Here is a 517,771-nt window from a genome sequence, read left to right as displayed (position 1 = left end):
GACTACAGGGCAGGAGTCTGAGATAAGTGGCCATGTAGCTAAGCCCTGGCTCTGACTGCCTCAGGGAACTGATTGCTTAGCCTTTAAAGGGATTTACAGACTCCTCATAAACCTATTATGGCTCATTCTATACTCCAGCCCAGGCCAGGTGATTTCTGGGTCTGGGAAGGCTAGGCTGAGGACTTGAGGGCCATGGAGACTGAGGGATGCTCCAGGGTCTCAGCCCCAGCCCCCTCCTCTCCCAGTTCCTTCACACCCCAACCCCTGTGCCAAGTCATGCCCTGGACGTGACCCCAGCAAGAACAGAGCATGGCTGTCCCTGTACCTCCCACCAGCTCCACTCTGGCCCTACCCCCTCACTCCCAGTCTGGGCTGAGACACACCACGATGGAGACAGCCGGGCCTGGGGATGGAGTAACAGGGTGCTCTGGGGGAACAGAGGAGGGGGAAGAAGCTGGAGATAAAGCTGGAAGCAGAGGAAAGAGAAAGCCAGGCAGGTGAGAGGACTGCTGACCCTCTCAATGGTCCTTCACTCCTAGTGTCCAGAGCTGAGCCCAGAGCAGTGATCAGCATGACCGTCTCCCTGTTTGATGATCAGAAACACGAGTCTCAGAGAGCCTTAGCCATTGTGCAGAGTTGCACAGCTAAGAAGTGGCATCTCACAAGGCACAGTGTGTGCTCCCATTTTGCAGATGAGCAAACTGAGGTTCAGAGATGGGGAATGACAGGTCCAAGGTCACAAAATGAGTCAGTAGTAGCACCAGCTCTGACTCAGCTGAGCTGGAGGGTGGCAACCACCGTAGCATCCAGAAAGCTTTACCCATGGGAAGCACAAGGTCAGGCTGGCCCCAGGGGCACCCAGCACCAGAGGAGGGGGGCAGCTGGAGGCTGTAACTTTCACTCTCCAACCAGCAGAGATTTACATAGCTCATTAAAAAAATACAGCATCGTAAAGAGGAGAGACACAGGCACAGTAAACCCTCTCCCTTTCCATCGCCTGCCAGCTCTGGAGCCTCTTTCGGGTCACGCCAAGGGCACAGGGAGTAGCCCCATCTGGGAAGGGGTGTGCGGCTGCCCTGGGCAGCATGGAGCTGGGTTAGAGTGAGGCTTTCTGTGTGTCTGTCTGCTGGGCTCTGTCCAGTGCCCAGCACTGGGAGGGGAAGACTTGCACCAGTCCCTGGGCCGACCCTCCCAAGTGCCTGAGAGAGGACAATACCAGCTGGGTCTCCCCACTTCTTTCCAGCTTCAGGGTTCCCCCCAGAACTCAGCGGTTTCCCCTGTCTCACTTCCCTGCCCCCACACTGCTGCTGAGGCGAAGCAGAGTTACAGCCCTCTAGCACAACGACATTTACTGCCTAGCCCTGCGCCTGGGCCCATAAATCCCCCTGGCCATGCGCCATACCGACTGCGCAGTCACCTGGAACAGAGGCCCATGGGGCCTGCTGGCCCCTCCACTTGCCCTGACCCTGGCCACCTCAGGCCCACTTACCCAGTCCCCCCAGCCTTCCTCAGGTGCCTCTCAGTCTGGAGCTGGGACAGCCAAGGCCCCCAGAGGCCCAGCCATCAGAGCACCCATTCCCCACACATACTCTGGAGATCAACTGAAGTCCTCCTTGGGGAGCCTACCAGTCTCTTGCCACTTGGGGAGCGCCCCTGTCCCTCTGCGTCACCTTCCTTTCTGCACAGCTAGGGTTGGACCAGATGGGCCCCCAGAGCTTGTCTAGGCAGGACAGCCCAGGAGGAGTGGGACAAGACCCTCTGCCAGAGAGTCTAGGCGGACCACAGAAGGACTGGTGGAAGTCTCTGCCACCCGAAGTGCCAGGCAGGGCTGCCTGGTCGGCCACTGGCTGGCACCTGGCTGGCCAGGAGCCAGGAGAACAGCTGTTTCCTTTGTCCTGCAGGGCAGCTGGAAGGGACAGGGACATGGCAAGGTTGATGGGCTCCTGCAGTTGCCCAGAGGTAGAAAGGACTGCTGGAAGGGTGCGCTAGATGGGAGATTGTTCTGAGGTGAGGCAGAGGGCTGAAGAGGCCATGATGGACTCCCAGGTCCTAGCTGGCCCCCAGCCCTCCTCCCAAAAAAGGAAGTTCCCCAAACACACTGGCAGGCAGGGGAGGATGGGGCAGGGAGGTGGCTGAGGGAATAACACCTGTAAACACCCCACAGCTGTGGAGTCCGGAGTCCCACAGGCAGTGGGGACCTAAGGGAAGGTTACCATTCCTGTAAAGAGAGCAAGCAGGGGAGAGAAAAGGTAGGTCCCAGCTTTTCGAGGGTCCCAAGGCCCTCAGCTCCAGGCCCCCATGGCTTAGTTTTAGAAAAATCTGCTTTGAACACTTCACAGCTGCCCTTGAAGCCTTCCCTGCACCAGGGGCAGAAGCCCTGACCCTGGTGACTCTCCATGTTCCTGGGGCAGGGAGGGCAGACTTGAGCGTGCGGGGCTGGGGAAGCTGCGGTGGGTGTTCTGTAGGGCGCCATGGGGCAGTGGGGAGCTACTGTGGGCGCTTGAGCAAGAGAGTGACACGACGTCTCAGAGCCTATGGAGGAAAGATTTGAGGCATGGGAGATGCACACTTCTCTGCCACACACGTGCACACACGCACACGCACTCCAGTGGGCACACGTGCACACGGCAGAGCTCACATTTATACAGACCCATACACTCTCCTACACAGGCAGCAATTTACGTGTCCACACACAAGCCTTTCCCCTGAAGCAAGCAGACACCCTCAGTGTACACTCTGGTACTGATAATAGCTGTTCACACTGGTATACCACACTGGCTCCTCTCACCCGAGCACTCACACGAACGCACACATCTACAGGACAGCCCCCTCCCGCAGCTCACAGGTGCACCCTGGCCGAGCCTCCACCAATCAAGCTCTGACTATCTGGGTCCTCCCGAGGGTCCACGCCCCCCTCCCGCCGCTTCCCTCCTTCATGGGATCACAGGGCACTCAGACCCGCTCGGTGCTCAAGGCTCCCGCACCCTGCACACACACGTGAGCCCGCGCACACACGTGCACGTGCGGAAAGCAGCCCAGAGCCTCGCTCCCACCCTCGGAGCCGGGCCGGCCAATGAGAGCGCACCGGGAGCTGTCTCCTAGGCGACCAGCTTAGGACTGGGAGGGGCCGTCCGCGAGGAGCTTGGCCGAGGGACCCTCCCTTTATCCCCACCCCCCACTTCGGACCCTTGTGCCCGGACCCTCTTCGTTACAGGGTTAGAAGGCAGGACTAGACTGAGGGCAGGAATGGTAGGGGCTCCTCAGAGGCACCCAGATACCGAGCCCAAGAGAAACCGCAGTGGTGCTTGGCCACCTGGATAGGAGCGGCAGGCCAGCATCCTGGCCAGAAGTGCCTTGTGGGACTCAGCCCGGGAGGTTTGTGAAGGGACCTGGCTCAAAGACTCTGGGGGAGCTTTTAGGACCCAGTATGGTTACCTCGCTCCAGAGGGTTCCCAAGAGCTTGCATTGACCTCCTTTTCCTGAAATGCACAAGTTCCTTCCCCTCCAGACCTCCCCAAATGTTCTTCCCACTGCTTAAGAAGCTCCCTATCCCCCTACCCTTCTCTAATCATGTATGCTTGCGCGCGCACACACACACACACACACACACACACACACACACGCCCACTTTTTTTCCCCTGGCAACCTTTGGCTCATATAGGTCACTTCCCCAAACAGTCCTTTGCTCATCACCATTGCTGAATCCCCAGTTCTGAATCAATCCCCTGGCCTAGGGCCTGCCAGCACTGGGATTAGGCAAAATCATACCCTGGATATTTGAATCACATTGAAACACAAAGCATACCAAGAGGTGAAGGCTGGTCACAGTGGCAAGTGTAGGATGTTAAGAGCATGAGATCTGGCGCCAGACGACCTGGGTCTAAATCTTGGCTCTGCCACATGCCAGCTGTGTGCCTTTGGGCAGGTTGCCCATGTAACTTGTGAGGATTGAATTAGATCATGCCTGCAAAGCACTTCAAATGGTGTCTGGCATGGAGTGAGTGACCAGTGAGTGTTTGCTTCTACTGTTATTATTCTTATGGACTCCCCAATATATATATTGGCACCTTCTCGACTCAGCTTCCAGCCCCCAACCTTCATTCAGGACATTCAGAACAAGCATGGGGCCATGGACCAGGAGACTCACAGATGGTGAGCTATGCAGGGCTTGTCCCTGACACACAGCCAGACCCATTCCAATACCGGGTGCCCTGCCCAAGAGGGAGACTTGTTCCATCAGGATAGAAATTAAGAGCCCATGGTGACAACCAATCATAGTTGTCTTTCCCGATTGTATAGACAAGCTCAGCTCTCTCCCTCTCTCTGTTTAGGAACATTAAAAACAAGGATAGGTACTTCCCTGGTGGTCCAGTGATTAAGACTTCGCCTTCCAATGCAGAGGTTGTGAGTTTGATCCCTGGTTGGGGAGCTTAGATATCACATGCAGCCAAAAAATCAAAAAGCATTAAAAAACAGAAGCAATATTGTAACAAATTCAATAAAGACTTTAAAAATGGTCCACATTAAAAAAAAAAAAAAAGCATGTTTTCTAATGGGCCTTGTAGTGAGGTTCTGCAGGCCTTTCACCTTCTCCAGCTTGTGGCCCACCTCCTGCTCACTCTGGGTCAGGCCTGTGCTTCTCAGCCTTGGAGAGAGCTGCCAAGAGAGCTGCTCATTCCACCTGCTGGAAGGGATGGTTCCCCATCAGGGAGGTCTCTGTCCAAGGAAGGGGCTTCGCTCAGGACCCCACCATCACTTTTATATCTTGTTGCCAAGATCTTGGCTCTCTGTGCACTGATGCCAAACAGGAACACGGAGACAGATTATGGGGGAGAAGGAAAAAGTGGCTTTATTACTTTGACAGGCAAAGGGGGAACACAGTAGACTCACACCTCAAGACTTATACCCCTCTCCTTGGTGAGTCAGGAAAAGTTATATAATCAAGCAGGAGTATGTGATAAGGATCAAGGCAGTAACAGTCTTGCATTCTTCTTTCTTCTGCAGTTTCAATAGGGTGGGGTTGCTAATAGGATTAGGGTGTGTGCAGGGTCCCAGGTTTTCCAGTAGTCGTGTATGGATATGAGAGTTGGACCATAAAGAAGGCTGAGCGCTAAAGAACTGATGTTTTTGAACTGTGATGCTGGAGAAGACCCTTGAGAGTCCCTTGGACTGCAAGAAGATCAAACCAGTCAATCCTAAAGGAAATCAGTCCTGAATATTCGTTGGAAGGACTGATGCTAAGGCTGAAGTTCCAATCCTTTGGCCCTTGATGTGAAGGGCCAACTCGATGGAAAAGACCCTGATGCTGGGCAAGATTGAGAGGAGGAGGAGAAGGGGCAACAGATGGTTGGATGGCATCACTGACTCAATGGACATGAGTCTGAGCAAACTCCAGGAGATGGTGAAGGACAGGGAAGCCTGGTGTGCTGCAGTCCATGGGGTAGCAAAGAGTTGGACACGACTGAGCAACTAAACAACAACAAGGATCCTGGACGGACTGTCACCTAATGTTGATGAGCCTCTGCTTCAGGTGGTTTCATTGCTGTTCCTCGATTGATTAGCAACTGCTCTTCCCTTTGGAACTCAGAGAAGGTCATGGAAACTGCTGGAGTCTTGTCTACAAAGAATGGGGGACAAAAAGGTCTCATGCCCAGGAGTCCCATGGGGCCCTTCTTGGCATCTGTCCCACACTCATTGGTCCAGGATTGTTCATGCCTACAGCCATTCTGAAATCTCACTTCTGCTGTGTCTTCTTGGGCCTCCCTCCCTGTTCTGGGCCAGGTCCTCGCCCAGCTTAGCCATCCATTGCTTCCTGTCTGATCCTGACCACTTGGTTTCCCCTCTCTGGGTTTCACACACCCCATCTAGAAAATGGAGTCATAATTCTTGCTGTTGAGCACTCTCTCTCTTCCGCATTCTCAACATATTCATTGAGCACCTCCTTTCACCAGGCACTGGGCTAGGCACCAGGAATGTTCGGAGGAAAGTTCCTGCCCAGCTTAGAATCTGATGGGGGAGCAGACTCCAGCCAGTCAATCACTCATATAATACATATTTTAAAATTGTGATCAGAGCAACAGGGACCAGACATTATGAGGACTCACATGGAATGGGGTAGGGTGAGCTGGTTCACAAAGCACTCTGCAGCCTGTGTGACAACAGCCACAGTGGTGATGAGAGCAGTCACAGCTTCAGCTACCGTGAGTGTCCTCTGTGAATCCCTGGGTCTCAGATCTCCCACAGTAACTCAGGGCCTGAGCCCCAGTGGGATTGTTTTCAAGTGGTCAGCCCCCCTCCTCTCATGCTTTGTCCCTGCTCTGGGGGAGGGCAAGCAGCAGCCCCCCCACTCCCTATTGCAGCAAGACCTCCACTCTGCCCTGCTCTGCATAACTGGCTTCCGGCAAGATGCATTGGAAGTGGTTTGGCACACCCAGTTTTATGTCTCCTCTCCACACTAATCAGTCAGGCAGCCTGGGGCACAACACCGCACTTCCCCTTAGAACAGTGATAATCATTCCCACTTTACAGGGGTGCTGGGAAGCTTGGAGACAAAACCCACGGAAAGTACCTGCTTGTGGCATGTGCCCAGTAGGTGCCAGCTGCTGCCCTTGCCTGGGCCTCCAGGGTGGATCCATGGAGGCTGCAGGGGGGTGGAGGGCTCTTGGGCTGGGGTATCCAGTTTGAGTGCAATGAACAGAAGTCCGTTTAAAGATGTTCTTTAACAAGGGGGTTGCCATCAGGATTGCCATAAGGGAGTCTAATAAAGGAGTTGCCGTAAGGGAAATTCATCACAGGAAACCGCTTCTCTCTCCTCTTGGCTCAGCCTCAGGCTGCACAGTGGCTCAGGTCACCTGCTCCTTGCTCTGCTGCCCAACCAGGGGGTGTCTGACTGAGCACAGCTCCCTTAAGAGGGCAACCTCAGCTCTCCATGGCCACTCACTCAGCCTTTGCGTTCAATTCTAAATTCCCAAGAGAGACTATGATGGGCCAGGATTACATGCGGTGTCCACCGTTGGTCCAATCAGCTGAGGTGGGGCCAGAAGATAGGGAAGGCCACCTCTTTTAGGCTATGGGCGGGGTGGGGTCTGTAAGTAAGAGTGTGAGTGCAGTGAAATGGTGACTTTCTCTAGATCAGTGTGGTTCTCAACCCTGGCTGCACACTGAAATCACCAGGGGACCTTTAAAAACTAAAAGCAACTAAACTGCTATTTAACTCCCACTCTCAGGGACTTCCTTGGTGGCCCAGTGGTTAAGAATTTGCCTTCCAACGTGTTCAGTCCCTGGTCGGGGAACTAAGATCCCACGTTCCACAGGAGCAACTATATCCACATCCTCTGGAGCCCACGTCCAGCTGGAGAAAAGACTGTACACTGAAGCGAAAATCCCATGAGCCACGACTAAGACCCAATGCAGCCAAGTAAATAAATAAATACTAAAAAAAAAAAAAAAAAAGAAGAAAGAAGAAACACATCCTGCTCTCAGAGATCCTGACTTCATTGGTCTGGGTGCTGCCTGAGTAATACGATTCTCGAGTTCCCCAGGGGATTCTCATGTGCAGCCAGCATGCAGACCACCACTCACAAGACTTCCCAGGGTGGGTCCACACCATGGTGTCATCTATCCCTCTACTTTGGTCTCATTTTAGACCAGGTGAGACATGTACCCTGCGTGGCCTAAATCAGTGCTTCCCAAGTCATCCTCCAGATAAGACGAAGTCAGAATTCTGATTCCCAGACCCAGTCAAGCCATACTGAATCCAAATGTCTGGGATGGTGCTCTGTTGATTCTTGTCACCAGTCAAGTTGGGAGCACTGGGCTGAATGGTAATATACCACCTACCCATGCTCCTGACATGCCATCATGGTTGGGGGGAGGGCGTGGAAATCAGCTTAAGTGCAATGAAAACTTGCATGTAGCAAAAGGGAAGTAGAAAAAGGCTTTCAGTCCCACGCTGCACAGTTGTCATCAGTTGATGCCGACCCGTGTCCTCTGGAGAGAAGTAGGTGATGGGAGCAGGCCTGATGTTCGGCAGGAAGTTAGAAGACAGCAGTGAGAGCCCCTTCAGCTAAACATCCGATGGCCACCTAATCCCACCAAGCAATTTACCAGCCTTGCCCCAAATGTGCCCCCATCAGTACTCCAAAATAGATGGAGAGCTGCAAGAATTCCCCACTGGCCGACTGGCAGGACTTTCCCTGTAGCACATGCTCACACTTCACACTATCGTGTACTAAAGTAACCTTTGGTGGCCACTGAACTCATTAACTGCTCATAGATATTACATGAATACATATATCTGAGACTGAATTATGGGAAGGACATGCACAGTAGAGCATCTTGTTATATAACCTGCAGTTGTCAATCAATGACTCCCTGGATTATGCAAATGACCTTGCCTTAAAAACTCTATACCCAGGCCCTCCAGGGCCATTTTCTCCCCTGGCCTGGCCCGTCTCTCTCTTGAAGTGTTCTCTCTGTTCTTTCTTTCCTTGTCTTCAGTAAACTTTCTTGCAACAGGTAAGACCTCAGATTCTTCTTTGTGTCCTTACCAAGAACTGAGGCCCATGGGAGAAGGAGTCTCCAGACCTCTCTGCTAACACTGATGCCCCAAATTTCTGTGCTCAAAGAATGGAGTGGATTTCAATTGTTCTGTCTGCTTTGTGTGAGGTGCCTACACCCCCAACCATGTGGTGTGACTAGGAACTTCTGTCTTCTTATGGACCCGCCCCCTGGACATGGCCCAGCTTAGCAGAGGGTATCAACACAAGCTGGGCCAATCTGTACCCAACCCACAGCTCCTTGCTGGTGTGAGTGGACAAGAATTTGGCATTTGCCCCAAGTGTGGCTAATCAGAACCCTTCCTTAGGATATTTGAATTTGAGAACTAGAGAATGCCAATATTGGTTTTTCTCTGGAGTTGAGGCTCATAAATGTGAGCCTGGGAGCTACCAGGAGCCATATGTCCAAGACACAGAGGATGCCGAGAGCAGAGGCAAGCTAGAGGGAGTGTTCTTGATTCTGCTTTTCTCTGTGGTCCCTTGAGCCTGGCTCTCAGTGGTCCCCACGTCTGGATCCCGATAACTATAATAATTAGCAGCTTTGCTACCACATGCTGTGGACTACTGATCTCCCCTTCATGCTTTCTTAGCTAATCCCACACTTTACCTGAGGGTGTGTTTCTTGCCACAAGTCCAAGGCTCAATCTTGTCTTAGGGCCTGTTTCAGGAGATTTCGGCCCTTTCCCCCCAAAAGTATACTTTGAATGTCGGGTTACAGAGAAATGGGAAGAAGCACAAATGCACAATGAAATGACAGGCTTCCCTACTCTGAGCTGAAAACCACGTGTCTGTGTCTATCTTTACCAGGAGCTAGGAGGTCTCCCATCTCTGTTCGCCTCCATATATCGCTCTTTTCTCTTCCTCATTCTCGGTAACCAAGCTTTCCCCTCACTCATCAGCTTGCTCTTAGCTGAGCTTGACCACCCACTCCGAGATGGTAGCCCTTGCCTGGAGCCAACACAATCTCCAGTCTCAGTTCCCTGCTGCTAACCTAATCTCTGTGCCCCGATTTCAAATTCCCATGAGACACACTGTGATTGGCCACATTTTAGTCAGGTGACCTCAACCTGGCCCAATCAGCTGGGGCTTGGGGCAGGTTGCTGTGGGAACAAGGACCCACCCTCATTCACCAGATCCAAGATATACCATCTCTGGAATTCTGGGACAGGAGGGAGATCACTTTTGGATAACCTTAAATGAAGCTGCACCATCTCCCTGAGAGCGTGCTCCTCAGCAAGTCAAGAAGAGGATGGGAGTTTCAACCAGGGAGTCAGCTGATTCTGCCAGCAGGGCCTAGTAGCTGGCAAGAAGGGACAAGCCAGGTGACCCTCATCCTCACCCTTGAGGCAGCAGCTGCAGGCCTGTTTTGCATCCTGTCCAGATATTTCCAGTAAATAAACATTGACGCTTTCGATATCATGTTAATTTCACAGGCGGCTGCTCTGCTGACAGTTTCCACACTCCGCCAGCGCCTCTTGTCAGTTTTATACTCACAGGCAGACGCCAGTCCCTCTTGCAGGCCACCCAACATACAGACAATAAAAACAAATGGCTCAGAAAGCCCTGATGGAGTGACAGGAAACAGCATAAGTGCCTAGGCTGGGGAGAGCAGCCCTGTGCAGGGTCCTAAAGTTGACCAGGGCAAGGCCACAGGGCTTAGAAACCTACAAGTGTAATCTTGGTCAAATCTCTCCACTTTTCTGGACCACTGGTTTCGAGCCTGTGAAAGGAGTTAATATGCAGCCCTGCTTCTCTGGGATCTTGACTGAGAGTCTTGAGCAACCTCTGACTCTTAAAGACCCATCTTAAACTTCCAAGGGAATCCAGTCCACATGATGGCTACTCCTTGGATTTGACCTTCAGCACAACCCCTGGAGGCATTTGAATTGAGACTTATTCCCACTCTGCAGGGCTTCCCAGGTGGCGCTAGTAGCAAAGAACTCACCTGCCAAAGCAGGAGATGGTTCGATCCCTGAGTCAGGAAGATCCCCTGGAGGAGGAAATGGCAACCCACTCCAGTATTCTTGCTTGGAAAATCCCATGGGCAGAGGAGCCTGGTGGGCTAAGGTCCATAGGGTTGCAAAGAGTCAGACACGACTGAAGCTACTTAGCATGCATGCCCATTCTGCAGATGGGATAACTGAGGTCTAAGGCAGGGCAGTGGTAGAGCCAAGACAGCAACTGGGGTTCTTGCTCCAGCTGCTCTGACAGCTGTCAGCCACAGCCCTAGTTCTAGGGCCCTAGTTCTACAGGGATGGTGGAAACCAGAGACTTCTGCTTTGTCCCAAGCCGAACTGAGCCAGTCCCTGGAAGCATTTAGGTTTCTTCCTAATATTCATAATCATGAGGTCTCATGCATATGCATAATTCATTCCTATTACAGGCTAAGCTGAAGGGTAGGGTCCTCCTGTACTCTAGGACCCTGCCATCAGCCTGAGTTCCTAGACCTCTTTCAGGGGGCCCACCAATAGCCCCACCTTTCCTCTTGCCAGCGCACACTGGGAGCTGAAGAGGGCAGCTGGCCAGGGGACTCATTCTGGGTGCCACGATGACTCCCTTCTTCCTCTGGCTGCTGCTGTGGCTGCTTCCGTACCCTTCTGTCAGGTGGGAAGAAACCCTTGCCTCACCTGACCCAGTCCTACCACACACACCCCCACCACATTCTTAAGGTCTAGGTTGAAGCCTAAGAAGGAGCAGGCTGAGGCTAGGTCACAAGCTATTACAGTGATAGCCTGCCTCCTTGTCTACCATCCACTCCCTGAATGGAGGCTTCATTGGCCAGAAGGATCATTGCAGCCCCAGGGTGGTGACAGGGGGCAGGAGGAGACTTCTTGGCCTTCTAGATGGCTGTCTAGGGAGGCTCACGTGGCGGTCTTCTCTGGGAGCAGGGCTCTGAGGCCCACGTGGCAGCTCACACCCGCACACTCCTGGCGCCTGCTTCTGCTCAATAAAGACTCGTTAATGGACTAAAGTGAATTAGAGTCATTAACACTGTTATCAGAGGCAGGCAGAGGTCGGCGCCTGCCCTCCAGGCCCAGATCACAGTTTGGGGACATTGGGCAAGAGAACGCTTCAGTCACGACCTTCACCTGTAAATTGGGGCATAGATGCCCCCTCAGATGACCTCTGTCATCCACAGACCAAGATTCCCAAGCTCCTGAGGACAGCATTTGAGGCTGCCTGAACTCCCTGCCTGCCTTCAGCCCAGATTTGTGTGCGCGCACGCGTATGAGTCGCTCAGTTGTGTCTCACTCTTTGCGACTCCATGGACTGTAGCCTGCCACACTCCTCTGTTCATGGGATTCTCCGGGCAAGAATACTGGAGTGGGTAATCATCCCCTTCTCCAGGGGATCTTCCCAACCCAGGGACTGAACCCTAGTCTCCCGCATTGCAGGCAGATTCTTTACTGTCTGAGCCACAAAGGAAGCATGTACAACTGGCACACATCCCTTATTCCCTTCACACACTGGGCACCAACCTGTCACCAGCCTTCACACAGGCTGCTCCCTCTGACTAAAAACTCAACTCTACTTTCCCCCTAGCCCTGTGCCAGGGTGCTAAACTCCTGAGCAGCCCTCAAAGCCCTGTGCCAATGTTACTGCCTCCAGGAAGTCTTACCTGACCATCCCCACCCCGGGCTGCATTGGGTGGTCTCTCTCTGAGGCCACCTAAAGGAACCACCCAAAAGGGAGGTTACATTTTGGACAAATTTAAAAGGAGCCCCGCTTTCCCCATGAGGCATTGTCCTGGAGGGCTTGTTCCTCAGCAAGTCAAGAAGAGAACAGAGGTCTGGACGGGGGCGCAGGTTCCGGCTGTCATCCGCAGTATAGTTATCTGTGTACATGTCTGTCTCCTCCACCAGGCTACCATCCTCTTGAGTAAGGCCTAGTCAGCGCTGTCTGGCCCAGGGCTTTGTACACCTTCAGTTGGGTTTCCAGAAGAGGCAACAAGGGGTGGCTCCCAGTACTTCCTCCAGCATCCTTTCTTCAAAGGGCGTTCAAGAAGCAGGAAGGGCACGACCTTCCTCCAATTCCTTTCCCCCACCCCTCACACCTGCCAGTCTCTATTCTGCCCCTTCAGAGTCATTTAAATTTCACAGATTTTCCCTCCTTAATTACGGCCCATGTAACAAGTAAAGGAAGGAGGGAGGGAGAGAAGGAAGGAAAGCCAGAAGCTGCCAAGTTCTTGCTTCCACATCCCAGGAGCTCTGAGCCTGGACAAAGGTGGTGGGTGGGAGAGAGGGTGCTGTGGGTGGGAGAGAGGGTGCGGTGGGGGGAGGCCTGCAGACTGGAGACCGGTTCTCACTCTGGTAGTTACTGACCCCCTCCTCTCCCCTGGCTCCAACATGAGCTGCACTAGGGCCTCTCCAGGCCAGAGGCCTTCTTGGCCACATCATGCAGGTAAGAGCAGTCTAAACAGCTCCTGGTGATGGAATTGTCTCCTAAATGAGGAGGATCAGTTATGACTGCTGTTCACTGAGGGCCTTCTGTACGCCAGGCACTCTGTTCAACCCCTCCTCTGGTGCTCACAGCAGCCTGCACCATCAGCCAGTCTACAGAGTGGGAAACAGAGGCCCAGGAAAATGAAGCAATGCCCTGCTGGGAAGTGGGTCTGATTTCAAAGTCCACACTTTCCATGAAACAGTGCTATTTCCCACACAAGCGAGCCTACCTGCTCTGAGGAATGGCTTGAGCATCTCTTGGGGACATCAGGTCACTGTCTCTGCTGCCTCAGCAAGGGCCACACGCCACTTTCTTTTTTCTCTCTGGGTTATATATGGGCAAGGAGAGCCACCAATATCCTTGCCCCTTTCTCACTGCACATGCTGGGTGGATGGAGATGGTCAGGAGCAATTTGATCATAAGGAATATAAAAGGTAAGCACAAAGGAGCCAAAAACAAATCCATCCAAACCCAGTTTTATCTGAAGCATGAAAGTCCTTTCATGGCCAGGTTCTGGTTTCTGATCTGTCAAAGCCACAGCATCCTGCCTGGGGTGGGCAGAACCTCATTTCTGCTGGGCCTACTTTTGTGGGCTCTGGGTCACCTTGCCTGCCACTGACAGGCTCCCTGGAGAAGAATTGAACCTGGAAGAAGGCATAACCCCAACCGCAGCCACCCCAGGCCAAAGCTGATCCCCTCTCTCCTGCAAGAGCTTGTCCCGTAGAGGAATCTGGACTTCTTTGATTTAAGGGGTGGGGGAGTCTCACCCGCCTCTCCCGCCCTCAAAGCTCTTGGCAGCAGGAGTGGACAGGGTTGTGTTGACCGCTACAAGGGTGGACGAAGCAGCGCGCTGCTCCGCATGTGTCTTTCCTGCCTTCACCCCCAACCTACGGCTCCATGTTCAGCCGTGTAGTGGGTTATATAGGAAAAGGCACATCTCTGCCCTTGGGGGCAGCCAGGCCAGTTGGTGGGCAGCATCCAGGGTAGGAACAAAAGGCGGTGGTGTAAGGTTTGGCAACATATTGATTCATTCATTCATTCATCCATTCATTCATTCACCAAATTCTTGTTGAACACGAACCGTGTGCCAGGCAGTGCTCCTATTGTTGTGGGCACTGGGGACACAGTGAAGAGCAAAACTGATAGAAGTTCCTGCTATGTCAATCTTATAGTCTAGTGTAAACATTTTCTGTAAACGGCTAGAAGTAAATATTTTATGCTTTGTGGGCCACATACAGCCTCTGTGGCATATTTGTCTTTGTTTGCTTTCTTACAATCCTTTAAGAATGTAACATTCTTGGCTCATGAGCTACACAGAGACAGGTTACTGGCTGAATTTGGCCCATGGGCCATAGTTTGCCAGTCCTTGGTCTGGTGTAACACTGTCCAGTAGAAAAATAATGTGCGTCACATGCGTAAGTAAAAACTTTTAGTAGCTGCATTTTAAAAAGAAAAATGAAACAGGTGAAATTTATTTTAATAGTATAGTTATTTAAGCAAATATACCCATTATATCGGATTTCCCTGGTGGTTCAGTGGTAAAGAACCTGTCTGCAATGCAGAAGACTCAGATTCGATCCCTAGATTGGGAAGATCCCCTGGAGAAGGAAATGGCAACCCACTCGAGTATTCCTGCCTGGAGAATCCCATGGACAGAGGAGTCTGGTGGGCTACAGTCCATAGGGTCACAAAAGAGTTGGGACATGATTTAGTCACTAAACAACACCAACATTCATAACGTTATCATTTCAATATGTAATCAATATTTGTTTAATTGATTAGATACTCTACATTCTTTTTCATACTAAGCTTTCAACCTCTGGTCTGTAGTTTATACTGATAGCATATCTCAATTTAGACTCTGCATCTCAAGTGATCAAACAGCCACATGTGGCCACCAGATTGGATAACATGAAGTTCTATAGGAGAAATAGACAATGAACTAGGTAAATAAGGAAAATACGCCACATATTTACAGGTGAAAAGTGCCATGGAGGAAAATAAAGCAGGGAAGTTAGAGAGGAAGGGCATGTTAGGAGTCCCTTGAGTAACTGGGCTGCTCCTAAGTCTGGGAATTTTACTCACACCAAGGCTCTTGTAATTCTCAGGGAAGCAGGAAGTAGGAGGCCGTCTGCAGAACTGTCAAATCTTATCAGCAGACAAGAACTAAGAGGTATCATCATGCCCAACTCTTGGCCTCGACAGATGGCAGTCCAGCTCCTGCTCACTCACTATGCTGATGGGAAGCTCACTGGTGCCCTAAACAGCCTGTTCTTCCCAGCTGGGTTCTCTGATTTCACTCTTCCCCCTCTTCTTGACTTTGTACCCTGAGTGATATTTTTAAAAAGAATATATTTCCATGTTAACATTCTTCAGTGGCTCCCCATCACTCTTAAGGTAAAGTCCAGAGTCCTTATGGTGGTTATACGAAAATATGCTTTTTACAATATAACGACAAAATATCAAACTAGTACTGACTTAAACATAAAGAAATGTGATGGTTTACTCACTCAGTCGTGTCTGACTCTTGTGATCCCATGGACTGTAGCCCACTAGCCCACCAGGCTCCTATAGGCAAGAATACTGGAGTGGGTTGCCATTTCCTTCTCCAATAAAGAAATGTGCTGGCTCACAAAACCTGAAGTCTAGGGGTAGGTGGGCCTTGTCTCAACTCTTCATTGACCAGAACTGGTCACACAGTCCTCCCAGAGCCAATCGTTGGTAAGGAAATCAAATGACGACTCCATTCCCTTGAGCTGAGTTCAGTGTCTCAAATCGCATTGCCAGTGCAAGAATGGGGAAGGTGTTGTCAAGCTCCGTCATCTACTATAGGCCTCGCGAGATGGGTCCAGCTCAAGCCTCCAGTTTATCCCACCATGCCCTACCCCACACCCTGTGGTTCAGCCAGCTCTGGCCCACCAAAGTGCTACTTTTGTCTGTTAGTCTTCACATAGGCTGTTCCTTCTGCTTGGAATGCTTTTCCCATTCTTGGCCTCCCTACCTTCGTCTGGCTACGTGTCCTCTAAGCCTCCAGCCAGATTCCGTGTCTATGGGAAGACTATGCCAAAGGTGCTCAGTAAATACATCTTCTTTTTTTAAAGAATAATTTATTTATTTGCGGCTGTACTCGGTCTTCATTGCTGTGTGTGGGCTTTCTCTAATTGCAGAGAGTGATTCTTGAATAGGACTGTCTTTGGGCACCTCTCAGTGCAGAGCTGTGGTGAGCCTGGCTACAGAGTGGGTCCGCATGTCACCAGGACCTTCCAGGGAAAGACCCAGGTTCAAATGCCAGATCTGCCTCCTCTGACCTTGGGCATGACCTTGGACAGGACTTCTTGGGACCTGAGTTGGGTTTGGGGGTGGTGGGTAGATGGGAGTGTTGGGAGCTAGGGCAGGGAAGCGCTGGGTAGCCGAGGGCCACCTGCTGCCCTCTGTCATGGCAGGATCTTTGATGCCCACTGAGCTCATGTAAGGCCAGGCCTCCTCAGCGGAGAGCGCTCTGAGCCTCTAAGAGAGTGGGAGGCAGGAACAAAGCAGGATTGAAATTCCATCAGGCACTCACTGAGCCTGGTCCCTGGAGCCTCTGCGCCTTTGTTCCATTTAATCAATATGTAATTAAACTGAAATCCCAGCTTAAGAATTTCCAGCGGTGCTAAGACCGGGCTTTCCGAGGGGCTGGTGGAGCTGAGGCTCCTGAGTCCTCCAGCTGTGAGCCCCTTACCAACCTGGCCCGCTCCCACCCTGCCAGGCCTCAAGGTCACCTTCCCCAGACGCTCAGCAGCCTTCCTACATGCTTTCCGGGAGAGGTCGTGGGACATCTGAAGGGCAAGGTAGTGGGTAGCACTGCCCTCTCTCACCCCCTGGGCCATCAGGGTCCTGGTTACTCTCGCCTCACAGCAGGGAGACTGAGGACGGGGAGGCCTTAACAGACCCAGGCCTCAAGTTTGGCCTTCCCCAGCCGCCCATCTCCTGTCTCCTCTGTCTTCTGAGTGACCCAGACTCGGGCTCTGACACCCTTAGCTGCTGTGTGCTGAGCACCTACTATGTGCTGGATACTATCCTGATGTCCTTATGTGAGTCAGCCCATTTCATCCTCAAAACAGTCCCACGATAATAAGAACTTCCTATATAGTGCAGGGAACTCTAATCAATACACTGTAATGACCCACATGGGAAAAGAATCTTAAGAAAGAGTGGATACATGCATATGTATAACTGATTCATTTTGCTGTACACCTGAAGCTAACACAACATTGTTGATCAACTCTGCTGTTGTTCAGTTGCTAAGTCGTGTCTGACTCTGTGATCCCATGGACTGCAGCTCGCCAGGCCTCCCTGTCCCTCACTATCTCCCCAGGTTCGTGTCCATTGAGTCGGTGGTATTATCCAACCATCTCATCCTCTGCCGCCCTCTTCTCCTTTTGCCTATACTATACTTCAGTAAAAGTTAATGAAACCCAGCCTCCATTTTAAGATGAGGGACTCCAGGCACAGAGCACCAGTGTCAGCAGCTAATTCGTGGCAGAGAGAGGATTTGAACCCACAACGCTCGCTCCAGAGCCTTAAGCACTAAGGGCCTTGATGTTGGGACCTGGCTGCTAAGAGCTTCCTTGAGGAGCACGGACTCATCACCAGCAGCGGCAGGACCTCTGGGCCCCTCCTGGGCAGACCCCACATCTGCTGAAACAGCTGTTCCACAAGCCCAGAGTTTGCTCTTAGGTGAGAGACTGAAACTCCTTCTGGGCCTGTCACACTCAACACCTTGGAGTCCCCAGTCCTCTTGCACAGACTACTCTGTGTTCAGGGATGTCCAGAGACCTGTCCTTGGACCAGCATTGGCCGACAGGCATATAACACCATAGTCAAGAGCCACAGTTAAGGCACATATGAAATTTAAAATTTCTAGTAGCTACATTAAAGAACAAGAATTGGGTGAAATGAATTTTAGAATATATTTAACCCAATGTGTCTAATGTATTATCATTTCAATGTGCAATCAGTATTACAAATTATTGAGCTATTTTACATTCTTTTATGGTTCCAAGTTTCTGAAATCTGATATGTAGTTTCTGCTTACAGCCGAACTCAACTTAGACCAGCTGCATCTCAAGGGTGAAGTGGTCACATATGGCTGATGGCCCCTGGGCTAGATGGTGTAGCCATGGACAGTCACACCCTGTGACCTGGTAAAATGCTATGAGAGGGACTTTCCTGGCCGTCCAGTGGCTAAAGCTCTGTGCTTCCAATGCAGGGGGCACAGGTTTGATCCCTGGTCAGGGAACTAGGATCCTACGTAAATGCGGCACAGCCAAAAAAAAAAAAAAGCTATGAGAAAGGGAAGATGGGATTCCTACTCTGAGGGCACCTTGAGCTCACTCAAGCAAGGGGAGCTGTGGGAGAAAAACCTCAGGGAGGAATATTGGGTAACAAATACATCCTCCCTCCTTTAGGGATTATCTGGGGAAAGAGAGGGGTCAGACCCTGGGAAAGTGGACCTTGGGAGTCCAGGCAGGTAAGGGAGGTGGAGGAGTGTTACTAGGCAAGAGAAGCCAGACTCCAGCCACAACTCCATCCTTTGCTCCCTCCTCTTCCTGTATCCTCAGCAGCTACTACTCCTAGACCTGGGGTCTCCCGGGGGGTGGAGAAAAGAGAGCTAAACCAGAGTCTGTCTCCCCAGAGAGGTGGGGAGCCCCAGGGCCAGCCAGCAGAAAGTAGCTGCTCCCTAGAGCCCAGCCTCTCTCTCCTGCCCCTTCCCCCTCGGCAGGGAGGAAGAGACTCGTCACTTGCTCAGTGGAGTCTCTCCTCATTCCCCCTGGCAATTACACCACTGCCATAGTTCCCCTTAGAGAGAACAGCCCATGGTCACATCTCCAGCAGGCCAGGCCCAACTCAGTGGCCCTGTGCCTGAGAAAGCAGAGGCTGTATTGTCCAAACTAATCAGTGCTGGGTCTTCAGAGGTGTTGGGAGTTCACAGCCAGCACCATAAGCATCTGTGGTAACACCCCATCCTCTCACTTGAGCCAGGGAGAATGGTTCCCAGACATGTGTCAGGGAGGAAGGGTCAACGAGGCCTCCAAAGTTGGGGGGCTCCGCATCCTGGACTCTTGGAATCTGTTCTTGGAATCTTTCACTCCTTAGAATTGTCATATATCTTAGATTCTTCCAGTTTGGGTGTTGCAAAGATGCTTGGAATGAAAGTCTAGAAGAACATGGGTCCCTTAGAAGTGGCTTGTTGGAAGAACTCATAACTGAGTTGGACTTAGGAGCTTCCTGTGTCTATCTCCCTGCCCTCACCCTGCCCTAAGTGTGGCAGAATTTGTCTGAGGTAATTTGCCCTGCGCCATGCCAGGCTTCCCAGGTGGCACTAGTGGTAAAGAAACCACTTGCCAATGCAGGACATGTAAGAGGTGCAGGTTTGACCCCTGGGTCGGAAAGATCCCCTGGAGGAGGGGACTCCAGTATTCTTGCCTGGAGAACCCCATGGACAGAGGAGCCTGGTGGGCTACAATCTATAGGGTCACCAAGAGTCGAACACGACTGAAGTGACTCAGCACTCAAGCACACGTGTGTGCCATCCCAGAGTTTTCCTCCAGATGGACCATAACTGGGACCTATTTCTTTCACATGTCTTTAACACATACTTCTGTGAATGTCTGGACCCTTGACCCTGCGGATCTGGAATGTTCTGGTAAAGCTCTGCTCCTGCTTGTAACCCAGCTCCCAGACTTCCTTCAGCTGGGCTGGCTGCCTCCCCGCCCGCAGCCTACATCCCGCTGCCTACCCTCCTGGCCTCTGATCTTAGGTCCTTGGTGCGCTCGTTCCTTAGGAAGGCCGTGGGGGTGGTTCTTGCCATTCCTCTTATCCAGGCAGGGCGGCTCCAGAGAACCCCAGCAACTGGACAGACTGTCTCACTGCTGTCCCAGAGGAAGAGGCCTTAGGGGCGGTGAGGACCTTCAATTGGGCCTCAGAAGAAACTGGCAACCCAGGCACCCAGCTCCCTAAGAGAGAAGGGGGCACGGCTGGCAGGACAGCTTCTCTGACCCTCTGCTCCCCACCAACCCAGGCTCCTAAATCTAGCTCTGGGTCCATGAAGGGACTGTTTCCTCCTCCTGAAAGCTGGATAAGAAGCCCTGCAGGGAGCCATCTGGAACTAAGCCGGCTGAGATGGCTCCAGTTCCAGAGTAACAGGGAGCATTACGAACTGATGAAGCATCAGGGGGCTTTAGAGAGGCGGGGCTACTGAGGCCAGAGGAGAGTTTAGATGGAGGAGCGAGGCGGGCGAGGCCAGTCCAGCCAACCCTGGGGTTTCTGAGCTGGCATGTCTGTCCAGTGTCACCTCCACACCCTCAATTAATGTAGTGAGTTAGTGGCAGAGCCAGGGCTAGAATGGGTCCTGGCTGGAGGGAAAGGTGTGGAGGGAGCTCACCCAGGTGGAGAAGAGCCAAAGGGAATGGACCTGGGCAGATAACTGGGAGGCTTATGCTCCTAGTAAAGATGGATGGACAGGCTGGATGTATCCTCTGGTCCTGCTTGGATGTGGACATCCCTGGTAGACTTGGTCAGGGGACCCAGGACCACAGCTGAACACAGCTTTGCCCATGAGGGCGGCTGGGGGCTGTGCCCAGGAATAGCAGCTGGGACAGCAAAGGTAGGTGGGCAGAAGGGTCTGGCCAGGCCACTTTGAGCTTCTCTAGCCAAAACCCCAGTGGAGATGCCAAAACAGCCTTGAAATCATAGAAGAGATTTTGGAAAGGATGCTATCTTTGGAAGCACCCAGAATCTTGCTCAGAGCATAGGAGGTGCTCAGTATGCTGGATATGAAGTTAAATCTGTGAGCAGAATGGGAGCCCAGTGGGCACCGTGTGCAGAATGGACGAGTGGGCTGTGCAGTCAGATGCGACTATGACACTGCTTGAAATGACCAGTCCCCCGCTAAGCTGGCCTGGCCTGGACCATACCTTTTCTGGGCAGGGTGAGCAGGTTTCAGCCAGCCCCAAGGCTGAGTGTATGATGGTGCAGACCTATCCTTCTTCATTGGAGCCACAAGACGGCTGCGCTGGGGCCAAAATAAACCTCCTTCCTGGGGGCGTCCCCACAGGCTGCTCCCCTCCTTCCTCTCTCCAAGCCAGTTGCTGCCAACCTTTAAGAATGATCTACAGGCCGCGTGTGGAGAAAGGGCAAGTTGAGATTGAAGACAAGGCTAAGAAAATGTGACGATGGTTCAGCTCCCTGGGGACAGGCAAGAGCTGGCGACTGGCTCGGGGGCGTGATGGGCATGGTGATTAAAGTCTTCCCTAACCTCCTCCCTCAGGGCCAGTGAGGCTCACACCAATGCCTTCCCCTCAGTCTCTCTGGACCCCTCCTTGGAGGGGGTTGCCAAGGGACGATGGGAAGATTCCACCCCTGTTTTCTGACCCAGCCCTGCCCCGTGGGGCACCCTGCCTCTCAGCTCTTAACTCGTGGCCTTGCTCCACTTTCCTGACCAGGGCATGGTAGAAGAAGAGTTGAGAGAACAGGGCTGGTCAGTGGACGCACTGTTGGGATTTGGGGGCCAGGAGAGGTCTGGGAGGCACCAGGAGGTGCAAAGCTTTGCTCAGAACCCTAGGGCCTTAAGCACATCAGTTCACAGCTGGAAACCAGCTCTTTACCAGCTCTGAGATTCCCCAGTGGCAGCCATTCAGACTCACCATACAACTGCTGCTGGACTTGTATACTATCTCTGCTATTGTCCTAATATTCTTTAGGCCAACTTACATTTTACTTGGATAAGTTTGTTTTAAAAGAAACCTTTCTATTAGTAACTTAAGAGAAAATTCAGTCTCAGTTTTCATAAACAGAAGGTAAGTATGAAACCAAATGCCATGAAAATGATAAAATGAAAATGATGAGGGAAAAAAAGCTAGACATAAAAGGCAGGAGTCCTTGAGTCTGAGGCCTGTCATTTTGGGTTTAAAAGGAGAGATTGCCCAAAGCTAGAGGTGTTGAAGGTATATCAGTACCACCTGAAGGTCTTCCCGGTGTTGCCAGAAGGCTTTTGAAACTCACTGAAAGTAGAATGGCCTTCTTATCCAGCGACAATTTGATGACACGATGACATGTCCTGTGTGACACCAAATCCTCTCCCTCTCCCACCAGTCATCACCGGGTCCCTCTGCATAGATTCACCAGGTCCGAACCCCGGACCGAGACTATTTCAGCAGTCTCCTGATGGAATCCCTGCTTCTACTCTTGCCTCTTTTGCCCTCAGCAGCCAGGGGACCCGCCCACAACAGCAGGATTTGTTAAAACACACGGCAGGTCCTGTCGTTCCTCTCGCCAGAGCCTTCCCCTTTACCCAAGCAAAAGCCGAAGTCCCTACCTTGGAGTCCCACACCAAGGTCATGGGTGCGAGGCCTGTACCAAGGCGACAGACCTGGAGCTAGAACCAAAGTCATCTCTGGAACTGACTGAGCTCCATAGTAACCATTGCCAAGACCCACCCTGATTCTTACTGGCCGGCTCCCTGACCCCATACTAGGTAAAAATACACACCCTAGGGCTTCCCAGGTGGCTCAGTGGTAAAGAATCCACCTGTCAATGCAGGAGACACAGGAGATGCAGGTTTGATCCCTGAGTGGGGAAGATCCCCCGGAGGAGGAAATGGCAACCCACTCCAGTGTTCTTGCCTGGGAAATCCCATGGACAGGGGGGCTGCAGTCCGGGGGCTGCAGTCTAGTAGCTCTGACCATACTGAGCGACCAAGCACTCACGTACCCACTCTAACCAATCACCTAATGCCACCTTTCCAGCAGGACTGTTCTTTGTCTTGAGACTGTAAAAATTGGCTACTGACCCACAAAAGGGGTCCCTCTCCCTTGAGCCAGCCTGCTGTTCTAACCAAAGGCTCTCCTGGGTCTGTTGGGTAGTCGGCCCACTGTGCTTGCAGCGGCCATGTTATCTTTGCTCTTTGTTCTTAACTCACTCCTCTCTGCAATACTCTGTGTCTGGAAATTCTTTTCTAGCTCACACACAGACCACCACGACCCTACCATGACGATGTGATCCTTCACGACTCCTCCAACCAGCCCTCCGACAGCTCCCTCCATCCCAGCTGCCTAGGTGGCCTGAGCACTCACTCTTCCCTAGGTCTGATTTACTTTTCCCAGAATCTATACGACTGCCTTGTTACCTCCTTCAGATCTTGCTCCGATGTCACCTTCTCAGCATGGTCCTCCCTGGCTACCCCAAAATTGTAGGCCCACCACCCACACAGCCGCTGATACTTTCTGTTCTTTTTCCCTGATATATTTTTCTCCTTAGCATTTGTCAGCATCTCACAGACTGTCTCCTTTTCTTTTTTTTCTGGTTTATCAACTGTGTTCCCTCCTTTCCTGCCTCTCCCCCTTCAGAGCACAAACGTCATAAAGGAAGGGACATTTTTTTTCTTAGTTCCCTGATCAGGGATAGAACCCACGGACCCTGAAGCTGAAGTGCATAGCCTTAACCACGGGACTGTTAGGAAATTCCCAAGGCAGGGATTTTTGTATTTTGTTCACTATTGTATCCTCAGTTCCTAGAAAGGGCTCTGTAAACTTTGTCAAATGAAAAAAGGACTCTTATCCTTTCACCAGCCACGAAAAGGAGAATGGGATGTTCACTAGTCCCATTTTACAGATGAGAAAACTAAGGCCAAGGTCACAAGCCAGTAAGTAGCAGAGTCAGGATCTGAAGCCACACTTCAAACTTTGTGCTCCTTTCAAAATGGTATTTTATTGTGTGCTCAGTTGCTAAGTCGTGTCCAACTCTCTGTGACCCCATGGACTGTAGCCTACCAGGCTCCTCTGTCCATGGAATTTTCCAGACAAGAAAACTGGAGTGGGTTGCCATGTCCTCCTTGAGGGAATCTCCCAGACCCAGGGACTGAACCGTGTCTCCTGCACTGACAGGCAGGTTCTTTACCACCAGCACCACCTGGGAAGCCCAGGCATTTCATTCAGGCTCCTCATATTCAAGTGATCAAGACCTTAGCCTAGCGTCACACCAGACTTAATAATAGGACATATCTGGCATCTTCATTTCTACACCTGAAAACAATCACAGACTCAACGTGGAGGCTGCATGGTGACTGGCCCTGGCCCCCCGGCCCCGGACTCTTCCTGCTCACCTAGCAGCTCCTTCAGGCCACATACTTTCTCTCCCAGCCTGCGCCTCATGTCCTCCACACCTGAATCCACTTCCCAAGGCTCCTGCCACTTGGAGGGTATGACCTTGCAGACCCCAAGACTGCCTCGTTATGGAGCTAGGCGGCTTCCTTCTGGCACAAAGGCCTCTTCCCTGAAATTGCAAAGGACGAATTGCACAAATGCTCCAATAATCACGGTAAGCCAGTCATCATTGTTTCCATGATTCACGTGTTCTCATGGCAGCCTGCAGGAAGCAGCTTCCTTGGGCTGGTAGTGGGGAAGGCGTTCTCTCCATCCCAGCCAGATCTTCCAGGAAGTGACTAAGCCCTTGTCCCGAGCTCCCAGAGCACGGCCAGCACCCTCACTCCCTCAAGAGCTGGTCCTGAGCATCTTCTGGATGCCACACTGGTGCCAGGCCCCAGTCCCTGCCCTCCCAGGACTCACAGCCTAGTGGCCAACTGAGGAGGGAACTAGAAGCCTTGAGAGCCCACTGATGTGGCCGAGGAGGATGTGGAAGCCAGAGGGGCCCCCGCCCAGGAATACAGTCTGTCTCCTGGGGGAAGTGGGGAGCCCTGCAGTAAGGAGTAAGATCAGAACACGAGCTTTGCTTTTGATCTTTCTCCCTCGGGGATCCAGTCCCAGCTGGCACTCACTGTATCCATGACTGTCATAGGCTGGTTTCCCCAGAAGCAGTCACTGAGACAGGCATTTGAGTCCAAGCTGATCCCAGGAAGGGAGGAGGAAGAGAAGGGCAGTGGGATGGAACAGAGAAGGAGATCAGTGCCAGTGTGGGGGACTGATGTGGGCATCGGGGAGTCTAGTCTGCCTGGGGACCCGGGGACTTGACAGGGACTGCAAGAAGCACACTGCAGTGATGTCTTATTGTGAGGGTGTGCATGCTAAGTCGCTTCAGTCGTGTCCGACTCTGTGTGATCCCATGGGCTGTAGCCCACCAGGCTCCTCTGTCCGTGGGAGTCTCCAGGCAAGCATACTGGGGTGGGTTGCCATGCCTTTCTCCAGGGAATCTTCTTTACCCAGGGATCGAGCTTGCATCTCTTACATCTCCTGCATTGACAGGCGGCTTCTTTACCACTAGCGCCACCTGGGAAGCCTGTGAAGATAAGGAGCTGGAATATTATCCACCTCTCACGCCCCCACAGGGCCAGGCTGGGAAGGCCAAGAAAGAGGGGGAGGTTGGCTGTGCAGCGTATTGAGCAATCCTAGGCCCCTGATTACAGAATAAACATCCGGCAAGAAGCGAGAGAAATTCTGGTGGATCTGCAAGGGTCAGTGCCTCCTGCCTGGGACACTGGGAGGAGTTCCTGGAGAAGAGAGGCCATGGGTGAGAAGAGAGGCTCCATGGAGGGGGAGCCTCCGCCCAGTCTTTCTGGCTCTGTCTCACCATTGGCCTGGGGGAGGGCTAGGGTCTAAACTCCTGTCCCTGGGAACCCCTGAGGAGAGGCTAAGCAGCTTCCCTCCCAGCCCTGCCCCCAACCCGGCCTGCTGGCCCAGGTGGAGGCTCAGATGTCAGCAGGAAGGAGAGGAGGGACAGTCGTCTGTAAATGTCAGAAGGGCAGAGCAGCTTCCTGGATTCGGTTGGGGGCAGGGCTGGAGAAGGGAGAGAGAGAATGGTGGGGGTGGGAGGGGGTCTCCTTTGTTCCTACTCTATCCCCATCAGAGCCCCCTGTAATTATTCCAGGAACCCCAGAGTGGCCAGGGTCACTTCCCTGTTTTATGGGTGAGGGAAAATTAATCCAGACTCCCCTCCTTGCGGTGGGACCATGGGCACCAGTGGGTTAATGGACTTGTCTTCCAGACTCATAGACACTGAGAGTTTCTGGCGGCTTGCGGCATCCTTGGAACAGGGCTCCGAAAGTGCCTGTCCCCAGGGCTCCTCCCACATGTGCATCTGCTCTGACCCTCCCACTCAGAAAGCCTGACCTCTCCCCAGGGTGAGTGCTCCCGGCTGGGTGTTCCCACCCACATCCCTCAGTGAGGAAGCTCATCACACTCATGGGGCAGGTGCAGAGAACATTCCCCCCGACTCTGGGGCATATCTCTGTGCCTGGGGCCTCCCTGGCAAGCACCCCTTAAATGCTGTGGACCAGCCCCAGAGAGAAGGGTGGGAAGAGGGGCTTGAGGGTGGACTGTCAGCTGAACCCATAGGCCTTGTCATGATGCAAGGAGTGACTCCTACTGCTCTGTCCATGTGTTGCAGTAAGGGGTACCCCTTCCAGGGCCTGACACTGGGCTCTTGTTTAACACTCGGAAATGAATTGTCCGAGGAGACACATGTGCTGACAAAGCAAGAGATTTTATTGGGAAAGGGCACCCGGGTAGAGAGCAGCAGGGTAAGGGAACCCAGGAGAATAGCTCTGTCACATGGCTTGCAGTCTCGGGTTTTATGGTGATGGAATTAGTTCCTAGGTTGTCTTTAGCCAATCATTCTGACTCAGAGTCCTTTCTGGGGGTGCACACCTTGTTCAGCCAAGATGGATGCCAGTGAGAAGGATTCTGGGAGGTGGTTGGACATGTGGTGTCTCCTTTTGACCTTTCCCAAACTCTTCTGATTGGTGGAGGCTTATTAGTTCCATGTTCCTTACCAGGACCTCCTGCTGTAAAACAGCTCATGCAAATGGTTACTATGGTGCCTGGCCAGGGTGGGTGGTTTCAGTCAGTGTGCTTCCCCTAACATGTTCTTCCCCATGGCAGGGAGGTGGGTCAGCGTCACCCTAAACCCAGGTAAGAGGGACTCCTGCTGTGAGCCTTGCACCTTAGAGTGCTCTGGCCTGAACTTCTAAGAGGACCCCCACCTTCTAAGAGGGCACCATGCCACTGATGGTCATGCTTAAGGCCTGAGGAAAGTCCAGGGGGCTGTGTTCAGGGAATGGGGTGCAAACAGAGCTAGGCCTTGCAGCTTGGGGTGTCTGTCCCCACATATGTGAGGCAAGGGCAGAGGGCAGAGTGAGGTGCAGGCCAGGGCCGGAGGCTGGGGCCAGCTCCTCCCAAGAATTCTATACTTGAACTTGGCCTTTCAGGTTCCCTGAAGGAGTATTTGTCAAGGTAGGAGCCTAAAACATGTTTTATTTAACAGTTAGCTTGATTTACAATGTAAATATCTAGACATATAGTACACGGGCTTCCATTTTTACCACTGCCTCAGACCCCACAAATGTTAGGAGTGGGCCTGGAGCTGGAGGCTGGGGTATTCCACTCAATTCTCTGCACTCTGAGATGGCATCTATCAGCACTGTGGGCCAAGGCCGCCACCTCCACCTCCAGGCCGTGGTGTGACCATGGGCATAGCTGTGAGCAGGCACCAGATTACAGAGTTCCCAAGCTGGTAGAGATTTGAGTTCAGTAATCAAGTCCCCATTGTACAGATGGCAAAACTGAGGCCTAGAGGGTGCCAAGGACTTGCCAATGATGCACACAAGGCTTGTGAGAATGCACACATGTGTGCAAGCACAGGGTGCCCTGTACATCGGTGGGGGTGCACACACACGGTCAAGTATACACAAGGGCAGGCATTGGTGTATGGGTGGCTTAGTGGATATTTTTCTTCTCTTCATTTTTTCTGTACCAGGGAAGATCCATCATTTCCTTTTCCTGTAATGATGTTGACCTGATTAAAATTTTTATTGGATTTCACAAAATAATTTCATATACAACATTCCCTGGGGGCTTTGCTGGAGGAGGCAATGGCAGAGGATGGCAGAGAACGAGGGGCTGGAGGAGAGGGGGTGCTAATATGAGAAGAGAGAGCGACAAGTAGATTTAGAAAGAGGCTGAGTTGGAATATATTTCATGTGCCACTGAAATGACCGGCGGGAGTCAGGCGGGGCAGAAGGGAGATTAAAAGCTGTGCCTTTTCTGTGCTCGTGGGAAGCTGCAAGGGGGAACACTGATGTGGGCCAGCCATGGGAGGATGTCCAATGGCCTGAGACCTTGCGGCAGGCAGAAAGGAGGCTGCAGGGACAGAAGATGGATGCTCACACACCCTCTCCCCTAGCCCGCCTCCCCAGCCTGAGGCAGAGAGGAGAGGACCACACCACAGGCTGCAGGGACAGAAGATGGATGCTCATACACCCTCTCCCCTACCCCACCTCCCCAGCCCAAGGCTCTGGCCCTGGGAATGCTGGGTATGTCAGAGTCTGCAGGGACATTGGGATTCCAAGGCCAAAGTCAAGTGAGCTTCCAGATGGCAGGTGTGGGGCAGCCCCCTACTTGGTGTAGTGGGCACATGCTGGCCTGCAGGGTCCACCTTAGCCTGTCCTGGTCACCTACTGTCTGAGTGACCTCAGGGGAGTCTTAACCTCCTGAGACTCAGTTCTCTCACTTAGGAGGTGGAGGGGTGCTGGGGGAATTCAAGGAGAGAATGGATGCGAAAGTTCAGCCCAAGAGATTGCCCAGCCAAGGTAGCTGCTCCTCCTTACTGCTGCTGTCTATCCACTCTTTCGTTCATTCTACAAACTCTCATTCATGCTAATTACCCTCTGACAGGCACCGGGGATGGAGTGGTGAAAAGTGACTGACCTTTTGGGGTTTACATTCTAGAGGGGAGACTAGTCTAGTCTTAGCCACTCAGTTGTGTTTGACTCTTTGTGACCCCATGACTACAGCCCACCAGGCTCCTGTGTCCATGGAATTCTCCAGGCAAGAATACTGGAGTGGGTTTCCATTTCCTTCTCCAAGAGGGGAGACTCACACCCAACAAAATAAGAAAGAAAAATAAATTGTATTTCCGATGATGATAGGTGCTATGGAAAAAATAATCAGGAACTTGGGGGTTCTGGGGAGGGGTTGTGGTTTAAATAAGTGGTCAAGGAAGGCCTTGTTAAGAAGGTGGCCCTTGGATAGAGAGGCAAAGGAGGTGGGGGAGAGAGTCGTGTGGGCCCTGAGCTAGGAGACTATCAGATCCAGAGAATAGTAAGTGCAAAGGCCCTGAGGTGGGAGCGTGTCTGGCAAGGGGAGGGGCATCAAAGGACCCAGCACAGTGGAGGCAGAGTGAGTTGAGGGGGAGAGAGGAAAATGTGAGGTCAGAGAGGGGATGGGGCCGAGTCAGTAAGCCCGTGTAGGTCACGTGGAGATGTGGGCTTTCTCTCTGGTGTGGTGGGAGCCGTGGTGAGTACGTCAGATGTGTGAGGGGGTGAGTGGGGGGCTTGTCATCTCTCTTCCTGGACCCAGTGGGTGGGATACCTGCTCCTCACACAAGAGAGAGATGAGCCAGAGTCACTGACTCTCCTCAGAAAATGCCCAGAAGGAAGTGCAGCCTATGACAAGGAAAGATGGGGATGGGGGAGGCCGAGGGAGCCCCAGCCCCTCTGCAGGCCCCTCTGCCTCAGGGCCGCCTCTCCCTGCCCTGCGCTCTAGATTCACATTCCCAGCGCCCTTCGTATCCTGGACACCCAGACTGTCAGTTACAACGGTGGTTTTTGTTTGTACGATATCAACAAGAAGAGGAATGCCGTAGACTTGATATATGAGAATGAACATCTACACAAATGGCCAGAGTGCCAGGCAGATGCTGGGCAGATGCCGGGTCGGGAGCCCCACTGAGGGGAGAGCCTCACTGCAGCAGACGCAGCAGAAAGCACCCACGACAGAGAAGAGGATATAACCCACCTATGGGAGCCATGGCCAGCGCAGGGCAGAGGCCTGGAGACCTGGGGCCCCCTGAGAGGGATGAGGCCCGCTCCAGCTTAACTCAGCCTGCTTCCTCTGAGTGCTATGCTGGGGGCAGTGCCAGCCCTGGGGGAGGTGGCCTGGACAAAGTCGAATTTGGGGTCGCAGTGTTTGGGCGGGGAGGAAGGAGGACTGAAGTCCAGCCTGTGTTCCGCTCGTCAAGCCCAGCAGCTCCGTGTGGGGTTGTGTCCACCAGAGGAAGGAAGTCTCCTTTTAGGGCACAAATGCACTTTATGGGCCCACAGGGGCCGCCCCAAGGACCCTGCCTTGGCTCAACTGAGTCCCTGCCCCATGTAGGGTGGACGGCACCAGGGCTGGGCGGTGGGGGCAGAGGGGTGGTCAGGGTGCAGAGGTGGTGTGAGACGGGTCAGTAAAGAAGAAACCTCTGCTCAGAACGTACTGACAGGTATCAGACCAGGAATGCCAGGGGAGCTCATCCAGTCTGTACATCCTCAAGAAGGCAGACGCCCGGAAGGGTGGGGAAGCCTGGGTACCAGCTAAGGGGCTCTCCTGGGTACTAGCTAAGGGGCTCTCTGGAGAGGTTCTCAGCAGGACCTAATGAGGGAATCAGATGATTATTTTAGTGCAAATCTCTGCCTCTTGGGTGGAGGCTGAATGGGAGGGGCCAAGAGGACTAATGAGGCATCCCAGACAGAGATGGGGTACCTGAGGGGGTGCAGTATAGACCCACTGGGTGGAGCCAGGTTGAGCCAGGTCAGATCAGGTGAGGGTGCTGTAGGCCAGGGACGAGATGGGTAGCTCTCTGGAGCAGAGCAGATCTGAGGGGGAGGGGTCCACTCTTTCCTACCTGCCAACATTTCCGGAGCCAGGTTTAAACCGAGGCCTTCTCAGCCCCAAAGCCCTGGCTTCCTCTAACCATGGCTGCCTGCTGCCTTCTCACCCATCCCTTCCTTATCTCTGCCTGTCCCCCCACCTACTTGCCCAGGTCCCCAAATGGAAATCCCTGGAGAAGGGGTCAGCCGAAAGGGCTTTGCCAAGCAGAGTTATTTTTACTTGGTGCCCAGATATTTTAAAAAAATAGGCAAAGCCCATGGGGTTCCCTGCCTTCTAAGGTCTCACTAAACCCAGGATGGGGGGCACGGACCAGGCTGGCTGGCCCAAATATTTGTTGCGTTGCCGGGTAACCACCAGTTGGCCCTGCAAGCTGGCATCTGTGGAACCGAGGACTTGGAAGGAAAGTCGCACAGCCGCTCAGGGCCTGGAATCAGAAACGTCAGTGAAGTCAGGAAGCGCCCCACATGTCTCCTGCGGGGAGCGCTTATCCTCAGGAAACTGCCCCCCAGGAGACAGGAGGCGTGAGATGGGATTAGTGGCTTCCCAGGGAGACCCACTCCACATGAGGCAGTTCACAAATGAGCTCACACGGCTCTGCTGTGGGGCACAAACGGGGGAGGCCGGCTCACTGCCCCAGCCCCTCGGCCCTGGCTTCTCCCTGTCTTGCTCTGGGTCGCTGCCATGGGCATCTACAGGTGTATTAGTTGTTTCTATGGGGATCTGCTCAGCCTGTGTCCAGGGACCCTTGAGCCAGAGACAAGCACACACAGAAACAGAGGAGGCAACTCCCTCTACAGTGAAGTTGGAGGGGCTCTGGGAGGGCCCACCAACACCCACACTTCTGTCCTCTGGCCTGCCAGAAATTCCACCATCAGGTACGGGACTTCCCTAAGTAAGAGATGGGAAGGACATTGGAGGTGGGCCAGGATATCTTAATGCAGGGCAGCAATCTCAACCGTAATAGCCCAGGCCCAGACAGCATCCAGCTCCGGCTTGCACACCCTGAGGAATGGGAAGTTCACCACCTCAAGAAGCAGTTTGTCATCTTGAAGACAGCAGTGACTGAAAGTTCCTGAACCTGGGCCTGGCTCTTCCTCTGGGGAAAGGCAGAGGCTATGGGAGAGGTTACTTTGCCAACAAAGGTCTGTCTAGTCAAGGCTATGGTTTTTCCAGTGGTCATGTATGGATGTGAGAGTTGGACTGTGAAGAAAGCTGAGAGCTGAAAATTGATGCTTTTGAACTGTGGTGTTGGAGAAGACTCTTGAGAGTCCCTTGGACTGCAAGGACATCCAACCAGTCCATCCTAAAGGAGATCAGTCCTGGATGTTCGTTGGAAGGACTGATGCTGAAGCTGAAACTCCAGTACTTTGGCCACCTCATGCGAAGAGTTGACTCATTGGAAAAGACCCTGATGCTGGGAGGGATTGAGGGCAGGAGGAGAAGGGGACGACAGAGGATGAGATGGCTGGATGGCATCACCGACTCCATGGACATGAGTTTGAGTGAACTCCGGGAGTTGATGATGGACAGGGAGGCCTGGCGTGCTGCGATTCATGGGGTCGCGAAGAGTCAGACACGACTGAGTGACTGAACTGAACTGAACTGAGCTGATGGGAGAGAATGCTGTTCACATGTGAGGCTGTGATGATCCCAGGTGGTCTTCCCTCCTGTCCTGGGAGCCCCTGAGACTTCCAAAGGTGGGCTTGATGTGCAAGCTCTGGAAAACAGTATGACAATGTAAAAAAACAAGGCATCCATCTATACATCCCAAGCCATAGCAAGTAGGTGTGTGGCAGGGAGCAGCAGCCAGCTGAGTCTGTATGCACTCCAGTCCCAACACCCCAGCTGGGAGCGACATCAGTGGCCTTGCTTCTCTGAGCCTCTTTCCTCCTCTGTAGAATGGGCATGACACCAGTCCTGCAGGGGACTCTGGAACTGGGAGATGAGGTGGTTGTCTCCCTCCCAATGCCCTGGCTCTGACCCAGACATGCCCTGTTTCCTCTGCATCAAAACCCTCTCCTAGCTCTGTTCCCATCCTCCTTCTTCCTTCCTCTACTTGCTGATAAAATCCTCCACAAGTGGTTTGTGTGAGCCAGTTTCCTGAGGCCTGGCCAGCTGCCCTCCGCCCACCTTCGCTGCTCAGCTAAGGCCCCAGTCTCCACCCCTAAAGCCTCATCCTGACTCTCCTCCCCCGCCGCTTCCTCTTCACAGTGGTAGACACAGCTGATGCCATCTTCCTCCACACGTTCCTTCCATGCAGTTGTCCTGGGGCTGCAGCTGCCTGCTCCCCCGCCCACTCCCCCTCTTCTGCCTTGGTAGTGAGGACAAAGATCTGTCTTAGAAGGGTGCTTCTCAAGCCCTGTCTTCTAAAATCTTGTTTGTATGTCAAACAGGCACTTGAAAAGATGCCGAACATCACTAATTATTAGAGAAATGCAAATCAAAACTACAATGAGGTATAACATCACACCGGTCAGAATGGAAATCATCAAAAAAAACCCTACAAACAATAAATGCTGAAGAGGCTGTGGGGGGAAGGAAACCCTCTTGCACTCCTGGTGGGAATGTAAATTCATACAGCCACTGTGGAGAACAGTATGAAGATTCCTTAAAAAAAAAAAAAAAAATAGAAGTACCATATGACCCAGCAATCCCATTACTGGGCGTATACCCTGAGAAAACTATAATTCAAAATGACACATGTACCCCGATATTCTTTGCAGCACTGTTTACAATAACCAGGACATGGATACAACCTAAACATCCAATGACAGATGAATGGATAAAGAAGATGCGGTACATATATACAATGGAATATTACTCAGCCATATAAGGGAATGAAATTGGGTCATTTGGAGAGAGGAGGCTGGAACCAGAGCCTATTATACAGACTGAAGTTAAGTCAGAAAGAAAGAGACAGATATCATATATTAATCCATATATGTGGAATCTAGAAAGATGGTACAGATGAACCTATTTGCAGGGTAGGAACAGAGACACAGACATAGAGAATGGGCATGTGGACATGGGGGGAAAGGGTAGGTAGGGTGAACTGGGAGACTGGGATTGACACATGCTCTATGTAAAATAGACAAGCTAGCGGGAAGCGGCGTGTAGCACAGGGAGCTCAGCCCGGTGCTCTGTGATGACCTAGAGGCGGGGATGGGGGAATGGAAGTTCCAAGAGAGAGGGGATGTAAGTATACATATAGCTGATTCACTTCACTGTATAGCAGAAATTAATACAACATTGTAAAGCAATTACGAAAAGTGGAGTGAAAGTCCTTTAATCGTATCTGACTCTTTGCGACCCCATGGACTGTAGCCCACCAGGCACCTGTGTCCATGGAATTCTCCAGGCCAGAATACTGGAGTGGGTAGTCGTTCCCTTCTCCAGGGGATCTTTCCAACCCAGGCATCGAACAAACCCAGGTGTCCCACAGTGCAGGCAGATTCTTTACCATCTGAGCCACCAGGGAAGCCCAATTATACTCCAATAAAAAAAATAATATAATAAATAAATTAAAATCTGGTTTGTTCTTCCCTATGGCACCCCACTCCAATACTCTTGCCTGGAAAATCCCATGGACGGAGGAGCCTGGTAGGCTGCAGTCCATGGGGTTGCTACAGTCGGACACGACTGAGCAACTTCACTTTCACTGTTCACTTTCATGCGTTGGAGAAGGAAATGGCAACCCACTCCAGTGATCTTGCCTGGAGAATCCCAGGGACAGGGAAGCCTGGTGGGCTGCCGTCTATGGGGTCGCACAGAGTCAGACATGACTGAAGCGACTTGGCAGCAGCAGTAGCAGCCTGCCTCTAGCAGCATGGGACACATGTGATTGTGTGCTCATTGTACAGAAAGAGGCAGGAACACAGTACAACCTAGAGAACCCAGGTCTTTGAGGTTTAAATCCCACTGCTGTTTGCTGGATGTACCACCTTGAGCAAGTTTTTAACTTCTCTGGATTTCAGGCTCCTTGGTCCTAAAACAAGGAGGAAGCTTATGGTGATAAACCATATCCTACTCATGGGTTGTTGAGGATTAAACGAGTAAAAGCGCTTAATCCAGGGCCTGGCTCCTCTTGAGGGCTTGGCAGTTGTTGGCCTTTTCCTGGGGCAGCGGCCCCATGAGGAAGAGGCTGAGCTCTGCCAGGCCCTAGGCAAAGCTGGCAGCATCCACCCCACCGCAATGGCCCGGGCAGCACAATGTGTAGGTAGGGCTGAGAGCTGCAGGTCTGAGCTCCAGCCTCCACCCTGGACTGGGCAGCCCTGGGACCCAAGTGAGCAGGCAAAGTGCTGAGCTGGTCTGAGGTGGAGGGCAGACTCAGCAGTTCTGGCCTCAGGATGGGATGAACGGCCTGCAGTTGATGAGGGACTGCCTTAAAATGAAGGTTTCTTGTGTCTGTAATTACTCCCTACCTCAAAGCCTCCTTAGCTTTAAAGGGCCAAGGCTCCATTAGCGTTTGTGGAAAGGAAGTCCAGGGTCATCCCGCCCACTTTCTATCAGAGCTAAATAGTGACGCCTCCCTGTTCCTTATCCAGATGGCTGCTGCAGTCCCTTTTGCCCTACAAAGTGCACGTCTTTGTTTTTCAGAAGCCAGGTGACTCAGGGCTCTGCAGTCACTGGGTATCATGGCTTCCCCACCAAGTACCCAGAAACCAGTAGTCAGTTCAGTTCAGTCGCTCAGTCGTGTCCGACTCTCTGCGACCCCATGAATTGCAGCACACCAGGCCTCCCTGTCCATCACCAACTCCTGGAGTTCACCCAAACTCATGTCCATCGGGTCGGTGATGCCATCCAGCCATCTCATCCTCTGTCGTCCCCTTCTCCTCCTGCCTCCAATCCCTCCCAGCATCAGAGCCTTTTCCAATGAGTCAACTCTTAGCGTGAGGTGGCCAAAATATTGGAGTTTCAGCTTTAGCATCATTCCTTCCAAAGAACACCCAGGACTGATCTCCTTTAGAATGGACTGGTTGGATGTCCTTGCAGTCCAAGGGACTCTCAAGAGTCTTCTCCAACACCACAGTTCAAATCCTGCCCAAGTTCTTCCTAAGCTCATAGAGGTGAGGAAACTTACATCCATAGTCTCAGTGAGTCTTCACAAACCTCCCCCTCCCCAGTTTCCAACTCCTCGTATGTCAGGTTGGCAAAAACAGACTTATCCATAGAAAGTGCTAGTTGCCCGGTTGGAATCATATCCAGTACCCCACGTATCTTCTGGAAACGGTCTCTGATTTTCCCTGGAGGAACATCCCCCTTCCCACTCTCTATCCTTAGAGTAAGGCTGACCCTTCCCCAACCCCAGATGCCCACATGACCTTTGTGTGGCCAATGAGAGGGCCACATGCTTCTGATCACTGAGACTGGTTCAGCCTTGGGCACATGACTTAAGTTAAACCAATGAGGCTGCATTCTAGACTTTAATTGAAACTGATAGGAAGAAACTCCGATTCTCTGGAACTTAGAGCTGGGAGGGTATCTATCACACTGGAGCTTCCAGGAGCTTTAAAAGCAAAACAGACAGTTTAAGCCAACACTAAGGAGAGAGAAACAATTTTCTCATGATAGTATTTGAGCTTCTGGCTCCAGCTATGCCTGAAGTCCATACCCCTGGATTTCTCGGTTACATTAGCCAATAAATTCCTTCTCTATTTTTTTTTTTCTTTTGCTTAACCAGTTGGAATTGAGTTAATGTTATTGTTGTTTAGTCGTTAAGTAATGTTCGAGTCTTTTGCAACCCCATGGACTACAGCCTGTCAGGCTCCTCTGTCCGTGGGATTTCCCAAGCAAGAACACTGGAATGGATTGCCATTTCCTACTCCCGGGGATCTTCCTGACCCCAGGATGGAACTCGTGTCTCCTGCATTGCCAGGTGGATTCTCAACCGCTAAGCTACCAGGAAAGCTGAGTTAATGTTATTTGTACCCAAAAGAGTCCTGGCTAATTCAAGAATAAAAATGTTGAAAGGAGAGGGACAGAGCCCTGTGGCACAGCTGTAGTGACATCCATCTGGGCTGACAGCAATCCTTGAGTCAGTAATCCAGGAGCTGTCAGGGTCGACTGTTTGATCAGCCAGTTGTAGACCATGCCCTGTATTCCAGCCTCAGGGTACCATCTTGGCCTCACCAACATCAGGTGCAGAGCTTTGTAGGCACCTATAGGCACCCTGTGCCCTAGTGCCCTGTTAGGAAAAAAGGTTTGGTTACCTTGCCCTGACTTATTCTTTGTGAACGACCTAGAGCTGTTTCAGGGTCCCTAAATATCCTTTGTGAAGATTTCTTGGAGGGTTGGGCTGGAACCAGTGTCAGGCTTACAGACAACACTCAGCAGCTGCAGAGGGGCTCTCTCTGGAGACCCAAGCCAGCCTGGGAGGCCCATCCTCCAGCCCTGGAAAAGTGGGCAGAGGCAACAGGATCTGACAGCCCAGACTCGGAGGAAAGGGAAGCAGAAGGGGGAGCGAGCAGGAGAAGAAAGGGCTACTTCAAAGCTCATAAAATCACAGTGAGTTGGACTGCCCAAGACGAGCGCTGGCTGCTTCCTAAATTATGCAGATATGTGCAAATTTTATGCAAATTAGCCACACAAAGGTGGCAGGGGCACTTGCTGACAGCCTGGCTCTGGAGCCTTCTCAGTCAGTCAGCCTCAGTCTCGTTCAGGGAGCTGAGCAGAGGAGCTGTCACCCGCCAGGCAGCAAGAAGGGAGGGGAGAGGATCTGCCTTATCCCAGCTTCCTGCCAACTTCCTCTCTGGGGGACCACCTCCCCCCAGGGTCGGCCCTCTACCCTACTCTCTGCATCTGGCTTCTGGCCTGGACTGTTAGCTCAGAGATAACCATGATGGCTGGGCCTTTCTGGTCACCTGGTCCAGCCACTCCCTTCCCGTTATACTGATGAGGAAACAGAGGTCCAGATTAGGAAAGGGACCTTCCCTGTCCCTCGAGAAGCTATTGATTGACTCAGTAGTCTGATCCACGCACCCACCACCTCCCAGAAGAGTCGGTTGGGCATGGTCAAGGTAGGCAGCCGTCTATTTACTTCCTACCCCACCTCAGACTTCAAATATTTTTCTTAACTGTCACAGTACTAAGATTCTACTGTTTGTGCTCTAGGTCTTTGGGATGTGGTCAGTCATCACAGAACTTGGGGCTAGAAGCTGGCAAAGTCTGGTCCCCACAGTGGGGATGCTGGACTTCAAGCACCAGATGATCCAACTGCTTGTAAATCTGTGCTGGGCCCCCTTATTCTCTGAGAGGTAGAAACTCCTTGGAGATTATTCCAGACCTGGGTTTCCTAGCCCCACCCTGGCAGCCGCCTGGACTGCCTGCATCTTCATCTTTTCCTATTCTTCCTATCTTCTAATCACATTGAGAAAATAATCACAAAAATGACTCATCTTTGTTGAGCAGTTGCTTTGTGTCAGGCATCGTTATAAGAAATTGGGATCCTCGCAACAACTCTCTGGGTTAGAATTTATTATTATTCCCATTTCAGAGATTAGGGTACTATGGTGCAGGAAGGCAAAGTCAGTTGTTCATGGATGTACATCCAATAAACGATGAGGTAAGAGGGTTACCCAGGTGTGTCTGGCTCCAGGATGCACACTTAGGAGACCTGCTCAATGCTGTCTCCCTTCTCCTCCAGGAAGTCTGCCCTGCTTGTGTGATGCTAAAGCCATCTGCCAATGTCAGGGTCTCATTCATTGATGGATCCAGGCCTTGGGCTGCTTCCAGAAGCCTGGAAGCCCCAGAGTCCAAACTCTGTGGCTCTGCCTGCAATGTATCTACCAGGGCTGGTAAGAGCTCTCTGAGGGGGGATGGCAGGGCTCCCCTCTTCTGTTCCCACCAGGGCACATCCCTCTGTGGTCAGGCACAGAGTTGGGCACCCCCTCAGCCTGAAGAGCTTTTCCAGCACTCAACACACGGATACCCAGTTCTTCATGTTGGACCCTCCCTCCCTGGCCAGAACCACTGGACAAAAAAAAAAAAAGAGAGAGAAATTTATCCTTGTATTCTCTTGTCTCCTCACCTCCTGCTCCCAAGGCATGAGCCAGCTCTCCAGTTCTTTGTCCCCTGGACCCCAGAGATTCTCAAAGACCATCCCTACTTAAGCCTCCCAGAATGCTTTGCTTTCTCCGGGATGGAGAGTGGAGTCCAGCTGGAGGTGCCAGGAAGGCCCTTAGGGATGCTCAGGTCCAGCTCAGGGTAAGACAGATGGGGACGCTGAGTCACAGTAGAGATGGGGTCCTAACTGGGATTCCCAGACTCCTTCCTGTGCCCCAGGTGCTCTGTAGAGACTATGTGTTAATCCACAAAGTTCGAACCTCTTTGGGAACCGCAGATGCTTCTGAGAATCTGAAGAAAGCTCTAAATCCTGCCCTAACCCAGAGATAGGAAGGGGCAAGTAAGGAAGGCCCTAGCTTTTCATCCCCAGCCAACAAATCTCCAGCCATGCTGCTTGCCCTTTGACCCCAAACCTAGCCTCGGACCCAAAGCCTGAGCAAACCTGAGCTCTGCCTGACTCCCCAGGTGCCTGTGCAGATTCTAGGGCCTGCTTCTCAGCCACGTGATGCCACAATGGAATGAGCTCAGGCAGCTTGTATGAGCCCTCTGGTGACCCTGCTCTTCCCAGGAGAGGCCCTAGTCCATCTGTCACCACTGACCACTTACCTGCAAGGCCCAGGTGGCCGGAGACCTGTGGGGCTCCAGACCTGGCATCATCTGGTGGGGGAGCCCAAAGGCCAAAGGGAGGCAGCCAGGGAAGATGGATGGACTTGTGCTGGGCAGTCAGGGAAAGTGGCTGTGTGGCCTGGGGCAAGCCACCTCACCTGAGCTGCAGTATCTGTGTCTGTAAATGAAATCCCCGCTACCACACAGGACTGAACTAAAATAGACCCTGATGCTGGGAAAGATTGAGGGAAGGAGGAGGAGTGGGTGACAGAGGATGGGATGGCTGGATGGCATCACTGACTCAATGAGCATGAGTGTGAGCAAACTCCGGGAGATAGTGAAGGACAGGGAAGCCTGGTGTGCTGCAGTCCACGGGGTTGCAAAGTGTCAGACACAACTTACTGACTGAACAACAACAAGCATCCAAATTTCCTAGCACAGAGCCTCGCATACAGCAAACATTCAGAGAAAGTAAACTCCCAGCTCCATACCCTGGCTCGTGACCTTGAATGGTGGTCTCATCAAGTCCTGGTCAAGCCCAAGCTCCCTTCTGAGAATTTTGCTTTGCAGCCATCAGTGACCTCTCCACTCCAGCCTCCTCCCACAGCATATTCGTGTTTCCCCTTCTGGGACTGTCTTGGGTGAGAACCAGAGAGGATGGGTATTCTGTAACGGGCAGCATTCTTAACCCCACCACTGCCGTCTCACTGCCTGAAATGCCGTCCTACAGGCCTCTGTTCTTGGGCTCAGCATTCAGCTTCTCCCAGCAGAGGGAGCATGCCTTCGGCCCTTCCTACTCAGGGACCATTATGGATCAGACATTTTCCTTTGGCTGAGTGCGCCCCATGTACCTCGGGACTGGGAGAAGGTCTCAACCAGGCCATGAGAGCAGGATCATCAAGGATATTACCAGCATCCCTCTTTGTAATAGTGAAAAATCAGAAACAACCCAAATGCCCATATATAGGGGAGTTGCTAGGCCAGCTAAGACCCATCCTTTGTAAGAAATACCTGGAAGCAGTTGAGATCTCCCAAGCTTACGGGGGAAAAAGTAAATTCCAGGATAAGATGTATCTAGTAGGATCCTGGTTATATTGTAAAACAGCCTCTCATCTGTGCACATGTAGGTATTTTGTGTGTAAGTATAATATGTAAGAGAAGGCCTGCAAGCTACATGTCAAACTGTTACCAATGGTGAACAGTAGAGGATGCTCTGTAGGAAAGAAGCCTCCTGTGTGATATGCTTGTGCACTGTGAGTTTTTGTGGTGAAAATGTATTCATGTATTCCTATCACTAGAATACATGTTTAAATATTTTTAAGATCGTAAGAGCATCTGGGGTGGCTCAGATGGTAAAGAATCTGCCTGTAATGTAGGAGACTTGGGTTTGACCCTTGGGTCAGGAAGATTCCCTGGAGGAGGGCATGGCAACCCACTCCAGTATTCTTGCCTGGAGAATTCCATGGACAGGGGAACCTGGCGGGCTGCAGCCCATGGGGTCACAAAGAGTCGGGAATGACTGAGTGACTAACCCTTTCAGCTTCCCTGGTGGCTCAGAAAGTAAAGAATCTGCCTGCAATGTGGGAGACCCAGGTTCGATCCCTAGGTCAGGAAGGTCCCCTGGAGAAGGGAATGGCTACCCCTCCAGTATTCTTACCTAAAAAATTCCATAGACAGAGGAGCCCGGTGGGCTATAGTCCATGGGGTCAAAAAAAGTGGGACATGACTGAGCGACTAACACAAGACTATAAAATTAAAACACACACACACACACACACATATTTCAAAAGGCTGGGCAGGGTAAGGAGCCCTGCCTTAGCTTCCCTGGCACCAGACGGGCCCCTACCTGGCTCCACTCTGACACCCCAGCAGTCCTGCTCCCCTCACCCACTCATCACAGCCAAGCTCATTAGCTCTCTCTGCTAATCCTGGTTTTGACCTCAGAGTCTGAGAAACATCAGCTGTCTTTTCACAACTTCCCATCAGCCCTGCTCTGTGGCCATCCCTCACCGCTGATCCGACTCAGATCCCACCAGCTTTACATTTTCCAGCCACGCAGGGAAGAAGTCATGAACCCGGGACAAGCTGTGGTGAGGCCCAAGAGTTGTGGTCTCTTTAGAGCCCATGGAAACATCCTCTTCGCAGAATAATGGAGCCTTGAGTCTGTCATACTTTGAGAAGGAAAGAGCCCGAGCTTGAGCTTTGTCCTGTGCCTGGGGACACTAGGAGAGATAAAGGAGGAAGAGAAGACCTAGCTCTGCACTTAGGGAGCCCCTGTCTGGGGAGCCCTGCAGGCTCCCCTTGAGCACCAAGCAGCAATGAAGCTCAATAACTGACCAGTCTTCTCGCCTTTCAGATAGGGTAACTGAGGCTCAGGGAGGGAAAATTTCTTGCCCAGCACAAGCCCCAGAGTAAGTCTCTGCACAGAGGCTCATCCCTGAGGCTTGGCCTTTGTGTGTCCTTCCCTACTAGCTTTCAGTGGCAGGGAAGTTGAGAGCCCCCAGCAAGAAGCTGACACGGCAGAAGCAGCGAGACCCACAAGACCAGGGGCACGACAGGAGCACATGCAGCTGGGCCGTGGCCCAGGGAAAATATTGACTTTCTGGCTAATAAAGCCCAATTCCATGAAAGCTACAACTCCAGACTGAGAAAATCCATCAGTGTTTCATAAATATTTGAAAGTGTCCGATTGATTATCATCCTGGGATGGTCGCATCCTCGGGTCTGAGGCTGGTCAGGGATGGGAGGCCCAGCTGTTGGCATTGCATGAAAGCCCCCCCGGATCTCTTAGTCATCCATTCAGAAGATGCTTGTGTTTGTATTTGCTTCTGAAAGTAAGTGAAACCCTGAAAGGACACACGGGAAACTGAAAGCCAGGCCTGCAGAGCAGCAGGCGGGAGGGAAGGTTTTTACCCCATGTTATAACTTTTACTTTTTTATTTTTGAAACATATGAATGCTTTTTTTTCCAAAATAATAAATTAAAATGTTAAACTGCTCCTGGGGCCATTATTTCCCTAGTCCTGAATAGATGCAGTAAAGAAGATGAAAGTGTAATTGTGCTGCTGCTGCTGCTAAGTCGCTTCAGTCGTGTCCGACTCTGTGCGACCCCATAGACGGCAGCCCACCAGGCTCCCCCGTCCCTGGGATTCTCCAGGCAAGAACACTGGAGTGGGTTGCCATTTCCTTCTCCAATGCATGAAAGTGAAAAGTGAAAGTGAAGTCGCTCAGTCGTGTCCGACCCTCAGCGACCCCATGGACTCCAGCCTTCCCGGCTCCTCCATCCATGGGATTTTCCAGGCAAGAGTACTGGAGTGGGGTGCCATTGCCTTCTCCGAATTGTGCAGTTGTGTCCAACTCTTTGGGACCCCATGGACTGTAGCCCTCTGGGCTCCTCTGTCCTTGGAATTCTCCAGGCAAGAATACGAGAGTGTGTAGTCATTCCCTGCTCCAGGGTATCTTCCCGACCTAGGGATGGAACTTGGACCTCCTGCATTGCCCGCAGATTCTTTACCATCTGAGCCACCAGGGAAGCCCGGTAGAGAAGATCAGAAGGTACAATCATGGACCTCCCTAGGGGTAGTTGGCTGTGGGCAGGGGGAGAACCAGCTGCCACGTAGGCTTCTCCGTCAGCTCTAGGCTTGCGATCGTGCAGCTTCTGTCACCCTGTGGGCCAGCCAGCTCCAGAAGGCACAGAGCTCAGGTGAGCCTGAATGTTTAGGGAGGCGCTGTCTGTACTGCAGACGCAAGCAACACAGGGTGGTACAAGCGCACTTGTGACCCAAGCGTCCTGGGGCCGTGCTCTCTGGACTTCCTGCCCCCAACTCACGCCACTGAGCTGGTCTTCAGTGGCCAAGGGTTGCTGCTTCAATCATGCAATAAAGCATGGGAGCTGAACAGGCCCTCAGGGGCCATCCAGTCCTCTAGCATCCACTCCTACTGATTTTACGGATGCACAAACTGAGGCCCGAGAGGAGGGTGTTGTCCAGTGTCACAGGGCACACAGTGACAGGGCTGGACCTCACACCTAGACAAGTTATGGCCTGTAAGCCAAACTTCATTCAACAATGTATGGCAAAATCCCCTTTACCCTTGTATCCTTGGCTATGCAGGGGGTGGTCACTTGGCTATAGCCTCTCCTTCCCAGAGTTCTGCCCAGAGTCAAGGAGGCTGGAGACAGACCTTGTCCAGTGTCCCTTGAGTCCAACTAGGTGTTCCTGAAGCACAGAGTTCCCTCGGCAGCCTCAGGCCAGCTGCCTCTCCCCAGCAGATCCTAGACCCTCAGGCCTCTGCCCCAGCAGAGCCCACCAGCCTGACAAAAATGAGGAGAGTTCCCGCCTCTTCCAGGGCAGTTCTCAGTCAGTCCGAGGCCCCAAAGAAGCCCCCAGGGGTACAGTGAGTACAATTCCTGCTGTAGGAGCACAAAGACCGAGGGCCCGGCAGTGGGGTGGAGGAGAATTTGCTGCTGAGGAAGGCTGAGCCAGGCCTCAGGACGCTGCCACTCACCACTTCAGCTGGGGTCCCCTCCCTTTCCTCACACTGATGCACCTGGACATACACACGTGTGTGCACACAGGTGTGCAAGCATGTTTTACAAGTACACACAGGGACAAGCAAAATATGTGCACCTGAGTGTATTTGTCCCCCCGCCACACATGCGCACACACACACGTGCACACATACATGGACAAGCAGAGAGGGACAGCAGAACTTGGAGTCACAGGGGACTGGGGTTGGGCCCAGGGTGGTCTGAGGCTAAACGGCCAGACAGACCTCCATCAACCCCTCACAGGGAGGCCAGAGACCAGGCAGGGTTGGGGGCTCTGGCAAACCAGGGTCTCCCACCTCCAAACTTGGGTTCCCTGCCCTGCCCCCCAGGTTTCTCAGGAAGAGGGGGACAGGGGAAGGGAGGGGCCTGGTGACATTGCCTCCAGCACAGTCATATGCTCACACTCCCTTACACTCCATGGTGTGAGCGTGTGGGTGTGAGCTGGAGTCAGAGGGCCTCATTAGGACATCGTTCTGTACGACTTAGTTCCTGCAGCCTGGGCCTGCCTGGCAGAGACAGAGACCCCCTTGCTGCCCGGCCCAGCCCCGACCTGCCTTCTGTCTTTTCTGTCCTCCTCGCCCACCCCAGCCAACCACCTTCTCCCTCTCTACCCTCCTGCTCTCACCTGTCACCTCTCTCATCTCTGGGCTGAGCTCCATGGGTTCTCCCGGGTTCCTACACTCCCTCTCCCAACAAATTTCCCAGCTCACAGACACTTGGTTGGAGCAGATCCTAAGGGAGGTAGAGGGTAAGGTGGGGCTGCCTCTGATGCAGCTGGGCTGAGACTCCTTCTTGTTTAATTCTCTCCACAAATTGTGGTTGGAACTTTTATCCTTGTTATTAGTGATGGGGGGAGGGGCAGTCTGTCAGAGTCTGAGCTGAGAGTCACACGTGTGCGCACACACCTTCTCTCCTCACTCTTCTCACTCCGTGGACCATTTGGCTCCCCAGTGGTCTTGAGTGTTATCTCTATGCACCCCAGACACAAGTCCCAGATCCATGCTTCTTGCAGACTCCGCATTTTGGGAAATGAACTCCATCCACCAGCTCCCTTTGACTCCTTCTCCCTTCCCCTGGAAATCTACGTGCTGTCTGCCTTTGGGATCCCCTTAACCCCTTCTTCCCTATCTGTCCTTAATGCTACAGCCCCTTCTCAAGCCACTGTCATCCCTTACTAGGAAGTCTTCAACCACCCCTCCAACTTACTCCCCCACCCTAGCCAAGCAGGGAGATATTTCAAGATTGCAAGATCATTTCCTCTTTCCTTAGAATCTTATAACTCTTTCCAACTCCCTAAGGTGGCCTGCAGCACCTGTGCCCAGGCCAGTTCATATTACACACCCCCAGCTCCCTGCTCACCAGCCACACTGGCTTCCTGCCTCAGGGCCTTTGCCCATGCTGTTCCCTCCACCTAGAATGCGCTCCTCCCCACTCAGTACTCAGAAAACTCTCACTTCTGGGCCTCAATTCAAACAGGCCTTTCCTTTTCCCTAAAATAAACCCTTCCTGAACCCACAATCTGAAGCAAGTCTCTCTTCTCCACTCCCATTGCACACTGTGCGTTTCCTTTAGAGCGGTTAGCCCAGCCTGTTACTATGCACTTATCCATGCATCGAGTTGTCTAGTATCTGTCCCATACACTGCGTCTGTATTTTCTCACCACTAGAGCACCATCCATGCCTGGCACAAGTAAATGCTCAAGAAACATGTGTTGGATGAGTAAATGGTGAGCAGGTGGTTAGAACCTCCTTAGCCAGGGAAGCAGGAGAGTGGGCACCCTCAAACGAAGGGAGTCAGGCAGAGGAGGAGCCTGGGTCTGACAAACGAAGGACCTGGCCTAACCTGGATTAGAGTGGGGGGAGCAGTGATAAGAGCCCCTTCAAGTCGTCCTGAAGGGAATGGGGAAGGCTGGCCTGCGGGTCCTTGGGCCTGGGTAGAGGCATGTGCACGTGTGGAAAGAGGGCTATATGTGGTAGTTGTTGCACGGGAAGAGGGGGAGTGGGCCTCGTTGCTGCAGATTTGTATTCCTGCTGACTTTTATTTCAAGCCTTGTTTATTTCTCCTTAAAACGTGGCTGCTATGCCAAGAGTCGTACTCGAATTAGCTGCGAGTGTGTAATTTTGCAGCTATTACCCGGGTGTTTCTGTGACTTGGGTAATAACGAGGGAAATATAAACAAACAGCAGCAAACACAGTTTAGCAAGGAAGCCTCTGAGCTCCATGTTTCAGTTTCGAGGTGGAACCAGTCTTATCCCTTCCCTGGCCCCGTTCCAAATACCCTCTGAGCATGTCAGGCTCAGGGACCAGGGAGTGGGAAGCCTGAGGGTCCCAGAATCCACTTTCCCTTGCCCCACCCCACACCCCAGGTAAACAGATCCATCCCCAGAGGCACAGTGCCCCCCAGTAACCAGGGCCCCCTCTTATTCCCCCTGCACAAAAGCAAACAAAGGCCCGGCCTAATTATGTGATATTTCCCTTCTCTGGTGGCTAATGGCACCAGAGCCTGTGTGACATTTCGCTCTCTTTCCTCTATTATTCTTGCTTATTATCTGGCTGCTGCCTGCCGGAGGCTCTGGGCTGCGGCTGGCACTCATGCCTACCCCCACCCATCCCTCCTTCTCTTGGGTTCTGTCCCTTTTCCCCTCCCTCACAGCCCTCCTCCATCTCCCAAGAAGGACGAAGCTTGTCCCTGATCCTCGAGGCTTCCTCTGAGGGAACTGGGACCCAGCAGAGGTCTGGGCTGGGCTGGGAATTGCTCCAGGCTCCTTGAGGTGGACGGGCCCTCAGGACACCTGTGTCTTCCCTCAGCTCAGCTGTTGCCTCGGAGGCCTCCCCCTGTGTCCCAGCCACCTCTGTGGTACCAAGTTCCCCTCTGTATCACAAAGGTGGGTCTTAATCCCCTAAGGATCTTCCTGCTCTCCTATCTGAAGGTAAATACCTAAGGGGGTGAGGGGTCAGTGGTGAGTGACCGAGTGATGGAGGGATATGCAGGGGGGTGAGTTTGCTGGAGGAGGGGGTGGGCTTGGGTCGGGACAGAAGAGGAGAAGCTGAGAATCCTCAATTTCAACAAACAGTTGGGCCTCAATTTCAACAAACTCAGTCACTGAAAACACCAACTTTTGGTGTGTATTTTTTTTCCCCCAAGTAATCTTCACTTTAAAAAAAATGCAAGAAAGAAAACAAAAATATAAAACTCCTCCCTGTCTCCCTTAGAGGCAACCCTTATGAACAGTTTGCTGTGTATCACTGCTGATTTTCCCCCCAGGTGAATCTACTCTATGTATTTTACACACAGACTAAAAAAAAAAAAAAAAATGGGGTCGTGGCATAAATATTGACGAGTCACTTGTTTTTTTCCCTCACCAATATATCATGGACATCATCCAGGTCAGTATGTATGGATCGACCTCATTTCTTAATGGCCACAGGGTGTCCCATTGTAAGGCCGAACCACCATTTATACTTCCAGCCTCGCATCAATGGGCATCTGGGTGGCCTCCAGTTTGGGGCTGTATCTGTTCTTTAGTACTGTAAATAATGGCCTCCTGACAACCCCAAAGCTGAGCTGTGCTCATGAGTCTGAGTCAGCTGGGCAGCCCTGGTCTGGGCCAGGCTAGGCTGATTCCCAAGAGTTCACTCGGGCATCTGCAGTCAGCTGGAGGGGGCTGGCTGCTCCAGGATGGCCTCATCTGAGATGATTTTCTTCTCTTCCATGTGGTCTCTCATCCTGCAGGAAACTAGGCTAGACTTGTCCTCATGTTGGTAGCAGACGTCCAAGAGAACAAGTGGGAGCACACAAGGGCTCCTGAGGCCAGCACTTGGAACTGGCACATGGTCACTTCCTCTACATTCCATTGGCCAAATCTAGTCAGAGGCCAGTCCGGATTCAAGGGGTTGAGAAATCAATTCCATCTCTTGCTGGAAAGAGCTGCAAAGTGACTTTGGAAAAGGATACAGGGAAGTATGGGGCATTGGGGCCATTTTTGTAATTGGTCTACCAAAGAGGCTTTACAAGCAATTCTGTGATGACGCCTTTGTACCTCCTTCTCTCTGCTCCATCGGGCTGGTATTTTCTGCAAATGCCAAATGGTGGTAGGGGTCTCACATTTTTCAGGGAGGGCATTAGTAACTGCAAAGTTGCCCTCCAAAAGGTTTTACCAATGTCTACTCCCACCAACTTTCAAGGCAGATAAATTGGAAGAGAGATGGAGAACATTTACAGACCCTTCACTACAAGGTCTGTTACTGACACTTGTCCACCTCTGAATTTCAGGGCAAAATAAATAATAATGATTATTGTAGAAGACTTCTGAGTCTTCTAAGACTTCTATAGACTTCTAAGACTTCTTTAGACTAAGAAGTCTTCTAAGACTTCTATAACAGGGCCTGACCAGGTGGTAATCCCACTCCCCTGCCTCTAGCCCCAGCAGCCTGGCCTTTCCCAAACTCAAGCCTTATATTAAGGTCTTTAATCTGTATTGAGAGTAATTTTTATGTATAGTGCAAGTAAAGGGTCCAACTTCATTCTTTTGTGTATGGATATTTCAGTTGTCCCAGCATCATTTCTTGAAAAGACTATTATTTCCCCCATTGAGTTGTCTTGGTTCCTTTGTTGAAAATTTACTGACTATAAGTGCGAGGCTTTGTTTTTGAGCTCTCATTTCTATTCCATTAATCTATACGTGTGTTCTTAGGCCAGCACCCCAATGTATTGATTGCTCTAGCTTTATAGTGAATTTTGAAATTGGGATGTATGAGTCTGCCAACTTTGTTCTTTATCAAGATTATTTTAGCTATTCTAGGTCCCTTGCATTTTGAAAATAGACGTATTTTAACAGACAAATTTTAGAGCAATTTTAGATTCACAGCAAAATAGAAATTTCCCATATAACTCCTGTGCTCACATATGCACAGCCTCCCCCCGTGATCAACATCTCACATCAGAGAAGTACATTTGCTACAACTGAGGAACCTACACTGATGCATCAGCATCAGTCAGAGTCCACAGTTTACATTAGGGTTTACTCTTGCTGTTTTACATTCTATAGGTTTAGATAAATGTATAATGACCTGTATCCACCATTACAGCATCGTACAGAGAGGTTCACTACTCTGAAATCCTTTGTGCTTCACCTACTCATCCCTTCCTCCCTCCAACTGCTAAAATGCATTGATATTTGTTGCTGTCTCCATGTGTTTATTCTTTCGGCATGACTCTTGACAACCCCATGGACTGGAGCCCGCCAGGCTCCTCTGTTCATGGGGATTCTCCAGGCAAGAAAAGCAGAGTGGGTTGCCATGTCCCCCTCCAGGGGATCTTCCCAACCCAGGGATCGAACCCAGGTCTCCCACATTGCAGGCGGATTCTTTACTGTCTGAGCCACCAGGGAAGCCCTGTTGTCGCCATATTTTTGCCTTTTCCTAACTGCCGTGTTAGGACTGACTCATGGGAAAAGTCCCTGATGCTGGGAAAGATTGAGGGCAGAAGGAGAAGAGGGCGTCAGAGGATGAGATGGCTGGATGGCATCACTGATGCAATGGACATGAACTTGAGCAAATTTCAGGAGATGGTGAGGGACAGGGAGGCCTGGTGTGCTGCAGTCCATGAAGTAACAGAGTCGGACGTGACTGGGTGACTGAACAATTGTCATATAGTTGGAGTTATACAGTATGTAGCTTTTTTAGATTGGCTTCTTTTACCCAGTAATATTCATTTTAATTTCCTCCATGTCTTTTCATAACTTGATAGCTCATTTCTTTTTAGCCTTGAATAATATTCCATTATCTGAATGTACCATGGTTTGTTTATCCATTTACCTACTGACTAACATCTTGGTTGATTACAACTTTTGGCAATTATGAATAAAGCTGATATAAACCGTACATGATATAAACCATATAAACACATGGAAAGTTTCCATGTGGATATAAATTTTCAACTCCTCAGGGTAAATACCAAGGAACATAGTTTCTGGATCATATGGTAAGACTATGCTTAGTTTTGTAAGAAACTGCCAAATTGTCTTCCAAAGTGGCTGTACTATTTTGTATTCCCACCAGCAGTCCTTTGCATTTTCATGTAAATTTTAGGATCAGTTGGTCCAATTTCTGCAGGAAAAAAAAAAGCTAACTGAGATTTTGATATGGATTTATTGAATCTATACACCAATTTAAGGAGTATTGCAACCTTAATAATATTCAGGCTCCCAATCCATGAACATTGAATGTCTTCCTATTACTTCAGTCTTTAATTTCTTTCAGAAATACTTTGTAGTTTTGAGGGTACAAATCTCATACCTCCTTGGTTAAGTTTATTCCTAAAGTATATTATTCTTTTTGATGCTATTGTAAACAAAACTGCTTTCCTAATTTCATTTTTCACTGCTATGTATAGGACTACAATTGGTTTTTGTATATTGATCTTATACCCTGTTCTCTTCATTGTTTAGTCTAACATTTCCCAAATATAACCCACCAGGGGAACTCCTGTTTCAAGTAACATTGATCAGAGTCTCCCAGGACTAATATTCCTCAGGACGCTTTTGGGAACATAAACCCAGGCCTTCGTAATTACTTTGTATTTTCCCCAGCGACCCACGCGGCTGCAATATATGTTTTCAGGCCTTTGCTCAAGCTGCACCCTCTACATGCAGCGTCCTCACCACTAGTCTGCTTGGAAAACTCCCGCGTCTACCTCCGAAGCCCACTCAATCTCTCCTGCTCCTTCCTACATGCCCACCTCTCGTCCGCACCTTTGTACCCCCAGAGACCACCAAAAAATTCATACTGGTTTCTCCTTGCCTGTCTACACATCTTTCTCCCTCTGGGGCTCTTAGTGCTTTAAGCCCGAGGCTCAGAGCCGGCAGTAGGGTGTTCATGACCTGCAAAGGTTGACTGAAGGGATGACAAGAGGTGAGAGGCAAGTATAGAGCCCCCGTCTGCTCCCTCTCAGTTCTGTCCCTCTGCCGATCCCTCTGTCATGCTCTGTGGTTTCCTCTCAGCCCCATTCCAGGTCTAGTACAAACCTGGGTCTGCTCCTGCCCAGTTCAGCCCTCTTGTTTAAATCCATACTCAAGGCTAAGCATCCAGTTGCCATTTGACCTGATGTCACCTGTCCCAGCCAGAAGAAGGAACTTAACTGGGAGGGCTCAAGAGGCTTGCTCTCCTGTGTCTAGCAGTCACAGACCTGGGGGCTTTGGTTCTGTGAGCCTGCCCAGCCCCAAGGGTCTAGAGGGACACAAAGGGCATGGAAGGCGTCTCCCACATCCACCAGAGAGAAGTGGAGTCCAGTGCGCACCGAAGTTAGAAGCCCTAAGACACAGGGGACAGTAATGTGCAGGCCACACACCTGGGACACAACTCTCATGGGGTATGTGTGCCAAATCCCCTCTCACAGCTGGTTTAGTAACCAGCCTGCTGCATGCTGTCACTTCACTTGTGTCTGACTCTTTGCAACCCCATGGACTGTAGCCTGCCAGACTCCTCTGTATGGAATTTTTCCAGGCAAGAATACTGGAGTGGGTTGCCACGCCCTCCTCCAGGGGATCTTCCCTACCCAAGGATTGAATCTCATGTCTCCTGCATTGGCAGGCAGGTTCTTTACCACTGGCGCCACCTGGGAAGTCCTGGGAACGAGCCTGGGGAGGACATCAGGCCATCAGGGCATTGACCATCCCTTCTTCTCCAGCCAGGCCAGGCTCTTCCCTATTCCTCCCCACTTCAATCCTATTCCTCCTTCTAGGACCCTTCTGCCAGAGCCTGTCCTGATGAGCCTTCCCCAAACACACAGGCCCTCTGTCTGGCCCGGACCATGAGATTCTGGAAGACAGAGCTCAGCTCTTTGCAGCCTCCCCCCAATCCTGGCCTCTATGCTAGCACCCTGGACATTTAGGGGTTATTGGTGGGATTGAATTCGCACAACCAGTGATGAGAGACAGTATTTATTTTAGAGTGTGCTCCCTGTGTGTCAGACAGAAAAGTCTTTATGTGCATCATCTCCATAACCATGTGAGGTTGGGACCACTATTATCTCCATTTTGCAGGAGCAATGGAGGCTCAGCCCTTGGCAGTCATCTGCCCAAGATCTCAGCCATGACTCAGTTATGGAGTCTGTGTACTCAACCCTGGACCACACCACCTTGGCACGGCCCATTTCAATCCCAGAATGCACTGGGCCAGCATGAGCGGTCATGAGGACTGCTCCTGGGAGGCCACCTAGTAGGAGGGATAAGAGGACCAATTAGGTAAGACAATCTTCAAGTCCCCCTGCCCTTGAACCCTTATGATCCTGGCATACAGTGGGTGCTCAATAAATATTGACCAGTGAAAAACAGCATGAATGAAACCTGAAGGGCTGAAGCTATGTGGTCTCAAGCCTGCAATGCAGATGTGGCGTCCAGCGGTGCCTGGAGGGTGGGGCCCTGACCCGGGCAGCCTGTGCCTTTGCTGACCTTTTAGGGAAGGACACCGGCTGGCTGAGCAAGCTTCCCCAGTCCTGCTCTGTCAGATGGGCTCCAGCCAGCCAGCTGGGGAGTTTGGCAGCCACCGAGGCTGGCCTCACTATCTCCGCTGGCTCCTTGGGAAGGGAGTCCTTATCAGTGAACACTTGCTTCTGAAAGCCCTAATTGTCAAGCATGGGCCCATCAAAGGGGCTGAAAGGCAAGCCACCCCCACCCCACTTCTCCCCAGCAGTACGGCTGGCTCCCCACAATGGCTGGCTGGCGGGTGTATATTTTAAAATATCTAAATGCAGCTGAAAATAAAAATTATTTACACTCCCCAACCAAGCTGGCAGGCCGCTTTAAAGTGTGCGCTGACGGTGTCTCTCCCTCCTCGTCTCTCCCTTGCTGATAAAGGGCCATAAACAAGGCTGACACATTTATAATAACCTTTTTCTTCCTCTCCTTCCTCCCTCTCCTGGGCTCCCATCTCGGCCTCTCACTCACACGCTATGAGGTATAATTTTTTATTATTCTGCCATTAGCAGAGAATAGAGAGTTTGATGGTGGGGTGGTGGGGGGAATAAAACGTCAAATCATTTAGAAAGAGAGGGCAAAAAAACAAGCCGGCGACTTTTATTTTTCCACGTCAACAGCGGCTGTTGGGATGTCACCGTCACATACAAGGCTTGGAAATTTATTTTTCCGTATCTTCCTCACCTCTGTTTTATTTCCCATTTTCCTTCTCAAGGGGTCAGAGCCAAGTCCACTGGGGCTGACTGGGTTTTTCCACCAGGTTGCTGACGGAGCCTGGGCCCAAGTGGTAGACGGCGCGAACCTCCCCAGATGTGACACAGAGGCACCGCCGTGTCTCTGCCCCGGGGGTCCAGGCATGTCTGGTTAGCAGGTGTGGACGCTGCAGTCTGCAAGCATCTGTTTCTAGGAGGAAGAGCGAGGGCAGCCAGGGGTCTTTGGAACGGCTCAGCCTTATAAGCATGGAGGGGAGAGGCTGTGCGCAGAGGCTGGAGGCACTAATGGCACAAAGCCGGGAGTCCCAGGAGCCGGTACCAAGGCTGGGCACAGCTGGGGTTAAGAGGTCCATAGGTCCCTATAGACCCACCCAGTAGCACCTTGGCACCAATAAGGAACAGGCACTGGGCACAGGATGTGCCTTCCCATGGGAGGTATGGGCAGAAGGGTGTGGTGGGCATCCCCTTGGTGGGAAGTTAGGGGGTTGTAGGCTATGGTGTCGAGCAAAGAATGTAAGAGGACTGTGAGTACAGGTGAGAAACCCCAGAATCTGTCCAAGCTTATGGTCCTGCCTGGGCAGAGGGAAGTTATTCCCTTTGTGGTGGCTGGCAAACACCCAGACTGGTGGGTGGTGTGACTAGGGAAGCTGGTGTTCCATATTAAAGGGACCTTTCTAAAGAATCTAGATTAAGGAAGTGATAGAGAACCCATGGTGGCTCAGTATTAAAGAATCCACCTGTCAATGCAGGAGATGCAGGAGATGTGGATTTGATCCCTGGGTTGGGAAGATCCCTGGAGGAGGAAATGGCAACCAGCTACAGTCTTCTTGCCTGGGAAATCCCATGGACAGAGGAGCCTGGCATATTGCAGCCCATAGGGTGGCAAAGAGTCAGACCTGACTGAGCACACATAGAGAAGCCTCGGGTTCTTCAGAACCAGTTGCTACATTGAAGATGTTTCCTGATGGTCCTGGAGCTGGGACCATGAGCCAAGCCCTCTTGTTCACATAGATGCTGGCCAGGAGGATATGCTCCCCACCTGGACTGAAATCTACCCTGGATCCAGCTGCGCTCCATTTGCCGCCTGTAATGCAGGGCCTGTCAGGCACTGGTGGAGATGGGGCTGCCCCCTAAAGTGTGCCCTCTCTGGGATGTGACAGTGGAGGGGAGAAGGCTGGCTCTCTCAGGAGGAGTTCCCCAAACCTGGCTCTCAGAAGGGAGGCCCAAGGCCACCACTGCTCTCATCAAGACCTGCTCCACACCACAAGCTCTGGGGGCCCCGGGGCTCCTGGAGGAACATAGTGTATTGGGGCCACCAAGAGGAGGGCAGGGAATGTTCAGGGTCCTCACCTTGCAGCTCCAGTCCATCATAGATGTGTATCTTTAGTATGACAACATTCCGACAGATGACAAGAAAGCATCTGGACGAAGGGAGCCTGCTGCTATTTCTTACAAAGGCATCCTATGACCTAACGGTGGTGCAGACAGTATGCCAGGCTGGGAAACGGTGAGCCAAGAGCAGAGGTGGGACTCAGAGATGTCTAGGGACTGTAAACAGCGCACGCCTAGCTCTTCCTGGAATGAAAGGGCCAGCTGGGGCTGGAGGGGCAGGCCTTGCACATAGTATAGAACCTCTCATGACCGATAGACATGTGTGCACACACACATTGGCCCAGGTGAGATGTCTAACTAAGGTGGCTGCAGAGAGGTGTGAAGTGGCCAGTGGGCACAGAGCCTGCCCTTCTCCCGCAGAACACAGCTGTCCCTCTGTTGCAAGACTGGCTCACTCCCACTCAGCCCTTTATGGGGGTTAAGGTGCCAGGAAGCAGCCAGTGGTCAACTCGTTATTTGGTTGGATGGCATCACTGACTCAATGGGCATGAATTTGAGCAAACTCAGGGAGATAGTGAAGGACAGGGAAGCTTGGCGTGCTGCAGTCCATGGGGTCACAAAGAGTCAGACACAACTTAGCGACTGAAAAAGAACAACAGCAACAAGAACAACTCGTTATCAGACCCTGCCCTCCGGACCTCTGCCCATTCCCTGGACAGATGAAGACCCCAGTGGTGGGTTGACTTCGCAGGGCGCTGGAGATGGAGGATGTGACACTGTGTGGTCTCTCCCATTCCCTGGGTGGCCACAGGGAGGAGACGTGGCCACAGGGAGGAGACTCTTTCTCCCCTGTCCCCCTCCTCCACCCTCTCTGTGCAACATTCTTTCTTCTCACCATCAAAGGGACATCTGTCTCTCTGTGGGAGGGAGCGACCAGCATCCTCAGAACACACTCTGGGCTTTGATGTCCAGATCAGCCAACTTGGCCAGGCCAGCAGAAGCCAGCAGCAGCCCCTCCTCCCTGGCTCCACTGCCCCAGGGCCCTTCCAGCATCTCTCCCCCCACCCCCTGCACCCCCGTACCTCCGCTCTCTCCTCAGAGCTCCTCCATCTCCCTTCTCTCTGCATCTGCCCAGCTCTGCCCCCACCTCAGTCCTGGGCCCAAGACCTCCACCTCTGCCTGGCATCTTGATCTGAATGGAGGTTCCCAGCATGCTCTGGCCTTGTGGTCTCGTGCCCCAAGGGCTGCCCCTTGCCCTTGCCCAACCCCCACTGGACCCCAGCTCATGCTTGAGTGTATGAATGTGTGTGTAGTATCTGCTGGCCTCCCACCCCCAAGACAGGGAGACCCTCAAAGTCAGGGCCTGGCTCTTCTTCCTCCTTAGCTGGGTACCCGCAGTGTAAGGCTTTGTTTGTTTTCTTGCTGTGAACCGGCAAAGCAGGCCAGAGCCAGATGCCAGTGAATGACTAAGTGGTGAAGAACCTTACAAAGTCTTAGAAGATACCGGAGCAGGTGGAGGAAAGGGGATGGAACCCCTGACAGCTCAGGATGGGACCCCTGGGATGCAGTGCAGGCCCGAGGGCCACATGAATATACCACATGCATATAGACACATGTACAGGCTCACACATATATGCAGAAATACACATGGCACACGTGCATACTCATATATGCATGCCACACATACAGCAGCAGCACACGCTCTTCGCACACACACACAGACACACCACACACACCACATACACACACAGCCCTGGCTACCCTTCAGGTACAAACTGCAGGGCCTGCACCTCCTCGCTTTTGCCTACAAGCCCCTCCCCATTCATGAGCCGTAAGGCCAAGAGAGACCCCTCGCCCTGCTCCACTCTACCTCCTCTGGTTTGCTCCCCAGCTGGTCCTGAGTCAGCAGCCCTCCCATTCCAGTGCACCCCTCTGCTCCAGGCCACCCTGCCCTCCTATGCTGACTCCTCTTTTCAAGGCCCAAGAAGCACAGTGGACAGGGGCAGAGCATGGGGGATGGTGGGGCAGGGAGGTGAACAGGGATATTATTTCCATTTCACAGACCAGTGAGGATCCAGCCAGGCAGATGGATCTTCTGTTTGTACTCATTGCAGACCAGGCTTCTTTCAACTGAAGGGAAAACCCAGGATCCCTGAATCCAGACCCTCTCCAGGGTGCAGATGCAGTCCTCGGGGGCTGAAGAGGATCAGAAAAGGCAGAGACGGAGAGTGAGGCTCCTCCAGGAGGAGGTAACAGCTTGAGCCAAGGCTAGCGGGTGGGAAAGCGCAGGTTACAATGACACCTGCAAGCCTTAAGCTTGCACACATGAGGAGTGGAGGGAAGAGGTTTGGAAAGGCTGGCTGGAACTCTGGCCTGGGGGCCTGGGGCCAAGCTAAGGAGAGGGACCCCCTCCTGGCCTTCCTGACATCCTAGGCCTTCAGGAGAGAATCCTGCTAAAAACCTGACAACCCCACGCTTGCCCCCCCACCACCAAGGCCTCAGAGTCAAGGCAGTAGGAGCCCTTTTAGAGCAGAGGCGGATTGGGCTGCTCCTGATGGATGTTCCCAGGTGCTGTCTGGGACCCTGTGGTTGCCCTGCAGGTGTGGCCCAAGCAGATGACCCTCCTGAGAAGGGTGGCAGTTCCCAGTTACCACATGCTTTTGCTCAGGGACATCTATGAACTGGGTTTGATTTTATTATTTGAGGCTTGGTCATCGGCCATCCACAATTCACTTTTTCAATGACAAATGTGACTTAGGAGGGTCCCTGGAATGAGCACAGGAGAAGAGATGGGTCTGGCTCTCTGGCTTGTCCACAGACTAGTTGTGAACCCAAGGTGGTGTCCAGGAGGGGTGTGTCAGCCCTTCTGGATCCTCATTGGTTGAGATCGCTTGTGCAGCTGGGGCGGGGGGCGGGGGTGGTCCTAAGTCAGACTCCAAGGAACAGGTTGGTCAGAGGATGCTTTGGGACTCCAGCCTGTATGTTTTATGTTTGTATATCGTTTCTTTATTGTTATCACTGATGTTTTATTTGTTCCCCTTGTCAGCATCTGACAACGTCCAGGTCAGGGGATTCTGCAGATGAAATGCTCCAAGCACAGTATTTTATCCTACAGTGAGTTGAACTGTTGACACATTTATGTTGCTACTCCACACACACACATTGACACGTGTGTGTGTGTGTACAGGCATCTGTACGTGAGAAGGAGGCAAGGCATGGCCAGCCCCCTGCTCGTGCTATGTCTTCGCTGATAAAAGACTCCAGGAGAGGAGGAGGACCCGGAAAGGAGTGGCCTAGGAGATCAGTGAACAAGGCAAGTGGAAGGAGCAAGGTAAGGGGGTCGCCTACAGCCAACAAAGGGCAGCAGGGCTGAGCTGAATCCTGAGGGAGGAGGTGTGGGTGTTGTCCTCTGGCACTCAGAGTCTGGGCCAGGACTCACATGACCTCATGCCCTCTCAGGGCCTTGGGCCCCTTTTCTGAGGATAAGGCAGGCAGTGGTGTGGCCCTAGAACTCCAGCTCTAGAGGCCCAGATTGCATGGCAGGCCGTGCTGGCTCCCCTGTGAGGCAGGAGCTCCTGGGCTCTGAGAACGGGGCTCTGCAGATAGGCAGGTAGTGGGGGTGGGGGGTGGTAGTGCCCAGGCCAACTGGGCAGCAAATGAGGCAGGGAGGCCATAAATCCCCTTTTAGGAAACAAGCCCCGCCCGGCTCCGTGACAGCCACTTAATTTAACCACTGCTGTCACAACAGCTTTGTGGGCCTGCTTGCCTGGGCTCATGGGATTTATGGCCCCAGAGAGACCTTCTTATGTTTCAGGCACTGACTGAATGCCTAGCCCCACCCCCGGCCCTGGCCAGACCCAGGGTCAGAGCAAGAAACCCTGGCAGCAAGGGTGCTGCAGGCAACAGCAGCCCCTCCATCCTCTCCCTGGGCACCCTCAGCCTCCCATTCCACTCTTAGACAAGTCCCTCCTGCTAGTGAACAAGACCGAGGGTCTCATAGACAGGGGTACAGATGGAAGGTACTGCCAAGTTCCTGTCCCTGAATCCAGGGGAGTCTTTCCCACCTGCTCTGAGGATACTCAGTGGGCCCTTGTGGGCCCCGCCCCCCACCCACCACTCCCTCGCCTGCCTATGCCTCTTCAGTTTAATAGGGGCCTCCTAGGGGGCATTTCCCGCCCATACCAGGTCAGTGGGCAGGGCGTTCATTGACTGCGCCACAGGCCTGGGTCCCAGGTCTGCCTCCTTTAGCATCCAAATGAAGTTCCTCTAGGTCTGGTAATCAGGCTGGATTACCTGGGTAATCTCTGTGCTTTGTGGCTCTGCGCCTGCTTCTAAATGAGGTGTGATGATGTCTCCTGACCTTGGGAGCCACCCCAGAGAAAACAGGAATACTGCTCCTCTCCCCTGAGTCCACACAGACTCCCCACGGGGTTCCCTGCTCATCCTAAGGAGCCACAGGACGTCCTCTGGTGTTCCTACTGCTGGTCTGAATCCCAGATGAATGAGATCCCTTACAGCCAGTATCAGCCACAAGGCTGGGCCATACAGACCTTGGAACCAAGCAAGCCTGAGTTTAAATCCCAGACCTGTCAGTTCCTTGCTATGTGACCTTGGGCAAGGTGCTTGACCTCTCCGAGCCTGTTTTCTCACTTGTGAAATGGTGATATATAGGACTGCTGGGGGATTCTGTAAGGTTGTTGGTGTTTAGTCGCTAAGTCATGTTTGACTCTTTGCAATCCCATGGACTGCAGCACATCAGGCTTCCCTGTCCTTCACTGTATCTCAGAGTTTGCTCAAATACATGTCCATTGAGCTGATGATGCCATCCAACCATCTCATCCTCTGTTACCCTCCTTCTCCTGCCCTCAATCTTTCCCAGCATCAGGGTTTTTCCAATGAGTCAGTTCTTTGCATCAGGTGGCCACAAGTATTGGAGCTTCAGCTTTAGCATCAGTCCTTCCAGTGAATATTCAGGACTGATTTCCTTTAGGATTGATTGGTTTGGTCTCCTTGCTGTCCAAGGGATGCTCAGGAGTCTTCTCCAGAACCATAGTTCAAAAACATCAATTCTGCAGCATTTGCGGCCCAGGGTTGTCTGATCACAGGTGCTCAGTGAACATTGCTCCCTTCTATGTCTGACAGAGCTGCTGGGTGGGCTGCCTCTCAGTGGAGTGAGACCTAAGCCAGGGGAAGCAGCCATGCCTCAGCCCTACTTTCCTCCTGGAGCCAGGCTGGCAGGATGGGCTTTGCCATTTGCTTTCTGGGGGCAGCCCTCCCAGCTTGGGTGGAAGAAACGGGAAGGGCTAGAGCTGTGCTGGCTACCAGTTCCCCTCTTAGACCTGGTTGGGTTGGGTCAGGGCCTTCTTCCAGGAAGCTGAGCCCTGCTGGCCTCTGTTGTCCACCCTCCCACCAAGCTCAGAAGCTTGGCCTGTCAAGGCTGATATAGACGACTGGGGTGGCCTGATGTGACTTTCTGATCCTGCGAAGGCCACTCCATCCAGCTTTCTCTGGCCCTGGGCCCTGACCCCTACAATCCCAAGTCAACCCAAGAACTTGAGTCAGCAGAGCCGTCAGAGACCTTGCATCCCCGTGCCTATCTCGTGGATGGGAAGTTGAGGCCCGCAGCAATCCTCCTCGGGTCTGACACCAGTGCAGGCTGGTCACATCTGCTGCCCAGGCTTGCTGCCTGCCCCACCAGAGGCTGAGCCCCTGCAGGTAGGGACCTGGGCTCTCTTTCAGCCACTTCTCCATCTGTCAGGTAGACTGTTTCCCGATGTGCCCAGCCCTGGGTAAGCTGCTGAGGGAGCCAAAGGAAGGCATGGGCAGAGTCCCATCCTGACTCCAGTGAGGCAGGCGGCCTCCACCCCCAGGGCAGCCTGAGGAGCACGGCCAGGCCTGGGCCACAGTCGGGCTGGAGGAGCCAGAGGATGAGCACCCACATTCAGCCTCCTGGAAGAGGCAGAGAAACAAATGGGATCAGAGAAGCAAGGAGTCCACAGCTGGAGGGAGGCCTGATGTTTTTCATGTGGAGCCTCCCATGGTTGAGAAGCAAAATATACTGGATCCATTTCACAGATGAAGCCACTGAGATTTGCAGGGGTGAGAAGCTTACTTAAAGTCACACAGCGGGGGACGGGGGGGCTGCGGGAAGGAGCAGAAATGAGGCAGGGGACTTGCCCTCCTTGCTTTCATAGCGCAGGGGCCTAGGAGCTTTGGGAGTGATTCAGGGTCACAATAGGGCCCCTGGCAGGTGGCTGGCCTCCACCCCAACAGCTCTAGGAGGCCAAGAAGGAGGGGCCACCCAGCCCCTCTAATAGATTTCTCTTTGATCATGTTTTTGTGACCTTTGTAAGAGGCAATTTAAATTCTAATTGTCCTGTGCATACCAGAGGAATCAATTAGAGACAAGAGCAGCTAACTGTGCAGCTGGGAGGTGGGAGTGGGTGGAGGGTAAGTTCAGGGCAGGAGGGACAGGGTGGGGACAGGTGCCCCACACTCCCAAGGTCTGCCAGGCAGCCTCCAGCCTCTCCTCCCAGTCTGAGGTGGAGGGGTTTGGGGTCCATAGTAAGGGAGGGGACTCCACGGGGCCAGGGTAGAGAGCTGAGTGGGAGGCCTCCAGCCCCACAGGCCACGCCCTCCTAGGCCTCTAGGCCCACCCACGGCCCGGCGAGCAGCTCTCCTTTCCTGGGAAGCTGTCACTCAGGTCCACCCCAGCAGCACCTCCCTTCCACCCCCTCTGCCAACCCTGCTCACCCTCACGGAGTCAGGGCTGAGCCTCCCAGCCAGCTGTGTGCTCTGTTCTGAGCCCTGTGTACCCTGCCTGGGTCTATCCTGGTTGGGAACTGGAAATGTGAGCCCTGAAGGGGGCAGCTGTTATTCAGTCGCCCAGTCGTGTCCAACTCTTTGTGATGCTGTCGACTGCAGCACCCTGAGCTTCCCTGTCCTTCCCCATCTCCCAGGGCTTGCTCAAATTCGTGTCCATTGAGTCGGTGATTCCATCCAGCCATCTCATCCCCTGTCGTCCCCTTCTCCTCATGCCTTCAATCTTTCCAGCATCAGGGTCTTTTCCAGTGAGTCGACCTCGCCCTGAGCCAGCACCGCTGTGCATATACACACCTGGGGACACGCCTACCACAGAACTCTCTGGGAAGTGTGGTGTTCAGAGCTGGGTGTTGGGGATCGGGTGGTCCTCCCCCTGCTCTCCGATGCGGGAGCACTGCTTCGTTCAATCCAGAGTGTTTACTGAACGGAGTTCCTCAGCCTGGCCTTCAAGGCGCTCGCTGATGACACCTCTTGGGCCCCTCAGCCAGGCAGTACCCTTGGACCCTGGATCCCTAGAGCTCGGTCACACCTCCACTCACACTTCTCTCCAGTGCAGAAAAGCCTCAGACTTCTCCAGTCCCATCCTTTCAGAGCCTCAGGGTCATCTATAAGATGGGGATGATAAATGTTACATAGTTATATATGATCCTCTTATGAGGCTGAAATGAGACAGTGTCTGTAAAGTCCCAGAACAGCTCCTGGCACACAATAGTTGCTCAATAAATGGTATTTGTTACAAACATCCACCAATCCCCCAGTAAGTTTACCTGGTCTTCTTTCCCCCAGTGAAGCCCACACACATGTGTTAGGATGGTCTCTGCCCAGGCAGTGGAGCCCCCAGAGAGCAGGATTATGGCATTTTACTCCCTGTGTCACCGTGCCCAGGACAGAGTAAACACCAGTTGTCACTGAGTGTGCTGGCCCCTCAGGGCCTGAATACAGGCCTCCCTCAAGGGTTGTGATCTTGTCACAGTGTTGGCCAAGTATGCACCAACAGGCAAAATGAGCACAGTGACCAACCAAATATAGCACCTGCCCACCGCCAGGCACCAAGCACTTAACAGGGATTAATTCGTGTTAATCCTTGGAACCCTTACCCTGGGTGTTGTTCAGTTGCTCAGTTGTGTCCGACTCTTTGCAACCCCATGGACTGCAGCATGCCAGGCTTCCCGGTCCTTCACCATCTCCAGAAGCTTGCTCAGACTCGTGTCCATCGAGTCAGTGATGCCATCCAACCATCTTGTCCTCTGTTGTCCCCTTCTCCTCCTGCCCCTCAATCTTGCCCAGCATCAGGGTCTTTTCCAATGAGTCACCTCTTTCTATCAGGTGGCGAAAGTATTGGGGGTAAGTGCTATTATCATCTTCATTTTACAGATGAGGAGACTGAGGCCCAGAGAGGTGAGGTAACTTGCCTCTAACTGCACAGCTGGGATGAGCAGCCCCGGGATTTGAATTCCAGGCGGTCAGATTCTAGAGTCAAGGACCCATCAGCCACGCTGGACGCACCAAGGGAACATAATGCTCCATCTGTGGGATGTGGACCAAGTTGAGCTAAGTGGGTCACAGTCACACTGAGATGGAAAACGGCAGCACAGCTGGGATAATAAGAAACTCCTTTCAAGGCTGCTCTGTTCCTCAGGACCCAGAGAGTCCTGTGGCAACTGGAGAGTTCCAGGGATCTCTGAGGCTCCTGATAGCACAGTGGTTCCTGTGAGAATGCTGCCAGTGGCTCCTTGAAGGTGACTTTAGGTCTTTCAGCTTCTTCAGCTGTCCCACCAAAATCTTCCAGTATTCACGCATAAGCCGTGAACCCCAGCAAACCCGAGCTTTCCTGGGCCTGCACAATGGACCTGGTTTATTTTGCTTTCATTACTAGAGGCCCCGCCATTTTTGGAGTACTGAACTCCTTCTCCTCTGCTCCCATCCTTGGGAACAGAAGGGGCAACTGGAACAAGAAGAGGCCAGTAAACTTGCTCCCTCAGACCAACCAGGGTCTGCGTATGACCAGGGTCACAGCTCCTTGTGTGAAGGTCCGGGCCTTCTGTGTCACCAGGGCCAGGGCTTCATGTGTGATAAGGTCAGGGCTCCATGGGTGACTAGGGTCAGGACTCTGGGTGTGGGGAGGGCTGGGGCTCTGACTGTGAGGAGGCTCAGGGGTCACCCCATGAGGAGGCTCAGGGCTCGGTGTGTGACCAGGATCACAGCTCCTTGTGTGGGGAAGGTCTGGGCTCAGCATGTGATGAGGGTCCAGGCTTTGTGTATGAGGAGAATCTGGGTTCACTTTGTGAGGAAGGTCAGGGCTCAGTATGTTTCCATGGTCAGGCTCTTCGTGTGACCAGATTTAGGGATCGGTGTGTAACTATGGTCAGGACTCCATGTGTGGGGGGTGCTCTGTTTGTTTCCAGGGTTGGGCCTCAGTGTGTGACCAGGGTCAGGGCTCCATGTTTGAGGAAGGTGGAGGGTGGAGGGTCCATTTGTTACCAGGACTGGAGCTCCAGGTTGGGGGCTCCATCTGTGAGGAGGTTCATGGCTCAGTATGTTTTCAGAATCCAGCTCAGTGTGACCAGACTGGGGGCTTAGTGTGTGACCAGGGTTGGGGCTCAATACGTGAGGAGGGTCAGGGCTCAGTCAGCGACCAAGGTGGTGGCTTTACAAGTGACCAGGGTCGAGGCACAGTCTGTTTCCAAGCTCAGGGCTCCGAGGGTTGGAACTCAGTATGTGACTGGGGTCAGATTCAGTCAGGAGTCTCTCATTCTCAAATACACTTCCCTTTCCGTGTTGGTAAGGCTGGGCATGAGACCTGGCTCCTGGATTTCTCTGGGCGGATCAGGTATGGATGCCAGGCTCCTAATGCCCCCGTGGCTTGAATGGAGCGTTGCCTTTCCCCACCAGCCTCCTGGCTGTCGTGCCTATAGTAACCAAGCAGGGTAGGGCACCTTGGCTCCTGCTCCTGCTCCTCTGATTGTTTCCCACCTTTATATAGGCTGGCAGCCTTTGTTCTCCGAGGCCCTAGGAGTCGAGATGCAGGAGGAAGCTGCAAGGCAGGGAGGTGGAGGACCAAGTGGCTCCTTAGGGATCTGGAGAAGAAATATTTATTTAGTCAGGGAGCTGTCAAGGTCTAGGAGTACGAATCCATGACAGTTTCTGGTCCCAGACCTGCCCCTGCCTCGCCACGCAATGCTGGGCTTCTTCCCTGTCATATCTGAGCCCCCAAACCCCCACTGTGATCAGAAAGAAGAGGCTAAACTGGCTGGCCCCAGTGACCTTCCTGCTGCATCCTCCTGAGAGGTGAGGGGCAGGGGATGGTCGGCACTGCTGCGTGGATGGGGAGGGAGCTGGGAGCTGGGGAGGGAGCTGGGAGCCCGACAGGGCGGGAGCTGGCGGGCACCAGGCATGGCTGCCTGTGTTCTAGCCCTGCTCTCTGCGAGGACAAGGCTGTAAAATGTAAGTAAAACCCAAGGCTAATTTCCTCGGTCAGAAGGAGGAGGCACAGCAGCGTTTTCAAACCCTAATTAAACCCGCTCGGGCGGTGTAACACCAAAATCAGTTCCAAGATCAATATTGCTATTCATTTAGAAGTGTAACGAGGTTAGAGAGGTGAGCAAAGGAAATAATTAACTCATTTGCAGCCTTTTTAAACAGAAACAGTCATTTCAATCTCCAGGGTAATTAGCTATGCTCTGTCCATCAATCATGACCGAGGCCATTATTTGAAGTATTTGATTAATCAAGAGGGAGGGGATTAAGGCAGACCCCTGCCCGTCATATAGCCCCTCCTGGTCAGGGATGACCCCTGGGTAAGTATGAGGAATCCTTCTCAGAGGGCAGGGCCCACCACACCTTGAGGCAGATTGAGTTGGTGAGATGGCAGCTCCATCTCTGGTCAGCCTGATGCAAGAGGACAAGCCTCACCCTGGACTTGGAAGTGCTGGGAGCCAGGAGGCCCAGGTTCTGATCTAGACACTGCCTTGACTTGCTGAGTGACCCCTCCAACATGACCCTTCCACCTTCTGGGCCTTAGCTCCTATCTCCCTCTGTCTTGGGTTGGGTCGGAGGCCAATTGTATTAGCCAGAAACTCACTGGTTCCAAGTACCCAGGAGCCTCTGGCCACTGGGGGGCAGCAGAGCCCCAGGGACCCCTGAGCCCAAAGGCTGGGCTGTCCAGAAGTGGGAGGCAGCCGAGCTGGAGCTCTTCCCTTTGGCAGCCTGGGTTCTGGCTGATGTTGACGGAGAAGTCTGGTCTACTAGCCACACCCCAGGCCTCATGGCAGCCTGAAGATGCAGGTCTTTGTGATTATTCTCCCCATTTAGCAGACGAAGAACTGAGGCCTCAGAAAAGGTCAGGACCAACCCAGGACCACACAGGGAGGATTTGGCCCTCACACCCAGGGCCTGAAACTCAGAGGGGACACAGCAAGGGGAGAGGAGGACAAAGAGGACCCGGACTGTTCTCTCTCTTGTTCTAACAGCCCTGACTTACACACCCTCACTGGTCAAAAGGGTCCTCCAAGACCACCGGCCTGTCCTGCTCACATTACAGATGAGGGAAACTGAGGCCCAGAGAGAGGTAGGAGCGCTCAGGAGAAAGACGGTGACCACTCCGTGGGGGAAAAAGCTGTAAGATAGCCAAGCACAGGGCTCGGGAGCCTAGCAGAGTTACTGAGTTAAGGCTAGGCTATCAGGGCACGCTTCCTGAAAGAGGTGACCTTTGAGCAGAATCGGAGTAAAAGGCAGATAAGAGCACCCCCAGGCAGGGAGAGAAGAGTAAGAAGAGCCTGAGTAGGTGGTAAACTTGGCAGGGCTGGAGCCCAGGTTAAACAGGCTACTGCAGGACACTGGGGAGGTGATAAGGGACCGGGCCTAGAGTCAACCATGAGTATGAGCAGAGGAGTCTGGAAGGGAGGCGGGACACTGGGGACTCTGAGGGTGGGGGTGGTTGTGAGCACAATGCCCTGCGCACGGCGTGTGCTCACTCTGAAACAGCTGTGCTGAGCGCTGGGCGTGCCTGTGGGTGGACAGTACACCCAAGAAGCTCACTTTGGTACTGTCCTCACTCCCGAGGGTCCGGCTGAGAGAGATGGAGCCTCTGGGAAGGCTGGATGCGGAGAGTGGGCCTGTTACTAAAGGGTTGTGGGGTTGGGGGAATGACAATGAGGATAAAAAGGACAGTGAGAGGCGATAGGGGCCAGGACCTCACTGACTTCCTTCTCAAGCCAGCACGAGGCAGCGTCGCGGGACCCTCACTGCCCTACACCACACCACCGCTATCATCATGGGAGAAACCTCTTCTTGCATGCCCCCAACTCTGGGAAGCTCACCACTTCAGACAGCTCTGAGAGGGAGAAATTCTCTTTGGCTCCTAAGTCTACTCTATTCTGTATAATTGTTAGCTCCGTACCTGGGGTGCCCTGAGAGTTCTGCCTGAGGGTCTTCTCAGGACACCCCCTGGCTCCTGGGGTCTCAGTACCCAGTCCCTCAAGCAGGCGGAGAGTACTGACTGAAAATCTGTCAGTTAGCAACCCAGAAAGGCCAGGGGGATTGGCTGCATTGCTCAGCTGGTCCGGGATTTGAGGGGAGCCTTCCAGCCCTTGGCACTGTCCCCACAGGTTGGGGGAGGGAAGAAGGATGAGAATGGGGAAGCAGAAAGAGGAGAAGGAAAAGAGGGGAGAAAGGAGGACCAGGATGGGACCAGGAGCTTGGTTGCTAGGGACAACAGCGAGGCATTCAGAGATGAAACCAGATGCAGAGGAGGGTGGCAGGAAGAGAGGAGCTGGGGTCCGCTGGTGCATCCGGGGCTTGGGGGTAAGTGTTGCCCAGGCAGCAAGGACCCCAGGAGGCCCAGGTGTGTGTGGAGGCTCCTGGTGGAGGTTCCTCAGTGGCTGCTCTGACCCCAACCCACCCCGAGGCAGGCATTCGGGGTGGAAGCCAGGGTGGGGAGGGCTGGGCCTGCCATATTAGGAATCTCCCCGCACTTGCTTTCACTCTCGGGGCTACAGTTTGTCTGGGACTCCAGAGTTCAAGCAGTCACCAAGGCTGGGGCTGGAGCAGGGCTGGGCGGGAATACGTAATACAGCACTGCAGCCTTGCCCAGGGCCCCTGGGACCTGCTGGGGCACCAGCCTGCCCTCGCCTCCTCCCTGACTCTAACCAGGGAAGGAACAGCTGCAGAAAAAGCACAAGCTGAAGGCTCCAGACTTCTGAGGCTTTGGGATACTCTCAGCCCCTCTAGGGGCTTCGTGTTCTGTGTTTATAAAATGAGGCAAATAACCTTGCCCTTAAATGTGTTTATCGACAGTTGAGTCTATACCCATGTGAACATTCCTTGTTAAAATTTGCTGTTTTTGTTGTTTAGTCACCCAGTCATGTCTGACTCTTTGTAACCCCGTGGACTTAGTAGCCCGCCAAGCTCCTCTGTCCATGGGATTTCCCAGGCAAGAATACCAGAGTAGGTTGCCATCTCCTTCTCCAGGGAATCTTCTGGACCCAGGGGTCAAACCCACATCTCCTGCACTGCATGCAGATTCTTTACCACTGAGCCCCCAGCGCATACACATGTGAACATTCCTTGTTAAGATAAGAAATAAATGGAGAAAAACTGATAAAAGGAAGGAAAGTCACATTTACGTTGCATTTTACTCTGTGCCACAGAGGAATTTATATTCTCATTTTCCAGATCAATAAACTGAGGCTCAGAGAGACCTGGTTAGTGAGAGCGCTGGGAACTAAACATAAAACTGGGAGACTCCAAAGCCCTCCCACCTCTCACTGTTGCTGCCACCAGGACCTCTCTGATGCCACCATTAGGGTAACCCCCCAGGCCAAAACTATCTCTGACATTCACGTCTGGTCTCCAAACTCCAGCTTCCACAGCGTCAGCCGCTGCTCACCCTGCCTTGCCTCCTCTCCCGAACCTGCCTGCAGGGTAAAGCATGCTCCTCCCCCAGATTGGAGGCCCCAGCCCACCATCCAGTCCAATCAGCTCCCCTTGTCCCTGCCACACCCCCATATCCCGGCCTGTTTGCTTCCTGTCTGTCCTGTTGCTACTACTGTTGCATAACAAACCACCCCAAGATGCAGTGGTGTAAACCACTGACTATTTCATTATGTTCAAGGATTCTGTAGATCAGACATTCAGACCAGATAGGGAAGGGACAGCTTGTATCTGGTCTGGGTGGTCTGGGGCCTCAGTGGCTGGGGGTGACAACATCTGGGGTCTGGAATCATCCAGAGGCTCAGCAACTCACATGTCTGACAGCAACTCACATGTCTGACAATCGATACTGACTGGGCTGGGAGCTAGGCTGAGGCTATTGACCGCAACACCCACATGGGGCCCATTCACATGGCCTGGGCATCTTCACAGCATGGTGGCCTCAGTCCCAGTAAGACTTCTGACACGATAGCTTGGAGCTCCAAGAGTGAATGTCCCAGCAAACACAGTGGCAGCTGGATTGCATCTTAACCCACCCTCAGAAGTCCCAGAGTGTGACTTCTGCTGTACTCTATTGGTCAGAGCAGTCACCAGCCTGCCTAGGTTTAAGAGGAGGGACACAGACCCCTGACCCCAGGAACAGGTGGCCAGGCCACACTGCAGAAGAGCCTGTGGGGTGGGGGAGATTGTGTGGCCATCTTCAGAAAACACAAGCTGCTGCATTGCCTCTCTGGCATTGCTGTCATGAGTTCCCTTCCTCTCTGAGCCTGGTCTTCTCGGTGTCCAGCTACTGCTTTGTCTTCTCCAGAAACCCCACCTAGACTAGCAGCTACAGCTCCCACATCCTGAGGATGGAGCCACAGCTACATGTTTGCCTCCAAAGGGGCATCTGGTCTCCCTTGCTCTTCCCTGGTTCTCTGGCTCCTTCTCTTCTCTTGGCCACGAACTCACCCATGTTTTCCAGAGCGAGTTCCAACATCATCTCCTGAGGATGCTCCTGGGACCTCAGCTCCCCAACAGGACCTGCATTCATGTCTTTTTGCTGACGACCACTCCCTTTATTTCCAGCTCCAGCTTTCCCCCAGAGGGCCAGGTACCCTCACGTACCTACCAATTACACGGTCTCCACCTCGCTTTACACTCAGTACGGCCCAAGCTGGCCTCCCCCAGACCCCCCTCCTCCCCCACAAAGGGCAGCCCAGATACCTGTCCCTCAAGCCAGGAGCCCCTCTCCCTGGGACCCTCAGCCAATCCAAATCCAGGTCCTCTCAGCTTAACTCTCAGGCCAGCGACTCCTCTCCACAGGACTCTTCCCTGAATGCTGGTACCTGCTTCCTCCCTGAGTGTTTCTGGCCTCCAAGTTTGCTCCCCTCCAGTACACTCCCCAAGCAAGCTCTTCCAACGTGAAAAACTGACCTTGCTGCTTCCCACTGAAAACTCTTCCAAGGCTTCCCAAAACATTCAGGACCAAATCCCAGGTCCTTGCCAACACATGCAGGCTTCAGCAGCTGTTTGAATTCTTCCCTCCTCTCTAGTTTCAGCCATCACCACCCGCCTTCCCCCTCGCACCTGTGTTTGGGGTGCCAGTCCCCTGGACCCACTGCATTATGCTTCCTGGCCTTTACAAAGCCACTCCCTGGAACTGGAATATCTCTCCATGGCCCTAACCTGGGGAAGATCTGTTTATTCTCACAGTGCTGTCCAACAGAACTTTCTGTGAGGAAGGAAATATCCTGTCTCTGCACTGTCCAATACAGTAGCCACTTGAACATGGCCAGTGCTAAGGAGAAAACATTTTTAAATTGTATTCACCTTCAGTTAGGGCTTCCCAGCTGGTGCAGTGGTAAGAAATCCACTTGTCAATGCAGAAGATGAAAGAGACATAGTTTTGGTCCCCGGGTTAGGAAGATCCCCTGGAGTAGGAAAGGACAACCCACTCCAGTATTCTTACCTGGAAAATTCCATGGACAGAGGAGCCTAGCAAGCTATAATCCATGAGGTTGTAAAGAGTCAGACATGACTGTGCTCACGTGCATGAATCTTAAGTCAATGAAATACACAGGCCACACGTGGCCAGTGGCTATCATTGGTTAGTGCTGCTTAAAGATGTCACCTCTTTCAGGAAGTGCTCCCTGACCTCCCAAGCTTGTACTAGATGCCCATCTACTATGCTCCCATGGTGCTCTGTTCTCTAAAGTGTTGGTCTCTTTATCTCTCTGCCTGACCTGTGAGTTCCTTGAGGAGCTGCATCTTATTCATCATGGTATTCCCAATGCCTGGCTCTTACTCCTTACTCAATAACTGCAGAGTAAATGAATTTTCTAGATCCAGATCTGGGCAGAGGATAGACCTTACATAAAGAACAAATTCAAAATGAGTCTGCTGTAGATCCCGAGTAAATGAGAGCGTGTATGGGTGTGTAAGTTTGCACGCAGGCATGGGTGTAGGCCCACCTGACCTTGGCAGGACCTGGGCAGGCTCCTAGCCAGCAGGGGATGGTTATCTCACACACAGATGCTGGTGTGCTGGGCTGGACAGGAAGTGTGCCTCTGAATTGGCCTTTGTGAAAATCAAGCCCTGTTTTCATCCTTGTTTCTAAGATGCTTCATCTGCATTGCAGATGAATCTTTGGGGAGTTGAAACAGAAAAGCTTCCAGTTTTCTGTGTGGGACCACCTGCACTCTCAGCTCTTTATTCTATAAACAAGGCCCTTGCAGGCACAGGGGAATTTGCCATTTAAATGATCCTTCACCTCCTGAGTCCAAGATTTGTTTCTTGGTTTATGGGGCTCTTGTTAAAGTTTTGATATTGGATTTTCTTCAGAAAGAGCCCTGGGCTTCCTTTTTTTTCCCACATGCCACTCCCTTCCCATCCACTCCACCCTCCTCTAGAACCATCCACACCTCTGGCTGGGATGGGTTCTACCTCACCACGCCAGAGTCAGGTTCTGAGCTAAAGGGAGGAAACAGGCATGGTTCCTGCTGTTTAGGAGTTTGCTAGCAAAAGAGGGAGCTAGTTGTCTTTCTCTTCTGCCCTCAATTCCCTACAATCTCCTTTAAAAGGCAGAACTTCAGAAATCTGGACAAGTTCTCAGAGGCCTGATCTCTCGCCCCCATTGCACAGACAGAGAGACTGAGGTCTGGGGAATGGGCTGGACTTGGCCACAGCGGAACAGAGGGAAGGGGACCGTGAGTCCTTAGGCATCCTTGGCCTGGGATTCTGGCTGCATCCCCCCACCCCACCACCACCTCCCACCCCACCCCACCCCCCCCACACACAACCACTTTCGTCCACCTGGGCTGCCGCACTGGGGCTCCATGCCTCTCTCTCCTTGGCACAGGCTGCTGATGAACTGCCCCAGCTGCGGCCGTGCTCTCCAAGGAGGACACTTATTTAAAAAGTAGTGGGAGACCTCACCCTTTGCAAAGCAGTAAACAGTTCTCCAACAAGGAGTGCAGTAATTACCAAGCCAGGCAGCGGGTGCCTCTATTACTGTTATTGTGTTATGAGTCTCTTAAAATGGCAATGAAAGGGCGTGTCGAGATCTTGCAGCCTGCAGTGGGACCCCCACAGAGGAGTGAGGCGCAGCTACCGCAGCAAAGTACATGACTCAGCCAGAGCTTTCTGGAAAACTGAAGGGCTGGCGGTAGGTTGGGCAGAGGGTGTCAGTCACTGTTTCTGTGGCCGGGATGAGTCCGTCCCACGCTCCATGCCCTCTCCATGCCTTGGGGTGGGGAGAGGGACAGACTGCTCGTGCCCTGTGTAAGATGTAAAGGGTGCCTCGGGTCCTCTTCTCCCTGTAATAGGCCCCTCACCTGTGAGGCAAGCCCCGGTCACTGAAGGCTCCAGCTGCGCAAGGAGACCTTGTTGCTCCAGATGGCTCCGCTAGCTTTGTCCCCAAATTAGTCCTCCCCTGCATGGCCCTACAGGCTTCCCGGGTGATGCTAGTTGTAAAGAATCTGCCTGCCAACGCAGGAGCTGCTGGAGACACGGGTTCAATCTCTGGGTCGGGCAGATCCCCTGAAAAAGGAAATGGCAGCCCATCCCAATATTCTTGCGGGGATAACCCCACGGACAGAGAAGATTGGCGGGCTGCAGTCCATGGGGTCGCAAAGAGTCAGACACGACTGAGCGCACACACACACTTGGCCCTGCCTTCCTTAAAAGCTGAGAAGCCAAAATCAGAACGCTAGTGAAGCTCAAGAGGGGCCAGTGGCTTCATTTGCTTTAACAACGAGAGCACTGGATGAGGCATTTTCCAGTCCCCGTCAGATATCAGGAAGGGTCTCCCAGCACCCAGACACAGTGTGGCACCAGGAGAGAGATCCGTGAAGAGCAAGCTTGGGAAACCCACTGGGCAGGATTTAAAGGCTCTGGGAAGTTATACAACAAAGTCTGTTTAGCATGGTGTTTCTCAAGTTTACCTGACCATATCTTTTTCAGGGTAACACCTTTGAATCAGCTGAAAGTTACATCTGTCTGCCCGTAACAGAGACTCAAGCATAACGGCCTAAATAAATTAGTTGTGTCTTTTACTGCTGCATAACTGGAGGCTGGCGGTCCAGGGCTGGTATGGTGGCTCCACATGTCATCAGTGTCCCGGGCTCCTTCTCTCTTTTGGTGTCTTCCTCAGCACGGCTTCTGTCTTCCATGCCACCTCATGGCCCATCATGGCTGCTGGGCTCCCCTGTGTATGCATTCCAGGCAGGAAGCAAGGAGGAGGGAAGGGAGGAATCTGCATACTCTTTATCCATGTCTCTATTACACAACTTTCCCAGGAGTCCCACTCCACAGTTCTCCTGCCTCGTATCTCATTGACCACTTCTGACTGCAAGGGAAGCTAGGACCTAGTCTTTCAGGTAGATTCATTGGCCCCCAGGAGAGAATAAGCAGGCTGTTACTAGAGCAAAAACGGGGAAACGAGTACTGGGTGGACAAATGTAGTCTTGTCACTACTTCTTTGTCTCTCTGTGTGCTAGGAACCAGTTGGAGTCTGGAAGAGCTGCGTCCAATCCCTCTTTCCTGCCTGTGTTTACAGGCTGTGTGACCTTGGATAAGCTTCTTCTCTCAGCCTGTATTCTTGTCTTTAAAGTAGGGATTATTATAAGGACCAAAGATATGAGGTATATACTGGCATTTTCATAGACTATGAAATGTTACAGAAACGAAAGGCAGTCTTGTTTTATTTGTTCCTCTAGGTAGCCTCTGGAAGCAGGCAGGGCAATTCTTATCTCTCCATTTGACTGAAGAAAAATTAAAGCTCAGAGATATGAACTGACTTCTATAAAGAGGAAATCTGAGCCGTGTCTTTGTTAATAGACTGAACCTTGATCCCCTGAGCCTGAGCCCTGAACGCTCTTATCGACCAAGCCTTGATCCTGACATAAGTTTAAGTTTTGATCTTAATTTTAGATGACCCTTAATGCTGGTTATAAACTCAACCTTGATCCCCACTTGAGTCTAAGCCCTGATCTTGATCTCTGAGTCCTAATAAACAGAGGACCTTTTCAACCATCTGGCCATTTCCAAAGATGTCCTCTGGGCTCCAGAGGATTGAATAAGGACAATGCTTATTCCCAGGCCTGGAGAACCATCATCCCAGAAAACCAGGGTTTCTCACATGTCTCCCAGATCTTACAAACCAGGAGATAGAACAAACCGTACCTGCAGGCCCCAAGGAGAGAGCTGAGCAGTTGTCCAGAGAAACAGGAGAAGAACAGGGCCTGCTGCCCTCTAGTAATTTTCCCAGCCCAGACAGCTGTAATGGGGAAAGTATTGAAATTTAAATCAGAGCCCGGTAACCCCTCTGCCCGCCTGCCACCCGCTGCTGCCGCCACCGCCGCTGCGGTAATCTCAGGCTGGCTATCTCCTCCTGGGGAGAACGACAAACCAACTCAGGGATAGTGATAAATTTTCAATTTTATTTTAAAATATACCAGATGGAAGATTTTATTGGAGCCATAAATATGTCAAGAGCAATGTTGGTGTGTGATGGGCGATGCCCCCTCCTTGGGGCCTCTGTCTCTGTTTAGAAATTCCATCAGATTCTTAATAAGAGGCTCCAGTTCGACTGCAGCAAAATAGTCTCTATATTAAAGCAATTGAATTTCCATTTGCCAGACATCTTGTGCTTTAAGCTTCCAGGTTCCAGGGGTGTGGGGTTGCTAAGCCGATTCTAAATGAACCTACACTAATAACTGCACAGCATGCTGGGGGCTGTGAAAAGAGTGGGAGGGAGGGGAGGCGGGGAAGGGGAGGGGAGGGGAGGGGGCACCACCAATCACAGACTTGGGATAGGGCACGGAGGGACTTCACCTCTTCAGATTCAGAGCCAGCCGGGCATGAATACCGCCCAATGACTGAAGGAACACTCCCTCTCTTCACCAAGGAGAGACTCAAGTCCAGAAAGAAGAGCGATGTGGCTGAATGCTGGCCCCTCTTCTCCTATCATTGTTTTCTTTGCTGTCTTGGTTGATCTGATATTAAATTGGCCTTTTGGGGGGACACAGGGGTGGCAAGGTGGCCTGGGGCTTGTTGGGAGTAGGGCTGGGAGGAGACCTGGCTCTTCTCCCTCCAAACTCTCCAAGCACAGGAAAGTGTATTCCTCCAGGGGGATTTCCTCGTGTGCTCTCGCCTTCGCTCTCTCCCCATCCCCCATCACCCCGCCCCAACCCTGGCAGCTGGTCTCTCCTCCATCAAGTCACTCTTTGCTGTCACAGAGACCCTAACCCTTAACTGAGCCTCAAAGCATCTGGAATGGGAGAACAGCTCAGGTCACAGACTCAAGGACATCAGAGGTCAGAGGATCCAAAGAAGGGAAAAATGAGGCTCAGAGAGGGGACATGGAATACAATTCCTCTAGAACAATCCAGGAGTGATGCCTACCCACAACCTTTCTACTTCATCCTGCTCCAGCCGGCTTGAGCCAGGGGTCTAGGTGACACCTGCCCGGGTCCACGCAGCTCCAGATAACATCCAGGCAGTGAGAAAGAGCCTCAGATAGATACCACCTTTGTCAAAGGCAAGCTGCCTACCCTCACTGAGGCTCTTGTCTCAAAAATGAGTACACACTTCTGGGTCCCAAAGCAAACAAGAATAACAGACACAGTGCTACTTATACCTCGAAGTATCCAAGAGCTTAAATGACATAATTCATAAAAATCGTTTGGCTTAATGCTGGCCCCTAGCATTATAGCTCCCAAAATGTTAGCTATTATTATTCCTTGGTTATTATTATTATTATTATTATTACGTCCCTGGATGTTTCTAGTGGGTTTTATGCGCCCCTTGGATCCGTGTCCTCCCAAGTTGTCTGACACAGGATTCTATACACAGGAGCTGCTCCATGTCAAGTTAAATTGTTGAGACTGTTCCTTCCATTGGGCTAAGACATGGACTCTAGAGGCAGTCAGAGCAGATTCAAATCCTGGTTTTTCATTTTCTTGATCTGCATGCTCAGTGTCTACTTTGAGCCTCAATTTCTTTATCTGTGAAACGGCTTAGTAATGCTTTTCCTGCCTTCCTTTCAAGGACCAGACCTAGAGAATCTTCCCTTAAACTGCACTCTTTCCGCTTCCCCCAGCCTGTCTTGTCACCTGAGTCTTTCTCAGCGCCCCACATGTCTGAGCCCTGAGGGGGTCCCGAGAGAGGCAGGGCTGGGGGCGGCTCTCACCACTGCCACATCTTCCCCACCCTAACCTGACTGTGCATGTCCAAGATGCTGTGTGCTGCCCTTCAGGGCCCCGCTGCTGAAGATGGATTCCTGGCCGATAACATGGCAGTGACCCTCCTCGTTTTATATGAGATGCTGCTGCAACAGATCTGATAATGCAGCTGGATGGCATGGACACATGGGATCTAGTAACTGGGACCACGGCCAACCCCACCATGGGGGCAACCCCACTGGATGCTGACTAAATTCTCATTTACAGGGACAGTGGTTCTATCTTCTGAATGTGGAAATGTGCTTCTCTTTCAAGAGAAGGTCATAGCTTTCATCAGAGGGTTTCTAGAGCCCAAGGCTGTTTAGAACCAGGAGTTTAGTTCCCCACCCAGGGTCTGCCTCCTACCCCACCCCACACACTCTCAGCTGGTGGGGAAAAGATGTAGGAAGAGAATGAACACACGCCTGAAAGCACGTGTATCCCAACCCTTGGCAAGCCTTGGACAGGATTGCAAGGGCTGCCTGACACCAAAAGACCCACGAGGTGAAACCTACAGGTGCTCGGGAAGGGCAGAGTCTGAGTCTTCACAGCCTTGGACAAGCTCCTGTTCCTCTGCGATGTCACCCACTGACCCCCAAAGTCAATGCTGGCTCTGTTGTCCTCTACTCCGGTGGTCCCCCCTTTGCTAGGGAGGGGCGTCTGATGGCCCAGTGCTCCATGGTGAAGGCCATTCCATCCCATTGACCTAGCAACAACTGAATAGAGTGAAGCTTTGCAGAAAGCTCACCAAATCCCAGGCTCAATGGCACCTGCTCACGGACCTCAGTCTTCATCATCTTCCAGTTTAGAAGTGGAGAAAGTGAGCCCCAGGGAAGTCAGATGATCTGTCTAGCGTTGATGTCACATAGCCAGGATGTGGGGGGCTGCCTGGGATGGAGAGCAGCAGAAGGGCCTATGGGTGTGCTGACTGCCAGGCCCCTCCTGGAAGCCATCTCTTCAGAAGCTGCAGTCCTGTGGGAGGCCAGGACACTTAGTAAGCTGAGGCTCCCTGAGTCGAGGCACAAGCTCAGGATTACACAGCCGACAGGACAGAGGTGAGGCTCCAGCCTAAGTGTTGGAAGACTTCGCTTCCTGGTCCCCAAACAAACGAACACATGGCTACCCTGCTTTGGGATGTACTGTAATCTACACACTCATCCATTCGTTTGTTCCACAAGTGTTCATTAAGCACCTACACTGTATTTAGATATTAAGTACTGGGGACGGATTTGATGTTGATCAAGACAAACAAAAGTCCCTGCCTTTTTGGAGCTTATATTTTAATGAAGGACAAAGAGGAAAACAATATAAATAAGTTAATTACAAAGTGTCAGAAGGTGATAAATCTGTGAAATGCAACAGAGCAGGGTCAGGAGGGTGGGGAGGGCTGGGAGGAGGCAGTTTGAAGTCAAGTGGTCAGGGCAGGCCTTGGTGAGAAGGTAGAAATCAAGAACAGACCTGAAGCAGCTTAAGAAGTGAGCCAACAATGAGGACCATGGGGAAGGGGGATGGCAGAGGAATGGTCACCTGTGCCAAGGCCCTGAAGTGGCAGGGGGCCTGATGTACTTGAAGACAGCAGGGAGGTCAGTGTGGCTGGGAAAGAGCGAACTGGGGATGAGTGGTAGTAAGGTGGGAAAGGTGATCGAGGGATATCATTAGACCTTGGCATTAAAATTGTCATTGGAAGGTGGGCCTTCATGGGTTAATCTGAAGATTTCCACCAGTGATGGAGTTGTGGGCTCCTGACAGCCACATGTGGCAGCCAGCTGGGAGCAGAATGGGAGTTGGGGCATGATCCCTCATCTCCCCTGGGGCCCCCTCTCAACCTTTCCCTTCCCCCAGCTCTGCTTGTGATATGTCCCCAGGGGGGCCTGGTCAGCTGGGGTGGCAGAGGAAGTTTGGTGCCTCCCGGGGAGCCTTCCTCAGCCTAGGAGGGGCTAGGTGTGAGCCCTCGAGGGCTTGGCTGTTACTAGGCCCTGCAGGAGTACCAAAAACCATTAGCCGACAGACAAAATGCTCTGGAGGCCCAGGAAGCCCTCCGTGGAAGGCTGCAGCTAGGTTTGTTTGGAATTTAATGAAGGGCCCAAAGCCCAGCATATCACTGAATGCTGCATACTCCTCATACTCTACCCCTGCCGCCCCCACCAGGCCTTCAGATTATCTGACCCCGGCCCGAGGAAACACAAGCCCAGGGAAGGAAAGGGCTTGTCTGTGGCCACACTGCCCTGGAGTTCGGAGGCCCAGCTCAGGCTACCCTAGTAATCCAGACAGGGCAGCTACAGCCCAGAGGAGGCTGCTACCTGCAGCCCAGGCAAGACAGCGTGTGCAGAGTGGGAAGTGGACATCACCCTGCAGGTAAGGCTGAAACCAGTGGGTCCTTGGGTTGAGTGTCTCCCCATCTGCTTACCAGCTGTGTGACCCTGGAGAAGTGTCTAAACATTCCTGGGCCCCCGGTCTTCTGTTTGTAATACGAACATGGTCATACTTCTGTCTCAAGATTGCTATGAGGGGGAATCCCCTGGTGGTCCAGTGGCTGAGACTGTGCTCCCACCGCAGGGGGGCCGGGTTTGAGCCCTGGTCAGGGATCTAGATCCAGCATGCCACAAATAACAGTTCACGTGTCAATACTTAAGATTCCCCATGCCGCAGCTAAGACCCAGCACAGCCAAAAAAAAAAAAAAGATTTCTGCGAGAGTGTCAGGGAGTATGGTCTTGTCGCCTCCCCAGAAGCAGCCCAGGCAACATCAGATGCTGCAGCGAGATCTGGAGCCAGACGTCCTGGCTTCCCACCCCCCTGGCTTGGTCACTTACTAGCTGTGTGGCCTTGAGTAAATTTCTTAACCTCTCTGTGCCTCATTTTCCCAGCTGCAAAATGGAATTAATAATAGCCTCCTTTCAGTGGATTGCTGGGAAGATAAATGAATTCATCTATTTAAAGCACTTAGGCTAATGCCTGGCACAGGGTATGTGTTAAGCCTGATCGCAGCACAACTCCAGAGGGCGCCTTTCACATACACATAAAGTACAGCTCACAGCGTCCCCACCCTGATTATTTTGTCTTCTTCCTACTGCCTGCCCTCCCTCGAGTGAGAGTGGGTGAATGAAGGCTGCCAGGCTGCCCCGTGGGCCAGGTCCCCAGGGCAGACCCTTGCCGGCTCATCCCGACCATCGATCGGCCAGCCACCCGTGCAGGCAGCAAACCAGATGGGCACTTTTAACAGCTTTTTAATGTGATGGAGCTCACTGAGCTTAGAGAGTGGGGGCATGTCAGGAGAGGCAGGGGAAGCTTTCAAGGTCAGCCAGCGTCAGCCTGACCTTGAAGCTGCGTCCCCTCCTGGGGAACAGCCCAGCCAGCTCCGGGAACTGCCAAGCCCAAGGCTGTCGCGACTGGGACCCTGGGAGTTTCTCATCTGTCAAGGAGGCCCCAGGGGGCCTGAGCTGGAGAAAAGTATTAAAAAAAAAAAAACAAAGCAGCAACGAAGAGGCGTTAAATGGATTAAAGAGGCAGGTGGCTGGGGAACTAGGGGCAAAGACATGTGAGGGAGAGGAGCCACGGAGCCCTCTGCCCAAGGTTCCGATGTTGGCTTCCACTTCTGTCACACGCCAGGAAAGTCCCCCAAGCAGAAGAGGCTGGCAAGATAAATGACTTCCCCTTCATCTCATCGCCTTCTCACAGTCTCCTCAGCAGGACAGCTCTGCTTGCTTTGTCTTGCAGATTAATAAAAATAAGGGTCGGCTCCCTGAGAGATGGCTCAATTATCAGCTCCCCCCACAGAGCACCTGGCTCCCTGAGGGCAGGAATCGGGTGGCCCCCGCCCTTGCAAAGTGGGGCCACTCGCCAGGCCATCCTGCTCCCTTCCCAAGGCCTGCACACTCCCTAGAGAGGGCAGGCATTCTCCAGAGACAGCTTAGCACCTTCACTGGGCGCCCCCGCAGGCCTGTCTGGGCAAGATGAGACCTTGGCCGTTCCCAGCTGCTGCTTGGAATCAGGTCCTTGGCCATTGGCCTCAACTCCCCCACGTGCCCTGAGCATCTTACAGCTCGTGTAGTACTTCTGCTCCTGTTGTTAGCCTTGTAAGGCGGTGGCTGTCACAAGTCCACTTTACACACAAGCAAACTGAGGCACAGGGGGTTGGGACAATTTGGTAGAGTTGCTAAGCCAGTGGACAGGGGAGAGGGGAGTTGAAATTCAAATCCGAGGGTTGGTTCCCAGGCCGGAACACAGCCCTCTCAGTGGTGGGTCAGGTTCCCAGGGACCCCAGAGAGAGCAAGGGCAGGGGTGGCCCCCTCCCAACTTCCTTCTGCCCAGAGTCTGGGCCGTGGCCAGGGTACCGTGGGGAAGGAGGGCCAGGCCCCTTCCAAAGAGATGTCATGGGAAACTCAGGGCTTCAGACATCCCTGGGTGTCCACCCCACTCCAGCAAAGCCCAAAGGGATGAGGGGATTTCAGGCCCCACGGAAGGCTCCCTGAGCTGGGAACCAGGCAACCCCGTTCATGCCCCAGCTCTGCTCTAGACTAGGAGAGGCCTTGAACGGGGGAATCTCTGTCCTTGGTTCCCCCATCTGTGAAATAGAAGGTGAGGAGTGTGGACTAGAAGATCCCTCTGGCTCACACACAGAGGATCTGCTCTCTACTCACTCTAAATGGCCTAGGTGGAGGAGCTGAGCCCACTGCCCACAGCGTAGGAATTCAGCACAGGGACTGGGGGTGGGAATTCAGGGACTAGGGTCCTGGCAACAGGCTGTAAGCCATCTGCAGAACCCAAACTTTCCCACAGATACAGCCCAGCCCCCAAGAGCGGGCCCCACAGTTCCCACTGCAGCCCTTCCAAGAGGAAACCGCAATGCGTGCAGAAGCCCGGCAGAAAATAAACAGAAAGCAATGTCCCTAGGACCTTGAGGCCCTGGGCCCAGCCTGAGGCAGCCCAACGGAAGGCAGCCACGCCAGAGTAGATTCCCGCTGAACCTGTCTGGACTAGCCTCCCCGCCCTCCCACCCCCACCACCACCACTGAGGGAGGAGTCACTGCCTCCCTGCCCCCTGCTCGACTGTAAAATGCTCTGCTTCCCACTGTGAGCCAGGGGCTGAGAGAACAGACTGTGTACCAGGAGATGGAGTCAGCCTGGTGCTCACTCACTGGATGGGGCAAGTCTCATCCCTCCCTAGGTCTCACTGTTCCCATCTGAACAATGGGCGCAGCACATCAGCTGCTTTCTAAAGCCGTTCCTGAATGCTCAGTATTTGATCTTAGAAGCTGGCACAGGGAAGTCGGCTAAGAAGGGAGAATAGAGGGGTCTGCCTGAGGGACTCTATCGGGAGGGCCCTGCATGGGCACTTAATCTAGGCCTCCCCGTCCACATCCTGTTGTGTAGATAAAGAGACCAAGGCTTTCCCGGGCCAGCCACACCGAGATGGAGTTGGGAGTCCCGGCTCCAAGGTTCTGAGCCCAAGGCCTTGAGGAGATTCTGGCAGGCCCTGTCAAGCAGAGGGCAGGCTGGGTGGTGGGCAGAGCAGTGGGGTGTGGACTGGTTTGTCCCCGTCCTCTTCTGCCCCTCCCCCCAGCTTTTCTCCCAGGGCCTGGCCTCTGGCGGGGCTTCTGTGAAGTGGAGGAGGAAATGAAGGGGACAGGAAGTCAGCTGACCTGCAGGACATATTCCCCAGGGATGGGGTTGGGTGAGCAAAGGATGTGGGGGCATCTCTCTTCCCAAGCGGAGACAGAGCCCCCAGTCCTGCCCCCGACTTCTGCCACCCCCCACTACTTGTCACTGCCCGGGTCATCCCTGGCCCTCCAAAGGACATTCACAAGCAGCCTTCTGAGTAACAGAGTCCCAGCCGAAGTCCCTCAAGTGGACAGCTCTCTCATTCCTGAGCCATCCTGTCATGGAGGACAGTCATTCCCATTTGACCACAGGAGACACCAGACTCGGCTATTTCACAGAGTTGGTGAGGCTCCAGCCTTCAAACTCCAAGTTCAGGTCTGAATCTACGCAGAAGGTACCTGCTTCAGCACCCAGCCCAGGTCCAGCAGACACAGAGAAGTTCTGCCAGCATCACTCCTGCCTGGGCTCAGATCTTTCCAGGGCGTGTCTTTCTGCCTGTCTCCGCCCCCTCTCTCCCACCCGCCTCCCCAGATCCCTGAAAGTCTCCTTCTTGGGACTTTCATAGGACACAGGTGCACAGCACCCTAGGGAGGCTGCGGGCTGTGGCTCCTATTTCTAGCTGAAGTTCCTGCTGCCCTGGAGTCAGGGCCTACAGCAGCCCTCAAGGCCTCGTGGGCACAGGGTGGCATGGTCACACAGCCACAGAACTTGGAGCTAAGAGCCCTTCTCCTTGCTGAGCAGGCTAAAGCCTTAATCCCCTTACACAAAGCCCGCTGAATCCTTCCTGGGGCGAAGGCGGTGGGGGCACAAATTGGCTTATTCCACTGATGCGGAGAGGCTTGCTGCCATGAGGACCAGCGGTTGCATCCCTGCACGTGGCTGCAGGCTCCCTCTCGCCAGCACACACATCCCTCACTCCCCGTTACCCACCCCCAGCCCCTGCACCCAGGCCTCCAGGGACCCTTGCAGTCAGGAATATGGAGATTGCACACTGGTGTTTTTCCCTCCTTCCAGGACGGCTATCTGGGGATGGACAGGTCTGAGATGCTAAGTTCATAAATTGACCTGATGGTTTAGCCTAGGGATGGGTATCTGATAGGAACTGCTGAGGAAGACACAGTCCAAGAGTAACATATACACTGAAAATACACACTTCCCCGAAAATGGTGACATGGGGGATGCTTCTCTTCAGTCCCTTCACCCGCTTTCCATAGCCCTGTGCAGGAGCCTTCCTGGTCAGAAGAAAAATGTTTAGCAAACTCTTTTCCAATAAAATTTCAGACCAGCCGGAGCTACAGTAGCCTCAAAGGAAGAGACAGCAACTGATGGAAATTTAGGCATTCTCAAAGGAGATAATTTTTAAGAGAGAGAGAGAGAGAGAATTTGGATCAGTAATCTTTTCTGGTATTCTTAAAAGCCCAAGGTTTATGTTTCTACCCATGTATGTGAGTGAGGGCAAGACAGTGTTGGTATCCACAGGGAGCCAGGCAGTGCCGTGGAAACATAGGTCCACACAAAGACTTGTACAGGAAGATCCATAGCAGGTTCATTCATAATAATGAATGAAATAACCCCAAACTAGGAACAACCCCAATGTCCATCAACACTGGATAGACCGTGGTACATTGATACAGTGGAATACTACTCAGCCGTCTAAAGGAATGAACTGCTGATGAGTGTAAGCACATGGATGAATTGCAGTCATTACGCTGAATTTGAAAGCAGCCAGGCACCAATGAGGAGAACTGCATGATTCCACTGGTATGAAAAGCCATAATGGGTTTGGTGATAGCAATCAGAAGACTGGTCACCTCAGGGCGGAAGAGGGGGTGACAGGAAGGAGGCATGAGAGAACTTTCTGGAGTGATGTGACAGAAGCATTCTGTATCTTGATTGGGGTGGTGGGTGTATGTATGTGGACAACTGTCAAGGGTACAATGGTACCCTTAAGGCTGTATAAAGATTTTATCTCAATAAATGACTATGTAAATAATAATACAAGCATACCAATTAACATTTAGTCAGTTAAATCTTTATTTGAAATAATTGTAAATGTACAGCAAAGTTGTAAGACCAAGCCAAAGAACTCCCATTTATCCTTCGCCCAAATTCTTTAACAATTAACATTTACATTTATCCCACCATTCTCTCTGTATGTATATATGCATATTATTGTAATTGCAATATATATACAAGTATATACAAATATGGGCTTCCCTGTGGCTCAGCAGTAAAGAATCCGCCTGCATTACAGGAGACACAGGAGATGTGGGTTTGATCCCTGGGTCGGGACGATCCCCTGGAGGAGGGCATGGCAACCTGCTCCAGTATTCTTCTCTGGAGAATCCCATGGACAGAGGAGCCCTGTGGGCTACAGTCCATAGGTTTGCAAAGAGTTGGACACCAATGAAGGGATTGAACATGCACTCATACACATATACGGGTTTTTTCTGAGCCATTTGAGAGTAGCCTGCCTAATCATTTTGACATTCATCCACCTAGTTGCATGTATCAGCAATTCATTGTTTTTTATGGCTCATAGTGTTTCATTGTATCAAAGTACCAAAGTTTACCCATTGTTGATGGACATTAGGGTTGTTCCTAGCTTTTGGTTAAGCCTGCCATGAATATTACCTCCCAATAGTTCAGTGCATAGTTCCCAAGAACAAGGATATGTTCTTGTTTCTGTTATCAGAATTGGAATATTAACATTAATAGAATATTACCTAATCTATAGACCTTCTTATTAAAATTTTGCTATTTGTCCCAATAATGTCTTCTATTAAAAAAAATTTTTTTTTTCTGATCCAGGATTGGATCCAAGATCACAAGTTGCATTTACTTCTCATGTCTTTTTAGGATCACTTCATTTGGAATAATTCCTCAGCCTTTCTTTGTCTTTCATGAGCTTGACATTTCTGAAGAGTACAGGCTGGTTATTTTAATGAATGTTCTCCACTTTGGGCTTGTCTGGTGTTTCCTCATGATTAGATTCAGGTTATTAATTTTTGGCAAGACTGTCACAGAAGTGACATTATGTTCTTCTTGGCACATCATCTCAGGAGGTATCTGTTGTCTTTGTTCTATTCCTAGTGATACCAACTTGGGTTGCTGGTTAAAGGAAGGTCTACTGCCAAAGAATTATGACTTTTCCAATTGTATTTAACAAGTATTTTGGGGAGAATCACCTGAAGACTATGAACATCCTGTGTATCAAACTTTACATCCACTGATTTTAGTGTCCATTGATAATTCTTGCCTGAATCAATTATTACTATGATGATGGCTAAATGTGATTTTCTAATCCCATAATTTCCTCTTTATTTATTAGTTCAAGTGCTATTATAAGGAAGAGCTTCCCCCTCCATGTATTTATTTATATTCATTACATTATATGTGTATCAACTCATGAATTCTTATTTTATTCACTGGGTCATGATTCTTTCCTATCACTGTTTATTTTGACACTTCCATGGTCCCAGATTTGGCTGCTGGGAGCCCCTTCAAACTGGCACCTGTGTCCTTTTGACATTTCCTAATTTTTTTCTGAGCATTTCCTCACTTTCAGACTGAGCATGTATTTGCCCAGGAATCAGCCATCTGCCAAGGAGCCCTTGTTTATTTCAGCAGAGAATGGTCCAGGAAGTAGAATATCCATAACCGTATCTATTCTAGTCAAAGCTATGGTTTTTCCAGTAGTCATTGGACTACTGGAAAGTAGAGAGTTGGACTATAAAGAAAGCTGAGCGCCGAAGAATTGATGCTTTTGAATGAATGTGTTGGAGAAAACTCTTGAGAGTCCCTTGGACAGTAAGGAGATCCAACCAGTTCATCCTAAAGGAAATGAGTCCTGAATATTCACTGGAAGGACTGATGCTGAAGCTGAAACTCCAATACTTTGGCCACCTGATGCAAAGAACTGACTCATTTGAAAAGACCCTGATGCTGGGAAAGATTGAAGGCAGAAGATTGAAGGAGAAGGGGACGGCAGAGGATAAGATGGTTGGATGGCATCATCAACTCAATGGACATGTGTTTGAGTAAACTCCAGGAGTTGGTGATAGACAGGGAGGCCTGGAATGCTGCAGTTCATGGGATGACAAAGAGTCGGACATGACTGAGTGATTGAACAGAATGGAACTGAACTGATATCTATTTTAATATCTATTTATAAACTCAGGAGCTCATATTGTTACATCCTAGAGGAACATTCTTGTCCTCCCTGTTGCCATATTTTTAATTCACTTCTCCAACAGCAAAAAACTTAGATCCATGACTTTCATCACATTTACTCATTTGTTCAGTCCTAGAACACAAAGAAAGTCATTTCAGAATTGATCACCTGAGCAGAGACATTACTTTGCCAACAAAGGTTCGTATAGTCAAAGCTATGGTTTTTCCAGTAGTCATGTATGGATGTGACAGTTGGACCATAAAGAAGGCTGAGCACCAAAGAATTGATGCTTTTGAACTGTGGTGTTGGAAAAAACTCTTGAGAGTCCCTTGGACTGCAAAGAGATCAAACCAGTCAATCCTAAAGGAAATCAATTCTGAATACTCATTGGAAGGACTGATGCTAAAGCTCTAATACTTTGGCCACTTGATGCTAAGAGCCGACTCATTGGAAAATACCCTGCTGCTGGGAAAGATTGAAGGCAGGAGGAGAAGGGGACTACAGAAGATGAAATGGTTGGATGGCATCACCAACTCAATGGACATGAGTCTGAGCAAGCTCCAGGAGTTGGTGAAGGACAGGGAAGCCTGGCATGCTGCAGTCCATGGAGTTGCAAAGAGTTGGACATGACTGAGCGACTGAACAACAACAGCCACTCTGAAAAGCAAAACTGCTAACTTGAGTCTGATATTTTTGCAGCCCTTTCTCGTCCTTTGTCTGGGTGTGCTGTGCTGTCCTGTTCTGTGCTTAGTCGCTCAGTTGTATTCAACTTCTTGCGATCCCATGGGCTGTAGCCTGCCAGGCTTCTCTGTCCATGGGGATTCTCCAGGCATGCCCTCCTCCAGGGGATCTTTCCAGCCCAGGGATTGAACCCAAGTCTTGAATGGCAGGTGGATTCTTTACCGCCTGAGCCACCAGGGAAGCCTTGTCTGGGAGTATGTAGTCAAAATACTGTGTTCAAAACTTTCTTAAATTATGCTTTTTTTCTCTTTCAGCATGGTTATGTTATTTATTTGAATACATACAGTTAGGCTTGTTTGTGTATGTATTTCATTTTAGGAATTTCCCTCATCTTTTATTATTGTTGCTGTTGTTGTTGTTATTATTATTATTTGAGTACATAAAGCTTTAACATGGTTCCAAAAGTCAATTCTAGTCCAAAAAGTTATGCTGAGAGCAATACTTATAGCCCTCCCACCCCATTCCCACCCAACCTCGGAGGGTAGCTGATCCCATTAGTTTACCCTTCCTGTATTTCTTTTTGAAAAATCAGTCATATAAAATTTCTTACTTCTCTTTCTTTCTGTTGTGAAAATTTACATGCTATAGGTATATTTTTGACTTTGAGTTTTTCATTTAACATCACATCCGGGGATCACTCTGTATCAGTTTATGGAGATTGTCCTCAGTTTAAAAAAGTTTGCTTGTTTACTGAAAGTAACATACACACAGAAAATGGTGTTAGAAGTTAGGGATTTCTTTTTTTTAATTAATTAATTTATTTTAATTGGAGGATAATTACTTCACACTACTGTGATGGTTTTTGCCATACATCAACGTGAATCAGCCACGGTGCACATGTGTCCCCCACCCTTAACCCCCTCCATCTTCCTCCCCAGAACTTAGGGACTTCTGGGGTACTGGTTACCAGGGTGGTGGTGGGCGTTCACTTGATTAAGTTTTGCCCGGTTTGAATGCTGTATGTAAGTGGGTTCACATAATGTTTACTCTTTGGCACCTGCTTCTTTTGCTTAGCATTATGTTTGTGACATTTATCTACCTGTTTCTATGCAGCTGTCATGTGTCCATTCATATTGCTGTTCAGAATTGCACTGTATAAATATGTTAGAATATTTTTATTCATTGTATTGTTATGGGCATTTGGGAATTTCCAGGTTGCTTTTTGCTTTATGGCTAGTGCTGCTGTGAACATTCTAGTACCTAGAATGTGTTTGGAACATAGGGGCAGAGTTGCTGAGTTATCAGGTATGCACGTGTTCAGCTTTAGCAGATGCTGTTAAACACTTTTGTAAAGTGCTGCTGCTGTACCAGTTTACATTCCTGCCAGTCATGTGTAAGAGTCCCAGTTGTTCAATTCTGTTCCCAGTTCTACTAACATGTGGGTTTTCTTCCTCACACCAAGCAATTCTGTGACACCAGCTGGGCCATCCATAATTCAACTCAGTTCTGACACTATCTCCTGGAGATAGCATCAGATCCCCAGGGTTTAAGGGCTGAGTCCTACAAGACTGCTCCTACCACCCAATCTCAAGTTCAGCACTTCTGAAATGCTGACTACAGACTGGAGGAGGTTGCAGTGCCCCTTCCTTGGTTTGATTAATTTTCTAGAGCAGCTTACAGAACTCAAAAAACATTTGTGTTGTCCAGTTTCTAAGTCATGGCAGACTCTTTGCAACCCCATGGATTGTAGCCCACTAGGCTCCTCTGTCCATAGTATTCTCCAGGCAAGAATACTGGAGTGGGTTGCCATACCTTCCTCCGGGAGATCTTCCTGACCCAGGGATTGAACCCTACTCTCCTGTGTCTCTTGCATTGCAGGCAGATTCTTTACCTACTGAGCCACCAGGGAAGCCCCCCCAAACATTTACTAACTAGATTATTGGTTCATAGTGAAAAGATTTAACTCAGGAACAGCCAGAGGGAGAGAGAGAAAGGGTAAGGCGATATGGGGGAGCGCGCAGAACTAGCGTGTTCTGTGAGCACTGCTCTCCCTGCACCTCTACATGTCCGCCATACAGAAGCTCCCTAAATTCAGTCCTTTTGGGTTTTTATGGAGATTTCATGACATAGGCCCAGTTGGTTAAATCTCTAGCCATTGGCGATTGAACCTAATCTGTAGCCTCTTTCCTCTCTCTGGAGGTCGGGGATAGGAGAGGGCAATAAGGGTGGAGAATGGGACTGAAAAGTCCAACTCTCTAATTACGTGTGGTTGCTTCCTCTGGTCACCAGCCCCCATCCTTCGGTGATCCCAGGCACTTTCCTAAAGTCACTTCAATAACATAAGAAAACACCTGTATTCCTCTCATCCTGTGAAGTTCCAAGGATTGGAAAACTGTGCCAAGAACAGGACAAAGATTAAATATATATTACTTATTAAAAATCATAATATCACACTCACCAACATCAAACAAAGAGCATGTCTCCCCTTTATCACCACCAAACTGGCCTTCTGTGAGAAGCAGCATGGTATAATGAAGGGGATCTGGCCTTGAAATCAAAGACCTGGCTCTGCCAACCCTAATTAGCTGAGTTGTGTGATCTTGACTTATCTAAGCCTTAGCTTTCTTCTCTGTACAATGGGAATAATGGCCCTCGTCCTGCTTTTGGGACAGACACCAACTGGCATCAGAAGTGCTGGAGTCTCCAGGCCGCTTTTGCCCAAGCCTGGCTCCCTACTTCCTGGGCACCGGCTGTACATGAGACAGAGATACACTCACCCACATGCCAGTCCTATGCCTGCTCCTGTCCTGGGTCATTTTCTTCCTTCAGTGGGATCTTGTGGATTCCTCCACCAGAAAGCTTCCCTGATCACCTCCATCTTTCTTCTTTATAACAGAGAGCCTAGACCGGAAAGAGCAAGGCTTGAACCCATTTGCCTTTGGCTGGCTCCACTGCTTGAGATCTAAGGCTGGTTTCCAGACACAGGGCTGGGGACCTGGGGACAGCTTGCAGCATCTCTGGGGCACTTTGCAAACTGCTGCTTTTTGGTGCAGTGCTAGAGGAGGCCATCGAATGTGGCAGCAGAGGAGGAATAGACAAGTTTTCTTTGCATTCTTAGAGCGGCCAAAGACAGATGCAAGCAACTGCCACGTGCCTTTGTGTCAGTGAAGAAAACAGAACATCCGCAAGCAGGACCCCCAAATCCCCCCAGAGAGCCCGCAGGAGGGGTGTGTTCCCACCCTTCTATTCCTCAGCTCACCTGTATGTTCCAACCTGGGCCAGACTTAGATTTAGAAGCTCTGCCCCTTGTCATCTGTAAGGAGGGATTGAGCATGGCACTGTGCAGGCCCTAAGTGGGGTTCTGAAGTGTGCCCTTGCCGCAGATGCAGAAGGCCTTGTGGGGAAGCTGAAATACAGACACAAACAACTGGAAACTATGTTCCAGCAGAGGCCCAGATGGCCTTTAACTAGAAAAGTGGAAGTGAAGTCGCCCAGCCATGTCTGACTCTTTGCAACCCCATGGACTGTAGCCCACCAGGCTCCTCAGTCCATGGAATTTTCCAGGCAAGAGTACTGGAGTGGGTTGCCATTTCCTTCTCCAGGGGATCTTCCCAACCCAGGGATTGAACCTGGGTCTCCTGCATTGCAGGCAGACGCTTTACTGTCTGAGCCACCAGGGAAGTCCCAAAACTAGAAGGTGGATGGCTAATGGGGGTCAGCTAAGAGAGAGGAAAGGAGCTCCAGGCCCAGGTTACAGCCTCAGTGCAGACACAGGGCTGGGACCTGGGCATGAATATGGGATGAATGTTGAAAGCAGATGGTGGTTATACCACCAAGGGCCTTGAAAACCTGGCTGATGAGGTGAGATCTTATCCCATGGGTAACGGCCAGGGAGATCTGCAAGGAGATCAAACCAGTCACCCCTAAAGGAAATCAATCCTGAATATGCACTGGAAGGACCGATGCTGAAGTTGAAGGTCCAGTCCTCTGGCCACCTGATGAGACGAGCCAGCTCATTAGAAAAGACCCTGATACTCGGAAAGATTGAAGGCAAAGGAGAATGAGGCAGCAGAGGATGAGATGGTAGGATGGCATCACTGACTCAATGGACATGAATCTGAGTCAACTGGGAGATAGCGGAGGACAGCCCGGCGTGCTGCAGTCCATGTGGTCACAAAGAGTCAGACATGACTGAACAATAGCAAAAAGGCCAGGAAGCTACTGGTGCTTTTGAGGGGGTGGGTACGGGGTGACAAAATCAGAGGTGATCACACATGCTCACCGGTGGAAGGCCCTGAGCCAACAGTCTTCCCAACTTGCTTCCACCATTTGAACGCCCTTCCTTAGGAAGACAAAGACTTTTCTGGCACTAAGAGGCCCTGCTAAAGGAAAAACTAGATATCAGTGCAAACTTTGATGTGATTAGCTACTCAGCCTGTGCTCCTTAGACAGCTATGATTCCAGAGGCCAGGTCCAGACTGTGTGTTTGTGAGACTTGTTGTTGTTCAGGCACTCACTTGTTTAGTCACTCGATGACTGACTCATTGTTCAGTCATTTCCAACTCTTTGTGACCCCACGGACTGCAGCGTGCCAGGCTTCCCTGTCCTTCACCATCTCCCTGAGTTTGTGAGGCTGGGCAAAGGAAGTCTTTGTTAATCATCAGCCAGTGCCAGTCAGCATGCTCAGTGTTCTCTGTTCAATATCTCACTGTTTGTAACAACTCTAGTAGAAAGGGATTAGTCCTATTTCACAGATAAAGAAACTGAGGTCTGGGGCAGGCTAAATTATTCAGGCAGTGAGTCTGTCCACACAGCCTGACCCTGTGATGATGTCCCAGGCAAGGTATGTGTGACTCCCTCCTCCACAAGTCTGGTGTGGAGGGAAGTCTGGGCCTAGTGCCTACTTGGTCCCAGGAGTACAGTCCCAGGGCCTCCAAATGCCCTTCCCCAAAGAGCTGCCCTGGTGATCTCCCCAGCTGAGTGCGCCTGCCCAGAGGTGCAGGGTTGCAGCCTTTTCACAGCACAACCCAAGATGTCAACAGGAAGAGGGAAATTGTGTTCAAATGAGACACAATCTTCTTGATGTCCCTGGGGTCCTCCCCCGAAGGGAGCACTTTCTGCAGTGTTTTATGCTTTTAAAAAATGCTGCCACATATTTCTTCCAACTGCCAAGTTTGTGAAACAATATTCTCAGCACTGTCTTCAAATAGCGGACACTGGGTGTCATTTCACTCAAAGGGCTGGATTCTCTGGCAACTCGTTCAACAAGCTCCTAAATATCTGCTATGGTTGATGTATGGCAAAAACCATCACAATATTGTCAAGTAATTATCCTACAATTATAAGAAATAATTTTTTTAAAAGAAAGCCTATATAGCAAGGAAAAAAAAAAAACTCTGCTATGGGCCTAGCACCATGCTAGGATTTGAAACTCCATCTGGGTGTGCCATGGTCAGAGGGGAAGATGGATACTCTACAGGGTTAGAACAGTAGCAACAGAGGCCCGGGGTGAGCCATGATTATCTCTTCAGTGATGGGCTGGGTAAGGTGGGAGGAAGGATTCAGGGCCCTCGTGGGGGATTCAGACAGGTAGGTGGCCTGGATCAGGCCTTCAAGAAACATGGTTGTCTAGGACGGAGATAAAGCGTGACAATGGAGAAGGGAATTGTGGTCTAAAGACTAGCCTGAGTAGAGAGTAGAGGACAAAGGACTAGGAGGTGTGGGAAAGTGAGATGGCCCTTGCGGATGGGCTGTGGGAGACAGCCTGTCCGGCAGCAGCGCCCCTCCCAACGCCCTGCCTGAGTTCCCTTCACTCACAGCCTTACTCACAACCTTTATAGACTCTTGTGGTTTCCCACACAACCAAGCTGTTTCACAACTCTGAGCCTTCGCTCGCATTGTCCCCTCTTCCTAGGATGCCCCCATCCTCTTACTCTTCTTCCTCTAAAGACACTGTTTGATGCTCAGCCTGGTCTTCACCTCCTCACAAACCTCAAACTGAGAGCTGTGCCTCCTTGGGCCCCATCCCTCCCTGGTCACGGGGTTATTTGTTTTCTCATCTGTCTCCCTCCCTGGATGGTGAGTGACTTTGGGGAAGGAGTTGGGTGTTGGCCCCATAATGAGTCATGAGTGGAGCGATGGGAAACGAAAGAGCTGGGAAAATTCACAGCATCGATGATGTAGCTGTGTCCATACTCAAGCTTCAGTTTGTTCTGCCACCATGTAAAAGTCATCTATTTTTCATCAAAAGAGAAAATGAAATCAGAGAACCATCAATTCCTCTAATCTGTTTTCCTAAGCAGCGTTTAGACTCTGCCGTGGTATCTAGGGGGTCCTAAGGGACCATGACACTTTAGGCATTCCTCGTCTATGTGTGAAGCCACCTCTTCTCTGAAGCCCCATCCTGGATGGTCCGGTCACAGATCTCTAAGCCACAGCTGGTCACCTCATGGAACCCAAGGGCCTTGGAGCTTCCTCTTATCTTCACATCTTTCAGTGAGACCCAGCATTCCCCAAACCCCGTCCCTGCTCTCTCTCCTCTAGCTCTCCACTTTCAGTTTCTCGGTTTCTTCCACAACTTTGACTCCACAGACCAGCTACATGTTCTTCTGAAACCTCCACCTCATTTTCCAAAATGGTAGCCCCAGGCCCACACAGATATGTTCTGTTTTGCCTACAGTATCTTTCTTTTCGCCACACTGCATGGCATGTGGAACTTCCCTGACCAGGGATCGAACCCCAGCCCCTGTAGTGTAAGAGAGGAGTCTTAACCACTGGACCACCAGAGAAGTCCTTGCTGCGGTATCTTTTAAAAAGTTTAAATTAGTCGTTAAACATTTGAAAATCAACAGATTTGCATAAGTGAACTCATTTTACAATAATTTTTCAAGCTGTACACTTAGAATTCATGCACTTTTCTATATGTATACTTCAATTAAAAATGTTGTTTTACTCTGCAGATTTCATATTCAAAATCCTGATTCCCATTTTTTCTTGAACACTTGGTAGGTCTGCCCTGCTGGATCTTTATTCTACATGAGCTCTGGCTGGCAGCTTCCTCCTTCACCAAAAACATCACTTCCCCCATTTTCCCATAGTCTCCACCACTTCATTCCACTCACAGCCACTTTCCTCATTTGTGTTCCTGCCCCTAGGCTTGGCATTCGAGCCCGCTCTCTGTGTGTGTTTTTATTTCTCACTGCCTCCTGTATGTTCTGTGGGTACCTCAAACTCAGCATGTCATGATTGAACCCACATCCTTTCCCCCTGTGCCCTAAACCTCTCCCAGTCCTAAACGATGAATCACAGCCCACCCAGTCACCTGAGGCAAAGGCCTGGCCATCTCCGGGACTCCTGCCTCTCTCTCATCCTACTAACAATTCATCAACAACTCTCATGATTCTGGAACCTGCCTGGGCCAAGCCTCTGTCATCCTTGGCTGGGACCACAGGGGTTAATGTGCATGGATCTTCCTGCCTCCACTCCTGCCCCTCAAGTCTGCTGAGCCCTTTGCAGCCAGAAAGGTCTTTAAAATACAACATGACCATGTCACTTCCCGCTTAGACCTTTTCTGATGGCTTCTTTTTTGGGGGGAAAAATCTAAACTCCTTATAAGGAAAAAAATCCAAACCCTACAAGGGCCTAGAACCAGGGTCTGTCTCCTTCCAGCCTTTTCCCACGCCCTCCCCTATTTTCTCTCCATACCATACATTCTCACCATATTTCAGCTCATTACCTCCGTATTTTTTTAGTTTTTTTAAGTAAGAGATATGATCTTTATATAGTAAACTGTATACATCTTATGTTACAGCCTGACAGATTTTTTTCTCCAATTTTTTTCATTGTGATAAAATACATAAAAATTACTATATTAAGCATTTTAAGCATATAGTTAGTTCTGTGGTATTAAATACATTGCGGTATAACCATCACTACACCCATCTCCATAACTCTTTCATCAAGTACAATTGAAACTCTACGCACATTAAACAAGAACTCCCCATTTCCCTGTCCTTCCAGCCCCTGGCAACCACCGTCTACTTTCCATCTCTATGCTTTCGACTACTCCAGGTACTTCATACAAGTGGACTCATACGGTACTTGCCCTTCTTTTTCACTCAGCATGTCCTCAAGTTTCATCCGTGTTGTAGCACACTGCAGAATTTCCTTCCTTTTTAAGGTGGAATAAAAGTCCCCATAAGTGTGACCGTGGTTTGCTTATTCATTCATCAGGCAATGGACACTTGGGTTGCTTCTATGGTTTCAGCTTCATTGATTTTTACATATGTAAACAGCTATGTAATCACTACTCAGCCTGAGGCCCAGAACATTTTGGTACCTGAGGAGTCTCTTCATGTTCTTTTGAGGCAAACCTACCACTCCTGTTATTCAAACAACTTTACCGTAGATTAGCTTTGCCTGTTTTTGACTTTCATATACGTGAAAGCATACAGTCTGTATCCTTTTCTGTCTGAAATGTTTGCTCAATGTTTTGTCTGTGAAATTCACCCGTGTTGTTACGTGTATTAGCAGTTCATTCTCATTGCCATGTAGTATTCCACTGAATAAATATGATACTATTTATGCATTCCACTGTTAATGGGAATTTGGGTACTGTTATGGAATGAATTGTGTCCTGCCAAAATTCATGAATTGAATCCCTAACTACCAACGTGACTGTATTTGGAATTTGGGCCTTTAAGGAGGTTATTAGGGTTAAAAGAGATCACCAGGGTGGGGCCCTAATCCAACAGGACTGGTGTCCTTATAAGAAGAGGGAGAAGAAGTGGAAAGGAAAGGCCAGGTGAGAACAAGAAGGCGGTAGTCTGTAAGCAGGAGAGAGAGGGCTCATCAGAAACCAAGCCCACTGGTACCTTGATCTTGGACTTCCAGCCTCTGGGACTCTGTGAAAATACATTTCTGTTGTTAAAGTCACCCCGTCCATGGTATTCTGTTACGGCACCCTGATTAGCCTTATACAAGTAATTTCTAATTAGGATCCATTACAAACAAAACTACTTAAATATTGTTCTACATGTAGAACATATAGAACGATATTTGGTAGACATAGGCACTTCCAGTGCATCCCCTGCATGTGAATCTCCAAGGTGCAGACTTTCAGAGATGTCAGTGTGTTTGCATGTCCAGCCAAGCAAGTCAGTTCATGCGTCTGCTGCCTGTTGGCACGTGCACGCACCCTCTAGAAGCGGCCATGCTCTTGTGTACTTTACTGTGCAGTTCTGTACAGAGCGGGCTTCCCTGGTGGCCCAGTGGTAAAGAATCCACCTGCCAGTGCAGGAGACAAGGGTTTGATCCCTGGTCTGGGAAGATCCCCTGGAGAAGGAAATGGCAACTCACTCCAGTATTCTTGCCTGGAAAATCCCATGGACAGAGGAGCCTGGTGGGCTACAGTCCATGGGGTGGCAAGAGTCAGAGGCAACTTAGCGTCTAAACAACAACAGCTGGATAGAGTACGGTAGTACTCTACCTTCTCCCACTTCCTCTTGCTGCTCTATCCAGGAATTCTTCTTTGCCTGTACACTTGATTCCTGACCCTGCATGCCAGCTGCTGTATTACTACTGTCCTTTTCAAGGTACTGTAGTGTAAGATTAAACATGTTTTCTTTATTTTTGGTTTGTTTGCTTTTTATCTATTATTTGTGTGGAAAGTATTACAACCTCATTATAGCACAGTGGCATATAGCTGATTGTGCTGGTTGAGTACCTAGGCCAACTTTGCTGGACTTATGAACAAATTGGACTTAACGAACATGTTCTTGGAAAGGAACATGTTTGTATGTAGGGGACTTACTGTAATTTGGTTGAATATGTTTTCACAAGTGGGTAACAGAGTAGATGCATTGGTAAAAAGAAAGAGAAGAAGAAAGAAAAGAGGGACGGAGGGAAGAAAGGAGGGAGGGAAAAAAGAAAGGAGGGAGGGAAGGAGGGTGGAGGGAAAGAAGGAAGGAAGCAAAGGAGGAAAGAAAAAGAAAGAGAGCTTATTTTTCTCACAAGACCACATTAAAACCAGGAAGTCAGGATACTATAATACTACCAACTAATCTATGGATTCAGTTTCAACAATTATCCCAATACTGTCTTTTATATAAAAAAGGTCCAGTCCATGATCACACATTGCATTTTTCTTATCAAGTATCTTTTGCCTCTTTCAGTCTGAGACAGTCTCTCAATCTTTCATGACTTTGACACTTGTGAAGATTACAGTCTGGTTATTTTGTAGAATGTCTCTCAATGTGAGTTTACCTGATATTATTCACCTTTGGCAGGAATGTCACAGAAGTCATGCTCTGTTCTTCCCTGTGTATCCTGATGAGTGGCACCTGGTCAATTTGTCCCATTACTGGCAACATTAACTCTTAACACTTGGTTAAGATGGCATCTGCCAGGCTTCTCCACTGTTAAATTAATTAATAAGAACAACAAGTAAATATTTTGTGAAGAGTTTGAGATTATGTAAATATTCTGTTCCTCATGATAATTTCACCCGATAATTTTAACATCCATGAATGAGTCTTGCCCACATCAAATGTTTCTACAATGGCTGCAAAATCTGGTTTTTCTAATTCTATTATTCCCTCTACATTTATTAGTTGGCATTCTGCTCTAAGGAGGAGGCTTCTCTTCTCCCCATTTGTTTACTGATTTATTTCTTTACCTGAATACAGTCTGATGGACTGTAATCAGTATTTATTTTGATGCTCAAATTGTCCCAGATCTGGGAATTTGGAGTGCTTCAAATTGATTTCTGTGTCCTTTAAAATTCTTTTAAAATTTTTTTTAAAAAATTGTGGTAAAACACACATAAAATCAAATGTATCCTCTTAGGTATTTTAGTGTAAAATTCATTGGCATTAAGGGCATTTGCATTGTTGTGCCACTAATCATCACCATTCATCTCCAGAACTCTTTTTTTAATTGCTGTTCCTTTTTTAAAAATGTATTTGTTTTTGGCTGCACTGGGTCTTTGTGGGGTGCACGGGCTCTGCGTTGCTGTGCACGGGCTTTCTCTAGTTGTGGTGTGCTGGCTTCTCACTGCGGCGGCTTCTCTTATCGTGAAGCACAGGCTCTAGGGCCCACGGGCTCAGTAGCTGCGGCTCGCAGGCTCTAGACATGGGCTCAGTAGTTGTGGTTCATTGGCTTAGTTGACCTGCAGCATTTGGAATCTTAGTTCCTGGACCAGGGACTGAACCCGTGTTCCCTACATTGGCAGGCAGATTCTTAGCCACTGGACCACCAGGGAAGTCCCCCAAACTCCATCTTATAAAATTGAAACTCTGTCCTCATTAAACAATAACTCCCTTTTTCCCACTCTCAGCCTCTGGAAACCACCATTCTCCTATTTCTTTGACTCTGACTACTCTAGGCACCTCTTATAAATGAAATAATACAGTATCTGTCCTTTTATGACTGACTTATTTCACTTAACACCGTGTCTTTAAGGTCCATCCATGCTATCGCATGTGTCAGAGTTTCCTTCCTTTTTAAGGCTGAATAATACCCCACCATATGTATGACCACATTTTGTTTATCCATCCACTCATCAATGGGACATTTGAGTTGCTTTCACCTTTAGGCTATTGTGAATAATGTTGCTATGAACGTAAGTGTACAAAATATTTCTTTGAGTCCCCTTCTTTCAATGCTTTTGAGTATATACCAGAAGTGAGATTTCTGGATCTTATGGTAACTCTACTTTCAATTTTTTGAGGAATCACCATGCTGTGTTCCATAACAGCTACATGGACAGTACAGAAGTGTTACAATTTCTTTACATTCTTGCCAATACTTGCTATTTTTGTTTTTTCATAGTAGTCATCCTAATCCCAGTGGGACAGACTCTCATTGTCGTTTTGATTTGCATTTCTCTAATGATTAGTGACACTGAGCATCTTTTCAGGTACCTGTTGGACATTTGTGTATCTTCTTTGGAGCAAATCTATTCAGGTTGTTTGCCTATATTTTAATTGGATTGTCTGTTTTGTAGTTGTTGAGTGTAGGAGTTCTTTATATATTCTGGATATTATCTCATTTCCTTTTGACACGTCCCCATCATTCTTTGAGTGTTTTCCAACTGAAACTGTAAGATGTTTCAGCTGTTTAACTATTTCCCCTGACTCACCCTTGGGAGTAGCCATTTCTCCAAGGAGCCCTGGTTTCTTTTAGCGGAGAATGGCGTTAAGAAGCATATCTGGTTTCCAGGTTTGCTCATTGCTCTTTTGGGGAGGGAGGGGGTTGCTGTTTCCAGGCCCTGTCAGTGGCCAGAGCTAGAGAATATTTGCATGTGTGTACTTCAATCCCAAAGAAAGGCAATGCCAAAGAATGCTCAAACTACCGCACAATTGCACTCATCTCACACGCTAGTAAAGTAATGCTCAAAATTCTCCAAGCCAGGCTTCAGCAATATGTGAACTGTGAACTTTCTGATGTTCAAGCTGGTTTTAGAAAAGGCAGAGGAACCAGAGATCAAATTGCCAACATCCGCTGGATCATGAAAAAAGCAAGAGAGTTCCAGAAAAACATCTATTTCTGCTTTATTGACTATGCCAAAGCCTTTGACTGTGTGGATCACAATAAACTGTGGAAAATTCTGAAAGAGAAGGGAATACCAGACCACCTGATCTGCCTCTTGAGAAATTTGTATGCAGGTCAGGAAGCAACAGTTAGAACTGGACATGGAACAACAGACTGGTTCCAAATAGGAAAAGGAATACATCAAGGTTGTATATTGTCACCCTGCTTATTTAACTTATATGCAGAGTACATCATGAGAAACGCTGGACTGGAAGAAGCACAAGCTGGAATCAAGACTGCTGGGAGAAATATCAATAACCTCAGATATGCAGATGACACCACCCTTATGGCAGAAAGTGAAGAGGAACTCAAAAGCCTCTTGATGAAAGTGAAAGAGGAGAGTGAAAAAGTTGGCTTAAAGCTCAACATTCAGAAAATGAAGATGATGGCATCTGGTCCATCACTTTATGGGAAATAGATGGGGAAACAGTGGAAACAGTGTCAAACTTTATTTTTTGGGGCTCCAAAAATCACTGCAGATGGTGACTGCAGCCATGAAATTAAAAGACGCTTACTCCTTGGAAGGAAAGTTATGACCAACCTAGATAGCATATTCAAAAGCAGAGACATTACTTTGCCAACAAAGGTTCGTCTAGTCAAGGCTATGGTTTTTCCTGTGGTCATGTATGGATGTGAGAGTTGGACTGTGAAGAAGGCTGAGCGCCGAAGAATTGATGCTTTTGAACTGTGGTATTGGAGAAGACTCTTGAGAGTCCCTTGGACTGCAAGGAGATCCAACCAGTCCATTCTGAAGGAGATCAGCCCTGGGATTTCTTTGGAAGGAATGATGCTAAAGCTGAAACTCCAGTACTTTGGCCACCTCATGCAAAGAGTTGACTCATTGGAAAAGACTCTGATGTTGGGAGGGATTGGGGGCAGGAGGAGAAGGGGATGGCTGGATAGCATCACTGACTCGATGGACGTGAGTCTGAGTGAACTCTGGGAGTTGGTGATGGACAGGGAGGCCTGGCGTGCTGCAATTCATGGGGTGGCAAAGAGTCGGACATGACTGAGCAACTGAACTGAACTGAACTTACATTTATATTTATTTCTGTATCCATATATTAAAAACTGTAAGTCATATCAATAACTCTATTTCTAATCCACCACTGGAGTCATTCTAGCTTCTTCCCATTTCATATTTGCAACTTCCTTCTCCAACAGCAAGAAATCTGCCTCTACCATACTCAGTATGTTAAACCTATTGCTCAGTCCCTCTGTGTATAGCCAATCTCCTGACCCCAGTGGCTGCCACTTCACTTGGCCAACTCAGGGTTGCTTCACCCCAACCTCCCTGCTGCCTTCAACAAGTATTATGAAAGGGGTAGGGGCCCTAATGGCCTTTTGAGTGAATTATTCAATTATTCAGGAAGGAAGGAAGCAAGTGAGTAAGGACAGTGCCGGGTTTTAACTACTGGGTGGACAGCTTCTGTGCATTTCTGCCCTGTGTAATTAGCTGAAAACTCGGGGACTTGCCTTTAATGGCCCGCAGGGCTGTGACTTCACCTGTGTGTCACTGTTCCTGGGAGGCTCCTGGGCTGGCCCCTGGGGCAGGGCTGCCCACCAGACTGTGATGACCCAGTCTGCTCTGGCTCTGCTCTTGTAAGGCTGGATGAATGCTGGCAGCTGCTGGAGGTGGCGATGCTGCCCTGGGCCCACCTAACAGTTGAACCCTACCCAGAGCCCCTGGACCTGGTAGGGTCAAGCATGTTGCTGGGGCCTTGGGCCTCCCCCAACCAGCTAGGGGAACCTGCCCTGGGAGATCAGGTTAGAAACTGGAAGAGATTTATAATTGATACAGAAGCTCTTATCTGAGCACAGCCTCTTCACTATATTCACCATTCCCCACTTCCACGCATTTAAGCTTCACTTATAGGTCCAAATTGTTTATAGGTTCCACTTTCATCCCAGCCACCAGAATGCAGAAGGTTTTGCCTGCCATTGTACCCAGCCTTTCCACTGACACGGCGACCTGGTAAGAGGATGCGTGCTAAGTGGCTTCAGTCGTGTCCAACTCTTTGCGATCCTGTGGACTTTAACCTGCAAGGCGCCTCTGTCCATGGGATTCTCCAGGCAAGAATACCAGAGTGGGTTGTCATGCCCTTCTCCAGGGGATCTTCCTGATCCAGGGATTGAACCCACATCTCCTGCATCTCCTGTATTGGCAGGCGGGGTCTTTACCACTAGCGCCACCTGAGAAGCCTGGGAAGGAGGGTGCACCTCTGTCCAAAAGAAGCCCTGCTCAGGCCCACCCCTAGGTTTCAGTCATTCTTGGCAGCCAGGCAAACTCATGCCCAGCCTGCCTCTCAGTGCAGGGAGGCCACAGGCATGAGAGCTCACTGAGACCTACCTTGTGCAATGCCTTCAGGGTGCAAGGGGAAGAACCCTCACCCTCAGGGAACTCACCACAGTCCATTGGATGTCACAGAGCCCCACCCAGTCAGGAAGCAGAAGCCCTGCCCTGCTCACCCAGAGATGCCCTGCCAGGGACTAGGGCTGAGGGAGCAACACCCTAAGAGTGCTGAAAGCAGAGAAGGTGAGGATGATAGAAAATCTGGCAGAGAGTCCCTAGAAAGGCAGATCAGGCTTTCCAACAGATGATTGAGGCACGTTTAAACAGGCCTGAACCTCAAAAGCAGAGACATTACTTTGCCAACAAACGTCCGTCTAGTCAAGTCTATGGTTTTTCCAGTGGTCATGTATGGATGTGAGAGTTGGACTGTGAAGACAGCTGAGTGCCAAAGAATTGATGCTTTTGAACTGTGGTGTTGGAGAAGGCTCTTGAGAGTCCCTTGGACTGCAAGGACATCCAACCAGTCCATCCTAAAAGAGATCAGTCCTGGGTGTTCTTTGGAAGAACTGATGCTGAAGCTGAAACTCCAGTACTTTGGCCACCTCATGTGAAGAGTTGACTCATTGGAAAAGACTCTGATGCTGGGAGGGATTGGGGGCAGGAGGAGAAGGGGACGACAGAGGATGAGATGGTTGGATGGCATCACCGACTCAATGGACATGAGTTTGGGTGAACTCCGGGAGTTGGTGATGGACAGGGAGGCCTGGTGTGCTGCAATTCATGGGGTCACAAAGAGTCAGACATGACTGAGTGACTGAACTGAACTGAACTGAACCTTATATAATTTGGGGGCCCTGAAAGAAAAATAATACAAAATTATGACCCAGAATTGATACAGAATCTTGGAAGATGTCCTGAATCTTGAGCCTCCTTGGCTGACTTGGAAACCTCCCCTGGCTACCAGATCATCCTTACCTAGAGATTCCTGACTGTCCAGGACTCTCCGGGCCTCATCTCCTCAGGAAGACTTTCAGAGCTGCCTAAGGACCTGCCTCTCTATTCAGAGTGTGTGGTTCTGTTCATTTTTCTCTCACCCTTTCTACAGTTCTTAAGGGCAGGTACTATGTCTTCCCTGGGCTTCCCAGATGGCTCAATGTTAAAGAATCCACCTGCCAATGCAGGAGACACAGGAAATGCAGATGCAATCCCTGAGTCAGGAAGATCCCCTGGAGGAGGTCATGGTAACCCACTCCAGTATTCTTGCCTGGGAAATTCTACAAACAGAAGAGCCTGGCAGGTTATCATCCATGGGGGCATTAAGAGTCAGACACGACTGAGCATGCATGCACTTGGCACTGTGTCTTCCTTGCATTGTCTCTAGTAGAAAGCAAGTGCTTAATAAGCATTACTAGAACAAATAGAAGAAAGGAAAGAAGTAACAAGATTTTGTTAAGGGGGAGAGATATTTTTATTTATTTATTTTTAAAGTATTTAACTTATTTGTCATTTTTGGCTGCTCTGGGTCTTCACTGCTATGTGCTTGCAGGCCTTCTCTAGTTGCCGCGTGCGGGCTACTCTTCTCTTGTTGCGGAGCACAGGCTTTCGGCACATGGGCTCAGTAGTTGTGGTGTATGGGCTTAGTTGCTGCTAGGCACGTGGGATCTTAGTTTCCCGATCAGAGATCTGGACCGTATCTCCTGCATTGGAAGGCATATTCTTAACCACTGGATCACCAGAGAGGTCCTAAGGGGAAAGATATTTTAAACTTTAATTATGTGCCAGGCAACTTGCATATGCTATTCTGTTCAAATAATCCCAACAACCCAGTCTCCCTACCTTATAGATAGGGAAATCAAGATTTGGGGAGGGAAACTGCTTGTCTGACTTGCCCAGATAGTAAATGAAGGGGCCTAGATTCCAAAGCACATGTTCTGTCCCCTTGTGGGTAATACAAGGGAATGGAGTCTCAGGCAAGAAAGAGAAGCTGGCAGAACCACAGTCTACCAGAAAGGAGACTAACTCAGGGCCAGAAAGGGGAGAATGGGAACCAGGTGGGAAGTGGGGATGGGAGTAGGTATGGAACACACACTCAAGAAAAAAGCAAGAAGACAATTGGAATCCAGCCAGGGAACTCTCCTAGAAAAATATGACCCCCTATGGCTCTGGAGTGACTGAGGTCAATTCAATTCTGAAAACTTGAACCAACATTTCCTGAGTGGCTGCCACGTATATGGGCCTGAGCTGGGTGCTGGGCCAGCAGACTGATGTTTCCCCAGAGAGCTTGAGTAAACCTCTGTCATACTCAGCAGAGGCCATCAGCAACCACAGGAGGAGGTCTTGTATGTTCAAAGGTGGTGTGACTGTGTGATCCTGTCTGGTCCTGGAGTAGCTTCCTATCAGAAGAGGCAGAGAGGAGGGAGGCCTATGGAACTGGGAAGTGAGTGCACAGCACTCTACAGTCTACAAAGCACATCAGTGTGTATAGTTGTCTCCAAGAGCACCAGGTAAGGAAGTAGAAACAACTGTATCCCCTGCATGGTGCGGTGCACAGGGCTTGGCAGGCGGAAGCTTGTCTTTGGTAAGTTAACACATGGGCCATAGAGACCAGGAAGCAGCTCCTCCCTGCAGGAGGAGCTCTTGCTCAAACTCACGTCCATTGAGTTGGTGATGCCATCCAACCATCTCATCCTCTGTCACCCCCTTCTCCTCCTACCCTCAATCTTTCCCAGTATCAGGGTCTTTTCCAATGAGTCGGCGCTTCACATCAAGTGGCCAGAGTATTGGAGCTTCAGCTTCACCATCAGTCCTTCCAATGAATATGCAGGGTTGATTTCCTTTAGGACTGACTGGTTTGATCTCCTTACTGTCCAAGGGACTCTCAAGAGTATTCTCCAGACTTATGCAGGGTCAGATGAAGACCTTTATTTACGGGACCTGAGCCTGGAGAAAATAATAAAATGCACCCCCTCCTCCACTTACAAATTACAAATTAAAATAAAGCTAATCCTAAATCATCCAACCAGTCCATTCTAAAGATCAGCCCTGGGTGTTCTTTGGAAGGAATGATGCTAAAGCTGAAACTCCAGTACTTTGGCCACCTAATGCGAAGAGCTGACTCATTGGAAAAGATCCTGATACTGGGAAGGATTGGGGGCAGGAGGAAGAGGGGACGACAGAGGATGAGATGGCTGGATGGCATCACTGACTCGATGGACGTGAGTTTGAGTGAACTCCGGGAGATGGTGATGGACAGGGAGGCCTGGCGTGCTGCGATTCATGGGGTTGCAAAGAGTCAGACACGACTAACCGACTGAACTGAACTGAACTGAATCCTAAATCACAAATTAAGAGTAAGAAGTCCTGCCATGGTCTGAGTTCTTCCACTATGACTCTACAATGATTTTTCAAAAATGGATAATTTCTCCAAAACTTCTCGTCTGGGGCATGCCCTGCTTTGCTGGTGCCAAGGCACACACAAGGCCTGGCCCATCCAGCCCGAGCTTGGCCACTCCACCTCTTACTGACTCCAGTGTGAATTCCTGGAGACAGGACCTTGGAGATGCAGACTGATGTCCAGCTGAGGGGTCCAGGAGCCTGGATTTAGACATGACATCATCACTCAGCAATCATGCACATTCCAATCGATCAGCCGCTGAATCTCTGTGACCTTTGGATTCCTTATCTGAATACCAGACTCTAATAGCTACATTGTGGGGCTGGACCAGAGGGAAAGTGAAATGAGGAATGCAAGGGCCTAGCACAGGATCTTGGGCACCGTGCATGCTCAGGGAGTACCCTTAGATTTCTGCAGTTCTAGTCAGAACGCTGGTGGCTCAGATGGTAAAGAATCTGCCTGTAATGCCAGAGGCCTAGGTTAGATCCCTGAGTCGGGAAGATCCCCTAGAGAAGAGAATGGCTACCCACTCCATTGTTCTTGCCTGGAGAATCATGGACAGAGGAGCGTGGTGGGCCACAGTCCTTGGGGTTGCAGAGTTGGACATGGCTGAGCAACTAACACACGCACTCAGAAGCAGACCTTGGCTGTGATGGAGCAGAACGTGGAAACCAACTGCGTTAGAGCGGGTAGGATGGCAGGGCCTGCCTGTGAGCCAGGGTCTTTCCCACACCTGACCTCACCAGATGGCTCAGCCTTAACTCCTGGCCTAAGACCGGCCTTCAGTCCCTGGGCCTGCCTCTCTCTCCTCCAGGCCACACGGAAGGGATTAGTCAGGAAGTGTGCACAATGGGCTTATTGTTATTACGGTTATAGCTTTGGATCTGGAGAATTCCAGGGGTGGGGCGAGAGTGCTGAGGGTTACTCAAGATGTTAGGGTAGATTTTTTCCGAGGGACGCAGAGTGGGAGGTGAGCTTTGAGTGGGCTGTCCGAAGGGAAGCCCTCCCTAACCTTCCCCTCCTCCGTTCTCCTGACCTATGCCCCCTACACCTGCGTGACCCCACACCCCGCCAACCTTCCCTCCACATTTCCCCTGCCTTTGCCCACCCCTGGGCCTTCACACCCTCTGTCTGTTGGAGGATTGCCCAACAGAAAATACACTCTGCCTGTAACCACCCCGAACAGGAAGTGTCTGGGAATTTGTGTCCCCCAAGCACTGGCCATGTAGAAGTATCAATACCCTAGCTCTCTTTGCCCCTGACTGGGACAACACTGAGGTTGTCCCATGGGAATGGGCCAAAGTCACCCTCTGTGCAACTTCCGCTAAATTGATAGTCTCGGTCGGCTTCTTTCTCTTTGCTTCCCTGTCCCACTTCCCTATTCCTCTGCTCTGCGTATCTCCTCGAGAACTTCCTGCTAAATCACTTTCACCAAGATCCATCACTCAGTAGGCCTCGGGGGAACACAGGCCCAGGCCCAGTGGAGGAGGAATCTGGGAGAGGTCTGTCACATGTATGACTGGCTTCTGGGAGTTGTGTGTGATGTGTGTGTTCAGCTCACCTCTGTCCTTGCAGAGGGGCCTCACTGGCCTGTCCCCTCTGTAGCCCTGGAGAGGATGGAGGTGCTGACTAAACCTTCTGCTGGCAGAGAGTAGGCACTTAACGTACACCCTTTGGGGTCAAGGTTGGGATTTTCGGTCACTTCCTTTTTCAGCAGAGCAGGTCTGTGAGGATCTGGGAGCCCCCGCTTGTGGCATGGAGCCGAGCACACCCATTCCACAGGTGTGAGGCCAGCCTTAGGGAGGTGGGCCGGGCACGGGGAACTCCGTCTTTTGGAGGTCCTTCTCAAATCCTTGGCTCCTGTCCCAGAACTCCCACTTTGTGGGGAAGAAAGGGATAAATTGTGTTCTAGGTGCCCAGCAACCAAAGGCAAAGTGGCTGAGTGGAGGTCATGAATAGTGCGAACAGGGAATCAAGAGGGCAGGCGCATGCCTGGAGCCTGAGCCGAGCGCTGAGACAATAAACACAGTTGCGACAGAGAAGGACACTCCCCACACCAACACACACCACACAAAGGCCTACGGGAGGGGAGCCTGCTGGCAGTGAGGGCAGAGGCAGGGCAGAGCAGTTAGAGGCTGCCCAATAAAGCCACCCTCTGAACAAAAGCGAGATCCTTGATGTTCTGAATCCTCACCAGCACCCCAACAGAGAGGGTTGGGCAGGATGGCCTGGGAGGTGGGAAGGTAGGGTTTCTAGACATAAGACACAGCTAAATCTGAATCTCAGAGAGACAAGATAGTTTTCGTATAAGCTTGTCCTCAACATTGCATAGGATGTACTTACACTAAAAAGTTATTCGTTGTTCATCTGAGATTTAAATTTAACTGGGTGTCCTGTATTCATTAAGCAATATTTTCCCCCCGAAATCTAGCAACCCTAGTGGGGAACATCATGGTTGAAGAACCAGGATGTTTCTCCCAGCAGCCGGCCAGTTCTGGGGGACAGGTGCACTGGCTTTGAATTTCAGAAGGGCTGTCCTGGAAGAGAGTCAGAATCAGAAGATGGAAACAATTGTCGTCTGAAATAGCATTTGTATGGCTTGTTCTAGAAGAGACTAAGTGGCTGAGAGAAGACACAGTGCTGGTTACAGATCTGGTACCTGCTCCCATGAAACCTCGAGCCTCTGTGCCTTGGTCTCCCTGTAAGAAATAAAAACTTAAAGTGGTCCATTTTCAAGGACAGCTAGCCCAGAGTGACAGCTTGCTGATATAATAGCCATTAGGGTACTTGCATGGGAAAATTCCAGACAAAAGGAGAATGGAATGCCTAGGATTTTGGCACGGACTCATTCTATTGGTGAATTCAAAACATAAGAATGGGAAGAAGTGTGCAGGGAGAATAGTAAATCCAGGTGACATTCAAGAAGATTGTTAACCCTTTGTTCTCAGCCAATGAGGAGCTGGGGGAGGGACTTGCATGCCGACTGAAGAACCCATTGTAACGGACTCTGGGTGTGCCTGCCCACAAGACACCCCATTTGCAACACTGTCCTTAAAGCCTTGCTTCCCGCTGCACCTCATGCCTCTAAGTCCATTCTCTGGGTTTGGGTCGGGGAGTTTTATTTTCCACATCCCCATCTGTGTTCTCCGTGGACGTGCCTTCTATCCCAATCAGCCTGGCAGACCACATCAGCCTCTTTTTGTCCTTAATCCTTTTTTCTTCAGCGTGACTGCTCTGAGTTGGATGCAGAAGCCACTATGTCTCCCTGGTTGGCCCGCCTGTGGATGAGGGAGTCGAGACGGTGAAGTGGAGCCTTGAGACCATGCCCACAGGACTCACCAGGCTGCCCAGAAACGGCCCTGCCAGGCTCTTGCTCCATCTAGCCCTGCATCTGGTACTGGGTAGCCCTGGGCCCCTGCCTGGAGGAGAGATGCTTCTGAATGGTCACTGGTTTCAGGCTTCAGCTCCAGTGGAGGCTGAGGCCCTTCACCTCTGTCCTGGACACCTCTGCCAGCTTAGCCTTCTTGAAGAGGGCAAAGCCTAAGAATAGATGCCCAATTCAGGCCTTGCTGGACAGAACGTGCAGCCATCTGGAGCCCAGGCCCAGGGCTAGAAGGATACTTGTGGGCCATTCACACCTACCCCTCCCCACTATGCACAGGGGAACCAAGGCCCTGAAAGTGAAAGGCGTTTGTCCAAGGTCAGTGCAGGACTCCAGGCCAAGCAGGGCTCACAGCCCCTGCTCAGTGCTCAGCAAGCTGCCACACATGACCCAAGTCTTGGCATCAACCCACATATACTGGGCTATGAACACGTACACCCCCAGTAACCCGAGACATGTCCCAGTCTCTGTGGCTTCATTGTCCCCACACACACATGAGCAAAGGAGGCTCCCAGAACTGCAGATATGTGCCTGAAGCTGGGCAGTGGCAGGGCAGTGTTCAGCCCCAGGCCCTCACCTGCAAGGGGCTCCCCAGGTGGCGCCAGTGGTAAAGAACCCATCTGCTAATGCAGGAGATATAAGAGATGCAGGTTCAATCCCTGGGTTGGGAAGATCCCCTGGAGTAGGTCATGGCAACCCACTCCAGTATTCTTGCCTGGAGAATCCCCATGGACAGAGGAGCCTGGTGGGCTACGGTCCATAGAGTCACAAATCGTCAGACACGACTGAAGCAACTTAGTACGCGCTCTCCCCACCTGCAAATTGGCTGTTCCCTCCATCCTCTGCTCTGTTTGTCTGTTCACCGAGCTCTCTTCTGCCGCTTTTCCCAGGGCCTCCCTGGTTTCTCCTTAGAAACCCTTCTTTCACCTTTGCCCCTCTTAGGTCCTCCCCCACTGCGCCTCCCTGCAGACCCACCTTCCACCCCAGCACTCCTGGCATTTGCACAGATCTCTCGAGTTTACAAAGCCCGCCCCAGGGTATTATGTCACGCTGGTGGCCCCAGCTGAGACTCCAGACCCAGGGAGCACCTGTGCCTCTCAGGCAATTACCCCGGAGAGGCCAGAAGGAGCCCCCATGTGCACAGGGTTCCCGGTAAAATGTCCGGCTGTTCCCCAGCAAATGGAAACAGGCTCTGAGCCAACTCGGCTGCGGTGGGAAGGATCCTGGGAATGCAGGCTTCTGAGGCTGCAGCTCAGGGCCTCTCTCTGCTTGCGAGCATCATCCCCACTTCTCAGCCCCTGCACAGGGAACTGAAGAATGCCCTGCTCATCACCACCCCGGGAGCTGCAGACTGGGAGTCCAGCTGCCGGTCCTCATGCCTCCCGGTCCCACATTCCCATGAGGCCAGACAGGCAGCCCTTGACTGCTCCTTGTCCCCACCTCCGCACACATCTATCTGTGCCAGCTCCAAGGGGCCCCGGCCAAGGACTCCTGACTGGCACGGCAGAAATGAGGTCCTCTTAGTAAGTCTTTCCTTGTCAAGCTTTCTCTAATTCTCCAGGGACCCCTGGGCCCAGAGCAGAGGGGCTTTTCACCAAGTTCTGGCTCACAGACTGCCCTGGACTTTGAGTCAAAAGACCTAAAGTGAAGTACCGGCTCTGCTGCTTTTGAGCTGTAATTTGGCAGGGCTGCCAGGTACAGCTGTGCAGGTTGTATAGTGCCTGGTGATTCACAGCGGGGTTCAGAGACGAGGCAGCAGGTGCATCACCTGGGAGCTTGTTAGAAACAGAAGCTGGGGCCGCCCCTCAGAGTGACGGGATCAAGATCTGTTTTCACAAGATCCCCGGGTGATTCAAACATTGAAGTCTGAGAATCACTGATGGATAACGCTCCTGGAAAACACCGCGCACACAGGCTGTGGAGTGAGTGACAGCCCTGGAGCCCTGCGACATGCTGGCTGGGCTCGGGCAAACCTTCTCTGGGTCTCATTTCCTGGTCTGCCAAATGGAGCCTAAAAACACCTCTGTCTCAGAGTTGTTGTGTAACTCAATAGAATGAGGACAGAGCCTTAAGGGGGCTGGTCCCCAAGGCGGGGGCTCGTGTGGGCACCCCTGCCTCTCCTGGGAGGTGAGCTTGGGAATGCTCACCACAATGAGGGCTTTTAGGAAAAATGTGATTTTTAGGTTGAGGAGTTAGAAAGGATTTTTGAGACTCCTCTGCTCAAGCAGATACCCAATGATCGCTCAGCAATTTTACAGATGATTAAACCGAGGAAAGAGAGGTGAAACAGCAAAACCTGATGGTCAGTGGCTGAGCTGAGATTGGAGCCTGGGGCCTTTTTCATTTTGCTGCTGCATAAGCCCAGGCAGTCTCCTAAAGTTGTTCTTGCAATCTATCCGTCTCTGCCTGTCCTCAGCACCTCATGGAGATAAACTGGAGGGAGCTGGATACAATTTGCATCTTTTAAATAGAGAATACCTAAGCAAATAAAATGGATAGCTCTGTATCACACTTAGACAGGGGAATGTCAGGATAGGTGAGACCATGCAAGGAGGGTTTCAGCACCCATGTTCTAGCCACTTGTAATGTTGCAGGGCAGTGCGCTGGGCCCTGTGGCACACGACGAACAAGACACCTCACTAGTCCTCACCTTTCACTCAGTCTGGAAAGGACACGTGACACAAGCATCAGGAAAACTAGCAGTCAGTATGAGGCCTTGGGTGCCAAGTCTACCAACTTTCCGTGTTACTAGAGGAGTTTTGAGAAGGATGAGACATCATTGGGTGGAGCAGACATGGAAGACTCTAGAAGATGCTGGACTGGAAAGGCCTGAAGGCAGAGGATTAGATGGAAAGGAACAGAGAGCAGTAAGTGCAAAGGTGCACATTTGCAAGGTGTATTTAAAGGACGGGGGGTGGCTTGATTCATCTCAGTCTGTTCCGGCTGCTACAGCCAAATACTGGAGACTGGGTGGCTTATAGAAGTTTATTCTCAAGGCTGGGAAGCCCAAGATTAAGGAAAGGATAGGTTCAGTGGCTGGTGAGGGCCTACTTCCTGTTCATAGATGGTGTCTTCTTGCTGTGTCCTCACACAGTGAAGAGGCAAGAGAACTCTGGCTCTCTAGGACCCCTTTTATAAGAACACTGACCCTATCCTTGAGGACTCCTCCTTCACACCTAATCATCTCCCAGTGGCCTTACTTTCAAATATCATCACGTTGGGGGTTGGGATTTCAATATATAACAAGCATTCAGATCATAGCAAGAAGTCAGCAAACTTTTTCTGCAGAAGGGTATTTCTGATCTAGGGGCAGGATAAAAGATGGGGCTGAAAAGTCTGGGTGGGGGATGGTACTCACATGATGCTGGGCACGAAATACCAGGTTAAAGAATCTGGTGTTTTTCCAAACCTGTGTCAGAGGTAGGAAAGCATAATATTCAGACCTCCTGAAACTGGATCCCTCTTCCAAGACACCTTCTTCCTGGACAAGTGACTCCCAAGATCCCAGGAAGAGGACCCATAATTATGCCTTTCACTGAAAGCGGTGGGACCAAGTGAGGGAGGAAAGGTTTGGGGGATAAAACTGAGAGTCTGAGATACCTAAGAATCCTCTAAGTGGTTCAGTTAAATCACTGAGGTTATTGAATATTTGACTCTGGAGCTCAGAGCTGAAGATGGAGATAGTATTTGCATTCTGGGAAGAAGCAAGCCCATCTGGGAAAGGAACGTTGGGAGAGAAGAGATCACAGCTTAGGACAGAGCGCTGAGGTGGTTCTATTCTGCAGATCAGCTGAGGACCAGGAGAGCCTGTAGAGGCAGGAAGAAAACAGCAGACTGTGATGCCCAGAAGCCAGGAGGAGAGGGTGACTGAAGAGGGGAGTGGCATCTGTGTCCAGTGCTACTGAGAGCTTGGGAGGACAAGACAAGAAAGTGTTTGGGGACCTGGTGACGTGGGGGTCTCTGATGACCTCACAAGAGCCGATCAGTGAGGAGGTGGGCGTAGGAGTCAGAGAGAACGGAGGTGACGCAAACCATTCTTTGGGAAAGTTCTCACCTTTGCAAAACAGCGGAAATTAAGCATTAGTCATAGGGAAGTATGAGGGATGGAACTAAATCCACACACTTTCTGTGAGTGCCCACTCTGTCCTAGGCACAGTGCCAGGCACAGGGATACAAAGGTGGGAAGAGACAGGCCCAAATAACCACACTCCAATATGATCAGCATCCAAATAAAGCGCATACAGCAAGCGGTATTGGCAAGAGGAATGTTGGACCCACAGATTCTGTGTCTGGGGATCAGAAAAAGCATCGCAGAGTGGGCTCTAGCTGACCTGATCCTTACAGATGAGGAAGATGGAGGAAGAAAAGGTTTGCCAAGCTGCGGGAAAATTTTCAAAGGGACAGAGTTCAGAAAAAACAGGGAGAGTTTGGGGACCAACAAGTGGCCGGATCTGGCCTGATGGGGGTGGTGATGGTGGATCACAGGGAGTGGCAGGGAACGCCTTAGAAAAATAAGCTGGCCATGACAGAATAGGCCTCCACATCTTGCTAAAGAGACTGAAGTCCGTAAAAAGGAAAAATGGGAGGAAAAATACATTGGTTCATCTGCTGTGTGCCAGGCACAGAGCTACTACCTTATACGTTTTCAACATGGATTTTGCAATATAAGACAGACCAAATCCTGGTTTGCAAGGTATAGTGACCTTGCATCCTTTAACCCAGCAAGTCTCAGTTTCACATGTAACAGGTCAAGGATAATGCTTATCATATGGAATTATTGCAAGGCTTAAATGAGATAATAAAATAAAAGCCACTACCAAAATGATAATTTACAATAGAGTGATATTGGCAAGATTAGACTTGCATTTTAGAAAGGTTGTTCTTGCAGTGGTGGGCAGGACAGAAGAAGGTCTGCTGGGGAGGGGACAGATGGGCGGCAGGAGGGACTAAGGCCAGTGAAGAGCTACTGTAGAATTATTAATAATTAATCAAGAAGAAAAACAAAACAATGAGCTATTGAGGGAGCTCAGAAGAGAGCCGAACGCTGAGTACCTTACAGAAACTTGGCCTGGGGATGGTGAGAAGGACCACTTCATAGGAGGTTCCATGGCTGAATGAGGGGGGTTCCTGTGAATGAAGGGATGCAGGGGGACAGTGAGGGAGCAAGGTAAAGAATGAGGAAGAGGGATGGAGAATGACAGGCTTTTCTAGCTTGAGTGGGCGGTGGAGTTCTTAACTGAGTTGGCAGATGCAGGAGAAAATGTGGGTTTGGGGAGACTATTTAATTTTGGACAAATTGAGTTTGAAGATTCTACAGAATGCCAGATGGAGAAGGCCTGAGGGAGCTGGAAATAGAGATCAGGAACTCCAGCAAGGAGGGGCCTGGAGATTCAGATCTGAGCCGTTGACATGCAGGGGGGAAAGCCTGGCTCCTGGAGAGAGAGGACCAAGGTCCAGATGGCATCTAAGCAGTAGCGATTTTGGAAGGTCCCTAAGAACCCAGTTTTTAGATCAGGTGGGAATAATTTAAGACATAGCTCATACAGAACGTTGGTTTGTTCAAAACTACAGGTGCTTCAGTTATTTTGATCTAGACCCAGAGACTCAGAGCTAGAAGGGACCACCTCATCTTTTGTTTATTCACACCTTTTAGGGCCAGGCAATGTGAATGAATAAAAGGAGACAGAAGAAATCTGCTGCCTGAGAGTAGACTGCCCACTAGGAGAGGTAGAAGGAAGAATGGAATCAGAAAGTCAGAGTAGCACAGTGAAGACCCAGTCCTATCCGCAGGCTTCGCCATGAACCGCCCTGGGTTTTAGTGGAGAGATGGTCTGGAGATGTTGCAAGGTGATATAGAAGTGGCCTGGTTGGGAATAACAGAATGGGGGTCTTTGTGGTACCCCTCCCCCCAAATGTTCATCCACTTTGGAATTGTGGTATGTCGACAGCTGATTAAAGTCCCCATTTTACAGATGAGAAAACGGAGTCTCCAAGCGATTCAAGAGACCAATGCTAAAGGGTGGCTGCAGTGGGTGTGAACCCAGGTTTCCTGGCTCCATCCAGGTCATGTATGGCCACCTGAGCTGAGGGAAGGCGGGAAACAGGACCAGAGGTGCCTGGGGACTGAGACCCACAAGGTGGGGATGGGGAGAGAGGCACACCACTTCAAGTTCAAGCTGCTAGTTTTCCAGAGTGTAAAATTACTGCCCAAGTCCCAGAGAATAAACAGAGTTAACACCCCATTAAATACAATGGACTTTCAACGTGAGCTTGAGACGTGCCCAGATTGAAACTAGCTGAGCAGGAGCTGGCCCGTGAGTAAAATGTATCACAGGCATTGCCTTAACATTTCCAAAACAGAAAAACCCAGTGTGGGGAGAAGAAAGCGCCAGCAGCAGCTCTGCAGGCTTGGGGCTGAGAATCCGGTAATGAAGTCTTTCTGGAAGGTAAGAAAGGGCTGTGTGCTGCATGCTATTTTTAAACCTGCTGGAGCAGCACGTGTATCCTGCCCCGTGCACTTTCTCCAGCAGAGGAGGGGCCCCAGGGAATGCAGCCAGGAATTTAGATGCTATTTATTGTATTTCCTTTTATCAGTCAAATGATTTTCCTATTTCCCACATAGATAAAGATCTTCTGCTTACCGCTCCAGCTTGTTGACCTTGTCAGGACTGCTGTGCAGTCTGGAAATTGGTCCCAGAGAGAAGGGCATTGTTGTGAGGGGTTTGTTTGGTGGTTGGGTTTTTCTTCTCCCAACAGGGAGGAGATCCGTTTACCAAAAAAAAAAAATTAAAAACCTGCCAAAATACAATAAGTGATTGTTTTGTGCCTTTTTGCAAAACTTCAAAGTTGTCCAAGCAGTGCCACTTGCCAGCCTCCCTCTGACCCCCACCTGAGTATCTCCACCCTATCTTTCACCATCACACACACACACACACACACACACACACACACACACACTGCAGCAGTTTCTCCACCCTATCTTTCACCATCACACACACACACACACACACACACACACACACACACACACACACACACACACACACACACACACACACACACTGCAGCAGCAAGCCTGACCCTGGGCCGCTGCTGAGCCGCTGTCTTGGCAAGCGGTGGAGCAGAGGGGGCGGCAGCTCGCTCTTAGCTTGTAAGCTGAGCCAGTCTCTCTGAGGTGCCAGCCCCTAGGAGATGCCAGCATGCCTGAGTGGGAGCAGTAACAACTTCCCCTCGGCTGGCAACCTCGGAGCCAGCAAGGCCTCCAGAAGCCGCATTCTCAGGCGAGGGAGTGGCCGCAGGGCTGCTCTGCAGCGGGGAGGTCTCCTCCTAGGCCGGCCGCCCTCTTGATCTGGCCTGGCCCAGGCCTGCCGGCCAGGTTCGGGGACCGGAGCCGGCCCGGCTGTTCCTCACCTTCTCAGGGATGGGACCAGCGGATGCTGCTGGAGCCTCGAGTTTTATTATTATAAATCCTCTCCATTTTCGGCTCTTTCTTAACCCCCAAACGTAAAGAGGGCCAGCTCGACGGAGGGAGTGCAGCCCCTCGCAGACCCAGCGTTTGGACGGCGAGGAGCTGCCGGCGGCCTCCTCACCCGCCAGGGTCCGCGGTGGATTCTGACCGCCGCCCGCTTTCCGGAGGCCCTGGGTTCTTCTCCACCGTCGTGGTGCTTCCGGGCCGGGACAGCAGAGGGCGCTGGCTCTCCTGACAGCACATGTGTCACTGCGGCTCCCGCATCTGGAACCCGGTTCCACCACTCTCTTACGAAATTCTGCTGGCCCGGGATCTGTCTGTGAGACGCGCTGGCACCGAGTGAGCATGCACACACATCCAGAACTCCACTTTCTCATTAGCGCTATTTCTCCCTCAAGAGCACTTGTGGAATGCGGGGAATTTGTCTTGCCAAGGCGGCCAGCGCCTCTGAATCTGGGGCTTGGTCAGGCCTGGGTGGAATGTTCCGAGGGACCACCTCTGGTCTGAAGCCTTTGCCCTGCCCTCCCACGTGGGGTGAAAAAGAAAACAGAGGAGCGGGGACCACCCAGATCTTTCCCCTGAGGGGAAGAAAGCAAAAAATGTTTGGCCTTGACCTTCCACGCCTCCCTCCCAAAGAGAGCAAGTGCCCACATTTCCAGGTTCTTGAGAAACAAGATGTAATTCTAAGAAAGCATCTTCCTAAATTACAAGCGATTGGAAATGCCAATGCGGTATGCAACATGGAGTCCGGAAAGGAGACACTGGACAGAGGAGGGAAGGGCTGGAGCCAGGAAAGGGACCTGGTTTCTATTCGAAGACGGCTCCCTAGACTTCCGAAAGCTGCATGCATTTAAATGTCCACATTTCCCCTGCAGAAGCCAGTAATCTGTACTTCTCTTGGCCAAACAGCACATCAGTCTAATACGGTGTGGGAGAAATATGTTACTTTCTTTTTATGAACCGAATGTTAACACCACCGAGAATCAATATTTATATCCAGGAACACAATGACCTGGCTTGTTTTGTGCTGCTGTAGTTTTAAGAAAGGGTCGTTTGGAAGCAGCTGAGAGGATCCCCCCACCCCCACCCTCTTCCTGCCCAGAAAGGCCGACCTACTAAGGCAAAGCAGCTAGGGGCTCAGGCATCTAAAGGTTTTCAGCCTCTGTTCCTTCCCTTCCTGCCCCTGCTGCCCTCTGTCTCTTGGGAATTGCAAGAGGAAGCCAGAACGCAGCAAGTGGGGCAGGAATCTGCAGTGAGCTCCAGGACGTGAGGTAGCATCCTGTCTGCTGTGGGGACAGTCAGTGAGGGCCCCAGTGAGGGGGAAGAGGGTCAGGCTCACGTCCTGGCGCTTCCTACTGCATAGCAGTGTAGGAGAGGATCCAGCTTAACATAAATTCTTAGACAGGAGATTTCTGGGGGTTCGGGGTGAGATGATACATTCTTTCATACTGGTAATATTTTTTTTTTTTGGCTAGGCAGTTACCCTCATCTGAGACAGCTATTGTGATGGAGATGGAAGCCAAGTCTCCCCTCCTCAAAATGCTGTCTATTCTTCCAGAGGCTTTTGGGAAACTGCATTGAGACCCTTAGGCTGGTTTTCTCCTTGGTGCTGGTTTTATTTTACTGCCTTTTAGAAGCTTCTGGGCCTGCAGCCTGCTCCTTGCAGGTAAAATCCTTACCTAATTATAAAAACAAAACCAACCAAACAAAGCCTTTCCCCCTTTCCCAGAAGATTTAAATTTGCCTGCATCAGAGCATCTAAGATTATGAGAGTCCTCTTCATCTCGTGGACTGAATTGGAGAGCAGTTCCTCGTTTGGCAGAGCAAGCAGCCCTATTTCATTTTCACATTAGATGCTGAAGGTTACCACTTTTAACAATAGCACTTGTCTCTCTCATTAAATGCCTGGAGCTCATTATGGTATAACCTGCAGAAAAGTCTTTACTGCTTTAATAGGCATGATCTTTAGAAAAGATCCTTTGGCTTATGTATAAGATCAAGACATGATTAATCTTGGCCCCATTTAGCTATGGGTCAGGTTTTCAAGCTACAGTGAAGCTCCTTCTTTCCATGATCACAATTTATAATTTTCTGTAATCTATAGCCCTTTCTCCCGTGTTGTTAGCATGTTTAGTTGCTGCAGTTCACTTGGTCTGTCCTGTTTTCATCCTGTTCTAAGAAATGAGTAAATATCCCAATCATATTTGCTATAAAATCAGCCACGATAAACAAATGTTATTTCACGGTAAGCACTCGGATGTTTAGCATCTTCTTTACAGACGCAAGCTTCCCTGATAGCTCAGCTGGTAAAGAATCCGCCTGCAATGCAGGAGACCCTGGTTCAGTTTTGCTGGTGAAGGGATAGGCTACTCAGTCCAGTATTCTTGGGCTTCCCTTGTGGCTCAGCTGGTAAAGAATCTGCCTGCAATGAGGGAGACCTGAGTTGGAGACCTGGGTTCGATCCCTGGGTTGGGAAAATCCCCTGGAGAAGGGACCTGCTACCCACTCCAGTATTCTGGCCTGGAGAATTCCAAGGACTGTATAGTCCATGGGGTCACAAAGAGTCGGACACGACTGAGTGACTTTCACTTCATTTTACAGATGCAAAGCTCCCCTTGCAGAAATCCCACACAAGAAACCTATGCAAGTTAAGTGATCAGACAACAAAGAATCTGCCTGTGATGCAGGAGACCCAGGTTCAATCTTTGGGTTGGGAAGATCCCTCTGAGAAGGGAATGGCTACCCACTCCAGCATTCTTGCCTGGAACATTCCATGGGCAGAGGAGCCTGGTGGGCACAGTCCATGAGGTCTCAAAGAGTGGGACAAAACTGAGTGACTAACACTTTCTGAGTTTACAGATACAAAGCTCCTCCTGCAGAAATCCCATGCAAAAAACCTATGTAAGTTAAATGCTCTGAACATCTTTAAAGATACTGCCTGATTTAGGCCAACAGAAAAGTTGCAGCTGGGTCCAGATGCTATTTCTGGTTTCAAGGACAAGGACAAGAGAACAGTCAAAGTTGGTGATAGGGTCAAGGATCCAACAGTGACATTTTTAGCCAGGATGGTAGAGGTTGGCGGGATATGTTTGCCTGCAGAGCAGCACCAGGATCAGCGAGGAAAAGGTTAACACAAAAAGCCTCCTTGGGGGTCTTTAGTAAGTATCACCCCAAGTCCAGACCTATCTTTTAAGCGTTAGAATTGTCAGTATAGATGCTTACTTAACACCTACTCTCTTGCATCTCAAATGAAGATGCCCACAAGGATATCTGACTTCTAGCCACTCCCACCTGCCCTTGTCTGCTCCTGCTCCAGGCCACCCTTCTCAAAAAGTGGTTTGAAGCCAGAGATCCATCTACAGCTGCTTTCTCTTCCTCCCTCCTCTCACCTCTAGCCCATCGCTCTTCCTGTTTAAATAGCTTTGTTCTACCCTCTTCTCCCCTCGGTCTTTTCTGCCTCAGCCTCTGTCGGAGCTCCTACCATCTCTCACAGCCACAGCTGCCCTCCCTATTCAGTGCTTGCTTTCTGCAACTCACTCTTTAGAGAGCAGCCAGGAGAATCGTCGAAAACCACATGCTGGATTGTATCATTTCCCTTTTTGAAGGCTTCAGTGGATTTCCCCTGCACTTCATACCCAAGATCCTTCCGTGGGTCAACAAGACCTCATGCGGTCTAGCTCCTCTCTTCCTCTTGCTACTCTTCCCCTGGTTCTCTCTGCCCCATTCCCTTGATTCTCAATCAGTGCCTCTAAAACACACAAAAGGCTGCCCATCATGTTTTCTTCCTGATTCTACCTATATCCTACTGGTTTTTCAAGTCTCATCTTAAGTGTCACTTCCTTGGAGAGGCCTTGGTCCCTCTTCCCTGCCCAGATGCTCTCGTGTCCCACCACTCTTCATGCATTTGATCCCAAATAGTAATAACCTATCTGTTTAGCTTTGTTCATCGCGTTTCTTCCAATAGACAGAAAGCTCCATGAAGGCAAGAACTGTGTCCATAAGGCTGTATTCCTCAAGTTTGCCACAGAGAGTAATCAATATCATTTTAACAAATGAATGAAACTCAACTGTAATAGGGACAACTGCTTAAGGGATTTATGTTTCCTTCCTGGTGAATCTGCCTGGTCAGATCACGTTACCCCCAAATTCCTCCTTGAGAGGATTCATCATTGTGGGTTGACAGAAACCAAGCCCAATTCCCAAATGTTTCTCCAATCTGCTCCTTTACTACCTCCAGTACAGGCTCTTCTCGCTTCTTGACCTGAGTTTTTTTTTTTTCTTTAGAATTTTATTTACTTATTTATTTTTTGCTGTGCTGAGTCTTCATTGCTGCTCAAGCTTTTTCTCTAGTTGCAGCGAGCAGGGGCTATTATTCTCTAGATGCCATACGTGGGCTTCTCACTGTGGAGGCTTCTCTGTGGCATGCAGGCTCTAGAGCACAGGCTCAATAGTTGTGGTGCACGGGCTTAGTTACTCCGCATCATGTGGGATCTTTCTGGATCAAGGATCAAACCCATGTCTTTTGCATTGGCAGGCGGATTCTCTACCATTGAGCTGCCAGGGAAGTCTTTGACCTGAGTTTTTTGACAGTCTCATAACCAGTCTGTCTTCATACTGTCTTGAATTCAGGAATCTGACTAGGACTCAGAACTGCAAGCATGGATGGGGAAAAAGATTACATCTTGATTTTCAGAAACCTCTAACTGGAAATTTGCACTTTCTTTGATTATAAATGTTGGCATAAGCCCCAGCAGTACTGGCAGGACCTATGACTTTGGTACCAACAGAATCACAGATATTTTTACATCACATTACTGCTGTTGCAAATGTTGAAATATCATTTATGATCAATACTACTTTAAAATTATGGTAGTTATTAGACCTGTTGCTAGATTATGTTATTTAATTCTTTAGTAGTAAACACAGACATTCCTGTTGACTTTTTCATATTAATATTATTTAATAATAATATTAATATTTTGATAGCTATTTTTCAATATAGTTATTTTCCTCTTGGTAAAGCTATGCATTTTATTTTCTGCACTTGAAAACATCATTTTGAGAAGGCTTCACAGACTTCACCAGACTGCTGAAAGTGTTCATGACAGAAAAAATGTTAAGAACCTCTGGTCTAGTTTTTCTTCATCTCATATCTCTACCATGCAAAAACAGCCTTAATGCCTTCCCCCTGGCTGCAACGTAAAAGCTAAATTCCTTCATATGGCACTCAAGGCCCATTTAGAGCCATATTCAAAAAAACCTTCCTATCTTCATTTTTTTAATCAATACTCTGGATACAACACATGTTCCAAACCTGCTGAATCACTGGAGTACACCAAAAATGCACGCATATCTCCAGATCTATTTTTAGCTTCTCTTAAAGAGCTATTTTTTTTAAAGGCCTACCTCAAAATGTTACCCTGGTAAAACCCTCTTTTGACCTCTCCCAAGCACAACCACTGAATCCTTCCTTTGTATTTTTAGGAACACTTTGCTTACAGTGATTTGATAATTTGGGCTTCCCTGGTAGCTCAGCTGGTAAAGAATCCTCCTGTAATGCAGGAGACCCTGGTTCTATTCCTGGGTCAGGAAGATCCCTTGGAGAAGGGATAGGCTACCCACTCCAGTATGCTTGGGCTTCCTCAGTGGCTCAGTCAGTAAAGAATCTGTCTGCAATGTGGGAGACCTGGGTTCGATCCCTGGCTTGGGAAGATACCCTGGAGGAGAGCATGGCAATCCATTCCAATATTTTTGCCTGGAGAATCCCCGTGGACAAAGGAGCCTGGTGGGCTGCAGTCCATAGGTCACAAAGAATCAGACACGACTGAGCAACTAAGCGCAGCACATTTGCTAATTTATCAGATCTTATGTTTCTTTTGTGTTACATTGTGAACTTCTTGAGGCAAGAGATGTCCTCAACTTTACACCCCAAACACATAGTAAGTACTTGCTTGAAAATGTTTGAATGAATGAATATATGTAAAATACTCATTCTCCCTAGGGATGAGTAAAATCCATAATGAACATGTTAGTCTGTCCTTCTAAACAAGAACTTCTTTTAAAAAAGCCTTTTATACTATATTACAGTATCAACAACATTGTGATAGTTTCAGGTGGACAGCAAAGGGACTCAGCCATACATATACATGTATCCATTCTCCCCCAAGCTCCCCTTCTATCCAGCCTGCCTCATAACATTGAGCAGAAGGAACTTCTTTTGATTCATGTAAGTCCACTTGAAAAATCCACCAGCCCAAGAAAAATAGTCACTGCCTGGACCCAGCTGCCTTTGGTTAATTTCTGTCCTTGAAGACAGCGGAAGCACCTCTAGCAGGAACCCATTTGCTGATTCCATAAACCTTTTGGCTGTATCACTGATGTCTTCTCATATTTCCCTTCTTTGACTGATGCCAAATATATTTTCATATAGTCTCCTTCAAGCAGACGCTTTCTATTACTTGCCCAGGATTTTCTAACCATCAGGTTATGGCATGATTTTCATATCCTAGAACATTCAGCTGCTTTATGCCAATCTTAAACAAATACAGATGGATGGTTTAAAAAATTCTTTTCCTAAGGAGCTTGAAAAATTAAAAAGGAGACCATTCCTTAATTTCATAGTTCAGCGAACAGCTTGAGTAACCAGATCTACGTGTGTGTGCACAGGCACCGAGGATAGAATGTTAGCAGCCCTGACCTGAAGTGGGAATCCCACGGAACCATAGACTTTTAAGAGCTGAAAGGAATCTTTTTAACGAATAGCAGAGAGATGTGTCTTGCCCAGGGGTTGATCTGGTGGCTGAATCTCAAATTTAGCAACTCCAAACACAGAATTCTGACTCTTTTCCTCCACAACGCTTCACCCCTAACTGTACGCCATCTCAGACAGTGGCACCTGTCTACTAACCGGTTGCTCAAACCCTTCAGAAGTCATTCTCCACATGAAGCCCCTCAGCAACTTCTGTTCATTATACTTCCAAAATACATTTGGAATTCATCAGCAGGCCCCACCGCCTCCATGCTAGGCTAAGCTGCTGTCACCTGGGTCCCTGGGCCAACCTTCTAACCGACCTTTTTGATTCCTCTCTTGCCTCCTCATAATTCCCTTCATAGCAGCCAGAGTGCTGCTATTTTTTAAAATATTCTGCTATTCTATTCTTTAAAAACAGAAACCAGATCTTGTCACTTACTTTCATCGAACACTTCATGCTATACTTATGATACAATTTAAATTTTTATCACATTTTACAAGGTATTATTTGTATGCTATATAATCTCATTATTGCTTACCAACTTCAAAGCCCCTATACCTCTCCGTCTCCTGTCAGTCTCATAAAATATCTCTAAGATAGTATGGCTACAGTGGAATGTGGAGTCAGAATGATCTGGGTATAAATCCTTTCTTCGCCTCTTCCCAGTTGTAACACCTGCAAGTTGCTTAGCAGCTTTGAGCCTTAATTTACTTACCTGGAAAATGGTATAATAGTCCTACTCTATAAAGTTGTGGTTCAAATTAAATGTGTGTGTGTGCTTCGTCGTGTCTAATTCCTTGCGACCCCAAAGAATGAATTAAATGATATATATATATATAAAATTTATATAAAAACTAGCTTGACTTATAGTAAGTGTCTAATTCTTCTTCCCTCTTGAGTCTTTCATAAATTATAATAGCTAAATTTAGGTGTCTGTTCTATGACAGGTACTAAATATCTTACATGGATTAATCCACATGAAAACTGTACACTATAGAGACTTCCTTGGTGTCCAGTGGTTAAGAATACATCTTCCAAGGCAGGGGATGCAGGTTTCGATCCCTGGTCAGGAAACTAAGACTCTGCCTGCTGTAGGGCAACTAAGCCCCCACCTTTCAACTAGAGAGCCTGCACACTCTAAAGCCTGTGCTCTGTAGCAAGAGAAGCCTGTGCACGCGCTACTAGGGAAAACCCATGCACCACAGTGAAGAGCCATGTGCTTCAGTGGAGGTCCAGCGCAGCCAATAAAAAACAAAACCAAACCAACAAAGCCAAACAACCCCACCCCCACACTGTACACAATGGAAACTATAAATATCCCTGTGTTACAGACTGAGCCGCAGACTGGTTTAAGCAACTCACCTTAGGTCACACAAGCAGAAAAATGGAGCCCAAACTCGAACCCAGCAGTTCAATCTGATTTTAGAGGTAGTGAAACAATCATTGACTATCTTTATTGTGACCCCACAGTACGAAATACATTTCACATTGTAACCCATCACATGTGTCTGCTCTAAAGTGGAAACAAGTTTCACAAAATAATATTTACTCTTACTAGGCTTCCCTTGTGGCTTAGAGGTTAAAAGTGTCTGCCTGCAATGCGGGAGACCTGGGTTCGATCCCTGGGTCGGGAAGGTCCCCTGGAGAAGGAAATGGCAACCCACTCCAGTATTCTTGCCTGGAGAATCCCATGGAGGGAGGAGCCTGGTGGGCTACAGTCCACGGGGTTGCAAAGAGTCGGACACGACTGAGTGACTTCACTTTCATATGCAGTGCATTCTTCAATTTAATGAAAAAAGGTTTTGATCATCTTATTGATTTAATGACCTGTTAATGAGTCAAAAGCATACTTTGAAGAAGTATTGTCTAAATTACAATAATCCAACTACTTTCACCTTTCAGCTACCTCAACTGCTGCTAGAAAACTTTGATGGTTAACAGTATAGACTTTATATTTCATTTACATTTCAGAGAAAGCCCTTATTAGTTAAGATGCTGATCCCACAAGACTTAATTTCCCATTGCAAACTCTTGCAATTATGGAAAAATCAGCTCTTGTCAGGTGAGATTCAAGCAATACACTATCCAAAAAGTATTTACCACCATTAAAACTCTTAATTACAGGCTGCCCTGTGTTAGAACTATTTATGCAGATATCTGTTCTTCCCACTGGACTGTCATGCCAAGGGCAGAAATATATTTTATAAATACTTCTGTAGTTCCAAACAGTGAACTGACATGAAACGGAAAACAGAAATAAAGAACTGGCTCTGGTGTTCGAGACTCAGACAAAAGGCTACTTCTATATCCACTGTCTTATATATTCTTATCTAAACATCTAAGGCATTTTCTTCCCATCCCAGTAGTTCCAACTGGTTTACAAAAATCCTTCTATCTGGGCAATTTGCATTGACCCTGCTCTTAGTTTCCCATTGCCATCCTTATCTCACAGCTCCTCCTCCTTTCTGCATTTTTCTAGGCTAAAAGAACTGACATTTATGCTTCTGGCAGACGATCCTCCCTATGGACCACGTTCCCCCAGCACTAAACTGAAATGGTTTCTGGGTAAGAGGAAGTACATTAACATTTTTACTTGATCTTTTAAATTCTCAATCCTCATCTTTTTTGTGAGCTAGGGTATGAACTAGTGTTTATTTGTATAGATATTTTAAAATATATTTTTAAGCACTGGCTATGTGTAAGCATGTAAATAAATAAAACAAAGACAAGGTCCTTGACTTGGAACCCTCAGTTGCAAGGCAGGAAATTTAGAGGGCAGGAAGTAGCTATGAGCTTTTCTGCCAAGCAATACTTCAATCTCCCCACCGGTAGGGAAAGATTATCCTGTTGTTGTTTTAATCCAGCAGATGCTGAACAGTTAGAGAAAGGGAACAAACAACTAGAGGAAACACTGCCACCTGTTTATGCTGACTTTTACCAGACAAGACTGGCCACCAGCTGTTGAGAGGTAAGGGATGAACTAAGGTGGCAAGAGGAAAATGCTAACTCTGGTTGAATTTGGTTGTCAGCTTTTTGGCTATTTAAGTTGGGGGAAGTACCAAGGAAGTACATGGTCATTCACGATGGCCAAGAGGCAAAGACAGGATAATACATCTTGCTCACTAGCAGAGCAGGGCTGGCCTTAGAGTCTGGGCTGGCCTATGCATACATACAGTCACATATGAGTCATGTAACTAACTCAGTTGCCTGCTTGGTATTTATTTTCTCCTTCCTTACTGACTAAAACCTGTATATTATTGGAGGCAGTAATGTCCGAGGAAAGGTGATAATCCTTGGCCTCCCATAGCCAGCTGTTGTCACATGACTGCATTCTGGAAGCGTTGTGTGGTTTCTAGGAAGACTCTTTAAAGGGTGCTGACTCAGCTGAGTTTGCCCATTTTGTCCTTGGCCTTTTTCTTCCTTTAAGCTGCCAGGAATTTCAAATGATGGCTGATGGTCAAGTGGCTGTTTTTGACAATGAAGTGACCTTGAGAAAGGAACCTTCTTGTGGTGCAGACAGGAGCCCCTATACTGGTCTTGGATTGCCTACATTTGGAATACTTTTCAGTGAAACAGATGTGTCTTATTTAAGCTTTTGCTGATTTGAGTTTCTGTTAAACATAGTCAAGTCTGACCCTGAGTTGCCTCAATAATTCCTGGCATTCATTTAAGATTCTTTATAGCCTCCAAAGTACAGTCAATTCATCACCCAATTCTATCTTTCTGACAAGTGTAAGAGAGCTGAGGCATGTCAGATGAGGAAACTGGGAACAAAGCAAGTCTTGCCCAATGCCACATAACTAGCTTACTCAGAGGGCAGCAGGCTTTGGAAGCCAGGAGAGCTCACCCTTAGAATTTAAAAAGCATGCTGAAGTAGGCGACAAATTTCCTTTAAGACAGATTTTGACTAATGAAGTAGTGTTACTTTTGAAGGCAAGTATTTAAGGAAAATTTCTCTCTTTAGTCAAAAGGAAGACTGTCTTTAGGCCTCCTATCAAGGGGGCTGAAGTCACTGACTTTAAGAACATGAGACTTCTTTCAAGTTGCCTCCAGAATACTACTGCTACATTAGAATGAATTATAGTTCACTGTATTCTTATAGCATACATTAGGAGAACTGAACCCTCAAACAGGCTAAGACACATTTTGAATAAGCAATTAATAAAATGAATGTTACCATTTTAAAAGTGTAACAGACAATGATTAATGTAGAGTTGACAAAGTCTTTAAGATAAGAAGGCAATGCAGGTAAAACTGAATCGAGTAGATTCAACATAGAAAAGTTTTTAATGAGGCAAACATCAAGCAAGCATATCGACTTCTTTAAAAAACAAAGAAAATCTAAAAGTTTAATTACAAAAACACTTGTACAGAAAACTTGGCATTTCAACAGTTTCAAACACACGTATACATTTTTTTCCTAAAATTTCATTCTGTCAGAATCTGTCTCATTTTCCTCAGCTGCTCTTTGTGTTTTAATAAAAAGAAAGAAATCTGTAACACTGAATAGGCAACAACTTATTTCTTGAGAAGAACATATTAGTGCAATAATATCTACAAGTTTACTGGGAAATGTGAATTCGGTATTGTGTTAGCCTCTGAGCTCACTTACTACCTTCCTGGCTGGGCACAGAGGAGAGAGCAGGTAAGACAGACCTGCTTCCCGGAACCTTCTTGTTTTGTGGCAGTTGAATTCCAGCCACCAGTGAGTCAGGTGTAGCTGCTGGAGGGGCCAGCATGTCAGACGCAGGTTGCTATTTTGTGAAAATGCTTTCAAACTGCCAGCTTTCTTGAGATCTCATGCATTCCCGATTACGGATGTCTCTCAAGTCAGTGTCAGGTATCTATCCAGACGAAGGAGAAGGATGAGCTCTGGCCCTATTACAGCGTTCCCTGGTGCACAGCACTGCTAATAATGCTGTGCAAAACTAACACAAAGGTGAGACAGAGAGAAATATGAGGAGGAAGAAAGGAGACAAAGTATTTGGCAGAAGGCAGACACAAACTCCAGAACTGGCTTGGCTGTCCTCCTGCCACAGACAGTGCATTCCAGCTTGGACTGAGCAGGCAGGGTGTCTGAGAGAAGAGCTAGGAATGGCCAGTGAGAGTAGGAAAACACAGAAGAGCAGGTGAGTTGGCAGGTTTATAGAGATAATGATGGGCTCTTATTCTCAAAGACGGCCAGGGTGGTATATGTATGGGCTTCAGTACATGAAAATTTGATGTGTGTTCATGTAAGAACTTTTAACAAGGTTGTTTTTTTGCTGTTGTTTTGTTTCCTTTGGGTTAAGAAAGAAATCAGGGGAGGAGATGCTGAGAAGACAGGAGGGTTGCAGCAACATGATGGGGGTGTCTGGCTTGCACCCTGGCCTGTGAGCATACTGTGAGGGGGCCACACTTCCACCTGCCCTTGGTGGCATGGTGCCTGGACAGTGGGCTCAGTGTGCCCTGCTTTGGTTCCAAAGATCTCAGCTGCAACCGCCAGCCTTGTGCTCCACAGCATCAACACATAACACAACAAAACCAAACCCTGAGATGAAAATCAGAAACCTCTCTTCCCTTTTGCTGTGTATTTTTTTTTTTCAATCACAAGAAGGGAGAGGGAAGGAAAGCCTGTCCCTTTGATACAGACTCTGCAGTTATGATTAGAGAAGAAAGACAAAGGATGGAGAATTCCTCTGTGTTCTCCTCTGTCAGCTGGCAGTATTCTGATGACATTTCCGCCATCCATATCCATAACTCGGTACACCTCAAGCACACAGGGATTTCCCCTGTTTTCACTTATAAGAAACTTTAGGATCTTTCTCCTACCAAGTGAGAAACTACTTTTCTTGTTCTTTCCTGTTTACCAGTGACCTTTCTCTCAGCAAAAATATTGCACAAGTCACTGCCAACAGATGGGAACAGAAGAGCCTTGCTGGGGCCGGGACGCAGGGTACGTGCAGGAGCAGTGCTTAGAAAACAGCAGGCAGTACCAAGGGGGGAGGAAAGAGTGCTCTCCTTCAGGGCAGCAATCACAAAGCCTCCACTACAAGGGCTGGCACCCACTGAGCGCTGTGTGGGGTATGAGACACAGCCTCGCTCCACAGGACACTGTCAACAAGAAGCTCCTTTCTTTGGAGTCACAGCAGGACAATGATGGGAGAAGATTGGGCCTGTCCAATGAGAGAAACTCTCCTTCAGAGCCCTGCTGAGCAACAAAGCCCAGAGGTCAGAAAATGGAGACATCTAACTTGGTGGGGTGAAGAAAATATAAAAAAATTAACCCCCAAAAGCATTAAAAAAGAAGTGACAGCTAGGTAGGAAAACCACTGATAAAAACCACAGAGCCAGTGATAAGACAGTCCAATCTGAATGAAGCAGAACAATGAGAAGGCTTCCTTTCTGCTGCAGAAGGTGCCTGTCTCAGGGGTGTCTAGTCAGCAGAATATACGCAGACCCACTTGAACAGAAGTATAGATGATAGGAGACTGAAGACTTGTACATGGTCAAAGCTTCACAAGGACAATTCCATAGGAAGTTCACATACATGTTCCTTTTGCTGCTCCCTCACATGGCTTCCTGGGGTGAAGGCATGTACCTCATAACTGACGGTTCTTTCACAAGCAGAATAATCTGTACGCCTTCTCTGCCTCCACTCAACTCAAATTTCCACGGATGGCTTCTCATTCTGAACAAGTGAAACCACTTACAGAACATCCTGGAGCTCTAAGACCTGTAGAACTGGGAGAAAAAAAACAAATGAAAAAAGATACCAAAAAGGTAAGCACAGATCAGAAAGGGTTCAGACTTTGAGTGAAAATACTGCGATGCTCTATCTTCAAAAGGGTTAAGGTGAGTAGCAGGGTGTATGTAAACCAAGGAGCTCATAAAACTGCCAGCAGCCAACCTCACTAAGGCATTTTAGACATTTCAACGACAAACGTGGCCCCGCTCCAGTTCAGCCACAATGGGGAGGTTGGAAAATTGCCAGCCAAACACAGAAAACCAAGTATCAGGGACAAATTCGATGATGAAAAATGAGTACTTTGGTCCTGGTCAATCAAACCAACTTTCTTCAAGTATAAATCTAAGGCTCCCTGCATGTGTAGGGAAGTACTGTGTGCATAAGATGAATAAATCCTTACATGAATAAAAATGCAATAACATAAAAAAGTTGTTTTCTTTCCAGTCCTCAAATAGGTAACTATTTATCATTTGGTTCAACTGAAATCAAGCAACATATGGCTTTTGATATATACAGTAGTCACCTCTCCATGTGAAATCACCCCCATGGCTTCCTCCCAGCTCCACTTTTTCTAAGTATAAGTTAGCCACAAAGAAAGAAGACAACTGGAGTAATTCTTCCATTGTATATCTATAAAAAATAATTATAAAATGGCTGAACAAAAATTTACATTATAATTGCTGGATTGTAATTTTTTCTTAATTACCCCCCATTTATCTTACTGCTTTCATTCTAAGATTTTCAGTGCTCTCCCTTGACACCCATCCCTACCCCCTTGTATCAATGTTCTAGAAACTCAATTGCATTTAGATACATGTGTTCTAGTTCTAGAATCTGCACTTGCCTACTTAGGTATTTTTAGGCAAGACATCTCACCTCTCTGGGACTCAGTTTCTTTGTATGTACAATGATGGGATTTCTAAAGACCTCTTCCAGCTCTAACATGCTGCTCTAAAAACCATAGACCATTCGCTTCCTTTCACTTGCTGGCTCCTGACAAAGGAAGAAAACTTTGCCAAGCCCATGTCAGAGTAATTAATTGCACCATGAATGCTGGGGACATCAGGCCTAGTTGTCTGTACATATTTGTATAATGAAGCCAAGCTAGAATTAATCATAGTCTTTATAACTGTTTCATTTGACAGTTTCAGAGGGTGTGGAGAGCTAACCATTCTTAGTTATGTTTACATGGCTAGATTGTAAAAATCTGTAGTAACAAAACCGTTCACATTTTCAGCTACTCTTTCTTTTAAGGGCAAAGTATTTGTAGGTTAAAATCAAGGATAATGATAATGTTCTAGGTTTTCAAAGACACCTCAGAAAGCAGATATGACAGTTTATATCCTTAAGATGGGTAAAGCTTTAGAAAAGTCTTACTGGCCAAATGCTCAAAATGGAAAACCATTTTTGGCTCAAAACTCACAACAACTGCCCTTTACCTATGTGAGGAGACAGCACGTTATCAGTTACCGTGTTCTTCCACAGTCCACCACACTGTTTCTCCCAGCTCTTTCTTTTCAAGCCTACCAGAGTGCTAATTGAAAACACTGTGTGAAAATGCGAAGGGTGATGAGCTCCTGAAAATCCCAGGCCTAGGTTTACAAGCTGTTTCCTTCATAAACAGCAGCAGTAATGCCATTTCTTTATTCTGTAGGGAGTCCAGTCATCTCTTAGAAGTATGGTCTGTTCCATCTGGCTACTCACTAGAAGGACAGTAATCCTTTCCCCCATCAGAGCACGACTCGGATAAAGTATGATGAATTGCCCTGTACCGTTACTATTGGAGCCCGTGGCCAAGAAGGATAGAAACGACTGCCTTTGTCTCTGCAGGCAGACACGACCTCATTAGATAAAGAATTATAGGCGTTATTTATTCTTGCACATGTTGCTCAAGGTCAAGACCATGTTAGAATATGAACATGTATATGAGTATGCTCATTTACCTGTAGGACAAATAAAGATATAAACCCATGACCAGCCTTGCTAAGAAGTGTATCCTGCCATCCACTCTTGTTTTAGGATCCATATATAGCCATTCACTGTATGGTCCAACCCTAAGATTTCCACATAGTTCATATGTCTGCAGGGATGGAACAATTTAATTGACAGACCAAAGGGCTGTCAATTGTGGAATGAAAAACTAAAGGGTACTCCATCTCTAGGAATCTGAGTGAAAGAATACCAGTTCCATTTAAGAAATGATACTGATGACTGACCATTAGTACCAAAAAGTTTATAAAGGCAGGCCCCCTTTAGAAATGTATTTTTTCTCTTCTAAAAGGATGTAAAACATATTACAAGTCATTTATTGAATGTATTTTTTAAAAGTTTATTTTCTCATTTCTCTCCTTTCACTTATTGAGAGTTTATATATTTTTTAATATATTCAATCAAGGCATTAACTGTTTCACTGTAAGTTTAGCCCACATTAACATTTAACACACAACTGTTACTCTGATACTGAGTGGTGAATGAAAAGCTTACTGACATAGGCTTGTACACATACAATGTCTCATTGACTATTGTGAATTATCGTTAAATTTACAGGGAAAAGGAAGCTTAACAATTAAGTGATACTTATTTTGTCCAATGTGTTCTTTGGGGGGTTATTTCCTTTAAATTTCTCACTCAACCTTCAAAACCCTTTGGGAAACTAATACCTAAGAATACAACTTAATAAGTGACAAAGCTAGAATTGAGATCCAACCACAAAAATCATGCTCTTTCTATTAAGCCACATGGAGGTATGCATGAGGAAAAACTATCTTGATTCAGTTTTCCAACACTATTTTCTACATTTAGCAACCAAGCAACAGGAATCTTAAGCCTCCAACTCACTTATTCAATGTCATTCCAGGATTTTAGTAGTATTAATAAAGTCTAATGCCATCTTAGTTTTGATGATGTGCTAGCATGTACGAATCAAGTCAGTGAGCACTCACCATTCCCTAACGATCAAGCCTGTTCACAACTTCTCGAACTGTAGCTATGAAGTTTTCATTGTCTTGGGGATTAGCTAAAATAATACTGTGCAGTCTGTTCATATAGGAGTCGATAGTGTCCACTGTAGGTGTCTCTCCACTTCCTGAAGTGAGATAAGAGAAAGTAATATTCCCCATTCAGTTCAATAGTAACACAGATCAGTGATTCCACAGCAAAATAAACTTGATTCTAATGGGGTCTGCTCCACAGAGAAGATTTTAATTTCAGAGGAGAGACTTTTAGACCTCAAAGAAATGAAATTCATCCACATACTCTAAATAAACAGATGGACTATTATTGCTACACAGCATATAAGAGTAGTTGCATAAAACAGGTTAAAGACTCTCTTAGATCTGCTGTGACGATTTTCAACATGAAAACATATATAAGAAATACTAGTATTTATTTTCCTTCCCATTAAGACAATATCACAAAGCCAGCACACTTATATCAGAAAAGTGCTCTGGGGGAACAGGTGATGTGGGAGAGGGGATCAAGAAATAAAAACGTCCAGTGATGAAATAAATTAAGTCACGGGGGTGGAGTGACAGTATTGTACTACATGTTTGAAAGCTGCCAAGAAAGTGTATCTTAAAGGTTCTCATCACAAGAAGAAAAATTTGTTTGCAACTTTGTATGGTGGTACAGGTTTCCCAGGTAGCACTAGCGGTAAAGAACCCACCTACCAATGCAGGAGAGGTAAGAGTTCAATCCCTGGGTTGTGAAGATCCCCTGGAGGAGAGCATGGCAACCCACTCCAGTATTCTTGTCTGGGAAATCCCATGGACAGAGGAACTTGGAGGGCTACAGCCCACAGGGTTGCAAAGAGTAGGACACACCTGAAGTGACTTGGCGTGCATACACGCGTGGAGGCACATGGTAACTAGACTTGCAGTGATCATTTCACAGCATTTACAGATACAGAATCATTATGTTGTACACTGGAAATTAACAGTGTTATACATCAATTATAGCACAATTGAAAAAAAAAGAAAAGCACTCCACTGAGGATTTATTACACAGTTTCAACTATTCTGAAAATCAAATTAAACTTAATAGAAAGTAGATTATGTTAAAATATAATTGAAGGAAAATTTAACTGAGCAGAGTCTGAAATTTTGGATTATTTTAACCAATGGGCTGTGCTGTGCTTAGTGGCTCAGTCCTGTCTGATTCTTGGCGACTGAATGGACTAGAGCCCACCAGATTCCTCTGTCCGTGGGGATTCTCCAGGCAAGAGTACTGGAGTGGGTTGCCATGCCCTCCTCCAGATTTTAACCAATACTGAGATTCTATTACATGACCTACAGAAAACTCTGAGGAAACGACCTCGTTGTTTATTGGTCTTCCCCTTGAAGGGAGACTTCAGCCTCACCACACCAACGCCAACATATGCAGCACCTCCCCATCCCCCACTGCTTTACACGACTCAGGTGGGGATGATGTTACCAGGCAAGGGCATGCTGGCGAAGCTGCTGGTCAGCACCTGCCGCAGCGTCTCCAAGTGCTGCTGCAAGACGGTGTTGCGGCTGCGCTCCTGGATCACGTCCACCTCCAGCTTCTCCACCGCTGTGCGCATGCTCTCCACGTGCTTTTGCAGCGCCGCGTTCCTCTCCTCAAATTCCATGTTGGATTTGCGAAGCTGACGGAGCTCTGCCTCCCGAGCTGAGGACGCAAGCCCCCCAAAACACAGATAACACAGTGTCTCTGAGGAGTCCCAGTGACTCTTCTAGAAGTTCTGCTTAGCTATCTCTAATTAGCTACCCCTCCTCCTGTCCCTAGTCTTATTATGGCCTTTCAGATAGCAATTTCAGCAATAAAACGCCTGGCTCTCCAGAGTTATTTTAATTCTTAAAGCTGGTCATATTCTATACTTAACACTGCAAGGAACAGCTGCAATTCCCAGTGTTTGTTTGTTTGGTCTGTTTAAAGCTGTGCTATGAGAAGCCTGAGGGGTTTCACAGGGGGATCCTGGGAGATTGGGCAAGCACAGCTGTGGGTCCAAAGCTTATTGTAGTGGGGTCAGCTTTGCTCTTATTTATTTTATATTTTGGACATCCATGCAAGCTTTCATTTGTACAAAGGGTTCTTGGCTAACAGCCTGAAAGCAACTGAATTAGTGATGTATATTTATTTCTTCTGATTCAGAGACTAAAGCTACTTTGACAACACTGGCTGAGCTTTCCTCCACTGGTTTCTGAGTAGCTATTTTTAATAGAGAGTGAAATAGAAGCAGCTTCCTTCTTCCAGACCAGTCCCAGGGTCGGGAATATCACTACCATTGCTTTTGAGCAATTAATTTCTCCTGACAACTAAATCCCCTGTCACAGATGTGAGGAACGCAATACGATCCTTTGGTAATCACCTTTGCTGTGGTTCAGGAATTCCTCTGTAAATATAGGGATGTCAAAAACAGATCGTTCCTTTACTTCTGCTTCTTTCTGTGAATCAAGAGTAACAAAACAGTCAATTCTTAAACTAAATTAAACAGTAGTGCCTGCAGCCACAATGGTCATGTTTTCCTTAATGAAATAGTAAGATGAGCAGCAATCAGTCAGTCTAGGTGAGGCTGTGAAGAAAATGTATTCACCTTTCCTTTGGAACCAAACTTTCACAGAGCTCAAGCATGTTAAGTATTCAGCTCTCTCAGGTGACAACTGCTGTGCAATGAGAAACCTTAAAACAAACCTACATAAACTTCCCTAATGGAGATGGTGGAAACCATTTCTTAGCTCTCTGCTCTGAATAGTCAACAGTGTACAAGGGAGAAAGTGACTGAGGTAGGTATCAGTCGCTTCAGTTCAGTTGCTCAGTCATGTCTGACTCTTTGCAACCCCATGGACTGCGGCATGCTAGGCCTCCCTGTCCATCACTGGCTCCTGGAGCTTGCTCAAACGCATGTCCATTAAGTCGGTGATGCCATCCAACCATCTTATCCCCTGTTGTCCCCTCCTCCTCCCACCTTCAATCTTTCCCAGCATCAGGGACTTTTCAAATGAGTCAGTTCTTCACATCAGGTGGCCAAAGTATTGGAGCTTCAGCATCAGTCCTTCCAATGAATATTCAGGACTGATTTCCTTTAGGATGGACTGGTTGGATCTCCTTGCTGTCCAAGGGACTCTCAAGAGTCCTCTCCAACACCACAATTCTAGGTTGGTCATAACTTTTCATCTAAGAGGTAGGTATAGAGAAATAATTTCTGGGTGATTTTTCCATTGCTTCTGTTGGTTATGCATATAAAGTGCTCTCTGAGATAGGATGATTCAATCTAACTTTGCAGAGTGGACAATAAGAATTTTAAGCAGAGATCTGCCAGCCACAAGCAACAATAACGGTATTCCATTAGGACGTCTACTTATTTACAAGGGCAGCCTATAATGGGGATCTTTCAGACTTTCTTCGGACACAGCAAAAACAAACAAAACCAAAAAGTCAGTATGGGGAACACATGTATGCCTGTGGCGGATTCATTTTGATATTTGGCAAAACTAATACAATTATGTAAAGTTTAAAAATAAAATAAAATTAAAAAAAAAATAAAAAAAATAAATATGAGAATGCCAAGGATTATGTGAGAGAAAAAATAATAAACCTAAAATTAATTCACCAATAAGCCATTAAAAATAAGTCTCACAAAACCACTGCAAAACATATTCCACAATGATCTTTGTGAATAAAGTCAATATTTCAAAATGCTTTAGCAACAATTTCTACAATGAATTTAAAGTTGAAAGTATTAAGAATATAAATTATAAGTGTCTTGGCAGTATTTAAAATCTTGCATAATATAAGATGGTAAAGAAAACAGTGGGAAATGAGTACTGAAGAAATTGCTAGTGAAATCTGAGGATTTCAAAACCTTTATAACATAATGAACAGTTTAAAAAGTCTAGAAATCATTCCTATAAAAACACATTTAGTGCCAGAGATAGAATGTATATTTCCTACTCTTGCCACCACTGGTCTTTTATCTTTGAACACAAATATGATTTGGTGCCCAGCAGAAAGGCTAAGCAGTTAACAGCCTATGAAGGAACTCTGACAGCCAAGCTCCTGTTTTCATATTGGTGCCTGCCTTGTTATGGAGGGCTGGGCTATGTGAACTGCCTGCCAAGGGCAGCTCATTAAGAGAGACATCTTGGATGGAAGTGTGAAAAACTATGTATTTACCTGAAGAAACTTTCAGAGCACTTAATTTTTACCCTTTTACCTCTTAAAGAAATAAAGTGAAGTTTTCCAGAATGATTTAGAAACAAACAACAGAATTATCACTGAAGGCCCCAGTTTCAACAGGCAAAACTCTGCCTCTAGCCAGTTCTTCAGTTCAGTTGAGTCGCTCAGTCGTGTCCGACTCTTTGTGACCCCATGAATTGCAGCACACCAGGCCTTCCTGTCCATCACCATCTCCTGGAGTTCACTCAAACTCATGTCCATCGAGTCGGTGATGCCATCCAGCCATCTCATCCTCTGTCGTCTGCTTTTCCTCCTGCCCCTAATCCCTTCCAGCATCAGAGTCTTTTCCAATGAGTCAGCTCTTCGCATCAGGTGGCCAAAGTACTGGAGTTTCAGCTTTAGCATCATTCCTTCCAAAGAACACCCAGGGCTGATCTCCTTTAGAATGGACTGGTTGGATCTCCTTGCAGTCCAAGGGACTCTCAAGAGTCTTCTCCAACACCACAGTTCAAAAGCATCAATTCTTCAGCACTCAACTTTCTTCACAGTCCAACTCTCACATCCATACATGACCACTGGAAAAACCATAGCCTTGACTAAACAGACCTTTGTTGGCAAAGTAATGTCTCTGCTTTTGAATATGCTGTCTAGGTTGGTCGTAACTTTTCTTCCAAGGAGTAAGCGTCTTTTAATTTCATGGCTGCAGTCACCATCTGCAGTGATTTTGGAGCCCAGAAAAATGAAGTCTGACACTGTTTCCACTGTTTTCCCATCTATTTCCCATGAAGTGATGGGACCAGATGCCATCATCTTCATTTTCTGAATGTTGAGCTTTAAGCCAACTTTTTCACTCTCCTCTTTCACTTTCATCAAGAGGCTTTTTAGTTCCTCTTCACTTTCTGCAATAAGGGTGGTGTCATCTGCATATCTGAGGTTATTGATATTTCTCCCAGCAATCTTGATTCCAGCTTGTGCTTCTTCCAGCCCAGCGTTTCTCATGATGTACTCTGCATAGAAGTTAAATAAGCAGGGTGACAATATACAGCCTTGACGCACTCCTTTTCCTATTTGGAACCAGTCTGTTGTTCCATGTCCAGTTCTAACTGTTGCTTCCTGACCTGCATGCAGGTTTCTCAAGAGGCAGGTCAGGTGGTCTGGTATTCCCATCTCTTTCAGAATTTTCCACAGTTTATTGTGATCCACACAGTCAAAGGCTTTGACATAGTCAATAAAGCAGAAATAGATGTTTTTCTGGAACTCTCTGGTCAGGAGGGGCGGCAGTGAGGAGATACCCCTCGTCCAAGGTAAGGAGCAGTGGCTGCACTTTGCTGGAGCAGCTGTGAAGAGATACCCCACGTCCAAGGTAAGAGAAACCCAAGTAAGACGGTAGCCAGTTCTTGGTGGATTTCAAAGAGAATTAATGTATGGGTAAGAAAGACTGGTTCCAGAAGAGATCTTAGATATATTTCACAGTGGCTTTCTCTCAACTCTGCTGGCTTACCATATGCTTTAACTCTGTTACTGTACAAGACATAACAGATGTAAGTCCACAAATGACTTTAGATAAAGGCTTATAATTTTATCATCCCATCCTGCTCAGTCTCTTACTTAACTGTACTGGCTTGCTGCTGCTGCTGCTGCTGCTAAGTCGCTTCAGTCGTGTGAGATCAATTTACTTAGCTATAGGTCTGAATATATGCCAGTCAGATGGGTTGGTGTGGATGCCTGGCTCCCATTACCATGGTACCAAGAGCCCTCTCCAAGGCTTAGATTCTGCTCAGACAGGTAATTCTGTTTTCTTCCTTGCCAGAGCAGTCCAGACCAAGCTAACTACGTAAGGGCAGAGGATAGCACCACATAAGTGCATTAACACACTGCCTCTTGGTACAGATTCTTAAGAGTACAAAATAAGAAACACCACAGCAATTAAATGAAACTGTTCAGTCTCTGAAGGGCCAAGAGAGAAATTCTGTTTAACTGAAGAGTCGTCATAAAAACCATCAGCACTCTTCCATTACTGAGTACGTTACTCGGCATTGGAGGGGATACTCTTGGGGGCTCAGATATACTTAAGCTGCTCCAAGGATCACTCAAGGGATTAAAATCATAAGGATTTCATTACCTCGTCATTGAAGGGGTCTAATTTGTTCACGTTGAGTGTCATTTTGTCATTTTTCATAAATTAAAGGAGAAACAAAATTATTGTTTCTATCTTAGTCCCCACATGAGATTTAGACACTTTCTTGAGAGTAAAACTAGCTGACTCCTGGGTCTAGGAGGCTGGCTTCTGATTTGAGAGGAGCAAGAATACTCTTCACTTTGGTTTTCATTCTATATATTGAGTGGAGGGTAAGAGAACAGAGGCCTTTTGAACTGAAACTATTTTGCTGTGATCTAGGCTCAGGGCCAGAATCTCATGAAGTGATATGCTTCTCTCAAGTGCCCTTTACTTTAAGGAATGCTCTCAATATTGTGTACCAGGCTGAAGTGCCCCACTGCTATGCAGAATGGCTTGAATGGCTTTCAGGTCAGCATTTCTTGAGCTCTAACAGGGCTCCCCAGTATCTACCTTGGTAACCATGTCTTAGGAATCTAAGTTCCATTAAGGAATACAATAGGTTTCTTTACTACATATATACAAATCAAATCATTTCTGTCTCAAGTGGCAACAAATTTTGCTGACACCACAGGCAGCCAGGCCCATTTTAACTTGCAACACTGTTTATTCCATATAGTGTGCGGGCACTGCCAAGAGACCTTAATAAGCCTGGGCTACAGACGCCTGGGTTTCAGTCACAATTCTGCCTCTAACCAATTCCGTAAGTGATTCTGGGACATTCTCTCCTTTCTTAGGCAAGTCATTTTCCTCACTGGCAAAGAGGGGGTCAGGTGAGAGGATTTCTGAGGTCTTAGTAATTTTGATGTGAGCTTGAAAACTGTTTTATGGCATTTGCCATTTTATTCCTAATAGGATAAGAAAAAGGAAATAAGCATGCATTTAGAAATGTGATGTTTCAGGCACGTTGCAAGATACTTGCTCTTTTATTAACTTCCTCATAACTCAGCTCAGGCCACTTTATCCAAAGATATATATGTATATATATGAAATGCCCCCACAAAACCTAAGTCATCTTTAAGGTACGATTCAGTTGCTCCTTTCCATGGGGCTTCTGTGGATTTTTTTTCCCACTCATAGTGCTTTCTTATTTTCCTTAACTCTTATTATACTAAGAGGTTATGTGTGGCTGTGTTTAAAAACTGTCAAACCAGTTTTTAAAATTGCAACTGTTTTGAAATTACCTAATTTAGTAAGCTATTATTCAATGAAAAAAAAAACTGATAAAGTGAGTGACATTAATTGAGTCAACAACCTTACTAAGAGAGCTTTATCCTGACCTGGGCATACAACAGACAGGCTTATAAAGCCTAGTGTATATGTACTTGAGAAACTACTGCTGGCTTTCCACCTACTCCTTCCTTTTCTTTGGTTTCACATGTGTCTAATCCTGAAACAGGAAAATCACAAAGAGAGTTATTCCTTTTCATATACTGCAGAAATTCCTATCATACTAAAATAACATTTTATTAAAATGCTTAATTTCGCAAATCAGCAGCAGCAGCTTCTACGACCGACCAAGTCTACTAAATCTTTTCTGATTGCAACTATTAACTTTATTAGAGGCAAAAAATGCCATGGTTTGGCCAGCAAAATCCATGTTGATGAACGGAGTCAGTCAGTCACTGACTAGAAAATGTGAGATCTAAGATTTTACTGTCGATACTCTGTTTTGTAACTATTAAGGATACAGAAGCTATAAAAGATGCTTAATAGGGAAAAAAAGAAGTTTAGAAAATTTGTGATATTGGTGGGCAATAAGTAATTAAACAAGTATCTGGCAGTATAGAAAACTTATAACACAATTCAATTATGATTTAAAACATATAGTGTACATACAGTTTCTCAAGCAAAAAAAATTTCATCCTAATTGGAACACAGAGATGTCATATATAACTACATTTATATGGAGAAGGCAATGGCACCCCACTCCAGTACTCTTGCCTGGAAAATCCCATGGACAGAGGAGCCTGGGGGGCTTGTGGTACATGGGGTCGCTAGGAGTCGGACATGACTGAGCGACTTCACTTTCACTTTTCGGTTTTATGCATTGGAGAAGGAAACGGCAACCCACTCCAGTGTTCTTGTCTGGAGAATCCCAGGGACGGTGGAGCCTGGTGGGCTGCCGTCTATGGGGTCACACAGAGTCGGACACGACTGAAGCGACTTAGCAGTAGCAGCAGCAGCATATAGGATTTATATGAAAAATAAAATGTTCATATTTACCATGCTTCTCACTTTATAATTCATGGATGGTGATAAATCTATTTGAATTGTGAATCTAAAAGTTTTCTCTACATTTTGAAGGTAACCAATACTAAATTAGGTATGAGAACTACAACTCCACGATAAATAAGTCATTATTTTGAAGAAATGATTTCCTTGATTTAGTGAAAAACCCAGGGCATGCAAAAGAGTGCATCAGAAAATTCTTTTTGTGTAAGTTTCCATTGTTATTTCAACAAATGGGTTTTGTATAAAAACAAATGAGTATTTGTGGAATAACTCCTCCATATAAGAACATAACGCAAGATGGTATGTGGATGGGTACAGAATGGAAGCTAGACCACACATGCCTTCAAAGAAATTATAATCCAAGAGTGTTAATGACAGAAGCACTTGAGTAACTCTGGCACCTTAGCCAGACCAGCTAAGTGCATAACAGACATAAAGAGAACTGTGAGGTTTAAAGGAAGTTGGAGGAAACAGGAAAAGCTTGAAGGAGAAAAATGGAACTTGAAATAGGATTTGATGGATGACTAGAATTTAGAGGCAAAATTGAAGGATAGGAGAGGGTGATACAAAAATGAGTGAGGGAAAGAAAGTATTCTCATGAAAGGAAGAATATGAGCACAGACATGAGGCAGGAAAGGATGGGGCACTTAGAGAACAGTCAGTATTTTTTAAGTACATAAGATATATATGGACAGTTTGGGAGTCTGGAATGGACACGTACATACTGCTATATTTAAAACAGATAACCAAAAAGGAACTACTATATGGCACATGGAACTCTGCTCAGTGGGTGGCAGCCTGGAGGGGAGGGGTGTTTGGGGGGAGAATGGACACATGTATATGTAGGGCTGAGTCTCCTCCGCTGTTCACCTGAAACTGTCACAACATTGTTATTCAGCTATGCCTTAATACAAAATAAAAAGCTTAACAAAAGAGACAGATATAGGAGTTAGGTTATTTGGAAAGGGAAATTGGCACTTAATTACAGAAAACCCTGGTTGCTGAGTTTGAATGTGATTTGGTAAGCAATGAGGAGTCACTGAACATTTTCATGCATGAAAATACCACACATTTTATTTTCGTACAATCATATATTAACCATAGGCTAGTCGGACACGACTGAGCGACTGAACTGAACTGAAGTATATATTTAAAGTTCTCTATGCAACACAGCCAACACACATAAGCCTCAATCCTATACAGGGACACAGATCAAAATGCTATTGCTGAAACTGAACCAAATGGAGGGGAAAAGACCAGTAAACAAATATGTGCCAGGGAAGAAAGGAGGCATAGAAATCAAGATATTGTCACTTGTGCTCTGCAGATGCTGTAAGTTGAACAGTGCATTTTAACTAAATGCTGGATTTCCTAAATAACAACTTTCTGAGAGTCACAATATAGTATCTGGTGATGATAATTATGGTCAAGTTATAGCTATTAGTTGGTCCCCATTTCTATACATCACTCCAGATTCCAGCCATCTTCAGCATTTAAAGCCAGTAAAATTCTTGTACCATAAGAAAGGACTAGAGTTAGGGGCCTTAGTTCAAGAACAGACTCATGACATAAGTGTCTGCCATATGCTAAGAATCCTTAAGCTAAAAGGCAACTACCTCAATCCTAATTACAGGATAGAAAATGCTCTGCCATTCATTAAAAAACAGTCCAATAGCATTTCAAACAGCATCATCATTATATACATATATCACATGAACACACAACACACAATGGAGACAGAAAGTTAATTACCTCATGATCATGAGTGGCCTGTCGGGCTGCATCTAAAAATATGAAAGAACAAGAACATTAAGCTGAAAAACAAAACAAAATTCAAAAAAACGTAAGGAAATGACTGTGCCAAAATACAGAAACTGCTGGTATATGTGGGTTCTCAAAACATATCATATTTTCTCTAATAGCTTTATTAATCAGTCAACAAGAGTTAAAGGGAACCCCGTCTTATAGGTTATGTAATTAGATGGAAGAGAAAGAGCAGACACAGTCCTCACCTTTAAGGAGAACAGGGTGGGAGAGTGGACAGGAAACACATGCCAAAGGCTGTTTGCACAACATTACAGTTTAGCAGGCAAGATGCCCAAATGCAGAGAAGACGCAATGGCTAAGGAATGACAGGCTGTTATGAGTGGGGCTTCTTTCTTTGGCAGTGTTCCCTGAAAAAGGGGAACTTTAGCAATACTTTAACAGTGTGATGAACAATTTTACAGAAAACAAAAGATCCATGGAGACCAGGATCTTCTGTATCTTGTTTACCTTTGCATCCTTAATGCCTAGGTGAGATCCTGATATGTAATAGGAAGTGTCCAACATATTTTTTGAATACATGCAAACAAGAATGAGTGAATTAAAAAGATTAATCACTGGAAGCGGGGAGAAATGATCACATGAAAGGCTTAGAGGTGTTAGTGAAAGTGTTAGTTGCTCAGTCGTGTTCAACTCTTTGCAACCCCATGGACTGTAGCCTGCCAGGCTCCTCTGTCCATGGGATTCTCTAGGCAAGAATACTGGAGTGGGTTGCCATTCCCTTCTCCAGGGGACTTTCCCTACCCAGGGATCAAATCCAGGTCTTCTGCATTGCAGAGAAATGCCTAAAGTGGAAATAGAAGAAAAAGCACAGGCAACTAAAAGGGGCCTTGGAGTACAAGTCAAACTGTTGATCCTGGATATGGAAACCCAACTGAAATTTCTAAATGAGAGCAGTGTGATTTTAATAAATGTTGAAGATGATGCTTTAAGTGAATCTAGTATAATAGAGAAATGATAGAAACATATCTTTTATCTTTATTGCTCTAATAGTAGGCTTTATGACACTACATCATGCAAAACAAACTACAAATATATTTGATTCTGGTTCTGATACCTTGCCTATGAGATTTGCCTTTCTGACGGTCCTGGGTTTTCCTGCTGAAAACCTTGTAGGCCTCAGTCTTCTGATACTGCTCCAGTTCCTTCATGTAACGCTCCTTATCTCTGTCTGCCTCATCAAGGTAGCGCTAGGAAAGAAATGTGGAATTATTTTCAAGAACTAGATCTTACTGAGGTACAATACTAAAGAACTTTTTGAAGAAAACAAAAGATAATTAGAACATGGAAAGAAAAGTAAAAGTGGAATAAGCTTTGAGCATTTAAAAAAAAAAGTCATGTGAAAAAAATATCTCAATTATAAAAGAAAAAGGCAATTTTGACTTTTTAGACTATAGCCTTTTTTAACTTACTGAAGACAAGTTCTATTGAGGTCATTCTCATAAAAAATTCACGAGAAGATTATGGTTCTTCCTCTAATCCTATAGATAGAAGTACACATGGCCACTAGAGTCCTCAACACACCACATAGGCACACTTAAATCTTCCCAGGGGAGAGGATGGAATATTACTCTGTTTCTTTATCCCCAACCCATTCTGAGGTGATGATCTCATACATCAATTCGCCTTTTAAGAGCCAGGAGAGAGGAGACACAAAGAACATAAAAAAGAATGACCTCATCCTATGGACCTAAAATGGACTACTATGAGAGAGCCTGTATCTACATGCCTTGTGCTATTAATTATTTAAACAAAGTTCATTGATCTACTAGGATCATTTTGTTTAATGCCTTGTACTTTTCATTCATCAATTAGGTTTACGAAATAGAGTATAAAAATACTGCTTCTAAATGAACACAAACTAGAGGCAGAAATTATGTTAATAGCCTTGTCCCACACAAAAGCCAGATATAGAGGACGCCCTGGCCAAATCTGGGAAAATTTAAGTATCATATTTACTTAGTAATAATTTATAAACCATTGGGAAAAAGAGAGATTCATATGCCTATACCAATAGTAAATAAATAATAAACAAATACATAAATGGAGAGAGGAAGAGGGCTCTTGCTTAGAATGCTAAGGGTCAACCAGCACATGTGAATTGAGTGCTAGAGTTGGAAAATCATCATTTTGCAATCATCATGGTAAAGATTAGATCAAGAAGAAGTTATTAATGACTGCTAAATCTAGGGAAAATTCTGAAATGGAACAGACTATTTGCATGTTCTTAAAATGTCTCTGCAAAGACTGCTTCTTAATTATAAGGGAAAGTGAAAAACTTTACTGAGTGAGCAAAATTAACATTACCAACAAGAAATAAATGACATTGTGTGCCTGCATATGCGATACCGTGAGAAGGGCCAACACCATCTATGCAGTTTTCTGACCAAGGATGCATGACCTCAATCTAATCATGAGGAAACATTAGACAAATATAAAGTGAGGAATGTTCTGTTAAGAGTAAACAAAAAAGAGGGGGAGGAAGAGAGAGAGATGGTATTCTTAAAAAAATATGAATGTCATAAAAGACAAAGAAAGGTTGTGGAAATATACTGGATTAAAGGACTCTAGAGATTTGACTGCTAAACACAGAACCTGAACCCTGGAGTGGAATCTGAACTGGAGGGGGAATGTTACAGAGGAACGATGTTAGGTCAACTGATGGAACTGGAGTACAGATGGTAAGTTAGACAGAAGTATTGTGTTCATATAAAAGTATGAGGTTGCTAACTGTGGTTAAGTGAGAGAATGTGTCTAAGGAAATTCACACTGAAATATTTAAGGGTAAGGGGCCACGATATATGTAACTTACATGAAAAAATTCAGAAAAAAATTGTGTGTGTTTGTGTGTGTGAGTGTGAAACACAGAGAGAAAGAAAGAGCACATGCCCAATCTTGCCCAGGAGAGTATGTTGTGTTAATAATACATGAATCTGAGTAAGGGTATTTGGGCATTCTTTGCTTGTACTATTCTATGCCTGTAACTTTTTGTACATTTGAAAAAATATTTTCAAATAAAAATTTAAGAACAAATACTTGCCTTAACTAGTTATCACTGTATTATCTGAAAAATTTTAAACAATGATCATATATTAATTTTGAAATAAAAAAATTAAAAAAGAGAAAAGAGTAATTACTATGTACAGCTCATGATCTCTGTCTAGCCCTTTATACATTACAGCTAAAACAATGGATGATATACAGTTTTCTATTAGCTTGCTACCACAAACACGGAGCTTCAAGTTGCAACTCAATCTGATCTCTTTGAAATTTTTTTGAATTCAGTTAATTTCCAAGAGTGTTTTTCAATTTGGTTTAATTTGTTTGGAATCCTTTTTCAGGAGTGTAGGACATAAAAAGAATTACAGATATACTTCAGATGCTGAGGATGCTGGGAACTTTTAACCCCAAACCACTCTAACATCATTACCATCACGCTACTTTTGTGGCGCTTCAGTCAGTTTGTGGCTATCTTGTCCTTAATTCTGCTCAGATCTCTCTAACAGATGGATTTGTTTCAGTTTGGCAATAGGGTTAATTTTTGTCTTGGAGGGGAGAGAATTCAAATAGTTCTTGCTTTATTTTCCATAGTAGGTTAAATTTACCAGAACTCCAGTTAAAAAAATTTATTAAAGCAGTTAAATCTTTTTCTTCAAATTCTTATGTGAACAGCAGAATTTTATCAAAATTCTCATTTAACTCAGGACTTTTCATTTAACTCAGCAGGATAAATCATGTCAATAGATTTCTTAATAATGAACTACTTTTTACATAAGTCTTTTTGAACTCAGCGTATAAAGCAAATAAAAGTAGAGCCACTTTGGTTGAGGTTGCTCACATGCCTGCAGCAGACCCTGAAAGAGTATAAAAACTACTATGCTAAATAAAAGGACTAGGAAGGACCCTGCTATTCTGGTCTCCTAGGTATCATGACAAAAGTGAAGAATTAAGAGTCCATTCTCTTTGCTTTTCTGACAAAAATTATTTTTGAGACAAAATCAAAACCAAGCAAAGGATCAGGAATAGGAACAATTACCTGTTTTTCCTCCGGAGGAAGTTTACTCCATTCATTGCCTAACATCCTTGTAATTTCTGGAAATGGGACTTCTGGTCTCTTTGCTCGAAGCTGTTCTCGACGCTCATTCATGAACCGAACATATCCTGTAAGAGGGGATTTGGGTGCATTGCTGTCTCGAAGAGGTTTCTTCCTCTTTCTTCCTTTGGACCAACCTCCTCGTTTACTTCTTTGCTGCAAAACAAGTCAAAATTAAAAAAACCCAAATCAAATTACAACAACAAAAATTTTCCTAATAACGCAACAATGAACACTGACAAACAAAACAGGATTAAGTGCATTTTCCCACCATTAAGGCCCTGCATAGTCAAAGCTGTCCAAATCTGTTATAGAACAAAAGACTGCAATGCAGTCTGCAGGAAGGGACTCCAGATGGTTCACCTGCAGACCTTTTTATGTACCACGCTACACACTGTTTCACTAAGGGGCCATTTTAGCGCTAATCCCAACAGATAAGAATAAGGAGTACCAGGGCTTTCCTGGTGACCCAGTAGTTAAGAATTCGCCTTGCAACGCGGGGGACACCAGTTGGATCTCCGGTCTGGGAGGAGGAGCCCATGCACCACAGCTACTGAGCCTGTGTTCTGGAACTTGTGAGCTGCAACTACTGAGACCATGTGCTGCAACTACTGAAGCCTGCGTGCCCCGAGCCTGTGCTTGCAACAAGAGATGCCGCTGCAATGAAAAGCCCATGAGCTGCAACTAGAGAGTAGGCCCTGCTCTCTGGCAACCAGAGAAAAGCCTGAGCATAGCAGTGAAGAAGCAGCACAGCCAAAAAAAAAAAAGTGAATATTAAAAAAACAAAACAAAAGGGTAAGGTACCCCTACCATAATCACATAAATAAGCTCTGGCCGTCATATGCACTTAACAAAGCCTGACTCCTGCCAGGGGAATATTCTAGACGAGAAAGGCAGCACATACATAGCACTGTGCCAGGGCAGCCGACACTGCTACAGTAGATCAGATCAGAACAAGATGCTGTCACATGCACTTGTGACAACAAAAGAAGAGACAAGCTGTAGCACTGGGATCAAAATCATTATGAGGGTCTTTCTCACTGATATCATTCAAAAATCAGTTTATTTCCCACAGCAGGTAGCACTATAGAATTTAATATATAAGACTTAGAAAAATTTAGTAACTATAATATATCCAGAATGAAGACAAGTTCTTTGGCTTGATTTATTTCTTAAGATGTTTATTTTATAAATCAGAGGTTTTATATGTTATTAAATCAAAAGATGAAATAACTGCTCCCCACTGCCCCCCCACCCCCGCAAAGTATAAAGGACTGAAGTACCACTAATGTTTACCACATTTTTTTTCTTTGTTCTTTTAAACAAGATAAAAGGTACTTTTGCTTCATAATTTTACAAATACATATAGCCTATCAGTTAATAAAGGTTTATGGATACAAGCATTTTTATTTCAGAGAAGGGAAAGATAGTTAGAATGAGATGAAAATATCCTAATATCAATTACCATACCATAACTCCTTCAAATATATATACAATGGTACAATAATTCAGCACTGGGCAAATGGTATATTTGGTAACAGTTTTTGTTTTGTAACCCGAGTAACATTTAACATTAAAGCTACTAAGGATTTAAGATGTTTAAGAAGCTTTAAGCACTCATTATGAGGCTTCTCAGGTGGTGCAGTGGTAAAGAATCTGCCTGCCAACCTGTAGGAGATACAAGAGACCCAGGTTTGATTCATGGGTCAGGAAAATTCCTTGGCATAGGAAATGACGACCCACTCCAGTATTCTTGCTTGAAAAATCCCATGGACAGAGGAGTCGGGGGCACTGCAGTCCACGGGGCTGCAAAGAGTTGGACATGACTGAGTGACTGAGTACACAATACACACAAGCATTCATCATAATTTTTAAGAATGCCAATGTAGAAAGAATCAACTTTTTCAAAATGAGAATAAAGACAAAAATCAATGGTGGTACTCTTCTTTGGCTTAAAAAAAAAGTACCTTAAAACACAGACAATGTAATCAGTCATTTGTGAGGAACACTGGAAGTCCAACAAGGGCATTAATGCCCTTGTGTGAATTAGAAAAAGATGCCTTCTATGGGCGGAGAAGGCAATGGCAACCCACTCCAGTACTCTTGCCTGGAAAATCCCATGGGTGGAGGAGCCTGGTAGGCTGCAGACCATGGGGTCGCTAGGAGTCGGACATGACTGAGCGACTTCACTTTCACTTTTCACTTTCACGCACTGGAGAAGGAAATGGCAACCCACACCAGTGTTCTTGCCTGGAGAATCCCAGGGATGGGGGAGCCTGGTGGGCTGCCGTGTATGGGGTCGCACAGAGTGGGACACGACTGAAGCGACTTAGCAGCAGCAGCAGCCTTCTATGGGAGAGAGAATGACCTGGCAAGTCTTGTGGACCCTTTGGGCACATATGCTGCAGGTGAGCAGTACGTGGTCTTGAGTAAGGGCATGTAGACTCCTCATTAATTACTTATTTAATTTAATCATTCAACTCATTCCGTAAGCATTTGAGCATCTAATCTGATGCAGGTATAAATTTTCTTGGCAGGGGATAAAGAAGAGTCTACTTGTCTTTATATCATTAAAAACATTAATACGGTTCTATGTAAAAAAAGAAATATAAAACAGAATATTCTGCAGAATGGAAGGCCAGAGGATGAACACTTCAATCAACTCCCTTGCTGACTGCTTCTTTAGAAGCCTCAGAGACCAGTAACAAGAGGAGATGCTTCAGCTCACCTCATCTTCATGCCTCTGTTCATTGCCTTCTGCTGTATTTGAAGATTCATTCTGAAGCAGCTGACCTTGGGAGAGATCCTCTACAAATTCTGGATTATTGGTGGATGACGTGGCTCCACTACTATATGGAGCCTCTGGGTGGGTTAACCTGCAGAATGATCGGCAGAGTGGAGAAGTTTAGTATCAGCAGCATCGAAAGCTCCTACTTATCAAGGTTCAAGACACATTTCACTGCCAGCAAAATCACATGCCAGCCCTTGAATTAATTCCCCACCTCATTCTGTATAAATGTAAATAAACCATATCTCCATAGCAATTATAGAATACTTTTAAAAAGGTTTCAATGCTTGATTGGACTAGCTCAGTTCCGAGAAGAAGTCTCCTACTAAAAACAACTATAATCTTTCTCCTGCAAATTACCTCTCTCCTCAATGTAGACTTTACATTTTAGCTCTGAGCATGCAGCTGACTTTTATGTACTACTTTTCATGTACCTCCAATGTGATAAATGGAAAATAGTATTAATGGAAAAGAATAGGAATGGGAGTTGTAGAGGCAGTTTGCCCCCCTATCACAAAACAGCGAGTTCATTAAAGGCACAAGAAATTTCTCTTACAGTACATTCCATAGGCTATTCCTTCTGTAGGATTATAGTGTTTGTTGACAATGAGATCATCTAAGAACAGTATTATCAAGTTCAGAAATTCAGCTATAAACATTAATAAGTTAGAGATACACACTTTCTGTTCCTACCATTCTGTTTCAGATGAGTCATCAAATCTCATCTTTCTGAAAAGTGGATACAAGGTACAGATGATGGTTGGATCTCAGATAGAGTTACACCCTAACTAAACATTTAGATAAAGGAATGGAAATAAAGGTAACATCATATGCTAGGGAGTTTGGGGTTTGTGGCAGGTAGCGGGGAAGGTGGAGGAAGATGTATAAGAGAGCAATATTCAGTCATTATTCTGGAAGAATGTACACTTTATAGAGTTATAGAAAATACTAACAAGTAGTGAAACAGAGGTCTATAAAATATGCCACAAAGGTACAGTAGAAGGGATGAGGACTTTTACATATATGGAGAGAATGTTTAAGAAAAATTTTACAGAGGAGGACTTAAAAGGTGAATAGGCATTCATTAGGTAAACAACGGATTGTAAACACGTAAATATTGACTATCACCCATCAGGCTCCTCTGTCCATGGAATCCTCCAGGCAAGAATGCTGGAAGGGGTAGCCATTTCCTTCTCCAGGGGCTCTTCCTGACCCAGGGATCTAATCTGGGTCCCTGCATTGCAGGCAAATGCTTTACCATCTGAGTTGCCAGAGAAGCCCTAGGTAAACAATATTATCACAGGTAGAAAGAACAGGGTATAATAGGAGAAAGGAGAACTTTTCAGGAGGCTACTGCAAAAAACTGAGTGAGAGACCGGGGCAAGTGGAAGAACAGGGAAGAGAAAGCTAAGGGATAATTAAGAGGCAAAATGATAGAATGTATATAAATAGTGAGGGAAAAAGAAGAGTCAAAGGTAATTCTGTTATCCATGTTAAATTACTGAAGTTGACAACTGTACTATTACAGTTATTAACCGAATATCCCTATTCTTAGGAAATTCAGAAATATGTACTGAAGTATGTGGGATACTTCATGGGAATAAAAACCATGATATCTGCAAAAAAAAAAAAAAAAAAAAAGAAACTCCTTGCTCAGTACTGCTTCAGTGTGAGTTTCATATGTTTATAGATTTTAGGATCCAGGGGAGGGAGGAATTCTTATTTAGACTGCTTGGGGCAGAAAACTTCCTGAAACCAACTTCACATTTCAAAGAAGGATGAAATAATACTCATGTCTATTTCATAGTGGCTGCCATGAGATAGTCTCACATCACTGCTGATTGACCCCTGTCTTCTCTGAAAACTACCAGTTTAGGAGCGTTGCTAGTGCAAGGCAATTCCTGTTTTGTGAAAATATTTGAGATGAACTCTGGGCCTGCAGTTTGGCCTGGTAACTTTCATATTTTCCTCCTTCTGGACAGCAGTTATTATCAAAGTATTTCTTTCCAGTTTAGAGACAGGCCACCTTCTTTACCTGTGTAATTAATGCCAACTCTTTTAAGTTATTCCTATAATGAATCATTATTATTTTTTGTCTCTGACCACATCCCATACAAAAAAAAAAAGGTAATTCTGAGGTTTCTAGATTGGGTGATAATGTACTATTAACCAAGGTAACAACTGGAGAGTGTGTGTGTACACATGTGTGTAAGATACATTAAGATGGATGAGTTAAGACAGATGAGAAAATGATAAGTTTGAAACATAATTCCTGGCATAATTAAGTGGAGCTGTCCTATAGACAACTGGACACATGTTCTGAGAGAACAGAAGTGAAGAAAAAGGCAGGAGACGTTTCAGGAGGCATCAGTTCATGGAAATACTGGGAAGTGTTAGGTATTTCTCCAGAAAGACAGTGAGAAGAAAAGCCACGATAGAACTCTGTTGGAACAATATTTTAAGATCAAGTGTTACACGAGCTGAGAAAGACTAAGGAAGGTATGAAGAGATCTAAGAAATAAGAGAGAAAACTGTTACAGAGGTCAAGGTGAGAAGACTTTTGAGAAGGGGTTTTACACAAGCAAAGTTGCAGATGTCACATAAGATAGGCTAAAAAGTATCAGCTAAATTTGAAGATCTGAAGGAGTTCAACTGTACACCCTGTACTTGAAGGGAGTACAGTTTTAGTGGAGTTATGGGAATAAAAACCAGATTACAGTGGGCTGAGAAATGAATGAAAGCAGATGCAGACTGTCCTGGAAAGGAAAGAAATTTTATTTTTCCTGATCCTTTCCAGAAAAAATAGAAGATTTAAACTAGGAGGTTCCTACATTTTTGAGGTTCTCTGAAAAATGGTAAATAAGAGAAGTTATTAACTCAATGCTAATCATGTTCTCTGAAAAAGAGTTGCTATCAGAGATTCAGTTTGATCTTGGCAGGTTTGTCTTCCAAATATTTCAATCATTTTGGATATCATGTGATGTCTTTTTCTTTCACTGTCATTCTTCATTTTAACTGTGCCATCAGATTTTAAGTTACTAACTCTTGCAATTCTTATTTTAATAAAATATGAAAACTAGGTTTGGGAACAAGTACCCATGCCCTGAGTGCCTTGACTGAAATGAACAGGAATCAGAGGGAGTAGTCAAAAGTGTCAAATGCTTAGAGATGACAAATTGAATGTAGACTGGAAAAAAAAAAAAAGGCTCTTTAGTTCCAATGAATGAACTGTCCAAGCTCTTAGCTAAAGCCAACAACCCTTCCATTTGTGCCCTGGATCGAACACCCACTGGCCTACTCAAAACCAGGTTTTCAGCAATTCTGCCCTCTCTGGCATCACCAATTATTTCCTCTGTACTAGATCAGCCTAATCAGCAAACAAATATGGTATTATTAGTCTCATCTGGAAAAAAACACAAAACTTTCTTGATTTCACTTCATTTTTCTCCCTTCCTTTATGGAATTGTTTATACAGAAGCCCCCAACCCAGGGGTGATACGTTCCAAGATCCCCAGTGGATGAGCAGATAGTTCTGAATCCTGTTTTCTGTTCATGTTCTCCACCCAGATTCAATGCCTTTCTTAACTAAGCACTTATCACACACTGTGGCCACAGCTCTTGCAGTTTGACACTTGATTTGCAAAAATGGCACAAATTTCTTTTTCCTTCTTCACAATTTCACAGAAGATTCATTCTTAACAAAGATCTCAGTAACCTCAGCATATTTTTTTTTTTTTCTTTCCTTATTAAGTCAAGAACTCTCACCTTTTCACTTAAAGAAAGCACATTATGGCTTCTCTTTGGCATATCTGAATTGACAGCACCACTACTTTTGCTCCTTGCAGCAATTATTAAGCAAAATAAATGTTACTTGAACACAAGCACTGAGATACTGTGACAGTCAATCTGATAACAGAGGCAACCACCAAGTGACTAACAGGTGGGATACATGGGACAAAGTGATGATTCATGTCCCAGGCAGGACACAGGTGGGACAGTGTGAGATTTTATCATACTATTCAGAATAGTGGGCACTTTAAAACTTATGAACTGTTTATTTCTAAAATTTTCCATTTAGTATTTTCCAACTGTGGCTGATCATGGTAGGTAACAGAACCCATGGAAAGTGAAACCATGGATGAGGGGCACTTACTGACTTTTAGTTGTTTGTATTGGGAAGAACTGTTTATAGTTATTGACTTTGTCTTCCTTCATTCTATCTTAAACCCAACCCAAAGGAGAAAAATGTTTACAACTCTTGTCAAGATCACCAATGACCTCCATGCTAAATCCAATGTCATTTCTCAGACCTCATCTTACCTGATCTTCCAGAAGTATTTGACATAGTTCATCTCTTCCTTTCCCTTGAAGTACATTTTTTACCTGCTTCCCAGGACTCTGCACATTCCTGGTTTTTCTGATACCTTTTTAGGTACCCCCTTGAGTCTTCTTTGCTGACTCTTCCTCTTCTCCCTGACTTGTAAATGCTGGAATCTCCCCAAGTTCAAGTGTCAGGTCTCCTCTCTTTTCTCCCTACACAGTGCTCATTCGTCTGATGATCTCAACCAGTTTCATGGCCTTAAGTGTCAGCTGTAATATGCTGATCAACTCCAAAGTTTCTTTTTTCAACCTAGATAGCCTGGAACTTTAGAGCTCTGTGTCAAGCTGCCTATCGGACATCTCTGCTTGGATATCTAATAAGCATCTCAATTTTAAAATCTCCAAAACCGATCTAACATTCCCTCCTCCACCTGCTCAGTGTGTGCCATCTAATGTAACGGCAATTCTGTCCCCTCAGGTTGCTTAAGCCAAAATTTTGGAGCTTGTCTTTGACTGCTTTTTTCTCCTTTCTCACATCTCATCTGGTCTTTCAGGTTTGGTTTATCTTCAAAATATATCTAGAATTCTACACTTTTCACCACTCCCCATTCCTATAACCCTTGAAACCCACTCTAATGAGGTTTTTTCCCTACTACTCTGCCAAAAATACTGTTGTCACTAGTGAAGTCCTTTGAGTCATCTCTCGAGTTATTTTAGAACCCAGAGTGGTCTCCTGCTTCAGTCCCTGCTCCCTTCAACTCTTTTCTCTATATATCAGCCACAGGGATACTATTTAAAAATGTCAGATCACATCATTTTGTGCAAAACCTCCTCACACTTTCACACCTCACTCAGAGGGACAGTTAAAGTGATTGCTCTGACCCACAGGCTCCTACAGGATCTAGTCCCTTGCTACTCAAAGTGCTGGCCTCACACCAGTGGCACTGGTATCATCTGGGAACTTAATAGGATGTAGAATCTCTGGTCTTAACTCAGACTTTCTGACTCAGCATTTGTATTTTAATAAGATGTCTAGGCAATTCATAAGTGCATTAAAGTTTGAGAAACATGCTGATGAAGCCTATTACCCCTCCCCCTGGTATACTCTGCTCCAGTCATACTGGCCTCTTGGCTATTTCTGAAAGGAAGAAACACTCCTACCTCAAGGCTTTCCCACTCACTACTTCCCTCTGCCTGGAATACTCTTTGCCCATAATGCAGGTAGTTACTTTACTTTCTTGAGGTTTTTATTCAAGTCACTTGTAAAGCCTTTCTGGGCCATCTTATCTAGAACGGCACCCCGAGCCCTTCCTGTTCCCCTTCCCGACTTTATTTTTTAATCCATAGTTCTTATCAATGTATTATGCAGCTCACTTCTTTATACTTTCTATTGTCTGACTTCCCCAGTAGAACAGGGGTTAGAATTTTTGTAATTTTTGTATGTTTTGGTTATTCTGCTTAATATTTAGCACCTAGAATGGTGCCTGGCACACTCAGCTGACACTCAGAACATTTTTACTGTACAAACTGGATTCAGCAAGTAGGCAGCTTTTAGCAAAGTCTTGGAGAACAGTTTCATCTGAATCGAGTCAGATGGCAGATATTAATGAGTAAAGAATGTCAGGGAAGGAAACAGAATTATAAAGAGTAGTCTATTTTTAAAGAACTCTAAAGGATATTAAAATAATTCATCTTAGGGATTAGCTAGCACTTCAATCTATTAGTGAATACATTTCTTCCTTGGCAAATAACGTCTAAATAGAAAAGATAAACATTCAAGCGGAACAGAGATTGTCAATGGAAGAGGGACTATTGCTATTAGCCCTTTTCCATATTTCTTCATATATGTGCCCAAAAATACCAAAGAAAGGAGTTGGGGTGTTGGGGGTGGTGTGTGCTGGGAGGAAGAGAAGTAAGCTAGAGCTCCTAGGCATCCTGAATAAAGAACCATAACTAAAAATCTGATCTTAAAAAAATCTGATGTTTGGGGAAAAAATTATTTTAATATTTGTGGCAATTCAGACAGAAAATGAATTTGCTTTTCGCAGCTAGCCCTGTGGCAGGTATTTCCTTAATGGTGATCATGCAGCTAGGAGTCCTGTTTCCTAGATCCCACAGTACTGCTGTTCCAGTTCACAGGAACGAGCATTGCAAATGATGGCTGAATGCAGATATTAAAGCAGTTTACAACAGCTCCCATTCTCTTGGCAAAGCATAACAAATGTACCTTCTATTTTTATGATATAAGACGACCTCTTTAGCACCTTATACGTTATCAGAATCTGTTTTGAAGCCTAAGCAGAGGCCCAGTGTCCCAAAGCAGCTGCTTACCCAGTTGAAGCCAGATCATTACTCTCCTTGGAGCCATCTTCATCTGCAAAAAGGGGAGGCAGAGTGGAACTAGTCATCAAGGTTTCCATCTCTCTGGAAGGAAGAGAAAAAAAAAAAAAATAATGGCTTAATTATTTCCAGTTCAAGTTGCACATATTTAAGAGCCAGCCTTCCTTAACCTTTATCACATCAGCAGCAGAAGAGAAACTGACCTAAATATTTTCTTGACTTGGACACATCAATTTAAACTTTATGGTTAATGGGCTTTTAACCCTGATCTTACCAACTGACCAGGGTAAAATCAGATTTTAAAAATCAGGACACAGTTTGGAAAATTCCTTTTTGTTCATTCAGAATATCTTCAAAACTATTCTGTATTTTCTGTAAAAATCATTAAGCAGAGTAAACTCAGAAGCACTGCAACCCTGAGCAAGCTATTCAACCTCTTTGAGATACAATTTCACCATCTTAGACACAGACCAAATTGCTGACTTAACCCACAGGGTTATTGTGAAGGATTAAACTGAAAGTGCTTCATAAATAGAGAAAGGCTAAGATGGTAAGTGCTTTGAGTATTATTAAACAAAGAAAGGTATTGTTATTACAACATTATGAGTTCTCAGTCCCAGATGAATCATCCTTAGATTAAATGGTGACAAACTGAGCCTTCCAAAAGGAAATAATGCAAAGGAAGTGGAGGATGGAAGGCATACTGATGTGGTTCAAAATCAAAAAACCACACTTCCAGGTCAGAAATATGCTCCACATCACCGTGATGACCAGCAGTGGAAACGGCACGCACCTGGACACAGGAAATAACTAAGCTTAACTGAAGAGAGCAAATAAATCACAAGAATTTGAGGTTATCGGACTGAAAGGATAAAAGGACAAAGAGAGTAATTTCATTTAGCATATCGCTATACAGAAAGATTTTTCCCTTTCAAGGCTTAACACCAAGGGCTTCACTCCACAGAGCTAAAAGCAGAAGCCTCCCATTCACCGTGAAAGTGATATTCAAACAAAACATTCAACAGTGAACCCAAACATCAGACACTTAAGTGGAACTGCAAACTACTCAAGAAAAAAAAGTGCCTTCATCAACTGGGAGAAGGAGAAGCCGGTTCTGAGCACTCACTCGGGAGCCCCCTCGGCAGTTCTGTCAGGTGCTGCTGCTAAGGAGACCTAGTGGGACAGCAACTGTAAGGAAAGCTCAGAGCCCAAGCAGAGCGAGGATCCAGCCCACCAAGGTGGCAACATGAAGAAAATGCTCATGACACCGATGCCATATTCTGAAGCTCAATATCATAATTTACTTCCAAAATGATAACACTGATGATTTATTTCTTATTCTTACTTATTTTCTTGTTTTCATTTCTTTGTTACTTAGCAGACCAAATTCCATAAATAGCTTAATGTGAAAAAATGCATCTCTGTATATTCACCACTCATTATAGTGTGGGTAGAGCATGGAAGGCAAAGAGGAACTTCCCACTCAACCACAGAGTAAGGAGTTTGTTCCATGTGCAGGGATCTTGCTAACGCGTTTCAATTCCTTCAAGAGAAGGGGGCTTACAAGGGGCTCTAACAAATAGTGCACAGTTCCATTCATTCTAGGATAATCTTGACACAAGTGCGCTTATGTTTTAATTCACATTATGCACAGACTAGATGAGAATCCAGGCTTTAAGGGCTGTTAACATCACCTTATACCAATATTCATTTTACCAAGAGAAAATTAATCAATTAGATGCCATACAGCCTAATTATAAACCACAAACAAACATTCAAATAACCAGGCATATATCCACAAACCTCAAAAGAACTCATTTAACTGGCTTCTTTCTAAAAGTCTCCTTAGAAGTAAAGGACTTCTCAAGAGCCTCAAGATTTAGCATTTGAAGCTCTTGACATCCCATCTAAACCTAAGAAGATATATTATCTGGTGGGGGACAAATGAAGTGTCTTTTTTTTTTTTATGTGGATCATTTTTAAAGTCATTATTTTTTTGTTACACTACTGTTTCTGTTCTATGTTTTGGTTTGGTTTTTTAGTCATGAGGCATTTGGGATCCTAGCCTGACCAGGGGTCAAATCCACATCTCCTGCATTGTCTTAATCACCGGACTGCCAGGGAAGTCCCTGAGGTGTCTTCTCATTCACTATGCCAACGTGATCCTCTTAGAATGTTTCCCAGATATCTTCAGTCATTTTTGAAATATGGGGAGGCAGCTGGACAACATAACCTTAACAACACATAAACAGACCATATAAACAAAGGAAGTTCAGAGAACACACATTTCTTGTTGTTGTTGCTTTTTTCCTCCCTCTTAAGTGTGTTTTACTCAACCCATATGGTTTCAGATATAGTTTTTCTAGTGTTACTGAACAGTCAGGTCCCTAAGAAATGAGTGAGTAATAAAGTGGGTGGAAGGTTAAGGGGCCAAAATCAACAAAAGAAGGAAATGAGGAAAAAGTCCAGTGAAACTCAAAGGCCTCTAAACTAGTCCAGTAAGTTGGAAAATAAAATGATTCCCGAGAATTGGCTGAGATCCTGTAAGAATCTGCTTTCATATGGTCCATGAGGGGGTGATTCAAACTGAATCACAGTTACCAAGCCATTGATGGCCAAAAGCCCTTCAGTGTAGCATCTGTGCCTGATAACGTCCCAGTACAGGGGTTGTACTGAACTCGGAAATTCTATGCAAAGCACTTAAGCTGTGTAATGAATACTGCTCTGGAAGGGGAAAGAAGAGAAATACGCACAAAGGCAAGGCAATATACAAGTTTGGTTTTCCACTTCATTTTACAGAAACAAGTATATCATGCAGATGTTTTCTTGCAGAAGGGATTCATCCACAGAAGGATTCCACCTGGAGGCTTCAAAAATATATTACCTTGGGGCTGACACTTTGACTGTGGCTTTGGAAATGAAAAAATCCCTTCTAGTACTAATACTAATACTCACTGGAAAAAACAAAAAGCCTGATGTATAAAACAGAGTGCCAATTTAAGATATTTTAATAGCAATCACAAAAATTTTAACACAAATTACATTAAGCCACTAATCATACTCAGAACATGTCTTTGGTCAATATAGGGCCAGAATAAAGGAACTCAGGTACAGCTTAAGAAATGTTCTTCAACTAAGCTTTTTCTACTAATAGTAGCCTTTCCCAACAAAAGAATGATCTCACCAATGAGACTACATTATTCTGAATATGCTGGACAATGCTGGAAGGATAATTTGTACTTGTGTTTTCTGGAGTTGGCTCTTTGCAAGTGCTCTTTCCCTACTTCGCATACGTTAATCCCACTTCATCAAGCCCTCTCATGGAGACACATCATAGTCCTTCCCTACCACACCGGCCCCAACTGTACACACATCAGAGTTGAGAGGTGGGATTCTGCCCTCATTTCCCCATACTACAACCCTTATGTAAAATGTCCAGTTCCTTTAAAAGTCATGTTACTTGGCTATACTAGTCTCTGATCATTACCTCCTGTCATTGCAGTTCTACAATGTGCATGAGCGTGCATGCTTAATTGGGTCTGACTCTTGTGATGTCATGGACTGTAGCCCACCAGGCTCCTCTGTCCATGGAATTCTCCAGGCAATAATACTGGAGTGGGTAGCCATTCCCTTCTCCAGAGGATCTTCCTAATCCAGGGATGGCAGGTGGATTTTTTTGCCACTTCGCCACCTGGGAAGCCCCATTCTACTACAACTGACCTTTAACCTCACAAACCTCTATTTGTTGACTCTTAATTTTCCCTACTCTGTGTAGCTTAGATTCTATAGCTTCACTTCAATTTTTTTTTTTTTTTTTTTGCCAACACTCAATTTCTTTGCCATGTTATTCTTCTATACCCTAGATGTAGATCAACTCTGAATTTTACCAGAGAGATCACACCAGGCTATCCTAAAGGAAATCAAACCTGAATATTCATTGGAAGGAATATTCCTTCCAATATTCCTTCTGAAGGAAGGAATGCTGAAGCTTTGGCTGCCTGATGTGAAGAGCTGACTCACTAGAAAAGACCCTGGAAAGACTGGAAAAGATGCTGGGAAAGACTGAAGGCAAAAGGAGAAGGGGGTGGCAGAGGATGAGATGGTTAGACAGTATTATCAACTCAATGGACATGAATTTGAGCAAACTCTGGTAGTAGTGGAGGGCAGAGGAGCCTGGCATGCTACAGTCCATGCGGTCACAAAGAGTCAGACATGACTTAGCAACTGAAAAACAGCAACATTCAAACAACATACATTACATCCTTGTAACTTATTTATTTTATACCTAGTAGTTTGTATCTCTTAGTCCCCTCAGCCTATTTTAGCCCTTCCTCCTATTTTAGCCCTTCCCACCCATTCCTCTCCTCTACTAAAACTAGTTTATCAGTAGCTGTCAGTCTATTTCTGTTTTGTTATATTCACTTATTTAAAAAATTCCTCATATAAGTGAAAACATACAGTGTTTGTCTTTCTCTGTTTTATTTTATTAAGCATAACATCCTCCAGGTCCATCCATATTGTTGCAAATGGCAATTGTATTTTTAAAAGACTGAGTAATATTCCTTTGTATACATACCATATCTTCTTTATCCATTCATTTTTTGATGAACATTTAGGATGCTTCCATATCCTGGCTATTATAAATAATGCTGCTATGAATGTTGGGGTGCATATATCTTTTCAAATAGTGTTTTTGTTTTCTTTAAATAAATACCCAGAAGTGGAACTGCTGGGTTGTATGGTAGTTCTATTTTTAGTTTTTGAGAAACCTGTATTACTGTTTTCTATAGTGACTATACCAATTTACATTCCTACCAATGGTGGGCTAGGGTTCTCTCTTCTCCACATCCTGTCAACATATTATTTCTTGCCTTTCTGACAAATGTGAGATGATATCTCATTGTAGTTTTGATTTGCAGTACCCTGATGACTAGTGATGTTGAGCATCTTTTCAATGTGCCTGTTGGCCATCTGTATGTCTTCTCTGGAAAAATGCTTATTTAGGTCCTCTGTTCATTTTTAAATTTTTTTTTTTTTTTTTTTTATTGAGTTGTATGAGTTCTTTATATATTTTGGATATCAACCCCTTATCAAACATATCATCTGCAGATATCTTCTTCCATTTATTCAGTAGGTTGCCTTCTGTTTTGTTGATGGTTTTCTTTCCTGTGCAAAAGCTTTTAAGCTTGATTAGGTTTCACTTGTTGATTTTTTGTTTCCCACTTTTGTTTCCCTTGCATGAGGAGACAGATTCAAAAAAACATCACTAAGACCAATGTCAAAGAGTCCACTGCCTATGTTTTCTTCTAGGAGTTTTATAGTTTCAGGTCTTATATTTAGGTCTTTAATCCATTTGAGTTTATTTTTGTACACATTGTGAAAGAATGTTCTAATTTCATTCTTTTACATGTAGCTGTCCAGTTTACTGAGGAGCCTGTCTTTCCCCCATTATATATTCTTGCCTCCCTTGTCACAGACTAATTGTCCATATGTGTGTGGGTTTATCTGTGGGCTATTTTGTTCCATTGATCTGTGTGTCTGTTTCTGTGCCAGTACCATATTGCTTTGATTACTGAAGTTTTGTAGTATAGTCTGAAGTCAAACAGCATGATCCTCCAGCTTTGTTCTTTTTTCTCAAGACTGCTTTGGCTGTTCAGGGTCTTTTGTGGTTCAATATAAATTTTAGAATTATTTATTCTAGTTCTGTTACAAATGTCATCAGTATTTTAATAGGAATTACATTAAATCTGTAGACTGTTTTGGGTAGTATGGTCATTTTAACAATCCCTGGTGGCTCAGTGGGTACAGAGTTTTGCCCGTAATGCAGGAGATCCAGGTTCAATCCCTGGGAGGGGGAAGATCCCCTGGAGAATGGCAACCCACTCCAGTGTTCTTGCCTGGAGAACCCCAGGGACGGGGTTTGTATCCTTGTGGGCTGCCATCTATGGGGTCGCACAGAGTCAGACATGACTGAAGTGACTTAGCAACAGCAGCAGCAGTTTCCTTTATAAACATTTTACAATTTTAGGAATATAAGTCTTTCACTTCCTTGATTAAATTTATTTCTAGATATTTTATTCTTTTTGATGTCATTATAAATAGCAATTCTTTTTGACTTCTCTTTCTGAAGTTTATGACTGTTAGTTGCTCAGTCATGTCTGACTCAGCAACCCCATGGGCTGTAGCCTGCCAGGCTCCTCTGTCCATAGAATTTTCCAGGCAACAATACTGGAGTGGGTTGCCATTCACTTAGCCAGAGGATCTTCCTGATCTAGGGATTGAACCTGGGTCTCCCACATTGCAGGCAGCTTCTTTACTGTCTGAACCACCAGTGTAGAGAAACACAATAGATTTCAGTATATTAATACTGTATCCTGCACTTAACTGAATTCACTTATTAGTTCTAATAGGTTTTTTTTTTTTTTTGGTGGGGTTGTTAGGGTTTTCTACATATCGTATCATGTCATCTGACAGTTTTACTTCTTCTTTTACAGTTTGGATGTCTTTTCTTTTTCTTGTCTGATTGCTGTGGCTAGGGCTTCCAATATAAGTTAATTAGAAATGGCCAGAGTGGGCCTCCTTGTCTGTTCCTGATCACAGAGGAAAAGCTTTCAACATTTCACCACCGAGTATGATACTAGCTGTGGGTTTGTCATAAATGGCTTTTATTATGCTGAGGTACGTTCCCTCCATACTCACTTTGTTTAGAGTTCTTATCATGAATTTTTAAATGATTTTACTGAGATTTTGAGATGATCATGTGATCTTCATCCTTCATTTTGTTAATATGGGGAAACATACTGACTGGTTTGTAAATACTGAACCATCTCTGCATTCTTAGAATAAATCTCATTTGATCATGATGGTTTGCTAATATTTTGTTGAGGATTTTACCATCTATGTTCATCAAGAATATTGATTGGCCTGTAACTTTCTTTTTTTGCAATATCTCTGTCTGGCTTGGGTATCAGGGCAATGCTGGCCTTGTAGAATGAGTTTGAGAGTATTCCCTCCCTTTCAATTTTGTGGAACAGTTTGAGATGGATAGACATTAACTCTTCTTTAGATGTTTTATAGAATTTCCCTGTGATGCCATCTGGTCTTGGACTTTTATTTGTTGAGTTTTTAATTACTGATTCAATTTCAGTACCAGAAATCAGTCTGTTCAGATTTTCTACTTCTTCCTAATTCAGTCTTAGAATCTACCTATTTCTTTGAGGTTGTCCAGTTTGTCACTGTATTCATTGTATTGTTCATAGTATTCTCCTATGGCTGTTTGTATTTCTGTAATATCAGTTGTAACTTTTCCTTTTTCAGTTCTAATTTTGTTGATTTGGGTCCCCTCTTTTTCTTCCTTAATGAGTCTGGCTAAAGGTTTATCAATTGTATCTTTTCAAAAAGCCAGATCATAGTTTCATTGATCTTTTCTCTCTTTTTTTCCTGGTATTTTTACTGTGATTTTTTCTTATTTCCTTCCTTCTGCTCATTTTGGGCTTTGTTCTTCTGTTTCTAATTCTTCTAGATGGAGAGTTAGGTTGTTTATTTGAGATTTTTCTTATTTCTTGAGGTAGGCCTTGAATTGCTATAAACATCCCTCTTAGAAATGCTTTTGCTGAGTCCCATAGATTTTGGAAAGTTGTATTTCTGTTTTCATTTGTCTCAAGGTATTTTTGAATTTCTTCTTTGATTTCTTCATTGACTCATTGGTTTTTTAGTAGCATGTTGTTTAGTCTCCTCCTATGCAGAGGATCAGCATCACTAAGACCCATGTTGTTCAAGGGTCAATTGTATATTAAGTTCAATTGCTTTTCTATATACTAGCAATGTATAAGTTGAAACTTGAAATTAAAAACATGTTACCATTTATATTAGCATCCTCCCAAATGAAGTACTTATGTATAAATCTTACAAAATATTTTACAAGACCTCTATAAGGAAAACTACAAAACTCAGATGAAAGATATCAAAGAAGGACTAAATAAATGGAAAAATATTCCATGTTCATGATAGGAAGACTCAAAATTGTAAAGATGTCAGTTCTACCCAGCTTGAGCTACAGATTACTCAATCCCAATACAAATCCCAGCAAGTGATTTTGTGAATAAAAATAAAATGATGCTAAAATTTATATGGAGAGGCAAAAGACTCAGAATAGCCAAGTCAATATTGAAGGAGAACAACAAAGTTGAAGGACTGACCCCACTCAACTTCAAGACTTCCTATTAAGCTACAATAATCAAGACAGTGTATACTGGTGAAAGAAAAGACAAATTACTGAAACAGAATAGAAATCCTGGATAGAAATAAATGTATATAGTCAACTGATCTTTGACAAAAGAGCAAACGCAAAACAATGAAATAAAGATAGTATTTTCAATAAATGGTGCTGGAACAATGGGCATCCATGTACAAACCTCCCCCCACAAAACAACAACAACAAAACTTGACACAGACCTTATTTATACCTTTCACAAGTATTAACTTAAAATGAATCATAAACCTAAATGTAAAATGCAAAACTATAAATGAAAAATCTTTGCTCCATGAAAGACAATGCCAAAAGAATAAGACAAGCCACAGCCTTCAGGAAGTCTATCTATTTGCTGAAGATACATCTGATAAAGACATTTATCCAAAATATACAAAGAACTCTTAAAACTCAACAATAAGGAAAAGAGCACCCCAAGTAAAATATAAACAAAAGATTTGAACAGACTCCTCACCAGTGCCTATGTACAGATGGCAAGCAGCATATGAAAAGATATTTAATATCATGTCAGTAGGGAATTGAAAATGAAAACGAGATACCACTACACATTTATAGAACAGTTAAGATCTAAAACAGTGTCAAACACCAGATACTGGCCAGGATATGGAACAACAGGACCTCTAATTCATTGCTGGTGGAAATGAATGCAGAATGATACAGCCACTTTGGAAAACCATTTGGTAGTTTCTTACAAAACTACTCATACTCTTACTGGCAACTGTGTTCCTTGGTATTTACCTAAAGGAGTTAAAAATGTATTCCATACGAAAAACTTGCATGTGGGTGTTTATAGCAGATTTATTCATAATGTCAAAATTTGGACACCACCTTCAGTAGGTGTACCACAGATCTGTACCACAGATAAACTGTGGTACACCTAGATAATGGAATATTATTCAGTGCCAAAAAGAAATGTTACTAAGCCAAGAAAGGACATGGAGAAAACCTAAATGTATAATACAAAGTTAAAGAAGTCAATATGAAAAGGCTACATAGTGTATAATTCCAATCACACTACATTCTGGATAGGGTAAAACTACAAAGACAGTAAAAAGGAGGAGTGGTGGGAGGGGTTGGAGGGAGGCAGGAGTGAAAAAGCAGAACACAGAGGATTTTTAGGGCTGTGAAACTATTCTACATATTAGAATGATAGATGTTGTGTCATACATTTGTCAAATCCCACAGAAGGTACAACACCATGAGTGAAACCTAAACTATGGAGTTGGGTAATGATAAGGGTCAATGCAGGCTGTTATTAACTGTAACTGGCTGTTACTGTTACTGACTGTAACACAGGTATCACTCTGGTAGGGGATGTTGAGAGTGGGGAAAGTTGTACACATATGGGGACATGGAGTATATGGGAACTCTGTAAGATAACGTTCATTAATTTAAAAATTAATTTAATTATACAGTTTATTGTAAGATAGCCCTGAGGCTGCAGAATAAATACAACTGATTTTTATATGTAGACAGTTAGTTTAGCTAGGGCAAGTGAAAGAATGAAGGCTTACTACAAAACCATCTGCCAGCTGTGAACATTTAGCTAAGAACACTCAGCAGGCTGTGGGCATTAATCAATATGTTTTACAGAGGAAGTAAGAACACTGGTTAATCCCACCAGGCACTTAACTGGGGTTCAGTTAAGTGAAATTCAGTTAAGAACTCGCTCACTGTAGGTTTTGATGTGGGAGATGAGGGGGCAAAAGATAAGGTCAGGTAATTTGGGAGTAATTAAATACTTACTTTTTGGGGGTGGGTAGGTTAGGGGATATAATTAGAGTTTGAGGCTCAGGGTTGTTAAATAACTAATAAGTACATACAGGTGTGTGTTTGGCTGGGTATTGGATGGAGTGGGCAGAAAATGTGGCTCTCTACTCCTAGAATCTTGAGTCCAGGCTCTTATAACTATGATTATCATTAATTTTTTTAAAAAGGTAGTAGGCTAGTCTAGGAACTAAATAATAGAGAAACCATTCACTCAACAAGTATTCATTCATTGAACAAGTATTTTTTTATTTTTGGTATCTAACATTCTAGGCACTTTATATGTGCTGGGGATACAGCAGTAGGCAAAACGGGCAAAAATTCCCATCCTTATAGAGCTTAGTATAGTGGAACACAGACGAAAAACAAGATAAAGTAAAATGAAAAATGTTACATAGTGAAAAGTACAAAGTAAAAAAAGAGAGCAAAGAAAGAGGCCAGGAAGAGTTCAACGGAAGAGAATTCTAGAATTTTAAATAGAGGCCAGGAAAAGTCTTCACTGCGGTAATCTCAGGGGAAAGACCTAAAGGAGAGGAAGGAGAGAGCTATGTATGTGTGTGAGGACAGAGTGGTCCAGGCAGGAGGAACACAAGCAAAGGTGTACACTTCGTATGACTGAAGGAGGCAGCAAAGCCGGCTGGACTGAACTAGGGGCACACACTGTAGGTGAGGCTGACTGCTATAGGGGATCAGACCACATACAGCTTTGTAACTCATAGTAAAGACAGGCATTTACTCTGAGATGGTGAAGACACTAAAAAGTTCTGAGCAGATAAGGGATGGAATCAACCGTTTTTATAAGATTACCATGGCTGCAGTTTTGAGAACAGAATGAAAGTTGAAGAGGATCAAGGATAGAAGGTGATCACTTAGGAATCTATTGCAATAATCCATCTAAAAAATGGTGGATTGGATCACAGTGATGATAGTGGAGGCGATGAGAAGTGGTCAGATTCTTGATATATATTGAAGGTAGAGCCAATTTCTCAGTTCAGAATAAGAAACAGAATCTATCTACTATGCCCTGCATTTATTTCAGCTGTAGTTTTATAACCTATTTAGTGATAAAGGGTGGCTTTTCCAATGGCTCAGTAGTAAAGAATCTGCCTGCCATGTAGGAGATACAGGAGATGTAGGTTTGATCCTTGGGTCAGGAAGATCCCCTGGAGGAGGAAGTGGCAACCCACCCCAGTATTCTTGCCTGGAGAATCCCCTGGACAGGGCAGCCTGGCGGGCTACATGGGGTCACAAAGAATCAGACACGACTGAGCACAGCACACATACTGACAATATATTAATTTTTTTGGGGGGGGTGCTCTTTTTAAGGTAAGTGCTTGTAGAATTCATATTTCAACAGCAAACATTTGTTGAGTATCTTTACTGTGTAACTAAGATTGTGCCTGGTATCAAGTGGTGTGTAGCTACGCTTTACAGAATTTTACAGTCTGTTGTTCTCCTTGGTCTAGAGACACTGTTCTCAGACAACATGATAAGTGGAAAGAAGAGGCCAGGGTTAGAAACAAACATAAATTTTCTACTGTTGTTTATGATTTTTTGAAGCAAAAGTTTTGCAGAGTTTTGAATTAGATATTTTCTAAAAAACATAAGCACTAGATCATCAAAAGAAACCGAGCATGGTTTAGATTTCTTTCTAGACAGTCTGATCCCTGTACATGCATTTTTTTTCCCCTCAATGAAATCTTGATGGAGATGTATCACCATTAGGACACAAAATATGGTGTGAAAAGAAAACAACCTGAAACATCTAGACACAGTGTTTTGTATCACAGGTTAAAGCACATTGATAATATGGAGAAAATTTAAAAAAACCATTTTCCTCTGCCAAAGCAAATTTGTTATTTTACAAGGAGGGTGTTGTCTTTCGAGGTCATAGTCCACGTATTTGGTTTCTTTTTCCTGGTGCCTAATGGTCCCAAGTTGCCCTTCCATTACAGTCTATTCAAGCACTGCTTTTATTATTAGTAAACAAAGAGATAACTGCCCAAGTAAGAAACTTCTGGACCACTGCTGGAACTAAGAGTTAACGTAACCCAATAAAACTTGGCACTACTTCCTTAGTGTACTTTCCCAAACAATATCCTGGGACACTGGGGTACTATGGAAAGTACAAGGTGTATATGAGGTAGAGGAGGGGTGAGAGGGACGTAGATAGAGGAGGGCAATGACAGGACAGGCATACTCATCTAGGAAGCCATATGAGGTATATATTTTTACTCACTTCTTGGTGATACCCTCATAGAGGGTATATCAGATTAGAGGAATTTTATGTTTATCAAGAGGGAAATGAGTTTAAAAAAAGCTGAAAAGCAATGCTTTTCACAGTTTATTATATCTCACTGTTATGTGCCAAAGACACAGAGGTAAATAAGATCAAGAAGAAATTCTTGTCCTTTCATGGTTTATAATCTAGTGAGGCACAGAAGGGCAAATGGTAAGAAAAATGCAAAGGCTGTAGTAGCTGAAGTGTGTAAAGTTATTTATTTATTTAAATATATGACAAAACAGGAAAGAAATATAGATGAATTGAATAGATGGGGTGACCACCTAAGACAACCACTGATAATCGTAATGAACTCACCGAAAATTGAGATCTGAAGGAAACAGAAACTACTAATTGAGTAAAACCTGGGAAGAAACACTCAGCTTGGGGTACTTTCATGTTTGGAATCCAGAGTCATATTAAGGAAACAGATAGTATTCCTTTCTAGCTCTAAAACAAAATTATTCCAGCCTGGCGTCTGAGGAAAGCTATATATGAGAAAGCAGAAGCAACAAAAGTCTTCAGTACCTACTGACCCAAACAAAAACTCAGCAGTTAACAGTTCTAGGGCAAGGGTCCTTACGGGCCCAAAGAACACTGCTTTTTTATTTTGTTATGTTTTCCACTGCTTCTTCAGCTCTAATTTGCAGCTGTGAAACAACACTGCAGAGAAGAGATGGAAAGAATGCTCCTTTCTGTTACAATCAATAATTCCAAACCTTTTATTCTTTTAAAGCTGATGAATACTAAAAGTAAAAGATGAAAGTCAGAGATCACTTATAAAAACTATAGTATAATAAGAGGAAACAGATCCCATCAAAGTGTTCATTTGAATCAACTTCAGTTTAATCGGTTTAATCTAATACAAATTAAATTCTCTTTCTAGGAAGAATTCCTAAAAGAAAAAACAGAAGCTTTAGGTAGTAGGGAAGTTTTCTTCAGTCAAAAAGTGAAGACAAAAATAACAAAAAAACCCCAGGAGCTGCCATGAGTCAAAGCAGTTAATGGTCTTCACTACTTTGAACAATAAAATAAAATTCACAGTTTTCCTCACAAAACAAATAGGCACAATTGCAGTCTAACAGGACAAATTAACTGAAAGAGAATATTTAAAACTCAGATTTTGCTATATTTTCCTTTTGAAATTCAGTTTTCCCTAGAAAACAAAAAGGCATAACTGCGGTTTAACAGAACAGTTTAAATGAGAGAAAACTTAAAACTCTGAAATATTGTGCTACGTTTTGCTTCTGAATCCTAAAGCTGATAATGCTCAAGACTTCAGAAAGTAAATCAAATAGCCACAGAATTCAAACGACACATTTAAAGCTCTAGAAGAGCAGTTTCCAAAGAACATTTTTCCCTTAAATACTTTGCCTAATTTGAAAATACTCTACCCAATATGAAAAGGTTTCCACCCTTCATACACTGAGCCTCCAGGCTCTAAGGCTACCAATCAAGTGCTTAGATGTTATCTTTCCCATTTACAAGCTACAGATTTTGTTTCCCTTGTTTCCAGGTGAAACAAAAACAAGTTTAAAACCTATTAGCAGTGGTGTAACTCTGAGGGGTAACCAGACTAATCAAATCACCTCCAGATTCTTAGTGTCTGAGTGAGTGTGTATTTACTAAAATCTGACAAAATTTGTATTTCCAGAGTTGCCTACTGCTGTTCAAGGCTCGCTTAGTCCAGTAAGGCAGGACTGTGTCCAGGAAATAAGAATTTGTTTTGCTCTTCTTTCTACGTTAACCAGAGATCAAACTGCCAACATCCGCTGGACCATCGAAAAAGCAAGAGAGTTCCAGAAAAACATCTATTTCTGTTTTACTGACTATGCCAAAGCCTTTGTGTGGATCACAATAAACTGTGGAAAATTCTGAAAGAGATGGGAATACCAGACCATCTGACCTGCCTCTTGAGAAATCTTTATGTAGGTCAGGAAGCAACAGTTAGAACTGGACATGGAACAACAGACTGGTTCCAAATAGGAAAAGGAGTACGTCAAGGCTGTATATTGTCACCCTGCTTATTTAACTTATATGCAAAGTACATCATGAGAAACGCTGGGCTAGAGGAAGCAGAAGCTGGAATCAGGATTGCCGGGAGAAATATCAATAACCTCAGATATGCAGATGACACCACCCTTATGGCAGAAAGTGAAGAGGAACTCAAAAGCCTCTTGATGAAAGTGAAAGTGGAGAGTGAAAAAGTTGGCTTAAAGCTCAACATTCAGAAAACGAAGATCATGGCATCCGGTCCCATCACTTCATGGCAAATAGATGGGGAAATAGTGGAAACAGTGGCTGACTTTATTTTTCTAGGCTCCAAAATCACTGCAGATGGTGATTGCAGCCATGAAATTAAAAGCTTACTCCTTGGAAGGAAAGTTATGACCAACCTAGACAGCATTTTCAAAAGCAGAGACATTACTTTGCCAACAAAGGTCCGTCTAGTCAAGGCTATGGGTTTTCCTGTGGTCATGTATGGATTTAAGAGTTGGACTATAAAGAAAGCTGAGCGCCGAAGAATTGGTGCTTTTGAACTGTGGTGTTGAAGACTCTTGAGAGTCCCTTGGACTGCAAGGAGATCCAACCAGTCCATCCTAAAGGAAATCAGTCCTGAATGTTCATTGGAAGGACTGATGTTGAAGCTGAAACTCCAATACTTTGGCCACCTGATGTGAAAAACTAATTTACTTGAAAAGACCTTGATGCTGGGAAAGATTGAAGGAGGGAGGTGAAGGGGACGACAGAGGATTAGATGGTTGGATGGCATCACTGACTCAATGGACATGAGTTTGAGTAAACTCCAGGAGTTGGTGAGGGACAGGGAGGCCTGGCGTGCTGCAGTCCATGGGGTCGCAAAGAGTTGGACATGACTGAGCAACTGAACTGAATTAAACTGAACTTCGTTCACTCATCTGTGTTAGCAAGTACTTCTGCGGAGAACAGAAATCCACTACAGGACCAAGTAGAGGCATTTCTGCTTGCAATACTCTCATATGTAAAATGGTGCTAATAATACCTTCCCTATTTAACTCAAAAAGATATTGTGTGGATCAAATATTATGTTATCTGCAAATAATAAAATTTAAAAGCTATTTTTTGCTAATTATGATATATGCTAATTATGAAATATTTATGAGAAAGTATACTACACAGGTTATAGTTACATCAAAAGAACAGATACATAAGAAAAAAGATTGAAAGGAAACATAATCAGTGCTCAAAGTAATAATATTAGGATGGTGAAATTATGAGTAATTACTTTTCAATCTTTGTTTTCACTCCCTAATATTCAGTAATATGGTTGTGTTATTTAAAAGAAAGTACCATGAAAAATCAGACCTTTTCAACTTAAATTTAAATTTCACATGCAATATACTTTCTATGAATATATTTTATAAAAAGAAAGTATATTTATAAATGTTCAGTTCAGTTCAGTCCCTTAGTCGTGTCCGACTCTGCGACCCCATGAGCCACAACACGCCAGGCCTCCCTGTCTATCACCAACTCCCGGAGTTCACCTAAACCCATGTCCATCGAGTCTGTGATGCCATCCAACCATCTCATCCTCTGTTGTCCCCTTTTCCTCCTGCCTTCGATCTTTCCCAGCATCAGGGTCTTTTAAATTAGTCAGTTCTTACTATCAGGTGGCGAAAGTATTGGAGTTTCAGTTTCAACATAAGTTCTTCCAATGAACACCCAGGAGTGATCTCCTTTAGGATGGACTGGTCAGATCTCCTTGCAGTCCAAGGGACTCTTCAGAGTCTTCTCCAACACCACAGTTCAAAGGCATCAATTCTTCATTCAGTGCTCAGCTTTTTTTATAGTCCAACTCTCACATCCATACATGACCACTGGAAAAACCATAGCCTTGATTAGATGGATCTTCGTTGGCAAAGTAATGTTTATAAAAAGTTCTTCACTATACAATGAACTAAAATTCCCTTTGACCAGACTCTTTACACTCTCTTCTCCAGAAAATATACTAGCTTATTGTTGAAGGGAGCCTTAGAGATAATTTCTAGTGATATATTCATTCTTTCTCTCAAATGAGAATGAGTGCTTCAGGGCAGAGAAGAGTAAAAATGTCTAGCAAGAAGAGTATGAGAGCACAGTTTATAAACTTTGCATTTTATATTAAAAAATTCATTTAAATTCTGCATTCAATTTTATAAAACAATGTTTACCTTAATGCAAGAATGAATATTTAAAACTGAAGGAGACCAGGAAAAAGCATCGTGTTCTCTTCAAAACAATAGTATATTTCCCTATGAGTGCATTACCTCATAGTACAGATTAGGTTCACCTTCCTGACAGATACCTGACAACTTCTGATATTGAGAAAAACAGAAGTGCTGACTTTCTACTCCTTCTCTACGACACAGCAATAGAATGAGTAAATCCTATTTTTCGCTAGAACTATACAGTTAATTTATATCCTGTTAATCTTTCAGATAAAATTACATGATAATATACTGCAATTACCATAGAAAAGTCTCATTTAATAATGGGAAAATAAACCATGACCACCAACTTAATATGGCTTGGCATTTCCTTAAAAGATTTAATTCTGAAAACTACGATACATGTGAGGTTGACAAATATACATTATGATGTCACTGGTAGGAAAAAGTAACAAGCTCTTATGAGTAAACAGTCATTTTATTTCTTGCTAATGTATCTTGAGATATACCTCAAGTATGGTATACTTGATTCATTTCTAATTCTACTGTCATCCCTTTTCCTTCAGAAATTTGACTCCAAATCTGGCTGACATGAAAAAGCTCATCATTACAATGTTTTTCCATGGAAGCATTTTCTCTGGAGGCATTTATTCTTATTACAAAGCCTTTCCAAATATCTAATTTGACTCTTGGTGTTTAGCAACACTAGAATATTTAAAAGACAAAACTGGTAACTTAAAATCAAGATGTACCAATGTGAACTATGAGGAAAGAAGACAATCTCCATTTTCTACAACAAATTCACGTAAATTTGGGGGGAGGAAGAACCAAAGCACCTCAGATTTTTTATAAAGGATTATGTGCTATATCAACTTATACAAACTACAAGGAGGTAATCTGAAGCATCAGGAAGAGCTCTGAACTGAAGTCAGGAAGTCTGATTCTGAGTTCAGGCATGTCACCAACTAGCTGTGTCTTCTGGGATCACTAAACCATTCTGGCCTAAGTTTCTTCATCTTAAGGTCAAGATCAATTCTAAATTTGTCTAGATGTCAAACCATGAACAGAACACCATGAAACAATACCTTTAATTAAATGATATGAACTAGAAACAATTTTACAAACAGAAAATAGAAATATATTTAAAGTTCAATATAAACTCATAACCATGAATATACATGTATACAAACAAACACAGAGTTCTCTAAGCAAAGGATGCACTTCTGTAATGTTTACTTGCTATGTGGAAGGGAGTCATGGTTAATATGGCTCTGAAATCAGACTGCCTAAATTCAAATCCCATCTTTTATTTTTTAGTTCTGGAACCTGGGTAAGTTAGTTAATATCTCTGAACCTAAGTTTTCTCATCTGTAAATGAGGATAGTAATAGTAGCTATAATGCGAGTTATTTGAAGAGTCAATCTATGTAAAGCAGGTAGTATGGTGTCCCATGTGGTGCTAGTGGGAAAGAACCTGCCTGCCAATCCAGGAGATATGAGACATGGGTTCAATCCCCAGGTCGGGAAGATCCCCTGGAAGAGGAAATGGCAACCCACTCTAGTACTCCTGCCTGGAGAATCCCATGGACAAAGGAGCCTGGTAGGCTACAGTCCATAGGGTCGCAGAGAGTTGGATGTGACTGAAGCAACTTAGCACACATGCATGTGTGGTATCCATCCCATAGCAAGAGCCTAATAACAATAAAGACAGGGCTTCCCAGGTGGCTCAGCAGTAAAAAGTCTGCCTGCCAGCGCAGGAGACATGGGTTTGATCCCTGGTCCAGGAAGTTTCCACACGCTGCAGAGCAACTAAGCCCGTGAAAATGACTGTTGAGCTTGGGCTCTAGAACCTGGGAACTGCTAGTACTGAAGCAGGTGCACCCTGGAGCTCGTGCTCTGTGACTAGAGAAGTCCGCAGTGAGATCATGCAATGAGAAGCCCGCACACCGCAACAAGGAGTAGCCCCTGTGCACCGCAACTAGAGAAAAGCCGGGCAGCAATGAAGACCCAGCAGAGCCAAAAATAAATAAATAAAATAATAAAAAATAAAACCCAATGATGACAGCAGTAATACTAGCAAACATATACTCAGTTTTTACTAAGTATCAGCCAATATTCTAAGAGTTTACTTGTATTACCCCAGTTAATCCTCACAACTATCACGAGATAGATACTATCCTTAGCTTCAATTTTACAGTGAACAAACTGATCCATAGAAAGGTTAAGTAATGTGCCCAAGTTAACTGTGAGAATCAATATTACAGCTATTTACAAATATTTTTAGTTCTCCTTTCGGAAACATAGTAAGATTATACTTCCTCATGACCTCTGAAATTCGGTAAGGCTGATGGGAATGCATAGGGTTACCTCATAGTGGCACATGATACTTCTGGGCACAAAGTTCGAGTCCAAAAGCAAGTTTCCATGTTATTGGTGTTATTGTTCAGTCACCAAGTCATGTCCGACTCTTTGCTACCCCATGAACTGCAGCACATCAGGCTTCACTGTCCTTCACTATCTTCCTGAGTTTGCTCAAACTCATTCCATTGGGTCAGTGATGCCATCCAACCATCTCATCCTCTGTCGCCCCCTTCTCCTCTTGCCCTCAATCCTTCCCAGCATCAGGGTCTTTTCCAGTGAACTGGCTCTTCGCATCAGGTGGCCAAAGTATTGAAGCTCCAGTTTAAGCATCAGTCCTTCCAATGAATATTCAATATTCCATGTTTCCCTCCCCCTATTATAGTGATCATGCAAGTATATATTGTACTGGAGTTTACATCAACCCAGATGCCAAAGTGTATAAAAACAGCATAGCTGCCCCCTCCCCAACTCCCCTACCCTGCACACTTTTGGACAAATATCATGACTGAGAAAAAAACCCACTGAGATTTTTGTGATGGTATTGTTACCATAGCAATAACCAAGTATCCTGATAGTAAAGTTCAGATTTAATACCATCATAATTATCTACTTATTTACAGCTAATGCTGAAAGCTTAATTAAATTACAGGAGAAAATTGTACAATTCTATACATTTCTTTTTTGGGGGAATGTGAACAAACGAAAGTTAAATATTGTCTAATTTAGTATACAATTGAAGAATTATTAGTCTAAATATCTTCATGACCTTGGGATAGGCAAAGTCTTCTTGAAGAAGAAATAAAAAGCACTAACCACAAAAGAGAAAAATGATAAACTGAACTAAAATTAAGAATGTCTGTTCATCAAAGTCCATGAGTTAAAAAGTAAGCCACAGACTAGGAAATTATAGTTGTAACACACACAATTTCCTAAAGACGCATATTCAGAATGTGTAAAGAACAAATCAGCAAGATAAAGACAAATGACTCAATTAAAAAAAAAAAGGCTAAAGATAAAAAAAGCACTTCCTAAAAGAGACAATCCAAATGATCAATAATCATAGAAAAAGAAATACTACAACACATTTAATGACTAAAATAAAAAATACTGACAATACACAGTGTTGGCAAGGAGGAGCAGGAACTGAAATTCTTGTCATGTTGCTAGTGGGAGTTTAAAGGTGCACAGTCTGGAAAACTCCTTGGCAATAACTGCTAAAATAAACCTATTCTATGAACCAGCAATCCATTCCTAGTAACATATCTTGAAGATGAGTGCAGATGTCTACCAAAAGACACATAAAGACTGTTCATAGCACCATTATTAACAATCTCAAAGTGCAACCAATCCATCAACAGTGGATTGGACATCAACATGTCCATCAACAGTGGCTTAGTTACATTCTAATATATTCCTACAGTGACATCAGTGGAATACTACACAGACTGAACTACTGCTACGTGTAGCATGGATAAACCTCACAGATACAATGATGAGCAAAAGAAGCCAGACCCACAGAAGTAAATATTCTGTGAATCTATTTATGAAATGTTTAAGTATAGGGAAAACTATTCTCCGGTGGCAAAAATCAGAATAGTGGTTATCTATAACAGGGGGAGAGAGGGTACTGACTAAAGAGCCTCCTGAAGTGCTGGAAATAGTCACAGGTGCATATATACATAAACATTCACCGACTTGTACATTTAAGATTTGTGCACTTACTGTATATACTGCAGTTTAAAAAAGTGAAAAGAAAAGAGAAACATTGGTCACTGGTTTAGGTAAGAATTCAAGGATTAGAAAATCTCATAAAGGTCACTGGATCCAACCACACATCCAAGGTTTGGCTCCCAAACTGAGTATCTCTCTTAGGGATGTCTACTCCCATTTCTGAATAGTCTGACCACTAGAAAATTTTTCTTAATAGTGAACTCCAAACTTGTCCCCAAGAAGTGTCCATCTTTAGATTTTCATTCTACTCTTTGAGGGATATATAGAAGTGTGCTCCCTTTCCTAAATCACATCCCCTCAGTTATTCCATGGTGGCTCAGTCGGTGAAGAATCCACTTGCAGTGCAGGAGATGCAGGTTTGATCCCTGGGTCAGGAAGATCCCCTGGAAAAGGGCATGTCAACCCACTCCAGTATTCTTGCCTGGAGAATCTCACGGACTGAGGAGCCTGGCAGGCTACAGTCCGTGGGGACATGACTGGAGCAATTGAGCACAAACACATGCAAGTTATTCCAAGGCTTATCTAATGACTGTTTAGATTCCTTTCAGCTCTAAAAATTCTAGAAACCTCTATTTTTACTTGTCCACATTCCTTTCATTTACCTCTTTTGCTGCATCTCTGTTGAACTTTACTCTTTCAACCAAAGTATTCTAATGTTATGCATCAACTTAAGTAGATAACCAACTTGTAGCTTTTTACTCAAAATATGAATTTTAAATCACATCAATATTTACAGTGTATAGCTGGCCACATCTGTGTGCTCATGAGAGAAGAAAAAGATATCTCTCAATGCTTAACATATTAGCATATCACAGCTCCTCATGAAAGATGCCTAACTCACTTGGATTTGGAGAGTATTTACCATCAAATGTTTAGACTAGGAAGATGAGAAGTGTATTTCTTAGACAAAAAAATTAGTCAAGTCAGTGGTGACTATTTTGATCTATCCATTTGGAATAAAGATGAATATATGAAAGCACTGTTAGGCCTAAAGCATACCAGACTTCATGAACAAACATAAAAGTACTTCCTAACCTCAAAGAACCAACTGGACAATTAATTCATAGAACTGTATATTTTAAGGCATTGAAAAGCCTCTATAGTGTCAAAGTTTAGGAGATAAATGTAAAACCAGAATGAGATTTTTCTCACACTCAAGATTTCTAGTATTACTCATACTATGCAGGTCTTCTGTTTAAAAAGCCAAACACTAACACTTTGCCTATACAATCATTTCATATCAATGGTTGCTCTTTTACTCTCACAACCTCATATTCTTACTGTGTTGTCCTTTATTGCACAGATTAGAACAATAATCAAGGACTTCTCTGGCGGTCCAGTGGTTGACTCCGCTTCCACTGCATGGGCCATGGTTTGATCCCTGGTCAGGGAACTAAGATTCTGCATACTGTGTAAAAGCCAGAATCAAGATTATCTACAGATAGATTATCTGCAACATGAATTATGCAAAGATAAAATGTATTTATTTAATGATTCTGGGGAATTTCTGAGACAGGATATGAAGTAATAATGAGAAGGAAAGCTTAGTAATTACTGTAATCTGAGAAATTCTTGCATTGGCTGTGCTTTCCAAGAGAAATGGTGCCATGAAATTGATGATTTTATGGAGCTAACACAGAAACACGGGCAGATTAAATGCCTGAAGACAGTGAAGGTCAACTACTATCAGACTGAACCAGGGAAATCTTATACACAACTAGAGATTCTCATTAGCAACAATGAACTGAAGGCTTATACTACACACTTCTAAATGATGCACTGATTTATAAAGTAGAAAACTAAATGGAGGGTACGCAATGAGTTCAGCATTTGAGTCAAACTATCAAACTTTTCTCAACTCCTCTGGAACTCCCAGCCTTCTCTTTTTATTCATCTAACACGTGGCACCACTTTGAGTTGTAAATTTTCTATGTAAGTGTCTTCTCCATGGAAGACATCATGCTCTGGATATCCTTCTAGCTTCTTCAAATATTTCAGTTCTCTTACCATCATTTTAACCTCTTTTACAATAATGACTGTTCTTTTTTCCATCAGATATAAATATACTCTATTCCTAAGAAAGAAAAAAAAACCTCACAATAGAACCCTTCATTAATTCCTATCTTCCCTTCTAAGCAACTGCCCATTCATTTACCTTTTCTTCATAACCAAACTACAAAGATTATTCTAGCCACTGCCACTACCCACTCAATCTGAAATACACAGTAATCTGGTTTCTATCCCTAACTTACTCTACTGACTATTCCCTGATATCCAGTCATCTCTAATTGCTAATTTCAATGAACACTTTTTAACTGTCCATCTATTTTGTTGCTACTGGCATTTGATATTGTTAATGACTCTTCTTCCACTGTTTCCTGTCTACCTCTCTTGTTTTATTTCCCCATCTCTTTAGTCATTTCTTCAGACATGGCTTTCTCTCTCTCTTTCTTTCTCTCTCTCTCTCTCTGTGTGTTTTCCTAGTGATCTCTTTCAGTACCTGTGTTTTAATAACCTGTGTGTTTAATAAAAATTTCAGGCCTGTATCTTATATGGCAAAGAAGATTATCTTCCTTTGGTGTGCCAGAGGCAACTCACACTTTACACATATAAAACTGAATCCATAATCTTTTCCTCAAAGTCTATTCCATCTCCTATGTTTTCTATGTCAGTTGAGGGTGCTCTACTCGTCACTCAGCCCAAAAACCTGGGTGTCCTTTCCAGCATTTCCCTTGCCTTTACCAAAGCCTAGTTGATCCTGTCTATGATCCCATGATTACTGTCTCGGTGAAAGCCTTTATTTTTCTTGGCCTGAATACTCTTAACAACCTCCTGCCTGTTGTTCCTGCCTCCAATCTGTTTCCAGACAGCTGCCAGTGATCTTTCTAAAATACAAATCTAATCATGCATATTATTCCTTGTATAAAATCATTCAAGAGATGACCCACCTGTCTTTGGGTGATTTTTTTTTTTTTTAATTCTCTGTTTAAAAGCATAAAAATTATGCTTGTCTGTATGCTCAAAGTCTGAATGTCTTGCAGTAAAGATATGTTATTTTATTATTAGAATAAACAATAAAACTTGGTAGTGAATGACCACCTTTAAACTAGTTTGGGAATCAGAAAAAGGAATCTTGATATGTTTAAATGAACTAGAACACAAAAAGTATAACTAAAAAGAATATATTAAAAAAACTAAAGTCTTCTCTATGTTGAATTCTTTTCTTTGGCACCCTCTATTTGTTCTCACATGAAACATCTTACAAATTTATCCCTTGAGGGAATAAAATTCAGCTGACTTGCCAATTAAGATTAACATATAGATAACAAGTGCTCAGTTAAAAAAACGCAGTCCTGACCTTCTTTTCTCTTTTAAGTACAGGCATACTTTGTTTTATTGCAATTTGCAGATACTATGTTTTTTTTTTAACAAATTGGTGGTTTGACCTTGTGTCCAACAAGTCTACCAGTGTCATTTTCCCAACAGCATTTGCTCATTTTGTGTCTCTGGGTCACATTCTGGTAATTCTTGCAATATTTAAAGCTTTTCCATTATTATTGTATCTGTTATGGTGATCTGTGATCTCCGATGTTACTGTTGCAAAAAAGATTATAACTTGCTGAAGGTTCAGATGGTAGTTGGAATTTTTTAGCAATATTTTAAAATTAAGGTATTATTATTTTTTTAGATAATACTATTGCACACTTTAGTCAACAGACTACAATACAGAATAAACATAACTTTTATATGCACTGGGAAACTGAAAAATCTGTGTGCCTAGCTTTGTTGCAATTATCATAATATTGTGCTGGTCTAGAACCAAACCTGCAGCATCTCTGAGGTATTCCTGTAGATCAAATAGCCTATGTCCAAGAAATAAATAATAAAAAATAATAAAAATCCTTTAAAGAAAGGAGATGAAATAAATTAGTATCATAAGATTTAATGCTCAATATACATAACTACTTATGATGGAGCTTTCTATTAATTTTTGAACTAGGAAGATTATTTTCGATTGTATCGTATTTAAATATATGCTTGAGGTCTTGAAATCAATAGGTTATCAGAGTAATTCCTAGTCTCTCCTATAACCCTTTAAATTACAGTATCTATGTTCTTTCCTACAATGTATTTCTGTTGTAATCAACCTCAAAACCTTTTGAGAGCAAATGCCATTCACCAGTTTTATACATGCATTACCAAGTAAGGCAGGAGAAACTGTTAAACCAACTGAGATCCCACGATGCCAGTTAAAATTTTCCTTCTTTCTAGGCTCCTCAAACATGACAACACTATTGGCACAATTGTAGTAAAGTAGGTTCTAAGTTTGGGGTGATGTGATTTGCTTCAAAGACAAAGAGAGCAGAGTGCAAACAGATTATTATAGGTCAGAGCACAGTAAGTTCAGAGCTACAGCTACAATTTATTTCTTATTATGTGTATTTATTAAGTATTGAAACGATATAACATGTAACCCAGGCAAGAGTTGGACCCAGCAGGTTAAACATGCCTTCCCTACCTGCTAAGAGGGCACAGTTTGAAAAAAAGAGAACAATTTAGTTACCAATTTAATACTCAGGAGGAAAAAAGCTCAATCATTACACTGTATTCACTGCTTTCTAGAACAGTTCATAAAATGCCGCACTACTGAACTTAAATACACTTAACCTATTTGAAAAATAGTGTTCTGAATTTGAAATCTTTGAACTCAAGCTTCCTACTAGATGATGATCAATTGTTAGCTAACAGGATATTGTTCTTGATATGTAAAAATGACTGCTGTTTCACCATTGGTGAAAGATTTTCTAATGTTTAAAAACAAGGATGCAGTTATTCCAATTCATCCTTAGTCTTCAATCTAGCACCCCTGAAGCGCAATATTTATCTACAGGGCATCACTCTAAGGTAAGGTATAAACAGAGATCAATTCCAGTCCTGGACACCAGAATTATTTTTACTACATGATCGAATTAAGCTACAAACAGAAATTGAGTTGTTATTTCTAATGTGATAAGGTTTTACTCAGCCAAGTAAACATTAAACTCTGCAGAATGGAATACAACTCTATGGATGGTGACACAGACATAGAAGATAAAGACTGTAAACAGTATATCTACCCTTCTCTTTACCATTGAGAATGCTTTCTAGACAAGATTGCTAAACAAGAGAAGATAAATAATTACTAAAGGCTGACAGCTAGAAAGATATAGTTGACCCAAGTCTTTCTTGGTACAGTAAAGGAATCTATACACTATCTTCAGTATCATGTATTGCTAGAGAAAGATTTTAATTAAACACGGGGGAGAAGAAATTGGCCAATTAGAATTCTGCAAGTAGTTTGTTTTGCCAGGAAATTAATGGCTAGAGCTGACACTGTCTTTCTGGCAAAATAAAGCTGCTCTTTCCCCTTTCAAGAAATAAACATAAAAACTACTCTACTACATTTATTTAATATAGTCTCTAAATTGGCAATTAGCTGGAGAAGACTGTTTTCACATATGGCAGAGTTCCCTGTACTTAAAGGCTCCTCACCACTTCTATACCCAGAATGCACCATATTTACACACTGCTATAGTACTACAGAAAGAATTTCAATATTCCTCGTATTTTTTCACTAGCTCTAGAGTCAGTGATTTACATTTCAAAAACCAAAGAAAGAACCTGCAATAGCAACCAGAGGATTATGAAATTCACAAACTTACTTAGTCATACCTGTCAGCAGACATTTATACATTCTTATGACTTATAAACTCCCAATCGACCTGAGAACAGCTATGAATGTCTAGTAAATCCACAAATATCAATAACTAGATGAGGCTTTTAAAAAGTATTGCATTAAGAATAATTTTGTTAAAGGCAAAATTAATAATAGCAATAGTAATATGATGATGTGAGAAACCAGGCACTCAAAATTCTCATTCTTCTTGTTTTACTCCCTTTCCCCATCATCGCCCTGAACCTGCCAGAATGCATAAGGAACATTCATCACGCTTTTTTCAGTTTATGGGAGAATTCTGAGTATGGTACTAAGACTTTAGAAATAAATAAGAATACTTCATTTACTATACATTAAGAAATAAAAGTCCCTGAAACATTTTTTTTTAAACTATAGTTGACTTACAGTGGTGAGTTAGTTTCAGGTATATAAAACATTTTCTTTTGAAATGAAATTTATGCCTAAAATTGCTAGTAAACATTTTTTTCATGTGTTTCAAGAAATTCTAGTGGCCAAAAGCTCTTACAAATTGTTGGACTTCTTAAAAATAGATATATTTTTAAAAAAAGAAAAAAACAATTGTTGGACTTATAATGTTATATCAAACACACAATTAAATATTTCATTTTACAGAAATTAGCTTAAAACAATTAAATTTTTAATTAAAAATTAGGTTTAAGATGAAGGAAAAAACACAAGCTAAGAAAATGTAGAATACTTTGTAATAGCAAATCACAATAGCTCTGTATATCTTATAAAACATGTATGAAGACATTCGTATTGTGAAATGTGGCCATTTTTGCTTTATTGTGATTAAAAGGCATGTCATATACTTACTGTGGTAGCATATGGCATATTTACATGCCTAAAATAGCTAATAACCTTTATACAAACAATGCTGTCAATCTCTGCAGTAAGCAAATGTAATCAGACCACCTTTCCTTTGTAGGGCTCTAATGTTAAAAAAAAAAAAAAAAGGAATTCTAGAAAAGACAAGTTGTTTAGCCAAGACTGCCACCAAGAATACTCTGCCAACAGTTTCCAAGAGCTCCGACCTAAGAAATGCAGGCAGGTGTATTCCTCTGTGGGGGCTTAAATGAAATCTGCCCACAACTGCGAGTTTAGCTTAGCACATAAAATATACATCACTGAGAGGACAGGCTGATCATCAGAAACTGTCTCCAGGCATTACAATGATTACATGGTGCCTTTCTCTGAGAGTAATTCTGAAGAAATAAAGTATTAAACCAGAGAAAATAAATAATCCCTCCATGCTCCTAGGGTACAGGGCACACCTATGAAACGGTTCCTGACCTGTAGAGTTTGCCTAAGGTGGCATGCTATCTTTTCTCATTCATCTTGTATTTACCAAATGTGTAACATATACCAGGCACTTAGTTAAGACACCAGGACTACAACAGTGAACAGTCTCTGCTTTCACAAAAATTATGGTGTGAGGTAAAAGATTAAGCACATATAATTTTAAATTGTGAAAACTGCTAGGAAGGGAAAGAACAGAATGCTATAGAAAAGCAGTGGGAGATGTCACTTAGACAGAGGACCACTCTGAAGAAGTAAAGTGAGAACTGAATGTTAAGTAGGTACATTCCACACTGAGGAACTAGGACTTGAGTGAGAACTTGGTGCTTTGGCAGAAGTGAAAGAAGGCTAGAGGGGGCTGGAGTAAAGTGATCAGGAGAGCGCAGCAAGGATAAGCCAATCCTGCACAGATGTGGGATTATCTTAAACATTTGGGTTTTCACCAATGTAAGAGCAAGGCTTTTAGGAATTCCAAGGAGCAGCATGATATGATATTTATGCTTTTCAAAGGATCATTCTAACTTCTATGTAAAGAATGGACTGACAAATAGTAACAATGAATCTAGGAAGTTACTGTTGGGAAGTCACTGCAACAGTCTACCACAGCATGATGGTGGCTTAAAACAAGATATGGCTGTGAAGATGTATCATATAGAGTAGATTTGATATATTTAGGAGGTAGAGTTAAGAGAATTTTGTAGTGGTCTGCATGATGTGCGTGTGTGGTAGTGAGAACTCTCAAGAATGATACCAAGATGTCCAACTGAGCTATCAGCAGATATATACGGAGATGAGATTTATAGAAATAGGAATACTGGAGATGTAGAATTAGGAAAAAGATCAAGAGTTTAATATTGAGTGTATACTTTTCCTGATTGGTATTGCTAGAGGTCTATACATTTTACTGACCTTTTCAAAGACCGACCTCTTGGCTTTGCAGATATTTCCTATTGTGTACTTGTTTTCTGTTTAATTAATTGCTACTTTTAAATAATTCCCTTCTTCTACTTACTTTGGGTTTAATTTGCTATTCTTTTCTGGATTTCCTGAAAATGATATTTAGATCACTAGTTTTTGAGTTTTTTCTCTTTTAATATAGGCATATAGGGCTATAAATTTTCCCATCAAGTATAGCTTTTTTCCCATCAAGTATAGCACATTCACATGTATTTTGATATATTGTATTTTCATTACTATTCTCTTGAGAATACGTTCTAATTGTGCTTTATTTTTTGATCTAGTGGGTCATTCAGAAATGTATTTTGGGGGGAGTTTGCTAGCTACTATTTTATAATCCATTTCTTACTGAATCAAACTATGTTCAGATAACAGTCTGGATGAGATTTGTTAAGACTTGCTTTATGGTCTATCATAAGATCTATTTTGTTACAAGTCCCATGTGAACTTGAAAAAATATTTTTTGAAGCTATATTACTAGAATTAGATATATACAGATTTATATTCTCACATTTTCCCTGGTAGGATGACTCTTCCATAATTATGAAATATTCTTCCTTATTTCTAGTTATTCTTGTAGTCTATTATGTATAGAGGGTGTAGTCCTCTGCTGCTGCTGCTGCTAAGTCGCTTCAGTCGTGTCCGACTCTGTGTGACCCCATAGGGAATACTATTTGAGAGCCTGGGCTGTTTTACAGGTCCTTTCTTCCTTGGAGGGACCAGAATTTTAATGCTTGCTTGTCAACATCATGAGATGAAAAAAAATTTCACTCTTTCTTTTTAGGGGTTAGCTTGCTAGCTTCTGCTCTTCACAAAATCACTTCTAGATGCTTCCCTTCCCTACTAAGATCTTGACCCCTCAGTCTTGGCCACTGGGGATCACTAAACTCCAATTTTTATGTACTCAGCCCCATGAGAATACTGGCTTCTCTGCTTATAGCAGAAATCCTCTGCTCAGTTTCACAGGTTCTTGTTCTGTACTATACATTAAGCAAATTCTTGAACAGGAAAAGAGAAGCATAGAACGTAAGTGTGCTTCTTTGAAGTTCCCTTGGCTTCATGATTTTGATGGCTGCCTCAGTAGGTCTCTGATGCTTTCATTATTCTTTTTAAAAAATTTGTTCTCTCATGTTGTTCTCAGCAAAAGCATTAATCTGCAGCAACCTAGAACCTCAGCTCAAGGAGCAGAAGTCATAGCATGGGCTCTCAATCAAAAATCTACTGCATATTAGCTGTGTGACCTTGGCAAGTTATTTGACTCAAGTATTTAAACATTCTGAGCTTCAATTTTCTCTTATGTAAATGAAAATAACACCATCTCATAAATGTTGTGAGGATGTGAAGATTAAAATGTCTATAAAATGTCTACTAACAAAAACACTTTAATGAGGGCATGCAATGTGCCAGACACTTTATATAGATTAAATAACTTAATGTAGATATAGTTACTATCTCCAGTTTCTTTTTTAAGATCACATACTAGTAAGTGATGGAGCTAGGATCTGACTTTAAAGCAGGTTTCTTACTAATTACTCAATACTTCTGTAATATTGCTTTAGTATTGTGCCTGATACCAGTATATGCTCAATGAATGTCAGTTATTATGACACAGAAAATACAAATGCTTCAGAAATACATGAATCACATAAAATTTTCTATTTTTTCTTGATTTCTCCTTTTTTCATTTTGGCATAAACATTCTTAGAGCATCTTTTAACATATTTTAAAAGAAGCTATTGTGAAAAATTAATGTCTAATAGCCTATTGAATGAATAGGTAATAATTTGCTTAACCATTATTCTATTTTTGGGTATCTAGAAGGTTTCCAGTTTTTAAAAACAGTATAGATATCAGTGCCATTAACATTTTGTCCCTTTCACTATTTTCTTTATTTGAAGTATTTTCTCAGAATAAAATCCTATCAGTGGAAATTTGGCTCAAGACTGTGAACCTATTATTATTGCTGACACAAGAGCTATATTGCTTTTGCAAAGAGCTGAAGTAATTGTGGTATCACTGGCAATAAAAATGCAAGGTTTGTGTTAAGAGAATAGGAATTAAAGTTATGAAGTACAGGAATGAAGGAAGTGTGGAGATGGCATGAGAAAGGAAATATAAATTTTGAGGCTAAGAAATGAAAGTGGAGTATCTGGATACCATTTTGGGGGATGCAGGGGTATTAGTTTCACTTAAAGGATTAGGAATAGAAAAAAAGGGCTGGGCTTTGTTGAAAATCCCAAATACTCATCTGGGATACAGATAAATATTGTTTGGGTATAACTTACAGATAGACTATCTGATACACTAGGGTTCAACCTGGTCTTTAGTATCACGTCTTATTCTAATCTATCACTAAATATTTAGGAATTTGGTGTGTGGATCTTTATTGTTTTAAAATACACAAAGAAATTATCTCTTTTAAGGATAGCATATTAAATTATAAAAATTATAAATTACAAAACAAGCACAGAGACTGTTGTTTCTACTTAGTTCAGTCAATTTAGCAAAGTGTACTAGGAAGCAGGTGGCTGATATTCTAGGGTCCACTGTGTCACTGTATTTGGTATGTAATTCTGAGCCTTAATTGCCTTATCTATATGTTGGAGTATTTTATCTGATTAAAGCTGAGCATTTGAACATGGCATCTCGTTTTATATTCCTGATCCTAAATCTGTCTAGTAAGCATATCATACTGAATAAAAATGAAAAAAACTCTCTTCCTTTGCTATCATGTACTATGCTTTTGAGTATCTCACTAACCTTGTTATCAATTTTGAAGTTATTATTTCAAAAGTTACTCTGGGCCTCTTTGAGGGCCAATAAACAAATAAAATGAAAAAAACCTTTTCTGCTAACTGCTTCATTACATACATATGTAAGTAAGTGCTTGATTGGCCAAGTTCCCTTTCAAATTTCATTTCCAGTTTCTATTAGCCCCCAGTAAATTTTAGTAATGACTCTAGGAGATCACAGATTTTGAGAATAATAAGTGGCTGCATTCAAATCCTGTCTCTTTCACTTACAGGTCAAGTGACCCTGGGCAAGTGAACTAGCCTCTATCTTCTCATATGCAACATGAAGTTGGTTAATACCTAAAACACCAAATTATGAGAATTAAGTTAGTTGAATGGGAATTGGAATTATAGCTAAATTTGGTTTAAATGTGAATACCATTTAAGAAATAAGCAGAACACCACTGAGTAACAGTAGTTTTGAGCTAATTCAAATTAGGGGCTGGTTTGATTCCTAGGGTCCTTAAAAATCCATATTCTTTAAGGAAGCTATACCAGATGAGGGAGCAAATATAAAGGCTTTGAATTCCTTCATGCTCCCACAGATGACAATTCCATAATAAAGAAACACTATAATGGAAGCAATAATCAAAGAGAAGAATAATTTTATGCCTATCCAATTAGCCAAGAATTTTTGCTGGTGAAATTGTGGTTAAGACAACACACTTGTATTCAAAAATTAGTGACATCAAAAATTAGTATAACTTTTTAGAGAAATAATACAGCCTATTGTATCAAGAACTATAAATACTCATACTCTGAATATGAACAATTTCACTCCTAAGATCTTATTCTAAAAAAATAATTCAAATAAAGAAAACAACTATGGTTTTATTTAATAGTGCCTGGCACATAAAAGGTACTCAAGCATTTCTTCAAATGAATACCTTCATATGTACCAACTTCTCCAAATCATTGCCCTTGGTTCCTTTCCACTATGATTTAACTGTTTTTCATCATATAGGGATAGTTTTAGAATCAAATTCTAATATTTCTGTCGAGTCTCTGTTCTCCTATCTTCTCCAGTAACTTCATTGTTGATTGCTATCAGACTCCCTATGATACTTTCCCCCTCTGAACTAAGCTGACCTTCACACTGAAACCAGGATGACCACGTACCACATCCTTGACCCTATCAAGAAAAAAATCTGAAGCTTCCTTTAAGTTCCTAAAATGCTGTTCTCCCTTGTCAACACCCTTCTAGTCTAACCATTCACCTCACTGCCTGCTTCATAAGAAACATGATAGCCAGAAACCTATCCATCCTCACCTGATCTGCACCTAGACACTTACATTTCCCTCTAGAATATGAGAATTATCACATCCTTATAATCCTAGTGGCTCAGAAAGTAAAGAACCTGACTGCAATGCAGGAGAACCAAGTTCAGTCCCTGGGTTGGGAAGACCCCCTGGAGAAGGGAATGGCTACCCACTCCAGTAGTCTTGCCTGGAGAATTCCATGGACAGAGGGGTTGCAAAGAGTTGGACACAACTGAGCAACTTTCACTACTACTTCTTTGTTCTAGTCCCATCCCAAAATCCAGAATCTTCAAGTTTAGGTATATCCCTCTCTTTAAAGGTATAATTCACATCCCATAAAATTCACCCCTTCAGTATACAGTTCAGTGGTTTAGTATTGGGTTTGCCAAAAAAGCTCATTCTGGTTTTTCTGTATCATCTTACTGGAAAATCTGAACCAACTTTCAGGCTGGCCCAATATATTTGTATACAAGGTATTTTCGTATCATGGTTATGTTGTGCAACCATCACAGAACATTTTCATCATTCCCTCAAAGAAACTCCATACACATTAGCAGTCATTCTCCATCCGCAGTTCCTGGCACACTAATATATTAACTTTCTGTCTCTATGGTTTTGCCTGTTTTAGACATTGCATATAAATGGAATCATATGTGGCTTTTTGTGTCTAGCTTCTTTCCCTATAGTGTAATATTTTAAAGATTCATCCATTTTATAGCATGTACCAATGCTCCATTCCTTTTCATTGATGAATAATAGTCCACTGTATGACTACATTGCATTTTGCTTATTTATTCATCAATTGATAAACATTTGGTTTTGTTTCTATTTTTTGGCTCTTACAAATAAATGCTGCTAGGAACATCTGGGGGAAAGATGTGAACCCATTTCTAATTCTCTTGGGTATATAACTAGGAGTGGAATTGCAAGGTAAGCATCTCTTGATATCTAAATCTATTCTGTTTCTGAGTTCAGACAGCCTGGGATATCTCTCAAAATGCAAGCTACTCTACAATGAGTCCACACCCCACCTTCACTGAAACACCTTCAGTCTTCAAAATCTGTACATATTAATTACAACTTAGTTCTTTCCAATTAAATTGAGGATAGGTTCTTTCCAATTAAATTGAGTTCTCATAGGTCTCATCATATAGCTATAAGATTATTGATGTATATATAAACATATATATAATATATATTAATATATATATATTAAACAATGGGTATAAGTACTGGACAAAAGTTATTGATCAGTTTCATCTACCCCAATTGCCAATTCAACTCCACAAATATTTACTGAATACTTATGATGTGCATGGCCAGGTAGGACAGTAGACACAGACAGTAATATCGTATAGCCTGCAAACTTTTATAACCATTCATGAACTCTACATATGACAATGTTAGGTGGTTAGAATAGGAAACAGGAGTCCAGAATGGTGGTGGCTAAAAGACAAGGAAGGGAAAAGCCTGCGAAAATAGAACAAAGGAAGGTCCGAGGACCAGAGTGAGGACCTCAGGTAGAACAAACAACATTCCTGGCCAGCCCAATTTACATAGGGCAGGCCCAGGGGGAGAGAAAACATATAAAAAGAGGAGCCAAAGGGCCAGGGGTCTCTCCACTGCCCGCCCCCTGACACCCCCACAGGCGTGCACTTTCTCTCTCACTCTCCCCCGCACGCTGGGGCGCTCTTCTCTTCCCATTTTTGGGTCGACATGCCCTCACGCCTAGAGGATGGATTTTCCTGTTATTATCTAAATAAAATAGAGCTGTAACACGGAGTTGTAACACTGATTTGTCTAAGAGCTATAACACGGTCTGGTCTGCCCAAGACCCGAGAGCTGTGACATGCTGAGGGCTTTAATGTCCGTCACTCCAAATCTTTGTTGCAACTAGACAGAACCGAGGAGTATACACTCGCCTGACACCTATGGTGCTGTGACTCGGATTTAACCCGGCTGTAACAACCTCAGAACCGCAAGGAAGAGGCCAAGCACAGCAGGAGCCCAGCGGAACAAGAAAACCCAGCGCAAGGAAAGTGACAAGAGGCCCATACTGCTGGAAACCAGGACAGTAAAAAACGAACTCAGCAGAAAGCTCACGAGGCTCAGTCTCAGATTCCAGAAGACCTCTGGTTAAGGCAGGAGATCCTTGCTCCTATGGCTGGAGGGACATATGCCTAATGAAATCTTAATTCTTTTACAATTTCTCGTTTCTTGTTTCCTCGAACCACAACCCCCCCCCCAACCCCCCCCCCCCCCCCCCCCCCCCCCGCAAACAGGTGGGCGGAAGTGGGCACAATCCCGGGACTCTGGAGGGGCTACTCCTTAGCATGTTCCAAAGGCACTATCTGCTGAGCCCCAGTAGCTGTTACCCAAGCCAGTGGGGTTCTTCTGTCCTTACTCTTCTTTGTACCAAGGATTAGGCCAATGAAAACTGTGAGCACCAGTCAGATATTTAGCAAATTTTCCGGCAGGCTATGAAGGGGATTCATTGGCACGTTTTTCCCATTGCTTTTTCCTCCTGTCCTTCAGCTCTCTCTCCTGGGACTTGAGCCGGACCAAAACCCAGGATGCCTGGCTTCAGGACTTTCTAATGAAGCTCGGGCTCTGATGTCTCATTGCAGAAATTCAGTGAGAGACAAAGCTATAGGTAAGAGGTAGATTTGTTAGGATTCAGAGAGAAGCGCCCACTCTACAGGGTATGGGCCATGGAATGTGGCCTGGCTAGGTTTTGCGAGCGGGGTGAATTCATATGCTAATGAGTGGGAGGATCTTACCAGCCATTGGGGAACCACCCACTCCTCTGTCTTCTGACAGTGCCTTAGAGCTGTCCTGCCACCTCTGGGTGTGTCTTTTGGCTACAGATTGGGGATTAAGGTTTACTTGAATTTGACTTGTCATCTTGGACCCGATTGATTTTAATCGGTTTACGTTATGCCCTTGTGCTGTCATTCTTTCAAAGGTTGTGCTCTGCACCCTTCCCTCCTGTTTCACGCTCTTTTCCTCAGCCCCATTCGGGCCCACAGTGTCACCTCTACAATCCTATGGAGGGACAACCAGAAAACAGCTGGCCCTGGGGAGGGAAATACTGTATAATATCCAATCCCTCTGCCCTTCATCTTCCATGTTTCCTACAACATGTTCAACATCGACATCTCTCAGTGAACCCGCTAGGGCGGGCGACAGGCACACAGTGCCTGCTAGAAGTCCATCAGTTGGCATCCCTTCAAAGGCAATTGGGCTTCCAGGGATAACGTGTGCCACTTTGGGAGTTAGCCCTGGGCCGTTTGGGCCCAAACCCTTACCAACCTTCTCCTAAAGTTACAAATATACCCCTGGATCAAATCTTCACTCCACTTTTATGGAACACTTGGTCTGTTGCCTCTAAACAAATTTGTTCTTAAGCCAATTACCAACTCCTACAATCAGGACCCTGCCCCCTTGTAGGCAACATTGCTCCACCCAGCCTACTATTAAAATACCTTAATGTCCCTAACAGGGCCAGATAACCCACTCCTTTGTCACTCTTTCTGTTATTAACTAAAGTGGGTCTATGACAACGAAATGTTTACCACTGGAGACACCCTAACCTGCTCTTATGGAGGACTAGGGAAAGAAATCAGTGATTTACAATCCCTTAGAGTAAGAAGATAAGGCTTATGACTGTTACACTGTTTCCCAGTCTCAGGGCACAGGCTTGGATTGCTTTACATCATGATATCTATTTCCATCCACGGTGGACAAACCAGCAATGAGTTAAGATTACAACCCCTTAATCCCAACCAGCACTGGTCACGCTGGAGATCTTGGGGATGCCCAACTCCAGTCCAGGGGTCCCAGGAGGTCAACCTGCCTTGACCTGCCTAGGGATCTGGTCCTTGAAAGGTTGTCACGCCTCAACCTGCTTGGGGATCCACCAGTTCAGGGGTCCCAGGAGGTCGTCACGTCTCGACCTGTCCAGGGACCCAATTCTCGGGAGGCTGTCACACCTTGACCGGCCCGGGGATTCGATCTCTTGGAGGCTGTCATGCCTTAGCCTGCCTCGGGATCTGCACCCTGACCCGGGGACGCCTGGCTCTCAGGTTGCAACAGTACTGGGTAGGATAAGCTTCAGAAAGACTCACCCCTAAGAAAGTCCACCCATGGAAACAGAAGGAAGCCTATTACTTGTGGGACTGTGCCCAGTCTCAGCAATAACTCAGGAGCCCAATGAGAACCCCATTGCCTTTCTGGAAAAGCTAAAAGAGGCCCTCCAAAAGTTTACCAATCTGGACTTAGACTCTTACTAGGGACAAGTGATTTTAAAGGACAAATTCCTGTCCCAATGTGCACCGGATATCAGAATTAAGTTACAACAGCTACAGCAGCAGTACCCTGCTTCCTCTTTAGATGAGATGGTCCAGACAGCCACCAACACCTTTTATAACAGAGAACAGGAGAAGAAGGCCAAGGCCCAAGAGAGGGAGAGAAGGAAAGAGACAAGGCATGCCCAGATGCTGGCCACCCTCCAGAGAAGCCCTATGGCAAACCCCGAGTCCTTGAAGGACAAGGCACTAGGCAAATGCCTAATCTGTAGACAGGCGGGTCATTGGACCAAAGAGTGTCCAAACTGTGACAAGTCTCCTAAAATGGCTTGCTACAAATGCCATCAACTGGGACATAGGGCGGCACTCTGCCCTTGGGACCCAAGAGCCTCAAGGTCAAGCGCCAAGCCTACCCTTATGATGGTTCAACAGGACTGAAGTGGCCCACTCCAGCCATCCCACCTGCCACAGATAACCATCACGGGGCTGGAGCCAAGGGTGCAACTGGATGTGGCAGATAGGTCTGAGAATTTCTTGGTTGACACAGGGCCTACCTACTCTGTCTTGATCTCCTATTCCGGAGCCTTCTCCTCCCAAACCTGTACCATTTTGCATGCTACAGGAAAAACAACTACTAAAAGATTCACCCGAGCACTTCTTTGTTGCTGGGATGGACAAATATTTTCCCACCAGTTTCTGGTGGTCCCTGAGTGTCCTACTCCCTTAATGGGAAGAGATACACTCACTAAACTGGGGACCATCCTTGTGATGGTCCTAGGTCCTAAGCTTTTCAACCCCTAGAGTTCTACAGCTCCTGGTTACTACTGAAGAACCCATTACACCTTCTCCAATAGAGAGGGACCAAAAACTATGGGAAGACAAAATTAACCCCCAGGTGTGGGACCAGGGAACTCCTGGACAAGCCCACCAAGTTGAACTGGTCATCATTGTCCTCTGAGATCCCACTCGGTTTCCTAACCAGAAACAATATCCCCTCAGGAGAGAGGCTCAGGAGGGACTACAGCCTTTAATAAATAAATTCTTTGTTTGTGGGCTATTGGTCCCCACCAGTTTGCCATGTAACACCCCAATCCTCTCAGTAAAGAAAAAGGACAGAACCTGGTGAATGGTTCAAGATCTCAGGATCATAAATGAAGCTGTAGTCCCCCTCCATCCCACAGTATCCAATCCCTATGTAATCTTGGGAGAAATCCCACCCAGTGCCAAGTGGTTTACAGTCTTGGATCGCAAAGATGCATTTTTTTTGCATACCACTGGCTAAAGAATCCCAGTATCTTTTTGTCTTTGAGTGGAAGGCCCCAGGAGAAAAACACCAACAGATGACTTGGACAGTACTACCTCAGAGGTTCAGAGATAGCCCCCACCTGTTTAGACAGGCCCTTAGCCAGGATCTCCTAGATCTGGACCTAGGACCTAATGGGAAAATATTACAATACGTGGATGACCTACAAATCTTCTCTCCAGATGAGAAAAATGCCCAACAACATGCAATTCAGGTTCTAAACTTTTTGGCAGAAAGGGAATATAAAGTCTCCCATGTTAAGGCACAGATGGTCAAAACAAAGGTCACTTACCTGGGAGTTCAGATTACACATGGGTCCAGGAGGCTATCTTCTGATTGGGTACAAGGAATCGAAAACACGACTCGAAAACAATTGTGAGCTTTCCTGGGGCTAACTGGGTATTGTAGAATCTGAATACCCAACTATGGTCCAATTGCCCAGCCCTTAATATGAAAGCTTAAAGGGATGATAAGATTCAATCAAACTGATGTGGGGAACTCCTCAAAAGAAGGCAGAGGCTACACTAAAATAAGCCTTAACTCAGGCACCTGCCTTGAGGTTGCCAGACCCAGAAAAAGCATTCCAACTTTATGTCCATGAAAGAGATGGAACAGCCTTGGGAGTATTAACTCAAAGGTTGGGATCTGAGCCCCAGCCTGTAGCTTACTTATCCAAGAGGCTTGATCCAACCACACGAGGCTGGCCCCCCTGCCTTTGAAATCTTGCAGCTATTGCAATCATGATAGAAGATGCTTTAAAACTCTCCTTTGGGGGCAAACTATTTTTACCAGCCACCAAGTAAAACAACTCCTAAATGGGAAAGGCCATATATGGATGTCTGATCAAAGAATCCTCAGATATCAAGTAATGCTGATGGAAAATCCAGGCCTCACTATATCCCCTTGCGAGGTTCTTAACCCAGCCACCCTCCTGCCTACCCCCGAGGGCTCTCTCCCCTTTCACTCTTGTCTAGAAACCTTGGACCACTGGACAAAAGCCCGAGCAGGACTGTCAGAAGATCTTCTGACCAATCCTGAGGAAATCTGATACACTGATGGAAGCAGCTTTGTCTTGGATGGAAAAAAGAGCCAGATATGCAGTAGTCTCCAATTTTGAGATCATAGAGGCTAAACCTCTGCCACCAGGTACTTCAGCCCAATTAGCTGAGCTCATAGCCCTGACTTGAGCTTTAGAGCTGGGAAAAGGAAGAAGAGTAGCCATTTACACTGACTCCCAAGTATGCCTTTCTGGTGCTACATGCACATGCTGCTATCTGGAAAGAAAGGGGCCACTTGACCACCCGAGGGTCCCCAATCAAATATGGTGATCAAATTCTTAGACTCTTGGAGGCAGTCCATCTGCCTACTGAGGTTTCAGTCTCCCACTGTAAAAGACACCAAAAAGGGAGCACGGAAGTGGCACAAGGGAACCAAGCAGCTGATCAGGCAGCTAAGAGAGCAGCAGTACAGAACAATGACCTAATAGGGGTTGCCACCTTAGTTCCACAGATAATTTGCCAGAAACTCCTTCATATACTGAAGGTAAGACTCTTAAAGCTAAGAGTGAGGGCTTTCAAGAAGATCATGTGGGGTGGTTCCAAAAGAAGGGACTCCTTTTTATGCCTGGAAACCTCCAATGGAAGTTGGTTAACTCCTTACATGCCACCACTCATGTAGGAGAAAAGGCCCTCCAAAGATGACTAGAAAGGTCCTTCAGAGGAACAGGCTTCCAAACAACTATAAGACAAGTGGTCTCCTCTTGTCCCACTTGCCAAGTAAACAACTCCCAAGGAGCTCGAAGACCCCAGCTGGCCCAGCCCGTCCATCAACGTGGGGCCTACCCAGGAGAGGACTGGCAGATGGACTTCACCCAGATGCTAGTTTCTCAAGGGTATAAATACCCATTAGTCATGATAAATACATTCACAGGATGGACTGAAGGCTTTCCTACCCGGACTGAGAAGGCTGAGGAGGTGGTAAAAAGAACTGCTCCATGAAATCATTCCAAGATTTGGTCTGCCCAGGTCATTACAAAGTGACAATGGGACATCATTTACTTCTAAGGTCACCCAAGGGGTCTCGAAAGCACTGGGCATTACTTATTATTTCCATTGTGCCTGGAGGCCTCAGTCTTCAGGAAAAGTAGAAAGAGCCAACCAATTCTTAAAATCAGTGATAAAAAAGATAACCCAGGAGACCTCCCTGGGATGGAAAGAGGCTTTACCAATAGCTCTCCTCCGCACCCACACTGCCCCTAAGGAACAGGTTGGTCTTAGTCCTTATGAGATGCTATATGGGAGACCTTTTGTTTATCTCAATGACCTCTTCCTAGATCCAGAGGTTCAGACCCTCCAGTCTTACATCATGGCCATTGGGCAATTCCAACAGGATATACACTTGTGGGGTATGAACAGGACCCAAAAGATTCTAAGGAGTCACCACTATATGCTCCAGGGACTCAAGTCCTAATTAAAGTCTGGAAAGATGGGTCCCCAAAGGCTCAACTTCAGCCCACATGGAAGGGCCCCTACTCTGTAATACTTTCTACCCCCACAGCAGTCAAGGTACCAGGACAAGACTCCTGGATTCACTACTCATGAGTTAAGCTGTGGAAGAAAACAGAAGAGGACACTTGATACACCTGTGAGCCCCTGGGAGATCTCAGATACCTATTCAGGACTATCAATGAGTGCCATTCTAATGAGCACCCCCAAAATCTGGTTTCTGGGGATAAGATTTCTCAGGAGAGCTCTAAAGAGCCAACAAAGCTTGACAAAGATTGTACTCCAAAACAGACAGGAGATAGATCTTCTGATTCCAGAACAAGGAGGGACTTAAGCCATCCTGGCGATGTGAATTTGGAATTGGCTAATGCCCCACTAGTCCTTGTTATGCCATATTGATGCTGCTTATGATTGTTCCATGTAGTGTCAATTGTCTAATCTGTTTTGTCCCTACCCAGGTCAACAAGCTACAACATGCAGTGCCAGTTCAACAAAGACATAAAACTACAGCTGACCACGGAAAATATCACTCACCCTTAGATGGACATCGCTATAAGGACTCTGAGGCCTGAGACTAGCAAGAGGGGGAGGCCCAATACCCCTTGCCATCCCAGTTCAGCAGGAAGTAGCCAGAAAGACCTCGACACCCCTATTCCCAAAGAATTGGGCCTCCCATCTCTTAAGGGGGGAATGTTAGGTAGGTAGAATAGGAAACAGGAGTCCAGAATGGTGGTGGCTAAAAGACAAGGAAGGGAAAAGCCCGCAAAAATAGAACAAAGGAATGTCTGAGGACCAGAGTGAGGACCTCAGGTAGAACAAACAACACTTCTGGCCAGCCCAATTTACATAGGGCAGGCCCAGGGGGAGGAAAAACGTATAAAAAGAGGAGCCAAAGGGCTGGGGGTCTCTCTCTCTCCCGCTTGCGCACTTTCTCGCTCTCTCTCCCACGCGCTGGGACGCGCTTCTCTTTGCGTCTTTGTGTTGACATGCCCTCATGCCTTGAGGATGGATTTTCCTGTTATTATCTAAATAAAATAGAGCTGTAACACGGAGCTGTAACACTGATTTGTCTAAGAGCTATAACACGGTCTGGTCTGCCCAAGACCCGAGAGCTGTGACATGCCGAGGGCTTTAATGTCCGTCACTCCAAATCTTTGTTGCAACGAGACAGAAGCGAGGAGTATACACTCGCCTGACAACAATAACAACAGAAATACACAACAACAATATCAGTCATACTGGATTTTAAATGCCGCAAGAAAAGTACAAAATGCTCTGAAGGGTCAACAGACACAGCACATATAGTTGGGAAAACAGAAGTACTAGAGGACAGACATCAGAAAATAATTTTTGAAGCTGAAGGTGGTACTTGAGAAAGGGCCAAAGAAAGTGGCATTCTGATAGATAGATAAGGATTTTCCTAGGAAAAGACAAAGGTTTCACACAATGAATAGTATGAACCAAGATAGAAAAGGTTGGGTACAAGATACATCCACCTCCCCCGCCTCCCCCGCCCCAGAGACCAATTTAGTTGGGAATGTGTAGATGGGTAACAAGAGAAGACTCCTGAATGTTAGGCTTAATATTTAAATAGGTTTAGAAGACTGATTCAAAAAGTCTTCCTTTAACAATTCAAATTAGTGATTCTTTAACCTTTTCTAGAAACTCTTCTGTTTATTATCTAAAATAATCACGGAAATTAGTGATTTCTTCTGCAAAGAACAAAAAGTAAAATCTTGACAGCTAAGTGGGCATGCTTAGATTACTCAGATTGGGAAAGGCTGAATTTGAATAATCCTAGCACTGCATCCCCATACTTCTGGGAATAAGGCTTACAACAGTCATGCAGGCATATCCCAATAGCTAGAATGAAGCAAACCGGGGGGTAAAATAATAGCATTCATTAAGCTCCTAATGGGCTTCCCATGTCTGGTGGCTCAGACATAAAGACTCTGCAATGCAGGAGACCTGGGTTCAATCCCTGGGTCAGGAAGATTCTCTGGAGAAGGGAATGGCTACCCACTCCAGTATTTTTGCCTGGAGAATTCCATGGACAGAGAAGCCTGGTGGGCTACAGTCCATGGGGTGACAAAGAGTTAGACGCGGCTGAGCGACAAACACTTTCACTGTTTTTTAAGCTCCTAACAACAGGCATTCTGCCAGGTGATTTACATAAAATAACCCCATTTAGGTTTCTGACAAGTGAGGCTCAGAGAGCTTAAATAAATTGTTCAAGGTTACCAAGCTAGTAAGAAGCTCAGCTAGTAAAATGTAGACATCACTTTTGAACCCAGGCCTATCTGATCCCCTATTTTCCCCACTGTTCACTTTTGTTTGTACCACACAAAGGAGGTTAGAATGGTAGGGTTGTGATGCATGCATCGATGAAAAGGGTTGAATATTTAACACAGGGACTTTTACTGGTCTGGAGAAAAATTCAACTGAAATATTAAAGACTGGGTTTAGAATGCTTAGAGATCAAGACCGAAAGAGATCAAGTTTAGGGCTGTTTCTTGATTCAGTTTGAACAATGATCACACTACAGAGCTTATTTAGGAATATCAAGGGAGCAAAATTCCAGTTTTGATTTGGAGTATACCTGCCTCTTGAGAAACCTGTATGCAGGTCAGGAAGCAACAGATGTAAGTGGACATGGAACAACAGACTGGTTCCAAATAAGAAAAAGAGTACGTCAAGGCTGTATATTGTCACCCTGCTTATTTAACTTCTATGCAGAGTACATCATGAGAAACGTTGGGCTGGAGGAAGCACAAGCAGGAATCAAGATTGCCAGGAGAAATATCAATAACCTCAGATATGCAGATGACACCACCCTTTGGAAGAAAGTGAAGAAGAACTAAAAAGCCTCTTGATGAAAGTGAAAGTGGAGAGTGAAAAAGTTGGCTTAAAGCTCAACATTCAGAAAACGAAGATCATGGCATCCAGTCCCATCACTTCATGGGAAATAGATGGGGAAACAGTGGAAACAGTGTCAGACTTTATTTTTCTGGGCTCCAAAATCACTGCAGATGGTGACTGCAGCCATGAAATTAAAAGAGGCTTACTCCTTGGAAGGAAAGTTATGACTAATCTAGACAGCATATTAAAAAGCAGAGACATTACTTTGCCAACAAAGGTCTGTCTAGTCAAGGCTATGGTTTTTCCAGTGGTCATATATGGATGTGAGAGTTGGACTGTGAAGAAAGCTGAGTTCTGAAGAATTGATGCTTTTGAACTGTGGTGTTGGAGAAGACTCTTGAGGAGTCCCTTGCACTGCAAGGAGATCCAACCTGTCCATCTTAAAGGAGATCAGTCCTGGGTGTTCATTGGAAGGACTGATGCTGAAGCTGAAACTCCAATCCTTTGGCCACCTGATGTGAAGAGCTGACTCATTGGAAAAGACCCTGATGCTGGAAAAGTGAAGGCAGGAGGAGAAGGGGACGACAGAGGATAAGATGGTTGGATGGCATCATCGACTCAATGGACATGCGTTTGGGTGGACTCCGGGAGTTGGTGATGGATAGGGAGGCCTGGCATGCTGCGGTTCATGGGGTCACAAAGAGTCAGACATGACTGAACTGAACTGATACTCCAAGAGAATATGGATATTTGTGTGTATTCACTGATGTATTTCAAGATCCTAAAACAGAGACTATTACATAGTAAGCACTCAATAAACTTTTCTTGAAATAATGAAAGGTCATGAAAGGGGTATTCTCATTTGAATACTCTTGATGGCCCTGAGATGACAGCAGAACAGCAGGTTTAAGGACCATTCATGTTATTAGCATATTCCTTTTCAACTCAATGGCAAAAACAAGGAACTATCAAAACAACAAATATACCAAAAAGCAATAGTTGTAAAACAAGAGCATGATTTTACAAAGAAAGGTAGACAAAAGAATGAAAAGATCCTTTTGCATTAGAGATAGCATCTAGCTCTTCCTGGATAATTAAACTTCAGTGAGACAGAATCCAGAATTTTGACCTACTGTTTTATTTCAAACTGCTATGAGCAGTATATCTAATGACTGCTTTTTGAAAAAGAAAATGGTTATCTAATCTAAATATTATGAAAAAATGGACAATCTCTTTTTTCTTGATGGCAAGTAATGGAATGAAATTCATTTACTTAAAGAAGCCACAGAATACACCTACAAAAGTCTTTATTTTTCTAATTTTGATAATGTTTCTATTAGAACATGCAAAGAAAACTGCAACAAAGAACTGTAAGGAAAAAAAAAAAGCCTTTGGAAGACAGCAAACTACTCTACAAAAACACTTTTAAAGAGAATAAAAGCAGGTTCCATGAACTTCCCTCTATTTTCCACAAGGTTTTCTAATATTTCTTCTTTGATGGAACCAATGAATAACTGCCACTTATCACAAAACATCTTCTTTCAGATATGTGCTTTATAAATTGCTTTCTTCTGAACAGACAATTCTTTAAGTTGCTCAAGTCTCTCAGCTGCAACAATTTTTCTTATTTCTATTATACTGCATTTCTTCCATGGAATGGTATAAAGACCAACTTTAAAAACTCCTTTGCTTTCCAAAGATAGTTTCCTAAAGGCACTACTACTGTATTTCAATCAATATTTTAACTTACTTTTTCTCTATTTCATCTAATTCCACAAGTTTTACTCACTTCAATAGTTCTTAATGCTGTAGTTTAATAGTTTGTCAGGAGTCTCATATAATATTTTCTTCTATAGTACACTAACAGAAGATAATGAACATGTTTTTCTAATCAATTAATTAATACTTGCTTGAGGCAGTCTACATGTTCCTAACGTTTTATTAATAGTAACACAGACATAAATAGGTCCTGTCTTTTCAGCTTTTGCAGAAACTCTGTAGTCCTTGAAAAGGTAATTCACTGATTTTTGGGTCTTAGCTTTTTTGTCTTTATGTCTATAAAAGGTCAAAACATATCTTTTTCCTTATTGTGACATTTAAGTTTTACAGTTGTTTGAACATTTTAGTGTAAATCAGATTTTCTAATAAACTCTAAACAAAAAGCTTTTGAAAAGAACTAGAATCAAAACAATTGCAAATTCTGAGGGTAGATTAGGTGAGAACCCTAAAGGAAAAAAAATACAAAAGCTTTATTCTTTTAAATATTCTTGAAAGACATTACAGTTCACTTGATAGATATTCTAAAATTACTAATGCTGTTGAGATTTTATAATCACCAAATAGATTGATCCTTTCAGTACCCTCACCACCCACTAAGTATTGTGGTACTTGAAAACAAGCCAAGAAATCAAACTGGTAAGTGTTTATTACTTAACAGGTAGTTTCTTACAAAACACCGAGAATATAGGAAAATAGAACATTTTGGTACATATTTTTTGTCCTTTATGAGCCAAATTTCCCCCCTACTTAAAATCTGAGCTGAATTTCAGGATCCGTGCACCATGCCTTAAAACCACAAAGTGTAGACACCATTTTTATATCGATGCTGGGTGCGTGTGCATGCATATGCATGCTAAATCGCTCAGGTGTGTTAGACTCTCTGCGACCCCATGGACCCTGGCCTGCCCAGACTTCTCTGTTCATGGGATTTCCCAGGCAAGAATACTGGAGTGGTTTGCCATTTCCTACTCCAGGGGATCTTCCTGACTCAGGGATGGGACCCACGTCTCTTACAGGTTCTGTCCTCTGCCTGAAAACAACTTCCTCAGCTTTAAAAATTCTTATATGTAACTTACATGAAACATCTGTGAAAGTCGCACTGTAGTACATTTCCCCCCTTTGTAATTTAATTAAATCGATTTTTAAAGCTGAGGAAGTTGTTTTCAGGCACAGGGCAGAACCTGCACCCTAAAAGCAACAGGTCTAAGGATTTAAGACACCAATCACATCAGTTAGGGTAACATCTGTTAATTGGGTATATTTTCACTCTTGTGAAAATGCTTCATAGTTTACGTAAAATATCGAGTCCTGTAATAAACAACCTCTTTAAGAAGAGCTATAGAGTTTCTGTGGCACGTCAAGGCAAAGAATACCGCTATACCATACTCTTAAGTCAAGGTTGGACTTGAGTTGGGGAGCAGGGTGGGCAATTCATGAGTCACACCGGAAAGCATGTCATCTTGCTCAGTCAGATGGGTAGAAAATTTTAACAAGACGTTTCGAATTCTTTGAAAAATGCATTAAGAAAATTCTATTGGGGAAAAAATTTTCACCTTACACATGGAATCAAAACTCACATAAATTCTGACTGGAGTCTGGTGATCAGCACAACTGGAATAACCTAATTTTTTCACATAAGACACAATCCCAAAGCTTTAAGATACTGTCTATGCATATGGCACCAAGCATCACCTTTTCAAGCTCTCGCCGGCACGGGAAATGGGTTGGACACCCCAACCTATCACCCTACCCCCACAGGAAGTGAGTTATGTTCCCCCCCTCCCCCAGGAGGGCCTTCCTCCCCTCCCCCAACCGGAAGTGAGGCGCCCCCATTCAGTCGGCCTCAAACTGAGGCAAACCAGTAATAGCAAAAGAGGGGTGATCTTCAAGGGGTAAAGGGTACCTCCACTGTGGCCACCCGCAAGCTCGCCTTGCTTACTGACCTGCTGACGATAGGGGTAGACAGGGGCCCGAGGCCTAAAGAAAGTCCCTGGCACACAGGACAATTCCCTGAGCCCCTCTCAACCGCCTTCACTCTTCTCACTCCGTCGTCTCACAGCTTGACAAAAATTCCTCCGCAGTACTTTATATTAATGTCTTTTCTTTCCCTTTACCTAATTTCTCAACTGCCTTCCATAGGTAACTTCTTTAATCGTTGCATTTAAAATTTTTCCAGTGAGGAGAAAAATGAAATATTATTCCCCATACCTTCAGAAAAATGAAGGGATTATTTTGTTCAAAGGCGGCGAAGGACTACGTGATTACGTAAGGTGAGACTTATTTTCGCGGAGGTTTCTGGGAGTTGTAGTTTTTAAAATTAAGGCCTGCAGAAATATTGGGCTTAAATTGGTGATTACTGTGTGCTGGAGTCCTTGAAGATACATATTCTGTATTCGATGGTAGGCTGACCTAGGGGCCTGAGGCTCCAAATGAGCCAGTACTTCGTTCCCCTTTTCCGCTTAAACGTAATTGAACTAAAATTTCCCTTCACGCCAGACGAAGGTCCTGGTTGTCCCTCCCTCTTCCCTTGGCCACGCCCCCTCGGCCAATCAGACGTGCTCTAGGTCTCTCCCGGGAGGCAGGAACGCGAGAGGTGGGGCCTCACGGTGACTCCTCCCGCGGGGCTGAGGAGGGACTGGGAGAGAGCCGGTGTGCGCGCGCGCGCGTGTTCGCTCCAGGAGCGCGGCGGCGAGTGCGCGCGCGGAGAGGCGGCGCGCGAGGCTAGGAGGAGGCGGGCTGGCTGGTGGGCCGGGCGGGCGGCGGGCGGCCGGGAGCGCGCGGTGGACTCGGCGGCGGCTAGTAGTTAGTTAGTTGTTGTTAGTCAGTGTCAGTTGCTCGGCGGCGGCGCCGGCGGTCACCAGGAAGGGTACGGGACGGTCGGCGAAGGTGGTCACCGCGACGGCGTGTGAGCCCCTCAGGTAACGGGGGCAGGGTTGTCCGCGTCCCCTTCGATCCCTTCTGTCCTCTCGCGCCGGCTTGTGGGACTAGGGTCGCCGACGGGTAAGGGGGATGACCTGGGGGAATCCGGGCGGGGCGGCGCAGGGTCTGGGTGGCGCCGCCGCGGGGGCTTAGGCGGCTTGTGCCTCTGGCCCGGCGCGGGCTCTCCGGCCACGGCCACCCCCGCGCCCCGCCGTCCCTGGGGCCCGTCGGCGCCTCGCGCCCCCTGCCTCCCCCGCTCCCGCCCCCTCCCTCGCTGGCTGCGGTGGCGGCGGCCCCGGTGGCTCGGCGCCCCCCAGAGGAGGGAAAGTTGGGACCTGGCGGCGGGGGACGCCCCCGAGCGCAGCTGGAAGGCTGCTGGGGAAAGTGAAGCCTGGAGGAGGTGTACGCGGTGAGGCTAGGGCAGGAAGGACGCCTCTCGTTCCTGCGAAGTCTGCAGGGACATCCCCATCCACCTCCAAACCCGAGGATCCGGCGCAGCCTGGCCAACAGCGCCAGGGCGAAACCCGGTGGCTCTTTGCCTGCTCACTTCGCTCTGCGGTTTGTGAGCCCCCCTAACGTGCGGGTTTGCTTGGTTATTTGGGGGTTTTGAGTGGTTCGTGAGGTCCGTCTTGTATCTCCTTTGCCCTTTGATTCGTTCATTCTTGTAACTTTTCTTTCCCCCCACGATGAGGACTTGCCGTCTGAGCCCCTTTTCTACCCTCTCCCAATCGCCTGCACCATCCGTCTGAGAGCTTGATTTCTTTCTTTTTTTTTTTTCGCCCTTTGACTACATGAAAGACTGCTGAGAGCAACAGGAAAGAGGAGCCCTCCCACCATTAAATGTTACTTTTTTGCAGTCCGCTGTGTTTTTAAGATCCTCGTTTAGGAATCGGAGAGCTATGGAATGGAGTTACTGGAAGGCTGGCCTTGAGGGGATAGGAAAGGAGCTAAAGGAAAACTATGATTTCATTTCTGTTGGCCTTGTTATAGAAAACTCAATACATTTTTCTCTGTGTCTGTTAAATATGGTAAGATTATATATGAAAGTCTGATTTTGGGTCATTGTATGGTGTTGTCATCAGCTTTTCACCTGAATTGGGATTGCCTTGAGGATTCTGTGTTGGGGCCTACCTCTTGACTTTTATTCAGCCACAACGTCTTTTTTTTTCTTTTTTCCTTGATAAATGGAATGATGTGGTAATGTGTATAGTCGGAGAACCCATATTGCTCTCTGCAGTGTAGAAGTGAAAACCATGAATTACCCACAGGGGTAAAACTTTCTGTGAGCAATCTTGAATACTTGCTTCATGATGGCTTCTCCTGTAATCTCAGAGCACTTCTAGATAGCTCAGTTCACTGACTACCTTAATTACTTTCTGAAGTGCCTGCTTCTCTTTGGTGACTCGTTTAGTAAACTATAATGGCATGTATGGTACATTTTCTTGGCTTCAGAATGGGAGTTGTAGCCTCTGCCCAGAGATGAACAGTTAACAATGGAAGCAGAATTCATACGATTACTATGTGTTTTGGCTATGACCAACTCGCAAACTATGTGAAAAAACAAACATCTTTCCATAACTGTCAGAAGGGAAGAGGGGGAAATATTTTATCATGTCTTTATTTTTGGAGACTCTAACATGACTATATTAATGTGGGGAAAATGTCAAAGTATCTTCTATAAGCCTTTTTGATATGTGGTTCTCTTCTTCACCTCTGACCCTCCATTTAGGGTTTGACCTTTATGTTTGGCTGTGCTCCAGGATGAGAAGAAAAGTATTTTGGTGAAAGGAAAAGATAAGATTGCTTTGAACTATTATGTTACTGTGACTATTCATTTTACCCAGTGATAGTACAGAGAAACCTCCTCCATAATTTTTGTACCCCATTAACATTCAGTCAAAATTTATTTTTAAGAGTTTACCACGAGGCCCATAAAGAAATAATGCCACTTCATAACTGTTCCTGACAATCATGTTTAAAAATATGTTCCTGGAATGTGTTATATGTGTTCTCATATAAACATTTATCTTTGTACATTTATGATAATGTAAATATTTAAGTCTGAGAGCTTAAAAACTTTTATTTGCTTATTTGCATACATGTTTTTCAACATCTAGCAGTGCCAACCATATTTGCCAAATAAGCATCAGCCATAAATTCATGCTTTGGCACATTTCATATAATAACTCTTCTAAATTGCTCTATGGTGAAGCATCATGAGATTAGCATTTGCTTCATGAGAGAGATTTGTTGTTGTTTTTAACTGTAATGATGTTCTGTTTAAGTGGAACAGGTGCTGGGCTCTAGCTGTTTGTGTTGAAACCTGCCAAATCATACTCTTTTGTTGGATGGGTTATTTGAGTAATTTAGGAACCAAACTGTGGCCCCTGGCATGCCAAGTTGAGTTCAAGGCTCCATATCACTGCTGCAAATTCCTGTTTTCACTGTAAGAGGTGTGTATGATGAGCCCTATTTTCTTATTACTCTTCTCTTTACTGTAATTCCTGCTTCCTAGCATCATTCTGATCCTTTCATTACTGGAGCTCTTGGAAAAAAATCTAGGTTCCTTCTTTGCTGATTTGTTTTCCTTGGAGAAATTTTAGTAACTTTCAGGCCAGGAATAGATAGTTCACATTTGTTCAGCAAATATTTTGAGTGCCTTTTAAGTGGTAGGCATGGTGGAAATCCCTGAGTATATGTAGAATGATATACCTTTTTGCAAGGAGCATATAGTTTAGCAGAAGAAGATAGCTGATAACCAATAATTATAATGTGGAGTGATATATAACAGGTGTAAGTGAATTCCTTTGGATAGAAACACAGAGGAGGATGGGTACTTGGGAGCCTTGGGAGGGGAGTGTCCTGAAATGCATCTCAGTGAGTTACCTCAGCTAATCTTCAGAAATAGACAGGGCTAGGTTCAGAAAAAGAGAAAGGACATTCTAGACCAGTGCTGTTCTGTAAAAATATAATAATGTAAGTCACAAATGTAATTCATATGTGTATTTTAAAATTTCCTATTAACCCCATTAAAAAGTAAAAGGTGAAATTAATAATATATTTTATTTAATTTGATATATATAAAATATTTCAATCTGTAATCAATATAAAAAGTATTATTGAGATATTTGACGTTCTCTTTTTCAAACTAAGTTTTCAGAATCTGGTATGTATTTTACACTTACACCATATCTCAGTTGGGTCTAGCCTTGTTAAAGTATTCAATAGGCACATGTGGACAACAGAGTGTAGAACAGGGGATGAAAAAGTGTTAAGGAGTTAAATCACTGAATGCCTTATGAAACAAGCTAAGGGGCTTTAACTTTATTCTGAAGGCTGTCCATGGGGTCGCTAAGAGTCCGACTTGACTGAGCGGGTTCACTTTCACTTTTCACTTTCATGCATTGGAGAAGGAAATGGCAACCCACTCCAGTGTTCTTGCCTGGAGAATCCCAGGGATGGTGGAGCCTGGTGGGCTGCTGTCTGTGGGGTCGCACAGAGTCAGACACAACTGAAGTGACTTAGCAGCGGCAGCAGCAGCAGCAGCAGTGAGGATTTAGTTGGGTGGAGGGAGTCAGGGAATTATGCTGTGAAGAACCATATTTGTATTCTGGGCAGTGAGGTGAATGCTGGATTAGAGAAGGGCAAAACTAGAAGCAGAACCAGTTAGGAAGCCATTCCTGGTTAGAAATGATGAGAGAGATAGAAGAGGGGTGTATGTGTAACAGGTTTAGGAAGTATTATCAACAGGATAGGGTAAATAATCAGATTATAGAGTTGAGCAAGATTGACAGTTTAACATGATTCCCACGTTTCTGTTGTGAGCTACTGAATGGGGCAGACAACTAAGAGAAGCCAGCCATCTGTGCCAGATAGACCAAAGTTGAAAAAGGAGACTATGAGAGATTTGTCACGGAAGCTGAGGGAGAAGAGTATTTCAAGGACTAGGAGTGGAGAATACTGTATCTCGCCATGCAAAGGCCAAGTGAGATAAAAATGGGGAAAAAAGCCCTTAAGACCTGATGATTAAGTCATTTGTTACTTCAGTTGGAGCAGGTAGCTACATTGTAATGCTTTCTGGGTGAGGGGGTTGAAGAGCCAATGACAACTAGAAATGTAGCTAATTGTGAGAGATATAGTGTTTTCAACAGAGGACTGAACAAATAGTATAGGTGAAGGAGATGCAAGGGATTTTAGAAAAGTTTACTCTCTCCCCCCTTTTTAAAATAAGATTTGGGGCGTATTTATTTGGGCTTGTAATGAACCAATGTAGAGGAGAAATTAAAGTGGGGTGGGGAGGAGAGAGATGGGGAGCAGAGGTGATTGATGGTGCCAGGATTTGGGAAGCAATAGTAAGGGATGGGATCCAAAGCATAGGTAGAGAAGTTGGCCTTGATTTTCCTTCTTCGTTGAGCATGAGGAAAAGAGATGAAATTGGAGGCAGTGTAAACAAGTTTCTAAATGATGGGGACAGGAGGGAGAATGAGTTGATGTGTCTTCTAACATTTTTGAGTACCTGCCTAGAATGAGGGGGAGCATGATAAAATAGGGGTTCTTAAAAAAGCATGTCAATAATATAATAGCTTAATAGCTTTCAAGGGAATGGGAAAGAAATAGATACATGACTAGGATAATGAAAAAGAATTGTTAGGCAGCATAGAGGGCCCATTTGAGGTTCTAGACCTCAGATTTGTGGGGATTCCAGTTTGCATGGTTTGATTTTTCTCCAGCACTGATCACTCTGGGTATAACTGAAGAAACTCACAAGAGCTCTAAAGGTAGGTACTGTTATTCTCCTTGATGGTGAGATAACAACTGAGGTTCAAACCCTGGTGATTCAGTTCGAGAGCCCAGGCTGTTATGCACAGCTTTGTGCAGATGCCTGCTTGGTAGAGATACCTGAAGGGCAGTCGGCTGAGCAAATTAATGATGTTAAAAGGCTGTGACTGGAGTGAACTGTGGAGTCCAGGTTGGATCATGAGCAGAAATCATAGAAGAGGTGATTCAACTGGGAGAAATTGGGAGCTAGAGGTCAGTGTGAAGCCAAAGAGCTAGTGAGGAGGGAGCAAAAATATTAGCTTTTGTTTATGGCGTACCTACTACTATGTGTTATATACTTTAATGCCTTATTTCTCATTCTAACAAAAGTGTTATTAACCTTAACATCCATCCCTTTGTCATTCTTCTTGAATGAAGAAACCGAGGATTTAGAAAGGTTAAATCACATGTCTAGAGACACACTCTCAAGTGATAGAACCAAGATCTGAGCCTATTCTTTGCTCTCCAAACCATAGTCCTCTCTAGTGAGGAGTAAGAGAAAATGCAGTAATGATGCAAAGGGTAGAGCAACACTGGGATATTAAATTTAGGACTTCAAAGGTGTATCATTCATTTATCCAGTGTTTGTTTAGCATTAAGTGTGCTGAACATTGTTCTAGGTGCAGAGGTTATAGTAGTGAACCAAACGGACAAAAATCCATGCCCTGATGGACTTTACTTTCTGGAGAGAAAGACAGACATTAAACAAAATAAGTAACTTGTTATACAGTATTAGAAGGTGATGGATAAGTGCTGTAGAGAAAAATAGAGCAGGCAAGCAGGACAGGTATGCCAATGGGTATGTGCACTTTTAAAAGGATGTCTGGGAAGGACTTGGTGAGGAGTAAGCAGAGAATTTAAGAAGGAGGTAAGGGGGCACATTAGGTGGAAGAAACAGTTTTTTGCGTTGGCCCTGAGGCAGAAGTGTACTTCGTATATTCCAGAACACTAGGAGGGCGTTGTGCCTGGACTGGAGTGAATAGAAGAGTAACAGTGAATAGAATGGAAGAGTAGAAAGTGGTTTAGTTCAAGAAATAACTGGGTCCAGACTACATAGAGCCTGTAGAACACTGGAAGGGCTTGGGTGTTTACTTTTTGAGATAGAAACCATTACAGGATTTTAAGCAAAATGACATGGTCAGATTTATGCTTTTAAAACTCCACTCCAGCTACTGTGTTAAAAGCGTTCTAAAACAGTGAAGAGTAAAAGCAAGAAGATCAGTTAGGAGGCTCTCTTTAAAAATCTATTTGAGAGTTAGTGGTGTCTTACATTAGGAAACTGATAAGAAATGATTGGATTTGGATATATTTTTAACTTTTTATTTTGAAATAATTTTAGATTTATAGAGGAGTTGCGTAGATAATGCATAGAGTTCCTTAATGTCTCAGCATTATTGACATTTTGGACTAAATAAACCTGTGTTGTGGGGGTTGTCCTGTGCTATATAGGATGTTAGACAGATCCCTGGCCTCTGTCCATAGGTGGCAGTACCATCCCCCTGTTGTAACAATCAAAAATGTCTTTGGACATTACCAAATGCCCCCTATGGGGCAAAATTGCTCCTATTAAAAATCATTGCCATATACCCTTCACCTTTTTCCGCCTAATATTAATATCTTACATAACCACAGTACATTTGTCAAGCTAAGAAGTTAATATTGGTACAGTGCTTCTGCCAAGCTGCAGACTTTGTGTTTCACCAGTTTTTCCACTAATATCCTTTTTCCATTGCATTATCCAAACCAGGATACTACATTGGTTTTAGTTGTCGAGTCTCCTTTGTCTCTTCTAATGCATGAGTTTCTTGGTTTTTCCTTACCTTTTATGACCTTGATACTTTTGAGTACTGGTCAAGTATTTTTATAGGATGTTCCTCAGTTTAGATTTTCTGATATCTTCTCATGATTAGTTACAGAATTTTGAGGAAGAACACCACAGAGTAAAGTTCCCTTGTTAATATACCTTCTTATCAACATGGCATCACTGGGCGATCACTTAGGTAAGGTAGTTTTTGCCAGATTTTTGCATTAGAAAGTCATTATTTTCCCCCTTCCATACACTGGTCGTTAGAAGCAAGTCATTAAATTCAGCTTACACTCAAGGGGAGGGGAATTAAGCTCTACTTCCTGGAGGGAGATGTATCAAAGAATTTATGGACATATATTAAAACCACCACAGTAATTGGTAAATATTTTGAGGGAGATACTTTGAGCTTTTGCCAGTATCCTGTTTCTGCTACTTTTAGCATTCACCAATAATCTTGCCTGTAGTAATTATTGCTGTGATGTTCTAAATGTACTGTTTATTTTCCCTCATTCTTACTGCATTTACTGATTGGAATTCTTCTGTAAGGAAGGTTTGTTCCTTCTCTATCTTTTTATCTATCTAATCATATCAGTTCTAATTCATGGATACTTTATTCTTAGGGTTATAATTCAATTGGTATCATTATTTCTTTTATTGCCCAAATTATTCCAGCTTTGCCCATTGGGAGCTCTTTTAGTTGACTTCTGTGTCCTTTTGATACGCTCCTGTCCTTTGTATGTGTACGTGTTACGCTTCTTTATTCTCTGGCACTACTAGATGTTTCAGGCTTATCTTGTATCTTTCCTGCCTCAGCCCTAGACTCATTTCTTTTCACCAAACTCTCATTCCTTTTATTGGAGAATGGTATTTTGAGGTCAAGATCTGGATGCTAGGTGTGCTTGTTGTTAATGGGATATCACTTCTGCTAGATGCTCTCTGTGGACAGAGCTAGGAAATATATGTATGCTTACTAATCTGTGTATCCACACATACCTCTATTTATTTCTGTGTGTAAAATGTATCTCTGACCCTAACTAGGTATGTTTTGATCGAACAGGGTTTGCTGATGAATGTGGAATGTGAAAAGAGAGACATCAAGGATGACTCTAAAGTTTTTGGCTTAAGCAACAGGAAGGGTGGAGTTGTCATTTTCAGAGACGGGAAGACTATGAGCAGAGCAGGTTTCTGGGTAGAATTCAAGAGTTCCGTTCCAGACTGGCTACATTTTTGAGTTGTCTAATAGACATGCTAATTGAAATGTCAAGTCAGCAACTGAACAAATGAATCTATAGTTCAGAGGAGGGTGATGATCTAGGTTGTATACATTTAGAAATTATCAGTATAGATGAGATCACCTGAGTTGAGTGTAGTTAGAAAAGAGATTCAAGGACTGACCACAGGGCATCCCAGTTAGAGAGATGAGGAGGAATAGTTCTGTAAAATGGTAAGGATTGGGGTGGGACTTTAGGATGGATTTCATATCTGTTATTAATAAACAGTTTGTCAGTACCCATTATTTGCAAGGCACTGAGCTGTTTCAGGAGTTAGCATTGAGCCATAAATTTATAATCTAGGATGAGACAAATTACAGACTGAAAAAGAAAATAGCAGTGGAAGGCAAATACCAGATAATGGTTCAAATACATACTAAAAAAGCTAGTTAGAGGACATAGGCATCAGAAAAAATAAACTCAAGCATGTGCCAGCTACATATAAACACTGATATAAATATGTACCAGATAAGAAGCTTGTCAAGGTTTCAAGCACGCACTAGCAATTATCAAAACGGAGAATCTCTTCTGCATGTTGATCTTGGTTTCTTAAGTTGCTTCTGCTCTTGGTCCCCTGTCATTTTAAGGCCTCAGGTTAGTAATTGTGCCTTTAGTCATAGCTATCAATTAAGCAAGTGAACTGGTTAGGAGAGTTTCTGTTACACTTGACTTTTTAACTTTTATCTCTCTACCACCTTTCCAGAATCAATGGGATTAGACTTCAGACTGTTTAAAAATTTGTTTCAGTGTAAAATCAAGCAGAAGTGGCCTTCATCTTCTGTGAACATGTGACACTTTTGACTGCTGCTTTCATGGATCGTCTTCAGTTCAGTTCAATTGCTCAGTCGTGTCCGACTCTTTGCGGCCCCATGGACTGCAGCACCCCAAGCCTCTCTGTCCATCACAAACAGAGGTTACTCAAACTCATGTCCATTGAGTTGGTGATGCATCCAACCATCTCGTCCTCTGTTGTCCCCTCTCCTCCCTCCTTTAATCTTTCCCAGCATCAGGGTCTTTTCCAATGAGTTGATCTTCATATCAGGTGGCCAAAGTATTGCAGTTTCAGCTTAAGCATCAGTCCTTCCAATGAATATTCAGGACTGATTTCCTTTAGGATGGACTGGTTGGATCTCCATGCTGGCCAGGGAAATCAAGAGTCTTCTCCAATACCACAGTTCAGAAGCATCAATTCTTTGGCGCTCAGCTTTCTTTATAGTCCAACTCTCAACATCCATACATGAGTACTGGAAAAACCATAGCTTTGACTAGATGGACCTTTGTTGGCAAAGTCATGTCTCTGCTTTTTAATATGCTGTCTAGGTTGGTCATAACTTTTCTTCCAAGAAGCAAGCATCTTTTAATTTCATGGCTGCAGTCACCATCTGCAGTGATTTTGGAGCCCCCAAAAATAAAGTCTCTCACTGTTTCCATTGTTTCCCCATCTCTTTGCCATGAAGTGATGGGACCAGATGCCATGATCTTAGTTTTCTGAATGTTGAGTTTTAAGCCAACTTTTTCACTCTCCTCTTTCACTTTCTTTTTTTAAAAAAATTATTATTATTATTTTTTTACTTTACAATATTGTATTGGTTTTGCCATACATCAACATGCATCCGCCACGGGTGTACACGTATTCCCCATCTTGAACCCCCCTCCCACCTCCCTCCCCATACCATCCCTCTGGGTCATCCCAGTGCACCAGCCCCAAGCTTCCTGTATCCTGTGTCAAACCTGGACTGGCAATTCGTTTCTTATATGATGTTATACATGTTTTAATGCCATTCTCCCAAATCATCCCCCCCCTTCCCCCAGAGTCCAAAAGACTGCTCTATACATCTATGTCTCTTTTGCTGTCTCACATACAGGGTTGTCGTTACCATCTTTCTAAATTCCATATATATGCGTTAGTATACTGTATTGGTGTTTTTCTTTCTGGCTTACTTCACTATGTATAATAGGCTCCAGTTTCATCTACCTCATTAGAACTGATTCAAATGTATTCTTTTTAATGGCTGAGTAATACTCCATTGTGTATATGTACCACAACTTTCTTATCCATTCATCTGCTAATGGACATCTAGGTTGCTTCCATGTCCTGGCTATCATAAACAGTGCTGCTATAAACATTGGGGTACACGTGTCTCTTTCCCTTCTGGTTTCCTCGGTGTGTATGCCCAGCAGTGGGATTGCTGGGTCGTGTGGCACTTTCATCAAGAAGCTCTTTAGTTCTTCTTCACTTTCTTCCAAAGGATGGTGTCATCTGCATATCTGAGGTTATTGATATTTCTCCTGGCAATCTTGATTCCTGCTTGTGCTTCATCCAGCCCAGCATTTCTCATGATATACTCTGCCTATAAGTTAAATAAGAAAGGTGACAATATACAGCTTTGACATACTCCTTTCCCAATTTGGAACCACCTGGACATGTCCACAGTTTATTGTGATCCACACAGTGAAAGGCTTTGGCATAGTCAATAAAGCAGAAATAGATGTTTTTCTTGAACTCTCTTGTTTTTCGATGATCCAGTGGATGTTGGCAATTTATTGTGGATCACAATAAACTGTGGAAAATTCTGAAAGAGATGGGAATACCAGACCACCTGACCTGCCTCTTGAGAAACCTATTTGCAGGTCAGGAAGCAACAGTTAGAACTGGACATGGAACAACAGACTGGTTCCAAATAGGAAAAGGAGTACGTCAAGGCTGTATAGTGTCACCCTGCTTATTTAACTTCTATGCAGAGTACATCACGAGAAACGCTGGGCTGGAAGAAGCACAAGCTGGAATCAAGATTGCCGGGAGAAATACCAATAACCTCAGATATGCAGATGACACCACCCTTACGGCAGAAAGTGAAGAGGAACTCAAAAGCCTCTTGATGAAAGTGAAAGAGGAGAGTGAAAAAGTTGGCTTAAAGCTCAACATTCAGAAAACAAAGATCATGGCATCCGGTCCCATCACTTCATGGGAAATAGATGGGGAAACAGTGGAAACAGTGTCAGACTTCATTTTTCTAGGCTCCAAAATCACTGCAGATGGTGACTGCAGCCATGAAATTAAAAGACGCTTACTCTTTGGAAGAAAAGTTATGGCCAACCTAGATAGCATATTCAAAAGCAGAGACATTACTTTGCCAACAAAGGTTCGTCTAGTCAAGGCTATGGTTTTTCCAGTGGTCATGTATGGATGTGAGAGTTGGACTGTGAAGAAAGCTGAGCGCCGAGGAATTGGTGCTTCTGAACTGTGGAGTTGGAGAAGACTCTTGAGAGTCCCTTGGACTGCAAGGAGATCCAGCCAGTCCATTCTGAAGGAGATCAGCCCTGGGATTTCTTTGGAAGGACTGATGCTGAAGCGGAAACTCCAGTACTTTGGCCACGTCATGCGAAGAGTTGCCTCATTGGAAAAGACTCTGATGCTGGGAGGGATTAGGGGCAGGAGGAGAAGGGGATGACAGAGGATGAGATGGCTGGATGGCATCACTGACTCGATGGACATGAGTCTGAGTGAACTCCGGGAATTGGTGATGGACAGGGAGGCCTGGCATGCTGCGATTCATGGGGTCACAAGGAGTCGGACACGACTGAGCAACTGAACTGAACTGAACTGGACATGTCCACTCATGTCCAGTTGCTTTTTTACCTGCAAACAGATTTCTCAGGAGGTAGGTCAGGTGATCTGGTATTCCCAACTCTTGAAGAATTTTCCATAGTTTGTTGTGATTCACACAGTCAAAAGCTTTTATGTAGTCAATGAAGCAGAAGTAGATGTTTTACTGGAACTCTCTTGCTTTTTCAGTGATCCAGAAGATGTTGGCAATTTGATTTCTGGTTCCTCTGCCTTTTCTAAATCCTTGAGCATCTGGAAGTTCACAGTTCACATACTGTTGAAGCCTGGCTTGGAAAATTTTGGGCATACTTTACTAACATGTGAGATGAGTACAGTTTTGCGGTAGTTTGAACATTCTTTGTCATTTGCCTTTCTTTGGGATCGGAATGAAAACTGACCTTTTCCAGTCCTGTGGTCACTGCTGAGTTTTCCAAATGTGCTGGCATATTGAGTAAAGCACTTTCACGGCATCATCTTTTAGGATTTGAAATAGCTCAGCTGGAATTCCATCACCTCCTCTAACTTTGTTCGTAGTGATGCTTCCTAAGGCCACTTGACTTCGCATTCTAGGATGTCTGGCTCTAGGTGAGTGATCACACCGTTGTGATTATCTGGGTTGTGAAGATCTTTTTTATATAGATCTTCTGTGTATTCTTGCCATGTCTTCTTAATATCTTCTGCTTCTGTTAGATCCATACCATTTCTGTCCTTTATTGTGCCCATCTTTGCATGAAATGTTCCCTTGGTATCTTTAATTTTCTTGAATAGATCTCTAGTCTTTCCCATTCTATTGTTTTCCTCTATTTCTTTGCATTGATCACTGAGGAAGGCTTTCTTATCTCTCCTTGCTATTCTTTGGAACTCTGCATTCAAGTGGGTATATCTTTCCTTTTCTTCTTTGCCTTTTGCTTCTCTTCTTTTCACAGCTATTTGTAAGGCCTCCTCAGACAACCATTTTGCCTTTTTGCATTTCTTTTTCTTGGGGATGGTCTTGATCCCTGTCTCCTGTACAATGTCACGAACCTCTGTCCATAGTTTTTCAGGCACTCTATCTATCAGATCTAGTCCCTTAAATCTATTTGTCACTTCCACTATAATCACAAGGGATTTGATTTAGGGCGTATATGAATGGTCTAGTGGTTTTCCCTACTTTCTTCAATTTCAGTCTGAATTTGGCAATAAGGAGGTCATGATCTGAGTCATGGTCAGCTCCAGGTCTTGTTTTTGCTGACTGTATAGGGCTTCTCCATCTTTTGCTGCAAACAATATAATCAGTCTGTTTTTGGTATTGACCAGCTGATGATATCTATGTGCAGAGTCTTCTCTGGTGGTGTTGGAAGAGGGTGTTTGCTATGACCAGTGCATTCTCTTGGCAGTACTCTATTAGCCTTTGCCCTGCTTTATTCTGTACTGTAAGGCCAAATTTGTCTGTTACTGCAGATATTTCTTAGACACTCACATTTGTCATTTTATTAAATTCATATCCAAATGTGATCATGGAACTTTAAAAGTAATTTAAATGTGTAACATAGTAAACCTAGGTTTAAGTAAAATATTTTAATTTTAGCTCTGTTGCACTAAAAATGGATAGGTTTCATTGCCAGTCATTAAAAGGTGATATGGCATGAGACATGCAGATGTATTTACTCAGTAGTAGTTTTTCGATCACTCTCTAGGACCTGTAAGAGAAATGAGGGGTATATCTACGTTAGAAACATAAGGGGCAAAAAGATCACAGGATTCCATTCTCAATTCTGCCACTGAATGGTTGGCAAAGCTGTTAACTATTTGTATGTACAGTATGTTGTATTTATTAATTGTGGAAAGCTTTATTCTATTCATATGCTGAATAAAAAGAGACTCTGCCTTGAGTGTAAAGACTATGTCTTATTAGCACAATGCCTAGCATGAAATGGATACTCAGATGGTTGTTGAATGAAGGAGTTACATAAAATACTTGACTGTTACATTAAGACATAAAGAGTTATTTAGCTTGCTCAAGTAACCTTAAGGTATTAAAAACTTTGTGTAATTCAGATTTAGGGCAAAGTAAAATAACTGTGTGTTAACATTCTCATTTTAGCCTAAGCCAAACAAACAATGGACTTCCCTGGTGGCTCAGATAGTAAAGAATCTGCCTGCAATGCAGGAGACCAGGGTTCCATCCCTGGAGGAGGGCATGGCTCAGATGATGAAGAATCTGCCTGTGATGTGGGAGACTCAGGTTCAATCCCTGGGTTGGGAAAATCCCCTGGAGAAGGAATGACAACTCACTCCAGTATTCTTACCTGGAGAATTCCACGGACAGAGGAGCCTGGCAGACTACAGTCCATGGGGTCACAAAGAATCATGACATGACTGATTGACTAAGACTTTCACTTTCAAACAAACAATACTACTCTTAAAAACATGATCCTTATCTTTCAAGTAATTCATAATCCTGTCCTCTATGAGTAGTCAAGAATGCTATTCAGGAATCAGGCTGCCTGAATTTGAATCTTGGCTCAACTGATTACTATCCATGGGATCTGAAGTTGGTTTAACTGTGCTTCAGTTTCCTCATTTGTAAAATGGGAATAATAATATAACTACTTGATGGAATTGTGAAGTGAGATAACAATATGTAGCAAGCACATGTTTGATATATAGTATTCAATTAATTTTAACTGTTATTCTAAAAATGTTGAGAGACTAATATTTTAAAATTTTGCATTTTCTAGAAAATAATGTTTGCTGAGTGATAGCTAAAGGGAAAATAAAAAGAAAACTCTGTGAACAAGAAAAGAAGACTGATGGAAAATAAACTTATAGTAATGTGTTGAAACTATGAAAGATAGGTTTTCTACTTTTTGCTACGTCTATTTTTCCCCTCTTCATTTGCTTAGCAGATTTTTATTAACTATTTTACTATAAGACACTGGGCTTTCATGAGCATATTACTTTTTAAGAGTCAACATTGCATTGTGGTTAAGAACATGAATTCTGGACCCAGATTGCCTGAGATTGAATCATCTTGGGGAAATTACTCTCTATGCCTGAGTGTTCTCATCTGTGAAATTGGGATATTGATGGTACCTACCTCAGAGAGTTCATGAGCTAATAATTGAACAGTGTTTAAAATAATGCATGGGGTGTAGTAAATGTCTTGTGTTGTTGAATAAAATAAAGAATGGTAGAAATATAACATTTGAAAATTAATGAAAGATTTTAGCTTTATAGGTTCATCCATACTCAGTAGACTATTTGTTTTCTTATAGTTGAGAAAAGTTTTCCTCTTAATCCCCTGGGTCTGCCTCCATGGTAGAGAAGCAGGAAAACAGTTTTCTTGTAAATCCTTTATATGATAGGAGCACTTTTCATAGTTTAGAATTAGGTTCCCCCCCACCCCCACCAATAATTTTCATAAGAGATTGAGTTACTTTTGTTATTACAAGACAAGATGCCGTGATGTACCTCTTAAATATTTTGAAATAATGAGTTGAATATTTCAAATGCCGAGAAACTGCCTTCTTCCCAGGTGTGAAACAATTTTTATAGATTTTATTTGGGTATGAAGTAGGAGTAATTGTGGGAGTTTGTGTGAAAGATTTAAGGCATTGGAGAAGCAATAAAATGTATTTTCCTGATGTCAGTTCTCTCTTTGACTTGAAAAATTGTTTTTGCAGCAATATCCCTTGACTGTTTTTCAGCATTTGCCTTTGAGGACTGGCTGCATTCACAATGTTAAACCTCACAACTAAATACTTCAGATGGACTGCCATTTCTTAATTCAGCTATGGTCCTGACCTGAAGTTAAAAGAGGTTGTTGGCTTCCAGATTCAATGAGGAAGTTAATAATAAGGAGAGAAGAGGATCCTGTAGTTTGATGATCTTTTTCTTCTGTATAGATTAAGACAAAGTTTACATTGTTTCTTATATACCCCTTTCCTCACATATGTTGCTTGTGGAATGATAGCATCAGTGAATATGTAAATTATGCTATCAGCAGTCTAGAAATAATATGGTAGTTCCTAATTTAGGAAGTTGAACTTTAATTATTGACTTAGATTTTATTTCACATGTAAATGTTTATTAAACACGCAAATAAAGTTTGAATTCTATTATAAATGCAACTTGTAGTTCTGTTGTCAGTTTTGCATTCCAAAAGTCTATTAAAAAAACTCATCATCTAGAAAAGGGAGTGTTTTATAATGTTTTGTAAAAGGCAAAAAAAAAAAAAGCTGCATGAATGTTAATCCTCTCTTCTCTTATCTCCTATAGGACTACATGGTCTGGGTTTTTATGAACTAGCTCTCTGACTAGGAAACTCAATCCTACTATACGGATTTCCCTCTAATTTTCTCTCTCTTGGCTTCAGATTTGAAGTAGAGTTTGGTATTATCTATTACAGATTATCTATTATCTATACATCTTTAAATTTTATGATAAAAAAGTTAGCTTTTAAAAACAACAGTTTCAGATATACAACCTTATAATTTGATATCTATATATACTACAGAGTGATCACCATCACAAGTCTAGTTCCGTTCATTACCATTCAATTGACTCCCTTCACCCACTTCCTTTACCCACCCCTTAACCCCTTTCCCCTCTGTTCTCTATATTTTTGAGTTTGTTTTGTTATATTTTGTTTATTTTTTTGTTTTCTTAGATTCCACGTATGAGTGAAATCATATAGTATTTTTCTTTTTTCGTCTAACTTATTTCACTTGGTATAATACCTTTGTGGTCTATCCATGTTGTCACAAATGGCAGGATTCCATTTTTTTTCCATGGTGAGTTAATAGTCCATTTTATATGTATTTGTGCTGTATCTTTATTCATTCATCAGTGGACAGTTGTTTCCATATATTGGCTACTGTGAATAGTACAGCAGTGAAGTGTATACAGTAGTACAGCAGTACCTGGCTGTGTGTATATATATATCTTTTCAATTAGTGTTTTTATGTCTGTCGGTGGGGAATAGCTGAGTCATACAGTAGTAGTATTAAGTTGTTTTTGTTTTTGTTTTCAGAAATCTCCATAATGTTCTCCACAGTGGGTCCACCAATTTACAGTCCCATTAGCATAGTACAAGGATTCCCTTTTCTCCACATCCTGTCCAACATTTGTTGTTTCTTGTCTTTTCAATGACAGCCATTTTAACAGATGTGAAATAATATCTCATTGTGGTTTTTGATTTGCATTTTCCTCACAGTGATGTTGAACATCTTTCTGTTTGCCTATTGGCCGTCTGTATGTCTTCTTTGGAAAAATGTAGTCAGATCCTCCTCCCATTTTTAAATCAGGCTTTTATAGGTTTGTTGTTGTTGTTCTTGTGTGAGTTCATTATATATGTTTTGGATATTAACCTCTTTTTGGATATGTGATTTGCAAATATCTTTCCCCATTCAGTAAGTTTCCTTTTTGTTTTGACGATGGTTTCCTAAAAGCAGAAGCTTTTTTAGATTGAATTCCCATTTGTTTATTTTTTCTTTTGTTTCCTTTGCCTTTGGAGTCAGAACACGTAAAATATTGCTAAGACTGGTATCAGTGAAGTTGCTGTTTTTGTTTTCTTCTAGAAATTTTATGATTTCAGGTCTCACATTCAAGCCTTTAATCCTATTTTGAGTTAATTTTTGTGTCTGATATAGGATAGTGGTCTTGTTTCATTCTTTTGCATGTGACTGTTCAGTTTTCCCAGTACTGTTTATTGAAGAGACTGTCCTTTCTCCACTGTATGTTCTTTACTCCCTTATCATAAATTAATTTCCCTATGTGTGAGTTTTTTCTGGTTTCTTAATTCTGTTCTGTTGATCTGTGTGTACGTTTTTGTGCCAGTACCATACCATTTTGATTACTAAAGCCTTGTAACATAGTTTGAAATCAAGGAGCATGAGATTTCCAGCTTAGTTTTTTCTCAGTGTTATTTGACTATTTGTGATTTTTTTTGTGTTTCCATGCAAATTTTAGAATTATTTGCTTTAGTTCACTGAAATGTGCTGTTGAAATTTTGATAGGGATTGTATTGAATTTGTAGATTGCTTTGGAGGATTAAAAAGAACATTTTAACAATATCTGTTCTTTAAATCTATGAATACAGAATATCTTTCCTCTGTGTGTGTGTGTGTGTCTTCTTCAGTTTTTTTCTCTATGTCTTATATTTTTCATTGTACAGGTGTTTCACCTCCTGGTTAAATTTATTTCTGGGTATTTTATTCTTTTTGATTCTGTTGTAAATGAGATCATTTCCTTCATTTCTCTTTCTTATAATTTGTTATTAGTGTATAGAAATGTCACAGATTTCTGTGTATTGATCTTGTATCCTTTGACTTTACGGAACTTATTTATTAGTTCTACATGTTTTTACGTGGATTCTTAGGGTTTTTTGTATATAGTATCATGTCATCTACCAAATAGTGATAGTTTTACTTCTTCCTTTCTACTTTGGATGACTTATATTTCTTTTTCTTGCCTAATTGCTATGGCTAGAACTTCCACTTTTAATTTATTTTTCTTGCCTAATTGCTATAGCTAGGACTTTGGCCACCTGATGCAAAGAGCTGACTCCTTGGAAAAGACTCTGATGCTGGGGAAGGTTGAGGGCAGGAGGAGACGGGGATGACAGAGAATGAGATGATTGGATGGCATCACTGACTCAATGAACATGAGTTTAAACTCCAGAAGATGGTGAAGGACAGGGAAGCCTGGCATGCTGCAGTCCACAGGGTTGCAAAGAGTAGACACGATTGAGTGACTGAATAACAAAAACTTCTGATACTATGTTGAATAAAAGTGGCAAGAGTAGGCATCCGTGTCTTGTTCCTGGCCTTAGAGGAGAAGCTTTCATCTTTTCACCATTGAGTAGGATATTAGCGCGGCTTTGTCATATATGGCCTTTGTTGTGTGGAAGTAAATTCCCTCTATGTTGAGAGTTTTTTTTTTTATCATAAATAGATCTATTGAGATGATCATATGATCTTTATCCTTCATTTTGTTAATGTATCATGTTGATTGATTTTGTATATGTCCAAGCATCTTTGCATCTCTAGACTAAATCCCACTTAACCATGGTATAGGATCCTTTTAATGTATTGTTGGATTCAGTTTGCTAGTATTTTGTAGCATATTTTTGCATCTATGTTAATCAAGGATACTGGCCTTTAATTTTCTTTTTTTTTTTCTTTCTTTTTTTATATTGTTGTTGTCTTTGGTTTTGGTATCATAGTAATGCTGGCTTTGTAAAATGAGTTTGGAAGGTTTTCCTCCTATTCAGTTTTATTTGGATAGTTTGGGAAGGGTAGTCTTCTTTGAATATTTTATAGAGTTTACCAGTGAAGCTGCCTGGTCTTGGACTTTTGTTTGTTGGGAGATTTTTGATTACTGTTACAATCTTCTTGTTAGTAACTGATCCATTCAGATATTATAATTCTTTATGATTCATGCTTGGAAGATTATGTTTCTAGGAATTTATCATGTCTTCTAGTTGTCCCATTTGTGGACATTGTTCATAGTAGTCTCCTATGATCCTTTGTATTTTGTGTTATCAGCTGTAACTTCTCTTTTATCTCTGATTTAATTTGAATTCTGTCTTGAGTTCTTGGTTAGTCTTGCAAAAGGTTTGTTGATATTGCTTATCTTTTCTAAGAACCACTTTTTAGTTTCATTGATATTAAAAATTTTTTATTCTATTTCATTTATTTCTTTTTTTTCCATTACCAAAATCATTTTTATTTAATATTTGTATTCAAAGTAAGAAAACTACTTTTATAGAATACTTTTTTTTCATTTTGTAACAAAAGCATTTTGGTTTCAAAACTTGTCTGTCCAATTTAAGTACATGATTGTGGCAACTCAGTACTAGTGTTCTTCAAACTTTTCTTTTACATTTAGAGGATTTACATAATCTGAATTACAGTTAAATTCTGCATATTGATTCATTTGGAAAATGTGTAGCTATTTGTATTATGAAGAGTTTCCACTTGAACATAAATTCTTGTACATGTCTTGCTAGATCACAAATAAGCTTTTCCTTTCTTTGGTGCTACAAATTCCACTTTTTCAAATGCAGTGTCATATTGATAAATTATGTAAACTACACAGCCATTTTTTCTGTCTTAGATTATTGAACATTTGGTAAGCATGTTTTTTGTTCAAGAAAATTTTCAATTAACAGTACAGTAAATCTTTATAGCATTTGTACATAACACAACCAACAAAAATTGGCAGAGAACACAAGATCATTAAATTCATTATTTCATTTATTTCTAAACTGATCTTTATTATTTCATTCCTTCCACTGATTTTGAGCTGCATTTGTTCTTTTTCTAGTTCCTTTAGGTGTGAAGTTAGATTGTTGATTTATTTTGTTGTTGATTTGTTTCTTGAGGTAAATCTGTATTGCTATAAACTTTTCTCTTAGAACTGCTTTTGCTGCATCCCATAGATTTTGATATGTCAGGTTTCTGTTTTCATTTATCTCTAGGTATTTTTTTTATTTCTTCTTTGATTCCTTTGTGACCCATTGGTTGTTCAGTTGTGAGTTCTTTAATCTCCATGTTTTTGTGTTTTTTTCCCTTTTTTTTTTTCTTGTGATTGTGTTCTAGTTTCATAGCACTATAATCAGAGAAGGTGCTTGACATGATTTCAGTCTTCTTGAATTTAGTGAGATTTGGTTTGTGACCTGATATGTGATCTGTCCTGGAGAACGTTCCCATGTGCTTTTGAGAATTTGTATTCTGCTTTTGGATGCAGTGTTCTATGTCCATTAAGCAAATCTGGTTTAATATATCATTTAGTTTCATTGTTTTCTTATTGATTTTCTTTCTGGATGGTCTATGCAGTGATGTAAGTAGAGTGCTAAGTTCTCTAGTATAATTATATTGCCTTCAGTTTCTCTCTAAGTTCATTAATATTTGCTTTATATATATCATGGTGCTTCTGTGTTATGTGCATATATATTTATAAATGTTGTATCTTCTTGCTAAATTAACCCCCATCATTATTATGTAATGCTCTTCTTTGTCTTTTATTGAAATATTAGTTTTGAAATCTATTTTGTCAGAAAGTATAGCTACTCCAGCTTTCTTTTCACTCCTATTAGCCAAGGAATATCTTTTTCAACCCTTCACTTTCAGTCTCTATGTGTCTTTTCTTCTGAAGTGACTCTGGTAGGCTACATATAGATGGGTCTTGTTTTTTCATCCATTCAGCCACTCTTTGTCTTTTGATTGACAAATTTAGTCCATTTACTTTTAAAGTAATTATTGATGGATATGTACTTATTGCCATTTTGTTAAATGTTCTGTAGTTGGTTTTATAGTTCTTCTTAGCTCCTTTCTTCTCTTCTGTCTTCTTTTGTGTTTTGGTGGTTTTCTTTAGTATTTTATTATTCTTTTTTCATGTTCTTTTGTGTGTGTACTATACTTTTTTGTGTGTGTGTGGTTGCTGAAAATTTCACATATGACATCCTAGGTAAGTAGCAGCCAGTTTTAGCAAGGCTTTGGAATTTGTTCCAGTTTATCTTTTTACCCCTTCCCTCTGATGTTTTATACTTTTGATGATACATTTTCTATCTTATTTTATACATCCCTTAAGATTATAAGTTTTACTCTTGCTACTTGTCTTTTAACTTTCATGCTTGCTTTATAAGTGATTGATTCACCATTTTTATTATGTATTTGGCCTTTTCCAGTGAGATTTTTACTTTCATGTGTTTTCTCATTATTGATTATTTCCAAATCTTTTCAGGTTAAAGAAGTCTTTTAAATATTTCTTTTAGGGCTGGTTTAGTGATGATGATTCCTTTAGCTTTTGCTTATCTAGGAAACCCTTGATCTCTCCTTCAATTCTGAATAATAACCTTATTGGGTAGACAATTTTGGTTGGAAATTTTTCCTTTTCAGCACTTTGAATATGTCATGCTACTTCCTTCTGGTTGAAGGAAGTTTTTACTGAAAAATCTGCTAAAAATCTTATGGCATTTCCCTCATATATAGCAAGTTGTTTTTCTCTTGCTGCTTGTAGGATTCTCTCTCTATCCTTAACTTTTGCCATTTTAATTGTAATGTATCTTTGTGTGTGTCTCTTTGGCTTGAGCTTATTTGGAACTCTCTGGCCTTGCTGAACCTGAATGTCTATTTCTTTCCTCAGATTAGGGATATTTTCAGTCACTCTTTCTTCAAATAATTTTTGGGGCCTTTTCTTTGTCTCTTCTTCTAGGAGTTGAAGATTAACAAATGTATCTCCCTCACCTATGGGCAATGGACTTTATTGTTTTTTCACAGGTTTTCAGGTCTAGTCAATTTATGGATGAGCCATTTAAGACTATGTTTTCTGTTCTGTAGTTTTCCTGGGCATATTCTCTGTTAATTTTCAAAGCCAGGTCTTTGCAGGACCTAGGAGTTGGTTTGCTTGATATGGAGCTTGTATCTCTTGCTCCTGAGGGAAATGATTTGTTCCTTGATGATCCCTCCCAATTGTGAATCACTGAGTGTGGGGTGTGGGTTTTTTCTTTGGTGAGACTGTGTCTCTATCTATCTTCACAATCTCTTGCTGTTCTTTTATCCTTTGTTGAGGAGGTTCTGTTTATCCAGTTTTTAGGTCCCTTTCTGTTGGAATTATTCCATATGTAGCTATAGATTTGTTGTGTTCATCAGAGGAGGAGAGTTTAGGATCTTCCTACATCTCCACCTTCAACCCTGTCAATGTAGAAAAAATTGGGAAAATATAGAATAAGTGAAAAAGAGGAAATCTGTTACTCTACCATCCAGGGACAACTGGTACTAATAATTTGTTGCCTCACCCCACCTCCTTTGTTGTGCATGTATTACTTTTCAACATACCTAATTGACATCATACTGTTTATTGTAGAGGTATCATTAATGTATCAGATTAGTCAGTGCAGTAATCTGGTCATGCTGTGAGAAGCAGGCAGGGCTAAGACTGGCTGAGGAGACAGTACATTCATGCTCTATAGGAGGTTCTTTTCATTTAGAGGAATTGGTGTATTTCTCTTTTTCATATTGCTAAACTAAATTTGAATAACTTTACAAGCATGTTTGAAGCATCTCTACCTTTTATAATTTTATATCCTTTTTTTTTCTGATAACATTTTCCCATATCAGAAAATCCTATATCTATATCCCCCTCCCTTTTGAACCTCCCTCCCATCTCCCTTCCTATCCCACCTCTCCAGGTTGATACAGAGCCCCTGTTTGAGTTTCCCAAGTCATACAGCAAATTCCCATTGGCTATCTATTTTACATATGGTAATGTAAGTTTCCATGTTACTCTCTCCATACATTTCACCCTCTCCTCCTGTCTCCCCATGTCCATAAGTCTTCAATATAAAAAAATTTTGAGCTGTTTTAGTCTTGTTTTTCTTACTAAGTCTTCAAATTCCAGTTTATATTTTCCACTTACGGCACATCAATTCAGACTAGCCATGTTTCAAGTGCTCTGTAGCCACATGTGGCTAGTTTTAGCACAGTCCTAGAGCATATAATTTTCTCCATAAGATGTGATAAAATAGCACTTTCCAGGTACTCTACAAGAGAAGAAAGCAGCAAAGCAAGGTTGCACTATGGATGTTGAGCTCTCATTTTGGTGTCTCGTGAAATTTTAAAACTTTGTCTCAATAAAATTACACATTCTTTTATTTATGGATCTTCATGTTACACATGCTAAGTTGCTTCAGTTGTGTCTGACTCTTTGTGACCTTGTTGACTAGCCCACCAGGCTCTTCTCTCCATGGGATTCTCCTGGCAAGAATACTGGAATGAGCTGCTGTACCCATTTTTAGGGGATCTTCTCAACCCAGGGATCAAACCTGTGTCTCTTAAGTCTCCTGCATTGGTAGGCTGGCTGTTTACCACTAGTGCCACTTAGGAAGCCCTCGTGTTACACAATAATGCTAAATTTGTAGTCGTCCAAAGGTTTGCTAGGTATAATACTTGAAGTTAATTCTCAGATAGTCAATAAAATCAATTCCTACTAAGGATTTTGGATAACAAAGAGTTTGCAAGAGTTTAAGTCCTGAAGAGAAATATATTTTTATTAATCATGTACAGAAAACCTTTATGAAGTCAGGAACAAAGACATATAAACATTTATGTATTACATATGCACATGTAACTTATATATCTGTGTACACACACATACATATATATTTATCATAATTCTTATCATTACTTTTAAGGAACAGTAGCAATTAAAATCATTCTTTTCTTTCTAAAGTGAATTTGTGACATGGTAAGAAAGATGTGGCATGATTAGAGGTTAGTGGTATAAATTGAATGTATAAAGTAGAATATTAAAAATGCTTTGCTTTTAATTTGTGATCATAGGAAAAAAATTTCTTAACATCTATAAGCTTTTATTTTGTTCTGTAAAAATGGAGATAAGATTTTAATGTGGAGGCTGCTTTTTTTTCTCAATCTGATTTTTATTAACAAGTTGGATGAAGGAAGCCTAGAGGGATATACCTTATGCATTTACAAATGAATATTGAATAAATACACTAAATATTGAATTCAAAAGTTGAATATATGTATAAGAACTTTCTAAACTGAGAGTCCTACAAATGGAAGCTACTGAACTTGGTTTGTATTATTTCTTATTATTTAAGGTATTTACTGGAATGTGAGAAGTATAATAATATTTGCCTTGTACAAACCATAGATAGGACTCTCTGTTGTGGTTGTATTTTTCCTTACCATTAATATTTTATCAGATTTTATCTTAAACATTAGATATATGTCTAAAATCTAGGGATTCCCTGGTGGCTCAGGGGTAAAGAATCCGCTTGCCAGTGCAGGAGACACAGGTCTGATCCCTGTCTGCAAAGATCCCACATGCTATGAAGCAACTAGGCCCAGGCGCCACAGCTACTGAGTCTGTTGTCTAGAGCCTGGGATCTGCAACTACTGAAGTCCACACACCTTGAGCCCATGCTCTGCAACAAGAGAATCCACTGCCGTGAGAAGCCCACGCACTGCAACCAGAGAGTAGCTCCCTCTTGCCACAGCTAGCAAAAAGCCCACACAGCAGTGAAGACCCAGCACATCCCCCCACCAAAAAAGGTCTAGCACTTAAGCATCTTTACATCTGTTAATAGTATATATGCAGTTAGAAATTTTGTTGTTATTGTGAGATGGACATGACTTTTTACTGTACCCAGTCTTAAAGCTCATCCTGATCGAGACAAATGCAAGCTCATTGGATGCCAAAATTGTTTTGGAAGCAAAGTAGCAATATATAAACTTTCTGTAATTGCACACTTACTCGGTCATCTGTAGCAACTGAAAATTTGGCTATTTCCCATTTTTAGGGTACATTTCCCCATTTTTAGAGATATTTCTCATTCTTAGGATGTATTCATTTTTTCCTGTTAGGAATGAAGTAAGCAAGCCGCATGTGAGATAGCATGTGTAGTGTGACATATGCCTTGTTGTTTTCTGGGTGTGAGTGAGGAACTTTAGGGAGAAATTGAATGTTGGCAGTGTATGAGGACACTGAACTAAACGATACTGTCTGAAAGTAGTTGGCACACTTTTCTGTTTTTATTATACTCCACTTCTACCTTCACCTCAAACCTTTGAGTATCTTTGAATATTTGGAACAGAAAGATAACCCAATCATACTTGATTTTTTCCCCTCCTTTTTCTTTTTTAAATTTTATTTTTAAACTTTACAATATTGTATTAGTTTTGCCAAATATCGAAATGAATCCTCCACAGGTATACCTGTGTTCCCCATCCTGAACCCTCCTCCCTCCTCCCTCCCCATACCCTCCCTCTGGGTCGTCCCAGTGTACCAGCCCCAAGCATCCAGTATCGTGCATCGAACCTGGACTGGCGACTCGTTTCATACATGATATTATACATGTTTCAATGCCATTCTCCCAAATCTCCCCACCCTCTCCCTCTCCCACAGAGTCCATAAGACACTCTCAGTGTCCCTTTTGCTGTCTCATACACAGGGTTATTGTTACCATCTTTCTAAATTCCATATATATGCGTTAGTATACTGTATTGGTGTTTTTCTTTCTGGCTTACTTCACTCTGTATAATAGGTTCCAGTTTCATCCATCTCATTAGAACTGATTCAAATGTATTCTTTTTAATGGCTGAATAATACTTCATTGTGTATATGTACCACAGCTTTCTTATCCATTCATCTGCTGATGGGCATCTAGATTGCTTCCATGTCCTGGCTATTATAAACAGTGCTGCGATGAACATTGGGGTACACGTGTCTCTTTCCCTTCTGGTTTCCTCAGTGTGTATGCCCAGCAGTGGGATTGCTGGATCATAAGGCAGTTCTATTTCCAGTTTTTTAAGGAATCTCCACACTGTTCTCCATAGTGGCTGTACTAGTTTGCATTCCCACCAACAGTGTAAGAGGGTTCCCTTTTTTGCACACCCTCTCCAGCATTTATTGCTTGTAGACTTTTGGATCGCAGCCATTCTGACTGGCGTGAAATGGTACCTCATAGTGTTATTAAGAGGTATATGCAGTGATAGTGTAGACCACTTGGCCAAATGAAAAATGAGTGATCTGTTGATTAAATGAAATGATTTGCTTCAGTACAAGGCAGGGAAGAGATACTTGCTCCTTCTCTTCCCTTGTTGATCTTTTCCCCCTAATGGCTAGAAGTGCATTTTTAAAGCAATTCTGATATGCAAAATTCTCTGCTTATTTCTATTCCATTCTAAATTTACTCTTTGGTACCATGCTCTGGCACATGGGAAAGAGAGTTGAAATCTTGTCCTTTTTCTTTGATTTCATTTCTTATGTATCTTGCATCTGCTCATTCTTAGCTTAGAAAATACTAATAATAATTGGTTAAAATAAGAAGTTCATTTCATGACTGCTTGTTGTAATCTAGTCCTGAATAGTTTTTTTTTTTTTTTAATTAGGCCCTTAAAAGTTCCAATCTAGATCAGCAAAATTTCCCAATAACAGTAAACTGGCATATTTAATATATACCAAATTGTAGCTCATGCATTTGACAATATGCTCTGCATTAAGTTTTGGTTCTTTGATGTTAGTGTCTGGCTGATGGAAGTTCAAATGAATAATAATCTATGAAAAATTAAAAAAATATGTTCCTTGCTGATTTGGGAATGTAGTTGAGCCATTAGCTACAACTTTTGCATTGAGTTTTTAAAGAAGCAGAAAAGGAAAATGATTTTAGTTGCATGAACTAGTTCTTTTGAAACCCTTAGCAGTTATTTTATGACTAGAGCAGATTGACTCTCATGGTGATATTTCCATTTCTGGTCTTTAGATATCATTTCTGAGAAGATATTGAAAGAGTAAGAAGACAATATATTCTTAGGGTTTAGCGCTACAGTTGAACCCCTGCTTGAATTGACAGCAGATTGAACTGTTCAGAGGAAAAGAAATGGTATGTATATATAGCAAGACTTTTCTCTAGGGAAGAAAAAAGAGATGCTCATTTTTATAAGGTGATTATTTTGGAGACAGTAGTTTGCAGTTTGAGGATATCTGTAAAGCACATTTATAATAAATGAATTACAGGTTATTTATGAAAGCAGTTTTTATAGTGTCTAACCTAGTTCTGGGCTTCCCTGGTACCTCAGCTGGTGAAAAATCCACCTGCAATGCATGAGACCCCGGTTCAATTCCTGGGTTGGGAAAATCCCCTGGAGAAGGGATAGGCTACCCACTCCAGTATTCATGGACTTCCCTGGTGGCTCTGATGGTAAAGAATATGCCTGCAATGCGGGGAGACTTGTGTTCAGTCCCTGGGTTGGGAAGATCCCCTGGAGGAGGGCATGGCAACCCACTCCAGTATTCTTGCCTGGAGAATCCCCATGGACAAAGGAGCCTGGCAGGCTACAGTCCATTGGGGCGCAAAGAGTCAGACATGAGACTGAGTGACTAAGCACAACCTAGTTCCAGTACCTATTCTAAGGTATTTTTAAATACGTCAAATATTTTGAAAATAGTATAGGATTTCTTTCTCTGATCTACTCCTTTTAGAGTTTAATTTTTCCAAGTTCTTGCCACTTATTATATAATGTAAGTATTTTGTTGGGTCTAAATGTTATTTCACATTTCTCCTTAAGAAGACATGCAGATGGCCAAAAAGCACATGAAAAGATGTTCAAGATTGCTAATTTGTAAAGAAATACAAATCAAACCTACAATAAAGCATCACTTCACACCAGTCAGAATGGTCATCTTTAAAAAGTCTACAAACAATAAATGCTGGAGAGGGTGTGTGTAGAAAAGGGAACCTTCCTACACTGTTGGTGGCAATGTAAATTGGTACAGCCACTACAGAGAACAGTATGGAGGTTCCTTAAAAAACTAAAAACAGAGCTACCGTATGATCCTGCAATCCCACTCCTGGGTATATATCTGTAGAAAACCATACTTTGAAAAGATACATGCACCCCAGTGTTCATTGTAATGCTCTTTACAATAGCCAAGACATGGAAGCAACCTAAATGTCTGTCAACAGATGAATAGATAAAGATGCAGTACATATATACAATGGAATATTACTCAGTCATAAAGAAGAATGAAATAATGCCATTTGCAGCAACATGGATAGACCTAGAGATTATCGATAATCTCTAGGTCTATCCATGTTGCTGCAAATGGCATTATTTCATTCTTCTTTATGACTGAGTAATATTCCATTGTATATATGTACTGCATCTTTATCTGAAGTAACTTAGCATAGCAAAGGCGATACAGGTGAACTTATTTACAAAACAGAAACAAATGCACAGACAAAGAAAACAACCTTATGGCTGCCAAAGAGGGAAAGTGAGGGGAGGGATAAATTAGGAGGGTAGGATTAACATACATACTACTGAGTATAAAATAATCAACAGGAACCTACTATATAGCACAGGGAACTCCACTCAATATTCTGCAATAACCTATATGGGAAAAGAATAAAACATATGTGCATATACAACTAAATTGCTTTACTGAACACCTGAAACTAATACAACATTGTAAAATCAACTATATTCCAACACAAAACAAAAATTATATTAAAAATGCTATGTTATTTATTCTGACTATTCAAATAAGATTGCTTCTTTCTGTAGGAATGTTAAGGACAAAATACCTAGTATTGGATGTTTATCTGGTTTTAGAGACAGTTTGGGAGAAGGCAATGGTACCCCACTCCAGTACTGTTGCCTGGAAAATCCCATGGATGGAGGAGCCTGGTAGGCTGTAGTCCATGGGGTCGCTAAGAGTCAGACACGACTGAGCAACTTCACTTTCACTTTCCGCTTTCATGCATCGGAGAAGGAAATGGCAACCCACTCCAGTGTTCTTGCCTGGAGAACCCCATGGACGGAGAAGCCTGGTAGGCTGCAGTCCATGGGGTCGCATAGAGTCGGACACGACTGAAGCGACTTAGCAGCAGCAGCAGCAGCAGCAGCAGCAGAGACAGTTTAGAAATTTTTAAAAATTAAACAATAGATGAATATCTCAGAAGAAATTAAGTGATGCTGCAATATATATAGAAAAATGAGCCAAATTCCTCCTGCATGTCTCTCCCTTTCTTTATTTGCCACCTAGGGTAACCACTGCAGTGTTTAATATCCAGATCTTCTATTCTGTGTGTGTGTGCAGTCTTATTTTGTCTCTATATTTTTAACATATCTCATACATTGTTCTGTGTTCTGTCCTCTAGGTCAATAAGGAATATCTTTTTCATGTCAGTACATATAGTTTTGAGTTATTCTTTAACTGCTACACAGTATTCCTTAGCACTGAGTAGTAGTTTAAGTTTATTACATTTAAAAAAAATTAAAAATAGTGCTCTTGGAATAGACCCATTATGCACAAGCTTAGAGCTTTTAATCTGCAAATGGTGAAAACCATTATATTTCTCTATTTTTGTTTTCTATGTATGCAGAACACATTAAGTTTTTTTTTTTTAAATCAGAATTGTGAGAGGAAGCAAAAATTGATTAATCCATAGATGGATTATTTCAACTTCTTTTTAAAAATGCCTGGATTGTGTCATACTGTTTTAGGTACATGATTTAATGTCATTGAAACTGAGTTAGACTTGCGTCACTGAGTTCCCACATGGGGTTGAGAAGAACAAAAAAGATTACAGTTTTTCTGCAGTGAGACAGGATGGATAAAAGCAGCTTATATCTAAGCTATACACATCTTCACTGATGAATGTGACCAGAAAGCCCATCCATGAAGGTAGGAACCCTGTATTTTCCTGTTTAGTGTTAGATCCCCAGCACCTCCATAGCATGATAAAACACGAAGATGTATGAATGAGTGAATGAGTGCATAAATGCCACATATATGAAGCATGTTAGTCTTTGAGCCATGAGTTGAAAATAACCGGGCAGTTAGGGCTGCAGAGATTGGCCTTGAATTGAATTGGTATTAACACATCTATCATGCTGAGCACTTAAGCTTTTTAGTAAATGATCAGAAATTTGAGTTATTTTTGCTCTCCTACTATGCTTAACTTTCTTTTATAAGTATTGCTTCTGTTTTTTCATGTGGATTAGCATTATCTAACTTATTACCTAAGTTAGTTTTACTTAGGGAAACTTTGGCCAAACCGTTCAAAATAAACAGTCATGATGAGTAGTTTTTGGTGTGTCTCCCACCAGTAGTTCCTATTTTAATTTTCCTTGTATTAGTTTGAACACTGTTACTAACATTGTTAAGATATGGCAGAACTTAGGATTCTTTGCTAGTGATTTCCTTTTTCTATTTTGGGAACAGGTTCTAAAAAGAGATAAACAACCCAAGCTTCTGTGCCTTTGTCCTTTCCTTTTCTCTCTTCAGGAACTTGTAGGTGGGCACTGTTTTCCTAGCCTGAGGCAGAAACAGTGCCATCCAACTACATTGCTTTCATTTCAAGTTGGCATCAGCTTTGGCAGTAGTGCAGTAGTTTGGCCTGGTATTCTTAAGTTGTAGTTGAAAAGATTCCAGCATTCCTGCTATTCAAAGTAAATAGTGCCCCCTTACATCTTTTCCTCACATTTTTTTTCTTCCACTGAGAATTTAGGATGGTGCCAGCACCTTTTCCTCTTGTATTTGGAGTTGACCTTTATAGGTCCATTTAGACCCATATTTCTGTGACACTAGGAAATGAGCTCCATGATTGTGAGACCTCTTGTTCACAGGTGTATTCCAGCACTTAGAATACTGCCTGGATAGTATGTGAACAACCCTACCCAGAAGACTGAGTGACTCTTTAATGCGTAGAGCTTTTCAGAGCAAGGGATTGTGTTCCTATTCTTTTTGTGAAGCTTTGTTCATTCCTTATGGTCCAGCAATAGCATAATAGGGCTGGGCTGCCTCATAACCAATGCCATTTGCTGGGCTACTAAGAAAATTGCTATCGCTCAGCTTATCCAAGGATAAGGGGAGAGGTTCTAAATGAAGTTTTCTTCTGGGCCCTTGGACTTGGAATCCAAGGTCCCTGTGACATTAAACTAAATTCCTGGTGGAAGATTTTAGGGAGCCAGCTTTTTGGATGTATCCACAGAAGCAGAAGTTATTTTTTCGATTGCGCCATCAACTTGGTTGTTCAGCGTTTCTGGAATTACCCAGCGTACCTGTCTACTTGGTCATGTCCTAGCAAAACTGAGAAGCAGTTTATTTTTGTGTTTAAGAACTAAGGATCTGGAGCCAGACCTCCTTATTGGAATCTTGCACTGTCATTTCTCTTGTGTGCTGCTGCTGCTGCTGCTGCTGCTGCTGCGTGGCTTCAGTCATGTCCGACTCTGTGCAACCCCATAGACGGCAGCCCACCAGGCTCCTCCTCAGCCCACCTGGGATTCTCCAGGCAAGAACACTGGAGTGGGTTGCCATTTCCTTCTCCAATGCATGAAAGTGAAAGGTGAAAGTGAAGATGCTCAGTCGTGTCCAAGAGACCCCATGGAATGCAGCCCTCCAGGCTCCTCCGCCCATGGGATTTTCCAGGCAAGAGTACTGGAGTGGGGTGCCATTGCCTTCTCTTATGTGTAATCTTTAGCAAATTACTTATTTTGTGTCTCAGTTACCTTATCTGTAAAATGGGAATAAAATAGTACCTAATTCATAATGTCATTTGAGGATTAATATAGGCAAAGGGCTTAGAACTTAGCCTGGTATATAGCACCACTGTTCAATAAACTTTAATATTTACTTATCTGATGCCGAGAAAAATTCATACCTATTTTACTCATATTCATTCTGATGTGCTTTCCTAAAAAGGGTGAGAAGGCACAGAGGTGCAGCTGATGTTCTGAGAATCTCATTCAGGAGGTGTGTGGAGGTGTGTGGGGGTGGTGTCTTGAGCAAATGATGGCACATAGCATCAGCTTCTGATGCCCTTGTCCATCAGCATGTGTAAGGTGGAAAACAGAACCTTTGATCTAGAGAGCTCTAATTATCCCCACAGTAGGCCATGCTCAATTTGACAGTGTCATGATTTTTAATATTTGAAAGTTCCAGAATTGCTACTCTGGGATGTAACCCTTTTCTACCTCCCTCGTGCTTTTGCTTATACAGTTGAGTGAATATGATGCTCTGCTTCCCACACAGATACCCAAATAGCTCAGACTGCTGAAATATTGGGTATCTTACTGTCAGCACATAACTTATATTACTGGATGTTTGAAATTTTCACTGTTAACCTGGGTCTGAATTTCAGCTCTGCTAGGCTTCAGGGTTTTTTGGTTAGTTTTGTTTGTCAAATAGGATAAAAGTATCCAACCTCATAGGATTGTTGTGAGAGTTAATGATGAATAGAAAACACTTAACATAGTGTGCATACTGGTATGGAGTAAGTCTCAAATATTAATTGCAAAATTAATATCTATCAACATCATCACTGTGGTTTTGGTTCCATGTTTCAAATCAGCAGTGAAATGCACACTCGCACCAATCATTTCTGCTTGAAATTGAGAGACTAAATGAAATGTAGCAGCTCTCTGGTTGATATGTACTGTAACCTTGCTTTTACAGTCAAGATTGTACTGCCCTCAAGGGTGTATCGATACATACAGGGATTCTAGAATATGGTAACCCTGAGAGTTGCCTTTCCTGGTCCTATGTTCCAGAGCTCCTTTCTGCCCAAATATCATAGCCCATATTTCCATTACACACTCCACTTGATGGCTTCTCCATTAAAATTGCAGTAATGTGATTTGTATTTTGTCCCTGAATTGAGGCCAGAATTAGGAAGTACATCCAGTGCTTTTGGTAGCAAATTTCTGTAATGGCCTATGAGATAATTACTTTGATAATAACACATTTTTTATGTATAAGCACCAGTTTATTAAATGTTGTTTACCACTTATCATCCTAGATTTGCTACAATTCTTTTTCTTTAATTTGAAAAACATCCCTGTGTAATGAGTGATATTATCTCCCATTTACAAATAAGAAAATGGTGTCTCAAAAAGGTTAAACAGTTTGTCTTGAGATTGCACAGCTATTTAGTGAGGCAGAGTTGATTCAGTCCACAAATTATTTTTTTTCCTCCAGAGGTAGAAATTTGAATCTTAAAAATGAGGGTCAAAATTTCTCCTGTAGAAGCTTATAAATGGTATGGCTAAATAAAAATAGTAGGTAAAAGAAAGTAAATGGGTAGAAAGAAGGTGTGAAGAAGGTTGATATTGTGTTGATATTAAGTTGATATTGTGGATCAGTTATCAAAGATAAGAAGCAGAAAGCATCACTAAAGCACTTTTCGTATTGAAATACTTAGAAGGCAGTTATCTTGTCCGATGGAGAATTTTTTTATTTTGATAGTGTCACATTTTTAACTTGGAGATTCAGAATTAAAACTTCAAAATAGATCTAGAACAGAGGGTAAAAATAATATCAGTGGAAAGGAGAATGTGGAACTAGAAATATTATGTGTATTTAACAGAAAATCGAGGGTTTGCCTAGTGGTCTGGTGGTTAAGAATCTACCTGCCAATGCAGGGAACTTGCGTTTGATCTCTGGTCCAGGAAGATCCCACATGCCCTGGAGCAACTAAGCCAGTGCAGCACAATTACTGAGCCAGCGCTGTAGAGCCTGTGAGCGGCAACTGCTGAGCCTGCGTGCTGCAGCTTCTGAAGCCTGTGTGCCTAGAGTCTGTACTCCACGACAAGAGACGCCCACATTCCACAACTAGAGAGTAGCCCCCGTTTGCCACAACTAGAGAAAGCCCGCATGCAGCAACAAAGACCCAGTGCAGCTAAAAATCAGTAAATAATAAATAAAATAAATCTTTTCTAAAAGAGAAAAGTGATCAATATAAGATGTGTCGAGATAAAGATATATGAGCTAAGTGGGGGTTTAATGTAGATATGGTTCCGAGAAGGCAAATTGCAAACATTCTTTGATTCAGGGAGAGAAGATTTCAGATAAACATTCTGGAGTTTGTTGCCATAGTACTAAATTATATCTTTCTAGAAATGAGATCCCAATGTGAAGTTTCTGTCTTTTATTTGGAATTTGTTTTAAATAGGGGGCAAGGAGGTAAGCACTGATTACTGCAACTATATGAAGAGGTATTTGTGATACACTTAAGGGTTCAGAAGTGAATTTCATTAGCTGTATGTTAGTATGTCATATCTGTCACTCTGAGGCTTTAGCTTTTACTCAGAAGGCCCACCTTACTCATTTAACATTTTCCTGTGTTAAACCCCAGCAAGAGGCTCAAATTGTGCAACTTCAATTTACTTCTCTCCAGCTGCATATACTTAAGATGCATGAAATATACCCACTTGCTAACATTCACTTCCGGGGGATAAACTGGCCTTATCTCCCCCTTTCCCATCAACAAGCTATTTTCTGGCTTCTGGGTTTGTCAGAGAAGTGCTTGTCTACATAGCCGCTCTGGCACCAGAATACTGAGGTCACTTTTGATTCATCAATCCTCATCTTTGAATCTTGCCTCAAGTCTCATAGTTGTTCCTTTGGAATGTGTAGATTGTCCCTTTCTCTTAATCACTACTAGTTGAATTTTTCCTTTTTTCCCAGTGAAGTTAATTGTTTTCTGATTTTCAAGGATTCCCATAAGGCTCCCCAAGTAATTTTTGAAAGACATCTGTTTGGATAGTGTCCTTTCTTTGCCTTAGTTGTTTCATCTTAAGTTTTGCTGCTAGAGTATGTCACTGGAGAGTTAGCTCCCTATTTGAACTGTAAGTTTCAGTTCTGTTAGAGGAGGAGACCACAGGCATTGACATTAGTCAGAGGTGGCATAAGAGGAGTTGAAAACTTCAGCTACTAACAGTAATAAAATCACTTCCTTTATGTTATTGTTTTGAATTTGAACAACGAAGTCATCTGTTTTGCATGAAACCAAAGGTAAGATATGTTTGAAGACAAGTATGTGTAGCTTATCATGAGGGAATTTCTACCTTACAAAATTGTTTTTGGAGCAAGCTAAGTGTATTTACACCTCGGCAATGAATATCCAGTTATCTGAGAGGATGGTAAAGTATATGATCATTTTATTTTAAAAGCATTAATGTACGTAGGGACTGTCATACAGTGTGAAGTAAGTCAGAAAGAGAAAAAAAATAACATATAGATATGGAATCTAGAAAAATGGCATAGATTATTTGCAAAGTAGAAATAGAGACACAGACATATAGACATCAAGCGGGGGAAGGGCCAGTGGGATGAATTAGGAGATTGGAATTGACATATATACACTATTGATACTATGTGTAAAATAGATAATTAGTGAGAACCTACTGAGGAGCACAGGGAACTCTACTTAGAGTTGTGGTGACCTAATGGGAAGGAAATCCAAGGAAGAGAGGACATATGTATATATGGCCAATTCACTTTGTTGTATAGCAGAAACTAACATGACTTTGTAAAATGACTATATTCCAATAAAAATTAATTTAAAAAACTGAAAAAAGTGTTGATGTGTGTTTGTTTTCAAGAAAAAAGGTACGTCAAGGCTGTATATTGTCACCCTGTTTATTTAACTTATATGCAGAGTACATCATGAGAAATGCTGGACTGGAAGAAACACAAGCTGGAATCAAGATTGCTGGGAGAAATATCAATAACCTCAGATATGCAGATGACACCACCCTTATCGCGAAAGTGAAGAGGAACTCAAAAGCCTCGTGATGAAACTGAAAGTGGAGAGTGAAAAAGTTGGCTTAAAGCTCAACATTCAGAGAACTAAGATCATGGCATCCGGTCCCATCACTTCATGGGAAATAGATGGGGAAACAGTGTAAACAGTGTCAGACTTCATTTTTCTGGGCTCCAAAATCACTACAGATGGTGACTGCAGCCATGAAATTAAAAGACGCTTACTCCTTGGAAGGAAAGTTATGCCCAACCTAGATAGCATATTCAAAAGCAGAGACATTACTTTGCCAACAAAGGTTCGTCTAGTCAAGGCTTTGGTTTTTCCTGTGGTCATGTATGGATGTGAGAGTTGGACTGTGAAGAAGGCTGAGCACCGAAGAATTGATGCTTTTGAACTGTGGTGTTGGAGAAGACATAACCAGTCCATTCTGAAGGAGATCAGCCCTGGGATTTCTTTGAAAGGAATGATGCTAAAACTGAAACTCCAGTACTTTGGCCACCTCATGCGAAGAGTTGACTCATTGGAAAAGACTCTGATTCTGGGAGGGATTGGGGGCAAGAGGAGAAGGGGATGACAGAGGATGAGATGGCTGGATGGCATCACTGACTTGATGGACATGAGTCTGAGTGAACTCTGGGAGTTGGTGATGGACAGGGAGGCCTGGCGTGCTGCGATTCATGGGGTCGCAAAGAGTCGGACATGACTGAGCGACTGATCTGATCTGATCTGATTAATTTAAGGGGTCAATGTCTTTGTAGAATAGATTACGAGGAATATTATCAGGACTTAATGGCAGTCTTCTTGTTGGAAATACTAAAAAGAAGAAGATAATTTTTGATGGCGGCTTAGCTTATGTTGAGAACATAGCAGCAATTTAGAAGTATATTAGGAATGTTTACTGGAGAAGGCAGTGGCAACCCACTCCAGTACTCTTGCCTGGAAAATCTCATGGGTGGAGGAGCCTGGTAGGCTGCGGTCCATGGGGTGGCTAAGAGTCAGACACGACTGAGCGACTTCACTTTCACTTTTCACTTTCATGCATTGGATAAGGAAATGGCAACCCACTCCAGTGTTCTTGCCTGGAGAATCCCAGGGACGAGGGAGCCTGGTGGGCTGCCGTCTATGGGATCGCACAGAGTTGGACATGACTGAAGCGACTTAGCAGCAGCAGCAGCAGGAATGTTTACTAATTTATATGTCAGTACTCTTACCTGGAAAATCCCATGGATGGAGGAGCCTCGTAGGCTACAGTCCATGGGGTCTCGAAGAGTCAGACATGACTGAGCCACTTCACTTTTCACTTTCACGCATTGGAGAAGGAAATGGCAACCCACTACAGTGTTCTTGCTTGGAGAATCCCAGGGACGGGGGAGCCTGGTGGGCTGCCGTCTATGGGGTCGCACGGAGTCAGACATGACTGAAGTGACTTAGCAGAGGCAGCGGCAACATGTCTGCAGTTTGTTCAGAGTCAACAAGTTGACTATGTCTTGTTCAGGTAGGATTCTTTAAACATTGTTGGTAAAAGACTCTTTCCTCACCACTGACTTCCAGTATCTATATTGTGCAACAAACTATACATTAGGTATTGCATTAACTAGGCACTGAGTTCAGTAGGAATCAAAGCGGTATAGTGGAAAAGTAGTCCTGCAGATGGTCCGACATGAAAAATGACTAACTATAGACATGAGGAAAGCTACGCTTCTCTCTTGGCTTTGGTTTCCACTTTGTAGTATAAGAATTAAACCGAGGACCCTTCTAGTGCTGAATCTTTAATTTTTGTGGTGCCATTCAAATCCCTTTTGAGGTAATTTCTTGTTTTGAGATAATTTCTTAGAGAGGAGGTGTTTGATTTTTGCCTTTTCTGTTATCTCAAAGCCAGCCTAAATGTTCTGGGGTTTTGGAACTTTTTCCCCCTCTGACTGAAGTTATGTGACCTACACAGATACTGAAACTGAGCTGTGGACCATAGTATTAGCTTTGTGTTACCAACAGCATTTTAGCAACAGAGCAGGATTGTTCCCAAACTAAAAATCTATTATAATTCAAATGTTGATATAGAAGGGTTTCAAACACTTTGTTTTACATAGAACCATCCTTTAGAATATCTGGGATGCTCGTTCTAATAATAACTGCAATATAATGAGGTAGTTAAGAGCATGGATGCTGGAGCCATACTTCCTGGCCTGACATCTGGCTCTGGCTCTGGCTCTTGCTCATTTTGTGACCTTGAGCAAGTTTAATGATAGTTACCTACCTAATGGGTTTTATGAGGAATATATGCCTGACCTATGGTCCTATATATGTTTAGCTGCTATTGTATATTATTTGTTACATTCCAGAGGTTAAGCCCTCCTATGATATCTCCTTTAATCATCATCATAATCCCATGAAAGTAGCATCATATTTATCCTCATGCAGAGATGGAGGCTGGCTCAGAGAGGTTAAGTAGCTTGCATCATATAGGAAATAGTTGCTAGTCATGAAACTAGTGGGTCTTTCTGACTCATTCCAAAACCTAGCCTCCTTCCTTATTTATATATACTCCACTACGCCCAGTCTTTTGAAAATTCTAAATGCCGTTTATTACTCACTGGACTTTGACTTCAGAAGGCAGTTTGGTGAAACCAGAGGCCCAGATAGCATCTGAATGCCTCTTCTATCACTAGGAAAAAATGATGTGTTTTTTAGGCCTCAGGGTTTTCTGTGAATAGTTTTCATACAATGTGATTTGGGTTTTTTGGTGTTTTTTTTTGGTCCATCTGCTCTGCAGACTGAGGCAGTACCAGTACCCAGTCCCAGATAGTCTTCCTATGACAGTGATCTTGGGGAGTGTCAGGGCTGGATTAGAATGGCAACCCACTCCAGTATTCTTGCCTGGAGAATCCCGTGGATGGAGGAGCCTGGTAGGCTATAGTCCATGGGGTCTCAAAGAGTCAGACACGACTGAGTGACTTCACTTTCTTTGCTGGGTCTGGATCCTTAACTGAGGAGAGTGAAAATTGAAACATAGAAAAATAATGGCAGTGAAGGCAACAGCCTGAGCTTCACATAACTTTCTCTTTATTCACCAGATATTTATTGAATATCTAAGTGTCTGACATTTTAATCTGGGGTTTAGCTCTTGGATTTTTCACTTGAAAACTTAAAAATGGCTTTACAGTAAGACAGTATCATTGAAAATTTAACACCAGTTATTCTGTTTGCAAAACTTTAAAGTGTGTTTGTTTTAACTACATATAGCCATTTTTCCCCCTTGAAAATCCTTTAGCAGAAACAATGGCACACAAATTGGCTTCTGTCATTATTAATTTCCTAGAACAAATACCATACTTACTGCTGAGTAATAGTAATTAGGGTGGTGCTGGGTGTAGACGTTTTGTGTTTTGCCTTTTGAGTCTGAGAAGATTTTAGATTCATCTGAGTTGCTGAGTCAACTCTGCTTTGGTTCAGTATTTCAGAACAGTATCTTATACAAATGAGTTTCCACATAGTATAAATATTAAAGAGTCAGTTGCATCTAAGACATCCTACAAGTACAGTGTTGCTTTCGTCTTCTTGACAAGTAAATTGCAGAGATAATGGTGAGAGAATTTTATTCAGTTTATTTTGAAAAAGTTTCTGGTAGAGGTAATTTTGTTTTTTTCTGCAAAAGGCTAGAAAGTAAAAATTTTAGGTTTTGTGGGCCATATGATCTCTGTCACAATTCATGTCTCTGTTCAACTCTAGATCATAAGTAGCCATGGCAACACATAACTTTCAATAAAACTTTATTTAGTAAAGTTTATTTACTTTATTTATTTATTTATTTACTAAAAACTTTATTTAGTAGTCCTGTTTTAATACTCTGAATAGATCTGGTGGAGGGTCCAATGAAGACACTTATTTGATGAAAACAGTTTGTTTAAGCTTTTGGCAAAGTTGGCTGCCAACTTATAAAGGAGTCACAATAGTGTTTATATAGAAATAAAAGCAGTGTTTTGAAATATCATAGCTACTAAGGACCAGTCTCACAGGAATTCTCTTTCCAAAATGGCATAATTTTGTTCTCAGTAAATGCTTATAAAAGAGTCTTGCATAATATATTATTAATTTGGAAGCTATTACTTTTTCAGCTACATGTGCAGATTTTTAGTTTTATTTAAAAATGATAAATGGAAAATTCAATACCATTCAAGAGAGGAGAACTACTCAATACTTAAGTAGATATTTGCCAAACACATTTTGGGTTGAATTTCTATTTTTAACTGACATACTGACTTAAGTTTGCCAAAACCTGATTGCATTTGGAAGGAAAATGGCATTGTTGCTATTTTCTCTGCACGAGAACTTCTAAAACAGGCAGCTGGCAGCAGGGAATAGTGAAGGAGAGGGCAAAAATATAATACTTTATGAGCTTGGGTTTTTTTTTTTTTTTTCTTCAGAATGCAATTTCAAGTCTAGTTAGGTTGTATTTTCTTTTACTTTGATCTTTAGAGTTCCTAATTTATTTGCTACATTCCATATCCCCCTGAGGTAAATAAAGGAAATCCCATGTTATTACAATTAGAATGAGTTCACTGACATATCTTTATCATTTTGTTAGAATTTAACCTTCTGATTCAAGTTGACTAATATTTTTATTTTTGATCTGTATTTTACAATGTTTAATTCTAAGTATGTCCCCTTCAGTGAGTAGTAATTCTGTTTTAGAACAAGAGTAATGGACTTAAGGTGTACCAAATGGCTTAGAAAACGTTTTATAATAGTAATTTTACAATGGCTACATTTAGACCTTAATAAGTAGATAGCATATGGGCTTCCCAGGTGGCTCAGTGGTAAAGAATCTGCCTGCCAGTGCAGGAGATGCAGGAGACAGGTTCAATCCCTGAGTCAGAAAGATCCCCTGGAGGAGGAAATGGCAACCCACTCCTATGTTCCTTCCTAGAAAATCCCATGGACAGAGGAACCCGGCAGGCTGCAGTCCATGGGTTCACAAGAGTTGGACATAACTTTGTGACTGAGCATTCTTACAAGTGGACAGAATAGGTTAAATAGATTGGCCAAAGTCATTCTGAAAAGAAAAATGACACTCGAATGAGTATTTTATCTTAGATCACATTTTGTGCTTTTATTAGAACCGTTGATTTGGTAAAAGCCCTCCACTTAGCATTATTATAAAAACTATTTTGCATACGGGGTTGCAATAGACTTGGGGTGTGTCACCTGTGTCAACCTATAGCTGGGTGTAGTTTTGGATGGTGTTTTGTTTGAAGCTTCTGTTTTACACTGTTGACTTTGGAATGCCATGCAGCCCTAGTCTGAATCCCTAGTAGGAAAGTTTTGAACAGGGTTCTGAAGAGCATAGTTATCGGATTTTGATGTATCTTTTAGCAGTTATCCTTTCTGAAAGCATCAAAGAAACATGGAATTGGATGATGCGAGTTTTAACTCGCATTTATTCCAAAGGCAGATATTTCCTACTGCAGTGTGGGTGTCACTCTCTATTTAAAATAATGATACAAACTGGTTTCATACTTCAACTTTTTGATCATTCAGAAGCTATTGTAGGAATGCATTTTCCAAATAGATACAAAGAATATTTTTAGTGAAGTTCTTTTTATAGCAGAATTATGAATATTCATAAAAGGTTCAGTTTTTGGTCAGATTGACCCATCAAGCCTTATATGGGAAAGCTTCCATGTGTATTTAATTTCAGTTGGATTCTCTTTTAAGAATCTAATTACCACATTCTACATGTGTTTAAACCTGTCAGGTTAATAGGAAATATACTGAAGATTCTTAGATAACAAACCAAAATACAAGAAGGGGAAAAAACTTCAGCTGTACATCTTAATGGAGTGGATTGAATCCTGTTCTGCAGAAAGAACACAAAACTGGGAATTAATAATTATTTTAATACCTATTAATATAATATGCTAAACTAATTCACTAGTTTGAGAATTGAAATACCTTTTAAGAAGTTTCGTAGAGATGTGCATAAAGGAGCAAGCCTAATTTAGACTTGGTGTGGGTTAGGGGAGGAATGTGTTTCGGGGTCCAAAAGGAGGGATGTCAAGAAATTATTTCTAAGAGAGAACATGAGCTCAATGTAGCCACCCTGGCAGGGAAAAAGTGTTCTATGAAGAAAAATAGAATGCCCTCAGGTGTGTAGGCATGACCTACAAAACGAAGCAGGGCAAAGGCTAACAGAGTTTTGCCAAGAGAATTCACTGGTCATAGCAAACACCCTCTTCCAACAACACAAGAGATGACTCTACACATGGACATCACCAGATGGTCAATACCGAAATCAGATTGATTATATTCTTTGGAGCCGAAGATGGAGAAGCTCTATACAGTCAGCAAAAACAAGACTGGGAGCTGACTGTGGCTCAGATCATGAATTCCTTATTGCCAAATTCAGACTTAAATTGAAGAAAGTAAGGAAAACCACTAGACCATGCAGGTATGACCTAAATCAAATCCCTTATGATTATATAGTGGAAGTGACAAATAGATTCAAAGGATTATATCTGATAGAGTGCCTGAAGAACTATGGGCAGAGGTTCATAACATTGTACAGGAGGCAGTGATTAAAATCATCCCCAAGGAAAAAAATGCAAAAAGGCAAAATGGTTGTCTGAGGAGGCACGTGTACCCCAATGTTCATCGCAGCACTGTTTATAATAGCCAGGACATGGAAGCAACGTAGATGTCCATCAGCAGATGAATGGATAAGAAGGCTGTGGTACATATACACAATGGAGTATTACTCAGCCATTAAAAAGAATACATTTGAATCAGTTCTAATGAGGTGGATGACACTGGAGCCTATTATACAGAGTGAAGTAAGCCAGAAGGAAAAACATCAATACAGTATACTAATGCATATATATGGAATTTAGAAAGATGGTAACAATAACCCGGTGTACGAGACAGCAAAAGAGATACTGATGTATAGAACAGTCTTATGGACTCTGTGGGAGAGGGAGAGGGTGGGAAGATTTGGGAGAATGACATTGAAACATGTAAAATATCATGTAAGAAATGAGTTGCCAGTCCAGGTTCGATGCACGATACTGGATGCTTGGGGCTAGTGCACTGGGACGACCCAGAGGGATGGTATGGGGAGGGAGGAGGGAGGAGGGTTCAGGATGGGGAACACATGTATACCTGCAGTGGATTCATTTTGATATTTAGCAAAACTAATACAATTATGTAAAGTTTTAAAAATAAAATAAAATTAAAAAAAAACAAACAAATAGCTGAGAAAAAAAGAGAAGCAAAAGGCAAGGGAGAAAAGGAAAGATATATCCATTTGAATGCAGAATTCCAAAGAATAGCAAGGAGAGATAAGAAAGCCTTCCTAAGTGATCAGTGCAAAGAAATAGAGGAAAACAATAGAATGGGAAAGACTAGAGATCTCTTCAAGAAAATTAGAGATACCAAGGGAACATCTCATGCAAAGATGGGCACAATTAAGAACAGAAATGGTATGGACCTAACAGAAGCAGAAGATACTAAGAAGAAGTGGCAAGAAGACACAGAAGATTTATACAAAATAGACCTTACTGACCCAGATAACCACGATGGTGTTTTCACTCACCTAGAGCCTTAGGAAGCATCACTACAAACAAAGCTAGTGGAGGTGATGGAATTCCAGCTGAACTATTTCAAATCCTAAAAGATGATGCTGTGACAGTGCTGCACTCAATATGCCAGGAAATTTGGAAAACTCAACAGTGGCCACAGGACTGGAAAAGGTCAGTTTTATTCCAATCCCAAAGAAAGACAATGCCAAAGAATGTTCAAACTACCGCAAGATTGCAGTACCTCAAAATTGCATCCATCTCACACACTAGCAAAGTAATCCTCAAAATTCTCCAAACTAGGCTTCAATGGTACGTGAAGTGAGAATTTCCAGATGTTGAAGCTGGATTTAGAAAAGGCAGAGGAACCAGAGATCAAATTGCCAATATCTGTTAGATTATCGAAAAAGCAAGAGAATTCCAGAAAAACACCTACTTCTGCTTCGTTGACTATGTGAAAGCCTTTGACTGTGTGGATCACAACAAACTGGAAGATTCTTAAAGAGATGAGAATACCAGATCACCTTGCCTGCCTCCTGAGAAATCTATATGTAGGTCAAGAAGCAACAGTTGGAACTGGGCAGGAAATAATGGGCTGGTTCCAAATCGGGAAAAGAGTATGTCAAGGCTGTATATTGTCACCCTGCCTATTTAACTTATATCATGTGAAATGCCGGGCTGGATGAAGCATAAGCTGGAATCAAGATTGCTGGGAGAAATATCAGTAACTTCAGATATGCAGATGTCACTACCCTTATGGCAGAAAGCAAAGAGGAACTAAAGAGCTTCTTGATGAAGGTGAAAGAGCAGAGTGAAAAAGCTGGCTTAAAACTCAACATTCAAAAAACTAATATCATGGCATCTGGTTCCATCACTTCGTGGCGAATAGATGGGGAAACAGTGGAAACAGTGAGAGACTTTATTTTCTTGGGCTCCAAAATCACTGCAGATAATGATTGCTGCTATGAAATTAAAAGACACCTGCTCCTTGGAAGAAAAGCTATACAACCCTAGACAGCATATTAAAAAGACATTACTTTGCTGACAAAAGTCCGTCTAGTCAAAGCTATGGTTTTCCCAGCAGTCACGTATGGATGTGAGAGTTGGACCATGAAGAAAGCTGAGTGCCAAAGAATTGATGCTTTTGAATTGTGGTGTTGGAGAAGACTCTTGAGAGTCCCTTGGACTTCAAGGAGATCCAACCAGTCCATCCTAAAGGAAATCAGTCCTGAATATTCACTGGAAGGACTGATGCTGAAGCTGAAGCTCCAGGACTTTGGCCACCTGATAGGAAGAGCTGACTCATTAGAAAAGACCCTGATTGAAGGTAGGAGAAGGGGATAACAGAGGGTGAAATGGTTGGATGACATCACCGATTCAATGGACATGAGTTTGAGCAAGCTCTGGGAGTTGGTGATGGTCTGGGAAGCCTGACATGCTGCAGTCCATCCATGGGGTCGCAAAGAGTCACATGACTGAGCGACTGAACTGAACTGAACTGATGGAGATATGAGAATAGTTGAACACTGGGAATCTGTATTCATTCATCAGGTATGGTGGTAAACGAGGAAGTGGAAAGTAGTGTGGTAAAGGATGAGGTTGAAAAAGATTGTTGGGCTTCAAATATTAAGGGCCTCATTTCCTAGGCAATAGTATCAGAACTTTGCCTTGACTGTGGCAAGGAGTCCTTGAAGGAAGCTTAGATTAATATCTTTTTTGATTTATTAGCTGTGTGTATTACCACTCTTACCCACTAATGTGTTAAAACAACAACAACAAAGGAAGGTGGAGTATAGTTTGAAAACTCTGTTTGTTATTTCTGTTGTTATTACATTCAGTTCAGTTCAGTTCAGTCACTCAGTCGTGTCCGACTCATTGCGACTCCATGAATCACAGCACGCCAAGCCTCCCTGTCCATCACCAACTCCCGGAGTTCACTCAGACTCACGTCCATCGAGTCAGTGATGCCATCCAGCCATCTCATCCTCTGTCGTCCCCTTCTCCTCCTGCCCCAATCCCTCCCAGCATCAGAGTCTTTTCCAATGAGTCAGCTCTTCGCATGAGGTGGCCAAAGTATTGGAGTTGCAGCTTTAGCATCATTCCTTCCAAAGAAATCCCAGGGCTGATCTCCTTCAGAATGGACTGGTTGGATCTCCTTGCAGTCCAAGGGACTCTCAAGAGTCTTCTCTAACACCACAGTTTAAAAGCATCAATTCTTCGGTGCTCAGCTTTCTTCACAGTCCAACTCTCACATCCATACATGACCACTGGAAAAACCATAGCCTTGACTAGACGGACCTTTGTTGGCAAAGTAATGTCTCTGCTTTTGAATATGCTGTCTAGTTTGGTCATAACTTTGCTTCCAAGGAGTAAGCGTCTTTTAATTTCATGACTGTGTAGGAAGTTAAAAAAATTTTTTTTTAATTTTTTATTGTATCCAAGGGCAGAGAAAATATGAAGGTTATCTTATAGCTCTGAGACTAGAAGTTTAAAATTCTTGGCTCCGATTCTGGTTTCAGTACTAATTTTGGCAAAGCATTTAATCTCTTTTGGTCTCACATCCAGGTCAGTTAAAATTAGATTCTTGGACCCTTGTTTTTGCCCTGATTCTTTTTATGTAGGTAGGGGTGGGGATAGAGGTGGGTGCTTATGAAGAAAGCAGGCAAACAAGCTAATTGCCATCAATAATGGCTAAATGAGTGATTCTGAAGTTATTCCATCTAGGGCATTTTGGCAGAAAATACCAGAGCCGTAGGACATTGTAATTGGAAAGGATGATTTCCTGGTGGTTGAATTTCAGGCATTCTGTGACCTTATTAGAAAATGAAGATCTTAGTACCTCACAAGTGAAGTCTTAAAGTTCCCCTTTTTCTATCAGACAAATGAAGAAAGTAATAACTTGCATCTGCCTTATTCCCAGGATGAACTAAATGTGTAAGAGAAAGATGAAGTTTTTGGTAATATCAGGTTCAGTTCTTCTTTACTGTTCTATCACCCATTGTCTCATTCTTTGCGGACCAGTTATCATCTCATGTTGAGTTGGTCTGCTTGTTCCCATTATCTCCCAACTGCAGCCCCAGATTGTTGCTGTGTTATTAATCTTCATTTTTAAAAAACTTTGATCGGAGTATAGTTGATTTACAGTGTTATATTAGTTTCAGGTATATAGCAAAGTGAATCAGTTATATTAATACATATACATATATCCACTCTTTAGATTCTTTCCTCATATAGGTCATTACAGAATATTCAATAGCATTCCCTGTGCTATACAGTAGGTCCTTATTAATTATCTATTTTATATATAGTAGTAAGTATATGTCGTTCTGAATCTCCCAACTTATCCTCTCCTTCCCTTAGTCTCCTTAAAACATGATTTTTCATCATATTATTCCCATAATTTAAAAATCTACATAACTTTGTTTTTGGTCTGTTTGAGTTCCATAGAATCTCTGTAATTGTCTCTGTGAATGGGGAGAGGAAAGCTTGGGATGTGCTGAGGAATGGATTCTGACCTAATAAAACAAATCATATTTTTAATTTGTATTGTTTAAATAAAACTTTTTTATTTGACAAATGTCCTTAAATCTAAAATTACCTAATACAGAAGACCCTCAAAGAAGTTTTGTGTGTTTGGAGGTAGATAGTCTTAGGTTGGTGAACATGGTGTCCCAAGGTTTCCGGCAATACCCCTATCCATTTGCCTTTTGTAATAGTAGGGGGAATGCCTGTCTTTGACAGAAAAAGAACTGTTACTTAATAATAGTTGAGGGGCATCCCTGGTGACTCAGTGATAAAGAATCTGCGTGCCAATGTGGGAGACTTGAATTTAATTCCTAGTCCAGAAAGATACCACATGCCACTAGACAGCTTAGCCCATGCGCCACAATTACTGAGCCTCTGCTCTCAAGCCTGGGAGCTGCAAATACTGAAGGCTGCACACCCTAGAGTCCATGCTTCACAGCAAGGAAGCCACTGCAGTGAGAAGCTCTAGCACTGCAACTAGAGAGGAGCCCCCACTTGCCGTAACTAGAGAAAAACCTGTGTAGTAGCAAAGACCCAGCACAGCCAAATGCATAAAATTATAAAGAAAATAGTTTTCTCTTATCTCTTTGACATCCATACTGTGTATCAACACATGACAAACAGAACAAGGATATAAAGAAAATTTGTCTTTAAAAATGAATTATGTCCTAACTCCTAAACTCTTACTTATCAGCACTATCACTTAGTACTCACAGGATTACTGTGTTGCTGAAGTGGTAATTCTAACTGACTGGCAGAATTCAGGTACACCAGTGGCATGATGCAACCATCAGTCAGATGGTTGATGAGCTTCCCAGCCTGTATTTCTGATGGCTAGGGCAGACCCTGCCATTGACCAGCACTAACTCCAAGGCCAGTTCTGATTTGTGTTTGCTGGAGGAAAGGGAAGGCCTACCCTTGAAAAATCAGGGTGTCAAAAAATAAAGCAAAGGCCACTGGGGCTAAAAAACAAAACCAAACAAAATAAAAGCTGAGTTTATTCACTTGCCAGGCAAGGAAATAGAATAAAGAAATTCACTGAGGGGTTTCCCTGGTGGTACAGTGGCTAAGACTCCATCCTCCCAATGTAGGGGGCCTGGGTTCAATCCCTGGTCAGGGAACTAGATCCTACGTGCTACAATTAAGAGTTTGCATGATGCAACTAGATACCCTGCATGCTGCAGAAAGATGGAAGATCCCACGTGCCACCTAGCACAGCCTAAACAAGCAAACTCATAAATAAAATACACACTCAAAGAAATTCATTGAGTCATTGTAGAGGAAGAAAAGTCTGGTGGTTGTTTTTTGTTTGTTTGTTTTGTTTTTAGATGGGTGGTAGTTCTGAGGATTGAAAACTAGCATTTTGCACAGATCTGCATATGGTTGGTTAAAACAGGACCCGTTGTTGTGACCAACATACTGTTTTGATGTCTCCTGGGTGTGGGCTGAGGTAAATGGAAACCTTTCCCTTTTCTAAGAGTTTCTAATACCCTGTTTCAAAGCCAATTAAATCTTTTATGAAGGTTCTAGACCAAACCAACCCTCTTAGAGGTCCCTACTGGTGTGTCTGGAGAAGGCAATGGCACCTCACTCCAGTACTTTTGCCTAGAAAATCCCATGGATGGAGGAGCCTGGTAGGCTGCAGTCCATGGGGTCCCTAGAGTCGGACATGACTGAACGACTTCACTTTCACTTTTCACTTTCATGCATTGGAGAAGGAAATGGCAACCCACTCCAGTGTTCTTGCCTGGAGAATCCCAGGGACAGGATTGGGCTGCTGTCTATGGGGTCGCACAGAGTTGGACACGACTGAAGCGACTTAGCAGCTGGTGACCATGGAGAATGCTAACTCCGGGAACTGTCAGAAGGATTGATAGATTTTTGCTACTTGTGGGAAGGCCTTACTGTGGATGCCCCTAGATCTTTGAGGTTCCATTTGAAATACATGGATACTCAGCTACTTTTATTTCTTTGGGGAAAATGTGTGTATTACTTCAGATTCTCAGCAGTATTACAGGCTGCCTTTTCCTTCTTTCCTGTTTTCTAACTGAACAGTTAATTCATTGCTAATATAACTTGTAACCCACAGGAGAGGGCTGCAGTACTTTTGGGAAAGGCCTGGTTAAGCAGTTATATCCCTTTAGAAACAGATCAAGAAAAGACAGTCTCAGCTGGCCTACTGTTGTTTCTTGAAGATCAAGGAAAGATGAAGGGGGGAAAGCAAAATCCTTCGAGTTGCACACAGACCATCTCAGCAAATATGTTTTGCTTGGCTAAGGACATGTTGATGACCTCTTTTCTATGACTGGTATGTGAATGAATTAACAGAATTCTCCTTGGTAGCAGAGATCCAGGATCTTTTTGTAGTTTGACCCAGATTTGGTCTTCAGGATCGTTTAACAACATTTCAAATGTTTCTTGATTTATTTGCTTTCTAGTTGAGTTTTTGACATGTCTCTTTTCTAAGGCCAAGAAGAATTGGCAGTGTGATTTTTAAAAGGATTTATTTCAGCAAATAGGTATGCAATGGTATTAGCAACCCAAAACCCACTAAGACATAAAAGGTTATTGTTACAAATTTTTATGCACAGTGGAGTTAAAAATGTAGTTTAGAATGTCAGCAGAAGGAAAGATTTTGTTATTTTCTAACAACTTTAAAATGCAACAAATAACATACTATAATTAAACCCTATATACTAAACTCTAATTAAATGTGGTTTGTAAGGTAAATAATAGCTTGAAATAGCAAGATTCCTGGATTTTGTACTCTATGGAAGAAGCAAGAATTTCATTTAGAACCATTTCATTTAGCCTTTGATTATAATTTGCACTGTCTGTGCAGATCAAAGAAAGGTAAGTCACCTTTTGTAGTTTGCTAAAGAAATGAGACACTGCTTAAAACTGTTATGTGGCTGATCTTTTGGAAACTGTGATAGGATCTACAAATTTTTGCTTGATTTTTCTGAGATATATGCATAGTGTTGTTATAAGAAATCAGTACAATCCTTAGAAGTTTATAGTTTTAGGAAATAAGACAGGTAAGCAAATTTTCTTCTCAAACTCATATGTAAAATAGTAGCATATTCAAGTTATAGGCTGGCTGTCTGGTGTAGTGGGGAGAGGAGGTCACCCTTGGTCTCAGCGTGTCCAACTATAGGCATTGGTGTGCTAGGAAAAATATACCACATGCAGTCTTTCTGTGTGCAAGCTCAGCAAGTTTTATTAGGTTAAGTAAAGAAATTGGGCTCTAAGATGATTTTTGAATCAGCAGGTGATAAATAAGATGTGGGAGATTATTCTAGGTATTCACAAACAAGATGAAAGAGTAGTAAATCATACAGTTTTTGTTAAAGGTGTGATTTCTTTAAAATGAAAAGATAGGAAAGTAACTTGTGTAACAGATTTTTGAAAAATACTTTTCAGATGGCTTCATCCCTGTGAAAGATCCCTATGCTTTTCAGAAAATTCAAATTGCATTGTATTATAAGGTATCCTTGTTTCACCAGGGTTCTTCTATATCAAAACAACTCTTAACATTTTTCATTTTGCTGATTAAACAGTATATTCAATTCACAAAACCAGTAGAAACAGAAAAGTTGATCCTGAAGAGTATGCTCTGGAATGTAGAAGGATTGAAAATCCCTCTGTTCAGGATAAGGGAAAGTGGCATTTGGATGTAAGGAGACAGGTGATACTTCTTAGGGCACAGTATGAGGAGACTTCTCTCAGGGAAGTTATATTTTGAGGTGTTTGTTTTTTAATAAAGAACTTTACCAGCAGGTACTGTTTATATACCTGCAAGGAGATCAAACCAGTCTATCCTAAAGGAGATCAGTCCTGAATATTCATTGGAAGAACTGATGCTGAAGCTGAAGCTCCAGTACTTTGGCCACCTGATGCAAAGAGCTGACTCATTGAAAAAGACCCCGATGCTGGGAAGGATTGAAGGCAGAAAGAGAAGGGGATGACAGAGGATGAGATGTTTGGAGGGCATCACTGACTCGATGGACATGAGTTTGAGCTAGCTCTCGGAGTTGGTGATGGACAGGGAAGCCTGGAGTGCTGAAGTCCATGGGGTCGCAAAGAGTTGGACACGACTGAGCGACTGAACTGTTTACGTGAGAACAAACTTGGGAGGCAAGTCAGCTCTTTTCCCTTAGTTTTCTTTTTCTTCCCCATTTTCACTTTTCATCTTCATTTAGAGGAACCATTCACTGTTCATCAGACATGTGTTATGTGCATTTGTTAGGTATATAGTAACTTTATACATATCAATTTATTTAGGGTCATTTTTGGGGAAGAGAGATATGCAAAACAGCTGCCTTTTGAAATATTTATTTTATTTTTGGCTGTGCTGGAGGACTTCTCTAGTTGCTGCGAGTGGAGGCTACTCTCTAGTTGTGGTGTGAGGGCTTGTCATTGAGGGGCTTCTCGCTGCAGAGCACAGTCTCTAGGGTGTGCAGGCTTCAGTAGTTGCAGCACTAGAGTGCATGCTCGCTAGTTGAGGTGTGCGGGCTGTTGTTCCATGGCATGTGGAATCTTCCCAGACCAGGGTCAAACCTGTGTCTCCCTCATTGGCAGGTAGATTCTTAACCACTGGACCACCAGGGAAGTCCTAGAATTTCTTGACAGAAGATTCTAAAGGTGTAAAAAATTATATTCTCTTACTTGATTTTTCGCCCTTCAGCATTCTGCTATGTCTGCATCTAAGTGTTTGTAAGTTGTTTAAAAATTCCTTTTTATTAATTTATTTATTTATATCAAAGTGAATTTAATGAAAACAGAATTTTGTGACAACCCTTAAGCTGACTGGAAACACTGTTGATTTCCTAAATCAGGGTTGGAAATATAATTACAAAGTTGTTATTTTCCTTAGGTATTTTGATAGTTGCATCTATTGGGATAGTGGTCATCGTCTTGACTTCATCCATTTAGGAGAGCTAATATACCATGGGACTTAAGTGCTAAGTTGATCTACTTTAATTCATTGAGTTCATCTGGTCAGGCAGTGGGGTATAGCAGCCAGCACAGAGCCTGTGTAATAGTGGTTTGAATCTTTACTCTGCTACTTACTAGCTGACCTTGACAAGATTATTTCTAGCAGAGATTCATCATTAGTAAAGTAGGGATGATTATCTGCCTTGCAAGGTGGTTGTGAAAATTAACAATCTATGTAAATCACATTGTATTGTCTCATATATTATTTATAGTTACTCCATAAGTGGTACAGTTACTATTACTTAACCTATTCATCGTGTACATTTGCTGTTTGAGTTCATATGGTTGTGCTAATATCCAAGATAAATTTACATGGTTGTTTCAAATTAGAATTAGTAAGACTTCAAAAGCTTTTATTAAATTAAAATTAGTATTTGTTTTCTCTTTCCTTGTTTCTAATTTAATAATTGAATGTCAGGCTGGTCTTCCTTGATTTGTTCTAAATATTACATGATGCTTCTTGTTTGAGATTTTGTTACCTTCTAGAATTTTTCATTAGCAGTTGTGTATGTAGAACAGCGTTATTTTACTAAAAATTAACATTAGATTAATAGGACAATGTAGAAATTAGATAATTAAGCTTCTCTTTTAGAAAATGTGGTTATTATTCTTCTCTCCATTATTATGTTAATACTTAAATTTTATAGCCCTCTGAAACTCCCTATAGTATGACTGAAAGATGATTTTACTACTAGAAAGTAAGTGGCCTAAAATGATTGGGGTATCAGTATTTAAAGTTCAAATTTCTTATTAAAGTTACATATTCATCCTTCTTTCAGCTATACATCTCCCTTATGGATTTTTTAAAGATTCTGTTACTACCTTAATAGTGTTCTGAGTAACTTGACTTTAATGTGATGTGTATTTTATTGATGACTTTCAAAATAATTATCATATATAATTGAATATTTAATTATTAAATTAGAAAGATAACTTAAAATTTGATTTTACATGCTCAGTGAATTCCTGTGATTAGAAAATTCTCTCATGATGTTCTATTTTTAATTAATATACCAAGTAAAACTAATTGGAAGTATCTGAAGCCCCCGGCAAAGTCTGTAATTAGACATGTGATTCATAATTAACTGACTTTTCTTATTCTTGCCTTTTCCTCTCCATTTGAATTAATTACTTGTGTTCTTCCTTAGTGCTACCTGTCTTCCTGTTCAAGATACTGATTAGAATTCGGTGATCACGGTTTGTCGTATTTTTATAGATAGATAATTTTATAAGAACTTTGTTTAGTAATGTAAAAAAAAAACACAACCCTGAATCATATGCACTATGAAGTATTACATTGAAGATTTTTGCCCACATTGTCAAATTAAGTGTTTATTTTTATCAGTGGCTGAAAGCAAGCATAGAAAATAGGCAGACCTGACAACTTTTCCTATCTTATACTTAAGGACCTGGGTTTTTCTTGTCAATCTGATTACTGTCTGCGTAAGTTTGATGACATACCCATTGGTCTTGGGTCATTGAGTAGAGCTGGTTATTAATTAATTCATTATTTTAGTAAAGAATTAACAGTTTGTTAAAGGTCTACCGTATGCTTTGGATACAAGGCTTTGTATACAAGGAAGCAAGAGTGATAAAAGTATTTATTGGTCACTACAACACAGGCATCAGCCAATCAAGATGGCCATAGCACTAGATTCAGGGTTTTGAAGGACCCCTCCGTTCTTTACACTGTATCAGGCTTTGCTGCTTTTGTTGCTGAGTTGGAGTGGTGGTGGTGGTGATGATAGTAGAGAGACGGGGCCATCAGCAGTTATCTTAGAGTTGGTGACGTTTAGGGCAGTGACTGTTTGCCAGACCATATTACAGAAGTATTTCAGCACAACCCTTAAGGCTACAGTGGTGCGAACCAGCTGAATATTAGCTCTGCCAGGGTGTGCTCAGTCTCTGACTATAGGCTAAGAGTTAATACCCAATTTGAGAAGTATGTAATGAAAATATGTAGACAGTACATAGGGGAAGGATTGCTTGAGTCTTTTTGGGGAAAAGTAGTGAAGACTTCTATGGTGACTAGAAATTTGCCCAAGTCAGATTCAAGGAGGAGATTCTAACCAAGCTGAGGGGAAAATAGCACTTACAAAGGTAGAGTGTGAGAGACAGTGGAAGATTCAGACATTAACGAGTAGGAAAAATGGAAGATGAAGATGTCTCTATCTAACCCTTGATTCTTAAGTTTGTTGAATATTTGTATACCGCATTTGTATCTTTGAAATTGATCCATTATTGGTAAAGAACTGCTAGACTATTTGATATTTAGCTTCTTCAACTATATCTAAATTATTTTCGGTGTAGGGAAAGAAGGGAGAATAGGAATTTGTTACAGTTGGGGGCTACACCAAGCATTGATAGAGCAAGAGTGCAATGAAAAAACTCTGCTGATTCATTGAGAGGCTTCTAATGAGCAAACACAAATTCAGACAGATTGAGGTTGGTGGGTTTTTTAATGACATAAAACTATTGCCCATGAGGCTTTTTGGCTGACATCATGAAACTAATTTTGCTTAATGACTGTGGAGGCCTACAAATTCCAATGTGCAGAAAAGGAAGTAAATTACTGGCCTGTCAGATTCCTGTTGCCTGTCATCTTTTATCTGAATAGGAGCTTTTGTTTCCAGACTGTCAGGAGCAAGTATGTGGACCCCCTTCAATGCTGTATTGGTATATGCTTGAATAATTCAATTCAAGAGTCATCTAAATATAGCAAATCTACAACAGTGAGTGGGTGTATCTTCTTATACTTGCATAATTTAGGGAATATATCCATGGATATCTCTTCATGTTTCTGAGAGCTCTTGAAATATGTCAAGGATTTGTAGTGGTGTAAGTTCTGCTTTTGTTGTCAGAGCTCATGACTCATACCTATGAAATATAATGAACTTATATGGACAGCAGAGTAAACATTTGCTCTATGACTGTTCAACTCAATGAATGATTTGAAAGCACCACTATGTGCTAAGAATTGTGAAGAATACAAAGGTGAACTACTGGCATTTTTCTGGGTATCAAATTATGTGATTTTTCTCCCTAAAGCTATATTTAGCAAAAATGACTGTCTTGATGATGATGTGTGTGTAGTGTTACAACAAAGGCTACAATAAAGGTTTGAGATACTGGTAAATATTAATAGATTATTTATTTCAAGGAAGATTTTGAAATGATAGTTTATTTATGGCTTCATTTTTGTAGCGTTTTCAATCAATGTTACTTATTTTCTCTCCACTTTCTATTACTCTGAATAATTAGAATGAGTATTTTCAGTGAAATGTATATTATATTCCAATATCAATTCAAAAAGTATATAGATAGCATCTACTGGGCCCTAGGTATGGAGTGAGCTATTCAAAATTTGCTATCCATGGAATAAAATTACTCAGTAGAAAGGAAGCTAAAATAATTAAAAAGTGAAAACTTTCAGTTCTTTGGGTGTGCTTGCTGCTGCTGCTAAGTCGCTTCAGTCGTGTCCAACTCTGTGCGACCCCAGAGACGGCAGCCCACCAGGCTTCCCCGTCCCTGGGATTCTCCAGGCAAGAACACTGGAGTGGGTTGCCATTTCCTTCTCCAATGCATGAAAGTGAAAAGTGAAAGTGAAGTTGCTCAGTCATGTCCGACTCTAGCGACCCCATGGACTGTAGCCCACCAGGCTCCTCCGTCCATGGGATTTTCCAGGCAAAAGTACTGGAGTGGGATGCCATTGCCTTCTCCGTTGGGTGTGCTTAACGTTATGAAAATGACAGATTCAACCTTAAATGCACAGAATTTGTATTTGGTTTAGCAGGTATGTTGTATTTCTTGTTGTTGTTTACAAAGGCTAATGGAAAACTTTAAGAAGGTATAGACTGTCTACTTTTTGAAAACTGATTACCTTAACCAACATACTACATCTGTGATTTTTTGTAACTTATTTCACTTTTTGGGTAGCTCAGTTTCTTTAGAAATTAACAACATTATATATGCCATCATTTGGCTAGAACCATATCTAGGGAAACAAAAAAATAGTGAGAATATTTGCCGTAACAAATTGCTCCTTTTGTACCTTTGGTCATTCCATTTCCACTTCCTTTAATGCCCTCTTTTCCTGTGTCCTTTAACATCTTATTCAAAGGCTTTCTCAAAACCTTAGCTAACATTTCCCTTAATATTTTATTCTTTGGAATTTCTATAACATTTTGTTTGTTACACCTTTGGGGATATTTATTTTTTACTTTTTTGAATGAACCTGACCTATGTTTTCTATAGAATTATAAACTTTTTGAAAGTGTCATGAATGTTGAATTGGGCCATGAAAGATGGTAGGAATTTGGATAGGTGGAGAAAAGAGGATTTGTCCACAGAAGGAAATAGCATAAACCAAGGTCCTCAGGACAAAAAGAACAAGATACTTTTTCAGGAATGTTGAGTAGGTTTATTTGCTTGGTATGGAGGATATGTGAATATTGTAGGAAGAGATGAAGCTGAGAAAATAGAAATGACCCTTGATGCTGAGCTGGTCAATTATGGTTATCAGTAGCTCATTTTGGTCAATTTGACTGTTAGGGCTCAGTGGAGAGTTGGAGGAAAGCATATTTTCTCTACTATACCTCTTTTATTTTCAAATTACTCCACAGAAGAAAAGGGAGCCAGTGTTGTGATGGAATGTAAAGTGCTTGAGTTTAGGAGATGGGAGGCCAGGAAGACTGGGCACTTCCTTTGTAACATGCTGCAGAGGAAAGATGATGTTAGGGCTTCCTTCTAGTTGTAATGTACTGTGATACCATGGCACACTTGGAAATTTGGATTAGAGCTGCCACTGTGACCTGTTTTACCTGGTTATGAATTGTTTAGTTCAGAGGTTAGCAAAATTTTTTCTGTAAAGGGTGAGATAGTAAATATTTTGAGTTTTATGGCTACATACTGTCTCCATTGCATAGTCCTTTTTTTTTTTTTTTTTTTTAAACTGACTTAAAAATGTAAAAATCATTGTCAGGGGCCAGATAAAAATAGGAATGGACTGGATTTGGCTGCCAGGCCGTAGTTTAGCCCTTGATTTTGTTAACTGGGGCAATTATTACTTAAGGTTTCTAAAATTTAGAAACCAAGACCAGCTTGGTGATAGGGTTTTTCCATTTGCCTGTATTTTTATAGAATACTTATAATTTTGGGCTTCCCTAGTGGCTCAAACACTAGAGTCCGCCTCCAAGGGAAGAAACTTGGGTTCTATCCCTGGGTCAGGAAGATCCCCGGGAGGAGGGAATGACAGCCCACTCCAGTATTCTTGCCTGGAGAATTCCATGGACAGGGGAGCCTTGTGGGCTATAGTCCATGGGATCGCATAGAGTCTTACATGACTGAGTGACTAACACACACACACATACACACAGTTATAACATATTTTCTGAAGATCAGGAAGCCAATACTCATCGAAAATTGTTTATTCATTTTCTTGCATCTTGATAATTTTGTGTTTCAGATTATGTCCTTCATTTCTAAGTGCCGTGAAAGCTCCCTGATGTCTCAAATATTTTATTCATTTTTTGATTAATTCCTAGATATTTCTTGTGTTATATCTTTGATGTCTAAGACTATTTTATTCTGATATTTAATAGCTATATCTTGATAAATACACATTGCTCTAGCACTTCTTAATGATTATTAGTATAAATAATGTAGTATTTGTATTTTATTTTAAACTATGAACAATTTAGTGTTTTTTGGATATAACGTATAATAAGTCCAAAGATCAAACTTGAGAAAGCAATATATTATACAGGTGTAACTAAGCATAATGATTTAATCCCTGTGCCCATTGGTTTAAAATTGTTTTTGAATCAGACTCTCTTTTATGTTTGCCCCAGTTTTTTTGCTTCATATGTATTCCCTGTAGTAGAGTAGGCATCTTAGATCTTTCTGACGTGAGAAGGTAGTACACTTTTTCGTGTTTAACTCCTGTCCCCACTATCTTGAATTGCCATGCTCTGTGACAAATATTTCCTATTAGATCCTTCCCTATTGATTATAGCTTATAAGTTATATCATTGTATGTTTCTATTTGATTAACCTAATACTCCTGGTTCTTTTTGTTTAATGCTATCTTCATTGCCACATTTATCTCTTTCTGTGTTTCATTTATATTTTTCTGCTATATTGGGCTCCAAAATCACTGCAGATGGTGATTGCAGCCATGAAATTAAAAGACGCTTACTCCTTGGAAGGAAAGTTATGACCAACCTAGATAGCATATTGAAAAGCAGAGACATTACTTTGCCAACAAAGGTCCGTCTAGTCAAGGCTATGGTTTTTCCAGTGGTCATGTATGGATGTGAGAGTTGGACTGTGAAGAAAGCTGAGCACCAAAGAATTGATGCTTTTGAACTGTGGTGTTGGAGAAGACTCCTGAGAGTCCCTTGGACTGCAAGGAGATCCAACCAGTCCATTCTGAAGGAGATCAGCCCTGGGATTTCTTTGGAAGGAATGATGCTAAAGCTGAAACTCCAGTACTTTGGCCACCTCATGAGAAGAGTTGACTCATTGGAAAAGACCCTGATGCTGGGAGGGATTGGGGGCAGGAGGAGAAGGGGATGACAGAGGATGAGATGGCTGGATGGCATCACTGACTCGATGGACGTGACTTTGAGTGAACTCTGGGAGTTGGTGATGGACAGGGAGGCCTGGCGTGCTGCGATTCATAGGGTTGCAAAGAGTCGGACACAACTGAGCAACTGAACTGAACTGAACTATTAATGTTATAAGTATAAACACTGTAGTGATTTTTATATTTGTAAAAGCTTTTAATTGTTTAAATAAATGATTAAATAATAAAAAACTTAATGAATATTTATCAATGCATATAACATTATAATATTCATAAATATAATTAAAATACATAAATTCAAAGCAATACGTGTCAATATTAAATATTATGGAAGTTTTAAGCTTATTTTCAGAAAGACTAGGTAAATAAATAATCATTAATGCATACAATTCTTAGAAATAGTCATGACCTAACTGTCATTTGCTGGTGTAAAGGTGATAAACAGATGTGGCTTGCAGATTGTTGATGCTTGTACTTTCATTGGCACATCTAACTGAACCTTGGGAAAACAGCACCCAGGTTCAGAAGCATAACTGTAGCCACACAGACTGCTGTATGTACATGGAGGCATGCAGTCAATACTGAATGGATAAATTAATAAATCCTCAGACTGATTCTAGGTTTCAGACTTTGGTTCTCCATAAAATGCCATTAACATAAACATAAAAGTACATACTTACTCGGAGCATTTTGAAAGTACAAAACATATGGAAAAACTTGAATTACCTATAATCTTTATGTAAAGTACTACTGACATCATGCTGCTGCTGCTGCTGCTAAGTAGCTTCAGTCGTGTCCGACTCTGTGTGACCCCATAGATGGCAGCTCACCAGGCTCCCCCGTCCCCGGGATTCTCCAGGCAAGAGCACTGGAGTGGGTAGTTCTAGTCTTTTTCTGTGCTCATGTATGCATTATACATAATTCAAATTACTCAGTAGATGAACATTTTCCTGTCATGAAGCATTTTCTAATTTTATTTTAAAAATCAACTTTAGTAAGCTATGATTAATGTGCAGTATAGTTTGATGAGTGTTAACTAATGTATATATCTCTATGGTCACCACGACAATCAAAACATAGAACATTGCCATCAATGTTTCTCTTAAACACCTTTGTAGTTAGTTCTTTCAACAACATTGCTACTGTAACAACTGGCCTGCTTTCTGTTGCTATGGATTAGTTGTGTCTGTTCTAGAATTGCATATACAGAAAAATTGAACAGATAATAAAGTTCACACAGTTTCCTCTACTAGTCATTAAGCATTTATGATACATAATTTTAATGATTGCTTATTCTAACTTATTAAACAATCAGTTGAACATTTAGTTTGTTTCCACTTCTTTACAGTCATAAATGTGCTATGATATAAATATTTGTTTGGATTTTTTATTATTTAGGACAGAGTTCTAAAAGAAAAAGTTACTAGATCAAATGGTTTTAACTTTTAAAGGCTCTTGTGCATTGCAAAATTGCTTTCCAGGGAAGATTTTACCTATTTACACTGCCACAAACTGTGTGCAAAGATGCCCATTATATGGCATCATTGTATTATTATAATTATGTAATTGTATTACATTATCATTAGTGGCTGTCAGTATAGTGGTAGATTATGCAGCCATGAAATTAAAAGACGCTTACTCCTTGGAAGGAAAGTATTACCAACCTAGATAGTATATTGAAAAGCAAAGACATTACTTTGCCAACAAAAGTCCGTCTAGTCAAGGCTATGGTTTTTCCAGTGGTCATGTATGGATGTGAGAGCTGGACTGTGAAGAAAGCTGAGCAACGAAGAATTGATGCTTTTGAACTGTGGTGTTGGAGAAGACTCTTGAGAGTCCCTTGGACTGCAAGGAGATCCAACCAGTCCATCCTAAAGGAGGTCAGTCCTGGGTGTTCATTGGAAGGACTGATGCTGAAGCTGAAACTCCAATACTTTGGCCACCTCATGAGAAGAGTTGACTCATTGGAAAAGACCCTGATGCTGGGAGGGATTGGGGGCAGGAGGAGAAGGGGATGACGGAGGTTGAGATGTCTGGATGGCATCACCGACTCGATGGACATGAGTCTGAACTCCAGGAGATGGTGATGGACAGGGAGGCCTGGCGTGCTATGATTCATGGGGTCGCAAAGAGTCGGACATGACTGAGCGACTGAACTGAACTGAACTGAACTGATGCTATAGTAACAGTCCTCCAAATCTCAGTGGTTTAATACAACAAAGTTTATTTTTTGCTCGTGCTACGTGTCTAACACATATCAACAATGTCTTCTCTCTTTCTCTTTGGAGTCATTTAGTGAACCATCCTAATCAGAGCTCCATCTTGTTACTTGGGTAGGCCTTCCAATTGTGTACTGGTTCCTGAAACTTGTGGACTTCCCTGGTGGCTCAAACAGTAAAGCGTCTGTCTACAATGTGGGAGACCTGGGTTCAATCCCTGGGTCGAGAAGTTCCCTAGAGAAGGAAATGGCAACCCACTCCAGTACTCTTGCCTAGAAAATCCCATGGACGGAGGAGCCTGGTGTCCATGGGGTCGCAAAGAGTCGGACACGACTGAGCGACTTCACTTTCTTTCCTGAAACTTATGCTTGATAGTATCTCATATGTCTATGTACATTTTAGTGGCTAAAGCAAGTCACATAGCCCAAACAGAGATGAAACAGAGCAGTGAAGTGCAATTCTACTGTGAGTCTCAGAAGGAGGAGAACTGGAACAGCACTAATGACTAACATCTTATTTTACAAACAACTCTAATTTTATTGATGAAAGATGATATCTCAATTTGATTTCCTTGGCCAATATAGATGAGTTTTCATAGTTTATTAGCCATTTGTTTCATATACTCTTCCCTTTTAAGTTTTATAAACACATGCTGTTGGTTTACTTTTTCATTTTCAGATATTTTGAGTACTGTCATTTTTGTGAGGATGGGAGGTCATAATGGTGATTTTATAGGGAGTGCAGACTTTGAGAAAATGCCTTTTCTTTTGAAAACTTGAGCAGGTTAAAGAAAAATGTTCCTCTTGATTCCCCTCACCCCTTGTTAATATATGTTTTGATACTCTTTTTTTTTTAATTTCAAGAGTTTTCAAAATGTTAAATAATTATAGATAATAGAAAGTTTAGCAGAATTAATATCCTTGACAGTCTACAGGTTTCTAAAGAACAACTTGAACATAAAATTTGAACAGTCAAGTTAGGTTTCTCCTCTTGAAAATATTAAGTTCTCTACTCAGATTTAGTCATATTGACTTATCGTTTTCCTTTTTTTTCAATTCAGGTGTCTGCCTAAACTGGAACTTATGCTATAAATATTTTTCTGTGGATTTTTCTGAAAACCCAAGGTGAGATATTTTATGAATACACTTGTCTTTTAAAATGTATTTATAATGAGAAATAATTGTTTCTGAAAAATTTAAGGCTTTATAAATTTAATGTCTTTTCCTCTGAGTTTTAATAGGAAGCAAATACTATTTATTATAAAGCTATATATATAGCATGCTTACTTTTAATTTGTAGGACATTTGATTGATATGAAAGGAGCTGGTTCTAGTGATTAAAATAGTTTTGAGTGAATTTTTACTTTGTTTTTCATACTCAAAGATGTGGTTCACACAGCTGTTCTCTGACACACACTTGAGAAAGATATTTGCATTATAATCTGATATTCTTAAAGGCAAACCTTTAATTAGTTAAGGCATAGATTACAATATCTGGTAACTACTTTAATAGTTCTGTTATTAAGAGTTTTCTACCACTCTGTTCTCTTGGAGCTGATTATTTTCTTTAGTTCCCACTGTTTGGGGGGGGCTTATAAAATAAGGATATATCCTTTAGTATGTTAGTGTTTGATTTCTGTGGCTGGTGTTCTACTCCAACAATAATATCAAAGCCCTTTTCCTTTTCTTATGTGTCTTGGCTCAAATCTTCTTCATCTTTTGATTTTTTAAAATATACCATTATAAGCCTGTCATCTGGTCTTTCCACCTTGAATCCAGCTCCACCCTAAGCCATTCTTGTCACACTTATAAGGGTGCTTTTTCTAAAAGATAAATGTCATCATATTAGTCCATGACTCAGAGTACTGAAGGATATCTTCAGTACTCTGAGTAATGTAAATATCCTTTATATTGTTTAAAGGATATTTTACAAACTCCTTTACAAAGCAGTATATTCTGCTTTTATCCATTTTTCATTTCACTGGTTCTCTGAGAATGTTGGAAACTAACATTTAAAAAAAACAGCTTTACTGAGAAATAATTTACATATCATAAAATTCACTTGTTTATTTAAATTTGGTATTTAATTAAATTTACAGAGTTATGCAACTATCATCTCAGTCTAATTTTAGAATATGTTCATTACTCCAAAGAGAAATCAGTACTCATTAGCAGTCACTTCTCATTCCTCCCTCTACTCAGTCCCAGGCAACTACTAATCTACTTTCTCTGTGGGGCTGCCTATTCTGGACATTTCGTATAAATGAAATCGTACAATGTGTAGTCTTCTGTGACTTACTTCTTCATCTAGCATAAAGTTTTCACGGTTCATCCATGGTTCATTCATCATGAACCAGTCCTTCTTTCCTTTTTATGGCTGAATAATATTCTATTATATGTGTCAGGGATTTAGCTGACTTAAGAGAGAGAGACAGAGGGAGAGGTGGGGTTGAGGGTAGGGGTAGTACTGAGCTTCCAAGTGTCAAGAGTAGCTGGTTAAAAACAACATTCCAAAATGAAAGTGATGGTCTAGCGTTTATTCACTTACTGAGATAGTATAAGCAAGAGGCTACACCTGAGAAAGTACAGGTCCTCTCACTGAGGAGAATCAGTATGGGGGTGGGGGAGTGGCGAGGGGAGTCCTCTCACAGCTGAGGGAGCACTAAACAAAAAGTTCCTGCAGTTTTATGGACCCACGGCTATTTGGAGGCTGAGATGGAAGGACTGGAGTGGAAAAGTATTGAGTCAGAGTAGAGAAAAAGTATCTCTAATGTTTCCTTCCTAATATGAAGATCGCAGAAGAAGCACCTCAGCTGCAGGCCACAGATTAAAGAAACTTCTGGAAGAATATACCTGGGCTAGGGATGCAGCTGTGCTAAAGAGCATGGTCAACCTGGGGGTCTGCATCCTTGACCGCAACTTTCTTCAGAGACTGCAGTGTGTTGGCTGTGCACCAAACCTGGTGAGGGAAGGGCAGGTTTCCCATGTGAGGTCTGCTGGGGCCTTCGTAGTAATTTTTGGCTGGGTTGGAAAAGTCACAGGTGGATTTCTTGGTCAGGAGCTGTACTCTGCAATATGTATATACCATATTTCTTCATCAGTTGGTGAACATTTAGATTGTTTCTACATTTTGGTTATGAATATTTTGCTATGAACAGTTGTGTATAAGTTTTTGTGTGTACATGTTTTCATTTCTCTCAGTTATATACCTAAGAATGGAATTGTTGGGTCGTTTGGTAAATCCATGTCTAGTATTTTGAGGAACTGCCAAATAGTTTTCCAAGGAGACCGTTTCACTTCACATTCCCACCAGCAGTACATGATTTGTTTTGCCATATCATCACCAACATTTGTTATTGTCCTCTTTTTTTTTTAATTACAGCTATTCTAATGGTTGTCAGCCACTCATTGTGGTTTTGATTTGTACCTCCCTAATGGCTGGTGATGCTGAATATCTTTCCTTGTGCTTAACGGCCATTTGTATATCTTTTTTTGAGAAAGGCCTATGCAAATCCTTTGCCCATTTAAAAATTAGGTTATTCTTTGATTGTAAGAGTTCTTTATATATCCTGGATAAAGTCACTTATGAAATATATGATTTGCAAATATTTTCTTCCCTTCTGTGAGTTGTCATTTCCCTTTCTCAGTATTGTTCTTTGAAGCACAAAGATTTTATATTTATCTGTTTCTTTTATCGCTTATGATTTTGGTGTTTTATCTAAGAAATCCATGGTAATGGAGATTAATTTGTATTTTCTTTCAAATATGAGTTTTACTGTTGTAGATCTTAAATTTAGATCTGTGTTTTATTTTGAGTTAATTTTTATATGTGATGTGAAGTAGAGGCTCAACTTCATTCTTTTGCATGTTCAGATACCGAGTTGTCCTAGGCCATTGAATTAGCATGGTGCCCTTAATGAATATCGTGCTCATGTTCAGTCATGTCTGACTCTTTGAGACCCCATGGAGTAGGAGAGTAGGCCACCTGCATCCTCTGTCCATGGAATTTTTCCAGGCAAGCACACTGGAGCAGGTTGCCATTTCCTACTCCAGGGGATCTTCCAGACCCCGGGGATCTTCTGGACCCAGGAGTCAAACCTGCGTCTCTTGTGTTTCCTTCATTAGCAAGCATATTCTTTACCACTAGTGTCACCTGGGAAGCTATTTCTGGACTTTCAAATACATTCCATTGATTTATACATCTTCTCTTGTGCTAGTACCACATTGTCTGATTACTATAGATTTTGTAGTATTTAATTCACAGTACTCCTATTTTGAATTCTCCTATTTTGTTCTTATTCAAGATTATTTTGGCTCTTCCCCTCCTGTGAGGCATGAAGAAGTTGCTTGCCAGAACATAAAGTATTTTGAGAGCATCTTTTTCCCTTCCCTCCAAGTAAATTGAAAAACAGGTACATGGTCAGAAATTCAGATAGTACCAAAGGATTTACAGTGAAAAATAAGTCTTTCTTTCACCTTAGATCCTCTGTCCCTCTCTTCAGAAGAAAGTACCGTTAGTACTTTATTAGCTTTCAAATTGTTTTTGCAAATATATATATAAAATTTAAAATATCTTATGGAATTCATTTTAATCTGTGAAAATGTACTGTTCTACTTCTTGATTTTTCAACTTATTTCCATATCTTGGAAATCTTTCTGCATACTTAGATCTACTTCATTTGTGTTCACAGCTGCAGGATATTTTGTGTATGAGTATAGTGTCAATGATGTAACCAACATTTAGATAAGTTCCCGTCTTTACTTCCCTAAAAGCCATGTTTAAAGAATAAATTCTACCTTAAAAAAAAAAAAAATCATTGTTGTTGTTCAGTCACTCAGTTGTGTCTGACCCATTGCAATCCCATGGACTGCAGTATGCCAGGCTTCCCTGTGCTTCACTATCTCCCGGAGTTTGCTCAAACTCATGTCCATTGAGTTTGTGATGCCATCCAGCCATCTCATCCTCTGCTGCCCCCTTCTCCTTTTGCCTTCAACCTTTCCCATCATCAGGGTCTTTTCCAATGAGTCAGCTCTTTGCATCAGGTAGCCAAAGTATTGGAGTTGCATCTTCAGCATCAGTCCTTCAGTGAATATTCAGGGTTGATTTCCTTTAGGACTGACTGATCTGATCTCCTTGCAATCCAAGGGACTCTCAAGAGTCTTCTCCAACAGCACAGTTGAAAAGCATCAGTTCTTTAGAGCTCAGCCTTCTTTATAGTCCAGCTCTCACATCTGTACATGACTATTGGAAAAACCTTAGCTTTGACTCAAAGGACCTTTATCGACCGAGTGATATCTCTGCTTTTTAATATGCTAAAAAAATCATTATAGTACCTTAATTCTGTGCCTTAATTTTGGATTTATACTGTATACACACACACATTGAACAAAGTGATAATATATGTATACTTAAACTGAGTTGTCTTTAAAACATAAAGACATCTTTAATGTTTGAACCTGATAACCTTAGTTATCACACTATTTATTTCTGGGATTGAGTGATAAAAAATTCAGTCTTCAGGTGTTTGCTAATTTGAACACTGATGCAAGAAACATTCCTATACATGACTCTTATAATAGTTCATGTGCAAGAGATTCTCCTGCACTATGTAATTATGAATGGAGTTGCTGGGTTATATGGTACTAAATGTTAAAGGGATAATCCAAAATTTATTTCCAAAGTGATTGCCCCATTTTATCCTTCTACCATTAGTGTGTAACAGATCCTGTTGTTTTACAGTCTCTACAATACTTGGTGTTTTTAGACTTTAAAATTTTGCTAGCTGAATGATCTAAAATAAAATTAATTGTGATCTTTTAAAAAACTTTTAAAAATTAGGTATAGTTTTCAGTGTTACAGTAAAACATATAGATCTAAAATATATAGTTCAGTGAGTTTTGACAAATGCATATACCTGTATAATCCATACCCCTATGAAAATTTAGAATATTTTTTCTTACTGCTTCAGTTTCCTCAGACTCCTTCCTTGATATTCTTTTCCCTTACCACAGTGAACCACTATTCTGATTTCTGTCACTTTTTTTTAAAAGAATCATCTGTTTTCACCATCACAAAGTTCTTTCCTCCCATTCTCTCTTTTTAGTGTCTTTTAAAAAATTTGTGGCTCAATATACATAACATAAAATTTATCATCTTAACCATTTTTAAGTATACAGTTCAGTGGTTTTAAATGCTTTCGTGTTGTGCAGCAATCACCACCATCTATCCCCATAAATCTTTTCTTTTTAATTTTTAAAAATTAATTACTTTATTTGGCTACCTCAGGTCTTAGTTGTAGACTCTCTAGTCGTAGTTCACAGGCTTAGTAGTTGCAGTGCCCTTGGGCTTAGTTGTTCCGTGGAATGTGGGATCCTGATTCCCCGACCAGGGATCGAACCTATGTCCCCTGCATTGCAACTACTGGACCACTGGGGGAGTCCCCCCCGCCATAACTCTTTTCATCTTGTGGAGCAAACTCTGTTGACAATAAACAACAAATCCCCATTTTCCTTTCCCTCCAGTCCCAGGCAACCAAGATGGGACTCCTTGGTTCAACCAAAATGGGACCTCAATAATGCTTTCTGTCTTTATGACTCTGACTACTCAAAGTACTTCATGTAAATGGAATCATACAGTAATTTGTCTTTTTGTGACTGGCTTATTTCACTTAGCATAATGTCCTCGAGGCTTATCCATGTTGCAGTATATTTTTGCTTCCTTTACAAAGCTGAATAATACTCTGTTATATGTATATATCATATTTTGCTTATCCATTCACCTGTTAATAAATACTTGGGTTGCGTCCATGTTTTTGCTATTATGAAAAATGCTCCTGTGAACTTTGGTGTACCAATATCTCTTTGTGATCCTGCTTTCAGTTCTTTTGGGTTTATATTCAGAAGTGGAATTGCTGGATCATATGGTAATTCTATATTTTTTTCATTTTTGAGGAATCACCATATTGTTTTCCATAGCAGAAATACCATTTGAGATTCCCCTGAACAATGCACAAAGGTTCCAGTTTCTCCACATTTTGCCTAAAATTGTTTGCTGTTTTTTTTCATAGTAGCTATTCTGTCGGGTGTGAGATGGTATCTTGTGGTTTGGATTTGCATTTCTCTAATGACTGGATCATCGAAAAAGCAAGAGAGTTCCAGAAAAACATCTATTTCTGCATTATTGACTATGCCAAAGCCTTTGACTGTGTGGATCACAATAAACTGTGGAAAATTCTGAAAGAGATGGGAATCCCAGACCACTTGACTTGCCTCTTGAGAAATCTGTATGCAGATCAGGAAGCAACAATTAGAACTGGATGTGGAACAACAGACCGGTTCCAAATAGGAAAAGGAGTATGTCAAGGCTGTATATTGTCACCCTGCTTATTTAACTTATATGCAGAGTACATCATGAAAAACGCTGGGCTGGAGGAAGCACAAGCTGGAATCAAGATTGCCAGGAGAAATATCAATAACCTCAGATATGCAGATGACACCACCCTTATGGCAGAAAGTGAAGAAGAACTAAAGAGCCTCTCAATGAAAGTGAAAGAGGAAAGTGAAAAAGTTGGCCTAAAGCTCAACATTCAGAAAACGAAGATCATGGCATCTGGTCCCATCACTTCATGGCAAATAGATAGGGAAACAGTGGAAACAGTGTCACACTTTATTTTTTTGGGCTCCAAAATCACTGTAGATAGTGATTGTAGCCATGAAATTAAAAGATGCTTACTCCTTGGAAGGAAAGTTATGCCCAACCTAGATAGCATATTCAAAAGCAGAGACATTACTTTGCCAACAAAGGTTCGTCTAGTCAAGGCTATGGTTTTTCCAGTAGTCATGTATGGATGTGTGACTATAAACAAAGCTGAGTGCTAAAGAATTGATGCTTTTGAACTGTAGTGTTGGGGAAGACTCTTGAGAGTCCCTTGGACTGCAAGGAGATCCAACCAGTCCGTCCTAAAGGAGATTAGTCCTGGGTGTTCAATGGAAGGACTAATGTTGAAGCTGAAACTCTAATACTTTGGTCACCTGATATGAAGAGCTGACTCATTTGAAAAGCCCCTGATGCTGGGAAAGATTGAGGGCAGGAGGAGAAGGGGACGACAGAGGATGAGATGGTTGGATGGCATCACCGACTCAATGGACATGGGTTTGGGTAGGCTCTGGCAGTTGGTGATGGACAGGGAGGCCTGGCAGGCTGCAGTTCATGGGGTCGCAAAGAGTTGGACACCGCTGAGCGACTGAACTGAACTGAATGATTAGTGATACTGAGCATCTTTTCCTGTGCTTATTGACCATTCATAAAGCTTCTTGGGGAAATGTTGATTTAAGTCCTTAGCTCATTTTTGAGTAGGGTTATTTGTTTTTTTGTTGTTGGGTTTTAGGAGTTCTCTATATATTTTGAATATTATTCTCTCATCATATATGTGATCTGCAAATATTTTCTTCCATTCTGTGGCTTATCTTTTTATTCCATGAATAGTATCTTTGTATGTACAAAGTTTAAAACTATTCATGAATCCAGTTTGTCTGTTTCATCTTTTATTATCTGTGCCTTTCGTGTCATATTCACGAAATCATTGCCAAATCCAGTGTTGTGAAGCTTTTGCTCTATGTTTTTGCCTAAGAGAAACGTCTTACTTTTAGGCATATTTTTCAGGTCTTACAATTTGATGTTTGATCCATTTTAGGTTAACTTTTGTATTTAGTATTACTTTAGGGTTTACCTTCATTCTTTTGCATGTGAATTACCAGTTTTCCCAGTACCATTTGTTAAAGAGATTTTTTCCTCATTGAATGCTTTGATGACTTTGTTCTCATCAAAAATTGGTTGACTATACATGTATATGTCTGTTCCATTGATACATTTTTTTTCTTTTTGTTGATAACATGCTATTTTGATTAGAGTAGATTTTTAAGTTTTGAAGTCAAGTAGAGTAAGTTCTCTAATTTTCTTTTTCTTAAAAATTTGTTTTGGCTCTTCTAGGCTCTTTATTTTTCCTTTAAATATTAAAATCCACTGAAATTTAGGTTTTAAGATCAGCTTTTCATTTTCTAAAAAAAACATTTATAGATTTTACTTCACACTATTTATTCCACAGATCAAATTGAAGTGAGTAGACATCTTAACATTTTAAAATTAAATCTTGAATTTCTCAAGAGCTATGATTTTTTTTTTTAGTTTTCAGTGTATACGTCTTTTATTTTGTTTTTTTTTTTGTTATTGTAGTGACATTTTAAATGTTTTGTTTTGAGTTATTCATCACTAGCATATAAAAATAGAATTTAATTTTGTATATTGGCCTTTGTTAAGTAGCTTTTTTTCTTAAGATTTTCCAGGCTTCAGGATGTAATTGTGATAGGTATATAATCAAAGACAGTTTTACCTCTTCCCCTCATTCTGTCAGTTTTCCCTTGCCTTATTTTACACACTGGAACCTCCCGTACAACTTTTAATACTTGAATTAAAAGTTAATACTCTCATCACTTGAGATGAGAGTAGACATCCTTGGCTTTAAGGAGAAAATTGTCAGTCATTCATAATGACATTATCCTTGGATTGAATAGCCCTTTCTGTTCCTCATTTGCTGAAAGGTTTTTTCTTTTTTTTAAATCATAGTGGTTGATGTTGAATTTTAATTGAGGTCACAAAGGATTTTTAAAAGAAGGTATAATTGTGACTCTCATACAGATATAAAATGAACACTTGTCAAGTATTTTATTTAACTCACTAATGAGGAAACTGGTAAGATCTTTAAATCAGTTCAAAGGGAAATTTGAAGAACTGTTTATTTATATGTAGTAAGGAATGCTGAAATAAAATTTTCAAATAGGTGCAAAAATTAGTCTATCTCCTGGGCAATTATCAATTGTAATCCACTGGCCATAACTAATTTGCTCTGTTGTACACAAGAATAGTTCACATTATCATCAATTTTCTACATTTTATCAAATTGAAAAATTTCTCAAAGGCATTGAAAGATGGAGGTAATGAATGTGTGAGTTCAAGAGAACACTCATTAGGTTTTTTTTTAAATTATTTGTTTGGTTTGGGTCCATTTCAAAGCTTTTCACTGTTTTTCATGACACAGGGCCTTGCTTTGAAAATCTATAATCCTTTGTGATGAATAGTTTTTTGTACATGTCTTGGTTATATGTTTGTGTTCTGCCATGAAATGCCTCTTTATTGTCTCTTGCTCATTTTTTTGGCGATGTTCCAAATGTGTTTGTATGTGTATGCTACTGCTTTATGTGTTGTTGATAATAGTGCATTATAAGTTGTGTGTATTGTGAATACTTTATGCTAGTTTATAAGTTGTATTTTTACTTTCTTGAAGGTATTTTTTGATGAACAGCAGTTCTTAATATAGTGAAATCTTTCCTTACTGATGTCAAATGATAGTCATCTTTTCCACTGAGTTTTGTAAAGTTGCTTTTGATGTTTAAATTCTTGCCATTGATTTTTCATATGGTATGATGTTAGGATCAAATATCCCCCTTTAAAAAAAATGGATGTTATGTACTGAATATATCATTCCCCCTGCTCCAAATCTGTATGCTGAAGCCCTGACCCCCAATGTGTGGTATGTGGAGATGAGACCTTTGGAAGATAGTAAAGTTAGATGATGTCTTGTAGGTGGGGCCTTGCTCCAGTGAGGTTAGTGTTTTTATAAGACTTGCTGCTATATGCAAGCCATAAAGAGAGATCTCACCAGAGCCTGACCCTTTTGGCACCCTAGTTACAGACCTCCAGCCTCCAGAACTGTAAGAAAGTATTTCTGTTGAAGTCATCATGTCTACATTATTTTGTAATGGTACCTCGAACAGACCAAAACATCTTGTTTTACATTTACTCCTTAGTACTTGATATTTTACACTGTCAGACAATGCTTATGTAGGAGAGCATCGGGTTTATGTCCTGATGATATCAGGGCAGGAGTTAGAGAGCTCCAGGCACTCTGGGGTTGGAGTCAGTCACTCCTAACACCATATAGTATAACTTTGGGTCACTTCTTTACATTTTTCTCTTGAGGAAGAGATTTGTGTAGGAGGAGAGGGTGATGTGAAGAAACATCCAGGGCAGATTAGTGTGTATCCAGCTACTTTTCTCAGCTTCTATTTTTCTGAGGACCGGAGACCAGAGTTGTCCCACAGATGGGACCACGTTGTGTGCACATAGGTGTTGGGACCCAAGAAAAGCAAAAATTGAACTTTTCGGTAGTTCTTCTGTTTTGTTATCCCATGGTTTTGGTGGGTTGCCTCTTGCCTCAGGCCAAAACCATCATTCCACACATAACAATTCAAAATGGGTCCTTGTCATCCCAGGTGTTTTTTATAGGTTTCTCCATTTTTTCCTGTGTAACTTCTCTAAGGCCTGATCTCCTGAAAGAGATTTTGAGTCAGCGATTTTGCTGACTCAGCATCTCAGCAGGAATTGGAAGCAGTATAAACTTTTCTTGGTCTTCTTAGGCTTCCTTTGCATAATTACAGGTAACTTTAATCTGACCAAGTAGGTTAGTAGGTTCAGGATTCCTCGGTTCAATTCAGTCGCTCAGTCATGTCTGACTTTTTGTGACCCCGTGGACTGCAGCACACCAGGCCTCCCTGTCAATCACCAACTCCTGGAGCTTGCTCAAACTCATGTCCATCGAGTTGGTGTTGCCATCCAACCATCTCGTCTTCTGTTGTCCCCTTCTCCTCCTGCCTTCAATCAGGATTCCTCAGTTGTCTGCAAACCTTCTTGCCATATCTGAAGCCCTCTAAAGAGGCTGTATAGAGGTATAGGCTGATTGTAACAGAATCTTTTTGACCATCCAGTCGTGTTTCACTGAATTTTTGCCCAGCCAGAGTTGGCTTTTTGGATCGGCAGAGCCAAAATGTCCTTTAGGTGGTGTGAGTTGCTCAGTTCTAAGAAGGTCTCTTACTTAACATGGCTATCCTTCTGCTAAGTAATATTGCTTTAAATTCTAACTCTGGATAGTCATTCTTACCCAAAATGGCCCATGAATTTTAAAGTATTTAATTGTATCTCTCATGTAATTTGTATTCTGTTTATAATGAGTATATTAATATTAAAATGTTTTAAATTACTTACATCAAAGGGATTTGTTGCTCCAGGAGAATATGCTATATTTATCCTGTTGTTTTTCTTACGGCCTGCTCTACCTCTCTGCCCACTCCAAATGATTAGTCTACTACGTCATGCTATCTTCCATTACAAATTCCTGTGTTGTCCTTATTTTCCTTCTTTCTCTGTGCTTCCAGGGGAGAGGCAGGACCTGTTTCTTATTTGTTTTTGTATGCTTAGCCCTGGCATACGTCCTGCCAGATTTGCCATGAAGTAGGTGCTCTATAATTATTGAAGTACTTAGAATTCATAACAGGAGTTGCATCGTATGGGGAGAAGTATGTACTCATAATCGTGGTGGGTCCTTATTTTGCAGCATTGAAATAAATGGTATGCGCGGAATTTTGTAAGGGAGAACAGGACCAAAAGATACTTACTTGTAAGCTATGTCCAAAGGTTTTGATAGGGGTCTTTGAAGAATCTTAGGCAGGAGATTAACCTGACTAATATTTTATTTTAAAGAGATGATTTTGAGCATAGTATGGAAGATATATTGATATGGAGATACTGTTTGAAAGGTAGTCCAGGCAGGATGTAACTGATGAAGGGTGGACTTTAGGGAAGTTTAGCAGGTAGAATCTATAGAACTTGAAAACCGATATTATCAGCTGTTGCTTGAGGGAGGCAGGGTGAAGGAGAGGAAGAGATTAGGGATGACTCCTGTGTTGGGCAGTTTACTAGATAGTAGTGCTCTTTATTCCCAGTGCATGTCCAGGTATAGGAAGAACTTGAGTAGGGATGGATAAGATGTTGAAATAGTTTAGTTTGAGATTTCTCTGTGATATTCAGGTAGAGATGTACAGATCTGTCTAGTTCTTGGAGAGAGGTGGGGGCTTGAGAAAGAGAGAGGTTTCGGGGTTAATAAATTTTCAGTTGAAGACATTGAGGACAGAACCCTTGGGCCTATCTAGTTTTAGTGGACAAGTACAGAAAAAGGCCCTGGGAAGGAGATCAAGGAGAAACCAGGTGTTAACAAAGGATTTTTCAGTAACATACTTGGCTTCCTCTCTTCCTGGAGACCAGATTTTCCTCCCAGTAACCTCTGTTTGATCTTTGTCTTCAGACCTTTTCTTACTTTGAACATTCTCTGCTGGGCGAGACTGTAGATGAAAATAATTTTACTTTTGAATCCAGCAATTTTCTGGAGCCTTTATATTTCCTTAAATTCTGCCTGAAAACAGAATACTTTCTTTAGCTCATCTTTCTAACTGTACCTTTTACTGTGTGTACGTACAAAAGAAACCAGTTGACACTTTGAACTTTCTGCTTGGAAATTACCTTAGCTAGAAGAACAGTTCCTTACCATCATTTTCTGCTTTTTAACTTAGCATAGGCAACAGTTTTGCTAAATTTTCTGCTGCTTTGTAACAAGGATCTCTCTTCTTTCCTCTGGCTTCTGAGAGCACTTTATTCACTCTCCTTTAAGGCTTCTCCAATAGCCTCCTCAAGGAGATTCTTAGGGCCCTTCCAGGTTGTGTCTGCCACCAAATCTCAAAGCCAGTGTCACATGCTTTATGTTTTTATATGTCAACAGGCTAGTTGCAGGTACCGAATTCTGTTCTGGTAACTATCACTGTTTAACCAACCACCCGAAATGTAACCCAGAACCTGCATTACTTTTCCTTCCCTAGCCTTAGAAGCCTCTCAATGTCATATCCACCACACTCTGTTGGTTGCAAAAAAGTTAAGTGCCACCTTGGATTTAAGGAGAAGGGAATTAGGCTCTACATCTTCATTTTATTAAAAAAAAAAAAAAATTTTTTTTTTTTTTGGCTGCACCGCACAGCATGAGGAATCTTAGTTCCCCAACCAGGGATTGAATCTGTGCCCTGTGCAGTAGAAGCGAGGAGTCTTAATCACTGCGCAGCCAGGGAAGTCCCAGGCTCTACTTCTTTATAGGGAAGTGGCATGTTTACATCATAGAAAAGCATGTGAAATGGGAGATATTTTTGTCGTGTATTCGGGAAATACAGTTTGCCACAGATGGATAAAATATGTAGGATTACAAAGGAAAGCAATTATATGAACATATTATTACCAAGAGCTTCCCTAGTGACTTAATGGTAATGAACCCGTCTGCCAACGCAGGAGATGTGGGTTTGACCTTTGGATTGGGAAGATGCTTGGAGAAGCAGATGGCTAATCCAGTATTCTTGGCCTGGGAAATCCCTTGGACGGAGGACCTGGCAGGCTACAGGCCACGGGGTCACAAAAGAGTCGGACACAGCTTAGCAACTAAAGAACAATAGCAACCATTACCAAATGAATTGTGTAGAGTAATATGTGCTTGTTTAACATACTACACACGATATAGTGAAAGTGAAGTGAAGTGAAGTCGCTCAGTCGTGTCCAACTCTTCGCGACCCTGTGGACTGTAGCCTACAGTATGGACAGCTTCTCCATCCATGGGATTTGATAGGGGAAGGCTCATAGTAATTTAGTAAATTTATAAATACAGTATATATTAGTAATTTTAGAGGTTGTAGAAAATAAAGAAGTGATTTATTTTGCCCCCCAAGTTCTTGAGTCTTCTGAATTCTATCCACAGACCCTACAAACCCTAGGTTAAGAACCCTGGGATTAATATAATGGTGTCAGCAGAAGACATGTTGCTGTGGACCAGGGAGTGAATTTGCTTGAGGGCAAAGGCTAAAGGGAGGACACATAGGGTAAGTTCCATATAGTAGCTTTATTTACCTTTTAAGCTAAAGGTTTTATTGTTTTTTAGGAATACAAAAAATGTGTTTTTGTAATGAGGGAAAGACACTAAGAAAGTGAAGAGAGAAAATTGAATACTATAAAATTTAAAAGATTTCTGAGAAGGCAAGAAAGGGTGTGGTCTAGGGGTTACATGAAAGCATTAGTCTTGGACAGAAGGAGAGGCAAAAGGAAAGGAGTTACGGATGTTTGTAGGTGTTGTTCTTTATCAGGTCATCTGACACTGAGAAAAATATGGGTAAAATAAATTCAACACCAGAGCAAGGGAGGCCAAAGCACACCTCAGAAAGACGGTTACAGCAGAGATCCTGGAAAATATGAAAAATGTTGGAGAGGAAGAAAAAGTAAAATAGAAAAAGTGAAATAGAGACAGAAAAAAAGTAACTTATAATGCAATTGATAACTTCAGAAGACAAACTTTGCCTAGTTTACAGTCTTCTTTAGTGTTTTCCATAGGCCAGTTCTCTTTACCATGGATATGGATACAGAGAAAGGTAGAATGAGAATAAAATGCAGTTTTATATTTTGATATCTGCTTGTTTACGGTTAACTTTAAGTGTCTTGTTTAGTATATATAATTAATATTTGGAATGCCTTTGACACAAAATGACATGAAAGCTTAGAAGCTTCTTTTTCATAGCTTTTTGAGGCTGATTTTTAAAAATTTGTTTATTTTTTAATTATGCTCTTTTATTTTTAATTGAAGGATAATTGCTTTGCAATGTTGTGTTACCTTCTGCCAAACATCAGCATGAATCAGCTATAAGTATACACGTATCCCCTCTCTCTTGAACTTCCCTCTCACCCCTATCCTACCCCTTAGGTTGTCACAGAGCACCAGGTTGAGCTCCCTGTGTTACATAGCAACTTCCTGCTAGCTTTCTATTTTATATATGGTAATATATATGTTTCAGTGCTACTCTCAATTCATCCCACCCTCTCCTTCCCCTGCTGTGTCCATAAGTCCATTTTATATGTCTGCATCTCTATTCCTGCCCTGAAAATGGTTCATCAGTACCATTTTTCTAGATTCCATATATATGTGTTAATATACGAAATTTGGTTTATCTCTTTCACTCTGTGCAACAGGTTTTAGGTTCATCCACCTCATTAGAACTGACTCAAATTAATTCCGTTTAATGGCCAAATAATATTCCATTTAATCTGTTCACCTGTCAGTGGACATCTAGGTTGTTTCCGTGTCCTAGCTATTGTAAATAGTGCTGCAGTGAACATTGGGGTACCTGTGTCTTTTTCAGTTCTGGTTTTCTTAAGGTATATGCGCAGTATACTCTGGAATTGCTGAGTCATGTGATAGTTTTATTCCTATTTATTTTAAGGAATCTCCATACTGTTCTCCACAGTGGCTGTATCAATTTACATTCCCACCAGCAGTACAAGAGGGTTCCCTTTTCTCCACATCCTTTTCAGTATGTATTGTTTGTAGATTTTTTGATGGCCATTCTGACCAGTGTGAGTTTTGATTTGCATTTCTCTAATAATGAGTGATGTTAAGCATCTTTTCATGTGTCTGTTGGGCATCTGTATGTCTTTGGAGAAATGTCTGTTTAGGTCTTTTGCTCACTTTTTGATTGGGTCATTTGTTTTTCTGATACTGAGCTGCATGAGCTCCTTGTATATTTTAGAGATTAATCCTTTGTCAGTTGCTTCATTTGCAATTATTTTCTCCCATTCTAAGGGTTGTCTTTTCATCTTGTTTATAGTTTCCTTTGCTGTGGAAAAGCTTTTAAGTTTAATTAGGTCCCATTTGTTTGTTTTTGTTTTTATTTCCATTACCCTAGGAGGTGGGTCAAAGAGGATCTTGCTGCAATTTATGTCAAACAGTGTTCTGCCTATGTTTTCCTTTAAGAGCTTTATAGTTCCTGACCTTATATTTAGGTCTTTAATCCATTTTGAATTTATTTTTGTGTATGGTGTTAGGAAATGTTCTGATTTCATTCTTTTACATATAGCTGTCCAGTGGGGTTGGTATTGAAAAGAAGTATGTGTGTTTGCTGCTTCCATGCTTACAGCTGGATGGAAATTGGCCTCAAAAGGTCTCTGGTTTTCTTTGTCATTAGCCAACAGATGCTTGCTACAGTGTATTGCTCAGAGTTCTTTATTTAATGTGAGGGCAATGCATCTCTGTTCAATAAGAAAAGCTGTGCAACACGATAGCTCATTTGTGGATAAGAAATATCTGCCTTTAGCCACACATTGATCCTTCACTAAATGATTTTTCTTTTTTTTTCACTAGCTTCTTATCCAATATGTGGTTGATTTACCTATCTTCTCATTGCTTTGACTTTTCTAGTAAGTTGATCCTGAATTTAGTATGTCATTCTTAAGGGGCGCACATTTTTTTTCTGTCGAAGAATTACTTCAGATCTTCTCTAAAACATTTAAAAAAATAAAATTTCCGGTCAGGAGTATATATCATAAAAACACTTAGGTTTCTAGGCACAAATATCCATGGTCAGTTCAGTTCAGTTCAGTCGCTCAGTCGTGTCCGACTCTTTGCCACCCCATGAATCGCAGCACGCCAGGCCTCCCTGTCCATCACCAACTCCTGGAGTTCACTCAGACTCACGTCCATCGAGTCAATGATGCCATCCAGCCATCTCATCCTCTGTTGTCCCCTTCTCCTCCTGCCCCCAATCCTTCCCAGCGTCAGAGTCTTTTCCAATGAGGCAACTCTTTGCATGAGGTGGCCAAAGTGCTGGAGTTTCAGCTTTAGCATCATTCCTTCCAAAGAAATCCCAGGGCTGATCTTCAGAATGGACTGGTTGGATGTCCTTGCAGTCCAAGGGACTCTCAAGAGTCTTCTCCAACACCACAGTTCAAAAGCATCAGTTCTTTGGCACTCAGCCTTCTTCACAGTCCAACTCTCACATCCATTCATGACCACAGGAAAAACCATAGCCTTGACTAGACGAACCTTTGTTGGCAAAGTAATGTCTCTGCTTTTGAATATGCTATCTAGGTTGCTCATAACTTTCCTTGCAAGGAGTAAGCAAATTTGCCATATTACATATAATATATACAATATTGTTAAATATTGTATACATTATATATATACTTTACCATATAAGATATTTCTTAAATGTTTATATTTATGTTTAATATTATAAATATGATATATATATACATAAATATATATCAATATACATACGTATGTATTTACCAAAATTGTGATAAAGTCCAAGCTTTCTCTACAGCCCCCATCTTCCCATAGCAATTGCCCTTTGGCTACCTTTCAGACTTAGGGTGGGCTTCCCAGGTGGCTCTAGTGATGAAGAACCCAGTGTAAGAGACATAAAAGACACTGGTTCGATCCCTGGTTTGGGAAGATCCCCTGGAGGAGGGCACAGCAACCCTCTCCAGTATTCTTACCTGGAGATTCCCATGGACAGAGGAGCCTGGCGGGCTATAGTCCATAGGGTCACAAAGAATCAGACATGACTGGAGCAACTTAGCGCTTAGTTTAGGGTTGCACATACCTACATGAGGACCTGTCCTGGAAATGGACTCTGTCATTTGAGCTAGGAGTTCTGGGATTCCAGGTCAGTTGAAAGTAGTCTGTTAGGGTGAGACCCAGTAAGGTAACACTTCCTTTTGGCCCTTTTCTCTGCTCATTGCATGGAGAGAGATGTGTGTGGCCACACAAGGGCCAAATCCTATTGCCTTGTTCTAAAGGCAGTAGTGAATTTAATGATCTTTTAATAAATCTAGTAGACTTGATTGCCTCCAAGTTTATTCCTTCCTTTTGTTGTATGGCCAGGGGATTTCTTTAAAACCAAAATCATTATCACATCCCTGCTTGAAACTTTTTAGTGCTTCACACTTTTATTGAGATAAAGGCTGAACTCCTAACATGGCTTCAACATTGTTGAAGATCCTTTGTGCCCTGTTCTGGTCATTGCTTACTTTCACTGTTAGTGAGCTCTGTTGTTGCCCTGACAAACACGTCCTCTTTTTTACTTATGCAACTTTGCATATGCTATAGGTCTGTCCTACTCCCCTTTCCTCATGAACAATCTCTAGTATATTTACCAAACTCCTGTGCTAAGTCACTTCAGTTGTGTCTAGCTCTTTGCAACCCTAAGGACTGTAGCCCATCAGGCTCCTCTGTCCATGGGATTCTCCAGGCAAGAATACTGGAGTGGGTTGCCATGCTCTCCTCCAGGGGATCTTCCCAACCCAAGGATCAAACCCACATCTCTTGTGTCTCCTGCATTGGCAGGTGGGTTCTTTATCACTAGCACCACCTGGGAAGTCCCTACTCATCCTGTAAGTCTCTGTTAAAATATAGTCTGACAAGCCTTTCTTCACTTCCCAAGGAAGAATTCAGTCCTTCCCCTTCTATATTTCTGTTGTGATTTGTACACATTACTTTTATAGTACTTGTTGCCTTATGTAATAATTGCTTTTCTGTAAGCCATGCCCTCTGCTTCTAAAGGCAGGAGCTAATTTGATTCAGCATGCTATTTCCTGTACTAATAGTGTGTAGTACACAATAAGTGCTTAATAAATGTGTGCTGAATGAAGACTGTAATTAGTGGAACACATTGTGAATAGCTCTAGAGGACTGTGTTTGCAGTAAACTGCATAATGAAGGTGATTGAGAAATGGAGTATTTCAATAATTGATCATACTGCATAACAGTCAATTTCAAATGATCGATTTTAGATAATTTTAAGGCAGAACAAAATGGACTGTACAGAGTTTATCTGTATTAATCCATAAGATGTTTCAGCATGATCTTTCTGAATCGTGTGATCACAATTCCTAGCTATGTGTCTAGCTAAGAAAGCTATGGGAGTCAGTATTATCTGTACTGTTGCTTTTTCACAAGCTGGGGCCTTGTTTTTTCAATTGAATCTCTAACACATTTACTTAATGGTTTGTCTACCTAAAAAATATACTATAAAATTAGCACTAGGGTAAAAGGGATTCAAAATTGTGTTATTATCAAATGTAGTTTTAAAATTGCTCAGAAGACAGACAAGCAACATACCTTAGGGTGTAAGCACAATCTCAGTTTATCAGAAGGCTTACTCTTCTACATTCAGACCGTGCCTTTTGGATGACAGTCCTTGATGGGTCCAAGTGAAATGTTATGAACTACGCTAAGCAGTTAATTCGATGGTAGTCTCTGGCCATAACTACTTCAAGTGCTTGATCCCCACCCAAATTATGTATTCTTCTCTCACTCATGGGAAAATAGTGTGAGTGATTGCTGCTCATTTGTATATTAATTTAATGGTTCTCTTTTCTCACTCACCCAAAAAGCAGTATTGCCAGTTATTAGTTGCAAAACTCAGAAATTACTTTGACGCACATGGTCCTTTATTTTCACATCTTTGAAAGTGGTTTTGAGCAGAAACCTGTTTGGAGCCCAGCTAACATGTTCTTATTTGCACAAACGATCTGAAAACCATCATGAAGACTGAGCTCTGACCTCCTCCATTGCTGTGCCATGTCCTCTTTTAAACCTAGAAATCTTCCTTCAGAGCTTGATCCTTTTAAAAGCAAGAATTTGGAATATCAAGCAAATTTATATATTTTTAACAACGTTCAGAAACATGTAAATGTGATTGTTATTTAGATGCTGTATTTTCAATTGGCTCATCTCCATTGAGCCCTTTTAATCAGTTTCCCAGCCTGTCTGTCCCTTCAGCTGCATAGTAATGCAATATTTGTAACATGATTATTTTGCAGATGTGAATCATCTTTAAATACAAGAGTTGATTGACCTAGGGGGTAACTACAAAATCTTACATAAAATAAAGAACAATTTATAGGATTGCTTAAGTAATTTTTAAGAATGTGAGTATTGGAGTCATTAATGATAGAAACAACATACTGCTTGATTATGATAAAATATTCAGCAACTCACTAACCCAGCTGTCCTGTTTAAATAATCTATGAACAAACAGAATAAAAATTATTCTTGGTGCTGTGCCCTAGACCAGTATCTACTGAGGTTTTAGCTTGGGAAATATGTCAAAAAATTTGTCTTTGATTTGAGTATTTTAATGTTAAAAGGCTGATTCTGTTAAGTAGAGAATGGAAACATTTATGTCTTTGTAGTATGACTTTAAACATAATTATTAACTGAATACGACAGTGTGATTGCTTGCTAAGACAGTTTTTTCTGTTAGTCAAGTTATGAGTAAGAAAGACTCAGTCTCTGTTTTAAGAGAAGCAGTATTCAGTGTCCCAGGTTTTACACATGGTTCCATCACTAACTCACTGGCTGACTTTGGTGCTTTGGATTTTCTCATGAGCCAGATTAACCACCTCATAGTGAAGATCAATTAGATCTGGTTTGTGAAAGGGCTCTATAAAACACATGCCACCTTTAGTAGTTAAGTAAGATTTTAGCCCCTTTTCTGCCTGCTTTTTAACTTCAGGCTGGTAATTCAAACTCCCTGAGCTTCTGTTTCTTTATAGGTAAAATACAAGAGTTTGGCCAGTATATTCTGGAGGAGTACTATTTACATTGTATTCATCACTTACAACCTATAATTTATAATAATCTCTCTCTCTCTCTCTCTTTTTTTAACATGTGCTTGCCCCTGTTCATTTAATGGATATTGTGATTACCCTGTAAGACTGGATTCCTTTAATCTTCACCTGTTACATTTCAGTTAATCTTCCTCTCAATCTTGTGAAAGTAGGTGATATTCTCATTTTACTGATAAGGAAAACTGAGGTTCAGTTTAGTGTTAGAGATGGGATTCCAGTTTCTGATGCCAGTGTTCTTTTTTTTTACTAGCATGTGGCTTAGTGAGGATGCTTTGCCACATACATCATCTAAAGCGAGCTTTTGATCTCCATTATTTTTCTATTCTTGTTTCTCAAAATGAATAGAGCCTTACCAAAGTGCTTTTATAGAGAGATGTGCCTATTCAATAGCGGTAAGCATAATTTGGCAATTTTTACATTATAGCACCATACAAAAAGTCTTGTTGGCGTTATACAACAGTGCAGTGTTATCTGGGAATCCTTCAGTGCTGGAAAATATAGTTTGTCCTTCAAATAAGATGGGTTCTATTTTAATACATGTATTTTATTTTTAAGACATAGCATTGTTTAATATTATGATGCTTGTAAACTTATATCTGTGCTTTCTGTAGAAGGAAAACAGTTGATTTAATTACTTATGAAATGTTTTTGTTTTTAAAATCCTAATTTGTGATTCTAGAAAGAACATTACCCCATGGCAAATTTCTCTAAAATTTCTATTTTAGGTGGGTTATGTTTTATCATATCCATTGTTTATATGTAAATTTTAAAAAGTTCTCTGAACTATCTGAAATAAGTAGATCTGGCAGGAATTAGGAAAAGCATGTCCAGAAACATTCATTTCTGTCTAGAGTTCATTTATGAGTTCTATGTTTTAACATGCCAGCACTAGATATTGATCTTACTTGGAGCCTTATTGCACTTGCTGCTGCTGCTGCTGCTGCTAAGTCGCTTCAGTCATGTCCGATTCTGTGCGACCCCATAGATGGCAGCCCACCAGGCTCCCCCGTCCCTGGGATTCTCCAGGCAAGAACACTGGAGTGGGTTGCCATTTCCTTCTCCAATGCATGAAAGTGAACAGTGAAAGTGAAGTTGGTGACTGAAACACTGATTCAGCTAGGACTCTGATGTTGATCCTTTCTGATTGAGAAACCTTTGCCCTTGGGACGTTCCTTAACTCATGTTTCTCTTCATTTTGTATTGAAAGTTTCTGGGTGGTCATTACTAGTCCAAAAGAGAATTCCTATGAATAGCTCATTGGTCACAGTTTTATTTTTATCTTCCCAACTGATGACTTTGAAATGACTGTGGCATTTTGAGGAGACCTTATCTGTTGCCATTCTTAACCCTATTCGTGAAACTCTAGTCACATCAGCCTTCTTTTCTGTTCTATAAAGTCAGTCTAGCTTCAGGGACTTCTGCAGTTATCCCACTGTGGGAATGGTTTTCCCTCAGACTTGTGTGGCTTTATCTTTCTTTTCATTTAAGTCTCAGCTTAAATGTTCCTTCCTCAAAAAGGTTTTCCTTAACAACTCACTGAAAATTAGTGTTTCTCTAACACTATTAAATGGCTTTGTTTTTTTCTTAGTACCTAATGACTAGCTGATATTTATTTCTTGTGTATCTCCTCTGATGGGGACATAGATATTCTGTTTTGTTTAATGCTGTATCCACAGCACCTGGAACAGTGTCTGCCGTAGTAGTTATTCCAGTAAATATTTTTTGAATGACCAAATGAATGCTTTTTCTATTGGCTATTTATAAAATTTTTTAAAAAACATTTTCCTCTTTTTTTTTTTGGTAATCAGGAAGGTGCTAATTATTTTTGCCATTAGTGTTTTTTTGCAATTAATGTTTCTGTACATTTGATGTTTTTCACTTCCTATGCTGTTCTGTTCCCTAGTTAAATTCTTTCAGAAAGGAGAAAGCCTTTTAATTTTCAAACTCTGAGATATGACTATTTCGATTTATCTACTGCTTGTCAGGTGGGTGTCTGAGCTGGTGCAGCCTAGTCACAAAAGCAATTAACAGATAGGAAAATTGGCTCTTAACAGCTGCTTCAGTCCTGCTTGAGTTGGCCTCTCCCCCAAGGGACTGTCACTGTCAACCTAGCAAAATGAAATTGCCTTCCCATAAACATTTTTTTTTCCCCAGGATTTTAGAACAGAAATAAATTCTTGCTTTATAAAATGAGTTAAAATGTGTCAACAGAATAGAACAGAGTAATGACCTGCTGGTGCAATTTGGATTCTGAGGCATGGCAGCAACATTTATTTTCAGAAGAGTTGACATTGAAACTGTAGCACTTTTAGTTCTATTGAAATGACTTTATTATGCCAAAAAGGTAGATTTAGTAACTTATTTATTGATGTTGGTGAAGAAAGAGACAATTCTATAAAATATAATTTTTAGCCCTCAATGCTTTGGTTTGTGGCATAGTTTTTGAGTCGTTACTCCTTCATTTAACTCTGTGGAAAGGACCAGGTTTTATAAAGACTACAACTTGGTTTCCTTTCCAGTTCATTCTTCTACTCTTAATTCATTCAGTATGGATTCCATTTGATCATTATAGACCTTAACCATTGTTATGTGCTGTAACCAATGTATCCTTTTAAAAATGGATTTAAATGGGTTTTATATTAACAATATGCCAGTTCTGGGCTTTATATTGACATAAGCCTCAATGTTGGCAAATGTGACATTGGTTTCTTTTGATTCTTTTTGATAACTCTTATTTGATATGATTTCCAATCTGAGCTAGTTGTGAAGTGTACTCCCCTTGAAAGTTGTCCTCTAATAATACTCCCTTTCTTTCATTCCTGTTATACCACTGGCCACTTATGAAGCTAAAAGTATGTGTCATTAAACTCTGCTCTCATATTTTATTAAAAAATAAGAGAAGATTCTCCTATAGTGAGGGTATTATCTTAGTTTTTAAGTGAATAAGATGTGCTTTTGTTATGTTGATGTGCCAGTTCATGGTGTACCTTTTGGTGACTTTAGGATGGGGCCTGCTCACCAGAAACATCAACCATATAATTAGTGGGTTGGGACTTTGGGCCAATCTGACACCAAGATGGGCACTATAAAGGACAAAAATGGTATGGACCTAACAAGAAGATGTTAAGAAGAGGTGGCAAGAATACACAGAAGAACTATACAAAAAAGATCTTCATGACTCAGATAATCAGCATGGTGTGATCACTCAACTAGAGCCAGACATCCTGGAATGCAAAGTCAAATGGGCCTTAGGAAGCATCACTACAAACAAAGTTAGTGGAGGTGATGGAATTCCACTTGAACTATTTCAAATCCTAAAAGATAATGCTGTGAAAGTGTTGCACTCAATACGCCAGCAAATTTGGAAAACTCAGCAGTGGCCACAGGACTGGAAAAGGTCAGTTTTCATTGCAATCCCAAAGAAATAATGTCAAAGAATGTTCAAACTACCACAAAATTGCACTCATCTCACACACTAGCAAAGTAATGCTCAAAATTCTCCAAGCCAGGTTTCAACAGTACGTGAATCGAGAACTTCCAGATGTTCAAGTTAGATTTAGAAAAGGCAGAAGAACCAGAGATCAAATTGCCAACATCCATTGGCTCATAGAAAAAGCAAGAGAGTTCCAGAAAAATATCTACTTCTGCTTTATTGCCTACATGAAAGCCTTTGACTGTGTGGATCACAACAAACTTTGGAAAAGTCTTCAAGAGATGGGAATATCAGACCACCTTACCTGCCTCCTGAGAAATCTGGATGCAGGTCAAGAAGCAACAGTTAGAACTGGACATGGAACAATGGACTGGTTCCAAATTGGGAAAAGAGTATGTTAAGGATGTATGTTGTCATCTTGCTTATTTAACTTATATGCGGAGTACATCATGAGAAATGTTGGGCTGGATGAAGCACAAGCTGGAATCAAGATTGCCGGGAGAAATATCAATAACCTCAGATATGCAGATGATACCATTCTTATGACAGAAAGCAAAGAGGAACTAAAGAACCTCTTGATGAAAGTTAAAGAGGAGAGTGAAAAAGCTGGCTTAAAACTCAACATTCAACAAACTAAGATCATGGCATCCAGTCCTATCACTTCATGGCAAACAGATGGGGAAACAGTGGAAATAGTGACAGACTTTATTTTTGGGGGACTCCAAAATTACTGCAGATGATGACTGCAGCCATTAAATTAAAAGATGTTTGCTCCTTGGAAGAAAAGCTATGACCAACCTAGACAGAATATTAAAAAGCAGAGACATTACTTTGCTGACAAAGGTCCATCTAGTTAAAAGCTATGGTTTTTCCAGTAGTCATGTAAGGATGTGAGAGTTGGACCATAAAGAAAGCTGAGTGCTGAAGAATTGATGCTTTTAAACTGTGGCGTTGGAGAAGACTCTTGAGAGTCCCTTGGACCCAAGGAGATCAATCCAGTCAATCCTAAAGGAAATCAGTCCTGAATATTCATTGGAAGGACTGATTTTGAAACTGAAACTCCAGTACTTTGGCCACCTGATATGAAGAATCAACTCAGTGGAAAAGACCCTAATGCTGGGAAAGATTGAAGGCAGAAAGAGAAGGGAATGACAGAGGATGAGATGGTTGGATGCCATCACCAACTCAATGGACATGAGTTTGAGCAAGCTCCGGGAGTTGGTGAACGACAGGGAAGCCTGGTGTGCTATAGTCCATGGGGTTGCAAAGAGTCAGACACAACTGAGCGACTGAAGTGACACCAAAGCTCAGTGGAGAATGTTGATTGGTGAACACAGTGATGTGTTGGGCGGATGATGCACCCTGACTCATAGGGAGATGGCTTGGAAGCCCCTTTTCAGGGCCATCTTAGAGCTTTCCCTGTGTGTATTATTTATAATAAAACTATAATAATAAGTATAATGCTTTCCTGAGTTTTGTCAGTTGTCTTAGCAAGTTATCAAACTGAGGCACTCATAGGAATCTCTGAGTATGTGGCAAGTTGATTAGAAATGCAGATAGCCTGGAGATCCCTGAAGAGTGGCTGGCATCTAAAGTAAGTGCAGTCGTATTTGGTTAATGCCCTTTGGTTTGTGTATACCAGACTAACTCTGAGTGGTTAGTGCTGAAATAAAATTACAGTACACTAATTTAAGGTTGAAACAGAACAGTGAGTGGTACATTTGTTACAGTTAATGAACCAATGTTGATAGATTATTATAAACTAAAGCCCAAAGTTTGCATTAGGATTCACTCTTTATGTTGTACACCTTCATGGGTTTTGACAAATTCATAATGTCATTGGTCTACCATTATCGTAGACCCATGGCAAATAAAATATTGCCTGCCAAATAAGCTGTTAACATTTTAGCCAATAAATATACAGATTATAGAATCATGGTAATTGAGACTCCTGTGACTCCCTCCCAGTCTCATCCCTCTCCCTGTCTCAGAAGTAATCAGTTTTATGAATTTGGTATTTTTCAAATCTAAGCATGTTTTTATAGTTTACTAAGTATTTGTGTATCATACTTTATGGGATTTTTACAAGTTTTTAAATTTCACATTAACAACACTATGTATATTACACCTATTTCATCAACTTGTTTATTTCAAAACTCAGCATTGTGTTTGCAATTTATAGGATTTTATTTTTACTATAGGAAAGAATATTTCTTTAATTAAAGAGTCATTTAATGTTAAATAATTTGTTAACAGTTATAATTTTATATTGGTTTCCTGTATTAGTATAAATAGACAGTACTGACCTGTACATTAAATTTTTCAACCCTCCAGAGGTTTACTGACTTGAATCTAAAAAAGCTTTTTTTTGGGGGTGTGTGTGTGTGTGTGTGTGGCTCTTAGAATTCAAACACAAATGACATTATATCATTGATATCATGTTCTGCAGCTACCCTGTTAAAAATACTCAACAGAAGCCAGAAAGACTTAATTATTTAAAGTGAACTGCTAATTGAAGATCCTACCTTTTGTAGATTTCTTTCTGGTGACTCTTTTTTTTGTTTGTTTGTTTTTTAATGAAGAATATAAGATCTTAGTTCCCTAACCTCGGATAAAATCAGCACACCCTCAGTGAAAGTCCCTTTGGGGACTCTGTTTATTGTGTGTTTCCTTTACTATGGGCTTCCCGGGTCTCAGTGGAAAAGAATCCACCTGCCATTGCAGGAGGTGGGGTTTGATCCCTGGGTCAGAAAGATACCCTGGAGAAGGAATGGCATCCCACTTCAGTTTTCTTGCTTGGGAAATCCCATGGACAGAGAAGCCTGGTGAGATATAGTTCATGATGCAGCAAAAGAGTTGGACATGACTTAGCAACCAAACAGCACAACTGTAATTATCAGTTCTAAAAGAGAACACTGTTTCTAGGATAAATCAGAAGATCCCTACAATTCAAGGTAGAGGTAAAGCTATAGCTTCCTCCCCCAGCTTGAGGAAAGTTACTTTATTTTGTTTGGTGAATGTACAGTTGAACCTAATTATTTATGCTGATGTATGCAGCAAGTTTCATCTAGTCAAAGCAGAAGCTGTCAGATCTTCGTAGAATTTTCTGTGACCTAAATTAAATCTGCGTTACACAGGACTGCAGTCTTTAGAGAAAGCTGTTCCCATTGTCTGCTGTGTTAGTTGTGCACACTAACCTGTCACTGTTGATTTGGTTATTGTTGCTCATTTTGCATCCTTTGGTGTATAGTTTGAGTTCAGTAGCAGAAAAAAGCTTGAACTTACATTGTTTTGTACATTTGAAAAATAGTGATATCCCTCTTCCTCAAGATCATTTATTATAGGTTCCAGAAAGCTATATAATTGCACTTCCAATCCAGATTGTTTTTTTATTGACTTCCTGAAGAATCTATTATATTGTAAAGCATCATTGGCAGATTCAGTTGTAATTTAATAAGAATAGACCAATATGCTAAGGGAAGTGATTTTTCAAAAGTTCTTGCTCAATTCCATTGCATGAAATGCTAAAATAGTTTCCTCTTCTTTGTTCATTTCTCAGATGAAGTGTGCTTCAGATTTTTTCTTCGTACTCCTTCTATTTAAGACTGTGTTTATATGGGTGCTATACCAATAAAGAGGTACTGAGAAGTGACTTTTTCCTACTGTATTTTCTAAAGTTTATGTGATGCCATGGTTTTAGATGTTATTTCATTCACAGGATTTGGTCTATGGTAAATATTTTGTAACATGATTTCTATGACAAATGTGTAAATTAAAAATTGAGTTTGTATAGATTCCCAATGCTGGATTTATAGTGTTTGGAATGTTATCTTCAGGGTCTTTTATGGTCAGTATTGTACTCAGATTAATCTTGGGATGTTATAGACCTAGTAATTTCAGACAAATCATCAAATTCTCAGTTTGGTCATATAGTTACTTTAGATTATTGACTATAATCCTAATGATTATAGTTTCTTGATTTTTAAAAAAAATCAATATTTACTGAATTTTTTCTAAAATATGTGAAATATTCTTGGCTCCTTTTAAAATGAAAGATGTTAATTTTGTATAATTGTACTTAGAACAGTTTTTGTTTACATGGAACTCTTATGATTATACTGGCCCAGTTGAGTTTATTTGGATTTTCTTTACTCCCCTATCTCTTTCCCAGCATTTAGGAGAAGAATAATGCTTCTCATGCTGGCATCCCAAGGACTAGACCTGTATCTTGATTGGTTATTTTGTTGTCTTTATCCCACTTATGTCCCTGTGTCTACTCATTTAGCTTCCTTTCATAAGCACCCATTCTAAGGTAGTTAGCATGGGGTCGCACAGAGTCGGACACGACTGAAGTGACTTAGCATAGCATAGCATAGCATAGCATACATCTTTGGATATTTCTGTATCTTTAGAAAATACATAGTGTTTTCTGTGTATAAATTTATAATTTTTATAAATGACACTGGGCTATATATCTCATTTTATTGTTTTTTTCTGTTTTCTTCTTTTTTCAAAGTTTAAACTTTTTATATTGTTTTAAAAAAATTCAGCCTTTCATTTAAATGATCTATCCTTGTGTTGCATATAATTCTGATTCCTTACCTCTGATTGTTGTGCTCTATCATGTGCACACTCTTATCCATGTATACTATGTATCCATCTTACTTACACTCACCTATTGATGTTTATAGTTTATAAAATGTGTTGAAAGCATTCATGATATATTTGCTTTTTGATCCAACAATTTTATTTAAAATACTTTATCCTAAAAAAACTACCAAAGCTGTGCAAGAAGGTATATATTCAGGGATATTTGGTATATATGAGGATATAAAAGTGTGTACAAAGATATTTATGATATTATAAATTTAGAACAACAAAATTTAGAAACAACCTAAATATTCAAAGTAGAAAATTGAATATACTGTGGTCTGTATCTATAATAGGATGCTATATGAAAATTAGGAATGCTTTACCAGATAATAATAGTAAATGATAAAGGCTGAGTATAAATTTTAGGTATAGTCTGATCCCAGTTGCTCATGCAGTTATTCAGCCATTCACTCACAAATAGTGACAGTCCAGATATTGTTTTAGAATGTAGAGGTAGAGTGCCGTGTGTGTGTGTGTGGCGGGGCGGGGGGCAGGGGGGGGCGCGGGGGGTGGCGATGGGGCGGGCAGGGGTGTGTGTGTCACAAAACAGATTCTTTCTTTGCTGTCATAGAATTTGCAGTTTAGTCAGGAGAGACAGAACCATAAACAAAAATTTGTCAGTTGGCGATAGTGCTTTGGAGAAAAATATAACAGGGTTAATGGTAAATAGGAAATACCAAGGAAAAAGAGAAGGAATTTTGCTACTTTATATAAGGTAAGTTAAGGAAGTCTCTGAAAAGTGACATTTTAAAAAAATTTTATTTGTTTTAGTTTTGGCTGTGCTCAGTCTTCATTGCTGCTTGGGCTTTTCATTATTTGCAGCAAGCAGGGGCCACTCTCTAGTTTCATTGCTCAGGCTTCTCATTGCGGTGGCTTCTCTTGCGGAGCCCAGGGACTCTAGTAGGCTTCAGTAGTTGAGGTGCTTAGGCTTAGTTCTCTGAAGTATGTGAGATCTTCCTGGACCTAGGATTGAACCCACGTTTCCTGCACTGGCAGGCGATTCTTTACCACTGAGCCACCAGGGAAGCCCCTCTGAAAAGTGGCATTTGAATAGAGACCTAAAGAAAGCTAAGGAGAGAGAAAGCAATGTTTTATCTGGGCCGGGGGGTCAGGGGGGAAATGTTCTTGATGAAGGGAACTGCAGGTCCAAAGACTTCAGGCAGAGATATGTATGTGTTCCAGCAAGAGCTTAGAGGTCAGTAGCTGAGTCAGATAAAGTGAAAGTGAAAGTCACTCAGTTGTGTCCAACTCTTTGCAACCCCATGGACTATATAGTCCATGGAATTCTCCAGGCCAGAATACTGGAGTGGGTAGTCGTTCCCTTCTTCAGGGGATCTTCCCAACCCAAGTATTGAACCCAGGTCTCCCGCACTGCGGGCAGATTCTTTACCAGCTGAGCCACAAGGGAGGCCCTGAGTCCGATAGACCAAGGGATACAGTGTGTAGGAAATAAGGTAAGAGAAGTCAAGATTGGGGATGAAAATGGAGGGCCATTAGAGTTATCTTATAGGTCATTATAAGCACTTTGGCCTTTATGATTCTAAGACGAGAAGTCATTGTAGGATTTTGAGCGGAGAAATGAAATTTGATTGACTTTTAAAATCATTTTGGCTGTTTTGTGTAGAATAGACTGGAGAGGAACAGTACTGGGAAAATGGAGTTAAGAGGCTATTGTAATAACCCGGACAACAGATGATAGTAGTTTGGACCAATGATGAGAAGAGGTTTGATTCTGGATTTGTAATGTACACCCACAAACACCTTTTTGAAAAAATAACTGTGTATGTGTTGATATACTAATATATATTTAATTATCTCTGATGGAGTTACTGATGACTTTTTCTTTATACACGTCTGTGCTTTTCAAATTTTCTGTAACTATTTTATTTATTTATTTTTAATTTTATTTATATATATTTTTTATTGTGCTGGATCTTAGTTGCTGCGCAGACTTTTCTTTAGTTGCAGAGAGTGGGGCTACTCTCTCGTCGTGGTTTCCAGGCTTCTCATTGCGGTGGCTTCTCTTGCTGTGTAACGGGCTCTAGGCAAGTGGGCTTCAGTAGCTGTGGCTCCTGGGCTCTAGAGCATGGGCTTAGTTGTTCCACAGCATGTAGAATATTCCCAGATCGGAGATCAAACCTGTGTCTCCTGCATTGGCAGGCGGATTCTCGAAGAATCCAGGGGACAGAAGAGACTCGGGTTCAATCCCTGGGTCAGGGAGATCCCCTGGAGGAGGAACTGACAACCCACTCCAGTATTATTGCCTGGAGAATCCCACGAACAGAGGAGCCTGGTGGGCCCACAGGGTTGCAAAAAGTCGAACACAACTGAGCACACACATACACACACACCAGGAAAGCCCCACTATTACTTTTAAAATCAGAGAAAAAAAGTTTAAAGCTACTTTTGTTTTTATTGTGTTTTTTCCCTGATTACACACATTTAAAAGTATTACACACATTTAAAAATTTGAGTTGTATTTTTTTCCTTTTTGTGTTTGCCATTCCCTTCTGTCTGGTGATTCAGACAGTGAGCAGGCCCAGCCCTTAAATTAGAACCAGGATGTTAGTTAACTGACTAGTGAAATTGATTGAGGAAGGAAATTACAACTTTTTTCAAGCCTGGGCAGACTGTAGTCAGCATTTCCCCTGTCATCCTTGTTTTCCTTTGTGAAGTAAACTCTTAGAAGACTGCTTTATTACAGTTTTTATAAATTTGGTGTGGCCGGGGTACATTTTTACTTATATGTTCTGCTGTTTTTACATCATCACTGATGCAGAGTAACCCAGTGACAAAAAACTGCAGTGTCAATCAACAGGATGGTCACATCTAGGTCATCCTAGCTAATGAGTGTGAGTTGTGTTGCTGATTTCCTGAAAATTATTTGTACAAATCGTTAGAATGCACTGTGAGTTTTCTCCTCTGACTTATCTTTCTGATTTGCTTGATTATATCAAATATTAGAACACTTGAAAACCAATTTACTGTAAACTAGGTAAGAGTTGTACTGATCTAGAACATGCTGATTGGCAGAGAGAAAAAAAAGACTGGAATTCAGTCTTGGTTATAACTGAGTTTGTTTTTTTAACTGAAGTATAGTTGATTTACAGTGTTGTGTTAATTTCTGCTATATAGCAAAGTGATTCTGTTTACATATACATATATATTCTCTTTTTATATTCTTTTCCATTATGCTTCCATTATGATTCCATGTGGTTCATCACAGGATATTGAATATAGTTCTCTGTGCTGTACAGTAGGCCCTTGTTGTTTATCTATTCTATATGTAATAGCTTACATCTGCTAGCCTTAACCTCCTACTCTATCCCGCACTCACCCACCTTCCCCTTGGCACCCCCCGGTCTGTTCTCTATGTCCATGAATCTGTTTCTGTTTCGTAGATGGGTTCATTCGTGTCATATTTTAGATTCCACGTATAAATAATATCATATGGTATGTGTCTTTCCCTTTCTGACTTCTCTTAGTATGACAGTCTCTAGTTGCATGGTTGAGTTCTTAAATGGTAAATCAATAAAACTCTTATTACCTGGAGGCATAACTTGAGTTTTGTATTGCAGGAAATAGTAGCCCTTGCTTTGTTGCTTTTTTCTCCCTTGCTCTGATTGGCAATGTTTAGTCCTCTAAAATTACCTGGAAAATGGAGATTTTGGATTTTTGATCCGAGGAGCAAGTATCTATCCAGATGATGCAAGGAGCACAGTGGCCATGATAAAAGTCTATTTTGCTTTGTATTTTGGTTTGAAATCACTAGTAAATTGCAAATATGTAATGGCACTTGTTTTAAAAATGGCAAAATTACTTCATGGCCTGTTGGCTATACTTTAATAAAAAATAAGTATGTTTTTTTTTCTTCTTTATAGAAAGAGAAATATCTTACATTTTAGATATGAAGAAATTTAATCTATGAACTACTGTTTTTGTAGTCTAGAAAACCATCTATACCTCCTAGATCTTTGTATATCTATTAAGCAACTTGATGGTAAATATTTTGCTATATCTGACTTTTTTTTTTTTTGTCTAATGGGCATGTTGGTTTTTTGGTTAAGTTTTCCAATGACCTACAACTGGTATTCTTCTTGTTCCCTAAATGTTTAAGTGAGAATAATTCCTTTGCTTCAAAAACACCGATCTTGCCTAGTTTATGGTTTCTGAATTTCTTAATTACTTTTCTATGAATTTTGTGTGGTACTGTGGACAGAAAATAGTCTGCTATCATTCAGACCCCCATGAATCCCAGCTCTGCCACTGAATAGCTCTCAGAGCCTTAGTTTCCTCATCAGTAAAACTATAATATAGATTGTCATATGTTGCTAGCTTTGTGCCTAGTGTGGTAATATGTAGCCAGTAAATATTATTTATTCTGTTTTCTTTATTTATGTTTTTAATTTGGCTCCTGTATTAACTAAAACCTTTGGTGGTTTTGTTACAACATTAGAAAGTTTTTGTACAGAATACTGTACAAAAGAATGTCAGTTACTAAATTTGGTCTGAATGATGTTAGATCTTTAACCCAGGTGTTGCTTTTTTTCATTCTTTTTAAAGATGTTTAATGTGCAGTTTTGTAGTATATTTAAAACATGTAATTGTGCCAGATACCCTGCAAGTTCTCTGTGCTAGAAACTTTTTAAACATTGTTTCTAATCCCCACAACTGTATAAGGTTTATACACTATTTTTTTCATTGAAGAGAAAGCTTAGGCTCATACTTGGAAAAGTTTTTAAAATGTGTTTGTAATAATGGGCCTATCATTATGGATTAAAATCCATATGGTTTATTGTAAACTGATCTTCTGTTATTGGAAAGTGAAACTTCCATTATTAAACTAGAGTCATTTCCACTGGACTGCAGGGTAGTAGTTGTCCAGAAGCTGTTAGTTGTGGTATTAAAATGTCCTTGAAGTCATTGTGAACTGTTGGAGGGCTCGCTTCTTCTCCCATAAAGAAAAGGAAAGAAAGAGAAGTCTCTCAGTTATGTCCAACTCTTTGCGACCCCATGGACTGTAGCCTACCAGGCTTCTCTGTCCATGGGATTTTCCAGGAAAGAGTACTGGAGTGGGTTGCCATTTCCTTCTTTTCCCATAACATGTTTATCAATTAATTCTTTTTTTAAGATTTTATTGAAATATAGTTGATTTACAAAGTTTAAATTTCTGCTCTACAATAAAGTAACTCAGTAATATACATATATATACACATATGTTCTTTTTTGTATTCTTTTCCAGTATGACTTATCATTGATACTGAATATACAGTAGGACTTTGTTGTTTATCCATCCTATATATAATAGTTTGCATCTGCTAATCAACTCCTAGTCCTTTCCTTCCCCACCTCGCTCCTCCTTGGCAACCACAAGTCTGTCCTCTATATTTGAGAGTCTGTTTTTGTTGGTAGGTATGTTCATTTGTGTTGTATTTTAAATTCCACATGTAAGTGATATTACATGGTATTTGTCTTTTTTTTTTTTTTACTTGATGTAGTATGATAATCTCTAGTTGCATCTATGTTGCTGCAAATGGCATTATTTCATTATTTTTAATGTCTGAGTAATATTCCATTGTATATATGTACCACATCTTCTTTATCCATTTATCTATCAGTGGACATTTAAGTTTTTTCCATATCTTGGCTATTGTAAATAGTGCTACTATGGACATAGAGGTGCATGTATCTTTTCAAATTAGACTTTTCTCTGGATATATGTCCAGGAGTGGAATTGTTGGATCATATGGCAACTCTGCTTTTAGTTTTTTGCGGAATCTCTACATACTGGTTTCCAGAGTGGCTATACCAATTTACATTCCCACCAGCGGTGTTAGAGGGTTCCCTTTTCTCCATATCTTCTCTAGCATTTATTATTGGTAGACTTTTTAATGATGGCCATTCTGACTGGTGTGAGGTGGTACCCCATTGTTGTTTTGATTTGCATTTCTGTAATAATTAGTGACAGTGAGCATCTTTCCATGTGCCTAATGGCCATCTGTATGTCCTCTTTGGAGAAATGTCTACTTGGGGCTTCTGCCTATTTTTCAACTGGGTTGTTTGTTTGTTTTGGAGGGATTGTTATTGAATTATAGAAGCTGTTTGTATATTTTGGAAATTTAGCCCCTGTCTGCTACATCCTTTGCAGATATTTTCTCCTAGTCTGTAGGTTGTCTTTTCATTTTGTTTATGGTTTCCTTTGCTGTGCAAAAGCTTCCAAGTTTGATTAGGTCCCATTTGTTTATTTTTGCTTTTATTCCTGTTGCCTTGGCAGACCTAAGAAAATACTGGTTTTGCCTATGTTTTCATATAGGATTTACATATGGTCTCATATTTATGTCTTAAAGCATTTGGCTCTGTTTTTGTGTATGGTGTGAGGATGTGTCCCGGCTTCATTGGTTTACATGTGCCTGTTCAGCTTTCCCAGTTACACTTGCTAAAGAGATTGTCTTTGTCTTTGCCCCACTGTATATGCCTCTTTTGTTGATGATTGATTGTTCATAGGTGTGTCAATTAATTCTTAAATCTTCAGAGTGTAAATATCTTCTTAATTATCATTTTAACCTTTGACTTTTGTAGTAACATTATGTTTTTCCCACTTAAAACATATTCTTTTTAATGATTCCGATTATATCAAAAAGAATATCTAGTGTATTTTATTAAAGTTGGTATAGTGGTTTAGTTTTTCAGGATTAACATAAAACAATTCAATCATAATTGATATTTAATTTTTTCTTGTTAAATAGGAATATTTAATTATGGCCTTAGTGTATTTTGTAGTTTTTGACATAATGTTCCATTTATGTTTAAAACTGGTCAGTTGTTAAACATATTTGTATAAGTTATAAAAAGGAACTTGTTTAATGATTATCTGCCTCTTATTTACAAAGACTGTGAGTGTAAAAGAAATACAGACATACTTTGAATACATTAGAGCCAAGTTTGAGTTTTTATCTTATTGGCATAGGAATTTATAATGATTCATTGGGTTGTTTCTTTATTTAACTGACTGGTTTTAATTTAGATGTACCCTTTTCCCAATATTGATTTACTTAATTTAGAATAGTAATCTTATGAGTGCAGGGAATAGTTTAACATCCAAATACTTGATTTTATAGTTATTAAAAGATCATTAAGCTATTCACCATTGTGTTGATAATCATTTGGGAATACATTTTAGTAGAAAATCTTTGGTTCTTATTTCTAAAATTTGGTTGCTTATTTTTGGCCTTAATGATATTATTAATTTCTGTGGAAAACAGTGAGCCCTATCAGAAGTATTTGGATTTTTGTTGCATGTTTTGAAAGTTTACTTTAAGTGATAGTTGAATATCATTGTTATTGTGAAAGACATTCTTGGATGTAGTTTGTTGTTAAATACGTTTACTTGAGGTAAAGAATCGTAGCACCCACTGGGATTATTTTGCTTACTAAAAATTTTCTGAGAATTTTTAAAATATAGTGTACATAAAGTAGTTTATCTTCTGTCTACCTCTATCAAGAACTCATTTGTCACTGATAATTTTTTAAGTACATCCCAAATGACAAGCTACTTCCTAAACAGAATAATATCAAGAATATAGACTATGAATGATTCTATATTTTGGGGTAAATGAGATCAGTTCCAGAGCCATCTTACTGTCTTAGAGAGTTGTCTTTCTACCATTACTAGGCAATTGGACTGGGAGCCAAGAATGATTTTTTTCCTTCTAGAGTGCCACCAGAAAATTTCTATGATGAGGGAAATTCCCTGTTTTCAGACAATGCTGTCATCAGATGGAAAATACAAATTGAAATAAAGAGAGAAGGAGTCTCAAAACAAAGCTTTCTAGCCCTGTGTTTCACTTATACCAGGAGGAAATGTAGATTAATTTTCATTCTAATGAAGAGAGTATAACTTTGTTTCAAAATGGTTCTGGCATTTATGTTTTTATTGGAAATACTTTGTGTCCTTCCTTTTATTTCTCTTAATTTAAAAGTTCTGTGTTTACTCATCTGTTGGAAAGATTGTTAAGACCAAAAGTAAGACCCAGAATATTTTATCACAAGAGAATAGTTGAAAGTGTTTGTTATCAATATTTTAGAGTCCCTTTATCAAAGTTAATAGGCCACTAAAGATGAAGTTCATTATATCAGTCTCTAAAATCCAAAGATGAATCTGGGTGGGAGTAAGGCAGGGAAACAGGAGAAGGATGCTTAGATAGACGACTGAAATGGCTTAGCAGATGGGGAGATTTTAACTCTTATAGTCTGTGGAGAATATTTTGAGATCATATTTCTCTTAACATTTAGAACATTTAATAGACAAATTTCTAACTGTATAGTATTAGATTTCTAAACTGTAGAAGTTAGATGCAGTCTATGGTTATAGTTTATTTTGGAAAAATTACAGTTATCTCCAGTTCTCTGTCCTATTTATACTATTATCTTCTATTTGTACCTATTTTTAAATCTTAATCCATTCTTCATAATGACTTCAGCTTCAAGTAACTTAACATTTATGTTGATTATATTCATATCAAAGAATCTTGGTCACTAAAAGGGAGAGAGATTTTTAAAAAGCAGTGAGAAAGATGTAGTTGGATTTCCAGATCCCAATTAGAAAAATCATCTTTAACTTATAAGCCAAGAAAATTTCATCTGTATATTGTTGAAGGAAAATAGATCTAAAGACCTCACGAACATCTTTTTAAAATCACTTCCAAAATAGAAAGGTGGGATTTCCACTTGAGAACTTTAATTAGCCCAGAGAATGTAGAATTTACAAGGAGTTTAACTGCTTCTGGCTTTTCTGTGGCCCTGTCACTGCTCATTTATCCTCTCAATATAAAAGCGCGTGACAACTCAGCTCCACCTGTTTGCTGAGGTTGCACTAACGCAAGGGTTTTCCGAATGTATTCTAGATGGGGTATTTTTTCCTCTTTTTTTTTTTTTTCATATTCAGATTTTACTCTACATAGAACTTAGGAACTGAATTCAATTTAATATATCACTGCTCTGCACCAAATCGCCTTGTAAACTCTAATGGGACAAATATTTTGAGATTCTTCTAATGGATTATGGGTACAATATTAGAAATTATTTTTAGACAGTATGGAAAATGCACTGTGGATCAGTTTAATAATGCCTTTACTCAGCAAACATTTATTGAGCTCATATTCCATACCCAGGTACTAGGAGTATAGACATAAATAAGATGTGATTCCTGCCCTCGAGGAGGTCATTGTCTGCCTCTGAAGTCTTAAATTTTGACACAAAGAAATAAGAGACTCAACTAGCTCGTCTCCTGGATGTGAAAAATAATGAACGGCAGCGGCAAAGCACAAGTTGTTGGATGTTGCTGTTCTGTTTTATTTAGTCTAGAAAAACCTGGAAAATAAAATTCTAGTAAACAGTGGCGGGTTTTGCCATGATTATTAAATGTTTGGTAAACATTTCCCCAAGGCCTGCTATGTGCAAGCATCAATAGAAAATGTATGAGATAAAGTGTTTTATTCTAAATGAGGACAATGGAAGAGAAAGTTACATATACAAATAATTACAATATGGTAGGAGTGGACAGTTTATTACCAAATTTTTTATTTATTAAATAAAACTGATTTATTAAATCAGTTTATTACCAAATGATGTCTCTTGGTTGCGATGACAGTAGGGAATAAGGAGAGACTAAGATCAAGAGATCAGAAGTCACTACTGACTGAAGGAGGCAACCATTCTTACCTTGGAGAATCTTTCTAAAGCTGTTTCTTGTTTTTATATCATATGTCACCAATGTCAGTGACAATTACCAAGAGAAAAACCAAAATATATCATAAAACACAACAATATTTTTGTTACAAAGATGCATTTTGGTTATCATAATAAAACCTCATATTTTGGCCTTGCTTTGGAGTTGACCCTTTAAAGATGCTTTCTATTGGGAGCAACTTCCTATTTTGCAAATAAGAAAAATGAAGAAAGAAAGAATAAAGCACCATCTCTAGTGATATTGCTAAAAATGACAATCAGTTTGCTTGGCTCTAATTGGGTACATCTGTAAATTTGGTGTTAGCAGGCCCAGAATGTTAGGACAGATTGTCGCGTGGAGTAGAACAGCTATTTGAGAGGATTTAATGATGGACCATATTAGAAAACAGAGGTCTACAGGAGGTACACATCTGATATTTTTATTTTATTTCTCAGCTAGCTGAAGTGCTTGGTTTTACCTTTTCTTATTCTTTAAAACATCTTAAGAAACAATGAAACTCTTCAAAGAACCTTTTATCTCTGTGCTGTAGGTCTGTTTATTAGCTGAAGTCTGTTCGTTGGAAGGACTGATGCTGAGGCTGAAACTCCAATACTTTGGCCACCTCATGCGAAGAGTTGACTCATTGGAAAAGACCCTGATGCTGGGAGGGATTGGGGGCAGGAGGAGAAGGGGATGACAGAGGATGAGATGGCTGGATAGCATCACTGACTCGATGCACATGAGTTTGGGTGAACTCCGGGAGTTAGTGATGGACAAGGAGGCCTGGTGTGCTGCGAATCATGGGGTCGCAAAGAGTCAGACATGACTGAGCAACTGAACTGAACTGATTAGCTGAAGTATTCTTTTCCTTTAGTATCATGAGCTGCTCCCAGATTCTAGGTATTCATCAAAGATTTCCTATTTGGCAGTGACAGCCAGTTTTGATTCCCTTTGCTTTCTTTAATTTAGAATCTTTCAAAGTTAGTTATTAATATTAACTCTTCAATTGTCAGAGATAATAGTTTTAGTTACTAAGTGTAAACTTAATTTTCCTATTTGAGATTTTCTTTTTTATACTCCTTTTGAAATTGAAGTGTTTTTAGAATGCTTAAAAGATTCAAAGTCTTGAGCTTTATACTCAAGTGGTACTTGGGTATACTTTTTTTGTTTGTTGTTAACTGTGTTTGGGGCAAACTATTGCTCACTTTGTGTGTGCTAAAATTTCACCTGTTATAGGCCAAGAATAATTTCTCACCTTTTCTCTAAGAAGAGTTTGAAAGGTAAGACTAATTTATTTGCAATGATAAAGTTCCATTACTATTAGGTCATTAGATCAGAGTGGCTATTAAATTTCAAAGCATTATCATAGTGATTATGATTACTGTTGCAGCTGGAGACAGTCTTCTCTAGAACGTATTAGGCTGTTAGTCTCAGTCTAGCACAAGGTTTGGCAAAGCTTTATTTTGAATTAAGATTTATAGTTTTGCCATTATTGAAGATTTTATAGAATATGGACTGCATTGTTAGGAGGTATCAGCTCAGACTAACTGGCAGTGACTACCCAGAGTATCAGTTAACATTTAGGAGGCTTCCAGGGGACATTTGGCGGAGAAGGCAGTGGCAACCCACTCCAGTACTCTTGCCTGGAAAATCCCATGGACGGAGGAGCCTGGTAGGCTGCAGTCCATGGGGTCGCACAGAGTCGGACACGAGTGAAGCGACTTAGCAGCAGCAGCAGGGGACATTTGGAAAAAAGTGGTCAGTTTAGTTCCATCACTCAGTCATGTCTAACTCTTTGCGACCCTATGGACTGCAGCATCCCAGGCTTCCCTGTCCATCACCAGCTCCCAGAGTTTACTCAAACTCATGTCCATTGAGTCGGTGATGCCATCCAATTGTCTCATCCTCTGTCATCCCCTTCTCCTGCCTTCAGTCTTTCCCAGCATCAAGGTCTTTTCCAGTGGGTCAGTTCTTCACATCAAGTGGCCAAAGTATTGGAGCTTCAGCTTCACCATCAGTCCTTCCAATGAATATTCAGGACTGATTTCCTTTAGGATTGACTGGTTTGATCTCCTTGCAGTCCACGGAACTCTCAAGAGTCTTCTTCAACACCACAGTTCAAAAGTATCAATTCTTCGGCACTCAGCTTTCTTTATGGACCAACTCTCACATCCATCCATGACTACTGGAAAAACCATAGCTTTGATTAGACGGACCTTTGTCAGCAAAGTAATGTCTCTGCTTTTTAATATGCTGTCTAGATTAGTCATAGCTTTTCTTCCAAGGAGCAAACATCTTTTAATTTCATGGTTACAGTCACCATCTGCAGTGATTTTGGAGCCCAAGAAAAAAAGTCTGTCACTGTTTCCATTGTTTCCCCATCTATTTGCCATGAAGTGATGGAACTGGATGCCATGATCTTAGTTTTTTGAATGTTGAGTTTTAAGCTTTTTGACTCTCCTCTTTTGCTTTCATCAAAAGGCTCTTTAGTTCTTCTTCACTTTCTGCCATAAGGGTGGTATCATGTGCATATTTGAGGTTATTGATATTTCTCCCTGCAATCTTGATTCCACCTTGTGCTTCATCCAGCCCAGCGTTTCACATGATGTACTCTTCATATAAGTTAAATAAGCAGGGTTAACAATTAGGAGGCTTCCAGGGGACATTTGGAAAGGAGTGGTAGGATCTCATAATGTCTGATACGATCACACGTTGGGAAGAGAGGGAGTGGGAGTTGTGTTAGCTATCCCATATGTTAGTCAAATCTATAAATGGTGGCTTAGAGTAGATATTTGTGTGTGTATTTGTCACTCAGTCATGTCCAACTGTTTATGACCCCATGGACTATAACCCCCAGGCTTCTCTATGGAATTCTCCAGGCGAGAATACTAGAGTGGGTTGCCATTCCCTTCTGCAGGGAATCTTCCCAACGCAGGACTCAAACCCTAGTCTTTGCACTGCAGCAGATTCTTTACCATCTGAGCCACCAGGGAAACCCCACTTAAAAACTAATATGAGTTATTTTTACCATATCCCTTACCATATCCCTTAGAAAATCATCCTCTCTTTGTTGAAATACCTCCAATGAGGAACTCCCTGCCTGCTTGAGATCCCATTCTGTTGTTGCACAGCTCTGCAATGTCGTATTTCTTCCAATCCAGTTATTGCTCTGTGTATTGGATATTCCTAAAAACCTGATTCAAAGGGTTTCAGGCAAGGACAAATTATGAGGGGTTTTTTTGTGTGTTTTTTTTTTTGTATCATTTATCAACCTTTTTTTGGGGGGGGGGCATTTTAAAAACTTTTCATTTCAAATTGGTAAGCATTCACAAGTTGTCAAAGTAGTACAGAATTCTTGTGTATTCTTCACCTAATTTTCTCCAATGGTTGCTGCTGCTGCTGCTGCTGAGTCACTTCAGTCATGTCTGACTCTGTGCGACCCCATAGACCGCAGCCCACCAGGCTCCCCCCCGTCCCTGGGATTCTCCAGTCAAGAACACTGGAGTGGGTTGCCATTTCCTTCTCCAATGCATGAAAGTGAAAAGTGAAAGTGAAGTCGCTCCATTGTGTCCGACTCAGCGACCACATGGACTGCAGCCTACCAGGCTCCTCCGTCCATGGGATTTTCCAGGCAACAGTACTGGAGTGGGTTGCCATTGCCTTCTCCGTTCCCCAATGGTAACTTCCTACAAAACTATAGTACTATAGCAAAACCAGGAAATTGATATCTATACAATCCATAGACTTTATTCAGATTTCATCAGTTTTACACGCATTTCTCTATGTGTATATCCGGTTCTGTGCAATTTTGTCTTGTGTAGCTTTGTCTAACTACCACTGTAGCCCCAGTATAGAACTGTTCCATAAGCACAAAGAGCTCCCTCATACTACCACTTTATAGCTACACCCAGTCCTCTCCACCATCCCTAGTTCTGGGCCAGTGCTAATCTGCTGTCCCCCTCTGAAATTTTGTATTTCAAGAATTTTATGTAAATGGCATATAGTATATAACCTTTGAGATTGACTTTTTTCACCCAGCCTAATTCCCCTGAGGTTATATCCAAGTTGTCACATGCCTCACTAGGTAACCCAGTTTTTAAAATTACTATTGATGTCTTCTTAGGGCCACAATAAATATTTGTCTATATGTATGATGTTTGAAATATGATTAATTTAAACTTGTAGAGCTATTAAGGCTTCCCAAATGGCTCTAGTGGTAAAAAAGCCCATCTGCTAATACAGGAGACATAAAATGATGTGGGTTCGATTCCTGGGGTGGGAAGATCCCCTGGAGGAGGACATGGCAACCTACTCCAGTATTCTTGCCATGGAAATCTCATGAACAAAGGAGCCCCACAGGCTACAGTCCATAGGGTTACAAAGAGCCAACACAACTGAAGCAACTTAACACACACAACTTAACACACACACATACACATGTACAGGTAGCTGTTAAATTCAAATTCAGTTGTTGCACAGTTGTTGTTGTTCAGTTGCTAAGTCATGTCTGATTCTTTGTGACCCCAAGGACTGCATCATGCCAGGCTCCCCTGTACTGCACTATCTCCCAGAGTTTGCTCAAATTTATGTCCATTGAGTTGGTGATACTATCTAACTGTCTTGTCCTCTGCTTCCCCCTTCTCCTTTTGCCTTCAGTCTTTCCCAACATCAGGATCTTTTCCAAAGAGTCTGCTCTATGCATCAGGTGCCAAATATTACAGCTTCAGCTTCAGCATTAGTCCTTCCAATGAATATTTAGGGTTGATTTCCCTTAGTATTGACTGGTTTGATCTTGAAGTCCAGGGAACTCTCAAGAGTCTTTTCCAGCACCACCATTAGAAAGCATCAATTCTTTGGCACTCAGTCTTCTTTATGGTCCAACTCTTACATGCATACATGACAACTGGAAAAACCATAGCTCTGACTTACTAGACCTTTGTTGGCCAAATGATGTCTCTGCTTTTTAATAGGCCATCTAGGTTTATCATAGCTTTCTTTCCAAGGAGCAAGAGCCTTTTAATTTCATGGCTGTAGTCACTGTATGCAGTGATATTGGAGCTCAAGAAAATAAAATCTGTTACATCATACACGTGAAATTTCAACTTTCACTATTTATTGTTAAACTGTTAGGGCTAGTAAGGAGTGCACGACTGTCAGGAGACACCATTCCTCTGACAGTGTTTAACCAGCCCTAGTACCACATGTTCATATTTAACCTTTTACTGCCACTTCTTCTGTGGCTAGGGGCTCTCTACCTGAGTGGGTGATTATGTGGATGAAATGAGATGTAGAACTCAAAAAATATAAAATTGAAGCATGACAGTTATATACGTTAGAAATTGAAAATATACTTAAATTTCTCACCTAAAGTTGTCTATTTTTTTATGTGCATCAAGTAAGCTTTAGTTATTACTATTAAAAATAAAAGTTTCCAGTGCACATTGCTGTGCATCTTTCTTTTTTACTAAGGTATCTTGAACATTTTCCGTATCTGTCACACGGTTTTAGTAGTTCCTTTGCTGTGTACACGCACTGTTCTTTCACTTATTTAGTCACTCTTCACTGAATGCCTGCTGTGCCCAAGGCGCCATGCTGGGGCAATTGTGATGAATAATACATGAAACTCACATTTTAGAGGGAAGACAGACATTAATAATGATTAATTTCTCAATTGATTACTTGATTAGGAATGTAATATGCACTAGGAAAAAGCAGTATGGAAAGCCAAGTCCATGCCTGTCAGAGGGACTTAACCAGGTCTGGGAACCAAGGAGGATCTCTCAGATAATATAACTTTTGAGCTAAGATCTAAGGATGGCTATGTATGATAAGGACATGACTAATGAAGGAGTATGAGTAGACATTAGTGTATTTATCATTTAATTAAAATAAAAAGAAAAGCCATAAAACTATTGGATGTGTGAATACGTATGTTCATAGAGGAAAACAAAACTGGTAAAATATATCTCAAACTGTTAATACTGTGGAGGTATTACAGGTACCATTTTTTTTAACAGAAAATTTTTAAGAGAAGCATTAGCTTTACTGAAAAATTGAGAAAATGGCATAGAGTTCCCATGTACCCTACCCTCCACCACCAAAACACACACATGCACACGCACGCACACACAAACACACTTTCCCCTATTAACATCTTACAATAGTATGGGACATTCGTTCCAATTAATAAACCAGTATTGATACATTATTTTTCCCTACCCAGTGTTCAGTCAGGTTTTCTTAATTTTTACCTAATATACTTTTTCTGTTGCAGGAGCCCATCCAGGGTGCCACAGTATGTTTAGTTTTCACTTCTCTTTAGACTATCGGCTGCAGACAGTTTCTCAGACTTCATTTTCGATGTTCTTGACAGTTCTGAGGTATACTGGTATTTTGTAGAATGTCCCTCAGTTGGGATTAATCTGAGGTTTTTCCCATGATCTTACTGCAGTATAGGTTTTTGGGAGGAGACCAACAGAGATAAAGTGCCATTCTTGTCACATCGTATCAAAAGTACATACCATGAGTGTGATTCAACCCTGTTGATGTTACCCTTGATCACCTGGCTGAAGTAGTGTTTGTCAGGTTTCTCCGCAGTAAAGTTATTTTGCCCCTCTCCTTTCCACGTACTGCTTTTTACAAGGAAGTCTCTGTGCACAGCCTACACTTAGAGTCAGAGTTATGCTTTACTTCCTTGAGGGAAGAGTATCTACATAAATTACTTGGAATTCTTCTGCACAGAAGATTTATCTTTTCTCCTCCATTTGTTTATATATTCAATCGTGAGTATGAACTCATGGAGATATATCTTATGCTTTGGGTTTTAATCTAATACTACTTTATTTTATTGCCGAAATTGTTCAAGCTTTGAACCATTAAATTGGCTTTCAATTGCCTCTTGTGTGCCCCTTGGACATAGCCCCATTAACACAGTTTTGTTTATTTTCTAGGCACTTCCTTATTTTATGACACTGCAAGATGTTTCAGGCATTCTTGTGTATTTTCTGTCACAGAATTAGAATCAGCCGTTTTTCCAAGGAGGCGTGCTTCCTTTTATTGGAGACTGGTGTTAGAAACCAGGTTTGGGTGCTATCTTACTTTTCTCTTAATATTTTTTTTCCCTACTCTGGTTTTCTCTTTATCTCTTTTTTTCGCCCATAAAACCTTTGATAAAATAAGTATGAATTCTACCATGGCAAATTAGATTGGCTCATTAAATATCTATTTCCAACTGCCTTCTCCCTCCCTTCCTTCTCCTTTAGACATCTTTCAGCCAGGGTTGGCCATGTGACACAGGGCTGGACAGGGGAGATGTAAGTACAAACATCCTGGGAAGGACTTTGTTTGCAAAACTGAAGCTCAGCACCTGAAGGGAGATATCTTTGGGCCCTTCAGCCGTCTTCCTGTCAGGAAAATGGAACCAGTGCCTGGGTGTTGAGCATGAACGTGAAAACAAATGCTAGGGAATGTAAGATAAGTAGAAGGAACCTTGTTCTATGATGTCATGGCTGACTTAGGGTTGAACTATCCCTGGTCTGCCCAGCTCCAGACTACTTGTTACCTGAAAGAAATTAAACTCCTGTGTGTTTTCCCTATCGTCATTTGGTTTGCCTGTAATTGCTACAGCTAAGCACACAGTCTTAGGCGATTCACATATCAACTTAGTTGACAAAATTATTATTTATTCAACATATTTGTTGAGGACCTACCACATGTAAGCCCCCATATATGGGGTGAAAAGAAAAGAGTTTTGTTGACATTATCCTGGTTCCCACTGAACCCAAGTTTAATAATGGTATGTAGAATAGGATAATTATGCCAGTAACTATGATGAAAGATGGAATATAGTAATATTTGTTATTTACTTGGTCACAGTTACTCATTGTCACTTTCAGTTCAGATCAGTCACTCAGTCGTGTCCGACTCTTTGCGACTCCATGAATCGCAGCACACCCGACCTCCCTGTCTATCACCATCTCCCGGAGTTCACTCAGACTCATGTCCATCGAGTCGGTGATGCCATCCAGCCATCTCATCCTCTGTCGTCCCCTTCTCCTCCTGCCCCCAATCCCTCCCAGCATCAGAGTCTTTTCCAATGAGTCAACTCTTCGCATGAGGTGCCCAAAGTACTGGAGTTTCAGCTTCAGCATCAGTTCTTCCAAAGAACACCCAGGACTGATCTCCTTTAGAATGGACTGGTTGGATCTCCTTGCAGTCCAAGGGACTCTCAAGAGTCTTCTTCAACACCACAGTTCAAAAGCATCAATTCTTCGGCACTCAGCTTTCTTCACAGTCCAACTCTCACATCTATACATGACCACTGGAAAAACCATAGCCTTGACTAGATGGACCTTTGTTTTATCTTAATTCTGTTCCTTGTATCTGCAAATGGTTTCACAGTTTACCTAGTTCCAAGACAGAAACAAGGATAGTCCTAGTCTCTTTCTTTTCTCTAACTCTCCATACCCATTTGGTAACCACAGGCTGTTTTCTTACCTTTTAAATACTTTTTGTCCCATTTTTTAAATTCCTTTGCTCCTCTGTTAGTTCTGAACCTCATACATTTCTGTCACACAGGTTATTATGACCCGTCATACCTAGCTGCCGTGTCCCCAGTTCACTTTGCAGTAGGGGTGGACGTGGCCCAGTGGGTGAGCTTTGTCCGGTTAGAGGCGGGAGAGCTGCTATGGGGGTACCACTGAGAGGGAGAGGGAGGCCAAGAAGCACCAGCATTTGTCCTCCTGATGTCAGAGAGTAGAGGAAATGGCCCTGTAGGTGGTAATGAAGCTCCTGCACTTCTGGCCTGCCAATTTTTACCAAGTCATCCGTGAGGGTTGGCTGCATGCCCATTTGAACAGGTGGGCCAGCTAGGGCTGCCCCACTAGAATCCAGGATTTCACATACACACACACACACACACACACACACACACACACCTATGGCTCCTTCACCCTAGTACAGGGAACATTCAGTGCCCCATTCTGGGACCAGAGATGCTGGCCTCCATCCACCCACACGCCAGACATATGTTAGTGGACAGTACAGACCTCAGCCTGGCTGCAGTCCAGGTCCCTGCAGTGCCCTCCCAGGTTGTAACAGGGGCAGGGCAGGCTGCATCCCTTGTTTGACCATTACCATGAGACCCTTAGTGGGGTGGCTAGATGTCCTGTTCTAACAGCCAGGATCTGGGTGATCCTCCCAGTAGAATGTGGTAAGAGCCGGATCTCAGCCTTCTCCTCAGGGCTGGTGAGTGAACTGGGTGTCCAGGACAGGCTGAGGGCTCTGTGGGCACCAAGGCTGCCCACTGGCTGGGCCCAGGCCTTGGAACATCAATAAACCTCTCCCCTACCCTCACCTGTGTGACTTAATGGCAGCAATAGTCTCCATGGGTCACAGGCAGTTCCATGGAGGCCTCAGCAACTGCCATATGGACACTGCCATTGAGGTAACAGCTTCAACCAGCTTCACGCTTTCCATTCAAGTTTCAAAAATTGGTATAGCTTAAATCAGTTGTCTACCCCTAAGAGGTGGCCAGAAGTCAGATGTAAGTTGCAAGGACATTGCATGTCATTACTTCAGGTCCACCTCTGTGGTTGGGGATATTCACAAAGAAGGGTAATTGTTGTAAGTTGAGAATTAACCTGATTGGTGTTTTCTATCTTGCCCTTTCTTGTCAGAACAGAAAGCAGCATTTGTTTGGGTGGAGCTTAACAGGAACCTAAAGACCTGACCTCAAGAACAAAGGCTCTGATACCAGAAGTTTGCAACAACTAACCACACCCCTCCCTCACCTTGCCTATAAAAGGGCATTGTGGACCACTTTCAGGAAGTTCTGGAGTTTTTTAAGGCAAGAGCCACTCGTGGCTCTGCAGTAAACTCTTCTGTGCTCCAAACTCTGATGTTTTGGTTTTGTTTGGCTTCACTGTGCATTGGACACATGGACTTGGGTTCAGTAACAATTTCTCCCCATACCACTGGCAAAGGAGTCTTTCCAAAAGGCATATAAAGTCTTGTTTCTGTCTTCAGTAAAATCATTTGTACAGTCTCTAGGTTAAATTTCAAATTTTTTTTCCCCTTGAAAGCCCTTTGGGATCTGACTTTGCCTGGCTGTCCATTTTCATCTTACGGCAGTGACCCAAACACAAAGGACACACCACCCACTGACTTCATCCTACACGTGTGACTAGTTCTGTCTTTAGTTTTCTTTGTCTTTATCTCAGAACATTAGTTCAAGCGGGAATTCTCATTATCTTTAATGCAGACCCCAGTTCAGTCCCTGTGTCGGGAAGATCTCCTGGAGAAGGAAATGGCAACCCACTCCAGTATTCTTGCCTGGAAAATCCCATGGACTGAGGAGCCTGGTAGGCTGCAGTCAGTCCGTGGGGTCGCAAAGAGTCGGACACGACTGAGTGACTTCACTTTCACTTTCTTTCTTTAATGCCTTTAGTTCTTTAAGACTCAGAGCTGATGTTTTAGAAGACCTTCTCTAATTCTCCCTCATCCCTCTCAAAAATCCCTGTAGTCATCCTGTGTTATCACATTACTGGCTGTTATACTTGAAATACCTCTTGAATTCATCTACTTTCCATCACCATTACCACCACTTTGTTTGTTCTAGACTACCATCATCATAACCTATTTCAGTGTTCTCTCAGATCAACTTTGGTAATTTGTAAAATAACATTCTCTGCCCAATATCCAGTGATTTTTTCAGACTCCATATCTGATCATTATAGCCATGTGCTTAAAACTCCTTCCCTGATTTCCTAATGATCTAGGCTACGAAGTAAGTCCTACCTGTAGTGTACTGTATAGACCGGTTTCTGCAAACCTACTTCTCTAGCCTCACTTGTTTTCATTCTTTAAATATACTTTGCTCCCTTTCATCTTAGGGTCACACATGTCATTCTCTTATCTGAAACATTTGTCACTTAGATCTCAGCCTTTCAATCTCGGTACTTTCTCAGGATATCTCCACCCAGCTCTGTGTCAGATTCCTTTTTTATGTGTTTCACCTACTCTGCCTTTTGCACAAACTTGTAGAATTGAGCAAGATGGGGAGCATATAGTTGCATTTAATTTTCAACAATGATTATAGTTCCTTTCTTTATTCTGCATCCACCCTTCTAGAAACCTTCATTCCTTCTGTACAGACTACTCATTTCCCTTGTGTTGTGTCTGGACTTCATGATCAATTCCTTAAATATGGCTCTTGTCGGAACTCAAGGTTCTTTTGCAGCTCTTTTACAGCCTGACCCATTTTTTCTCTCCAGTTTTTTACTTTTGGTTTATTCTGTTTTTCGTGTTTTGGTAAGAAACTCGTAAAGAAAGTTAGCAGTTGTTTGCTTGGTTCAGAGTAATACAAGCTCTACTTAAATGGGTGATGTGAACAAGCTAGAGACATTACACGGAATGACTCAGCCTGCATTCTGTTTCTCACTACGGTGACCCCCAGTACAGTTATAACTTTGTGTGATTTCGTGAACTGCTGTCAGACATTCAGATTTGATCATGATTTAAACATACATTGCAAAATCATGGACTCGAGAGTTGAAAGAGGCTTTAGGGGTCATTTAGTTTTAGACCAACCACCTCTCTATTCAATGTCATTTGGTTTCTGAGTGTTCTTTCCTACCCATATACAAGAGATTGTCTTTTATACAGTGAACTGAAACCTGCCTCAGTGACCATCCACCAGCTTTACTTCTTAGCAGTGTTTGTGGTGTGACAACTCATGTGTCTAAAGACAGCCATCATGTCCTCTGTAAGTAGTTTTTCTCCAGGAAGAATAACCCCAGTTCCTCTTGTATCATGGCTTTAAAATTCTTTTATCATCTTATTTGAATTTATAAAATTTTTATTTTTGAGTGTTTTAGACTATTTACTACTCTATCTACTTCCCATTTGGAGAAGGAACTGGCTACCCACTCCATTATTCTTGCCTGGAGAATCCCATGGACAGAGGAGCCTAGCGGGCTACAGTCCACGGGGTTGCAAAGAATCAGACACAACTGAGTGACTAATTTTCAACTTCCCATTAGTGTAAATAATAAAGGTGATTGCAAATAAAACACGTTGATAGGTATTTATGGCAAATGCAAAATATACACAAATGCAAATGAGTTGAGAAAACCTACTAAATACAGTTTGGTGTTCAGCTTACAGATCAGAAAAAACACTTTATCCAAACTTCTTTTGGTGGATTAAATGGGGAGTGGAGACAGAGAACATTTGAGTGATAGAAACTGGTATAGGTGATGATTTGTCTGATGTATGATCACTTCTTTAGCTATATTATACCATTATATTTGCATATCATTGTCATTTTCAATCTGTGACCAGTTGCTCAGTTTCATAAATACAGTGTATCCAACATTTAGCCACACCAGGCATGTAGACTGTTGTTTTTCTAGAACTGAAAAGGTGTGTGTAGGAGGGAGTTGTTTGTTTATTTGTTTCCCTTGCTGAAAAACTCCCTTTCTATCATGAATTATAATTTGTGCCTTAACATGTCATTCCTCCTGTCTGTGCAGAGATACGGATTTACCAGTTGCTGCCTGAATTAGGAGCATCAAAAGTAGGATGGCAGCTGAACTTCCTGTGAACTGTACAGCCCTGAGGATAATTTGTCAGGGATTTCTCTTTAACTTTTCCTTTATCTTACTCTAGGATAAAACTCCCCACAGATGAGAGAATACACATTCACCTTGGTAATGACACAAACTTGCACCTTTCTGGTCTTTTGCCACTCAAGTGCTAAAATATTAATATCCAATGAAAATTATAAAATGACTTTATAGCTAATTATTTTATTTCTAGCAAAAGAAAGAAACATTCTCCTCCTCTTACATGATGTTTGTGTTTTTACTTGTATCCCTAATCTCAGACATTTCAAACCGAATTGATATCTTTCTTAAGTATAGTTTTTTTTTGGATGATTTTTTGGTTTTGATTTTTAAACAGTAAAACTTTTATATGATATCATCTCATTGACTGGACTTTAAGCAGAAGTTTTAGTGTTAATAGCATCTCTTCCAGTAATTCAACTTTTTTTTTTCTTTTCTCTCATTCTAATATTTGTTGAGTTGTATATGATCAGAAAAGGTCTTTGTGTAACATAAACAGGCATTTAATTAAGGGGTAATGTCTATGGTACCAGGGTATGTGAAGTGAAACAGAGATGCTTAATCAGCCACAAAAGCTATTTACTGCTTCGTAAACTTCAGTGTCATAAATATTATTACTGTTTTAGGACCTCAGAAAAGCAGTGAAATATCAAAACTGATTTTCTTCTCTACTATTAAAGTAGTAAAGGTATTCCTCTTAATAGAACTTTGTAATGAAGCTAATATTTGATAAAAGCATACATACTTGAAATTTTTAAGAAGGGATTTAAATACAAATGAGGGATATGTTGAAAATGAAGCAGGAAGAAAAAGGTTTTATCTCCAAAGCCTGAAATTATGTTGAGGATTAAGTCACATAATATTGCCATGTATTTGAACACCTACTGTGGGGCTTGGGCTAATGGATAGTTTGTATATATTATCTTTAATCTTTACACCAATCTTGTAAACTAGGTTGGTTCCAATTTTAGAATGAGGACATGGAAGTGCAAAGACATTATCACACAGGTGTGTCTGATTATACCTGTACTCTCCATTACTTCAAACTGTTTTTAAGATGAAAGCTTATATTAAAATAGTTACTTTTTAACTTTAATTCTGCTAAATACCCAATAGTATACCCAAGAAGTTAAAAGCTGTGCAGTGTTAATTCTTAAACTTTTAACTTTTTATTGTTCCATATTCAACATTTATTAAGCAGCTACTATTTTCCTAACACTTGCTAAAGTATTATCAGAGCTGTAACCAAGTAAGAAGACTCAGTCTTCCCCCCTCAGAGTTTAGAAATGGATAAATAGTTCACCCTTATATATACAAAATTTCAAAGTGGAATCAAAGAGAGCAAGGTTCTTTTCTTCTGTGTTTTGTGACTGTTTGCTGGACCCCTCCAAAGTGTCCATCTTGAGGAAGGAGCTCCTAGTTTTGTTAAAATGCCTTGATAGACAGGAAATTGTGTGCAGTGAGAACCTGGAGAGGTAATTAGTAGAAGACCTCCTCAAGCAGCAAAGTTTTGTTTGTTTGTTTTTTGGTCTACTTATATTCCCACCAGCAGAGTAGGAGTAAATTTATTTCCCCACATGGGTTACAATGAACTTTTTTTTCTTTTGCTTTTTAACACTTTATTTCAACATAGCTATACTTACAGAAATATACTCATGGGCTAATAGAATGCAATTTGACTTAACCAACACAATTGGGATCCAAAACCTGGTACTTGGTTTGCTTCAAAGGAAAAAAGGATTTAGTCATAATTCAGATTTAACAAATTATCAGATTCTTGGTTTGAGTAGATTTGGAATCTACATGTAATATTAATTAGATCAGATAGCTTTTATATTTTCACATGTATTCAGTGGACTTTTGAGCTACAGACTGTGGGCCCAGGATCTTGTATGAGCCCTGACCATGTTAAGAACAGGACAAATCCTGACATTATGTACAGAGTTCTGCCTCCTCCCCTCCCCTCCCCCAGCTCCTGCTCTGTGGCGATGAATTTTTTTTAAACTGGAAGATAATCGCTTTACAGTGTTGTATTAGTTTCTGCTGTGCAACAGTATCAATCAGCTATAAGTATACATATATCCCCTCCCTCTCGAACCTCCCTCCCACCCCTTCCATCCCACTCCTCTAGATTGTCACAGAGCACTGTGCTAAGCTCCCTGTGTTATACAGCAGCTTCCCACTGTCTGGCCTCCCTGGTAGCTCAGCTGGTAAAGAATCCCCTGCAATGCAGGAGATCCCGGTTCTTTTCCTGGGTCAGGAAGATCCTATGGAGATGGGATGGGCTAGGTTGCCCACTTCAATATACTTAGGCTTCCCTGGTGGTTCATACAGTAAACAAGACCTGGGTTTGGTCCCTGGGTTGGGAAGGTCCCCTGGAGAAAAGTATTCTTGCCTGGAGAATTCCATGGATGGCAGGCTATAGTCCATGGGGTCGGAAAGAGTCTGACTTTTGCTTTCATTTTCCCACTAGCTATCTATTTTACACATGGTAGTGTATATATGTTAGTTGCTACTCTCTCAATTCATGCTACCTTCTCCTCCCCTCACTGTGTCTACAAGTCTGTTTCTGTGTCTGCATCTCTATTCCAGGCAAGAGAGGTTTTACAGAAAGATTGTTGTTTTTGAGCCAAGACAAAGGAAACCTGGTTAGTACCAAATCTAAAGGAGAGCTTTTGTTAAGATTCTTACATTTTATTAATCCAAATGTTTATATCTATCAATTGCTTATACTACTCTTACTTTGTGGTTTACTGTGATTCTGTAGATCATTTATTCCAGTAATGTTTTCAAAAGGACCCCGCATTCTTTGTAAAAATACCAGCAATAGAAGTTAAAAAATTTAGATTATTGATGTTTAGGAAAATTTCCCAGTCATTGTGTCCAGTCCCCTCATACTGCACACAAAGAAGCCAAGGCCCAAATAAGCTGTGATGTGCTCAGTGTCAGGTACTGTAAGCTTCGGATCTGGGACTGGGCTTGGCTTATAGTCGTGGTTTCCATCCTCAAGGTCTTGTTGAAAAATGCCTGAAGGTTAGTAGTGGTTTAATACTTTAAAATAGTTTATATATTTTTTTTATTGTTTTTCTTCATTGGCCTAGGGAGAGAAGTAATTGAAGAAACAGGAAGTAATGGAACTATTCATGAAGGAATATGGACAATAATTTATTTAGGTAAAGCATGTGGAATCTTTACTTCAGAAAGTTCATCTTTCTAAAGTGGTGTCATTTAATTTCTGAAGATAGTTATGTACATGCCATCTTTATAGTATATAATATAGTCTGACAGTGGTGAATTGACTAAAAAGCCTTATTGTGCTAGATAATAGTGGCAGTAGAACTTGTAAACTCAGATTTATTCACACATTCTTCCTTTAACTGGCCTTTTAACTGAAGTGAAATTGATGGGAAAAGCATGAAGTTATAGAGTTTGGAATTGGGTTGCTTTTGGTTGACTGTGATTATCATAATGTATTTCACCCTTGAAACTGAGCCTTGGATGACAGAGGAAGTCAGCTAAGACAAGAAAATGCCAGAGAGACAAAATAACCTTCAGCTAGTCTATAAAAAAGAGTGATTAAGCAGTTCAAAATGTAAATGCCAAATTCTATCACACAGCCATTTCCTGGGATTTTAAATGATCATAACTATTCTTTTTCTGAATCCGGGTGCACTTCAGTTCTGAATGGCGTAAGAAAGTATTCGGGGTCTACTGTCAGCTTCCTTCTAGTCGCCTTACCCAGGAGATAGAATGTTCAGATAGAGCCAACTAATTTCTGAAAAACAATGCACATGATGTAAGAGCAAAAGGATAAAAGATGTCCTTAGAATTTCCATAGTTAAATCCAAGGGAGGATTTAGACTTTTGAAGTATTTAAGAGGTCTCATTGATGCCATCACTTATGCCTTTAATCTCTGCCTGACTAGTTATTCCTTCTTCACTTTTTCTTAAAAATACTCCAAAGCAGTTCAGGACCAGAAAGAGAAAATGACTGAGCAACAACGCACATGTTAACTGCAGTTACAATTAAAGCAAAGCAGATGGTGTCATGCGTTTTACTCATCTATTATACTGGTGTATATATGTTTGCTGGTGAGAATAGCCTACAGTGTATATAAAAATTTCTAAGTCCCTTTCATGTTCTAAAATTCTTACAAAGAACCTCATCTGTTGCACAGTTCTGAGTCCTTCCATTTTCCATTTTATACTGCCCTATCAGTCATATTAATTTCCAGAAAACCCTATATTAATTATCAATTTCTTTATCTTTTAGTGGCCCCTCACTTATATGTAATTGGGTACAAATCTGGTTTTATCCTCCTTTCCTACCCTCTTTACAAATCTTCCCCTCCAGCCAGTTTTGTTTATTTAACATCCTTCAGTCCTGCTGTGTGTACAGCATAGTTTCATCCCCCAAATGAAATTTTGTAAAGTGATTTAATTTCTCTGGAGTTTAGTATCTTCATCCTTACGAAAGAAATGACGGACTTAATGAACTTAGACTTGTTTAGTGATTTCTAGTTTGCATACAGTTTTTCCATATATTGTAATTTCTTCTTTACAGTAACCCTTTAGATTAATGAGCACAGAAATTATACACATGTGCAAATAAGAAACCCCAAGTCCAAGTAGATTAAGTGATTTATATGACCATTCTCAACTTTTTAATCTCAGAAAATACCATTTATAATAGACTCTCCTGAAAGGAGATACTCATGTAATTAAGAAAATACAAACAGAAAACTATACACCATTGATTTTTTTTAAAAAGCAAGTTGAAGAAGATCTAAATAAATGGAGAAGTACTCTGTGTTCATGGATCGGAAGATTCAATATTGTTAAATAACCATTTTTTTTACAGTTGATCTATAAATATGTGACCCCAATCAAAACCCTACCAAGCTGTCTTATAAATATCAACATACTAATTCTAAAGTTTTAATGGAAAACAAAAGACCTGGTATAGCCAACACAGAACTGAAAATGAACAGAGTTGGAGTACTCACACTAGCTGATTTCAGGACTTAATGTAAGGCTACAATAATCAAGACAATGGTATGGGCAAAAGAGTAGACATATAGAATAATAAAACAGAAAGGAAATAAAAAATAAATCCACACAAGTATCAGATCAGATCAGATCAGATCAGTCGCTCAGTCATGTCCGACTCTTTGCGACCCCATGAATCGCAGCACGCCAGGCCTCCCTGTCCATCACCAACTCCCAGAGTTCACTCAGACTCATGTCCATCGAGTCAGTGATGCCATCCAGCCATCTCATCCTCTCTCGTCCCCTTCTCCTCTTGCCCCCAATCCCTCCCAGCATCAGAGTCTTTTCCAATGAGTCAACTCTTTGCATGAGGTGGCCAAAGTACTGGAGTTGCAGCTTTAGCATCATTCCTTCCAAAGAAATCCCAGGGCTGATCTCCTTTAGGATGGACTGGTTGGATCTCCTTGCAGTCCAAGGGACTCTCAAGAGTCTTCTCCAACACCACAGTTCAAAAGCATCAATTCTTCGGCGCTCAGCCTTCTTTACAGTCCAACTCTCACATCCATACATGACCACAGGAAAAACCATAGCCTTGACTAGACAAACCTTTGTTGGCAAAGTAATGTCTCTGCTTTTGAATATGCTATCTAGGTTGGTCATAACTTTGCTTCCAAGGAGTAAGTGTCTTTTAATTTCATGACTGCAGTCACCATCTGCAGTGATTTTGGAGCCCAGAAAAATGAAGTCTGACACTGTTTCCACTGTTTCCCCATCTATTTCCCATGAAGTGATGGGACCGGATGCCATGATCTTTGTTTTCTGAATGTTGAGCTTTAAGCCAACTTTTTCACTCTCCACTTTCACCTTCATCAAGAGTCTTTTTAGTTCCTCTTCACTTTCTGCCATAAGGGTGGTGTCACTGCATATCTGAGGTTATTGATATTTCTCCCAGCAATCTTGATTCCAGCTTGTGTTTCTTCCAGTCCAGCGTTTCTTATGATGTACTCTGCATAGTCAACTGATTTTTGCCATGAAAGCAAAGACAACTCAGTGTAGAAAGGATAGTCTCGTCAATAAATGGTGCTGGAACAGTTGGATATCCATATGAAAAAGAAGTGAACTCAGACACAGACCTTACAATTCATACAATAATTAACTCAGAATGGATCATAGACCTAAATGCAAAATGAAAAACTATAACAGTTATTAAAGAAAATATACGAGAAAATCTGTATGACCTTGGGTTTGGCAGTGTGTTTTAAAACGCATTAGTAATACAATTCATGCAAGAAAAAAGTAGATAAGGGGCATATTTAAAATAGAAAACTGTTCAGTGAAAGACATGAATGAAAAAAATGAAAAGATAAGCCAGTGATGGGGAGAAAGTATTTGCAAAACACTTCCAATAAAGAATTTGTATCCAAAATATATAAAGAAGTCTTAAAACTCAACAGTAAGAAAATAATCAACTTTATTTAAAAATGAGCAAACATTTTGAAGAGATACTTCATCAAAGAAGATATACAGGTGGCAAATAAGCATATAATAAGATGTCCCGCATCATGTCATTAGAGAACTGCAAGTTGCAACAATACTGAGATTTCATTATATATGATATCATATTATTACATATTATTACATTATATATCTGTTAGAATGGTTAAAATCCAAAACACCGGCAAAACCAGATTGTGGCAAGGATGTGGAGCATTAAAAACTTCATTCATTGCTAGTGGGAATGCAAAATGATACAGCTACTTTGGAAAACAGTTTGACAGTTTCTTACAAAACTAAGAGTGGCTTACCATCCAAAATCAGCAAGCACGCTCCCAGATATTTACCCAACTAATTTGAAAACTTATATCCACCAAACCTGCACACAAACATTTACAGCAGCTTTATTTATAATCTCCCCAAATGGGAAGCAACCAAGATGTCCTTCAGGATGTGAATGGATAAACACCCATACAATGCAATGTTATTCAGTGATAGAAAGAATAAAGATATAAGGCCATGAAAAGGCATAGATAAATATTAAATGCATATTGCTCAGTTTAAAAGCTGAAAATGCCACGTACCATGTGAGTTCAGTTATATAGCATTCTGGAAAAAAGTTTAAAAAAAAGAGTGAGTGAAAACATCAGTAGTTGCCAGAAGCCTGGGGGAGCAGGCAGTTGTGGAAAAATGAAGCACAGGGGCTTTTTTAGGGCACTACAACTATTTTGTATGATAGTCTAAGGGTGAATATAAGATATTAAGCATTTGCCAAAATCTACAGAACTTTACAACAGAAAGAGTGGACCTTAACATATACAAAAATTTTAAAACTCACTTAAAACCTCAAGGATTCCATGATTAAATATAAAATGTGACAAAATTGCAAATAAATGAAACAATATTACTGAAGGGAGTGGAAGAATAAAGTGCTACCCTATGTAACTTTGGAAATGAGTGGAACTTTTAGGACTAAAACACAAAAAGAACTATATACATAAGCACTGTACTTTAGTTGATAAAGTTCTATTACACAGAAGGTGGGATATGGAGTAAGAATTCTGAAACTGATATACATGAGTTGGAAGTCAGGATTCTCACTGTCATAGTATACAGGTAAGTAAGGAGAAAAGGCTAGAACCATCCATGTGGTAATGGATTAGAGCTGGAGACAATATGAGTTCATGTTTAACTTAACATAGATACAGATGGTTACAGATGGTTACAGTCCGTCTAGTCAAGGCTATGGTTTTTCCTGTGGTCATGTATGGATGTGAGAGTTGGACTGTGAAGAAGGCTGAGCGCCGAAGAATTGATGCTTTTGAACTGTGGTGTTGGAGAAGACTCTTGAGAGTCCCTTGGACTGCAAGGAGATCCAACCAGTCCATTCTGAAGGAGATCAGCCCTGGGATTTCTTTGGAAGGAATGATGCTAAAGCTGCAACTCCAGTACTTTGGCCACCTCATGCGAAGAGTTGCCTCATTGGAAAAGACTCTGATGCTGGGAGGGATTGGGGGCAAGAGGAGAAGGGGACGAGAGAGGATGAGATGGCTGGATGGCATCACTGACTCGATGGACATGAGTCTGAGTGAACTCCGGGAGTTGGTGATGGACAGGGAGGCCTGGTGTGCTGCGATTCATGGGGTCGCAAAGAGTCAGACACGACTGAGCGACCGAACTGAACTGAACTGATACAGGCATACCTTGTTTTATTGCAGTTCACAGATATTCCATTTTTTACGAATTGAAGGTTTGTGGCAACCTTGCATAAAGCAAGTCTGTAGGTACCACTTTTCCAACAGTGTTTGCTCATTTTGTGTCTCTGTGTTATTCATACATTATGGTAATTCTTGATGTATTTCAAATCTTAACACCAGAAAAAAGATGATGATTCCCTGAAGGCCTAGATGATGGTTAGCATTTTTTAGCAGTAAAAGTATTTTTTAAAATTAAGGTATGTACATTATTTTTTAGATATGATACTTTTGTGCACTTAATAGAATCAGGGTAGTGTAAGCATAACTTTTAAGTGCATGGCAAACCAAAAAAAAAAAAAAATGGTGACTTTGTTGCAATATTTGTTTTCCTGTAGTGATCTGAAACTAAACCTCAATGTCTCTGAGGTATGCCTGTAGGTATTTGTATATGTATATGTATATAGATAGATGTAGATCTATATCTAATTGCTCTGTCAGCTGAGAGGGCCTAGAAGCAATGAAACCCCAGTAGCACTGACCACACCTAGTGCGCAGACTTTGGTTTCTAATACCATTCTCCATTAAGAGGAATCAGGGCTTTTTGGAGACGTGGTTGACTCTCCCATTGGGGTAGGAAATATACAGGGTGAGTCTAGAGCATGTTGTAGTGGCACAAAAAACAAAAAAAACAAAAACATAACAGCAGGAGTATACCAAAGGGACAAAAGAGCCAACTGCAAGATCTTCCAATGACCAAAGCTGTAACAGTTTGAGCAACAAAATAAAGTAGTATTAGGTTAAAACCCCAAGTGTAAAGCAAATATATCAATGTCTCCATAGCAATATAAGCAAATGGTTAATGTTGACCTTGAAGAAAACTAGACAATCTCCCAAAGAAGAATTCTAAATAATTTGTTTAGCCTTCCCACCCTCAGTGAAGTGGGACGTAACTCCCCACTGCTTAAGTTGAGCTGCTCATAGTGACTTTTCCCCAAAGAACACAGTATGGAAAGGGTGACATTATAGAGCCCAAACCTGACAAAATGTAATGCCAGGTGATCATGGTTAACATGAACAATGATAAATCATGTTGATAGTAAGTACCCCTGATAGGGTATCATACAAATGACACTTTGGTTTTCCTCTCTCAAATACTTTATCTCAGTCTAACCGTGAGAAATCAAGTCACACAGAATATCTGACAAGCGATCTTCAAAACTGTAGAGTTCATTGTAGGAGGTTGACTGGTGATGTTCCTCAAAAGATGTGTCCGTGTCCTAAGCTGCAGAACCTGTGAATGTGATTTTGTTCGGTGAAAGAGTCTTTGCAGATGTATTTAAGTAAGGAATTTGAGATGAGATCATCCCAGATTATCTGGGCAGATTATAAATCAAATGACGTGTCCTAATAAGACACAGAGGAAAAGACACACATAGACCAGAAAATAAAGAGGCAGAGACTTTAAGTGAGTCACCCACAAACTGAGGGATGGCTTTAAGCCACAAGAAGGTAGAAGAGGCATGGAATGATTTTTCCTGAAGGCCTTCAGAGAGTTTGGCCCTGCTGAGACCTTGATTTCAGGATTTATTTAGTTGCTCAGTTGTATCCGACTCTTTTACAAGCCCATGGACTCTACTTCACCAGGCTGTTCTGTCCATGGGATTCTCCAGGCAAGAATACTGGAGTGGGTTGCCACTTAGGGCTTATGGCCTGTAAAACTATAAGAGAACAAATTCCTCTTTTTTTAAGATGTTAAGTTTGTGTTAATTTGTTATAGCAGTCACAGGAAACTAATACAGTCATCAAAGACAAGAAAAGTTTGAGAAGTTGTCACAACCAAGAATAGCCTAAGGAGGCATAACTACTTAAATGTAATATGATGTCTTGGATGGGATCCTGGAACAGAAAATGGATAGCAGGAAAACCGAGAATATCCAAATAAAGTACAGACTTTAGCTAATAATATCCATATTGGTTTGCTAATTTTGACAAGTGTCCCTTAGTAATATAGGGTATTAATAAGGGAAACTGCGTGGAGGACACATGAGAACTCCACTGTCTTCACAACTTCTCTATACATTAAAGCTGTCCTAAAATAAACAATGTATTTAGAAAGAAAGAAAAAGGAAGAGGCAACTTTCCAGGGAATACAATGAACCCAGAATGTTCTACTCCCAGAACAAGTGTTTCCTTACTGTTGTAATTATGTGCTGGGGGAAGTTTGCCTATTAACAGGACTCCTCTATTTCTTAAACAGAGCATGTAGTCAGCCTTGCTATTCAAGGTAGATGAGGCTACTGGGGAAACAGACCTATCCAGCTACAGAGGGAATCGGTGCAAGTCACCCGTTCTAAACAAAGTAGCCCTCTGGCTTTCTTATTGCTGTCCTTTTCTTCCTGAATAATTCAATCTGGGAGTCATGAGACAGGACCTGGGAAGGTAGGTGTTTGTGCTAGGGCTTCTTGAAGAAATGGCTGATTCTAGGGCTACTGTAGAGAAAGAACATAACAAGATATGCTGGACACATCATCCTGTGCCAGAAAGTAAGGAATTGCTCACAGAGTGAGGGGTTGTAACTAAAGGATACAGAGGTCACCTTCAAGTGGCACTTGCTGGCTGGTCTTGAAACACAATGAACATCAAAATAATAATCCTTATCAAATTATAGCCTATTGAATAAAATAGAAATTTGTAGTGATGGAATAAATTAATGGAGAGAAGAAATGGAAATACAGAAATAGAAATACTGAAATACTGTGATTTTTTTATTCCCCCAAAATTGCTGAAAATGTTCATTCTCTCTTATGTTGCTAATTCATATGTAATCACAAGTAAACCAACAATACATCTTTGTTCCATATTTGTCTGGTTTAAAATTAGCTGCATAATTTCTAGATAGCTAGAATTTCTGACAGCAGTACAGTTGTTAAACTATTTTAAAATGGCTGAGTTTTCCTAAAAACTTTAAATTGAAAACCTAAAACAATAAAAATAACTGCCTCCTTGGAGACCATGTGTTTAATAGTACCTTAAAATTGTAAACTGTAGTGCTTATGTTCTTTGGATGATTGAAGTACCTGGAATATAGTAGGTTCGATAACTAGTTGCTGTGAAATGAATGTTGAATAATCTAAAAAGATTGGAAAAGACTGGCATTAATTTCTCATTGAGAAAAAAGAAATGTCTTTCCCATATTATTCAGTTCTTATTTTCTACTCAGTGGAGAATTTGGAATGTGATACAAATGAAAGGTACTCATGTTAATCTTGAATTGAAATCACACAGAGGGAAAAAACCTAATCATTAAATAGCAAGATCAATTTCATTTTCTTTGCCACAATTTTTTAAAAATGTAGCATGCAGCATAGCTGCAGTTCTCACTGCCCATTTTAAAAGAGACTTTTAAAATCTATTACCATTTAAAAACCTCTGTTACTAAGTCTATGATGCTGTCAGGGGCTGGTACCAAACTAGAGAGTGATTGACATGGCATATTACCTAGTTTACTTTCTTAGGTCATAGGAGAAATCCTTTCTAGCTCATAGATTTTTTTTTTTTTACATTGTTATATCCCTGTGGCTGCCAGGAAAATAGAAAATCCTATTTATAGCAGAATTCCTTCTTTGCAACTGGTTTTCTTTTTCCTCAAGTCATCCTCCCCAGCCCAACTCAAAGTCAGTATTATGAAAAGATTGGTGTATCTGAGCTTGTAAGATCTGAAATATCTCTGCAGTCAGTCCATCCAGGTAAACAAATACCTTGGTTATAGGAAATGACAGTAATGTCATGTAATAATTTCCTGTAGGAGCTGAAATATAGGAAATTTTTTTCCTATAGGAGCTGAAATATAGGAAAATGTGAAGCAGTATCACTGAGACTTTTGAGGTAAAAATGTAATATATTTCTTCTTTTTTTTCATCCAATCCTCAGATTTCACGTGCCTACAGATTTTAAAGAGTTGCTGAGACATTGCACTAAGAGAATCCCCTGTGAGAAATATTTTCACCTGCTTGACCAGGACTATTGACCGAGTGATTGATTTCCTCCAAGGAGAATGAGCTGTTATGTTAGCTGAAGTGACAAATGCTTTGGGGACATAGCATTCACAGATTTTAGTAACACATTCCTTTTCTGTGTGGCTAACAGAAGTTTGGAGAAGGCAATGGCACCCCACTCCAGTACTCTTGCCTGGAAAATCCCATGGGCGGAGGAGCCTGGTAGGCTGCAGTCCATGGGGTCGCTAAGAGTCGGACACAACTGAGCAACTTCACTTTCGCTTTTCACCTTCATGCATTGGAGAAGGCAATGGCACCCCCACTCCAGTACTCTTGCCTGGAGAATCCCAGGGACGGAGGAGCCTGGTGGGCTGTCGTCTCTGGGGTCATACAGAGTCGGACACAACTGAAGTGACTTAGCAACAGAAGTTTATAAGAGCATACATTTTTTATTGCAGCTTAGAGTGAGTTTGAAATTAGAACTTTTACTTCACTTACCATTTGAAGCAGTGGAAAATGTTGATTTTAAGTGCTACTGTGAAATATGTGCTTTTTTCCTATGAATGGCAGAAGTACTTCTCCATAACATCCATTAAGTCAGCTACTCCAAAGAGCATCCACATTCTGCGTGTATCCTGAGAATTTTAAGACACACAAGTCATACTAGACTCTTCCAAATTCAATTTGATATCCTAACTGGGTATGACAGTGGAACATAGTCTAGACCTTTCAAATCTGCATTTTTTACAGCTGATTACTTCTAATTAAGTCCAATTTTGTCCATTTTAGACTAGGCTGGAATTTTTGTCTTTGGTGTCAGAATTTTTATCTTTGGTGTCAGAATATACTTCTCCAATGGTTGGTCTCCTGGCGCATTCTCTCTACAGCAGTACCTGAGTGAGCAGTACCTGGTACTTATGCCAAAGTTCAATGTGTGTGTGTGTATGTAGGTCCATTCCTCCCTCTCTTCCTCTCTTTCCCTCCCTGCATTCCTTCCTTCCTTCCTTCCTTCTTCTTTTTATATTTTCCTTGTTTCTCAATGGGTCATTTACACTTCCCTCTCCCTATCCTCACCCTCCTTTTAATTTTTTTTTATTGTGCTAAAATACGTTTAGCATAAAATGTACCATCTTAACCATCTTAGGTATACAAGTAACATTAAGTGCATTCGTAATATTGATGAACCATCACCATCACCCAACTCTGTAACTCTTTCCATTTTGTAAAGCTGAGACTCTTTACCCAGTAAATAATAACTCCCCATTCACCTTCCCTCACCCAGCCTCTGTCAACCATCTTTCCATTGCTTTCCAGTTCTATATAACTGGAATACAGTATTTGTCTTTTTGTGACTGGCTTATTTTACTTAGAGGAATCTCTTCAAGATTTACCCATGTTGTAACATGTTGCAGAATACCCTTCCTTTTAAAGAATGAATGCTATTCCATTGTATGTAAATACCTCATTTTATTTATGCATTCACCTGTCAGTGGATGCTTAGGCTGCCTTCTCATTTTCTCTTTTATTAGTAGCGTTGATATGAGTGAGTGTACAAATACCTTCTCAAGACCTTGCTTTCAATTTTTGGGGGTATGTACCCAGAAGAGGAATTGCTGGATAATATTCTATTTTAATTTTTGTGGAACCATACTGTTTTCCACAGCAGCTCATATCATTTTAAGTTCCCACCAGTAGTGCCAAGGGTTCCATTTGCTCTACGTCCTCACCAACACTTGTTACTTCCTATTTGTTTTTTCAATAGCAACCATCCTAATGAATGTGAGGTGGTGTCTCATTGTAGTTTTGGTTTATTTTCATTTCCTAAATAAACAGTGGTGTTTAATTTCTCATGTGTGTATTGGCCATTTATATACCTTTGGAAAAATGTATTCAAGTTCTTAGCCCATTTTTGAACCGAGTTGTTTGGTTTTGTTGTTGAATTTTGAGAGTTCTCTATATATTCTGGAGATTAATCCTTTATCAAGTACATGATATGCACATATGCAGGTACTTTCTTCCACTCAGAGGGTTGTCTTTTAACTCTGTGGGTAGTGTTTTGATGCACAAAATTTAAAAATTTTCACAAAGTCCAATTTGTTTATTTTTCCTTTGGTTGCCTGTGCCTTTGTTGTTATATCAAGAAATCACTGCAAGATCCAGCGCTGTGAAACCTCTGCCCTATCTTCTACAAGTTTTATGTTTTTAGGTTTTACATTTAGATCTTTGGTCCATTTTGAGTTAATTTTTGTATACGGTGTTAGATAAGGGTTGAACGTTATTCTTTTGCATGATGGATATCCAGTTTTACCAGCATCATTTGTTGAAAAGACTGTTGCTTCCCCATTGAATAGTCTTGGCACCCTTGTCAAAAATTGTTTAACCATGTATACAAAGGTTTATATTTATTGTGTTCCATTGGTCTTTTTGTCTTTTTTAATGCTAGTGCCATACTAGCATTGTCATAAATTTTAAAACCACGATGTATAAGCTTTGTTCTTCTTTATTCAAGATTGTTTTGGCTCTTCAGAGTCCCTTGAGAACTCATATGAATTTTAGGATGACTTTTTCTATTTCTGCAAAAATATTATTTGAAATATTGATAGAGATTGCACTGAATCTATAGATTGCTTTGGGTAGAATGGACATCTTAAAACAACTAACTTTTCCAACCCATTAAGATGGGATGTGTTTCCATTTATTGAGTTATTGCTTATTTTCATTCAGTGATTTTTTTTTTTTTTTGTAGTTTTCAGTGTACAGGTGTTTCATCTCTTTGGTTAATTCCTATTTTATTCCTTTTGATATTATTGTAAATGGAATTGGTTTTGTTTTTTCTTTTCAGATTGTCCATTGTTAGTTTATAGAAATGCAATTGATTTTTGTGTGTGTGTATGTGTTGCCTTTTATTTCTTTCTCTTGGCTAAATTACTGTTAAGTAGAACTTCCAGTACTGTGTTGAATAGAAGTGGCAAAAGCTGACATCTTTCATTTATTCCTGATCTTAGAGGAAAAACTTTCAGTATTTCACCATTTAGTATGTTGTTCCCTGTGAAGTTTTTTGTATATTGCTTTTGTCATGCTGAGATTAATTTCCTTCTGTTTTTAGTTTGTTGAGTGTTTTTACCAAGAAAGAATGTTGAATTTTGTCACTCCTTTTTCTACATTGATTAAGATCATATGGTTTTTTTCCCCTTCATTCTATTAATGAGCCTCCCACCCCATGGCTCAGCAGGTAAAGAATCCACATCAATCACTTGTCATATGTTGAATGGTTCTTATGTTCTAGGAATAAATCTAACTTGGTCAAGATGTATCATCTGATTAATATGAATTTGGTTTGCTATTTTGTGGAGGATTTTTGTTTCAGTGTTCTTTTAAGAGAGATTGGTTTGCCATTTTCTTTTTTGTAGTGCCTTTGTCTGGCTTTGGTATTTATGGTACTGCTGACTTCATAGATGAAGTTAGGAAGTATTCCCTCTAATTTGATTTTTGGGAAAATTTTGAAAAGGACTAGTATTAGTTCTTATTTAAAAGTTTGGTTGATTTCACTGGTGAAGCCATCAGGCATAAGGCTTTTCTTTGGGGAGAAGTTTTAAATTACTTATTCAATTTCTTTACTGTAGGTCTACTCATTTTTTCTATTTCTTTGTGATTCAGTTTTGGTAGGTTTTATGTTTCTAGGAATTTGTCCATTTCAGGTATGTTATCTAATTTGTTCACAGTACTTTTTTATAATCCCTTTTATTTCTGTAGAATTGGTACTAATGTCCCTACTTCCACCTCCCACCCCATGGCTCAGCAGATAAAGAATCCACCTTCAATGCAGGAGACACAGGAGATGCTGGTTCAATTCCTGGGTCAGGAAGATCCCCTGGAGAAGGAAATGGCAACCCACTCCAGTATTCTTGCCTGGAAAATCCCATGGACAGAGGAGCCTTGTAGGCTACAGTCCATGCAGTCCCAAAGAGTTGGACATGACTGACAACTATCTACAGTGTCCCCGCTTCCGTTTCTGATTTTAGTAATTTGAGTCTTCTCTCTTTTTCCTTTGTTCATCTAGCTAAATGTTTGTTAGTTTTGTTGATCTTTTTAAAGAACTAGCTTTTGGGTTCATTGATTTTTCTTTTTTTATCTACTTCATTTATCTTTGCTCTAACCCTTATTATTTCCTTCCTTCTGCTAGATTTAGTTTTAGTTCTTTTTTTTAAGTTAAGTTATAAAGTTGTTAATTTGAGATCTTTTCTATTTTTAAATATAAGCATTTATAGCTATAAAATTTCCTTGCATTCCATGAGTTTGGATATGTTATGCTTTCATTTTCATTCATCTCTAAGGGTATTCTAATTTTCCATGTGATTTTTTTTTCTTTGATCCACTGGTTGTTGAAGTGTGTGTTGTTTACTTTCCACAAATTTGTGGATTTTCCAGTTTTACTTTTGTTGTTGGTTTTTAACTTCATTTGTGGCCTAAAGTATGGTCTCTTCTGGAAAATGTCCAATATACACTTGAGAAGAATCTGTATGTATATTCTGTTATTGTTGGTTAGAGCATTTGGTATTTGTCTGTGAGATGTAGTTGGTTTATTGTGTTAAATCTTCTATTTCCTTACTTACCTTCTGTCTGGTTGCTCCTGTCCATTATTATGAGTGGGATATTGAAATTTCCAACTATTATTATGTAATGTCTATTTCACCTTTGAATTTTGTCATTTTTTTCTTCATATATTTTGATAGTCCATCAACAGGTGTTTAACATTCATAATTTGTATCTTTCCACTGTATCGAACCTTTTATTAAATATAATATGCTCTTTTTTAAGAGAAAATAGTATTTTAAAAAGCAATGAATCTTTAAGTTAATATACTTCTTCCTCCATCTGTAAAGTTAGATATTTTAAATAGTTCTTCATTCTAAATGTATCACTTATAACTCTTATTTGTACAAACATTGACAAATAATTTATTGTTTATATCAAGTACTTCAAAATTCTTATTGGAGAAGTATTCACTGTTGAAGTTTTAGCTGATAAGGTATTTTTGCAGATAAAAGAGGAAGAAAAACATTGTGTTTCTCCCTGTTTAAAAATAAGAATCAAAGTTGTTGGAACTGGGTGAATGTAGCTGTAAAACATAAGCTCATTCTCACTGTTTTAACATTTTGCTTTCTTTTTAAAATAGATGTTCCTCCTGTAGACATAACTGTACAGTAAGAAGTCTGACCCACTGTTGGAGTTTTTCAGTTCTGTTTATGACCTAATGATGCTTCATGCAGTGCTGTGCTGGAATTTAGTGGCCTACAATCTTGATGAAGTTTTTTTTTTTTGTATTAAGATGAGTCAGTTTTCAGCATTAAATAATTCCGTGTTAACCTACACAGAGAATAGTTTCTGCTTAAATGAATCAGGAAATGGTAAGCCTTTAATAATAAGCTTAAGGTATTTGAATGTTTGAAAAGTGAGAGTTAATTAAACAGACTTGACAGAAGATTATATTTTTCTTCAAAGCAGCTGTTGTCTCCAAATCCAATAAAAGTGAAGATGCAACAGTTCTTACTATAATATTCCAAGGAGACTTCATTGACTTAGTACTGTCGTTTTTCTCTTCTTCAAAACTGACCACTGTTTTTTTGTTATGTTTATGCAATGCTTATTATAATGTAATGTTCTTTTATATGAGGAAATATACAGCTTAATAAAAACCTGGAAAACAGGCCATTGAGGTTATAATTTATTAGAAATAGTTCTCACCACCAATGTTGCCTGTGTGTATGAGCTATAAGGTCACCTTGAGGGGTATTCTTTATAAGCTCAATCAGGGTTATTAAAGCCAGAGGAAAATTAATATTCAGTGCTTCTACTGTTTTATGTCTCACTTGACTTAACTTAGAAGTGCTTTAGGACCTTGGCCTACTTTAGTACTATTCATTTGTTGGTAGTAATTATTAATTGATGCATTGGGATTTGATGTCATCTGTTCTTGTTAACTAGTTTATTTTGTTTTTCATATCCTGCTTTGTGTGTATTATAGAATTGCATTGAGACACCAATTTTATTTTTATAAAGCCTTCTTCCTTTAATAGGTATAAATGTAAAGTACAGTTATTAGTTTACTTCCCTATAGTCATGAAAGAAGCAGGGCCAAGTCCAGAATCTCATCTACCCTTGGACTAATGCCCAGTATCCATACTAGATATTGATAGTGTTTAATTTTTAATCGATACTATTGGTGTGCTGGATGGTGTATCACACTGCATGTATTACATAAGAATTGTAAGTTTCCTCTCAAAACTTCACAGAACCACTTTTATAATGCATATGTTTATAGTGTTTTATATATTTTAGTATACATTCATATTATTTATATTTACTTTGTCCTCAAAGCAGCCCTGGGAAATAAACATTATTATTTAGGTAAGCTGAGGTTCGTCATGATTGAATGTTTTGCTTGTACAGAAATTCAGTTCTCTTCTTGACTCCTTGTTAATCCTCTGTTTGGTTCTCTATGGAGAAAGCAATAATTATAAAATATTTCATGATTATAGATGTCAAGCTGCTATAATACTAATAATCCCTTTTTGGTATAGCACTGGTTATTTTTAGAACACTTAATTATATTACTTAACAAAAAAAGAAAATTAGGAAAGCAGAGTTTGTGTTATGATACTTGCCACTGTTTTCTTTATTAGACTCATTCGTTCATTAAATACAAAGAACCTATCTCTGTGCCACGTACTGGATTGGTTGCTAAAGTACAAAAATAGTTTCTACCCTCAAGGAGATCAGGATATTAAGACACTGTTGGATGACCCACCAGCCATGGAGAACGTGATATTCTCACATGGCAAATGTGATGCTGAGGGCACTGAAAAAAGCCTTTGTTTTCTTATTAAAGAGGTAGAAGTGTGACTGACACTGTCCTTTTTCTTGCCTTGAATGCAGAAGTAATACCTACATGTACAGCAAACAACTTTGAAGCAACAAATCAACACAATTAATGGAGCAAAAGGAAAGAGCCTTGGTCTTTTAAAAAAATTTTTATTTTATATTGGGGTATAGTTAGTTTATAATCCACAATATATATTTTTAAAAACCATTATACAACTTAATAGAAAAGCAAACAAACAACCCAATCAGAAAATGGGGAGATCTGATTAGACATTTTTCCAAAAAAGATATTTGAATGGCCAAGTACAGGAAAAGGTGCTCACTAATCATCAGGGAAATGCAAACCAAAACCATAGTAAAACATCACCCACACCTGTTAGGCATTACCAAAAACCAAGAAACGGCAAGTGTTGGCAAGAACATGGAGAAAATGCATCCATGGAAAACAGTATGGCAATTCCTCAAAAAATTAAATCTAAAATTATCATATAACCCAGCAGTTCCACTTCTTGGTGTTTATCCAAAGGAAACAAAATCACTATTTTGAAAATATATCTGCATCCCAATGTTCAATGCAGCATCACTTACAACAGCCAAGATTGTTGTAATGGAGACAAGAGATGAAGAGTTTTTTTTTTTGAAGTGACATGTATACAATTAAATATTATTCAATAACAGAAAGAAGGAAATCCTGTCATTTGTAACAGTATGAATGGATCTTCAGGGTATTATACTAAGTGAAGTCAGACAAAGACAAATACCAATACTGTATGATCTCACGTACATGTGAAATCTGAAAAAAAAAAAAGATGAAACCAAAGCCGTAGGTACAGAGAGGAGATTGATGGTAGCCAGAGGCAGTGGGTAAAATGTGTAAAGGAAGTCAAAAGCTACAAATTTCCAATTATAAAATAAATAACTCATGGGTATGTAATATACAGAATGGTGATTATAGTTCAGATCAGATCAGATCAGTCGCTCAGTTGTGTCCGACTCTTTGCGACCCCATGAATCGCAGCACGCCAGGCCTCCCTGTCCATCACCAAGACCCGGAGTTCACTCAGACTCACGTCCCTCGAGTCAGTGATGCCATCCAGCCATCTCATCCTCTCTTGTCCCCTTCTCCTCCTGCCCCCAAACCCTCCCAGCATCAGAGTCTTTTCCAATGAGTCAACTCTTCACATGAGGTGGCCAAAATACTGGAGCTTCAGCTTTAGCATCATTCCTTCCAAAGAAATCCCAGGGCTGATCTCCTTCAGAATGGACTGGTTGGATCTCCTTGCAGTCCAAGGGACTCTCAAGACTCTTCTCCAACACCACAGTTCAAAAGCATCAATTCTTCGGTGCTCAGCCTTCTTCACAGTCCAACTCTCACATCCATACATGACCACAGGAAAAACCATAGCCTTGACTAGATGAACCTTTGTTGGCAAAGTAATGTCTCTGCTTTTGAATATGCTATCTAGGTTGGTCATAACTTTCCTTCCAAGGAGTAAGCGTCTTTTAATTTCATGGCTGCAGTCAGCATCTGTAGTGATTTTGGAGCCCAGAAAAATAAAGTCTGACACTGTTTCCACTGTTTCCTCATCTATTTCCCATGAAGTGATGGGACCAGATGCCATCATCTTAGTTTTCTGAATGTTGAGCTTTAAGCCAACTTTTTCACTTTCCTCTTTCACTTTCATCAAGAGGCTTTTGAGTTCCTCTTCACTTTCTGCCATAAAGGTGGTGTCATCTGCATATCTGAGGTTATTGATATTTCTCCTGACAGTCTTGATTCCAGCTTGTGTTTCTTCCAGTCCAGCGTTTCTCATGATGTACTCTGCATATAAGTTAAATAAACAGGGTGACAATATACAGCCTTGACGTACTCCTTTTCCTATTTGGAACCAGTCTGTTGTTCCATGTCCAGTTCTAACTGTTGCTTCCTGACCTGCATACAAATTTCTCAAGAGGCAGATCAGGTGGTCTGGTATTCCCATCTCTTTAAGAATTTTCCACAGTTTATTGTGATCCACACAGTCAAAGGCTTTGGCATAGTCAATAAAGCAGAAATAGATGTTTTTCTGGAACTCTCTTGCTTTTTCCATGATCCAGCGGATGTTGGCAATTTGATCTCTGGTTCCTCTGCCTTAATATTACTCAATTTGAAAGTTGCTAAGAGATTTTTTTCAACCAGTTATCTTTTATTGGGTGTTAATTCTCTATTAGTCCATGAAAGGATTCGGAGTGCCCGGCAGGTATCATGGTCAGGTATGCTGAGTGTGCCTTCTTCCGTGGTATTCTCTTGGCTGCTCTTGTTTAAGAGCCTTGTAAGAACAGCCACAGTTGAAAAGCATGTAAGCTGCCAGCACCATAGAAAGGCCAGTGACACTCCCATTCTTCATGTTGAAATACTTGTTGTAATACTGGTAATAACCTCTTTGCAATATTCCAGCAATGCCTTTAGGGATAAAATCTCACATTAGTATCCAGCTTGGCAGCTCCCTTAATTTGACATCTAGGAGTTTCTTCTCCTTTAGTGGTACAGCTCACGCCATCTTGGAGTCCTGGCTGTCTGCTCCAGTAGGAACTCTTCCCTGTTGAGCAAGGTTTAAGGCACACACAACAAAAGGCCTTTCCACATTCTTCATAGGCTTTCTCACCACTGTGAAGTCTCTGATGCAGAAAAGGAGATGAATGTTTTCCAGATACAAATGTTTTTCTGTCACTGATTATTTTATAACTTGAATCCAAATCTGTATTCCAGCTTCTTGTTTCTTCCCCCACAACGATCCAGGGGTCTTTTCCTTGCTCCAATAACACAATTATGTCTGGTTTAGAAATGAAATGGCCCAGTGAGGCCAAGTTACTATAGTTCTCCATCATCCCATTTTGGTATGGTTTCTTCTGAAGAGGGTCAAATTCCTACTCATAAAGAAAGAACTGTGTAACCAATATCCCTAAATGTTACTGGCCCACAGGCCATGGTTTTAGATCTACAAGAGCTGATCAGTCCTCAGAATTCCTTTACCAGAAAAAAACACAGAGTCCAGAAAACCCGGACTGTCCCTTACAGACTCAGGCTGTCTCTGACACAGTTGTTTCCATGGCAACCTACTTATTTCTTGCTTAGATGAATGCTACTCACAAGCCACTGGCAGCAAGGAGCAGGAAAAAACCTGAAGTGAAAATCACCTGTTCCGGTGTAGGAAGTGCCATCTCAGAGCCTTTGTCTTTGATGAACATCTTGAGCCTCTGTACCAACCCTTGACTACCTATCTCTAAACTTCTTACGTGGGGGGAAAAAATCAATGCCCTATTTGTTTAAGTCACACATAAGTCAAGTTGTCAATTGTTCAGTCCCTAAGTCATGTTCAACTCTTTGCGATCACATAGATGGTGGCATGCCAGGCTCCTCTGTCCTTCACTATCTCCTGCTCAGGTTCATGCCCATTGAGTTGGTGATGCTGTCTAACCATCACATCCTCTGCTCCCGCTTCTCCTCCTGCCCTCAATCTTTCCCAGCAACATGGTCTTTTCCAGTGAGTCAGCTCTTCATATCAAGTGGCCAAAGGATTGGAGCTTCAGCTTCAGAATTGTCCTTCCAATGAATATTCAGCATTGATTTCCTTTAGGATTAACTGGTTTGATCTCTTTGCAGAGCAAGGGACTCTCAAGAATCTTCTCTAGCCCCACAGTTCGAAAGCATCAATTCTTTGGCACTCAGCCTTCTTTATGGTCCAACTCTCACATCTTTACATGACTACTGGAAAAACCATAACTTTGAATATATGGACCTTTGTCAGCAGTGATGTCTCTGGTTTTTAATATGCTATCTAGGTTTGTCATAGCTTTCTGTCCAAGGAGCAAGTGTCTTTTAATTTCTATTCACTTACAAATTCACTCCTTCCCTCCCTCCCTTTCCTTTTCTTCTCTCCCTCTCCCCTCCTCCTCTCCGCAACCCTCACATTTTTTTTTTTAACTTTCCTTTAATGGATGTTTAACACGTACACAGTACACAGTAATACAATGAATTCCCATCACCACCCAGCCATAATAGTCGTCAATATTTGACTAATCTTGTAAATTCCCACACTTTCTCTGTTAATAATTAGAACTTAAGGAATTCTGTAACAAAAGTATGTGAAAATACTGTTGGAAGCACAGACAAGACTAACTAACTTGCCCTGAGGTGGAGGGAGAGGCTTATCAGGAGAGACTTCACATAGGAAGTAACATCAGCATAAAACTTAAGGGCAAGAAGAAAATGGAAGAAAGAAGATTGCTTAAAAAAATTTATAAAGGGCCTTTATGATACAGTCAAATAATGGGAAATAAATTGGTGTGGCTAGAATATAGTTTATTAGAGAAGAGTGTCAGTACGTGAGTCTAAAAAGATGATTTGGTGCCAAGTCATAAAACAACATACATACCATACCAAGAATTCTCAAGCTCATCTTACAGGTACCAGGAAATGAAGAGTGTAATTAGGTTTGGAAAAATAACACTGACAGTAATATCACCTGTGATTCTGGGGTAGAAAATAGAGGAGACAGTAAACTTTACCAATGGTCCAAATGATAGAAAGGGCTTCCCTGGTGACTCAGACAGTAAAGAATCCATCTGCAATGGGGAAGCCCTGGGTTCGATCCCTAGGTTGGGAAGACTCCCTGGAGGAAGGTATGGGAACCCACTCCAGTATTCTTCCTTGGAGAATCCCATGGACAGAAGAGCCTGGCAGGCTGCAGACCATGGGGTCACACAGAGTCGGACACAACTGAGCAACTAAACACAACAAATGATAGAAAGGCATTTAGTGATAATTGTAGTGGACTTGGGCAGGGGAGATAACTTTACAAGGTATTTCAGAGGAAGAGTTAACATTATTTGGTCCCTGGATAAGACATGGAAAAGAGAGTCAAAGTCATCATGACTTGAGGAGATAAGATGGTGCCATTATTGGAGAAGTAATATAGCAAAAGACAGGATTAAGCAAAGTGCAGAAGATGAGGTTGGTCTTTGAAGTCTGAAGTGCTGATAGAACATTCATTATCCAGGGGTCCCAAAGGAAATATAGGCCTGAACCTTAGGAAAGTTTCAAACCAGAGAGTCCCATAACTTGTCTTTTCTGCTACATATTGCATTTGTCACATGTTCATATGTGTGTATGTTTACACACACATATATGTGGATATATATTCACATTTGATCCTCATTATTCATGGATTCCATCTTTGCAAATTCATCTACTTGCTCAGATTTATTTAAACTCCCAAATCAATATTTGTGCTGCCTTCACAACCATTTGCAAACATAGGCAGAGTGACAAAAAAATTGAAATGCCTGATGTTTACATTCTCAGCTGAGGTTGACATCTTGCCCTCTTGTTTCAACTCTCATACTATAAAGAAGCATCTTTTTTGCCATCTCCTTCGTGCCATGTTTTTCACATTTTTAATGCTTTCTTGGTAGGTGATTTCACTGATTAACTTGGCCTCTGGGTTTTGTGCGGAAGTACTGTGTAGTGTGCCTAAGCACAAGAAAGTTGTGATGTTACTAATGGTGAAAATATGTGTGTTAGATAAGTTTTGTTCAGTCATGAGCTATACTCTTGGCCGTGAGCTCGATTTTAATGAATCAACAGTATAAAGTAAAGTATCTCTAAACAAGTACACATTAAAAGAAGTTACATATTGATGGGTTGATAAAATGTTGTAAGCAGAGGCTTGTAGAAACTTAACCCTGTTTTCCATTTCCTAGAAGCGATGAAAGTATAGCATTCACCAGTTCATTGTTTGCAAAAACTTTATAGAACATAACTACTGCACATAGCAAGAATCAACTGTCTGGGTGTAAATCTGCTACTCTTTTATGAATAATCCTTGCATGTGTACAGTTCAGATATTAGTCCCAATTTGTGCTTGAGATTATGATCCCAAGAAATATGTATCTCTCTTTTCCTGTTAAAAAAATAAATCCGTATCAGACAAAAACAGTTTGCTTTTGCAGATGGATGATTCCATATTCCCTCAGCCAGTAGGTTTTTCATAAAATGGAATATTGCCGAAACATAGGTGACACTGACTGACAGAATCTAAATGATCCTCTACAGCACACTTGGGCATAACATGTTTATCAACATCATACTGGTAGGCTGCCAGTTTCTTTTATAGTGGTGCTTTCTCTTTAGCAAACCAGCAACATTTTCAGTCCCTATTCTCTTAGAGAAATTTATTTTTACAGTGGTAGCCATGTGTGTGGGGATTTCATAATCCAAGACTAGTGTTTGTGCATTCATATCTGTCAATTTGCTTAAATACAACAGCCCAAAAGAATTTTTTAACCTTTCATTCATGAATGTTAGTTCATATCAGTAGGGGTGTTTTAAAATGACAGGTATGATGTGAGAGTGAGAATCATCCATATCTTCTGATATAACATCAGCGTTATGTTGCAAATTCACATTCACCTTTGTGTCTCTCTTTTTAAATTGTTTGCAAAGCTGAAAGCAGGGAATTCGCATTTACAGTCAAGGACAAGAAAACATACAACTCCATGCAAATGAATTTTAAGCTCCCAAATACTTCTGTGCTTGTTTACATAAATCTGTTTTCTAATCACCTTTCCTCTTGGTATAGAAGATGTGCCTGGGGTTGTTATTACGTTATACAGATATACTGTCAAGTATATAAAGTAACCAATCAGATGTCCACTTCGAGATGCTTCAGTTTAGGGTGGCTGGTTTACTTGTTCTATTTATTCTTCTAATGTGATCCTCTTCTGACTGTTGTGTGGTTTTTCTAGTTATTGTATTAGGATGAGTCTACCTGTTTTTACTGCAAGCAGTAGATTTTGTGTCTTGAAGTACAGTTCAGAAATAACAGCATTTCTTTCTCTTCTTATTCTTGGTAGATAACCTTAGTTTTTATTCTTCATATGAGTCTACCTCATGAATCTGTTCTTCTTCTGTATTATAACTAGTGTATTTAAGTTTCAGGATTGATATTCTTGAATTCTGCATTCAGAAAGCAGGGTATTTACAGTTGAATTCCTCTGTGAATTGATGTTGAGCTTTCTATATTTTCATTTTCCACTGCTGATTTGGAGCAACCTAGTGTTCCAATATTAATGATTATTTAAGGAGATTGACTAGCCCTTGAACTAACTGAAAGAAAGTCTCTGTTACCTTGTTCCAATTTCAGTGAACTATTGTGCTATATAGAGATATGTTATAATTTCAGGGTTTTATGTAGCGTTCTTCAGTACATGGTAACCAAATGGGAATACCTTCTCAGACTTACAAAAATGCAAGAGATTAACTAAAAGATGAAAATATCTTTCTCAATATCTCCCTAATTGAAGTACAGGATAGTATCTATAAATGGCAATTAAATCATATAGTTCCAGAGAAAACTGTTTAAAAATATTTGGTGATTTATTGGTTGTGTCTCTAAATCATTTTATATTGATGGCTACATTCGTGAGTTTGTATTAGCTGTTTATTATCCTCCAGTCTTTTCTTACATGTGTCTCCTTTAATGTGTCCATCTCCATCTCTGTTTTACTCACTCAAATACTTTAATTTTTTTCTTCAACAATCTGGGAACAGTCTCTCCTCGTATCCCCAGAACAAGCCTTTTTTCTAAAGAAGTACTGAAATAGATCTAGTTGCCCTTCTCACTGGCTTTGTATGTATAAATTATTTGCTGTTTGTTGTTAGTTTGCTTAGTTTCAGTTCCGTTTAACAAAAATCTCCCGAGTGCTTGTTGTGATGATGTGTGAGCTTAGTGGGGTAGGAAAATGTACTCTGGAGGCTTCCCAGAGGAGGTGATCCTGGACCTGAATCTGGAAGAACAAGTAAGAATTTCCTATTCGTGGAAGGAGCGTAAGTTTATATTGGCTAAGAGAACAGCATGAAGTTTGACAAGTAGTTCAGCATGGCTGTAGTGTGATGAAGTGGGAGATAGGAAATGAAGATGAAGAGATAGGCTTGAGCCAGGTCATGGAGGGCTTTATGCGTCATACGTGGGCATTTGTTTTGTGGGTGAACTTGGACTTTATCCTTATCCTGTGAATAATAGCTTTTGAAGAGTTTGACAGGTGTGGCAGGACTTTCATTTTAGAGTGATCGTTTTGATGGGAATATGATAAATGAGTTTGAGGTAGGGTAAGAGTGCATACATAGAGGAGAGTACACCAGATAGATTACTGATGCAGTCATATTGAGAGACAATGCCCTGGATTTGGATACCATTAATAGAGGTGAAGTTGAGGACATAGACATGAAAAGTGTTTAGAGTAGAAATGAATCAGACATTTAAAGTAATTGGTGAAATGTAAGATTATTGTCAGACTTTGATTTGAGTGTCTAAGTGGCTGTGGTGCTGTTAATAACCATAGCAGGGAGTTTAAAGAAGGAATAGATGTTAGGAAAAGTTTTTGATGTATTATACCTATGGTACTTTCAAGTGGAAGCATATAGAAAGCAGAATATAGGCATCTGATGCTCAGATGAAGGGTTAGGATTAGAGATATTCATCTGGGGATCCTTTCAGTCCTGGCTGAAGCACAGAGAATGTGGGTAGATATGAAGTAGGCAAAAAGCTGAGCCCTAAAGGGAAAGGAATGGAGAAGAAAATGGCAACCCACTCCAGTATTTCTGCCTGGAAAATCCCATGGACAGAGGGGCCTGGCGGGCTACAATCCAAAGGGTCGCAAAGAGTCAGAAAGACTGAGCAGCTAAACAAGAAAGGGAAAAGAGAAAGAGGAACCCAAGGCAGAAACTGAGCAGGAAAAACTCTGTGTCTTTGCTTGAAAAGAGAACACAGGACAGCTTTATCCTTTTGTATCCTTGGTAAAACCTTGAATAATATAGATACTTTGTAAATGTTTGCTAGTTATTTTATTTAGCTGGAAAGCATCTCATTTACTTTGAGATTTTATTTTATCTTTTATCCAATTCCATGACTTGACAAGAAATATTTTAAAATTCATATCATTTCATGAGCACCTACTGTGTACCTTGCTTCTGCTGCTGTGCTGTGCTCAGTCATATCCAACTCTTTGCGACCCCGTGAACTGTAGCCCAACTATAATGCCAGACTCCTCTATCCATGGGATTTTTCAGGTAAGAATACTGGAGTAGGTTGTCATTTCCTCCTCCAGGGGATATACCTAGGCACTGTGTTAAGTATTTAATGCATGTTATTGGATTTTATCCTTCAAATAATCCTACAAGGGTAGGTTTAATTATTTTTCCATTTTGTTTTGAAGAACCTGAGAATAAGAAAGATTTAGTGCCTTTGTCAACTTTTTCACGTGTCATCTAACTCCAGATTTCATTTTTTTAACCATCAATGAAGATCTATTATGTGTTTAGGCCAAAAGATCATTTGAAAGTCTCCTATTCTGGTTCCATTGTGATAATTATTCTGACCCAAAGGCACTGATTTATACTAAATTCTGCCTTGTCAGTCTTATGTAGATTAGTATGGTAGTTGGACATGTCTTTGTTCCTGAGTGCAATACGGCTTTACCTAATTCTTTTTATCTTTCTGGGGCACTATTTCTTCATTAGTATTAGCAGTTTGCATTAGATGACTGCTAAATTGCTTAAGGTTGTAAAATCCTTTAAGTCCATTATTTTGAAAAATTTAAAAACAGAGGTTGCTTAACATCTACTAACAGATTTTAGAACTCTATAGGATAATTACTGGGTTTCATGACTCAACTAAAATTAGATGTAAAATATGATGCATGTATGTGCCTTTTTCTGGGCATGCAATTCGTAGCTTTCATCAGATTCTCATAGTTGTGTATAATACCTCACCATTCACCCTTCACGCAAAAGATTAAGACATATAGCTCTAGAAGCATCTGTGCATACTGCTTTGTGCAATCCTATCCTGACTAGTTAAGTCCTCTTTAACAAAGTATTGTTATACATTGAAAGTAATGTTTGAGGTAGGGTTACTTTTTTAAGGGCTTCCCAAGTGGCTCAGACAGTAAGGAACTGCCCACAGTATGAGAGACTTGGGATTTTTCTTAAGGCTATTTAAACCTATAGTATTTTCTAAAGTAAAACACCTCTTGGATATTTTATCTATTAAAAAAAGTCCATTAAATAGAATGAGTATTGTGGTAAGTACTGCCTTATGGTAAATTTTAAAATGCTCAATTTTAAAGTATGAGTCAAATGACCTTCACTAACACACATTTCCCAAGTCGCATCATCCTGTAGGAAAAGAATACTTGAGGCCCATTCCTAAGGAAAGAAAAGGAAGCAATGACATAATGCCTAGAGTTCGTGCCAGTTAAATTGGGTTTGTACTTTTTCTTTTCTTAATGTAACACGTTTATTCTGATCTTGAGTCTCTCTCTCTCTTTCTTTTCAGTCTCTTGCTTTATTTAGCAGCAGATTTTATAATTGTAAACTCTGCCTTGGTGTGGAAGAGACAGAGATTAATAAGACATGCCCCTTTCTAGGTATTTGTCATATCTGTGAATATGAACAACAGAATGATAAAAAGCTAGATAAAAGTCACATTTCCAGATAAGAAGCTTGAGAGGTCTGGTAAATTGCTCAAGGTAAAAAGCTAGTATGTAGTCAGACTGGAATTCAAATTCAGATTTGTTGACTCCAAACCCCATTTGCCTTCCATTTTGTCACACTGCTCCTCATTTTATTTAGGTTTGGTTATACAACTGCTTGTAACTGAAGTGGAGGGATCAGGGCCCCATATATTTAATTTAATAAATATTTCTGATAAAGTAAAAGGAGAGGAAACATTCTCTATTCCCCTAAAGTTTAGGAAATTAGAGAAGGAAAATAATATTTGTACAGCACTTAGTATGTGCCAGGTACTGATATATGGTCTTAACATGAGCTAGATCAGTTAACATGAGCTATTTCAGAATAGCCAGGTGACATACTTGGTACTATCTCTGTTTTAAAGAAAAAGGAAGAGGCCGAAGCTCAGAGAAATAAATTGCCCTGAATCACATAGCTAGTAAGTAACAAAAGCAGAATTTAAACTCTTTATAGTGAAAGGTTAGATAGGGTTTACATCATACCTATTGACTTAAAATTGAATGTCACACAAATCAAGTGAATAGCTGGACAGTTTGATCTAAGCTCCTTTTGCGATTTCTGTCATTTGTCAGTTCAGTTCAGTTCAGTTCAGTCACTCAGTCATGTCCGACTCTTTGCACCCCACGAACTGCAGCACTCCAGGCTTCCCTGTCCATCACCAGTTTCTGGAGCTTGCTCAAACTCATGTCCATCGAGTCAGTGATGCCATCCAACAATCTCATCCTCTGTCATTCCCTTCTCCTGCCTTTAATCTTTCCCAGCATCAGGGTCTTTTCTAATGAGTCAGCTCTTTGCATCAGGTGGCCAAAGTATTAGAGCTTCAGCTTCAGCATCAGTCCTTCCAATGAATATTCAGGACTGATTTCCTTTAGGATGGACTGGTTGTATCTCCTTGAGAGTCCAAGGACTCTCAAGAGTCTTCTCCAACACCACAGTTTAAAAGCATCAATTCTTCAGTGCTCAACTTTCTTTATCGTCTAGCGCTCACATCCACACATGACTACTGCAAAAACTATAGCTTTGACTATATAGACCTTTGTCGGCAAAGTAATGTCTCTGAGGCTTTTTAACATGTTGTCTAGGTTGGTCATAGCTTTTCTTCCAAGGAGCAAGCGTCTTTTAATTTCATGGCTACACTCACCATCTGCAGTGATTTTGGAGCCCAAGAAAATAAAGTCTCTCACTGTTTCCATTGTTTCCCCATCTCTTTGCTGTGAACTGATGGGAATGGATGCCATGATCTTCGTTTGTTGAATGTTGAGTTTTAAGCCAGGTTTTTCACTCTCCTCTCATTTTCTTCAAGAGGCTCTTTAGTTCCTCTTCGCTTTCTCCCATGAGTGGTGTCATCTGCATATCTGAGGTTATTGAAACTTCTCCTGGCAAAATAAAAAAGTGCCATTTGTAAACATTCTTAATTGGACTGTTAACAGTTAAGTCATCTTCACCAAAGTAATATTTACATTTTCTTAATAAGCTTTCCATTTTAGCTTTCCATTCCAGTTTGTAAAGGTAATTGTCTAAACTGTGGTGAAGACAGTTTAAATTCACAAAACAGTGAACGGCATCACATGATAGAAGGGATTTTGAGGTAAGAGTCCGATCTGTGTCCTTCCTGCTCCCAAATTTCCTACTGACTTGTGTTATCTACCAGTCTCTTAGTCTACTTTTGGACTCGTTCTGTGAGATGAGAGGGTTGAGTTAATTGTTCCTTAAGTCTCTTACAACTATGAAATTATCCCAAGAGTAAATAGATTTTTTAATGTGCTTCATATGTAAATATCAATGCATTTTTAGAGATGAGACGTCTTTAGAGATCATCGAACTGAATCCTCCCATATGATAGATACAGAAACTGAGAACCTTACGTTTGTATGACACTTTAAACATCCAAAAGTTTCACCTAGCTTAATCTCATACAAGCTTCACCACAATCTTGTATCATTATTGTACAAAAGAGCAATTGAATTGGTCTAGGGTCACATAGCTGACAGAGAAGGCAATGGCACCCCACTCCAGTACTCTTGCCTGGAAAATCCCATGGACGGAGGAGCCTGGTAGGCCGCAGTCCATGGTGTAGCTAAGAGTCGGACACGACTGAATGACTGACTTCACTTTCACTTTTCACTTTCATGCATTGGAGAAGGAAATGGCAACCCACTCCAGTGTTCTTGCCTGGAGAAACCCAGGGACGGGGGAGCCTGGTGGGCTGCCGTCTATGGGGTCGCACAGAGTCGGACACGACTGAAGCGACTTAGCAGTGGCAGCAGCAGCATGGCAGAACGAACACAACATTGTAAAGCAATTATCCTCCAATTAAAAATAAATGTAAAAAATAGTAAAAAATGTCATATTGATGGAATTATATGATATACAACCTTTGAGACTGGCTATTTTCACTTAGCATGACGCCCTTGAGATACACCCAATTATACTGTGTTCATTCGTTTTTATTGCTGATTTAGTATTTCATAGTATTGATGTACCACAATTTGTTTAACCATCCATTGTAGGACATTTTAGTTGCTTCCAGTTTGAGTCTGTTGCTAATTAAGGTAATTATTGATATGTTAGGACCTAAATGTGACATTTAAGTTTTTGTATTCTGTTTGTTTCTTCTTTTCCGTTTTTCTTTTTCCTGTTTTTGTGTGCATTACTTGAATACTTTTTAGAGTGCCATGTTGACCCACTGTAGTGTTTTGTATAACTTTTTCATCATTGCTCTAGCCATTACATTGCATAATTATAACACACCACAGTCTCCTGTACCATGCTACTACTGGCACTGCTGCATTTTAGTACTGCAAGCAAAGCGTAGAATCCTTGCCTGCCCTCGGTCCCTTTATTCTCCCTCATTTAATTGACTTAATATTTTCATATATAAGTTGTATTATTTATAGGTATATATTATATGCACGTGTACATAATTTTATATCTACTTGTTTTAAATATTTTCTTTAATACATTGTGAGCCATATCAGACAGTATTATAATCTTTGCCTAAGCAATCAGACATAATTTGGAAGACAAGAGAAGAAGAACTATTAATCGTAGTATAACTAGTATCCATAGTTTTATTCTTTTGGCCTTCTTCCTGATGTTTCAAGATGTCATCTTTTTCATTTCCTTTCAATTTAGAGAACTTTCTCTATCCATTCTTTTAGGGCAAGTCAGCTAGCAATAAATTCTCTTAGCTTTCCTTTACCTAAGAATATCTTGATTTTTCTCTTCATTCCTCAATGATATTTTTCTGGAGAAAAAATTCTGGGTTGACAGTTCTTTTTCTTTCAGCCCTTAAAAAAGATGGTGCCAGTTCCTTTTGGCCTCTATGGCTTCTTATGAGAAATCCACTGATAGTCAAATTGGTTTTTCCTGTAGGTGAAAGTTCTTTTCTGTCTTGCTGCTTTCAAGATTTTTTTTTATTGTGTTTAGTTTTCAGAAGTTTGACTATGATATGTCTTGGTGTGGATTTCTCTGAGTTCACTCTGTTTGAAGTTTGTTCAGCTTCTTGAATCTATAGGTTTATGTCTTTTGCCGATTTGGGGAAAATTTTTCAACCATATTTTTTCAGCCCTGCTCTTTTTCTCCTCACTTCCAAGACTGTGATGACTTGAATATTTGAACTTTTGGTATAATTTCATGGTTCCCTGAAGCTCTGTTCATTTGCATTCAGTCTATGTCCTTTATGTTATTTAGGATGGGTAACTTCTATTGTTTTATCTTTTTAAAAAATTTATTTATTTTAATTGGAGGCTAATTCCAATTGTTTTATTTTTTAGTTACTGATTTTTTTTCTTCTATCCTCTCCATTCTCTTGTTTAGCCCATCTATTGAATTTTTAATTTCAATTATTATAATTTCAGTTCTGTAATTTTCTTTGTATCTTCTATTTTTAATAATAATTTTATTCTTTGTATTTCTTTGCTAAAATACCTTCTGTTTCTTAGACTTTCTATTTTTTATTTATTTCCAGTATGTTAGTCTCACTGAGTGGTTTTCAGTTAAAACCTGGACATTTATGTCATGAGACTTTACATTTTATTTCAGTTGAGCAGGCCTCTTTTGATACTACACTGACAGGATATTGCCAGCTAGAAATGTAAGTGCAGGGTACCACTTATCCTCCACTGACATTTGGGAGAAGACTGCTGTTATGTTTTAGTGGGAGTGGAAGTTCCAGCTCCCCACTAGGTCCTTAATGATGCTAACCCTGCTGGGTAGATATCTAAGAGGACATTGTTGGGTTTTATGGTAAGTTTTGTTCAACTTTGAAAGAAGGTGTCAAGCTTTTTTAAAGTGATGGTAAAATTTTACATACCTGCAAGTAATGTCTGAACATTTCAGATATTTAAAATTAATTTTATCCTATAGAACTTTCTGAAATAATGAAAACGTTTTATATCAGCACTGTCCAGTACTGTAACCACTAGCCACATGTGGTTGTTGAGCAGGTAAAATATGGCTAGTACATTTCAGGAAGTTAATTTTTTTTTAATTTTATTCAGTTTATCAATTGAAATTTAAATGACTACACGTGCCTATTGTATTAGAGGGTACATGAATGCAGCTCTACATCTTCACCAGTATTTAGGCATCACAGCTCTATATCCTTACCAGTATATCAGAATTTCTAAATTTAGCCATTTAATGAGTATGAACTGGTATCTTGTGGTTTTTTATCATTTAATGTAATTACTAGCCACTTAGTATTTCTAATGATGTTTTTAAAACAGCAGAAGGTTTAAATTTTGATAGAGTATGGTTTATGAGGTGAAGTAAAGAATGGTTTACTATTTCCATATTTCTTTTTTTATATGGTTCATGCTTTTGAATTTTTACCTATCCTAAAGTAGTAAAAAAAAAATGTCCCTGTTTTCTTCTTGAAGCTTTGTAGTTTTATATTCTACTCTTAGGTTTATGATGTATTTTCATTTAGTCTTTTTACATATACAAAATCTTGTCACATAGAAGAAAAATTCATTTTTATTCCATATGAATATCCAGTTGTTTCAGCAACATTTGTTGAAATTTTTTCTTCCTGCATTGAGTTACCATGGCACTTTTAAAAATTAATTGACCGAGTATTTTATAGTCTATTTTTGGATTTTCTGTTCAGTTCCAGTTTTCTATGTGTTATCATTAGGCTTTTACCAAACTGTGTGGATTGTTGCAATGTACCAAACTATATACCAAACTATGTGGATATTAACTCCAGAAATCAGATATTGTAAGTGTTCCTACTTTGTTCTTCATTTTTGGTTTTCATGTCTTATTTAATTCCACTGTGATAAGAGAATGTACTATGTATAGTTTCTTTTTTCTTTTTATTAATTTGTTAAGACTTACTCCTGGTTCAGCAGGTGGGCTCTCCTGGTAAATGTTTCATGGGCAGTATAAAAGGTTTTATTTTGTTGCTGTTGATTGGAATGTTCTGTGAACACCAGTTCAGTTGAGAGTGCTGCTCAGGTCTTTGCTGGACTCTCAGTGCACCTGTTCCTTTCAGGTGCTGAGGGAGGAGTACTGATGTCTCCAACTGTCTGGGTGCTTGTTTGTTTCGCCCTCAGGTCTATAAGTTTCTGTTCTGGTATTATGTACATGCTGCTGCTGCTGCATTTAGATTTATGCCATCTTCCAAGTGAAGTGATCCCTTGATCATTATGAAATATCTCTCATTATCTCTGATGCTGTTTTTTTTTTTTTTTAAACTTTACAATATTGTATTAGTTTTGCCAAATATCGAAATGAATCCGCCACAGGTATACCTGTGTTCCCCATCCTGAACCGCCTCCCTCCTCCCTCCCCATACCCTCCCTCTGGGTCATCCCAGTGCACCAGCCCCAAGCATCCAGTATCGTGCATCGAACCTGGACTTCCATCTTCTCTGATATAAATGTGGCTATTTCTTAAGATTTTTGGTTTGCATGGTATATTTTCTATCCTATTATTTTTAAACTATTTCCTTATTTTAGTGTGAGACTCTCAGTGTATATTTGGTCTTGCTTTTTTCATGTCTTTTTATTGGAGAATTTAGATAATTTACATTTAATGTATTTATTAATGTGGTTGGGTTTAAATCTACCATCTTTCCATTTGTTTTTAATAGCCATTTTTTAAATTAATTATACTTTTGGAATCCATTTAATTTTCTCTATTGTTTTATTCCTTTATTTTTTCTTCTCTTTATTTTCTTATTTTAGTAGTTGCTCTAGGATTTATAATATGCCTGTTATTCCATTCTACTATCAAATAACTTTATACCACTTTTTAAAAACAATGTAATACATTTAAGAGAGTATTCTTCCTTTGTCTCACAGTCATCTTTTACTCTCTGAACTTCATTTTGGATAGATTATATTACTCTTCAAGTTCACTGATTTTTTTTTTTTTCTCTGCCGTGAGTGCTTATTTTATCCAGTGAAATATATATATATATATATATATATATATAAAACCAGTCCATCTTAAAGGAAATCAGTCCTGGGTGTTCATTGGAAGGACTGATGCTAAAGCTGAAACTCCAATACTTTGGCCACCTCATGCGAAGAGCTGACTCATTTGAAAAGACCCAGATGCTGGGAGGGACTGGGGGCAGGAGGAGAAGGGGACGACAGAGGATGAGATGGCTGGATGGCATCACCGACTTGATGGACGTGAGTTTGGGTGAACTCTGGGAGTTGGTGATGGACAGGGAGGCATGGTGTGCTGCGATTCATGGGGTCACAAAGAGTCAGACACAACTGAGCAACTGAACTGAACTGAACTGATATATATATATATATAAGCTCTAGAAGTTCTCGTTAGGTATTTTTTAAAATACTTTTAAAATATTTTTAAAATACTTCACTTCTCTCTTCACTATGTTCCTATTTTCATTTATATGGTGCACACTCATAATGCCCTTTAAAAGTGCCTTTACCTGTTAATTCTATCGTGTCTGTCATTTCTGATCTGTTGTGTTGACAGGTACTTTTCTGGTTATGGGCAACATTCTCTTACTTCTTTGTGTGTCCAATAATTTCTAATTGAATGTCACATATTTGTGAATTTTACATGTTGAGTTTTTTATTTTTGCGGTATTCCTTTAAAGTGTATTAGATTTTTTCCTAGTAGGCATTTTAAATTGCTTATTCATTTGATCTTCCTAGGCTTCCAAGCTTCTTTCAGGAGTAACTTTTATTCTAGGACTACTTTCCCCCCTGTTTCTGTGTGTGGGCCCTCTGGGGTCATTTTAAATAGCCTGGCATATTCAGTGAGGTTCATCCCCTTTTGCTGGAGGGGAACATGTTGAAATTTTGGCCCTGTGTCAGCTCTGAGAATTTTTTGTTTTAGAACTCCCTGGTAGCTTTTTTTCCTTAGAAGTTCTTCTTGGCTGGTCTCAAGAAATTTTACCCTTCTCATGTACAGGTTTTTATACAGCTAAATATTCAAGGGAACCCTCATTTAAATGAATGGAACTCTTTCCCTGCTCTCTGGAACTCTACTCCACAAATTCTAGCTTCCTTGACCTCCTGGTACTGTTTTCTCTGTCTCCTCAAGTCAATAAGATTGCCAGGGTCTATTTTGGTTCTTTCTGCTGTACTGGTGTTGCTTCCTGGCTGAGAGCCTTGGATGATGGTAGGGCTTGCCTTCTTTACTTCCCTTTTCTCAGGGACCGTAGTCCCACACTGACTGTGTCTGAAAATAGTCCCCTCCTGTACTTTATACGGTGTTCTAGTTTTTTTCAGTGGGAGGATTATTCTGGACTGTACCTACTCAAGGCCTCAAAAGCAGAAGTTGAATCATTTTAGAATTAGTTTTAATGCTAAAACAGTTTATAAAATTCTGAAACTCTCAAACAATTATTTTTTATATAACAACATTTTATTCACTTCTCAGTATTATTATAAATGATATTGTATCAACTGTTAAAACTGTTAATTATTTTTCAATTCATAGATTCCACTGCACACTTTAAATCAGAAGCTGACCCAAAGAAAATGATTTTTCATGCCTAATAAATTTCATAAATCAGGAAAGTGGATTTTTGGGTATACAAAAATTCTCTCATTATTATGGCATAGTCATTTTAAATATAAGTTTATTACTTAATATTTCACTAGAAACATGAAAGACTATTATACTGGGAGATAAGGACTAAAATGAACCATTTGATTTAGTATTTTAAAATGTAAATCCTATCATTTTAGAGCATAATCGTGTATTTTATATCAGGAACTGGCAAATGTTATCTGGGAAAGGCCAGATAGTATGTTTTAGACTTTGTGGGCCATACAGTCCTTGTTGCAACAATTCAGCTCTCCCTTTGCAATACAAAAGCAGCCAGAGATGATACATTTTTAAATGTGCTGGTTGTGTTCTGATAAAACTTTATCTATAGAAAATAAAATTTGAATTTCATGCAATTTTTACACCTCAAAATATTTTTATTCTTTTGATCTTTTTTCCCAGCTATTTTAAAATGTAAAAACTACATTCTTGCCTTGCAGGTCATGCATAAACAGGTGGCTGGTCAGACTTGGCCCCTGACTCATAGTTTGACAGTCGCTATGATATACGATTAGGAAGCTCCCAGGTAAGCTGCAGGATACCTGTTGGACTGTTATATTTTAATTCTTAGTAATACTTTTATTTAAACATTCTCTACTGTTAAAGAGCAAAGTAAATAAGATGGCACAGTACTGACCCTGTAAGGCTTTGATAGATTTTTTAATGGCAAAGATTATACCAGTGGTTCCTTAGTTAATGGAGAATTTGGGCTAATGCCTAAGTTACCATACTCTCAAACTGGCACCTTTTCTCTTTTAAATTATGCAAGATTAAATTCTCAAGAGTCTTCTCCAACACCACAGTTCAAAAGCATCAATTCTTCGGCACGCAGCTTTCTTTACAGTCCAACTCTCACATCCATACACGACTACCGCAAAAACCATAGCCTTGACTAGATGGACATTTGTTGGCAAAGTGATGTCTCTGCTTTTTAATATGCTATCTAGGTTGGGCATAACTTTTCTTCCAAGGAGTAAGCATCTTTTTATTTCATGGCTGCAATCACCATCTAAAGTGATTTTGGAGCCCAGAAAAGTAAAGTCTGCCACTGTTTCCACTGTTTCCCCATCTATTTGCCATGAAGTGATGGGACCAGATGCCATGATCTTTGTTTTCTGAATGTTGAGCTTTAAGCCAACTTTTTCACTCTCCTCTTTCACTTTCATTGAGAGGCTCTTTAGTTCTTCTTCACTTTCTGCCATAAGGGTGGTGTCATCTGCATGTCTGAGGTTATTGATATTTCTCCCAGCAATCTTGATTCCAGCTTGTGCTTCATCCTGCGCAGCATTTCTCGTGATGTACTCTGCATATAAGTTAAATAAGCAGGGTGACACTATACAGCCTTGACATACTCCTTTTCCTATTTGGAACCAGTCTGTTGTTCCATGTCCAGTTCTGTTGCTTCCTGACCTGCATATAGATTTCTCAGGAGGCAGGTCAGGTGACCTGGTATTCCCATCTCTTTCAGAATTCTCCACAGTTTATTGTGATCCACACAGTCAAAGGCTTTGGCATAGTCAATAAAGCAGAAATAGATGTTTTTTCTGGAACTCTCTTGCTTTTTCGATGATCCAGTGGATATTTGCAATTTGATCTCTGGTTCCTCTGCCTTTTCTAAAACCAGGTTGAATATCTGGAAGTTCACAGTTCATATTGTTGAAGCCTGGCTTGGAGAATTTTGAACATAACTTTGCTAGCGTGTGTGATGAGTGCAGTTGTGTGGTAGTTTGAGCATTCTTTGGCATTGTCTTTCTTTGGGATTAGAATGAAAACACCTTTTCCAGTCCTGTGGCCACTGCTGAGTTTTCCAAATTTGCTGGCATATTGAGTGTAGCACTTTCACAGCATCATCTTTCAGGATTTGAAATAGCTCAACTGGAATTCCATCCCCTCCACTAGCTTTGTTCGTAGTGATGCTTCCTAAGGCCCGCTTAACTACACATTCCAGGATGTCTGGCCCTAGGTGAGTGATCACACCATCATGATTATCTTGGTCTTGAAGATCTGTTTTGTATAGTTCTTCTGTGTATTCTTGCCACCTCTTCTTAATATCTTCTGCTTCTGTTAGGTCCATACCATTTCTGTCTTTTATTGACTCCATCTTTGCATGAAATGTTCCCTTGGTGTCTCTAATTTTCTTGAAGAGATCTCTAGTCTTTCCCATTCTATTGTTTTCCTCTATTTCTTTGCATTGATCACTGAGGAAGGCTTTCTTATTTCTCCTTGCTATTCTTTGGAACTCTGCATTCAAATGGGTATATCTTTCCTTTTCTCCTTTGCTTTTGGCTTCTCTTCTTTTCACAGCTATTTGTAAGGCCTCCTCAGACAGCCAGTTTGCTTTTTTGCATTTCTTTTTCTTGGGGATGGTCTTGCTCTCTGTCTCCTGTACAGTGTCATGAACCTCCATCCATAGTTCACCAGGCACTCTGTTTCTCAGATCTAATTCCTTAAATCTATTTCTCATTTCCACTGTATAATCATTAGGGATTTGATTTAGGTCATACCTGAATGGTCTAGTCATTTTCCCTCCTCAGATCTAGGGATTTTTCTTCTTACTTCCTAGTTTTGAGAATATACTTTTCCCTTCATTACCTTTGCTTCTGTATTGTCTTCCACATATCCCTGTTAGCCAGTTAGAATGCAAAATACATTTAAAGCATAATCTCTTTTTTCCACCTAATGTAGCTTAGCATGCTGGTCCAGTCGCCTCTTAGACTACTCAGAGTTTTTCTAATATGTACAGCAGTATTGATACATGCAGTGTATGATTTTTTTCAGTTTTATATATACAATTATCCCTTGAATGATTGAAAGCAAAAGTAACAGTCGCTCAGTTGTGTCTGACTCTTTGCGACCCTATGGACTGTACCCTGTCAGGCTTCTCTGTCCATGGGATTCTCCAGGCAAGAATACCAGAGTGGGTAGCCATTTCCTTCTCCAGGGGATCTTTGTGATCGAGGGATCAAACATGGGTCTCCTGCATTGCACACAGATTCTTTACTGTCTGAGCCACCAGGGAATCCTGTGAATGACTAAGAGTATTTTCCTTCATTAGTGTTTATAATTGAAGTTGTTCTTTAGCAATGTGCAAACCCAGTGCTGTCAAAGTTCTAGAAGAGAATTTAGGTATATGCTGCTGTTGCCTCAGTGAGTGCATAGTAACATAGCTCTATATACATTCAGGGAATACTTTTCATGTCTACATGTCTTCATGAAGTTTTCCCAACACTCTGGTACATCATCCAGGGGAGGGGAAAGCAGGCAATTCATTTCATTTTCCATGCAAAGAGAGAATAATCTTTTTACTCAATTATAAAATAAGGATTGGTTCTGAAAGAAGCTTTGAAGTAATAGAAAATTGTCTTCCAAAGAGAATTCATGTAGTTAGTTAAAAAAAAAATAGGTTAAGAATTTTTAGTAATTGTTATTTTATTGTTGTTGTTACATAGGAGTCAATAGTTTTAAAATATGGCCAATTTTCACATGTGTTTTGAGGGATATGGTACTTAAGAGGTTTTTCTCAAAAATTCCTATTTCATTATTTTGATAATTTAGAAACTTTTTCCCATGAGCATCATAAGCTTATTCCTGTCTTACAACATGTATGTCTTCCTATGTCTGGAAAATTCGCCTCCTAAATTTTTCCACATCTGTCTCATTTCAACCTGAGGATCATGTCTCCTGAGGGCCTTCCTTTATACACTGTCTCAAACAGCACCTCCACCTTCCCAGCCTCTAACATCCAGTTTTATTTTCTTCAATGTATTTATCACCATCTGAAATTAGTTTGTTCATTTACTGACTTGTCTCTTTCTGCATTAAAATGTTGGCTCTCTGAGAGGAGAGATCTTGCCTTCTCTATTGTCTGTCTATCTCTACTACTTAGAACATTTCCTTTCATATAGTAGGCCTTAAGTATAATTTATGTGGTTGGAAGGATGAATAAATGAAAGGATGCCTAAGGTGTGATTTGTAGGAATATCTGATAGGGTAATGTGTATAGTGAATCACCAAGAAGGAATACGAGTAACTTTACCCAAATTTATTTCACTATATAGAACTACTTTTTCTTTAAGCATTTAGCTGTATCAGACTTCCACAGAAGACATTTTGGAAATGTGACTGATGTACTGATATATTAATTTTTTTCTTTTTATATTATAATAATATCGAAGTTATATGCAAATTGTAAGAATGATACAGATAATTTTTCCTGAATCACTTGAGAGTAAGTTGCTGATGTTATACTGCATCACCACTGAATACTCTAGAGTACATTTCCTACAAAGACATTCTGCCACATGATCAGGATAAAATAATCACAATCAGGAATTCAATTGGTTGTTTGGTTACTACCATCTAACCTACAACCTACAATTGGTTGATTGGTTACTACTATCTAACATACAACCCTATTCAACTCATACCAGTTGTTCTGGAATTCAGTGGTGAACATCCCTAGAAAGGAGAGAGGCACAGAGTAGGCACCCTCAAAATTAGCATGTCTTTCCTTTCAAATCTTTGGCTGATTACTTAAGTTCACATGTGGAGGAGACTCCATAGGGCCTAGTGGAAGGTTATAGCAGACATGAGAAGTTTTTGAGGGGATATTTCAAATTTGAAGTTTGAGTTCTACCAAACACATCAGAATAAAAGCATTCAGAAAAAGACTATTTCAAGGAATGCAGGGTAGATTATAAAAGGATAATAGATCACTGCATTAGGAAAGAGTAAGGCGATGTAGGTTCTCATTTCAGTTTTGTCACTAACCAACACTTACCCATGGGAAATCACTTAACTTCTCTCTCACTAAGTACTTTTCTAGGTTATCACTATTTGTATGTCTGTAAGTTCAATTTCTTTTCATATTCAAATTTCAAAATAAAATAGGCATTGATTGCATTTTTCCTCTTTAAAAACTCATAGTGGAAAAAAGAATAACTGATTTTGCCACTGTTTTTGTGATACTGGGCTTTGAGCAAACTCTGGTAAATAGTGAAAGAGGAGGCCGGCATCTTGCAGTTCATGGGGTTGTGGAGAGTCGGACATGACTTTAGTGATATATGTATATTTCTTGGTAATTTTTTGGTAATTTCTTGGTAATAATTCTCCTACATGACACTCATCATTGTTATACACCACTTGAAGTGATAGATATAAACACTGTAAGAATATTGGATATTGTTTTCATCATGAATAACCCAGTTAGAGTTAGATATTGTTTGATGTTGCACAAAAATGTCCTTTTTTAAAATGTGCCTTTGTTGTATTAAAATCTCTTGAAAGGTTCAATTCTACAGTATGTAAGCTCAATCTGGAATCATTGAAAAGTTTTCACATTATCTTTTTCTTTCTTAACTCTTCTAGTTATTTTCCTTGTATTTAGTGTTATAGAAAAAGCAAATGAGGAGTTGGGCCTGTTTAAACATACATGTAATTAGTGCTCAAGAGTCAGAAATAGATAGGAATTTATTATTTTAAGTGATATTTTGTATGCCAAATTATAAGTATATTTTATACTTAAACCTAAAGTAAAACTGCAAAGTGGCTATAGAAATTTTTGTAATTGGAGATAAATACTTTCATATTTGAGAGAGGCTGTATCAAAATTGGATATTGTTACTTAGAATTGAATTTTTATGAAGGTGAAGTAGATTTTATGTTTCATATTCTTTTATTTGTAGCCAAAAATAGAAATATATGAAGACAATCAAATGAAGTCTTAGAAAGCTTCAAATGCATCAGTACTAGTTTGATTCATATAAGTTGCTTCATTCTTGGGTATGTCATGGGTAGTTCTTGAGTGTGTAAGATTCTATCCATGTCACTTCCTAAGTAAGGAAGTTACTTCTTAAACAAATAAGTCCAATTTTAACTATTGAGTAAGGGTAAAATTAAGAATATCCTAAATGAAAGAAAATGTCCAATATATTTAAAACTAGTTTACTTCTCCAGTTTAGCTCTATTTTGTGCTGTTCTCTTGCAGTAAACACCACTATCTTCAGAAAATAAGGAATGAGAAGCAAGGCAGAAAGGACATTCATTCATCTTGGAAGGACCCAAAGCACTTTGAGATATAAAGGAATGTAATTATAGCTGCTAAAACCACCTTTGTCGCCGAAATGGATGAAGTACTTCAAATTTAAATGGTAACCAGAATTCTCATGTTTCCACCAAGAACTTTAGATCACTTGAAAGGATTTTTTTTTAACTTTAAATATTTACCTTAATAAATGGCAAAGTGCAGATAGCTGATAATTTTATAACTTATTTAGCATAGTTAGGATTTTATTTTCTCTTTTAATGCTTGGCTCTGATATTAGCCAAAAGAATTGTTGTTTTTTCCCCCAGGTTATCAACTTCTTAACATAGAAACAGATAAGCCTATTTGACAAAGAATTTGGCATAGTATTAGTATACTTACAGGTCTGTCCTTTGCCAAATATTTTTTCCTTTCATAAAAGCAACTCGGGCAACATAAATGGTAGTATTCTATCACATGTGAAAGTGTTTTATAATCTTATTTTCTGAACTTTATTTCATATTGTTTTTTTAGTTTCCTTATGTGACATCTGGTCTCTTGATCTTTTTCCTTTCATATCTGACATCTTATTTTAATTTAATCTTTATTTTATCCTCTCCCCCTCCTTCTCAGGAATTTAGGGTTATAAAAGACACCAGGTTTTAAGTATTCTGTCATTTAAAAAAAAGACACAAGGATCCAAAATGGAAAAGGAGAGAGAAGTTTGAAAAAATTATAGAATTATTTCTTATTGTGAAATCACAGTGATTGTTACATTTTAAGTAGAGTGGAAAGCAATTATAGAAGGACTTAAAATTCTTTGTCAGTCTTCTCAAATCTCCTTGATCTTAGGCCAAAATTGTTTCAACACATGTTTTGTAAAAACTCAAATGTTTGCAACTTTAATGGCATCCTAGTGAACAATTAGAACTTTTATTCATTGGAAAAGTCTATTAATTTGGTTTTGAGGGATAACCATTTGTTTACTTGAGTCATTGTGTCTTGGTAGTGAATGAATGCAGTTGAGTAAAACTAGGTCCTTACTTTGAAATCAGAACATGTGAAAAATCAAATACAGTCCTAATCAATGACTAATCCTAATGATTCTAAGGAATGTAGGACCTATTATTTCAGGAAAATGATTTATATTGGTAAGTGTAACCCAGGATAAGTAGTATGTAAGGAATGTTCCCTGTACTAACATTAACCTGGATAGGAAATACCTTAACATTAATTTTTTTCTTTTTAATTATCCAATTATTGGTTAAACTTCTACTTATGGCATAGTTAGGAATTTCCATATGCTTGTCACTATCTCCCAGCATTTAGCATTTTAAAATATTGAACAAATTCTTTCTAGTCCTCAACTATTAAAAAATTATACAAAGTTGAAGAAAGTAGCTTTTGAAACATAGCAAAACTTAAGTGCTGAATATCCAGTTATGCAAAAAAATAGTACATACAAAGTCACTGGGGAATTCCCTGGAGGTCCAGTGCTTAGGACTCAGCACTTTCACTGCCCTGAGCCTGGGTTCTATCCCTGGTCAAGGACCCAAGATCCCGCAAGCCACGTGGTACAGCTAAAAGAAAAAAGAATGTCAGCAAACTTCCATGTCTTCTCCACTAATGATCTAAGTTTTCTTTATCCATTTGATTGTATCTGATTCTATAACCTCGTATAACCACAGCTTCATTAATGAACCCCAAACAAACAATATTGTCAAAATTTTTATTGTGATACATTTACCACTCCTTACCAAACATTTATTTCCGTTTAAATTCATCCCTCAGTGATTTGGAGGGCTTCCCTGGTGGCTCAGATGGTCATGAATCTGCCTATAATCCAGGAGACCCGAGCTCGATCCCTGGGTGGAGAAAATTCACTGGAGAATGAAATGGCAACCCATTCCAGTATTCATGCCTGGAGAATTCCATGGACAGACGAGCCTGCTGGGGTACAGTCCATGGGATCGCAAAGAGTTGGATACGACTGAGCGACTAACACTCCCTTTCACAGTGATTTTTGGTAACCATGGATAGGATCATTGAAATCCACAGGGAGTGGCTTTTTCTAATCATTAATTTCTACTTTTTTCACTACCAAATTTGTTTTTTAGGGTCATAATATTAACAAGGATCAAATTAAATTAGAACTTGACCTCTCTAGTGATAATGAACTCGCTCAGTCATGTCCAACTTTTTGCAACCCCATGAACAGTAGCCAACCAAGCTCCTCTGTCCATGGGATTTTCCAGGCAAGAATACTGGAGTAGGTTGCCATTTCCTTCTCCAGGGGATCTTCCTGACCCAGGGATCAAACCCAGGCCTCCCGCATTGTAGGCAGACGCTTTACCGTCTGAGCCACCAGGGAAGGCAAAATAAAAATATTGACTTTATTTTCCCATCAAGTCCAATTCAGAAGTTATGTAATTCACATATATGAGACTACCTGAATTACATATTACTTATTTTTTCAGGTTCCATCTAAGCTGAGTGCCTCCAGAATCCCAAATCTATTGTGGCTTTTGATGAGGGAATGGAATCAGGCTTCTGACTGTGCAGCTGACAGAATTTCTAAATTAGAAATTCACATTTCTAACTGTACAAACTATCATGGCCACCCTGAATAGGCTAAAATTTAAAAGATAATGTTCTAGCTATGTTAAAGTTGAATCGAACATCCAGTTTTATCTAAGTTCATTAGCTTAAAATTATGATTCTTGGGAATAGAGTATATTCTTGCAGATGGTAAGACCACTGCAAATAATGTATCTATAAAGGATCTTAAACTCATAAAGCTTAATAGGCTCCATTTAGGAAAACTGTCCTTATGGAGGGAAGCCTAGCTATAATTTGCCCAGACAAATAGGAATTTAACATAATAGTAATTAATGTGTACTGAGTGATTACTATATGCAAAGCATTGGGATTAGTGTTTAATATGCATTATCTGAGGCTTCACCACTCTATTTGACATAGGTCATATTATTAAATATCTCCATCTTACATTTGAGGAAACACATTCTCAGGGAAGTTATTTAAATTGCCCTGCATCAAGTTGCTAGTTCAACGTAGAGTCAGCTCCATAACCTAAACTCTTAACCAGGAGTTTAACCAGGAGTTTATTCTAGTTTATAAACATTCAATACTTCAAAACTTCAACTTGTTAAAATTTTTATTTACCCAGTGGCAGATAAGGAGAGGTCTTATTATTAGCAGCATTCTCATTTCAGTTTTGTGAAATTATGTTCCCTTAATATACTATTTTTCTTTTGCAACATCAGTTTTATTCTGTCAGTGATTTCTCATTGTTCTGATTATGTTCTTAAAGTAGTAGTTATTATTTAATAGAAAAGATACTTGAAGATGATATCATTAGACCCACATTTATCTGAGATAGAGACAGAGGACAGAGAAGGGAAAAATAGCTGAGGAAAAAATGCAAAACTGGCCTGTTTACTCAGCTGTCCTCCCTTAAAAGTCTGATGTGCCTTTCTCTTTATCCTAAGAAAATTCTTCATTGTTTTTCAGTCTCAGTAACTGATACTGTTACTAAAAACAAAAATAGTAGTGAATTTGGAGACCAGATCATCTTGAATTTTTATTTTATATTGGAGCATAGTTTATTAACAGTATAATTTCAGGTGTACAGCAAAGTGATTCAGTTACACATATACATGTATCTGTTCTTTTTCAGGTTATTTTCCCATTTATGTTATTACAGAATATTGATCAGAGTTTCCTGTGCTATAGTACATCCTTGTTGGTTATCTATTTCAATATAGTAGTGGCATACATTTTCTGTTAAATTCATGTATCAGATCAGTCGCTCAGTCGTGTCCGACTCTTTGAGACCCCACGACAGCACGCCAGGTGTCCCTGTCCATCACCAACTCCGGGAGTTCACTCAGACTCACGTCCATGGAGTCAGTGATGCCATTCAGCCATCTCATCCTCTGTCATCCCCTTCTCCTCCTGCCCCCAATCCCTCCCAGCATCAGAGTCTTTTCCAATGAGTCAACTCTTCGCATGAGATAGCCAAAGTATTGGAGTTTCAGCTTCAGCATCAGTCCTTCCAATGAACACCCAGGACTGATCTCCTTTAGAATGGATTGGTTGGATCTCCTTGCAGTCCAAGGGACTCTCAAGAGTTTACTCCAACACCACACAGTTCAAAAACATCAATTCTTCGGTGCTCACAGTCCAACTCTCACATCCATACATGACCACAGGAAAAACCATAGCCTTGACTAGACAGATCTTTGTGGCAAAGTAATGTCTCTGCTTTTTAATATGCTGTCTAGGTTGGTCATAACTTTCCTTCCAAGGAGTAAGCATCTTTTAATTTCATGGCTGCAATCACCATCTGCAGTGATTTTGGAGCCCAAAAAATTAAAGTCTGACACTGTTTCCACTGTTTCCCCATCTATTTCCCATGAAGTGATGGGACCAGATGCCATGGTCTTTGTTTCCTGAATGTTGAGCTTTAAGCCAACTTTTTCACTCTCCTCTTTCACTTTCATCAAGAGGCTTTTGAGTTCCTCTTCACTTTCTGCCATAAGGGTGGTGTCATCTGCATATCTGGGGTTATTGAAATTTCTTCCAGCAATCTTGATTCCAGCTTGTGCTTCTTCCAGCCCAGCGTTTCTCATGATGTACTCTGCGTAGAAGTTAAATAAGCAGGGTGACACTATACAGCCTTGACGTACTCCTTTTCCTATTTGGAACCAGTCTGTTGTTCCATGTCCAGTTCTAACTGTTGCTTCCTGACCAGCATATAGGTTTCTCAAGAGGCAGGTCAGGTGGTCTGGTATGCCCATCTCTTTCAGAATTTTCCACAGTTTATTGTGATCCACACAGGCAATGGCTTTGGCATAGTCAATAAAGCATAAATGAGTTCTCTGTAAATTGATGTATAGGCTTAAGTCAACTCCTAAAATCCTGGCAAAATTTTTTAAATTTATGTGGAGTGGAAAGGCAAAGAAATTTGAACAGCTAAAATGACTTTGAAAAAGAAGGAAGATGGAAGGAACCACTCTACCCGATTGCAAAATTTATATGGCCACAGTACTCAGGACTGGTATTAGCAGTAGGATAGACATATAAATCAGTAACAGAATAGATAACCCAGAAATAGCCCCACACAAGTATAGCCGGCTGATTTTGTTTTTTTAACGAAAGTATAAAGGTAATTCAATGGAGAATGGACTATCTTTTTATCAAATAATGCAGGAGCAACATGGCACTAGTGGTAAAGAATCCTCCTGTCTTATACAGGAGACAAAAGAGAGGCGGGTTCATCCCTGGGTCAGAAAGATCTCCTTTAGTAGGAATGGTACCCCACTCCAGTATTCTTGCCTGGAAAATTCCATAGGCAGAGGAGCCTTGTGGGCTACAGTCCATGGGGCTGCAAAGAGTTGGACATGACTGAGCAACTGAGCACAATTGAAAATTCATAGAAAAGAAAAAAAAGCCTAATTCTCACCTAAATTCTCAGCCTAAATTCTCACCTTATACAAAAATTAACTTAAAGTGAATCATAGATTTAAATGTAAAACTAGAAAACTTTTTAGAAGTTTTATGTAGGAGAAAATCTGTTTTTGTTTTTTTGTTTTTAATTGGGGGGAAATTGCTTTTCAATGTTGTGTTGGTTTCTGCCATACAACACAAATCAGCTATAATTATGCATATATCACCTCCCTCTTGAGTTTATCCCTCTCCTCCTCCATCCCATCCCTCTAGGTCATCACAGAGCACCAGGATGGGCTCCCTGTGAGAAAATCTTTAGGATCTGGAGGTTAGTGAAGAATAGTTAGGACAGCAAAGCACAACCATAAAAGAAAGAAAAATGGATAAGTCAGACTTGATCAAAATTTAAAACTCTTGCTCTGTAGAAGACCTCGTTAAAAGGATGAGAAGACAAAAGTCATATGTAGAATACTTAAGGACCCGCAAAACTCAACAGTTAAAACAATCAATTCAAAAATGGGCAAAAGACATGAAAACTTCACCAAAGAGGATATAGTCTTAATAGCATTGGCAGAGAAGCGCATTGAAGATATTCAATATCACTTGCTATTAGGGAAATGAAAATTAATGCCATGATGAGTTATCACTGTATACCTGTTAGAATAGCCAAAATAAAAAATAATAACAATGCTTAATACTGATGAGGATACAAAGAAACTAGATCTTTCATATTATTACTAGTAGGAATATAAAACAGAACAGACACTGGAAAATAATTCGATAGTTTATTTTAAAAAATGTACACTTACCATATGACCTAGCAATCCCACTGTTGGGGATTACACCCAGTAAAGTGAGAACTTAGGTTCACACAAAAACATGTACCTTATTGTTCGTACCAGCTTTATTTGTAATAGCCATGGATTGTACCAGCCAACATGTCTACAATATGTAAATGGCTAAACAAACTGTGGTACATCCATACTATGGAGTACAATAATAGCAATAAAAAGGAATGATCTACTGATATATATCACAGCTTGGATGGATCTCAAGGACATAAGGCCACATGATGTGTGTGTGATTCCATTTATATGACATTCTTAAAATGACACAATCATGATGATGGAGAACAGACATTTGTTGCCATGGATTTGGGAAGGTTGGGTGTGACTATAAAGAGGTAGCACCAAGGGATATCTTTGCAGTGATGGAATAGTTTGTATCTTAATTGTGATGATAGCTAGAGTAATCCACATGTGTCATGAAATGACATTGAATATACATACATTGTACCCATGTCAGTTTCCTGGTCTTGATATTGTATTATATTTATATAAGATGTGACTACTGGGGCAAACTTTCAAGGGTAAATGAGGCTTCTATGTACAATCTTTGCAACTTCCGATAACTCTTTTGTTTCAAAATAAAAAGTTAAAAAAATAACCCTATTTTAATTAATATGTATGGTCCAGAAAATTCAGTCCTGTAAAATGCAGCATTATGCTGCTGCTGCTGCTGCTGCTGCAGCTAAGTCACTTCAGTCATGTCCGACTCTTTGCGACCCCATAGATGTTATGCTACTTGTGGATTAATGAAATGACTAGGGTGAGCTACACTAGAACCTGGTTAGAAGCTCTGAGGGTGCGGCTTTGAGCTCCAGATCTACCCCCACCCCCAACCTCCCCATCCCATCTGGTGGCAGTTGTCTGCTTTGGTTTTAATATTGCCAAGGGCATTTCTAGGTCTTATGGCTGGCTGGTGGACTCCCAGGACAATCCCATTGATTCAAAGAATCTCCCAGTTAACAACTGTTTCATGAGCCACATCTAGGCAGATTGATCCAAGAAAGTACTAGGGGTGCTGAGATCTACCCTCCTGCTTCCTTGGGTTCCTGGGAGGGATTGCTGGCTATTTTTTACCAAGTTCTCTCTCCCCTGCATTGTGTCGTACTATCATCCCTCTTCCACCATAGGAACTGTAAACAGCCTTATTTGAGAACAAGGGTTGAATCAACTGTTACAGCTAAGTGCATATTATCCAAACATGTGTATGATAAAATGTTCCCCTTTTTGTAACAGTTTTCGGTCCAAGGTTTAGTGTATCTTATGTTTCTGAGATTTTGTTTATGAAGAATATTTCATGTCCTTTGTAAAAAGCTGTTGATCCAAGGTTCCAATAATTTGAGGAAAAGTAAAAGAAGAACCAGAAAAGTTATGTAATCCTTGCTTTCTAAACTAAAGGGCATAAAATTCGAAGTGATCCTGCGGATTCTTTTGGAAAGAATATTAAGCGATCAGCTGGGTTATACCTCTACCTTATAGTGGGACGAACAACATATCTGACTGATGGAGTAATTTCATGCCATTTTACATACTGACTTCATTCATTCATTTCATTACATATTTACTTGGGGAAAATAATATTTGCAATAGATAAAAAATTTTAATTTACTTTGTGCTAACATTAAGTTTAAGTGATTTGTGTATATTATCTCTTTCTTGGCTGTAAATATATCACTATGGAGGGTACCTGGGATACAAAGAAGAGCAGATGCAGGTGCCGGCATCTGTCTCTCTAAGAGAGCAGACAAACATGTAAGTAGCAGTGTTCAGAGATTAATGGGAATATGAGGACAGAGCTGTGACAGTGCTTTTTCTGTTTGGGAAGGGTGAGGAAAGACTTCACAAAGCACAAATGAATCCTACTGCTGAATGTTACTGGTTAACAGGATTTTACTGCCAAGGAACAAGCTAGAGGAAAAGAGTATTCCTGTTTTAGGCGAAAGGAATAACATGTGCAGAGATATACTTACCTCCTTTACAGGAAAAAAGGACATAGACTTGTAAAGTTGAAGAGTTTATCCAAGTTATTTTATTTTGACATCCTTACTTGATATAAAATTAAATGGAAGCTCTTGAAGGCAAATCTATTTATCCAGTATTTCTCAGAAATTACAGTATCACTTGAAATATTCTTTCAAACTATGTAGTTCAAAATGCATTTTGATCAGATATTACTCTATTCCACAAAAGAAGGTTCTTCATTGTGTTTTCTTTGTTTAGAAATCTGCTTTACTTTCAAGCTAAAATGTAGCTAGGTATTATTTCTATTTCTCTTAAAATTTTTTATTATTAAAAATTCTAAGAATTCAGAATAATATTAAAAACATTGTTATCTTACCACCAAGAATTAATTGAATGCCAACATTTTCCCATTTTTTTTAAAGAAATAAAACAATTTAGGAACAATTGAAATCCTCTTTGTATCTTTCTCCAATCTTATTCTTGTCATCCTTTTCTGGAGAAAATGCTGTGAGGTTGGTGAATATATATTCCTATGTATGTACCCATAAACAACAAGAAATGTAAATAATGATATACTAGATGTACTTTTTCCATCTTTCATGATGTGTGATATTCATTTAAATGCATTTTTTCATATGAACTCAAAATAAAACATAGCACAGGTGAGGTGGCAACATACTATAGTCAATAGTAGAGATTTCTCATGCTTCTCCTGCCTTCCAAGATGCCCTACACTCTGTCTATGGAGTGTGTTTCTTTAGATAAACCTTCTTTCACTTAAAAAAAAAATAGTGGGGATTTGCTGTTGTGTTGTGACTTTGTCCTCCTGTGTTCTCTTCTTGATACCTAAAATACCACTGTTTTCTAGTTAATTCTGCATCGTGTTTTGGGAGAATGTAATTCTTTCATTCTTTAGGTTTTCAAATGTAGTTTTAAAGACTTTTGTTGGGAAAAAGTTATTTCTGTGGGCTTATATCTCTCACATTAGCTCTTTTAATTCTTTACTACTGAGATCATTGTAGCAGAAATACTCTGTAGTAGAGTCAGATGATCAAGAAATGACTATACCATGTGGTAGAAAGTCTCCCTTCACACATGTTTTGCTGGCAAGACAACAATACTGGGTAGTAAGAAGTCAGTCATGATGTGTGGGAAGAGTTAGCCTCTGAAAATGCCATGACAAGACTATCCAGAAAGAGGATGTTTATCTGAACTTCTAAAAGAGCTTAGAAGTCCTTTCACCAAGGACCTTGCCATGGCATAAGGGATAGAGGAAGGGATAGAAATCTTATTGTGAAAGAAAGGATTGCTGTGGGTGTTGAGAACACATTCTTTACCCTTTGATTCTTTGTACCAAATGTAATTAACAGTAAATGTTTTAAGTTAATGACAATCAGCTAGAATACCACTAAACATATGTGGCAATTGAAGAGCATGATAAATACAAAGCATCTCCTTGTTTCTGTTACCTTCTCATAAGGGTGAGAAACTAGAAATCTGCACAAATGCTTGTACTAGGCAAGCCAGTTAGTCCTAACCTCGCTGGTGTTTTAATTCTGAATTAACGGTCCCCAAGCAGTAGCAACAGAATAATGGGGCGGGGGTGGGGGTGGGGGTGGGGGGATTAGTTTTTATCATTCCAGCTTGTACATTTTGAAGATTAACAATTCTGGCACATGGTCACAGGAGAGCTTATCTAAAAATACCAAATTGTAGGAATGAAAGGAAACACTCATTCCCTAAGAAACTCATTCTTCTTGGAGTCAGGCCCAGCTTTTGTTTCCTTCTGTTGGTTTAACATATATAGAAAGGAAAACATGAAACATTCTGGTACTTTAGAACTCTCTGATGTTAAATAATGAGCCATTGTATAACCAGTGCTAGAGTACAGGTGAGTTTCACATGGGGAATGTTTAAAAGGAAACAAGATGCAGATGTTGTGTGTGTGTGTGTGTGTGTGTGTGTATGATCAATTGATTTTTTACAAGGTTAAGAAGTAGTCCAATGAAGAAAGATTAATCTTTCCAACAAATGATACTGGAACAGTACAAACAAAGACAAAAAAAACCCCAAAAGCCCTTGCCTCACAACTAAACATAGGCCTTGAAGATAAATGAAAGAGAGGAGATGGTAAGAGATTCACTGTATAGAAATGAAGTAATAAAACTCCCATGAGAATAGAAATATCTAAATGGTAGAAGGAATAATTGGAAGACAGTTTAATCTTTTGAGTGAGAAGCATTACGTATTGTAGGAAATGTGTATATGTTATAGCTAAATATTCATTTAACCCACTAGCTTATTAAGCATGCTACTATTCACAGAGCAATCTAACTGTGTTAGATTGGAGGGGTATTATAAAGACCCTTTGAGGGACTCATATATAAACAATAACAGAACATGATAAGTGCTATCATAGTGGTGCCAGGGAAGCTCAGAGGAAGGGACTGGGTAATATGTATTCTCATCCTGAATGGGCTTCCTTTGCTAACCCACTGAGCGCTGAGTACACCGAAGAATGTTAGTTGATCCACTGTCCTTCTGAGCACTTTGGGAAATTGTTCATTTGATAGCTAAAATCCAATAAGGGATCTCTTCCATCTGGTGCAATTTGAATCATGATAATTACCTCAGGCTGAAAGAATAGACAAAGTGAAGGAATCTGACGTGGTTTCCCTTTATTCTTCCTTTGAACTGTCATCACTTTTAAGTGGGTAGTCTTTCTCTTGCCTCTAGTTCTGTACAATGTCTATCACCCAAGGAAAGCAGCAAAGGAATTTTTTAAAGACTGCCAAAACTCTATAGAAATGAAAGAATGCCTTTTTTTTTTTTTTAACGTAAAGAAGTCTCTGTGATACTCTATGCACAGACAAAAGGGAAGTTGAAGTTGCATGTGATCACTTTGGCCAGCCTTTTGTGGATTTTCTAATGCACATTCTCATCTCTCTTTGAAGATTGCAACTTGTACTCACACTTTCCTGAAAGCAAGTACTACTTTTATTCTCCTCTAGTCTCTGTCACATAACAAGAGCGTTGGTGGAAATTGCTTTTCCATAAAAAGAACTGTGCCACCTACTCTTCAAATGCCACTGATTAAGAAAATCATTGATTGATTTTCCCTAGGGAATAAATTAGGCTATCCCCTGAGAGTGGAAAAAATAAATAATGGGATATAAAGAATGAAGTTTGCTGTGTGTTATGGGGAAAATGTTTATGCAGTTGCCATGGAAATACCATGTAGGCATTTAGACCAGAAGCTTATGATATCTCTGTATTTGCCAAATATAAATCAGATATGAGTTGCATTCATTCTTTTTCTTGGCTCACATTTAGTCTGACATGTGTGGTTATGTAAAATATGCTCCTGCTTTAGCATATTTGCTTAATATTTGCAGGAAACGTATAATACAAGGGGCTGCCATGTTTTAAGATCGTATAATTAAGGCATAGAAATAAAACTAAGGGAAGCAGTTCTCAGCAAATGATTCCTAAAAACAAATAGTAGCAATCAGAGTGCTTGAGGCTGGATTTTCCTGTGACATTCATAATTAACAGAGCTAATTAATTTTTTCTTAATGAAACATTCACAATATTGGACCTGATTAGTGCTAGCTAATTGTTTGTGAGTAATGTCAGATGCCAAAAATGCACAACTTGAGACTTTATTCTTATTTTAATGTATGTGATTTCATTTCACAAGTGGAATAAAACACAACAGCCAGTGTTTCTGAATTATTACACTTTTCTGTCACACAACATCAGTTAGCCTTCAATTTCATGCCTTATAAGGGAGGCATGATAGAAATCTAGAGAGGGCATATATGTATTTTGAAGATACAGAGAATTTGATACAAGTTTTCAGTGCTTGAACTTTTTTTTTAACTAATTCCAAAGATAATACAGACAATGCAAACTGTACCAGAAGCCACTGCCTCTTATGAGGCACACAAAGCAGAGCAATAGGAAAACCTAAAAATGATTAGAATATGCTTCATTCATGGAAAATGGGGTGTTGCCCAATTAATTCTAATAACTCATCTTTTTATGTCAATTTTGCTACCCATTTCATAGCCCATAAGTTTATTATTTCCTCACTTAGATTTCCTCTAAGATATCATGTGCTTTGTAAGCAGATAGCCTAGAGGCCTAATGTCTTATTAAAACAGTAATTGCTTATATGGTCCAATAAATATAGTAGTAGTACTTTAATGAAGCCAAATAGTTGCACAGATGGAGCAATAGGAAAGGGCTAATCAGGCAAAGTTTTTCAGAGGAAGTAAGTTTTGAGTCAAAATTTAAAGATCTTTCTGAGGGCATTTTAGCAATATATATCAACAATTTTTTAAATATGTATATATACACCTGTAAAATTTAAGGAGAAAAGATGTTTGCAAAGATTTAATTAGAAGTATATTAGTCTCTCTCTCTCTCTCTGTGTATATATATGTACACACACACACGTATTGGCTGCATTGTGTACAGCATGTTGTGGGATCTTAGTTCCCCCATCAGGGGTTGAACCCATGCCCCCTACAGTGAAAACACAGAATCTTAACCTCTGGACCACCAGGGAAGTGTCCCCCAAAATATTTTCTAATTTCTTCTGAATATTCCTCTTTGAATCATAGATTGTTTAGACAGTTTCCAGGTATTTGGATATTTTCCTATTATCCTTCTGTTTTTAATTTCTATTTTTTATGGGCAGGGAACATTCTTGATTTCTATTCTTTTAAATTTCTTAAGATTTCTTTCATGACCTAGGATATGGTATATCTTGGTAAATGTTTCATATAAACAGAATGTATATGCTGCCTTTGTTGGATAAATATCTATAAATGTCAGTTAGATTCAATTGGTTGATGGCCTTGTTTAGGTCTTCTGTGTCATTGCTGTTTGTTCACTGTTGTTTACTGAGAGAGAAATGCTGAGATTACCAAATGTAATTGTAATTTATCTGTTTGTTTTTCCTTTCAGATCTGTCAGTTTTTGCTTCATGCATTTTGAATCTCTCTTGTTAGGTGCATACACATTTAAAATTGCTATGTCTTCTTGGAGAATTGACATTTTTTAGTATATAAGGTTACTCTTCATTCCTGTTAATTTTCTTTACCCTGAAGTCTACTTTGATAATATAACCACTCCAGCTTTATGTTTATTAGTGGCTTCATGTCTATCTATCTTAAAAAAAAAAAAAGTTTAATCTACCCGTAAAATTATATTTGGATTGTGTTTCTTGTAAATACCAAATAATTGAGTCATGATTTTCCAGATCCATTCTGATAATCTCTTAAATGTGTATACTATTTGCATTTAATGTAATTGACATATTTTTATTTCGTTTATTTGTTTTTGGCTGCACTGAGTCTTGGTTACTGTGTATGGGCTTTCTCTAGTTGCAGTGAGTGGGGACTACTGTGTAGTTGCTGTGCGTGGGCTTCTAACTGGCAGCTTCTCTTGTTGCAGAGCACAGGCTCTAGAGCACAGGCTCAGTAGTTGTGGTGTATGGGATTAGTTGCTCCACAGCATGTGGAATCTTCCCCAACTAGGAATCAAACCTGTGTCCCCTGCATTGGCAGGTGGATTTTTATCCACTGTACCACCAGGAAAGTCCTTCTTGTTGCTCTTGTTATTGTTCAGTCAGTCATGTCCAACTCTTTGTGACCCCATGGACTGCAAGCAAGCTAAGCTTCCCTGTCCTTCACTATCTCCCAGAGTTTGCTCAAACTCATGTCCATTGAGTTTGTGATGCCATCCAACCATCTTTCTTCTGTCGCCCCCTTTTCCTCCTGCCCTAATCTTTTCCAGCATCAGGGTCTTTTCCAATGAGTCGGCTCTTTCCATCAGGTGGACAGAGTATTGGCATTTCAACTTCAGTATCAGTCTTTCCGATGATTATTCAAGATTGATTTCCTCTAGGATTGACTGGTTTGATCTCCTTGCAGTCCAAGGGACTGTCAAGAGTCTTCTTCAACACCACACTTCAAAAGCATTAATTCGTGGTCCTTCAGCCTCCTTTATGGTCCAATTTTCACATCTGTACATGACTAGTGGGAAAACCATAGCTTTGACTAGATGGACCTTTCTCAGCAAAGTGATGTCTCTGCTTTTTAATATGCTATCTAGGTTTGTCATAGCTTTTCTTCCAAGGAGCAAGCGTCTTTTAATTTCATGGTTGCAGTCACCATCTGCAGTGATTTTGGAGCCCAAGAAAATAAAGTCTGTCACTGTTTCCATTATTTCCCAATATATTTGCCTTGAAGTGACAGGACTGGATGCCATGATCTTCATTTCTTGAGTGTTAAGTTTTAAGCCAACTTTTTAACTTACCTCTTTCACCTTCATCAAGAGGCTCCTTAGTTCCTCTTCACTTTCTGCCATAAGGGTGGTGTCATCTGCATATCTGAGGTTATTGATATTTCTCCCAGCAATCTTGATTCCAGCTTGTGCTTCATCCAGCCCGGCATTTTGCATGATGTACTTACTCTGTGTGTAAGTTAAATAAGCAGGGTGGCAATATACGGCCTTGACGTACTCCTTTCCCAATTTTGAACCAGTCCATTTTTCCATGTCCAGTTCTGTTGCTTCTTGACCTGCATCCAGATTTCTCAGGAGGCAGGTAAGGTAGTTTGATATTCTCATCTTTCAGAATTTTCCAGTTTATTGTGATCCACACAGTCAAAGGCTTTAGTGTAGTCAGTGAAGCAGAATTAGATGTTTTTTGGAATTCTCTTGCTTTTTCTATGATCCAATGGATGTTGGCAATTTGATCTCTGGTTCCTCTGCCTTTTCTAAATCCATCTTGTACATCTGGAAGTTCTTGTTTCACTACTGTTGAAGCCTAGCTAGGGAAGTCCTAATTGACATATTTGAATTTAGGTGTACTATTTATTTTCTGTTTGTTATCTCTGTTTTTTTAATATTGTTTTCTCTTTCCTAACTAATTTGAACATTTTCTGTTTTTCTGTTTAACTTACCTATTATGTGTTTTGCTCTATATCTTTGTAGACACTCTTTTAAGGATTACAATGTACATACTAAACTTGTACAATCTACTAAGAACCAGTATTTTACTATTTCAAGTAAAATGTAGAAATCTTATAACCGTAAAAATGACTTCATCTTTGCCCCCTTTAGGTTATGTTTCTTATATATTACACTACATGCATTGAAAACTCTATCAAACCATATAATTTTTTGCTTTCAGATGTCAAACATAAGGAATTCAAGAGGAAAGAATAGTCTGTTATGTTTATCTAGATATTTACAGTTTCTGTTCCTCATTCTTTATTCCTAATCTTCCAAACTTCCTACTGATAGCTTCTCTCTGAACAACAGAAAAAGCAATTATTTTATAGCATGTCTGCTGGCAACCTTTTCTCTTGTTCTCATTCATCTAAAACATCTATATGTGACCTTTACACCTGAAGGACATTTTTGTTGAATGTAGAATCCTTAGTTGATAGTTCAGTTCTTTCAAGGCTTTAAAAATAATGTCTTACTTCCTGTCACTATTCTCTGCTGTTTCTGGTGAGAAATCGTAAGTCATTCTGGATGATTCCCTTAAAGTATTGTTTTTCTTTGGCTAGTTTCTACTTTTGTTTCTTAGTTTTCATCAAGTGTGATTATGATATCCTGGGTTTAGATATCTTTGTGCTTATCCTTTACTAAGTTCACTGGGCTTTTTAAATCTGTAGCTTTGTGTCTTTTGCCAAACTTGAGAGATTTTCAGACATTATTTCTTCCCCTGTATTTTTAGCACCATATTCTTTTCTTTTTTTTACAATTCAAAAATTTAAAAAAAAAATTTAAACGGAGGATAATTGTTTCACAATGTTGTTTGGTTTCACAGTGCTATACGACAATGTGAATCAGCCATAAGTATACATATGTCCCCTCCCTCCTGAACCTCCCTCCCAACTCCCACCACATCCCACCCTCTAGGTTATCACAGAGCACTTGACTGAGTTCCCTGTAGCACCATGCTCTTTTTTCTTTCTTTCTGAGCCTCCAGTAACATTGATGATAGGCCTTTGGTTATTTTTGGTCTCTGGAACTGTCCTCTTTTTCTTTTTTGTTAGCTCAAATTTATTTCTGTCATTCAGATTGTATAATTTTTATTAACTCCTCAAATTCACTGACTTTTTCCTTTATCATTGGCTATTGAGCCTTCCCAGTGTATTTTTCCATTTAAAATGTTGTATTTTTCAATTCCAAAATTTCCATTTAGTTTTTCTTCATATCTTCTATCTCTTTTCTGTGACTTTCTAACTTTCCATTTGATTCAAGAGTTTTTACCATTGTATGTATTTCACAAGTATTTTTTAATGGGTAATTAAATGTCTTTGTCAGGTAACTTTACCGTCTATGTCATCTTGACACTGGCATCTGTTGATTGTCTTTTCCTATGGGGTTCTTCATATGCCAGGTAATTTTGAATATCATGAACATTTTGAATAGTATGAGTCTCTGGACCCTCAGTTATTAATATGTTCAACCAATCTGCTGTTTTTACAACATGCACTTGCCTACAGGTTCTGATACCTGATGCATGACAGGATTTTTATTGTTTTCCCTCTTCTTCCTCCCTCCCTAGACACTTGGCTTTCAGTTTCTCTGGTCTGCTAATTCACTTCATTCTCTCACAAGTATTTATTTAGTACTCACAGTGTGCTGAGCATGGTTCTAGGCACTGAGAATTCATCCAGGAATAAAACAGACAAAAATGCCCATCTTCATGGAACATATATTCTAGCAGAGGGAAATAAACATCAACAATGAGCCTAATTAGTAAGTTGCATTACACATTATTAGGTGTTAAGTAGGTGTTAATGTTTTATGGACAAAAGTATAGTATGATAGATTGGAAGTAGTAGACAGGTCATGGAAATTTTAAATACATTAGTAAGGATAGGACTCATTGATGAGGGAATATTTGAGCAAGAAAAATGTGTATGTCCAACGAAAAGCTCTGTTAAGAATAATTATATAGGAAACTAAACAGAACAATGTTTATATGATTACTGATTATTTATCCCTCAAGTTATTTGCTCTTATATTTCTCAAGTGAAATAAAAGATAATTTTTTTGTAATGCAACTATAATCAATTTCTTCTTGTAATTTCTAAATTTTTTTTACTGTGTGTGTCCTCTTTAGGCAAGACCCAGAATGGTCTTAATAACTCTAATAAGAGGCATCAGAATTTTTTTCTTATTCATATATTTATTTTTATTGAGGTAAAATTGACATAACATAAAATTAACCATTTTAAAGTCATAATTCAATAGCATTTAATACATTCACAAGGTTGTATAACCACCACCTCTGTCAAGTTTCAAAACATTTTCATCAGCCCAAAAGGAAATCCCTTATCCATTAAGCAGTCATTCCTTATTCACCCTCTTCGCCCAGCCCCTGTCAACTCCTAATCTGCTTTCTATCTATATGGTTTTAACTATTCTTGATATTTCACATGAATGTACTAATATATGTGATCTTTTATATGTGACTTCTTTTACTTAGCATAATGTTTTTGAATTTCAACTACATTTGTAGCATGTATCAATGCTTCATTCATTTTTATGGCTGAATAATATTCCATTGTACATTATGTTCTGGGGATTCCCAGGTGATGCTAGTGGTAAAGAACCCACCTGCCAATGCAGGAGACATAAGAGACTCAGGTCCGATTCCTGGGTCATGAAGATCCCCTGGAGAAGGAAATGGCAACCCACTCCAGTATTATTGCCTGGAGAATTCCCATGGACAGAGAAGCCTGGTAGGCTACAGTCCATAGGGTTGCAAAGAATCAGACATGACTGAAGCGACTTAGCATGCACTTATTTTTGTTCTGTTTATTCATCCTGCGTTTTGTTTATTCATTCGTCAATGGACACTTGTGTTGATTCTACATTTTGACTATTGAACATAATGCCGCTGTTAACATTCACATTCAAATACAACATTCATATTTGTTTGAGTCCCTTTTCTCAGTTCTTTGGGGTATATACACAGCAGTAGAATTACTGGGCAGTATGATAATTCTATTTTTAAATTTTGAGGAATCACCACACTGTTTTCCGTAGTAGCTGTACCATTTTACATTCCTGTCAGAAATTTACAAGATCCATATGCTCACCAATTCTTGGTTGTTGCTTTTTTTTTGGTCTTTATGATTATGGCCATGTTAGTGGATTTAAGTGATATCTCAGGGTTTTGATTTGCATTTTACTTATAACTAATGATTCTGAGTATCTTTTTGTTTACTTTTTTGCCATTTCTATATCATTTTTGGAGAAATGTATTCAAGTCCTTTGCTCATTTTTTAATTGAGTTGCTTTTCTTTTTGCTATTGTGTTGTGAGAGTTCTTTATATATCCTAAATACAAATCTTTTATTGATATGTGATTTGTAAATATTTTCTCCCATTCTGTAGTTTTTTTTCATTTTCTTGATAGTGTCTTTTGATGCACAGAAGATTTTAAATTTTTTTCTTTTATTTCTTACATTTTTTGGTATCATATCTAAGTATCCATTATCAAAGTCAAAATAATGAAACTTTCCCCATGTTTTCTTCTAAAAGCTTTATAGTTTTAGTGCTTGCATTTAGATTGTTGATCCATTTTGAATTAATTTCTGTATATGATGTGAGGTAGGGGTCCAACTTCATTCTTTTACATGTTGATATTAGTTTTACCAGCACTGTTTGTTAAAGAAACTATTATTTAGCCCATTGAATGATCTTGGCACACTTGTCAAAACTCAGTTGACTTCCAATGTATGGGTTTATTTCTGAACTCCTAATCCTGTTCCATTTGTCTGTTCTTATGCCAGTACCACACTATGTTGATTACTGTAGCTTTGTAATAAGTTTTGAACTGGAGAAGTGTGAATCTTTCCATTTTTTTCCGTCCGAGTGTCTTGGTTATTCAGAGTCTCTTGAGATTCCATATGAATTTTATGAATAACTTGTCAATTTCTTTTTTTTCTCTCTCTTTTTTATTTATTTATTTATTTTTAAATTTTATTTTATTTTTAAACTTTACATAATTGTATTAGTTTTGCCAAATATCAAAATGAATCTGCCACAGGTATACATGTGTTCCCCATCCTGAACCCTCCTCCCTCCTCCCTCCCCATACCATCCCTCTGGGTCGTCCCAGTGCACTAGCCCCAAGCATCCAGTATCGTGTATCGAACCTGGACTGGCAGCTCGTTTCTTACATGATATTTTACATGTTTCAATATCATTCTCCCAAATCTTCCCACCCTCTCCCTCTCCCACAGAGTCCATAAGACTGTTCTATACATCAGTGTCTCTTTTGCTGTCTCGTACATCGGGTTATTGTTACCATCTTTCTAAATTCCATATATATGCGTTAGTATACTGTATTTATGTTTTTCCTTCTGGCTTACTTCACTCTGTATAATAGCCTCCAATTTCATCCACCTCATTAGAACTGATTCAAATGTATTCTTTTTAATGGCTGAGTAATACTCCATTGTGTATATGTACCACAGCTTTCTTATCCATTCATCTGCTGATGGACAACTAGGTTGCTTCCATGTCCTGGCTATTATAAACAGTGCTGCGATGAACACTGGGGTACACGTGTCTCTTTCCCTTCTGGTTTCCTCAGTGTGTATGCCCAGCAGTGGGATTGCTAGATCATAAGGCAGTTCTATTTCCAGTTTTTTAAGGAATCTCCACACTGTTCTCCATAGTGGCTGTACTAGTTTGCATTCCCACCAACAGTGTAAGAGGGTTCCCTTTTCTCCACACCCTCTCCAGCATTTATTATTTGTAGACTTTTGGATCGCAGCCATTCTGACTGGCGTGAAATGGTACCTCATAGTGGTTTTGATTTGCATTTCTCTGATAATGAGTGATGTTGAGCATCTTTTCATGTGTTTGTTAGCCATCTGTATGGAGATGTCTTCTCCATCTTTGGAGAAATGTCTATTTAGTTCTTTGGCCCATTTTTTGATTGGGTCATTTATTTTTCTGGAGTTGAGCTGTAGGAGTTGCTTGTATATTTTTGAGATTAGTTTGTCAGTTGCTTCATTTGCTATTATTTTCTCCCATTCTGAAGGCTGTCTTTTCACCTTGCTAATAGTTTCCTTTGATGTGCAGTCAATTTCTAAATAAGGGAAACAGGTTTTGATGGGGATTGCATTGAATCACAAGATCAACTTTGAGAATACTGATATCTTAACAATATTAAGTTTTCCAGTCCATGAACATGGAATGCTTTTTTATTTATTTAGGTTTCCTTTAATTTCTTTCATTAATGTTTTGTAGTTTTTAGTGCACAATCTTGCACTTCCTTGATTTTCTTCCTATTTTATTCTTTTTCATTCTATTGTAAATGGAATTGTTTCCTTGATCTCATTTTCATGCTCATTTTTAGTGTTAGAAATACAAGTGATTTTTTGGTGTAGATCTTGTATCTTGAAACTGCCAAATTCTTTTATTAGTTCTCATGGTTGTGTGTGTGTGTCTATTCTTTAGGATTTTCTACCTGTAAGATCTTGTTCTCTGTGAGTTATATGTCATTTACTGTGTCTTTCACTCCCACTGTTAAGATATTAAAGTTCCCGAGACTTCCTTGGTTGTCCGGTGCCTAAGACTCCATATCCCCAATGCAGGGGGGCCCAGGTTCAATCCCTGGTCATGGAACTAGATCCCACATGCCACAACAAAGAGTTTACATGATGCAACTAAAGATCCTGCATGGCGCAACTAAGCAAAAATAAGATACTAGAGTTCCAGTTATTCTACATTCTCTCCAGCATTTGGTGTTATTACACTGTATCGCTTTTGCCATTCCAGTGAGCTTGTGATGGTATTTTATTGAAATTTTAATTTGCTTTTCACTGGTGACTAATGACATTGAACACTTTTCCATATGTTTCTTGGCCGTAGAATTTGTTTTTGAAAATCAGTGTCAGATAATTTAAGATGTTATTGTTAAATTGACTATTAGTATTGATGTAGGTCTAATTTCGGAGAAGGCAATGGCACCCCACTCCAGTACTCTTGCCTGGAAAATCCCATGGACGGAGGAGCCTGGTAGGCTGCAGTCCATGGGGTCGCTAAGAGTTGGACACGACTGAGCGACTTCACTTTCACTTTTCACTTTCATGCATTGGAGCAGGAAATGGCAACCCACTCCAGTGTTCTTGCCTGGAGAATCCCAGAGACGGGGGAGCCTGGTGAGCTGCTGTCTATGGGGTCGCACAGAGTCAGACACGGCTGATGCGACTTAGCAGCAGCAGCAGCAGGTCTAACTTTACAGTAAAGATTTGAGAAATTAAGTCCTATTATGTAATATATATGAACATTAATAACTTCTGGACATTTAAACATTTTACAGAACAAGGAAAAAATAATTTTCCTTTATTGTTTATATGTGAATAATCTTAGCTATGATTGGGCATGGGTTAACACTTTTTAAAGAATTCAGTTAATATTACTTATTAAGTGGTACGTTATGCCAAGTGGCATACTTGTGCTTCTGAATGATACACATAAATGATAGAAATATGCACATTTACTTGTGCATCACTGTAAATGTGCAAATGGACATCACTGTGTTTGGCTAATATATCTGAAAATGGAGTTGTCTCCAGCTGCTCGCTGTAATTTGGGTTTGATTGTTTTATGCATTAGAGACACTAAAGTTGGTTTAATTTGTGGGTGCCACAGCTTTCTAGTTTTTCATTGTCTGCAATTTCAAAGTACTCATCTGCTTCTCACAAAATACTTAAATGAGTACAGACAGAAACATATAACCAGGTTGCCACTATTAAAAGCTGCTGTTTTTACTCTGAGATATTGAAATGTAGGAATGAAGAATGGCTCAGAAACCTTGTAATAGCTTAGAGAGTTATCCTTTGAAAAGAAATGCATTGAAATAAGAACATTAAAAGAGCCCAGGGGTACAATAAAATGTGGTAGGAACACTCTCTAAATCCCACAGTCTTAGTTTGGAATATCTGGAAATGATCGTAAACTCCTATGAACAATTTTGTGACTTTTGGTATTAAATTTGTCATTTGTAAGATTTTAGCATATGAAGGGAAATCTATTTTACTTGCTCTCTTTTCTAATGCCATGGGGTTTTGTCTGCTTACTTATAAATATATTTAGAAGAGCATAAATACATTTATTAGTCGTTTGCTATTTGTCTTGCATGTTGCTAGTCTCTCTTCTTACATTATCTCTAATCTTTACCAAAATCATGTAAATTCAATTTATAGATGGGAAACTAAAGCTCAAAAATTTGTTTCTTGCCTAAAGTTACAGACCACAGTAAGTGATAATTCTAATCCTAAAGCCTGTAGTTTTCCTACCATACCGATGGTTCTTACCCCAACCCAGTTAAAATGGCATTTCTGTTGTTAGATTTTAATATGTTTGAACAGCTCCTCCAGATTAATAATGTTCATCAGGGGTTAGAAAACACTGGATAATGCCCTGTGCTTACTGTTAAGAGACCATACTTCAGTAGAAGTGAAAATATAGAAAAAAACATCTTCCTTTAAAATGGACAATATTGTCCATTTATCTGTGCCAAAACATATCTGTTCAAAACTTCCAGCACATGGTGGTACACTGAGAACATGCTAAAGCCTCCCTTTGATACTTTTTATTCCTAATAGTTTTCCCTCCTTCCTCCTCCAAAAAATGCACAGTACTGATCAAACACAACTGTGAAAGGAAAACAAAAAGCAAAATTGGCAAAAACCCATGAAAAAACCTTGCAAATGAAATGGAAATGCAGATGAGGAAACACACACAGAAGTGGAATACTGTAAAAGATGTGTGATTTTAAGGCTGTGTTATGTCTAGCTTGCTGGACAAGCAAACATATGGATCTACCTATCCCAGCCTTTATTTCTCCTTGGTGTGTATGGTGCAAAACCAGACAATGTGGGTGTTTTAAAAGCCAAAGCAGGGACTTGTCTGGTGGTCCAGTGGTTAAGAATACACTCTGCAGTGCAGGGGATGCTGCTTTGATACCTGGTCCAGGAACTAAGATCCCACATGCCACGGAGCAGCTAAGCTAGCACACCACAACTACTGAAACCCACTGGCTCTGCAGCACGTGTACACCTTCAGAGTCTACGCACTGCAGTGAAAGAACCAGCAGGACGCAGTGAAGATCCTGTGTGTCACATCTAAGACCCAATACAGGCAAATAAAGAAATAAAACATTTTTTAAAAATCAAAGGAATTCCCCAGTGTTGTCAATATCCAGAAAGCATAGGTAGCTACCCACCCCCCGACCCCCGCCGCAAATATTAACTATCCATATTCACTACCCAGTGAAATATTTTGCCTTTCCCCGGAAAAAATGCTTCTGTAATCACATCAGTCACAGATTAACAAGATACCTCTAAATCTTAAACAAAGATGATCCCACAACTCAATATCACAAAATATTTAAAGAAAACTAATACCATGACAGAAGGTTCCAAACTATAAAATGGAAGACCTAATACCCAGGGAATCAGAGTTAATAGAGCACAACAGAACTTTAGAATAAATACATTCTGAGAGACATACAAGATGATATTACATTTATTAGAAAAGAAAAAAATTTTTTTAGAATCTTCCCCTTTTTAAAAATTAATTTGTTTTTTATTGAAGAATAATTACAGAATTTTTCTATTTTATGTAAATTTTAAAGCTTTTTGAAGTTAAAAAGAGTTTAAAAAGATCATAAAATTGGGAAGAAAAAGAATAGATAGGGAGGCGTAGAGTCATCAATCGGAGAAGGCAATGGCAACCCACTCCAGTACTCTTGCCTGGCAAATCCCATGGATGGAGGAGACTGGTAGGCTGTAGTCCATGGGGTCGCTAGGAGTCGGACACGACTGAGTGACTTCACTTTCACTTTTCACTTCCATGCATTGGAGAAGGAAATGGCAACCCATTCCAGTGTTATTGCGTGGAGAATCCCAGGGAAGGGGAGCCTGGTGGGCTGCTGTCTCTGGGGTCGCACAGAGTCGGACACGACTGAAGCGACTTAGTAGCAGTAGCAGCAGCAGCAGAGTCATCCATTCATCTCCATAAATGCTTAGAGAGATGTGTGGAATTAACATTCAATTAATGTTAGCACTTTTCCTTTCTGAGTAATGGGATATTGGTTGGTTTGTTGCTTACTATTTTGTACTTTTGTATTACTAAACTTTTTATGGATGCATGTTTCATTCCATAAAAATTAAGTCACTTGGATAAATTAAATTAATGAATTAAATAATTGACTTAAAGATTAAAAGAGAAATGATAAAACAATTCAAAGAAGATAAAGGTTCAAATTAATAAGAGTGAAATAAAAAATCAGCATGTTGTTGATTGATTAAAACATCAATAACAGATTAATCTTCATAAGTCTGGAAAAGAAAAGATACTAATCAATATTAGAAATTAAAAAATAAGCACAACTGAAAAAAAAATAAGCACAACTGAAGATACAGAGATTTGTAAAGTGGTAAGAACTCTGTATGAATGTGTATTAACGAAATGTGAAAGCCAAGATTCAGTGGGTAATTTTTCAGAAATATGACTTATTCAAACTATCACATGAAATGGTAAAAACCTTGAGTTAACTAATAATTATGAGAAGGAATTGAAAAAAAAATTTAAAGATTTGTCCCTACAATGGCCAAAGTTTTACAGGTGAGTTCTAGGAAACTTTTAAAGACTTTCTATATAATCTTGCATGATGTATAAAAAGATAGGACCCTACCTAGTTGGTTTCATGATGATCATGTGACACTAATACCCAAATGAAACAGGGAGGACACAGAAAAAAGAGAGAGCAAGAAGTCAGGGGGCAGGGGAGGTGGTGAGAGGAATGAAAAACTACAGCTCTATCTTATTTCTAGAGATAGGACTAAAAAAACATAAATAAGATATTAAAATGCTGACTTGTTTACTTAGTATTTACACTAATAATGCAAAGATGGATCAGCACTGTAAAATCTATCTATATAACTTAGTTAGTTATTAGAGGAGAAAACTATGCAGTCGTCTCAGTAGCGCCCCTAAAAAGCATTCAGTAAAATGCAGAAGTGTGGTTTTGGCATAGGGAAAGACAACTATATCAACAACAGAGTAAGGATTCTGAGACAGACCCATATCTGTCTCAGGTATCTGTATATCTCCCAATTTAAATGTAGAATAAATGTGATACTTTAAATCAGTATATAAAGAATGGACTGTTCAATAAATGGTGTGCATTTAGGAAAATATATGAAAATTTTCACACCATTCACAAAAATAAGAATTAAATGTAATAAAATTTTAAATATAAGAAATACTTTGCAAATGTTAGAAAAAAGTGTTTGTGACCATGAGGTAGGGAAGGCCTTAAAATCAGCTATCAAGATCAAAAACCATTTTTAAAAAATAGATGGCTCACTTAGATATAGCAAAATAAAAACTTCTCTATGACAAAAGAACCTTTAAACAAATTAAGAAGCTAAGTGCCAGACTTAAAAAATATTTCAAATGGATAAAAAAGCACAGTAATATATTCATAATACAAAAAAGGGAGGAAGAAATAGAAAAATGGACAAAGAATATGATCAGGGAATTAAAAGAAAAGAAAATACCTAATAAAACATTGGGAAAGATGTTCAATCTAATACCCAGGGAAATGCAAGTTTTAAAGATAATAAAATTGTTTTTATCTACTGGATTGGCAGAAGTTTTTTTTTTTTTTTTTTTTTTTAATTGGTGTGTCCAGTGGTGGCAGGTATGTGGAGAAAAGGATATTCTCTTAGTAATTGTGGGTTTGTAAAATTGGAGAGTCATTATCTAGAAGAATTTGGCAGTATTTTGTGTACCGTTTAAAATTCATAAAAAAAAATTCTGAAATGCATTCTTATTTAATCCTGAGGCTGGTACTTTGTCCTTATTTTACCTATCAAGAATGAACTCAAAGAGAGGACACGTGGTATGGTTGGAACTCTTACCCAAGTTTCCTGATACCAGTGCAGTGTTCTGTGTAGTCCATGATGAGGTGAAGGAATAGCATGAGCCAAAGTTTGGAGGTAGGTCAATCCAGTCATGGCTGGGGTATGCAGTCATACATGATTAAAGGATAGTTGAAGAAAATGCACTGAGAGATGGGACTGAAAATGTAAGATGAGTTGAAATCATGAAAAGCTTTGAATATCTTAACAAGGGAGTTAGGTTTTGTTCCATGAAAACTGAGGATCTCACCTAAGGTTTTAGAGCATTGACTAATAACAGTGTAAAGAGTGACTTACTTCACTTAGTTTGGTAATTGCGAGGTCTACCCATGTTGCTGCAAATGACATTACTTCATTATTTTTATAACCGAGTAATATTCCATTGCATGCTATGCATGCTAAGTCGCTTCAGTTGTGTCTGACTCTATGCGACCCCATGGACAGCAGCCCACCAGGCTCCTCTGTCCACAGGATTGTCCAGGTAAGAATATTGGAGTAGGTTGCCATTTCCTTCTGCAATATTCCATTATATATAAGTATATCTATCTTCTTTATCAATTCATCTGTCGATGGACATTTAGGTTGCTTCCATGTCTTGGCTGTTGTAAATAGTCCTGCAGTGAACATTGGGGTGCATGTATCTCTTTAAATTTGAGTTTTCTCTGGATATATACCTAGAAGTGAGATCCTGGACCATACAACTCTATTTTTAGCTTTTTAAGGAACCTCCATAGTGTTCTCCATAGTGACTGTACCAATTTACATTCTTACCAACAATGTAGAAATGTTCCTTTTATTCCACACCTTTTCCAGCATTTACTGTTTGGGAACTTTTTAATGATGGCCTCTCTGACTGGTATGAGATGATCTTCATTGTAGTTTTGATTTACATTTCTCTAATAATTAGCATTATTGAGCATCTTTTCATGTGCCTCTTGGCCATCTGTGTGTCTTCTTTAGAGAAAGGTCTAGTTAGATCTTATGTTTATTTTTTGATTGGGTTGTTTGTTTTATGATATTGAGCTGTATGAGCTTTTTGTATATTTTGGAAATTAATCCCATGTCAATTGCAATCTTTGCAAGTATTTCTCCCATTGTATATAGTTTCCTTTGTTGTGCAAAGGTTTCAAGTTTAATTAGGTCCCATTCATTTATTTGTATTTCCATTACTCTAGGAGGTAAATCCAAAAAGATATTGCTGTGATTTGTGTCAAAGAGTGTTCAGCCTGTGTATTCCTCTGAGAGTTTTATAGTATCTAGTCTTAAATTTAGGGCTTTAATTCATTCTGAATTTATTTTTGTATATGATGTTAGAGAATATTCTAATTTCATTCTTTTACATGTGGCTGTCTAGTTTTCCCAGCACCACTTATTAAAGAAACTGTCTTTTCTCCACTGTAAATTCTTGCCTCCTTTGTTGTAGATTAATTGACCACAGTTGTGTGGCTTTATTTCTGGTCTTTCTATCCTGTTTTATTGATTTATATGTCTGTTTTTTGGCCAGTGCTATACTCTTTTGATTACTATAGCTTTGTCATATAGTCAAAGAGTCTGAAGTCAGAGAGTCTGATTCCTCCAGATCCATTTTTCTTTCTCAAGATTGCTTTAGCTATTCAGGGTCTTTTGTGATTCCATACAAATTTTAAAATTGGATCAGACACCGTGATCAAGTGGGATTTATCTAAATGATGCAAAGACTTTGTTAGTATCCACAAATCAATCAGTGTGATACACCACATTAAGAAATGGAAGAATAAAAGTCATGTGATCATCTCAGGAGATGCAGAAAAAGCTTTTGATAAAGTTCAACATCCATTTATGATAGAAACTCTCCAGAAAGTGGGCATAGAGGGAACCTCCCTCAGTGTAAGGCCATAATAACAAACCTAGAGCTAACATTGTACTCTATGGTGAAAAGCTGAAACTAGTTCCTCTAAGATCAGAAATAAGACAAGAAGATGCCCACTCTCACCACTTTTATTCAACATAGTATCATAAGTCCTAGCCACAGCAATCAGAGAAGAAAAAGAAAAGGAATCCAAATTGGAAAAGAAAACTGTCACTGGTCACAGATGACATGATATTATATATCAGATCAGATCAGATCAGTCGCTCAGTCGTGTCCGACTCTTTGCGACCCCATGAATCGCAGCATGCCAGGCCTCCCTGTCCATCACCAACTCCTGGAGTTCACTCAGACTCATGTCCATCGAGTCAGTGATGCCATCCAGCCATCTCATCCTCTGTCGTCCCCTTCCCCTCTTGCCCCCAATCCCTCCCAGCATCAGAGTCTTTTCCAATGAGTCAACTCTTCACATGAGGTGGCCAAAGTACTGGAGTTTCAGCTTTAGCATCATTCCTTCCAAAGAACACCCAGGACTGATCTCCTTTAGGATGGACTGGTTGGATCTCCTTGCAGTCCAAGGGACTCTCAAGAGTCTTCTCCAACACCACAGTTCAAAAGCATCAATTCTTCGGTGCTCAGCCTTCTTCACAGTCCAACTCTCACATCCATACATGACCACAGGAAAAACCATAGCCTTGACTAGACGAACCTTTGTGGGCAAAGTAATGTCTCTGCTTTTGAATATGCTATCTAGGTTGGTCATAAAGCCTAAAGATGCCACCAGGAAACTATAGAGCTCATAAATTAATTTGGTAAAGTTGCAGGATACAAAACTAATACACAGAAATCTGTTGCATTTCTATACACTAACAACAAAAAATAGAGAAATTAAAGAAACAGTCCCATTTACCATCACATTAAAGAGAATAAAATACCTAGGAATAAACCTACCTAAGGAGGCAAAAGACTTGTACTCTGAAAACTATAAGACACTGGTGAAAGAAATGGAAGACAACACAAACAGATGGAAAGATATACTGTGTTCTTGAATTAGAAGAATCAATGTTGGTAAAATGACTGTACTACTCAAGGCAGTGTTCAGATTCAGTGCAATCTGTGTCAAATTACCAATGGCATTTTTCACAGAACTAGAATAAAAAAATTTTTAATTTGTATGAAAAGGGTACTTTTTTGCAGAGTTTTGTTGTGGAAGGTAATACAGGAGTGCTGAAGTACCTAGAGGGAGACATAAATACAGGGAAGGTTGTTTTTTAAAATGAATGGGATTGGACTTCCCTAGTGATCCAGTGGTTAAGAATCCCCGTTGCAATGCAGAGGACACCGGTTCAATTCCTGGTTTGGGGTGATCTCACGTGCCGTGGGGCAACTAAGCCCACACACCACAGCTACTGAAGTCAGAGCACCCCAGAGTTCACGCTCCACAGCAAGAGAAGCCACCACCATGAGAAGCCAGTGTGCACTGCAACTAGAGAGTAAGCCCCCGTTTGCCGCAACTAGAGAAAAGTCGACATGCAGCAACAAAGACCCAGTGCAGCCAAAATAAATAAATAAAATAAAAATGTAAAAATAAAATGAGTGGGATTGAGGCACATCCGTATGCCAGTGGGAATTATCTGGACTGAAGAAATTGACGATATTGAGAAGAGAAAAGATACTGCAGTAACAATCCTTGAGAAGTCACAAGTGGGTGAGATTCTGACCACAAGCGGAAGGGTTGGCTTTAACGAGGGACACAAATCCTTTTTCCTTTATTAGGGCAGTGAAGGTAACTGTGTGAAGTCAGATTGGTAGAATTAAAGGGAAGATGAGATAAAATTCATCTATTTGGATCTATTTTCCCCCTCAAGTGACTTCCCTGGTGGCTCAGACGGTAAAACGTCTTGCCTAAAATACAGGAGATTCGGGTTCAGTCCCTGGGTTGGGAAGATCTCCTGGAGAAGGAAATGGCAACCCACTCCAGTGTTCTTGCCTGGAAAATCCCATGGACGGAGGAACCTGGTAGGCTACCGTCCATGGGGTTGCAAAGAGTCAGACACTACTGAGCGACTTCACTTACACTTTCATTCTCCCCTCAAGCATGAGGCAAGGTCATCAGTAGTAAGGGACTTGGGAAAGGGGGAAAGGGAAGTCAGAGATTTGAGGAGACAAGAAAATTGTGAAATAGCTATCTCAAACTGGCAAAGTAGGTATATAGAAAGAACTGATTTAGATTCTGTTTCTGACAGTGTTAAGTCCCCATTTGAGACTTGTAGTAATACAGTAATACATTTTAAGTGAAAGCAGTCAACAAAGTTGTTTGACTTTTCTCTGGTAGTCATCTACTCAGGCTAAGAGGGTTGATAGAGGAAAGAAAGGACTAGAGAGTGTTGCAAAGTTGAAAGCATAATTGTTCATGGAATTTATTCTGAGTAAGAGAGAAGTAAGAATATTGGTTACAACAAAAGGGCAATGATTTTGTATCTTGGTGAGATCCAAGAATTGTTGGAGTAAAGATCTACATTTTGAGCAAACATACCAGGTGAGATATGAGTCATGTGGACTGTGGGCCACTCTTGAAGAAGCATTTACAATAGTTTTGAGTCATAATGGTTGTTAGAGAAAATATCTGTTTTTGTTCAAATTACATAGTATATCAATTTAAACACAGGCAGAGATGCTTGTAAGACAGTGAATATATACATGTGTGTAGGAAGACATTAATCATTGATACCTTAGAAGGGAGTAGATTAATGGTCAGAGAAAATGAGTGTAACAATTGTTTTATTATACATTTAGCTTTTAAAATATATTGTAAAATTGAACATCTGTTACATTGTATCTGCATGCATTTGAATTTTTCTTGTAAAGTAATTAAATTGTTCAAATAGTTAACTTCCATTTATTTCTGAAATTTTGAATCTACTTGTATATTTACAATATTGTACCCACATTTGAAAATAAAATTATGCTCTAAAATTTTGTTACTGCAAGAAAATTCTGAATTTTAGTTTAATTTGGGCATTTTTTCAAACTGAAGATGCTGTCTTTAATTCCCTTTGTTAGCCTAATTATGCACTTGCAAATTGTTCTCAGTAAAACTTGGCCTTTAGTTTTAGCTGCCTCCCTTTACTTAGGAAGCCAGTGCAGTTTTCCTTTATTAAACTGAATCGGCACCTGTCTTGGAAGACTTGATGAAAAGTAGACTTAGTAGTCTAAACAACTGGAATTCTCTTTTATTGAAGTGCACATACTTTATTTCTGAGCTTTGGTGGAAGAAATGTCATGAAATTTGTGATGGGTATTGGAATATTTAAAAATATCAAATTTATATTACAAGAAAGGTTAAATGATTTTCCCCAAATCTATTCTTTGTTAACTACAACTATTTTATGCTGAATTTGTGGGCATTTTTTCCCCAAGTGCCTTATGTCATTATATATTTACTGTAATTATTATATGCCTTTGAACAGATGCCTTATTAATATGTGCACTGTTGAATGCTTTTTCTAACAGCTTCAGTCAACTGCCAAATGTTATTAATGGCCAGAACTAGGCTGGGCTATAAGAATACAAACAAAATACAAAATGAGGTCCCAGATGTTAGGATGCCTTTTAGATGTTTACATTTTGCCCACAGTTTTGCTTTTCACTTCTCAGTAGTACTACATGTTGTAAACCAAATTATACTTCTTATTTTATAAATATATTTGACACTTTGCTATTTCTGTGTTTTTGCTGTACTGTTTCTTTTCTACCTTATTTCCAATTCTGTGTCATTTTTCCTCATTAACACTCATCTCAAATGCTATCACCTACATGATAAGTACTTCCTTCATCCAATAAATACACTATAGTGGCACTTATGTTTGCCCTGTTTTAAATATTAATATATTATATATTATTCTGCCCCTTGCTTGAAATTAGCTCTTCGAGAGTAGTGTCTTATTTTACTGCTCTTTGTATATACCATGTCGTACCTAGCATATAATAGTCAGAAAATATTATACATTGAATTAAAAAATCAGAAAAAGCTATAAAAAATAACATATGGGACAAAAGTGGTCAGGAGTCAAATACCTCTGATCATGAGAGAAGTGATCAATGTTGAGTTACTGGAGAGGATAGCACTTGAGTTGAGCCTCATACCTGAGGACCCTAAAGTAAAATCAATCAGAGCAGGTGCTATGGGAATGATAAATTCCATTTAAAATGGCAGTTTCTATAAATTGAATTAATATTGGGAGATTTGATAGTCTTTGACTTTCCCTGATTACAGTAGAATTACGACTTCTTCCATTTTATGAATGATATAGCCTTTTTACATAGTGAGTATACTGGAAACAAAATCATATCTAGTCCAGAAAATCCTCATACCTGTTCTTAGAGTAAGGATGTCTCTATGGGTGATAACTAGCCATCCTGTGAAAGGCCATAAATCCCAATGAAGTCATCTGTCTAATATTCCTTTCAAATACATTTGGGACTCTGGAGATTGTTTCCATTCCCAGAGGCTTGGCAGCTGATCTCTACTGAATACTGCAGACTCTCTCAGAATGTTTTTGTTGGGGACTTGGCTGGTTTAGAATGAGGAAGTAGGTTCTGGAGAGCTGCTGGAATGAGAATCACTGAAATAGTCTGATAAAAGGCTGAGCTTTCTATGGCCAGTACATCCTAAGTGATAGAGAAGCCACGTGGATAGTGCCCTCTGGCAGAACCATGTCTCCTGGACAAGAGTAAAGCTGGTTTTGACTGTCAAATGGGTCATCTAAAACCACAGCCATCTTATCCTTTAGTGCCCAGGACCCTCAGTACCTGTAGGGGCTCATGAAAGTGTTTTAAAGTCTTTTGAAATCCAAAGGAACAAATGAACAAAATGTTTTAAGACCCTATTGCTGGCAAAGATTGAAGGCAAAAGGAGAAGGGGGCGGCAGAAGATCAGATGGTCATATAGCAACACCAACCCAGTGAACATGAGCAAACTCTGGGAGGTAGTGAAGGACAGGGAAGGCTGGTATGCTGCAGTCCATGGGGTTGCAAAGAGTCACTCATGACAGTGATTGAACATACACACATTAATACATTTGTCTTCATACCAAAAGGGCAATAAATATAATTTTTCATTTTTTTATGGAGGAAGGGCCATGAAGATAAACTGTTCTGGGCCCATAAAATTCATAGTGCAGCATTGCCTGAGATGTACCCCCTTCCCAAGTTTGGTGCTAGACTGCAAAAAAGCAGCAGCTTTGGCCAGATACGTGATATTTTAATCTACTTCTTTATCTCTGCATCTTAGTGTCTTCATCTGTCTAATGAGGAGTAATGAGGATCAAGCATACTGTGAGGGTCTTGCAGGTCAAACTATTCACTGAAGTCCTGCACCAGAAGTTCTGGAAAAGTTAAAGGCCAAAGCAGGCTATCTAACATGACCTTATTATGAATTCAGGTCCTGTGAGAACCTGTGGACACAGAACAGACCTGGTAACCACCCTATATTTTTTGAGTCCGGTTAGAAGTACAAGTTCAAAATGTTAAAAGCATGATTAGAATGCAACTGGTAAAAAATTAGAGGTAGTAAAGTGTCTTGTGTAAGTACTCAGTAAAAATGAATGGATAAAATAAAATGTATATAAAATATTCACCTATTTTCTTAAGAGAAATCTGCATTTACCAGAAAAAATATTAACCTGTGGGATTTTTTTCTTACTTATGCTCTACAGAACAATAGCAGAAAACATTTTAGAGGTGGTTGTATCTAAACTATTTAAATCTTGGGACTTCCTGACAGTCCAGCACTTAAGACTCTGTTTCCAATGTAGAGGCTGTGGGTTTGATCCCTGATTAGGGACTAAGATCCCCCTGTCATGTGGAGGGGCCAAAAAAAAAGTACTTAAATCTCATTTCTACAAATTGTAAGCTTTTGAAGATTGTTGTTGTTGTTCAGTTGCTAAGTCATGTCCAACTCTTTGCAACTCCATGGACTGCAGCACACCAGGCTCCCCTGTCTTTCACTATCTCCTAGAGTTTGCGCAAACATCATGTCCATAGAGTCTGTGATGCCATCCAACCATCTCATCCTCTGTCACCCCCTTCTCCTCCTGCCCTCAATCTTTCCTAGCATCAGGCTCTTTTTCAATGAGTCCGTTCTTCACATCAGATAGCCAAAGTATTGGAGCCTCAACTTCAGCATCAGTCCTTCCAATGAATATTCAGGGTTGGTTTCCTTTAGGATTGACTGGTTTGATCTCCTTGCTGTCCAAGGGACTCTCAAGAGTCTTCTCCAGCACCACAATTTGAAAGTATCAATACTTGAGCATTCAGCCTTCTTTATGATACATTTCTTACATCCATACATGACTACTAGAAAAACCATGGCTTTGACTGGATGGACCTTTGTTGGCAAAGTGATGTGTCTGCTTTTTAATACACTGTCTAGGTTTGTCATAGCTTTTCTTTCAAGGAGCAAATGTCTTTTAATTTCATGGCTGCAGTCACTGTCTACAGTGATTTTGGAGCCCAAGGGAAAAAAAATCTGCCACTGTTTCCACTTTTCTACCATTTATTTGCCATGAAATGATGGGACCGGATGCCATGATATTTGTTTTTTGAATGTTGAGTTTTAAGGCAGCTTTTTCACTCTCCTCTTTCACCTTTATCAGGAGGCTCTTTAGTTTCTCTTCACTTTCTGCGATTAGAGTAGTATCATCTGCATATCTAGGGTTGTTGATATTTCTCCCAGCAATCTTGATTCCAGCTTGTGATTCATCCAGGCTGGCATTTCACATGATGTACTTTGGTGCTAGTGGTAAAGGACTCAGATTTTACAGGAAATGTAAGAGACACAAGTTTGATCTCTGGGTCAGGAAGATCCCCTGGAGGAGAGCATGGCAACCCACTCCAGTATTCTTGCCTGGAGAACCCCACGGACAGAGGAGCCTGGAGGGCTATAGTCCATAGGGTGGCAAAGAGTCAGACACTACTGAAGTGACTTAACACACATGCACTCTGCGTATAAGTTAAATAAGCATTGTAACAATATACAGCTTTGACATACTCCTTTCCCAATTTGGAACCAGTCCATTTTTCCATGTCTAACTCTAATTGTTGCTTCTTGACCTGCATACAGATTTCTCAGGAGACAGGTAAGGTGGTCTGGTATACCCATCTTTTTAACAATTTTCCACAATTTGTTGTGATCCACACAGTCAAAGGCTTTAGTGTAGTCAGTGAAGCAGTAGATGTTTTTCTGGAATACCCTTGCTTTTTCCATGATCCAGCAGTTGGCAATTTGATCTCTGGTTCATCTGCCTTTTCTAAATCCAGCTTGTACATGTGAAATTTCTCAGTTCATGTACTGCTGACGCCTAGCTTGAAGGATTTTGAGCATTAACTTGCTACCAAGTGAAATGAGCACAGTTGTACAGTAGTTTGAACATTCTTTGTCATTCCTTTCTTTGGGATTGGAATGAAAACTGACCTTTTCCAGTCCTGTGGCCATTGCTGAGTTCTCCAAATTTGCTGGTATATTGAGTGCAGCACTTTGACAAATCATCTTTTAGGACTTGAAATAGCTCAGCTGGAATTCCATCACTTCCACTAGGTTTATTCATACTAATGCTTCCTAAGGCCCACTTGACTTCACACTCCCAGGATGTCTGGCTCTAGGTGAGTGACCATACCATCACTGTTATCCTGGTTTTTAAGACCTTTTTTGTATAGTTCTTCTGTGTATTCTTGCCACTTCTTTTTAATCTCTTCTGCTTCTGTTGGGTCCTTGCCATTTCTGTCCTTTATTGTGCCCATCTTTGCATGAAATGTTCCCTTGGTATCTCCAGTTTTCTTGAAGAGATCTCTAGTCTTTCCCATTCTATTGGTTTCCTGTATTTCTTTGCATTGTTCACTTAAGAAGCCTTTCTTAGATCTTCTTGTTGTACTTTGGAATCTGCATTCAACTGGGTATATTTTTCCCTTTCTCTTTTGCTTTTCACTTCTCAGTATTTGTAAGGCCTCCTCAGCCAACCACTTTGCCTTCTTACATTTCTTTTTCTTTGGGCTGGTTTTGGTCTTCTTTGTAGCCAAAGATGGAGACACTCTATACAGTCAGCAAAACAAAACCTGGAGCTGACTGTGGCTCAGATCATGAGCTCCTTAGTGAAAAATTCAGGCTTCAATTGAAGAAAGTAGGGAAAGCCATAGGCCATTCAGGTATGACCTAAATCTGAAGATTAAGCCCAGAATAAAACTGTTATTTTCTGTTTATTTTATAAAGTTTTATCATTTTCTGTCTAATCCAAAATGTGTGCTGTAGTAAGATATTAGAACAATATTTCTCTAACTTCTACGTCTGGTGTCTCTATGTTGTTCATTTTTTAGATTTTGGTGGAAAATGGTCAATGCCTATTTGATGTTCCTCCTATAGTAAATGGGCCTCTGTATCAGTTACACTACTCCAACCTCCTTATTTGCTTACAGATAGCGTACTGATAGAAAACAGGATGATTTAATGGATGCCTACAAAATGTATGATTAGAAAGGTTAATTTGCTGAAAAACAGGTATTACAGAATGACAAAGAATTTACTTTTAGATTGCCTTGGGTTTTTTTTCCCAGTCTAGTCTTTTGATGTGCATCAGAAACACCTCTGCTACCTTTTTTAAAAAAGTAGAAATATTTTGGTGCCATCTCAGACCTGCTGGTTTAGGAACTATGAGGATGTAACCCAGGCATCTGTATTTTGAAAAAGATCCCCGACTCTCGTGGCAGGCGCTGAGGGTTGAGCACTTCTGAAGTATAGTCAAATAGAAAGAAGCGTAGGCTTCAGACTTAGATCTGAGCCCATAGTCCAGGTACGCCACAGTCTAGGTGTGTGAGCCAGGACCCAGGTCTATGACCGAATTACTTAACCTCTCAGAGTTCCCGTATCTGTAGGACTGGAATGCTAATACTTTAATAAGGTAGATGTGAGGCTTAAAGGAGATAATAAAATTTCTTGACAGTAAGTGATAGCTGGTATTGTTATGCTAATTAGTCTGAGTTTTCCTCAGTTTTCCTCTTGACTTATGAAGAGTGAGGTTTTTCTCACAGTAGTTCTTTTTCTGCATCCAAAAAATATTTATGCAGAATGTCCTCCAACTATCTTTTAATTAGACAGATTTACTTTGGGCTTTGCACTTTCCTCCAAGCTTGCATTTGGACTACTTAGAAAAATAATAGAGAAAATAGGTAGCATGTTGGCTTTTAGCTTCCTTACCATCCTCTGGAGTAGCTTATTATTTTGGATCTAGTTTCAAAGTTATTCAGTGTCTTATTTTAAAAATAGGAATATTGGCTTATCTTGAACTTGGGACATAACCTTGTTAGTTCCAAAATCTTTAGAACAATGGGTTTTTGTTAATGAAATAACATGTGGATGCCTAATTCTTTGTATTGGCAACTCTGTCATCATATGTTTATATGGTTAATCTCTGTAGATCTGTAAATGATAAGTTTCAGATTTCTTTTGAAGCATCTCAGGTAAATTTAACTGGTAATGTAATGGTAGAAAAACTCCAGAGGAAAAGAGAAGAGGAAAGAGACCATCTTGTTCCGGATAATGGTCTTTCTGCATGTATGCTATGCTATGCTAAGTCACTTCAGGCATGTCCGACTCTGTGCGACCCCATAGACGGCAGCCCACCATGCTCCCCAATCCCTGGGATTCTCCAGGCAAGAACACTGGAGTGGGTTGCCATTTCCTTCTCCAGTGCATGAAAGGGAAAAGTGAAAGTGAAGTCGCTCAGTCGTGTCCAACCCTCAGCGACCCCATGGACTGCAGCCTTCCAGGCTCCTCCGTCTATGGGATTTTCCAGGCGAGAGTACTGGAGTGGGGTGCCATTGCCTTCTCCATCTGCATGTATAATATCACCCATATATTTTATTTTCAGTTGTCACAAACTTGACAGAATTAAGGGAAAGTATTGATTTCTCATTTTGTTTCATAGTTCAGGATTGATCAAATACTCAGAGCACAGGGCTAAGCTTGAATATTTAATTTACACAAACTTTGCCTAGGATTGAACAAGACTATGACTAGCTGCCTTCTCTCGTGAAATGTACATCGCAGTGCCTTCTAGCAAGGGGCTCCCCCTTTAATTACTTTGTTGGCTTCATCATATATAGAAAACTGAGTATATTAAAAGTTATTTTGAATTTAAGAATTGCAAGTGCTGTAGATTACATACCATCATGCTTGGTGTAGCCTTCCTACTTGTTTTATTTCTAGGATTGCCATTAAGAGTAGTTTTCTGTTCACTATTTCATTTTGTGTGTGTGTGTGTGTGAATCTCTGCTGAGATTCCACCATTGTATATTTTTGAACCACAATACCATTTAGGAATATCTAATACCACCCTATTGTTAGACAAGGAAATGCAGAAGCTACAGCAGATGAGAATATGAATAGACAAAAACCGTTTTAACCACCTGATACATTCAGAGATCTAAACAATCATACTATAACACCAGTCAATGAAACAGTAAGTTGTCTACTATGTGTAGGCTTTGTGTGAACATAAAGAAGTGGACTGTCTCTGAGAACAATGTAGTTGGGGAAAATATCCAGAGATCTATAAATGTAATTGCAAGGTAATTCCACATACCAAGCTCTTAACAGGGGTCATGTAGTATAATATAATGCTTGAGAAGATAAGCTTTGAAACCAGATTGCCTGGGCTGAAATCCCAGCTCCTCTACTAACTGTGTGACCCTGGTCAAGGACTCAAAAGTGCTTCATCGGTAAAGAGGAGATAGTAATCTGAAGTATGGAGAGTTTTGAGACCCAAATTAAGAAATGTGGCTTTGATAACACTGAGAAACAGGAATTCATGGTAATTTTTTGAACAGACAGGTTACATGATGAAATTAATTGAAGAACATTATTTTAATGAGTGTATATAGATGGGGTGAGAAGGCCTGGAGGCAAAGACAGCAGCTGGGAGAATGCCAGAACATTGTAAACATGAAAGGTGCAATTGCAGAAGTGGAAATAGGTGGGAAAGACCAGAAATCACTGTGGAGGAAAAAACAACCAGATTTCATGATGGATTTGATGTGTTTTTAAATACCCCTCTCCCTACAAATGGCATAATTCAGCAAAAGCCTAGAAAATGCTGGTGTAGCAGCTCAGTGGAAATCTCCTGTAAGTGTTGGCGGAAATTATAAACTCTGGGGACTCCAGCTGGTAATGTGTGCATTCACTTACAGCTTCCTTTGCCCCTTTATACACTCGAGCACAACAGGAAATATTGGCTTATCCATTTAGGACCTGTCTCTATAGGAGATGCTTACTGAACTGAACACATTTGTTTAGAACTAATTGACCTTTCTAAAGCAGTATTTTTTTAAGAGCTTACTCAAATTAGACAGACTTTAACCATCTGATAAGTCAGAGACAAATCAGTCCTCTTTTAAGCAAAGCCAACAATCCTGTTAAAGGAGAAAAGCAGCAAAGATGGAAGGTATCATCAGACAAAAGAATGCTGTATTAGTGAAACTGGTCAATCACGAAAATTTTATTATAATTTGAACATTGAATTTATTACTAATCTTTTCTTGTTTTTATGGTATTATCTGGGTGATGCAGTCTTTTTTTTCAGTCTTTTTTGTTACAGGATATAAGAATGTTAGATTTATGAGATTATAAAGTAGAAGAATCTGGAATCAGAAATAACATAATGTCTTGCTATCTCTAAGGTAAGGTAAGGTGAAGTCAGTCGCTCAGTCATGTCCGACTCTTTGCGACCCCACGGACTGTAGCCTGCCAGGCTCTTCCATCCATGGGATTTTCCAGGCAAGAGTACTGGAGTGGGTTGCCATTTCCTTCTCCAGAGGATCTTCCCAACCCAGGGATTGAACCCAGGTCTCCCACATTGTAGGCAGACACTTTACCATCTGAGCCACCAGGTATCTCTGACTGGATTTATTTTTCTTCAATTAGAGAGATTCTTGAAGTTAAAGTAGAAAAAAAACCAATATTCCATCTAATTTTTAAGCTTTTTGAGGATTTTGACTCAGATATTTTTTATTTTGATGCTTAATAAAGAATAACCCTGATAAAAAGTAAGAATGTTGGTTTAAGAGAATTCCCTTAAATTATACTCAAAGCCATGAATTTTTGACTCAGAGGCAGCCTTTCTTGTTGTCCCATGTGAGTACTCTATAAACATAACAATTGTAAATTGAAAGTTTTTAAAAATCTCTCAAGTGAGGCTGTTGTTTTCCCCTTTAACACATTGTGGTCTGGTCAGTTACCTCAAGCAAGTTGTTTTTAACTATGTGACAGATCTCCTGTTTTCAGTGAGGAGAAGGATCCATAAGTAATTTTAAGTTTTTGTTTCTGTAACAGGGCATTGGTAATTTTATTTTATGACCAGTCAGTTCCTTAATGGGTTTAATTGTATTCTCTCTGTAATCAGATGCATTTTACTCTTCCCACTAATCTTATTCGTTTGGGTTGTGGCTAGATGTGTAAAAAAAAAGTCTATTTTTATGAGATCTTTTGTCTTGACAAATGAACTCATAAATCCTTTCAGTTAGCAATGGTATTAGAGACCACTATTGAAAGAGAAAATTGCATTTTGTAGGGTAATATGCAGGTCGCCTGCCACTATAGTTAAATCAAGGAAAACCTTGAATTTAGGTGAGGACAGCTATTGCTTATAAATGCATTTCATTCCTGCAGGTCATATCGTGGCTCTTTGGCCCTTATCACTTTAAGGTAAAATCTTGACTAGGCATGTGCTATTGTTTAGACTTGGATGTTTGCTAAGATGAGTGAGTGAAAAGTGAGAGATGAAACTAAGCTCTTACCAGGTAGGAAACAAAAAGTGGAATAATGACTTTAAAATTTGCTGCAAAAGTGCTCTTAGCAAGTGAAGCAAAAGCTACTGTTCACAATTTACAAAATCACATTATGGAAATGCATAAAAATGCTTATTTTTTCAGAAAGTATTGTTGGCCCTAGGCTAATTTCTACCTCTTTAGCTTTGAACATAATTTAGTCATTATTGGATTAATTATAATTAAGATAATTGCTTCTCAAGCTTTCATGAACATTCTGACCTTTTAAATCACTGATTTAGGAGGTCTGGAGTGGGGCCTAAGAGTCTGCATTTCTAACAAGCCAACGTGCATGCACGCATGCCAAGTTGCTTCACTCATATCCAACTCTGTGCAGCCCTATGGACTATAACCTGCCAGGCTCCTCTGTCCATGGGATTCTCCAGGCAAGACTACTGGAGTGGATTGCCAAGCCTTCCTCCAGGGAATCTTCCCAATCCAGGTATCGAACTTGAGTTTCTTACATCCCCTGTATTGGCAGGCAGGTTCTTTACCACTAGTGTTACCTGGGAAACCTCAACAAGCCAACAAGTGATACCAGTGCTGCAGGTTACTGGACCATACTTTGAGATATGGTTTTTTAGTCACTAAGTCATGTCCAACTCTTTCGCAACCCCATGGACTATAGCCTGCCAGGCTCCTCTGTCCATGGGATTTCCTAGGCAAGAATACTGGAGTGGGTTGCCATTTCCTTCTCCAGGGGATCTTCCCAACCCAGGGATCAAACCCATGTCTCCTACATTGGCAGATGGATTCTTTACTGCTGAGCCACGTGGGAAGGAGGAGTCTAAACAATTATTTTTATTACCTTGTAGCTTCTATCATCTTCCTGTGTTTGCCTCCTTTTGGCCTATAAGATCTAGCTGTTTGGGGGACTTCTTTGGTGGTCCAGTGGTTAAGACTCCGTGCTGCCCCCACAGGGAGCATGGGTTCAATCCCTGGTCGGGGAACTAAGATCCAGGCATGCTGTGCAGCACTGCCAAAAGAAAAAAAATTAAAGCATTAAAAAAAAAAAAGATAAGCTGTTTGCTGTTTATTTGACCACTTCAAACTATTTCAGAATGCTTAATGATCCTATGAGAAAAACAACTGCATCTGGAAGATACGTGCCTTTATTAATGGAAAGTCCATGCTTTGTCTCAGGCCACAGTGGTCTTTTGTTATTTCGTCTTGTAAAAAATTGAATCACTGAGAGGAGTCAACTAACAAAGATCTTTCCATTTAATTATGGTTATATGAAGAGGGCATGGGTCTTAGAGAGGGATCTGGACTGTGTGACCTTGGTCAGATTACTTAATTCATTAGTCTGTAAAATGAAAATCCTTACCTACATAAGGTCATTGTCATGGTTAGTGATAAGCAATAATGTAAATGAAGTACCTGGTATAATACCTGTCGTATGGTTAGCATTTAATAATAAGCATCCCAGTCACTGAATGGGATGAGAAAAGCATTGAAAGCCATTTAATTTTCCCCTGGAGAAGGAAATGGTAACCTACTCCAGTATTCTTGCCTGGAGAATTCTATGGCCAGTGGAGCTGAGCAGGCTGCAGTTCATGGGGTCACAAAGAGTTGGACATGACTGAGCGACTAAACAATAATTTTCTTTACATCCAGGATTTCATTAGCAATGTAGCTAACATGGAGGGGGAAAAAAAACCTGAACTGTTTTCTGTTAAGGAAAATTAAAGGTTAAAATTATGTTTTAAAAAATTTTTGTTTCTGTTTTGCTTTATGTTTTTAAAAAGATAACTCATTTGATTTCTTTGGGAGACTTGGAGTCAAACCACTTTTCTGAATGACCATTAGATCCCTATGATTCAGAGAAGAAATAAAATTTTAGATTCTCAACCTATTTTGAATAAGAGAATTAATCCCATTCTCTCCTGACTTGTCTGAATTTTTGAGGCCAAGATATGCCCGCATGGTGGCATTCTCAAGGACTCTTCTGTGTCCTTTTCCTCAGTATAGTAGCAAGGAGAATCATCAGGAACAACACAGCTGGCATCTTGAGGAAAATGACATAAAATTGGCATTGCACACTAAGCCTGGAAAAGCCAACATTTGTTCAGTTACTAATCTTTTTAGGCAGAGCCTTTGATTTGGCCCAGAACTACTTCAGCTTACCATAGAAGTATTTTTATTTGCTGCCAAATTTCCTCACTAACCTTAGTCTGAAACACAAGCATGTAGGCTATACTGGGGTGTTTTTTTTTTCTTCTTCATTTTGATTCCCTTTCCTCATTCACATTAGCTGGTTTCCTTATCCTAGGCATGAAATGTTTGCCCAGTTAGGTGCTTCATAACACAGATTCTTTCTAACAGCACATGTTCCAGGATAACCCATTAGCTATGTTATATAATTGGGAACTCTAGGTTGGGGTATTCATCTGAAAGAAAATACTCTCCCAGTACCCCTGGGCTTAGATCTGTGCTATCATTTGTTTCACTTCAAAGCTAATTGAAATCAGCCAGCCTATGTTTCAAAATATCTACACATATTACCAACCATCTGGCTGCTCACAAATGATGAAGACATTTAATATAAAACCTGGTTAATGCACTAGCCTCTCACCTCTGGAGAACAAATCTTGCCTAGGACACACGTAGTCCTACTTTAGTATTGGTCTGCAATAGAGGGCGGTCATTTGGGTCCCCAAACTCATAACAATCTGATGTAATCCCTCCCAGGTGACTGACCATGTGATAGACTTTCAGAATTATCTTTGTTGGAATCATTCAGAGCTGCAGTGACAGAGCAGAAGGTTTATGTAGAGCCATTCAGAGCAGGAATATCTAGAGTACACTGCATGTGGGTAAAGGGCGTATGAGACTTTTTAAAGTAACTTGATGTAGTTCTTTTCTTTTATGAAAGTGATGTTGAGTGAAATACACTTGTAATCTTGTAGTAGAAAATTTGGAATATATACATTTTCATTTGACATTTTGTATTATTAGTCTTTCAATCTTTTTTGTTAGATTTATATGCATTGTTTTTAGCAAAACTGGGATTATCCTGTATGTAAATAGTCTTTTTAAAACTAGTTATGTTTTATAGATACTTTTCAATGTCTTTAAGTAACGATCTCTATTTCATTAACTGTATAATATTCTGTCATATTGCCATGCTATCTTAAGTTACTAACCTCCAAAATTATGGGATATTTAAGTTGTCTCTCATTTCCCTATCAGAAATAACTCTGTACTGAACATCCTGTAGAAATTAATGTGCATGGAAATTAATAATTGAGCATAGCATTGCCTTCCTGTAGATAAATTCTTAGAAATTGCAAGATCAAAACACATGTAAGGATTTAATGTGCTTATTTGTTTTTAATCTTTATTTCTTTGTATATTTGCAGATGTTTTACATATGCCTTACCACCCTTGAAAAGACCTCCACTTTTGGGGGGTGTTTGGAAGGCCCATGGCCCAGGGCATGTGTAATCTTAGTTCTCCAATCAGGGATCAAACCCTTGCCCCCTGCAAAGGAAGCATGGAGTCTTAGCCACTTGGACCACCAGTGAAGTCCTTAGACTTGTATATTTTTTGCACTCTTCTTAGGTAGTGTGTAGAATACTCCACAGTTTAACCAACAGCTAAGTTGGTTTTGTTTTTTGTTTTTACATTTTAGAGCAATGCAATAGATGATTTATTGATTTCTTAATGTTTAATTTGAATTTCTAGGAATTTTAGTGAGGTAACCTAGCCTATTGACAACACCATAATTATTTTTGCTGCAATGTCTCAAATAAATTTCTTATATATATATATATATATAACACTTATCAACTCTAGTCATAAATTAATAAAAGTGAAGTATTCCTTATTCAAGGAACATGTTCTCGGTTCAGTTTAGTTCAGTTCAGTCGCTCAGTCGTGTCCAACTCTTTGCGACCCCATGAATCGCAGCACGCCAGGCCTCCCTGTCCATCACCAACTCCTGGAGTTCACTCAGACTCACGTCCATTGAGTCAGTGATGCCATCCAGACATCTCATCCTCTGCCGTCCCCTTTTCCTCTTGCCCCCAATCCCTCCCAGCATCAGAGTCTTTACCAATGAGTCAACTCTTCGCATGAGGTAGCCAAAGTACTGGAGTTTCAGCTTTAGCATCATTCCTTCCAAAGAAATCCCAGGGCTGATCTCCTTCAGAATGGACTGGTTGGATCTCCTTGCAGTCCAAGGGACTCTCAAGAGTCTTCTCCAACACCACAGTTCAAAAGCATCAATTCTTCAGCGCTCAGCTTTCTTCACATTCCAACTCTCACATCCATACATGACCACTGGAAAAACCATAGCCTTGACTAGACGAACCTTTGTTGGCAAAGTAATGTCTCTGCTTTTGAATATGCTATCTAGGTTGGTCATAACTTTCCTTCCAAGGAGTAAGCGTCTTTTAATTTCATGGCTGCAGTCACCATCTGTAGTGATTTTGGAGCCCAGAAAAATAAAGTCTGACACTGTTTCCACTGTTTCCCCATCTATTTCCCATGAAGTGATGGGACTGGATGCCATGATCTTCGTTTTCTGAATGTTGAGCTTTAAGCCAACTTTTTACTCTCCATTTTTACTTTCATCAAGAGGCTTTTGAGTTCCTCTTCACTTTCTGCCATAAGGGTGGTGTCATCTGCATATCTGAGGTGATTGATATTTTTCCTGGCAATCTTGATTCCAGCTTGTGTTTCTTCCAGTCCAGCGTTTCTCATGATGTACTCTGCATATAAGTTAAATAAACAGGGTGACAATATACAGCCTTGACATATTCCTTTTCCTATTTGGAACCAGTCTGTTCTATGTCCAGTTCTAACTGTTGCTTCCTGACCTGCATACAAATTTCTCAAGAGGCAGATCAAGTGGTCTGGTATTCCCATCTCTTTCAGAATTTTCCACAGTTTATTGTGATCCACACAGTCAAAGGCTTTGGCATAGTCAATAAAGCAGAAATAGATGTTTTTCTGGAACTCTCTTGCTTTTTTATGATCCAGTGGATGTTGGCAATTTGATCTCTGGTTCCTCTGCCGTTTCTAAAACCAGCTTGAACATCAGGAAGTTCACAGTTCACATATTGCTAAAGCCTGGTTTGGAGAATTTTGAGCATTACTTTACTAGCGTGTGAGATGAGTGCAATTGTGCAGTAGTTTGAGCATTCTTTGGCATTGCCTTTCTTTGGGATTGGAATGAAAACTGACCTTTTCCAGTCCTGTGGCCACTGCTGAGTTTCCCAGATTTGCTGGCATATTGAGTGCAGCACTTTCACAGCATCATCTTTCAGGATTTGGAATAGCTCCACTGGAATTCCATCACCTCCACTAGCTTTGTTCGTAGTGATGCTTTCTAAGGCCCACTTCACTTCACATTCCAGGATGTCTGGCTCTAGGTCAGTGATCACACCATCGTGATTATCTGGGTCATGAAGATCTTTTTTGTACAGTTCTTCTGTGTATTCTTGCCACCTCTTCTTAATATCTTCTGCTTCTGTTAGGTCCATACCATTTCTGTCCTTTATCGAGCCCATCTTTGCATGAAATGTTCCTTTGGTATCTCTGATTTTCTTGAAGAGATCCCTAGTCTTTCCCATTCTGTTGTTTTCCTCTATTTCTTTACATTGATCGCTGAAGAAGGCTTTCTTATCTCTTCTTGCTATTCTTTGGAACTCTGCATTCAGATGTTTATATCTTTCCTTTTCTCCTTTGCTTTTTGCTTCTCTTCTTTTCACAGCTATTTGTAAGGCCTCCCCAGACAGCCATTTTGCTTTTTTGCAATTCTTTTCCATGGGGATGGTCTTGATCCCTGTCTCCTGTACAATGTCACGAACCTCATTCCATAGTTCATCCGGCACTCTATCTATTAGATCTAGGCCCTTAAATCTATTTCTCACTTCCACTGTATAATCATAAGGGATTTGATTTAGGTCATACCTGAATGGTCTAGTGGTGTTCCCTACTTTCTTCAATTTCAGTCTGAATTTGGCAATAAGGAGTTCATGGTCTGAGCCACAGTCAGCTCCTGGTCTTGTTTTTGCTGACTGTATAGAGCTTCTCCATCTTTGGCTGCAAAGAATATAATCAATCTGATTTCGGTGTTGACCATCTGGTGATGTCCATGTATAGAGTCTTCTCTTGTGTTGTTGGAAGAGGGTGTTATGACCAGTGCATTTTCTTGGCAAAACTCTATTAGTCTTTGCCCTGCTTCATTCCGTATTCCAAGGCCAAATTTGCCTGTTACTCCAGGTGTTTCTTGACTTCCTACTTTTGCATTCCAGTCCCCTATAATGAAAAGGACATCTTTTTGGTGTGTTAGTTCTAAAAGGTCTTGTAGGTCTTCATAGAACCGTTCAACTTCAGCTTCTTCAGCGTTACTGGTTGGGGCATAGACTTGGATTACTGTGATATTGAATGGTTTGCCTTGGAAACGAACAGAGATCATTCTGTTGTTTTTGAGATTGCATCCAAGTACTGCATTTCAGACTCTTTTGTTGACCATGATGGCCACTCCATTTCTTCTGAGGGATTCCTGCCCGCAGTAGTAGATATAATGGTCATCTGAGTTAAATTCACCCATTCCAGTCCATTTCAGTTCGCTGATTCCTAGAATGTTGACATTCACTCTTGCCATCTCTTGTTTGACTGCTTCCAATCTGCCTTGATTCATGGACCTGACATTCCAGGTTCCTATGCAATATTGCTCTTTATAGCATCGGACCTTGCTTCTATCACCAGTCACATCCACAGCTGGGTATTCTTTTTGCTTTGGCTCCATCCCTTCATTCTTTCTGGAGTTATTTCTCCATTGATCTCCAGTAGCATATTGGGCCCCTACTGACCTGGGGAGTTTCTCTTTCAGTATCTTATCATTTTGCCTTTTCATACTGTTCATGGGGTTCTCAAGGCAAGAATACTGAAGTGGTTTGCCATTCCCTTCTCCAGTGGACCACATTCTGTCAGATCTCTCCACCATGACCTGCCCGTCTTGGGTTGCCCCATGGGCATGGCTTAGTTTCATTGAGTTAGACAAGGCTGTGGTCCTAGTGTGATTAGATTGACTAGTTTTCTGTGAGTATGGTTTCAGTGTGTCTGCCCTCTGATGCCCTCTTGCAACACCTACTGTCTTACTTGGGTTTCTCTTACCTTTGGCGTGGGGTATCTCTTCACGGCTACTCCAGCAAAGCACAGCCATTGCTCCTTACCTTGGACGAGGGGTATCTCCTCACCGCCGCCCTTCCTGACCTTACCTTTCCTTAAATAGCTTAGAATGCCCTATACTTCTTTTTCCATACTACCCTCAGAAATAACCCATACTCACTTGGAGAAGAGAGACAAGGAGCTGCACAACTAAGTCCCTTTCAACTAGGGACTAAATGCAGTCTGTGCAGTGCAAAATGGATGGCAGTGATGCAGACAGAGAAAGACCTGAATCCCTTATGGTCTGGTGTACCAGAAAAGAGAAAATGGGAAACTGGGAATGCAAAAGAGAAAGTGGTTTGTAAGGGAAAGAGCCAGACAGATCTCCAGATTTTTATCTGCTTACATCTCTGATTGACCTCTGAACCATACATGCCTAGAACAGACTCAGCTCAGCCCAACTAAGGGCTTCCCAGGTGGCACTAGTGGTAAAGAACCCACTTGCCAGTGCAGTAGACCTAAGAGATGCAGGTTCGATCCCTGGGTCAAGAAGATCCCCTGGAGGAGAGCATGGAGATCCACTCCAGTATTCTTGCCTATAGAATCCCCATGGACAGGGGAGCCTGGCAGGCTACAGTCCATAGGGTCACTAAGAGTCAGACATGACTTAAGCAACTTAGCACACAGCACACAGCCCAACAAAATGAAAAGATCTCCTACACTAGAAGAAGTGTTTACAGTTAGAGATTAACCCCCCACAAATTTTTTTTAAATCACTAAAACAAAGAAATACTAGAGAAAAATAACAGACTTGATGTGTGTTAGTTGCTCAGTCGTGTCTTTGTGACCCCACGGACTGTAGCCCACCAGGCTCCTGTGTCCATGGAATTCTCCAGGCAAGAATACTTGAGTGGGTTGCCATTCCCTTCTCCAAAGGATCTTTCCAACCCAGGGGTCAAACTGGGTCTCCTACATTGCAGGGGGATTCTTTACTGTCTGAGCCACCGGGGAAGCCCATGTATGTACATAACATACAAAGTGCCAAGGAAATAAAATACATTCTCAGTTGAAAAGATGATCTGTTGTTTCCAACATCAAGGTGAACCAAGTATTGGAATTAGTATACAAGGGTTTCAAGACAGCTATTATAACTATTATCAATGAAGTGAAACAAAATGTGCTTTCGGTGCATGAAAATCTCAACAGAGGTTGGCAGTAAAACAGAAACAAAAAAAAAAGACCAAATGGAAGTTCTGGAAATGAAAAGCAGTTGAGTGGACATGACAGAGGAAAGAGTAAGTGATCTCAAATCAATCAATATTAATTATCTGAGGGAAAAAAAAGAAAGCTTTAGGGGAAATGAACAAAGCCTCAAAGGTCTGTTGGCTGGTATTTAATATTTGGCTTCTCATCAGAAATCATTGCGGACAGAAAGAGTAGGATAGCATCTGGAAAAAAATGAACAGTCAACCTAGAATTCTATACCTAGCAAAAATATTATTCAAGAATGAAGGATGAACTTATTGTGGTGATCATTTTGCAATTATATACTTTATTCAAATATCAAATTACACTGTACACTTGAAACTGCATTATGTAAATTATACATCAATTTAATAAGAGTGAAAAAAGAATATATGTTTTAGATAAAAGAAAACAGAGAAGTTGCTACCAAGAGACCTGCTCCACAAGAAATGCTAAAGAAAGTTCTTTAAGCTGGAGATAATAATTCTAGATGGAAGCATGAACATTCAGTAAAGAATAAGAACTCAGACATTCTAAATATATGGGCAATATTTCATTTCTCTGAACTCCCAGAATTCTTTATCTATAAATCTTGGGATGCTACTTCCCATTTTCTATGTTTCTGTATTTTGTCATTTTATCTGCATACTTCAGTTCCCCTAAAACATAGGCTAATTTTGAAGTCGGTGGAAGTGGGGATCATTTTTAACTTTATCTTAGGTCCCCTAGTCTGACTTTTGCATATCTTGTTATTTATTTTCCTTTTTCAAAAGCAATGGTAGAGCGTCATTCCATTTAATGAAGGATTCCAGTTGATTGGATTTCAGTCTTTTCTGATTGCAAACATATTGCTTTGGAAATACGTTCAGCTTAGGGAATTGTGATCTCTCAAAATTTACTTTAACTGACAAAATAATTTCCTTTTTTTTTTAGACTCATAGTTTATGTGTTTCTTTAAAAAGTTTCTCAGTTGATAGACAAAAAAGATGATTTTTGCTTACACTAACCTCTAGGAGATACTACATGGGTCCTATGTATGGGATGTTGGGTATAATCAAACAACACAAATAACTCAGTGGGGTTTTGAAAAGAGCTAGAAATGTTCTTGGATTAGATGTTTCTCATAAAAAGCCAGATGCATAATATTAAGTCCAAATTCATTGAAGACCATTTCCCAGGACCTTGTGGATAATATTGCCCTAGTTTGTTGCTTGTAGACGATCTATATACAAATATAGAGTTTAGAGAAGGGAGCAGATAATGAAAATACCTCTTGTTTGGCTTCTGCCAAAGAGTAGCAGACTTTCAGAGTTGGGAATAAATAAATTTTACCGGATTCTTTCATGAGTCTTAGATATTCTTGTATCCTGTATTATTGAGTTCAAGTGAAATCAACATATTTTACATGATGAAATTATAATTGACATTTATATTTTTAAAATTTAGGAGCCTGATTTATCTTTTTGCCCAAACCTAGGGCTATGTCACTTCCCCATGGCAAGTAACTAAAGGCAAGGCCAATTTTTAATTTTCTCAAAAGGAGATTTGAATCCAAAGTACTTGAACAAGTAGTCATCTGAGGCCCACATTTCTACCAAATATTCAGGAGATCATTGACTCTAAAGACATTATTAAAAGTAGGAGAAGTAATGAATACGGAATCTTAGAGACGGAAAAGCCTGGGCTGAAGTTCCAGCTCAACCACCTAATAGCTCTAATGATGTAACCTTGGAGGGATGTTCCCTTTCCACAAGCCTGTTTCTTCAGTCATAAAAATGGAAATAAAAATTCTTTGTTCATATGTTTATTTTGAAAATTCAGTGGTTATAGGTTTTGGTTCCCATTACTTCTTCACACCGAATACTTATTAGTTGCTTTCCCCTTATTCAATCATAAGAAAACATGAGAAAAAGGTGTTTGCTCCCACTTATAAAAGGTGTTTACACCCACTAGGATAAGGTACTCAATAATTATTAATGAATAAATGCTTTATGAAGGATTATTTTTTTAATAATTATCAGTGTTTAAGATAAATTATGATCAAATATGTTTATAATAATTCCTAGTAAATAGTGATTACAGCAATGGCAAGTTATTACATTATTTTGCTTGACATTTGTATGCTGAGATGAATGTTTTTGCTGTTACTAAATCAACATCATTTAGCCAAAGTTGAATTTACCCCCATGGTACCTTACTGGAGCCATAGTACCTGCACTGCCCAGAATTTCATCCATATTTAATGTTGTATGGTACATTAAGCCATAGTATTTCTTTATCTGTGTAATATTCTTAAAACTTTGCTGCAGGTTCATTTTTAAAATCTATTGTTTTGAAACATTTTATTAGATAAATTAAGCTTCCATGCCTTGAGAAGCAATGAACTGTAGTACAGGGATCAGCAATTTAATGTATAAGGTTCAGGTCATAATAAGTTAAGCTTTGCCGCCCACATAGTCTCTATTGCAACTGCTCAGCTCTGCCTTGGTATCAGAAAAACAGCTGCAGACAATATGTAAATTAAGGGTATGCCTATGTTCCAATAAAATTTTATTTAAAAAAAACAGGTGGCAGACCAGATTTGACCCATGGGCCATAGTTTGTTAATTCCTACTGTAACAAAATAGTCTGCAGGTAGAAAACCCAGGAGGGAATCTATCTCTGACATGAACTGGCTGAGTGTTGATAACAAACCAAATCCATTTAACTTCCTTGTGAATTCCTGTTTCTTAGTAAAATTAAAAGGTGAGACTATGGTAATCTGTCTTTCTATCTTTAACTTTCTTATCTTTTATCATCAAAAGTTTTCTGGTATGTAAGCCACCTTTGCCTGAAGGATAAAAAAAAAAAAAAACTAAAGATAAAAATCAATACTGAGTCGTGACATTATACTGGATGTATAAACTGGATTTAAAACAAATTATACACATATTTCTTCTTTACTTCCCTGGTGGCTCAGATAGTAAAAGCCTCTGCCTACAATACGGGAGACCTGGGTTCAATCCCTGGGTCCGGAAGATCCCCTGGAGAAGGAAATGGCAACCCACTCCAGTACTCTTGCCTGAAAAATCCCATGAACGGAGGAGCCAACCTTACAGTCTGTGAGAACAAACCAATGACATCTATATAATTATAGAAGCTTTAATGCTCATTTCTTGTGTATAGCACATGGAAACTATCAGTTGCATGTATTGAATAGATTTTATAAAAATAATTACATTATACTGCCTTAGTGTAATATAAGAAGTAGTAAACAAATAGATGATTTAAAAAAAAAAAACACTGAATAACACCCAGCACTTAGCCTATATGGTATCTGTTGCATCTAATAGTTACTGATTTTTATCCCCAGTTTCCAGGGGAAATTAAAGTTCAGAAACATAAAAAAACTTACCCAAGAACACATAGCTAGGTTAACTGTCAGAGCTGGGATTGATCCCAGTGCGTCAGTTTTCTATTACTGCTCTAAGAAACTGCAGTGGACTTACTGGTTTAAAACAACACTCGTTTATGGTGGCTCAGACGGTAAAGAATCTGCCTGCAATTCGGGAGACCCAGGTTCGATCCCTGGGTTGGGAAGATCCCCTGGAGAAGGAAATAGCAAGCCACTCCAGTATTCTTCCCTGGAGAATTCCATGGACTGAGGAGCCTGGCGGGCTACAGTCCATGGGGTTGCAAAAAGTCGGACATGACTGAGCAACTGTGCAACAACAACAATTTATTATCTTAACAGTTCTGGAGATCAGAGGTCTAAAATTAGTCTCAGTGGTTTAGAATCATGTTTTTGTCAGGGTTGCATTCCTTTTGAAGGAGAGTTCTCTACCTTTTCCAGCTTTTTTTTTTTTTTAGCATAATTGCTTTACAGTGTTGTGTTAGTTACTGCTGTACAACAAAGTGAGTCAGTTATATGTATACATATATCCCCTCCCTCTTGGACTTCCCTCCCGCTCCCCATCCCACCTACAGAGCACCAAGCCGAGCTCCCTGTATTACGCAGCAGCTTCTCACTAGCTATCTGTTTTACACATAGTGGCACTAGTGGTAAAGAACCTGCCTGCCAATGTAGGAGACATAAGAGATGTGGGTTCAGTCCCTGGGTTGGGAAGATCCCCTGGAGGAGGGCATAAGAACCCACTCCACTGTCCTTGCCTGGAGAATCCCATGGACAGAGGAGCCTGGTGGGCTGTGGTCCACAGGGTCACAGAGTGTGAGTATATATATGTCAGTCCTCTTCTCCCAGTTTACCCCGCCACTCCCCTTCCCGCTCTGTGTCCGCACGTCTGTTCTCCATATCTGCGTCTCTATTCCTGCCCTGCAAACAGGCTCATCTACACCAGCTTTCTAGATTTCATACATATGCTTTAATCTACAATATTTGTTTTTCTCTTTCTGATTTCACTCTGTATGACAGACTCTACATCCGTCCACATCACTACAAATAAAGGTTGCCTGCATTCCTTGCCTTATAGCCCATTTCCTTCTTCAAAGCCATCAGTGGATGGTCAGGTCTTTGTCTTACCATATCATTCGGTCTAACCTTTTTACCGCTCTCCTTCACTTTTTTCTTTTTTTTTCTTGATAAACTTTGTATTTTTAATTAGAGAATAATTACTTTACAATGTTGTGATGGTTTCTGCCATACATCAACAAGAATCAGCCATAGGTACACAAACGTCCCCTCCCTCCCACCTCCCTCCCCATCCCACCCCTCTGGGTTGTCACAGAGCACCGACTTTGGGTTCTATGTGTCATACAGCTAATTCTCATTGGCTATCTTTTTTACATTTGGTAATGTATATGTTTCAATGCTATTCTCTCAAATCATCCCACCCTCTCCTTCCCCCAAACTGTGTCCAAAAATCTGTCCTTTATGTCTGTCTCCTTTGCTGCCCTGCAAGTAGAGTCATTAGTACTATCTTTCTAGTACTAGATTCCATATATATGCATGAATATGTGATATTTGTCTTTCTCTTTCTGACTTACTTCCCTCTGTATAATAGGCTCTGGGTTCATCCACCTCATTGGAACTGATTCAAATGCATTCCTTTTTATAGCTGAGTAATATTCCATTGTGTATATGTACCACAACCTCTTTATCCATTCATCTGTTGATGGCTGTCTAGGTTGCTTCCATGACCTAGAGCCTCTGTCAGCATTGGGGTATATGTGTCTTTTTCAGTTATGGTTTCCTCAGGGTATATGTCCAGTAGAGGAATTGCTGGGTCATATGGGAGTTTTATTCCTAGTCTTTTAAGGAATCTCCATACTGTTCTCTATAGAAGTGAAGTTGCTCAGTCATGTCCAACTCTTTGTGACCCCATGGACTGTAGTCTACCATGCTCCTCCATCCATGGGATTTTCCAGGCAAGAGTACTGGAGTGGGTTACCATTTCCTTCTCCAGGAAGTGAAAGTGAAAGTGAAGTCACTCAGTTGTGTCTGACTCTTTGCGACCCCATGGACTATAGCCTACCAGGTTTCTCTGTCCATGGGATTTTCCAAGCAAGGATACTGGAGTGGGTTGCTATTTCCTTCTCCAGAGGATCTTCCCAACCCAGGGATCGAACCTGGGTCTCCCACATTGTAGGCAGACGCTTTACCATCTGAGCCACCAGGGAAGACTATATCAATTTGTATTCCTACCAACAGTGCAGGAGGGGTTCCCTTTTTTCCATACCCTCTCCAGCATTTATTGTCTGTAGACTTTCACATCAGTAAGAATGGCTATCTCCTTCACACTTTTAAGGACGCTTGTCATTACTTTGGCTCACCCAGACATCCTGAATAATCTCTTCTCAAGATCGTGATGAAATCACATCTGCATAGACCCTTTTGATATATAAAGTAACATTGTCACAGGTTCTGGGGATTAGGCTGATTGGGTATCTTAGCAAGGCCATTATTCTCCCTACCACACCCAATGAAGAAAAAATTTTTCAAATAATTCCGCTTTGTCCTCTCAGTATCCCACAGAAAGAGAATGAGTTATTGTCATCTCTTTGGACGGATAAAGGATCCTGAGGCAGAAGTAATATGTGACTTTGCTGCAGTTTTATAACTAGTTAGCCTGCGGGGTATGGGGGGAGAGAGTATCTTTTAAGTCCCAATACAGAAGGCTTTCTACTGGATCATACATCCATAACATTTTTATCAGTATTAGGCATTTGATGCTAATATAGGTAAATTGCTTCCGTGTCTCTAGATAATCAAACTTGAATTCAACCCAAATTAGACTTGATTCAATGCCCTTGCCATCTGTTAGCTTGTTTGATAGCTTCTGGTAAAAAAAAAAAAAACGGGGTTGGGGGGGAATGCATCTTTTCCTAAAGAATAAAGAAATATGCTAAGGATAAAATGGATTCAGACATTTGGCTTTTATTGGATACTTTGAAAAATCTCTTTGCTAGTGTTTAGACTCAATGTTTAAGGGTTTATGGAAGTCTTGAACTTTCTATATCATCTCGTATATATGTCACAAATAAGTTTTTAAATATTAAAAAAGATAAAAGGGTTGTCATACAATACAGTTTTTCTTTGAAAAAACTGACTTCAATTTAAGTAGTTGAATCTGTACTGTAAATTTACTTGCTACTAGGTAGACACCTAATTCTTATTTTCAACAATAGTAGCAATAGAGAGGAGATAGTATTTTGAAAATGAGTAACAATTAAATGGAACCCTTTACAGAAACTTTGTTTTATAACTGCTATGTGAATGGCAATGGAGGAGGTAAAGGACATGTGTTATTTGATAATTGCTTATGAGTTGGTTTTTTAGGCTATTTCTTCAGTTTTTCATCAATCAGTTAATTCTCACAGTTAGATGTTTCTGTTTTTTCAAAACCAAATATTTTCACATATTTTACACATTAGACTTCAACTGTTCCATAATCCATCATTTTTTATTGTTTTATTTATTTATTTTTGTTGTTATTCTAAATAGCACTTTGATTTTTGAGCCATTTTCCTAGCTTTTCTCCTTGGGCAGGAAGGACGATGCTTTTCTTCTGTACTATTACCTGGAACTCATGGATCTCCTAGTTAACATAAGCAGTTTAACTAATAAAGCAGGAAGGAAGGATGGACACAGTAGTTAACACTGACTGATAATCTTCACCTTGAGGAGAAGCTACTGATCTGGCCAATGTAAGTCCCATGGAAACAATACTGAGAAGGGGGATATCATTTTCCCAGAGCTGCTGGTGGCTCTTGCTAAGGGAGTGGCCAAGTACAGAGTGGAATGGGATATGCTGGAATCAAAAACTAGTAAAGTGTTTCATTGGTTATCAAGGAATATAGAAACAGCATGATTTAATAGAATCATATGGGACATTGATGTGAGTCAGGACTGGGTTCATTTCTCACAGCTTACTACTAAAGAGCTGTGCAGCACTGAGCAAGGAACTTAATCTCTTCAATCCCTCACTTCATTTATTAAAATGGTCATTGCTGCCCCTCAAGGTTATTGTATGAATTAGGGATATGACATATATAGTATTAGTAGTAGCCCAGTAAATAGGCACTAAAGGATAAAAAACAGTAGATTGCAGTTGGTGGGCTGAGTCAGAAGAGTTTGCCTCAGGTTGGCTTTTTCTCACCAACTCTGGCTAGAAAGTCTCAGGGGATAGAACTGCGCTCAGAGCCTTGCCCCTCATTTCAGAGTAGCACATCATTTGCAGCCCAGCCTGGTCCCAGGCAGGCCTGCACTGAGCCTGGGCTGACGGGGAGCACTGTGAGAGTCCTGAAAGGAAAACTGAAAGCATAACTGGAAATGGAAAACGTAGTACTTCTTGTCAGAAACCCTCTGTCATCCTTCCACATTCTCCTCTAGTACCCACTGCACTGCCCTGGGTCCGTCTGTTATGGACCCCTGTTGTGGAAGAAAGGACTCCCTTCTGTCTAGCCAATCAATCAAACAACACCCTTTTGGAAAACAAAGTCTCATTTAAAAATTTTAAACTTAAAAAAAAAAAAAAGTATGTGCCATCATATATAAACTCAAATTATTTTATTTTACTGCTACACTAATTTAGTTGTGGAAATTTTCCATGCTTATAGTTAACCTTTAATTAAGTCTTTTTTTTTTTAAGCATTAGAGATATCTATGCCCTTGATTTTTTTTTTTTTTAATTAAAAGATCTTTTTAAGAGCAATTTTTGGTTTCCGGCAAAATTGCGCAGAAAGTAAGGAGAGTTCACAGATACCTGCTCTCTATACATGAACACATCCTCCCCCACCAAGACCTCACACTAATGTGGTACGTGCATTACAATCAATGAACCAATACTGATACATCATTGTCAGCCAAAGCCCAGTGTTTACATTAGGATTCATCCTTTGTACTGTGCATTCTATAGATTGTGACAATCTACCATTAAACAGAACAGTTTCACTGCCCTGAAATTCCCCTGTGCTCCACCTGTTCATACTTCTCTCCCCCAAAACCCCTGGCAACCACTAATATTTTTACTGTCTCCATAGTTTTGCCTTTTCCAGAATATCATACACTGGTTGGAATCATATACCAGTATAAAATATTTTCAGATTGACTTTTTTTACTTAATAATGTGCATTTAAGATTCTTACATTATCTTCATGGCTTGCCAACTCATTTTTATCATGGAATAATATTCCATTTTATCAATGTACCACAGTTTATCCATTCACCTTTTGAAAAATATCTTGATTGCTTTCAAAAGTTAACAATTATGAATAAAGCCACGATAAACATTTGTGTGCACGTTTTGTTGGATGTAAATTTTCAACTCTTTGGGGTAAACATCAAGAAGGACGATTGCTCAACATATGATTCTGAGCATCTTTTCACATACTTATTTGTTATCTGTATATCTTCTTTGGTGACTTATGTGTCTCTTCAGATCTTTTGCCCATTTTTTAGTTGAGTTGTTTGTTTTCTTACTGTTGTATTTCAAGAGTTCTTTGGACAGCAGTTCTTTTTCAGATCTATCTTTTGCAAATGTTTTCTTCCATTATGTGGCTCATCTTTTCATTCTCTTGACATTGTTTTTCACTGAACAAATATTTTTAATATAATAAATTCCAATTTATTGATTTTTCCTTTCATGGATCGTGCCTGTGGTGTAGTATTTTAAAAATTCATTACTAAACCCAAGGTCATCTAGATTTTTCCTGTGTTATCTTTGTCCAGATCCCCTCCCTCCCTCCCTTTCTTTCTTCCTTCCTTCCTTTTCTTTCATATGGATTTCTGGTTGTTTCAGTATCATTTGTGGAAATGACTGTATTTTCTCCATTGAATTGCATTTGCTTCTTGGTCAAAGACTGCTTTACTGTATTTTTATGGATCTATTTCTGGACTCTCTCTTGTGTTCCACGAATTCATTTGTTCTTTCACCAGTAACACACTATCTTGGTTATTGTAGCTTTATGTTGTTGTTGGTGGTGGTGGTGGTGTTCAGTTGCCCAGTTGTGTCTGACTCTTTGCTACCCCGTGGACTGCAGCACACCAGTCTTCCCTGTCCCTCACCATCTCCCGAAGTCTGCCCAAGTTCATGTCCATTGCATCAGTGATGCCATCCAGCCATCTCATCCTCTGATGCCCTCTTCTTCTGCCCTCAATCTTTCCCAGCATCAGAAACTTTTCCAATGAGTCAGCTGTTGACATCAGATCATAAATTACTGGAGTTTCAGCTTCAGCATCAGTCCTTCCATTGAGTATTCAGGACTGATTTCCTTTAGGATTGACTGGTTTGACCTCCTTGAGGTCCAAGGGACTCTCAGGAGTCTTCTCCAGCACCATAGCTCGAAGGCATCAATTCTTTGATGCCTTTATAGTTAGTGTTAAAGATGGGTAGTGTTAATCGTCTGATTTTCTTCTTCAAACTTGTGTTGCTTTTCTGAGTTGTGCTCTTGATTTTAATTCCATAGACTATGTTATGTAGGTCTGGAATAAAACTTCATCATAACATTCTACCTTAGCTACATATCCAAGGAGCAGTGTACATTATTTTCTTATGTACTATTTTTCCCAGATTTTTATCATCCCCATATTTTGTATTACTCTAAAACCTGCTATTCAAAGAATGGTCTGTGTCTCCAAACCTACTAAATCAGAATCTGAATTTTATAAGACACACCAGTTCTTGGAAAGCACGTAAAGTTTAAGAAGCCCTACTAAAAAAAAAAAAAAAAAAAAAGCTTTATCTAACTGTGAATATGACATAGTAGCTTCACATTTTACAATTTGAAAGTCCCCTCATGATTCAAAAAGTACATTCAGGATGTAGAAGGTTTTTGTTTCTTCATTTATTTTGAGAGTCTGCTCATTTCAGATCTACTGCTCAGCCAATTAAAAGACAACAGATAAACTAACATTCTGAATATTGTCTTTTCATTATTTTGGGGTTTATCATTGGGAAAAGCTAATTCAGTCTGTTTTTACACTGATATATTGATAGAACTTCTCCAAGGAATTCCAGGCACCTTGGAGGTAGCTTGCCATATTGTTTGTTGTTCAGTCACTAAGTCATGTCTAATTCTTTGTGACTCCACAGACTGCAGCATGCCAGGCTTTCCTGTCCTTCACCATCTCCCAGAGCTTGCCCAAACTCATGTGCATTGATTGAGTCTGTAATACCATCAACCATCTCATCCTCTGTTGCTCGCTTCTCCTCCTACCTTCAGTCTTTACCAGCATCAGGTGGTAAAGAATTGAGTCGGCTCTTTGCATTAGGTGGCCGAAGTATTGAAGCTTCAGCTTCAGCATCAGTCCTTCCAATGAAAATTCAGGGTTGATTTCCTTTAGGATTGACTGGTTTGATCTCCTTGCAGTCCAAAGGATTCTCAAGAGTCTTCTCTAGCACCACAGTTCAAAATTATCAATTCTTTGGCTCTCAGCCTTCTTTGTGGTCTAACTCTCACATCTGTACATGACTACTGGAAAAACCATGTAGATCTTTGTTGGCAAAGTGATATCTCTGCTTTTTAATGTGCTATCTAGCTTTGCCATAATTTTTCTTCCAAGGAGCAAGCATCTTTTAATTTCATAGCTGCAGTCACTGTCCACAGTAATTTTGGAGCCCAAGAAAATAAAATATGTCACTGTTTCCACTTTTTCCCCGTCTATTTGCTGTGAAGTGATGGGACCAGATGCCATGATCTTAGTTTTTTGAATGTTGAGTTTTAAGCCAGCTTTTTCACTCTCCTCTTTCACCTTCATCAAAAGGCTCTTTAGTTCCTCTTCACTTTCTACCATTAGAGTGGTATCATCTGCATATCTGAGGCTGTTACTATTTCTTCCAGCCATCTTGATTCCAGCTTGTGATTCATCCAGCCTAGCATTTCTCATGATGTATTCTGCGTATAAGTTAAATAAACAGGCTGACAATATACAGCCTTGATGTACTTGTTTACCAATTTGGAACCAGCCTGTTATTCCATGTCTGGTTTTAACTGTTGCTTTTTGACCTGCATACAGATTTCTCAGGAGGCCAGTAAGGTGGTCTGGTGTTCCCACCTCTTTAAGAATTTTCCACAGTTCATTGTGATCCACACAGTCAAAGGATTTAGTGTAGGCAGTGAACCAGAAGTAGATGTTTTTCTGTAATTCTCTTGCTTTTTCTGTGATCCAGTGAATGTTGGCAATTTGATCTCTGATTGCCATGTAGCCAGAGGCATAAATGATACTTCAGAGTTTTATCTTAAAGAAGCAGAAGTAGAATCCCCAACCCAGTATTAGATGTCAGACTTAGTCCCTGGTGGCTCAGTCAGTAAAGAATCTGCCTGCAACGTAGAAGACAGCCTTTAGTGTGGGAGATTCAGTCCCTGGTCCATGAAGATCCCCTGGAGAAGAAAATGGCAACCCACTCCAGTATTCTTGGAAAATCCCATGGACAGTGGAGCCAGAGGGCTACAGTCTGTGGGGTTGTGGGAGTCAGACAGAATTCAGCTACTAAACCACCACCACCACTGAAACCACACCAGCTGCCTTTATGTATCTGACTTATTTTGTCACACTCGGTATTTACTTTAGACCTGATTTTGTTCCAAATCAAGTTAAGCTTTAATATTAATGAAGTCATAGGTATACAGTAAACAACAAAATTCTGTAAAGCAATTATCTTTCAATTAAAAAATAAATAAAATCAGAAAATAAAGAAAATAAAAAATATTAATGCAGTCTTCTAGTTGCTGCTGCTGCTGCTAAGTTGTTTCAGTCGTGTCTGACTCTGTGCGACCCCATAGATGGAAGCCCACCAGGCTCCGCCGTCCCTGGGATTCTCCAGGCAAGAACACTGGAGTGGGTTGCCATTTCTTTCTCCAATGCATGAAAGTGAAAAGTGAAACTGAAGTCGCTCAGTCATGCCCGACTCTTAGCGACCCCATGGACTGCAGCCTACCAGGCTCCTCCGTCCATGGGATTTTCCAGGCAAGAGTACTGGAGTGGGGTGCCATTGCCTTCTCCGAGTCTTCTAGTTAGAGGTAGGTAAAATGAAAGCGGGTGCTTAGTTTCACCCTAAGCTATTAATACCTCTATGTGCAAGAAGCATTTTGCTTGGATTTGATTTATGGGGTAATTGTGCTCTTCATAATTTAACAACAGACTTTTGGAGTTGTCCAAAGTCATCTTAGTTTCTACCTGCTGCTGCTAAGTCACGTCAGTCGTGTCCGACTCTCTGTGACCCCATAGACGGCAGCACACCAGGCTCCCATCCCTGGGATTCTCCAGGCAAGAATACTGGAGTGGGTTGCCATTTCCTTCTCCAGTTCATGAAAGTGAAAAGTGAAAGTGAAGTCGCACAGTTGTGTCTGACTCTTCACGACCCCATAGACTGTAGCCTACCAGGCTCCTCTGTCCATGGGATTTCCCAGGCAAGAGTACTGGAGTAGGTTGCCATTGCCTTCTCCGAGTTTCTACCTAGGTTGGTATAAATCATTGCTTTCTCTCCATTTAGGCAGAATTCTGATTTTTCTAACGTATTTCCTAAGTATTTGGACTAGGAATTGTGATTGGTTTTAATATCTTGTCTTCTTCAGTTTGTCTTGTCTCAGAACACAAGACTCTTAAGTTCTCTTAAGAACTTATTTACCTGCTGAACACTCTACCAAAATATTCTCCTATTTTAGGGGGGAAAAGTAGAACCAAAATTTGAAAACTAACAGAAATTACCAAAATTATTAATTAAAATAATAGAAAAGATTTTAATTACTGAATCATTGCACAGAAACCTCTTGATAAAAATGTTCATGTTATTTTGGACTCTTAATTATGTCTAAATTAATTAAATTCTGCTTGAATAATTAATTATTTCTACTTCTCACTTTTAGGCAAGAGCCCAGGGAAAGGAATAAAATTTAAATGGTCTTTGCCATTAGGAAGGCGTTTGTAGTCTATTACTTATAAATTTTGTTGTTTCTATTTTTGGTTTACCATCCCCATGAATTCTTTGGGGTAATATTCTGGTTTTAAGCAATTACCTTGCCCTACACCATAAACAAATATAGATTTCCCAAAATTCTGTCTTCTAGGCTTATTTATAAGGTAAAGTATATTGTGTTTAATTTTAAAGGTATGTCCTAAGATCACAGTGTCTACCATAATCTCAAAATTCCCCAAATATATTCATATTTAGACTTCTCTTCATTTAGGTTTCCCTTCATGTTGATTTTTTAAAGAGCAAACCAAAATTCTCCCTGCTATTTGTTATTATTTGGGGAGGGAACTAACATTTGTCAGTGCTTGCTGTGAACCACGTGACATACATGTGTCACAGTACTCCCCTTTTCTTCAAAGTCTAGGTTTTTTCTGTGCTTTGCTGCTTCCTTACCTGATAAGCCTCTCAGGTTTTAGTGCCATCAGCAAATCAGAAACTAGTCTCTGTCTCTAAATCTAGAAAGATTTTGGGTATTTGCTACCATTAGAATATATTTGGAATTATGGTGATCCAAGATAATATATATGGGCTTACCTGGTGGCTCAGAGGTTAAAGCGACTACCTGCAATGCAGGAGACCTGGGTTCGATCCCTGGATTGGGAAGATCCCCTGGAGAAGGAAATGGCAACCCACTCCAGTATTCTTGCCTGGAGAATCTCATGGACGGAGGAGCCTGGTAGGCTACAGTCCACGGGGTCGCAAAGAGTTGGACACGACTGAGTTACTTCACTTCACTTCACTTCAAGATAATATAAAAGGAAAGAGTGATGAGTAAGAAGAATTAAGAAAACAAATAGCCTTTAGGAGTTATTTCTCTAACAAAAATTTTACCAAATCATACTTTGAGACCTCCCAATAGATTATATCTTTCTCTCCAATGCTAACAATATTTACCAAAAACCAGAGCATGGAAATGGCATGTAGGGTTTTCGTTTGCACTGTTTTATTCCCTGACCTAGCAATGCTACGTTTTTCACTACCACACAGACAAAGTGGGGGAAAGGTAGTTGGCTCAGGAGCTTCATTTGATCTATCTCTCACCTGTTTGTCCACTTAACAAATGACACTGATAAGCTTATAAAATTTTCTCTTTAGTAGAAAAGTGGTAGATCCAATATTTAGCTGACTCTTGCCTACAGAGGTCAAATAGTTTATAGAGGAATAGCAGGGCTCATAGGCTGCTTAGCATGAAATATCGGGTGATCTAGAGGGAACTGCAAGAATGATGGTATTGCTGCTGCAAATAATTGCAGGAGATGCTTGTGAGTATTGCACAGTAAATCTGCACCTTCCGTGTGTACTCATTTAAGGGGAAGCATCCTCCGGATGGAGCATCAGCAACACATGTCTAATAGGTGCATTCATTTTAATATGCTCATTCATCGAATAGGCCTGATGAATTAGTACATGTCACCATCTGGTACTTAGTGAGGCTATTCATTTTTAAAATGTTGAAATTGCAGGGAATGGTGCACACCAATTAAAATCCTTTTAACTGGATTGTGTTAGTATAAAGTATATGTGTAGGAAGACTTCATTGGAATTCAGCATGCATCTAAGGGTGTACACATCAGCCTGAAGTCAATTAGAACAAAGGAAGTCAAGAGAGGGGAACTTCAAGAAGAGCTATCTGTTCTTTTTCTGAATGTGTCTACTCATCTGTTGGTTTCTCTCTGTTTTTTGGTCTTCCAGGCATGCAGTTTTCTTGATTGTCCTCCCACCTTTCTTTTTTTGTTTGCTTATTTTTGGCTGCACTTGGTCCTCACTGCTGCACTGGCTTTTCTCTAGTTGCTGAGAGCTGGAGCCATCTCTAGCTGCAGTGTGCAGGCTTCTCACCGTGGTGGCTTCTCTTGTTGTGAAGCACAGGCTCTAGAGTGTGCTTCAGTAGTTGTGGCACATTGGCTCAGTCAGTAATTGTGGCTCCCAGGCTCTAGAGCACAGGCTGAATAGTTGTGGCACACGGGCCTAGTTGCTCCAAGGCACTTAGTTGCTCAGAGATGGAACCCGTGTCTCCTGCATTCGCAGGTGGATTCTTCACCACTGAGCCACCAGGAAGTCCCTTCCCACCTTTTCTTTATTTTGGGTTCCCTTTCTTTCTCTCTCTCATGCTCCATTTTATCCCCCTTTTTTAATGCTGTTGTTCCCCATTTCCTCATCCTTTCCCCATCCCATTATTCTTCAGTTATGCATTAAAACAAAAGCATTGGATGAATAACTATGTAGTGATTCAATAAAACCTAAGCTCTCTATGCAGAGTATATCATGAGAAACGCTGGGCTGGAAGAAGCACAAGCTGGAATCAAGATTGCCAGGAGAAATATCAATAACCTCAGATATGCAGATGACACCACCCTTATGGCAGAAAGTGAAAAGGAACTAAGAAGCCTCTTGATGATGGAGGAGAGTGAAAAAGTTGGCTTAAAGCTCAACATTCCCATCACTTCATGGGAAATAGATGGGGAAACAGTGGAAACAGTGTCAGACTTTATTTTTCTGGGCTGCAAAATCACTGCAGATGGTGACTGCAGCCATGAAATTAAAAGACGCTTACTCCTTGGAAGGAAAGTTATGACCAACATAGATAGCACATGCAAAAGCAGAGACATTACTTTGCCAACAAAGGTCCGTCTACTCAAGGCTGTGGTTTTTCCAGTAGTCATGTATGGATGTGAGAATTGGACTGTGAAGAAAGCTGAGCGCTGAAGAATTGATGCTTTTGAACTGTGGTGTTGGAGAAGACTCTTAAAAGTCCCTTGGACTGCAAGGAGAGCCAATCAGTCCATTCTAAAGGAGATCAGCCCTGGGATTTCTTTGGAAGGAATGATGCTAAAGCTGAAACTCCAGTACTTTGGCCACCTCATGCGAAGAGTTGACTCATTGGAAAAGACTCTGATGTTGGGAGGGGTTGAGGGGAGGAGGAGAAGGGGACGACAGAGGATGAGATGGCTGGATGGCATCACCGATTCGATGGACATGAGTTTGAGTGAACTCCGGGAGTTGGTGATGGACAGGGAGGCCTGGTGTGCTGCAATTCATGGGGTCGCAAAGAGTTGGACACGACTGAGCGACTGAACTGACTGAACTGAACTGAAGCTCTGTATGTCCTAGAACTATAATGAGTTCTAGTTGGCCAAATTTTTCTGGATAACTGTGAGTTTGAGCTCTTTAAATATTAAAGGGTTTTTAGTTACAATTATCATTTGGTGCTTATGTGACCTACATTTGTACTGCAAGGAGATCAAACCAGTCAATCCTAAAGGAAATCAACCCTGAATATTCACTGGAAGGACTAATGCTGAATCTGAAGCTCCAATACTATGCCCCACCTGATGTGAAGAACTAACTCATTGGAAAAGACCCCGATTCTGGGAAAGATTGAGGGCAGGAGAAGAAGGGGAAGACAGAGGATGAGATGGTTGGATGGCATCACCAACTCAATGGACATGAGTTTGAGCAAGCTCCAGGAGATGGTGAAGGACAGAGAAGCCTGGCATGCTGCAGTCCATGGGTCGCTAAGAATCAGGCATGACTGAGCAACTGAACAATGATGACAAAACTAAGATTTGGGGTGCTTTTCCTTTCTTCTATCTTTGTTTATTCTCCAAGTTTGCTATAATGGTATTTATTTTATAATTGAATAAATAAACTTGTAAATAATAAAACCATTTATATAAACATCTTTCTAAAATATATTTTAAACTTCTGCTGTTTTCTTCCCTTTTTAAATACAGGATACCAAACATAGCTTAACATTTTCTTGATATCTTGGTATAATTAGTATCAGTGTCAATCACAGTGCTGTTCTGGAAAATATGGTGATGCTGTTAAGGGATATAGGGGCTTGTTTGCCCCACCCTGAATTGCTGTTTGAGTTCTTAAATTTGGAGGGGGCGTTATTATTATTATTTTGCTGTCAGTAGTCACTTGTCACTTGACACTTCTGTCTGAATTCTTCTGTCCCCTTATAAGTTATCTTGATCTCTGAAACCAGATAATAAAGCATCATTTATTCATCTGTTCAAGAAATATAAAGTTCCAAAACTATGTAAGAAATGTCTCCTGTCTTCAAGGAGCTAAGTGTAGTGAGAGAGAGAGAGAGAGAAAGTTGTATTCAAACAGTCATAAATACCATAGAATGGGAAATTTGAGGAGGAAACAGTTAATGCTTTAAGAGGATGATCCACAACTTCACAGGGGAGTTGGCATCAAAAGTTTTGTAGAATTTTTGAACAGTTGTTATATGGTAGACATATAGAAGATGATTTTTTTTAAGGGTAAGACAGTATCTGATCCCAGAAGAGCATTATACTCTAAGTTCAAATAGATTGTATAGACATCTGAGAACCAGTCATGATTTTATGAAGAAATCGGTAAAGTGGTAAAGATTTGTTTTTTAGAGGAATTAGGAGACAACAGAATACCATCTCAGTATTTCAAAGAGGGAATAAAATCCAGCACTTAACCTGGCATTGATTGTATACCATATGAGAAGGACGAGGAGAGGGGTCAAGTTGACCTAGCATAAATGCCTATGGAAGTTGTGATACCATTCATTGTTATAGTGCTCAGAAAAAGATGGAGCATATTTTGGAGGAAAGACAACTAATTTTGTTTAGAGTGGTGTAACCGATAGTTGGAAGCTGAAGTCTGAAAATTCAGAGCACAAGAATAAGAAGTGGAGATTCTGGGAAGATACTGCACTCTTATATGTTTGGGAATAGACAAGATTACAGAAGAGATGATTAGAAAGAAAGTCTTTTGTAAAGAGTGATAATGGAAGGGGCATCTTTTTGAAAGTGCAGTGGGGTACGCATATCTCCATTCAAATAAATTAACATTGTTATCTCAGTGAATTCATAGTAAAGTGGACAGGGAGTGTACAAATCAAGGGCAACGTGAGAGAGATAGTTATACTTCACCACTCATAAGTAGAGCATTCATTATTATTTCTGTACAAAAATACTGGCTTGAGTTGATCAAGTTAAATTTGTGTGCAAACAGAAGAGTCTAGAAGTGAGACCTGAAGGTTCTTTCCTACTTTTTGTCTGGTTTTCAACTTTGCCCTGAATAGGTAATCTTGCCAGATTAACTATGTCCATAGAAAAGAGTTGTTTCTTATAATATGTGAGAAATATTTTTAATTGTTTGAGGTTGTTGAAGGACTGATAAAGAATCCACCTGCAATGCATGAGACCTGGGTTCGATCCCTGGGTTGGGAAGATCCCCTGGAGAAGAGAAAGGCTATTCACTCCGGTATTCTAGCCTAGAAAATTCCATGGACTGTATATAGTCCATGGGGTTGCAAAGAGTTGGACACAACTGAGCGACTTTCACTTTCACTTTCAAGGACTCTGACTACAAGTCATTTCTTTCATTGTTAACTTTGTTTGAATGGGGAATTTACTGGTGGTCCAGTGGTTAGGATTTAAGTGCTGTCACTCCTGTGGGCCCAGGGGTTCAATTCCTGGTCAGGGAACTAAGATCCCACAAGCTGTGTGGCATGGCAAAAAAAAAAAAAAAATTAATGATTTAAATTGGCACTTTAACTAAAACTTGCATTTATATAATTTTGAATTGGTAGTAAATTTTAGAAACAATTTAAAAGATATTCACGTTATCAAACATCATGTTCATTGTGTTGTATGTGTCTGTGAATCAATGTATGTACAAGTGATCTGTATACAGGAAAAAGACTTGGAAGGGTATATAGTAAGCTTTTTGGTTTGGGGTTTTGTTTGTTTGCGTATCTGTATTTTCTGATTGCTTTCATTATATAAGGAATTAAGTTATTTCTCACTTAAAAAAAAAAAAGGATAAAGGCCAGGAAGCCTAGGGAGTTTGACAACTTGTATAAATTTATATCTAATTAGTAATGGCCTTTAGCTTTGTTCACTTGCATCTCTGAAAGTTCAGTTGATTGGTAGATTGTTATGATAGGAATGGAAATGCTACCCAATACTCTGGCAACCACAAGGACCAGGAGCCCAATACCTGTTAAGGAATGGCTGGCATCCTACCTGTCACTTTACATCCAGAGAAGCATTGGCTGTCTGTAGTGGTCCAGTGTTACACACCACAGGCATGTATGTTCACTGATAAGGAGATTAAAGACCTAGAATACTTTTGAGAGCAGTTTAGCTTTTCTTCTTTCTGATTGTGATCCTCTTAATATATATATTAACATCTAACAAACACCCTAGAGTCTAAGCTTCTGTTGTTTTCTTGAGACTAGCCCTGGAGGAAACCTGTTGGCATATGTTCATGCCCACCTGGACAATGTGAATCTTCTGATCACAGTTGACATCCTTCATGATTCATCTCTGGTCTGTCTCATCACTTCACTTCCTAAGCCCAAGTTTTATTTTTCTGCCTTTTATCTATGGTAAAATAAAGGTAACCAGAAAATTGTCACTTTGCCTTTCTCTTTCCTTCCCACATCTATGTCAGCATCCTGAATCTTTTGTATTACTCTCACTAAAACGTTTGCACTCAACATTTGGAGTAAGATTTATATAAGAAAACAGCAATTAAAGTATTTTTAATGAAAAAATTTTAGATATGGACTAGTTGGCTTTAGGCTGTTATTTTCATTCAAACATCAGTTTTCTCATTTTCCACAGTTGAAGTAGTACAACTGTTGCTAACTTCACTGTCTACACTTCTCAGTGTGCCCCTGGGAAAGTCAGCCTGGGTCTTCATCTAGGGAGACCCCAGAGTCATCTTAAGTCACTGTCCCTCTCTCCTAATGTCCTGCTGGCTGATATGTACTGTTTATTTGGCCTCTCACATTAGCCCCTGCCCATTAATGCCAACTGCCCACATTAGTTTGGGGCCTTACCTGGTATGGTATTATGAAAGTTGAAGCAACCACATTTCCTCCAACCTTACCTCTTATCAGTATATCCTTTCCATATCCACCTGAGTTCTTAAAGCATAGTAATATTGTATTACTCTATTGCTCAGCAACTCCTTCCTGATAAAATCTGAGAGCATCTCTTGAAAATAATCCAAAACACAGGTCCAAAATAGGATGCTAAAGTTTCTTTGCAAATCAGTTGATTCAGAACTTGGGAGTGCATTTTCCTTGTAGAAATAATACATGGTAGGTTTACAAAATAGCCAAAACTTTCAACTAAAGCATCCATAATTGAAGCCTCCCAGTTTAGTTAACAGTGTTTCCACCTGGAATGTCAAGATGCAGTCCAAATATGTGTAGAAGGTATGGAGGAGGTCATTTCCCTTCCTATCCTCCATTGGACATAGAGATTTAATAAAGGAAGAGATTTAATAAATAAAGGAAGAAAGAACTAATATTTATTAAGTGCTTATTATTTATCAGTCTCTGTTAGGCACTTTACATATTTTATCTTTTTTGAGACACAGTTGACATTTAACATTGTGTAAATTTAAGGTATGCAGTGTGTTGATTTGATACATTTATATATTACAATATGATTACCACCATAGCATACCATAGAATTAGCTCACCCCACTATCACATCATATAATTATCATTTTTTGTGTGTGTGGTAGAACATTTAAGACCTAGTCTCTTAGCAACTTTTAAGTATGTAATACAGTATTGTTGTCTATAATCAGTATGCTCTGAATTAGACCCCCAAAACTTACTCATCTTCTAAGTATGACTACATCTCCCAATTCTCCTATCCTTCAGTCCCTGATAACCACCATTTGGGTTTCCCAGCTAGCTCAGTGGTTTAAAAAAAAAAAAAAAATCCACCTGCCACTCAGGAGATGCAGGTTTGATCCCTGGGTCAGGAAGATCCCCTGGAGAAGGAAATGGCAACCCACTGCAGTATTCTCACCTGGGAAATCCTATGGACAGAAGAGCCTGGCGAGTTATAGTCCATGGGTCACAAAAGAGTCAGACACGACTTAGTGACTAAACAGCAGCAGCAACCACCATTTTACTCTGTTTCTATGAGATTGGGTTTTTAGGGTTTTTTTAGATTGTACATGTAAGTGATATAGTACTTGTCTTTTCTGTCTGACTTATCCCACTTAGCATAACACCTCAAGGTCTATCCATGTTGTCACAAATGGCAGGATTCCTTGCTTCTCATGGCTGAGTAATATGTTGTATATACAACATATTCTTTGGCTATTCATCCACTGATGGTCTTATAAGTTGTTTCCATTTCTTGTCTATTGTAAATAATGCTGCAGTAAATGTGAGAGTACAGGTGTCTTTTTAGTGAATTGTTTTCATTTCCTTTGGATGTATAGCCAAGAAGTGGAATTGCTGGATCATATTTGCAGTCCTATTTTTTTTAATTTTGAGGAACCTCCATACTATTTTGCATAGCGGCCTAACCAACTTACATTCCCATCAGTGGTGCACAGGAATTCCCTTTTTCCACATACTCATCAATACTTTTTTATCTCTTGTCTTCTTAATGATAGCCATAACAAATGTGAGATGATATCTCACTGTGGTTTTGATTTGCATTTCCTGATGACTAGTGATGCTGAGCATCTTTTCATATACTGGCTGGTCATTTGGATGTCTTCTTGGAAAAACGTCTGTTCAGTTCTTCTGCCTATTTTTACATCATATTTTTTATCTTTCTGTTATTGAGTGTATGAGTTCTTTATATATTTAGATATTAACCCCTTGGGCTTCCCAGATGGCGCTAGTGGTACAAAACCCACCTGGTAAAGTGGGTAATCTGGGTAAAGAACCAATGCAGGAGACCCAGGAGACGTGGGTGTGACCCCTGGGTCAGGAAGAGCCTCTGGAGGAGGGCATGGCAACCCACTCTGGTATTCTTGCCTGGAGAATCCCCTGGACAGAGGAGCCTAACAGGCTACAGTCCACAGGGTCACAAAGAGTTGGACATGACTGAAGCGACCTAGCACACACCCAAGCATTAACCCCTTATCCAGTATATTGTTTGCATATATTTTCTCCCATTCTGTAACTTCTTTTTTCATTTTATTGATTTTTGCTGTACAGAAGCTTGTTAGTGTGATGTAGCTCCACTTGTCAATTTTTGCTTTTGTGGCTTGTACTTTTGATATCATATCCAAAAACTGTTCCCAAGACCAGTGTCAAAGAGCTTTTTCCCTGTGTTTTCTTCTAGAAGTTTAACAGTTTCAGATCTTATGTTCAAGACTTTAATCCATTTTGAATTGATTTTTGTGTGTTGTCTAAGATGGGGGTCCAGTTTCATTCTTTGGCATGTGGCTGTCCAGTTTTCCCAGCACTATCTATTGACGAGACTGTCCTTTCTCCATTGTGTTATTCTTAGCTCCTTTGTTATAAACTAATTGGCTATATATTCCTGGGCTTATTTCAGGGCTCTCTGTCCCATTTGTCTATATGTCTGATTTTACTGTTTTACTTACTATAGCTTTGCAGTATACTTTGAAATTGAAACACATGATGCCCCCGCCTTTTTCTTTCTCAGGATTGCTTTGGCTATTCAGGGTCTTTTGTGTTTCCATACAAATTTTAGGGATCTTTTTTTTTTTATTTCTGTGAAAAGAAAATGCCATTAGAATTTTAACAGGGACTACATTGAGTCAAAAGGTAAGAGATTAAATTGTTATTTTGAAATCAGTTGTGTTTCTACACACTATCAATGAAATATATGAAAAATAAAACAATCCCATTTATGATGGTATCAAAGACAATAAAATACCTAGGAGTAATTTTAACCAAGTGAAAGTGAAAGATTTATACAATGAAAACAATATTTTGTTGAAAGAAATTGAAGACAACACAAATGGAAAAATATTCTGTTTGTGGATTAGAAGAATTAATATTGTTAAAATGTCCTTACTACCCAAAGCCATCTATAGATTCAGTACAATTCATTTTAATGACAATTCTATGGGGTAGGTGATTATTATACTCCTTTAGCAGATGCTTAGCAAATTAATAATGTAAATGAGATCAGAAAAGGAATGATTACCTGACATAAGAGAATATTGTTTTTAAGCACTGCTTTTCAAACTTCAATAACTTATAGGCTCCTTTTAACTGATTTTAAAGCTACAGTCTTTTAGTATTGATGTACATTATTATAATTGTACTTAAATATGAACAAATATAAAATTAGGTATAAATTCTTTATGCTTATATTTCTTATGTAGCTATAAACTAAAACAGATTTAAAAGTGAGGTACCCCAAGAAAAAAGCCTGTAAAACTAATGAAATTCAAATTAACAACACTATTTTTGTACAATAGATATTGTGGTGAAACAATTGCTGCTGACATGTGAATACAGAGCTGCCTGCAACCCCCCTGATTTTTTTTTTGGCACCTTTCATTACCATTGGCTCTCTTCTTCTGCCACACTTCTTTCCAGAATATTGAAAATTCAAGGCTGGTACAAAGTGCAGTGACTGCACCATGATGTCATTTCGGTCTTTACTTAGTGGAACTGTGTCATTTACATATTAAGTAAACCTCTTCTTTTCTCCTTATTCCTAACAATCAAAGTAGTGTGCTTGATACAAGCTCAGGTTAGAAAAGCAAATATATATGTGTATTTGTAATACTGTTACAAATCATGATGCTGTGCTTAGTTAATAAGTGGCCATTGTAGTGTTCCATTCTATGTTTACTTTAGATTGTAAACTTTGGTTTCAGTTCAATAGAGGGTCTGTTTTGGAGTACTCATCAGTTCAGTTCAGTTCAGTCGCTCAGTCGTGTCCAACTCTTTGCGACTCCATGAATCACAGCACGCCAGGCCTCCTTGTCCATCACCATCTCCCAGAGTTTACTCTCAACCATCGAGTCGGTGATGCCATCCAGCCATCTCATCCTCTGTCGTCCCCTTCTCCTCCTCCCCTTAACCCCTCCCAACATCAGAGTCTTTTCCAATGAGTCAACTCTTCGCATGAGGTGGCCAAAGTACTGGAATTTCAGCTTTAGCATCATTTCTTCCAAAGAACACCCAGGACCAATCTCCTTTAGAATGGACTGGTTGGCTCTCCTTGCAGTCCAAGGGACTCTCAAGAGTCTTCTCCAACACCACAGTTCAAAAGCATCAATTCTTCAGTGCTCAGCTTTCTTCACAGTCCAACTCTCACATCCATACATGACCACTGGAAATACTATTGCCTTGACTAGATGGACCTTTGTTGGCAAAACAATGTCTCTGCTTTTCAACATGCTATCTATGTTGGTCATAACTTTCCTTCCAAGGAGTAAGCGTCTTTTAATTTCATGGCTGCAGTCACCATCTGCAGTGATTTTGGAGCCCCCAAAAAGAAAGTCTGACACTGTTTCCACTGTTTCCCCATCTATTTCCCATGAAGTGATGGGACCAGATGCCATGATCTTCTGAATGTTGAGCTCACACACCCTTGAAAATACATCCTGGATCCCAGGTTGATACTCTTCATGTATTTTAAGCCATTATTTATTTATGTGGTGTTCAGTCGCTAAGTTGTGTCTGACTCTGCGACCCCATGGACTGCAGCATGCCAGACCTCCCTGTCCCTCACCATCTCCTGGAGTTTGCCCAAGTTCATATCCATTTAATCAGTGGTTCATATCCATTTAATCAGTGATGCCATCCAACCATCTCATCCTCTGCCACCCTCTTCTTCTGCCTTCAGTCTTTCCCAGCATCAGAGTCTTTTCCAGTGGGCTTCAGCTTCAGCATCAGTCCTTCCAATGCATATTCAGGGTTGATTTTCCTTAGGATTGACTGGTTTCTTATATATTTATTAGAATAATCCTCCAAATACTTCTAACAGGAAAGACTGTTAAGCTAATTTATTATGATATCTCTATGATAACTCTTTGAAAGCAATAAATTTATATTTCTATAAAGTATTGTATAACTCAGACTTTCATTAATTTAGAAGTACTTTTTCTCTTTAGAATTTCTAGTTATAAATGTCTTATGGAATGTACTGTTACTCTGTTCTGTAACTGGGAAGGTAAATTTTAGTTTGACTAGAAAAAGAATGCCTCCTACCAAATTTTTAAGTCATGCAAGACAATAAAGAATAAAGCCTCCGGAAATGGTGAAGCATGATAACAAAGGACATTATCACTTCCCCTGATTATGTTGCTGTAAGCATTCAAGTGGGATTTCTCTCAAAATAATCGGCTCTTTCTTGGGTCTCTTTCCTTCCCAACCTCTTTCTCCCCTCCTTTTCTTCTTTCTCTTACCTTTGACTCTTTCACTTCCTCATTTTCCCTCTTTCTTATTCCCTTCTTTTAAACATGAGATCACCTATCTTTTCACATCTCAATTAGTCTACAGTCTCGCTTTCTTCATTTGACGGTTGACAACAGTGGAGAAGAATACAGTAAGGTTCTTCTAACAGCGTCTCACCAATTGCTCTCAATCAGCCACTTCATAGGCCCTTCCAAATAAGGATGGTTCCTGACTCAGGCTGGTCTAGATGAAAGAGCATACTTAATTTGCCTCAGAATATTCACTCCAATACTCTGAAGTACAAAAAGAAAAAAAAAGCACCACCTCTGGGGCAGCCCAGGTAGCTATTTGGCTCTTAGTTTTACTCCTAACTTGCTCTTCAGTGAGTACATGGACCCTGCAATCTCAGGAGTGAGCTGGGGATGGTGGGGTGTGCCTACTTCTAACACTGCTTTGCTCAAGATGGAATTCCACTATGATAAGCAGTGCTGCTGTTGAGTGAGCTGTTTTTCAGGTGCCACCGTGCTTACATTTAAAGCAGCCTCCAGATACCATACGTAGCTGAACTCCACCATTATACGTGCATGCATTCATCCATTCTGGCTCTGCACATTAGCTGTGTGACCTTGGACAAGTCTCAGTTTCTTTATCAGTGAAGTGGGGCTATACACATCATAGAGTTTTATGAGAATTAAGAGTTTTCATGGGTAAAGAGCTTTAAATGGTGCCTGGCATTAGCTGGCTAAAATTGCTTTCATTCAGGAAGCACTTATTTAGTATCTGCTATATTCCAAACAATCCAAGAGATCTAGAGATGAAAAAGACACAGCCCTGCATTCTGGGGACCTATATAATATAACATGGTCTTACAATAAAGATATTTAGGGAGTTAGGTAAAGCTTCATCACAGGTAAATTTTGAACTGGGTCTTGAAGGGTAACCAGACTCTTGCCAAATGGAACGGCATTAGAGAATATACATTCCAAGCAGAGGGAATCATTTGTGAGTAGAGTAAAACTGAAAAATACTATGGAGTCCTTGGCTGTTATTAGATAACATTTTCACCTGCTCTCTGATGCCTACCTTCTTACATAGGGGTCTGAAGTGGGTTCAGTGAACATCTTGGAAATTATAATCTTATAACTAGCTGTTACCTAATTTATAATAATAATAATTATTTAACTGGTTCATCAAAGAATTTGAACTGAAAAAACGTGTCGGGGCCTTAGCAGTGCCTCTTCACAGTGACGCATCTGCTGTTGCACAATCCTTATCCTGAGATGACCACCATGTGACAGGAACAGTAAATTGTTAGAAAAAAACTGGTGGTTAGAACAACTGGAAGTGGGTGGTCTTCCTCCTTTCAGCAGAGCTTTTTAGTTAAGGTTTCTAAATGAAGTAGGTCTTACCTTGGTTTCTTCTTTAGACAGAAGAACCTTAAGTCTTAAGATCTTGCCTGTTCTTATCATTAGCAAAGAACTGTGTTTTTTTTCCCCCTTTGGTCAAATCTCAAATTAAGAAGGTTCCTTTTATTCATGGAATTTCCATTTATGTGCCCAACTCAAGCTGTGTTTTATCTCCTACAAAGCCTCTTCCTGCAGCTTTGCTTTCACTTCCTCTCCCCACCCTTGTAGTCATGTACTGAAGGGTTTGGCAGCTGGTTGAGGTATCCGTCAGCATTTTTCACTGTGGAAGGAGAAAAGGTTGGAAACAGTTACGTGGGGATACTTGTCACATTTTCCTTTCCTTTTTTATTTAAGTGACCCACTCGTTCCATTACAAAAGCCTAATGAGAACCTTGGCTTGTAAATTTTACTTTAGTAGCCTGGAGCTGGACTACAGTAATGTGTTGGATGACATATAACCAATAGTTTCTCAGTGAAGAGTATCCTTAAAAGCCCATGTGAAACAGTGAGAATTCTTGATTCTGCCCCTTTGACAGTATGACAGGTTTTATGAAGAGTGATAATGGGCTCTGGGAGTCACAGGATTGGGGAAGGAGCTGAGCAGTCCATTCTCCATCCTCATTTATTAACAGATTCTCCTTGGATGCCTTTAGGAAATACTCTGCTTATGGTATTTAATATACCACCAGCACACTCTCACCTTCTTCACTGACTTGGAAATTGCATCTAGCTTAAGGAGCTCTGACTCTTTCTGTGGGCCTGTCTATTCCAACTTTGAGATCCTGTGTGGATTTGGCTGTCTTGTATCAAATCTGCTTGAAACAGTTGGACTATAAGCAAACTAATTATGTCATTGACTGTATAGCAGTAAAGAGAGTAAAAAACAGTATAGATTCTTTAAAAGCTGTCATGACTAGACGTGAAATAAGCTACCCGTGAACAGCTTCATCTATAGCCTGAAGGGTTTTGGCCTTGAAAACTGTCAGATATTAAATCAGATTTTAGATCGTGGAATCCTGGCTAGCTCCTAGGGGCAACTTCAGCCATTACACTTTGTCACCAAGCATTTCATCTGCAGGATTTGCTTTGAGATTATAAGGGATGTGGAGACCAATGAGTTTTTCCTTATCCAATGTTCCATTTGATGCTCCATAGCTGACCTGTTTTGGCAAACAAATAGAAGACACCAGGGTAGACTGTCATATATCCTTGCTTAAGTGCCTCAGGAGACACATTTTTTATTTCTCAAGCATGACTTTGGTGGCTAGAGTTTCCCATTTTGGAGGTGTCAGTGTTGAGCAGACAAAGCTGCTAGTTATTGATTGCCATTGAAGTCATTTCAAAGGCAGTAAAGCCCAAGGACTGCTCTTTGGATAGAGCTACAACTGGTGTAGCTTCTCTTTCTAAGAGCCTGTTACAAGTTAAAATAGTTTTGACAGTGTCTTTAAGTGCACATCTTTGTCTCCAAACATAATTAGTGTTGAAAAATGAAACCCTCATAGTTAAGGCTTTGTGACTTAGACAGCAGCTCCATCTGCTGCTTGCTAAAGGTGTTTGCTTGGTTCATCTCTTGGTTTTATAAGATTGAATACAGACAGACACAGAACTTAGAATGCCAAACCCAAGGCTTCAGTTTTATTGATGGGTTTCTATTGCACACAGCACTGACATAAGCTGATTGTGTTCCTGGTGAACCTCATTTGTCTATCCTGTTGATAATGTGATAGCTGCTAATCAACTCAGCAGCATCTCTTGACTGAATTGACTTATGTGCACTCAAAATAGAGAATTATTTTTACTGTCTACCAGCCTTGGAAAAAGCAAATATACTCTACTACTTACAAAGAGAAAATTTAATCCCTCTCTTTCATCAGTGGGTTTAACTTGGTTAACAAGATATTAGGCTGGGATGCCTTATTCTTTGTCATCAGTACCACATAGGCTAAGTAGACAGGAATTTTTTTTTTTTTTTAAGATTCTTGATAACTGAAAGGAACTTCCACAAACTGCTAATAGAAGTCACTTCTGAATAATAGGATTATGCATGATTTCATTTTCTTTATGCTTTTCTGAGTTTTCACAGTGAGCATACATAAGAAAAGAGCAAATATTTTATATTACAAAAGAAAAAAGTAATTTAAAACCAGAACATCCTATAGGTAGCTATAGCCTTGAGTTGCTGTTCTCAGTCTTTCTCATTCATTTGTGTGGCCTTTTCTGGGCTTCAGTTTCCCTTGTCAATAAAAGAGAAGAATTGAACTAAGGGCCTGCTCAATTTTAACATTCTAAGGTTTGTAATTATTAATATCTACCCCCTTTTTTTTCTCTTTTCAGCCTCTCACACTCCCCTGTGTCTGTTTCCAGTATTTGTAGTCAACATGATCTAGTTTTTGCCATATTAAAATAAGGAAATCCTTTCAAGACCCCCTCCCCCATACTCCCAGCTCTTTCTTTCTTCTACCTCCCACTTAAACTTTGCCAAAAAGTTATCTAAAATTACTCTCTCTCATCCCTCTTCGACTCACCACAGTCTGCTTTCCATCCCTGCCACTGCACCAGAATAATCTGGGCTGAGATCACCAGTGAGCTCACAGTGCCAAGTGCAGTAGGCACATTCAAGTTCTCATTCTCTGTTACCTCTCAGCAGCATTTGAAGTACACACAATGAAATCTCATCTGGCTTCTATATCATTACACTTAGGGCTGTTATTTTTGAGTTTACTTTGGGGAATATCCTCTTCTCCCTGGTTCACCCACCAAGGCTACCTCCCAAGCTCACTCTCTTTTCTTTTTGGCCTAGCTATTCCTGTCTTAGTAGATCCCAAATAGAAGAGAACAGCAGAATTCCCTTGTGTCCCAGACTTCTAAATTCAACTGCTTGCTCTGTAGTATGCAGGCTAACAAAATATGGACTCGTAATCTTCCCTCCAAATGTTACACCTCCTCCAGAATCATCAGTCTCAATAAATGGCCCCACAAATCACTTGAATGCATAAACCTAAATCCTCAATGTCTAAAATCCAGGGTTTCATCATATACCTTTATCTACTTTCCCTGAAGCTACATCCTCATACAGATCCTTGCCATATCTTATTTTGCCCACAACTGCCCTTTAAATAGTCTCCTGGCCTCTTGTACTGTTCTCCCCTAGTCCATTCCCTATACAGCAGCCAGAACTGTCTTTTATTTTTTTAAGTCAGATTTATTGAGGTTTGATTTATATATAGTAAAATTGCCTTTTTTAAGTATACAGTTCTATGAGTTGTGACAAATGCATGCAAGCATATAACCACCACCGTACAATATTTGGATTGTTTTCAGTTTTTACCTGTCAACCTTTGCATACAGTGTTTAGTGTAAACACAAGTTTTCATACCTGGAATGTAATTGCTGGGTTACCTGGGAAGTTTATGTTTAACTTTATAAGAAACTGCCAAACTGTTTTCTGAAGTGACTGAACTATTAGCATTCCCACTAGCACTGGGTAAGAATCTCAATTGCTCCATATCACATCCTCCTTAACCCCAGTTTTTGGTTTTAACTTATTTTAATTATTCCAATAGATGTATGGCAGTACTTACTGTAGTTTTAATTTGTATTTCTGTATGACTAATGATATTTAACATCTTTCCCTTGTTTATATGCAATCCCTTTACCTTTGGTGGAGTATCTGCTCAAATCTTTTGCATTTATTTTTATTGGATTTATTTTTCTTGAATTTTGAAAGTTCTTCGTATATTCTGGATACAAAGTTCTTTGTTAAATATGAACATTGCAAAAAATTTCTTATCTGTGGCTTGTCTTTTCATTCTCTTATCAATCAGTACCTTTGTCAAAACAATTTTAGTAAACACTAAATTATCAGTTTTTTCGCTATGGATCATGCATTTAGTGTGGTATCTACGAACTCTTCTTATCCCAAAGTTGCAAAGAATTTTTCCTATATTTGCTTTCAAAAGTTCTGTAGCTTTACATTTTATACTTAGATCTGTGATCCCTTTAGAATTCATTTTTGTGTATGAGGTGTGACTATGGATTAAGGTTCATTTTTTTGCCTATGGATATCCAGTTTTTCTAGCACATTTGTTGAAAGGTATCCTTTTCATTTTATCAAAAATCAATTAACTATATTTGTGTGGATCTATTTCTGGTCTCAGTTCTCTTCTATGTCTGTTCTGATCTATATCCAGGATCAGTAACCTTTTTCTTTAAAGAACCAAATCATAAATATTTTAGGTTTTACAGGTGAAAAAGCAGAAACCAAGATATTGTTATGTAAACACTTGTATAACAAGAAAGAAAATACATTTCCATGAATTTCATTACAGAATTCAAAATGCAAAAATTGAGGATAGTTTTTTTTTTTTTTTGTAAGACAGCTCTACTTAAGAAGGAGAATGGAATTCTGTTTCAGGAGAGGGATAAATAGTTTGTGGTAAGATCAACAATGATTCATTTTGCTTCATTCAGGTTCAGAATTAGTGTTTCCTGTCATCAAAGCTGATTACAAATATTTATTTATTGATGCATATCTGTAATGAAATTTCACATATTTTTATCTTTGAAAATGTTTTTCATACAAGTGATTCATGTGGCAGTGGAAATGAAATTTATGGAGTGCTGAAAAGTACTGCAAAATGATGAGGGTGCTACATGGTCTGTCATAACTACTCAGTTCTCCATTGTAGCACAAAAACCACCATCAGTACAGTTCAGTCCAGTCACTCAATCGTGTCCGACTCTTTGCGACCCCGTGGACTGAAGCACGCCAGGCTTCCCTATCCATCACCAACTCCCACAGGTTGTTCAAACTCATGGCCATCGAGTCTGTGATGCCATCCAACCATCTCATCCTCTGTCATCCCCTTCTCCTCCTGCCTTCAGTCTTTCCCAGCATCAGGGTCTTTTCTAATGAGTCAGTTCTTCACATCAGGTGGCCAAATATTGAAGCTTCAGCATCAGTCCTTCCAATGAATATTAAGGACTGATTTCCTTTAGGATTGATTGATTTGATTTCCTTGCAGTCCAAGGGACTCTCAAGAGTCTTCTCAAATGCCACGGTTCAAAAGCACCAATTCTTTGGCGCTCAGCTTTCTTTATGGTCCAGGTCTCACATCATACATGACTACTGGAAAAACCATAGCTTTGACTAGATGGACATTTGTTGGCAAAGTAATATGCTTTTTATATGCTTTTTAATACTGTCTAGGTTGGTCATAGCTTTTCTTCCAAGGAGCAAAGGTCTTTTAATTTCATGGCTGCAGTCACTATCTGCAGTGATTTTGAAGCCCAAGAAAATAAAGTCTGTCACTGTTTCCATTGTTTCCCCATCTATTTGCCATGAAGTGATGGGACATGCCATGATCTTCATTTTTTTGAATGTTAAGTTTTAAGCCAGCTTTTTCACTCTCCTCTTTCACTTTCATCAAGAGGCTCTTTAGTTCCTCTTCACTTTCTGCCATAAGGGTAGACAATATGCAAACAATTGGACCTGGCTATGTGCCAATAAAACTTCATTTATGGGCACTGAAATCTGAATTTCATTTAATTTTGACTTGTCACAAAATAATACTTTTAATTTTTTTCAACCATTTAACAATTTTAAAAACATCTTTAGCTTATGAACATACAAAAACATGCAATAGACTAGATTTGCCCTATGGGTTGTAATTTGTTTACCCCATTTCTCTCATGTATACATATTTCTATCCTTTTGCCAGTTCTACCTTGTCAGGATTACTATAGCTTAAAAGTCTTTTTTTTTTTTTTAAGTAATTTAAAAATGTTTATTTACTGAATGACAGTTATTTTATACTACCTTGATGGGCCTCTAAAATAATTCTATTAAACAGCTATGAAAAATTGTATAACCATTAAGGTACCATATACATTAAAGGAAAATTTACTTTTTCTATGGATCATATGAACATTAAAATAACATTAGCAGAATAATTATTTTGCTACATATTCACAAATTTTATCAGTTATTTAGCATATTTATTATTCATATTTGGTCACTGATATTTTTCTGTATAATGTAGTTTTAGTATATCTTTTTGTAATATTTCAAAAAATTAGCTGTAATACCACAAAGTTGCATTTTATGGTTAATAAACTTGAAGCTGTTGATATCCTTAATTGACTCTTCTCTATAATCAGAGCATTTTTAATTGAGAAAATATTCTTCCTACAGATGCTGATATATGTGGTAAGCTCAAAGCAAATTCCTCAACAAAGGAGGAAATTCTCAATTCTAATTTTATTTTGAAATTAGTAAATGTTTCAGGTCAGATACCTTCATAGTTTCTGACTTTCTTCCTCCATTCAGAGTACTGTTCTTTTTTTTTTTTTTTTTTAACTTTGCAATATTGTATTGGTTTTGCCATATTAAAAATCTTAAAATCCAGTAATATGAGTCCTGCAACTTTGTTCTTTTCTGAAATTATTTCTGGCTATTTTAGTTTCTTGGCCTTGCTATATACATTTTAGAATCAACTTGATGATTTCTACAAAAAATCCTCTCAGATTTTGGTTGGAATTATGTTGAATCTGCAGAGCAACTTGGGGAGAATTGACATCTTAATTACACTGAGAGAACTTGATATATTTCTCTATTTATTTAGGTCTTTGATCTCTTTAATCAGTCTTTTAGTTTTTTGCATATAGATTTTATGCATACTATATTAGACTTATACCTAAGTATTTCAGGTTTTTTGGTCAAAGCTGTCTTTTTAAAATATAGATTATGTCATCTTGTTTCCTTGTTTGAAACCCTTTGGTGGGTTCCCACTGCCCTTAGGAAACTCTATACTTTAAAAGACTATAAAAGGCCCCACGTGATGTGGACCCTGCTCTCTTTTTCAGCCTAATTTTATGCCATTCTTCCCCTTGCTCAAAATGTTTCAGTCTAAGAATAGCAAGAAATGGTTTTATCAACTAAAGTATATAACTTTTAGAACATTTGAAAGAGTAAATTAATACTTTCAAACAAACACTTGAAAAATATATTTTAACTTTATTGAAAAAAGACATTCCATGATCTCCAGCAAAGAATGAACTTAGATTTTGGCCAAGTCATTGGACTCTCTGTGTGGAATTCTTTGATCTTTGTCTGCATTTCTTCCACTGAGGCAGAGTGCTCTGTGAGTGTTGTTTACAAGGGATGTAGCTTTGTATATATTAGCTAAAGAAAATGTTCTTTCCTTTCTTATAAATGTGCTGAAACTTGACGAAAGGCTGTGTTTCTGACAAACCAAAGACACTGGTCACTGTCATTGTCCATGAATGAAGATAAACTTTCCAGCTATTAAAATGGTTCTTACATGTACATGCCCACTGCCAGCTTTATTATAATATCCAAAGTGGAAACATAAGATTGTAGTGGGAAGGTCTGTAGCACTGTGCCAAAGAGAGAGACAAGAGAGAGAGAGAGAGCCACAAGATTTTTTTTTTTTTTAAGATAAGCCTCAAACTAGCACATTTAATCAACTAGTATTTATCCAGCTCCTTGCTATTGTTGTTTAGTTACTAAGTCGTGTCTTAACTCTCTGCGAGCCCATGGAACGTAGCCCACTAGGCTCCTCTGTCCGTGGAATTTCCCAGGAATAATACTGGAGTGGGTTGCCATTTCTTCTCCAGGGGATCTTCCTGACCCAGGGATCAAACCTGTGTCTCCTGTTTTGGCAGGCAGATTCTTTACCACTGAACCACCAGGGAAGCCCATCCAACTCCTTACATTAGACATATAGAAATTAATAAGATATAGCCCAGGCTTAGATTTGGGAGAATGGCATTGAAACATGTGAAATGTCATGTATGAAACGAGATGCCAGTCCAGGTTTAATGCACGATGCTGGATGCTTGGGGCTGGTGCACTGGGACGACCTAGAGGGATGGTATGGGGAGGGAGGAGGGAGGAGGGTTCAGGATGGGGAACACATGAGAAATAAAGGAATAAAAAATTTAAAAAAAATAAAAAATAAAAAAATAAAAATAAAAAAAAATAAAAAGTTCAAAAACTAGTGAGAAAATAGACAATTAAAAGTGAAAGTGCTTGTTCATGGAGATATGTCTAAGTGACTTTGATGGTACCAAGGAGAAATGAGTAGCCCAGTGGGATTTAGAGTTTGAAAAGACTAGTTGATTTTTTAAGACATAAGGCTAGAAGGGAGGCAAGGACTATATCCTAAATACCTAAGAGGCTTGTATTTCATCCTGTAACTCAGAGGTTCCAACACCTCAGTGTACATAGAATTACCTGGAGACCTTGTTTAAAGATCAGATTCCTGGACTCTTCCGTAAGAGACTGACTTTGGGTGTTTCCCCAGGTGGTTCTTACCCATCTAGCAACCCCTATCTGACATTTTTGGAGCCAATGCATTAGGTAATATTGAACCACAGAATAGTTCAGCTAGGTAATATGGTGATCATATTAAAATTATAGAAAAAAAAATCTGATAGTAGTAGAGAATGGTGGAGTCACTTGAGAATTCACTAAATGCAAATTCTGATGCAGTAGGACTGGGATTGGACTTTAGATACTACATTTCTAACAGCCTTCAAGATGATGCTGATACTGCTCTACTAAGGACCACAGTTTGAGTAACAAAGGTAGAGAGGTTAGATTGGGATGGGGTGAGGCTACTGGCATGGAGATCAGTTAACAACCTATTGCAGGAACCTAGGCAAAAGATGGTGAGTATGTGAACTACCAGCAGTGTCTGGTAATAGGAAGGAGTGCCAGTGAAATGTAATAGATAAAGTTGGCAAGACTAATTTACAAAAGGCTTTAGGATGTGTAGTTAGGCGTGAGGGGAGAGGTGTCAAGAATGATCTGAAGGTTGAAGCTTAGCTATCTAGGTAGATGATAGTGACAGTAGCTGAATTAGGATAAAGACAGGGGCAGAAGGTGGCCTGGAGGGTAGAGGAGGGCTGGCTAGAGTATAAAAGCATCTCAACAGTTGAGAAAATAGGTGGCCAAACAATTAGTCCTGGATGCATTGTGTTTGAGGAGTCTACGAGGTATCCAAACATAAAGGGTAGGCAGAAGAAGAGGAACCCACCATGAACTAAGAAGTTTTAGGTTGGAGGATAACAGAAAGAATGGTTTCATTTCCAAGAGGGGAAGCTCACAGTATCACTGTCACAGAGACATCAAATGAAATATTATATATACTTGGTTCAGTGAGAATGCATAAAATTATGGCTTAAAAACTAGCATTTCAAAATGCTAATTAACTAAAGAGAACTCATAAAGTGCCCAAATTGGTTTATTTCTCAGTCTTTTGATTTAAGGAAAGTTGGAGCCAATATTTTCTAATTATTCATCAAAATAAACTTCATAGTACCTTTTCCATTCAGATCTTCTTCTTCTCTCCCCCTTCTGCCATCAGGTTGATCACACTTAGAAGAGCTGCTAAGGAACACAGGGGAGGTGAAGACTAACAGATGAAAGTTTTGCCATGCACTGAAAGGAGAGCATTGTCTGTGAAGTTCTATTTTTAAAAATGTCTGCTTGTAATACCTTTACTGAACACGTTTGGAAACCTGGTGAATGCAAGAACTGCTTTAAACCTAAAAGTTTACACCAGCTACCCCCAGACCCTGAGAAGGCACCCATCACCCATGGCAACAAAACTAATGCCAACCATAGTAACAACCACCGTATCAGGAACACTGGAAACTTCCGGCCTCCTGTGGCTAAAAAACCCACTATCGCTGTGAAGCCCACTATGATGGTGGCAGATGGGCAAAGTGTGTGTGGTGAGCTTAGTATACAAGAACACTGTGAGAATAAACCTGTCGTCATAGGATGGAACCGAAACAGGATGGCCCTGAATCAGAAACCACTTAATAATAATAATGAAGATGATGTTGAAGGATTTAGCCATGTCCCTAAGCCTTATGGGAATAACGATAGTGCAAAGAAGATTTCAAGTAACAATAATGGACTAACTGAGGTGTTAAAGGAGATAGCAGGCTTGGATACCACCCCTCAAATAAAAGAAAATGAGACTAACTCCAGAGAGACATTCTTAGGAAGAATAAATGATTGCTATAAACGATCCCTGGAAAGAAAGCTTCCACCAAGTTGCATGATGGGCGGGATGAAGGATACTCAGGGCAAGCACGTTATTCTGAGTGGGAGCACAGAAGTGATCAGTAATGAAGGGGGTCGATTCTGTTACCCAGAGTTTTCTAGTGGTGAAGAGAGTGAGGAAGATGTGCTTTTGAGTAACATGGAGGAGGAGCATGAGAGCTGGGATGAGAGTGATGAAGAACTGCTGGCCATGGAGATTCGCATGAGAGGGCAGCCTCGCTTTGCCAACTTTCGGGCAAACACTTTGTCTCCTGTGCGATTCTTTGTGGACAAAAAATGGAATACCGTCCCCCTGCGAAATAAATCTCTGCAAAGAATCTGTGCTGTAGACTATGATGACAGTTATGATGAAATCCTGAATGGTTATGAAGAGAATTCTGTGGTCTCCTACGGACCAGGAAGCACTCAGAGCATGGTGTCATCCGACTCCACATCCCCAGATTCCTCTTTAACAGAAGAGTCACGTTCTGAGACAGCCAGCAGTTTATCCCAGAAGATCTGTAATGGGGGAATTGCTCCTGGTAACCCGGGAGATTCTAAGGACATGAAGCAAAGTGAGCCCAATTATGAAGGCCTCTCTGGTAATGATCAGGAGAAGGACTCCTCACAAGCCTCTAAAAGCTCGGTAAAAGTTCCAGAGACACACAAAGCAGTCCTTGCTCTCCGATTAGAAGAGAAGGATGGCAAGATTGCTGTACAGACTGAGAAGCCAGAAAGTAAAGCCTCTACAGATATTGCTGGGCAAGCGGTAACCATAAACCTTGTTCCTGTGGAAGAGCAAGCAAAGCCCTACCGAGTTGTGAATCTGGAACAGCCTTTGTGCAAGCCGTATACTGTCGTGGATGTGTCAGCAGCCATGGCCAGTGAGCACCTTGAGGGCCATGCTAACAGTCCCAAGACTAAAAGTTCATCTTCTACTCCAAACTCTCCGGTGACATCACCTGCATTGACATCAGGACACATAAGTGCCCATTTCCAAAAATCCAGTGCCATCCGCTACCAGGAAGTATGGACTTCCAGCACCAGTCCACGACAGAAGATACCTAAGGTTGAATTAATCAGCAGTGGGACTGGACCAAATGTCCCTCCAAGGAAAATCTGTCACAAATCAGCACCTACTTCACCCACAGCTACAAATGTTTCCTCCAAAACCATCCCTGTGAAGTCACCCAATTTGTCTGAAATAAAATTTAACAGTTATAACAATGCCGGTATGCCACCTTTTCCAATTATCATTCATGATGAGCCAACTTATGCTCGGAGTTCCAAAAATGCTATCAAAGTTCCCATTGTAATCAATCCAAATGCGTATGACAATCTAGCCATTTACAAGAGTTTTCTCGGAACCAGTGGAGAACTTTCAGTGAAGGAGAAAACCACAAGTGTAATAAGCCACACTTACGAAGAAATAGAGACTGAAAGCAAAGCGTCTGATAACGCTACTAGCAAACCCACTGAATGTCCCCAAGCTAAAGCGTTTTCAAACAGCACAGAGCGTAAAAGGGGCTCAGTGGCTCAGAAGGTTCAGGAGTTTAACAGCTGTCTTAACAGAAGTCAGTCTTCACCACAGAGAAGCTACAGTTCCAACCACAGCTCCCCAGCAAAGCTCCAGAGAACCACTCAAGAACCTGTGGCCAAAACAGAAAGCACTCAGGAGCCTCAGGTGGTGGGCGGTGGCAGTAGCACCCGAGAGAAAGCGAGCACCGTGCTTTCTCAGATGGTGGCTTCTATCCAGCCCCCACAGTCTCCTCCAGAAACGCCCCAGTCTGGCCCTAAAGCTTGCAGTGTGGAAGAGCTTTATGCAGTTCCTCCCGATGCCGGTGCTGCCAAGACTACACCCAAGGGTACACCGGTGCGCCCCAAATCTCTCTTCATGTCCCAGCCCAGCGCTGAGGCTGAAGCACCTCAGACCACAGAAAGTCCTACCACCAAAGCACAGAAAGATCCACTCACAAAGCCAGTCACCACCCCTCCCTCCAAATTAGTGACGAACCCCCAAAGCGATCCACCAGCCCCTTTTCCCCCACCACGCTCGACTTCGTCCCCTTACCATGCGAGTAACCTTTTGCAGAGGCATTTCACCAACTGGACCAAGCCAACCAGCCCGACCAGGTCAACGGAAGCTGAATCAGTTTTGCACTCTGAAGGCAGCAGGCGGGCAGCTGACGCAAAACCTAAACGCTGGATCTCATTTAAAAGTTTCTTCCGCCGTCGGAAAACAGACGAGGAGGATGACAAAGAGAAAGACCGGGAGAAAGGGAAACTGGTGGGCCTGGATGGCACAGTCATCCACATGCTGCCACCTCCTCCAGTTCAGCGCCATCGCTGGTTCACAGAGGCAAAAGGAGACTCCAGCGAGAAGCCAGCCATTGTCTTCATGTACAGGTGCGACCCTGCCCAAGGCCAGCTCAGCATGGATCAGGGCAAAGCCAGGGCAGAGCAGTCAGCAGTCACAGAGAAGGGGGGAGCAGAGGAGGGGTCACTACAGGACTCAGAGAAGAAGAAAAGGAGTCATTCATCTCCATCACAGATTCCTAAGAAAATTCTCAGGTATGTAAAATCTACTTGTGGAATATAGGAATTTTTTAAAACATATTTTCAGTTGCTGAGTTTTTTGCCATCTTTAAGGTTGTATGAGAGCTATTTTTGTTTTGTAAATAGCACTCAGTGGCCATCATCTATCTTTATAACTGCATTCCAAGAGTAGAATATTATTAAAATGATCGTATTGCACTGGACAAGTTTTATGGCCCTGGATCTTTAGCTAAAGTAGCCTGCTGCATTCTGGTAAATGCAGAGGAACTTTAACATAGACAAACAAATTTGTAACACTTTACTAGCAATAAATAGTATGTTTTGAAATGCTATGGTAGTATGAGGAAGAAATAAGATCAAATGAATAAATGGTGATACTGTTCTTTACTTCACTTTAAGTGAAGTCAAACTCTTTAAGCAATTTTTTTTTTTTTTTGGCTTTCACTAAGGTGTTATGTCTATATGGATTATTTTTTAGGGGAATATTTGTTGTTTTTACTTCTATCTCTTTCTGTCCTATTTCATGTGTCATGGAAAGGTTGGGGAAATGGCAAGCAGTTTATACTTTTTTAACATGTAGGCGAAATAAGAGAAGTTAGTTATTAAGATTGAGACCAAGTGGTATAACTCTCAATCCAACTAGGCAAACTGCACACGCATACCCATTATCTAAGCATCAGTTTGCTTTAATACTTGAATACCTGTCTGTTGATCACCTACCCTTTATAAGTCATATCCCAAATATTTATATCAAATCCTTGTAATAGCCCTATAAGCTGAAAATCAGAGAAATTAAGAATTGGCCAGATTCACACAGCTAGTAATTGTCAGAGCTAGAATTCAAACCTTGATCTGTCTCACTCTACAACTTTTATTCTTCCTATAATGTTGCATTGTTAATGTACATAGAATCAAACAAAATTTTTATACTTTCACTTGTAATCACTCACATAAACATTTATGTTTAGGAAGTGTACGGTTTTTTTCTTTCTCATTTGTATTTTAAGCAAACTTAATGTACTTCCAATAAGAACAAGGAACTGTTATCCAGGTTTGTAACAAATGGGATGATTTCCTTGTATCCCCTGCCCTTTTTACTCTTACAAAGATACGCCCTGAGTATTCCATTCATCTGATTCTGAGTCTTCCTGCCTCTTGATTTACAGTGAGCCTTCTCTCCCAGGTCTGGCCTTCTCTCAGCAAAGACAGAAAACTCTGGTTCAGGACAGAGTCTCTCATCAGCTTTTCTTTAGAAAAATGTAAATAAAAATCAGCCCTTAATGCCTTCATTTCTTCTAGCAAAATGCCAGGAAATTTTATATATATTCTTTGCTAAATAAGCTTTTTATACATGCCTGCAACTAGTTGTCAAAATGCTAAGAAGTTACTATTTTCCTTAAATCCATGCAATAACAAAGCAAGTAGAATAGTGGTAATACATCCCTGGGAAAAATAGTCTTGTCATTGGTAGCTGAAAGTAGATGATAGAATATTGTACTCCAGTAGTAATAAAACACATGTATTGCAGGTTGCTCTTTCATTTAGAAAAGAAGCAATTTAAACAGTACATGGCTGGAGTTACCTATGACAGAATGGCAGATGGTTCATGAAAATCAATAAATGTCTTTACTCCTCATTAAGTATGGTTGTGGTGTGTTTATCCACATCCTGGAAGGCAGAGTCAAGGAATAATTTGGCTTCTGTTCAGTGAAATGAGATTCTCTACTTTAGCTGCATGGCCACTGTATGTGGGGGTGAGGGTAGCCTGGACCCTTGGCATGGCAGACCTCTTGCTAAACAGCTTATATTGTCAAAGGTTTACTTGCATATAGGCCAATCATAACTTCTACAATGTATTAGTTCTTTAAAGGTAGCATCCATTTATCCAAAAGATACAGTGCATTTATCTCACTGGTTGTCAGATTTGACCATATATCTCAATAACTGGAGGACTATTGAAACATAAATTGCTGGGCCAGGCCCCCAGAGTTTTTTGATTTGATAGGTCTGAGTTGGGTCCTTCTAACAAATTCCCAAGTGATGATGATGATACTAATCCTGGGGCCATACTTTGAGAACCACTGGTCTTCCTCCCATTTTCAAGATATGTACTATATTTTAAATAAAGGAATTTTGAGGCATTAAGCTTTTCTTAGAGGCACACTGGAATTTTCACATTTCATAATGTCCCAGACTAAGTAGAAAAAGAGGTATTAGTGTTAAACAGGTTTTTTTAAAAAAAACTTTTTGGAGAGTTTAAAACTTGAATACTCATGTTGAAAAATATACACCATTTGCTTTTTCAGTAATTATTTCATTTACTTGGATACACCATTAGTATTTACTTGAAGCAACTTTGAGAGGAAAAACATTACTGTCAAATGTCAACATTTGTGTTTCCAGCTTGATGGCAATGTGATCATTAAATTACCATCCCACGGCTGGGAACACATTGCTGGAAGAAATGAAAATGCAAGTTTTTCTATAAGTAAATGAAGATTCCAAATCTAAATGGTACATAAAGAATGAAAAATACTGTACCAAAGGCCAAACCCTAGGCTCTGAAAGATGAAAGACTTTGTAGAGCCTTGCATTATGAGTTGAGGTTTTTTACTAAGTTCATTTATTTGACTGTTCAAGGCACATAAATTGAATGTCTTAACTGTGCTGTCTATGTGCCATAGGGATAAACAGGGGTAAAGATTACCACACTGCTGAAACAGTGGGCATGGGTTTGACTTCAGCTTCAGCTGTCTGTCTGGACTTTCAGTCTGTAATTAATTTGGGGATATAATAGTAACATGTAAAAGACTTAGCACAGGGTCTGGCACATAGTAGGTGCTTAAAAATATTACTAGACCCTCTGCCCTCACTGTGATAAGTGCTAACCAATGTATGCTCAGAATGGCACAGAAGCACAAAAAACAGAGTGATTAAATCAGCTTAAAAGACATGAAGTCAGCTTCTCAGAAATGAAATACAAACCAGATATTAAATGACAAATGAGATTTTGCCAGGTGGCTGACGAAGACACTGTAGGCAAAGGAACAGTATATGCAAAGTCACAGAGATGATGATGGCAACAGAAGCAGGACAGGTGCCTGGAAACGAATAATGAATAAAGCAGTGGTTCTTCAGGTGTGGTGCGTGCAAGGTCAAATAGTGACCATGAAAAAGTCACCATTTTCATAATAATACCAAGACATTATTTGTCTTTTTCACTATGTTGGCATTTGCACTGAAGATGCAAAAACAATAATGGGTAAAACTGCTTACACCTGTGCGAATCAAAACCATGGCACCATGTGGTACCAGTAGTTTTAGAAAAACAAACATCAGTTTTACTTAAGAATGTCCTTGATGAAGTAGCACATCGTATTAAATCTCAACCCTTGAGTATGTATCTGTTAAGAAATTCTGTGTGATAAAATGAAAAGTACACAGAAAGTACTTGTGCTGCATACCAGAGTATGGTCGTCTCGAGGAAAACCATTTGCTAAATAGTTGGAGTTTCAAAATTTGAATTACAAAGCTGAACTAGCCTCTTTTTTATGGACCATCTTAAAAGAACAAGTGGCAGACCAGCTGTGGTTATTCAGAATTGGGTGTTTGGCAGATATTTTCTTAAGAATGAGCACAGTGAGCCTATTACTTCAAGGAAAACAACTGACAGTATTTCTCATCCATGATAAAATTCATGCTTTCACACAAAAATAAGGATTTTTGAAAACTTGTATCTGCTACCATGACAGCCTCATAATACTTAAGCATTTTTTTCTGATGAGATTGCTGGTGGCATTAGCAAAAAAGATTTTTTTAATTATATAATGAAATGTGTCAACATTTGGAAGATCCACATAACTCAGTGAACCAATTACTTCCAAATGATCCCATTTAGGATGTTACAGAATTATGCATGAGTAAAAGATCCATTGAAACTGCAAGTTAAACCAATGAATTTAATGTAACTGAGTACAAAAAGTTCACTGATACGGTTTGAGATTCCGTATTGCAAGTAACTTTTAAGAAACTACCACTTAAGCAAGGTCTGGTATAGTACCAAAGAAGAATATCCAAGATTATCTAGATGACTATTAATACTCCCTTGCCACCTACATACATGGATGTGACCAGATATTTTTCATATACTTCAACCAGAGCAACATATCAGAGCAGATTGAATGCAGAGGCATATACGAGAATTCAGTGGTCTTCTATAAAGCCATAATATTAAAGAGGTTTGGAAAAAAATATTATTTTGGTTAATAAAGGTTTACTGTTTTTAAATGAATTAATCATTTTTTAATTTTTCAGTTTTAATTTCTAATAAAATAAATGTCAATAGCTATAATCCACATAAACAAAGAGCCCTTACAGTTGTCAATAACTTTTAAGAGAACCAAAAGTTTGAGAACTGCCAAGAAAGACTGTGAAGAGCCTTGCATACTACATTGAAATGTTTGGCCTTTATGTTATAGATTTTGCAGCAGAAACAGCTTTCAAGGGGGAAAGTAGTGTGATCTAAAAACTCTTCTGGCAGTAGTATTACAGATGAATCGGAAGTAGAAGATGTTGGTGACAGCAATACCAGTCAAATTTTGGCTCAAGAATGTATCCATAGTCATCATTTCTATCCAGCTAGTCTGGATCAAGAGAAATTAATTTAGTGGTTAGTCAGGTCTGTGACCAGGTGGGAATTTCTCCATTATAGTTTTTAGAAGCACTAGCTTACCTACCATCTCTGCAACCCTTTGGTGTCCATAGCATGTCCATAATATTGTGTAGTGAGAAAAATGAATCACTGAAGTCAGACAAAGATTTGAATTCGAATTGTGCCAATTGTAATTGCGTGACTTTTGACTTCACATCTCTGAGCTGAAGTTCCCCAGCATGTACCATAGTGATGATAATACCTACCTTAAAGAGACATCACGAGGACTAAATAAGTATCTGTAATACAATACCTAGCAATATCAGTTGACTTCTTTACAAATTATGCTTAGGATATCAGAATTTAAGATAATTTTTGCTTAATGTTTTTCCCCAGCATTTGTTCTTAGAATAAATAGCCAAGTGCTCTTTCTTAAATGTAAGCCCGGTCATATCCCCACACCGAAGGCCCTGTATATGTGACCTCTGTCTACCTGATTAATCTTACTTGCCCTCTTCCTCATGTGCCTCTGGTTATTCTGGCTTTCTTTCTGAGCGTCTTGTTTAAAATGTTGACTGTGAAATAGTTACCTCAGTACCACCTTTAATGGAGGACCACTTTTAATCCCAAATTTATTTACATCTCTCCATCTCTGCTTCTACCACTTTTAATGGAGACCATAAATAAAATAGTTCCTTTTGGTTTCTTTCTTGCTTGCTTGCTTGCTTTCTTTGGCCACACTGCACAACCTGTGGGATCTTAGTTCTCCAACCAAAGTTGAACCCGGGCCCTCAGCAGTGACCGCACGAGTCCTAACCAGTCCCTGAACCACTAGGGAATGCCCCTTATTTTAAACTTTTTATGAAAGAAAATTCTAAACACATACAAAGGTAGATAGATTCATAAAATGAACCACCACTTACCCTAAAACCACACTTCATCAGTTATCAATTTATGGCCAATCTTGTTTCACCCAGACCTCATCCCATTCCCCCCATTATTTTGAAGTAAATACTAGGCATCATTTCATTTGTAAGTATTTCAATATGTATCTCTAAAAGATAAAGGGTTTTTTTTCTCCTTGTAACCATGTGTCAAAAGAATTCCTTAAACTTTAGCAGTTAACCCCTAGCTAAACATCCTCTGTATCAAGATTTTAAATATTATGTATATTCTTTTGACTCCTACATTTATATCTCCATTTCTGATCGCTTCCCCTATGATTCATGTGAAAGTGAAAGTCACTCAGTCGTGTCTGACTCTTTGCAACTCCCTGCATTATTACAGTCCATGGAATTTTCCAGGCCAGAATACTGGAGTGGGTAGCCTTTCCCTTCTCCAGGGGATTTTCCCAGCCTACAGCTATCCATTTGATATCTCCAGTTAAAGAACTGGACATCTCAAATGAAATGTGTCCAAAACAGAACTCTTGATTTTTCCCTACAAATCTATTCTACCCCAAGCCTTGCCTTGCTAAACGGTCCCACCATCCATCTAGTTACCCAGATTAGAAAACTAGGAGTCATTTTTTATTCTTCTCTTCCCCTCATCCCCTACGTTGACTCAACCTCCAAAACATATCACAAATCTATTTACTTCTCTCCATCTCTGCTTCTACCACGCTTCTCCAAGCCACCATTTTCTCTCACCTGGCCTACTGAAGTGTTTTCTTAATTGATCTACCTGCCTAATCTCTCGCCCCTTTTAATATAATTTCTCTGGAACAGCCATGTATTCTTTTTTTTTTTCTTTTTTTTAAAATATATTTATTAGAGGATAATTGCTTTACAATATTATGTTGGTTTCTGTATATCAACATGAATCAGTCACAGGTATACATACGTCCCCTCCCTCCTGACTCCCACCCTATCTCACCCCTTCAGGTTGTCACAGAGCACAGAGTTTGAGCTCCCTGCATCATACAGCAAATTCCCACTGTTTATCTGTTTTACATATAGTAACGTATATGTATCAGTGCTACTCTCTCTAGTTGTCCCACCCTCTCCTTCCCCACTGTGTGCACAAGTCTGTTCCCTATGTCTTCATCTCCATTGCTGCCCTGCAAATAGGTTAATCATTACCATCTTTCTAGATTCCAGGTATATGCATTAATATATGATATTTATCTTTCTCTTTCTGACTTATTCCACTCTGTATAATAGTCTCTAGGTTCATCCACCTCATTAGTACTGACTAAATGCATTCCTTTTTATGGCTGAGTAATATTCCTTAGTATATATTTTTTAAATGCAAATCGCATTGTTTCAACACAGTGAAAGAAGTCCCTACATAATCTGACCTCTAACTACTGGTATAACCTGTCTCTTATTCACCACATTGCTCATGAACTTCTCCCAATAGCAGTTTTCTTTCTGTTCTTCAAACATGCCAAGCCTAATTCCCTTTTTATCAGCTGTTCACTCTGTGTGGTATGCTTCTTTCAGATCTTGGCATGGCTGGTTCCTTGTCATTCAGCTCTCAATTTAAATGTCAGTCCTTCAGAAAATTCTTCACTGGCTACTCAGTCATAAAAAACTTCCCCCACCCTCAGTCACGCCCAATTGCATCACATCATCTTTTTTTATTTTAGATTTATTCACGTGTTTATCACTTTAAAAAACTTTTCCATCTTTATTTCATTCTTCCTTTCTGGATTCAATTTACTTCCTCCCTAGGAATCCCCTTTTAGTCTTTTCCATAAACTGGTGATAAGTTCTTGATTATTGACTGAAATTGTTATTTATTCCCATGATTGGTAGATAGTATCTATTGCCAGTCACATACATGTTTTTAAAAATTTAGCTCAAGGGACTCTCCTGGTGGTTCCGTTGTTAAGACTCTGTGCTTCCACTGCAGGGGTTGTTTGTTGCTGTTGTTTAGTTGCTAAGTCACATCCAACTCTGCGACCCCATGGACTGTAGCCCACTGAGCTCCTCTGTCCATGGAATTTCCCAAGCAGGAATACTGGAGTGGGTAGCCATTCCCTTCTCCAGGGGATCTTCCTGACCCAGGGATCAAACCTGCGTCTCCTACTTGGCAGGCAGATTCTTTACCACTGTGCCACCTGAAAAGTCCCCTACTGCACAGAGTACAGGTTCAGTCCCTGGTTGGGGAACTAAGATTCTGTGCTGCTAAGAGTCCATACCGTGCTGCTCAGCCCATGAAAGAAACAAAAATTAGCTTAAAATTTTCCTTTCCAATCAATTAGAAAACCAATCAACGACTGAGAAAATAACTGTAACTTGCCTAAAATAACTATAACACTCTCAACTGAAGTTAAGGATATCATTTGCCCCCTGAAATGGCCTCTTGAACTTTTGTTACTGAGCTCAAGCTTGCTCTGCTTGTTGCACGCGGGGCCATTGAATCCAAGAAACGAGGTGCTGAAGCAAGGAATACAGCTTTATTTGGAAAGTTGGCTGACCGAGAAGATGGAAGACTAATGCCTCAAAATAACCATCTTGTCGGGGTCTGGATTCCAGGTTCTTTTATTGATCAAAGATGGAGGGAGATAAGGAAACAAAAAGACCATTTGATTCTTGCAGATATCTCCTAGGATGGCAAACCTTAGGCAGGGGGATGTGTTAGTTTCTTGCAGTCATTTACAGGTAGCCAGGGTCAAATGATCTCCCTGTAAGCTAAAAAAGACACTTTAGTTTAAGGGTCAGACAGAGGGAACAGGGTTCACTGAAGCAGGCCATTATGTATGATTATAATAACAAAAGTGGTAAAAAAGAAAAAAAAAGGGGGTTAAAGTCAAAGAAACAAATCCAGCATCAGTTCACTTCAGTTCAGTTCAGAGTTCAGTTCAGTTCAGTTCGTGTCCGACTCTTTGCGACCCCATGAATCACAGCACACCAGGCCTCCCTGTCCATCACCAACTCCCGGAGTTCACTCAGACTCACGTCCATCGAGTCAGTGATGCCATCCAGCCATCTCATCCTCTGTCGTCCCCTTCTCCTCCTGCCCCCAATCCCTCCCAGCATCAGAGTCTTTTCCAGTGAGTCAACTCTTCACATGAGGTGGCCAAAGTACTGGAGTTTCAGCTTTAGCATCATTGCTTCCAAAGAAATCCCAGGGCTGCAAACCCAGCATAAAAGAGTCAGAATTGACTCTTCCCTATTACACTTTGATTAACCTTTCTAGCTCCACCAGCCCTGAACATCATGTTCCTAATTAGCAAACACCCCTATCATGTACTCTTGGATACCATATAAGTCCAGTTTCTCTGGGAGTCCCAGAACCAGTTCAGGAATCCAGCTCTGCCTCGTATTGCTGGGATTCTATCCAAACTGCAGCAGCTTCCATTTTGGAAAAGCAGATTAGGTTTGGCACACCTTTGCTCTCCTAGAAATGCTAGTCATCTATATACACCTTCTTATACCCTTCCAAGACCTTTTTGACCTTCTTAGAGTCCTTAGAATTCAGCTATATTCCTCAATAATGCAGGAGTCAATCCTTAGAGCCCCTCTAATCCACTCCAAGGTTCAGGGGTATAGATCAGGAATTGGCAAACTATGAACTGTGGGCCACAGCCAACCTTCTGTTTCTATAAATGAACTTTGATTGAAAAACAGCCACACTCATTTTTTTACATATCTACAGCTGCTTTCGTACCATAATAGCAGGTGTGTGTGTGTGTGTGTGTGTGTGTGTGTGTGTTAGCTGCTCAGTCATATCCGACTCTTTGCAACCCCATGCACTGTGTAGCTCGCCAGGCTCCTTTGTCCATGGAATTTTCTAGGCAAGAATACTAGAGTGGGTTGCCATTTCCTTCTCCAAAAGCAGGGTTGAATAGTTGCAAAAGGCACACATGGACTGTAAAGTCTAAACTATTTACTATTTGACCCTTCATAGCAAACTTTTCTGACCCCTGGACTAAACTATAATATCTGATTTGTCTGTAGTCATCAGGCATGCTGGTGGCCTGTTGGCCATTCTGGCCAAATGCTAGACATGTTTGCTGCTCACTAAAGTAACCAGGGTCTGAGTCTCTTAATATACATATGTGTATGCACATGGAGTATGGACAGAGAAGTTCAAATACTTCCTAGATTATGATACAATGTGATGTCCTTCTCTGGAAAGTTCAGCTAGAAGCTTGATTTTTTTTTTTTTTTTTATGTTTATGCTCCAGTTATCTCTCTCTCTCTTTTGATATGGGCAATCTTTTTTTTAAAAAAATTTAAAACACTTTTTTAAATTGAAGAATAGTTGATTTACATTGTATTAGTTTCAGGTGTGTTCCAGTTATGTCTTAATTTCCATTATCTCTTCTCTTTGCTAAGAGAACTTGTCAAAGTCATCTTTTCCTGCTTAGGACCAAACTGGCCTTGAAGACCAAGTTCCTATTTCTCATAAAGAAAAAAACTGGAGACAGAAGCTGAAAGTAATTGCTTGTTCTCCTGATCATGTTCTTTGCTCCAAAGAAACTTCTGAACTATCAGCATTTATAAAAATCACATCTGCATTTGCTGACCTATTGTTCCTGAAGTTTAAATGAGTTCATGAAGTCCTTACTATTGAATTTTTCAATAATCCTCTTTTAGAGAAAATGGATGAATATCTCATTTTATTGTAATCAAAGAATGATACAAGATGGTTGTGGGGTGGTCTTCAGAGAGCTTTATGTTCCTTTCCCTTTGGGGAGGTGATTAAAAATCCAGAGAATTAAATTGACTTGTTTTGAGTCTCATAATGAATGTTGTCCAAAGTGAAGACTCAAACTGAGAATTCCCCTGTTTGTCAGGTCAGCTTTGTTTCCTTGTTCGCCTAATGAATCTGAAGTCAAATACCAGTATCTTATTATATAATTCTCAATTTTCATTCATGTTATCTCAGTTGTCCCAGTATCTCTGACAGTGCACTCTTCCTATGTTATTGGAAACTGAAAACAGAGAGGCTCATTGATAGTCCCAGGACCACCCTGCAAGGTGGCAGAGCCAGACTGACTTCAGAGATTTTTGGCCTCTGAGTACCTTTTGTGCACTCTTTGGGTGGTTATTGAGTCTGTTGGAGTCTATCATGTCCTTTATAAAGTCAGCCTGAGTGCAGGAAGGCATGCTGTGACCACTGAGGGCCACAGTGAGGTGTACTGATGCACTGACTTCAAGCAGTCTTGGAGTACTGAACATTGGCACAGTTGTTCACTCTCTTCAGAGCTCTTCATGTGAATTTCCCAGTTAATATATACTCCTGTAAATGTCACTACACCCATTTTATAGATGAATAATGGGAGACAGGGACAGACTAGCACCGGTGGCAGAGCTGAAATTAAATCTGAGTTTCTAATTTCTCGGCCTTTATTCGGACCTCTAGGCCAGTTTTCAGTCAGTGATTACTTAATATAACTGCAGTCGAGTATTGATTAGAGTCATCAGGTGATAGTTAAAGGTTTAATTCCAGGACAAGCAGTTTATCCTCATATGGTGCCTTTATAATGGTGATTTGTTAGTAGCAGGATGAAGGACTTGCCTGAAAAAAGGCAAAGTGATGATAGTGGAGCACGCTGATCAGCTCCCCAGAGCAATTCCTAGTTATCATGGAGTGAAACAGCATCAGGAATCAGCCACTGGCCTTTTCGTGCTGCTGGTGCATGGAGAAGCTCCATTCTTCACCAGGGAAGATACCCTGTTCCTCTGCCTTCCAAACTGTGGAGAGAAACCCCCTCCCTTTGGATGCTCCTCGCTGGAACCTGTCCCAGTCCTGTCCTCCATAGTGATACTGGCAGAAATTTTTCTGGGAGCCGTGTGGATACAGATCCTGGTGCCATTCTCTGGTGCCTTGCTGCCCAGACCTCAGCTGATTGGGTTTATTTAACACCCATTTACTGAGTGCTTTCTGGGATCCTCAGTCCTTGCTGCCTTAGCTTGGGCTCCATAACAACACCCCACAGACAGTTAACTTAAACAGCAAAGATTTATTTTCTCACAGTTCTAGAGGCCAGGAGTCCAAGATTAAGGTTCTAGCTGATTTGGTTTCTGGTGAGGGCTCTCTTTCTGACTTGATGACTACTTTCTCACTGTGTCCTCCCTTTCCTCCTTAATAGGTACAGAGAGAGAAACCAAACTCTCTGGTGCCTCTTCTTAAAAGGACACAAAGCCTCTCTAACAGGGTTAGGGTACCCTATCCTTATGACCTCATTTAATATTAATTATTTCCTTAGAGGCTCTCATCTCAAACTGCAGCCACACCAAGGTTTAGGGTTTTCACATATGAATTTGGAGGAGATACAAGCAGTTTATAACATCTGCCATAGGTGTTCATGGAAGGAAGGGTCCTCATGGACAATAAGACATCATGGGTAATTGAGATTTGAATAGTCTCAATGACTGACTGAGTTTGGAATAGATGGAAAGAAGAAGGGAGGCAGCTCTAAGAGGGGAAAGCAGGTACACAGAGATAAAGAATATGGTGTGTCCAATGTACGATGTCAATACATTGTCTGAAGTTGAAGGATTGGGTCTCAGAAAGTTTGAAATAAAGATGAAAACATATGTTGCAACCTCATAGTGAAGGGCTTTGAAGTCCTACAGGTGGTCTGGACCTGACCGCAACACCTGACCACAGGACCTATGGCTGATGTAGAACAGAGGAATAGCAGAATGAAAGAGAGATTTTAAGAAGAGTGCCCTGCAGGGTGAATAGAAAGTACAGGTGCTGTGGTCTGTCTGGGAGCAGCTTTTTCAGCCAAAGGGGCCTGGCTTTTGTGTTCACCTCTGACCTCTGTTTCTGTTTTTGTTTTTACCTCTGTTAATGTGAAGAACTGAGATAGTGCTGCATGTTGGGAGACTTGACTTACTGCTGGTGTCACAGATGCCATTTCCTGTTTTCAGAGTGGTCTTCAGCCAACCAGGCCTTCTAATAAAAATCAGAAATGTCATACTAGACCATATCCTCATTTCCTAACATGTTGCAAATTTGTATAATTGTACTCTAAGAATAAACCTCAAAAGGTAAGGATTGGTCCCAAAGCACTCCCTCCCTTTTTTAATAGCCTGTTATGAATCTCTCACCTGTGACTACTTAAATTATTTTATTTCCCCTGTTCAGCCATATCACTTCTGAGCAATGATGCTCCTTTACTAAAAATTTTCCTCCTCACTTCTTACATTTCACTCCATTTACTTAATTTCCTGATCCTCTCTGCAGAGAGAGAGGCAGTGAAAAACAGCTTCTCAAATTGTGGCCCTAGGACCAACTGCTCAGAATCATGTGGGGTGTTTGTATAAATGCAGATTTCTGGGTCAAACCCCAGAGCTGTAAAATTGGTCCCTTGTGGTTCAGTTCAGTTCAGTTCAGTCGCTCAGTCATGTCCGACTCTTTGCAACCCCATGAACTGCAGCACGCCAGGCCTCCCTGTCCATCACCAACTCCCGGAGTTCACTCAGACTCACGTCCATCGAGTCAGTGATGCCATCCAGCCATCTCATCCTCTGTCGTCCCTTTCTCCTCCTGCCCCCATTCCCTCCCAGCATCAGAGTCTTTTCCAATGAGTCAACTCTTCGCATGAGGTGGCTGAAGTATTGGAGTTTCAGCTTCAGCATCATTCCCTCCAAAGAAATCCCAGGGCTGATCTCCTTCAGAATGGACTGGTTGGATCTCCTTGCAGTCCAAGGGACTCTCAAGAGTCTTCTCCAACACCACAGTTCAAAAGCATCAATTCTTCGGCGCTCAGCCTTCTTCACAGTCCAACTCGTGGGAGGCCGAAAAATCTACATCTTTAACAACCAGTTCTTAGGCATGTTAATAACAATCGGCATAGTATGTTAGAACATAGGCTTTGAAGTTACTCAGCCCTGGATTTGAATCCTGCTTTCACCACTAATTCCCTGGTGGCTCAGTGGTAAAGAACCCACTGGAGATGTGGGTTCCATCCCTGGGTCGCAAAGATCCCCTGGAGAAGGAAAGGGTAACCCAGTGTTCTTGCCTGGAGAATCCCCATGGACAGAGGAGCCTGGCAGGCTACAGTCCATGGGGTCAAAAGTCAGACACGACTGAGCGATTTTCACTTCCATTTTTCACCACTTATTAGCTCTGTCATTTGGATCTGGGACAAGTTACTTGAGCTCTGCTTCTTAGTTTCCTCATTTGTAAACTGAGAGGCAGAATTTGTTTAGAGCACAGACTAGAGATGAAGTGTCAGGTTTGAACCTCAGCTCCACCAGGTGCTAGCTGTGTTATCTGAGGCAGATAACTAAATCACTCTTGGCTTAATATTTCTTCATTTGTAAAACAGAAATAATCACCTGTATGACTTAAAAGGATTGATGTTAAGTGTTAGAAAGGAGGGCAAGGGAAGGGATTTTTATATCCCTGGAGTACATTTGGCAATATGTGGAGACTATTTGGTTGTCACAACTGGGGAAGCAGAGAGTGACTCCAATACCTACGGGATAGAGAGAGGGTAAGAGATGTTAGTGTGACCCTACTATGCATAGGACAGCCCTCCACTACAAAGAACTATTTGGACAGAATATCAGCAGTGCCACTTTGAGAAACATGGCTTACATAGGGACATAGTAAGTACTGTGTAAGTTTTGGCTGCTCTTATCATTCGCTGTTTTGAGAATAACAACTCTTACTCAAAGGATTACTGTAGGAGATACATATTTTAAGCCCACAGTATCTAGCAGTCAGCAGGTGTAGACATTAGTGGTAGGGGTTAATATTAGGAAGCCAAATATCTATAAACACAGTCTTTCACACACTAGAACAGCTCCCATTAAAAAAAATCTTTTTGCCATGTAAATAATAACTTTGTTTAGAATGTTTCAAAAGAACGCAGCTGTAATCATTAACACCCCACGTTTCAATGATAGCTTCTTTCTCTTCAAAACCCTTTTATCTCTTCATAATCAAGCATTTATTGTTGAATCTTCACAGTGCACCAGGCTTACCTACTAGTACCAGTATGGTAGCAAGAACACGTTAGAGTTGCATAGTATTGAATTCAGATCCTGACTCTGTCACCTGAGTGCACACATAACCATTTTGGTGGTGGTGTTAAGTCGCTAAGTCATGTCCAACTCTCTACCCTATCCCAAGACAGTTCATTTCACTTTTTTCAATCTCAGTTTCCCCATGTGTAAAGTGAGAAATAATCACTTTTACCTCTTGAGGTGTTCCTGTGAGTTAAACTGAAAAGTGTGCAGCTTGTGCTGTGTAGCGTTGGAGTAGGGCCCGAGAAGTGCTGGTTCCCTTTCCCTCCCGACATCCATCCTGCTAGTGAGCCAGCTGTGTTCTGGAGAGTGTAGGGTACATAATCATCTCACTCCTCCGACTCAAAGGGCAAATGGGCAGTTGAGGGAGATAAGAGGAAATTGGGAAAATGTACAGTGACTTGCTTCTGCAGTGCTTCTGAGCATGTGGGAAAAGTCCAGGACCCAAAGATGACTGTTCCATATCCTCCTTTGGTTAGTCCTGTTGAGGGGCCTGTGGATATTTTCTTCTAACACTTTGCCTCCCCAGGAAACAAACATCAATATCCAACCCCCTTCTTTAGAAGTGAGCTAAGGCCAAATGGTGATGCTGCAAAGCTCCTACCACACCTCTGTTGTTGAGAAAGGCAGCCCTATTTTATTATGCTCTTCTGAGATTAATTTCTCTCTTCTGTTAATTTGTACAGGTGCCATTCTGACTTTGTATTTCATAGGAATTTAAAACTGTAATTTTTCTTACTATTATGAAGGTGACAGTGATGTACTGTGGCCTATGTTCTTATCTACTTTGCTGTCTTACAGTCTGGTGCCTTGAAGACACTTTTAATTTGCTATTCACATTTGTTAAAGGAAAAAAAAGGTGAAACTGTGCAGTGTCTGGAAATTAGAGTCTATTTAAGACCTTGCACATGGCTGCCAGTCTTCCCCATCCCAAGATCTAGCCACTTTATTCACACCAGGAGTTACCTTCATCTGACCAGACTAGGTTGGACATATTAGCAAGAATTCATCAGATCTCAGTTAAAGGTTAATCTCAGTTCAAGATAAGAAGTTTGAAGTTTTTCAGTTAAAGACTACAGAAGGCTTAGTAGAAAATTGGAGACACTAAGATAGTGATCAATGGATACAACACTTTTCTACCTGAGAATGCCAGTAATTGGGAAGTGTAGCAAAATCAAGTTGGTGACCTGAAAACTAAGATAAGATTGAGAAATGTCATATTGGTGGGGGGTCCTAGAGGTAGAAAGACAGGAAGAAATGGAGTCCCCCCCACCTCTTTCAATAGATGAAGAGTATGGGATTCAATAACTTTAAACTTTCCTCCTCGTGTCGATTCACTTCCCATTTCTGCAAAGGTCCATCATCCCCAGCAACTCCAGAAATAAGCAGCTTTGGAAACCAGTAGTAAAACTACAAAATGCTGTTTCTGATGTGCTTTGATCTGATTTTTAGGGGTATAAAGAGGTTGTAAAAATCACACATTTCCTTATTGGCTGTCTTGGGCAACTAAAGACAGATACAGCTACTGAAGAGAGCTGGCAAATGGGAATCGAGGATACCATTTGCCCCAAAAGGCAGATGGTCTCTACAGAAATCTGATTTCATTTACTGTCCCTTCTGAAGCTGAATGAAGGTGGTTGAATTTGAAGATAAAGTTGAACTGAAATTGTGGAAATACTTGGATATATAAAGGCCTTTAATCTGTTCTAATGTGCCATTTGATTTGCCTTTTTAAAAAGTATATTCAGACATTAACAGAATTTCTACAAAAATCTGTCTTGAACAAACTTGCCGGGGAAAAAAAAAAGGATTATTTCATCTGATGGTGTAATGATTAATCCTACCACCTGGGTAAGCCAAGTGAGCTTCCCGCAGGAGATTGCTTCTGCAGCTTTGAATTATGTATGAATATTGCAGACTGATGAATCCCTTACCAAGGGATTCATTTGTATTACAGACAAATCTGTAACAATGTTACCATTTCCTTTGAACACTTTAAGTTCATCCTCCACTTTGAGAAAGTGAGATGTGTCTTTGTGGAGATTGCAACATGATTTTTTTAAGTGTCAGGTCAGACATTGTTATTGCTGTTCAGGAGCTCAGTCCTGTCAGACTCTACAACCCCATGGACTGCAGCACACCAGGCTTCCCTGTCCTTCACTATCTCCCAGAGTTTGCTCAAATTCATGTCCATTGAGTCAGTGATGCTATCCAGCCATCTCATCCTCTGTCATCCCCTTCTCCTCCTGCCCCCAATCCCTCCCAGCATCAGAGTCTTTTCCAATGAGTCAACTCTTCACATGACACCTCATGTGTACTGGAGTTTCAGCTTTAACATCAGTCCTTCCAAAGAAATCCCAGGGCTGATCTCCTTCAGAATGGACTGGTTGGATCTCCTTGCAGTCCAGGGGTCTCTCAAGAGTCTTCTCCAACACCACAGTTCAAAAGCATCAATTCTTCGGCGCTCAGCCTTCTTCACAGTCCAACTCTCACATCCATACATGACTACTGGAAAAACCATAGTTTTGACTAGATGGATCTTTGTCGGCAAAGTGATGTCTCTGCTTTTTAATACACTATCTAGGCTTGTCATAGCTTTTCTTCCAAGGAGCAAGCATCTTTTAATTTCATGGCTGCAGTAATTTTGGAGCCCAAGAAAATAAAATCTGTCACTGCTTCTACTTTTTCCCCATCTATTTGCAATGAAATATTGGGACTGGATGCCATGATCTTAGTCAGCATGTTGAGTTTTAAGCCAGTTTTTTCACTCTCATCTTTCACCCTCATCAAGAGACTCTTTAGTTCCTCTTTACTTTCTGCCATGAGAGTGGAATCATCTGCGTATCTGAAATTGTTGATATTTCTGCTGGCAATCTTGATTCCAGCTTGTGAGTCATCCAGCCCAGCATTTCACATGATGTATTCTGCATATAAGTTAAATAAACAAAGTGACTATATCCAGACATTACCAAATCTCAGTTGAAAACTAGTCATTATTGAAAAGTTGGTCAGAGTTTGAGGTACAAGGAAATGTGTGTTATCTTCCATCCTGAAAGTGAAACAAATGCTGAGGGTCCAGTAAAAGAGCAGGCAGAGGCAGGGTTTGACCCAGCCTGGTGATCAAGGGTCTAGATGTCAACACCACAGTTACTGCAGACACCCTCTGTTGCATTAGAGAGCTAGGGATTTTCAACAGGAATTTAAATAGCAGGAATAGGAAAGCCTTAACTTCCTTTCTGTGGGCCATTGATCAGGTAATATTTCTGTTTTATAATAATGAATATCAACTTGTACTCATCCTGAAAAAAATCTAGTTACCTTAATCATTATTTGCTACTTTCAAGACATACTAAGATATACTCTATTAGAAATCCTAGTAGATTTCTTATGATATCATTTTAAAGAATTTTTTTACCGTCTATCTCATGGATGAAATGGGGGAAATTTTCATTTTTTTCTTTATCTCCCTCCTGATGTTAGCATCTGGTTTACACAGAAGATCAAAGTAATAGGGAAACAGAACCTGGGTTCCCCGATTCCTGTTCTGGTATTTTCTCCATTACATTGAACATTTCCCAGTGAAATGTCAGTGGTGAACCACTTTGTTGGGAGAAAAAAACCTGTATTCGAAAAGCATCATATTACTATTTTCAAGGGTTTCCTGATTTTATATCTAAATTTGAAACATTTTAAAAAATCAATGGTCAAAAATTATATTCCCTTATAACATTAATGTGCCTAAGATAAATTAAGTATAAAATTTTACTTCCTTTTTTCTTGCTGAACAATTTGTCCATTTATACATAGTGACTGACTCCAGGATTCTTGCCTGGAAAATCCCATGGATAGAGGAGCCTGGTGGGCTACAGTCCATAGAGTCGTAAAGAGTCAAACACAAATGACGTGACTTAGCACACGTGCGCACACATAGTGACTGAATCACCTCCTCTAATGCTGTTCTTGATTCTTTTTCATTTTTTAGTCACAGCATGTTATCACATCTAAGCTTGAACTCTCAAAACTCTCCCTTTCCCTTTTTTTCTCTCTTTTACCGTTTTTGTCAAGCATCAAGACATGACGTATCATTGATGCATTTTTAAAATTCTTCCTCTTAGACACTGTTCTCACTGTAGATGTAGATTAAATGTCTTAACATCCATTTCTAAATCTATGTGATTTAACTTTCACCAGCTCCTTGCACAATTCTTTATAGTTGACAGTTGATTTAATTGGTGATTTAATATACCAGTGCACTTATTTAAAATGTGCTTGTGAAAACTGACCTTTGTGTAGAATATAGGTTGTGCTGCTCAAGTTCTCAAAGAGTTAATAAAACTAGCGTTCACTTTGCTTAGCTTCCTGAAGGTAATTTGGCTCATTTCCCAGACCAAACCCCTAAGGTAAAGGTCAAAGTGCAATGGATTATATTAAGGTGCAGAATTCGAGCCTCTTATATCTTGCCCAACTTGTAGTCCTCCAGAACTCAGTGGGAGCTATGGTTCATCAGAGCTTCAGAACATGATTAACAGACTGAAGAAGGCCCTGTAGAATTTCCTTTAATGGGGAGTTGTATGAGTGAGTACAGTGGGTGAGTCTTTAATATTTCTTGCTTTTTAGCATCTGTATTGTGTTTTGAGAACCCTTTTTGAGTACAGAGCCATGTTTCATGTATATGGAAACAGGCCCAGGGAATTCCTCATGGTTTAATAGCAGTAACTCTTGTAGTTTTTACAATAGGCTTAATAGAAATAGCCCATTCCCCGGGAGGAAAATAGACAAGCAAAGGTGGAGTCGTGGCTTTTTAACTGGGCTTCACCAGTCATTCTTGACAAATGGAAAAGAGAGATTGGGCAAAGAAAGAAAAAAGGCAAGAGCAAGGCTGCAGAGATTAGGAACCTAAAAACACCTTTCTAGAAAGCTCTCAAGTTGACTCTAGAGTAAGAAGAGAGTGTCTGGAGGTTTAATGTTTTTCCTGTCAAAGGGGGATGATATATTTTAATCATTTTATCGCTTTGAAGTTAAAAATGGCTTATATTAACTGTTGCCCAGAGATCATTTTCCCTCTCCTGAAGTGTGTTGATAACTACTCAGTGACCTACAATCTTGATACTAAGTGACATCTGGAGAAGGAAATGGCAACCCACTCCAGTTTTCTTTCCTGGAGAATCCCATGGATAGAGGAGCCTGACAGGCTATACAGTCCATGGGGTCACAAGAGTCGGACACAACTTAGCAATTAAACCACCACCACCAAGTGACATCTGAGAGTGACTCAGAAGTGTCACTTTGTTTTTCTTCACTAATGTATGGAAATAGAGCTCCCTTGCCATCTTGATTTTATGACTCTCCATAGTATGCTCCATACTGGCTTTGTTTTGGGTTGATAACCTATGGCAGCCCATTAGGTTAATAAGAGGCAGCATGCTTTACCATTTAGCTCCTCTTTACATGCACCCTCCTGTTAGCTGTTAGTGAACCAAAGTCTTCCCACCTCACCCCATCTCCAGGAGCCAGATCCCATAATGGTACCTCCCACTCATTGCTTACTCGCAGGATAGAGAGACCTCTATGTCTGCCAGCTTTGGAAGAGTACTTTTGAAGTTGTATATCCAGCAGACTTCCCTGGAAAAGGAAATGGCAACCCACTCCAGAATTCTTGCCAGGAAGATCACTGAACAGAGGAGCCTGGCAAGCTGCAGTCCATGAGGTTGCAAAGAGTCAGACATGACTGAGTGACCACACACAATTTATCCGGTAGACTTAAAGGCTTATTTTCCTGTATATGCATAATTTCCATAATGAAAGATTGACAAGAAAGTGCTCTTCCTTCATCTCTACTCCTTCAAGTCCATAGGTGATATATGTTCTAGTGACACATGATCAAACCAAGTACCTCTTTTAAAGAAACTTGTAAATGTCACCATGACTCACTGCCATTTGAAATTCCAGAAATAACATGTAACAGAGTATAAGATATGTCCTTTCTTTCTTTCTCTTTGCCCATTAAAAAGAAAAAACAGGAAGAAAAGCTGGGGAGTATGTGACAGTCTAAGAATACTTTTAGTAGAACCAGAAACTATTAAATGTGCCTGATTTTGAATTTGTTCCATTGACCAGCCCAATGAGATTTTCTAACTAGGACAGTTTTCTCCACCAGCATTTAATAACCATTCCATCCCCTTGTACTTTATAGCAACAGAGTTGACAGTTCGGATAGGCTAGGATGTGGGGGAGACTAGAAGAGCTAGCTATAAGCGAATGAGCAAGCAGCAGAGAAACAAGATTGGAGAAACAAAAAGCATTATAGATGACCATCCTCTGGTATGTGGCCAGTGGCACGCTTCAGATTCATGTTAGTAGACAAGATTAGCTAGAGAACAGACCTTTCTTTTCCATTTGCCTTGCCTGCTGCATGCATACAGGCAAAGGTTGATGCATCAGTGTCCTCCTGGCAAAAAGGCTTCCTGGCCTCAGTTTACAGAATATAATTGCTTAACTTCCTTATTTAAATCTCAGCTTTATTCCTGATCCTTTACTAAATAGTTTCACAAATACTTTAGTGTGGAATAAAATAAATACTATAAAGTATTTCATATTTGTTATAGTATTATAGCACAGTCCACCCTATTAATTTGTGTGTTCCATATTCGTGGATTCAACCAACTACAGGTTTGAAAATATTACAGGGAAAAAATTTCAGAAATTTCCAAAAATCAAAAATTGATTTTGCCATGCACTGGTAACTATTTACATGGCATTTGCATTGTCTTTACAGCTATTTGCATCACATTTACATTGTATTGGGTATTAGAAGTAATCGTGGGGTGATTTAACATATATGGAATGGTGTATTTGTATATAATACAAATACTGCAGCCATGTTATATAAAGGACTTGAGCATCTGTGGGTTTTGATTTCCTGTGGAGAGTCCTAGAACCCGTCCCCTGAAGATACATACCAAGGGATGACTGTACTATAGTATGGTAAACATAGTAAATATGTTAAATACTTTCTTAAATACTTGAGTATATTTGTCTTCAACTAGTTAAGCATTCATTTCCCTCTATCCCCATTATTGCTAACCTCCTATGTACAAGAAGTTCCCTTCCTTACCTGTTATTCTCAAACTTCCCTCTGAGCCTACTATACCACCCCCACCAAGCTGAATTCTCAGTTAGTATGAATCAGGATAGATAGACATATCACCCTGCGTAAAAGACTGCCTTATCTTCAGACAAGTATGTTGGGGCTTATAACCCATTGCTGTGACTATAGGGCCAGTTATTTACATTTATGGCAAGTATGTGCCTTCCATAAGTCTAAATCTTAGTAGAGACCTTTGAAGCCAGTGTGGTGATGGTCTAATCTGTTTCAGTCACGTGACCCACGAAGTGACAGAGGATTTTTCTCCTCGGGATCCAAGAACTGTTGCTGTGAAGCAAGATGGCGGGGGCTGCACTTCAGTCACACCAGCATTGCACCTACCTGAACTGGAAAGAGAAGAGGAAAAAGAAGACATTTCAGATCCTATGGACCTGAATCCCTGTAGTGCAACATACAGCAATTTAGGTAAGTGCAAATGTCATATAAGTAGTATTTAAACTTTGCCTTTTATGTACTAGCCAAATGCCATTATTTCCCTAGCGAGATGATTTTTATTGTTTCATGGTGTGAAAGTTGGAAATTGGAGTTATAAATTTTAACTTACATCTGAAAAAGTCATGTATTTAATATGTACTAGGCATGTATTAAACACATTACTATGAGTTCTGTGTCATGCACTAAGAGTTTAACATGGTCCCTGCCATGAGAGACTCACCTGGCGGGAAAGAGATAAGTTAATGACTTCAGTATAATAGGATAAGTGCAGTGATAGAGAATACACACAGAATATTTTTTGTATTACATTGAGGAGGGTGTCAAAAGATGCCTTCCTGGAGATATTCCTTATTGAGCTCATTGACAGAGGCAAAGAAGAGTGTTCCAACCAGAGGCAGCAACATGAGCAAAAAGCAAGGAGATGTGAAACAGCTTGGAACATGTGGACATCACAGCCATTTAGCGTAGCTGAAGTGTGCACTGGAGAGTTAGACAAGGTCATGCATTTCAGGCTAAAACCTAGGTTTTTTGGGTTTTGGCTGTTTGTGGTATTGAATTATTAAAAGGTTTTAAACAGAGGAATGACATGACTAGATTTGTGTTTTAGAACATCCACTGCAGTCTGCCATGTGAGGATGGATTAGAGGTGAATTATTTGGTAGCAGAAAGTCTGGTAGTTGGGTACTATTGCAGGACCACAGAAAAGGATGAGAAAGAAAGGCCTCAACTAAGATAATGAGAAGGGGAACAGTGGACAGATTTAAGAGATATTTGAGAGGTAAAATACCTTGGTAGTTACCTGGATGTGAATGATATAAAGAATCTATAATATATCGCAGATTTCTTACTTGGTGCTAGTGGACTCAAAGAGGTAAGATCCCAATTATTGGAGGTGTTTAGGCAGAGCCTGAGGGATCATCTTTCAGAGATGCAGTGAAGGAGAATCCTGCACTACAAACAGGGTTGAACTAAATTATCTCTAATGTACCTGTTAATGCAAAGATTCTTCCACTTTGAAATCATCTTCACTCTTCTTTCTTGAGTGCCCAGTGACTTCTGATCACACTTTCTCCCTTCCTTGAGTGTCACAGAGTTTCCTTCCTTCTGAAAAGCAAAGCTTGGGGCTGGACAAGGATTTCTTAGTCCTCTTCTCCCATGAAGTCAGGAGAGATGAGTAGCATGAGCTCGACTGCCACATGCATGGCACTAGTAAGATTCTTATGGACTACTGGCCAATTCTTCTGTCTAGTTTCTCACCTCCTTTCTTTGTCTTTTTTCTCTAGCAGGTTCTTGTAAGGAAAAGTCATTCTAAGATCAGCTAGTGTACTTGGAAATAAGGGCATCTTAATTGGAGAAGGAAATGGCAACCCACTCCAGTGTTCTTGCCTGGAGAATCCCAGGGACAGGCGAGCCTGGTGGGCTGCCGTCTATGGGGTCGCACAGAGTCGGACACGACTGAGGCGACTTAGCAGCAGCAGCAGCAGCAGCAAGAAGACCAAAAGGTTAGATAAAACTAGGAGAAATGCTTTACTGTGTCCTTTTGGGAAACTCAAATCATAACAACCCACATGCAGCTGAAAACACATTCCATAAGGAGAAGACTTCCATTCTAAGTTCCCAAAGTATTCTGTGACTTGTGGTTGGGGGAGAGTACACCCTTGCAGTTTACCCAAGCAACCATCTTGGATACCATCTTCTAGTGGGAATAGATTTTATAGTCACAGAGCTTACTGAACTTTTCCCATTCTTTTACATTTTATGAAACATTAAAAAATGAGAATTTTATTTTTTATTTACTATATACTCTCAGCGTATATATCAGAAATTACATTTCAGACATTCTTACTGCACCAAAATTTCTTTCATGATGTCCTCAGTAGATATATGCAAACTTTTACTAATTGTGTGTTATCTTATGGAATCTTTTCTTTAAAAATATCCATTAGCCTGCATCAGTTAAAGTTAACTATTTTATCTTATTATCTTCTCAGTTATATAGATTTTTAGAAAAATAGAGCATTACTTTCATGAATATGCCAAGTGCCTTACGTATATTAACTCATTTAATCCTCACAACAACCTTGGGAATTATTATCTCCATTTTTCAGATGAAGAAAGTACATCAGAGTACATTACCCAAAGTCACAGAACCAGTAAGGACTGAATCAAGATTGGAACCCAGTTTGTCTATATTACTAGACTAAAATGAGTATAAACACTAAATTCTTGAAAGATACTGAAAGGCTGCAAGTGTTTCCATTTTTAAGTCATCCACTTTGAGAGACAAACTTTAAGACATTTTTTGTAAAAGATTTGATTAGAGTACAAAAATACTAAGTTACAGATGCCCCATCAGAAAAATAACTTTCTTTCTACCTGTTGCTTTACTTTTAAAAGCATGTGATGCTTATAAAATGTTGCCTAGCCTTCCTTAAGTGGCAATGCTTGACTCCATAGGATATGGTACATGGCTTTACTATGTAAGTACAATAATAACTGAATAATAGATAGAGTTGGCTCCATCAGTTCTACAAACTGGTAGGGTTTTTGTTGTTGTTGTGTTGGTATTGCTAGTTTTCCTAATGGAACAGTATTTTAGGTGGCATCTGGAACGTACCTTTTTTAATATTTTCAATAAATCATTTGCATGAAGTTTTAAACTATCCCTTGGAGTAATTTCTTAGGATTTGATGCCTTGGTAGCTTTAAAAAAAAAAAAAAAAAAGAAGTTATGTGTTTTAAGACCAAAAGGAAACAAAACCTCTTAATGTAATAACTTCACATCCTTTTAAAGATTCTAGAATCACTCCACAAACACATTCTTTCTTTCTTGTTTTTTCATTTTTTCTTAGTCTTCTTCTTTAAAAAAAAAAATGAATCAGAGAACATATGATCTGATGTAAGAAACTGACAGAGGGAAGTTAAGGATTACTGTAATGTTTCGTTATGGAATTTATTTCTGAAAACTGCATTGTTAAAAGTAGGCTTAGGAAGCAGTGTTATGCTTTATTTTTTTTTTTTCTTAGTAGGAAAAAACATAGGTTTGGGGGAATCAGACAAGTTTGGGTTCTTATGACAGCTGTATCACTGCCTGCCTGCATGACTGTGGGTCAGTTATTTACCATTCTTGAGCTTCAATTTCCTCATCTGACATGAGAGAATTAGTAGCATCTGCTTTGTAGGGCTGATGGCAAAAGAAGTGCTTGGTTCATAGAAGAGCTTAATAATTGTCAAGTTCCCTTATTTCTACCCCAAAATATACTGCTGCTTTCATTTGTCAATGTGTTTGATGTGCTAGCCAGAAAATGTAGAATAAAGTAGAAATAATCTTAAATGTTTATTAGAAATGTTGACTAAATGGAGCAACAAAATGTAAGTCCAAAAAGCTGTGAGCTGCTTGTGCAACTGATGACGGATAGAGTGAAATGTAGTGAGGAGACAGGACCCCCGAGGTGGCCAGCGGGGGCCAGAGGAGATATGACAGATAACAGCGATGGACTGTGGCAGGCCTGGTGCCCCAGGTCTGCTCGTTGTGGCAAAACAGAGGGCCATGGCAGAAGAGAAGGGAAAATATCGCAACACATCCCTTATATGTGGAATCTGAAAAGAAATGGTACAAATGAACTTATTTACAAAACAGAAACAGACTTAGAGAATGAGCTTAGGGTTGCCAGAGGGTGGGCATGAATGGGGGAAATGGTCATTTGGGAGTCTGGAATGGACACGTACACATGCTGTACTTAGAGTGGATAACGAACAAGGACCTACTGTATAACACATGGACTCTACTCAGTGTTATTTGGCAGCCTGGATGGGAGGGGAGTTTGGGGGAGAATGGATACATGTATATATATGGGTGAGCCCCTTTGCTATACTCAAAAAGCTTAAAAATAACAAAAGGGACATGGTTTGAACTTGTTCTGTACTTCTCACATTTCTTAGATAGTTTGGAAAACTAATAAATCAAAAAACAACAACAGCAACAAAAAACAACTGGACTGGAATAGACCTTGATTGTTGTTGTTGATGTTTAGTCACTAAGTCATGTCCAGCTCTTTTGTGACCCCATGGACTGTGGCCCACCACGCTCCTCTGTCCATGGGATTTCCCAGGCAAGACTACTAGAGTGGGTTGCCATTTCCTTCTCCAGGGTATCTTCCTGACCCAGGGATTGAACCCATGTCTCCTGCATTGGCAGGCAGATTCTTTAGCGCTGAGTCACCTGGGAAGCCCAGGCCCTGATTACCTTACTTCAGAATCTCCCCCTAGACCTCCACCCTTGGGACAGCTTCCTTTCTCCACGGTGGTACAACAAGAACTGTTGTGCTTCAACCATTCCTACAAAACGCTACTGACTTATGCAAACCATTCGTTTTTTTTATCTCAGAGATCCTTCTCCAGGGTTAATTCAGCTGCATTTTTTTCTCCGTAACATAAATAAAAGCAAACTTTATTTTGTTTATAACTGGGTTAATTATTAGATTTTAGAGCTTTACTGTACAGTATGGTAGCCCCTAGCCACAGATGGCTATTTAAAATTAAATTCATTAAAATATAGATAAAAAGTCAGTTCCTCAGTGTCACTAACAACATTTCCAGTGCTCAATAGCCACATGTGGCTAGTAATTACTGTATTCAGCATGCGGATACAGAACGTGTTTATCATCACAGGAAGTTTGACTGGACAGCACTGATTTAAAGAATTTGTTATTTGGTGGATTTGTATTGTGTTCTGCAGGCACAAAAATCATGATTGGCTTTTGTGCACTCGACAGGTCCTTAGGAAGGTTGCCCCTTGCAAAGTGATGGTTTTCCTCTGGGCGACGGTGACGTGAAATCACCAAACACCCTGACCTATAATACCTTAATACCCCAAGCTGAATTTAGCAGGGTATCTGCCATTCAAAATGATTTCCTGAACAAGTGATAGAAAGTTTTTTTTAATCAGACCTTCAACATTTCCACCATGTTTCTTATGTCTATCTCAAAGTGTCTAGAAGAATTATCACTATATTTTTATGTGGCGCACTTGGCTTCTTTATCAGCGCACTAAAATCAGGAGCTTGTAATGACTTCTACTCTGCTGGAAATTAGTTGGTGACTTTAGCTCTCCTTCACTCACTTTGTAACTAAGTACTCTAGACATTACTTTTTTAGAGAGATCTTTCCAGTCTCCCTTTACTGGACAGAGTTTTGGCCTGTTCCTCCTTCTTTATGCCTACAACCTAACATGTTATCTAAAACACATAGAAGGTGCTAAGAACACGTTTGAATGAATGTGTCAAAAATGACTTAGCATTTGATTTTGTAAGATTCAGTTTACAGAAACTGAGCTCTCCTGAGGAAACTGCATATAGGAAAATTTCAAGTCCTATTTTATATGTTCCATTTATCAGCTAACTCTTTTTTCTAAAATGAGACTCGATCAGGGGTTTCCCAGTTAAGGAATTATGTAAGCCATACCTCAGTTTGGGGCTTCTCTGATAGCTTAGTTGGTAAAGAATCCACCTGCAATGCTGGAGACCCTGGCTCAATTCCTGGGTCAGGAAGATCTGCTGGAGAAGGGATAGGCTACCCACTCCTGTATTCTTGGGCTTCCCTTGTGGCTCAGCTGGTAAAGAATCCGCCTGCATTGCAGGAGACCTGGGTTTGATCCCTGGGTTGGGAATATCCCCTGGAGAAGGGAAAGACTACCCACTCCAGTACTCTGGTCTGGAGAATTCCAAGGACTGTATAGTCCATGGGGTCGAAAAGAGTTGGACATGACTAAGCAACTTTCACTTTCATACCTCCGTTTCCTTTCCATGTGAAACTGTTCACATTCCTCATCTGACTTTACGTAGAACATCTCCTTAAGGCTGCACCTATCAAACACTGAAAGAAAACACTTAAAAGGCTTCTATGCCCAGAAATTCCTTTGGCAATGTATTGACCATCAGTGTGAAATTTTAAAGGTTAGTTATATTTAAAGGAATGTCATTACATCGCCAGCCTTGTTGTGCGTGCATGCCTGCTCAGTAGCTCAGTTGTGTCCAACTCTTTATGACTTCATGGACTGTAGCCCACCAGGCTCCTCTGTTCATGGAATTTTCCAGGCAAGAATACTGGGGTGGGTTGCCATTTCCTACTCCACTTGATGTTGTAATTATGGAGTAATGTCATCATAAATGGCAGCTTTAAAAAAAAATTGTTCTGAAGAATATATTACCATTCATTCATTTATTCAACTAATAATTATTGAGGCATAACAAATAATTCTGTGGGCCAGACATTATGCCACATAATACAAAGTTAATTATTTGAACCAAAGATTAAAGAATTGCACATTTTTAGATTATCTGGATATTTTTTAAAAAGTGAGAGTGACAGCTTTGAACATTTGTTTGTGCATTTGTTGTACTTCCTAAAAATGTAATTATCTCTATTTAAAAAGAAACCATAGGCTGTGTTCCTATCTTTTAAGTTGGCTGCATTCACAATTTAAAAATAGTTTCCCATGTGTACTGGAATTTGTTGGCAGAGTACAATATTTAAATTACATAGATAACTTACCCCCAAATAAATAATCTCTTGTTCTTGGAGAGGTTCTCACTAATGCAAGCTTTAAAAAACTGAGTCTGTCAGCTGCTACACCACTGACATTCTTTTAAACTGGTCCATGCATCACTTTATTTGAAGCTAAGCCTGAGCCTAAAGTGATCTTGAAGCTTTGTTTTATCATTTGGCGTGAAGTTGATGTCCCCTGTGGTTTGCCAGTTGGTGCCTCCATTTAACTGTGCTGGAACCTAGCACAGTGGTAATGCCCAGGTAGCTTAGGACCCTTCCTCCTAAGCTGCTGAGGCCTACTGCCAGGGGTGATGCAGTGAGTGCTGGAGCCAGTCAAGGAGAGGCTACTCATCGGACAAGGCTGGTGCTCAGTATGTGTGGCATCTATTTCCAGGGCACCTTTCCCAGTTAGTGATGACCGTCTCTTCTGTTATCCTCTCCCTTCCTGTTCTCATCAGTGTTGTTTGTCATGAGCCCTGGGAAAAGATTCAGGATGAAGACTGAAACTACAGTTTAAGTAGAAAAGTATATTCCACTTATTTTGGCTTTGACACTTTCATTTGTTGAGTGCCAGCTGTCTCCTGCGAGCCAGGCGAGGCACTGGGAATACTAGTGCATATTTAAAGGGTCCGTGAAAGCCCCTGCCTGGGATGGTCTCAGAGAAGGTCACTAGTTTTAAGCTCAAAAGAGTAGCTATTTGCCAGACTAACAAGGGAGAACATTCCACGTAGAAGGAAGAGTATGCACAAAGGCCTGAAGCTTGATAGAAAAATGAATGTTTGGTTAACTACAAGTACTTAATTAAAGGTAGCTAAAGTGCTGAGTGAGGGAGGCAGAGTTGGCAAAATGGGGCAGAGTGGAAAAGCAAGGCCAAATCATAAATGGTATGTATGTATCACAGTGAGTGTATCTTTTTCAACAGGAAATGGAGAGCCGCGTGATCAGGATTTCTTAAAGATCATTCTGGAAGCTACTTACAGGATGACTTGAGGCAGGGAGACTGACCAGGAGACCATGACATTCCTGTCTTACTGGGATAAGGAGCTAATTGTACTCACAAACACACTGTCTCTGTCTAAATGGGTCATTCTTAAGTGCCTTTAATCCCTGGCACCCTGAGATGATAGTCATTGTCAGGTTTTAAGCAAACATTTGTTGTGATTTTTCCCAAATGTGTCTTCAAATCTGGTGCCTTACAGTAGATCTCTATTGATGTAATTATTATTTTGAGTTTTTCACTGTATAATCATCTTTAAAATGTTGATATTTAGAGATAATAGTTTTCTTATTTGTTTTCTATTGTTAAACCAATTGTGTAAGTTTTTAGAGCCCATATCAATTATTTTCCTTCCTGAGGAGTTTTAAACATCCTTTTTGCTTCTTTGAAGTAGTGTCAGTAAATTATTGCTTTTTAATCCATCTTTCATCATTTGCTTTTCAGAAAGTGATATAAGGCCTTATTTGTCAGTCTGAAGACATTTTTAAGTGAAGAAAAAATATAAAGATAGAGTTTAGAAACTCAAAAAGAAAGGAAAGTAGGGATTGAGTATGGTTTTGTCAAACATATTTGTCCAAAAGAACATTTTAGTCTATAGCAAGGCAAGATTTAGAACACATTCTTTTTTTTTTTTCCTGTTTAGAGAGCTGGCATGCCACAAAAATGTAGAGTATGTGATGTTATATCAAGCCTGCTGAAAGCTGAGCTTAGTGTCTGGTCCCAGAGGCTTGAGAAGAATGTACAGGATTAAAAGTTTAAAATAAAAACAGCTAAGATACCAAGCTTTTAAAACATTGACCCAAATGATTGGAATTCAGTTAGGAGAACTTGTTCTTCTCAGAAGAAAAAAAACTTAGGACACTTTCAGACTTGGGCAAATGCCTTGACCTTGCATGGGCTGTAAAACGTTCATGGTTTCATTTGGAATGCAAACGTTTCTGATTCCCATGTGGAAATCTTAGCTCCCAGGAGATCATGTCCCACTGTTTGGAGAGAGAAGCCACTATTAATTATCTTTGTTTCCTTGCTGCCTTGGCTGCCCATTTTCGTTTTGGAATGATGACCAGCTCTGCTGACACTGTCCTTCAGTCTGGCAGCTGTTTCCTGCACACCTGCTGCGTGTCTCACACCGCGCCAGAGGTTCCAAGGGAGTGTAAAAAAAACGAAAATACACACGATATAAAAAGCTAAAAATGCTATCATAAAGTGAAAAGTGGTAAGAGAACACAGAAGAAGAAGTGATGGCTCCCCACTTGTGGGTGGGGAGTAGAGAGGAGGGATGGCTTCAGTAGAGATGGGGCTCCCTTGGTGGCTCAGATGGTAAAGAGTCTGCCTGCAATGCAGGAGACCCGGGTTCAGAAGATCCTCTGGAGGAGGGCATGGCAACTCACTCCAGTGTTCTTGCCTGGAGAATCTCCATGGACAGAGAAGCCTGGTGGGCTACAGTCCATGGGGTCGCAAAGAGTGAGACACGACTGAGTGACTAATACTTTCACTTTCACTTTAGGATGGAAGAACACCTTTACTAAGGCAGAGATATAAAAGTAAAAACAGGGAACCTATTAAAAGAATAGGAATTGAGCGATTCTTATGGGAAGGTTGATGAGAAATAGTGACAGATAAGACTGATAGTCTTGCCCAACTTCCTGAATAGTTTGGACTTTATTCTGAAGGTGGTGGGAAGTGGCGTAATCAGCCCTCTTGCACCTCCTGATATGCGTGAAAGAGCTGCTGATGGTGTTAGAACTTGCCTCACCTGTCAGTTCTGAGGTCATTTAAAAGAAAAGGAAAAAGAAAGCACTTTTGGAATCCTTCATTCCTTGGTTTTCATGACTGTTCTTATTTAGAAAAAAAAAAATGGAAAGAAAATGGCCATCCCATAAAGATTCTCACGGGAAGGAGTGAGAATAGGCTCATGTTTCTAGGTTTTGCTTTTTGTTCATTATTAATTCATTCCTTCCATTCCCCCCTCAGCCAGACTCTTTGCTTTGTCCTGGGCTATAAATGAGCCAAGTGTCTGCCCTCAATGATTACACCCATGGGGAATTCATATAGGGACACAAGTCAAGTATTCTAAGTGCTTAAGACAGAAATATTCACATAATACATCTGAGGTCCCCAGGAAGGAGAGGTCAATTTTGCAATTTTGAAGTGGAGTAAGAAACATTCCTCAGAGGCAGAACATTTAAAGATGAGTGGAGAGAGAAACCATTCCCGGAAGAGGGTCAATAAGAGAACAGACACAGAGCATGAAGTAGCCAAGAGTGCTGGGGAAACCACAAGCAGTTTGGTAGCTCGATTTAGGACACACGGGAAAATGCCGTGAGAGAAACAGAACAACCAGGGCTGGGTCATAAGAGGCTTTCTTTCTGTGCTGAAGCAACAAAACTCCATCCTCGGGATCAAGTCCAAATTCTCAAGGACAGAATTTTTGAAGTACAGGAGGAGTGCCATGATCAGATTTGGTGTTTGAATAAAGTCTCTAATGGTTAGTGTGGTGAAGGAAGAAAAACTGAAGACAGTGGTTTCAGAAGACTGCCACAGTAGTCAGGCCAGGAAGATAAGCTGCTGGTGCAGTTCACCGCTTCTAACCTCCTGCATCTTCTGAGTCAGCAAATGGAAAATGAAGGTTTGTTACAAAGCCTATTTCTGTCATCTTGTAAATGAACTATGGTTTTGACTTCACACATTAGCTGAGGCAGAATAGAGCTGGGACAGCACCAGGAGGGAGGCCTCGCCATCACAGAAAGAGTTCAATAAATGCCAAGCCCCTATATCTTTTGTGATGTTAAGAGCACAGAATAATGGGAAGATATGACTGAAAACTGAATTTATGATGGTTTCTAAGACTGAATTGTTGATTCGCTTTAATATTTAGATACAATTTATATACCATAAAATTCACCCTTCTTGACTGTGCAGTTCAATGAGTTTTAGTTTATTAATAGAATTATACGACCACTACCAGTATCTAATTCCAAAACATTTTCATCACCTCAACACAATTGTTGCTGTTGAGTCGCTAAGTGTTGTCTGACTCTGTTGCAACCCCGTGGACTGTACCCTGCCAGGTTCCTCTGTCCATTGGATTTCCCAGGCAAGAATGCTAGAGTGGGTTACCCATACCCTTCTCCAGGGGATCTTCCCAACCCAGGGATTGAACCTGCCCCTCCTACTTTGGCAGGTGGATTCTTTACCACTGAGCCACCTGGGAAGCCTACCCCAAACAGAAAGCCATTAACAGTTGTTTCCATTCTCCCTTTCCCCTGGCTGTGGCAACCACTAATTTGCTTTCTATCTCTATGGATTTATGTGTTTCTAAATATTTCATATGATATATGGTCTTTTATTACTGGGTTCTCTCACTTAGCATAATGTTTCTAAGGTTCATACAGATTGTAGCACACATCAGGGCTTAATTTCTTTTATGGCTGAATAATATGAAGAACAAGCTGGAATCAAGATTGCCGGGAGAAATATCAATAACCTCAGATACTCAGATGACACCACCCTTATGGCAGAAAGTGAAGAGGAACTGAAGAGCCTCTTGATGAAAGTAAAAGAGGAGAGTGAAAAAGCTGGCTTAAAACTCAACATTCAAAAAATTAAGATCATGGCATCTGATCCCATCACTTCATGGCAAATAGCTTGGGAAACAATGGAAACAGTGAGAGACTCTTCTCTTGGGCTCCAAAATCACTGCAGGTGGTGACTGCAGACATAAAATTAAAAGATGCTTGCTCCTTGGAAGAAAACTATGACCAACACAGACAACATTTTAAAAAGCAGAGACATTACTTTACCAACAAAGGTCCATCTAGTCAAAGCTATGGTTTTCCAGTATCCATGTATGGATGTGAGAGTTGAACTGTAAAGAAAGCTGAGTGCCGAAGAATTGATGCTTTTGAACTGTGGTGTTGGAGAAGACTCTTAAGAGTCCCTTGGACTGCAAGGAGATCCAACCACTCCATCCTAAAGGAAATCAGTCCTGACTCTTCATTGGAAGGACTGATGCTGAAGCCGAAACTCCAATACTTTGGCCACTTGATGCAAAGAACTGACTCATTGGAAAAGACCCTGATGCTGGGAAAGATTGAAGGCAGGAGGAAAGGGGACGACAGAGGATGAGATGGTTGGATGGCATCACTGACTCAGTGGACATTAGTTTGAGCAAGCTGTGGAAGTTGGTGATGGACAGGGAAGCTTGGCTTGCTGTAGTCCATGAGGTCACAAAGAGTCAGACACGACATAGTGACTGAACCGAACTGAATATTATGTTGTGTGGCTATGCTACATTTTGTTTATCCATTCATCAGTTAATGCACATCTGAGTTGTTTCCACTTTTGGGCTCTTGTATGCAAATGTTGCCGTGAACATTTGAATACAAGTTCTTGTGTGGACATATGTTTTCATTTCTCTCAGATATATCCCTAGGATTAGAAATTCTGGATCATGTGTAACTGTTTTACTTTCTGAATAACTAACAAACTATTTTCATGGTTGCATCATTTAGATTCCCGCTAGCAATGTATGAAGGTTTGAATTTCTCCATATCTTTACTGATACTTGTTCATCTATTTTATTAAAGCTAGCTTAATGGATATAAAGTGATGTCTTGTGGTTTTGGTTTGCATATACCTAGTGAGAAATGCTGAGCATCTTTATACATGCTTTTTGGCTATTTGTATATCTTCTTTGGAGTAATGTCTATGCAGATCCTTTGCCTGCTTTTTAAAAAAAAATATTTATTTAGTTGGCTGCTTTCAGTCTTAGTTGCATCATGTGGGATCGTCTGTTGCAATGCATGGACTTAGTTGCTCCATGGCATGTGGGATCTTAGTTCCCCAACCAGGGATTGAACTCACATCCCTTTCATTGCAAGGCAGATTCTCAACCACTGGCTCACCAGGGAATTCCCACTTTGACCACTTTTAATGGATTCTTTATCTTTTCATTGTTAGAGTTATTTATAAATTCTGGATACAAGTCTCTTATTGGATATATGATTTGCTCATGTTCTGTCCTATTCTAAGGGTTATGTTTTCACTTTTTTTTTTTAATTTTATTTTATTAAATTTTACAATATTGTATTGGTTTTGCCATATATCAAAATGAATCTGCCACAGATATACATGTGTTCCCCATCCTGAACACTCCTCCCTCCTCCCCATACCATCCCTCTGGGTTGTCCCAGTGCACCAGCCCCAAGCATCCAGTATCATGCATCGAACCTGGACTGGCAGCTCGTTTCATATATAATATTATACATATTTCAATGCCATTCTTCCAAATCATCCCACCCTCTCCCTCTCCCACAGAGTCCAAAAGACTGTTCTATACATCAGTGTCCCTTTTGCTGTCTCGTATACAGGGTTATTGTTACCATCTTTCTAAATTCCATATATATGCGTTAGTATACTGTATTGGTGTTTTTCTTTCTGGCTTACTTCACTCTGTATAATAGGCTCCAGTTTCATCCACCTCATTAGAACTGATTCAAATGTATTCTTTTTAATGGCCGAGTAATACTCCATTGAGTATATGTACCACAGCTTTCTTATCCATTCATCTACTGATGGACATCTAGGTTGCTTCCATGTCCTGGCCATTATAAACAGTGCTGCGATGAACATTGGGGTACACGTGTCTCTTTCAATTCTGGTTTCCTCGGTGTGTATGTCCAGCAGTGGGATTGCTGGGTCATAAGGCAGTTCTATTTCCAGTTTTTTAAGGAATCTCCACACTGTTCTCCATAGTGGCTGTACTAGTTTGCATTCCCACCAACAGTGTAAGAGGGTTCCCTTTTCTGCACACCCTCTCCAGCATTTATTGCTTGTAGACTTTTGGATCGCAGCCATTCTGACTGGTGTGAAATGGTACCTCATAGTGGTTTTGATTTGCATTTCTCTGATAATGAGTGATGTTGAGCATGTTTTCACTTTTTTAAAATTGACCTTTGAAGCACAAAAGTTTTTCATTTTTATGAGTTCCAATTTATTGATTTTTGGTTACTTGTGCTTTAGGTATTTTATTTAAGAAATAATTGCCATGGTCGAAAAACTTTACTCCTATGTTTTCTTCTAGGAGTTTGATAGATTTAGTTTTTAACATTTAGATCTTTCATATATTTTGAGTTAATTTTGTATATACTATAATGTAGGGGTTCAACTCCATTCTTTTGCATGTGGATACCAAGTTGTCCCAGCACCATTTGTTGAAAAGCCTCTCTTTCCCTATTGAATTGTCTTGGCATCCTTGTTGAAAATCAGTTAACTGTAAATGTAGGAGTTTATTTCTGGACTCTCACTTCTATTCCATCCATCTGTATGTCTATTCTTATGCTGGCCCCATAGTTTTTGGTTGTTGTAGTTGTGAAGTACATTTTGAAGTTGGGAAATGTAGGTTCTTTGTTCTGTTTTTTAAGATTTGAGTGGGGAGAGGGCCTCCTCTAGATCTGTTGTGATTCCATATGAATTTTAGGATCATTCTGTCAATTTCTGCCAGAAAGCTAGCTGGGGTTTTGATATGAGTGACATTAAATTTTCAGAGGAAAAATTTGAGGAATATTTCCATATTAACATATAAAGTCTGATCCATGAACATAAAATTTCTTTTTATTTATATAGATCATTAATGTCTTTCATCAAAGTTTTTAGTGCCCAAGTAATTTTAGTGTACAAGTCTTACACTTACTTTGCTAAATATTTTTCTAAATATTTTTGATGATATTATAAATGCAGTTGTTTTCTTCATTTAACTTTGGGATTATTCATTGCTAGTATATGGAAATACAGTTGAGTTTTTATATTGATCATAAGTCCTGCAATCTTGCTGAACTGGTATATTAGTTCTCATTTTTTTGTGGACTCTTTAGGCTTTCCTGTGTACAAGATTATGTCATCTGTGAATAGAGATAGTTTTATTTCTTTTCCAATCTGGATGTTTTTATTTCTTTCTTTTTTTTTTTTTTTTTTTTCCCATAATTTCCCTGTCTAGGTTCTCCAGTACAATGTAGGATAGAAAAAACAAGAATGGGGATCTTTGTTTTGTTTCTGATCTTAGTCGGGGAAAACCTAGGCTTTTACCATTAAGTATGATTTAGCTCTTGGTTTTTCATAGGCACCCTGTATCAGAACGAGGATGAGCCCTTCTTTTTCCAGCTTGTTCAGTATTTTTATCTTGATAAATATTGGATGTTATGAAATTCTTTTTCTTCTTCCATTGATCTGACCATGTAAGGTTTTTTCCTCCTCTCTTTGTTTTATTTACATTATATATGACATGGATTGGTTTTTAGATATTAAACCAACCTTGCATTTCTGGGATAAATCCAAATTGTTGTGGTGTGTTATCCTTTTTATATATTGCTTGATTCAGTTTGCTAGTATTTTGTGAGGATTTCTGTGTCTAGTAATAAGGGATATTAGTGTATTGGTTTCTTTCTCTTATTTTGTTATATAGGTAATATTGGCCTATCGTAGATTTCAAGTTGGTAAGTATTCCTTCCACTTCTATTTACTGGAAAAGTTAATGGAAGATTGGTTTTAATACTTCTTTAAACATTTGGTAGAATTCATCAGTGAAGCCGATATGGTCTTAGACTTTTCTTGGTGGGAATTTCATAAATTTCTAATTCAATATCTTCACTTGATATAGGTACCTATACAGTTTTGCCTGTTTTTCTCTTTTAGCCCTAAATATTTATTCCTTTAGTCACTCAAGAAATATTTATTAAGCATCTATTATAATTAGGCCCTGTTTCTTAACATAAAGGGTACAACAATGAGTAAAACAAATGTCCTGGCCCTCTTAGAGCTTAGCATTCTCATATTCCTTCTCTCTCTCTGTCTTATGCTGTCTATATATACATATTTTTTTATTTATATGTAATGTAGCTCAGTTCTTTGTAAAAGAATATTGCTACATGCCATTTGTGGGGAAAGAGGGTTCTTAGGTTTGCTTATATATTGTCATAGTTTATATAAACTCTTTAAGTGTTCTTGAAGTGGATTGCGTGCATGGGAAATGGAGTTTAGTGTTATTATAATCACAGTTTATATTGGTGCTTCCCCTTGGCATTGCTACAAGGACATGATTTTTAATAAAAACAAACCACCATCCTTATTCATTATCATCCTCAAGACCTTCCAGTGCCTTCCGTTCAGTCTGATCAGTAGTAAGAACATAGATTCCTAGGCCTGCTATAATAAAGTACCACAAACTGGGGGCTTAAAACGAGAGAAATTTATTCTCCTGTAGTTCTGGCAACTTGGAGCAGAAATTAAGGTGTTACCAAGACCATATTCCCTCCGAGATTCTGGGTAGAATCCTCCCTTATTTCTTCTTAGCATCTGGTGGTGGCCATGAATCCTTAGCATCCTTGGCATGCAACTGCATTACTCCAAGCAATGCCTCTGTGACGGCATGGTATTCTCCCTGTGTCTTCATATGACATTCCCCCTTCTTATAAGGACACCAGCCGTATTGGATTGAGGCCTACCTTAATGACTTCATTAAGAAGTCATTGGATGCTTGATTACCTTAACTTGATTACCTCTACAAAGACTATTTTTGAATAAGGTCATATTTAGAAGTACCATAAGTATATTTTGGGGGAAAGGATGTAATTCCACCCATAATAGAGCATTATGTTTTAACTCTGAAATATTGAGTGACTATTTCACTTTAATAACATTACTAATTCTAATAACTTTTATTAAAACTTCATGGTATATTTCTAAGTCTTTAAAAAAAATAATGCCCCATCCCCATTATAAGGCCTGAAGGTATCACTGATTCATCCATACATGTTTTATCTTCTAAGCATAAATTCTGGAAAGGAAACAAAGGTGATTGTTTCTGTAACTGAAGCTTGTTGTCAGAGAAGTTCAAATGTAGCATCTCTCAAATCTCAGTTTATATTCCCCCCCAAATAAAACAGAATCATGTAAGAGTTTGTGGGTGATGTTTGAAACAGCAGTTGCCTGCTCATACACATGGTTTCCCTTACCACAATCTCAGAGGTCTTTATACATAGACCAGTTTAAGTGGTGCCAGAAGCCATCTCTGTAGGGAAATGAAATAGCATGGTTTATGAAATTGTGTTTGTTTGTTTTGGATGGAGAATGACAAGTGTTGTATACAGTATAATACAATGTAACTTTGGAACAAAGTTAATAGAATAGTATCTTCTGAGCACCAATCTAGCAGTCTCATTTGCTAATCCCGATTGTTTTTAGTAATGCTCCCAAGTATTTCTTTTTAACCTGCAAATGTTATCCTCTCTCTTCTGTCACAGTACAGTTATTTGAGTGTACTTAGTACTCTAGTGTAGTGAATACAGCACTCTTGGGGCCAGAAGTGGAGAATCAGGATTCCTTCTTGAAAGCAAAACCCATCGCCCTGTTCCTATGGCAAGGAAATACTGAGACATTGTTCACATTTGTTGCTCCCATTAGGTCTTGAATTCTACCTTTAAATTTAGCTAATTGTTCTTTGTTTTCTTTTACCGTTCTTCAATTAAGGTGTTAACTTCTTAAATTCTTATGGCTACTACATTTATTTCTGTTTAAGTTTCAATTATGTAACCAGAACAAACATTTTATTTAATTATTCTTTTTTTCTTCTTTCTTTATTCTAAAACAATCCAGGACAATCTAGAGCAGCCATGATACCTCCCAAGCATCCACGGCAGCCTAAGGGAGCTTTGGATGATGTCATCGCCTTTGGCGGGAAAACAGACCAAGAAGCACCCAACGCTTTGCAACCAACACCACCCCCACTGCCAAAGAAAATGATCATAAGAGCCAATACAGAGCCACTCTCCAAAGACCTCCAGAAGTCCCTGGAAACTACCCTTTGTGTCATGGCTAATCCCACCTACGATATCGACCCGAGCTGGGATGCCAGCAGTGCTGGCTCCTCGGTCAGCTATGAACTCAAGGGACTGGACGCTGAGTCTTACGACTCCTTGGAGAGACCTTTGTACAAGGAGAGACGTGTGCCCTCAGCAGCAAACAGCATCTCCAGCCTAACCACTCTCAGTATTAAAGATAGGTTTTCCAACAGCACAGAGTCCCTGTCCAGCCGGCGGGGTCCCTCTGGTAGACAGGGCCGGAGTATCCAGAAGCCACAGAGACAAGCACTTTATCGAGGACTTGAGAATCGTGAAGAAGTGGTGGGTAAAATCCGAAGCCTTCACACAGATGCGTTGAAGAAACTGGCTGTTAAATGTGAAGACCTCTTCATGGCTGGGCAGAAAGACCAACTCCGTTTTGGGGTAGACAGCTGGTCAGACTTCAGGCTAACCAGTGACAAGCCATGCTGTGAGGCCGGTGATGCAGTTTACTATACAGCTTCATACGCAAAAGATCCACTTAATAACTATGCAGTCAAGGTAAGAAAATATTATAAATCTGATTCTAATCCTCTCCAACACACTGTTATTGAGATGGGTGTGTATTTTTTCCCCTTTTCTCCATTCAGCAAAAACTTATTAAGTATCTGCCTTACACCAGATATTGTAATAGAAGAGGCCTTAACTTATTATCTAGAGGAGAAAACAGATTTATAAAGACAGACTTATAACACAGTATACTGAATGCTAAGATAGAAGTTAACCGAATTCTGTGGGAGCTTAGAAGGACCTTAACCCAGACTCTTGATGCCAAAACATTCTTCTTAAAGTAGGTAATACTTGAGTGGGATTGTTTGCAAAGATTTCCTATACAAATAAGGTCTATTATGTGCCTTTCACTCTCTATGTTTCTGTCTTTATTCCCTAGCAAATAAGAGACCCTTGTCTATCTCTGCTTTCTAACTCCTCTGCTTCTGAGAGAAATGTTTTTATAGAGGAAGGTAATCAATATTTGTTGATGTACAAGGAACTTTTTCGTGTTATATAATTTAATCTTCACATCAAGTTCATGGGGTTAAGATCTATTTATCCATTTGACAGGTGAGAATAAAGCTTAGGGTCACACAGCTAGCAATTAGTAAAGCTAGGATTTAAACACATCTCTCTGGCCCCATAGCCTACACTTTTTCTGTTATGTCACATCAATTTCTTAAATGTGTATCACCCATTCCAGACAGCCCACTTATTTAAGAAGGCTAAAACTCTTAGCATCAAGAACTCTTGAGCGATTACATTCACTGTAACAGTAAGCCATAGGCTTCATCAATGTAATAACTGAAGCATGGACTTTGAAATCCCAAAGATGTAGATCAAATCCTAACTCTTCCACTTAGCTCTGTCACAAGTTACTCCTCTGAGTGTCAGTTTCCTCAGCTTTCAGTTCAGTTCAGTCGCTCAGTCGTGTCCGACTCTTTGAGACCCCATGAATCACAGCATGCCAGGCCTCCCTGTCCATCACCAACTCCCGGAGTTCACCCAGACCCACCTCCATTGGGTCAGTGATGCCATCCAGCCATCTCATCCTCTGTCGTCCCCTTTCCTCCTGCCCCCAATCCCTCCCAGCATCAGAATCTTTACCAATGAGTCAACTCTTCGCATGAGGTGGCCAAAGTACTGGAGTTTCAGCTTCAGCATCATTCCCTCCAAAGAAATCCCAGGGCTCATCTCCTTCAGAATGGACTGGTTGGCTCTCCTTGCAGTCCAAGGGACTCTTAAGAGTCTTCTCCAACACCATAGTTCAAAAGCATCAATTCTTCGGCGCTCAGCCTTCTTCACAGTCCAACCCTCACATCCATACATGACCACAGGAAAAACCATAGCCTTGAGTAGATAGACCTTTGTTGGCAAAGTAATGTCTCTGCTTTTGAATGTGCTATCTAGGTTGGTCATAACTTTCCTTCCAAGGAGTAAGCGTCTTTTAATTTCATGGCTGCAATCACCATCTGCAGTGATTTTGGAGCCCAAAAAAATAAAGTCTGACACTGTTTCCACTGTTTCCCCATCTATTTGCCATGAAGTGATGGGACCAGATGCCATGATCTTCGTTTTCTGAATGTTGAGCTTTAAGCCAACTTTTTCACTCTCCACTTTCACTTTCATCAAGAGGCTTTTTAGTTCCTCTTCACTTTCTGCCATAAGGGTGGTATCATCTGCATATCTGAGGTGATTGATATTTCTCCCGGCAATCTTGATTCCAGCTTGTGTTTCTTCCAGTCTAGCGTTTCTCATGATGTACTCTGCATAGAAGTTAAATAAGCAGGGTGATAATATACAGACTTGACGTACTCCTTTTCCTATTTGGAACCAGTCTGTTGTTCCATGTCCAGTTCTAACTGTTGCTTCCTGACCTGCATACAGGTTTCTCAAGAGGCAGGTGAGGTGGTCTGGTAGAATAATAATCATACCCATCTTATGGGGCTGTTTGGGTGCAAGAAAACAAAATACTTAGTGATTGGTATTCACTTCTTTCACTATCCCTTAGCTTCTTCCCTATATTGCTAAGACAGCAACAATCTTTTGAGCCTCAATTTCCTCCTCTTTCAGATGTTTACAACAATGATGACCCATCTACTTTGTGGGATTGAGATTAGGATCAAGTGAGATAATGCATGTGAAAGAGTTTCTAAAAACATAAATCTCTATGTAAATATAACGTTGGTTCACCCTTTGCATAGTCCCTTTTTCCAGATTCTATTCACTGGTTCAAAACTAATTAACATATCTAAATGACTTGTACATGTTAATTTGGCTAGATAGACCAGATGGTATCTTAGTAAATTAATGAATAAGGTAAACTATTGGCCTTACCCGTCTTTCAAGACAGAACATATATTTGGACCAGACCTTCAGCTGACTGCTCTCTGCATTTGCAGCACCTAAGCCACTTCACTCTCTGGTGGTACTCAGAGTGACCTTGTGCCCCAGCCCACACTTCTTAAACTGAGGGATAAACTGCAGAGAGAGAATCTAGATTCAAGTTAATACATTACTGTTGAGTCTAAAAAGGCATGTTGAGATTCTGTGTAGTGTTCAAGAGCCGTTACACTAGTTGGAGTTATGGGACCTCATCTATCTCGGGCCTGTATGACTACAGGATCGCCAGTGCAGGATGAATGCCTATTTCAGAAAGGAACATTGAACTATCTGTTCTTTCAAAACAACTGAGAAGTAGGGCTTGACTAACTTTATGTATTATTGCTGTGCAATCTTGTCTCTTTCCCAAATCAATGGCCTGCTATTGATTTCTTTGCTTGTAATGATGCAAAAGCAATCTCCAAAGAACAGGTGGCAAGTGGTTATATACTGAGAGTTGTTGGCAGGTTTGGGAAAGGATGTTTTACACTAAATGGTGAATATAAATGTCTATTTGAAGACCCTCTAGGCATTTCTAGATGTACCCAATTGATAGTACAACCTTAAAGGAATAAGCTGCTAGGGTACTGTGAGCCCTACCTTTGCAGAAATAAACAAAAAAGACTAGTGGTTGGCTCATCAACTTTTTACTGTTTATCTTCTTAAAATTATCCCTTTCCATACTAATGAAATTTAAGAGTGACCAGGCAGGTATAACTCTCTCTCTCTTTTTTAATTGATGTATAGTTGATTTACAATGTGTTAATTCCTGCCATACAGCAAGATGACTCGGTTATACACATATATACATTTTTTAATATTGTTTTCTGCTGTGATTTATCCCAGGATGTTGAATATAGTTCCCTGTGCTATATAGTATAACCTTGTTGTCCATCCATTCCATATGTAATACTTTGCATCTACTATCCCCAAACTCCCAGTCTGTCCCTCCCTCACGCCACCCCTACACACCCCCCACAACCGCAAGTCTGTTCTCTCTGTCTGTTAAGGAGACTAAAAGGTCTTTTAAAATGTTACAAAAGGAAGTTGGTGCTGGAATTTAATAATTTGAAAGTCAAAGGATACTGCTCCTTAAATACCACTGCTCCTTAAATACCAAATCCACTGTGGTGACAGAGTATTAAGATCTTAACTTTGGGTGTTGTCTTAGTTTGCTCAGACTGCAATAACAAAATACTAAGAATGGATGACTTAAACAACATAAATTTATTTTCTCACAGTTGTGAATGCTGGAAAGTCCAAGATCAAAGTTCCAACTGATTTAGTTTCTAGTGATGGCTCTCTTTCTGCCTTGCAGATGGCTGCCTTCTTTCAAACTCCTCACATGGCTCAGGGGGTTGGAGCTCTTTAGTGTCCCTTCTTGTGTGTGCTAAGTCACTTCAGTCGTGTCCAACTCTGTGCGACCCTGTGGACTGTAGCCCACCAGGCTCCTCTGTCCATGGGACTCTCCTGCTGTGTCCTCCTCCAAGGGATCTTCCCGACCAGGGATCGAACCCACATCTCTTATGTCTCCTGCTTTGGTAGACAGGTTCTTTACCACTAGGGCCACCTGTGTCTCTTCTTATAAGGACACTAATCCATATCAAGGCCCCACCCTTTTACTCTCAGTTAACCCTAATTACCTTTTTACAGGTCCTATCTCCAAATATAGTTAACACTGGAGGTTAACACATCAACATATGAATTTGAAGGTTCATGATTCAGTCCATAGCATTCTGCCCCTGACCCCCCCAAAAAAATTCATGTTCTTATCACATGCAAAATATGTTCAATCCATCCTAACAGCCCTGTAGGTAACTCATTCTAGCATCAACTCTAAAGTCCAAAGTCTCATCTAAATATCATAGAAATCAGATACATGTAAAACTCAAGGTCTGATAAATCCTGAGGCAAATTGCCTCCCCAACTATAAACCTATGAAACTAGTCAAGTTATATGCTCCCAGAATACAGTGGTGGGCAAGCATGGGATAGACTGTCCCATTCTAAAAGGGAGAAATCAGAAGGAAGGAGGGGATGATGGGTTCCAGCAAGTCCAAAATCTTGCAAGACAAATTCCATTAGATATTAAGCCTCCAGAACAATCCTCTTGGACTCAGTACTCTGTCTTCCAGGCCCACTGGGGTGACAGAATCACCCGTGTCTCTGCTGGGCACCCTGATCCTTTGGGTCTTTGTAAGGACCCACCCACATGACTGCCAGGGCAGCCCGCCCCTGAGGCACTGGAGAGGCAGCCCGGCCCTTCAAAACCAAGCAGGAACCAGCCTTGCTTCTGGGCCTGTGGTGGGAGTAGCAGCCCTGTGGTGATCCCTGAAACACCTTTTCAGGGTCATTCTTCCCTCGCCTTAAAGAACAGTGCATGTTCACAGCTAAATAGCTCTAGGACCCATTAGCCTTCCTTCACTCCACCCAGCTTTCTCTGTCCCTTTAGTCCAAACTGACAGCGCCTTTGCCCGTGTAACCCCATCTCTCTTTCTGGCTTCTGCTGAGGTGGCTGATTAAGTCCACGAGTCACAGTCTGTCTCCTTATCAAATGGCTGTTCTGCTACACCCTTAGTATTCTCTTTAGAACAAGTTTTCTCATTTTTTGTGGTGTGGGTTGGCTGTGAGTTTTCTAAATCTTCAAATTCTGGTTCCTTGTTGCTTAACAATTCCTTCTTCAGCTCTTTCTCCCTCTGCACTTCACTATAAGCAGTCAAAAGGAAGCAAGTTGTTCCTTTAATACTTTGTCTCTCAGCTAAATATTCAATTTCATTGCTCACAAGTTCTGCCTTAACAAAATGCTGGAACAGAGTTTAGCCAAGTTCTTTGCCATTTTTAAAGAATTCTCACCTGTTTTCCTAGTTTCTAATAAATGTTCCTCATTTCTGAGACCTCACCAGAATCACCCTTAATGTCCATATTTCTAGCAACAGTCTGTTCATATGTTTCTAAGCTTTTTCTATCATGGCTTTTAAAACTCTTTAAGCTTCTACCCAATTCCAAAGCCACTTCTTTCTGCATTTTGGGGTACTGCTTACAGCAGTCCCCTACTTCTCAGCAACAAAATCTTAGTCTGCTCGGGGCCACCATAATAAAATACCATAGACTGGATATATTTTCTCCTAGTCTGGGAGATTGGAAAGGAAGATTCTCTTCTTGGCTTCTTGCTGGGTTCTTATGTCCGCAGTTGGGAGGGTAGGGGAGAGAGTATGTCACATTGGATGTTGGGGCTTTAACATTTGAGTCTTGAGAAGACATAATTCAGTTCACAGCTTTATTCTGTTTTTCATTCAATGTGACTATCTTTATGATTTTCCCTGGTCTTAAACTAAAAGACATCACAACATAGAATAAAGGAAAGTAGTCAGCTAATGTGAGTCCAAATTCTCTATCTGTCATTGTGTATACCCAAGCAAGTCATATAAGCTCTCTTGATTTTCACTGCCCTACCTACCTCATGAGATTGTTATAGGCATATGTGTTTATGTAGTGAAACTGTTTTTGTAGATTATGAAGTATATATAAAATATAATAAAATAATGCATTAGTGTTGTTAACAATAATGGAAAATTACTTCTCAACATTCTTTTGGTCATTCACTATTATTCTTCATTAATATTAGGCACTGCTGCTGCTGCTGCTAAGTCGCTTCAGTCCTGTGTGACTCTGTGCGACCCCATAGACGGCAGCCCACCAGGCTCCCCCATCCCTGGGATTCTCCAGGCAAGAACACTAGAGTGGGTTGCCATTTCCTTTTCCAGTGCATGAAAGTGAGGAGTGAAAGTGAAGTCACTCAGTCGTGTCTGATTCCTAGCGACCTCATGGACTGCAGCCCACCAGGCTCCTCCGTCCATGGGATTAGCCTGAGCATATTTTAATAGGCTCTGCACTTAGATATTTTCTTTCTCATTCCTTCAAAGTCATAAACATCTTTCCTTAAAATTATGAGAGAAAGCTACTAAGTGTAACAATCCTTCAGAATTTTAGTACTGCCAAAAATTGGAAACAAACCAAGTGCCTGATATTAAGGAAATAATTTAATAAATCATGGTGTGTTGGCCCAATGGAATGTTTTCAGCTATTAAAAGTGTTATTATGAAGATTATTTAAAATCATGGAAAACATTTTTTACATTGATTAAGTGTCACATTAAAATAGCAGAATACCAAAAACTGTGCTGCTGCTGCTGCTAAGTCGCTTCAGTCGTGTCCGACTCTGTGCGACCCCATAGACGGCAGCCCACCAGGCTCCCCCTTCCCTGGGATTCTCCAGGCAAGAACACTGGAGTGGGTTGCCATTTCCTTCTCCAATGCATGAAAGTGAAAAGTGAAAGGGAAGTCGATCAGTCATATCCGACTCTTAGCGACCCCATGGACTGCAGCCCACCAGGCTCCTCCATCCATGGGATTTTCCAGGCAAGAGTACTGGAGTGGGGTGCCATTGCCTTCTCTGACCAAAAACTGTAACCATAACTTAAAAAAAGAATTGACCTACAAAATGGTAATATACAAATGATTTCTGTGTTAGAGTAGTAGTGATTATGGACAGTTTTTATTTTGTTTAAAAAATGATGTCATAATGTCTTTTCAGTGAAAAAACTAAGGAATTGAAGATTATGGATTATTTGATAGCTTCTTGAAGGCACAGGTGTCCTTACTTATTATCTCCATAGGGCCCATCCTCCGAACACAAATTATAAACAGCTCCTGCTTCATGCTACCCAGCTTTGCACTCATTAATTCCTCTCTTTGGACTGCTTTTCTGGGAAGATCATTGTCTGTACAGGTAACCTATTTCAGAATCACCTGTGGGATCCTCGTTAAAAATGTGCTTACCTTGATCCCATCTCACACCTACAGAATCAGCATTTCTGGAAGTGAGGCCTGGGCAACTACACTGTTAGCCAGCACCTTCAGGTGGTCCCTCCACAAAATTTCGGGACTGTTGATATAGCGGTTAAGAATTTAGATTGTTGTCAGAAAGACTTGTGTTTAAATTTGTACTTTAGCTATCTTATGAGCTGTGTTACCTTGGCCCAGTTACTTGCCTTTTCTAAGCCCATTGTCTTTATTTGTAAAGTGGAGAAAATACTGGATTCTCGCTAAAGCCGTTGTGAAAAATCACAAGAGTCAGTTGTACCTGGAGATGTATATAGTACTCAGAGCATCATTTGACACAAAGTAAGCTTTCAGTAAATGGTAGCTACTATTTCCACCACTCCATTGTCATGTCGGAGAAGGCAGTGGCACCCCACTCCAGTACTCTTGCCTGGAAAATCCCATGGATGGAGGAGCCTGGTGGGCTGCAGTCCATGGGGTCGCTAAGAGTCGGACATGACTGAGCGACTTCCCTTTCACTTTTCACTTTCATGCATTGGAGAAGGGAATGGCAACCCACTCCAGAGTTCTTGCCTGGAGAATCCCAGGGATGGGCGAGCCTGGTGGGCTGCCGTCTATGGGGTCGCACAGAGTCAGACACGACTAAAGTGACTTAGCAGCAGCAGCATTCTCATGTACCTAGAAAACTTCTCATTCAATCATGTCCTGCTCTTTGCCACCCCATTGACTGTAACTCACCAGGCTCCTCTGTCCATGGAATTCTCCAGGCAAGAATACTGGAGTGAGTAGCCATTCCTTTCCCCAGGGGATCTTCCCAACCCAGGGATCAAACCTGCATCTCCTACATTGCAGACAGATTCTTTACCATCTGAGCCACTGGGGAAGCCCAGAAAATATAGGAAGCCTATATTTTCTTAAACAATCCAGCTCTGTGAATTTTTTTCTCTTGTCTTCTGAGAATATGTTGATGGCTCCTCTCTGTGTACCCACTCTATACATAGTGGATTTCTCTACCACTGTTCTATCATGCTACAGTTCTACAGTACTGTACTGTGCTATGCTAAGTCACTTCAGGCATGTCTGACTCTTTGCAACCCTATGAACTATAGCCCCCCAGGTTCCTCTGTCCATGGGATTCTCCAGGCAAGAATACTAGAGTGGGCTGCCATGCCCTCCTCCAGGGAATCTTCCCTAACCCAGGGATTGAATCTGCATCTCTTATGTTGCCTGCATTTGCAGACAGGTTCTTTACCACTCACGCCACCTGAGAAGCCCATTCAATACTACCATTACCCAATTAAAGTAACATGCCTCCCCTCCCCACTGTTATACTTGAGCTTCCCTGCAGCAGGGAACATGGCTTGCTAATCCATATATCTTTATTATATTATTAATCTAATATCCTTAGCATTAGACAGCATTATATACTAATATAATGTTGCATACATAGTGGGCATTCAATAAATATTTCTTGACCTTTCAGCAAACATTGACTGTATAAAACATTGTAATATCTGTATGCGTTTACAGAAATACATATGAATAAGGCAAAAGCCTTGCCCTCAAAGAGCATGTATTCCAGTGGGAAAGACAAAGGCATAAGTAACTTTTAAACAAGACATTATAGTAAAGGTTAAGAGTGGTGTGAAGATGTAAAGATAAAGATTAATAAATGAAAGAAGTCATTTTAACATTGTTAAATCTCAGGGCCAATAAAAAAAGGGCCTCTAGGGTCTACTTCATATTATTCTTAGGGGCAAATACAGTATATGGAGAGAATAGTGGAAAATGGAGCCAGGAAGATTTGGGACCAAATTTAGAGGCTTTGATTGATGAGCTTAAGAGGTTAGCCTTTATTTTGTGTTTTGTGGGAAACCATTAAGGATTTTTAAACAGAGAGATAACATAAGATTAATGATTTTAGAGATTAATGGTTTTAAAAATAAACTGTGGTGGAAAAGTTCAGAAGCATTGGAAGCAGGGAAGCCAATCATTATGCTGTTGTAACAGTCCAGGTAAATAATGATGAGATCTTGCAATAAGACCATCAAAAAAAGAGACAGGTGGTGAAGGAGCCGAGGTAGGCAATTGACCACCTCTGGTGAGTGCCTGGATGTAGGATGAGGGCACTGATGCTAAGATTTCATGAAGGAGCAACCCCAGGAGGATGGTGATGCCGTTAACTGAAATATGAATCAGGAAAGCCAGAAAGATGAGCTCTCTGTGTAGTGTGCCCATGGGACAGCCAAGTCAAGAGAAAATGTGTAGCCAGATAAATACTTGAGTTTGGTACTCAGAAGAGAGGTCAAGGTTACCTAGTGCTCTCATCAACTTGATTTAGTTCAAACTGGGAATGTATGATATTGTAGTGGTAGAGTCTGCATATTGGGAAAAGGCCCACACAGCTAAGTGACCTAAAGCAGAAGAATTTGAAAGGGATATAGCAAAGGACAAAGAACCCACAGATCAGAGTTGAAGATTCAGGAAGGTGTGAGCAATATAAGGAGAAGGCAGGAGTTGAATCTCTGGTAAACCTCAAAAAAACACAAAAAAATACAGTCTTGGTAGCAGCGGAAGTGGATATCAAATGCAGTGAGTTAGGGAAGTGTGGAACAGGGAGGCTGAGGAGACAGTGAGCACAGTGCATTTTTAAGAGCTTTGGTGAAGAAAAGACCACATTGATTCCTAGACAGTATTTAACCTTCAGCTCCTGTTTGTGTCATTCTTGTCTCCTTTTATCCCCTCATCACCATTTGGTGAGCCACCATGCAGTAGATTGGACCGTCTGTCTCTGTGGCTGCATGTTGGCTGGCTTCCAGCCCTTAACTTCTCTGTTCTAAATAAAATCCACCCTACTTTTGCCACCTTTCAAAGGATCTGGGTAGCCACTGAACAAACACGTAATCTTCAAAGTGCACTCATCAACTTTCAAACGGCAGGCCTTCGTCGTTCCAAACAGGAAGAACCTGAGAACAGGGAGGAACAATTACTTTTGCGTATCGTCATCAACTTTTATGGCAGGCTGCCTCTCCATTCCTACATGGAACTTGTCCTATTAGATCATACCTGAATCAGTGGAGTAGCCCTGCTGTTCCTCAGTGTTATCCTTGAGTGGACAAATGACAGCTTTTTGCCTAGAAGCAGGGTGGACAGTTGGTAAAATTATGGCTCAGTGTCCATAGGACATTCTTTTTCCACTGTTGTTATGAGATCATTTTATAACAAATGCTGCTATGTGAGACCACATGAGAAATTGATGAAATTACTTTGAGGAAGGCAATGAAAATCTTTTGTAAGCAAAAGTATACATTTCTGACTTATTTTTGCAGCAGTTCCAACTCTGTGGTAGTAGGTATCTTCTTTTTTTAAAGGAGTCCTGGTCTTTGTTCTCACAGAGAGAGCACACAAAGCTCAGTGAAGGTGCTCACTTCCCTATTGCAGCAGTGGAGCAGCTTCTTTTCTTCCAGCTATGCCAAGAATCTTGTTAAAAGCTTGTAATAAAGTAGAGGTGAACTGTGAGACCAACATCTTTTATTGCATTTTGACTCTGGAGTCTCCATTGATCTCATTTGGGTGGTTGCTGAGAAAGCAAGACAGTAAATGAAAAAGCATTAATAGGAATAACTGGGATTGGTAGGAATTTACAACTAGATCAGACTATAGGATCAGGCAGTTAATTGCTGGCTTAGTGACAAGGAACCAACTATATTGAGGAAACCATTTTCATTTTCATAATGCAACGCAAATGTGCCCAACGTTGGACCTTCCCAGAAAGCGACTGATCAGCAGCCAGCTCTACAGACTCATAGCCACCCTAGGTCAGTGTCCACTATATTTCACTGCTGAATGCATACAGAAGTGCCTTAAAGTCTCTACTGGAAATTGGTTTCAAAAGGACGGATTTGGGGTACTCATGTAAACCAAGAATCAAAATGAACTGTCTAGTGGGAAAAGAGCCACAGCTTTAATTAATAAAGTGAGAGGACACAGCTGAGAATTATAAATTGGGATTCAAACTAATAGAATTCCTAATCTGGGCCCTCAGCAGGTTGTTCAACTGGTTTGTGCCTCCGTTTCTCCAGTGTGATCATCCTGGGTGTCACCTGTTCAGCCTAAATTACTGGCTCAGGAACACACATGAATTTCTTTTGCTCCATATGCTGAGTGGGAGCATAAAAAGAATTCAGTGCGTACAAATCACAAATAAAATAGTGAAATCTTATACAGTTGCCTTCTTGAATTTCTTTTCTAGACTCCAAAATGTTGCGGGGTGGGGGGGCAGGCATGCAAACATTTTTACAGCAAGTCAAGCTGTAAAATACCTGGCCTCCTGACAGGTCTTATGGCAGATTTCTACAGCACGGAGTTCTGATTCCTGGGGGCCCAGACAGTACTTATATAGTAAACACTTAATCCATTTTGAATATGATTGTAACAGCACTGAGCATGTATGGTCTTACCTCTGTAGCAGCAAGTAAGGCCGTACTCCTGGGCAGATCAAAGAACTGAGATCTATCAGTGATCAGCCTGTATTCTCAGAGTGAGGTCATACCAAATACTGAATATCAATTTAGAATTCGCTGCTTTTCATTCTTCGCCCTTTCCCATATGCTGCTGTGCTCTGGGGTGATGTGACAGAGTAGCACAGATGGTACAATGCATGTGCAGTCGTCAGCGTGTATCATTTCTGTCCCTCTGCCATTCATTCCCCGCAACATCGTCTCACTTAAGGTTCACTGAGGTCCTGTAAAGTGCACAGAGCAAGCTGGAAATGGGAATCCCTGCTGATAAAGTGGAAGTCAGCTGAAGGCACACTAGGCCAATTGGGCCCATAATAGAAAAATAAAAGCTAATGTAGAATATTTTTGAAGAGTCCTGTGTTTTATACCTATTGCTTCCTTTGGAGAAAAGGAAAAATTGAATGGAATGACAAAGAACAGTGTTGTTTTGTGTGGGTTTGTACAGCACAAAACCCCTGAGCCTCCAGGGCAGCCTGGACTCAGCAGACAGCCCCCATTGTTCAGATATGACTCATTTGTGTAGTCAGGTCATGAGCATTTATTACCCAGATTTGTCTGCCCTTGCCCCCTCCCCATCAGCTTGCCAGCTTCCATCTGTTTCATAAGAGCTAATCGTATATTCTAGCTGTTCTGAGTAAATAAGCCTTATGGCTAAACCAGGTCAGATGTCACCGTTCTTAGTATTTGTGTAGCCACACTGAGTGTGCACTCGGTGCCTGGCTCTGTGCTGGGCCCTAAAGATACACATATCTGCTCTTAAGACAGACAAAAAATGTGACCACTGTAATAATAGAAACATGTACATGAGACGTAGCTAAACACAGAAAGGAGATTTAGGGCATTTAGCACTTTCTGTTTTTGACACACATGACACACGTGAGGACTTTAAAGGAAAAAATAAGTGGGAATCCCTCAGGCAGATGATGGGAGAAGAGGCGCCTCAGTCAGAGAGATCCCCTGGATGGTAGGATTAGGGTGCTGGCTGCAGGGAGTTCAGTGTGGCAAAAGTAGGAGATAGGGGAGAAATCAGCCTAGTAAGGGAAGCCAGGCCAGGACTTTATCCTCTGGAGATAATGGGAAACCCCTAGGAAGTTTATTCGATTTTTTTTGAAAGATGGCTCTTGTGGCTACATAAAAGGTATATTTGAGGGAAATCACATGAGAGCTGGGGAGACCAGTTGGAAATCTTTGGTAGCGGACCAGCAAGTGATAATGGTAGCCATAGAGATGGAGAAAAGAGAATTTGAAAGCGTATGGGAACAAAATCAGTCGAAGCTGGTGATTAACAAGATGCAGGGAATGAGGTTGGAGGAGAAACCCAGAGTGAACTTGATAATTCATCTAGACGCTGGGGCAGATAACGGGGCCATTCACCAAAAGCGGGCATACTAGAACAGGAAATTTGGTGGGGAAAAGTTCGGGTTTGGTTATGTTGACTTTAAGGCATCTATCTATAGGTTGGGACATATATGGAGAGAAATCAAGTAGGCCCTTGTATAGATAAGTCTGAAGCTCATAGATAAGTTTGGATCGCAAATGTAGATGTGGAAGTCAGCAGTATATCACGATGGTTGAAGCCATGAGCTTCCTGAAGGGAGAGCGTCAATGAGAAAAGAGAGCAGACCCCTCAAACACCAGTATTTCAGGGAGCCTTTGGGAGGAAGGGTTGAGTAAGTAAGAACTGATAATGCCACTCCCCAGTCAACAACTGTGAACAGCCATCCAGTTTTGCCAGATGTCCACCTTCCCCCCTCCCCATCTTCCTACTTCATTGCCTTAAACTGAATCGGTACTGAAAGGGTGGAAAGTGTACTCCTTCATTACAGGTCCCGGGCATCGTGGGCATTCTGACAGTGTTCGACACGTTACCTTGTCTTCTCTGTCCCAGCTGCTTTTAGTGAGGCTTTGCATCAAAGGCCCCCACAGTCTACTTTTTTAAAGTTAGCTATCTAGCTAGATTAAGATTATTATAACAAACATAAATGCTCTATAATGGCAAGTTTGCCTCAACGGTATGCAGAGAAGTTGCCAGGAGCAACACAGAAAATGAGGTCCTGCGTTGAAATGAACGTTTGGAATTAAACTTCCCAGGTTGTGTGTGGGGAATCCATTGTCAGCCCTGTTTCCCCACTAAGATCAGGCTTGTGTGAGGGTTATGGACTTTGACTCGGGTCTTAGAAGGTCTCAGAAGAGATTAACTTGGCTCTGATTCTGGAAGCATTTTTTTCCCCCATTTTCCAACAGGCGATTTGTCTGTGGTTAAGAAGTTCCCACTGTATCTGGGGGCTCTGGCCTGGTGCTTCAGGATGTCGTGTTCTCCAGACAGGAAGTCCCTGAGGAGCCGTCATGTACTTTTTTGAATGCTCAATTGATGGGAGTCAGTCTTTCTCCTCTCCTTCTCTGTTCTCACTCGTCTTGATTAACTCAGACAAGCACGTAGTTTCCCCCAGCCTCTTTTTTTGTGACAGTGTATTGTCCACGTTGGTGGGTGTGGAACCATCAGCTGACTGGCTCTCCTTTTTGATGTTCTTCTGGCTTTCTTTGGGAGAAGTAGCTTGTGAGAGGGCAAGCAGGCAAAGGTCAGTGTGCCCAGGATTGGCGTCCCCTCCTGCTTGTGCTCCCCACGCGAAGCCTTCCCTCTACATGAATTAGGCATTGCCACTTCCGTGGAACGGAGAACGTGTCCATAAAGAGACCGATAGCGTGTTTGGAGACTCAGCCTTCTCCAGCCTGGTTTTTTTTCTCTTGCTGCAGTTTCCATGCAGGTGACTTGTGGATCTTGATGTCGCAGCTCCCTCTAGTGTCACTGTGGCTCAGGCTCTCCTAGGGCTTTTCTTCCCATTCAGAAAATGTACGCAATACAGTCTGCCAAAATCGCCAGCATTTTAAATAGGTTTTCCCATACATAGTAAAAACAAATATGAGATGATTTCTCTCCCATTACAAAATGGAATCTTACATGAAGATATGGGACCATTCCAGCTCCAGTTTTGTTCCTATTTCAGAATTTTGTGGAGCCAAGGAGTCCTGTGGAAATCATTCTTCTAGGGGAGTGGAGGCTTCGGTTTCAGTTGAAGCCAGCTTGGGTTTCAGTTGAAGCCAGCTACCCTCTGTAAGGAAGGAATGTGAATTCCTTTCAAGAAAGGTAAATGAAAATGGGAGGCCAAGAAGTTACTCTGATCTCTGCAGCAGAGAAAATACTGAGTAAGAGAAGAAGGAAAAAACAAGCAGCAGGAAGACCCCTCTCCATTTGTTCTGGAAAGACTGGTTTGTTTTCTGAAATGACTTTTGAACTAGAAATTCATCTTCTGAAGCCAAGTCGTTTTGAGGTTTTTTTTAAACCAAAGGAGTCAAGTTATTAATATTTGAAAAATGGCTACTTTGTGGTGAATAGAATAATGTAACACTCCTACCTAAATTAACATCATTGCACCCTCCATAATAAGGATTTATGAGATACTCATCATATGAAAAACCCTGTTATGGACCTCTCCATAGGTCTGTGTTTTGGTTGTAACTGTTTTCTTAGTTATGAGCTAATTAAAAGCACTAGTATTTTGTTTTCTTCTTTCATACTCCAGCCTTCTCCCTTTTTCCTTTGCCCTTACAACTAGAGTGACCAGTTATTCTTCAGCCTGTCTCCATATTATAAGATGAAGAGATAGGAAGTGCCAGCTCCTCAGCGTGGCTCTCTAAACAGACTATTTTCCTTCAGAGCATCCAAAGAGACTGAACAATTTATCATTTCTTCTTCATAAATCACTTTGAACCTTTATCTCAAGTTGATCTGTGAAGCCAAACATAAATTCTTGTTGTAGTATCCATGTTCTTATCTACTCACAAAACTCTGAGATAGCTTCTAAAATTGTGTGTGGGGGTGTGTGTGTGGAGTATGTATAGATACAGTTAGAATAGAAGTAACAATTAGAATATCTTCTCTGTTTTTAATGGCAAGCCACGAGGTGGCAAGTTTTTTTTCTGTGCAACTTGGCACAGTGAAAAGTACAGTTTGGCTTAACAGTTCTCTTCCTTAGTCTTAGACTGGCCCATCTTAAATCAGAATATAGTGCTGATCTAGACTTGTTGGTCCGGGCTGACCTGGCATGGAGGTGGGAAACCTTAATAGTCCCTGTTTAGCCACCCTCTGCCAAACCTGTCATCAGAGAGCCTCACTGCTGGGGCATGTAGCTCTCAGACCCCAAAGAAAGATGACATTTTCTGTCTTGCTCTCTGAAAAAATGGGCTGCTGCTGCTGCTAAGTCACTTCAGTGGTGTCCAACTCTGTATGATCCCATAGACGGCAGCCCACCAGGCTCCCCCGTCCCTGGGATTCTCCAGGCAAGAACACTGGAGTAGGTTGCCATTTCCTTCTCCAATGCGTGAAAGTGAAAGTGAAGTCGCTCAGTCATGTCCTACTCTTCGAGACTCCATGGACTGCAGCCTACCAGGCTCCTCTGGTGTGTGGGATTTCCCAGGCAAAAGTAATGGAGTAGGGTGCCATTGCCTTCTCCAGAAAAAATGTGAGGATTCTATAATGCATCACTTTTTAACATTTACAAGTTGTCATTGTTTTAGTCATTATGAATGTTACATTTGTACAGTTTAGTAGTTTACAGGGGTTTCCCTGATGACTCAGACAGTAAAGAATCCGCCTGCAATGAGGGAGACCTGGGTTTGATCCCTGGGTTGGGAAGATCCCCTGGAGGAGGGCATGGCAACCCACTCCAGTATTCTTGCCTGGAGAACCCCATGGACAGAGGAGCCTGGCGGACTACAGTCCATGGGGTCGCAAAGAGTCAGACACAACTGAGCGACTAAGCACAGGACAGCACAGCAGCAGTAGTTTACAATTATGCTGTGCCTACTTGATCTCATTTGATTCTCACACCTGCCCTATGAAGCAGGTTTCGGTATTCTTTATATTGTCTCTTTTACTTAGAAAGACTGGGACCCAAAGAAATTAAGAGAAATGACCAAGGTTACACAGCTGGTAGCGGGGCTAAATGCTAGGCCTTTCAAGTCCTTGGCAAGTTTCCCTTCTATAGGGTGACAGAGTTTAACTACAGTGTCATTCAGCCAAACTCAGTGGTATTTGACTGGCTTTTCAAAGGCTGAGGAGTTGGGACCTTTGAACTTCCATTCTAGTGGGCAATGTGATATTGAGCAAATTATTAAAACTGGAATGTGTCGTGTCCTAGATCTAACTCCCACACAACTACATGATGGCTAGTGTAAGGCTTTAAATGCCTAGTGACATATAAATATGAAATATTGCCAACGGCACAGTATAGAGAGAATTCATGTTGCGATTGATGAGCATCAGGATTATACATTATACTGCATGTGCTGAGACTTGGAAAGCTTTCCAAAGATAATGCTTTCTGAAAGATGTATGTTTGAACTTGAACTCAGCCTGGGGATATCTCTATTTCAAGACCAGAAGTTTGCATAAAGAAGAAATGCCAAAAACTGATGAAGTTCGTGGTAGAAGACAAAGAAACTTTTTTTCACATCTCTCTCTCATGTGTGCGTGTATGTGTGCTTGTGTGTGTGTGTGTGTGTGTGTGTGTGTGATTGACCACTGTAATAAATATGTATAAATACAATAAAAGAGAGAGGGATGTTCCTCTCCTTCAGACTCCTTTACCAGGACTCCTTTTTTCAAAGCATCTATTTTGATGGAAATCAGAGCCTGCTGCTTCCCAGAACTGAGCATCCATCAGCATCCTCCTAACAAAATGTACATTTTTCTTTGTAAATAGAGAAGGCCAGAAAAGCTTTTCCAAATTTGCTTTTCTGTGTCACCACAATAAACGAGCAAACTGTAGACACTGCAGAGCACCTGTTGCTGGGAGGCTTTGGTGTCTGTGAGGTGCAGCAGCGTGCTCCCGCCAAGGAGGAAAAGTGGCGAGTTTGTTCTTGGTTCCCAGGGTCGTGGAGGAGCTGTCCGGACCAGGCTGTTACAATCTATGAATAGTGTCGGAGACTCAGCCTTCCGTTGTCAGCTTCTAATATCGTATCATGAGGATAATCCTTTTAGGGGTGATTTTTATTTATTTATTACTTTTCTAACCCTTTAAGACTGGAAATACAATAGTTGTTTTAGGATGTAGAACTCTTGGCTAATGTTTTTGTTCAAAAAACTCTTCCTTGATCCATAACCACTTAATAAGATTCTTTTGAGAGGCCTTATTGCTTGAATATTAAGAGAAAATGTACACATGTCATTTTGAAGCATGGTTGTCTCGGTTTATGCTCAGCGGCGTCCTTGCTGGGTCGTATGGTAGTTCTGTTTTTAGTTTTTAAAGGACCTCCCTACTGTTCTCCACGGTGACTGTGTCAGTTTACATTCCCACCAACAGTGCAAGAGGGTTCTCTTTTCTTCACATCCTCTCTAGCATTTATTGTTTGTGTATCTTTTATCTACCCCAGCATTCAGTGTAGATAGCGTTGCAGCACTGTTTACAATAGCCAGGGCGTGGGAACAACCTAAGTGTCCAGTGACAGATGAGTGGATAAAGAAGATGTGGTGCATATCTACAATGGAATATTACTCAGCCATAAAAAGGAACAGAGTTGGGTCATTTGTAGAGATGTGGATGGACCTAGAGTCTGCCATACAGAGTGAAGAAATCAGAAAGAAAAAAAGCAAATATTATATATTAACACATATATGTGGAATCTAGAAAAATGATATTGTTGTTTAGTCACTAAGTCACGTCCAGCTCTTTTGTGACCCCATTTGCTGTAGCCCACCAGGCTCCTCTATCCATGGGATTTCCCAGACAAGAATATTGGAGCAGATTGTCATTTCTTTCTCCAGGGGATCTTCCTGACCCAGGGATGAAACCCAGGTCTCCTGAATTGCCGGTGGATTCTTTACCACTGAGCCACCTGAGAAACAATAGAAAAATGATATAGATGAAACTATTTTCAGGGCAGGAATAGATACAGATATAGAAAACAGACATGTGGACACAGGGGGGAAAGGGACAGGTGGGACAAATTGGGAGTTAAGATTGACATATAATATACATTCAGTCATGTTTGACTCTTTGTAACCCCATGGGCTATAACCTGCCAGGGTCCTCTGTCCATGGAATTTTCCAGACAAGAATCCTGAGTGGGTAGCCATTCCCTTCTTCAGGGGATATTCCCAACCCAGGGATCAAACCTAGGTCTCCTGCATTGCAGGCAGTTTCTTTACTATCTGAGCCATGCTGCTGCTGCTGCTGCTGCTAAGTCGCTTCAGTCGTGTCTGACTCTGTGTGACCCCATAGACCACAGCCCATTAGGCTCCTCTGTCCCTGGGATTCTCCAGGCAAGAATACTGGAGTGGGTTGCCATTTCCTTCTCTAATGCGTGAAAGTGAAGTCACTTAGTCGTGCCCGACTCTTAGTGACCCCGTGGATGGAGGAGCCTGATAGGCTGCAGTCCATGGGATTTTCCAGACAAGAGTACTGGAGTGGGGTGCCATTGCCTTCTCCGTCTGAGCCATGAGGGAAGTCCAATAATATACACTACTGTGTGTAAAATTAATAGCTAGTGGGAAGCTGCTACAAAGCACGGGGAGCTCAGCTCAGTGCTCTATGATGATCTAGAAGGGTGGGATAGAGGGACTGGGGGGAGGGAGGTCCAACAGGGAGGGGACATATGTATATTTACAGCTGATTCACTTCATTGTACAGCAAAAATTAATACACCATTGTAAAGCATTAATTTTTTTTTTAATGAAATGAACCACCAGTGACTCAAATGGAGGAAAATAGGCAAAGGATATGAAGAAATAGGGATCTTCCCTCATAGCTCAGTTGGTAAAGAATCTGCCTGCAATGCAGGAGACCTGGGTTCAATCCCAGGGTTGGGAAGAACCTCTGGAGAAGGGAAAGGCTACCCAATCCAGTGTGCTGGCCTGGAAAATTCCATGGACTGTATAGTCCATGGGGTCGCAAAGAGTCAGACACGACTGAGCAACTTTCACTTCACTTCACTTCATGAAGAAACAGTTAATGGTAATGAAAGGGGGGAAATTGCAGTGGACCCTTAAAGATGTGACGAGGTGCTCAATAACTCATTAAAAATAGTATCTCCAAAGATACTTTTCTTCACTTATCAGATCAGCAGAGGTAAAGCTTGTAAACATGATACGCTGGCAAGAACAGGAAGAGAACAAGCATCCCCCCCTCCGCCCACCCCCACCCCCCTGCACCACTGCTGATGTGTAAACTGACTCAACTTGATAGAGGCAATTTGGTAACATTTATCAAACATCTAAATACAGATGAGGTATTTATACAATACCTAAATACAAAGGGGTTTGACTCAGCACTTCCCCTTCTGGAAACTTATCCTACAGGTATCCTCATACACAAGCAATATGGGGATGTAAAAGGCTTTTCACTGCAACATTGTCTGTGGCTGGAAAGGACCTGAATGTCTGCCAGTAGAGAGGGGTAACTGAACTCTTCTTGTATGTCCATTGGAATACACTGGAATGTATGTAGCTATAAAAAATAAAAAAAAATTAAAAAACTATTAATAGTATGCTGTCTATGGAACAGTTTTAAGACATGTTGTTAAGTCATAAAACCTGGGTACAGATTATTGTTCAAAAAAAAGAGAGAGAGAAAATATAAAACCTAGACTTCTGCCACTGAAATGCTGGTTTTGCTCCAACTAGATGAGACCAACGATTCTCTCAAACTTTCTTCTTTACCCTGCCCATGACCCATGAGTGCCTGAGTTGTGACCACCACAATGACACTCACTGAAAAGTTAGGAAGACTCATAGTTTACCTGGTCAATTCTATGTCAGTCTCCTGACCAGTGATATAAGGTATTCTGGCCTATGTTATAAGCTATTTATTGAGCTGCTGTGTAAGTCTGGGCTATAAAACTCCACAGAAAGAAAGCATAAATGGAAAATGACTTTTTGTTTTTCACTTTTCTAGATGAGGGGCAAGATAGAGTGGAAGGAGGAATCTGGTGTCGGGCAGACTTAGGTTTGCAAACTAGTGGCCCTGTGTTTGTGTTTTTTGGTTTTGTTTTTTAAATTCTTAAGTCCTCAGCCTACTTTGGGCTTCCCAGATGGCTCAGCAGTAAAGAATCTGCCTGCAATGCAGGAGACTCAGGTTTGATCCCTGTGTTGGGAAGATCCCCTGGAGAAGGAAATGGCAACCCACTCCAGTATTCTTGCCTGGATAATTCCATAGACAGAGGAGCCTGGCAGGCTACAGTCCATGGAGTCATAAAGAGTTGGATATGACTGGGCAACTGACCATGCACACACACACAGCCTACTTTAAAGAGTCAGTGTAAGGACTAGAGGGCTTCCCTGTTGGCTCAGCGCTAAAGAGTCCACCTGCAATGCAGTAGCTGCAGGAGAGGCAAGTTTGATCCTTGGGTGGGGAAGATTCCCTGGAGGAGGGCATGGCAACCCACTCCAGTATTCTTTCCTGGAGAATCCCATGAACAGAGGAGCCTGGTGGGCTACAGTCCATAGGGTCGCAAAGATTCGGACACAACTGAAGCGACTTAGCACACACGCACACATAAGGACTAGAGATAATACACATGATGGGTTAAGCATGAAGACACTGTTTCTTGTCACTCAACACAGGGTCACCAAAACCCTTTCTGCCTCACTGCAGCACTGTTGCTCTCGCTACCCCAGACATCTTCTAGTTAACCCCTCTTCACAAATCATGAGCCTTGTTAAATGATAGTGTGCATTTTAAATTGTGTTCTTTGCTTTCTTCCTTCAGATCTGTAAGAGCAAAGCTAAAGAATCGCAGCAATATTATCACAGCTTGGCTATCCGGCAGAGTCTGGCTGTCCACTTTAACATCCAGCAGGACTGTGGTCACTTCCTTGCTGAAGTTCCTAAGCGCCTGCTTCCCTGGGAGGATCCCGACGCTGCCAAAGAGGAAGAGGATGGCATGGAAGCAACGGAAGAGGTGAAAGGAGAAGCTGATGGGAAGGGCCCAGACCTGGGCTCCGAAGCAGAGTCGTCCCACAAAGAAAGCCAGGCAGCCGTCAGCAGGAAGCAGAGAAGCCACGTTGTGGTCATCACCAGAGAGGTTCCCTGTCTCACAGTGGCCGACTTCGTGCGAGACTCCCTGGCACAGCATGGGAAAAGCCCGGATGCATACGAGAGGCAAGTGTGTCTGCTGCTTCTGCAGCTGTGCTCGGGCCTGGAGCACCTCAAACCCTACCACGTCACCCACTGCGATCTGCGTCTGGAGAACCTGCTGCTCGTCCACTACCAGCCGGGGGGGCCCACCCAAGGCCTGGGGCCTGCAGAACCCAGCCCCACCCCGTCCTGTCCCACGAGGCTCATCGTCAGCAACTTCTCCCAGGCCAAGCAGAAGAGCCATTTGGTAGATCCTGAGATCCTCCGGGATCAGTCCCGACTCGCCCCAGAGATCATCACAGCCACACAATATAAAAAGTGCGATGAGTTCCAGACAGGCATCCTCATCTACGAGATGCTGCACCTGCCCAACCCTTTTGATGAGAACCCAGAGCTGAAGGAGAAGGAGTACACTCGGGCTGACCTGCCCCGCATCCCGCTCCGCTCCCCCTATTCCCGGGGCCTGCAGCAGCTGGCCAGCTGCCTCCTAAATCCCAACCCTTCTGAGCGGATCCTCATTTCAGATGCCAAAGGCATCCTCCAGTGTCTGCTCTGGGGCCCCCGGGAAGATCTCTTCCAGACTTTCACCGCCTCCCCCAGCCCCGCTCACAGGAACACCCTGCTCCAGAACTGGCTGGACATCAAGCGCACACTGCTCATGATCAAGTTTGCCGAGAAGTCCCTGGACCGGGAGGGTGGCGTCACCCTGGAGGACTGGCTTTGTGCTCAGTATCTGGCTTTTGCCACTCCAGACTCTCTCAGCTGTGTGGTGAGAATCCTGCAGCCCCGTTAACAGGTCCCAGTCACTGGTCTTACTTCATGTGTCACCTTCTTCAAGTTGCCCACACACTTCCCCTTCCTGGTACTCATATAGAATTCAAGGAAAGAGGAGAGACAAGCCTTCCATCCCCATCCAAGTCCAGTGAGTCGCTGAGTCCATCTTAACATTAGGGAAAGTCAGCCGCTCAAATGTGCAGCTGCCATTCATGGGAACACCTTCCGCCCCAACTGTCCCCAAGTGCAGGAAATATGAAGATGCATCCTTGAAGGGACAGCTCCTCTGGTTTGAACTCCATGAGCTGGGTCCAGTTCCTCCAGAACTCTGAGTATCACCTGTCTTTTTAACACCGTGTGTTTATTCTCACTAGCAATAGACAGATTTAACCAGTACTTACCATCATCTACTAAACTTTCACAACAGACTCTTCTCCTTTAAAGGATCAATAATGGGCTCTCTTACCAGGCAGAACTGCCATCCTTAGCATCAGCCCAGTTTTGGTTCCGGGAATTACATCCTTTGTTCTCGCAGATGGTAGAAGGACAAGGGGAGAGAATCCATCCTTAGGGTCATGCACCCATTTGGTTTCCATTATCAGTAAGTGTGCACACTGTATGGAGGACAGCCCTAAGTCTCCCCTTGTGCTGCCACTGCCTGAATCTCCTTCACCTCGGTTCTGTCCCCACTTGCCAGTGAAGTTTGGGTTTATCAGCCCATGACAGAGCTGACCCAAGGTGGTGTCACCAGGGCCCCAGCAGGGCAGAGTGCAGTTCAGACCTTACAAATAACTGGCAGGACCCAAGGAGATGGTGTTCCTGCACGTGCAGTTCTCTAGGGGCCATCAGGGGAACAGAGTTTAAAGGACCGTTCTTTGATTACTGTCAGACCTGTCAGCGTCGGCAACCAGGGCTACCAGTACCCAGATCACAGTTTTCCCCTGAGCCGTAATTGGCCAGCCTCCTTCTACCAGCAGCCAGTGTTAACTAGTCTACCAAATGCTGTAGACAACAGCTCTGCATGGAAATGGCTGTCCGTTGAGCCGTAACATCTCCCTCAAGGGCACGGTGTGGCTGGCTATTAGGATGGCCAGAAGGCAGAGGAAGGGGAGAAGGCCACTGATGAGAGCGCTGACCTCCACCTCGCAATGCCCACATTGTCTAGAGAGACTGCCTCCCAGCTGCACAGGCACATTGCTCCCGGTGACTCAGAAACAGCACTGAGGGCAGTTCATCAGGAGTCTGGATTGCCAAGGTGGGTGCCGAGAGCACCCTGCCTGGGGTCTGTGCACCCCTCCTACGGATACATGTGCAATTTTTGTATGTATTTTTTTTAGCTGTATATACAGTGTTTATGTTGCAACTTCACCTGAAGCAATATCCACAGAAACCCTCCCCTTCTTCCCTTGGCACATATTTGCGCTGAGATGAGTGTCCCTTCCACCCCCACCCAGTGTGTGTGTGTGTGTGTGTGTGTGTGTGTGTGTGTGTGTGTTATTCAAAACTGTGAGTATCTGTTCTGTTTACTTCAACTTTGGAATCCCAAGAGTCACTCAGACAGAGTGAGTGTGTGTACACGTGTATACCCGTGTGTGTGCACATGCCCGCTGGAAGCAGAGGCCAGGCCTCTGGGGGAGCAACCTGTGGCAGGGTTGATAGACACATCCTCTGCCTGGTGGGCAAGACGGCCCTGGGCCCCGCATCAGCCGGTGCAGAGCTTGTTAAAGCCAAGCCTGATTGTGCAGTATTATTTAGATAGCACGTTAGTGGCCTTTTGGTAATTTCTAAACTTTTAACATTATTAACCACCTTTCATGTGATTCACCTATATCAAAGAGGATCAAGAAAGGAGAAGAATGTATTTTATTGTGCTCTTCTTTGCTTCATTTTCTTCTTTTTTAAGTGAATGGGAGCCGTGAGGCCCATCTGGAGGATTCCCCTGTCCTCCCGGCCAGCAGTTCAGGATTTCCAGGGAAGAGAGCTGGTCGGCCCACACAGAGTCTTGTCTCCTCTGTGTAGGAGAGTCTTGTCTCCTCCTCCTCCTCCTCCAGAGTGCAAGGCTCTGCCCCTAGGAACGGCCGCAGGATGGGCGCGCCGCTGCAGGCCAGCACTCTGCGCTCTCTCGGTGTCCTGCAACCTGGCCCCACTTTGCCTAGCAGGCTTTAGTAGGTTGCCCTTAGCTAACCCACGTGCACATAACCCCCTGCCCAGTTATACACTGAGGTGGCAGTGCACAGACCACTACCCTGTCAGCCAGCACACCCCCCTAGCAGCCTGCTCTCCACGGTTTGCACATTGAGACGCTTTCTCAATGTCACTCTCATGCTGCCTTGCCCGTGTGAATTTGAATGTTGACTATTTAGTGCAGTTTCATATTTAATGAAGAATGTTTCCTGGTCCCTTTATTGCTTTTCTAGGTATCCTTCAACACCACCACCCTCCTTTTTCCCTCCTGTTTCTGTTTTGACTTGGATCCAGTCTTCTTCATTTTAACTCGATAGTATTATAAGCACGGACACCCTCCACTACCATTATCTTATAGCACTGGCAAACCGAGCACCTTTTCACATTAGCTGTGTTTAGTACTGTTTTCATAGTCGGAAGTGTTAAGGGCAAAAGATGAATGCCAGCTAGTCAGGAAGGGACTCGGGCTGCTCTGAGATGGGTGGCTAGATTAATAGTTCTCTGAGTGAGGGCCAAAGGACGTAAGGTGGGGAAGGACGAAAGTGTTACAGGTGAGAATGGAATAGGCAAGATAACCCTATTTCTAGGCAAGAGGTATTGTCAGATGGTCCTCCAAATATTTTTCCAAAATGATGAAATTCAGTCTCATATTAACACAAATATTTTGCATTTCCATTTTAATTGTAGCAGAAACTTTGAATTCATTCATCAACTGCAAAGAAATCCTGCCCTCAGACACGGACATACATATTTATACATATTATATATATATATATATATATATATATGAGTTTTGAATTGTGACTAGTATAGCACTTTAAATTTTCTCAAGTAACATCAAGTTATTGTCTTCAATACAGATTGGATTTTTTCTCTTCTTTTGAAGTCTGTACTATAGATTCTTCCATGTATATTGAGAATTTGAACAATTAAGCCGCTATTGGAACTTTTCCTTAAGCCACACGAGCAAGAATAATCTCTTGTACACTTTTAGGTAAACAGGACAATGGCTGGAGTAGCCAAGACCAAGACTGAATGTACAGCAGAGTGCCTTGTTAGCGTGCTAACCTCGTCTGGGAGGAAAGGAATTAGATGTTCCACAGGAAGGCAGGGGGCTGTGAAAGGGCTCCCTTGCTCGCCTGAGGAGAGCCCTTGGTGCACTAGCATGATGCCAAGGAGCTGATTCATCAAGAATAACAGCAAGATGGTGGAAAGAGCAGTTGCAACCCATGGCATCAACAACAAAAGAATGGTGAAGGACGCCCACCGACCCACAGGCTAAGTCAGAACTGGAAGCCAGGAATATGGCAGTGGGTTTTAAGTTTTGCCCTCAGAAGATAAACCAGCTGAGATAGACAGGGGAGCACAGCACTCACATTCCCTAATCGACTGATGTTGAGGGCCCAGAAGTGAAATCTGTTGGTTAGAATTTTAAGGGTCTGAGTAGCCTTTCACTGTCACTGGGGGCCAGTTGTGCTCCCAAACTCAGTCCAAGTTTGTGAACTTTGAAAACTCTAAACCAAGAGATCTGAGCCTCTGGAAATATTAATGATAATCCTGGGAATTAGACTACTTAAAATTGTATTTTAGTCTCTAGCATTATAAAATATCCATGAAAGATCTTTGGGGCCTACTAAACAGTAGGGCATAGAAGGATTGCAGTCCACTTCCCACATTCGAATTAAGAATACTTTGGTGCTAGGAAATTACCTGACTTAGTTTTGCTGATAGGAGTTTTCCCTAGATGTTACCAGCAGTGATCTGAAAGAAAATATGGGTTAGTTCCAGAAATTGGGATGGGCAGGGAGTAACTTGACTTCCTGGGCTAACTCTGACAGGGTTTTTTTATTCCCCTTACTAGCTGACAAGAAGTAAAAATTCTGGTTCAGCCTAATGAGTGAACAGGATGGCTGCCCGTGAAAGCAGGTGGCTAGTTTTACCTCATTGAAGCCCATATTCTCAAAGGCCCAAAGTGCTGTGCCAAGAAAATCCAAGTGCCACTGTCGCTGCAGTGCGTGCTGCAGCCTGTGCTGAGGGCAGCACCAAACGGGGTTCCACGGACCAAACCGACGCCATTAGGGAGGCCACGAGTGGTGCTGTGCAGGATGCTAGACAGAGATTATACCAAAGAAACCAAGCCTCTTTGTCCTGATGTTTTTTAGGTGATGAGGCTGAGTTATGACAGACGCCATGGGAAGAGAATTCACATGCATTCCCACATCCAGGTATTCCACTGATCAAGTAAACCATCCTCAAAAAAGCACCTATTTTTTTAAAAACAAGTCCATTTTGTGTATTGGGGTGGGGGGTGGGGAAGATGATGCTAAGGAAAACCTTGGGCAGATTATAAATTCCCCAGCATTTCAGGAGAAAGAACTATCCCCTCTCCCATTGACATGATTGTGACAATCACCCAAACTTCAGCTTGGGAACATCATATCCCTGTAATACTGAAAGCTGAGGTGTTTTTTTTTTTTTTTAAGAGATGTGGTAGTTTCAATAGGTTTGTTTAAAAAAAAAACTCTTGGGAAATTTCTTTTTAAAAATCTAGTATTTTTTGTAAACCGAGGTGTTCACCACTCATCATCACCACCATTTAATATAAGTGCCCAGAAAGTACAAGGTGCTATACAGCTGTTAAACACCCCCTCTCCGCAGCTGTTTGAAATTAGAGTAGGTTCTTGCGTCAGCCACTGCAGAAGCTTTTCCCCTTTTACCCCGGGCGGGCTGCAGGGGCTTGCATCCGGGACCTCCCGTCAGGTGTTTCCCACGCCGCCGCGTTTATTCCAGCTTCTCACTTTTCCCCATCCATTTGCCTCCACTTTTATTTTTTAAATCAAGAAAGTTTCAGGGACTCAGAAGAGGTCGGACATTTTTTAACCTAGCAGAAGTACAGAGTCATATATTTTGCTACAAATATTATATTATGGAAAATCCACTTTGCCCGTGTAGTGTGTGGAAAGTGTGTGTGTCCGCGCTCCCGATAACTTGAATGTTGAACCAGCCCTATGGCTTCAGGGTAGCATTTTTGAAAGATAAACCACACTGCTTCAGGAAACTTGCTCCAAATAACTACTTGGTTATCCCTTCCCTTAGCAGTTTTAAAAGGTGTTACATGCGAACACACCGGGACAGGATTTTTCTGTTGATACGCCGGGCATTTTGGTATGAGATGAGGGCAGAAGCAAGGTCTTGTCCTTCTCAGTGATTTGAATCATGGCAGTCCTCGTTCCGCTCTCTCTTTCATTCCCCACTGGCTCTGCCCATGCTCGCTTTTTGAAAATCTTGTTTCTTTTGTTCTTTCCTGGAGCCTCACCTCTCTACTTAACATATTTTAGAGTTGTAGAAACCTATCAACGAAAGGTCCCCTCTGTCACCAGGTGGCGCCGCCCTTTGGTTTGCTGTGGTACTTTGCTGTGTTCTCTGTGGCATCATGTTACTGTGTAAATAAATTCATTTTCATATCCAGTAAAAGCAGACAAGCTCTTGTCTTTTCAGCTTCTCTCCACACTGACGTGCGACGGACATGGTTACATCTTAACTCGCAGGAGGTATGCCTTCTCAGATGCTCCTCCCTGCTGACCTGGACTTGTTTTCAGTTCATTCCCTCCCTGAACTGAGAAAACCAGGCATAGAAGGGCAAGTGAAGGCCTTCAGCTTTCCCCCAGAGCTCAGAGGGCTGCAGGTTTGCTGTGTGAGATCGCCCCCTAGTGACCAGTCACCATATAGAGGTCCTGTTAGTCGCCCAGTGGTGTCCGACTCTGGGACCCCATGAACTGCAGCAGCCAGGCCTCTCTCTGTCCCTCACCATTTCCCGAAGTTTGCCCAAGT

General features: G+C 41.5%; 2 protein-coding genes and 1 pseudogene across 11 annotated transcripts; 1 reads left to right on the top strand and 2 right to left on the bottom strand.

The window, feature by feature from the left end:
• Window positions 1-126,427: 126,427 nt before the first annotated feature.
• Window positions 126,428-203,413, bottom strand: HMG20A (high mobility group 20A). 2 transcript variants are annotated; one of them, XM_027520771.1, is made up of 10 exons: window positions 203,100-203,413; window positions 155,756-155,848; window positions 149,045-149,192; window positions 146,260-146,472; window positions 143,281-143,413; window positions 142,152-142,183; window positions 134,241-134,316; window positions 133,325-133,540; window positions 131,836-131,978; window positions 126,428-128,889 (listed from the first exon to the last, which is right to left on the bottom strand). In XM_027520771.1, the coding sequence occupies exons 2-9, from the start codon at window positions 155,842-155,844 to the stop codon at window positions 131,842-131,844; spliced, it is 1,044 nt and encodes a 347-aa protein (XP_027376572.1). In that variant the 5' UTR covers window positions 155,845-155,848; window positions 203,100-203,413; the 3' UTR covers window positions 126,428-128,889; window positions 131,836-131,841. The 2 variants fall into 2 exon arrangements, with proteins under 2 accessions (XP_027376572.1, XP_027376571.1); XM_027520770.1 differs by having other exon boundaries at window positions 203,365-203,383.
• Window positions 203,414-203,861: 448 nt separating this feature from the next.
• Window positions 203,862-517,417, top strand: PEAK1 (pseudopodium enriched atypical kinase 1). Of its 9 annotated transcripts, XM_027521586.1 has the most exons (9): window positions 203,862-204,074; window positions 265,593-265,656; window positions 279,210-279,330; window positions 354,463-354,548; window positions 360,009-360,171; window positions 445,745-449,001; window positions 470,955-471,148; window positions 488,372-489,117; window positions 510,615-517,417. In XM_027521586.1, the coding sequence occupies exons 6-9, from the start codon at window positions 445,859-445,861 to the stop codon at window positions 511,773-511,775; spliced, it is 5,244 nt and encodes a 1,747-aa protein (XP_027377387.1). In that variant the 5' UTR covers window positions 203,862-204,074; window positions 265,593-265,656; window positions 279,210-279,330; window positions 354,463-354,548; window positions 360,009-360,171; window positions 445,745-445,858; the 3' UTR covers window positions 511,776-517,417. The 9 variants fall into 9 exon arrangements, with proteins under 9 accessions (XP_027377387.1, XP_027377389.1, XP_027377390.1 ...); XM_027521588.1 differs by lacking the exon at window positions 279,210-279,330; XM_027521589.1 differs by lacking the exons at window positions 279,210-279,330; window positions 354,463-354,548 and adding an exon at window positions 292,903-292,981.
• On the bottom strand, window positions 337,513-337,946 carry LOC113879790 (annotated as a pseudogene).
• Window positions 517,418-517,771: the final 354 nt, after the last annotated feature.

This window comes from Bos indicus x Bos taurus, chromosome 21 (genome assembly GCF_003369695.1).
Source record: "Bos indicus x Bos taurus breed Angus x Brahman F1 hybrid chromosome 21, Bos_hybrid_MaternalHap_v2.0, whole genome shotgun sequence".
In the NCBI taxonomy this organism is placed as follows: Eukaryota; Metazoa; Chordata; class Mammalia; order Artiodactyla; family Bovidae; genus Bos; species Bos indicus x Bos taurus.
Note: the sequence above shows the minus strand (reverse complement) of the source record. Positions and strands in the feature narration are given on the sequence as shown.

Excerpts from the sequence above, each read along its gene's own strand:
- HMG20A (XM_027520771.1), bottom strand. The coding sequence starts at position 155,844 with ATGGAAACCTTGATGACTAGTTCCACTCTGCCTCCCCTTTTTGCAGAT. Across the intron at positions 134,317-142,151 it reads AGGCCACTCATGATCATGAG|AAAGAAGCAGAAGTAAAGGA; the intron begins GTAATTAACTTT and ends CTTGATTCACAG. Across the intron at positions 133,541-134,240 it reads ATTCCTGAACCACAGCAAAG|CTCGGGAGGCAGAGCTCCGT; the intron begins GTGATTACCAAA and ends TTGCGTCCTCAG.
- PEAK1 (XM_027521585.1), top strand. The coding sequence starts at position 445,859 with ATGTCTGCTTGTAATACCTTTACTGAACACGTTTGGAAACCTGGTGAA. Across the intron at positions 449,002-470,954 it reads ATTCCTAAGAAAATTCTCAG|TCACGTGACCCACGAAGTGA; the intron begins GTATGTAAAATC and ends AATCTGTTTCAG. Across the intron at positions 489,118-510,614 it reads TTAATAACTATGCAGTCAAG|ATCTGTAAGAGCAAAGCTAA; the intron begins GTAAGAAAATAT and ends TTCTTCCTTCAG.